Below are 576,716 nucleotides of genomic sequence, written 5' to 3'. Positions count from 1 at the left end.
AGCGAGAGTTTCAGCGAATGGCTGTTTATTTTTGGACTGAAGGTGGATTTCGAGTGGCGCCCAGCCACGTCTTTAGTAGGATGAATGTTGACATGTGGAAATATATCAGTGATCAAGGTGGTTATGAATGAGGAGGAAATATTCAGGCTGGAGGAATGGGTGTACGCCCAGGAGATGGAATTCACTGTAAAAAGTCGTGTCAGTTTCATTTTGACAGGCGGAATGAGCAGTGACTATATATTATAAAGGGAGAATAATCGCTGGGAGGGAATGTGGAAGGACAGCAAGAGCTGGAAACGTCCACACTTTGACAGATTCAAGGGAAGTTTAACAAACAGGTTATAATGAACATTAAATCCCAGGGTTTATAGGTGGAGACATGAATGTTCCACATTCAGGAACTTGTGCAAAACACAATTTTGCTTCAGAAGCATTGTGTTCTCTTCTGCGTGCTGTTTAGTTCAGTTTAGTTTAGTTTAGAGATACAGCACCGAGTCCGCACCGACCAGCGATCCCTGCATATTAACACTATCTACACACACCAGGGACAATTTACCTTTGTACCAAGCTTATTGACCTACAAACCAGTACGTCTTTGGAGTGTGGGAGGAAACCGAAGATCTCTGAGAAAACCCACATGTTCACGGGGAGAATGTACAAACTCCGTACATACAGCAGCCATGGTCGGGATTGAATCTGGGTCTCTGGCACTGCAAGCTCTGTAAGGCAGCAACTCTATGGTTGCTCTGCCATGCCACCCTGTATGGAAGGATGTGATGATTGTGAAAGAGATGCACGAGGGAATTCCTGGAATAGTTCTTGGCATTAAGTTTGGTTTGATGGACTGGTTTATCCACAAACTGCCTTCATTGAAGGGTCAGTGATGAAAAGACTAACTGACGGCCAAAGTGGGACAGGCCCATGACCCAGGCGCGACACAACATCCCACCTCCAACAGCAGCAGAAGCAGGCAAATGATTGACAAACTCGGCCTGGGGTTCACGGCCGTTGCGGTCTGAATCCGCCCCCACTTCTACTCCCAGAGCGGGGCCAAGAAAATTGAAGATAGACACAAAATGCAGGAGTAACTCAACGGGACCGGCAGCATCTCTGGAGAGAAGCAATGGGTGACGTTTCGGGTCAAGACCCTTCTTTCAGACTGAAGAAGAGTCTCGACACGAAAAGTCGCCCATTCCTTCTCTCCAGAGATGCTGCCTGTCACTCCTGCATTTTGTGTCCATCTTCAAATGAGGTCACGCACACCAGAGGGCTGTGCGGGCGCATGAAATGGTGCGACCTTCGCGGGATGTCGCGCCTCAACACGACCACAAGGTCGCGTAATTAGCGTGCCAAGGACACATAAGTGGGACAAGTTCCTGGATATGCACATCACTGAAGGTCTACCCTGGGACCAGCACATTGACGCAATAATTTAGAAAGCCCATTAACATCTCTACTTCCTTGGCAATTGAGGAGATTTGGTATATCGACAATAGATTCTCTTGAACTTCTACTGGTGTAGAGAGTATATTGACTACAGTGGCTTGCAAAAGTTTTCATACCCCTTGAACTTTTCCACATTTTGTCACGTTACAACCACAAACGTAAATGTATTTTATTGGGATTTTATGTGATAGACCAACACAAAGTGGTGCATAATTGTGAAGTGGAAGTAAAATGATACATGGCTTTCAAATTTTTTTACAAATAAAAAATTGAAAAGTGTGGCGTGCAAAAGTATTCAGCCCCCCTGAGTCAATACTTTGTAGAACCACCTTTCGCTGCAATTACAGCTGCAAGTCTTTTGGGATATGTCTCTACCAGCTTTGCACATCTAGAGACTGAAATTTTTGCCCATTCTTCTTTGCAAAATAGCTCAAGGTCAGTCAGATTGGATGGAGAGCGTCTGTGAACAGCAATTTTCATGTCTTGCCAGAGATTCTCAATTAGATTTAGGTCTGGACTTTGACTGGGCCATTCTAACACATGAATATGCTTTGATCTAAACCATTCCATTGTAGCTCTGGCTGTATGTTTAGGGTCGTTGTCATGCTGGAAGGTGAACCTCCGCCCCAGTCTCAATTTTTTTGCAGACTCTAACAGGTTTTCTTCCAAGATTGCCCTGTATTTGGCTCCATCCATCTTCCCATCAACTCTGACCAGCTTCCCTGTCCCTGCTGAAGAAAAGCACCCCCACAGCATGATGCTGCCACCACCATGTTTCACAGTGGGGATGGTGTGTTCAGGGTGATGTGCAGTGTTAGTTTTCCGCCACACGTAGCGTTTTGCATTTAGGCCAAAAACTTCAATTTGTGGTCTCATCTGACCAGAGCACCTTCATCCACATGTTTGCTGTGTCCCCCACATGGCTTGTGGCAAACTGCAAACGGGGCTTCTTATGGCTTTTTTTCAACAATGGCTTTCTTCTTGCCACTCTTCCATAAAGGCCCGATTTGTGGAGTGCACGACTAATAGTTGTCCTGTGGACAGATTCTCCCACCTGAGCTGTGGATCTCTGCAGCTCCTCCAGAGTTACCATGGGCCTCTTGGCTGCTTCTCTGATCAATGCTCTCCTTGCCCGGCCTGTCAGTTTAGGTGGACGGCCATGTCTTGGTAGGTTTGCAGTTGAGCCATTCTCTTTCCATTTTCGGATGATGGATTGAACAGTGCTCCATGAAATGTTCAAAGCTTGGGATATTTTTTTATAACCTAACCCTGCTTTAAACTTCTCCACAACTTTATCCCTGACCTGTCTGGTGTGTTCCTTGGGCTTCATGATGCTGTTTGTTCACTAATGTTCTCTAACAAACCTCTGAGGCCTTCACAGAACAGCTGTATTTATACTGAGATTAGATTACACACAAGTGGACTCTATTTACTAATTAGGTGATTTCTGAAGGCAATTGGTTGCACTGGATTTTATTTAGGGCTATCAGAGTAAAGGGGGCTGAATACTTTTGCACGCCACACTTTTCAGTTTTTTATTTGTAAAAAAATTTGAAAACCATGTATCATTTTCCACTTCACAATTATGCGCCACTTTGTGTTGGTCTATCACATAAAATCCCAATAAAATACATTTACGTTTGTGGTTGTAACGTGACAAAATGTGGAAAAGTTCAAGGGGTATGAATACTTTTGCAAGCCACTGTAGTTGCATCATGGCCTAGTTCAGCAACTCAAACACTCAGGAATAAAGGAGTGTTACAAAATGGGCATTTAACTTCCGACCATTGAAGGGATCTATCAAAAAGGCAATCAGCATTGTCAAAGACCTACATGACCCTTGCCATTCTTTCACTTCGCTACTAGCATCAGGAAGAAGGTACAGAAAACTGAAAACTGTGACCTCCAGTTTCAAGAAAGCTCCTTCCCAGCAACTATCAGGCTCTTAAACACAGCAAAACACTGACTAAACTATCAACTGTCTTGGTCGCAACAAGGACTTTGGGCTTTTTGCACCAAAATTTTGTTTTTTTAATTTATTAATTTATTCGTACAAGATTACCTATGAGTACTCTGTTTACAGGTCTGTTATTCTGCTGCAGGTAAGAATGTTATTATTCCGTTGGCGGTACAGATGACAATTAAACACTCCAGACGCTCTGATTTTTCTCTTTATTCCAGCGAAGGCTAAGAGATCTGGTAAAGTTATAAAAACAAATTTTAAACGCTGAGAAGGAGTAAAGGGAGTAAAGGGAAGGGATCAGCTTCCTTTTGGTTGGAGAGCTGATAGCAACAGAAAACAAAGGCATAATCGATTGTAGATACTGGAATCTTGTGCAAAAAGGAAAGTGCTGGAGAAACTCAGCAGGTCAAGCAGCATATGTGGAGGGATATAGACAGACAAAGTTTGGGTTGGGACCCCTTCTCATGCTGTCTGATCCGCTGAGTTCCTCCAGCAATTGATTATCGAACACGAGAAAACAAATTCCGAACAGAACCCATTGGGGAATATGAGGAAATTATTTTTGTGTTACAACTTAGGTTAAGAATGGACTGTTCTGGCAAATGGTTGGTGCAGATTGCAGCACTCAACAGGAAACTGGGTAAAGGGGTTGTCCCACTGCGGCAAACTAATCCACGAGTTCAGAAGAGTTTGCCCTCGACTCGTACTCGCAGCATGGGTGACACGAGGTCCCAGGAGGTCTTTGTAACTCTCCTTCATGCTCGAGAGTAGTCCCCACGTACTCGAGGCCTCAGCTAGGTCGCAGCATATTTTTCAACATGTTGAAAAATGCCCGCGAGTAAAAAAAGGTCGCCAAGGAAAAAATCGATATTTTTTTTACTCGTGGGTTTAGTCAAAGTAGGTCGTAGTAGATCGGCATGTTATTCGTAGATAATCGAAGGTAGTCATAGATAATCTTCAACATAGTCGAACGGAGGTCGAAGGAGATCGAAGAGGTCATCTTCACTCTTCCCTATTCGGTTTCCAATTTTCCCGAAGCTAGATGAAGCTAGACTTCAACATAGTCGAAGGAAGTCGAAGAATGTCTTCTAAACTCTCCAATTAGGTCGCCGCAGTGGGACAGGCCCTTAAGTACTTGAAGGAGTAAAATATTACTGGGATATTGGGAAAGAATGAACAATGATATAGGCAGATTCTTTTTGTTATAAGTGGCACATACACGTTGGTTTGCATGGCCTCCTGGTCTCTGCTGTACTGCAGGTCCACCATCGATCTTCTAGCACCCTTAGTTCCCCAGCCTTGCCGTATTATCTATTTTTGCCAGACTAACAGAGGTCACGGCTTTGGGGGGGCGACATACAGGCCTGCAAAGTCAGCCTTGGAAGTCGGCAATGGGAATGGATCTGCCATTCCAACCAGGTCAGAGTTCCAGAATCCTGGCCACAGGTGGCCAATTTGCCCCGCTGATCAACCGCGGAAGTCCTGATGAGGTTGAAATTGGCTGCCTCACCCGGCCTAGGCTCAACATTTTCGGTGGGACTTCCGGGTGGATTTTCAATTGCGCTCTCACAATTTTGTCCGGATTAAACGGGATGCGCAACACCAGTTGCCGGAAAATCAGTAGGGGGCCTGTACTGATAGAAAATATAGTCTAACAAATGTTCTCGCTCACCACCTTTTAAGAGAATAATATGTAGCAAACTCTTGTTTATCCAATATTTAGGCATCTAGAATTTTTGTAAAACCGATAAAATTAGACATTGTTTATTTGTATGAAACTCAAACAACAAATGTTATTTAAAGTGTTATAACCATATAACCATATAACCATATAACCATATAACCATATAACCATATAACAATTACAGCACGGAAACAGGCTATCTCGGCCCTACAAGTCCGTGCCGAACAATTATTTTCCCTTCGTCCCACCTGCCTGCACTCATACCATAACCCTCCATTCCCTTCTCATCCATATGCCTATCCAATTTATTTTTAAATGATACCATCGAACCTGCCTCCACCACTTCCACTGGAAGCTCATTCCACACCGCTACCACTCTCTGAGTAAAGAAGTTCCCCCTCATGTTACCCCCAAACTTCTGTCCCTTAATTCTGAAGTCATGTCCTCTTGTTTGAAACTTCCCTATTCTCAAAGGGAAAAGCTTGTCCACATCAACTCTGTCTATCCCTCTCATCATTTTAAAGACCTCTATCAAGTTCCCCCTTAACCTTCTGCGCTCCAGAGAATAAAGACCTAACTTATTCAACCTTTCTCTGTAACTTAGTTGTTGAAACCCAGGCAACATTCTAGTAAATCTCCTCTGTACTCTCTCTATTTTGTTGACATCCTTCCTATAATTGGGCGACCAAAATTGTACACCACACTCCAGATTTGGTCTCACCAATGCCTTGTACAATTTTAACATTACATCCCAGCTTCTATACTCAATGCTATGATTTATAAAGGCTAGCATACCAAAAGCTTTCTTTACCACCCTATCTATATGAGGTTCCACCTTCAAGGAACTATGCACGGTTATTCCCAGATCCCTCTGTTCAACTGTATTCTTCAATTCCCTACCATATACAAAATAAATATTGTGTAAGGGCTGTGCATTTGCGGGCTGATTAGCAGATATATCCTCTTTGAAAATTTGGCATTTCATGTAAAGGTGAGTGCAGTCCTTCATTTGATTTGTTTTTGCTATATACTATTAGTAAAACTCTCATCTTGACCACTTCCAGTCTGCATTGTTTTTAAATTTGTGCAAAAACAGTACACTATATCACTAGGATGTTTGCCACCTTACTCACCGTTCTCCTCTGCTCCAAGCGCACCAAGTTTTGTTCCGATTGGTGGAAGATTACAAAAGTTATGAAGGTTTAAAAAATTGTGAGATCAGCAGATTGGTCTTCTCGCCTGTCAGTCACCACGAAGGTAACGCCCCTTCCGGCACCCGCTGGAGAATAAATCCCCGGAGTCGGGGCTGAGTCGGTGAGCACGTCCAGAAGCCGCCGAGAATAAAGCTGAAGCAGCGGAGTGTGGGCTGTGTTCCGTGGGCGGGGGCGGGCTGTGTTCCGCGGGCGGGGGCTGTGAGTGCGACAGGCGCTGGGGATTGGAGCAGCTGAGTGAGTCCGGAGCCTGGGTAGGGAACCGGTGAGCGCATTCCCCCCCCTCCACTACACCCCCCCTCCCCCACACCCCCCCCCCCTCCTCCACACATCCCCCTCCCCCACACACCATGTAATGTTTAAATAATGTTTGAGAATTTTTCATGCACTACAATATTCATGCAACTGGCATCTCCCATTCCACACTGGATGACTGAGAGATTACTGTTGAATTTGCTGACAAAACAATCTACAATTATTTTCCAAAATCTTAGCGACAAAAAATACAGGTTTTGTGAATGTCTGATGTTTTGATTAAAAGCATTTGGAAAAGCATCAAACTCAATTCATTGGTTTAATGTAAATGCTATTAACTACACATGTTTTGAGATTCTAATACTTAAAAATTATAGTACGTGAGGAAAATAACTACAAGAGACATTTTTCACAGAGTGTATTCTTGGTGATTAGTGGGGAAATATAATACTGTGTTATTTGTGACAGGCAATCATTGCAGATTAATGTTTTTATTAAGCAATGGAATGCTTAATGGTACCAATTTCCATCCACTGCCACCTCCTCCCTCAGTTCATTCATCAGTCATCAGCCTTCTCCTTTCCATTCCCCTCACTTTAATTTGCCTGTCTCTTACATTCTCACCTCTTATCATCCTTCTTTGTCCTTTTTATCACTTCCATTTTTGATATTCTTTAAAAAAAGCTGTTCCTTAGCCACCTCACCTCCCTTGTGCTACGACAAACCTTCTCAATCATCCACTTTAAACCCCCCACCTTTCCTCCAGCTGTTGATCCTCATCTCCATTTATTATCCCCCCCAATAAGTTGCTTCCTTTTACCCCAATACCGTGACACCCGACCCCACCGATAATTTGGTAAGAGCCCAGATCCTCGCTCTTCACCAAATACAAAACCTATTCCTTACTGACTGCGATTTCCAAGTTATTTTGGTTGGTACAGTTGCATAGCTGGTAGAGCTGCTGTCAGACTGCACCGGAGACCTGGGTTGGACCCTGACCTTGGGTGCTATCTGTGTGGTGTTTGAATGTGGTGTCATGGTACACCAGTCATTGAAAGTAGGCATGCAGGTGCAGCAGGCAGTGAAGAAAGCGAATGGTATGTTAGCATTCATAGCAAAAGGATTTGAGTATAGGAGCAGGGAGGTTCTACTGCAGTTGTACCACAGTTGTGACCACACCTGGAGTATTGTGTACAGTTTTGGTCTCCAAATCTGAGGAAAGACATTCTTGCCATAGAGGGAGTACAGAGAAGGTTCACCAGACAGATTCCTGGGATGTCAGGACTTTCATATGAAGAAAGACTGGATAGATTCGGCTTGTACTCGCTAGAATTTAGAAGATTGAGGGGGGATTTTATAGAAACTTACAACATTCTTAAGGGGTTGGACAGGCTAGATGCAGGAAGATTGTTCCCGATGTTGGGGAAGTCCAGGACAAGGGGTCACAGTTTAAGGATAAAGGGGAAATCCTTTAGGACCGAGATGAGAAAAACATTTTTCACACAGAGAGTGGTAAATCTCTGGAACTCTCTGCCACAGAGGGTAGTTGAGGCCAGTTCATTGGCTATATTTAAGAAGGAGTTAGATGTGGCCCTTGTGGCTAAGGGGATCAGAGGGTATGGAGAGAAGGCAGGTACAGGATACTGAGTTGGATGATCAGCCATGATCATATTGAATGGCAGTGCAGGCTCGAGGGGCCAAATGGCCTACTCCTGCACCTATTTTCTATGTTTCTATGTTTCTATGAATGTTCACCCTCTGACCATGTGGCTTTTTCCTGGATGCTCCAGTTTCCTCCCACATCTCAAAGATGTGGGGCTTTGGAGTTAAATTGGCCTCTGTAAATTTCCCTTGTGTGTAAGGAGTGAATGCAAATGTGGGATAACATAGAACTAGTATGAACAATTCTGGTTGGCATGGACTCGAGGGGCAGAAGGGTCTGTGTCCCTGTTGTATCTTTTAATCACTCAGTTGCTTTGTCTTGCTTTAATTACACCAAGAACCTTTGAAAACAAGCGGCTTGAAGGAAGGTGAAATATATAGGAATAAGAAGATGTCATTTAGTTCTTTTGATCCTGCTACATCAATCAACAGGGTCATGATTGATTTTATACCTCAATGCCTTTCCTGCAGTATCCCATGCCTCTGTTCTGCCTAAATCTACTCAATGACAAAGCATCCACTGCTCCCTGAGAAAGAATTCCAAAAAATCATAATCCTTTGAATGCAGGAATTTATTCTTATCTGAATGAAGATGGGAACTGACCTGACGCATCACCTATCCTATCCGACCCATGGCTTCTAGAGATGCTGCCTGACCTGCTGAATTACTGCAACACTTTGTGTTCTACATGAGGTTCCGGCATCTGCAGTTCCTTGTGTTCTAAATGCTGTCTTCATTTGTCCAGACTTTTCTTGCCCGACCTTGGGCTCCCAGGTCATAAGGTCATAAGTGATAGTAGATTTAGGCCATTTGCCCCATTAAGTCTACTCCGCCATTCAATCATGGCTGATCTATCTCTCCCTCCTAACCCCATTCTCCTGCCTTCTCCCCATAACCTCTGACAACTGTATTGATCCAGAAGTCAAGGTCAGAGGAGTCATCCTCCCAACTCGTTGCATATCAGGTCTCTGAAAAATGTTTTCTTTTATTTAGTTTGTTTGTTTTGCTAATCGCAAATTGGAGGAACAGCACCCCATATTTTGCTTCGGCAGCTTACAACCCAGCGGTATGAATGTTGATTTCTTAAACCACAAGTAACCCCTGAACTCCCTCTCTCTCCATCCCTCCCCCGCCCAAGTTGCACCAGGTTCCCGTTCTCACCTGAGAAACAGCTAACAATGGCCTGTTTCCTTTATCATCGTTCATTCGTTCATTCATACCCTTCATTCATTTGTTCTATATGTCTCTACATCACTGTCTAAATCTCTTATTTCCCTTTCCCCTGACCAGCCTGAAGAAGGGCCTCGAAGAACCAAAATGTTACCCATTCCTTCTCTCCAGAGATGCTGCCTGTCCCGCTGAGTTACTCCAACATTTTGTGTCGATCTTCTTTTGTTTCAGTGTAGTCACAATTCTCTCTCCTAAACTCTTGTGAACATCGTCCCAGCTTATTTATTCTCCTAATTGGACAATTCCATCAGACTACAATTAGTTTCGTGAATTTTCATTGCACACTCTCTGAGGTTAGTATTTCCTTCATTTTGTTCTGAACAAGAATGTATATGATCACACCAAAACTTCCTTACAATTATTTTTGTAATTGCTTGCTGAAGGTGCATAATTAAAGTTTGAAATGCACTTCAATTCTGTTGAAAGGACAAGGCTCACACAATATGAATAGGATCCAAAGTCTTCATTAGCAATTCAGCATAGGTAACTTCATTTCAGTATACATCACTAGACTAAAGGAGAGAGAGGAAAAGGGCTTTCTATTAAACCTGTGGGTGAAGCCACAGTATGAGTCACGATATGAGTGACACTAATCTACAAATTCTGAGAACCACCTCTGACAAACAAAGTTTCCCAGAAAATATGGCTTTGTGTACTCCTTTCTATTTCTTAAATTCTTAATGGCGATGGATCAATTAAAATATCCCAATGCTTGGAATCTCATCAGTCTCTGCAGAGGAGTATTCCAGTAATCACTCACCGTAATCAACACGGTGAGGTGCTCAAGTGGACTTTTGGCTTGTGGGTTAAGAAAGTTGGTAATGAACACAGCCCAAGACCAATGGAGATTATATGAAGTACAAACTGGGTAAGAATGGGAATGGATTTTGGTCTGTGCAGTCAGATGGAGAGAGGTTTGTGGGTTGTGGGGGTTGATTATATATTGGGCTGGTGAGTAGAGGGGTGGGTGTAAGGTGTGTAGTGATGGTAGCAGGGGAGTGGGTGCAATATTGAGGCTTGGTGAACTAGGGAGGCACGGTGGTGTCGTGGTAGAGCTACTGCTTTACAGCGCCAGAGACCCGGGTTCGCTCCTGACTACGGGTGCTTGGCTGTATGGAGTTTGTAAGTTCTCCCCGTGACCTGCGTGGATTTTCTCCGGCATCTTCGGTTTCCTCCCACACTCCAAAGATATACAGGTTTGTAGGTTAATTGTCTTGGTATAAAATGTAAAATTGTCCCTAGTATGTGTAGGATCATGTGGGCTGAAGGGCCTGTTTCCACATTGTATCTCTAAACTAAGCTAAAATAGGGAAAATGAAGTTGCATATTCAGATTGTAACAGCATGTGGGTGAATGGGTGTAGGTTGGGTGCCATGTGGTTGAATGGATAGTGGGAGATATTAGGAGTTAGATTTCTTGTGCTCAAAACCCTGAAATTGACCTTGAATCCATCACAGTTGGTTCTAATCCAGAATTCTCTAATTTGAGGAATAAGTAAACTGAATGATATGCACATATCCACTGAGCTCTCCTCTCTGAAAAGTTAATATTTTCCTTCCTGTATGAATTGTTGAGTGTTTACATTATGTGTTTTTTTTCAAGTTCTGACCTCAATTGCATTTTGATTTTGTTTTGTACTTTCACATCTATTGGAGGAAGTTGATTTAAATTTTAGATTTTTTTAATGTTTTTATTTTCCTGATAACTTATTCCCTTCTGTTGTCTTCTCTCGCCTTGTGTCTTGCTTATTCCTTTTGTTTATTCCCTGATCAGGAACCTAATACCGTGTTTTGTGTGCAGAATGAATATTAAACATATTTTAAAAACATTGTAAATAATGCTTCCTTTGACCTCGATTTCTCATACTCAAAACTCAGGAGTGGTGCCTGAAACCACAATCATTGCATGATTTAATCCAAAATTCATTCATTTACGAAACAAGTGACTGACTGATATAGACACAAGGAACTACAGATGCTGGGATCTTGAGCAAAACTCAAACTGCTGGAGGAACTCATCTGTGGAGGGAATGGACAGGTGACAATTCACGTCGGGACCTTTCTTCAGACTGAAGAAGGGTCCCAACCCAAAATGCCACCTGTCCATTCCCTCCACGGATGCTACCTGACCCTCTGAGCTCCTCCAGCACTTAGTGACTGACATAGTTTCACTGCAACAATAAAACTTTGTGAAATGACAAGAACCACTTTATTTTGCGATACACAAATTTTAGTTCGGCAAAGAAGCCTGCAGTTCCACAGCTATTTCTGACCAATTTAGAATACATTATTGCAAAATAATTCAATTCAACGAACTACCATTGAGCTTGTACCTTTTAATGTATGAGCTTGAATCCTACTACAGACACAGATTTTGCCTAATTCAAGAGGACAAATTTACGAGATCGGGATCTCAGGAGAAATAATGTTAAATGTTGTCAGAAAATTCATAACCCCTCCCTGCTAATCATCTGCTGATGCAAAAAAAAAAAAAGAGGCTCTGAGATGTTGTTTCTGGGTTTCTGTCGTTTCCAGTTTTACCCACGCTTTCTGTTAGAGTTTCTTATTCCAGCATGGTTGCAGCACCACGTTAAATATTGGGAGAAAATCCAACAGCAATAGTGACAGAAGGAAAGTAAAGAAGTGAGGACGATAGAAATCTGCTTGCCATTCTGGCAACATAAACAGTATTTGCAGATTCAACTGCACATTTGAAACTGTTAAACAGTGCATATATTAATGACAGACACTCTGATTTGAACATGTATTTATAAAAAATATCATGGATATTCCAAAAACCGAGAAGCGTTTCTAGGTAAATATTAAACTGGTTTTCTTGTGGATTACATTGGTAGGGTGTGTACGTGTGCATGTGACAGGAGGCATACAAAGACTTAGGGCGGCATGGTGGCTCAGTGGTAGAGTTGCTGCCTTGCAGCGCCAGAGATCCGGCTACGATGGTAACTACAGGTGCTGTCTGTACGGAGTTTATATGTTCTCCCCGTGACCGCGTGGGTTTTCACCGTGTGCTCCGGTTTCCTCCCACACTACAAAGACATAACTTGTTTTAATTGGTATGGGTAAGTTGTAAACTTGTCCCCAGTGTGCGTAGGTTAGTGTCTGGGGTGATCGCACGACGGTGAGCCAAAGGGCTTGTTTCCGCATTGTATCTCTAAAGTAAAGGAACTTGCTAAGTTTCACAGATTGTTGTGCAATTTGGTGAGTTAATACGTCAAATCCACATTTCCATTCCTAACCAAGGCATTCCTTAAAATGGGGATGGAGATTAAAAAATTAGTGACCATCAAAATTTCCATTGGTAGAGAGCAGCAATTGGTTTCCATCTCTTCTTACAGGAGTGGAGATACACGGAGCATGACTAAATTTTGGATTACAATATGAGAATACTGTGCCCTGTTTGAATATGCATATAGGTTATCTTAATATTATTTGAATAACAGAATACATCAAAGTTGCCAAAGTCAATCAATACATCTGAATGGAGCACTGGAGTAAGTCATTGGGTCAAGCAGTATGTCTGTAGGACATGTTTGGCCAATGATTCGGGTTGGGACCCTTCCTCTAGGTACTGCCTGACCTGACGAATTACCCCAGCACTTGGTTGTTCTATGCAACATTCCAGCATCTGCTGTTCCCTGTGTCTCCAATATATCTTAATATACAGGACCCCATTGGGTTTTTTTTAGTGAACAGTATTGTTTCTGGTTTAACCAGAAGAAGAAAATAGAAACGTTTCGAGGAGCAGGAGGAATAATAATCATCCAGTTTGACACTTGAGCTCTGTGACACCAGCATTAAGTGGCAGCTATGTCCTGCTAGGTCATAAGGTCATAGGAAATAGGAGTAGAATTAGGCAATTCGGCCCATCAAGTCTACTCTGCCATTCAATCATGGCTGACCTATTTCATCCTCCTAACTCCATTTTCCTGCCTTCTCCCATAACCTCTGACACCAGTTCCACTGTTTGCATCATTGTATCCCTCTAATTATCGCACCTTCCCCAGCTAACAATGGGCCATTATGGGCTCCACCCTCCCTGAGGTCATCTGTTGCGGGCCCAAATTTGTTCTGACCTCCAGTTTATCCCCTCCCCGACCTCTACTTCCAGTTTGAAGAAGCGTTCTGACCCGAAATGTACCCTATTTTTCTCCAGAGGTGCTGCTGGACCCACTGAGTTACTTTTTATGTCTATCCTCAGTATAAACCAGCATCTGCACTTCCTTCCAACACACTTGTGTCTGTGATTGGATTTGTACTGTGGAGTCTGTTGTGCTTCTCAAATACAATGGTAAATAGCATTACCCATTTGTCATGGTCATAGGCAGTTGTTGCAAAAATGTTACTTAACATTTATAAAGCACATCCAACTATTTATCTATTTCCCTGGATAAAGTATCCAGCTATCTTGGGAAGTGCAAGTGAAATAATTTTTTGCTTCAGCCGTTTGCACCTCATTAAATTCCCATTACCATTAAGTCCTTTCATGGTTCTGGATGAATCTTCCCACGATTACATTATTTGAGGACAAATGAAGGAAATGATACTGCCTAATTGGCACTGCTTGCATTCTTTCAAATATCCAATGACAGCATCACTGCCTCCAATTACCGCACTCCCTGCTGACCCACTCCCACACCCACTCCTCCTTCTCTCTGCCTTCTGCATTCTCAACTGGTCTTTTATCTTGATCCCGTGACACATCATCTATTAAATACTTTGCCTCTGGCTTTAACTCTCTCCTGTGGATAGGATTTTTGTTTTGAAGCAAAGTTGCTTTAAACTTCATGAGTCCAGCATCCAGTACAGATAGTGGGCAAATTGTGTTAAGACCAAAGATAGACACAATATGCTGGAGTAACTCAGCGGGACAGGCAGTATCTCGGGAGAGAAGGAATGGGTGACGTTTTAAGTCGAGAAGACGTTTATGGTTCTTCAGAAGGGTTAAGATTCACTTCAAAGACTTCAGACAGGATGTATGCTGCCACTATGGATGTATTGTCCATTAGTTGATCCATGAAGACAATGATACCATGTCACTATTGAAGGAAAAGCAATGTAGCGGAGATCTGTGATCACATTTTTAAAACGCATATATCAAATTGCTTTAGGACTTAAAAGTCATGAAGGAAATAAACAAATAAGTCCAATTTTACTGTAAGGAAAACTAAAAATCTGCATTGGGCCCTAATTCTTCCAGTGTATTTGACATGTTGCAGAAAAATAGATTATCTTCTGGCATCAACAAGTTACTTTGAATTCCATGTTGTTCTCAATGTCAGTCCAGTGGAATATAAAATTTAAATGGGCACTCAACATGCTTAACTTAAATGGCACACAACCTTAATGTCAAAGGAAAGAGACGTGGAGTCACCTCAAGTTCTGCAGCTTAGAAAATAACCAAAAACTGAAGCAAGCTCCTTTGAAGGCATTTTTGTTTCTCGTAAAAATAATCCTCGTAAATCTTAAAGCCAACAAGCTCTATGAAGTACTTAGAGTCTTAAACAAATACATTATTAATACAATAATGTAAATATTTGATCAAAATTGGCTCTATCCTCACATTTGTCAGCTATGTTGGAATAACAGTTTTTATACAACATTTAGGTCATTGATCAGTGATTCCTCACATGGAATTGATAGCAATGAAACTGTTTTGCAGTTGTCGTTATTATTACTGGTATCCTTTGCAAGTTTAGTATAAAAAAAAGATTTTTTTCCTTTTTGCTAATCCAGCATGAAGGACAAAATAACCTTGTTGAAGAATTTGGTCTGAACTGATGTCTGTTGTTGTTAAGCATCTTGTGAAGCAACAATATCTTGCTTTACTGTTCTGTGAGTAACCCATTGGTGATATATTGAAGGGAACCTTCATGAGGATGAGAGTTTTTGTTTGACAATGGTGGACAGTTTTCTTTTGGACTGTTGTTTACTACATTCGTGCCAATCATTTGCAAGGAAGCCTGATGTTTATGACCAAAGCAATTTCTTACCCTTGAGTGTCTGCATTACATATAACATTCTTCAATCTTGTTACTGATTTATCCTTCTCAGAATGGGAAAAAGATGGAGTGGACCCAGAATTTCCTATAAGTCTACTTCCAACAAGTACCACTGCTCCATCTTGTTGATCAATCACATGGCAGAAGATGTCAAGCACAGACATCCACCTGGAGGGGCATCCCACCCTCACATCCCTGCAATTAAGTTTGTGGCTCTGGGATTGGCATCATGTCAAGCCCTAATGAAGAGTCTCACCAGGAGGACAATCATATTCACCTTTGAGTGATTGCCAATGATGATGATGATGATGATGATGATAATAGCTATCAAAATAAACCCTTGCTTTAACGGACTGCTTCGTAACAGATTTTGGTTACAGTGGACGGACCTGCCGATGCCACCCCTGCCACGCACTGCATCCCCAGCCGCAACAGCCCCAGCTTCCGATGCCACCCCATCTCGCAAGGTGCAGCAGTGACTGAAGAAGGGTCTCGACCTGAAACATCAGGTATTCCTTTTCTCAAGAGATGCTGCCTGACTCGCTGAGTTAACCCAGCTTTTTTTGTGTCTATCTTCAGTGACTATTGCATTATCTACTTGATATCCCTATAATTTTTGAGATGAGAGCACCAGATCCATTTTTTTACCAATCCATACTGCCCTCAAGAAGGTTGTGGTAAGTCACCTTCCTGACGTGAGTAGCCGTGGCTCCACACGTGATGGGACTACTTCAATGCCGCTGACTGGAGAACTCCAGGATCTGGATCAAGCAACAATAAGGAACTGCAATATACTTTTGAGTCAAAATATCATGTGACATTGAGATGGCAATGTTCCTGTGTGCCTGCGGCCCTTGTCCTTCTTGCTGGCAGAGAATTTGGAAGGTTTTTGCCAGAAAAGACTTGGCAAGTAACCACAGGTTACGTTGCTGAAACGCATGTTGGCCTGTTGCTGAAACACACCACAGCCATGGTATATCAGCAATGGATAAAACGCGATTGATTGATCAACCAATGTTGGGCTCCACCAGCTGGCCAGCCACAATCCAATGTCTGTTTCATCCTTGAGGTGGTCTTCTTGGGCCGTGCTTTGTCAGGAACCTTCCCCTCGACCTGCCCGCCATGGATGACTTTGCCCGGAGCATAGCTCCAGACGGTTTTGATTTCGGGATCATAGGGACACGCAAGCTTCTCCGCCACGACAAAGTGGTGGCCCTCGGAGAAGTTGTTTGGCTATATTTACCTAAATAAACACAAATTGACGTGAAATAAAACTTACAACAGCGTTAACTATTATTAGATCTGAAAATTACTATCACATTTTGCCTTTTTCCCTTGTTTGGAAAATAAATTGTAATTGAAAGGGTATTTAGGGAATTTTATCCCCGCTGCTGTTCACATATTTTCTTAGATTATGTAGTTTGAAAATTGTTAAACCGCGAAGTGACCGAGAAGGAATGAGACAACACAGGAAGGATTGGAGGATTAAGGGGAAAGAGCTGTGGTGCGGGACTAATGATGTCAGTCTCTCGTACAGCCAGCAGAGATCCGATGGGACAAGAGGACTTCTTAACTCCAGGATTCTGATCTAGAAATGCATTTTGGGAATGCACTAAGAGGGGGAAAAAAGACAGTTTGCACTCCCTCTTCTTCCTTCTCTCATCAAGCACGCCACTGGCTTCAGGAACAGTTTCTTCCTAGCTGTTATCAGGCAACTGAACCACATCTAGAGAGCAGTCCAGAGCTACTATTTACCTCATAGGAGACCCTTGAACTATCTTTGATCAGACTTTACTGACTTTACCTTGCACTAAACATTATTCACATTATTCCCTTTATCATGTATCTGTACACTCTGGATGGCTTGATTGTAATCGTGTATTGTCTTTCTGCTGACTGGTTAGCACGCAACAAAAGATTTGCGCTGTACCACATGTGACAATAAACTAAACTCAACTCAACTCTAGACGTCTAATATAAATGTATGAGTTAGAATTAAGTATCTATTGTACTCTATATCCGCCGGTGTTGCTTCATTGTGTCGGATAGAACTACAAGGGTCTCGACCTGAAATGTCACACATTCCTTCACTCCAGAGATGATGCCTGTTCCGCTGAGCTAATCCAGCATTTTGTGTCTACCTTGCGTTGCTTCATTGTTCAAGATGTCATTCTACCTAATATGATTCTATTTCATGAAACATTTTATTAGATATGGTTCATTTGAAGGATCTCTTATGGCAACAGAATCCAGTTCAGGATACACACTTTAAACATCCTTGAGATAGACATTCATTGCACACACTTTAATAATAACCTGGGTACATTCCACCCTGCTTCTGAAATGTGGAGTTTAAGTCCTTGGAGAGGATGGAAGATGAATATCTACTCACACGAATGTTCCAAAAAGGTCAGACAAAGATTACATTTCAAATTACCACTCTCTTTTAAATTACCAGCACTAATTACAAAAAATTATAATTAACTCCTTTTTATATTATGTCTCTTTCCCGTGTATATTTATTGCATAAACATTGCTTTGGAAAACTAAATAGGAGGGATTAGTGCACATTAATAGAAAATGTAATTAGTGCGTGCATTGGCCTTATAATGGTTTAGTTTCTGTTTCACCGATCCAAGAGTCAAGAGTGTTTTATTGTCATGTGTCCCGGATGGGACAATGAAATTCTTACTTGCTGCAGCACAACAGAATATGTGAAGATGTAAACATAGTACATAACGGGGGAGGAGAAAAAAAAAGATAAAGTTCACTGAATAGTAAGATTAAACGAGAACTTACCAGTTTGAAGTTTGATCTTTATTTTATGAGGAGTTACGTTGAGGGATTACGTGAAGAGCCCGCATGCGCGTCAATCTTCAAAGCAGCGGTGTGAAATCACAGATAACAGTTGCTGAACTGGACATAGTAAGATTAGAGAAACTAGAATACCAGCTGACCTTTATGATAGAGGGTTGGGAGTGGAGGGCACGTAATCCCTCAACGTAACTCCTCATAAAATAAAGATCAAACTTCAAACTGGTAAGTTCTCATTTAATCTTACTATTTTACTTCGGAGTCACGTAAGTGACTACGTGAAGATTTCAAAGCTCTGTGATTTCATGCAGTGGAAACGAGTCCACAAGTCATGCGCTGCGTTAATTGACCAAGTGAAATTATAATGCATTCAGTCATGACATAGTTTTGAAGCATGCTGATGCTTTATTAATATAAAGAAATAATAATTAACACTCGGGGTAAATTATAAGACAGATTTTAAAATTGAATCCGCAAAAACCCCAGGCCTGGTAATGGGTTTGTCATAGAAAGTCTGAAAAGTTATTTCACTAGACCCTCCTGCCGCCGCAAGGATGTGGTCCATAGGAAATTCCAACCCCTTCGCTGCCGATGTTGATGCAGCCCTGGTGGAGTGAGATTTAAAAACATCAGTGTCCACTCCCGCTCAAACCAACACCTGTCTTAGCCACCTCGAGATGGTCTGCACTGACACCCTTCTGGGAGGTTTTTTTATGACTGATAAATAATGCCAATTCAGTGCCTCTGAGGTTTTTAGTGACCTTGATATATTGTAGTAAATGAGTGACTACACATAAGCGACGGTCCATGGGATATGATGTGAATTCCAATTTGAGACCTGACGCCCCTGGTCTGCTCTGCTTAACTAACTCATACACGTAGAAAGTTATTTTATTGGCAGATGTTACCATAGTGTCCAGTTGCAATTTATGCAGCGACTGGACTCGCTGCGCCGAAACTAGCGCCATAAGCATAACTATTTTATAAGTTAGCTTGACCAGTGACAGGGATGTTGCTGGAGCCCCCCTCACCCCCCCCCCCCCACCCACAAGTCACTGGGGCAATTCCTGCACTGTGCTCCCAGGCTTGTCCTGGTTCTCTTCCTCAGTATTGTCAGAACTATTGCCAGTGAAGAACTTGTCACTTGAAGAGTAGTTCCAGCCATGGTGGATTGCACTTTGCATGCAACTCCTAGAATCAAACATGGTTAATTTACAAAGCGATTCAGTGCACATGAAAACCATTACCCCTTGACTCCAAGTGAAACTAATACTAGTTTATGGGCAGTGGCATTTTATGCTGAGTTGAATTGTTAACCCAATAATTTAATTCCTATTGAATTCTCTGTCTTGTTTATCTAATCAAACAATTTCAACCCAAGGTTGTAACTGCTGCTATCTAGAACATCTATTAATCTCACCCGAAAGATCGTCAATTCCTTCTCTCCATAGATGTTGCCTCTCCCGCTGAGTTTCTTCAGCATTTTTTGTCTACCTTCAAAACGGTTATGTTCAGGTGATTAATTCTTTAAAATGAGTTTCATACTCGAGTAAAGAATCTGTTGTATCTGGAATCTTTTGTAAGTGGCAAAATTATAATGAATCTTTCTAGTGTGCAATGTCTACAGTTTTTGCACAAAACCCATTCTGAGTCTCTTCTTCCATGTAATCTCCATATCATTATACGTACCGAGAGCAGGCAGAACATTGGAAATGCATTAAAAAACACTTAATTTATCATTTAATTTCTAAGGGCATTTGTGGAAAAACTAATAAGATTAGCTCTCTGGAAGTTTCTATCAAAATAATAAATTTCAGATATGCATGTTTCCAAAATTATATATTGAAATTATTTTAAGTGATTTAAAATTCTCAACTTGCTGTCTTATGATTCCGCTAGTAATGTGTACCACTGAACTAACGTTATAAACAATTAATATGCTTTTGGAGATCGACACAAAAAGCTGGAGCAACTCAGCAGGACAGGCAGCATCTCTGGAGAGAAGAAATGGGTGATGTTTTAAGTCAAGACCCTTCTTCAGACCACTGAAACGTCACCTATTCCTTTTCTCCAGAGAAGCTGCTTGTCCCACTGAGTTAATCCAACTTTTTGTGTCTCTCTTCGGTTTAAACCAGTATCTGCAGTCCCTTCCAACACACTATTCTTTTGGATGTCCGCCAATTTGGGGGTGCTCGGTGGAAAAAGATATAACCAGGACACCTTGACTTTGTAGCTACTAAATGCAGCAGCAGAGCTCTTGCCGATTTGATGCCGCAACGACTAATGAGGTAACTGATTTCATGGATGCAGACTTGTAGCACATCATGTCTGTCACCATATTGGAAAGGAGTCTGAAGAAGGGTCTCGACCTGAAACGTCACCCATTCCTTCTATCCAGAGATGCTGTCTGTCCTGCTGAGTTACTCCAGCAGTTTGTGTCTATCGTCCAGAGCTGTTGCCTGTTAGACGTATGTTGGGTATGCAGTGTGAAAGCAGTCAACTCATTTGTTACTAGTGCTGCCAAATCAGAGGATCTGAGTGTAACATGGCACAGCTGAATATACATTCAGCAGCATGAAGAAACATCCTGTCATCTCTATTTAAAGGAATCATCTACCATTTGTTAGTTGTTGATTAATTTCCATGGGGTGCTGCTTTGGTTTCACTAGTGTTTCTGCTGTAAGCAATTTTGTGAAGACATGGTGCATTGGTAGGTACGCCTTAGAATAGAGTATGACTATAAATGTGAGCAGATGGCACACAGGTTGAATTAAGCTGCTGGAAGAGTGATGGAGGTGGATGAGAAGGGAGTCATCATCCAGAGGTAGCATCTGTGCTTTGTGTTGTTAAGATATGCCTCATTTGTAGCAACAATTCCACCTGCAGAGCAGCATGAGGTTGGCTTTGCTATTCGTTGCCAAGGTCACCATGGTCAGGAACATCTATCCATCAACTTCCTTAATGGCATTGACTGGAGAGATCTGTAACATATCGCAGCTTGCCGTTCAATGTTCTCCAAGGGGCATTAGATGCTCTCGATCTGTAGTTTCCCTCTCTCGCGTTTCTAATATCAGCAACAGAGTGACCATATAACATCGCATGGCTTGTGAAAATGCTGAAAGCATGCACTGAGAAAAGGTTTGAAATGTTTAAGCTACATTTTGACCGGATGATATCCTCGCTGCCTTATTGGGAAATAATGGGACAGGGGACCAAATCTTGATTACATTAAACAGGCTGTCGTTATTGTAGAATTGTAGTTAGTTTCAGCCACTCCAGCCTCCGAACCATCTATATCTTAGCCAGATCTGATGTAACTGGTACTGTTTAATAAAGACCAAGATATGAGGGGAATGCTTCATCAACCCTGTACTGGAGGAGGATGGTGGATAAGTTGAGGATATTGATATACAAAGAGGGTGAAACATATTTCCGACATTGATCAGATGTGCTGCATGTATTCATTTTGGTTTAAAGATACGGCATGGAAACTTTGGCCCACTAAGTCAGTGCCAACCAGCCATCCCTGCACACTAACACCATCCGACACACACTAGGGACAATTTACAATCTTTACCCAAGCCAATTAGCCAACAAACCTGTGCGTCTTTGGAGTGTGCAAGGAAACCAGAAAACCCACGTAGTTCGAGGGGAGAGCGTACAAATTCCTAGCAGACAGCACCCGTAGACAAGATTGAATCCGGGCCTCTGGTGCTGTAAGGCAGCACCACTACTGTTGCGCCACTGTGCCCAATATTGAGGAGTAATTTCCTCTGCTCTATGGAAGACAAGCTCACCTCTTTCCAAGGAGTACTCTAGAACAGGGCGGCAAGGTGGCGCAGCGGTAGAGTTGCTGCCTTACAGCTCTTTCAGTGCTGGCGACCCAGGTTCGAGCCCGACTACAGGTGCTGTCTGTACGGAGTTTGTACATTTTCCCCGTGGCCGCGTGATTTTTCTCCAAGATCTTCGGTTTTCTCCCACACTCCAAAGATGTACAGGTTTGTAGGTTAATTGACTTGGTATAAGTGTAAAAAAAAAATGTCCCTAGTGTTTGTGTAGGATAGTGTTAATGTGCGGGAACCGCTGGTCGTTGCGGACTTGGTGGGCCGAAGGGCCTGTTTCCACACTTTATCTCTAAACTAAGCAGGTGTGTGATTGTTGCCACATCCTCTCTTTTTCCTTGGGGACATTCTCTATATTAAAAAAATGTTCAGATCAAGGGCAACTGTCCATTCTGATGAAAACCAAATCCTTTCAGCTTGAAAGTCTGTAGAACAAAGACGGGTGCAGTTTGCATTCATATAAGGTTGTAATTCATGTTCTTCGCGGAAGACCTTTAGCAGGGGGCGAGCTGTGCAAGGAACAGAAAAAATATTTCAGTTATTAACAAAAAGTACTTTTAATTTTCCATATAAAGTGATCTAAACTGTACGTGCAAAATCCCATAGCTCTCTTGCTCAATCAGATAACAACAAATAAGTTTGACCATAATATGATTCCATTAACTTATCTGGGACTAGCTTTGTAGCTGGATTTACATTTATTAAATTGATTTTTCTTTGTACTGAATCAAGGTTGGCTTTTAACTGGCATTGACTGAATTAAATAATTAGCTTTATAAGGATAGATGCCACTATTGAGAGGAGAACGGATTGGCCTTCTAGTGACTAATCTTTCCTCCTGTAACATATGAAGAGCTACAATGGATTGCCACTCGCGATTGTTAACATAACCACCCCACAGCGGGCGTTAAGGTCTGAGTTTGTTTCAGCATGACCCTGCAAAGTAATTTCATTCAGAAAATTGTATAAAAATAAATAGATCCAAAGAGTGACGATCAAAATGGTGGGTCAAAATGTGTAAGAAAGAGCTGCAGATGCTGGTTTAAATCGAAGGTAGACACAAAATGCTGGAGTAACTCAGCGGGTGAGGCAGCATCTCTGGAAAGAAGGAATGGGCGACGTTTCGGGTCGAGACCCTTCTTCAGAGTGATGTTGGGAGGGGGTGGGACAAATGTAGAATGTAGGTGGAGACAGTAAGACTAGTGGGAGAACTGGGAAGGGGAAGGGGATGGAGAGAGAAAGCAAGAACTATCTGAATTTAGAGAAGTTAATGTTCATACCGCTGGGGTGTAAACTCCCCAAGCAAAATATGAGGTGCTGTTCCTCCAATTTGCGTTGGGCCTCACTCTGATAATGGAGGAGTCCCTGGACAGAAAGGTCAGATTGGGAATGGGAGGCTACATATACAGTTGATTTTATTCCTGGTCCAGGACAAAGTGGGTGAAAGTACAGAGAACACAAATTGCTCTTCCTATTTTAAACTGCCATTAGCAAATGCAACAAGTTGACTTACAGACTGCTTTCAATGTAAGAAGAAATCTTCTCAAATACAAAAATGGACATACCTCCCAAACTAAGAAAAGTGTTAAAGGAGGAGAGAAAATACATGGTTAACGATTGGGACATCATGAGACATGCTAACAAATTGCTCAATACTGTTTTGTATTCCTGGTTTCAGAACTCCAGGCATTTTTACTCCCAAAGTGTAATATACTCCTTCATGCATACAATGAGTTTACACATGGAGCCATCTGGGCATGTGCAGTGACATACGTTCGCAGACAACATATAATTTAAAAACACTCTTGTAATTTGCTACAAAAAATCCTGCAGATCTCAATTGCAGAAGCAGGCCTTGCATGCTAGATGAAAACCAGCTTGTGTTATCTGAGGACTCGATACATATTTGCTGCTGCTGAGAAGTGAAGACACAGTATTGTTCCTCCAGGATTGTCACAAATCTTTCCATCTTCTTTGCTCCGATGCAATCACCTGCCTTGATGTTGTTACTCTGACAGCATCACCTGAACCCTTTGTCACCGAGGAGCACAAAGGCAGCAAACAAAGGCGAACACCATCATCTGCAAGTTCCTCTCTGAGTTGAACACCATGCTAACCTAGAAATATCTTGTCATTCCTTCCACATCCCCAGGTGTAACTCTGGCAACTCAAACTCCAAGACGCAGGCACCCTCACTGAATGGACCACAGTTGCTCAAGAAGATGACTCACCATCACCATCTCAAGGGACGGGGAATAAATGTTGGCCTTTGCTGGAAAGGCCTGCACCTCGCTAAACGAGAAAGGAAAAGTCTAGACATCCTGCTCCTATTCACCTCGGCCCATATTCCATCATGCTCCGCCACTCCAGCTCACTCATCCCACAAGGGTGAAATTATTCCAAAGAACATCTCTAATTCTCCTGCTGTGAGCTGTCACTTATTTTAAAAGATCCTGCCATGGGGGGAGATTGTGTGGACATCATAATTACGGCCGTGATATCATTAATGCCAGTATTTTGTTGTCCATCAACAATTGCCTCTTGAATTTATGGTTCTAGGTGCAGAATTGGGCCATTCAGCCCATCAAGTCTACATCGCCATTCAATCATGATTGATCTATCTTTCCCTCTCAACCCCATTGTCCTGCCTTAGTCCCATAATCCCTGATATCCTTATTAATCAAGAATCTGTCAATCTCCACCTTAAAAATATCCATTGACTTGGCCTCCACAGCCATCTGTGGCAATGTATTTCACAGGTCCACCACCCTCAGACGAAATAAATTCCTTCTTATTTCCTTTCTAAAGGTACATCCTCTTATTCTGATTCTATGGCCTCTGGTTCTAGACTCTCCCACTAGTGGAACCATTCTCTCCACATTCACTCCATCTAGGCTGGATGGATAGGCTAGACTAGAGAGGAACAGCAGTTTTCCTTCATGGAAGGAGATTGCCGGACTGGGTGTGATTTTGCATCAATTTCATGGTTTTATTTTCAATAGATTTGGACTCCGGATTTGTTTAGCCATTATATCCCAGCAGCTGTAGCAGGACTTGGAAGGGTATTTTGGGATTGAGAAGTTCAGTAACTAAACCATAATGTTAACATCCATAAGTCCTTTTCAGTGCATGTGCAAACAATTGGCCCCCTGCATCCTCAGTCAAATCTGGCATAGGCACCTTGTGTAACGGCTAAAGGTCTAGGGCTGTGGGCTTTAAGAACATTTTCAAAAGAAGAAGGTAAGGAGCTGTTTAAGGAGGAAGATTTGAGCCTGAGAATTCAGTGGCTGAGGTCTAACATCTAACTGCAATGGTCTTGGGCGCTTGTAGTATTGTGAGAGTTACGATTGTTTAAGAATTTCCAGATTTAGGGAAAGGTGAAGTTCCTAGGTGTAAATAACAACAGGGGCACAGCGGTTGAGTAACTGCCTTACAACACAAGTGAGCTGGATTCGATCCTGACTCTGGGTGCTGCTCTGGGTACAGAGTTTGTACGTTCACCCTGTGACTACATGGACCAGCCCCGCACAACTCCATACCCCTCCGCGCTTCTAAGTGGTACCGGCCCCGCGTGGCCATACGGTGCCCGTACGCCTCAAGCGACCACGAGGTTGCGTAATTTGAGAGCCAAGGACGCGTAAGTGGGACAGGCCCTTTACAGAGCCAAAAGCATAGAGTCATACAGATGGGTGACGTTTCGGGTCAAGACCCTTCTTTTCAGTCTGAGGAAGGGTCTCGACAAGAAACATCACCCATTGGTTCTCTCCAGAGATGCTGCCGGTCCCGCTGAGTTACTCATCCAATTTGTGTCTATCTTCAAATGACGTCACGCGCTCCAGACGGCTGTGCGTTTGCATGTAATCGCGCCCGACCTTCGGCTCAACGCGACCACGAGGTCACGTAATTTGCGTGCCAAGGACACGTAAGTGGGACAGGCCCTTAAGGAAGTGGCTGAGTTTGAGGTGCAACGTTGAAAGTCCTGAGCTGCGTTCCCAGGTAGTGCCTGGTTAACCAAGCCCTCGTGCAGCATTTACTGGGTTGCTCCCTATTCTCTGTCCCAAAAAACTCACTGCAATGAATCTGTGGAGCCAAACAGATTTCAAACAGAACCAGGGGTCACGGTTTAAGAATAACAGGTCGGCCATTTAGGACTGAGATGAGGAAAAACGTGTTCACCTGGAGAATTGTGAATCTGCGTAATTCTCTGCCACACAGGGCAGTGGAGGCCAATTCACTGGATGTTTTCAAGAGAGAGTTAGATTTGGCTCTTAGGGCTAAAGGAATCAGGGGTTCTGAGGAAAAAGCAGGAATGGGGTACTGATTTTGGATGATCAGCCATGATCATATTGAATGGCGGTGCTGGCACGAAGGGCCGAATGGCCTACTACCGCACCTATTTTTTTAATGTTTCTATGTTTCTAATCACCAACCTGAGAAGGGAACTCACTTCATGCTGGGCTGATTTTCAAATCCATCACATTTCCATGGTTACCTTCTGGCACAATTCAGGCTTCTTTTCCTCTCTAAAGGTCCGATTGTCGGTGCAAACAGCGTAACGAGGTGCTTTTCCTACTCCATTGAACTCTCCACTTGTAACACATTCACACAGCTTCTATGTGTTGTCTTTGCACTGTTCTCCCTGGCTTTAAAGAAAAAAGGACACTGCAGATGCCTACAAACAAAAATGCAAAAATGCTTAAACAACGCAACCAGCAAATCCATTGGAAACAATGGCGAAGCATACCCTATAAACCCGGAAATGGAATCGGTCATTTTGGTTTGGTAATCCCAATAATAATGTATTTAAAAACCTACATGATCTTCCATGGGTTACTCTTCAGTTGTGATGCTGCTATGTTATTTATTGCTCTGCTCAGTCACAATGATAAGAGAGTGAAAGCTTATACATGTCAACCCCGTTTAATCATGCTATGCTAACAGTAGGGTTAGTGGAGCCATCTGGTAAATGCAATTAGTGCATGTGCACTCTAATGCTCTGTGTGCCAACATGCCTGATGACAGAACCTGTTAATGTATCTACTTAAGACAAATGCTGACTTTTGTCTCTGCTCTTGGCCCTGTTTAATATTCCCATAAATGTTCAGCGCATTTGAAAACTAGTCACTGGAAATCAAAGGTAAGGGCCTAAACATAGATGCCAGGTGGCGAGATATTGTGTGTACATTCCACTACAATAGATTTAATATGTGTTAGTTGTTTAATTACAATAATTATCCATTTGTGAACACAGAAATAAGACTTCGCATTAAGTGAGCAGTGTGACATGGGGGATGTTTTCTTGAGGGCAGAGAGAAATAATTGCATTCATTCATTGGGACGCGATATAATGCAGCAGAGCAGCTGAACTATATGCACTGCTCGCATCCAGTATATGTTTGAAGATCTCCTGGGTCCGTTCGAGGAAGGATTAGAGAGGTTTATTAGCAGCAATTAACACGTTAAGTGCTACGCTACAATATGTAAAATATGCACCTCTCAGCAGAAAATCTAAGTTGTTTCCAAAGTTGTTTTGCCAACCATGTGGAATTGAAGTGCAATATTTGGTGTCCAGATAGTGACAAGGCAATGGCAATCATCGTTGTCTTTGGGCGAAAGGTGCAAGAAGTTAAGGAACAGCTGCAGTGTTAAATATAATTATCAAAAATTTAGCATCAGTGTCCCAGTGCTCCATTTGTTGCTGAACAGAAAAAGCATCTCAAGCTACCCCATGCTAGTTTGTTTCAGGAGACTGCTCTGACCACACACTAACTTTAGGCTTTAGACTTGAGAGGTACAGCGTGGAAACAGGCCCTTTGGCCCACCAGGTCCACGCAGACCAGCAGTCACCACGTACACTAACGCTATCCTACACACTAGGGACAATTTACAATTTTACTGAAGACAATTAACCTATAAACTTGTACGTCTTTGGAGCGTGGGAGGCAACCGGGCCACCCGGAAAAAACCTATGCAGACACAGGGGGAACGTACAAACTCCGAACGGACAGCGTCGGTAGTCAGTATCGAACCGGTGTCTCTGGCGTTGTGAGGCAGCAACTCTACCGCTGTGCCGCCTTGGTAAATTTAAACTTTACCAAAGAAAGGTTACATTTTGTTATTACAAATAATACAACCCGTTATTAATGTTGAGTTTTAATAACTGGGTTTTTAATAATGGAAGAAAGTGTGCTGCTTCATCACAGGATCTGATGTTTTGAGGGAATTTTCTGACCATAATTTGCTCCTTTTATTGAATTCAATCTCTCTTTCCTTCTCCTTCCCTGTTAATACCTCCTTTGGCATTGAATTTACTAACTTTCATTCACCATGCTTCTCGGTCCAAACCATTTTAATTTTCCAATTCTGAAATCACATTGGTGAAGGAAATACACAATTGGTCCCTAGATCACCAAGTTCTAGCTAATGATAGCCTCACATTTTTGGCAAATAAATGGACAGATATTTTGAAGGCCGAATGGTACCCAGGCAGGTCTGTCTAACAGTGGACTAGTTGTTGTGTTACAATGTTATCCAAGAGCATTGGATGTAGGAGCAGGAAAATGCCATGTGGCCCATTGAGTCTGCTCCACCATTCATCCAGGCTAATTGGTTTAGTTTAGAAATACAGCGTGGAAACAGGCCCTTCGACCCACCGAGTCCAGCGATCACCTATACACTAGATCTATCCTACACATTAGGAACAATTTACAGAAGCCAATTAATCTTTGTAATGTGGGAGGAAACCGGAGCACCCGGAGAAACCCCACGTGGTCACAGAGTATAAACTCCGAACAGACAGGATCCGTGGTCAGGATCGAACCTGGGTCTCTAGTGCTGTAAGGCAGCAACTTCCGCTGCGGCACTGTGCCGCTACTAATCTTCCATCTCGCAATCAATTACAAACACTGTTCCCGTTTCCCATTATTTCCTTGGTAGCCAGAAATCTATTGATCTCCCTTCTGAATGAACAGAATGGTTGGGCTTTCACTGCCATCTGCAGTAGAGAATTGGAAGGATCCGCCACCTCATGCAGAGAGTCAAAGAGAGGAACAGCGTTCAAAGGAGGCCCTTTGGCCCACAAAGTCCATGCCAACCATCATTTACATGAATTCTACTCTACCCTACATTCCCATCAACTCCCCCCAGTTTCGGTCTCACTCGCGATGATTTACTGTGGCCACTTCACATACCTCCCACATATATTTAGGGTGTAGGAGATGCCTGAGCATCCGAAGAAACCCACATGGTCACAGACAGAGCGTCCAACGTCAGACCGAGGGTACCAGAGGACAGGATTGAACCCGTGCTACTGGAGTTGTGAGGAGCCAGCTGTACTAGCTGTGCCACTGTGCCACCCAAAAATGAAGAAAACTGTCATCTCAGTCTCAAACTGATGGGCACCTTTTCCTCAAATCATGTCGCTTGGTCTGAGACTCCTTATGGGAAACAACCTGCATCTAGCCTTTTTAACAAGTTTGTAAATTTTATTCTTTCTCGTCTTTCAAAACTCTGAAGAATACTGTATCCGCTGAATCAATATTTGCTCACGGGACATATCCACCATTCCCAGTCAATTTTGGATTTGCAGATATTGTTGCAATACCTCCATTATTACCTTTTTCCCTTCTCACTACATATGCATTTTGTAACTTCCTAGCATAGTGTGAGAAGTAATGCCATTATCCCACTTGGGCGATTTTTTAGGCGATTACAGGCGACTAGGCTGTTCCCACATGGTCGCCGGGGTGTCGCCTGTATGGTCGTGAGTAGTCTTCTCAGTCGCCCAATGAATCGTAGCATTTTTCTGATCGCCGCTGGATTTTGAAATGTTCAAAACTTTTCGGCCACAGTTGGCTTAACGCCAATGAGCGTTGCTTGACTTCTCCTGATGTAGTTGCTGTCGTAGGTTGTCGCCAGGATGATCTAAGTTGTCGCCGGTACTGACTTTGGTGAATTCCATTGGCGACTACCTACGTCAACCGGCGACAGGTACCGGTGACTGAATTGTCTTACCTTGTCGTAGCTTGTCGCGGGTGGACGTAGATTGTCGTAGATGTGGTCATAGGTGGACGTCCTAATGAGTCGCCGGTTGTCGGTAGCTTGCCGTAACTTGACGTCGATGAGGAGGTAGGTTGTTGTAGACATTGTCGTAGGGGGGGGGGGGGGGGGGGGGTCAGTCGCCAGTTTTTCAGCGACCTGCAATGACTATGACAGTCGCTGGCAGTCGCCGAAAAAATCGCCTAAGTGGGACAGGCCCATAAGTAACAATGTTGAATTAATCTGAGTGGTGATTGCTGCAGGGACTCAAACGAAGAGAGTACAAATGGATAATGTCAGGGTATCTCGTTTCCACTTTGGGTGCACTGGACAATTGTAGCCCAATTACCTCCTTACCCTCAGGTGCTAATTCCACATGTTTCTGTTTAAACAGATTTGTCGAATCTTCAGCATAATTGGTTCCTGGGAGGTTATGCATTCAAAAAAAATTAAAATCAATTCTTTAACGAAGAAAATCCAGAACACTTTAAAGAGTGGTGACTTGTGAAAGTTTGATGAAGGCAGCTGAAAAAAAAAGCTTATTTTTAATGAGTGTCGATAAAACACCCAATCACAATGAATTTAGGAAATATACTGAACATTTTTGAAATCTATTCACAGTTTTAAGCCAACTTCTTAGTTTGACATTCAAAATCTGTTAATGGGTGATACCCAAAAATTTGACTAATGGTTTGGATCTAAGGACCTTAAATGGGGGGCCACCATCGACTCCACAGTCAAAAAGGCACAACAGAGGATGTACTTCCTGCAGCAGCTGAGGAAACACAATCTGCCACAGGCAATGATGGTCCAATTCTATATGGCCTTCGTAGAGTCTGTCCTCACCTTCTCCATCATGGTCTGGTTTGGCTCAGTCACAAAGCACGACATCCGGAAGCTGCAGCGAATCGTCCGAGCAGCTGAGAAGGTTATTGGCTGCAACCTTGGCTCCATTGACGAACTGTATACTGCAAGGGCCAGGAAACGAGCGGGTAAGATCATCTTTGACCCCTCTCACCCTGGCCACAAACTCTTTGAATCACTTCCCTCTGGAATGCGACTCCGGACTGTCAAAGCTGTCACAGCCAGACATAAAAACAGCTTTTTTTCCCATGAGTAGTAGCTCTACTCAATAACCAAAAATCTGTAGCCTCCTTTTGCTCTGGTATTTTATTTAATTCACATGTTTAATCGATAATGTTTTATTATTAATGTTTAATGTTTCATGTGTCATTACTAACTGTCACTGTATGTCATGTTGTCACTTGCGGACGGAGCACCAAGGCAAATTCCTTGTACGTGAATACTTGGCCAATACACTTATTAATTCATTCATTCATCCACCCTAAAGACATACACTCAAATTTAAATAATTATCTGTAACTCTGACAGGTGAAAAGTTCAACCTTTGGGTATGGCCATTTTTATAATGGGGCTTAATTCTGCCTTTCCTTTTAGAACTAGCATGAGAGATTTGTGCTTCAACACTATGATCTGTTGTGTTGCTTCCACTGATAATAATGAGATGGTGTCAAAAAAGGATGCATTGACTGGGATTTTCAGAATTTGAGCCGAGAAGTGATTATTTAGTCCTGTTAAATTAAGTTAAATGGGCTCAGCATATTTGTGTAGTATTGTTCATTAGTTAAATAGTGATGCCAATTAATTCACTAATGCCTGCTTCAAACAAAAATCTACTAACTAATCCAAAGTCTAATTCTTACAGTTGCATACAATGAACAGTTGCTAGGCACAATTTTGACTGCCTTTCAGTATTATGTCATTCGATATTTAACTCTTGAATAACCAAAGTAACAAAAACGCTAAATTTATGGGGGAAGGTACTAATTTGGTGAGAGGAAGATTAGAGCATTATTGAGCAAGAGCTGGGGAATATAAATTGGGAGTAATTGTTAGTGGATAAATATAATCTCATATATGGGTGTTGTCTAAAGGCTAGCACATGCTATGCCTATGCCAACAGGCTAAGCATTCTTAGGCCCCCTTGGTCATGGTTGACCATGGATGTCTCCAGGGTGTTATTCTAACATCGGTAGTGGGGAAACTGCTAGAGTCAGTTATTAAAGATGGGATAGCAGCACATTTGGAAAGTGGTGAAATCATTGGACAAAGTCAGCATGGATTTACAAAAGGTAAATCATGTTTGACGAATCTTATAGAATTTTTCGAGGATGTAACTAGTAGCGTGGATAGGGGAGAACCAGTGGATGTGGTGTATCTGGACTTCCAGAAGGCTTTCGACAAGGTCCCACATAAGAGATTAGTTTACAAACTTAAAGCACACGGCATTGGGGGTTCAGTATTGATGTGGATAGAGAACTGGCTGGCAAACAGGAAGCAAAGAGTAGGAGTAAACGGGTCCTTTTCACAATGGCGGGCAGTGACTAGTGGGGTACCGCAAGGCTCAGTGCTGGGACCCCAGCAATTTACAATATATATTAATGATCTGGATGAGGGAATTGAAGGCAATATCTCCAAGTTTGCGGATGACACTAAGCTGGGGGGCAGTGTTAGCTGTGAGGAGGATGCTAGGAGACTGCAAGGTGACTTGGATAGGCTGGGTGAGTGGGCAAATGTTTGGCAGATGCAGTATAATGTGGATAAATGTGAGGTTATCCATTTTGGTGGCAAAAACAGGAAAGCAGACTATTATCTAAATGGTGGCCGACTAGGAAAAGGGGAGATGCAGCGAGACCTGGGTGTCATGGTACACCAGTCATTGAAAGTGGGCATGCAGGTGCAGCAGGCAGTGAAGAAAGCGAATGGTATGTTAGCTTTCATAGCAAAAGGATTTGAGTATAGGAGCAGGGAGGTTCTACTGCAATTGTACAGGGTCTTGGTGAGACCATACCTGGAGTATTGCGTACAGTTTTGGTCTCCAAATCTGAGGAAGGACATTATTGCCATAGAGGGAGTGCAGAGAAGGTTCACCAGACTGATTCCTGGGATGTCAGGACTGTCTTATGAAGAAAGACTGGATAGACTTGGTTTATACTCTCTAGAATTTAGGAGATTGAGAGGGGATCTTATAGAAACTTACAAAATTCTTAAGGGGTTGGACAGGCTAGATGCAGGAAGATTGCTCCCGATGTTGGGGAAGTCCAGGACAAGGGGTCACAGCTTAAGGATAAGGGGGAAATCCTTTAAAACCGAGATGAGAAGAACTTTTTTTCACACAGAGAGTGGTGAATCTCTGGAACTCCCTGCCACAGAGGGTAGTCGAGGCCAGTTCATTGGCTATATTTAAGAGGGAGTTAGGTGTGGCCCTTGTGGCTAAGGGGATCAGAGGGTATGGAGAGAAGGCAGGTACGGGATACTGAGTTGGATGATCAGCCATGATCATATTGAATGGCGGTGCAGGCTCGAAGGGTCGAATGGCCTTCTCCTGCACCTAATTTCTATGTTTCTATGTTTCTATTCCCTATATGGAGGATGCCTGTGCGTGACTTTGTTTAACATGGGGAGACTGGTGCACAGCCAGACACCCCACGGTCCTTGACAGATCTGGGTCAGGATCCAGTGGCATGGAGTTCAAGACGACCGGAGACCATTTACCGCTGCAGCTTTCATCCGCCTTCCCAGCCATTGTGACGCTCCAAGGTCAGCCATCGTCCTCCGCCTGTTTAACCGTTGAGGTCTTGTTTGGATTGCTTTTTGTCAGAGACCTCCCACTCGACCTTACCACCATTGGTGGCCCTACCAGGAGCATAGCTCCAGATGGCATCGCTCTCAGGATCTCAGGCCCACGCAAGCTTTTACACCACGACAAGGTGACAATCCACGGAAGCTAAGCATAGCATATGCAGACAGGAGGAAGGATAACGATGGCAAGGTAATACCGTCTGAAGAAGGGTTTCGCCCCGAAAAGTTGCCTATTTCCTTCGCTCCATAGATGCTTCCTCACCCGCTGGGTTTCTCCAGTATTTTTGTCTACCCGCAAGGTAATAGATGGATGACCAAACAGGTTGGGAATTTGGTCAGAAAGAAGAAGGAAGCGGATGTAAGATTTAGAAAAATGAAATCAGGCAGGGCCTTTGCGGGATATAAAGCAAGCAGGAAAGAAATCAAGCAAGAAATTAAAGGGACCAGAATGGGCCATGAAATATCATTGGCAAGTCAGATTAAAGAGAAACCCATGGCTTTCACATTTAGGGAGGGTAACCAGGCAGAAAGTAAGGCTGCTCAAGGATAAAGGAAGGAATTTATGTTTGGAGTCAGAGGATGTAGGCGAGTTACCAAACAAGTACTTTGCATCTGTATTCACCATGGAGATGGATATAGAGGAGAATGATATCAGTGTAGGGAATACTGATATGTTAAGGCGGTTTGAGCCCCAGAAGAATATGGTGTTGGGGCTCTTGAAGAGAATTAGGGTAAATACATCCCCAGGGCTTGATGTAACTGGAGGTTATTGAGAGAGGCAAGTGAAGAGATGACAATGGGGCTTGACGAAGCTCTTTGCATCTTCTCTAGCCACAGGTGATGCTCCTGAGGACCGGAGAGTTGCTAATGCTGTTCTTTTGTTTAAGAAGGGAAGTAGGGATGTTATGGAAATTATAGGCTGGTGAGTGTCCTGTCAGTGGTAAAGAAACTATTGGAGAATATTCTTCAGGATAGGATTTGCTCTCATTTGGAAGAGAATGGAGTAATTAAAGACAACAGCATGGCTTTGTACTACAATCTTGATTGAGTTTTTAGAGGAGGTGACAAAGGTGATTGATGAGGCTGGGACAGTAGATATTGTTTGATTGATTGTATGATACAGCAAGGAAACAGGCATTTTGGCTCACTGAATCCACGCCACCCATCGACAGTTAGTGGCAAGACCCTTAACAGCATTGATATACAGAGGGATCTTGGGATCCAAGTCCATAGCTCCCTGCAAGTGGCAACACAAGTAGACAGAGTGGTAAAGAGGGTGTATAGTATGCTTGCCATCATCGGTTGGTGCAGGAGCCAGGAACTTATTAGCTTTACAGGACTTTGGTTAGGCCACATTTGGAGTATTGTGTGCAGTTCTTGTTGTCCTGTTGCTGTAAGGATATGGAGACTTTGGAGAGGGTGCAGAAGAGATGTACCACAATGCTGCTTGGACTAGAGTCTATTAGCTCTAAGGAAAGTATGGGCAAAAATTGATTGTTTTTTTTTGGAGTGACAGAGGCTGAGGGAGACCTGATGGAAGTATATACTATTATGTGAGGCATAGATAGGGTAGACAGTCAGAATCTTTGACCAGGGTGGAAATGTCAAAGACTAGAGGGCACAGCTTTAAGCTGAGAGGGGCAAAGCTGAAAGATAATAGGGGTAATACACAGAATACCTGGAATGGTGAGGGTTCAGAATGCACTGCCAGGGGTGGAGTGATGGAAGCAGGTATGATACAGGTATAGAGATAGGCACATGGATATGTAGGGAATGGAGGGATATGGATCGTGTGTACATTGTGTGTACATTGACATTGTGGGCTGAAGAGTGTATTCCTGTGCTACACTGATCTATCTTCTCTGTCATAGTATATCGTTCTTGATGGAAAAGTATAGCGTTCACTCAGTGGAAAACAGAACCATCATCCACCAAGGTCACTTGTGCAAAACACAAAGTGCTGGAGAAACACTGGGTCAGGCGGCACCTGTGGAGAGAATAGATAGGTCATGAAGGTCCCAACTCTCAACATTGCCTATCGATTCCCTCCACATACGCTGCCTGACCCTCTGAGTTCCTCCAGCAGTTTATGTTTTGCTAAAGATACCTTGTACTGCGGTTTCTTCTGTCACATTGTCCATAGTTTAGATGTTGTGCACCAGTACCACAATGTTCCCGAAAGAATTACTGTTACTGATATCATAGATTTTCTCTGTTTAATGCTTAATTAATTCTGGCAAAGTGACTCTTTGCTGTACATTATGTCACCTGAGTTGTAAGCAAAAAGGTAGGTACTGGTCCAATGCACTTCTGCAAAATATAGATTGAATTGATGTGAATTATCTCCAGACACTGCACAAAGACCAGCAAGTATTGTTTCACATGGCTGAGTCAATAGTCACCCCTGAACTATCACAATTAATAAAGCAATTAGTAATTCCATTTGCTTTTGGAGTAATTTTACGAAGGGCAAAATGGCTGGTTGCCTTGCGAAGTAAATAACTGGATGAGATACCATTGCAAATTTATTTCCCAGGAATTCATCTCAAGTCAGTGATGCTGAGCATGGTATAATGGAAATATTAACGTTTAGTTTGCCTCGTGTAATTTGTGGCATGGGCATGCTAATGCTGCAATTTACATTGTACTGGATTTGAGGCATTTATATTTTTTGAGACCCTTGACAAAAATAGTCCTATGGTAGGTACAGATGGTACAAAATGAAATTGATCAGGTTTTTATTCACTATTTACCTTTAGCAGAAGCTAATAGTTTAGCAACGTTAATTTGCCATGTTCGAATTACCACCCCGGAATTAATAATCAACCAACAGTTGAGTTTTTGTAAATATCATCACAACAGCAACGTGTTCAATTAAACGGACTTCATCTCTCAAAACAAACCTCCAGATAATGTGTAAGGATACCACTCATGAACTTAATATCACTATTTTTAAATCTTTTTGCTTCAACCATTATTCAATGGTTTTGATCCAGAAGTAAACCTTATAACGCTTGATAATGTTTCATCAAACTTTATAAGGTTTGGTGAAATCCTTATCAATGTTATTTTGTGCCATCTGAACCTACCACAGGACTATTTTACTTCGGAGTCACATGAGTGACTACGTGAAGAACCCCGCCAGGACGCATGCGTGTCATATCGCTTTCACGCTTGCGAAACGCCAGGCGTGGTGGAGCGTTCCCCCGCAGCGGTAAGTTTGAAACCGCGACCTGCAGGTAAGTGATTTACTCTGCGGTAGTGTTTGTCTCCGCGCTGTTTTTACACAGGGGGGGGAAGCTGGACAAAATAGTGTCCACAAGTGCTGCGAGTGAAGCTGGCTGGGGAGGACCACGAAGTTGCGGGAGCCAGCAGCAGCTGAAGGCACAAGCCCCGTAAGTGGGATCAGCTGTGCCGACTTTTGGTCCCGCGCCGGCCAGAACACCACGGCCGGGCGGGAGACTATTCAGAATGGGGGCGTCGACTTTGACAAATCGAAACGGCAGGAGGCGGGGTGGGACGACGTTCCCCCGTAGCGACAGTTTAAACCTGGACCTGCAGGTAAGTGAAACTGCGGTCTTTATTCTCCCCATACTGTTTCACAGGTGGGGAAACATGGAGAGCTGTGCAAACAACGGCAGGCGGCACAGGAATCACCCGTAAGGGAACAGCTGTGCCCGATTTCGCTCCAGCACCGGCCAGATTAAATACCATGGCTGGTCGGGAGACTATACAGAATGGAGCCGGCAGGAGGAGGGGTGGAAGACATTCCCCCTTAACGGCAAGTTTTAAGCCTGGACCTGCAGGTAAGTGATACTGCGGTCTTTATTGTTCCCATACTGTTCTACAGGTGGGGGAAACATGCACAAGACAAAGAAGTCGACCAGAGCTGCGACAAAGCTGGCGGGGGAAGACCGCGGAGTTGCGGACGCCAGCAGCGGCCGGCGGCACAGGAATCACCCATAAGGGAACAGCTGTACCCGACTTCGCCCCCGCACCGGCCAGATTAAACACTGCGTCTGGGCGGGAAGGCAAGAAGAAAACCAAAAGAGTCGTTGACTGATGATTCCGACTTTGGGCGGCCAGCGACCGTGAGCGCTGGAGCCGGTTGGAGCGGCTTATGGAGCCGAGCTCCAACATGACAGGCTCCGGGAGATGGAGTCTAGTCACTGTGGGCACTATGTAAAACCCACAGCAGCACCTCTTGTAGGGCTGCACAGTGCATCTCCCTCATCAGAGGGGAGTACTGGGGGGTCAATTCTGGGCTGACCCTGAAAAGGGGTTTTGACGAACAAAACTACAAGTGTGCAGCGGGTGCAGGAAGGCAAAATCTACTGGTCATGGTGTCCAAATACATACAGCCAGTCCACGATGGACACCACTGCAAAAATACTTGGGACCAGGAAACTGCGCATCCCTGAATGTTCCAGTCGTGGAAATAGCATCTGGAAACATGTCGGAGCAGGACTTAGGAAAGCCCTGGGGCTCATAAAGGCGACAACATTAAGGATCCCCTACAGCCAAAGACAGCACCCTTATGCACCCACCAGCAGAACAAGTGAAGCTGGTGAAAGCTCAAAGGCCGGGCATACAGGACAGCGGTCTTTTAGACCATAGCCCAGACCGGCCTTTTTGGAAGATGCGCAAACCCCCAACCCAAAAACAAACCCAGACACCGGCGCCTCAACCTCCACGAAGACCACACAGAAGAAGCAAACTTCCACTGGTAACAATGGAGGTAGGTGGGTCTGGTCCCTTACAAATTATAGGAAGAGTGGATAATACACACATTGGTGGGAGATTACACTCTTTTGGATATGGTGTATATTAACTACAGACACTTATATCCTAAGCAGTATCCAGGGATATACCATTGAATTGTGCAAAAGGGGTAATGGGTAAACCCAACACGATTGGCTGGAATACACTGTACTATATATTCAGTACAAAATGGGAACTGGTAACTGCTAAAGGACTGATTTCTAAAGGCTACTCCATGGCTAGCATCGACCTAAAAGATGCTTACTATTCAGTGCCTACACGGGCTGATCACAAACGTTATTTTAAAAAATTCAACTGGATGGGGCAGCTCTGGCAGTATAGAGCTCTACCAAATACATAATCATATGATCATACTAATTGTGGGCATAACTTTGGAGTTGGCCTAACTAGCTGTAACAGCCACCATACAATTGGGTGAAAACTGGGCTTATCATCCATCCAGTTAAATCTAAACTAACGCCTACCAACATAATGGATTATTTGGGGTTCACTATTGACAGCTCACATGTCGGTGACTTTACCAAAGGACAAGGCTACAGTCTTAACTGAGGCCTGCAACAACCCCACTGACATCAGTGAACCGTCTATCAGATTGGTAGCAAGTATAATTGGCATATAGTGTCTGCCTTTCCAGCCACACAATTTGGACCTTTGTATTACCAAAAATCTACAAAGGGCAAAATATAAACACTCAAAGTTAATACTGGTCATTTCGACAGACCAATAAGCCACCAATCAAAGCTTATGGAATTAAAATGGTGGAGGGATAACATTCGGCATTGTTCCAACCCTATCGTTATCAGCAAACCCTTAGTGGTGCTACAAACTGATGCCAGTGCGCTTGGTTGGGGTACTACCAATTTCCATCTCCATCTGTGGAGGTAGATGAAAGGCACAGGAGGCATCATTATCACAGACACTGGGCATAAACTACCTGGAAATGTGGGGTGCGTTCTATGGCCTAAAGTCATACTGCTCTGGGATAAATCACCAGCGTGTTAGACTACAGAGTGACAATCTGACTAATACAATTTGGTAATGGTGTATCCAGAGAAATATTGGAATATCAGCTACTTACCTACCAGGTAACCCAAAATTCAGTGACAGACATCAGGTCACTCAAATTCAATAAAATAAGACTTAATCACCAGTTACCAAACTGTGTTTCTTGGGAACCAGACCCTGGGACAGCAGGGACAGATGCTTTTCACTGCATTGAGGGGGCAATTGTTTATCTATGTATTCTCTCCTTTTCTGCATCATCAGTCGGGTATTACGAAAAATACAACAAGACTCAGCGTCTGTTAATTGGTAGTGCCGATTGGCCTACTTAACCATGGTTCCCTGTGATACTCAACATGGGGTTTAACCATGCATCACCATCCTGAAACAACCAGATTATTGGTTCATCCTGTAACAGGGGAACCCATCCATGTCAAAAACAACAAACCTATCAATTTGTAGAGTCTAAAGAAACCTCTACTGCAACTGGGACTGGCGGACCGAACATTGAACATTATCTCAGCGGCCCACAGACAGTCCACCAAAAACTATATCTGGTATACATCAGGAAATGGGAGATATATTGTCACAGAAACAACATCACCTACAGTTGATGAACATAACGTCTGTTCTCGAATTCCTGGCAGGCCTCCATTATGATGAGGGGCTCAGTTACAGTGCCATTAACTGCGCCAGAAGTGCCCTATCAACATATCTATGGCGAGGATCAGAGCATCATTCTGTTGGGACTCACCCCTGGTAACCAAACTTATGAGGGGAATTTTTAATATCTATCCCCCAAGAACCAGGTACTCTCTAAATGGGATATGAGTATTGCCCTAACGTTGCTAAGGAATTGGTCTCCAGCAACAGCTCTGTCCCTGCATAAGACTGACGCACAAAACAGTCATGCTGATGGCTTTGGTCACGGCACTAAGGGTACAGTCGTACATAAGTTAAGGCTGAACTATATGACTTCTTCAACAGGAATATAACGTTTCATATTACGAATTAGTCAAACAGAACAGACCGGGATCATCAGGCCTCAAAATAGAATTTAGGGATTACCCTACAGATATCGTCTCTGTATAATAAGACGATTATTGTTCTATATGGAGAACACCAAAAACATCTGATTATGAGATGGCACTACTAATCAGCCACAAACTAACCCACAAAAAAGTGTCGGTTCAAACTATTTTCAGATGGCTGAAACAGGTTTTAACAACAGCTGGGGTGGATACTAACATATTCAAATCTTATTCCACCAGGGCTGCAACTACATCGGCAGCTATGGAGTTGGATGTACCAATGAATCAAATCCTCGGGGTGAAATCACAGAGCTTTGAAATCTTCACGTAGTCACTCACGTGACTCCGAAGTAAAATAGTAAGATTAAACGAGAACTTACCAGTTCGAAGTTTGATCGTTATTTTATGAGGAGTACGTTGAGGGAATACGTGCCCTCCGCTCCCACCCTTGATCATATACTCAACTGGTATTTTCTTCTCTAATCTTACTATGTTCAGTCATTACAGTTATCTGTGATTTCACACCGCTGCTTTGAAGAATGACACGCATGCGTCCTGGCGGGGTTCTTCACGTATTCCCTCAACGTACTCCTCATAAAATAACGATCAAACTTCGAACTGGTAAGTTCTCGTTTAATCTTACTATTTTTGTCAATAGATTGAAAGGCCTCAAAGAATATAAATGCCTCAAATCTTATGTGTTGTAAATGGAGCTAAACAGTAGAAGTTGCAGCATTAGTATGTCCACGGCACAAATTGCAGAGGCAAACTATAACATGTAACTACTTCCAGAAGTGCCAGCATTTGAGGGCCCTGGATTCCTGCCATTCTGTTTGAGAATCTCAGGCAGTGAAATGAACACTGGATGATGCATTGAGGTGTTTAGCAATTGGCTTTGTGTAAAAATTCCACTGGGCCACTCATAAAGACATTGCTGTGAAATATAATTAGTCTGTAAGCCCCAGAGCATAGCCTTACACGGAGGAATGTACGCCAGTCACTACTCTCAGCATCTTCCTGGAATCATTTGTTCAGCACACTAAATTGGGCAAGTTTGTATTGAATTTGTTTCTCGGCCCTGCTTAATACCACCAAGGAAGGCACGGCAGACCAGTCAGACTATTGCGAGCCTGATTGTTTCTGATTCTACACTGGTAGTTATAGTCGGAGTTCCTTTGCACTTTATACTTAGTTATATAAGCACCTGACATGAATCATAATTAAACAATACATCTCAAATTAAGTTTTTTTCAGAGATACAGCGTAGAAACAGGCCCTTAAGCCCACCAAATCTATGCTGATCACCAGTACACTAGTATGATGTGGGAGGAAACTGGTGCATCCTGAGAGAACCCATGCAGTCACAGGGAGAATCTAATGGGCCTGTCCTACTTGGGCGATTTTTTGGGCGACTACAAGCGATTGCCACAACATTTTCAACATGTTGAAAAATTTTCGGCGACAGTGATGACAATTTCTACTGTCGTAGATGTTGTTGTAGGTTGTCGCCAGGTGTCGGAAGGTGAATTCCATTAAAATTTGTCCCTGGCAGTCGCCTGAAGAGTCGCCTAAATGGGACAGGCCCATAAAACTCCGCACAGACAGCACCCATAGTCACGATCGAACCCGGGTCTCTGGCGTTGTGAGGCAGCAGTTCTACCGCTGCGCCACTGTTCCTGATTTACGTAATCTGAGGGAAATACAGCTTAGTAAATAAACACACTGGAATTCTAATGTTTACTGATGGCTTTACATCCTGATGAGAGATGCGACTCCTTTAACGGGCATTACATTTGCGATGGCTGGTTTGAATCTCAATTACAAACTTATGGCTTCGGCTCATCATCCGTATAAAGGGTAAAAGATTAGTCTTAATAATGAATGAATCAGGGATTCATAATATACATGATATTTATGCTTTTGAATAGTGGCTTTGCATGCTGCTTCCATTTGCCATCTGAATTTATAAAGGAAGTCGTTAAATTAAAGATTTATTTAACTAAGTGTAATGTGCTTTTTTTTGTGTAAGCTTTTCAAACTGGAAGTAAATGAAAAGTCATAAAATGTGCACCTAAATGAAAAAGCTAAAAGAACAGTATTTTAAACACGGAGCAATGGAAGCGCTTGAATTATATTCTTTAATGAGGGAACGTTTCATTCTCAAATGATAATTCACAAGCTGTTACACGAGGAGTGAACTATTAATAATGTGACCTGGTGTTTATTCAGTTGAAAAGCTAAAAATGTGTCAGACTCAACATATGTATATACCAGCACATAGAAACTAGGTGCAGGAGTAAGCCATTCAGCCCTTCGAGCCAGCATCGCCATTCAATATGATCATGGCTGATCATCCAGAATCAATACCCTGTTTCTGCTTTTTTCCCCATATCCCTTGATTCCGTTAGTCCTCGGAGCTATATCTAACTCTCGCTTAAATACATCCAGTGAATTGGCCTCCACTGCCTACTGTGGCAGAGAATTCCACAGATTCACAACTCTCTGGGGAAAAAGGGTTTTCGTCATCTCAGTCCTAAATGGCCTATCCCTTATTCTTAAATTGTGACACCTGGTCTGGACTCCCCCAACATCGGAAACATTTTTCCTGCATCTAGCCTGTCCAATCCCTTAAGAATTTTATATGTTTCTATAAGATCCCCTCTCATCTTTCTAAATTCCAGTGAATATAAGCTCAGACGATCCATTCTTTAGCCCAGTCGATCCATTCTTGTGAACACACAACTTCATATTAAAGTACATTTGTAGCATTTCAATTAAAATGTTTAATTAAGCCAAGAATTGCAGAGCTGTGGGATGGAGCTTCTGGGATAAAGGACCTATTGCTCTTGTGGAAAGTCAGCGTGTGCTTGATTCGTCAAACAGCTCTTTCTAAGCTGGAATAATTCTACTATTCTAATTACTGAATAATTATAATTCTTGTATTGAGCATCTTGTTCCATTCTATTTCTAACTGTGAGTGACGTCCTCTTGGGTTTAACCGAGCTTTTGTTTCTGTTTTATAAGCGCGAGATCTCTCTTGGTTTAGTTCATCATAGGTCAGAGGATTTGCGGTGGCAGTGAAATATTTTTGAACAAATCTTGTCAGTCCATCAACTGGGCTCACTTGCTACAACCTTCGCCTCCTCCAGAAGAAAAATGTTAGTTCAAATCCTGCTCCGGACACCAGTAAATATTTTACACCAGTACCTCTGTGTTGGATCAACGTCTTTAGAATGGGACATTCAATTTAAGATCCTGTCTGCTTGATCAGATCGATGTGTTGTGGTCTCATTTTCAACTTGAAGGATGATTGGGGCTGCCCTTATTGTGTTTTTTTTTTGCCAACTAGTCTTACCCAGTTGACACCATGACAAGAAATAATCAGATTATATTTTTGTTATAAATGATAGTTGGCTGGTGGCTATTGCTTCATAACAGCCTATTTGAAAAATACATCCAGAACACACGATAAGAAGCGGTGTTCTTGCTCAACAGGAACACTGCATAGGGCAGAGATTCCATTATATCTGGTGAGACTTTTTAAATTTTTGTAAATAGGGGTGCAGAGAAATCAATCAGAGGTTAATTGTCTATAGATTGGCATCTAATTGTAAATCATTGACTCATTGCAGAACTGAGAAGAGATCTGCAGAAATAACAGGCTGTCCTTTTCTTGTGCATAATTTCCCTTGAAAGCTAACCCAGAAAACATTGTGTGACAAAGTATGATCGACATATCACAAAACATTTCATAAATTCTAGCCAGGAAAGTACTGTTAAAGCATCCAATTTATATTCCATTTTGTGCTTTCAGAAAGAAGACTTTTGCTGAATCTGTTGAAATGAGCAGTAAATGTAAAATATTTGCCATATACTTAGGCTGCCACAACCTTTCCCTGTTATGGTACCTTGAAAGATAAATGTTTTATTCTTTGCATGGTTTTTCTCTTCTGTTTGGTTTTGATGATACGACACAATAGTTTTCATTAACTTGCTCTGCAGAAAAAAAAGGCCCTGGCATTTACAGGTATGTATTATAATAATGTTATGTGCCTCACATTTTACATTTATTTCAGATTGTGTTCATGTCCCAGAATTTGGGATGGGGCAATAAATAGGTGAAGGGAGGGGGTAGTAATTGTCCCATCTAAAGATTCCTTTCCAGCTATTGGATTGAGTGCAGGTGTTCCTCATCACAACATGACACTGTCCCACTATAACTAAACCCAGCTGCAGTTCAACTCCATATTTCATGCCCCCTGCTGTGGTGAACCAGTGAATCTATTACTTCGAAGATAGACACAAAAAGCTGGAGTAGCTCAGCGGGTCAGACAGCATCTCTGGGGGAAAATGAATAGGTGACGTTTGGGGTTGAAACCCTTCTTCAGACTACTTCACCAGGAAGAGAATATTATACTCTGTTTACTCTGTATAATAAAATCTACCCAATGTCATTTGCAAGTTAGAAAATGCAATGGGACTGCACTAGAACAGAAAGCAAGGTTGGAGGTCAGCAGAGTGCAACGCTGGTCTTGGTTCATTGTCAGATTGATGAAGAACTTGAATAATTTGTAAAAATGTTACATTCATGAAGAGAGAGAGAGAGAGAGAGAGGAGATAAAGTGTGCACCTGCAATGAAGAGAGCTAAAGGCAAACAGTGGAAAGAACCGATTATGCTCATTGCAAGTAGCATCTTGATCTCTTTCCTCCATTCTGCTGCAGTTTGTGTGAAGGTGAGAATCAGCAGTGGCAGGACAGAGCCAAGAGGTACGAGCCCTGTGAGAGTGTGGTAGAATAAACCCTAAACCTGACCCTTAACTGGTTTATAAATATAAAATATTAAGATGCAGAAAGAATTCCAATATGTATGCTTTGGGCGGAACTTCATCATGTTATATCTGCATAAGGGGGAGCATTCTTTTTGAATAGTGGAAGAATTTGCTAACCCGATTTCCCTTTCCAGAATGGGTCTCCTGCTTGCAGTGATAGGTTATTGTTCTGGAAATGAAACAAAATAAGCATTTAAGTTCTCAAGTCAGTAAATGAGAAAATGTATATGAGTTTTGGGTATCATAAGTTCCTAAGACATAGGAGGAGAATTAGACCAGTCAGCCCATCGAGTCTACTCTGCCATTCAATCATGGCTGATCTATCTTTCCCTTTAAGTTCATCAGACATGGGAGCAGAACTAGGGTAACAATACAGATACTATGCCCATTGGTGCTGCATTATCTTATCCTGTTAATCACATTTTCCTTTCACAATGGTAATGGTGCTGTCTCAGATTCATTTTACCTCTTCAACCTTTTACTTGTTATCTTCTTCACGTGGTTTTATTGCCTCCCAAACTCTTCCCTTATTTCTCGTAAGCAATCTCAAATTTACAATTGTTTGTTCATCTGAGAGGTGTTTAAGCTCATCATGTGCAGGGTCCAGTGACTGCAAGGATACTGACAAACTGGGATACTGATATATGTAGGAGATGCTCAGCTTAAGAATTAACAGACCTTCCTTCAGGAAGGAGAGGAGGAATTTCTTTAGTCAGAGGGTGGTGAATCTGTGGAATTGTTTGCCACAGATGGCTGTGAAGGCCAAGTCAATGGATATTTTTGAAGCAGAGATAGATTTTTTATTAGTATGGGTGCAAAGGTTATGGGGAGAAGGCAGGAGAATGGGGTTAGGAGGGAGAGATAGATCAGTCATGATTGAATGGTGGAGTGGACTTGATGGGCCAAATGGCCTAATTTGCTCCTATCACTTATGACCTTATGTGGTACAGACTTTATTACAGACAGATTCACAGATAGTGGAGTGTATTAATATAGCAGCAAGCAAATTGATTTTTATTTCTTAATTATGTGGCTTAGTTAAAATGCAAGGGTGAAGTAGTAAGCTTTCATCTCATTCCAAGGACAAGGCAATGAGTGAGCATTTATATGGCTGTGGAGAGTACTGACAGTTGTGGGAAACTGGCAAGAAGAAAGAGTGCTGATATTGCTAAAGAAATTGCCTCAGAATACACACTAGCCTGTCCCACGAGCATGCGACCTGCATGCCGCAAGCGCGACCAAACCAGAAGCGGGGGCCGCGCGGAGGTCGAGTAAGTGACGTGAAGTTCGAGCGAAGTCCGCGGGAAGTTCGCACGTGACGTACGGCGTCGAGACGCTGCGTATGCCCATCGAGGCGGTGCATACGGTGTCGAGGTGGCTGCGGGCAGGCCGTTGCCGCGCGGAATTTCTGAACACGGTCAGTTTTTTGGAGCCCCGCGTGATGTCGGGACTAGCTCCGCACATCTCCATACGGCTCCGGCAATCGAAGTGGGACCGGCCCCGCAAGGCCGTACGGCTCAAGCGACCACGTTAGGTCACGCTTGCCGCATGGAGTCGCATGCTCGTGGGACAGGCCCTAGACTTTTCTGTTTCCATTTGAAGTTGGACAGACAAGTCGTACTCCACCAGCTGGCTTGCACCTGTGTGCACTGAGTACAATGGGCTCAATCAGATCTTAGAGTCATACATCATGGAAACAGGCCTTTCGACCCAACATGTCCATGCTTTCCAAGTTGTGCCATCTAGGCTAGTTCCATATTCTCATGCCATTTTCCATAGTCGGCAGAAGATGACTCTGAAGTAAAGTTGCATTTGGTGAGTTCTGGAAAGGGAGGAGAATGAGTAGCTGTTCTGACAATTGTGTTTTGCTGTGCTTGATTTAAGGCATGTTATTTCTCCCACATAGGGATGGATAATATGTTTTATTTGATAGTGGAAAATCCTGCTATAGATTTGGATATGCATTAGACGATTCTTAAATCTTGATTCCAGCATTCGATTACTGATATCAATGTGTCAAATAGCTTCGTAAAAAGAACAAATAGATTTGTTGTATGAAATGAGACTAAACAGACTGGCTCAATAATCCTTTGAGTATTTATAAGAATGATAGCTGGAAAAATACATCATTTGTTATCGGGTTTGAAGGGTAGATGCTGGATTGAATTTGATCTGCCATGGAGTGCATGGAACCAGTTCTTCTTATCTTTCTCCCAAATAGCCTAACCTTTATTGTGGGTCTATAAAAAAAGCCAGAAAGTGACACATTTTGGAATTCTCAACCAAGAGATTTGCGGAAATTCAGTTGCTGACTTTATATGAGCTGAGAATAGTGAAAGGCTTGAGTGGATATGGAGAAGATGTTTCCACTAGTGGGAGAGTCTAGGACTAGAGGTCATAGGCCTAGAAATAAAGGACATTCTTTTGGGAAGTAGATGAGGAGAAATTTATTTAATGAGAGGGTGGTGAATCTGTGGAATTCTTTGCTACAGAAGGCTGTAGATTTTTAAGTTAGATAGATTTTTGATTAGTACAGGTGTCCGAGGTTATGGGGAGAAGGCAGGAGAATGGGGTTAGGAGGGTGAGATAGATCAGCCATGATTGAATGGCGGAGTAGATTTGATGGGGGAATGGCCTATTTCCACTCCTATCGCATGACCTTATGACCTTTATTCAAGACAGAGATCAATAGGTTTTCAGACATTAAATAAATCAAAGTGTATGGTGTTGGTGCAGGAAAGTGGCACTGGGGTGAAAGATCAGCAGTGATATATTGCACAAGAATCTGAAAGAAATTGCAAGCTGTCAGGTGCAGAACAGTGAGTCCTTCAATGTTGCAGAGATGCAATAAGAAGCAGCCGTGGATGAGAAGTGTTGTCGAGCCCCATTTTGGGCTGAATGGCCTGCTCCTACTTGTGCTTCTTATGCGATGGAGCAAGGAATTCTGGAAACTTTGCACTATAAAATCCAAAAGTTAGCTCATAAGATCATAACAAACTGTTCATTTGTTTTTTGCCTCACTTTAATACATTGACGAGGCGTACTTGTCCATTTAAAGACGGTTGCAAGATCTGACAGCCTTCTGAAGGGAGCGGAGCACAGATGGCTCTGAAAATGAGAAGTTTTATGCAATTTACAGCAATTTCGGCAGAGTACTTGCAGAAAATAACAATCACCCAAGGGCCTTGTGTTGGTTGCTGCTTCTTGCCTCATCTGAATAATTTATTGAAGTGGAATGCATCGTTAATGAAAGCTGCAGAAAGCCAAAACTGCGGCTGTGGGACTTGAATTCATTGTCCCTTGAATATAAATACTATCTGGGCAAGGAGGCCCATTTTCCCACTCGGATGGTGCACTGCACAATATTAGGTCTTTGCAAATAAAGCATTTTTAATGTGTGGAAATCTCAAACCACACCTATTCATAAGTTATAGGATCAGAATTTTAGGCCATTCAGCCCTTCAAGCCTGCTCCGACATTCAAGCGTGGCTAATCTATCTTTCCCTCTCAATCTCATTCCCCTGTCCTTCCCATAACCCCTGACACCCTTAATAGTCAAGAATCTGACAATCTCCACTTTAAAAATATCCATTGACTTGGCCTCCACAGCCGTTTGTGGCAATGAATTCCACAGATTCACCACCCTCTGACTAAAGAAATCCCTCCTTGTCTCCTTTCTGAAGGAATGTCTATGGCCTCAGACCCTCGATTCTCCCAATATCCTCTCCACGTCCACTCTTTCCAGGCCTTTCACTATTTGGTAAGTTTCAATGAGATCTCCCCTCGTCCTTCCAAACTCTTATATAATGGAGCAGGGGGGCGCTGACCTGTGCGCGGCTGCCCAGTCAGCAGCTGTCTGTCTTTTCATCTTTTTTTTATTTTTAGTTAGTTAAAGTGTTTTTGTTTCTGGAGTTCTAGACTTTTTTATGTGGGGGGTGGGGGGTGGGGGGAAGGGGGAAACTACCTTTCAGGGTCCCTACCTGGTCGGAGAGGCAGCTTTTCTCCGGGCTGCAGCTTCGACCCGTCCTCGCGGCCTACCAGCGGGCCTGGAGCGGCGTTTCCTGTCAGGGACCGCCCAGAACCACGGCTTCGGCAGCGGCACAGCGATGGAGCGCTATCGTGGAGCGGGCGATGCCTTGCCTGGGTCGCCGCGCTGGAGCTCCGGTGAGCTGAAGACCGCCGGTAACAACATCGCGGAGCTGCGGGTCTGAGGAGCGGCCAGCTGCGGGCGGCAGCGCAGAACTGTACACCGGGAGCCTGGGATCACGCGACGAGATCGCCAGTAGTGGAGCTCCAACCGGCGCGGCCTTGTTGGCTTTGGAAGCAGCGGCCTCCAGTACGGAAGCGGCCGTTCCAGGTGTCCCAAGCCGCTGCGAGGATTCTCCCGACGCCGGAGCAACATCACCCAGCGAGAACGGCCAGGAACATCGGGCCTCCGTAGAGGCAACTGTGGAGGCCTCAATTGGCTCGACTATGGGTGTACTGGGGTTGGGGACTGGACTTTGTGCCTTCCCTCATGGTGGGAGCCATTGTGGGGGGATGTTCTTTATGTTTAAATCTCTTATTAATGTTATGTCTGTATTCTTTCTTTATGTGCTGCATTGGCAAGAAGCATTTCACTACACCTAGGTGTATGTGACCAATAAATAACCTTTGAACCTTTGAACCTTTGAATGTAATGCACTATCTTGAAGTTGGTGGGAAAAGCGTGTGGATGTTTTATTTGGAGCAGTGTGGCTTCAGATCATGACAGCACTTCTCAACCACTGCTGCTTCTTAGTGCTTGCCTGCAGTATTAGTTGACCTACTGCTCTACATATGAGTGTTTGCAATTTCTCTCAGATTCTTTTGCAAATGTCTGGTGATTTTCTAACTTGAACGTGGTGACATGAAGAGCACTAGAGGAAGGATCAGATCTGTCCCACACGAATATATCCATATTGCATTGACGAGAAAAGTGTGGTGTTGGGACCTCTCTGGCTTGCGAAATATATGAACGACTTGGACATAAATGTAGACAGGAAGATTAGTAAGTTTAAGACAACATCATAATTAGTGGAGTTGCAGGACTGTGGAAGTTTGTCAAAGTCCACAATGGGATATAGATCAACTACGAAAATGTGAAGTGAAATGGCTGATGGAGTTTAACTCGAGCAAGTGTGAGGTATTGCACTTTGGAAGGTTAAATGTAAGGGCAGAGTATACAGACAATCACAAGACCCTTAACAGCATTGATGTACAGAAGGTTCTTGGGGTCCAGGTTCATAGGTCCCTGAAAGTGGCAATGCAATAGATAATGGTAAACAAAGCATATGGTATGTGTGCCTTCATCGGTTGGGGCATTGGGTGAGAGAGTCAGGAAGTCATGTTGCAGCTTTATAAGTCTTTGGTTAGACCACATTTGGAGGATTGTGTGCAGGACTGGTCGCCCATTACAGGAAGGATATGGAGGCTTTGGAGAGAGTGCAGAGAGCTTTACCAAAATGCTGCTTAGAATAGAGGTTATTCGGGGCATAGCTTTAAGGTGAGAGGGGTAAAGTATAAAGGAGATGTGCTGTGCAAGTTTTTTCCACAGAGTGGTGGGTGCCTATAACGTGCTGCCAGGGATGGTGGTGGAGACAGATCTGGTAGTGGCATTTAATAGGCTTTTGGATAGGCACGTGGATATGCTGGGAATGGAGGATTTGTATCATGTACAGGCAGAGGAGATTAGTTTAATTTGGCATCATGTTCGGCATGGACATTGTGGGCCAAAGAGCCTGCTCCTATGCTGTACTGTCCTATGTTCTATGAAAACGTATGCCAATGGATAGGACAGGTTTGGAGGATGGATAAGACTGGTTTGGAGGGATATGGACCAAATGCTGGCAGGTGGGACTAGTGTAGCGAGGACATGTTGGCTGGTGTGGGCAAGTTAGGCCGAAAGACCTGTTTCCGCAATGTGTCAATCTACGAGTCTATGACTAATTGGATCAACCATAAATTGCCCTGCTTGATTTTCCTCCATGAAAGACAATGGACAATAAAATTACTGGGAATGGGTTTTGAAGGAAGTTGTATAATGAACAGTTAAACAATTATGTAATAATGGGAAATATCAAAGTGCTTAGATAAAGTCCACATGGATGTATGAAAGAGAAATTTAGTTTGACAAACCAACTGGAGATGTTTGAAGATGTACCTGGTTGAATAGATAAGGATGAGCCAATGGATATGGTGTATTTAGATTTTCACAAGGCCTTTGAAGTCCCACATAAGAGTTTGCAAAGTTAAAACACATGCGATTGATTTTAATTTACTTCTGTGGCTTGTGAATTGGTTGAAGGAGAGGAAACACAGTGGGACTAAATGGGACTTTTTCAGAGTGGCAAGCAGAGCCTCGTGGATTCTGTCAGGATCAGTGCTTGGGCTCAGCTAATATACAGAAATGATTTAGATATGAAAACCTAATGTGATGTTTGCCGTTGATGTGAAACTGGGTGAGATGTGAAGAGGATGCAATGAGCCTTCAAGGTGATTTAGACAAGTTGAGTATGTTGGTAAATATACATAACAGATGCAGTATAACTAGGATAGGTGTAAATGTATTCACACTGGGGGGAAAACAGAAGGGCTGGATGTTACTTAAATGGTGAAAAATCAATGGATGTTCAGGTACAATGGCTAACATTGTACACCAATCGCTGAGAGTAAACATGAAGGTACAACAAGCAGTCAAAAAGGCAGATGGTATTTTGTCCTACCTTGCATAAGGTTACTGGAATTATAGTGGCCCGAGTGAAACTACACAAGATATTGTGCGCATTTTTAGGCTACTCCAAGGATACACTTTTCCTTGGAGGAGTACAGCAACAGTTCAGATTTCAGAACTGCCATAGGACACTCAAAATGTAGAAACAAGGAACTGCAGATGCCACTTTACACAAAAGGACGCAAAGTGCTGGAGTAACTCAGCAGGTCAGGCAACATCTCTGGAGAACCTGGATAGGTTACGTTTTGGATAAGGACCCTTCTTCTGTAGAAGGGTCTGAAGAAGTGTCCCGATCTGAAACATCACCTATCCATGTTCTCCAGAGATGCTGCTTGACCAGTTGAGCTACTCCGGAACTTTGTCTCCTTTTCTGCCATGGAACAGAAGTGATAGAGTTTAGATAAATTAGGAAGCATCTGATTGAAACGTACGAAATTCTGAAAGGGCTTGAGACACTGGATACATTTGAGAATGTTCTCCTCTGCTGAAGGTTGTGGAGTTCCAGAACTAGGAGTTTATGTTTTGGGTCTGAGCTAAGATATTCCTGATTGTAATGTGGAAAGTTTTTGTACTTGCAGAGTAATGATGTTGTGGAATTTGCTACCAGTGAAAGCCCTGGAGATCAAGTCACTGAATATATTTAATCTAATTCAAATTTATACTACTTCTCCTCACGAAGCATTGGCAGAATATTAGTTAGAAACTCTATCCTAGGTTTCTCAATGCTCCAATAATTTTAATAGACTATCCCAAGTAATTGATTTCAAATGCGGCCATTCTTCTTATATTTTATGGATTCTTGCCAACAGTTTTCTTTCCTTCCAGGATAATGAAAATACACCACACTGCTTTGCTGCACCAAGGTTGTGTCATATTGACGAAACAATAAACTTTGGCAAGTTAGTCGTGCAACCTTAATAGTGTAATGTCCCCTGTAGCTTGATGCTGAGGTAGGGTTGTGTAAGGTGGTTCAGGAACCTGATGGTTGATGGAAGAAGATGATATTGAAACCTGAGGTAATGGTTCTTGTGCTCCTTCCCAGTGTTTGCAGCGAGACAAGATCGTGGTCAGGGTGGTGTAGACCTTTGATGATATTAGCTGCCTTTTCTGGGCCATTCTCATGGAAAACATTTGATGCATGTTCAGGAAGGCCATCGATGGAGATTACATGCTGATTCAGGGACTGCTGGTGTCCCGCAGGTGGTCTGAGAGATGATGGAGTTGAAGGCTTTCTGACCTTGGAGCAAGAAGTGCAGCAATCATAAATCAGCTCAAAATGTTCTCAGTCCACGGTGTAATGTTTATAAACTTTTCAGCAAATTAATTTATCTGAGTATTCAAGGTAAAAGGGGAAGGGTGTTGAGGGTGGCTGAGAATTGTTTGATTGCAGAGAAACAAGAACTGCAAAGTTGACAATTACTTCAGCTTAGGGTTTTATCCCACGTTGGTCGTATGAAACACTTGCATGTCTTGACATGAATTCCATTGAAGGAAACAGAATTTCAGAAGCAGCGGTTACCGTGCTGTACCACTGTCACGCACATTTGGCAATACAGACCAAACGTGAATATCTGAGCATTCATTTTTCTGAAGGACTGTACCTGGCCAAAAATTATCTCTGTTCTGCAAGAGAAACTATGAATATTTCCAAAATGTGAGGGCTCTGTTTTTTTCTCATATAAAGCAACCAGGATCTCTGCCATCCCCGCCATTGTAACAGATAGAACCTACATTGTCAACAAATCTCCAGAATTAATGATCAGTCACTGAAATGAATCGCAAAACATGACCTGAATCATAATCTGTCTCCCTTGTTTAGTAAATGTAAATGAGGAATTTGGCCTTGAATTATTCAAAACTCCAATTTTCTAAAAATCCACAATAAGTTACAAGCATGTACTGGGTTTCAATTCTGGGTGATGCGTAATTATCCGCATCTGTCCCTCACCAAACAAACACAGCATAGCACATTGTTACGGCTTAATAACCAAGGAAGTGCCAGCACAAGAAAGAAAACCTCTTCATCTGTGCAGTTAGAATTACTTCAGTGATTTCTCCATCGCATTGCTGACGCAAGCAGGTGTTTGTAGTATTCTTGTTTTTAATGATGTGTAATCTCAGGGGGGAACATTCTACACTTCCCATGCTAGGTGAATTGTGTGAGGAATTCTGCTCCCCCCCACCCCCCCCCCCCCCCCCCCCCAACCAACTAAAGCCATCGTAATCCCAGAGAAGGCACATGCTTGCAGGATAGCATCAGCAACACTTACCACCGGAATCAAATTAAATACACAGCCATTGACGAAGTGGGAAATAGGTAGATGTACAACGGGACATTTGAATGTTTTGCTTCAGACAGAGGCACGATCCAATGAAGGAGGGAGAACCATGGCAAAGGTGAGGGTTTCAACTTAAAGAGAATTTACACTGAGATTTCCATGGGTGAGTCATGAATAAGGGGCGTTGCTACAAAATAAGGGTTGGTCATTTAAACTTGAGGTAGTTGGACATATGACAGTGAATCTCTGGAATTCTATGCCCCTGAGGGTGGTCTTGATCAGATATAAACTAAACTAAACATCATTAAAATGGACATAGATAAATATTTGAAAGATTGAAGAATTGGAGTTATGGGAGAACTGGCAGAGAGCCAACACAGATCAGCCATCATCATATTGAGGGTTGGAGTAAGATTGAGGGGCTGGTGGCCTACTGCTGTACCTATTTCCTTATCTTCTTACCTGTAGCTGGTGCACAGGACTGGATTGCAGAAGCTGAGGCCTACATACACCAGTTCACATTTTGGTTCTCCAGTACAAGCCTCCTATTTCACGAGACAGCCTGTTTCTACATGGTTGGTCCATGTCATCTGTGGACAGGGTATGTGTGAATGAATTCCCTGAACATTTGATGTGGGTGTGTGTTGCATGCCTGGCAGCCGCAGTGCATTGTACACAAGGAAATCTACAAGAAAAACTGCAAACTTCGAGTGATGGGGTTTCCATTGACATGATGCCTTGTGGAGGATGTAAACATTATGCTACGTGATAAAACTTCTTTCCATAATCTTTTAACGTTTGTCTTGTATACTTTTCTCATCTGCTGGGCTGAAGTGCGGAATTGTGCCAATCATACAGACCTTCTGGTAAGTCACCAAATGTAGACAAAAAATGCTAGAGAAACTCAGTGGGCGAGGCTGCATTTATGGAGAGAAGGAATGGGCGACGTTTCTGGTCAAAACCCTTCGTCAGACCCTTCCATAGATATTGTCTCACCCGCTGGGTTTCTCCAGCATTTTTTGCCTACCTTCAATTGTTCCAGCATCTGCATTTATTTCTTAAACAAGTCACCAAATGTGTTTGATTGACCAAGATGACAAGTCTAATCGCATCAGCCACTCCATAGACCACACCATTGGAGAGATGGAAACGTAAGGGACAGAAGAAAGGAGATGAAGAGCTGAGGTTAGCGACTAGCTATGAATGAAAAATCTAGCTCGGATAACCCTGGACTGCTTGGATCAATTTTAGATCAGGGATAAGAGGAACATTTCCAATTGTACTGAAGTTCACTGGTGTGAAATCTGTGTAGCTGGCAGCCAGCAATTTGCACATTATTAATGGAAATATATCAAAAAGGTCTGTATTTTAAAGAATTATACAAATACAACAAATTAGAAACTGCAATTAAGATCAAGGTCTTAGACTGCAAATATTTATTGGGCAATTTTCAACAATAGATTGCGGCGAATGGCAAATGAATCTTGTTGCTTATAAATACAGATCCACGCCATTTGTCTAAAGTGAAATATTGCATGCTGGAATTCTGCAATAAATGAAGACAATATTGGAGATGCTCTGAAGGTCAGATCACAACCATGATGTACTACCATATATGAATCCATGCTTTTTGCCTCGCTTATTGCTCGTGGTTGCAAGACCCACAGCCAGCGGAAATTGTCTACAGGCAGCTGACAGCTTTGTCTTAATAATAGGACTTAAATTGAGAGAGTGAAGTTGAGGCCGAGATTGATGGAGTTGTTTGTGCAGCCTCCAGGAGACCATTATTTCTTGTCAACGAGCTGCTCAGAATACCTCTGGTACACCGATCAGGAAAAAAAAAATGAACCTTGAATCTGATGCTTCCTGCTAATGGGGGGCCCATTGCTCAGCAGCTGTGAGGAGATCAAGGCACAGCAAGATTAGTTCCTAGATTGAGAACAGGGAGTACTCACAATTAATTAGCTGCACCCTCCTCTGCTGCCCTATGTTGACCATAAAGCCAGTGTGGCTTTGTTGTGTATCATTCGCTCGTGTGTCAGACTGTGTAGTTCGTTGTTGACTTCTGTGTCTGAAATGTCAAAAGCAAAAGAAATGCTTCTTTCTATATAAACAACTCTTGTCTGTATAGTATCTTTGTAGCAGGAACATGCCAAGACATTGCAGTAGTGCTATTGAACAAATCAAATTGATGTTAAACCTTCGCAGGTGTAAAAGTGAAGATGAACAGAGACGATTGGTCAAAATGTTTGATTTGAAGGAACACCTTGTATAAAGAAAGTTTTTGTTTTAATGTATTTAATGTATCAGTTGTGGCTGTTTATTTCCCATTGCTATTGTCTTTAAAGGTTTAGGGAGTGAATTTTAGAGGCTAGGTCCATGGCAGCTGAGGGCACGGCCTCCATTGGTGAAGAGGTTAAATGAAAGGATGCTCAAGAGGCCAAACGTGGGCGAGTGCAGATTGTTATAGATCTGGAGAGGGAAGCCATGGAAGGATTGTAAGCTAAGCATGAGCATTTTATGACCAAGGCAATTGGTTTTAACCAGGAACTCAGCGAGCATATGGATGGTGGTGAACGGGTAGTGCAGGTTAGGATATGCACAGCAGAATTTTGTGTGACATCTATGAAATGGATTGAGACTAGCCAGGGTTGTTTTGGAACATTAAGCTTGAGAAATACCTAGGATGAGGAATAGGACATTAGGTTGTTGCACAGGTGACATGGACATAAAGTCTGGAAGTCGAATATGACATTGGGAATTGCAACAAAAAACTATATTTTGTTCCGTTTAAGACAGTTGTTGGATATGGATGGGGTCAGTGAGCAGAGGGCAGTGTTTATGATGTGGGCTGAAGATGGCTAGGCAAACACTCAAGAAATTTAGGGACATTGTAAGAGATGATGAACAGGTAAAGCTTGGTATCATCGGAATACATGTGGAAACAGACACTGTTTTGTCATGTCATGCTGCTGAGGAGCAGGTGTGGCCAAAGAAATAGGAATAAGCAATGATCGACCCTTGGATCCTTGACTAACAGTGCAGAGGTGGACAAAGAAACTACTGCAGGTCATTCTGGTTCAGTTCTGCTGGGCAGTGTTGGAAGATTTTATTTCAAGAAGATCTTGCAGTGGAGAAAGATAAAGAGGAATATTTGTATCAGAAGGAACTGCCGATGCTGGTTTAAACCGAAGATAGATGCAAATAGCTGGAGTAACTCAGTGGGACAGGCAGCATCTCTGGAGAGGATTGGGTGACTTTTCGGGTCGAGAATCTTCTTCAGACTGGTTAGGGATAAGGGAAACCAGAGATGTAGACGGTAATGTGGAGAGATAAAGAACAAAGAATGAAACATATAGAAACATAGAAAATAGGTGCTGGAGGAGGCCATTCGGCCCTTCTATCCAGCACCGCCATTCAATATGATCATGGCTGATCATCCAAAATCCCGTTCCGGCTTTTCCCCTATATCCTTGATTCCCTTAGACCTAAGAGCTAAATCTAACGATCTTTGGAAAACATATGCAAAAAAGTAACGATGATACAGGAAACAGGTCATTGTTAGCTGTTGTTGGGTGAAAATGAGAAGAAAGTGCGACTTGGGTAGGGGAGGGATAGAGAGAGAGAGAGAGAGAGAGAGAGAGAGAGAGGGAATGCTAGTGCTACCTGAAGTGAGAGAAATCAATGTTCATACCACTGCGCTGTAAGCTGCTCATGCAAAATATGAGATGCTGTTCCTCCAATTTGCATTTAGCCTCACTATGACAATGGAGGGGACCGAGGACAGAAACGTCTGTGTAGGAATAGTTTATCTTTCACAGTCACATTGATCATGTTTGCTATTGTTATTCGTTCCGAAGTGTAAATGGAGGAATTTATATGCCAAGTTCAGATGGCCATGGGTTTAGTTCATAAGTTCATAAGCTATAGGAGCAGAATTATGCCATTCGGCCCATCAAGTCTACTCCTCCATTCAATCATGGCTGATCTATCTTTCCCTCTCAACCCAATTCTCCTGCCTTCGCCCCATAACCCCTGACACAAGTACTTCATTTACTTCAGTCACTTCAACCTTAATAATGTTTTGTGAAATAAGTTTGCAATTCTTTATTGGCATCTTTGAGTAGAGGTACTTGTCTAAAATGTGTTGCAACTTTGCTGCACATTGGTCTGGATTCTGCTGAGTGTGATTTGGCAATTGAATCACCCATTGCTCAGTTGACTGGTTTATATCAACACGGCCAAACTTAAAGGTTGAGAGTGTCCTGAAGATAATTGATGAGGCCTTGCATAGGGACAGAGACGTGCAGCATAATCAGCTCATGCAGGTGGAATCGGCCAGAATAAGCTCTGGCCGCAAGTTACTGAGAAATTAGTTGACTTTTGACAAAGGGACATCTTGAAGAATGGTCTCGACCCGAAACGTCACCCATTTTCTCCAGAGATGCTGCCTGTCTCGCTGAGTTACTCCAGCATTTTGTGTCTACCTTTAGCTCTGCTGCCTAAGAAAACAAGTTGGTTTTGAAATGATGTGATCTAAGTGGTGCAATGTTAAACCTCTGTAAGACCTCTGCAGCCCTGGTTGTAGTACATTATATAATGTCTGCAGTATATTATAATTCAGTGTTATAAATGCATCTACAAACTTTTTTCGACACGGAGAGTCTATCATTGCGACTCGGTGATTTACAAAACCCCTGGAGCGCTTTTGCTCTCTTCATTGTCAATCTACATAAGTCATCTTGTCCTGCATTTCTCAGTATTTACGTTTAATTTGTCATCAAACTGCATAATTGATATAAATTGTTAACGGCATTTTCTGGCTCCTTCTTAATCTGCAGGGTTATTGTATTTACATTATTACACGGTGTCTTTTTTGGATGGATTTCTGATTCCAAATTATGAATAACTTATGTTGTTCAGACAATGAAATTGTAATGGGCAGGGATTGAAGAGATGGGATTATCGCATGCCATAAGCTTGTGGACCTCCAACGTTTGGAATAGATTTGCTTTCAAATATATAGAGCAACTAAAGAAAATAACTTGATATAATGGAATGGTATCACCACTGGAAATTGTGAAATGCTGGCCGTTCAGATTCATCTGACAGCTACTACAATTGAGGCACGCTCGTCACTTCTCATTGTGGGGGGGGGACATAGTGAAGAAACCATTCCTTGAATATAGCTCATTGTGTCCATTTGCACCCCTCTTTCCATTCTTTTGCTGTTGTCACTTAAACATCTGAAAATGGGCCATAAGTAAATATTCTTTCTTACTCAAAACCATCACAGAACTTATATTGTCATTTTAATTTAATAAGCGCTCTATGTATTAGAGAAAAACATTTTGAAATTTTGCAGTCAATTACGAGCTTTAGATCTTTCTCCTTAGGAACCTGAAATTGGTCCATTGTAGCTGCTATTCTGTGAGCAGCACTGCTGTTCCTGGTGAGGAACAGTTGCACTGATTAAAACTGAGTCAAGCCATGTCACAGTAACAGTGATTGAGGGACACGGACAAATATTTAAGAGTTTATTGGGGAGAATAATGGCCTTGTCCATGGTAAATTTATTTGGAGACATTGAAATTCTGCAGATGCAGGAGAAGTCAAAGAGACTAAGAAAATGATGGAATGATCTCAGTGTCTGGAACTCCTCTCTGAATTATGTGTCTCTCTTGCAGCCCCATCTCCCCACTTTGTAGTTGGCTCTTGAAAATAATATTCTGATAGAATTTTCAGCCTTAAAATATTGGAATCCATTGAAGATGGTAAATAGCTCTTTCATCTGCTGCTAAAAATAGCCTGGTAATGCCATCATCCATCATGTTCCATGACATTCTTGCATCACAAGGTCAGAAAAGAACCCTTTTCAACTGAATCACAAGGTATTATGTTATCTTCAGGTAGCATTTGAAAATGAGTCATCAGACCAAGTGTCAAGAGCAAGATTTATACTGCATGTTATTAACAAAGCAAATTTAAAGGGCTGTCATAATCCGAGGTTTGAAAACCGCTGGATGTGATTGGGCTCTTAATGAACTGGAATTCACTTGCTGAAACAGCAGTGGATGCTAATCAATAGTTTTCTTTACAAAGGTGTGGGATTTTTAGTTAAAAGGGAGACCAGGGGGTTGGAACACACTGTTCTTTTCTTTCAGAAAGCTGGAGTAGGAATAATGAACCAAATAACCTTGTTCAATGCTGTGAAATTCTCTGGGTCTAGGATACTGCACTGGGTTAATTAATTGTTTCATTGTTATCTGAAACACCCTCAATTAAATTAAATGTTTTCGTACGTATGGTCCAGTGTATTTTATAATCTCTTTCCGTGCATGTAAATATGGGTCACCTGCATTGTTTTGCCAGCTGTATTGTGCGTATGGTTTTGTGGGTGAAAGAGCCCAGCAGGCATAATTAAACCCAAGGGCTTGGATTAGCTCAATCTCAGTTATTTTGGCCAACAAATGTGAAAACATTTAATCTTATTTGCATTTACATTTTTTATTTGCCTTTGAATTACTTTGAGCAGTCATTTGGAAAGATATAGGAGCTTCCCTTAATAATGAACTGTATTAAGGCCATGGCAGATACATGATTCAAATGGAGTTAATTGTCATCTGCACAAGTATGATGAGGTGCAGGTACAGTGTAAAATGTTGCTTGCTGTAGCATTACAGGCATATAATATAGATTCAGACAAACATGCATGAGCAAGCCTTATATACATTATACATGAATTACTTGTTTCTAAAATAAAGCAGACTGAAAAAAAAGATATACGTGCAAAAGCATAATTAGTAAAAAAGCAAATCGATCCACTGCAAGAGATGGACTGCCATGTTTGTTGCCGTGCTAGGATTAGAGTTGTCCAGGTTGGTTGAAGAACCCGATAGTTGTAGTTTAGTTTAGTTTTAGTTTAGAGATACAGCGTGGAAACGGGTCCTTCGGCCCACCGAGTCCACGGTGACCAGCAATCCCCGTACACTAGTGCTATCCTGCACACACTAGTGACAATTTACAAATTTTACTAAAGCCAATTAACCTACAAACCTGTACGTCTTTGGAGTGTTGGGGGAAACGAGAGCACCCGGATAAAAACCCATGCAGTCACATGGAGAATGTACAAACTCCGTGCTGACAGCACCCATAGTCAGGATCAAACCCAGGTCTCTGGCGCTGTAAGGCAGCAACTCTACCACTGTGCCAACATGCCACCCAAAAGGGAGGAAATGTAGGAATGTTCCTGAACTTGATGGTGTGGGATTTGAGGCTTCAATAACTTCTGCCCGATGGTAGCCGTGAGAAGAGGGCATGACCCTGATGGTGGGGATTCCTGATCAATGATGCCACCTTCTTGAGACGGTGTGTGTGCTTCACATACCTTTGTAAAGGTAGGCGGATATAAACATCTGCGTTAAGATCTTAACGTGTTCCCAGCTGCAGCCCGTAGAAAATTAATCAGAGCATTGATTTTAAACTCATGAAGTCACCCGAAACATATCGAAAGCATTGGATTGCCAGAGCTACAATAACGTGTAGGGTTCTGTATGTTCCACTTTCCAGAACAAATCAAGATCATGAAAGGTATGAAATGGTGCACTAAATGGTTTTCTGTGCTGTAAATGTTATTAATTACTGTATATGATCAAAAGCATTTTACTATTGAAGAGTAAAAGGAGACAGAAGATGGGGGTAGATATTTGCCATTGTTTGTTACAATACAATACAATTCAATTTATTGTCATTTGGACCCCTTGAGGTCCAAACGAAATGCCGTTTCTGCAGCCATACATTACAAACAAATAGACCCAAGACACAACATAATTTACATAAACATCCATCACATTGCTGTGATGGAAGGCCAAAAAAACTTTTCTCTCCAATGCACTCGATAAACAAGCCATTTAGTTGCAGTTGGCTGATGCTCATGGAAGTCAAAGAAACTGAATTTTAGAGCAAAGCTGAACACTGTGAATGGCTCGATTATAATCTTATATTGTCTTTCCACTGGGTCGGGTACTTTTCTGCGCTGCCGTTTTCCGGCGCCGCTAATTCGGCGCCTCCGTTTATAATATCTCTACTCATCAGAACCCTAACGCTAACCTCTGTAAATACCTCCAGATAAATAAAAGTGTTCCATGCGTCACAATACTCCGGGATAGTGAATTCCAGAGATTCATCACCCTCTGCAAGAAGTTCCTATGCCAAGGATATTGCAAGTGAGATCAGCTTTATGTTAACAAGTTTGGAAATTGGTTTCCACTGGCCCACCGCTGTGGCACCCTAACCCTAACCCTAACCCATACCCTAACCCTAACTCTAACCCATACCCTAACCCTAACTCTAACACCCCGAAACGGCAGCGCCGAAACGGCGGCGCCGAATGGTAACATTCCGCTTTCCACTGACTGGATAGCACACAACAAAAGCGTTTCACTGTACTTTGATACACGTGACAATAAACCAAACAAAACAATATTGTACGGTTGGCATAAGTGACCAAATACTATTTTCTTCAATTTTCAAAGTATTCAATTTTTATGAAGATTCTGTTATGATAAGAATTGGCAATCAGGGAGCATAAATGTGTAAAGAAATTACCAAACGAGATCTCAAGGCAATGTCGACTAGTAAAAAGAAACACATTCAAAGGGCAAATTTAAACAAAATGGTGACTGAGCATGAATTTTCCCTACCTCTTTGGGAAGATTCCCCATTTGCTAGATCCTTGTGGCAACAGGGCTAAACATAGGAATTTAGAATATGAATGATTTTGTATCACTTTTAATATCATTTGAGCAGTGTTTCCTCACTTCACTTCCGGCCCATATTTCTTTCTAGACATTTAAATTGGATATGTAAATCTGAAGGAGGGTCCTGACCTGAAGTGCCCCCTTGCTCATTCCCTTCCCAGATGCTGCCTGACCAGCTGAGTTCCTCCAGCACTTTGTGGTTTGCTCAAGATTTAGCATCTGCAGTTTCTCGTGTCTTCATTTAAATTGGATAAATTATGTCAGCCCTGATAGAAGCAGCTAATACACAGTCTACAGTTCTCAAACTAACAAGTTCTGAAATTCTCTGACATGCATCGAATGATTAATGCATCTCAAATAGAAATCTGAGTAATTGGCTCAAATAACTTGGTTTTGCAGGGAATGTGTTAGAGAGTATTGATGGATTCTCTTGCGGATCATAAGGTTAACCACAATCGCATTATATTACCCAGACAAAGGATCACACTAAACCTGTCACTAAACAAAACTTTATGTAAATAATGGCATCAATTTCTAACTCTACTGAGGCTTTCAGTGAATTTGACTGTGCCAATGTTTACAATCATGATAAGGGTGCTAAAGATTGGAGAATATCAATTTGTCCGAGGGACTTTGAGGATGTTAGTTGTTACACTGTTCATTTAATTTTTTTAAACAAAACCGTGGGGTGATTTTATTTGCTACTGCTATTATTCTAAACGTAATATTTGCAAAGTCATGGACATGAATGATTCCAGACTCAAAATGGAGATGGCCTCAAAGTGATTGATTTAGATTTCTTATTCAGACCACCGCACTTCAGAGTCATTATTTATTCCTTTCGAGTGCAATTCTGCTTCAATCCATTTTACATACTAAGGTAAAAATCTGCGCCATCCTTTTCACATTCTGAACCGCGAATGTGCCACGTTGCACCCTGTGTGGAGGGGAGAGGGTAGAGCTGAAGATGTCCTGGTTGAGTTGCTCCTAGGTCTGGCCAAGCTGGCCATCCACGAGTTACGGCGCCAGGCAGAACAGGGCTCCGCCCGAGCTGGCTGCCTTCCCCTTTTCCGGGGCTATGTCCATGCCCATGCCCAGGTGGTTTTAGAGAGGGACTATGCGCTGTCCACAGGTACCCTGGGTGATTTAAGGGACCACTGGGCACTGCGGGGGGTGGAATGCATCCCTGACAAGGATTGTAATATAGTTGTTTAATTTTCAGTATATTTGATATTTCAGAATATTTGTTATACTGTGTGCAATGGTGGTGGGTTTGTTGGTATTATTTTTGTGTTGTACATATTATTCTTGTAAATCATAGATTAAAGTTATTTTTGGTTAATAAAATGTGCCAAGTTGCACATCATTTTGGTGTAGCTCTGTTTTGATTTTTTAGTGAGCTTGTTGGATACCTATTCAAGAATGCTGCTGAAAATATTATGAAAGTGAGTCAGTCCTACAGATCAGCATTTGGTATTGCACACAAACATGTTGTTCCACTGGAATAGTTCCCAATAGTGCCTTGTTGTTAATGTGTGACTTGTAGCACAGGAGAAATCCATGAATTGCAACCTGCGGTTGGTTGCTGGGTGATTTATAGAAACATAGAAACGTAGAAAATAGGTGCAGGAGTGGGCCATTCGGCCCTTCGAACCTGCACCGCCATTCAATATGATCATGGCTGATCATCCAACAAATTTAAATTTTAACTTCTTTTACTTGCACCTTCAGTGTATTTTTTCCTTTAAGTACTATTATATCTTTAACTCTCTTTCTTTACACAATTTATTATATTTAATTCACCTCTGTCATCTCACTGTTTCTTCCTCAATCCATATATTTAGCCCGTTTTTCTATAATGTCTGATTGTGTTGTTGCCAGTTCACCCTTAAAACTGTTTGGAGCTGAATGTTGAGGGGACAAAGTCTAAAGGGCCTGTCCCACTTGGTGATTTTTTCGGCGACTGCTGGCGTCATATCAGTGTTGCCAAAAGATTTTGACCGTTTCAAAATCCAGCGGCGATAAAAGAAATGTTACGACACTTGAAAAAACAGTGCCCGTCATACGTCATCACGCCGCGTATTTTTCGGTGACCTGATTCGTCAGTCAATGATGCCAGCAGTCGCCGAAAAAAATTGCCAAGTGGGACAGGCCCTTTACTAATGGTTTGCACTGTAGGTCTTCATTCCATCACTTCTTTTGGTTCTTCTGTTGATTAAGTGGAAGAGGAAGATCAACTATTCAATGCAAATAAATAAGTGCAATTAGGAAGCTGAGGTGTCTAAAAGGTCAGAGCATTAGCATCATCAGAGTCTGGTCTCAGTTGCCTCTGGTTTAAGATGGCTCAGTAGGCACAACTATCATACGTTAAAGGAAAACACAAATGGGCAACTTCCAGGAAATTCAAGATCTCAAGAACGCCACAAACTGGATTGAAAGAGAGTCATCCTCGAATTTCAGGAACTGCCTGGGAAGTGGATGCATGGACATCACAGTTTGCTGCATCCTTGTAACGCAAACAGATTTGGAGATGCTGTAGGGTGGACGTTGTTGATTTTCCTTTTACTTTCAACGGGGCGAGCAATGCCAGTTGGAGTGATGTCAAGAGTGTAATTTCATCACATGCTTCAGATGAGATAAACTGTGATAGGGACAAACTGGAGCAGCCTCTGACCACCATTTGAACCACAAAATGAGACTGCAACCTTGAAATTGTCTGATCTTATAAGGCAAACTATGATTCAAACTCTGATGGGTTCTGTTGGCTCCTGGTTTATTGACTGCAGTTTATTGAAAGGTCAAATACAGATGGTCAAGAAACTTCCGCTGGCTAATACCCACCACTTTTCATGAATAGAATAATTAGTTATAAGGTGATTAAGTCAAATTGCTGAATGCATGGGATACTATGTAATGCATTTTTCTTTTTTAGTTTAGTTCAGAGATACAGCATGGAAACAGGCCTTACGCCCACCGTATCCATGGTAACCATCGATCACCCATTCACATGAGTTCTATGCTTCCCCACTTTCCCATCCACTCCCCTCACATTAGGGGCAATTTTTACAGAGGCCAATTTACCTCCAAATCTGCACGTCTTTGGGATGTGGGTAGGAACCGAAGCGCGTGGAGGGAACCCACCTGATCATAGGGAGATTGTGCAAACTCCACATAGACAGCACCCGAGGTCAGGATTGAAGCCGGGTCTCTGGCGCTGTAAGGCAGCAGCTCTACCAGCTAATAAAGGAACTGAGATCCTTTATTGATCATCCTGGGCACAAGTGTCGATGTTAAACAATGATCAGAATATCTCAATGATCTCTTTTACGCCTCCTTGTTCTGTAGATCTGTGATCACACCATGTGTCAGAGCTGCAAGCTATTAAAGTGACAGTGTGTAAAACTCCCGAACGCTGAAAGCAATCAGCTACAGTTATATGGGAAACTATACCCTCTTTTTATGATCCAGACAAGATTTGTGTGCATTATTTTAATTTTATAGTCACTTGCTCATTTTATAATTTAATTTGTTTTTTACGTTTTGTGTGATTTTACAGAAGTGTGCAGAATGTTAGAGTAATAGTGAGATCATTCATTCCAAAAGGGCTTCACAATCTTAGAGGATATTAGAAATATAAAATGGGCGGCAAGGTGGCATCACCATAGCGCCAGAGATCCGGGTTTAATCCTGACTACGGGTGCTGTCTGTACGGAGTTTGTGCGTTCTCCCCGTTACCTGCGTGGGTTTTCTCCAAGATCTTCGGTTTTCTTCCACACTCCAAAGACGTACAGGCTTGTAGGTTAATTGGCTTGGTATAAATGTAAAATTGTCCCTGGTGTGTGTAGGATAGTGTTAATATGCAGGGATCACTGGTTGATGCGACCCGGTGGGCCGAAGGGCCTGTTTCCACGCTATATCTCTAAACTAAACTAAACTAAAATACTTCTATTTATTTTCCACACGTAGAAATCTCTTTTTTATATGTGTGCTGTGAAACGCCTTCAGACAGCACCTGTAATCAGGATCGAACCCGGGTCTGTGACGTCGTAAGGCAGCAACTCTACAGCTGGGCCACCGTGCCGCCCTCAACAATCTCTTCCACAATTATTCTCAACACCTTGTTGCTGTAGCCACAAACCTTGCTCGTCTTTTGATCAATTGGTCTTTTCTGGAGATTCCATATTTACAACAACTCAACTAAGAACAACGTGATGACCAAAGCTGCTTTATTATTTATTTCAGAAGGTACACAAAATTGCTGGGGAAACTCAGCGGGTGCAGCAGCATCTATGAAGCGAAGGAAATAGGCGACGTTTCGGGCCGAAACGTCGCCTATTTCCTTCGCTCCATAGATGCTGCTGCACCCGCTGAGTTTCCCCAGCAATTTTGTGTACCTTCGATATTCCAGCATCTGCAGTTCCCTTTTGAACACTTATTATTTATTTCAGTTGCTATGTGAAAACCATTCCATAATCATTGCAATACCACTATTTACCAGTAGGGGTCAAGTTTGATGAAACTCCAGTTGTGCCAGTATTTGTTTTTGATGAAGAACAGCCCTCAACACCTAAGTTGAATTTGAATTATAAAAGGAAACAAAGTTGATGTTTCAGCCTCAAAGCAAATTGTGAGCAATGACTGAAAACATCTCAATGTTGTTCCCTGCTGTTTTCATTAAAATACAATTCATTCAATGGAAACCAAGTTTCAGTCTTATTCCATCATATTTTTAACATAAACATTTCCAGATTATTCAGACTTTTAGAGAAAACAAATAAAAAAGAATCTCATTATTACAACATTCATCATGGAAAAATAAGTACTTTGGCTTGCAGTGCTGTTTCTCAGGTTATCTAAGCCTTGTTTTGTGAGTCTTTCATTCTTGAGAGAATATGAAGCTGATCCAGTGTCTCCATCTGACAATCACTGCTCAAACTATGCATAGCTGCAGGTCTGATTTCTGTGTAAAACATTGATACTACAATACTGTTGCAGTCATTTCTCCTCTGAGATATTTGTTCCTTGTGAGGACCATTTTTTTAATTCTTTCAATATACAGGTTGATCAAGGGACATCTTAATTATTTGAAGATCGATACAAAATGCTGGAGTAACTCAACGGGACAGGCAGCATCTCTGGATAGAAGGAATGGGTGACGTTTCAGGTCGAGACCCTTCTTCAGACTCCTTTCCAATATGGTGACAGACATGATGTGCTACAAGTCTGCATTCATGAAATCAGTTACCTCATTAGTCGTTGCGGCATCAAATCGGCAAGAGCTCTGCTGCTGCATTTAGTAACTACAAAGTCAAGGTGTCCTGGTTATATCTTTTTCCACAAATTTGCAGATATCCAAAAGCATAGTGTGTACAGAGGAACAAAGGACAAATGACTGCTTCTCCAGTCTGAAGAAGGGTCTCGAGGAGGTTTACAAGAATGATCCTCGGAATGAGTCGATTAACCTATAATTTGCATTTGTCGGCACTGGGCCTGTACGCACTGGAGTTTAGAAGAATGAGAGGGGACCTCATTGAACTTATGACCTTATGAAACGTCACCCATTCCTTCTATCCAGAGATGCTGCCTGTCCCGCTGAGTTACTCCAGCATTTTGTGTCTATCTTCAATGTAAACCAGCATCTGCAGTTCCTTCCTACACTTTATTATTTGATTTGTCAAAGTGCATCATTGGTATTTTTAATTAAAGCTTGAGACTGACTTATAATGGAATATGGTGACAGATAAAAACAAAATAAAATTAGGCTATTTACCCTACAAGTAAATATTTTTAGGTCCCTGCATACTAGGATGGCAGAGAGGCATAGCTAGTGGAGCCACTGTTTCACATGCTAAAGACCCGGGTTTGATCCTGACCTCGGGTGCTGTCTGTGTGGAGTTTGCATATTCTCCATGTGACCGCATGGGTTGCCTCCGAGTGCTCCGTTTTCCTCCCACATCCCAAAGACGTGTGGGTTCTAGGTTAATTGGCCTACCTAAATTGTCCATCGTATGTAGAGACTGGATGCGAAAGTGTGATAACATTGACCTAATGTGAATGGGTGATTGTTGGTTGGCATGGAGTGGGTGGGCCAAAGGGCTATTTCCAAGGTGCATTCCATTAATAGACCAAGGGGTAGAAATTCATCTTTGGTTTTGTTGCTAAATAGGTAAGATTGCATTGTACTGATCCTTGTACATTGGTCTGAAGATTGGATTTCATCAACTGTTGTGATGCAGAATTGGTATTAATATAGCCAGAATTATAATATGGACAAGGTCACACTGAGGGGTTCTTTGGTGTCTCCAAGTTTCACGAGTGTGCTCAAAACCTTCTTCAATAAACGTTACATCTCCAATGACTCCTGGGAATCCTTGTCCTTTGAGTGGAGAAGGACGATATGCGACATACAAGGAACTGGAAATGCTGGCTTATAAAAAAAAGACACAAAATGATGGAGTAACTCGGCAGGTCAGGCTGTATCTCTTTAAACATGTTTAGGTGATATTTTGGGTCGGTTCCCTTCTTCAGAATGTGCTGGGGGTGGAGGGAGGATGGTGGAGAGAGAAAGCTGGTCGATGGCTGGAGGCTCACAGCAACTTGGGGTTTGCCTACATCAGGCAACGCTCATCAGAACTAGTGCAGACTGGACTTTGAAAGTGTCACCAAAACAAGGATGCCTCTTGCACACAGGCTCAGTGGACTACTTCTATACACTTTACTAATCAGGGGATTGGGCTTAGGCATAAGGAACACTCTACTGGACTGTTAGTGAGAAAATAATTTCACTGTGCATTTGCACATGTACCAATCAAGCACCATCTGACAATGGACAGTGATGAGTTGAACTGAAGGGCTTGATTCTGTGTTGTACAAAAGATGTCTGCATCTGCAGTTCCTTGTGTCTAAGCTATTGAAGATGTTGGGCTAAGGACATGGTCCTGAGGAATTTTCATCCTCTCTCCTATACATTGTCTCGTCATTGCTGTAGATCCTGTCAACAACAGTGGTATCATTGGAGAACTTAAAGATGGAGTTACCATTGTACTTGGTCACAGATGGGTGTGCAGGGAATGGAATGATGGACTAGGTACACAATCTTGAGGGGTATCAGAGTTGAGAGGATTGGAGAAGATGTTTACTTCAATTCTAACCAAATGACATATTTTGGTCAAGAAGCCCAGAAGGCAGTAGCAGATGAAGGCTCCAAGGCTAAAGTCCAGTAGATTAGGGGTGATCTTGTTTGGTATTATGGTATTGAAAGCTGAACTGTGGTCAATGAATAGCAGCCTGACATAGATTTTCTCATTGTCAAGGTGATCTAGAGCTGAATGTACTGCTGGATAGATGGCATTCTCTGTGGTATGGGTGACATTTTGGGTCGAGACCCTTCTTCAGACCATTCCTTCTCTCCGGAGATGCTACCTATCCTGCTGAGGTACTCCAGCTTTTTGTGTCCAGATAAAATACGAGTCGGTTTCAGTCTTGCACCTGCATAGCTTTTTTTTTTTGGAGTGAGCATTCAAAATGTAACGTCAGGGATTGCAGTGTTTGACTTTCAAACCATCACCTCGATAAGGGCTCAGAGATATTACCTACAATCTATGCTTAGCCTTGCTCGGCAGGTGCGACACTATTATTGCCAATCCTTGGCTTTGGCCGATAGATCATCGGTGGCTGGAGGTTCAAAGCTAATTTAATTAAGTGCCTGCATCTTAGGACGCTGGTCAGCTGTGCAGTCACAGCAGGTGTGCAGACTAACAGACTTTGCAGCACAATTCAAAGATCACTTGCAGTGGTACTGTATATCTTGATATTTTAGATATCATTTTACATCATTTTGTTATCTTTAGAAATACAATGATTGTGGCAGCAAGGGTCAGCCCTGACCTATATATCAACTGAAAGCAGTTCTCTGGATGCTACTAAAGCTGCCAGGCGCTTGCAAGAACATTCTGCTCACTCAGTAGTAACTGTTTCTCAGGGGCTGGGAAATGTATTGCTTCCAGCCTGCGATACACTTCAGTCTTGACTTCCACTGCAGGAGGCAAGCAGTAATCTGAAAAAATGGCTTGTCCACCCAGTGAAAGGGACGAAAATCAGGCCAGCACTACGATGGGCAGATGATTTTACTATACATGGCTAATGAAGGTGGTAAGGAAACCTCCAGGGTCAGGCGTGGCTGAGTGAAAAGATTCCATGTTCAAGCCCTGCTCCAGACAACTTGATTGTAATAGGGAAGGAATGCTGGCTTTCAGATGAAATGTTAAAATAACGTCTGGTCTTTCAGGCAAAAATGCGAAAATGTCCTTCATTATAATTTGAAGATGAATGGAGGAGCTGTTCTCAAGTGTCCTTATCAATATTAAATGGTTAATCTCCAAAATCCTCAACTTTAGTTTAGTTTAGAGATATAGACCCTTTGCCCCAGCGATCCCCGCACACTAACACTATCCGACACTACGGACATTATTTTACATTTATACAAAGCCAATTAGCCTACAAACCTGTACATCTTTGGAGTGTGGGAGGAAACGGAAGTTCTCTGAGAAAACCACGCAGGTCACGGGGAGAACGCACAAACTCCATACAGACAAGCACCCGCAGCCAGGATTGTGGGTGGTGGATTTCCTAGAGTGCTCCAGTGTCATCCACATTCCAAAGGTGTGTAAAGTTAATTGAGCCCTGTATATTGCCCCGAGTGTGTGGGTGAGTGGTGCAGTGTGGGAGAATCAAATATGTGATTGACATTGGATTGGTGGAAATGAGTGGTTGATGGGCCAAAGAGTCTGCTTCTATGCTGAATAATATGCTATTCTTCAGAAGATGTGAAAATGGGTAATGTCTCTCGAATGTTCTGCCAGCTTTATTTAAGAATATTTTTTTTCTTATTTGCTTTTATTTTGCAATCAATTGAAACAAGAATTGATTTTTTTCAGCTGGAATTCATTAAAATAATTGAGATAAATTAGGATAGTATAGAGATAAGGAAATCTCAGTCAAGCAGTTGCTGAAACTGACAAAGAAAGAATTTCAAAACCAATTAATTCACCCAGAAAAACGAGTGTATGTATTGATGAAAAAAAGAAACCATGGTGGTAAAATGTCTGTTTAAATCATTCATGTCTCACTGTGACCCATTAAATTGACTGCGTGGAGCACAGTTAGCAAGCTGGTTTCCTGATTAAAAGGAAATTTAATGAGCAGAGCCATTTGCTTGAGACAGGTGTTTATATTCTCAGGTAAATAGCCAGTCAAACTTTAAGACTGATGAGCTTGGAAACCATGGCTAATCAAGGCAAGCACAATTAGCAAGTAATTAATACCTTGTTTGGAAAAAGCAGGATAATTGTTTCTCTGCATGTTGTATAATGGACAATTCTCTAATATTCCTGAACTGACATCAATCTAAAAGGCTGTACTCCAAAAATCAAATAGTCCATTGCTTTTGAAAACATTTTTTTAAAAGCAATGCAGAGATAACGGTAATTTTGAAATGAAAGATATTATTTCATTAGATTCTATTTTAAGATTATTTTTGTTCCATATGGAAGAACATATTAATTTGTAGAAACAGGCCATTAAGTCTATCATTGCTAATTCATTTGGAAAGCAGTGACTTTGTTTCCATTTACTTCAATGGCTGTTCTGCTTAGAAATACAGTTGTTTGTTTCATGGGCACATCTGATCACAACGATTGAAACTGGATAAATGTTGCATTCACCTTAAGCAGGCTTGATCTATGTGAATTGTCGGTCTCATGTGGTTACCCTAAACCTTAAACTGTTTTGATTAAACATATGTTTAAGAAGAAACTGCAGATGCTGGAAAATCAAAGGTAGACAAAAATGCTGGAGAAACTCAGTGGGTGAGGCAGCATCTATGGAGCGAAGGAAATGGGCAACGTTTCGAGCCGAAACCCTTCTTCAGAAATATGTTCATTGCCATGTTACTTGAGTTCAAGTATCCTGCCAGAAACAAACCACAATCCTCTCTTGCTTCCAATGCCAAACCCCTGCAGATCAATCTTAGCTCTTGTACCCAACAGCTTCAGTACCAATGTGCGAGAAGGAACTTGCTGATGTTGGTTTAAACCGAAGATAGACACATATAGCTGGAGTAACTCAACATGTCATTCAGCATCTCTAGAGCCTGAAGAAAGGTCTCGACCCGAAACGTCACCTATTTCTTTTCTCCAGAGATGCTGTCTGACCCGCTGAGTTACTCCAGCTTTTTGTGTCTACATTCAATGCCAAGGTCTGTGCTGCTAAACCCTTCACTTGGTCCTCTCCAAACACCCTGCACCAGCAATTCCTTCCCACTGTGTCAATCAGATCATCGATCTCCCTCCTGTATTCTGACATCACTACCCGTTATTCATCCAACGGCAAATTTAAAGATGGCGCTGGAGTTCTGTTTGGTCACACAATCATGGGTATAGAGGGGTGTTAAGCAAGGGATTGGCCATGCAGTCGTGAGGTTTCCTCATGCTGATGGTCAGCAAGGAGGAGGTGGTGTTGCTAATCCATAACTGATTGAGGACTCCTGACGAGGAAGTCAAAGATCCAGTTGAATCGGGAGGAACAGACACTCCGTTCCCAAAGGGTCTCAGCCCGAAACATCATCAATTCCTTTTCTCCAAAGATGCTGCCTGACTGCTGAGTTACTCCAGCTTTTTGTGTTTATCTTTGGTTTAAACCAGCATTTGCAGTTCCTTCCTACACATCCTGAAGTTTGATCATGAGTTTGGAAGGGATTATGGTGTTGAACATTGAGTTGTAGTCGATGAAGAACAGCTTGATGTACATATTCCTGTTGTCAAATTGTTCCAGTGCCAGTGAGATTGCGGCTGTAGTCGAATGGAAGTGGCTGCAGGTTATTACTGAGGCAGGAATGTAATAGCATTATAACCCACCCATCAGAGAACCCTCACAGTCGACCTGAGTGCCACTGGTCGGTAGTCATTGAGGAATGTCACTTTGTATTTGTGGGGCACTTGTTATTCGGATGTCCTTTTAAAGTGGGTGTGGACCTCAGACTGTGATTATTAAATGGTGAAGATGTCCTCAAAAAGCTCCAGCCAGTTGGCCCACGCAGGCTTGAAGAACGCGGCCAGGAACACCCTGAGGGTCGGCCGGCTGTGAAAGATCTTCTGACGTCAACTCGACATCAGTGATCACAGTGCAACCAGGGACTGTCAGTACTTGTGAAGGTATATTGTTGTTCTCCGTATCAAAGCGGGCATAAAGAACACTGAGCTCGTCAGAGAATCATTGTTGAGGTCGGTTGAGCTACTCGATTTCAACGTGAAAAGTGATGTCATACAAACGCTGCCCCCACTGCTGAGTGACTGTCTGAGACTTCAGTTTGGTCTACAAGTTTCTCTTTGTGTTCTCAATGGCTTTGTATGACTCTGGATTGCCTGACACGAAGACCACAGATCTGGTCCTCAGTAGAATGCGGATCTCCTGGTTCATCCAAGGTGTCTGGACAGAGGACAGTCTTGAGCAAATCCAAACTGCTGGAGGAGTTCAGTGGGCCAGGCAGCATCTGTGGAGCAAAGTGGACAGATGGCGTTTCGAGTTGGGACTGTTCTTCAGACAAAAGTATCTTGCGTCGCCTCTCAGATGGCCTTGTTAGGAATATCTCCTCACATTTCTTTATGACATTCGTAACAACCATGGTGTATTCATTCAGGTCTGTTGTCATGTCCTTGAAAATTGCGGAGTCGACCAAGTCTAAGCTGTTGCAAAGTCGCTCCTCTGCCTCCCTGTCCTGCTCTGTACAATCCTGAACGCTGCAGCCACGCTCCTCATTCATTGTCTATACTCAGGAAGATGGAGTACAGCCAGATGGTTCTATTTTCCAAATGTAGCCAAGGGTTGGAGTGAGTGCCATCTCCGATTATTATCCGAGTAGCAGTAGTTGAGAGTGTTTGATCCTCCGCTGTTGCAGGGAACATGCTGATGATAGTTTGCATAAGGGAAGGGAATTGGACGTGAGGCAAGAAATCACGTCAGTGGAGACACAAAGAATGCAGATGCAGGAATCTTGAGCAAAACGTGGTGCTGGATTAACTCAGTGGGTCAGATCGCATCAATGGAGGGACCCTCCTTCAGACGGTTTCAAACAACCTGGAGAATGGTACCGACTTGAAATCGCCACCTCTCCATTCCCCCCACAGATGCTGCCTGACCTGTTGAGTTACTCCAGCACTAAAATTACTTCAGTGAATAAGTTTGTTCTGCTTTAATGTTGAATACAAAATAGCTAAAGGAGAAATTTGACAAAAAAAAACTTAATTTGGTAAAAGTTGTCAAAATAAATTAGAAAAGTCAAAAATGGGGTTGTATGAAAGGATTGATAAGGGAAGGCAAGCAAGGATTATTCTGTAAAATAAGTGCCGCACTGTGTACTATTCTAGGTAAGTGGCAATGCAATTCAGAGTACACTGAGGCAGTTATCGCTACGAAGCAGGTAATTTGTGAATTAAATATTTTGCAGATCTATTGAATTGCACTCACACAGAATGACTTCTGCCTTTGGCACTTTGCCATGCTTCAGATAGTGCACCATTGACATGCAAGGGGCTATGCTCCCACAGCAAGGGAAGGAGAGGTGTTAGTTAATTTTATGCTGATTAATACCTGACAAAGTAATGATTGAAATAAATGAAAGCTGTGAAGTTCCTTTGCTGCTGAGATGTTGGAATTGTCAGGCTACTCGCAGCAACTAGTCATGATTTGCCACGTGGTTCAAAGGGTTAGATTGCAGTTTTGCTTTGGGAGGCAGGAACAAACAATTCTGAAACTTCTTCAGTAGATTAATTATGGAAGAGAACATTGGTCATAGCCTACTGGGGCTAAAAGAGCCAACTTTCCTCCACAATTTCTCGGCTTGTAATTATGAAATTAATTGTTTTTGCCAACTTTCATAAACGCACAAGGCATTTCTGCTGCTTAGATCCTCGTCTTCACAGAACCACATTAAAGTGGTGGAGTAGGTTTGGGAAAATTGATTACCACACAGGTCAGCACAGACCAGAGATCCAAGCTGTACCAGGTATTGCAGTTGTCAGGGATATTTGTGCGGAGGTTACATGGCAACTATCACCTCGAAATAGACACAAAAAGCTGGGGTACCTCATCGGGTCAGACAGCATCTCTGCAGAAAAGATTAGGTCGAGACCCTTCTTCAGACTGAGGGATCTGGTTCAAATACACTTCTGATGCCCCAATGATTAATTCTGGTCAACGTAGACCTCTTGAACCTGGAGATATATGGCATAGCTTGTCAGGCCATGTCAGAGAGCAAACCCCAGCCTTATGTGCAACTGATGACAACTAGCATGATCTCAGAAGCAGACTCCCAATGTAATTTGAACCTAAACTTCATTGCTGTGCTTCTTGGGTATCTGCCAATTGGTTTCTGCCACAATATTGGCAGATCTGTGTACATCTTGGAAATAATTACCTATCAACCTATTACCTGAGTAGGAACTCAGCGGGAGTGGATGGAAAAGAGGGTAGATGTTTTGGGCTGAAACCCTGCATCAGATCTAGAATGATGACGATTCATTTCCACCCACAGGTGCTGTTCTGCCTGCTGACCAATGTCCTCCATCAGATTGTTTGTTACTCTAGATTCCAGGGTCTGCAATTTCTTGTGTGTCTCCATAATTACTACTAACTTGATTCGGGCAATAGATTCTTTCTTTCTTTCTTTATTATTCTTTGGCAACTATACTGTGCCTTACTATATTTTCAGATGAGCTTCCTGGCAGTGTTTTGGAGCACCCCTTAGAAAATAGGTGCAGGAGTAGGCCATTCGGCCCTTCGAGCTACATCACCATTCAATATGATCATGGCTGATCATCCAAAATCAGTAGTCCATTCCAGCTTTTTCCCCATATCCCTTGATTCCCTTAGCCCTAAGAGTTAAATCGAACTCTCTTGAAAACTCTATACCCCTTGGTAAGCAAAGGGGCAGCTTGCTGCTGTGTTTTTTATTCCTTGCTCTTTGTATTATGTTGAGAAATCTTCGCACTGAGCAAGAGCTGTTGCATGGTTATTATTTTGTGAATGGTGGTTTAATGCAGATCCAACCTACCCCGCCTCAGAGAAATATTAAACATCCTTTCAAATCCAGTCAGCAAATCGTTGTTGGATTAAGAATCTTTAGCACCCTGAGCTGCAGAACATTGTGGGTTTCCTCCACAATTAATCCTGATCTATTAACAGGTAAAATGTTTTAGGGAAAATACAGGAGAATTTTGTCCAATGGATATTTGTTGTATGACTTTTATAACAGGCTCTGCACCTCCAAAAAGGCAAGGATGAGGTATTTGAATATAGTTGAAAATTAAAACAACAGATAACAGACGATAAACACCAACAATAGCCACAAAGTGCTGGTGTAACTCAGCAGGTCGGGCAACATCTCTGAAGAAAAATGGTGGGTGACGTTTCAGGTCAGGATCCTTCTTTAACGTCACTCTTCCTTTTTCCCCAGAGATGCTGCCTGACCCGCTGAGATACTCCAGCAGTTTGAGTCCATCTTCAGTATAAACCACCAGTGACCAGCAGTTCCATTCTACATACAGGTAATGGAACTCTGAAATAAAAACAAAATGTTGGAAACACTCAGCAGGGCCGACAGCATCATCAGAAAGAGAAACAGTTAATGTTTCATTCAAAGAGCCTTCCCAAAATTGATCTGATGATAGGTGTTCGACCTGAAAAGCCAACTCTGATTCTCTTTCTGCAGATGCTGCCTAACCTGCTGAGTGCTTCCAGCATTCTCTGTTTCGCTTGCGAATGCAGACTCATTTATTATTCCCTTTATGCCAGATTCATATCACATTGATGTGACGTCTCACCATTCCCGAAACAAAATAAACTGAAAAAAGAAAATCCTGTAAACTTGTGGCCCTGCGGGTTGCATTTGTTATGCTCAGTTTATTCCACGAGCAGAAGACAGATAATTAAAAACTTATCTGAAAATGTCTTAAATCATCAAAAACTCAGGCAGGCACTGTGTGTTTGGAAACCAGTACGGTGTGAACGTAGTTGAGAAGCTGATTTTAATTAGCTGTCACCAAGACAGAATCAACATTTTGGTCCAAAGCTTATTTTATTCACTACCCAATGCTTTCTGGGTCAAAATGCAGGTCAGTATAGGAGGCTTGGACACAGATTCATCAGGCTCGATCAGAGAATGTTTATTGTTGGAGAAAATATCTTGCATTTTATGGTATGAATGACAGGGTACATCACTTGAAAGGGAAGGAGTTAACAAGTTCTGGGTCCTACAGGAAAGGGGGGGCTTTCAGCAAACTGTGCATGTACCAGCTTTTTGAAAGGATTGTCTTCTTCTTGCGTATGACGTGCACAGCCTAAAGTTGTAGGACAACTTGTTCTATTTGATCTTACTTGATTGTGCACGCCGGGTTGATTGCGTTCGTCGAAACAGGGCGGACCACGTGAAGGTTGCAATCTCCCATTCCAAAGGATTGTCCAGTTAGTCCCACTCCCCTGCACGTTCACCATAGCCATGAAAATGTTCCTTTCAAATAGATGCACAATTCCTTTATAAAGTTCCCATTTAATCTGCAATGCAGATCAGAACAACTCGCTGTGTTATTCTCATCTTCACCCACCCCCAACATCTGATTCATAAGGGGCGGCACGGTGGTGCAGCGGAGGAGTTGCTGCCTTGCAGCACTGGAGACCCGGGTTCGATCCTGACTACGGGTGCTGTTTGTACGTTCTCCCTGTGATGTTGTGGGTTTTCTTCAAGATCTTCGGTTTTCTCCCACACTCCAAAGACGTACAGGTTTGTAGGTTTATTGGCTTGGTACAAGTGTAAAGTGTTTCTAGTGTATGTAGGATAGTGTTAATGTGTGGGGATCGCTGGTCGGTGCGGACTCAGTGGGCCAAAGGACCTGTTTCCGCACTGTATCTCCAAACTAAACTAAATTATTTTCCCTGAAATTTGAGTCATGGTGTTTGATCATTGTTGCCAGTTAAAATCATTTCTTTTATCTACTTCATCCAAGTCCATCATAATTTTGAACACCACTGCTGAATTCATTATTCATCTTATCAGCTCCAATGGGGAATAATATTCATTCATGCAGTCTGTCCCAATAACTGAAGTTCCTCATCCTTACTTTCCATTGTGGTATATCAATACTTCAATAGTATCTCAGAGGTGAGATTGTGAAAGGTGCTATAGTTTTATATGTCTTTTTATAAAACTATTCCTTCTCGTATTTACTCCATTCCAAGTTATATGTCACCTGCAATCAGAAAGGTAATGCGTCAGCATTGAAGAGTTTCGCCTGTCAGAGGACCAAAGTCAAAGTCAAAGTATCCTTTATTGTCATTCAGACCGAAAGGTCTGAATGAAATTTCGTGCCTTGCAGTTATACATATAATAAAAATAACAAAAACACACAATAAACACAAATTTAACATCCACCACAGTGAGTTCACCAGGCACCTCCTCACTGTGATGGAAGGCAAAAGTCTTAAAGTCTTTGTCTCTTCCCTCCTTGTTCTCCCTCTGCACTGAGGTGATCCAGGCTTCCGATGTTGTGACCCCGCCGGGTGATGGTAAGTCAGTCAGTCCCGCGGCTGAATCCGAGTTCCGCGAACGGGCCGGTTCAAACTCCAACCAATTAAAATATCTCCAACAAAACAAATTAAGGCAGGTTTGCTAATGCTACACGGGTGGGTTTCAACTAAAAAGTGAGGGGGTGGAGTCAACAACGTGGACGCGTATCCGTGTAGCCAAAGGGAAGCCAACAGGGCAGGGGAATGGGACCCAATGCAAGGAGACAGAGGGCCTTAAAAGGAGGACAGAAGTAGAAGGGAGATGAGAAAAACAAACCTGAAAGCTTTGTGCCTTAATGCGTGGAGCATTCCTAATAAGGTAGATGAATTGAAACGCAGTTAGTAGTTAAGGGATATGATATAGTTGGAATTACGGAGACATGGCTCCAGGGTGACCAAGGCTGGGAGCTAAACATGCAGGGGTATTCAATATTCAGGAAGGATAGACAGAAAGGAAGAGGAGATGGGGTGGCATTGCTGGTTAAAATGGAGATTAATGCAATAGCAAGGAGAGACATTAGCTTGGATGCTGCAGATTCGGTATGGGTAGAACTGCAAAATAGCCAAGGGAGTGGTATATAGACCACCAAACAGCAGTAGGGAGGTTGGGGATAGCATCAAGCAGGAAATTAGGGATGCGTGTAGCAAAGGTACAGCGGTTATCATGGGTGACTTTAATCTACATATAGATTGGGCCAACCAAATTGGTGACTGTGCTGAGGAGGAGGATTTCCTGGAATGTATACGGGATGGGTTTTTAAACCAATATGTAGAAGAACTGACTAGGGGGCAGGCCATCCTAGACTGGGTATTATGTAATGAGGAAGGATTAGTTAGTGATCTTGTTGTGCAAGGCCCCTTGGGCAACAGTGACCATAATATGGTGGAATTCTGCATTAGGATGGAGAGTGACACGGTTAATTCAGACACTAGGGTCCTGAACTTGAATAAAGGAGACTTTGATGGCATGAGACGGGAATTGGCTAGGATAGACTGGCAAATTATACTTAAAGGGTTGACGGTGGTGATGCAGCGAAGATTCAGAGACCGCATGGATGAACTCCAGAAATTGTTCATCCGTGTCTGGCGAAAAAATAAAACTGGGAAGGCGGCTCAACTGTGGCTGACGAGAGAAGTCAAGGATAGTATTAAAGCCAAAGAAGAGGCATATAAATTGGACAGAAGAAGCGGCAAATCAGAGGACTGGGAGAAATTTAGAATTCAACAGAGGAGGACAAAGGGGTTAATTAAGAGGGAGGAAAAAGAGCATGAAAGATGGCTTGCAGGAAATATAAAAACTGATTGTAAAAGCTTTTATAGGTGTGTAAATAGGATAAGGCTAGTGAAGACAAATGTAGGTCCCTAACAGTCAGAGACAGGTGAATTCATAATGGGAACCAAGGAAATGGCAGAACAGTTTAACGAGTACTTTGGTTCTGTCTTCACTAAGGAAGACTCAAACAATCTTCCGGATATACCAGGGGACCGAGGATCTAGTGGGAGGGAGGAACTAAAGGGAATCCATATTAGTCAGAAAATTGTGCTAGGTAAACTGTTGGGACTGAAAGCAGATAAATCCCCAGGGCCTGATGGTCTGCATCCCAGAGTACTCAAGGAGGTGGCCCTAGGCAATGTTCTCTTGACTCTGGATCAGTTCCTGTGGACTGGATGGTAGCCAATGTAACTCCACTTTTTAAGAAAGGAGGGAGAGAGAAAACGGGGAATAATAGACCTGTTTACCTTATATCGGTAGTGGGGAAGATGCTGGAGTCCATTATTAAAGGTGTTATAGCAGCACATTTGGAAAGCAGTGACGGGATCAGTCAAAGTCAGCATGAATTTATGAAGGGGAAATCATGCTTGACTAATCTTCTGGAATTTTTAGAATGGATAAGGGATAGTCAGTGGATGTGGTGTATCTGAACTTTCAAAAAGCCTTTGACAAGGTCCCACACAAGAGATTAGTGTGCAAAATTAGATCACATGGTATTGGGGGTAGGGTATTGTCATGGATAGAGAACCGGTTGGCAGACAGGAAACAAAGAGTAGGAATTAACGGGTCCGCTTTAAGAATGGCAGGCAGTGACTAGTGGGGTGCCACACAGCAGGCTCGGTGCTGGGACCCCAGTTGTTTACAATATATATTAACGATTTAGATGAGGGAATTAAATGTAACATCTCTAAGTTTGCAGATGACACAAAGCTGGGTGGCAGTGTGAGCTGCGATGAGGATGCTATGTGGCTGCAGGGTGACGGATAGGTTGGCTGAGTGGGGAGAAGCATGGCAGATGCAGTATAATGTGGATAAAGGTGAGGTTATACACTTTGGTGGCAAGAACAGGAGGAAGATTATTATGTGATTGGTGTCAGATTAGGAGAAGGGGAGATGCAACGAGACCTGGATGAGCTTGTACATCAGTCACTGAAAGTAAGCATGCAGCAGTCAGTGAAGAAAACCAATGGTTGGTCTTCATTGCAAAAGGATTTGAGTTTAGGAGCAAGGAGGTCCTACTGCAGCTGTACGGGGCCCTGGTGAGACCGCACCTGGAGTATTGTGTGCAATTTTGGTCTCCTAATTTGAGGAAGGACATGATTGCTATTGCGGGAGGTTCATCAGGTTAATTCCCTGGATGGCGGGACTGACGTATGATGAAAGAATGGGTCGACTGGGTTTGTATTCGCTGGAATTTAGATGAGAGGGGATCTTATAGAAATATATAAAATTCTTAGAGGATTGGTCAGGGTAGATGCAGGAAAAATGTTCCCGATGTTGGGGGAGTCCACAATCAGGGGTCACTGTTTAAGAATAAGGGGTAGGCAATTTAGGACTGAGATGAGGAAAAACATTTTCACCCAGACAGTTGTGAATCTGTGGAATTCTCTGCCACAGAAGGCAGTGGAGGCTAATAGTAAGATTAAACGAGAACTTACCAGTTTGAAGTTTGATCATTATTTTATGAGGAGTAACGTTGAGGGAATACGTGAAGAACCCCGCCAGGACGCATGCGTGTCATTCTTCAAAGCAGCGGTGTGAAATCACAGATAACTGTAATGACTAAACATAGTAAGATTAGAGAAGAGATACCAGTTGAGTATATGATCAAGGGTGGGAGCGGAGGGCACGTATTCCCTCAACGTTACTCCTCATAAAATAACGATCAAACTTCAAACTGGTAAGTTCTCGTTTAATCTTATTATTTTACTTCGGAGTCACGTGAGTGACTACGTGAAGATTTTAAAGCTCTGTGATTTCATGCCGTGGAAACGAGTCCATGCATCACATCTGCCTTGATTATGGGGAGAATAGAGTTAACATCATTAGACATCAATACGATATTGAAACCCAACGATAAATATATTAACACCAATTATTGCCCCTATTTATGGGGTAAATTATATTACAGAACTTAAATTTGTTTCTGCAAATGTTCCAGGTTCAATGACTGGTTTGTTATAAAGTCGTTGGAAAGTTTCCTCCGTTGACCATCCTGCTGTCTTGAGGATTTGGTCCATAGGAACGTCCAACTTCATAGCTGCCGATGTAGCTGCAGCCCTGGTGGAGTGAGATTTAAAAATGCTAGTGTCTACTCCAGCCTTTATTAGGACCTGTTTTAGCCATCTAGAGATGGTCTGGACTGTCACTGTTTTGAGTGGCTGTTTGTAGCTGATTAAAGTGACATTTCTTTCCCTCTGATGATCTTAGTATACTCCATTTATAATAGTAAGTGTGTTATAATACAGAGATGACCATCTGTCGGGTGGGCCCTGAATTCTGTTTTTGGGCCTGCTGACCCCTGTCTGTTCTGTTTGACTATTTCATTGATGTAAAAAGTTAAATTTCTAGATGAAATAATCATGTTGTCCAGCCTTAGTTTCTGTAGTGACTGGACCCTTTGTGCCGTGACCAAGGCCATCAGCATGACTGTTTTCATAGTCAGTTTCTGTAGGGACAGAGCTGTAGCTGGAGACCAGTTTCTTAACATGGTCAGTACAATGCTCACATCCCATATTTGGGAGTACCTGGTTCTTGGGGGATTAACATTAAAATGCCCCTCATGAATTTGGTTACCAGGGTGTGTCCCAACAGAATGCCGCTCTGTTCTTTGCCACAGGTATGTTGACAGAGCACTTCTGGCGCAGTTGATGGCACTATGACTGAGCCTTTCATCATAATGGAGGCTTGCCAGGAATTCCAGAACAGACGGGATGTTCATAGATCTGTGGGTGATGTTTACAGTACTTCCCATTTCTTGATGACACCAAGTACTGTTTTTTGGTGGACTGTCTGTGGGCCGCTGAAATAATATCCACTGTTCGGTCCGTCAGTCCCAGGTGTAGTAGAGGTGCTTTCAACTCTATAAATTAATAGGTTTATATAATTATGACATGGGTAGCTACCCCTTGTTGCGGGAAGAACCAGCAAATTAGGTCTATGATGGATGGTGATGCATGGTTCTAAAACCATGTCGTGTATCACCGGGACCCATGGTTGAGTAGGCCAATCGGGCACTATCAAAATACCAGACGCGGAGTCTACTGTATATTCCTAAATACCCGACTGATGAGGCAGAAGGAGGGAATGCATAAATAAATAATCCCCCAATGCAGCGAAAATGCATCTGTACCACTGCCCCAGGTTCTGGTTCCCATGAACATAATTCGATAACTAGTGAGAGCATGGATGCAAATAGGTCGATATCTGGTATTCCATACCGTGCTGTAATTTCAGCAATACATTTTTTATCCAACATCCATTCAGTGTTTTCATAGAATTAGCGTGACCTGTTGTCTGCCACTAAATTCAGTTTACCTGGTAAGTAGGTAGTTGATATCCAAATATCTCACTGGATACAGTATTGCCAAATTGTGTTGGCCAGATTGTCACATGATGTTGATATGTTTCCACCCATATGATTGATATATGCTACCACGGTGGTGTTGTCAATTTGTAGTCTAACATGCTGGTGATATAACCCAGAACAATATGACTTAAAGCCATGGAATGCACTCAACATTCCCAGGTAATTTATGCCCAGTGTTTGTAATAATGATGCCTCCTGTGCATTCCATCTCCCCCACAGCTGTAGATGGAATTGTTAGCATCCCATCCAAGTGCACTGGCATCAGTATGTAGTTCCATAGACGGGTAGCTGATAATGTTTGGATCGGAACAATGCCTAATGTTATGTTTCCACCATTTTAGTTCCATTGTGGCCTCTGTTGGTAGCTTCATTGGTCTGTCAGAATGACCCCCATAATTTTTGAGTGCACGAATGTTTGCCCTCTGTAATTTTTGATAATGAAAAGGTCTGATTTGTGTGGCTGGAAACGCAGCCACTATAATGCCAATATTCTTGCTACCAGTCTGATGGATGGTTTTGTTTTGCTGCAAGCCTCCATTAAGGCTGTAACCTTTTCTTTCGGCAAAGTCACTGACATGTGAACTGTGTTAAGGGTGAACCGCAGATGATCCATTGTGTTAAATAACATCTGTGGTCCCTCTAATGGGTACTGTATAGTAAGCATCTTTTAATACGATGCTTGCCATGTAGTAACCTAGGAATCAATTGCTTAGCAGTAACAAAGGTTCCCATCTAGTAATGAATATATTGTACGAAAGTATTCAAATTAGTCAAATCTGTGATGATGTAGCAACCACCATCTAGATTATGATAAAGATTTTGGACACGAATTCCTGTGATTCGTGTTGGATATCCTCCATTACTCCTTTTTTATATGGGCACTGTAGTTCAGCATGCGCTTTTGATTTTTTTTTCTTTGCCTGTAAGCACGAACATTCGGTTCGGTACATGCTAAACTGGAGGATTATGTTTTGTATAAATTCTATGGTATAACCCTATACTTCTGAAAATATAAGTGTCGGCAGTTAATTTATTCCATGCATCCAGATAGAATTGTAATCTCCCACCAACCTCGTAAGGAACCAGACCCACCTACCTCCATGGTTACTATTGGTAGGTTTGTTACTTTTTCGGCATCCTCCGTGGACGTTGAGGTGCCGGTGTCTGGATCTGTAGTTGGGTCGGGTTTGAGGGTTTGCGCATTCCCCAGGAAGTAGTTTTTAGACATTGCTTTAATGAGCCCCAGGGTTTTACCCTCTTTGTCAAGTTATTTTACCTGTTTTGATAAGTTGCCTCCAAATAGTAATATTGGTGGTTTGGAGGTTCCAGGTTTGCATAGGCCTGCAAATTAGGGTCTAAAGCCGGTTGGATGGCACTTCTTCTAATGCTGTTTACTCGTATTGGTAGTTGCAAAATAAAGCCAGTGTATCCTGGTGATCTTGTGTCATGTCTTTTTTGTTTATTGTGCGGGCGAAACCCGTAATTCCCGCTGTTAGGACTTTCAGAACTTTCTGTTGTTTCAAGTCCCTGGCTCTGCCATGTTTTCAAATACACTGGTTGACACTGGGAACATTCAGCGTTTTGCAGTTCCCTGATGGTAAGTGTCTTCCAATAGGTTTTCTTGCATCCCATGTGCACTAGGGGTATGTTCTGCACCCCTCTTCAGGTTCAGCCCAGAATTGACCCCCTATACTCCCCTCTGATGAGGGAGAAACACTGTGCAGCCCTACAAGAGGTACTGCTGTAGGACTTACTAACTGCCCCCTGTGACTAGTCTCCATCTCCCGGAGCCTGCCCATTACCTGCTCCAACAGCCGCTCCAGCTGGCTCCGATGCTCTCGGGCACTGGCCACTCGCTGCTGCTTCAGTTCCTGCAGCCGCTCCAACCAGCTACAATGCTCATGGTCACTGGCCGTCGCGGCTGCTCCTGAAGCCGCTGCTCCTGAAGCCGCTCCTGCTCCAGTTCCTGAAGCCGCTCCAACCGGCTCCAATGTTCACGGGCACTGGCCGTCGCGGCTGCTCCTGAAGCCGCTCCTGCTCCAGCTCCTGCAGTCAGCCCAGGAATGACCCTCCGTGCTCCCCTCTGATGAGGGAGAAACACTGTGCAGCCCCACAAGAGGTACTGCTGTGGGGCTTACTAACTGCCCACTGTGGCTAGCCTCCATCTCCCGGAGCCTGCCACTTTGGAGTATTTCCTCCAGCAGCCGCTTCAACTGGCTCTTATGCTCTCGGGCATAGGCCACTCGCGGCTGCTGCTGATCCTGCAGCCGCTCCAACCGGCTCCAATGCTCACGGGCACTGGCCGTCGCGGCTGCTTTTGAAGCTGCTCCTCCCGCAGCTGCTCAAACCGGCTACAATGCTCACGGGCACTGGCCGTCGCGGCTGCTTTGTTCCCCGCTCCCAGCCGCTCCAACCGGCCCCAATGCGCACGAGCACTGGCTGGCCGCTCGCGGCTATTCAGAGTCGGACTCATCGGAGTCAACGACTCTGTTGGTTTTTTGCTTCGCTCTACCGCCGGCCGTGGCCGGTGCGGGAGCGAAGTCGGGCACAGCTGTTCCCATTACGGGAGATTGGCGTGCCGTTGACTGCTGCTGCCAGCTGCCCGCAACTCCGCGGTTCTCCCCCGCCAGCTTTCCCGCAGTCTTCGTGGATCTGGTCCATGTCTCCACCTGTAAGGTAAGTGGAAGGAACGCAGAGTCTCCTTACCTGCTGTTCCCGACTTTCAAATTCTGGAACGCAGAGTCTCCTTACCTGCTGTTCCCAGCTTTCAATTTTTGCCGCTAAGGGGAACGTCGTTCCCCCTGCTGTGACTCGTTGCAATGCGTGTAGCGATATGACATGCATGCGTCCTGGCGGGGTTCTTCACGTAGTCACTCACGTGACTCCGAAGTAAAATTCACGGGGTTTGGATTCACCAGATGGTTTCAATAGAGAGATTTAGCTCTTAGGGCTAACGGAATCAAGGGATATGGGGAGAAAGCAGGACGGGGTACTGATTTTAGATGATCAGCCATGATCATATGAATGGTGGTTGTGGCTCGAAGGGCCGAATGGCCTTCCCCTGCACCTATTTTCTATGTTTAATACCAGGATTTTCAGAGAGCCATGCTTTTGGAATTCTTGAATTGATTTATCATTTAGCATTCATTGCGTAGGGTGTGGATATATGAATTGGAGGTTCGTGCAATCCATCATAGAAAGACATAATGAGGTGAGCAGTGATGGAGCAGTTTGTTTTTGCTGCCCGATCTCTCCACTGACTTGGGTTCAATACTGATCTTTGATGCTCTCTTCATGGAATACAATGCTCACTGTAGGGGCATCAGGTTGCTATGGGCTCCAGAGATGTGCTGGGATTGCACAGTGACGCAGCGCTAAAGTTGCTACCTCACAGCGCCAGGGACCTGGGTTAGATGCCGACCACAGATCCTGTCTGCATGGATTTTTCACATTCTCTGAGGGAACACATGGGTTTTCTCCGGGTGTTCCAGATTCCTCCATCATCCTAAATACGTGCAGGTTTGTAGTTTGATTGGCTTCGGTCAGTTTGTAAATTGTCCCCAGTTAGTAGTATAGTGCTAGTGTAGGGGGTGATGGCTGGTGGGCAGGGACTCGGTGGGCCGAAGGGCCTGTTTCCGTGCTGTAACTCTAAAGTCTAAAGCATAGGATAGAGCTAGTGTAGATCAATGGTTGGTGTGGACTTGGTGAGCCACTTCCATGCTCTATCTCCAAACTATAGAAGTACCCCTCTACCTCCTACACTGCAAGGAATAAAGTCCTTGCCTGCTCAATCCCTCCCTATAGCTTAGGCCCTTGAATCTTGGCCACATCACCTTTTGCAGCCTAATACTCCAAATGTGGCCTCACCAACATGTTGCACAACTGTAACGTACCATCCCAACTTCTATACTCAATACCTTGTCTGATGAATGTACTGAAAACCTGCTTGACTATCCTATCTACCTGTGATGCCACTCTCCTCTGCTCATCCTTCTCCTCTACAATCTCTGCAATGTCCCCCCCTCCCCACCTCCCTGCCCCTAAACGTGGAATTAAATTACATTAGTTACGATAAGCAAAGCGATGATGGGCTGAATGTTTGCTTTTCACACTGTCTTTTCTTTTATTTTTGACCAAGGGACAGTCGCCTAGAAATACTGCTGGCAATTATATTTGTTTCCCCAACGTGTGCAATAAAAAGATATGAAATACCTTCACATTTTGTTGCCGTTTTCCTTGGGCTTTTATTATGCAGTTTAATTGAACTGATTTTCTTTCTTGTGCGCTTATTAAAGTACTTAATTTAATTCTGTTGGCAAAGGAATGAAGTTGTAAACTCTGTGCAGAGGACAATGCTCCAGTATTTCACACCTATAGGTATTGCATAGAACATAAAATATAGAACAGAACAGCACAGGAACAGGCTGTTTGGCTCAGAATACCTGTGCCAAACAAGAAGCCAAGACCAACTCTTATTTGCCTGTACATAATCTATATCCCTCCATTACCTACATATGTGCCTATCTAAAAGTTAATTAAATGCCACTGTTGTGTGTGTTTCCACCACTAACCATAGCAACTTCCAGGAACTCATCACCCACTGTGGGAGAAAAAAAAACCTGCCCCCGTACATCTCCTTTGGACTGTGCCTTTTCACCTTTAAACTATGCCCTCCAGCATCTGATATTTCCAACCTGGGAATTCCTGGCTGTCCATCCTATCAATGCCGGCATTGTTGGGAAAACAAATTGAAAATCAAAATGAAACTGCAGATGCTGGAAACTTGAAATTAAAAAAAATATGAAATGCTGGAAGTACTCGGCAGATTGGGCAGCATCTGTGGAGAGCAAATTAGAGTTTCATCAGAACTGGTACAGTGAGAAAACGTGTGTTTCAATTTACTGAGAGCGGAAGGGGTGGGAGGAATAAAAACAATGTCTGTGATCGGGTGGGAATCAAGGTTGTCCATATAATGTTTAGCTTTCAGAGCCATAAGGTCATTTAGCGAGAGAAAAAGATAACTGAGAATGCTTAACACATCGGTTGTTGGAATTCAGAACACGGGACGGGACAGCGCAGTGATAGAGTTGCTGCCTTACAGCGCCAGTGACCCGGGTTTGATCCTGACTATGGGTGCTGTCTGTATGGAGTTTGTACCTTCTTCCTGTGACAACGTGGGTTTTCTCTGGGAGCTCCGGTTTCCTCCCACACTCTAAAGACGTACAGGTTTGCAGGATAATTGGATTCAGTAACATTGTAAATTGTCCCTAGTGTGTGTAGGATCGTGTTAGTGTGCGGGGATCGTTAGTCAGCATGGATTTGGTGGGCTGAATGGCCTTTTACCGCTTGTATCCTTAAAATTTAAAGGAATGCTGGAAATAGCCATCAGATTTGACAAAATCTGTGGAGCGAGAAAAGCTGAGTTGATGTTGCAGGTGAAATATTTTGCATATGAACTGGCCGGTCCTGACCTAAACTAGAAAGATTGATTACATGAGTTGTTGAATTTAACATTGAGTCCCAGCGTTGCAAATGCCCAGATTGAAAATGAGATGGAGACAAAAGGAACTGCAGATGCTGGAATCTTGAGCAAAACACTGGAAACATTTGCAGGGGGACTGCACAGTCTGAAGAAGGGTGCTGACCCAAAAGTTCCATTACCTCCAGAGATACTGCCTGACCCACTGAGTCCCTCCAACACTTTATGCTTTGCCTGAAGATGAGGTGCTGTTCCTTGAACTGAGCTCGTGCTTTGTTGGAAGAATGTCGGAGCAAAAGAGAGAGGGCAGAGTGGGAGTGGGATGGAGAGTTAAGATAACAGGGTGACGTTGACAAATTGAAATGGAGTGTTGTGTTGACCCAATTTGTGTTTAGTTTCGCCAAGTAGTAGAGGGGGCCATATTGTGTGCATTGAATGCTCTATACTAAATTAGTAGAAATACAAGTAAATTGCTGCACTGCAGGAAGGAACGTGTGGGTTCCTGCCAAGTGGGAAGGAATAAAAGGCCAGGTATTAATGGGCCTGTCCCACAGCCAATTTTTTGGGTGACTACAGGTGACCGCCGCAAAATTTTCAACATGTTGAAAAATGTTCGGCGACGGTAGCGCCAATTTTTGCTGTCGTAGGTTGACATAGGTGTTGTCGCCAGGTGTCGTAGGTGAATTCCATTGAAACTAGTCGCTGACAGTCGCCTAAAGAGTCGCCTAAGTGGGACAGGCCCTTAACTCTTGTGCGAATACATGGGAAAGTGCTGTAAGAAGGGGAGTGGTTACCATAGACAGAAGTCAGAGGTAGGAATTGTAAGGGGATGGAGACACCGTTTCAGTGTTGAGGAAGCATCCCGACCTGTAATGTCTGTCCCCTCCCTTCACAGATGCCGCCTGACCCGCTCAGTTCCTCCAGCACTTTGCTTTCAGTAGTTAGGCAATTGTCCCTTAAGAATGCTGTCGTGATCCCCGATTCTGAACGTGTTACTTTTCTCTCCATTTAATTGAATATCTCAATTTACTGTATGTTGTTAAGCCTTCAGAAATAATCTGAAAGGCATTTCTGTCATTTCATGACTAATCAACTTGATTTCATTTTCTGTCACAGTCATCTTTGTTACCAACATTGAACTCCCTGAAGTTTAAATCATTCAATATTTTGGAAACTTTCTCGAGCTAAGGAGAATTCAGATTACTGCTAAAATATGGATCTGATGGTTACTCTTTATGTTCTCCAGTAACTTCTCCACTGCCTTCGGCGATTTATAAATATTTCATTTTACTTATTTTAATTGCTTTCTTCATCTGTACCATTTAGCAGGTTCCCTATACACTCCCGACAAACTATCTTCACATTCCTTATGGATGAAAATTGATAGAAAAAAGATGCCCATTAATCTTACCAGATTTAGAAAATATGTCTTTATAGTACTTGTATATATATTTTTCCAAATAGAAAATATTAAACCAAAACATTTTTAAACTGGTTTACTCCCACCTGCTGATGCATCAAATATTCTTCACTACAGGAGACATGGGTTGTTGGAGACCATTACTACAGTGTTGATAGAGATTTTCTTTTTAAGTGTAGTTTGGTTCTTTTGCATCTCATATTTCTGTCACTTTTCATCCAGATCCTCCGGTAAGTTCCCCTCCATTCCATGATCCTTTGATGTTCAACGTCCAAATGTTCAGTCAAAACACAAAACAAAGTGTGATTGAATAACATTGTAAATGTTAAAAAATATGCTCACAAATTAAGATCTCTCCATGAAGTAAAAATAGAAATGATTTAATTCAACTGCATTTGTGGTTTGGTCAGTTGCTGTTTTATATTCCACCTATTTTGCACTAGGTTTGCCTTTCCAAAGCCATACATACAAGTTGAGAGGGAGTCATGGAGTCATACATCACAGAAACAAGCCTCTTGGCCTCCATCAAGTATAATAAAATCAAGTTAAATAAATGGGATACTGATCCCATTTATTACCAAATGGTCTGTAGGTGACTATGGATTGGTGATAAGTACCATTTTAGATAATTATAGAGAGAGATATAGCATGGAAAAGGACCCTTCGACCCACCGAGGCTACACTGACCAACAATCACCCCGTACATTAGCACTATCCTACACACTAGGAACAATTTACAAGTTACAGAAGCCGATTGACCTACAAACCAATACGTCTTTGGAGTGTGGGTGGACACTAGAGACAACCCATGCGGTCATGGGGAGAACGTACAGACTCCGTACAGACAACACCCGTAGTCAGTATTCAACTGGGGTCCCTGTCACTGTCAGGCAGCAACTCTATTGCAGTGCTACAGTGCCGGCCCGAATGCATCTTAAAAGCTGTGTGAGTTTCGGTCTCTATCATCTTCCCAGGCAGTGTGTTTTAGATTACAACTGCATACCAGGTGAAAAATGAAGAATGAAAAATGCTTATGAAGTTAGATATCTCATATGTGTAAATCACTAACCTATCAACAGGTTAAAAATTAATTTAAAAATAATTAGGGGTGATGGTGCTGTGTACTAGCATGTACCATAACAAAAAAAAAAGCATTGCACAGGACAAATGGATTGTTGCACAGTCAAATTAACAGATGGAGAAGAATCAATTGACCTGAATTTTGAAAGTTGTATAAGATATATTTTTTAAAGTCATTGTAATCTGTGAAAGCCAGGAACAAATAGCTGGGAAAGAATAACCAGCTGCATAAACAGAAGCAAGATTTAAATTAAAGCATCATCTTCTCCTTCAAGGATTACTGGCTTGCATTAAACTGATGTTTTTCTTGTGGAATTACCACAAACTCAAATCAGATTAAATGATTAGCGGAATCAATTGGATCCTAAAAATGTCTGGGGAAGTTGAAATGTCTTTTGTTCGTTCTTTTCCTGTTAAGCATCTGGCAATATGACCAATCGAGTCATAGGGCTATACTACAGAGAAACTGGCCCTTCGGTCCACCTTGTCCATACTGACCTAAATGGCATATTGCGGTAGTCCCATTTCCCTGAATTTGGCCCATAGCCCTCTAAACCCTCCTCTCCATATAACTTTACATATATAGATATTAAAGACATAAGTGAATCAATTTGACTGGAATACAATACTTGGTTTTCCCTGTGTAACTAAACTGACAGTAAGTCAGCCAGGCATTAGGTTTTTTGGTAGACAAATAATTCCTAAAACGTGTCAGAGCTGTTTTACAGTATGTGTTATTTATGATAAAACTGTGTACAATTAACGGTTTAAAAAATCCCGATTGCCTGCTGTGCGAGTTTTTATCGAGACATGAATGCTGTATTATTGTAATTATTACAGTTAGTTTGTAGATCCTCAGTGACTAGAGAGCGCCTTAATTTCTTTTTTTTTTTTAACCAAGTTGTTCCAACATTGTGCTTTGGACATTTTTCCAGCTAATATAGAATAGGAACTGTAGTTGGTCGTGAAGAAGCTGACGAAAATGTTGCATCGGTTTCTCTTTGCTGCCTTATTGAAGGATATTGAATATCTGAAAATCTGAGTAAAGACATTTTAGCATCAAGTGCATGTGCTGTGATCAAAATAACCAAGCTCCTGTGGATTAAAAGCTGTCAACTGAATGCCAAAACGATTCCATTATCCTGAAATCATTTTGAGTTTATCTTCAATACTCTGTTCTATTAACTCTATCAGGTAGTTCAATATTTTTTTAATGTATTATGGCATTGAGCGATATATGGCATCAAGCATTAGATCATTGATTTTGGTAACAATATTGCTAGTTTGCAATTCCTCAGAGCAAAGCATGAAATAAAGGGTTTGATTTGTCGCGTGCATTGAGGTACAGTGAAAAGCTTTTGTTGCGTGCTAACCAGTCAGCGGAAAGACAATACATAACCATATAATATAACCATATAACAATTACAGCACGGAAACAGGCCATCTCGACCCTTCTAGTCCGTGCCGAACACGTATTCTCCCCTAGTCCCATATACCTGCGCTCAGACCATGACCCTCCATTCCCTTCCCGTCCATATAACTATCCAATTTATTTTTAAATGATAAAAATGAACCTGCCTCCACCACCTTCACTGGAAGCTCATTCCACACAGCCACCACTCTCTGAGTAAAGAAGTTCCCCCTCATGTTACCCCTAAACTTCAGTCCCTTAATTCTCAAGTCATGTCCCCTTGTTTGAATCTTCCCTACTCTCAGTGGGAAAAGCTTATCCACGTCAACTCTGTCTATCCCTCTCATCATTTTAAAGACCTCTATCAAGTCCCCCCTTAACCTTCTGCGCTCCAAAGAATAAAGCCCTAACTTGTTCAACCTTTCTCTGTAACTTAGTTGCTGAAACCCAGGCAACATTCTAGTAAATCTCCTCTGTACTCTCTCTATTTTGTTGACATCCTTCCTATAATTAGGCGACCAAAATTGTACACCATACTCCAGAATTGGCCTCACCAATGCCTTGTACAATTTTAACATTACATCCCAACATCTATACTCAATGCTCTGATTTATAAAGGCCAGCACACCAAAAGCTTTCTTTACCACCCTATCTACATGAGATTCCACTTTCAGGGAACTGTGCACAGTTATTCCCAGATCCCTCTGTTCACCTGCATTCTTCAATTCCCTACCATTTACCATGTACGTCCTATTTTGATTTGTCCTGCCAAGATGTAGCACCTCACATTTATCAGCATTAAACTCCATCTGCCATCTTTCAGCCCACTCTTCCAACTGGCATAGATCTCTCTGTAGACTTTGATACTCTACTTCATTATCCACAACCCCACCTATCTTAGTATCATCTGCATACTTACTAATCCAATTTACCACACCATCATCCAGATCATTGATGTACGTGACAAACAACAGTGGACCCAACACAGATCCCTGTGGCACCCCACTAGTCACTGGCCTCCAACCTGACAAACAACCATCCGCCATTACTCTCTGGCATCTCCCATTCAGCCACTGTTGAATCCATCTTGCTACTCCACCATTAATACCCAATCATTGAACCTTCTTAACCAACCTTCCATGAGGAACCTTGTCAAAGGCCTTACTGAAGTCCATATATACAACATCCACTGCTTTACCCTCATCAATTTCCCGAGTAACATCTTCAAAAAATTCAAGAAGATTAGTCAAACATGACCTTCCAGGCACAAATCCATGTTGACTGTTCCTAATCAGACCCTGTTTATCCAGATGCTTATATATATTATCTCTAAGTATCCTTTCCATTAATTTGCCCACCACTGACGTCAAACTAACAGGTCTATAATTGCTAGGTTTACTCTTAGACCACTTTTTAAACAATGGAACAACATGCGCAGTACGCCAATCCCCCGGCACTATTCCCATTTCTAATGACATTTGAAATATTTCTGTCATAGCCCCTGCCATTTCTACACTAACTTCCCTCAATGTCCTAGGGAATATCCTGTCTGGACCTGGAGACTTATCCACTTTTATATTTCTCAAAAGTGTCAGTACTTCCTCTTCTTTGAATCTCATAGTTTCCATAACTACTATACTTGTTTCCCTTACCTCACATAATTCAATATCCTTCTCCTTGGTGAATACCGAAGAAAAGAAATTGTTCAATATCTCCCCCATCTCTTTTGGCTCTGCAGATAGCTGTCCACTCTGACTCTCTAATGGACCAATTTTATCCCTCGTTATCCTTTTGCTATTAATATAGCGGTAGAAACCCTTTGGATTTACTTTCACCTTACCTGCCAAAGCAACCTCATATCTTCTTTTAGCTTTTCTAATTTCTTTCTTAAGATTCTTTTTACATTCTTTATACTCCTCAAGCACCTAATTTACTCCATGCTGCCTATAATTATTGTAGATCTCCCTCTTTTTCCGAACCAAGTGTCCAATTATCCTTGAAAACCATGGCTCTTTCCAATTTTTACTATTTCCTTTCAACCGAACAGGGACATAAAGATTCTGTACTCTTAAAATTTCACCTTTAAATGTACTCCATTTCTCTTCCACATCTTTCCCATAAAACAAACTGTCCCAATTTACTCCTTTTAAATCCTTTCGCATCTCCTCAAAGTTAGCCTTTCTCCAATCAAAAATCTCAACCCTAGGTCCAGTTCTGACCCTCTCCATAATTATATTGCAACTAATGGTATTGTGATCACTGGTCCCGAACTGTTCCCCAACGCATACCTCTGCCACCTGACCCGTCTCATTTCCTAACAGGAGGTCCAGCACCGCCCCTTCTCTAGTAGGTACTTCTTTGTATTGCTGCAAAAAACTATCCTGCACACATTTTACAAACTCCAACCCATCCAGCCCATTTACAGAATGTGTTTCCCAGTCTATGTGTGGAAAATTGAAATCTCCCACAATCACTACCTTGTGCTTACTACTAATATCTGCAATCTCCTTACATATTTGCTCTTCCAATTCTCGCTCCCCATTTGGCGGTCTATAATACACCCCTATAAGTGTTGCTACCCCTTTCCCATTTCTCAGTTCCACCCAAATAGCCTCCCTAGACGAGCCCTCTAATCTATCCTGCCAAAGCACTGCTGTAATATCTTCCCTGATAAGCAATGCAACACCTCCACCTCTTACCCCTCCAATTCTATCACACCTGAAGCAACGAAATCCTGGAATATTTAGTTTCCAATCACAGCCCTCCTGCAACCATGTTTCACTGATCGCCACAACATCATACTTCCAGGTGTCAATCCAGGCTCTAAGTTCATCCACCTTTCTTACAATGCTCCTAGCATTAAAATATACACATTTAAGAAACCCACCCTCTCTTATTCTCTGTTTATTGTCTTTTTCTTCTCTCTCCCCTACATTTTGGGTCAGAGTGCTACCATTCTCTGCCCCCTGCCTCACACACTGACTGCTAGCTTTCCCAATTTGAGTCCCTCCCCCCAACCATACTAGTTTAAAGTCTCCCCAGTAGCCTTTGCAAATCTTCCCGCCAGGATATTGGTCCCCCTCGAGTTCAAGTGCAACCCGTCCTTTCTGTACAGGTCGCACCTTCCCCAAAAGAGGTCCCAATGATCCAGAAACTTGAATCCATACCCACTGCACCAGTCCCTCATTCACTCATTTATCCTCCACCTCGCTCCATTCCTACTCTCACTGTCGCGTGGCACAGGCAGTAATCCTGAGATTGTTACCTTTGCAGTCCTTCTCCTTAACTCTTTACCTAACTCCCTAAATTCTTCTTTCAGGACCTCTTCTCTTTTTTTACCTACGTCATTGGTACCTATATGTACCACAACCTCAGGCTCCTCTCCCTCCCATTTCAGGATTTCTTGGACCCGTTCAGACACATGGCACCAGGGAGGCAAACTACCATCCGGGTCTCCTGTCTGCGTCCACAGAATCGCCTATCCGACCCCCTGACTATAGAGTCCCCTATTACAATTGCCCTCCTCTTCTTTTCCTTACCCTTCTGAGCAACAGGACCGGTCTTTGTGCCAGAGGCCCGGCCGCTGTTGCTGCCCCCAGGTATGCTGTCTCCCCCACCCTTACTCAAACATGAGTACTTATTTTCAAGGTGTACAGCCATCGGGGTACTCACCAGTCCCTGCCTCTGCCCGTTGCCCTTCCTAACTGACCCAGTTTTCAGTCTCCCGTGGTCTTGGAGTGACCACCTCCCTGTAACTCCTTTCTATGACCTCCTCGCTCTCCCTGAGCAGACAGAGGCCATCGAGTTGTTGTTCCAGGTTCCTAACACGGTCCCTTAGGAGCCCCAACTCGACGCACCTGGCGCAGATGTGGACGTCTGGAGGGCACTCAGACTCAATGACCTCCCACATCTGACATCCAGAACAGTAAACTGCCCTACATGATTACAATCGAGCCATCCACAGTATACAGATACATGATAAAGGGAATAAAGTGAGTAACGTTTAGTGCAAGATAAAGCTAGTAAAGTCCGATCAAAGTTAGTCTGAGGGTCTCCAAAGAGGTAGATAGTAGTTTAGGACTGCTCTCTAGATGTTGGTAGGATTCTGTTGCCTGATAACAGCTGGGAAGAAACTGTTCCTGAAGCTGGTGGTGTACGTTTACACACTTCTATGCTTTTTGCCAGATGGGAGAGGGGAGAAGAAGGAGTGGCCAGTGTGCGACTCATACTTGATTATGCCGGTGGCCTTGCCGAGGCAACATGAGGTGTAAATGGAGTCAATGGAAGGGAGGTTGGTTTGTGTGATGGTCTGGGCTGCGTCCACAATTGTCTGCAATTTTTTGCGGTCTTGGATGGAGCTGTTCCCAAACCAAGCGGTGATGCATCCCCATAAAATGCTTTCCGTGGCACATCTGTAGAAGTTGGTGAGAGTTGTTGGGAAAATACCAAACTTACTAAGCCTCCTAAGAAGGTAAAGCGGCCTTTTCACGGGGCGAGTTGACGCAAGATGTCACCAGAGTGAAGAGGTCGTGGTCCAGCACGAGTCTCGCACGATATAACGGCAGTAGATAAAGAGTTCCCACGGTACTCGGCATTTCTGTTATTTGTGCGAGTGACTTGTCCGTTTCCCGAGCTTTCGCGTTAAATCTTGAATGAACATCGTGAACTACACGTGACACAAATGATGTGACTTTTTTTTTCACACACTATATATATCCTCCCTTGGTTGAATTGGCTCATTTGGAGACATATTTTACTGTGTATGTGGGAGACACAGATGGACTGAGCACAGTACCTCGGTCTTACTGTGTGTGGGAGAGGGGGAGAAAGAGATGTACACTCACAGAGGCAGAGTCTCTCAGCCTGTGTAAGAGGGAGGGAGAGAGAGAGAGAGGCACACACAAGGTGGATGTGAAATCTCACCTGCCTGTTTCAGTGACAGACACCCGCCGCCAGTAAATGAAGACACCCCCATCTGTCTCCCCCTCCTCTCCCTCGACTCCCCCACCTTTCCCTCCCAACTCCAGTCCCGTCCCGACCCCCTGGGAAACTGAATAGAGCAACAATATAGATATAGAAACTGAAACAATATAGAAACTGAATAGCGCAACATGGCAAAAACATCTCTGACACGCTTTACCCCCTTTCTTTGAGATTTTCTGGGAGCCATCTCTGCAAGTGTTCCTGTTAAAAAGATTATCCAACAATGACAATTAGGTGGGACGTCCTCGAAGGACACATGTTCCCTTGTCGATATTTTTACTCACCTTCTGTCCCCTCTGTCCAGCTTCCGGGTTTACCGTTCGCAGGAGTTCCCATGCGCTATATCTCTAAAATCTGAAGTTAGGTAATGTCTAAAGGAACTGCAGACGCTGGTTAATGCTGGTTAATACGCACAGAAGGACACAAAATGTTGGTGTAACTCAGCAGGTAAGTCAGATCTGGGAAGAAAAACATAAAAAGCTGGAGTAAGTCAGCGGGTCAGGCAGCATCTCTGGAGAAAAAGAATAGGTGACGATTCGAATCGGAGCCCTTCTTCAGACAGCCTAATCGGAATTGAGTCTGAAGATGTGTCTCGTCCCGAAACATCAGCTTTTTTTTCTCCAGAGATGCTGCTTGACTCGCTGAGTTACTCCGGCTTTTTGTGTCTGTCTTCGGTTTAAACCAGCATGTGCAGTTCACTCCTTACACGGGTCTCTGTACAACATTGATTGGTAGCGTTCCGGACCCCTGGACCCGAGGACTCCGACCTGTATCTCTCAAAGAAGTACATGTGAAAAATTTCTCACGGACCATAAAAATGCGTAACCTTTCAGTAAAGTCCCTTTTAAAGTCCCTTTTAAAGATTATAGTTATTTTCTTGAATCTCATTAACATAACTCATGAATAAGTTGATGTCCATATGCGGATGCAAATCTTTATTTTTATTTATTTTTTAAATTCAATCCCACAGAAGATAATTTTTACTCACCTTCTGTCCCCTCTGTCCAGCTTCCGGGTTCACCGTTCGCAGGAGTTCCCACGGTACCCGCAAGAGTTATTACGGATATCGCACTGGCCACTACGTTCATATAATGTTGCAATACTCAACCACAAGTGTACAAGTCAATCTTGGAGAAATTCAAACTTTCTTGAATTTTCTCCCGAGTGACCAAGTTACACGATGACCTGCCGTTAGCGCTACGGTGGTCCACGGTGGTCCACGAATGCCGTACTGTTATCGCACGAGGTTCCCACGATGTTAAACTCCGGTTAACTCTTGCGTCAAGTCACCCCGTGAAAAGACCACTTTAGGTGTACCTTCTTGCCCATTGCCTCAATATGGGTGGTCCAAAGATAAGGTGTCGTTGATATATACTCCTTTGGAATTTGAAGCGTTCAACAGTCTCTACTTTGACGCTGTCAATGCCAACCAGGGTATGTGTATTGGTTTGCTTCCTGAAGTCGATCACTTTCTCATTGGAAAGCAGGCAAATAATCAGGGGTAAAGGCTCATAATGTAAAATCATCCAGCTCTCCATTGCAGAGAGCGACATTGATTTGGTACTGGTAGACAAAACTGCTGGAGAAACTCAGCGGGTGAGGCAGCATCTATGGAGCGAAGGAAATGAGCGACGTTTTGGGTCGAGACCCTTCTTCAGACTGATGAGGGCGGGGCGGTGAGAAGAAGAAAGGAAAAGGCAGAGACAGTGGGCTGAGGGAGAGCAGCATCTGCAGTTCCTTCTTAAATTGATTTGGTACTGAACTCTCCAGAGATGCCTAGGCATTTGGGATTTTGTGGAAACCGAGGCAGTGATATTTTGGGGTTGTTCTACCTTTACAATGTACTGTGGCATAGACAGAGATTTTTGTCATGCATTTCTAGACTACAAATAAGTAGAATGTGTCTGTTTGTCATATGAACCAGATATGAGCCAAGTCTTGTTACAACTTTGTGGGTCCATTGGACACAACATAAACAAATATACGTTATCGGTTATTTTGAGTGATAATCAAACCATGATAGTTTAAAAAAAATAAATAAAGTAGGTAGAGCAACCAGAGTAGTGAAAAGTTTGTAGTGATTTAGAGTTGAGGTGGGGTTGTGGTTAGGGTTATGAGAGGTTGCTTCTTGATCTTGATGGCTGAACCTGGAGGTACCAGTTCTTAAGTTTGTGCACTTTCTTTCCTTTGATGATGCGGAGGTCAGTGCCTGTGTTGAACCAGGCAAAGTCTACTTTTTTTGCAGATTCAATCGTTCTAGAACATTTGAATTATCAAACAAGGCCATGGTACAATTTGTCTGTATGCTCTCCACCGTTTCCCTGTAGAAATTCAATAGAGTATTTGGTGATATGCCAAACTCCTTCAAATGTCTGAAGGAGGAGAGGTGATGGTGGGCTCCCTTGTGATTGTATCAGTGTACTGGGCCCAGAACAGATCATCGGAGATGTGTTCTCACAGGAACTTGAAGCTGTTGACCCTCTCGCCATCATCCCTCCAATGAAGCATAGTCCTCAGTTTTTACTTTCACTTTTTACTAAGTCGATAATCGGCTTTTTGATCTGTCACAGCACAACCAGATTATTGATCTCTGACTCGTCATTACCTATTGTTCATCCAATGAAGGTATTGTGGTATTGTCCAAATTGATTGCGGCGTTGCAGTTGCATCTGGGTATAGAGTGTAGAGCAGGGGACTGAGCCGCAGCCCGGAGCTGCACTTTGAATGTATTGAAGAGAGAGTTGGATATAGCTCTTAGGGCTATAACAGAATCGGGGGATATGGGGAGAAAGCAGGAACGGGGTACTGATTCTGGATGATTAGCCATGATTATATTGAATGGCGATGCTGGCTCGAAGGGAATGGCCTACCCCTGCACCTATGTTTCTATGAAGGTCAGCAAGGAGGATAATTTGCTAAACATCTATACTGACTGAGGTGTGCTGGTGAGGAAGTTGACGATCCAATTGCATAGGGCAAAACAGACTCCCAGTTCCGTGAGTTTGAAGATGAGTTTGGAAGGGATGATGATGTTGACCACTGGGCTCCACTCGATGAACAACAGCCTGACATACTGTATGAGCTTTGCTGGTTGAAGGAAGACTGGATCGCCTGACTGGAACACCTCAGATTTGGTTTCACCAATGCTTCTGGTTGGGGAACATTCAAATGGTCTTGCTAGGAAAACGCACGTCCACACGATTCCTTTTGAAGTCGGTAACAACCGTGGTGTATTCCCTCAGGTCTGTTGCCAAGTCCTTGAACATCTCCCAGTCTTCTGAATCCACACTGTCTGAAAATTGCTCCCCTGTCTCCCCTGACAAGTTCTATCCAATCTTCATCATCAGAGCTGCCGACAGGTATGAAGAAAGAGAACAGCCAGGTGGGCTGATTTCTTCCAAGTACTTGCGAGTGATAAACTCCTTTGATGGTAAATAGCAGTGGTCAAGTGTGTTTGATCCTCTGGTACTGAGAGGGCATGCTATTGATAGTTTGGAAGTTTGGTCTTCAAGATAACCTCCAACAATGACAGAGAATGTGTTGTGGTACATCATCTGGTGTTTGCTGACCACGATGAATGGTTCCTCAAATGCTACCTGAATGTCTGCCTGGGGCAGGACATGGACTACAGTTATGACGATGGAGGTCAATTCCCTTGGGAGGTAGAAGGGACAGTACTTCACTGCCCGATTTTCCAGGTGTAGGGAGCAGGATTTGGATGACCATCATGTCCGAGCGCCACAAAGAGTTTGCCACAATGCGGATGCTGCCATCTCTTTATTTTCCCAATGACGCTCTCAGGTCCATGCAATAGATGGAGAAACGTTTGGGCTGGAGTACTGAGTGCGGAGAGCTAGGGGTGATCCATGATTTTGAAACAGAGTGCACAGATCTCCCTCGTGTCCCTTTCCCAAAGCAATCTTTCCCTTAATGGACTGGATGTTGGCCATGAGGTTTCTGTGGGTTGGGATGGAAGTCGTTCTTACTTGGAGGCTGCCCTGGCAACCATGTTTCCAGGCACAATGTATCCCCCTCCCCCCAAACTTTCAGGTACTGTACACATGGTGCCTGCACATCATGGACTCGGGATCTCTGTGCCTATCAAGTTGTCATAAAATCATTAATTCACCAAATGGTCCAGAAGACTAGGGCAGCATGGTGGCACAGCGGTTGAGTTGCTGCCACACAGCGCCAGGGACCCGAGTTCAATCCTGACTACAGATGCTGTCTGTATGAAGTTTATGCGTCCTCCCTGTGATCGTGTGCGCTTTCTCCGGGTGCGTCCGGTTTCCTCCCACACTCCAAAGACGTACAGATTTGAAGATTAGTTGGCTTTGGTAAAAATTGTGAAACTGTCCCTAGTGTGTAGAATAGTGCTGGTCAGCACGGACTCGGTGGGCCGAAAGGCATGTTTCTGTGTGGTAGCTCTAAACTAAACTAAACCATATGCCACAGGAGTAGAATTAGTCTACTCTGCCATTCAATCACGGCTGATCTGTTTTTCCCTCTCAAATCCTGTCAGTTGACTGATTTGTGCCATTTTTCTTAGTGTTAGGAATTTAAAATTAGTATATTTAAGATCATCCTGCTTTCTGCTGACAAAATGCTGCACACTCAGACACCATTTTTATGATATAACTACGATATTTCTGTACACTTACTTCAGGACATTTTCTGTGTGTGCTGCTTCAATGGAATTGATGATAGGTTTTAGTGATAAACAATAGAATGCCATGCAAATGTATGGGTTTGTAATGCTGGCAGATAAGAACAGCCATTTAAGTGGAATCGATTAAATGTCAACATTTTTTTAATTTCTTTTCCCACAGTAAGATCGGTAGTTTTAATAGCCTATTACTCACTCTTGGGTCTGATTTGGACTCCGCATATGCTAAAAGTGCAGATGCAGTGGCCATTTGCAATCTATTGGTTAAAAAGTGAAAATTCGTTACTAGCAATGGCATCGCTAAACAGAGTTTGCATTTGTGATGTTGCCTGATAAATGAATTTTACCAAGTCACCAGTCGACAAGGTTCCGCATGGTAGGCTGCTCTGGAAGGTTAGATCACATGGGATCCAAGGAGAGATACCTGAATGGACAGCAAATTGGCTTCTTGGAAGGAAGCTGAGGGTGATGGTGAAAGGTTGCTTCTCGGACTGGAGGCCTGTGACTAGTGGTGTGCCTCGGGGTTCAGTGCTGGAACTGTTACTGTTTGTCATCTACATTAATGATTTGGATGAGAACATACAGGGCAAGATTAGCAAGTTTGATACAAAGTGGGTGGTTTTGCATATAATGAAGATGGTTGTGAAAGATTGCAGCAGGTTCTTGATCGATTGGCCAGGTGGGCTGAGGAATGGTTGATAGAATTTAATACAGAGAAATGTGAGGTGTTACATTTTGGGATGTCTAACAAGGGCAGGAACTACACAGTGAATGGTAGGCCTCTGGGGTGTGTTGTAGAGCAGAGGGATCTAGGAGTGCAGATGTGTGGTTCCTTGAAGGTCAAGAGTATTGAGTATAGAAGTTGGGAGATCGTGTTGCAGTTGTATAAGATGTTGGTGAGACCTCATTTAGAGTCTTGCGTTCAGTTCTGCGCACCATGTTTTTGGAAAGATATTGTCAAGCTTGAAAGGGTTCAAAGAAGATTTATGAGGATGTTGCCAGGACCAGAGGGTTTGAGTTATAGGGAGAGGTTGAGTAGGCTGGGTCTCTATTCCTTGGAGTGCAGGAGGATGAGAGGTGATCTTACAGAGGTGTATAAAATCATGAAAGGAATAGATTGGATAGATGCACAGAATCTCGTGCCCAGAGTAGAGGAATCGAGGACCAGAGAACATAGTTTCAAGGTGAAGAGGTAAAGATTTAATGGGAATCTGAGGGGTAACTTTTTCACACAAATGGTGGTGGGTGTATGGAACAAGCTGCCAGAGGAGGTAGTTTAGACTGGGACTATCCCACCGTTTAAGAAGCAGTTAGACAGGTACATGGATAGGACAGGTTTAGAGAGATATGGACCAAGTGCAGGCAGGTGGGACTTGTGTAGCTGGGACATGTTGGCCGGTGTGGACAAGTTGGGCTGAAAGGCCTGTTTCCACACCCTATCACTCTATGACTATGACCAGAAAAATTCCACGCGTTGAATAAATTATCATATCTCTACAGATGGGTGTACTTACTCTCACATTATTTAATAATTCCTCAATATTTTAGTTTAGTTTAGAGATACACAGGGATACAGGCTCTTCAACCTACCAAGACCACACTGATGGCTGATCACCCATTCTCACTAGTTCTATGTTATCACACTTTCGCATCCATACTAGGGGCTGTTTACAGACGCCTATGAACCGACAAACCTAACCATACTCGCCAGTTCCTAATGGATCATGCTGTATTCTTATAAAGGATGCATAGCAACATGTGGACAATGATTTGCATTATACCATGTTGAATCATGGTTCCGTGATGTTTTAAACCAGCATGGCAAATGTGTTGTCGCGCCAAACAAATAAATCAAATGGCGTTAGCTATTTTTATAACTTTAGTCGAGCTTTTACTTTTAAATATTCCTATCATGATTCCTGCTTTGGTTTCTACCTGTTGAATTTTTCAGTGAGCATATGTGTTTGGAGATATATGTTGCAATATATTTTAATATTAGTATGTCCTATAATTATGATAGCTGGAATCAATGGAAATGTCTACGGAGAAAACTATTCCACGTGCTGCTAAACTTTCCATTATTTTATATAATAGGAGTTATGCTATTTAAAAATAATGGTGTCATCTACAGCTACTCCATCAATAACCTTCTTTCTATCACAAGGTAACCTCATCTACTACATCCGGTGTACCCGATGCGGCCTTCTTTACATCGGCAAAACAGACTAGGTGCTTGTTTTGCCAAACACTTGTGCATAGTCCACTAGATCTCCCGGTTAATAATTATTTTAACTCCCTTCTTTCTTTTGTAAAGTTCTTTTTCTCTACTATAGTAGGACCATATTCACCATATTGCACATTAAGTCCCTTCATCAGCGGTATACCATGGCAGCATTGTGTGCCATCTAGAAAGTACACTGCTACATCAGTGACTCTGATAGTTCCTCTCCAACCCGTAGCTTCCCTACAGGGATGCCATTCTGACTTGGAAATATGTTGCCATTTCTTCATTTTTGCCGAGTCTAAATCCTTGAACTACCTTCCCCACAGCACGGTGGGAGTTTTGGTACCCGAGTGACTGCAGGGCCGCAACAGTTCAACAAAAAAGCTCGCCACCACTGCCTCAAGTTAGGAATAGATATGAAATACTGGCCTTTTACTAATGATGTCTAGATCCTTAAAAATAATACGTGAAAAATAAGCTTCTACATTAAATTATTGGGGAGATAATTGCCAAATATTGAATTAATAGAACGTGGCTGCGAAACATTGGGATTTAATTTAGGATAATGAAAGTAGTCCTAATAAAATTAATCTCCATTTATGGTCTCTTTTTCTTGCACAGTCTAAAGTTAAGTTGTAGGTCAACTTGTTCTATTTGATCTTTTGTTTGTGCATGTCGAGTTGATTGCATCGTTGTCTCTGTACTTGTACGCTGCACAATGACAATAAAGTTTGAATCTGAATCTGAATCTGAATTGGTCAAAACAGGGTGGACCACGTGAAGGTTGCAATCTCCCACCCCTCCATTTATGGTGCAAGGTCATGATTCTGTTGTTTAAACTGTTGTTAAATTACGACAGGAAATATCCTCTACATTTTGTGGGTGAAGGGACATGCTCTGCTGGTAGATTGGACACCCATCTGTAGAGAAATGGAAACATTCATGGAGCGCTGGCTGTACCACAGCAGAAGTACAGCTTCTAATCATCATTTCAACACTTCAGGAAGGCTGTAAGCGGTCCTTGAGGGAGGGGAGAAGAGATTTGCTGGATTGGTTCCTGGATGAGCAAATTCACCCACTGGAGTGGCTGGGATAGCTCTTGGAGCAAGGCAGGTGAGAAGAGATTTGGTAGAGGTAGGCAAAAACGTGGTGGGTTGAAGGTGGAAAATAGTTTCCATTAGCGGCATTACTTGAAGATTTGGGGTGCAATTTCCAGCGATGGCCAAAAAGCAAGTGCAGAAAATCTTTTTTTGCAGAGAGATGAACATCTTTAACTTGGTGCCTATAAGGATGGGAGAATCAGTCTTTCAAAAAAGGACAGACACAAAATGCTGGAGTAACTCAGCAGGGCAGGCAGCATCTCTGGAGCAAAGGAATGGGTGATGTTTCGGGTCAAGACCCTTCTTCAGACTGGGAGTCAGGGGAGAAGGAGTCCAGAGATATAGAAGGGTAGGGTGTGAAAACAACTGATCAAAGCAGATTATAATGTAGCATGATTCACATGAGAGGAAGGTGGCAACACGGCATACAATCAGTAATATTTAATGAGGACAGTACAACTAGTCGGAGAACTAGGATAGGAGAGGAATGGAGAGAGAGGGAAAGCAAGGCTTACTTGAAGTTGGAGAATCAATAATCATACTGCTGTGTTCCAACACATCTTTCAAAAAGGCAGTGGATATTTTTATGGCAGATAGACATATTCTTGATTAGTGTAGGAAAAAACAGCAAATACTTGTTTAAATTGAAGGGAGACCCAAAATGCTGGAGTGACTCAGTGGGCCAGGCAGCATCTCTGGGGAGAAGGAATGGGTGATGTTTTGGGTCAAGGCCCTTCTTTTTTCGGGGGGGATAGGATGGACTCGAGGTATGTGGAAATTAATTCGGTGGGACATGAGCAAGCAGAAACAATGGGTCTGCCAGGTCAGTACTGTTTGTGAATTTTGCGGAGAAGATAAAATTGGGCCGTGCGGGGCTGGAGAACGATAAGGTCGGAGGCTTTAGAGGGCAGAGAGCCGGAAGTAATAAAATCAGAAATGGGGCCGAGCGTTGTGTGCACCCGGGCTGGCCGCCGTGTACGCCCTCCTGTCCGTTTCGTACCTCGGGTACTTGGGGAGGGGGTCCTGTGGCGGTCCCTGGGGGGTAGGCCACTCCTTGGATCATCCCCCTCGCCGATTGAGGGACAGGGGCGTTGGTCTGCCACGGGGTTTCCTGACGACTCCCTAGGGGTAGAGATAAGGGTGTCGTGGTGTGTACTCTGGCTGCTGGAATTAAAAAGCTTCTTTTGAATCCGCCTGGTGTCCGGTCTTTTCCTGACCTTGACCAAGCCACTACAGTGTGATATTAAGGTCTGGTGCTCGTCTGTGGGGTCACGGTCCAAGAATAAGTAGGAGGTGGTGTCTGAGATTCTTGATTAGGGTGTCAAGGGTTATAGGGAGAAGACAGGAAAATGGGATTAGCAGGCAGAGATCAACCATGATTGAATGGTGGAGTTGACTCGATGGGCCGAATGGCCTAATTCTACTCTTATAACTTGTAAACTTGTGAAAAAGGAATTGGATGAGAGCATGGGGGAAATAGTCCAGTGAACTCAGCTAGAGGAATCTAAAGTTAATTAATCATTTAAGCCATTGCTAATTTGTTGCATTCAATATTTTGTGTGGAAAGTTATTTGAAGATGTTCCTGAGTTCTGGGAGAAAGTTGATGTGCATTTGTGATGCACATTTATAATTGAAAGTGTTTAGCGGTAATTAGGATTTTTTTTGTTTGTGTTTGTTTTGAGTTTCATCGCAAGGTTTGACATAGCGTACCTTCCCAGATCTCCCCGCATTGCTACAGTCTGCAATGGTTGAAGGAGAGTGATCATGATGAATCAAAGGAACTGCAAGTTCATTCAAATTCCATTCCCCGCACACAACTAATTGAAAGCTGCTAAACCCTTTGAAGGTGACAAGTTGCTTAGATTTGTCGTACAAAAAGATATTGTGTTCAGTAATATAAATTATTATTGCTGCTGCAACCGAATGTCATTTTTAAGTAAGATAGTTACCATGGAAATATCTCAAAAAATGCTTTAAAATGGAGAACATGATTCTAGGAATATTTGTTCCTGACCTTTTACTTCCATTTGTAAGTAGATGTAAGGTAACTGTAAAGAATAGTTCTATGACATCTGTCCAGTTTTAAATCATCAGATTAACAGAAAATTTTGAGACTATGGTTTGTAACATGAGATAATTAGTTGGAAAAGGAAGTGAGCTAAATAAGCCCAAGGTGTTTAACACACAAAGTGATTTTGGTGCCACCTGACATGAAGTGTCTTTGCCTTCAATTAGTTTTAAAACATGCTCCTTCCTCTCTGATGAAAGTGTCAATGCTAAATCACACAAATCCTTCAAGTTTTCCTTTAAGTCGATGTGTTTGTCAAAGTCGTAGTGGTGAATTGTGTCAACACATCAGGAAATTGCCTGAGATTTTAACCATTCAATAAACCCTGAAGCAGGTTTCAAAGTTACTTTGAAGTTGTAAAGCATTGCATCCTCATTTAGGAATCCTACAAAACCCATATAGCAGGGAGCAAGCATTGAGTGCAATCTTTTTTTATTGGATTTGGGGAATAATGAGATATTGTACTTGTCGTTGTGGCATTACTGCAGTGACATGCCATTGAATTACAAACGTACACGTGTAAGTCTCTTTATAAAGTTTTTGAGTTTTGTGCGATGGATTACTTTTTTCTTTGTACTGCATCTTTGTAGTGCTTTATCCATCAGCAAACGTGTGAAGAGCGGTTCAATTTTTTTAAATGATTTTGCACATCTGCAGTCCTTTGCCAGTGCATGCCCCATGCTGTTGCCTTCACTCACTGCCAACGGCACTTAATCAATAAGAATCCACATCAAATATATTAAAAACAAATTTGTTGGGAGTTTCGTCCCTGTTAGAGACTGGATCCCAATAGTCTTGTTGAATATTAACTGTGAAGACATGCACATTCAAAGCTAATATCCAAACTCAATGGTCAATGGTGCCTTTTTGTCACATGTGCAAATGCACAGTGAGATTATTTTTGTACCCACAGTTCAGTAAAGTCTTGCCATGCCGAAGCACAAGCCCCGATTAGCAAAGTGTACAGAAATAATCCACTCAGACCGCATGCAAGTGTCGCCATGTTTTGCCGCCTTTGCAAAGTACATCCTGGTCCGTGCTCTAGATCTTACGGAGCGCCGACAATCCAGGCGAGCTCCAGGCTGCTGCAGGGCTTCCGTTGGCCACCTTCATCTGGATTGTCCAGTGAACTGACATCCTTCTCCTCATCCCATCCACTTTGTGCCCCGATGGCACCTCCCATAGCCGACCTTGGTGGGGGGGGAGGGGGCATGGAAAGCAAGATCCCAGTTCACTCTCCTTCTGGCCCTGCTCCTCGCGGCCATTATCTAACTCCTCTCTGGCTCTCTGGTCTTCAGGAGACAAGCAGGGGCTGACTAGGCAGCATCCCCCTACAGGCTGCGGCTCGCTGGGGCTTCTGAGTCTGGCCGTGCGGCAGCAACCAACAGGTTGTTTTGTTGGTAAATGTTGGAAATAGTTAAAAAACAATAATCATTAGAACTAATGAAATGGCGAGGTCTCTGATAGGAACAGGAGACAAGCATTCAAGTGCTCCAGCTATTGAATAGTTGGTGAATAATCAAAATATCCAACACAGTGTGGATGGATTTCACCAAATGTCTCAAGCATTTCTAGTAAATGGAAAGAATAGAAATATTTAAACAGATCCTTTTACAGCCTCCAGACATTTCACAGTCATGTTTGCAGAGCAGATAAAAAGCAGTGGAACAAAAATGTGTTGGTTTTTCTCATTACCCGAGTCAAACATTTATCTATGTGACTTGAGTTCCATTTCTCTCTCTTTGGATCTCTTCACCAAATATAAACAGCAGGCCAATAACCTCGAGGATTTGACCTTCTACATGAACTTAAGCAATTGTCACTGAGTTGAAATCTGTGGGTTGAAAGTGTGATGGATTTCATAGCGATTTGCCACCAGGTTCCAGTCCAGGGTGTAAAGACAGAATTCACTCATTAATTGGATCTTCATTGCTTTCTATTTCCAGGCCCCTGTCATATGTTCATAAGCTCGTAAGTGGTAAGAGCAGAATTAGGCCATTCGGCCCATCAAGCCTACTCCACTATTCAATCACGGCTTGTCTCGCTTTCTCTCTCAACCCAATTCTCCTGCCTTCTCCCCTTAACCCCTGACACCCTTACTAATCAAGAATCTATCAATCTACACATTAAAAAATATCCATTGACTTGACCTCCGCAGCTTTCTGAATTGAATTTCCTTTATTGTCATTCAGACCTTTCAGTCTGAACGAAATTTCTGTGGCAATGAATTTCACCCTCTGACGAAAGAAATTCCTCCTTTCAAAAGGAAAGAGTCACTTTCCCTTTATGGCTGGCTGGTAACAAGGATCATGCACATCACTCCAGATACCTTGCCTCTAACATTGTCCGTACTGAATGAGATAAACGAAAGTTGCCTCCAGCATTAATTCCCGATGAGGAAAAAATCTAAGTACATTGGATCATACGTGCAAGTTGTATCTATTTCAAATGTTATTGTTTGTTTTGAATTTTTTTTTAAATTGTTTTCATTTGTGCCTGCTTTTATTGCTTTAAATTTATTTCACCTCACCCGGCTGGGAAATACTTCAGTTGAGCATTATTAGACTTTAGATTTCAGAGATACCGCGCTCACCGAGTCCATGCAGACCAGCAATCACCTCGTACACTTACACTATCCTACACACTAGGGATCAATTCACAATTTACCGAAGCCAATTAACCTACAATTCTGTACATCTTTGGAGTGTGGGAGTAGAAAAGAGCATGTGTAAGAAAGAATTGCAGATGCTGGTTTAAATCACAAAATGCTGGAGAAACTCAGCGGGTGAGGCAGCATCTCCGGAGAGAAGGAATGGGTGACGTTTTGGGTAGAGACCCTTTTTCAGATTCTAAAAAAGAACACCTGGTCACAGGAAGAAAATACAGATTTTGCACAGACAGCACCAGTTGTCCGGATCAAACCCGGGTCTCTGGCACTAAAAGACAGCAACTCTACCACTGAGCCACTGTGCTGTCTGTTGCCTTGGTTAACCAGTGTACTCAATTTGAGATTAATAGGAAGGATGTCAGCTGTTAATTATCAATGAATACCTGAGACTTATATTTTCTTTATATGCTGTAAATGTATTTTCTTTGAACATTAAAAAAAATTAATTCCGTTCCCTATTTTCCTTTTAAGGTTTACTCCTCCAATATTGTGCATTCGACTGTGATGGAATATTGGCAATGAACCTCCTCAATCTCAGTCAGTCCTCATCTTTATGGGAGGCATAAGATTGAATCATCCTGTTAGTATTATATACTTTACTCATTCTTCCTGTTTTATGGTTGATGCACTCGCTCAGCCACAACACCCCCGCCAAGGTTAAGACTTCTCAAGCTGTTCCTGGGGAAATCATTGACTGAATTCAAATGCTCCGGCTGCCATTGAGAATTCATTGGAGATAAAATTAATATTCTTTGAGCAAGATTTGAAATTAGGTTTTCCTCCGCAGAGCAATGGATGCAGTTGGATATGCTTTTTGTTAAGGCAGTTAATGCTGAATTGATTAATAACTTTTAAAATGATTTGGATGAATATTCATCGAGGGACTAGGAGTGAAGATTATAAAGCTGAGCATTGATAGAGAGCCAATGTATGGAAGGTAATGGTTCTTGAACTGTTTCAATTAGGGAAGCGTCATAACATAGAAAATGATATTTTGAAATGAAATGTTGACATGATTTCATCATTTTTCTCTGGTCCATTATGAATTGGTAATGGGTGCATTAATTTAAGCAGTGGAGGCCTTAATCTGAACATGCTAGTTATTAAGAGGGAAAGGCAGTATCTCTAGATAGAAGGAAAGGGTGACGTTTCTGGTTGAGACCCTTCTTCAGACTGTCTGCAGTCTGAAGAAGGGTCTCGCCCCGAAACATTATTAATTACTTCTCTCCAGAGATGCTGCCTGTCCACTTGAGTTACTCCAGCATTTTGTGTCTATCTTCCGCGTAAACCAGCATCTGCAGTTCTTTCCTACACATGCTAGTTATTAGTTTATAATCAATATATCTGCCTGTGCGACAACTCTTCTGTCGGTGAAACTACACCTTGTATTGTCGATGACTTAACGTTCCGTGGTATTTTGTACGAGAAGAAATAAACTGAGAGATTGTAAAGCAGTGAGCAAATTTGGGTGGAATGTTTTTAGAAACTAAAATATCATGGCAAGTAAAGAACTGAGGCAAAAAATCTTTAGAGAGGGAATTTAAAAGGACAGCACAGTGGGACATGGAATGTGTTAGAATCAAAGTGAGAGGAATGTGAGCAGTAACCGATTGTAGTAAAAGAACGAATGTGAAAATTAAATGCGGCTTCTGAAATGTGAATCGGTGGAACCAGAGAAGCGATGGAGATCTGTGAAGATGATATAATGGATGAATATATAGAATGTTACTGAATGAGTTTTCCTAAAAATAAAATATTCCAATATTGTGTGTTGTACAATATAAGCAATATGGCTTGCATTGTATCTTATGTAAGGTTTATCTGCTAATGTGACTTGAAGGTTAAATTACATTCTGGAAAAATCTTGCAATATCCCCGATATATTTAAATTTGGACAGATTTAAATGGGATTTGTTGTTGCAATTGCTTCAGCAGAGTGGAAGTTCCAGTAGAAATTAATATGTAGAGCTGAAACATATTTCAGCGAATATCAGAGCCTTGCTTCTAGAACGTAATCCTATTTACTTGATAATATTTGATCTATTGTCGATCACCAAGTCCTCCTTCTCCCTGTTCCTGTCCCGCAGAAGGTACAGAAGCTTGAAAGCAGCACCATACTAGGGAACAGCTTCTTCCCCTCCATTATCAGGTTTCCGAACAGGCCTTCCATGAGCTTGGGTAGACAAAAAATGCTGGAGAAACTCAGCGGGGAGGCAGCATCTATGGAGAGAAGGGATAGGCGATGTTTCGGGTCACGACCCTTCTTCAGCCATAAGCTTGGGTACTGTTTGATTCACCTCTGCCCCATTGAGGACATTGGACTTTGTCTAAGGCACTGATGCTCTTTAATGCTGAGAGCTTTATTCTGCCCTCTGTATCTTCCCCTCTGCCCCATCTGATGTACATAAGTTTGAACTGATTGTATCGATGTGTGTTACATCTGATTTGTTTGGATAGCATTCAAAACAAAGCTTTCCATTTTATCTCGGTACATGTGACAATAATAAACCTAAACTGCATTTGTAGTAAGATGGTACACAAAATTGCTGGAGGAACTCAGCGGGTGCAGCAGCATCTATGGAGCGAAGGAAATAGGCGACGTTTCGGGCCGAAACCCTTCTTCACTAAGATGATTCTGCCAGAAATACAGTATCAGCTAATCCAAAGTGAGAATGTTAGGGGAGAGTGAGACTGACACCCTGGGGCTGATAACCTTACACCTGGGACATGATCTGGTTCTGAAGCACATCAAGTGCAAATGACTCTGTCTTGGGTTGTGTTAGTCACTGTTAGGAGATGCAGCTTGTAAAGTGCATCACGAAGCATCAAGTGAGGTGGCACCGATCCAGAGTGTGCAAGACTTTTTAACGTATCTGAGTAATGCATTGACAATAGACACAAAAGTAGAGGGATTACGTAAAAAAGAGCTTGTGCAAGGGTGACCAGAAGAATGCACCAGAAGTCCAACTAAATACTTTCAAATCTACTGGATCTTCAACTCTTTAAACATTCACCTTGAACTTTGTTTGAAGCGTTCTAAGAAGGGTCTCGACGTCACCTATTCCTTTTCTCCAGCGTTACTGCCTGACCCGCTGAGCTACTCCAGCATTCTGTGTCTTATCACCTCAAACATTCTTTTCATTTTCCAGTTCAACTATAGTTTTTGTACAACGTTTCCCACAAATGAATCTTTACGTGCAGCAGCAGAATTTTTATATTAAAATAAGCAAAGTAGGGCAAGTTAAGTTTCTTTGTTACATGTGCAGCTGGGGACATGCAGCAATTGTTATAATTGGCTCCTGCCAGCAGATTAGAGTAAGGACAGTCACAGTCACATATTAAGTTCTACATTGATAAAACGGAACAGCTTTTAGATTTGCAGCACATAATCTCCTTCATGGAACTGTTGCAGGACAGTTCAGGAAAAAATTGCCTATTAGAACATGGCAACTGAAATAACTGTAAATCGAACATATTGGACCGGATCATGCTCGGATCTTGCTGGTGACTACGAAGGCTCTACTTGTTTGGCCACTCATATCTGGGTCAGGTTAGTGCCTATGGACCGGTCCTGTGGGTGGTGTGTGTTACGGCAGTGGGCTGGGTGGGAAACAAACCAGCAGGCTGCCATATCCTTAATCTGTTATCAGTTCAAACTCCATCTCCGATGTGCAAATCTGTGTGGTGTTCCACCATTAACTTTCCTTTATTCCCTAGTTTAAACAATTGCAATTCCAGGACATGGATGTGGGAAACAAATGGAACGTGAGTGTTTCAAAAGAGACAGGGAGTGCAAGTGTTAGTTTCCAGCTGAAGAGGAGGGGAAGGCTAACATAAAGGAAGAAACCCGAATGCAGTGAAGTTTGTTCTGTCTTTCAGCTCTTCTACCAGTATTAGAGTATTCACAGATGTAACCAAACAACTGGTATCCAGTAACTGCAGCAAATTTGTAACATTGACTGATGGTGAAGAATTGGGATGTTGATATTCTGGGCAAAATATTAATGCTGCTTTAGAAAGAAGAGTCCGTGATGATCAGAAACACCAAAGCTTTTTGTTATACAGTTAATGATGACTACCTAATGCAGTTCATGCATTTGACTTAGTGGGAGAATAGATGAGACATTTTAAATGAATACATTTTTTTTTCATCTAAGTACATATTTGCCACAATGTTTTTAGTTTTGTGGCCAAGTCAAACAAAATGTACAGATGCTTTACATTTAGTATAAGTGTTTTACATTCCTAGTTAAGCCCCTGTCCCACTGTACGAGGTAATTCAAGAGGTCTCCCGAGTTTAAAAAAAAAATCAAACTCGTGGTATGTACGTAGCGGGTACGTCGGAGCTCGGGACGTCTCTTAGCGGCTCGTAACGCTAACGGCAGGTACTCGGGAAACGCGGTAAACTCGTGAACTTTTTTCAACAGTGTGAAAAATGTCCACAAGAGCCCCGAGTACCTATGAACAGCCATTACCGTAATTCTCCGAGTTCGAATCGGGGGGAAACTCGGGCGAACTCTTGAATTACCTCGTACAGTGGGACAGGGGCATTTCAATTCAATGTTATTTAATTTATGCCATTACCAAGTGTTAACATTACCCTCTCCTGCAGCATGTCTGCATCATTCTAAGTGAATCCACCTGGACCACAGCAATCTGCGCTCAGCACACAGTGATTGAAGGATTTGCTTCTGTTCTAATCAGAAATATTTGATTACTTTTTTTTAAATGAAAAGCACAAGCTATATTCCTCCTCATAAAGATATATTTCTGTTCATATAACTTTTTGAACTTAAACTTGTGAATTTGGTAAGGTTTACAGTTAAATGTGGACTACTTCTGTTTTTGTTTATTTTGAAAGCTTCTCGGGTAAATCGGTCTCCAATTGTCAAAGTCATTGGTCACACAGCGTGCAAACAGGCCCTCTAACCCAGCTTGCCCATACCGACCAACATGTCCAATTTACACTGGTCCCACCTGCCTGTGTTTGGCCCATATCCCTCTAAACCTGTCCTATCCATGTACCTGTCTAAATGTTTTTTAAATGTTGCGATAGTGCCTGCTTCAACTACCTCCTCCAGCAGCTCATTCCATTACCCACCACCCTTTGTGTGATAAAGTTAACCCTCAGGTTACTATTAAAACTTTCCTCCCTTACCTGAAACCTATGTCCTCTAGTTCTCAAGTCCCCTACTCTGGGCAAGAGACTCTGTATGTCTACCCGATTTATTCCTCTCATGATTTTGTACACCTCTATAAGATCACTCCTCATTCTTCTGCCCTCAAAAGAATAGAGTCCCAGCCTGCTCAACCTCTCCCTATAGCTCAGGAACTCAAGTCTGGGAAACATCCTCCTAAATCTTTTCTGCACCCTTTCCAGCTTGACACCATATTTCCTATAACATAGTGCCCAGAACTGAACACAATACTCTAAATCCGGCCTCACCAACACCTTATATAACTGCAACATGACCTCCCAACTTCTATATTCATGATCTCCCAACTTCTATACTGTCATTGTTTATGTTATTTTTACAGGTTGCAGCCACCACTAGTTAGAATCCCTTTATTTGTAAGGCTAGAGCAGAACATCATGGCCAATGGTACCAATCTTTAAGTGACATATAAATAACCACAGAAGATGTGAGAGTTCCAGAGCTGTTTGATTCTTTCATCTAATATGCTTTTCCTTTGGCTAGACCTCAGGCATCTACAACTGAAACAGATATCCTTCCCAGCCAATTTCCCTCTCAATCATTAGACTGTGAAATAGACAGATGCTGCTGCTTCCTCAGAGTTCCACTGACCTAGGTTCAATCCTACCCTCTGGTGTTACCGGTATGGAGTTTGCGCCTTTTCCCAGTGACTGTATGGACTTCTCCCATGGTCTCCTCCCACATCCTAAAGATGCAAGAGTTGCTTGGTTTATTGGCCCTTGCAAATTAGTTTAGGTGGGTGGCAAGAGAATTGGGTGACGTATAGGGGCACGTGAGGGAATAGGTTACAGGGAAATTACCGTGGAATAGGTTGGTTCTGGGAGCCAGCATTGACATGATGGGCCGAATGACCATCTTCAGTCATAAGGAAAATAAATCTGGTGGTGCTGGTTCAGTACGACCGCTCACTTGTGCAGCAGTATTAGACTGTGCCAGCTGAAAAGTTATATCAAACCTGATTTGACTACCTGTGGAATGGTGTGCTCTTTGCATTAAAAGAAAGGGAATTCTCATAGAGGTTGAGGAGATACAAACAAGGTTACAAGGATACCACCAGAATTAAAAGACAGCAGGAATCAGAAAAGACTGAGTAGGCCGAGGTTCCTTTCTTTTGGAAGTGGGATGTTGGGATAAGTCTTTAAAATTGTGAGGGAGGGATTAGATAGGATACTTGTGAAGTTGTGTCAACTTACAGGAGAGTCTTAATATTATATTATCACAGTTAAAGTCAATGGGAAATGAAGGGAAAAATATCTTTACCCAGAGAGTGATAAGACTGTGAAATTTGTCATCACTTGTGACATGTTTAAGGGGATACTCAATATTTACATGAGGGAGAAAGGTAGAGATTGCATAAGAAGGAACTACTGATGCTGGTTTAAACCAAAGATAGACATATAAAGCTGGAGTAACTCAGCGGGGCAGGCAGCATCTGTGGGGAGAAGGAATGGGTGATGTTTCGGGTTGAGACCCTTCTTGGGTTCAACCCAAAACGTCACCCATTCCTTCTCTCCAGATGCTTGTTGTCCCACTGAGTTAATCCAGTTTTTTGTGTCTATCTAAGGTAGAAATTGCAACAGGATTAGATGGAAGTAGAGATGAGAGGTGGCTCGTGGGGAGTATAAACATCAATGTTAACCAATGGAACCAAATGTCTGGGTATCTTTTTATGCACCTAAAGGTTGTCTCTTGTTCTCCAGTAGATATCAGAACCGAGAAAATCTAAAAAAGCATATGATGCTAGAAAGACTCAACAGGTTGAGCAGCACCTGTGGAAGGAGAAATAAATTCAATGCTTCATATTTCAATCAATCAATCAATCAATGATCTTCCAGCATCTGCAGTTCCTTCTTGAAATCTTTATTGTCATCTTGCAAGCAACAGTTGTACAGTGCAAAATGAAAAGACGTTTCCCAGGGAATACCGGAGCATCGCACATGAAATTTAAAACATTTCACACATAATAACACTAAAAACAATCCAGTCCCTGATGGAACAGTATAAATAGTTAAAAGCAGGTAAAACAACAACGTTAAAATACAGTAAAACCAATCATAAAAATGTCCGGGGCAGCTGATTTGAGTGGCCAGTGCCAGTTATTAAAGTGGCCAGTTCCAGTTATTAAAGTGTCCGTGCCAAGCCGCAGAATCAGGTGACTGTGAGTACAGAGTGACTGTTTAGCAGCCTCACAGCCTGTGGCAGGAAGCTGTTTAGCAGTCTTGTAGTCCGGGCTTTGATGCTGCGATATCTCTTACCTGATGGCAGGAGATCCAGATGTGTGTGGAGGGGGTGCAGTTTGTCCTTAGCTATTCTCAGAGCTTTTTTCAGACAGCGGCTCTGGAACAGTTCTTGTACCGAGGGTAGGGAGACGCCAATGATCCTCTCTGCTCCCCTCACTACCCTCTGCAGAGCCTTCCTGTCTGAGCAGTTGCAGGTGGAGTACCACGTATTTATGCAGTACGTGAGTACAGACTCCACCGTACCCCTGTAGAAAGTCCTGAGGTTGTTGGTGGGGAGTGAGGCCTGTTTGTTTCCTCAGGAAGTGCAGTCGCTGATGGGCCCGTTTGACGGTCCCAGTGGTGTTCCTGGACCAGGTGAGGCTGTCTGTAATTTGCACACCGAGGAACTTTATGCTCTCCACTCTCTCCACTGTGGTGCCACTGATGTTGAGGGGTGTATGCTTTGGCTGCGCCCTCCTGAAGTCGACAACCTTTGTTTAAGGGCCTTCATCAGAATTGGGTGAAATATTTTAAATTAGGAGATGGAGGAGGATTGGAGAGAACAAAAGGAGCATCTTTGATAGAGGGTTGCTGTGGTGATAAGCTGCTGCTGATGCCTTCTGGTTGCCTGGTTAATGAGAGAAGTTAAGCGAGAGAAAACAAAGGAACACGTAAGAAGTGCAAATTACCAACTTTGAAATTTAATTAATTAAAATTGCAAAATTCAACATTGAATCACAGATTTGAAGTGTTGTTCCGTAAGCTTGCATCTCGCTTAGAACAGGGGAAATGGGTCAAAATCGGAGAGGAATGTCATGGACAGGAGGAGGAGCCATCTTGGTGAACGGCTGCTAGCCAGCAGCCGTCCGTTTTAAATCCGTTTTTTTTAATAGTTTTTAGTGAGTCCTGTTTTTTGTTTGTAGGGGATATGGTCTTTTTAATGTGGGGGGTAGGTGTAAACTTAATTTCTAGGTCCCTACCTGGTCGGTGTGGCAGCCTTTTCTCCGGGCTGCCCGTCGAACCGTCCTCGTGGCCTACCTGCGGGCTTGGAGCGCCGTTTCCTGGCGGGAACCGCCCAGCACCTCGGCCTCGGCGGCGGCACAGCATTGGAGCGCTGGAGCGGAGCGGAGTGGAGCGGGCGATGCCTTGCCTGGGTCGCCGCGCTGGAGCGACGCGCTGGAGCTTGGCGAGTTGGACCGCCGAGAGCAACAACTCCGGGCTGCGGGTCTGCGGTGCGGAGAGGCGGCGCCGATTTTGTCATCGGGAGCCTGGGAGCTCCAAACCGGCGCGGCCTTGTCGGCTTCGGCAGCCGCGGTCTCCAACCAGGAAGCGGCCGTTCCAGGTGGCCCAGCCGCCGAGAGGACTCTCCCGACGCCGGGGCAAGACCACCCGGTGAGAACGGCCAGGGACATCGGGCCTCCGTAGAGGCAATTGCGGTGGCCTCAATAGGCCTGACTTTGGGGTGAACATGGGGTGGGGACTGGACATTGTGCCTTCCTCCACAGTGCTATCCACTGTGGGGGGATGATTTTTTTTTGTCTAATTGTAGTCCTGTAGGTCTGTGTCCAAGATGGCTGCCGTGAAGAGAGAGTGAACGCTGGCGCGCTTTGGCTGCCGCTGCTCCCTCTTCACACTGTGTTTTTGATTTTCTGTTTTTGGATTGAATCCTGTTTTTAATTTGTGTCTCTGTGATGTCTTTATTACTTGTTTTATTCCGATTATATGTTATTCCGATATACTATGTAAGGTGTCCTTGAGATGTTTGAAAGGCGCCCATTAAATAAAATTTATTATTATTATTATTATGGACCTTCAGTGAGAGTGGAACTCATCCGGCCATTCCATGGAACAGGACTGCAGGACTTAAACTTGTGGATTCTTAAATTCATAAATGATATGAGCTGAATTAGGCCATTCAGCCCATCAAATCTACACCACCATTCTATCATGGCTGATCTATCTTTCCCTCTTAACCCTATATGCAGGTAATAATGAGTGTATGCAGATTTCAAAAACTGCTGTGATTGCAAGGGATTCCACTCACAAGCAAGCATTCGGTGCACTATCATGTTCGTTGCATCAGAATGTTCACTGCCTAGTATCCAGGAAGTCACAAAGGATGTTATTTTGTGCCAGTCTTGAACTTAATAACTAGGTCATCAACATGTGCGACACAGATACTGGGGCTGTTCTCCATCCATCTGTTTCTTAATTCCATCTTGCACAACACGCTTAGAAGAGTAACTGCTTATAATTTCTTCCTTAATCAGTAGTGGAGTTGCATTTCTGAAAGGATGTGCTGTGTGTTGTCACGACAACATAGTGTGTTTGACTTCATCAACTGGGGATGAATGCCTTGGCAAACAAACGTATTGTGAAAGCCAAGCTAATTGCAGTAACTTAATGGAGCTGGCTGCTTCCATAGTCTGCTGACACTTCCACTACCATTGAGGAGTTTGGTTCTACATTGCAGAGCAGGTGGTACAGTTTTTGTTGCACAGTGTTGTAATCGTGCATTGTTCACCATTAACAGCTGCAGAACAGCGGGAGGAAGAGGTGCAGGTAGCAGAAACACAGGAAGAGACTGGAGGTAAAACTGAAGCAGGAAGAAAAGGTGAAGAGGGGAAAAGGTGGAGCCAATGTTAGGGAGTCCTGGATGAGCAGTCAAAGCATAACTGGTGAGCTTGTAAATCTCTCCCACCAAGAAGGACATGTAGGAACACCACTATCTGCAGGTTTCCTTCCAACATGCATACTATAACATCGCAACATGCAACATCTGTGCCCTGCATACTGTTCTTATTGACAATCCTACAACAGCACTGTCTCAATCCCAACCTAAGCACTATGAGAGTAGAGCTCTCACAAGAATGACTACAGCAGTTTACAAAGGTGGTTCATCAGCACCACTTCATGGGCAATTAGAGATGGCAATTAACGCTGGTCTTGCCATCAATGCCTAAATACTGACTTACATAAATATTTCCACAAATTATTTCTGAAGAGGGTCTCGACCCAAAACGTCACCTATTCCTTTGTTCCATAGATGCTGCCTCACCCGCTGAGTTTCTCCAGGATTTTTGTTTACCCACAAATTATTTCTCACTTTCTGCTGACGATCATCTCAATGTGCAAATGATCACAATTCTTGGATAAAATGGAACACCTACATTTTTATACATTCACCTGTGATGAAAACTGAACAATCATCCACTAACCAGCCTTGTCTTAATTGATTTCTGACCTTGCACACGGTTGCCTGACTCATGGATCCCCTGTTAGTAGGTTGTTGGGCTTTCAGTGAAGGTGTCCTTGGAGATCAAATTCGAACGCCGCAGAAATCCTAGCTTCAAAAATCCTAGCCTTCTCATCAAGGGCTGCAGCAGTTCTGGGCTGGTCTGTAGGCAACGGCAAGAAGCACCAGCAAAAGGCAGAGACAGAAGAGTGAATGCTGTGCTCCTGAGACAGGAGGTTTGAAGTTCATTAGCCCACTTTACTCTCTGTGGTATTTGTGCCAGTACCTGAGCTGGTAGTTGCAAGTGACCATTGCCTTTACCTTTGTGCTGTTTTACAGCACAGATGGAAGCCCTTCAGTCCACTTTATCTATGCCAGCCATCAAGTAGCCATTCATGCCAAACAATAATGCTGTTGCTGTTCGGGCAATGGTTACTGAAAGGAGAAAGGCTCATGTTTGTGGGTATGATGAGTGGGAATGGGTCAGAATAGACAATAGACAATAGGTGTATCATCTATGCCAGCCATCAAATAGCCATTCGGCCCTTCGAGCCAACACCACCATTCAATGTGATCATGGCTGATCATCCCCAATCAGTACCCCGTTCATGCCTTCTCCCCATATCCCCCGACTCCGCTATTTTTAAGAGCCCTATCTAGCTCTCTCTTGAAAGCATCCAGAGAACCTGCCTCCACCGCACTCTGAGTCAGAGAATTCCACAGACGCACCACTTTCTGTGAGTGTGAAGAGAGTTTAGTTTAGTTTAGCAGCACAGAAACTGGCCCTTTGGCCCTCTGAGCCCGTACTGAGCAGCGATCCCCATACACCAGCACTATCCTACATATTAGACACAATTTACGATCATCACCAAAGCCAATTAACCTATAAACCTGTGTGTCTTTGGAATGTGGGGAAGAAACTGGAGCATCCGGGGAAACCCATACAGTCACGGAAGGAATGTACAAACTCTGTGCAGGCAACACCCATATTCAGGATCAAACCTGGGTCGATGGTGCTGTAAGGCAACAACTCTAACACTTTACCACCCAGAGTGATGTGTGCCTACAAACTCTGCTGATTGTAGATCAGAAGTATTGTGTGTTAAGGGAGAAGGTTGGGGAAGGATGCTTAAAATGATGTTTAAAGATGAGAATACCATCATTTTCATGTTGGTGAGCTTTTACTTACTGATTCTGGAATGGCCAGTCTGTTACTGCTTATTCAAGGCAATGAAAAGTTGCCACCAAAGCAAAATTCTCCAGGAGCATTGGAAGATCATGGGAATAGATCACCAGGCCAATAAAGGAACAATTCAAAAGTATCTTCAAAGCCACCCTGAAGAAATGCAAGAAGATAGATACAAAGCGCTGGAGTAACTCAGCAGGTCAGGCAGCACTCTGGAGAAAAAGGATGGGTGAATCTTCTTCAGGCTGCCTGACCCGCTGAGTTAGTCCCGCACTTTGTGTCTATCTTCGGTATAAACTAGCAACTGCAGTTCCATTCTACACATTTTGAAGAAATGCAACAACCCCATTGGGATTCTCTGGCCCGTGACTATTCAGACTGGAGAAGATGCATTCAGAATGGGATTGAGGCCATGCATTAGGAGCAGAGAGTTTATATGTTAGCAGCAGAAGGAGCTAATCACTTCAAACATTATCCTTCCTATCCACCCTTTTGGCCACTCCCTGCTCCATTTGTGGTGAGTCTTGAGCCTCCTCATAACCTCTTGAAACCTGAGTTGAAATAAATCTCCCTCAAACTCAAGGCGCTGCCTAAGAAGAAGGTGACACCCCATGTGTGCAGCTTAACCTATGAGAGGGTGGCAATGTGCTGTAAGCATCATGCAACGGGTTGAATGGCGTAGCTGTGGTGGTTGAACGACTGACTGTGTGCGCATGTTGTGAGATGCTGCCATGAGACTGGAGCGCTATTTATTGCATCACGATGGAGTAAAGTACATGAAAGTTAAATCTCAATCCAGACATTTTGTTGTTAAGGGTTGTAGTGCAATGAATGAATGAATGTGCAACTGTGAGATGCAGCATTTGAATGTGCATGGACTGAGGGTATCCTCTCCTCTTCTATAAGTGGTGCAGTTTGGCATTAATCAACCCTCACCCAGCATGGATAGTGCTAGCTGTTTACAATGTAGTGATGTGCTCGGGCTAATACTGTTAGATCCACAAATTATGATGGAGTGGCAGCATAGATTTCAAGTGTGCCCCACACCATATTAAATGGTGCAGGTTAATTGCCTGTTGTGATATGAGCACTCATTTTCTACCATTTTCTATTTTAACCATCTTAATCTCTAATTGTTGTAGAGTGGTTTGTGCACTTAAAGGTATACATTGAAAGAGGCACTGATGCAGAATAATATGATGTACTGTACCTTATTGCTCTTGCCTTATAGGTAAGTTATCCAGATTACTTTGAGCATCACAATGCCAGCCTCAATCCGTCTCATTTCAAGTGATGACCTGCACTTACTGTTAATGTAGCGAAGTGTAGCAAGGTACAAAGGGACATTGGAAGCTGAGTACAGTTGGAGGCAAGGGAAAACTATTGATGATGCAGTTTAAAAGAGAGATTTTAATGATGCTTCTGAAAATAAGGAGCGATGTGACATAGCAAAACTGACTCTAAGGAAAGATTTCATTGTGCTGGAACATGATGATTGAATACCCTTGCACAAATGGTCAGAGCTGAAAGAACAATTGATGCTGTGTACAGTGATACAAGGTAGGACATTCTGCTGGAATCAGAGAATCATTCAGCTTGGATCATTCAACCCTGAGCCTCAGTGTCCATGTGGCCCCAAAAGCACCCATTTCATTAGAGCCATAGATTCATAGAGTCATACAGCGTGGAAACAGGCCCTTCGGCCCAACTTACCCACACCACCCTACATGTCCCATCTACATAGTCCCACCTGCTGGTGTTTGGCCCCTGTCTCTCTAAACCTGTCCTATCCAAGTACCTGCCTAATGTTTTTTAAACGTTGCGATAGTACCCGAAAATATTCTATTTTATTCGCCCCACATTCCTAACAACTTCCATCAGATTCTGCCACTTACAGACACACTTGAGGGAACATGTATTGACCAATTAACGCCCCAACCTATATCTTTGGGATGTGGGAGAAAGCCCACGCAGTCAGAAGGAAACCATGCAAACTCCACATAGCACCGGAGGTCAGGATCAAACCTAGGTCACTGGATCTCTAAGCCAATAGACAATAGGTGCAGGAGTAGGCCATTCGGCCCTTTGAGTCAGCACTGCCATTCAATGTGATCATGGCTGATCATCCCCAATCAGTACCCCGTTCCTGCCTTCTCCCAATATCCCCTGACTCCGCTATCTTTAAGAGCGCTATCTAACTCTCTCTTGAAAGCGTCCAGAGAACCGGCCTCCACCACCCTCTGAGGCAGAGAATTCCACAGATTCACAACTCTCTGTGAGAAAAAGTGTTTCCTCGTCTCCGTTCTAAATGACTTACTCCTCATTCTTAAACTGTGGCCCCTGGTTCTGGACTCCCCCAACATTGGGAACATGCTTCTTGCCTCTAGCATGTCCAAACCCTTAACAATCTTATATGTTTCAATAAGATCCTCTCTCATCCTTCTAAACTCCAGGGTGTACAAGCCCAGGCACTCCATTCTCTCAGCATATGACAATCCCGCCATCCCGGGAATTAACCTTGTAAACCCACACTGCACTCCCTCAATAGCAAGAATGTCCTTCCTCAAATTAGGGGACCAAAACTGCACACGATACTCCAGATGTGGTCTCACTAGGGCCCTGTACAACTGCAGAAGGACATCTTTGCTCCTATACTTGATTCCTCTTGTTGTAAAGGCCAACATGCCATTCGCTTTCTTCACTGCCTGCTGTACCTGCATCCTTACATTCATAGATTGATGAACTAGGACCCCCAGATTCTGTTGTACTTCCCCTTTTCCCAACTTGATGCCATTTAGATAGTAATCTGCCTTCCTGTTTTTGATACCAGTGGATAACCTCACATTTATCCACATTAAACTTCATCTGCCATGCACCTGCCCACTCCCCCAACCTGTCCAAGTCACCCTGCATTCTCATAGCACCCTCCTCACAGTTCACACTGCCACCCAGCTTTGTGTCATCTGCAAATTTACTAATATTACTTTGAATCCCTTCATCCAAATCATTGATGTATATTGTAAATAGCAGCAGTCCCGGCACCGAGCCTAGCGGCACCCCACTAGTCACTGTCTGCCATTCTGAAAGGGACCCGTTAATCCCTACTCTTTGTCTGCAAACCAATTTTCTATCCATGTCAGCACTCTACCCCCAATACTATGTGCCCTAATTTTGCCCACTAATCTCCTATGTGGGACCTTATCAAATGCTTTCTAAAAGTCCAGGTACACTACATCCACTGACTCTCCCTTGTCCATTTTCCCAGTTACATCCTCAAAAAATTCCAGAAGATTAATCAAGCATGATTTCCCATTCGTAAATCCATGCTGACTCGGACCGATCCTGTTAATGCTTTCCAAATGTGCGACTATTTCATCTTTTATAATTGACTGCAGCATCTTCCCCACCACCGATGTCAGGCTAACTGGTCTATAATTCCCTGTTTTCTTTCTCCCGCCTTTCTTAAAATGTGGGATAAATTAGCTACGCTCCAATCCACAGGAACTGATCCTGAGTCTATAGAACATTGGAAAATTATCACCAATGCATCCACGATTTCTAGAGCCACTTCCTTAAGTACCCTGGGATGCAGACCATCAGGCCCTGGGGATTTATCAGCCTTCAGTCCCATCAGTCTACCAAACACCATTTCCTTCCTAGTGTGGACTTCCTCAGTTCCTCCGTCACCCCAGATCCTCTGGCCACTATTATATCAGAAAGATTGTTTGTGTCCTCCTTAGTGAAGACGGATCCAAAGTACCTGTTCAACTCATCTGCCATTTCCTTGTTCCCCATAATAAATTCACCTTTTTCGGTTTTCAAAGGTCCAACTTTGGTCTTAACTAATTTTTTCATCTTCACATACCTAAGTAAGTGTTCACTATTCTCCTTTATATTCCTGACTAGTTTATCTTCGTACCTCATCTTTTCTCCCCTTATTGTCTTTTTAGTTATCTTCTGTTGCTCTTTAAACATTACCCAATCCTTTTGCTTCCAGCTCATCTTTGCTATGTTGTACTTTTTCTCTTTTATTTTTATACTGTCCCTGACGTCCCTTGTCAGCCACGGCCGCCCCTTACTCCCCTTGGAATCTTTTTTCCTCCTAGGGATGAACTGATCCTGCACCTTCTGTATTATTCCTAGAAATACCTGCCATTGTTGTTCCACTGTCATCCCTGCTAGGGTATCTTTCCAGTCAACTTTGGCCAGCTCCTCCCTCATGGCCCCATAGTCCCCTTTATTCAACTGTAACACTGACTACTCCGATCTACCCTTCTCCCTCTCCAATTGTAGATTAAACCTGACCATATTATGGTCACTACCTCCTAATGGATCGTTAACCTCAAATTCCTTTATCAAATCCGGTTCATTACATAACATTAAATCCAGAATTGCCTTCTCCCTGGTAGGCTCCACTACAAGCTGCTCGAAGAATCCATCACAAAGGCACTCTACAAAGTCCCTTTCTTGGTGTCCAGTACCAACCTGATTTTCTCAATTTACCTGCATGTTGAAATCTCCCATAACAACCACTGCATTACCTTTGCTACATGCCAATTTTAACTCCTGATTCAACTTGCACCCTATGTCCAGGCTACTGTTTGGGGGCCTGTAGATAAGTCCCATTAGGGTCTTTTTACCCTTACAATTCCTTAGTTCTATCCATACTGACTCCACATGTCCTGTTTCAATGTCACCCCATGCAAGGGACTGAATATCATTCCTCACCAACAGAGCTACCCCACCCCCTCTGCCCACCTGTCTGTCTTTTCGATAGGAGGTATACCCTTGGATATTCAGTTCCCAGCCCTGGCCCTCTTGCAGCCATGTCTCTGTAGAGCAATGTCATGGAAGCATGTATAAATAAAGAAGGGAATCGTTGAAGACATTGTGTAAGGGATTGAGAGTTAGCAGAGTTTTGTTTGACAAGGTGTCAGGGAGTGGGATTTTGTATAAGATCTGTAAGATGCATTTGTCTGTGGAGTGATGTTTGGATGTGTAATAAAGATGGTATTGAGGTAGTTAAGGCTGTAGTCAAAAGGATAGTTGATGAGTTTTGAGTGCAGTGGATGTGAGTTGGTGGTCAACTAATATTATTGAAGTAGATGATTCTGATGACAGAATGGATGTGCGTCTTGAAGATGAATAATGATATGAAAGTTGCACATCGTCAACTCCTGCTAAATGAGGGTGGCACAGTGGCATAGCGGTAGAGTTGCTGTCTTACAGCGCAAGAGACCCGGGATTGATCCCCGGGCACAGCACATACTTCAACTTAAGCACCTCAACATATTAATTGCGTATAATTAATTACAAATTTCATCATGCATCTCATATAAATGAACAGTGCACTTTTGGCTCATTGTACAAGTGGTGCTACATTCTGTGCTGAAAGGAGTCTCCGTTCATAGAGTGATACAGTGTGGAAACAGGCCCTTCAGCTCAACTTGCGCATACCGGCCAACGATGTCCCAGCTACATTAGTCCCACCTGCCTGGAGTCAATGAGGGACGTATCATTTTTGTCACTGGTGCATGGATACATCATAGGATGCATTTGTATCTGAATTGCAAAATCGTGCGATATAATAAATTTTGATTTGGTCGCAGAGCAACACAGTGAATATTTTAATTTAATTAAAACAAGATACAGGGACCAAGTAATTCTTCAGAAGCTGTTTTAATGCATTGCCTGAAGTGGCTTTCGTAAACTGTAGGACAGAAATACCATTGATTTGGGGTGTGATTAATGTATATTGATGTGATTGCACATCAATACTTGTCCTTTGGGCACTTGAAGCCTTTTCAGCCTGGTAAGTGACTTTGTGTTTTCCAATAGCATTTGTGGAGAATAAGCAGAATTTAACAGTAAAGATAATAACGAGCACTGAAAGCTTTTTAATGATGTTTGTCAATTGAAACTGATGGTTTAGGATTTAAAATGTATTCTTCTACAAACATGATATATTGTTATTAAAGTATAGATAATTGTTAAATGGACAATGAAGCCCATGCACATCCATAATAACTTGGAAGTCTATTGGCGGTAATAATGATGCAATGTGGTGAGTGAGTTATACGAGTTGCTGTCCGAATCATCATGTATATTATCAGCTACATTTTTGGCGGAGGAAATCTGTTAGATGTGATGCTTGATGCTGCAGCTCTGTGAAGCTTCTCACATTAATCACGCTCAAAGCTGTGTACTCTGATCTTGTGCCCAGTGAGTCCTGACCTGAGCTATTTGCTTGAGATTGATGCTGGCTCATTAATGACTGATCGTCAGGATGTCCTTGAAGCGTTTGTGTAGTCAGCCATTCCTTCGTCTGGCCTGCCTCAGCTCCCCACACAAGCAGTGTTTGGGGAGTGGCGGTCTTCCATTTTGATGTGCCTATTGTGTTTTCGAAAGCTTTCTTTGGTGCCACCCTAATGCCCCAGACCTCCCACTTTTCTCTCAATCTCTGAATGCAGGAACCAGCAGCGGTTGTTGCCGTTTTCCGAGCTGCATTGGACAAGGTCGACCTTCTGGGGCCATTGTACTCAGTGTGGTGATGGAGGTCCCCACTGGGCTCTCAGTGACGGGGCTCTGAGATTCTGACCTGGCACCCGACCAGTGATGTCAATGGGGGATAAACCCTTACTCGGTTATAGTGCACAACCGGCAATAACAGACACCATTCCTCTCCCATTGTCTGTCATAATTAGGGCTCTCTTAGTTTAGTTTAGAGATACAGCGCGGAAACAGGCCCTTCAGCCCACTGAGTCTGCACCGACCAGCGATCCGCGCACATTAACAATACCCTACACACACTGGGGACAATTTTTACATTTACATCAAGCCGATTAACCTTCAAACCTGTACGTCTTTGGAGTGTGGGAGGAAACCGAAGATCCCAAAGAAAACCCACACAGGCCACGGGGAGAACATACAAACTCTGTGCTGACAGCACCCATAGTCAGGATCGAACCCGGGTCTCTGGCGCTGTAAGGCAGCAACTCTGCCACCGTGCCGCCCATCAATCTGCTGTTTGAATTCTGTGTCCTCCCCTTACCAAACCTCATGACAATGGAATCTGCTTGGCCAATTGACCAACCAAAGCCTTTATTATTCCGAATGTTTCCCGTAAACCATCTCATGGCTTCTTGTGGTATCTTGCTCCCCGCTAAGTGACTGCAATATTTACTTGCATAACAACCACGAGTAATTTATTGACTTTGAAGCAGATTTTGATGCTGGTGAAATGGGATAAGGGACCATGTCAATGATAAGCTCTGAGTTTTATGTCCTTGTTTTGTGACGCAATTTTATTGGAAATCAGTGCTGAGTGATCAGTGGGTAGAAGTAGACAAAGGGTACAAAGAGAAAGGATTGTATCTTATCGCATTAGATTTTCAATAGACTGCACTCCCCACTTTGGTATTTTTTAATGACCAACCGGTAGTTAATGAGATATGAACGTTTTGACTATCTGATCTGCTTCTGTAATTAAAAAAATCAAACCGCACTTCAGCAAACATGTTACTGACATGAAAGTAGCCAAGAGTCTCATTAATGAAGCAGGTAGCTAACCCCTAATTATTTATATAGTCCATGTGCAACTATTAAAGCTGAGTCAGTAAAGGTCTGAATATTTGATATCTATGGTTGTTATTTGCATATGTAAATTATTTTTTTCTCACTCCTGTGCCAGCATTTATCTTGTGGTCACCATTAATTACAGAGGAGAGGGCAGGAAGTCTCATATTATGAATTGCAAGTTTGCTGTGTTGTAGAATTGTTTGGCAATTGGATCCCCACAGACCGATTACTTTGCACAACTTTCTGAGATATATTAATGCTCAGTTAAGTTTATTGCTACGTGTACCGAGGTACAGTGAAAAGCTATTGTTATGTGGTAACCAGTCAGCTGGAAGACAATACATTATTAATTTTGAGCCAGTGTATAAATAAATACATGATACATGCTTTTTTATTATATTGGGCATGGATGTCCAAGAGATACTGCATGCATATGGGCATTTTGCATGATGGGCAGTACCTGTTTCTGTAGGAAATTTCTTAATTTTTTGCTTCCTGTGAGGTGTTTTTGATTTTAACAAAGTAATCAGAATCAAATTGTATTCCCTTCCTCTGGAATTCATTAACAGCATCAGGTGAAAGGCTTTTGTCAGTATGAGCAGAATTTCATAGCCAAGTCCAAAGTGCACACAACTTAGCATTGTTGCTTCTTCTTCTTTCGTGTGACGTGCACAGCCTAAAGTTGTTGGACAACTTGGTCTATTTGATCTTCCGTTTGTGCACGTCGAGTTGATTGCATTAGTCGAAACAGGGCGGACCACGTGAAGGTTGCAATCTACCACCCCAGCATTGTTGCTAATAGAACCCTTCAGGCTTACAACATTTTCTTTGGATGAGCAGACAAATCAAGTTTCCATCTTCCTTTATTGAGAATGTTCCCACTCGCAGTCCAATGAAGAGTCTCAACCTAAAATGTCACCTATTCCTTTTCTCCAGGGATGCTTTCTGACCCACTGAGTTAATCCAGCATTCTGTGTCTATCTTCCCTTATTGGTAGTTTTGTTAATCTTTTAAGGATTGTATCAATGTTTAAATTGTAACCAACCTCCTCTGAATGGGAGGTAACCATAGTTGTTCGAGCCCAAACACAAATGCACCCAATTTGGATAGCAGTAACAGGATCGGTCCGAGTCAGCATGGATTTACGAAGGGGAAATCATGCTTGACTAATCTTCTGGAATTTTTTGAAGATGTAACTAGGAAAATGGACAAGGGAGAGCCAGTGGATGTAGTGTACCTGGACTTTCAGAAAGCATTTGATAAGGTCCCACATAGGGGATTAGTGGGCAAAATTAGGGCACATGGTATTGGGGGTAGAGTGCTGACATGGATAGAGAAGTGGTTGACAGACAGGAAACAAAGAGTAGGGATTAACAGGTCCCTTTCAGAATGGCAGGCAGTGACTAGTGGTGTACCGCAAGGCTCGGTGCTGGGACCGCAGCTATTTACAATATACATCAATTATTTGGATGAAGGGATTCAAAGTAACATTAGCAAATTTGCAGATGACACAAAGCTGGGTGGCAGTGTGAACTGTGAGAAGGATGCTAAGAGAATGTAGGGTGACTTGGAGAGGTTGGGGTAGTGGGCAGATGCATGGCAGATGAAGTTTAATGCGGATAAATGTGAGGTTATCCACTTTGGTAGCAAAAACAGGAAGGCAGATTACTATCTAATTGGCGTCAAGTTGGGAAAAGGGGAAGTACAATGGGATCTGGGGGTCCTTGTACATCAGTCTATGAAAGTAAGCATGCAGGTACAGCAGGCAGTGAAGAAAGGGAATGGCATGTTGGCCTTTATAACAAGAGGAATCGAATATAGGAGCAAAGAGGTCCTTCTGCAGTTGTACAGAGCCCTAGTGAGACCACACCTGGAGTATTGTGCGCAGTTTTGGTCCCTTAATTTGAGGAAGGACATACTTGCTATTGAGGGAGTGCAGTGTAGGTTTACAAGGTTAATTCCCGGGATGGCGGGACTGTCATATGCTGAGAGAATGGAGCAGCTGGGCTTGTACACTCTGGAGTTTAGAAGGATGAGAGGATATCTCATTGAAACATATAAGATTGTTAAGGGCTTGGACATGCTACAGGCAGGAAACATGTTCCTGATGTTGGGGGAGTCCAGAACCAGGGGCCACAGTTTAAGAATAAGGAGTAAGCCATTTAGAACTGAGACGATGAAACGCTTTTTCTCACAGAGAGTGGTGAGTTTGTGGAATTCTCTGCCTCAGAGGGTGGTGGAGGCAGGTTCTCTGGATGCTTTCAAGAGAGAGCTATATAGGGCTCTTAAAAATAGCAGAGTCAGGGGATATGGGAGAAGGCAGGAACGGGGTACTGATTGAGGATGATCAGCCATGATCTCATTGAATGGCGGTGCTGGCTCAAAGGGCCAAATGGCCTACTCCTGCATCTATTGTCTATTGTCACATGTTCCTCTTTGCAGTCATAGAACTTGTAACATAGAACAGTACAGCACAGGAACTGGCCCTTCAGCACACAACGTTTGTGCCGTACATGAGCCTAGTTAAACTGATCTCTTCTGCCTGTACCTGATCCATATCCTTCTATTGCCTACACTTACAGGTGCCTATCTAAAAGCCTCTTGAATGCCATGATTGCATCTCCACCATCACCACCACCCCTGGCAATGCATTCCAGCCCCCTACCACACTAAGTGTAAAAAAAAAAACTTGCCCCATACATCTCCATTAAACCTTTCCCCTCACCTTATAGCTATGCTCTCTAGTTTTAAGGTTATGACTATCTACCCTATCTATGCCTCTCAAAATTAGTATGCAACTATCAAGTCTCCCTCAATTCTGATGTTCCAGAGGAACAAATTCAATTCTATCTAGCCTCTCCCTGGAGCTGTAACCCTCTAATCCAGGCAGCATTTGGGTAAACCTCCTTTGCACCCTTTCTAAAGCATCCACATTGTTCCTGTAATGGGGCACCCAGAATTGCATTCAACACTTTAAATGCAGCCTAACCGAAGTTCTATAGTGATTCACAATAACTGCCTGACTCTTATATGCAAGACCCGTAGCATGAAGGTAAGAGTATGATATGTCTTGTTTACCACCCGATCCACCTGTGCTGCCATCTTAAAAAAAACGATGAACTTGGACTCTCAGTGCTCTCTGCATTTCAATCCAGCTAAGGGTCTTGCCATTAAGTGTTTTCTCTCTCCTTAAATGCAACCTACCAAAGTTCAACACTTTACACTTGCATGGGTTAAATGCGATCTGCCATTTCTCCGCCCATTTATGCAGCTGAACTTTATCCCGTTGTATCTTCTGACAGCATTCCTCACTGTCTCCAACAGTGTGTGTGTGTGTGTGTCATGAGATATCACTTTCATAAAGCTGACATATGTTTCCTGGCCATGTTTACAACATACTTGGTCATCCATGGATCCCTTACCTTGCTGTCCTTATCCTTCCTAATTTGTAACAGGTTGCATAATAAACTGGTTGCTGCATTGATTTTTGTCTATCCACTCTCTTGTCACCTGCTGTTATTAATTGGAGCATGGTCATATTATTTCAACAAAAGCGCCACTTGATCAAAGTAAATCCAGAGCAGGGAGAAATAAGATAACAACATTTATTCTCAGATGGTTTAAAATTCAGTAATAAAATACAATGGTTACAAATTCATCCCCATTCACTCGCATCAGCGCATTTCATTCTGCCTTCAAGATTCAATGCAATGAATCAACGGATTGAATTTAGGAGGCAGCCTAAGTTTGCTCATAGAGCAGATTTAACACTTCCGATTTGATGCTTATAAAGACTGTAACACAAAGGGTGGAGGGGACTAACATACATTATATCAATTGGGCAGAGATTTCACTTGGTGATGATGTACTTTCTGACTGTGGTAGAAGGTGGTTTTGGGGAAGCATGACATGTACTTTCTTTTGTGTGCGGCTTCGTGTTCAATGGCTGTGGTTGAAAATAAATCGATCCTAATACCATTTAGAAACATTGAAACAGAAAATAGGTGCAGGAGTAAGCCATTTGGCCCTTTGAGCCAGCACCGCCATTCAATATGATCATGGCTGATCATCCAGAATCAGTATCCCGTTCCTGCTTTCTCCCCATATCCCTTGATTACGTTAGCCCTAAGAGCTATATCTAACTCTCGCTTGAATACATCCAGTGAATTGGCATCCAGTGAATTGGCCTCCACTGCCTTCTGTGGCGGAGAATTCCACGGATTCACAAATCTCTGGGTGAAAAAGTTTTTCCTCATCTCGGTCCTAAATGGCCTACCCTTTATTCTTAAACTGTGACCCGTGGTTCTGGATTCCCCCAACATCGGGAACATGTTTCCTACATTTAGCCTGTCCAATCCCTTAATAATTTTATATGTTTTATATCATTTTATATTTACATGTGAAAGCGTCTTGGCAATCTTGCACCTCTTTTTAAGAGACAGATTATGCTGGATGTTCATTTCCACAGAGGCAGTGCAATGCATGACTGTACCAATGAAGCAGTCTGATATATATGGTTGCTAAGCACCAAGACGCTCCATGTTGGACATGTGCATCTTGCTGGGTGCCACGTAAATCTCTGCTCACTATCTTGTCCAATAGACTCAATTCCCTTGTTGTCTGGGTTGATTTCATTTAATCAGGGGTAAATGCATCTGATATTTTTAGACCTTTCATTCACTTCTTTTTGCCAGGATTATGAAAAAGCTATTTGTAGCAGTTTGCAATAGTCAGTGACGTATATTACTGAACCTTATATTTATACTGTGAAACCTTTTTGGAGCCATTTATGTTGCTTATTGCTTCTAGGATGTTTGATTCTGATGTTGCAGATTTCTTTCTCCATTCTTCTTAAATTTTATTATAAACAAAGTTTACAAAACTCTGATACTCGTGATCATTTTTTCTTTAAAGCACTCAATATACGGATATTGATAGAAAGATTTTAACTGTGATAAATTGAACATTTCTAATATCATATCGGTGAAATCCTACACTTTTGGTGGTGAATAATTCAGAAAGCACACTGTGGTTTTATTTGAGTTAGCATGCCTTTTTAATAGCAAAATTAATTTTCAATCCGAATGTTCGAATGTTGAATCCTCAAATCATCCTGATCTTATGCAACAAATTGATTTATATTGAAGGTTTATTGTAACTGGAGAATAAAATGACGTCTGTTAATATTTTCAATGTCACGTCTTTTAAAATGAACTTTACCTGGAGAGTTAACTTTGTGCCTTCTGGAAGTTTAACTGGGTGTGTCATCCATTTATGCTTGATTCAATCCTCATGCAAGGAATTATGCCATTCTTATGGAATGCTTCAAATGAAGGAAATTAGCCCAAGTTTCACCTTGTTTGCAACTTTCTGGGCCAAACTTGTTAAGAAAGGCAAGTTATTTCCACATCTTTTGATCCCATGCACCAACTACCTCCACAATGCACAAAGTCCCTCTCTATCAATAACTGCTGCTCTGCTTGATTTCTACCCCTATCTATCCTATGAGGCCCTGGCCCTTATCCCTGACCCTCCAATCCTTGGAAGGACCTAGTCCATGATGTCCTCCAATGGTCCAACATCCCAGACTCCCAATGGCCCAAACCATAGGTCAGAACCCTTGGTCATTTACCTTTTCATCCCAAAAACAGCCATTGATTCATGTGTCAGAATGTCTTCCATCCACCTCCTGTCCCCATCCTTTTGACAAAATCACCTGTCCTTACACCCCCACCAACCACGCTTTGCTCCCATCACCAATATCCCTTGCATTACCTGAATTCAGGTGCTACTGAAGATAACAGTGGCTGGCCCACCACCAGACCGTCATCAGTGTGCTGTAGCAAAGTCCATTAAAGATGGATCCTGACCTGAAGCATCACATAGTCATGTTCTCCAGAGATGTTGTTTAGAGATTCAGCGCAGAAACGGGTCCATCGGCCCACCGAGTCCGTGCGGACCAGTGATCCCCGTACACTAGCACTGACTACACACTAGGGATAATTTACAATTTTTACTGAAGCCAAATAACCTACAAACCTGTACGCCTTTGGAGTGTGAGAGGAAACCGTCACACCCGAAAAAAATCCATGCAGTTACGGGGAGAATGTACAAACTCCGTACAGACAGCACCCGGATCGAGCCCGGGTCTCTGGTGCTGTAAGGCAGCAACTCTACTGCTGCGCTACCATGCCTCCTTGATGTAGATTATAATTCTAAGTAAATGCTGATATTTTCTCTTACGCTGGCCCATTGCTGACAAGGGCAGCATAATGGTCCCCTGCAGAATGTCTTGCTTGATCATTTCAGGATTCCTGTCACTATACTAGTTTTTAGCATTGAGGGGACCCTGTGATAGCCTTAGCACATTGTTCTCCGTCTCAGAAATTCATTTCATTAACTTCAATGGAACTGAGTTTCAGAAACTGAGTATTACAAGCTGCTACCATACAAATTGTTTTATGTTATTGAGTGTGGATGAATTTAGGGGAAGATTTTTCATGAATGATGCCCTGTGAAAAATTGAAACAATTAGATTACCTTCTAAGTATGTCTTTCTACTTCTGCTTATTTTTAATATTTTATTTCAGCAACACAGACTGAATACAAAGGGAGATAAATTAACATGAAATGATTCGTACAGCACCCTGGGATTTCATCCATTGAAGGTAATTCAATTTTGCCATATTATCAGTAACTATTTCATGCTATTTTTTTAATTGATACCATAACCAGTTTTCCTGTTGTACAGTGGCTTGCAAAAGTTTTCATACCCCTTGAATTTTCCACATTTTGTCACGTTACAACCACAAACGTAAATGTATTTTATTAGGATTTTATGTGATAGACCAACACAAAGTGGTGCATAATTGTGAAGTGGAAGGAAAATGATACATGGTTTTCAAATTTTTTTACAAATAAAAAACTGAAAAGTGTGGCGTGCAAAAGTATTCAACCCCCCTGAGTCAATACTTTGTAGAACCTCCTTTCGTCTGCAATTATAGCTGCAAGTCTTTTGGGGTATGTCTCTACCAGCTTTGCACATCTAGAGACTGAAATTTTTGCCCATTCTTCTTTGCAAAATAGCTCAAACTCAGTCAGATTGGATAGAGAGCGTCTGTGAACAGCAATTTTCAAGTCTTGCCAGAGATTCTCAATTGGATTTGGGTCTGGACTTTGACTGGGCCATTCTAACACATGAATATGCTTTGATCTAAACCATTCCATTGTAGCTCTGGCTGTATGTTTAGGGTCGTTGTCCTGCTGGAAGGTGAACCTCCGCCCCAGTTTCAAGTCTTTTGCAGACTCTAACAGGTTTTCTTCCAAGATTGCCCTGTATTTGGCTCCATCCACCTTCCCATCAACTCTGACCAGCTTCCCTGTCCCTGCTGAAGAAAAGCATCCCCACAGCATGATGCTGCCACCACCATGTTTCACAGTGGGGATGGTGTGTTCAGGGTGATGTGCAGTGTTAGTTTTCCGCCACACATAGCGTTTTGCATTTAGGCCAAAAACTTCAATTTTGGTCTCATCTGACCAGAGCACCTTCCTCCACATGTTTGCTGTGTCCCCCACATGGCTTGTGGCAAACTGCAAATGGGACTTCTTATGGCTTTTTTTCAACAATGGCTTTCTTCTTGCCACTCTTCCATAAAGGCCCGATTTGTGCAGTGCACGACTAATAGTTGTCCTGTGGACAGATTCTCCCACCTGAGCTGTGGATCTCTGCAGCTCCTCCAGAGTTACCATGGGCCTCTTGGCTGCTTCTCTGATCAATGCTCTCCTTGCCCGGCCTGTCAGTTTAGGTGGACGGCCATGTCTTGGTAGGTTTGCAGTTGTGCCATACTCTTTCCATTTTCGGATGATGGATTGAACAGTGTTCCGTGAGATGTTCAAAGCTTGGGATATTTTTTTATAACCTAACCCTGCTTTAAACTTTATCCCTGACCTGTGTTCCTTGGGCTTCATGATGCTGTTTATTCACTGATGTTCTCTAACAAACCTCTGAGGCCTTCACAGAACAGCTGTATTTATACTGAGATTAGATTACACACAAGTGGACTCTACTTACTAATTAGGTGACTTCTGAAGGCAATTGGTTGCACTGGATTTTATTTAGGGGTATCAGAGTAAAGGGGGCTGCATACTTTTGCACGCCATACTTTTCAGTTTTTTATTTGTAAAAAAATTTGAAAACCATATATCATTTTCCTTCCACTTCACAATTATGCGCCACTTTGTGTTGGTCTATCACATAACATCCCAATAAAATACATTTACGTTTGTGGTTGTAACGTGACAAAATGTGGAAAAGTTCAAGGGGTATGAATACTTTTGCAAGCCACTGTATTTGAAACAATGGAGGTATTCAGAAGGCCAGACAGCACCTGTGGGGGGGAAAAAAACAGAATTAGTGTTTCAGAGACCTGCATCAAAATTAAAAGATTATTGGTCTAAAATGTTGACTCTGTTTCATTCACCACAAATACTGTTAGAACTTCTGAGCATCTCCATTATTTTCTATTTTAATTCTGAATTCTGGCTACTTCAGAAACTTCTGTAAATCTCCTTGCATTTTGAAGAGATACATGTTTGGAAATTGATGGCATTGGACATACCACTAATTTTAGTCTATATTGAAATCCATTTATAGAAACATTTGTTGAGTTGTTAAACCAAGTGCGTGCCCATCCAGTGAATTAAGTTAAAAAGACAAGTTGTAGGGCTTTGTAGAGGTACTTTAGACATTTGGGATACAGTGTAGAAACAGGCCCTCCAGCCCACCATTCCGCACCGACCAGCGATCACCTCTTACTGCCCTACACACTAGGGATAAATTATAAATGTTATCAAAGCCAATTAACCAAGAAACCTGTGCGTCTTTGGGGTGTGGGAGGAAACCAGAGCGCCCAGAGGAAACCCACGTGGTCATAGGGAGAACGTACAAATTCCGTACAGACAGCATCCGTAATCAGGATCGAACGGGGGTCTCTGGTGCTGTAAAGCAGCAACTCTACCGCTGCGCCTTTGTGCCATCCCTAATGCATCTTAAAAGTTGTGTGAGTTTCTGTCTCTACCATCTTCTCAGGCAGAGCGTTCTAGATTGCAATTGCATACCGGCTGAAAAATTCTTCCTTAGACCCCCTCTAAACCAGCAACTTGTTAAACTGCAGCATTGTCCCTGCAGCATTGCCCATCCCCACACTACATTGCTCTTTCATCACACCCCTTAATTTTCTAATTTACAAATTAAGTATCCAATTCCCTTTTGAAAGTCATTCAGGAATTGCTTCCATCAAGTGTTCAGACCAACATTCCAGACCACAATGATTCGCTGCAAGAAAAACATCGCCTCTCCTCTGATTTCTTTGCATTGAATCTGGATATGGGTTTAAGGTGAGGGGGGAAAAGATTTAATAGGAACCTGAGGGGTAGCTTTCTCATACAAAGGGTGGTGGGTGTATGGGACAAGCTGCCGGAGGAGGTAGTTGTGGCAGGTACTATCGCAATGGTAAAGAAACATTTAGATAGGTATATGGATAGGACCAGTTTAGAGTGATATGGGCCAAACACAGGCAGGTGATATTAATGTAGATGGCCGGAATGGGCAAGTTGGGCTGAAGGGCTTGTTTCCACGCTGTAGGACTCCATGAATCTCAGTAAACTGATTAACACTCCTTCTGTTTAGTTGTCCTTTTGTTTATCAAACCTCTGATTATTTTGAATATCTGTATTCAATTTCTCTTAACCTTTTCTACTGCAATGAGAATATATCTATCCTGGTCTCCCAAATCAATTGAAAATCCTCCATTCATGGTCTTTTTCTTTTGATAATCTTAACTGCACCCATTCTAAGAAATTGAAACTTCCCTAAATGTGATCATGTTTTACTAAGTCCCCGACGAATGATTTATAAAATAATGATGTAACTGCCTCCTTTTAAATTCCATGTCTCTATTTATAAAGCCATGGCTCTGAATGCCCTTTATAAAAACCTCATTAGTGTGACCTTCATTTCCAAAGATCCATTGTAGCAGCAGATGCAGGGAAGGGGGCCCAGCTGTTGGTGATGATGGACCTCATTGGTTATTATTAGTGTGTCAGGAACACCAGACAAACATCAGCAGATCCTTGAGTTTCTGAAGGCGCACAGCTGTCTCGGATATTTCAATACAAAACCCGCTACATTCACCTTGACTTAGTTTTGACTTAAACCATTTTTGTTGTTCGGCAAAGATTGACACAAAATGCTGGAATAACTCAGCACAACAGGGAGCATCTCCGGTGAAAATGAAAAGATTGATTGATACTTTATTATCATATGTGACATGACATGACGTATAGGTAAGTAGGTTAATTGGCTTGGTGTATGCGTAAACTATCCTCAGTGTGTGTAGGATAGTGTTAATGTGCAGGGATCGCTGGTCGGCAAGCACTCGGTGGGCCAAAGGGCCTGTTTCCGTGCTGCATCTCTAAACTGAACTAAACTGAATAAATTAATAATCAGTAATACTAAATAACTAGACCATAGTAGTGTAAAGTTGAAGTATGTACTGCAACCAAAACAAGTCCATAGTAAATCGTGCTAAGTTAGAGTTGTGCTTAGTGTTGTGCAAGGTTCAAGAGCTTGATGGTTGCTGGGAAGAAGCTGTTCGTGAACCTGGAGGTTATGGTTCTCAGGCTCCTGTACCTTCTTCCTACTTAGCGAGATGAGTGTGGTCAGTGGTGTGGGTCTTTGATGATATTAGCTGCCTTTTAGGGGCAGCGCCTCCTGTAGATCACTTCAATGGTGTGATATCATACCTGTGATGGACTACCACTTCGTGAAGGCTCCTTCAGTCTTTGGGCATTTGAGTTACCAATCCAGATCATGATGCAACCAGTCAGTAAGCTCACTACGCTACATCTGTAGAAGTCCGATGTGGTATTTAGTAACATTCAAAATTCCCCAATCATCACCGAGGTGTTGATGAGCCTTCTTCATGACTGCATCAATGTGCTGGACAAGAGACAGATCTTCAGAGGTATACACTCCCAGGAACGTGAAGCTGTTGATTCTCTCTCCACCAATCGTATCAATGAAGACAGGTTCATAGATCCTCGACTTTCCCTTCCTGAAGTCCTACTAACATGGAGAGCAAATTGTTCTTCTGGCACCATTCAATCAGGTTATTAATGTCCCTCCTTAAATCTCACTCATCATAATCCATTGTTAGTCCAAAAACGGTAATATCATTGGTGATGGCATTGAAGCTGTTTCTGGCTACACACTCAAGGGTGTAGACAGGGTAGAACAGGGGACTGAGCACACAGCCTTGAGGTGTTCCTGTGCGGAATGTGGTCGGTCGGTGAGAAAATCATCGATCCAGTTCCATAAGGATGAGCAGAGGCCCAGTTCTCTGAGTTTAATGATAGGTCTGGAGGGGGTGATAGTGTTGAACACCAAGCCATAGTTGATGAACTACATTTTGACACGTGTATTTTGATTGTCCGAATGGCCAATGCAAGGAGCCGTCGAGATCGCATGCACTATTAAATGGTTGTGGCTGCAGGCAAATTGTAGTCCAGCTCGTTACTAAGGCAGGAGTTCTTGTGCATCAAAACCAACCCCTCAAAACACTTCCTCAAACAGATGTTAATGCCACCAGTCAGTGGTCATTGAGGCAAGTCACCTTGCTATTTATGGGTAAGAAGGAACTGCAGATGCTGGTTTAAACCTAAGATAGACACAAAAAGCTGTATTAACTTCAGACAAGAAGGGTCTCGACCCGAAACATCACCAATTCCTTCTCTCCAGAGATGTTGCTCTTAAGGGCACTGGTATTATGGGTGTCGTTTTAAGGGAGGTGGGAACCTTGAACCTTAGTAATGAGGGAGAAAAAGATTGGTGAAAGCTCATCTAGCTGAAACATTAATTAATGTTTCGATTTTTCCTTAGCTGTCTGACCTGCTGAATATTTCCAACCCTTTTCTTGTATTTAAGATTTTTAGTGGCTCCAGACTAACTTGGATTAACTTAATAAGGATGTCTACTTTAAGAATAAACTCTATGCAATTACATTTTCCTTGCAAGGCCTTCATTTTTTATTTTTGTGTAATTCGAAAGACAGGATGATTTATTATGCAGGTTAGGTTTAGCTTTAAGGTTTAGGTTTACTATTGTCATAAGTACCGAGGTAAAGTGAAAAGCTATGTTTTGCCTAATATGCAAACAGATCAGATATGCCATACAAGCAAGTTAAATTCCAGGACAACAGATAGAGCAAAGGAGTAGATGCAGAGTGCAGAATATAGTTCTCAGCATTGCAGCGCATCAGTTCCATAGTCAAAGTCTATTGTTCATAATGGGGAAGAGGTGAATAAGACAGTACCCTGGCTGATGGAAGGACCATTCAGAAGCCTGATAATAGAGGGCAAGAAGCTGTTCCTTAGTTTGTTAGTGCGCTCTTTCAAGCTTCTGCATTTTCTGCTGGAGGTGAGCAGGAAGAATAGGAGAGGGAGTGACCTTCACGGGAAATGATAAAGCAATACGTGCTGTTGAAATATGTAAATAAATCCAGTTTATTTGCAAAATAATAACATTGATAGAATACTTTCTTTCCATTGAGCGATCACATTACAGGGGTTATAGGTGATACAATGAATATACTTTATGTTTAGAATGGCAAATCATGTATGAGTGGCCTAAGACGTGAAGCAATTATCACTGTTACTCTGTCAGCCTACAGCATAATCAAGGACCAGTCTCACCCGAGTCACTTCCTTTTCACCCCTCTCCCATCAGGCAAGAGGTCCAGAAGTTTAAAAACACATACCTCCAGATTTGCAGACAGTTTCTTCCCAGCATTCATCAGGCAACTGAATAGTCCTCTCATCAGCTTGCAGTCCTGACTTCCCAATCCCCACTGAAGACCTTTGAACTATCTTTAATCAGATAAAATTGGACTTTTTGCACTAAATGTTGTACCCTTTATCCTTTATCTGTGCAGTATGGATAACTTGATTGTAATCATGTATAATCTTGTATCACCTTATGTTCAGTGTTTTGAGAAACTTATTGTCATTGTCAGAGCTAGAGAATTGGTAAAAGGAGAAATGAATTTGCTGAGATTGGTTTCTTTTGAACACAGAATGTGAGGCAACGTTTAATCGATGTACATAATTTTAGGAAAGGTTCGTCAAGCTAAGTAGGGATAACTTATTTCCCTTAAGAGCGAGGTTAATAACTAAAGGGCAACATTTCCCACCAAAGTTGTATGGAGATCTGGAGGTCACTGTCTACAAGGTACCTGGATGGACACTTGGGGCATAACTCGTCTAAAACCAGAAGGTGGGAAGTGGGAGTAACTTAAATAGTTCCGTTTCTGGCCAGCATGGGCAAGGTGGGCTGAATGGCCAAGATGAGCTGAAAATGGCCTCTTTTCCAATAAAAAATGCCTAAAATTCCATCAAATAAAATCAGAATTTTTGCATAATTTAACACAAATCCCAATTGTTTACCTGTATTAGAATATAGGCCACAATTAATTAAGAGCTAATTTCTTAAATGTCCTAAAAACATCCTAAAAGCAAATTACCAATTTCTGATCAGCAGTTCTGCTTATTGTAGCAAATAATAGACTAAGCATGGCCTGTTGCAATATTTTGAAAATATCAGCATTGTGTGGCTCTCATTGAGTTAACACATTCATTAAGATTTGGTCTTCTTTGTGGGTAATTGCTATGTTCAGCTTCTATTCTTATCAAATAGCCCTCAGACATAGAGTTTACTGTTGCTGCAATACATTAAAGTGAGCTGCTAATTGAGCTTTTTTAAATAAATGTATATGCAAATTTTATGCAGACATTTCAGGAAAATAACAATAAGCTTCTTTTGTATCATTATCATAACCTAATCTACCTGGAAGTGAATATTTCATATAGAGAATTAAAAAATCCTGATACTGTACCTATTTCTCTGGGTGGTTTCATGAGTAATTGAATCACCTGTTGTGAACTCAGCTATTTAAATCACAAATATCGTGGGTTCAGTCATCCTGTGACACGCTCTGTGGGGATTCGCTGATGAACCGTATCCACTTAGATTAGATACTCAAAGTCTTTTAAGCTACATGGAGTTGTAACTCAGCACGTGACATTACCCTCGGAGCCCGAACAAAGGAAAAGGAAGAGAATGAAGGAAATAAAATGATTTAGGTCAAACTTAGATATACATTTGTGGCTTTCAAGATAATTGGGTCCATATGTGATCTTAATTCAAGTAAAGTAGTTAATGTAGACAATGCAGTATACGTTTTCCGGAACAATGCTGATCTCAGGCACTGTTTGTGGGGAGTTTGCATGCCCTCCCTGTGATGTGTAGGTTTCCTTCATGTTTTCCTTCCACAGCCCAAAGACATGGGAATTGGCACATTAATTGGCCACTATAATTTGTCCTAGCTAGGTGTGTAGGTGAGTGGTAGAATCTGGGAAGCGTTGATGAGACTAATGTTGATGGGAAGTTGATGATTGGCATGGACTTGGGGCACAACTCAAGTCTAAAAACAATCACGCAATTTTACTGTGACTCCAATACTTGGATTGTAAGGCCTTAATTGCAAAGACAATTTCCAGAAGATCGGAAATCATTGGCTGGAGATTAGAAAGTTGAGCTTGATTTGATGAAAGATCTTAATCCAGAATTCCTTCTCAGTGGTAAGCCACCTATTCAGTGGATTTTCAAGAAGAACCTGCTTGAAGTAATGGCTCCAATCTGCACAGCGAGTCCTTGTTCGGTCTTGTAAATGTAAAACACTTTACATAACAGGGTCTGACAGGCTGTTCTGCTAAAGATTGGCGACAAAGTGAATGGCATGTTGGCCTTTATAACAAGAGGAATCGAATATAGGAGCTAATAGCTCCTTCTGCAGTTGTACAGAGCCCTAGTGAGACCACACCTGGAGTATTGTGTGCAGTTTTGGTCCGCTAATTTGAGGAAGGACATTCTTGCTATTGAGGGAGTGCAGCATAGGTTTACAAGGTTAATTCCCGAGATGGCGGGACTGTCATATGCTGAGAGAATGGAGCGGCTGGGCTTGTACACTCTGGAGTTTAGAAGGATGAGAGGGAATCTCATTGAAACATATAAGATTGTGAAAGGCTTGGACACGCTAGAGGCAGGAAACATGTTCCCGATGTTGGGGGAGTCCAGAGCCAGGGGCCACAGTTTAAGAATAAAGAGCAAGCCATTTAGAACGGAGGCGAGGAAACGCTTTTTCTCACAGAGAGTGATGAGTCTGTGGAATTCTCTGCCTCAGAGGGCGTTGGAGGCAGGTTCTCTGGATGCTTTCAAGAGAGAGCTAGATAGGGCTCTTAAAAATAGCGGAGTCAGGGGAGAACGCAGGAACGGGGAACTGATTGGGGATGATCAGCCATGATCGCATTGATTGGCGGTGCTGGCTCGAAGGGCCGAATGGCCTACTCCTGCACCTATTGTCTATTGTCTAATAATAATAATAATAATAATAATAATATATTTTATTGTCTTTGCACATAAGCGCAATGAGATTTGGTATGCAGCTTCCAACCGATGTCATAACATAAATAACTAATAAAATTTGGATTTAGATATCCCGAGAACATGGATTGTAAAAGAACAGTAAAACAGTCAAAACAGTTCAATAGACTAAAGTGCATATGTGTCTGTGCGACTTGACCACCCGAGGGAGACAGTCCAGGGGGGATGGGGGGCACTCAGCAGGGCCGGTTCAGAGCCGCTATAACTCTGGGAATGAAGCTGTTCGTGAGTCTGGAGGTTTGGGCGTAGAAGGCCTTGTAACGTCTACCGGAGGGAAGTAGTTCGAACAGTCCGTTACAAGGGTGTGAGGAGTCTTTATGGATGCTGACGGCCTTCCTGAGGCACCGTGTGTGGTAGATGCCCTCCAAGGCTGGTAGCTGTGTCCCAATAGTCCTCTGCGCTCTGTGGATGACGCGCTGAAGAGTTCGCCTCTCCGCCTCCGTGCAGCTGCGATACCACACAGAGATGCCATACGTTAATATGCTCTCTGTGGTGCAGCGGTAGAACGTTGTCAGCAGCTGTTGGGGCAGACCAGTCTTTTTTAATGTCCTCAGGAAGAACAGTCGTTGCTGTGCCATCTTGACCAGCGCAGCGGTGTTGGTGGACCATGTGAGGTCCTCTGAAATGTGAGTGCCCAGAAACTTAAAGCTGGACACTCTCTCCACACTTTCCCCGTAGATGGAGATTGGGGCGTTTTCTCCATTATGGGACCTCCTGAAGTCAATAATCAGCTCCTTGGTCTTGGAGGTGTTTAGTGTCAAGTTGTTACGTGCGCACCAGTCCGCCAGGTTCTGCACCTCCGCTCTGTATAAAGTGCTGGAATAGTTCAGCAGGTCAGGTAGCATCTCTGGAGAAAAATGGTGGGTGATGTTTTGGGTCGGGACCATTCTTCAGATTGAAAGTAGGGAGTGGGGGAGGGGGGGGGGGGGGGGGGGGGGGGGGGGAGGTGAAGAGCTGGAGGCGAGAAAAGACCAGGACTATTCAGGGCCAGCCACAAATGACCTCAGGAAGGGCGTTGCCTGGCAGATCCATTGTTGGTTTGGGAAGGTGTGATCTCAAGAGAAACAATGTCAGGCCCGTACGAAGCTTTCCAAAAAGGGGGGTGGCATGACAGGATTACAAAAAATTTGACGTGAAATAGTGTGCGCGCTGCGCACATCATGAGCGCGAAGCATGAAGTCCCTCGATGCCAGGGTCTGGGGTTTTAGACGCTCTCTGATGCATTCTGAGCCTTATTTTGGAGCATTTTTGCACCAAATATATGACCAATATTTCAGAAATTAACAGGAATCCGAGAGGTAGCTTTTTCACACAAAGGGTGCTGGGTGTATGGAACGAGCTGCCAGAGGAGGTAGTTAAAGCTGGGACTATCCTAATGTTTAAGAGACATTTGGACACGTACATGGATAGGACGTTTAGATGGATATGGGCCAACCGGGTGTGAGTGGGACTAGTTTAGATGGAACATGTTGGTCGGTGTGGGCAAGTTGGGCTGAAGAGCTTGTTTCCACACTGCATCATTCTATGACTAAAAAGTTAAGAACAAAAATGAATGTAGATAAGTAGAGCAGATTTGACAGAGGAGTGAAATGTAAAGGCAGAGAGAGGTTTATGGGTGGAAAGGAACATAGGAAAGGAGGGGGGAGAGTGGGCTTGGGCAGATGGGTGAAGGGAAAATAGACACAAAGTTCGGGAGTAACTCAGTGGGTCAGGCAGCATCTGCAGAGAATATGAATAGGCGACGTTTCACAGAGTGCTGGAGTAACTCAGCGGGTCAGGCAGCATCTCTGGAGAACATGGATAGATGACATGTCACAGAGTGCTGGAGTAACTCAGTGAGTCAGGCAGCATCTCTGGAGATTATATTTCGGGTCAAGACCGTTCTTCAGTAATATCCATGATGTGGCATGCATAGACATTCCTGAATGTTACCCAAACCATCGTGAGCTACCTTGTTACGGTGCTTGCCCTCTCCTATAATGTCTCTGCTGCCTTGGGTGATGCAGGACAGGACACGAGCTTTGGGACATGGTGTGAAGCTGTTGCAGTCTGTCCCAGCCTGGTAAAAACCTGGGTGGAGTTCTTAAGGGGTTGGACAGGCTAGATGCAGGAAGATTGCTCCCGATGTTGGGGAAGTCCAGGACAAGGGGTCACAGCTTAAGGATAAGGGGGAAATCCTTTAAAACCGAGATGAGAAGAACTTTTTTCACACAGAGAGTGGTGAATCTCTGGAACTCCCTGCCACAGAGGGTAGTCGAGGCCAGTTCATTGGCTATATTTAAGAGGGAGTTAGATGTGGCCCTTGTGGCTAAGGGGATCAGAGGGTATGGGGAGAAGGCAGGTACGGGATACTGAGTTGGATGATCAGCCATGATCATATTGAATGGCGGTGCAGGCTCGAAGGGCCGAATGGCCTACTCCTGCACCTAATTTCTATGTTTCTATGTTTCTATGGAGTTGATGTGGAGAGGATGTTTTCACTAGTGGGAGAGTCTAGGACCAGTGGCCACAGCCTCGGAATTAAAAGACATTCATTTAGGAAGGAGATGAGCAGGAATTTCTTAAGTCAGAAGGTGGTGAACTGTGGAATTCATTGCCACAGATAGCTGTGGAGGTCAAGTCAATGGACATTTTTCAGGAGGAGATTGATAGATTCTTGATTGATACGGGTGTCAGAGGTAATGGGGAGAAGGCAGGAGAATGTGTTTGAGAGGGAAAGATAGATAGAGCCATAGAGTGATACAGTGTGGAAACAGGCCCTTCGGCCCAGCATGTCCCATCTGCACTAGACCCACCTGCCCACGTTTGATCCATGTCCCTCCGAACCTGTCCTATCCATGTACCTGTCTAACTGTTTCTTAAACGTTGCAATAGTCCCTGCCTCAGCTACCTCCTCTGGCAGCTTGTTCCATACACCTACCAACCTTTGTGTGAAAAACATACCCCTCAGATTCCTTTTAAATCTTTTGCCGTTCACCTTAAACTTATGTCCTCTGCTCCTCAATTCACCTACTCTGGGCAAAAGACTCAACCATATCTATTCAAATCATGATTTTATACACCTCTATTAGATCATCCCTCATCCTCCTGTGCTCCATGAAATAGAGTCCCAGCCTACTCAACCTCTCCCTATAGCTCTGGCCCTCTAGTGCTGGCAACATCCTCGTAAATCTTCACTGTACCCTGTCCAGTTTGATGACATCTTTCCTATAACATGGTGCCCAGAAATGAATACAATACTCTGAATGCGGCCTCACCACCTTCTTATGCAACTGCAACATGACCTCCCAACCTCCAAACTCAGCCTGACCCGCTGAGTTACTCCAGCACTCTGTGAAACGTCAAAGAACAGGGCAAGATTAGCAAGTTTGCTGATGATACAGAAGTGAGTGGCTTTGCATATAGTGAAGATCGTTGTGAAAGATTGCAGCAGGATCTGGATCAATTGGCCAGGTGGGCAGAGGAATGTTTGCATCGTTCTTTGAAGGTCATGTCGCAGGTATATCAGGTGGTCAAAACGTATTTTGGCACTTTGGCCTTCATCAGTCAGAGTATTGAGTATAGAAGTTGTGAGGTCATGTTGCAGTTGTATAAGACGTTGGTGAGACCGCATTTAGAATATTGTGTTCAGTTCTGGGCACCATGTTATAGGAAAGATGTCAAATTGAAAAGAGTACAGAGATCCCCATCCTGGATCAGTCCAATCAGGGTTGTGTCATGCACAAACCTGAGAAGCTTGACAGAGGTGTCTGTGGAGGTGCAGTCATTGGTGTGGCGAGAGTAGAGGAGAGGGGAGAGTATGCATCTTGCGGTGCTCCTATGCTGAGCGTTTGTGGGTCCGAGATATGCTTTCCCGTCTCACATGCTGCTTCCTGTCAGTCAGAAAGCTGGTGATCCACCGACAGAGGGGTTCAGGCACAGTCAACTCAGAAAGTTTGGAGCGTAGTAGCTCTGGCACAATGGTGTTGAATGCAGAGTTAATATCAACAAACAAAATCCTCGCATAGGTCCTCTGGCGGTCTAGGTGCTGGAGGATGAAGTGTAGGCCCAGATTGACTGTGTCATCCACAGATCTATTGGCCCAATATGCAAAATGCAGAGGGTCCAGCAGAGGGATTGTGATATTTTCAGCTTGGCCTGCACAAGCCTTTCAACAGTCTCCATGACTACAGAGGTCAGTGTGATAAGCCTGTAGTCATTAAGACCAGTAATCCTTACCTTTTTGGGTACAGGGGCAATAGTGGAAACTTTGAAGCAGGCAGGGACAGTGCATCTTTGCAGGTACTGGTTAAAAAATGAGTAATTGGGTGTGAAGTGTTGGTGTTGGTGGGAAAGGGTCCTCTCTTTTCATTACTGGAGTCTTGCCTTAAGTAGGTGTGAGGTGGTGAATGGGAAGGAGAGGGTGCAGGGTCAATTCTTTGCAGACTGGGGTCTGGTTGTGTTTGTTGGGGAGGGGGTACCAGGGTTACGTTTCTGATTTTCAAACCTGCAGTAAAACTCATTCAGGTAGTTCGTCAGCTGACGATTGTCCAAAGAGTGGGGGGTTTTCCTCTTATAGCTGGTGATTTCTTGCATGCCCTTCCAAACTATTGAAGAGTCACTAGCTGAGAACTTGCTCCTCAACTTCTCAGAGTACCTTTCCTTGGCAGCTCCGATTCCTCTTCTCAGCTCTTTATCGATTAGGCTATCGGCTTGACGCCTCTTCCTGGCGGGGGGAACGAAGATGAAGATGGCATGGGCCCAGCGGGGGTGGCGTGGGCCCAGTGCAGGTCAGCAGGGGTGGCCTGGACCCAGTGGGGGTCAGCGGTGGTGGTGTGGGCCCGGTGGGGGTCAGCGTGGGTGGTGTGGGCACAGTGGGGGTGGCTTGGGCCCAGTGGGGGTGGCTTGGGCCCAGTGGGGGTGGCTTGGGCCCAGCAGGGGTGGCGTGGGCTCAGCGGGGGTGGCATGGGGCCCAGCGGGGGTAGGCGGGGGGCGTGCAGCGGGGGTCAGCGGGGGTGGCGTGGGCCCAGCGGAGGTCTGCCGGGGTGGTGTGGGCCCAGCGGGGGTGGTGTGGGCCCAGCGGGGGTGGTGTGGGCCCAGCGGGGGTAGCTTGGGCCCAGTGGGGGTGGCTTGGGCCCAGCGGGAGTGGCGTGGGCCTAGCGGGGTCAGCGGGGGTGGCGTTGGCCCAGCGGGGGTGGCGAGGGCCCAGCGGGGGTGGCATAGGCCCAGTGGGGGTGGCGTGGACCCAGTGGGGGTGGCATGGGCCCAGCGGGGAGTGGCGTGGGCCCAGCGGGGGTGGCGTGGGCCCAGCGGGGGTGGCGTGGGCCCAGCGGGGGTGGCGTGGGCCCAGCGGGGGTGGCGTGGGCCCAGCGGGGGTGGCGTGGGCCCAGCGGGGTTGGTGTGGGCCCAGCGGGGGTGGCATGGGGGGAAGATGGCTTGGGTCCTGGCAGTGGGGGAAGGCGAGGGGAGCGGGTGTTGGGGTTACAGCCGCTGGGTTCAGATTCAGCCACTCCCACCCGGCGACGGGAGGACGGTCTACAGGCAAGCCATTGGATGGAAACGCTGGACCGGGCGGGCAGACACCGCAACCCCCCCCCCCCCCCCCCCCCTTACCCCGCGGGCCAGATTTTTTGACCGACTTTTTTTTTCCGACTTTTTTTTTTTCCGACTTTTTTTTTCCGATTTAAAAAATATATATATATCCTCTGGATTTTTTCTTACTCTGGTGGGGAAAAGGGGGTGCGGTCGCACCCAACGCACCCCCCCTTCGGACGGCCATGAATGTGGAGAACTGTGGAATTTGTAAAAAGTACGAGGGAGGAGGAAGGGGTAAGGATGGAGGAGGAGGTGGGGAGGAGGGAAATTTGAGGTGACATTACTTATTTTCACTCTAAGTGAATCCATCCGCAAATTCTGTGCTCAACTTCATACCTGAATTCTTCAGCACAATCATAATTGAAAGCAATATACTTTTCAATCAGTTGAATGATGCCATTTTTTTTTAGTTCATTGAGCTCAAATGTTTTCAAAGTTATGACATAAAAGATTACAATGCAGTCTGTCATTAACAAGAGCAAAGGCAGCAAAGCACAGTTGAAAGAGAAATGCTCTGTTCTCTTTGTCAAGGACAAACAGCTGAATAGGTTTTAGGGACACAAAGAACTGTAGATGCTGGAATCAGCAGACTGAAGATGGATCACAGCCTGAAACATCATCTGTCCACACTGTCTGAAGAAGCGCCCCAATCCAAATTATCACCTGCTCATTCCCTTCACAGATGCTGACTGACACTCTGTGCTTTGAACAGATTTTACATGTTATAGCTGGATATTCTCATGAAGTAAAATTTTGTTAAGGCCATTTTAAGTGAGATGGTTTGGATTTGCAGGCACTTGATGCATTTTTGAAGATGAAACATTGTGGGTTTTCAACATTCACGTTGGAATAAATGAATTAATTTTAACTTTTGAAATCCATTATGAACCTTTATTACAAATAAATGGACAGTTATCCATTGTGAGGAAAATTCGAACAATGCAAATGTCCAAGTGATACTTTGATCCAAGATCAATTTACATTTACAAATGCCAAATGCCAAATGCCTATGGTGCACAAATGTCTGCTCATGGCAGAATTAATGAACTGTCAGTTGTTTTTGTATGGTATCATGCAGAGACATAAAGGGCAAGTATACTTAAGAGAATCTTGGATTCTACTGGATATGTTCTTTAATTTAACAGGAACAGGACATTGATCATTAATTTAATTTGGAGATACAGAGCGGAAACAGGCCCTTCAGCCCACCAAATCCAGGCCGACCAGCAATCCCCGTACATTAACACTACCCTACACACACTAGGGACATTTATTTTACATTTATACCCAAGCCAATTAGCCTACAAACCTGTATGTCTTTGGAGTGTGTGAGGAATCCAAAGATCTCGGAGAAAACCCATGCAGGCCACGGGGAGAACGTGCAAACTCCATACAGGCAAGCATCCGTAGTCAGGATCGAACCCGAGTCTCTGGCGCTGTAAGCTCTACCAATACAAATCTGCCTCCATGCCACCATTAGTTTAGGAACTATGGACTTTAGGAACAAAAACGATGGGTTTAGGAACTAAAACCCATACAAAAAAATTATACCATTTATATATTTGCTATGGAAACATTATGATGGAGATTTGATGTAACAATTGGTTTCAAACAAGTTGGGCCAAAAAATGAACATTTATGAATATTGATAGTTATTCTGAAATTTCAATGGCTGATTCAGTTCATAAAAATGTTAAAAATCTCCCAGTTTGACAGGTTTGCACAAATTTTGCTCAACAAATGCAAGTTGTTTTTTGTTGGAAGTGGTACAAAAGATTAAAATGGTGCAAGTCGCCATTTGGCTTCTTGCTTATCGCGTGTCACATCAATGCTTTTTCTCCCTTCAATCTGATTATAATTTTGCAGATATCCTGTGCTTCCCTTTTATAATTATATACCCCACGAGTTATAAACAGTCTGATTTTGATGACTAACTTTGTATGTGCAATAATTTACAGGAAGATAGACACACATAAAAATGGAGTAACTCAACTGGTCAGACAGCATCTCTGGAGAAAAGGAATAGGTGAAGTTTTGGGTCGAGATCCTTCTTTATCACCAGGCCATACATAATCCAGTAATAACTCTCTTGTATTTTACAGTATCAGACCTTGCTGCCTACAAGTCCGCACATGCTAATTACATAACAATCGCACTTTTTTTAAATTTGCTTTTGTAAATGACTGACATTATGAGAGAGCAAATGATTCTGAGAGAGGTTTCAAATATTACAGTATTCATGAGTGGAAGCCCATTTCACATTGAAAACATAAACTGCTTTTAAATGACATGCAAAGCAGAGCAGTTATTTTGTGTGCCGATGGTATTATTGCAGAGTGCTGAAAGTCACATTTGACATGAATACTTGCACTTTCAGTCAGAAAATGGATAACTGGAGATGTCATCATTTGTCATTTTAACAAAGAAGTCAGCTGACATCATACAATGCGATTAATTTATAACTATTGCCTAAATAAGGAGATGATATTATAAACTTTGGAAATTGTTATTTTATTAGCCTAGTTCCAGTTACAGGATTGAAGGAATGTTCAACTTCGATTCAATGCTTGTAGCAACAGAACTTATAATGGTTGAAACCTTTGACTTATCTGACAATAAAGTGTGAAAATCAGCTCCATCATTTTAAAGTTATCAATTACTGAGTTGTATAAACAGCTCAACAAATCATTGGAAGCAAAGGTGGTGATTAATGTCTTGGGGGACAAAGATCTGCAAACTTTACTTAGTCTGAGTACTTGTGACTTCAGAACTACAAGGTAATTGACTCTAATCTGTCCTTTGAAATGGCCCAGTAATTCACTGTGGGCAGAGTCAATATGGGATGGGCAAGAACACAGCCCTGCTAGTGATATTCACAGCCAATGAACAAATACATATATAAAACATTCACACATGTCAACATTCCATGTACATTTCCAACATTGAAGTTTATTTTCTTTATATTCTGATTTATTAGTGCAAGATTGCTTTTAGACCCAAGGTTAAATTTTAATCTCCCTTGAAGCTTCTTTTCAAAAGTTCTGTCCATTGCTTCAGGCTTTATTTTTTGCTTCTCCATGACTACATTGTTTTCATAGTCTCTTTGGTGCCGTTGTCCTGTTTCTGACCTGCTTTTCTTTTGCTTTCTTCATTTTTCTTTTCATCCTCCCTCCCTGTAAAACTCTACTCTTCAAACCCAGCATCTAACAAGATGGCTGCTGAAGAACTTGAGAATTGCAGCAATATGTTTCAGCAGTGGTTTGCCACTTAAAATATCGGGATCAACATTCTAACAGGCATTAACAAAAAACATTCTGACAGGAATTGAAAATTAAAAAGTAATTACAAAAAATTAAAAATTCACCATTTAGTGAATCCATTGCTTAGTTGTGGCTTGCAGACTCTTTTACATCCACTGGTTCCAATTATACCCCACCAAGCTCCTGTTCATTTTCTGCACCAATGTTAACTGTGTCTCCTACACTCCATGATGCAACCTCACCTGTTGAGTGTCTGTATACTTTCCTGTTCATACAAATCAGCTGTGAACAATAACAACCTTGTTTTTCACTTTAAACCACTGCCCCCCGTTGAATCCTCCCCTCCCAATCTCACCCTTCCTTAAAGTATGCTTGAAGTCTCATTTACCACTTCTCGGAAAGGTAATTTATCTGAAGCAATTACTGTTTTTCTCTTTGCATGAACCAGTGTAAAATTTATGAATTTACAGAAGGTGGTCATTTGGCCCATGCTGGCCCCAGCAGATCAATCCCTTGAGCTGTATTCCCATTGTCTCCTTTCCATGTAGCTCTGCTACTTATTCATTCTCACAGATCTGCCAACTTCCTGGATGAGTAACCTCAGTATTTTCTCTTTTTGTTGCTGCTGGATTGGACTCTGTGTCGATTCAACCATGCCTCTTCCAAGTGTTGGGGGCCTGACAGTTATCACATGACACTGAGCGGACTTTGAGATTGCTTCCAAGATGATGCCCAACCCAGGAGACTATTTGCGTGCTAGCCACAGAAACAGATCTACAAACTCATATTACAATCGCTCCACACTCTTAAATCTCTATTCCCACAACAACACTTCGGAATTTGCTTGCTTTACCTTGCACTAAACATTATTCCCTCATCATGTATCTATACACTGTAAATGGATCAATTGTAATCATGTATTGTCTTTCTGCTGACTGGCTAGCATGCAACAAAAAGCTTTTCACTGTACCTCGGTACACGTGACAATAAACGAAACTGGTCAGGTATTAGGTGGTGAGCTGCAGTGGCTACACTCCCAGAAGCCTTGACTCCGTTCACATGTTTACTTTAGTTTAGAGACACAGTGCGGAAACAGGCCCTTCGGCCCATTGAGTCCGCACCAACCAGCAATCCCCGCATATTAACACTATCCTACATACACTAGGGACAATTTACACTCATACACTTATACCAAGTTAATTGACCTACAAACCTGTATATCGCAGAGAAAACCCACGTGTTCACAGGGAGAATCCATACAGACAGCCCCCTTTGTCGGGATCAAACCTGGATCTCTGGCGCTGCAAGCGCTGTAAGGCAGCAACTCTATGGCTGCGCCACTGTGCCGCCCACTTTTCCTGTAGTCTGGAGCCTTAGAACTATCAGCAACAGTCTCTGATGGAGACATTCAAAGTCTATTGAAGTAGATTTAAACAATTTTTACATGTATTAACATAAATTTTAAAATATTGCACATTTAAAAACCCTGAAATAGTAACAAATATTTAGAAACTTCACGGTAATGTCAAATTAATCGCATATTGTTTTCCACAGGGTTGGCACCCCACCCCAATGATTAAGATGTGCAGGAAGGAACTGCAGATGTTGGTTTAATCCGAAGATAAACACAAAAAGCTGGAGTAACTCAGCGGGACAGGAAGAATCTCTGGAGAGAAGGAATGGGTGATGTTACAGGTTGAGACCCTTCTTCAGTCTGCCTGTCCTGCTGAGTTACTCCAGCTTTTTGTGTCTATCTCCAATGAATGAGGAGGTGCTTCTGTCAAGTGGCCCGCCATGTACCTCTTTATTCTCTGCGGACCCCCGCCGGGCTGCTCTCGGTTCCCCCCTGCTGGGTTGCTGTCGGTTCCCCGCTGCTGTGTCCCTCTTTTTTCTCCACTCTCCGAGTTGCTCTTGGTGGCCTGTCCACCGTTTGGCTCCGCGGAGCATACTGGGAGTCTTCTGCCACCTCCCATTTCAAGAGTTCCTGCTTCAATGCTCAGGGTTGGGGTTGGGGGACTGGATTGCTTATATTCACTGGAACTTAGAAGGATGAGAGGGTATCTTATAGAAACATATAACATTCTTAAGGGATAGGACAGGCTAGATGCAGGAAAATTGTTGGCGGAGTCCAGAACCAGGGGTCACAGTTTAAGAATAAGGGATGGGCCATTTACGATTGAGATGAGGAAAAACCTTTTCACCCAGAGAGTTGTGAATCTGTGGAATTCTCTGCCACAGAAGGCAGTGGAGGCCAAATAACTGGATGTATTCAAGAGAGAGTTGGATATAGCTCCTAGGGCTAATGGAATCAAAGGATATGTGGAAAAAAGCAGGAACAGGGTGCTGATTCTGGATGATCAGCCATGATCATATTCAATGGCGGTGCTGGTTCGAAGGGCCGAATGGCCTGCTCCTGCACCTAATTTTTATCAAAGATCATAGAGTGGAGTAAGATACTCCACTCCTACACGATCCAACACACTGAGGTGAAGTACGTAACGGAACGTCACGGCCGCCATCTTTCAATGCAAAACGCGACTTACGTTATGCCTCTCGCCATTTAATAAGCATTGTTGGGGAACAGAGTGTGATAGAGCTCATCTATCACTTCACATATTTTGGTTAATTTTATTTTTAAATGATTTCCCCCTGCTTAATCTATCTATTTCTGCCCATTACCCTCTCATCCTTTCTCCCCAGCCCCCTCTTTTGTACAGTTTCCATTGTAATGTGCAGTTTCCCTTGTATTGCTTTAGCACACACTGTGCACAAAATTAAATGTAACATATATATATGAAAGTGTGTTTGTGTGCGAGAGGCAAGTTAGAGATAAATAGATCTCAAAGTTCCTTCTCATGGATCAGAAGCAACTTTGATTTCAAGCAACACTATTTCTCTCTTTATCTTATTTGTCAGATGATGTACATAAACCATGAAGGCAATAATATATATATATATATATATATATATATATATATATTTACAAAACTGCACACAAAAATATGACAAATTCCTTGACAAGCACTTTATTGGGTTCATGACTAACATAGTATCAACAACAAATATAGAAAAGATAGCACATTGATGGCAAGTTTCCGAAAATGGCATCAGAATACACTAATACATTTTGTGTAACAGTTGTCACGTGGTGTCCACCAGTGACCTGGTTGGCACAGTAAGTGCATGTATTTCTCATTCCTTTCTATGTTGATGAATACCACATGGAACAATAAAATTGCAAACACCATTTCCACTTCATTCACCTGATCATGTAGTAGAATACTGCATCCATCTGAGTGGACACCGCATGTGATCTAAACGGTACATTACCTTGTGGATCTGAGTGACATAGATGGCCGATGAGACAGTGTGTTGTCAAATTGAAGATTGTCTCAGTTTCTTAGTTTTGATGACCAATTCATGTAATAAATGTGATATAGTATATATATCTACACACACACATATATATATTTCTCTGGTTTCTTTCTTGTGATTTCCTATAATTTGTTTAGCAGCCTTTTATATATTTATATACCAGGCCTGGATCAAACTGATCTGTCCAATTTTAGGCCGATCTCCAAGTTGCCTTTTATCTCCAAGATCATGGAGAAGGTAGTTTATGCGCAGCTGAAACTCTTCCTGGATGAGCACAATATTCGGGAGGTTTTCCAGTCTGGATTCAAGGCTATGCATAGCACAGAGTCGGCTCTGCTAAGGGTCTTCAACGACATCCTCCTGGCAAACGACTCAGGTAATTATGTGGTTCTTGTCTTGCTGGACCTATCTGCCGCCTTCGATACAGTGGACCATGGAATTTTAATTTCCAGACTACAGCACCAAGTGGGCATTTGTGGCAGTGCCCTGGGATGGTTCAGGTCCTATCTGGCAGACAGAACCATGCGGGTAAGCCTTGCTGGCTTTGAATCCTCCTCCACTCCCTTGGTATATGGGGTTCCACAGGGCTCAATTTTAGGGCCCCTGCTCTTCTCCTTATACCTTCTTCCTCTGGGCTCAATTTTAAGAAGGCATGGCATCTCCTTTCACTTTTATGCGGATGATAGCCAGTTATATATGCCACTCAGGAAAGAGGAAGACTATTCTTTAAAATCACTTCTGTCTTGTCTTGAGGACATTAAGTCCTGGATGGCCTTAAACTTTCTGGGACTTAATGAAGAGAAGACAGAGGTGATTTTGTTTGGCCCCAATGGCTGCCGTGAACCTCCCTTTGTTGACTTGGGTCCACTGGCATTGTCTGTAAAGCCAACCGTCTTGAACCTGGGTTTTAGGATGGACGGTGATTTTAAACTAGACAAACAAATAGGCGCGGTGGTTAAGTCCAGCTTCTTTCACCTAAGGAAGCTGGCAAAGGTGAAGCCCATTCTCGAGCGGGAGCATTTTGAAACAGTAATCCATGCCTTTATTACATCTAGGCTGGATTACTGTAACGCACTCTACTCTGGAGTCGCACGAGCTTCATTGGCTCGTCTCCAGCTTGTTCAAAATGCTGCCGCTCGCCTTTTGACTGGAACTCGAAAGAGGGAGCACATAACGCCAATTTTGGCCTCCCTACACTGGCTCCCAGTGCACTTTCGAGTTCATTTCAAAATTCTTTTATTTGTTTTTAAATCGTTGAATGGGCTCGCCCCGCCTTACCTCTCTGAGCTGCTCCACCTATATGCTCCTGCCCGGTGCCTCAGGTCAGCTGATCAGCTGCTCCTTGAGGTACCAAGGTCTAAGCGGAAGCTCAGAGGGGATAGAGCCTTTTCTGTTGCTGCTCCGGCACTCTGGAACACCTTGCCGTTGCACATCAGACAGGCCCCCTCACTGTCCATCTTCAAATCCTCCCTAAAAACATATTTTTATTCTTTGGCTTTCGACACTGGCTGAGGCATTGCTCCTGTTTTTAGTGCTTTTAATGTCTTTTAATTTTTAGTGTGTTTTTTATAGTCCTTCGTTTTACGGTTTTTAATGGTTTTTAATTGTTTGTAATAGCTTTTTGTTCATGATTTCTCATGTACAGCACTTTGTGGCAACTGTAGTTGTTTAAAGTGCTTTATAAATAAAGTTATTATTATTATATTATATATATGAAATCCTAGTATTGTGAATAAAATATCCATGAACACAATGTCAAAATATTTTTCCATTCGTTCATTCTATATTAGTGTAATACAATGTAGTGCATACATACTTACATATTTAAATTCAGCCGATAAATTGGTCAAATAACATGGGGACCTTCTTGCTTTTTTTTTAGATGGATTTTTTAAATGTGAATGGCTCATAACGACACATTTGTGGGTCAGCAGTATATTGCACCAACCCCCACAATTTCAAAGAATTCTAAATTGAATTTCATAAACAAGGAAAACAATTTTTATTTCCGTTATTCATGGTAATATTTACATAATTTACATCATTTTGTGCACGAAATAGACAGGGTTGCAGTGTTTTGCTTATCAGCTAACCAATGAAAGTGATGTAAAATTCAATATATTTCAAACAATGATAGCCCCACCTCTTGCTTACCCCAAAGGACAAAATTTCCAACTTATATACAATAATAAATAAATCGGCATTTGCACAATTTTGTGTGGGTAACGGGAGGTTCTCATTCTTCCTCTTGAGTAACCTGCGTTGGGAAAACAGACGTTTCAGCGCATTAGGGATGTCAAAGAGCGTTTGAACTGCATTCCAATTTAGCCTGTTCTTGGTCTGCCTGTTGGAAAACTGGTCAAGTTCTGTGTTCAGAGTAAAGACAGCAGTTGGTTGACAAGTACACCGGAGTTCGGTATAGGACCTGCTGTCGACATCTGAAATTACAGGAAATATCATATAGGATTAACTAATAAGAAAAAAAATGATTATAACTACATACCTGCAGAATGGATGATATATCACTTCAGTGCAATTGTTTTCCATTGTGGGGAGAGACCTGTATATTGAAGATGCATTTTGCCTCTAATATGTCAATTTACCTTAAATGTAGAAGAGCTTATTAAAATCTTCTTACAAAGACCATTGAAGTATTTTCTTTCTATCCTCTTTTGGACCTAAGACAGTAGACAGAGAGAGAGGGAGAGAGGGAAGGGAGAGGGAGAGAGAGAGAACGGGGAGAGATAATGGAGAGAGAAGGGAGAGAGAGAGAGAAGGGAGAGAGGAACGATGGGGGGGAGGGGAGCAGAGAGAGAGAGGCAGATAGTGCAGAGACAGAGAGAGAGGCAGGGCAGAGACAGAGAGAGAGAGAGAGGGCAGAGACAGAGAGAGATAATGGAGAGAGAAGGGAGAGAGAGAGAGAAGGGAGAGAGGAACGATGGCACGTTATAACGCGCAGCCGTCCCATTCTGACCGCCGCCAAACCCCCCACCGCACCATTGCGCCCTTCTTCATGGCGGCCCTGTGATGTCTTGGCTCTGACAATTCGAGGGATCTAACCGTTAACAAGAGTAAGAGCAGCCCGGGCCGCCGCGCTTCCCTACTCGAATCTGAGCTTGAAAAATCACGTGATGAGCCTGATGTGTCCCGCGGGCCATATTTTGGAGACTCCTGCCTTTCAAGAACAAAAACAAAAATGTACAGAAGTACAAAAATTGATGACTTTATTATTGTGGTAAGTATAGATGTATTTTTTTTAAAATCTAATAACTTTCTAATGTACCGACAAACCTAGTTTCCCAATGACCGTTGATGGGGGAACAGAAAATACAATTTTCAGGACAGAATAACGTCGACAGAAAACAATAATATTTCCTCACCTTTCTTTGTTATTGGGGAACCTGAAGAAAGACAGGTAGGGTCGTCTACTACATTGGCGATTAGAGTAATTTATAGCAGAACAGTGAGCTATAGATGTCGATGTCGACGCCATGACAGTATCGAGGCAGCCCAGTAAAATGGCGCCAACAATCACCCATGACGTACTCCGCTTTTTTCGCCGAGTGGCGTATCTTGCTCCGCTCTATGATCTTTGGTTTTTATGTTCTTCTGCTAATGTGAAAGCAATGGGCCCTGATCATCATGTGGTTCAAAAATGCGTGCTGTGAATGAGAATGCCGTATGCTCTTGCTGCTCAGCCACTACAATGGGACACACATTGCCTGACCAGTCTCTGCAGTTCAGAGTGAGCCCAGATTTAGTTTTACCTCTTGGTCTTAAACTGTAGAGTGTGTGCTTTTCTGTGTGAGACTCTTGATGTAAAAATTATATGATCACTAAAAATTAATAGCCTTGTAAAGCTGGTGGAATTAGGACATAAACATGATTTACAATAAGTAGTTTCAAATCTTGTGGATGGATAAAATTAGAATTTTTTGCCCACATTGAAATGTAAGAAACTTGAAAATATTTCATGAACAGCAAATCCATTGCTCTTTCAGTCTGCTCCATCAAAGTGTTTAGAAATAAGAAAATTATGTAATTCATATTTAGGAAGAAAACATCAAACGTTATTGAGTTCAAGGCAAATGTTTTACAAAAAAATCAATGGGCTTTTGTTCCAGGACTTTGCTTATCTATTTACTCAATCCTCTCCCACTCAAATACCACACTCTCTTCAGTAAGTGCGGTTAGTTTAAATTAATCTATGCTTGTGACTTTGTGTCAAATTATTTCAATATTTTGTGGTAGTTATCATGTTTATTATTAATTGTTCAACCTATACTCACTTTGGGGTTGGGTGGCCATCTCATTCATGTTCTTCCATGAGGCAGTCTGTCATTACAAGGCAAGATCCAGCATTATGTATGTTCAGTGAAGGAATGTGATCTAAAACCCATACACTAAACCTGATCCATCCCTTGTGCACAGATATTCACTGTTGATAAGGTTGTGCAGAGTCCTTTGTGTGGCCATTGAGTTATAAGCACGGAAACAGCCCCTTTGGCCCTTGTCCATGTCAAGCAAGGGGCCCATTAATGCCAGTGTCATTTATCTGCGTGGACCAATATCCCACTAAAGAGGCTGCCCCACTGCCGCAACCTAATCCGCGAGTTCTGGCGAATTTGCCCTCGACTCATACTCGCAGCATGGTCGACACGAGGTCCTAGGAGGTCTTTGTAACTCTCCTTCATGATCGAGGGTAGTCCCCGCGTACTCGAGGCCTCTGCTAGAGTGGAGCAATTGTAATGTGTGATTGCAGATACACTTCCGGGGACCAGCACGCAGAGAGTTGTCTGGCCAGGGTGCATCTAAGATGAGGTTTGTTTCTGCTTTCCATTCACAGTCATAAAGTCCTTTCACCCATCGAGTCTGCGTCAACCATCAATCATCCACTTACAACAATCCTTTATTCTCCCCACACACGACCACGCTTCCCCTTTCAGATTCTACCACTTACCCACCCACCAGGAACTATTTTCCAATGACCAATGAATTAACTGACCCACATGTCCTTAAGGATGTGTGAAGAAACCGAAGCATCTGGAGGAGATGCACAGAATCATGGGGAGAACTTTCAGACTCCACACAGAGGCAGGCTTGAACTGAGATACTGGAACTATGAGACAGCAACTCTACGTTGGGCCACCGTGTGCCCATTACTTTCTGTCTTCCCTGGCACTTCACTGCCAATTTTTCCAGGCCTCTCTATCTTAACAGTGAACCATACCTTCCTTATCTCCTCTTCATCTCCTTCGCCCCCCCCCCCCCCCCGCCCACCTGGTCAAGACTCTGACCATCAATCTTCTGATGTGACCTGATGCTTGAAGTCAAAGTATCACGGCCCAACTTTCCTCTTCAACAATTCAAGGTCCGACCTCCCTGTTCACCCATTCCCACTTCAACTCCCAAACCTCTTTCAACCACACAGCCCCTGCTACTTCTCGTGGTCTATGAAATGCGGCCCATTTATTTCCTTCCAGTAGCTCGGCAATGGCTGTGTTTACACATGCAGGTCCTTTGTATCTTAAGTGACATCTTGTTTCTTTGGCATGATAGGATATTCCCGGGAAAGCCTGCACACAAACCCCCTGATGCATTGTTGGTTTAATATGGCTTTTAAAAAGTAGAAAAAAAACTTCTTGGCCTAAATATTTTGGAAGATGCTTGTTGACCACGGGAGATTCTTCTTCCCTTTGGCTATCAAACTTTACAACTCCTCCCCCTTCTGTCGTGGGGTAGACTGAGACTGACTCCCCTCACCCCTCCTCCCCAATCTTCGCACATCCCCCAAGCCTTTCCACTCGTCACTTTAATTTCACGTTTCATGTATTTTGTGTTTTTATGACAGTTGGCAGATCAATTTCCCTTCTGGGATAAATAAAGTTCTATTGTATCGTATCGTTTCAAGTTACAGTTGCATGAAGCGTTGCATTTCCAGTTGCTGCTGAACAATTTATGCACCAATGTCCAAATACCTGACAACCATGTGGAAGTGCTGCAGTGGCTTATCGTACGATACTTTCACCTAGGTCTGAGTGAGAAACAAATTGCTGATTGAAGGTTCGCACCCTGTCCATTATACTAGCTTGGATGCATTTCCGTCAGTGCCGGTGGTCCATGTCTTAACTTGGACACATTGCGTCAAAGTTGTTTATAAAATAGGTTGGGGTAAACTTCACTGTGCCCTTTTTACGATGCTGGTTGATTTATCGTCTTTGAAGCCAGCAACATTACCTCAATTACTTGATAGATTTTCCAAATAAATCACAGCTGCTTTTACCGTCAAACTGGCAGTTCAAATCCAGTTTAAATTTGCAGCTTTTATTTCATTGCGATCTCCTAAGCACGTTTTAAACTTAGGTGCTAAGGAGATCCCAATGAATTAAAAGCTTGACTGACATCTTCAAATTCTCACTGCAACTGTTATCTATTCCCATCTGCTTCAAGGAAACCTCCAACATTCCTACCTATCATGCCCATGAAAAATTAAGTGACCTATCTCAATGGCTACTAGCCAGTAGCTCCAAAATTGCCCCGATGTAATGCTTTGAAGGACTGGCAATGCCCACATTTGCACCAGTCTTCTGGACAATCCAGACCCTCTGCAATTTGCATACAGGAAACATAGATTTAAGAAGGACGCCATCTTTCTTGCCCTGGATTTAGCCTTGGATCACCTTGATAATCAGAACACCCTATTTCAGGGTGCTATTCATTGACTACAGCCCAGACTTCAACACCGTAATTCCTGATGAATTCATCCCTAAACCTCTGGAGCTTGTTCCTAAGGCCTCCATCTTCAATTGGCTTCTGAACTACCTGACTGCAGAACTCAGTCAGTTAGAATTAGTCCTGGCATTCTTCCACACTGATCCTCAGCATTGATGTTCCCCAGAGGTGTGTATTAGTGCCTTGCTCTAATCCTTGTACATCCATGGACTGTGTGGCCCAGTAAAAATGCCAATTCCATTTTTACATTTGCCAATGATACCATTGTGGTTGGATGGATCTGCAATAGCGATAAGATAAAGTACATGTAAAAGATGGAGAACCTAGTGTCATGCTGTCAGGAAAATCATCTCGTACGTAACCTCAGCAACGTGAAAGAGTTGCTTGTTGACCAAAGGATTTCCCAGGAGGATCACAACTCTGTCTTCATCAACAGAGCTTCTTCAGAGATGGTCAACAACTTTAAGAAAATGCTGGAGTAACTCAATGGGTCAGGCAACATCTCTAGAGAACATGGATAGTGGCGTTTTGTGTCGGGACTCATCTTCAGACTGGAAGAAGAGATCCCTAATCTACTGAGTTATTCCAGCACTTTGTGCCTTTTTTTTTTGTAAACCAGCAGCTGCATTTCCTTGTTTCAATGGCATCAAGTACCTAGGCATCCATATCACAGCAATTTGACCTAGGCTATGGTAGTATAATGGTTAAGTAAAGGCTTAGAGCTGGTTCATTGATCCAGAGATATGAGTTCAAGTACCAATGGAGCACCAACAAAATGTTAACTCAAATAATTAAATAAATCAGAACTGAAAAACTAAATGTTGAAAGATTGGCACAGTGGCTCAGCAGTACCGCTGCTGTTTCACAGTGCCAGAGACTCAGGCTCGATCCTAACTATGGGCACTGTCTATGCGGTACTGTTATATGTTCTCCCTCTGACCCCGTGTGTTTTCTCCCCGTGTTCCGGTATCCTTCCACATTCCAAGGATGGGCAGGATTGTAGGTTAAATTGCCCCTAGTGTATAGGATGTATAAGTGGGATAACATAGAACTAGTGAACAGGTGATCAATAGTTGGCATGGACCCAGTGAGCCGAAGGGCCTATTTCCATGCTGTATCTCTAAATTAAACTAAACTAAACTAAACTAAACCTGGTGTCGTCACACTGATGCAGTGATCAAGAAAGCACATCAGCATATTTGTCTGAGAGGATTCGTTATGTTTATGAGGATTCGCTCGAACGTCTCCAGATGCTCAACGATGTATCTCAGCCTTGTGTGGTAGCTGCTCTGCTCTTGACTATCTGAAACTGCAGAGAGTGGTGAACACAGCTCAGTCCTTCACAGGCTCGTCACTTCCTTCCACCAAGTCCATCTTATATCTAGTTGCATAAGAAGGCTGGAAGTATCATCAACGATGCCTGCCACCCTGATTTTCCCTTTTCTTGAAAGCTTAGAATTCGAGACTTCAGAACAGCTTCTCCCCCACTGCAATCTGACCCCTGGACAATCATCTTTTCACTCTATTGTCAAAGGGGCAGCCATGTTATCTTACTCTTATCTCCACCTCATTCAATTATTCTATATTCTTTTCCTTCATATTCTTTTGCACTACTCTGATTTTGCAATACAATCTTGCACCATTCTGCTGTTTTGCACTCATTGTATATTTTGCTGTATTTATCATTACTATGTGCATACTATTTACTCTGTGGGCTTCAAGGAAGTTTATTGCACCCTGGTGCATCTGACCAAACTTTAATCCAGTGCAGCTCTTTAATGGTGTCTCCTAATCAAATTGGTCAAATGTCTGTAGTGTTAAAATGAGAAATAATAGATTCAGGACCACGGATAGCAGCAGAAGAACACCTTCAGTCCGGTATATTCACACCTATTCTTAGAACTATTTATTGATCTTTGCATGTTGCAATACTATTTTCCAGGCTGATTTTTTGAAATTGATGTTTCTTAGTGATAATATCACCTCCTGTTCACAAAAAAAAAGTCTGAACCTTTTTGATGCATGATATTTGTTTTCAGCAAAAACATGATGAAGGGAGAGTAAGCCGTTAATCTGGTGAGGATATCATGGTTCAAGCAAGCACTTCGGCAAAGCCAGTGCTTCTTATTTCTTAATTCGGGCCATGTGGAGGTGCTCACTTGCACTAAGGCATCGTCTCATCAGAGTAGAGGTATACTGCAAGGGCAGTCCCAAAATCAGACATTTCTAATTCATTCCATATACATTCATCAGAACCACAAAACTGTGCCAACTCCTGGGTATCACTGGTTACCACAGATGACTGAAACACGGGATTTTCAGGATAACTTATTTCTTTTATTTTTGTTAAATAAAAACACTTGTGTAGAAAGGAACTGCTAATGCTGATTAACACCAAAGAAGACATATTGGGTCGAGACCCTTCTTCCATCTGAGAGTCAGGGAAGAGGGAGACACAGAGATATAGAAGAGCAAGGTGTGAAAACGAGATATCAAAAGGGATGAAAATCAAGTGAAACGTAGAATAGATCATTGTTAGCGATGGGAAGGAGACAACGAAGCATACAAAGATAACATTTATTCAAGGGGAAAGTCAGACTGGGATGGGGAGTGATGGAGAGAGAGGGAAAGCAAGGGTTACTTGAAGTTAGAGAAGTCGATATCCATACCGCTGGATTGTAGCATTTCTTCATTTTATATGAGGTTACTCTTCCAAATCTTGAGCACGGGATGTTAGCACTTTGATACGGAATTGAGAAAGTGGTGCAATTTTGGAAATGTTATTTTTGTTGTCGTTGAGATGATAAAGTATAAATTGCCTTAATTTTTAATTAGGACTAAAAGATCCAATGGCATTATTGCTTGGTTCTTCTCTTTGCATCCTGATCAATATCTGTCCAATACAGACTAAATAACCATTTGTCTTCATTTTCGGTAAAATCTTGCTTTGCTTGCACATTGTATCTGCATGAAAACAGTACATAGTACAATATTCTACATTGGAGACCATCATTTTCACTGAGTAATGTAATATATTTAACGTTAGTCGGTATCACTTTCAGAATTGCAAAATATGATCACCAGTTCTCCGTATGATTCTCCAATGTTTCGCTGAAGAAACTGGAAAAAGGTCTGTCTGCCTTTGTAGAGAAAGCCTCTGTAAGAAATGCTGCTTTGCAGAATTATTCTATAAATTATCCTATAAACAACATATGCCTATCCTTAAATATATCAGTTTAACAAACTGCCTATCCTTAAATATAAAAGTGTATGTAAGGAAAAAATCTCCCAAGACATAGTTTCAGAGATTTGGATTGATGGAACTATGACATGTAGATGATATTCAAAAATCAGAATATTAAGAGAAATTGTGTGTGATCTGTGTCGAAAACGTGTTCATGAAAGGACAGGCCGCTAACCAAGCATCTGGGGATTCCGTGCTAAAGTGCACAGAGATGCTATGTGTATTTTGGATATTTGTTTAATCGTTTTGATTCTCATGCACTTCTTAGTGGGGGGGATATAAGATACCCAATATTGGTTCATACAATAATAATTGTAGCGTGTGTCTGCCATCCTTGTGGTTGATGAGTTGTTTCAGCATGGAACTTGTTTGAAGGATCTATCTGTCTGTGTTGGAAAGGACACTCTCAAAGTGTCATAGAGTCACACAGTGTGGAAAGGAACCCTTTGCCCAACTCGGTCACACCGACCAATATGCCTCATCTACACTCTCAGAAATATAAACAGAAAACGCTTTGCAAACACCGAGCAAGGTCAACACTAGCGCTGCAAGACCTGACGTCACTTCCGACAAATGGTCTTTAACCAGTAATGTCAATGCCGTTTCTCGTTCTACAGATGCAGCTTGTTGACGAGTGTTTCTGCGGGTGTATTCTTGCTTGTCAAGGAAAAATCCCACTTTTGTCATTTAAAGTAATTTTTTTGTGAGTAAATACAAAATGCTGGAAATACTCAGCTAATCAGGCAGCATCAGTGGTAAGAGGAACAGAGTCAAACTATGAGCTTTTGACCTGAAAGATTAATTCTGTTTCTCTTTCTACAGATGCTGCTGGCCGGCTGAGGTTTTCTGGTATGTTTTGCTTTTATTTTACACTTTTGGCCTCTGCAGTTTATTGATTAAAAAAACCTCTATATGGTCGTCCTTCTTGTTAATTTATATTGTAGCCCTCCTCCACTGACTTAAGGGCCTGTCCCACTTGCGCGCCATTTACGCAACATAATTTATGGTGCGCGCATGGTGCGTGGTGACGTAGGCAGTGATTTTAGGATTCACAAAATCTTTGCTCGCCACCTGCAAATGACGCCAAAGTGGGACAGGCCCTTAAATGAGCAAAGGAGAGAAAGTCATAGAGTGTGCAGAAGGACTTATCTTCTCATCTGGAATTATTGGTGTTCCAGGATGATTAAAGCTAAACTTCCTCTTCATGAAATTCTTACTTTGACTACATAGAGAGTTGGAAGCTCAGAGGAGAGTCTGATTAAACCTCTATGATATAGAGAAAAAAGTTTGAGAGCTTGATAACTTGAGATAGGTCAGGCATGAGCAGAGCGCTGCACTCCACTTCCCTTCCCATCCTTCTCAAAGGACGCTGTTGAATGATAGGAACCAAGATAATGCATTTTAAAACGACGATGGGGAAGTGGAATTGACTTATTTTATTCATTGAAAAATGTGAAATTGTACTTCTTTGAAATCTTTATATAAAAATTGCAAAACATCTGAAATATTGAAAACCTCGCATCCCAACATGTAACTCTTGTGTATTTCCCTGCATTGAAAGATGCATTCAATGCCATGCAGCATTTCTTAAAACAGCAAAGGACAAAGAGAACACTGCCTGTTGTGACATTGCTCTGGCAGCATTCTTGCTGCATTGTAAAGCAACGGCTACAGTGGTCATTCGCTCACATCTAATATTCTGGACATCATTTTGTAGCTTCTTCATCACCAGAACATGTGATTTAATGGAGATACAAGGAACTGCAGATGCTGGTTTCCAAAAATAGACACAAAGAGCTGGAATAACTCAGTAGGTCAGGCAGCATCTCTGGAGAACATGGAATAGTGACATTTTGATTTTTTTGGACCTTTCTTCAGGCAGATTGATATTGCTATAGTGGTACTGGTGCAGTGTGAGATTCTTGAAGAATATACAGGAGGTAATCATGCTACTGGTTGAAGTACAGTTTGGTATCATACAAAGTCTATTGTCATATGTCCCAAACAGAACAATTAAATTCTTAGTTGCTGCAGCACAACCGAATATATAAAAATACTGATCTGCCAACAATATACTAAATGAAAAAAAGTTCAGTATATATAAAAACAAACATTATTAGTGCAAAAAGACAAATCCAGTGCCCCGCCAAGTCTACATAGTTCAGAGCTTATTTGATGGTTATAGTGTTTACTAGCCTGATGGCTATAGGGAAGAAGTTGTACCTGAACCTGGAAGTTACCATTATCAGGTTCCTATATCTTCTTCCCGATGGTAGGAGTTAAAGCAGTACAAAGTAACAAAGTTTGAACCCTGGCACCACAAGGATAATATTTCTGTATGAAATTAACGTCGAATTTTTACATGATGAGTTGATTGGGAGTAGTTTAGTTTAGAGATACAGCGCGGTAATAGGCCCTTCAGCCTATCGAGTTGGGGCCGACCAACGATCCCCGCACATTAACGATCCTATACGCACCAGGGACAATTTTACACTTACACCAAGCCAATTAACCTACATACCTGTACGTCTTTGGAGAGTGGGAGGAAAGCGAAGATCTCGGAGAAAACCCACACAGGTCACGGGGAGAAGTACAAACTCCGTTCAGACAGCACTCGTAGGATCGAACCCGGGTCTCCGGCACTGCAAGCGCTGTAAGGCAGCAACTCTACCACTGTGCTGCCTAGAGTAGTAGGCACAGATATGACTGTACACATTAAAAATTAATGTAAGACATGAGTCTACTGAGACCTGGGTTTGGTCTGCCTACCACAATGGATCACGACAAGTAAGACGTGATCTTAACCATGCCAAAGCCTGTGTAAGTCTCTTTACTTGGGGCTCCCTATTGAAAAGTGTTTTGTCCTGTTTTCTGTAACTTATTCGAAGTCGTGCAGTTTGTTTGCACTGACTGTTTATTCCTGATCAAGACCGGTTCACACAAGGATACGGCATCTATTGTCCATGACCTTGTGCATGTGCAGATATGCACCAGAGTAGAGAGAGGCACTGGGAATCAGATTTCACAAAGGTAATCAGTGTATGTCAGACCAAGATGAATCTACGGTTGTCAGCTGTCAGGCAGCACAAGATTACTGATTTTCAGAGGCTTGTGTTGTATATCAGCATTGAAAAATGAAGGAAAGGATGTAACAGCTATATTCTGTGGATGGGAATTATCAGAAAAATCCATGGCTTGCTTCTGGTTTGCATCAGCTGCCATCATTTCCATTTGCAGAAGGAGAGGAGAGAGTTGAGAAACCCATTGAAACCAGTGCTTCTGTGGAGGAAAGACAAAGAAGGGTGGAAAGCGAGATGGCAGTGGAGGAGAGGGTGAAGGAGGGAAATAATGTAGGAGAGGAAGGGTGGAAGCAGGAAGTAGTACTTTCTGGGGAGAGATACGAGTTAGTTGTATCACCATGTGACGGGCAATGAGGATATTGTCCACATGAGTCTACTATTGCTGGTCTTTTTAGTCATAGCTTTCATAACTCATTGTTTACTTTTGAGGTACAGTGTGGAAACAGGCCCTTCGGCCCACCGAGTCCGTGCCGACCAACACACACTAACATTATCCAGCACACACTTGGGACAATTTACAATGTTACCAAGCCAATTAACCTACAAACCTGTATGTCTTGGGATTGTGGGAGGATACTGGATCTCCCGGCGAAAACCCACGCAGGTCACGGGGAGAACATACAAACTCCACACAGACAGCACCCATAGTCAAGATCGAAGCTGGATCTCTGGCACTGTAAGGCAGCAACTCTACTGCTGTGCCGCCCAATGTCACTCCCACTAAATACTCCTTGTCACCAATGGACCAACCTCAGTCAGAAGGAAACTTAAAAATGAAACATTCAGATTATTAGTCTTAGGCAAAAACTCTGATTCGAATTTTAGAGGCCATTGGAACATGAAGGTTTGAACGGCATCTGAATGGTTCCACTTTGACACCATGCATCACAAGATTAACATAGAAACATAGAAAATAGGTGCAGGAGGAGGCCATTCGGCCGTTCGAGCCAGCACCGCCATTCATTGTGATCATGGCTGATCGTCCCCTATCAATAACCCGTGCCTGCCTTCTCCCCATATCCCTTGACTCCACCAGCTCCTCAAGCTCTATCTAACTCGCTCTTAAATCCATCCAGTGACTTGGCCTCCACTGCCCTCTGTGGCAGGGAATTCCATAAATTCACAGCTCTCTGGGTGAAAACGTTTTTTCTCACCTCAGTCTTAAATTACCTGCCCTTTATTCTAAGACTGTGGCCCTGGTTCTGGACTCGCCCAACATTGGGAACATTTTTCCTGCATCTAGCTTGTCCAGTCCTTTTATAATTTTATATGTTTCTATAAGATATTCCCTCATCCTTCTAAACTCCAGTGAATACAAGCCTAGTCTTTTCATAGATGTGGCTTGAAAACATAGACGTGCCTTGAAAGTCTCAATAACATCCCTCTGAACAACTGCTGCTGTCCAGGACTGCTTATGGATATGTTAGTATTACAATTTTAGTTTTGCTACTGCTACTCTGCAATCTTCCTCTCAATTAAAATCAAGACCAAATCTCAGAGAGCAGTCAATTTGTGGAACAGTTCCCCTCAGGAGTTGTGCCAGGAGTTAGTATTGATTCATTTGAACTGAATTAATTAAATTTAGAAAATAACGTTACAGGATCCAGAATGAATAAAGAGAGGCCTGCATTTTAAGGCCTCTTGTGACATAATGATGTCCCTTTACAACCGGTGTAGTACAGATTGGAAATGTAGGAAATATGCTATGCCACAGAAGACAGATTTTATTCTTTTGGATAAATATTGACTGGGACACCATCTACAAAATTATGCCATGTGTTTGATTCTAACTTGAATTAAGGGGAGGCCTCAATTTAATTTGTCATTTGAAAATTGGCATCTGTAATTTATATGGGATTTGGACCAGGAGGGTATCAATAACCAGCCACAGCTGAGTGAATGAGTTGTGAATGTAGTGCACAGATGATGGTAGAAGGTAATTATAGTCATACAGCGTGGAAACAGGCCCTTCAGCCCAACTTGCCCATGCTGACAATTATGCTCCATCTGCACTATTCCCACCTGCCTGTATTTGGCCCATATCCCTCTAAACCTATCCTCTCCATGTACCTGTCAAATGTTTCTTAAATATTCTAATAGTACCTGCCATTACTACCTCCTCCTGCAGCTTGTTCCATACACCCACCACCTTTGTGTAAAAAAGTTACTCCAAGTTCCTATTAAATAGTTCCCCCCTCCCCTTATACCTATGTCCTCCAGTTCTCGAATCCCCATACTCTGGGCCAGGGACTCTGTGTGTTTATCCGATCTAATCCTCTCATGATTTTATACACCTCAATAAGATCAACCCTCATTCTCCTGCACTGTAAGGAATAGCCTGCTCAACCTCTCCCTATTGCTCAGGCTCGCTATTCCTGGCAACATCCTCATAAATCTTCTCTGCACCTTTACCAGCTTGACAACATTTTTCCTATAACATGTTGACCAAAACTGAACAAAGCTTTCTAACTCCAAATATGTTTTCATATTAAGTCTGTGTTGGGGATCAAGGTTGATGGTAATGATCACTTAACATCTCTGCTGCGATAGCACTTTCCCACAAAGATTGTAAGAGGGAAAACTGGAGGGACTTTGGCCCTATTTTGGCTAGCATTATTTATCCTTATTTGTCCCAGCCAAACGCCCCATACTGAAGGAAATATGTGGACACTAATTATTGTGGAAGGGAACAGCTTTCGTTTTGGTCATTAGAAATTTAGAATTTATCAAGCAAAAAAGGCAACTTACTCCCATATACTACCTACTCTGACAAAATATATTTGAAAAGCCTGCTAATGTGATATTAAAAGAGTGGCAGAATATGGAGAGTCTCACTAAATAGATGCAAAGTATTGACTTTTAACTGCAGTACTGTATTCAGCTGAATATGAGAGCTTTTACTATTTAGTGTCCTTTGATGTTTTGAAAAGGTACATAGAGAATACATTAGCATGAGAATTGCATCTGATTCTTTTCATATCAATCTCATATTTAAGTGCAAATGATACCATTCCAGGATTTTAAATCCATTCTCGTGAAACTGGAACATAATGTGCAACTGACACCTGAGACCCTTATGGGTAACTGGAATCTAGTATTTATCTGGTATTTATTTTAACAATAATGCTTAGTACAGAGTTTTCTTTGAACTTATTTATAAGGTCCAATTCAGGATGTTCTGATGCAGGATTTTATTCCAAAATGTCAACATTAGCTTTGCCTCCAAAGATACTGAGTTCTTTCAGCAGTTTTTTGGTCCAGATTATAGCATTTGCAGTCTCTTGTGCCTTCCAACAGCTTTACATAGTTTCACATCTTCATTCCGTGTTTCTTCTTAATGGTCCTCCAAATGTTTAATCCTGCATGTCAAAGAGTTTTGTTTGAATGTTCTTGCTTGCCAGTTAGCACGCGGGGAAACCTCACAGCATTCAATCTAAAAAGGTCTAAAACATGTTCTTTTTAACTGTTGTCTTTACCCTGACAATATAATTGGCAATTATTTCTTCCATTCCCTGGTTGCATGTGAGGAGCTTTGTAAGTCTGAAACGTCGCTGAAGCCATCACGTTTACATGTATTTTAGAACCTTTACAATGACCTTGTACGAATCCCTATCTATGGCTTGGTTTAGTTTAATTTAAGTTAGTTTAGTTTAGCTCATTATTGACACGTGTACGGAGGTACAGTGAAAAGCTTTTGTTTGTGTACTGTCCAGTCTGAGAAAAGAATATATATGTAAATACATTTAAGCCATCTACAGTGCACAGGTAAAATATAAAGGGGACATCATTCAGTGCAAGATATAACATTGATTAAGTCTAATTAAAGATATTCCAATGAGGACCACACTCCAACTGATGAGAAGATTATTCACTTGCATGATAAAAGTTGGGAAGAAACTCTTACTGAATCTGGAAGTATACATTTTCAAACTCTGTACCTCTGTGGAGAGGGGAGAAGGGGTAGTAACCTGGATGGGACTGGGCCTTAATTATGCTGGTGACCTTGCCGAGGCAGTGTGAAGTGTAGATGCAATCAATGGAAGGGAGGTGTGTTGGAAGGAACTTCAGAGTGTCGAAGAACTGAAATTTCTAATCCTAGCGATGCCCAGAATTGAGCAACAGTCAGGATTGTCTCTCCCTCTTGCTCATTTTGATTATTTGGTGATCAGCAACTATATTCCATCTATGAATTGGCTATGAACCTCACTGATCTCTCTACAGTCATGAGATTTAAAGTAGCAATTTAGGAGCACTACTGTCTTCCTAGAAAGATTTCAGGCAACTCAATTCCTAATGAATTGATTTCTAACTGAAACTCTTTTGGCTTCATTGAAATCATTATTGCTCCCCAAGCATGTGTCACCACATCTGCTGCAGTGTGAGGTTTCCCAGGTGACTATAACTTGGGCTATTTATAATTCTTAATATACTTTTGAAATGTTATACTGATGTCGGATGCTATCCTGATCAGTGATGTAATCTCATCATTAATAATGAATCATTATTCACCAGCCATTTAATCAGAATCCTGGCCCCCCTTCAAGGAAGCAGGTGACACTGTCCAATTTAGTCAGAATGGAGAGGGATAAATCAATGTCTTTAACATTATTCATATTTATCTATCACACATCTGATAATCATCTGGTTCGTGAATACAATTTAATAATGAGCTACATTTTATACCTCACTTCCATGCTGTTTTTAAAAAAAAATCCCAATATTAACACTGCTCTTCCAATTGATGAAAGCGACCATTGATAACAGCTCCATAGCACGAGTGGCCAGGTGTAGCTTTTCTCCAGGTGCTCTGGTTTCCTCCAACATCCCAGGTTGCTATTAACTTGGCGGGTTGGCAGGTTGCTATTAACTTGCCCCTAATGTAGATGAGTGGCAGAATTCGGGAATATGTGGGGAGATAAAAGTTAATGGGAAAAATAACGGGTCAATGGGATAATTCTGTGGGCTGACCTAGGCTTGATGGGCTGAATGGCATTTTTCTACCAGTGATGGAGCGATGCAACGGGGAAAATAGCCCTTTGACTCACCAAGTCCGCACAAACCATCAACATCCATGGGCCCTCATCCTACAGTAATCTAACATTCTGCCATCAACTCCTCCTGGATTTCACCGCTCAGTTACACAATAGAGGCAAATACAGTACCAAGGCACACATCTATGGGATGTGGGAGGAAACTTGAAAACCTGCAGGAAGTCCCCAGTCACAGTGAAAACATACAAATTCCACACAGACGGTACCCACATCGTGACTGAACCCTAAGGGTGAATCTTAATCCTAATTCTTATGGTGGTGTGAGTCAGTGATTGCATGAAACCAATGTTGTAAGAAGGCATGGAAATATGGTGAAAGTATATGTAGCTGCTGAAGATATGATCAAAGACTTGTATAAAGCTCCTTTTCAATCATGTGCAAACTTCAGATTATACAGGATGGGAGCTAAAATCCTGCCTTCCTATCCATAAAGTATCGTACATTAGTTACGCCAAGAACATGGGATAGACATCCAATATTTGAGGCTGCTGAGGAAAGTTACACTGTGAAGCCTTGGAGCAATGGAGTGCCTATTTCACGTTTCCTTAATATTTTCAGACATTGTTTTTGATTCAAAAGTTGTGCAGTGCAATTGGCAACTCTATTTTCAAGGTAGACATAGCAGCCTGAAGAAGGGTCTCGACCCGAAACATCACCCATTCCCTCTCTCCAGAGATGCTGCGTCATTTCAGCTATGAGTGGCAATAATGAACAGAATGAGTAACTAACTGCACAGTCGGTTGGACAAAGTTGTATAATAATAATAATAATAATAATAATATCTTTTATTGTCATTGCACGTCAGTGCAACGAGATTTAGTGTGCAGCTCCACTGATGTACAAGAAAGGTAAATAAATACAATACATAAATAAGCAAGCTGAATTGATTGACGTGACCATCTGAGGGAGACTGTCCAAAGGGGGTGGGTGGGGGGGTACTCATTAGGGCCGGTTCAGAGCCGCTATAGCTCTTGGGATAAAACTGTTCCTGAGTCTGGAGGTTCGGGCGTAGAAGGCCTTGTAACGTCTGCCGGAGGGAAGTAGTTGAAACAGACCGTGGCAGGGGTGTGATGAGTCCTTATGGATGCTGAGGGCCTTCCTGAGGCACCGCGTGTGGTAGAGAAGGAGATCATTCATTATCTGGTTTAAGTTTTTGGCTCATCAAAGTATTGGTAGAAAATGTCGTAAATGCGGTAATATTTCAAAAAAATATTCTTTACAGGGCAGTATGCTTCAAATCTATGCAGTAGAATGTGCTTTCAGATGCAACATTTAGCACAACAGTGCATGTTTTTGAAAACTAGAGATGCCAAATTGACTCCATGTGCAGAACAAAGATATAGCGGCTAATTGCCAGGGAACATGAGCAAGAAGTGCAGGTGAGGAGGGGAGGGAAAGGTTAGAACAGAGAAAAGGTGGCACGTGTTAGTGAGGGTAACCATACGAAGATAGGACAGATGACTGCATGGCTGGGGAGTTGGTGTAGGGGACAGGAATTCAGATTTTTGGACCATTGGGATCTCATCTGGAGCAATGGTGACCTGTACAAGAGGGATGGGTTGCATCTGAACAGGAAGGGCACAATCTGTGGAATTCATTGCCACAGTTGGCAGTGGAGGCTGTGCAACCTGTTCTAGATCAGCAATGGTGTGAAATGTTATGGGGAGAAGGCAGGAGAATGGGGTTGAGAGGGAAAGATAGATTGGCCATGATTGATGGGCCGAATGGCCTAACTCCAAACCTATGGCTTATGAACTTATGAATCAGATGCCGCTATGAAGTCCAGTGATCGTGCTGCTTCATTTTCTTGTTCCATCAATGCCTGGCCAAGTTGGAGATACGTTTTTGTATATGGTTGTGGTTTGGTGGACGATTTATAGTGAACAAGATGAAGCATGTTGAGGGTAGAAAGTGATGTTTATTTTGCTATCAGTATGGATGTTGGGAAGGTGGGATGTGAAAGGATGCATATGTTTGAGGATGATGTAAATGTGTGTCATTTAGCCCTTTGACTGACCACAGTCTCAGAACCAGCTGCTCCACTTTGGGTGAGCATTGTCTCTGTGATACCTATCTCGACACACCTCCTGCAGCCCTCCCTATCCCCACTTGTTCCACAACCAAGGAGTGCGTCAATGGGTATTGCACAACAATGTGTTTGGGCAACGTGGCTTTCACAGTTGAACAACTGGTATTGTGTGAAATGGGTGTGGTGTTGGCGAGGTCTTATCATTTTCAGCTTTTAAATGAATCAATTTATGGTGAATAGACAGACACAAACAGCTGGAGTAACTCAGCGGGTCAGGCAGCATCTCTGGAGAAAAGGAATAGGTGACATTTCGGGTCAAGTCTTCTTCTTCAGAAGGGTTTCGATCCAAAACATCACCTATTTATTTTATCCAGGGATGCCACCTGATCCGCTGAGTTACCCCAGCTTTTTGTGTCTATTGTTGGCTTAAACCAGCATCTGCAGGTTCTTCCTAACCATGGGTATGATTGCTGATTGGTGGAGTTTGCCATTGGTGAGAGGCGGGTGTGTGGTGCACTGCACTGTCTGTGGAATGTTTGAAGTTGCAGTCAGTGCTTCTGACCCTTCATGTGAATTCATTGAACTCCATGGGGTTCTGCATCCTCATTCCTGAGATTTACCTCCTGGCTCCCACTACTTGTTTTCCGGACCGTTTTTTTTCAATTGGAGCAACTGATGGCCACTCTCTCCCATTCTCTTCCATGCAGTGCAGTTGGTTAAAGAATCACTGCCAAATTGACTGGGGCACCTGATAAATATTTGAAAACTAGAGAGCAGCTGACTATTTTTGTTTGAGATGTGGGCAGAAGCTTTGCTTTGACACCCATCAAAGGAAGCTGTGTTCTCGAGAGACCCTTTTGACTTGCATTACCCACTAAGAATCAATTTGCAATTTATAAAACAGAGGCCAATAAACCAATATAATTAGAAAGCTGTTTAAAGAAACCAAGGCATGCGAATTTGCTTTCAGAGTTGCAGTTCACGTTGAAACCGAATTAAATAAAACAAAACTTGCTGTCAGCACACGGAATTGAAAATGTCCACAGCCGCTTTTGAATCAGTCAATATTGACAGACACCTAGCTCTACACTTGGAAGACTTGTAGAAAAAAAGTTGGGTCTGCCCAGAGAAAACACTTTTGATTATTCTCGGTAGTTGAACAATACTGCAGAAATAATTCTTGAATGTCCTGATTTTCTCTATCTCATTAACATGTATTGTGGGTTGGAGCTTAGCGAGGGTGTCTGGACAAGAACATGGACAGGTGAGTCCAAACAAAAGAGTCAGTGAAGGGAGTGATCACCAAACGACATATTTACCTGTAAGAAAGTTAATGCCTTGTACTCCTCAAAAATGGAAGGGAGAAACCACAGTCCCCTTTAATTACCGTTGATTTACGCTCTAACTCTTTTGGACGAGTGTGAGAGATTTGCACCAAATGCATCTCAAATGCATTAAAAGAATTCTGTATTAGCGATGTCAAGGCAAACTATGCAAGGGCCCAAATCCCGATCAAACTTTCAGAAGAGTGCAATGTATGATATTATATTTGAAACAGTTCCTCTGTATTATGCAGAAAAATGTTTTGGTGCACAAAAGATTTGTTAACTCAATATGTCTTCAGGTTTGTCTGAACCTGATCCAGATCATTTGAAGATGTAAGTCTTTTTATTCTGTATAAGGTGCAGCCAATTTAGGTGCAAATGGCATTCTGTTTCATTTCTGTTATTCATTCAAGGGATATGATCATGCCTAAAAGTCGAGCATTTAAAGCTGTTGAGAAGACAGTGGTGAGCTGACTTCTAGAACTACTACATGCAAACCGCATGTTGGGGCAGTACTCCTATCTTCTTGTAGACTATAGATTTTCCGAATTCTGATCCAACAAAAAATAATTAGTGTCATATTTTCAAAGTCAGGGTGGGGTGTCTCACACATCCATGCAAGTTGAAAGTGTTCTGTCACACCCCTGTTTGTGCTTTGTATATGGTTTATAGGCTTAAGAGTTAGGAATTATTACTCTGCATAGGATGCCCATTTTTTATTTGCTGTTGTAGCTACAGTATAGTAATGGAGTCCTCTAGCACGGAAATGTACAGAACATACAGCCCCATCTAAGTTGGTCCCTTTTTCTCACATTTGACCCATCTCCCTCTAAACCTTTCTTATCCATGTATCTGTCCAAGTGTATTTTAAATGCTGTCATAGTACCTGCCTCAACTATCTCTTCTGGCAGCTTGTTCTATATACCCACCACCCTTTGAATATAAACGTTGCACTCGGATTCCAATTACATCTTTCCCCTCTCACCTTAAGCCTTTGTCCTCGAGTTGTTGATTTGTCTACCCTGGGTAAAATACATTGTACATTCACCCTATCTAGTCCCCTCATGATTTTATACACCTCTACAAGATTCTCCCCTCAGCCTCCTGCACTCCAATGATTAAAGTCCTAGCCTGCCCAACCTCTCCCTATAGCCCAGTCCTTCAGGTCCTAGCAACATCCTCATAAAACTTCTCTGCATCCTTTTCATCTTAATTACACCCTTCCTATAGTGGAATGTCCAAAACTGAATACAGTACTACAATTGTGGCCTCACCAATGACTTGTAAAACTGTAACATAACATCCCAACTTATTTTCTCAATACCCTGACTGATGAAAGCCAATTTACCTAAAGCCATCTTTATCACCCTATCTATCTGTGACACCGCTTTCAGGGAACTGTGTACCTGCACTCCTGGATCCCACTGCTCTACAATACTCCCCATGGCCCTACCACTCACTGTGAAGGTCGCACCCTGATTTGGTAGTGTCCCAGTGCCTGGTACAATTGGTTATCTGGTCAATGGGAGCTATCCAACTCCCTCACTCCACTCTCATTTCCCATCTTATTGATAATAGGAGATTTTATAGTGATAATACCTTTGAATTCGAGGGCGCATGAGGTAGTGATCGGGATTATGGTTCAACTCTCTCCTGCTGCAGATGGAAATTGCCTTAAGCTACTTGCGACTTGAATATTGTCCTAATTCCTAGTGCATTCACATGCATTTTGCTTCTTTATCAAAGAAGTAACAATGGACTGAACATAAAACAATCCTTAGCATAATTCAGCATAATCAGAACCAAGCTTCACCATCACAAATTGCTGTATGTTTGGAAGCAGCAACTCGTAACTCACCCGCTCAACTAGTGGAAAACTTTGACTCCACCATTGCTGACCGAAATGAGATTGGCTAATTTAGCACAGCCTGAAGATTGGAAATAAAACTTGGGAATATTCTGGGCTACATAATCCAGCTGATCGTTAAAATGGACTAATGGACTACTGAGTGCAGGGCATGAGAGGAATCAGATGAAAGTGTATGAGTCAAGAAAAAATTGTCATATTTCCTTATTGGAAACTGAACATTGGTTAAAGTGAATTTATTATTACTTTAGCACATTTTAAAAAGTCGATTATTGAGATCATTTATTTTATTTTAATATATTACAATGGTTCTGGGATTATAGGATGAATGGATATAGGCAGCATTACATCTATTTAAGTATTAATTATGCCAGGATGAGGTAACGATAGATATAGCACAGGGTGATTAACAAATAAATCAGTCTGACACATTAATTCTTCTAACTACTGACCTAAACCTCTCATCAAGTATTGCCTTTTGCCTGCTAATTTAATTGTGTGTGGCCTAACACCTTGATCCCCAAGATCAAGTCAGGTTCTTCATGCCATCATTGATTGGTGACCACTCAGACAACTTCAGCATGGTGCCTTCATCATGGCTTCCCATTCACTGCAGATCTCTTAACATGGTGCTGATTCAAGCCCGATATATCTCCTGCAAGTTCATGCCGATCTTTGATCAACCATCTGCTGTCTCCTTTAGCTTGTGCCAGTATTTTTTCATTGTTTGATATGTTTTATTTATCAGATTCGGCATTATTTACAAAGCTGTCATTCATTGCCCATCTCAAATGACCCCAAAGTAGACTATTCTGCTTCAGTGATGGGTTTTGATGTGTTTTGCCGTATCCTAAAGCAATATAAACTGTTGCTATTGTTCAGTCCTTTCATTAGGCTTTATTACATGGCAATGCTGGTATCTTCATTAATGGTTCAAGGAACAGTGTAGTTAGGGCAACCAAAGGTTTCCCAGGAAAAAGAGAAAAAGCAGAGATGGTGGAAAACACAGATAAAAGCAGAAAACACAGGAAACATCGAACAGATCAGGCAGCATTTGTGAAAAAAATTGGGTTACTTTTCAGATCAGAGACTGCTTGTAAGAATGTTCTGCAAGACTTGCTGAGTTTTTAATAGCAATTTCTGATTTTTATATCAATTATTTTCCTGGGCAGTTCCTGGACCCTCAGCAAAAGAGTTAATGGTTTACACTTTCATTCAGAACATGAAACATTTTACAGTAATGGGGGATTTTGAATTAGTTTTACACTGGAGCGGTGTTGCACAAATTGCATACATGGAGTCACATGTGGATTTGTTTGCTTTGTCAACACATGTAGAACATGTCATCTAGAGAGTTTTGATGTGGAAGTTAAATGGAAATTATGTACAGCTTGGCATTAGCAAACACTGCCTGCAACACATTTAGGCTTATTGTTTAAATTAAAGTAATTAAATAGAACAGTAGCTTTCTTGTCTCATGAGGAATCTACAGTAGGTGATGGATTAATGCAGGAGACCATTGTCAATAAAAAGAATAGTAAATGCTGGAGGCGTATTGCAGATCAGTGAACATCTGTGGAAAGAGAAACAGAAATAACATGTAGGAAAGAACTGCAGATGCTGGTTTAAATCGACGGTAGACACAAAGTGCTGGAGTAACGCAGTGGGTCAGGCAGCATATTTGGAGAGAAGGAATGGGTGGCGTTTCAGGTCGAGACCCTTCTTCAGACTGATCAGTCTGAAGAAGGGTCTCTATCCAAAATGTCACCCATTCTTTCTCTCGAGAAGTGCTGCCTGACCTGCTGAGTTACTCCAGCATTTTGTGTCTAACAGAGAAAAAATTTCAGGTTGCAGACACTCTCTTTCCATAGATGCTGTCTAGCCTTAAGTCCTGGAGCCATACAGTATGGACACAGGCCCTTCGGCCTAACTTGCTCACATCGACCAACATGTCCCATCTATACTAGTCCCACCTGCTTGCGTTTGGCCCATATTCCTCCAAACCTGTCCTATCCGTGTACCTGTCTAACTGTTTCTTAAACTTTAAGATAGTCCCTGCCTCAACTACCTCCTCTGACAGCTCATTCCATGCCCCCAACACCCTTTGTGTGAAGTGTATTTTATTTTATTTCAGATTTCCAGCACCTGCAGGTTTCATTGACTGCTATCAAGAACTAGAAATTCAGATCAAATATTACGTTCTTACACTTAGTTAATCATAATTGTATTGCACCTACAAGGAGCAATAAGTAACAATGTTGTCGTTGTTAATTCTGGCTAAATTGGAGATACCAGGACACTGAAATTGAGTAAAGGCTTCTGGGCTGCTAGGCCATTTGGTCAATTTAAATGTGCCTTCTGCAGAAATGGGATAAGCTGCAGAATGGTGCCAGCTTGTCTGGAGCCTAGATAAGAATTGCAGGAAGAGAATGGAACATCTGCAGATTCTTACAATTAGGTGTAAATTGCATGAAATGGATTGGATGATCCGGTGGCGCTGGTGCTAGCTGCCTCCGCCTTCAGTCCAGTACCTTTTAGTTTTTTTGTTATGTTGAAGTGCGTTTCTGTGTGTTTTTTTAATGTCTTTATGTGGGGGAAGAGTGTACGGTAAGGGGGATTCAGTCGCTTCCTGGAGAGGATGGGACTATTATTCGAGTCGCGTCCTCCCCCCCCCCCCCCCAGCGGCCTACCTACCGGATTGGCGCGGCCTTTCCTGCCGGGACCGACAAGAGCTCGAGCAGCGGCGGCGCAGCGCTGGATACATCGCGGGGTGGGCGATGCCTTACCGGGGATCACCATTTGGAGCTCCGGAGTGCTGGGCCTGCTGCACCGACATCGCAGAGCTGTGGTTCGCGGAGCTCCTAACGCGGGTGGCGCTGATCAACATCGCGGAGTCCTGCGACTCCGCCCGGCTCGGCCTGTGGACTCGGGAGCCGCGGTCTCCGGTGGGAGGTGGCTGATCTGGAGGTCCGGTCCGCTGAGGATGTTCTCCGTTGGGGTTCGGCATCGGTGTTCCATCATCCCGGCGTGAGGGCCTGAGCATCGGGCCACCTGTGGCGGCGACTGCGGGTGCTCGGGAGGCCCCGACCACGGGTGAACATCTAGGAAGGTCGGCAGGGAGTCTGGCTGGACTATGGTACCTTCCTCAACTTTGGTGCCACTGTGGGGTTATGTTGTGTCGTGGACTTCTGTGTTTGTGCTTTTTTTAAATATGTTTGATTTATTTATTATTTATTTTTATGGTACTTGACTGTAAGGAAAATCCATTTTGTTGTCTCTTATGAGATAATGACAATAAATTGAATACAATACAAAAAAAACAGACATACACATTGTAAATATTGTTGCAAAGCTTTACTTTGCTAAATGTTGATTGGGTTAAGTGTTGAGCCTTGTCTTGGTTTCTTGAATATCCAGGCACATGTTGCATAATTAACCTCTGTTAACTTGCATCAAGAAACTTCATCAGATACATTGTATTAGTTACTGTATTATTGGGTTAGGGAAATGTCTATCATGTACTGTGTTAATCGATATCTGTTATTGGACTGTGTAGAGATCACCCCCATGTGGTTCAGCCCCTCAAGGTTTGGGGACCTATAAAAGGTAGCTCCCACGAGGTCCTGTGTCGATCTTCTGGGAGAACGCTTACGACTGCGTGACCTTCTGGAGTGTCCCTGCTTGCATGAGGCTAGGAGGGCTTAGCCAGGCAGGTACAAGGATCAAACCCACGGTGGTTAGGTATAACCATATAACCATATAACCATATAACAAATTACAGCACGGAAACAGGCCATCTCGGCCCTACAAGTCCGTGCCGAGATGGTAGTGGGGAACTGCAGGGGCAGAAAACCCGGGGAGGGGGGGCAGAGGGGACATGTCCCCCCCATGTTTTGAGAGGTGGGGGACATCCCCCCCAAGTTTTTGAATCCGGATTTTAAAATCTCCGCTTTCCGCGAGACAGTGGAGGTGGGACTGCTGATCAAGGGCGCCGATTGGACGAGAGAGAAGTCGGTCAGCAGGCAATGGGGGCGGGACATGATGATTCAGCGCGATGATTGGAGGAGGGAGGAGTGGGGGGATTGAGCCTCCGAAGCCTCGCGCATGTGTGTGTGAGTGTGCGCATGCGCGCGCGGCACTTGTCCCCCCTGTCCCCCGGTCCCCACCATATTTTGATAGCGAGTTCCGTGCCTGGGGAACTGTTATTGTGTTTTTCCAAAATAAAGTTTAGATGCGCAAGTGCTTGACTCAGTATCTTATTGACTTAAACTAGACCGGGGGGGGAAGCTTAGAACGAGCTATTTACATCATTATTCATCTATTTGGTTTTGTAATACGTTGCTTTATTTTGCACACATTCCATGAGGACTTAGCATTTTCTGTGTGTGCAAGGATGTGAAGATGTTTGGAAATCAAGAGTCTGCTGATAGTGCCAAGTATTCTGTACTAAGACAGCCCAGGGGACTTCTCTGCAGTAGTGTTTGGCACTCATCATAGCTCCTCCAGCAAGCATCAGTCTGACAACAAGCTCTAATGTTAGTGCTTTTAAAGATTGTGCATTATCCCAAACATGCTTTTGCAAGACAATTTTTATAATAGGGAAAATAGACACAAAATGCTGGAGTAATTCAGCAGGTCAGGCAACATCTCTGTCGAAAAGGAATAGGTGACAAATGCAGGTTAGAACCCTTCTTCAGTCTCTGATATTATATTATATTGTCGTAAGGATTTGTTTTCTCTTCTGATTATGATTGAAACACCACAAAAATAATTTAAAAAAATTCAAATCACGATAAGATTAGCACATGAAAATAGGAGTTGATTTTGGTGATCGTGATTCAAGAAGGAAGTAACAAAGAAGAAAAAGCAAAATGTTGGAGCATCTTTTCATCTTTTGTAAATGGCTTCAGATTTGAACTTCACCCACTCCCTTCTAACAAGCTCATTTGCAGCAAACTGTTTAGCCAGAAACTCACCAATACCTCTGACAAAGTCTCATTATTTTGCTAGCTTGAAGAGAAGGCATTGGTGGATTATTTAATGGAGGGAGTGATCTCACCTCAATGGGACATCTGCAGATATACATTTCAAATAGAAGGGGGAAAAGATCAGAAAAAGCAAATAGCCCATTCCTTTTTGCAACTGTAGTCACTGAGAAAAGTTCAGAAGCAGACATCACAGTTCTTCTGCTTTGTACAACTGTGGACCAAAGCAAATGGACCCTCAGCAGCTTGCAAGAAAACAGATGAATAAATTGTGAATAAACAATTTTCAGGCTGGAACCCACCCACTTGGGATTGTAGCTAACTTCAAATTAGCACTGTGCATTGAGAATAGGACGCAATAAGACGAAAAGCAATTAGCAACTCTGAATAGTTTAGGCGCTGGCATAATAGGTTTTTGATAAGATTTTGAAACCAGGCAGCAAATTGATGATGAGCAAAACACAGTGCTTATCTTCAGTTCAATAAATAGCTAATCACTGAAGTAAATGCAATGCTGACTGGGGTTCTTTGGTGTATATTAGTCTATGATCCTAGAATATTATTCACACGAGGTAAGATTTTCTCAGACTGATATGTGCACAAGCATTGTGACTGAAATTAATGGATCTTGAGGAGAAAGCACTCCAGTGGTTGGAGTTAAACCTGTTCCAAAGGAAGGTGGTTCTGGTTGTTATAGTTTAATCATCCTTAACTCTGAGCATCATTGCAGGGGTTGCTCATGGTCCTAAACTGAACCATGTTCAGCTGCTTCACCAGTGACCCTCTTTCCATTATAAGGTCAATACTAATGATGTTTGTTGATGAGTGCATTGTTTGCAGCTCCTCAGGAAATTAAGTGACAGCAGATACTGTGGAACAACACCATCTATAGACTTCCTTGGAAGTGTATAGAATATGAACGTCAAACCTAGAACAGTATAGCACAAGAACGGGCCCTTTAGCCCACAATGTCTGTATCGAACATGATGCCAAGACCAACTCTTAGCTGCCTGCACACAATGCATATCCCTCCATTCCCTACATATCCTTATGCCTACTCAAAAATCTCTTAAATCAACCATTGGACCTGCTGCAACCATAACCCCTGCCAGCATCTTCTGAGCACTCGCCACCCTCTGTCTAAAATAACTTGCCCCGCACATATCCTTTAAACTTTGCCCCCTTCACCTTAAAGCTAAGCTCTCTGGCATTTGATTTTTGTCATCCTTTGAAAAAGATTCTATCTACCCTCTCTATGCCTCTCATAATTTTATATAATTCTCCCAGTCCATCATCATCACTGGGTCTATACACTGAAACTCCCTTTCAACTGCATTTTGGGGGTATACCACTCGGAGGACTGATGCAGTTCAAGAAGGCAGGGTACCTCCGTCTTGACTTGCTTGTGAAGCCAACATTGCTAAAAAAAAAATAATTTAAAAAATGATATATATATATAGTTCCGTATTTCTTTATCAGGGCAAGACAAAACCTGTTCCCTTGAAATAATGTATTATTTAATTGCAAGTCATGAATGGAGGGAGTCTATTTACTATTTCTAGTTAATGGATTTACAAAGGGGAAAATAATAAAAGCCCTGTCCCACTGTACGAGTTAATTCAAGAGTTCTCCCGAGTTTAACCTGATTCGAACTCGGAGATTTACGGTAATGGCTGCTTGTAGGTACTCGGGGCTCTCGTGGACATTTTTCAACATGAAAAATTTTGAAAAATCTTCACGAGTCTTCCTGAGCTTACCGCGTTTCCCGAGAGCGTTACGCCGAATGCCGTTAGCGTTACGAGCCGCTAAGAGACGTCCCAGAGCTCCGACATACCCGCTACGTTCATTCTACGTGCTTCCACGAGTTTGATTTATTTATAACTCGGGAGAGCTCTTGAATGAAGTCGTACAGTGGGACAGGGCTTTTACTTTCTTGTTCCTGCACTGTCTCAAATCTGCTTAAAAATTAATAAAGTTGATGCGGACAAATAGTCACTTCCACAATGCGGGAAAGGCAACCTACATGTAGCAGGTTCCTGCAAAAATTAAAGTTAAATCAAAGTAATCCAACTGAGAGATGCTGATTGAGAGGCAAGTGTTGGCAAGAACACACGTGTCCTTCAAATGCTGTGATGTGGACCAGAGAAAACAGAGGGGCATCGGTTTAATGTCTCGACCAAGAGCTGATATTTTAGCATTCTCTCGGTGCAATGTTGTAATGACAAGCTAGATTTTTGTGCACAGGAATGGTATAATGGCAAAGGACAGTTTCATTCCTTCCTGCGTTCCTTAGAAAATGCCACTTCTTATTCCAATCACTGAAAATGTTTCTCTGAAGATAAGTATTCTGAATCTACATTACATTACATACAATAGATGAGTGAAAATTCACATTTCTTCATTGCTGCATCGGAACATAAACGCAGAAGAGCACAGTTATTCATTTCACGTGTATGTTATACCTAATAACCCAATTAATTTGTAATAGTTATTTATATGCAGTTGTGGGAACTGATTTATATCTGTGTTCTAACTCTTCACAAATGAGTCATGATGAAATCTTTAGCAGAAATGTGCCTGTATGTAATCAAAGCATCTGATGGCCATTGAATCCTTAATCCTAAACATTCTAGGCCTTCTCTTAAAATACAGAAGAAGGTTATTTGACTTCTTTGCACTTGACCTTTACTGCAAAGGGATAAGAATTTAAAAAATGGGACGGTTTTGTTTCAATTGTCCAGATTGTTCGTGAGGCCTCACCTGGAAGTTTGCATACTGTTTTGGTCCTCTTACCTGAAAAATGATATGGAATTTGTGAGAAGGAACTGCAGATGCTGGTTTACACTGAAGGTAGACACAAAATGCTGGAGTAACTCAGCGGGACATGCAGCATCTCTGGAAAACAGAAATAGGTGACGTTTTGTGTTGAGATACTTCATCAGACTGATGAAGGATCTTGACCTGAAACGTCACCTATTTCTTTTCTCCAGAGATGCAGCCTGACCCGCTGAGTTGCTCCACCATTTTGTGTCTATCCAACTAAAATGATATAGGACATTGGATACAGTACAAAGGAGATTTGCCAGGCTAATTGGTGGGAGGCAAGGATTGTTCTGCCAAGCGAGACTAAATAGTTCGGTTCAGAAGGAACTACAGATGCTGGAAAATCAAAACCTAAATCTTTCCTATCCATGCACTCATCCAAATGTCTTTTTAATGCTGTTATTGTACCTGCCTCAACTACCTCCTCTGCTACCTTGTTCCATATACCTACCACTCTCTGAGTGAAAAAGTTGCCCATTAACTTCCTATTAAATCTTGCGCTTCTCACTTTAAATATATGTCCTCTATTTCTTGACTTCCCCACCCTGGGTAAAATACTGTGCCTTCACCCTAACTATTGCCCTCATGATTTTATACACCTCTATAATATCCTCCATCAGCTTCCTGGGCTGCAAGGAACAAAGTTCAGGTCTGCCTAATATCTCTCTATAGCTCAGGCCCTCGAGTCCTGGCAACATCCTCTGCACTCTTTCCAGCTTAACGACAGCCTTACTGACAAGTGATGGTAGCTGGATCATTAGATGTATGTAAACTGGATATATATTTGAAAGATTGAGGAATAGAGTGGTATGGAGAAATGGCATTGAAGAGGCCAGCATAGATCAGCCACGATCACTTTCGATGGTGGGGCAGTCCTGAAGGGTTTGAAGGCCTAATCCTGCATTCATTTCCCAGTAGCAGAAACAAATAACTACAGATACTGGTTTATACCACAGATAGATAGAGTGCTGGAGTAACTCAGCAGGTCAGGCAGCATCTCTGGAGAAAGAGGATGGGTGATGATTTGGTTCGGGACCTTCTTCAGAGGCTGAAGAAGGAACCCGACCCAAAGCGTCACCCATCCCTTTTCTCCACGGATGCTGCCTGACCCATTGAGCTACTCCAACACTCTGTTTTTATCTCATTTTCCAGTGTTCCCTCTTCCCTGTCCCAGCAGTTTGAAAGAGTTATCCAATGTCTGTCCAACTCCCCTGCCCTTTACCGTTCTACAATTCCTTCATTTTAATAGTTATTTCATGCCATATTAGGTTATTTACTGCTCCCACCATCTGTTAAAGCATTTCAAATGAGAACATATCAAGTACTGACAGATAAAATCTCCTTAGTTCTGCCTCTTTTGTTAATTACTTTGAATCTGTGTCCTTTTGTTAGTGACTCTTCTGCCACTCGAAAGTCTTACTCTTTCATTTTGTCTGCTTGAATGTGCAGCAAATCTTTAGCTTTGTGGGTTGATGGTTCAGCTAGCTTTTTATCTAATGGCATGGTTTGAATGTCATCCTTAAGCAAAGGTATTCTTTGCACTGAAAGCTTGCTGTTATCAGCAACTACTGTTGAATTTGCCAACTTCAGCTAATAACGGCTGTCTGCGTTTAGATTTACCAGCTTGAGAAAGGATAATCTGCAGAAAAGAAGCTGCTTTATCCCATTCGATGCTCCATGCCACAAAAGTATTGCTTCAGATCATTACATTTCTATGCAGAGTCCTCACATTCTTTCTGTTCAGACGTGTTCAAGAAGGAACTGCAGATGCTGGAAGATCGAAGGTACACAAAAATGCTGGATAAACTCAGCGGGTGCAGCAGCATCTATGGAGCTAAGGAAATAGGCGACGTTTCGGGCCGAAACCCTTCTTCAGACTGATGGGGGGGTGGGGGGGAGAAGGAAGGAAAAAGGGAGGAGGAGGAGCCCGAGGGCGGGGGGGTGGGAGGAGACAGCTCGAGGGTTAAGGAAGGGGAGGAGACAGCAAGGGCTAGCAAAACTGGGAGAATTCCACCAACTTCCATCCGGCACTCCAATACACCTGGACCATTTCCGACACTTCCCTACCATTCCTTGACCTCACCATCTCCATCGCAGGGGACAGACTTCTGACCGACATATACTACAAACCAACTGACTCACATGGCTATCTGGACTACACGTCCTCCCACCCTGCCCCCTGTAAAGACTCCATCCCCTACTCCCAATTCCTCCGCCTACGCCGCATCTGCTCCCAGGATGAGACGTTCCACACCATGTCCTCGTTCTTCAGGGATCGGGGATTCCCCTCCGCCACCATGGATGAGGCTCGTACCCCGCAACACTGCTCTCTCTCTCCCCATCCCCGCACTCGCAACAAGGGCAGAGTCCCCCTAGTCCTCACCTTTCACCCCACCAGCCGGCAAATACAACAAATAATCCTCCGCCATTTCCGCCACCTCCAACATGACCCCACCACTCGCCACATCTTCCCATCTCCCCCTATGTCTGCCTTCCGCAAAGACCGCTCCCTCCGCAACTCCCTTGTCAATTCTTCCCTTCCCTCCCGTACCACCCCCTCCCCGGGCACTTTCCGTTGCAACCGCAAGAAATGCAACACCTGTCCCTTCACCTCCCCCCTCGACTCCATTCAAGGACCCAAGCAGTCGTTCCAGGTGCGACAAAGGTTCACCTGTATCTCCTCCAACCTCATCTACTGCATCCGCTGCTCTAGATGTCAGCTGATTTACATCGGGGAGACTAAGCGGAGGTTGGGCGATCGTTTCGCCGAACACCTCCGCTCAGTCCGCAATAACCTACCTGAACTCCCGGTGGCTCAGCACTTCAACTCCCCCTCCCATTCCCAATCCGACCTCTCTGTCCTGGGCCTCCTCCATTGCCAGAGTGAGCAACACCGGAAATTGGAGGAACAGCACCTCATATTCCGCCTGGGTTGCATGCGTCCGGAAGGCATGAACGTTGAATTCTCCCAGTTTTGCTAGCCCTTGCTGTCTCCTCCCCTTCCTTAACCCTCGAGCTGTCTCCTCCCATCGGGCTCGTCCTCCTCCCTTTTTCCTTCCTTCTCCCCCCCACCCCCCATCAGTCTGAAGAAGGGTTTCGGCCCGAAACGTCGCCTATTTCCTTCGCTCCATAGATGCTGCTGCACCCGCTGAGTTTCTCCAGCATTTTTGTGTACCTCCTTTCTGTTCAGACTATTGCCGACAAGTGAAAATCCATATCCAACTAAATTGTATTCCAGTGCACTTCTTACCTCCAGAATTATCACATAGATCATTCTTTCTATGTACCTAGAACATTATCATTTCTTACAATTAACTGTTAAGTGTTTTGCCTCTAATTACATCGATTGGTCTTGAATGACTACTTGAGAAGGGAGTCTATCACTTAAATGAACTGGTAAACGGACTCACGCATGTTGGAATCTTTCTAATCAGATACCGATACATTCCTGTGAAAGTAGAGATTTCCATGACTATGTCACACCATGTTTGCAGCCCAATCTATAATCCAATCACGGTCTTCAATGAGTTGCATATAATATGAACGTATATAATAACTTTTGTCCATAGATGCCGGCCCCCAATTTGTTCTGGCCTTTTCTTGCCTCCAGTTTATTCCAAATCCCCACTTCTACTTTCAGTCTTAAGAAGCGTTCCGACCTGAAAAGTCACCTATTCTTTTTCTCCAGAGATTTTGCCTGACCAGCTGAGTTACTCCAGCATTTTGTATCTATCTTCGGTATAAACCAGCATCTGCAGTTTCTTCCTACATGTCCAGTAACTTTTGCCCAATTTGTTCGCAGTGTAGAGGAGGCATGTTTTGTTTGAAATATGTACCATGGAAGAGGAGCAAAAATATGAGTTTGCAGTAATGAAAATAAAGAAAGTATGACCAAGGCACAGTTGGGTTGAAATGAGGGCTGGTTGGTTTGACAGGCATAGTGGTCTCTTAAACGTTCAACAGTGAACTTTTAGACACACCACTGGGATGGCAAGAGTTTCCATCGCAAACTCAATTGACCCATGGACTTGAACTTCATCCAGGGGTTCTGCCTGCCTGAATATTTAAGGAAAGAAAATAGTTGCATGCTATTTGAGTTTAGGGATTCACGCTGCACTGCAAGTCATATTGACCAGATTATGGACAGCTTCAACACATCCCACTTTTTTTAATACGCAGACTTTTATCATGCAATAATTTATGATGAAACATTGTTTAATAGAAAATATGACTTGTGTGTTCATAAAGCAGTGACTGGCAGATTGAATCAGGATGGGCCTCACTCAAAACTCTAGTTACTCAATGAGATACGAATCCAATTAATTTGCTAATTCCTCTGCTCCTTCAAGTAATGTCTAATTTTTATTGACTATAAAAAAATATAGTTACTGTTGGTCACTATAATTAGGCACTATAAATAATCATTAATGCTGTTGCCAAATTCTATCAAGATTTGAATGGGAAATGATGGTGTTAAAAATAATACAGTTGAGAGTCTGGCTTCACAAATGAGGAGTTGCAAAATGACCAGAGGAAACTGCAGCAACAAAGGAAGATGAACATTTGCATTAAGAAGCGGTGAGAGATGTGGAGTTTGTTTCTCATATTATTTCTTCATTAAGATGTTGACAACTATGCACGGTCAGACAGTCTAACCCAAACAAACATCTCTGATGTCTTATTGTTAGTCACGTGTGTGACTAAAATATGAAAAATTGTGGAATATCTCTTCTAATTCTGAAAGCATGACAGTATATTGTTTTGTCCTGTAGGTATGATTCATATTTTTTTCGAAGTTTAGCAAGTGAAATTTTTATATGTTATGCTGACAAAGTTTGTTTAGGGTCAGAGGTTAAATATGGCGTGTGTGACCTCACGGAAGCATTTTTTTCATAACTCGGTTTTATATCTTACAAACTCTTGTGAATTTTAAAAAGCTAGAATGTTCATATCTTTAGCAGACGTGCATTGTAGGTATGAAAATAGCAATGAATAAGATGAATCTCTTTCAATAATTTTTAATGTATTACTTTATGCGATGGAATTCTCTGCCTCAGAGGGCGGTGGAGGCCGGTTCCCAGAGTACTTTCGAGAGAGAGCTAGATAGGGCTCTTAGCGATAGCGGAGTCAGGAGATATGGGGAGAAGGCAGGAACGGGGTACTGATTGGGGGTGATCAGCCACGATCACATTGAATGGCGGTGCTGGCTCGAAGGGCCGAATGGCCGACTCCTGCACCTATTGTCTATTTTGCCGATGACACCTGGTCACGTGTGTGACATTTTGGGCTCACTTTCCAAAGAATGAAACCTAGTGACTGCTGACAATCCAGAGAAACCCAAAGAGCAAATGATATAAAAAAAGATGTGCCTTGACACTATTGACAAGTTAATGACAAATTTAAGAAAATGTCGGCTGTGCACTGTGCTTTTGGATGATGCCAATTAGTGTCATGTCCTGGACAGTTTGTGCCGGAGACTCATTTCTTCTGGGATTGTGCCTTTGAAGAGTGATAGGGATTCGTTAAGTGGTGATTAACTCCAAATTTAAACTGCAGGAAGCATTAATAGAGTTGAGGTGTTTGTACTATTTGTGACAGAGAGCCACTCCCAGCAGAAGCAATGGTGTAAATCGTTGGGGATTGATAAGGATGTCAAGCAACAGCTCGTGTGCTGTCAGCAATACCAGTGAGGCCATGGGACCAAGTGATCCTATGGTTGTGTTTGCACATTTATACTCCTATCTCAGGACAGCAAAGCGCTCAATTAAATCAATGGTGAGCTGTTCCCATTTCTCTCCTGTTCATCGGCTTTCTGACAGAAGTTTCCAAATTATTGGCCAATTAGAGACAAACCCATAGTAAGTTTATACTGTTAACTGCTTCATTGGGAACAGCACAATTAAAGTTAATTTGAAGACTGTTTTGTGCTGTGAGCATATACCCTCTGGGATCTTGATTATGACAAGCCAAACTTACTGCATTTATAGTGCTAAATAGCCTTCGTGGAGAGAGTAGATTGCTGTCCTATCTATAGAGATTGGAAGTGAATCCAAGTCCCAGAAGGAACATTTAAAAATACAGTGTTACTGGTAATGTGGAGTATCATTAATTCTATGTACATTTTTGATATCTGTGTGCAATTGTATTTTATTGTAATGCTCTCTACCACTTTGTTAATGGATCCCTCGTTAAAATATATCTCAGTCACAAATCCTAAGTGCAATATTGGTGCTAAACTGTGGCTTTCAATTATAGCATGTATTATTTATCACGTTTGCAAAATAATAAATAGTCACAGTTTAGTATAAATGTTGCACCTTTGCTATATCAAAAGAGAAGACATTTTTTGTTACATCATTTAATGCTGGTGTGAACAACTGCGACCAGACAAGAACTAAAATCCGGAGTAAGTCACAGGATCCTTTGATAAACACAAAAAGCTGGAGTAACTCAGTGGAATCGGCAGCATCTCTGGAGAGAAGGAATAGGTGACGTTTCAGGTTCTTCAGTCTCGACCCGAAACATCATCCATTCCTTCTCTCCAGCGATGCTGCCTGTCCCGCTGAGTTACTCCAGCTTTTTGTGTCTATCTTTGGTTTAAACCAGCATCTGCAGTTCCTTGTTGTACAGGATCCATTGACTTTGCTCTGCTTTTCAATCAGATCAAGTCTGATCCTATATCTCATTCTGCTTTACCTTCCTTTTGCTTGATGTTCTTTTGGCGAAGAGGCTATTGATGTCAGTCTTGAATGGAATGAACAAGGAGCATGCTCACCTGTCAGAGTGGATCATTATAAAGATTTATAATCAACTGAGTAAAGGCATTTCTCCTTGGCTCAGCCATAAATGAACTTTCCCCTTGTTCTAGATTCTTCAACCAGGGGAATTTTCTTCTTAACATCATTACCTGTTTCAAGGACACTCTTAACTGCTTTGATTTTAGGTCAGTCTCTTCTCTTGGAAAGATGCAACAAACCAGGAATCCGTCTCAGGAATCTGGACATTAGTGTTTTGCGGCACTGTAGTGCTTCCCTACTCGATCACCATGGGTATCAGGTGGTTATTGAATCCAAATACACTGGCCCATGACAATCAGCCATTGCACCATTTTTTGTCCTCTCCTTTCTTAAAGATGTTGACACCTTGATGTGTGATACTGCAATGGAAATGGTGCTAATGTACTGATAATCTGTTGTCCAACCCCAGGTAGCTCAGGGTGAGCTTGATCGTGTCACACCCACAGTGTAGCATTTTTATGTCTCAATTGCATGAGGTCAGGCTGCAATCTTGGGCATTCAAATCTAAGTTGTCCTCAGCTTGTTTAAGAACAATCAACACTTGCTTTTCTAAAGAGTGCTGCAACTTGGTGGAAATAGAAGAAGAAATGGTATTCTCTAAAGGCAGGCAACGCAATTCATCAATTTAACATGGGAGCAACAACGATCAAAATTATGAACTACATAGAGTTGGACAGTATGGAAACAGGCTCCTTGACCCACCAATTCATCTCCAACTACCAAAGACATATTTACTCCGATCCTACACTAAAACCATTGTAATACTCCATTACCCCTTGTTCGCATGTACCTCATTCCCCACACCCACAGATTCTACCACTCACTTACCCACTATGGGCAACATAGGGTGGCCAATTGGTCTACCAACCCATTTGTCTTTGAGTTGTGGGAGGGAATCAGAGCACGCAAAGGAAACCCATATGGTTACAGGGAGCTCGTACAAACTCTGCACAGACAGCAGCGGAGGTCAGGATTGAACTTGGGTCACTGGAACTCCGAGGCAGTATATCTACTGGGAGCCAATGTGGCACCTATATGTCACATCCTATCTTCAAAAATCCCTGAGAATACCTTGCGGAAATCTACGTCAGCGGAAAAAAATGACAAATATTAATTTTATGCTGACTTAAAAAACTAAAAAGAAGTCAGCATTCCACAGATAGAGTTCAATTCAGCTTATTAAAAAGCCACAGTGGAAGCATGAAATATAATTGGAATGATCAATTTTAATTTCTTATTTACTGATGCTGTAAAGTAGAATGACACATTAAATTAAAAACCACAAATTAATTGTTACGCTAAAGCAGAAATAATTTTCCTCTGAAAGCATAGGCTGTTTTAAATAGACAAACATTGACTTAAAACATTCCTTCAATTATTCAAAAGCAGAAAATCACTGATGGTGCTTATCGTAAGTGTCATCTTCACCATATTTCTTATGACAAAAATAATCAAAAGTGTCGATCTCATGCATGCTCTCCTGAAACATTAGGGGATATCTATAATAAATGTAAATACCCCTTCTCTATTCTCAGTATATATAAAGATAGCAACATGAGTACTTCGGAAAAGCCAGGTGCAAAAGGGCCACCATCTAACATAATTCACCTTCCTTCATTCCAATAATCACATGGGACAAAGGTACGGGATGAAGTTGCAAAAAACCTTCTCTGCTCACAAAGGTCAAATAGAGAAAAAGTGTGACAGGTTTCATATCTTCTCATTTCCTCAAAACATTGAAGCAAGCCACGACCACTTCTCAGAGCAATCCCATCAACCTCATTCCCCTACTTTTTCCCTGTAACCCATTCTTTTTCACAACCCCACCCAGATTTTCCAAGCACTAACTTACACCTGGGCTAATTTACAGTATCCAGTTACCTTCCCAACCAACATGTCTTTGTGTTGGTAGACAAAAATGCTGGAGAAACTCAGCTGGTGAGGCAGCATCTATGGGGCCAAGGAAATGGGCAATGTTTCGGGTCAAAACCCTTCTTCAGACTGATGTGAGGGTGGGGGCGGAAAGAAGAAAGGAAGAGGAGGAGCCAGTGGGCTGAGGGAGAGTTGAGAAGGGGAGGAGAAAGAAGGGACTATCTGAAATTGGAGAAGTCAATGTTCATACTGCTGGGATGCAAACTGCCCAAGCGAAATATGAGGTGCTGCTCCTCCAATTTACGGTGGTCCTCACTCTGGCCATGGAGGAGGCCCAGGACAGAAAGGTCGGATGCGGAATGGGAGGGGGAGTTGAAGTGCTGAGCCACCGGGAGATCAGGTTGGTTATTGCGAACCGAGCTGAGGTGTTCAGCGAAGCGATCGCCAAGCCTACGCTTGGTCTCACCGATGTAGAGCAGCTGACATGTAGAGCAGCGGATGCAATAGATGAGGTTGGAGGAGCTGCAGGTGAACCTCTGCCGCACCTGGGAAGACTGCTCGGGTCCTTGAATGGTGTCAAGGGGGGAGGTAAAGTGTCAAGGAGGTCTTTGTGTTTCTGGATACTGTGCAGTCTGAGTGTGGGGCAGTTAGAGGTTCCTCTGTCTGGTAAAAATCCAGCATTGCATGAAACTGTAGGGTAAATATCATGATGATATGTTTTTAGTAGTGTTAATGTCCAAGTTGAACTCCCATTAAGAAGTCACCAGATTTTTACAACTAGGGCTCTACAGAATCCTCTGGATTGTCTTCTAAGCTGTCGAGGCAGAAAGCAGTCTAGCATATAGAAAATTGGGCAGCCCAGATGCTATCAATGGACAACTGACACGACCTAATTGGTTCAGAAAGATGGATGGTGGTGTGGCAGGAACGTGCAGTAGTGACCTCCTCAAGTGTAAAATTAACCCAATACAACCATGAACATTCCAAACCCAACACAAGCCTTTCTTTAGTTTAGTTTCATTTTTAATTTAGAGATACAGCATGGAAACGGGCCCTTCAGCCCACTGAGTCCATGCCAACCCATACACTAACACTATCCTACACACCAGGGACTATTTTCAATTCTTACCAAGGCCAATTAACCTACAAATATGAATGTCTTTGGAGTGTGCGAGGAAACCGGAGCACACAGAGGAAACCCACGCAGTCACGGGGAGAACGTACAGACTCCACACAGTCAGCACCCATAGTAAGGATCGAACCCGGGTCTCTGAAGTTGTAAGGTAGCAACTCTACCACTGCGCCACTGTGCCGCCCTATTAGATACGAACTTTTTTTATATCCAGCATGACTCAAAGCCTATACAAGTTGTGGGGACACCACGAGATCAGGATACGTTGTTGGGCTCGTGGTTTACAAGTAAGCAAGAGAGAGTGTGGATGATGGGGTGAAGGAAGCTCTCTGGATCCTCCCTGTCCCAAAGAGGAAAGCAGCTGAACCTTTAACAAGCCCCCCTGATGTCCTGACAAGGTTTTCCATTCAAGGGCAGGTTAATATATTGACAGGCCTCCATGCATGTATTGCCACTCTGCTCCTCTATTTATAGAAGTCATCCAGCTGAAAACAGAACAAGTCTGTGCTGACCATCGAGTGCCCATTTACACTGATCCCATCTTTTATTTCCTTCACAACTTCATCAACTCATCTGCAATTCCAGCATTCACGCACTATGGCCAATTTACAATGGCTAGTTAACTTACCAACCTATACACCTTTGAGGAAACCGGAGCCACAAAGACATGGAAAGAACATCCAAACTCCAGATAGGCAGCACTGAAGGTAAGCTTTGAGCCTAGGGCACTGGAGCTCCGAGGCATCATCTGGACTAGTTATGCCGCTATACTGTTGTTGGACTTCCACCAGAATCTGAATTGTGTTCAATTTATTTGGTTCAATTGTAGGTTGGCAGAAACTAGAGCAGCTCCATTGCAATTGCCCCTTCCTGTTCTATTCCTACTGATCCGTGGGAGTTCAAATCCATCTTATTCATCCTGGGATGTTTCTGGAAATGCCAGCATTTATTACTCATCCCATGAGCTGGGAGTACAGTTAAGAATCAACCACATTGGTAGTACGGAAATACATGTGGAAGAATGGCCGATTACTTTGCCTGAAGGACGTTAGATTTTAGCTACTCCAGTATTTTATGATTGCTGATGTTGAGTGTTCCTGAAAATATATTTTTAAAATCTAAATGTATGCAATTACTTGAATTGCAAGTCCCCAAATGTTGTGGTATTTAAACTTGTGTCTGTTATATCAGTGATACAGAAATTTGGCGGCTAGCCAAGGAGTTTCCCATTGCTCACTGTTAGACCAGGAAAGTGGACGTGCAGGCTAAAGCTAGTCCTGAGCTGTTGTTACTATGGCCTGACCCAGTGATCAGCAGATGGATCCATTAAGTCCACGGAATTCCCTGCTAAAGAACGCAGATGGGAAGGAGGTCAAAGGTCTAAGGTTCAAAGGAAGTCTTGACCTGACACATCTGCGCAGTGCTAGATGATACGCTGAGAAGAGCTGCAGCTCAGATACTGGTGCATCTGAGTTTTTGCTCCATTGGTGGGATTTCTTTTCAACTCAGCAGCGGCATGGTAGCATAGCGGTAGAACTACTGCCTTACAGTGCCAGAAACCTGGGTTCGATCCTGACTATGGGTGCTTTTCTGTACAGAGTTTGTATGATCCCCCCTGACCTGTGCGTTTCCTCCAACACACCAAAGACGTACAGGTTTGTAGGTTAATTGGCATGGTATATACATTTAAAATTGTCCCTAGTGTGTGTAGGGTAATGTTAATGTGTGGGGATTGCTGGTCGGTGCGAACTCGGTGGGCCGAAGTGCCTGTTTCCATGCTGTATCTCTACACTAAACTTTAAGCAGCCAACCCACTGACCCCTCTACCTCTTTTCCAGCTTCCTTGCTCCCCACCCCCTTCACTACAATCAGTCTGAAGAAAGGTCCTGACCCAAAACATTGTCTTTCCATTTTCTCCACAGACGCTGCCTGAGCCACTGAGTTACACCACCTCTTTGTTTTACTGCAAACACCATATCTTTAGGTTTATTGCAGAGTTTTGGAGTTGATTTCTTTCTGTAATTGTACTTCTTTACATTCTCTGATGTCTGTGCATTCCGGATTTGTTTTCAAGAACATTGTTCAATCATGAAACGTATCTCTATCCTCCCAATGAACAATGTAAATGATTCATGTACCTTTTTAAGCCCCACACTGTGAAGCATGTTTGTGCTTTGTTTCCTGCAAAAACAACACAGCTGTGCTCAAACCCCTTTAGTTTTTTTTTTCGTTTTAGAGATACAGTGCGGAAACAGGCCCTTCGGCCCACCGAGTCCGTGCCGACCAGCGATCCCCGCATATTAACACAAGCCTACACACACAAGGGACAATTTACATTTATACCAAGTATACAAACCCAAGCCAATTAACCTACAAACCTGTACGTCTTTGGAGTGTGGAAGGAGACCGAAGATCTCGAAGAAAACCCATGCGGTCACGGGGAGAACGTACAAACTCCGTACAGACAGCACCCGTAGTCAGGATCGATCCCGGGTCTCCGGTGCTGCAAGCACTGTAAGACAGCTACTCTACCGCTGCTCCACTGTGCCGGCTCGCTTGTGTGTTTTCACTTTCACTCTCGGTCTAATCCACCTCTAGCTGACTCACACTTGCTTCCTTGCTCTCATTTTGCTTTAAATCTTCAGATGGTGCAGCTTTAAAGATGTTTGCTGCTGTCTCATCGTCAGAAGCAGTTGCCAGGAGCTCTCCCATTCTCTCTTTCATCTGAGCCATGGGACCCATGCAAAATGAATACTGGGCTGGCATTCAGCAGAATGAACCCGCAGGTATCTTTATCTGCCTTTTTCTGTGAATTTTCTGTGCAGCAGCAGATCTTTCACAGAGTCCATGAAGGGAAAAAATATATATTCTTAAAGATGCAGGATTCATTTCCACCTGTCCAGATTTGATTTCTTCTCTCCAGAGATGCTGCCTGTCCTGCTGAGTTACTCCAGCATTTTGTGTCTACCTTTGATTTTTACATTTTATGACCCTTGTTATCAATATTTTTTAAGGGAGTATTGCTGGAGTTCCTGTGTTTTCACCAGACTATAGTAGTTACAGGATGCAAAATTTTGATCATATAAAGTTACACACTTGATAATGTCAATATGCCCTTTGATCAAATGACACAATTGCCCTTCCATAGATAAATACACTGCAGGATCAAAGAAGTGTGAGTATAAATGTTTCAGGTTCTTCAGTCTCGACCCGAAACATCACCCATTCCTTCTCTCCAGAGATGCTGCCTGTCCCGCTGAGTTACTCCAGCTTTTTGTGTCTGTCTTCAGTTTAAACCAGCATCTGCAGTTCCTTCTTGTACAGGATCCATTGACTTTGCTCTGCTTTTCAATCAGATCAAGTCAGATCCTAAACCTCATTCACTTTCCTGCTTTACCTTCATTTTGCTTGATGTTCTTTTGGCCAAGAGGCTATTGATGTCAGTCTTGAATGGAATGAACAAGGAGCATGCTCACCTGTCAGAGTGGATCTTTCTAAAGATTTACAATCAACTGAGTAAAGACATTTCTCCTTGGCTCAGCCATAAATGAACTTTCCCCTTGTTCTAGATTCTTCAGCCAGAGGAATCTTCTTCTTAACATCATTACTTGTTTCAAGGGCACTCTTACTGCTTTGATTTTAGGTCAGTCTCTTGGAAAGATGCAACAAACCAGGAATCCATCTCAGGAATCTGGACATTAGGGTTTTGTGGCATTGTAGTGACCCTTGTTATCAATAAGATAGTATTGCTGGAGTTCCTGTGTTTTCACTAGACTATAATAGTTGCAGGATGCAGAGTTTTGAACATCATATAAAGTTACACACTTGATTATGTCAAACGCCCTTTGACCAAATGTCATACTTGCCCTTCCATAGATAAATACACTGCAGGATCAAAGAAGTGTGAGCATAAATGTAAATCAAATCACAACTCCAATATTCAAGCCGACAGTAGGTATCTTGATATGCATGATAATCTAATTTTGGGGTTTTCCTCTTGCAGAGGCATTGAATACATAGAAAAGAAAGGTAGGAGGGAGACCTAAGTTTCTGGAATAGAGTTATGAGTTTGAAGAGAATGGAATGGGTATGAACAGGCTTTGTCGAGTCTGAATAGAAACAAAAATCTACAAATAAACTGAAGCATGCAGGAAGGAACTAACTGCAGATGCTGGTTTATACCAAAGATGGACACAAAGTGCTGAAGCAACTCAGCAGGTCAGTCAGCATCTCTGGAGATAAGGAATAGCTGACGTTTCAGGTTGGAACCCTTCTTCAGAAATAAACTGAACCTTTGGCTACAGATTTACTGCAATGTGACATCTGCATTCTCCTCCCTACCTCCCTTACTCAAAAAAAGTTTTCTAACCTTTGAATGTAGTTATGTTTGCTTGTGATAAGAGTGCGTTACTCATCGATGTAACCCAAACACGTGGTGGTACAGTGGCGTGGCAGTGGAGTTACTGCCTTACAGCGCCGGAGACCCGGGTTCGATCCCGACTACGGGTGCTGTCTGTACGGAGTTTGTACGTTCTCCCCGTGACCACATGGGTTCTCTCCGAGATCTTCGGTTTCCTCCCACATTCCAAAGACCTACAGGTTTGTAGGTTATTTGCTTGGTATAAGTGTAAATTGTCCCTAGTGTGTGTAGGATAGTGTTAATGTGCGGGAATCGCTGGTTACATTTAACTTTCATCAGAAGCCTAATTTTGAAACACTCAAATCTTTGTGCCCTTGTGCTCATTTTTTCTATGTAGGGCATCAATAAGCTTGGCGTACAGTAAATGCGGACAGAGAGAAAAGGGCCCAGGAGGTAATGTGGTGTGAGCAAATTATCTTAAGTCATCTGCCTTAGAAAGGTTGAAAGCTGGTGAACCCTCTATAGGAAACACAACTGTTATACATATGTTACAGTCTTTGCACCCAAATCTGGAGCCGCTCACCTTGTCGGGAGGCGATATCGAATGTAGACCTGCAAACAGATGTTCAGGCTTCCAGCCTGGAGCCCTGTGCTGCTGTTATTTAGTTTATCATTGGGATCAGTTGCCATGGAAACAGCCAATGACCTAATTCTCCCCAGAACTATATTTCATTTGTTTCTTTCCTCCAGTAGAGAACAAGACAGCGTGGAACACCAGTTTCTGAATGTAGTTTTGATGGTCAGTGTAATATCTCCTGAAAGTTATTGGCGGGCAAGCCCACTCTGTTCAGGAGGGGACTGACGTCAAGATTTATGATGGGTCCGAACCCTGACGTCCATGAAATCTCAAAGAAAGACACAAAATGTTGGAGTAACTCAGCGGGACAGGCAACATATCTGGATAGAAGGAATGGGTATGTTTCAGGTCGACCTTTCTTCAGACTGAGAGTCAGACTGAGAGACACAGAGATACGGAAGGGGAAGGTGTGAAAACGAGAGAACAAAGGGGATGAAGGTCAAGGTGACAAGGAGACATAAAAAGATAAAATGTAATCAGGACAGTCAGACTGGTCGGAAAATTAGGATGGGGGGGATGGAGAGAGAGGAAAAGCAAGGGTTACTTGAAGTTAGAGATGTCAATGTTCATACCGCTGGGGTGTAAGCTGCCCAAGTGCAATATAAGGTGCTGTTCCTCCAATTTGCATTAGGCCTCACTCTGACAGTGGAGGAGGCCCAGGACAGAAAGGTCTGCATGGGAGGGGGAGTTAAAGTGTTTAGCAACCGGGAGATCATATAGGTCTCTCTGCCTCATTCCACTGGAGCCTGGTTTCTGGGGTAGAAGCGATCAAGCTGTTTCATTGTACAAAATCAGAGACTTTTACCTCAAATCATTGTAATCTAGCAGCACAGAAATAGGTAGTTTCTGTCATCCTCTGTGTGTATTGCCTCCTTGTAGACCAGTCTACATTCATTCTCACTCCTCTACTCTAACCCTGTGGCCCAACAAATTATCTTTGCTCAAGTACCTATCCAGATCCCTTTAGACAGGCTTAATTGAGCCTGATTCCACCACACTTACATTGATACAGTTCTACTTGTGCACACTCCCATTGCTGACCATGGGTGCTGCCTGTATATGGGTAGTTTACACATTCTTTCTGATACCAGTTTTTCTTTATACATTCACTGTGGCTATGTGGGTTTGCCAATGGGTGCTACAGTTTCTTTCTTGCTCCCAAAGTTATGCTGATAGATTAATTATCTACTGAAAACATTCCCAATGTAGATTTATGACAGGAGAATTGGGGAGTGGGGGGTTGAGTTTATAGAATGTCAGAGAGAATATGTTACAGCTGAATAAGCAATGGTATTGATGAGATTGCTCTAAGCTAGTACAGATTCAGAGGGCAAAATGGCCTTTGCATGAGAAAATATAAATATAGACATTTTCTTTAAGTTTCCTTTAAAATTGTCACAAACCGGTTTCAAATTGTAGATATAGATAACATACATAAGTGTACGTATAATAGTCGGGGCATGATCAGGTTTAAAAAAAAGATTGGCAGAGTAAAGATGCGGCAAAACTCAGATGAAAGATAAAATATATTTATGATTCCGAGAAAAAGAATTGAAGCTTTTATGGAAAAAAAATGTTTAAGTGAAGCTTGACCGAATTTGTAATTGTTATTTTTGCTATTATTAATTTAGCTACACTCTAAGACCAAAATTTGATGTATCGCTTGAGACCTTTTTAAACAATATATACACAAATGTGACAAATGGTGATAAAATCTGTACTGAAACGAATTTGAAAAAGCAATTGCCTCCTTGAACCCAATAGGGTGGCACGGTGGCACAGCGGTAGCATTGTTGCCTTACAGCGCCAGAGACCCGGGTTCGATCCTGACTACAATTGATATCTGTACGGAGTTTGTGTGTTCTCCCTGTGACCGTGTGGGTTTTCTCCAGGTGCTCCGGTTTCCTCCCACTCTCCAAAGACAAACAGGTTTATAGGTTAATTGGCTTTGGTAAAGATTGTAAATTGTCCCTAGTGTGCAGGATTGTGTTAGTGTACGGGAATTGCTGGTCGGCGCGAACTCGGTGGGCACAAGGGCCTGTTTCGTGCTGTATCTCTAAACTAAATTAAACCAAACTAAAACTGCACACTCGCTGCCAGTTTGTGTTGTGAGGTGGAGACTGCAGAAATAATTATTCTCTGACATGTTTCCCATTCTGACCAACATGTCCCATCTACACTAGTCCCATATGCCTGTGTTTGGCCCATATTGCCACTAGCTGGCATATCTTAAGGTCTGATAGCCTTTAATCAGACCTCGAATGATTCTGTAGAGCGATGTGCGCGAGTATCAATATCAAGTGTCAACAGCATGCAATAGCTTCCACACATGAAGTGCCCACTTCAAGTGAACAGATTTCCCACATCTCGTAACCATGTATTCTGCTCCTCGAACTGCTACATCTCCTATCATTGTCGCAGATCATCAGACCATCTCTGTCGACACCAGGACAGAATTACAAGCCAATTCCAGTTATTCTTTCCAAATCATAAACAATCAAACCCTGGCTGAAAACATATAAACATCCTCTGGCTTTCCTTAGCACGCGCAGTCTGTATGCCTCTGGCAATCTCGGCTACAAAACACGCAATGCTTCATTGTCTTTGTCTCGCTATTAGTGGCAACATTCAGCACCAGCTTTTGCCAGACAACATCAAAGACTTGAGCAGATGGTTTCATATCTCAATGGTTGAACGGTGCATTATTTGGGGAGTCTGCATCCTGGTGGCATGAACATTGAATTCTCATAATTCTGTTAACCCTTGCTGTCTCCTCCCCTTCCTACCTCTCCCTCAGCCCTCGGGCTCCTCCTCCTCCTCCTTTTTCCTTTTTTCTCCCCGCCTCCCCCCACCCCCCATCAGTCTGAAGAAGGGTTTCGACCCGAAACGTTGCCTATTTCCTTCGCTCCATAGATGCTGCTGCACCCGCTGAGTTTCTCCAGTATTTTTGTGTGCCTTTGTGCTTTATTATCACCTGTACCAAGGCACAGTGATATTCATTTTGTGCATGTAGATCAGTAAAGTTATTGCCGTACCACCCCCCGATTAAGTACAGAATGTATAGTACAGCCCACTGGGTCCATGTGCAAGAGTTGCCAAGTTTTGGTGCCATTTTCAAAGTCCCAGCTTCTCATAGAGGTCAATTGCAGCCGTCACCTCCATCCAGAAAAATTAGAGTCCTGCGACCTTCAGCCTTCGTGCCCTGGGGCCACCTCCCGCAGTCGACCATAAGGGCACAGAAGGAAAGACCCCAGATCTTTCTATCGGCCCTTTGTTATAGTGCCCGCTGAACTTCGCCGCTGTAAAGGCATTAAGGAAGGGAAGTGATGGGAATGTCTTGCACAGATCAGTGAGTTGGGGAGTGATATTGTTCTTGGGGGATATAATTTGTTCAGGTTTTCGCTGAAGTTGACTAGGTGTGAGACCATTAGATTTCCTACTGCACTGAATGTCAGTGGCCTCCTTGAGGACTTTCTGGGCCTCTCTGGGAAGAGAACTTCTGTTCTCCTCCGCATCTCAGCCATCACGACAGGCTGAGCCACTGGTCCTCTTTGTGATCTGTTGCGGCTTCTGACAAGTTCCCACAAGTCATGCTGAGTCAGCTGATGTTAGCTACTCACAGAACCAGGTCGAAGGATAAGACTGTACTAATGTTGAAGTGATAATGAGATGAAAGTGTTAATTTTATGTTAGCTCTTTATTGGGTAAAATAGTGTACCACAATCCCAGAACATGTTTTTCTGTCCTTTCTGTCTAATTTACCCATGTTTAGTCTAGGTTAGTTAGAGATATAACACGGAAACAAGCATTCGGCCCATCTAGTCCGCGCCAACCAGCGACCCCTGCACACAAACACTATGCTACACATATTAGGGACAATTTACAATTTTACCAAGCCAATTAACCTACAAATCTTTACATCTTTAGAGTGTGGGTGGAAACTGGAGATCCTGGGGAAAACCCACACAAGTCATGGGGAGAACATACAAACCTCATGCAAATAGCACCCGAGGTCAGGATCGAACCCGGGTCTTTGTCACTGTAAGGCATCAACGTCACTGCTATGCCAAGGTAAATATCCAGATACATTCATATTCTGAATTGGACTAAAATCTATAAATCCAAACTTTCAAACAACCATATTTCCTAGCATCACTTCAGCATTTGTTTTTATCTTATGTTGAAATAAGTTCTGCGATTTCTAATACTTTAAAAGTGCAAAAGTATTGATATCTCTCATTTTTGGGGCAATGCCAACACATAAAACAGAGAGTATCAGAAATCAAAGGTACACAAAAATGCTGGAGAAACTCAGCGGGTGCAGCAGCATCTATGGAGCGAAGGAAATAGGCGACGTTTCGGGCCGAAACCCTTCTTCAGAAATCATCTGTGTAAATATGAACAAATTCAGAAGAAGTTAGTTTATTCAGAAGTTGCAGATCCACCGAGCAATAATAGCTGCAGTTCAACTCATACTTTTGAAAATACCTCTTTAGTAAAGAAATTGCTTCAGATCCGAGGTAATATGCAATGAAGGAAAATTGAACGAGATTCCATTTCAGAATACTCAGGGAAGTGATATTATTTTGAATAGATTTTCTGGTTTATTCCAAGTTGCATCTTCTAAACTTTTTTTTAAGATTGTAAGGGAAATTGAAGTGGGCTTATGCTGACAGTAGCTTCATGGATGCTCTTTAAACATGTGATTTGCATGGATCCTCTGAAGCAAGCTAATAGGCCTGTCCCACTTGGCCGTCATTTGCGCGTCATGCAGATGGCGCACAAAGATTGTGTACATCATAAAATCCTGCGACGCTGCGGGACACTGCCTATGTCATCGTGCACCATGTGCACGTAATGCGCACCATGCGCACATCACATGCGTGTCACGTCGTGCGTCATGACGCGTCAATGATGTTGCGTAATTTACGTGCAAATGACGGCCAAGTGGGCAGGCTCTTAATTCTCTAAGTGAAATTAGTCTGGGCTCGTTACAACTCTTGTCAGACCCAAGTCCACACTAGCTTTAGGTATATTATTGCGCGATACAATAATCAGATAATTCTGTGCTATAACAGCACATACAATAGTGTGCTGAGATACAATGAATGCTATGCAATCAAATCAGATAATTCTATACATAAATACACTCAAGTACAATAGGCAGAGCAAAAGGAAAGATACAGAGTGCAGAATATAGTTCTCAGTATTGTAGTGCACTATTTCCAGAGACAAAGTCCAATGTCTGCAATTAGGTAGTGAATTAGACAGTGCCCAGGCCTCTGGAAGAACCGTTGAGAAGCCAGATAACAGAGGGGAAGAAGCTGTTTCTGAGTCTGATGGTATGGGTTTTCAAGCTTCTGTATCTTCGGTCCGATGGGAGCAGGGAAAGAAGGAATGACCAGGTGGGACTAGTCTTTGATTATATGGGTTCGAGCCATTCAATATGATCATGGCTGATCATCCAAAATCAGTACCCCATTCCTGCTTTTTTCCCATATTCCTTGATTCTATTAGCCCTAAGAGCTATATCTAACTCTCTCTTGAAAACTTCCAGTGCATTGGCCTGCACTGCCTTCTGTGGCAGGCAGCCTTCTGGGTGCCTTCTGGGTGAAAACATATTTCCTCATCTAAATGCCCTACCCCTTGTTTTTAAACTGTGGCCCCTGGTTCTGGACTCCCCCAACTTCGGGAACATATTTCCTGCATCTAGCCTGTCCAAACTTTTAAGAATTTTATATGTTTCTATAAGATTCAAGAGATTCAAGAGAGTTTATTGTCATGTGTCCCTGATAGGACAATGAAATTCTTGCTTTGCTTCAGCACAACAGAACATAGTAGGCATGACTAAGATATCATCTCATCCTTCTGAATACCTGTGAATACATGCCCAGTCGACCCATTCTTTCTTCAATGTTTATTCCAAGGAACTTGAAGCTCTCAACTATTTCCACTTCAACACCATCGATGCTGATTGGGGCATGTAGCCTACCACACTTCCTGAAGTCGTGACTGCTATTAAATAAAATCATACAGTGTAGAAACAGGCTCTTTTGCCCAACTTGCCCAACTTGCCCAACCAACATGCCCCATTTACACTAGTCCCACCTGCCTGTGTTTGGCCCATACCCATCTAAACCTATCCTGTCTATGTACTGTATATGTCTAATTGTTTCTTAAACATTGTGATAGTACTTACCTCAACTACCTCATCTGGCAGCTCCTCGTTACATACACCCACCACCATTTGTGTAAACATGTTACCCCTCAGGTTCCTATTGAATCATTCCCCTCTCACTTTAAACCTATGTCGTCTGGTTCTCAATTCCCTTACTCTGGGTAAATGTCTGAGTGATAATCCTATGTATTCCCTTCACGATCTTATGCACCCCTCTAATATCACCGCTCATCCTTCTGCGCTCCACCGAATAAATCCATAGCCTGCTCAACCTCTCCTTATGGCTCAGGCTCTCGAGTCCTGGCAACATCCTCATAAGTGTTCTTTCTCTGCACCCTTTCCAGCTTGCCAACATCTTCCCTGTAACATGGTGACCAAAACAAATGTGAAACCGTTTGACGCTAAGGGCGTAATTATCCTGAGACCACAAGGTTCTGTCCAGAATTCTTAACCAAATTCTATCATGGCTTAATCATTTATATTTTCAAAAATGTAAACTTCTTATTCATTTTTTATGATGATGATTTTTGTAATATCTACCAATTAAATATTAAAATGCCATGTAGGTATTTTGGAAAACTACAATTAGACTGTCATCTAATCCTGCTTCATTGCTTATACTGTCTTTACTTAATGCTGATTTCTGATTGCATATTGATTTAGTAAACAATATCTTTTTAATGTAGTTTGAAATGTTAGCTGAAATTGAATGTGTGAGTTTAAAGACTGTGATGGAGGGAGATAAGTATTACAAATTCATGAAAATGAAAATGACTCCTTTTTTAAAATTAGTTATTGTTATTGACGCTTGACTTTGGAATCTGGCAGTGCAAGAAAAATACTTTGAAGCTGTGTACAAGGAATTTCAATGAAGCTCGAGGTTATATCTCCTCCCCAGTAAACTGGAGCTGTCATCGCTCCTTGGAAGGAGTTAAACTGTGATGAGAACATCAAGAGATAGGCAACTAACACACGTGAAGTTTCAGGGCCAAGACAAAGATGACATGACAGTTCAGGTAAAAGCACCATTAAAATAGAAAGACTTCAGATCCTATAAACTGCAAAGAATATAATTCTGACATACAAAAATAGCAAGGTTCCTAACTAATGGAAATATAAAACATTGATAAGAAGTGTGTGTAATCATATTCTGATCACACGCCACAATATTTTATCATGCAATGTTATCTATAAGTGGTAATTTACAATTCTGTTGTGTATTGTACTAAAAATATTATTAAGGATGAGGAGTCCAATTATGGTACAATATAAAAATGTATTGCTAATTAAATTCAAAAATGGTTTGCTATTTTTGGTCAGATTTTATAGGCCATCAAACACACAGAAGAGCTTGTCAAGCCTAGAAGTGGTATATTTGTGATGCAAGTGTAATTGAAATTATAAGATGGCACATTACCATTATTGCTTACGGTAGAGGAATGCACAGGAACATTGTGGGAATGTAGTCTAGATCTTTCCCCTTCAGGGGTAGTTGAAAAAGAAAATCTTTTAATGGAAGAGCTGGGAAGGAGATCGGTATTTTGGATCATTGTGGCCTGTGATGTGTGTCCAACCCTGAGATAACACACAACTAATGCATTATTCCTAAATTATGTATTTTTGGCCAATTTATTTATAAGAAAAACTAAAAATTGCTTCATCCAAGATAAACATTTTTTTAAAGATGCAAATGCATTGAGACAGATCCTCTGGGGCTTTATTACATGAGAATTATCACCAAAATGACATCAGAATAACCATGGATTCTATTATCTCTTTTCTCAATTACTTCTTGAACCTCCAAATCTTTCAGGTTTCTAGCCTGATTACTCCTTCATTTTCTAGTCTTATACTACACGATTGAAAGCACATGTCCAGTTGTTTAAATAGTTTTCTCTCTCCATAGTTGATGCCTGATCTGTAAAGTATTTCTAGCATTTTGGGTTTTTGTATCATATGATATGACATTGTTAACCTGCAGATTTAAAAAAAATCAATAATGTATAGGAAAGAACTGCAGTACTGGTTTAAATCGAACATAGACACAAAATGTTGGAGTAACTCAGCGGGACAGGCAGCATCTCTGGAGAGAAGGAATGGGTGACGTTATATATTTGCCCAGACATTCAACCCCAGTTGTTTGCAACAACTATATAGATGTGTCAACAGAGTGCACACAATTTATGCAACAATATAGAACGTTTAAGGCTACTGGTTGAGGATAGAACATAGAAAAAGTACAGCACGACTCATCTGCCTACACATGGTCTGTACCCATCCATTTCCAGCATATCAAAGTGCATATCTAAAAGCCTCAAATGCCACCATCAAATTTGCCTCCGTCACCACCCCTGGCAGCACATGCCAGGCAGCCACCACTTTCTATCACTTTTAACCTATGCCCTGTAGTCTTTGACAATTCCACCCTGGGAAGAAGGTTCTGACTATCGACTCACCTATGCCCCTCATAATTTTAGATACTTCTTTCAGATCTCCTCTCAACCTCTGGCACTAACACCATTCTTGTAAACCTCTTCTACATCCTCTCCAAATCCTCCACATCTTTCCTGTAATGGGGCATCCAGAACCGTACACAATACTAACCAGACCTAACCAGAGCCTTTTAGCACCTCATCGTGACTTAGTCTTATGCTCAATGCCCTGTCCTATGAAGGCGATTCTCACCATTCACATCAGCCCCACTTCCCTCATTTACTCTTCCTACTTGTGCCCATCAACCCCCAGCCCCCTCCCCCCACTACTCTTGCCACCGACCTACTCTCAGGAATTTGCATTTGACAGCTAATCTAGAAGAGTATCTTTGCAAAGTGGAAGGAAATTGGGGCACCTGTATGCAGTCACAGCGAAAATATAGACAGCGAAATCCCATTGATAGCAGCTGAGGTCAGGATGGAGCTGAGGGTTTTGTAGCTGTGTGGCAGCAGGACAATGGCTGCTATACCATTGTGCCACCTAGTTGTGTCTGTCATATTTCTGTGAACAACTACTCAAGTTGAGCTATCAGCGTATGTATTACGGGGCTGTCCCACTGCGGCGACCTAATCCGCGAGTTAAGAAGAGTGTCTTCGACCTTCAAGCTCGAGGGCACTCGCCTGGAAAACCTCGAGCTAGTTCAACCGTCCGCGTTGAAACTGTGAGCTGGATCGACAGACCTCACACACACACATGCACGCACGCACACGCGCACACACACACACACGCACGCAAGCACACACACACACATCGCAATGGCGGGGGCCAGGGAAAGTTCTGAAATTCACACCCGCGATGTCTGAAATTCACACCCGCGATGAAGAGGAAGGTAAAAGACGCCTGCCACAGTGTACGGTAAGTCCTTTAGAGAGCGCGGGGGGGGGGGGGAGGGGGGGGAGGGGGGGGGGAAGAAGGGGGGGAGAAGGAGTGGAGACACTTTTATGAAGTATAATAAAGTTTAGCGGGCACTTTACCTACCGGTCGGTTTTCCCTGGTCCTTAAAACTCCAATGAGCCAATCAAAATGCCCAGTCAGCGAAGGAGATTGCCTACTGCTGCCCTCGACTGCCTGTAACTAAATAGCGAACCCACTCCACTGCCTTACGAGTTATAAAGAACCATGCCGACCAAATTTTTCAACATGCTGAAAAATGTTCCGCGACCTAGCTGAGACCGCGAGTATTCGGGAACTTCCCTCGAGCATGATGGAGAGTTCCAGTGACCTCATAGGACCTCCTGGGTTCCTCGTGTCGACCATGCTGCGAGTATGAGTCGAGGGCAAACTCTTCTAAACTCGCAGATTAGGTTGCCACAGTGGGACACCCCCTTTAGGGTCGCTTCTCCAAATGCAACTTGTCCTGGGTGTTAAGCATGAAAAATAACACAAGAACAATAAATACCCTGAATAATCCCAAGAATTACAGAATAATCCAAAATAATGTATAGTTATAGAAGGATACATTAGTTTAGAGATATAAAGAAACAGGCCCTACGTCCCACCGAGTCCGCACCGACCGGCGATCCCCACACGCTAACACTATCCAACACACACTAGGGAATAAAATTTTACATTTTATACCAAGCCAATCAACCTACAAACCTGTACGTCTTTGAAGTGTGAGAGAATACCAAAGGTATTGGAGAAAATCATTGCAGGTCACGGGGAGAACATACAAAGGCTGTACAGACAAGCACCCGTAGTCAGAATCGAACCCGGATCCCTAGGGCTGTAAGGCAGTAGCTCTACCACTGCTCCACTGTGCCACCCTACTTGATGGTCAGCATGTACAGGATGGGCCGAGTGACCTGTTTCCGTGCTGCATGACTTGTGGTTATGACTCTTTAACAGATGGTTGTTTATTAATTGCATCGTTTTCTGCATGAAGTCATAATAATGGTGCCCCCGCCTGTTGCTTTGTTTAGTAGACTTCAATAGATAATTTTATTTCATGTAAGCTAATCATCAATACCACAAAACAAAAGCATTCTAGTGGTAATGGAATAGAAATACTGCCAACTGTGCTGCATTCAAGAAAAAATATATTGCTGATACTTGAAAGTATGAATAAATGAAAAAATGGCATGATTGACTGGCTTGAAACAGAAAGATATCATTCTGTTCAATGCATTCCAATAAGCCAAACCGTCAGTTAAATATATATCAAGCAACCATTTTGCACATTTGTATGAGTTAAGGAACCTGAAGGAGTTTGCAGAGAATTGATGTTTAGTTTAGTTTAGAGATACACGCGGAAACAGGCCCTTCGGCCCACCCAGTCCGCGTCGGCCAGCGATCCCCACATATTAACGCACTAGGGCCAATTTTTACATTTGCCGAGCCAATTTATTTACATACCTGCACGTCTTTGGATTGTGGGAGGAAACCAAAGATCTTGGAGAAAATCCACGCAGGTCACGGGGAGAATGTACAAACTCCATACAGACAGCACCCATAGTCGGGATCAAACCCAAGTCTCCGGCGCTGCAAGCGCTGTAAGACAGCAACTCTACCACTGCACCACCGTGCCATATGGTCAGTATTCTTGTTGAGAAATGATGGAGTTAGTGTCTTATAGAGAATTGGTGGGGTTAGTCATGAATTGATTAGTGGTCAATAACTAGTGGTTAATAGTCCAGAAATTGATGGGATAAGTTTATTTAAAAAAGCCCTTAGCTGCTTGAACACAGTGACATAGAAGAGCTTGTAAACTCAAAGTTACAACAGATAAGAACCAGTACAGTACTGTGAACAATAATTTCTTCCATGGTATGAAGGTATTGTATACATCCTGGTCGGTCTACATAGATAAGGAAGCCTATTTTTCAGCAGTGTGTTCAGTGTGAAAGTTGTTCCATGAATGTCCTGTGCCTATTGTCTGCTAGTTACGTTCAGTCAACAGTCTTCTAGTTGTAACTCCTTCGTTTTTTGTTTTGTTAGTTATGATATGTATTAGGTTCAGTTTTAGTTAAAGTCTGCAGATGTTTTAATGCTTTGCTCTGATAACCGCATCGTGCTTGAATAAAAAGTTTTAAACGCTACGACTGAACTCGGCGAATCATTGAGAATTCAGTGATCATACAGACCCCCTTTGAATTTTGATCACAGTTCATTGAGAAGCTCAAATACAGAACAAGCCACAGAATTATAAAATATATAATGTAAAGCAATTAAAGCAAACAGAACTTGTAAAGCTCCTCCGGAATGCCAATGTGGAAAGGGATAACCACAATCTGAAAATTGCAGTGTTATTAAACTGTAATTTTCTCGGCCATGTAATTAGTTGTTCTACACAAGCATGTTGCCAACTGAATGTTTAGTCAGGTTGGTGATATTTTTAAATGTTGAATTCAGTCTTTGACACTGGTTGAATATTCAAAATCTTGCCAGTTCAACACCTACCATGTTCTTGAGCATTAATTTTGAAGAAACATTAATTAGACATATATATTTGCACGCTTTGGTTTCAAAGGATTTTCCCACCAAATAGCTCAAAGTGCAAAGTGCTGATGGCATTGTGAGGCCAACATGTCCTCTGAGACTTTGATAAAGGGGGAAGCAAGGCCTTTGATAAGGCTCCTCGTGGTAGGCTGTTCTGGAAGGTTAGATTGCATGGCATCAGGGAGAGCTAACTGCTAGGTCACAGAATTGGCTCCATCGAAGAAAGCAAGGGGTGGTGGTGGAAGGTTGTTTATCGGATTGCCTTAGGGATCGGTGCTAGGTCCAATGCTGTTTGTGTTTATATCGACTCAGCTGAGAATAAGCAAGGCATGATTAGTAAGTTTGCAGGTGACATTGTTGACAGTGAAGATGATTATCAAAAGCAGCAGATGGGATGGATCTTGATTAGCTGGGCAAGTGGGCTTAAGAATGGCGAATGAATTTTAATGCAGATAAATGTGAGGTGTTTCATTTTGGGAAGTCATACCAGGGCAGGACCTTCACAGTGAATGGCAGGGCCTGGGAACTGGGGATTTAGGAGTACAGGCACAGAGTTACTTAAAAAGTGGCACCACAGCTAAAGAAGGCTTTTGGTATATTGAGCTTCATTGAAGGTAGAGAGGACACAAAGTGCTGGAGTGTGGGTCAGGCAGCATCTCTGGAGTGCATGGATCAGTGATATTTGGGTTGGGTCCCTTCTTCAGACTGATTGTGTTGTTTAAATAATGCTTGCAAACGTCACACCTCCTGACCCATCCTGAAAAATGCCACTTTATTTCAGGCATTACTTTCCACACCTTCCCAAGCATCAGTGTGTGAATGCTTCATATAGCTCGTATGAATTTTGTTTATAACCAGGATTTGAGTGTTAAAGATGCCGTCGTTTAGTTTAGTAACTCCCAATGGGTTAAGAAGATGGCAGTGACCCATTAGCCCTAGCACTGGACTGAAACAAGGCTTTAAATTGCTCGGACTGTTTTGCTTATGTTTTGATCTATTCAGCAAAGTGACTCCACAAGTAAGATGAAAGTAAATTAATTATATTTAAACCCAACCCCAACAGGAATGCAATGAGCTTGTGCTGCATGCACATTTGATGCACTGCTCAATATTAGGCTCGGAAGAGTCAGTGTCATGACAATCCTATTGCCAATGGGTGGGTTAGTTTAGAGTCAGTGCTCATTGGGAAGGTCAAGGAACGGATATCTCAATAATATGGCATACCATTGTCTGGGTTAATCACATTCCCATCCCCTTCGACTATGAGATGAGTACTGATTTAAAAAAAAAAATCCTTTAAATTTATGTAGCCAAAAGCACCAGAATACTGTGTAGGAAGGAACTGCAGATCCTGGTTTACACTGATAAACACTGATGTAACTTGGCGGGTCATGCAGTATCTCTAAAGAAAGGAACAGGTGACATTTTGGCTTGCAACCATTCTTCACACTTAGAGTCAGTCTGGGTCTCAATGCGAAACGTCACCTATTCCTTTACCCCAGAGATGCTACCTGACCCGCTGAGTTACTTCAGCATTTTGTGTCTAGAGCCAGAATACTGGCCTGTTTGTTCTATCCCATCCCCTGTTTTTCAGCCTCAATCTGCATAAGTTGGCTGCTCTGTCAGTTGATATAAAAAAAACAATGACTATACCAAACGTACATGCAATTTTCTAAGGTTTTATTTTGAGAATTTCCTTGATTTCAGATCGTGCTTGTTAGTGCTCGAGCAATGTTGGATCTCACAGCATCGCGACCTTTCTTCTGCTGAATGGACACTTTTCCTCCTTATATGTAACAAATATCAAGGTGTAATCTATTAGTCTTGTCAAAATCAATATTTTTCAGCTTTTGCCGTTAGAAAATGCTCAGCAAGAGTATAAACTTCATGTAGTCACAGCTCCTCTTAATGAAATGCATTACGTGGACTCCATCTATTGCACCTGTGTGACCTTTCATTTCCTTACTCAGCTGTTCTTGCAACCTAACTGGATGTCACTGTTAATGACCAACACGTTAATGAGGCTTGCTTTTGACTCATGCAAATGGGAAAATGTGCTGATGCCCTTTGAAACTCACCTTGTTAGGAATCTGGGCTGCAACAAAGAGGAGAAACTTCCATTGCAATATTTGTCTCAACTTGCTCCACGGCTGAAAAGTTCATTTCTCAACCCAAGTTACCTGTTGGTCCCAGGGGTTGCTTCCTTGATGAAACAAAACGAGTCAAGATCAAAACAGACACTTTTATTTGTGGCAAAACAAAGGTTTAAAAAAAAAAAGAAAGAAAGAACGGCGTGGAGATGTGTGGAGAACTAGTAACTAATTCTCTTCATGATTTATGGGATAGTGAGAAAATCTTTGACTCCTGCAAACATGAAGGACATATATTGGCATGTACAAAGCACTTGGGAGATGAGAGAGGAGAAGACTCGCTGGTTAGCTAACCACAGAAATGCCAATTCAATAAAACTACGCGCTTGTGATGATGTCAATGGAACCAAGGGATTCCATTGCTGAAAATCATCTCTTTCTTTCTGCATCCTCTTAATTATGAATGATTTTAATTATTCTTTGTTTAATGTCCTGTTAACTTAAAGAACTTGAAGTTGATCCTTCTTTTTAGCTTAGATCATAGATGTGCCAAATACAGTATCTCATTATCCGGATAAAATATTGCAAAAATGAATTATTTATGTGGCATATCATGGAGAAAATTCAGATGGGCATAAATTATACATTTTAAAACCTTTTAGAAGAATGGGCGAATGGTTTCTCTGTGAGTTAAGCAGACTTTGCCGTGATCAGAAGTTTACTCCTGACAAATACACACAAATAAATCCTCGCAATAACAGACCTTGCAGGCAGGGTGGATGGAGGGGGGGTGTCTGTTATGGCCGATTGTCCGCAATAACCAAGTGAGGGGGGGTAAAGTTTAATCCAAGGCCAGGAGGGAAGAAACACCACATTGGGAGGTGGGTTTTCACAGCCTCCTCGGCCCTACACACCATTCACCAGCAACGGGCCCGCTACTCATGCCACCTTCATGCTGCTCACTCTCTCCGCTCCTGCAACTGGAAGCACGTCACGTGATGCCAGCTCATTGAGCAACTGGCGGAAGAGATGGTAGGGGTGCGGGCAGTGCGATTGGACCCTCGTAGTATTATAGTATATATAATGGTCTGCTATAACTAAAACCCACTATATAGTGTAAGGGGTCCATTATTGCGAGGCTTTACTGTATAACAATGGTTAACTTTACAGTGCCTTGGAATCAGAAGAAAACCATGATCTAGTGCAGTATAATGGATTATTTAGGACTGACTGAAATGATTGGTTTGTGTGTTATGTGTATATGATAGGTAGCTGTTGATATGATCAAATGCAAAAAGAAAGTTGAGCAAGTATAATTTAACCTGTCACAGCCAGAAGTGTGATTATCCTCTCTTAGCATCTATATGAGCTTCAGCTCATGCCTGTCTATGAGATTAACCTAAACGTTTCTTATCAACAATCTGTCAGTAAAATCCTATTTAATGGGGTCGTTTCATGCCTAAAAGCAGATGCCACTCACAAGTTATTCTTCTGCTATAGAATATAGTATCACTTATCGCTGAAGTTAGCTTTTTTTTTCTTCCTCAGTCCCCTTCAACCATACCAGAAAGCCCATTGTACTTTGACTTCCTGAGGATACAAGTATAACTACAGAAGTGCAAGTCAGATGTCAATGCTTTGATTTTTCCTCAGTCTTTCTGGATATCTTTAATGCAAATAACACGTTTTCAATATATCTCCCTAATGGCTTTTAAACTCTTTGACTGCTCATCACATGAATTTTCCAATATCCAGTCCAATCCGCGAGATTGGCACTTCTGAAAGGATTATTATTTTCTTTCAGATTTCTAATGTTCTATTGTTAGATTCAGTCGTTGCATGATTTCTTCACCATTGGGGATTTTAGATATAAACTTAGATCTAAACTACACTAAGCCCATTTAATTCTCTTACATTCCCATCAACTACCCGAAGATTCCACCATTCACCAACATACAAGGGGGTAATTGACAGTGACCATTTAAGCAACCAATTCATGTCTTTGGTATGTGGACGGAAACCCACAGCACCCGAGTGGGAATGCACGTGGTAACAGGTAGAATGTGCAAACTACACACAGGCAGCACCTGAGGCCAGGGTTGAACCTGGTTCTGTGGAGCTGTGAGGCTGCAGCTTTACTGACAACACCGCCGTGTGGCTCCATCAGTTTGACCATCTTCTGGTCAAGTAGCTCACCTACAATCACTTCTTAGGCTAACACAAGAAGAACGGCTATTTGAACCAGTATGTAGAACTGCAACCCAGAAAAAAATCAGATACCCTCAGGAAATGCAACCAACATAATGGAAGAATGGAGGACTCTATTCCTTGGAATGCCAGAGGATGAGGGGTGATCCAAAAGAGGTGTACAAAATCATGAGAGGAATAGATCAGGTCGAAGCACAGAGTCTCTTGCCCAGAGTAGTGGAATCACGAACCAGAGGAAATAGATTTAAGGTGAGTGGGGAAAGATTTAATGGGAACCTGGGAGGTTACTTTTTTACACAAAGAGTGATGGGCATATGGAATGAGCTGCTGGAGGAGGTAGATGACCCAGGCACTTTCGCACCATTTAAGAAACTTTTAGACAGGTATATGGATAGGACAGGTTGAGAGGGATATGGGCCAAACACAGGCAGGTGGGACATGCGTAGATTGGACATGTTGGCCAGTGTGGGCACGTTGGGTTGAAGGGCCTGCTTCCACAATGACTCCATGTTAGTTCTCATTGCTATGGAATAGATTGACATTTAAAATTCCTCGGTGATTATATTGGATCCCATACATCCCATTGCTGGTGGTAATTTGACTGAAATTTCATAATGAATCAGTAATTGGCCTGTCCCACTTACCCGACTTTGTGATGTAAACCTATGGACAGCAACATGGAAACAGAAAATGCTGGAGATACTCAGAAGGTCAGGCAGCATCAATGGAGAGAGAAACAGTGTTAACGCTATGAGTTAATGACCTTGCATTTAAAGCAGGGAAAAAGTTAGAAATTAAATGTGTTTTTAGTTGCTGGAAAGGGAAGAGTGTAGAGAGAGCCAAGGGAATATCTGTGATTGAGTGCAGACCAAGAGAGATGAAACGTTAAAAATATTTAATTTCTAAATTTTCCTATTTCTATGGAAGATTAATGACCTGAAATGGAAACTAAAATTGCTCCTACATTGCTGAACATTTCCAGCATTTTTTTTAAAATCTCAGATTTCTAGCATCTGTTGTTTTTTAGTTTTCAAAACCTCAAACAACAGTTCCTGTGGTCCTCCTATTTCACCTCACCAGCCTCCAACATTTCTGCCATCTCAAACTTGATCCCATCACCACCACATCCTCCCATTTCCACCGCCCTCTGCTTTCCAGATGGCGGCTCTCTCTGTAACTCCTTGGTTCACCTGTGCAGCAATCCCAACAATCCTTCCGGGTGAGGCAGAGGTCGACGTGCACCTCCTCTTACCTCATCTATTACATTCAGTTTGTCCGATGTAGCCTCCTGTACATCGGCGAGTCTAAGCAAAGATCTTGCAACCATTTCAGCAAAGTGTTACACTCGGTCCGCCAAATCCCTCTGGATTGGCTGGTTGATAACTATTTTAACCCCCCTTCCCATTCCCATATTGATCGTTCTGTCCTGTGCCTCCTCCATTGCCAGAGTAAGGCTACATGTAAACTGGAGGAACAGCCCCTCATATTCTGCCTGGGTAGCTTACAACCCAATGGTATGAATATTGAATTCACCAACTTTAGGTAACTTCTAACAACCCTCCCTCCCCCTCCCTTCTCTCCCCCACATCGGAGGAGGAGCCATCTTGGGGAACGGCTGCTAACTAGCAGCCGTCCGTTTAATTCACTTTTTTTTGGAAGTTTTAGTGTGTTCTGTGCCTTGTCTGTGGGAGAAATTACTTTTTAATGTGGGGGGTAGGGGGTAATAATATTTCTAGGTCCCTACCTGGTTGGTGAGGCAGCTTTTTCTCCGGGCTGCCCCGTCGACCCGTCCTCGTGGCCTACCAGTGGGCGTGGAGCGCCGTTTCCTGTCGGGGACCGCCCAGCACCTCGGCTTCGGTGGCGGCACAGCGCTGGAGCGCTATCGCGGAGTGGAGCGGGCGATGCCTTGCCTGGGTCGCCGCGCTGGATCGACGCGCTGGAGCTCCGGTGAGCTGGACCGCCGTGTTCAACACCTCCGGGCTGCGGGTCTGCGGAGCGGAGCGGGCGGCACCGACTCTAACATCGGGAGCCTGGGAGCTCCAAACCGGCGCGGCCTTGCCGGCTTCAGAAGCCGCGGTCCCCAGTTACGAAGCAACCGTTCCAGGTGGCCCAGCCGCTGCGAGGACTCTCCCTACGCCGGGGCAACACTACCCGGCCAGAACGGCCAGGAACATCGGGCCTCCGTAGAGGCAATAGCGGTGGCCTCAATAGGCCTGACTTTGGGAGAACTGGAGATGGGGACTGAACATTGTGCCTTCCCCCACAGTGGCAATCATTGTGGGGGGATGATTTTTTTTGTGTGTAAGTTAATATGTTAGTCTGTGTCCAAGATGGCTGTCGGAAGGGAGAGTGGACGCTGGCGCGCTTTAGCTGCCGCTACTCACTCTTCACATTGTGTTTTTGATTTTTTGTCTTTGGAGCGATTTCTGTCTTTAATTTGTGTACTGGTGATGTCCTTATTATTTATTTTACTCCAACTATATGTTTTTTCTCTCTTGTTAATCTCTGTAAAGTGTCCTTGAGACTTTGAAAGGCGCCCGCAAATAAAATGTATTATTATTATTATCATCCCCTGGACTCTCACCTATATCTCCCCTCTCCCTCCCCTTCCACTTACATTCCTTCCTCTGTGTTCACAATTCTTAACTCTTCTTTCCTTTTGGCTCACTCCTTTTATTTCATCTCTGACTTTTGTCCAACCATCTCCTATCAAACCTTTCCAAACCCCTCCCACCATCCTCGCCTGTGTCCATCTACTACCTACCAGGCTTCATCCTGGCTCTCATCTCTTCCAGCTTTGTCCACCCCCACCGCCTCCACAATCGGTCTGAAGAAAGGTCCTGACCCAAAACATAACCTATCCATCTTCTCCTGAGATGGTGCCTGACCCACTTTGTGATTTTTTTTTTGTAAACCAGCATCTGCAGTTCCACATTTCTTCACTTGCGTTGATGCCAGTATTGTTCAATTGGTCTCCACTGATCCAGCCAAAGTGAAGTTTTAAATGCACAAATGCAGTTTTTTTGCAATAAAAAGATTCCCTCCTCACCACCCCTCCCTCTGCAACCCCTAGCTTTAGGGCATAAAGAGATCCATAACTATGCATAAGTAATTGAGTTAATTTGGCAGCAAAGCAAAACTCTTAAGATCCACAGGAACCACAAAAGACACAATTTGTTTCATGCCAACGTGTGAGCATGCTCATAAAGACATGTTGGCAAATACCCAATATCCATGGGTACGTCATGTCCCCCTGGAAATGCGCCAGCCCATTATTTTTGTGCCATCACTATAGACCAAAGCCATATCCTATGGAGGCAATGGAGACTCACTGAACACTTTACACCTCATATTAGTTGAAGCCTGCACACCGGAGGAGAACAACATAGAGCTCTTGCTGCTACATTCAGTAACACCAACGGACCTCCCTTTCCGAACATCCTTTCTTCCCCATCTTCCATATTCGTTTCAAAGTAAATGTTAATGAAACTAAAACAAAACTACAGGTGCTGGAAAGATGGCATCTCTTTGCTGCTTAACTTGGTGAGATCCTCTTGGATTTACCTTTTTTTTGTTCCAGAGTATATGAGAAATTTATTGACAAATGCCTCTTGATTCTCTCTTATCAGGGTGAACTTCAACCAGCACAATTTCTAAATTGTTTCATTGCTGGTTTATCTCGGCAATTACCATTGCTCTATATATGAAATGGTGGCAATTTTATGGCAATATTATCAACTCTTGCAATGTATTTCCTAAGTTGTGTTCCTTTTGCATATGTCGTTGTGGAATTTTGAGCATTACAATGCCATTTATTAAGCTTGGAAAATTATGTGTGAACTGAGATGACAATGTAATCTGAATGGAAATATTAGAAGTGTGATAGGTAATATAGGTTTAGTCATAGAGTGATAGTCATAGAGTGAAAACAGGCCCTTCAGCCCAACTTGCCCACACCGGCCACCATGTCCCAGCCACACTAGTCCCACCTGCCTGCATTTGGTCCATTTCCCTCCAAACCTGGCCTAGCCATGTACATGTCTAACAGTTTCTTAAATGTTGGGATAGTCCTCGCATAAAATAGTTTTATGTAGAAGTGTTAGTTACTGCTAGGTTATGTAAAATAGGTAACTGCACTGTTTATAATCGCTTGGCCTATGATTTAGATTTATTGTGCCACCTACACCCTTACCTTCATATTCCCCTTGTATTCCTATCTACTTAATTTCAAATGAATGCAGTTATCCTTTAGCAATGCATATAATCATGCTGTAAATAAGGGATTTCTGCCGAGTTTTCCCTTAACATACTCGCAGCATGGTCGCCACGAGGTTGTAGGAGGTCGTAGGTCACTCTTCCACATGCTCGCGAGTGGTCTCCGCATACTCGTGGCCTCAAGTAGGTTACGCCGTTTTTTCCAGCCTGATAAAAAATGTCCACGAGTTAAAAAAAGGTCAGCATGGAAAAAATGTATACTTTTTACTCGTAGGTAGATCATAGGTAAATCATAGTAGGTCGTGATGGTAGTCGTAGATAGTCATAGGTAGTCTTAGGTCAGTAACTGGCCCAAGAAAAAAAATATAAACATGACATAATTTTATCAGGTGATCATTTCCACTCGTAGCTAGTCGTAGTTGGTCTTGGGTGTGGAACACTGTGATCGAGGGGGGTCGTAGGAGGCAGTGGATATAGTCGTAGGAGGTCGTAGTCATAGTCATAGGAGGTCGTAGGAGGTCTTTTACTTTGGCGAGTCAACATGACCTTGACATTTTTTTCCAATTCGTTTAGGGTCTTCTAAACTCGTGGATTAGGTCGTCCAAGTGGGACAGCCCCTTTAATCCATAGAAAGACATAAAGTGCTGGAGTAACTCAGCAGGTCTGGAACCATCTCTGGAGAACATTCATATACTGATTTGCTGAGATTCTCCAGCACTTACTGTCCTTGGACTCCTGGAAAATGTGTTGCAGTTTGGGAGACATTCACATCAGCCATGGCAGAACAGGTACGGGAGCGGACCCAAGACTCGACTAATGCCATGAAATATTAAACACTTGTGGGATGGTAGCAGAAGAAATCAACTAACAACAAATCTGAAAGTCACACCTATGCTGTAAAATAATGTGTCTGCATGTGTTTTTCTTTACAAGGGGTACGATTCCTGCTACTTAACTTGTATTCAGCCAAGTGCAAGAGAGGACATGAAATGGAATATTAAGCTCCTGAATAGAAGCTATTTGCTCCCATTGTTGTTCATAGGAATGGTAGCAAGCATTGTTGAACACTCAAGGAATGATATAATGATCGGAGTGATCTAACTATCCCTGGCAGACACTGAATGTGCCACCTGCAGCTCTTTCACGCAATTGTACCCAGTGAAACTAGTTGAGTGTACACAAAGTGGATACAGTTCTGTGCCTCGAAACGTGTTGAAGTACCCAGAATAACATCCTGGGCCACATTTTGCCCAAGTAAACTCCCCAGCGATTTCTGGTTGCTTTTTGTGCAATGTTAAATGAATGAAAATGAGTGAGCAGATCGCAGAGAAAAGCTATAGCAAACCCAAAGCTAAGTGCAGCAATCTCTGTGCCAAATTGGAATCAAGAAACACTGGGAAATGCTGGCAAGTCTTGTTTATACTGCCTCAAGTTAGAAGATTTGAGACTACCACGTAGGCAATTCCCAAACTAGCTGGTGAGTTCTGCTGATGACTACTTGACTGTGCTCGGAATTAGAATCAGTTGACCTGCTGCAATTCCCTAACCATGATTTATTCAGACATCTGTTGGAAGCCATCCAGATATAGAGTTCTGGGTGACTTAAAATCACAATTCATACACTGGTTCTTACATGTGATAGAGGCCTGGATAGAGTAAATGTGGAGAGGATGTTTCCACCTGTGTGAGAGTTTAGGAACAGAGGTCATAGCCTCAGAATAAAAGGATTTACCTTTTGAAAGGAGATGAGATGGAATTTCTTTAGTCAGAGGATGGTGAATCTGTGGAATTCATTGCTACAGATGGCTGTAGAGGACAATTCGATGGATAATTTTAAGGCTGAGATTGACAGATGTTTGATTAGTGTGGGTGTCACGGGTTATGGGGTGAAGGAAGAAGAATGGGGTTGAGAGGGAAAGATAGATCAGCCATGATTGAATGGCGGAGTAGACGTGATGGACTGAATGGCCTAATTCTGCACCTAGAACCTATGAACTATGAACATGATATTAATGATCTTTATTGGTAAATTCATAGGTTATAGCTGATTATTTTCTTGTTGAACCCACAAGTATTTAGCCATTTATCTTGGCCATCCAATGATTAGACACTTGTCTCTGGGCAGCATTATGACAAAACATCCCTTTGATTCAAAACCAATAATTGTCACATCTATTCAAAAGTCATTGGACCTGGAGAAGTCATGGAGAGCCCCTGCTCTCCATTTGTGATCCCCTCTCACCTCTCACCTCTCACTACAGAGACTCATTAGTTTAGGAACTAATCGGTGACCCGCTACATATCTATATACCTACTGCTATCTCACTGCCTGTTCATTTAGAACCAATAGGTCGATTAAGACTTCTGATAAACATCCACCTGTATTTATCTTGCATTTTTGTCCTTGTGGTGACCCACGGCCCCTCTTTGACTTGGACAATCCCACATTAATGAACACAGCCCATGCCTATCTTTTAAAGAACAGTCCAGTTGGCTGTTTGTTCTTGTGTGTTCTCCCAAGTCTGTTAATTCATAAGTGATAGGAGCAGAATTAGGCCATTCAGCCCATCAAGTCTACACCTCCATTTAATCATGGCTGATCTATCAGTCCCTCTTTACCCCATTCTCCTGCCTTCTCCCCATAACCCCTGACACTCCAGTTCAATTTAGACAACCTGATCTGGCCTGTTTAATAGGAGAAATGTTAGTTCTTTAATACAATACAATACAATACTGTTTATTGTCATTTGAACCTCAAATGAAGTTCAAATGAAATTTAGTTCCTGCAGTCATACAATAAGAAAAAAAAAGGAAGAAAAAAAACCCCAAAACACACAATTAACACAATTTACGCAAACATCCATCACAGTGAATCTCCTCCTCATTGTGTTGGAAGGCAAAGTCATTGTCTCTCCCCTGTTTTCCATTCTTCTCCCGATGTTAAAGCCCCCGGCGGGCGATGGCAAGTCCCGCGGCCGTTAAAGCCGCGCCGGGCGATGTAAGGCCCCGCTCCGGGTCTTTTCAACCCCGCAATTCGGGCTGGAGAAGTTGCCGTTGTGGGAGCTCCGAAAAGCTGTCTCCCGCCACGGACCCTCGAGCTCCTGATGTCACCGTCCATCGGGCCTGCAGCTGGAGCCTCCAAAGCACTGAAGTCGGGTGGCAGCTGCGCGCCACCACAGCTCTCCACGCTCCGAAGCTGGCCAGCTCCATGATGGTGAGTCCGCAGGCTCCGCGACTGGAGCCCCCAGGTCGTTACGGTTGGAGACTGTTCCACGGTGCTAGGCCCCGACGACAACGGAGACCCGACAGGGGAAAGGTCGGGTCCCCCGTACAGGGAAGAGATTTAAAAGTTCCCCGCCCCCCCCCCGCCCCCCACATATACACAGCTAAAAACAATATATAAACTACAACCAAACTATACACTCAACATGACAAAAATTTGTAAAAAGACAGACGGACTGCAGAGGCCGCTGCCGCGAGGCGCCGCCATCTTCGATCTATATGTTAACCACATGTTTTACCAGTTGCATCCATGTTCCAAATGCCATAAAAATATACTGTACCTCACCAGAACCACACAGGAATACTGAACTCATGCATTCAGATGGCTGATGAAAGGACATCGATCACATGCATTAACTCCATTTTGCTCTGCTGATGAACTCAGCATTTACACCATTTTCTCTCTTTGTTCCAAGTTCCCAGCAGCTTGCTATTTTAGCTTTTGAATGCCAAAGTTGCTGCTGAGCGGAAGTTAACCCGCAATACTGTTTCACTTTCCATGAGAAATGGACGCAGGTGCAGCAAAATCCATAATTCCCTCGGTTATGATTGATTCCGTGCTTGTTCACCGATTAGTTCCTGTGCATGTCTACCTTGCTGTCAGATCCTATATTGATTGATTTCCGGGTTTTCTAAAGACTCGGTCTTGAATATTCATCTCCCTGTTAAAAAACAAACACTGAACATAAATAAAATTTCATCTAATTTTACCGCTTATGACGAGGAGCCTTCTACCTGAAGAATTTATTTTTCCAAGGTGCCATCTGACCTGCCATGTGTTTCAGTTTATGCTAACGTTATTTCATATTTTCAGCGCCTACACGGTTTTTACTTTTCATTCCTATTGTCTGAGTTCTAAATGGTCAATTTAGAATCTGACGGTAGTTGATGGGAACATGCTGAGAACAGTTTATAGGAAAATTAACAGTGGAATGGAATTGCTCTGTGAGTGAGCAGAGATGGGCTGAAATGGCCTTTTCTTAGATTGTACGCAAATATGAATTATTTCTCCAGAGGTTGTTCGCCTAATTATTGATTACATGGTTTGGGAAAATAGCCACTTGTTATCTACCCTCTTAAAACATGTATATGGTTAGCTTTCATATTTCTAAACTTCATTGTGAATTACATCTGCTTGCATAGTGCTCCGAATGACAATCATAAAAGCCCCGCACTATCTCAGCAAGGGTTCCTTAATTTCGTCTTCAGCGTTTCAAGGGAATAATACTCCTGTCCGAAAATCAAAGGCACTATGGTTTAGTTTTTGTTTAGTTTAGAGATACAGTGCGGAAATAGGCCCTTCGGCCCACCGAGTCCACACCGACCAGCGATCCCCGAACATTAATACTATCCGACACACACCAGGGACAATTTACACTTACACCAAGCAAATTGACATACATACCTGTACGTCTTTGGAGTGTGGGAGGAAACCGAAGATCTCTGAGAAAACCCACGTAGTCACAGGGAGAACGTACAAACTCTGTACAGACAGCACCCGGCGCTGTAAGGCAGCAACTCTACCGCTGCGCCACCATGGCTGCGGTTAAATGCTGATATATCCAGTGGAAACTCACACAAAGGAACATCCCTGATGCACTCTTACCTGCAATGTCTTTGTTTAGATGTAACCCGGTGAGCAGTTAAAATGTTAACTTTCCAACATGAAGATGATGTTCAATGGTAAGGAAGGAATAGGACAGCCTTGTGATGTGACCAACAGGAGATATGCAGAGGCTCTGCCGATGCACAGTAAATATGCCCACCTCATCTGGAACTGCCTCCTGGAATTTACAATGTACTCAGTGAGTTGGAAGATTAGAAGGGAATCAATGACAGGGTTATGACCATATTTTTCACCTGATCCTCATATGTCCTAAGTCCATGTGCCAGCACCAGCAAATGGCAAATGCACCAGGACCCTTAATCTTCAAGCAGCTGTTTTTTTCACCAACTGGCCAACTTAAAAAGAAGGGTCTTGACCCAAAACGTCGCCCATTCCTTCTCTCCAGAGATGCTGCCTGTCCCGCTGAGTTCCTCCATCATTTTTTGTCTATAGCTTAAAAATGGGTCAACTAAAAGATCTAAGATGACACCTGTCTGTGACGACATGTTGCAAGGAGCACAGCAGAAAATAATCAAATATAGTAGTTCTGAGTTCTTGACTCTGGGAATATCTGTAATGTCAGTGCATTTGCTGCACATCAATATCTCAGGGAGGTTACAGATCTATTATTCAGCAAGGTGGTAACTTCACTTTATTCCAGGGCCAAACTTACAAAAGTTGACTTTTGATGAAAATTCACAGTGCATAGATCCTGTCTCACATGCTAAGTATTTCCAACATTTTTCTGTTTCAATTTCAGATTTTCATTGTGTATTTTGCTTTTTCACCACGTATAGACTTCCCTAACTTTACGAGATTAGGGGGAGAGGTTAATTCCATTTATTTTTTTGATATTTGCACCAGTGTAAAATTGGTCTATTGTTAATATGCCAACAAAATCATGGGGTCAAATCTCACCGATTGTTATATTCGGCTTTTTAAATAGCAGTATAGCTAGGCATAAGGTTTGTTTGGGATTCGGCAAGAGATTCAAATAGCAGAATCTATGACAAGTGGGTATCCCTCAGCATTTACATTTATATCCCTTTACATTTATCCCTCAGCATTTAGCTTAGAAGTTGACTCCTGCTATTTGCACCATTTCAATGTTGATGGAGGACAAGAGACCCTTTGGTTTACATGAAGGTTGCAGGGTAGACATATAGCAGGCAACAAGGAAGGTAAATTACTCCAATAAAAAAAATTCTGCTCACATGTTTTAATTACTTGTAAATGTTTTGATTGCACTGAGTTATTTTTTTCTTAAATAATTTTTGGATTTTTTATTATTTACTTCAATTAATGGTTTTTAAATTACATTAAATACTTGAGATTAAAAGCCATTAAAAATCAATTGCAGCTTTTATAGCTGGGAAATTCTCAGCCTAGCTTTACTGCTTTGCAAAAACGGTTAACAGCCGGGAAGGAGCATGTTTGCCAATGGATTTTCGGAGTGTTTCTGGTCAGCCAGAGCTCGCCCATTGAAGTCCGAGCTCCAGAGAACCATTGCAAATATCAAACTATACCTGAACTGGTAAAAGCACAGTCATCGACCAACACGCCAATGGAGTTAACAGTTGGTGCATCACGTTCTGACCCTTTATTCTTTCATTGTGTGGAAAGCATGCAGCAATGAAATTGGACCATGCACGGTAATGAGAAGAGAGTGCAAAACATCTTGCTTTAGTTTAGTTTAGTTTAGTTTAGAGATACAACGCGGAAACAGGCCCTTTGGCCCACCGGGTCCGCGCCAACCAGCGATCCCCGCATATTAACACTATCCTACACCCACTAAGGACAATCTTTACATTTACCAAGCCAATTAACCTACAAACCTGTACGTCTTTGGAGTGTGGGAGGAAACTGAAGATCTTGGAGAAAACCCACGCAGATCACAAGGAGAACGTACAAACTTTGTACAGACAGCACCCGTAGTCAGGATCGAACCTGGGTCTCTGGCGCTGCTTTTGCTGTAATGAATGAATGAATGAATAAGTTTATGAATAAGTTTATTGGCCAAGTATTCACATACAAGGCAGCGACTGTGACCGCCAAAACCAAGGGTAACAATCTACACAAGCAAAGTATTGCAAATGCTGGAAATCCAAATTTAGACCAGATTTTTTATTTTTTAAATCACAGGTCAGTCATCATTTATGGAACTAACTAACATTGCAATCAATCATCAGCTACAGTATGAAACAAATTGAAGATGCTGCTTAAAATGAAAAAAATGAAGAAAGAGTGAAATGGAAGGTTTGTAATAAGGTAGAAATGAGGCTGGATGACAGAAAGTTAAAGTGAATAGTTATGGAATGAGTTGGGAACAAAAGATGGGTCAATTTTAAGATTGCACCTTAAGTTTTCTCTTCAGTATTCTGCCAAATGTAATTTCCAGGAAAATATTTGAAAACGGCATTGCCTTAATTAAATCCTTATTCACAAATGTATTGAGTTGCTGTGACCCAAGCTCATTTCTGTTCATTTTGACTTGTTTTTATTGTTTATGTTTCACATAACAAAGGAAACTTATCCACATTATGTTATAACATTATACTTATAGGCTCCGTAAAGGCTACTGGGTCTTTAGAGGAGATAATGTAAAAAATAATTTAAAAAAAATAAAAAAATTGGATAGGCATATGGATGAGAAGGGAATGGAGGGTTATGGTATGAGTGCAGGCAGGTGGGAAAAAGTTGTTCGGCACGGACTTGTAGGGCCGAGATGGCCTGTTTCCGTGCTGTAATTGTTATATGGTTATATGGTTATATGTTATATGGTTAAAAAGATAAAGTAAAAAAATAGCTACCAAAACTTTAATCTTTTTTGAACAAAAATACTTTAAAAATACAATTTAGACAACAAAAAACATTAATGCTGGTTATTATTTTCGGGTAATTATTTAAAGCATAACTTTTTAATGAATGTACTGAATCAAACCCCATTGTAAAAATACCCCTCCCGTTTAAAGGTGCTCAATGAAACTGATCGTATAAAAACTCCAGTGGAAGCATGACACTTGCAGACTGTTACTTTGATTGAATGCTTTACTTCCTTTTCGGGTGATCATTCACTTTGTGCAAATTGACTGGTATCCAATGCTTTTGTCACTAAATCAAAGATGACAGTGCAGCGGTGTTAAGATGAGAAACATGCCAGTTGTTTAAAGGATGTTTTCGTAGTTCACCTCACTTATCCATTGTAAAAGCAGAGAAAATAGTCTATTTAAGTTCTGAGACACTAGGCAAACTGTGTGGACAATTGAAATGTCAACTGATGCAGCAGTGTGCATTCTCTTGAAGCACGGTTGGCTTTGCATCAATTGGAACTGTTATATTTCATATTTAACCATAATCACTGAGCAGTAGTTGCTCCCGCACGTGCAAGTTATATAGTCGCTGTCAAGTAGCCACCTGTCACTGAGGTGAACAATGGATCATTGCTACTCATTTAGCTGGTCATTTTGAGCAAGTTGACTTGCTGACTATGAGACGGGCAGAAAGCTGGAGTAACTCAGCGGGTCAGGCAGCATCTCTGGAGAAAAGGAATTGGTGATGTTTTGGGTCGAGACCCATCATCAGATCTAACCATGAGTGGGGGCTGCGGGGGGGGGGGGGGGGGGGGGGGGGGAGGAAGGGAGGGAACAATTTACAATTGAGGCAGAATCCCCCTATTCCTTTCACCCCATCAGCCGGCGCATACAACACATCATCCTCTGACACCTCTAGTTCAGTGTTAATATTCCTGCCTCTCAACTAGAAGCTTTAAGCATGTTCTGTGGGGTGACAATTCAGTCCAATGCAAATGTTGGGATTGGGATGACGGATTGTGGTTGACGGATGTGGTTAGTAAACATGTGCTTAGGTTTCAGCTATCATGGGATCAATTTAGAAATGTTTTGGTGCTAAGACTACTCGTCACGGTTGCCAAGTGTTTATGTGCATGTGTACTTCCCATCATAGCACCAAGATAAACACTATGTTGACATGTTTGCTCTTGCAGCACTAATAATGGTCAAAGCTCTGTTCTAGTTTAGTTTAGAGATGCAGCGTGGAAACAGGCCCTTCCGCCCACAGAGTCTGCACTGACTAACGATCCCCGCACATTAACACTATCCTACACACACTAGGGCCAATTTTACATTTACCTAGCCAATTAATCTACAAACCCGTACGTCTTTGGAGTGTGGAAGGAAACCGAAGATCTCGGAGAAAATCCACGCGGTCCACGGGACCAATCCACGATCCACGGGAGAAAGTACAAACTCCGTACAGACAGCACCCATAGTCAGGATCGAACCCGAGTCTCCGGCGCTGCTAGCGCTGTAAGGCAGCAACACTACCGCTGCGCCACCGTGCCGCCCTTTTTGAATTTGAATCATTTGGTTTCAGTGCTACCACCATCAAATCTTGGAACTAATGCCTAGTGTTTGAAGAGTTGCATTTTCTTCTGTCCTTACAGTGTGCTGTATTTTCTTTCTAGAAAGGACTTTGAGTATTTTGATTGTTTTTGAATCATAAATATTCAAAAGGGGTAGGGGAAACATATCTGAGCAGCTACTGGTGGATGTCCACGCAATTGAATTTCTCATTTTGTTCACATCCAACCCAGAAAGACTCATTAGGTATTACGATTTGCAATTAGATTGTTTTGGTTTACTTTCAATTTACTATTCCATTTGTGGACTATTTATCTTCAAGAGGTTTCATTGTTAAATTCTTGACGGCCAACGCTACTCACCAACAGATTCTATTTTTTTTGTGACAAGATTAGAAACAAAAATAATAGTTGACCTTTACAACTTTTTAACCATCTTCTTGTCATCCATCTTGCCACTTCAAAATGATGAACTCCGATAAAATCAGTTAGAAACCAGATATGAGCAAATGATTAGACAATATGCATAGAATATTGCAAATAATTAGACAATATGCGTAGAAAGGAACTGCAGATGCTGGTTTATGTCAAAGATAGAAAAAGTGCTGGAGTAACTCAGCGGGTTAGGCGGCATCTCTGGAGAAAAAGGATGGGTGATGTTTCCGGTTGGGACACTTCCCCTGATTCAGACTGAATCCAACCCGAAACATCATCCATCCATTCTCTCTGGAGATGCTGTCTGACCCGTTGAATTACCCTCATCATGTATCTACACATTGTAAATGGCTCGATTGTAATCATGTATTGTCTTCAGCTGGACAGCACACAACAAAAGCTTTTCACGGTACCTTGGTACACGTGACAATATACTAAACTGACTGAACTCGAGCACTTTGTGTCTATACTTGGTCAAAGAGCACTGTTTCATTCACATGTCTTCATCAGGTCTTCTTTCTGAACTTACTGTTTCTAATTTTTAATAACTTGCATTGTAAGGTATTATTTCAAGTAGCATTTCCACTGATGTTTTCAAAAAGACACGCTTGTCTCTTTCTTGTAGCTTGAAAATTCTGTCTAATTTTACAAAAGAGCCATCTCTGAGAATAACTTGCTGAGATGTAAAAGCAGGATTTTATTATGATAAGATGATTTTGTTAATTACCATAATCACTCTAATCCATAACATTATCAGTAAGGCCTAATCAGATTCTTTCAGAAGTAGAGTTTAGCTTTGGGCACATTTTTTAAAATAATATGCTAATAAAGTAAACTTGCCTAAGGCTAGCTAGCTGTACAAAATGCTTAAGTATATGAATAATTCACATTTCTGTAGAAATTTGGATATAAAATATGTTAATTACTGTGGTATATTTGACCCTTTCTATTAGCTCTTACATAACATATTTGTAATGTGAAATAGGCTCATCAAAAGTAACAGGACTTCTTAGTTGTGGGAACACAGATGTTACCAGTTAATGCATCTGTACAGTCCATAATGTGTAGGAAGGAACTGCAGATACTGGTTTACACCGGAGATAGATACGAAATGTGGGAGTAACTCAGCGGGTCAGGCAGCATCTTTGGATAGAAGGAATGGGTGACGTTTTGGGTCGAGACCCTTCGTTATAACCTGGATTGATTAGCATCTGCAACCAGTTTGCCATTGGGAGCCAGAGTGAACCGTAGGAAGAGCTTGGCCATGTTCTTCAGCAACTGGCCTGACCTGTTGTCTGTTCCATTCACCATAAGGTCTGACTACCTGAAGGTGCTGGGGATTTGGTTTGGAGGGGCTGTGGGCTGAGGGCTGCCATACTTGGTGAAGCTGTGGCCCGTTCCCTACTCCTCTGCCTTGGTGAGCACCAGGGCAGTTCATCTGGGGACCAAAGACAGAGTGGGTCTGATGAGTCACAGGGCACGTCCACCGACAACAGGGTCCAAAGTATCCCTTTCCTGATGGCCACCTTTGTAGGTGGCTCCATCAAGCTGCGTGTAGAGCCAAAGCACTTAGGCACCTAATGTAATTACCTGCTGGGATACTACCTGGAAATAGACACAAAATGTTGGAGTAACTCAGCAGATCAGGCAGCATCTCTGGAGAAAAGGATTAGGTGACGTTTCGGGTCGAGACTCCTTCAGATTGGGTCTACCGAGGTACTAGCTATGCCCGGTATTGCGAAGGATGGGCCTGGCGCCAATGTCGCACAATGTGCCTGTCAGCTGGACATTGCCAGACCACCCATCCTTTGTGGAAACGTTCTTCCAGACCAATACCTTTGACCACAATTCCATTGTGCAGTGGTCAGCACGGAACATCCTACAGCCACTGCAGGACGCGGACTCGATTCATCCAGTGGCATGGTTCGCTGTGTAGACTGCCCAGATTGTCTGCCAAAATGCTTCATCACCAGAATCACCAGCAAACACCAAGACCTCTCTTGGCTGGTGGTGAATTGGGCCCTCCCAGTCAGATCCTTCCTGTACCGTTGAAGTCTTACGGAGTAATGTTGTGGAGGCTAAATCTATCTACTTCTTTGTTATCATCATGTTCTAGCTAGAGATCTAATCTCTTCCACACAGGAGGAGTTTAAAGCTTAAAGTTCCTCGGGTCTAGCTGCCTGCCATCAGCGTACTGTTTGCTGTCTTCTTGGAGCAGACAAATTCCACTTGTAAGCAAATTGCTGCCCCCATTGAACAGAGAGATGACATCAGTGAGCAGATAGACACAGAGACCACACTTGTGAGCAGATGGACATCGACAGTAACCGTGGGCAGATGGACACGGAAGCAGCACCCATGAACACGTGGACAAGAACAACACCTGTGATCACATGAAGACAGACAACACCCGAGAACACATGAACACGGACAGCACCCATGAACATGTGTCGTGGTCCAAATATTCTTAATCAGACAGAAATGCAAATAAAGTCAGTATAAGCAGTAAAATCTTTATTTTGCCAGGCGGGTGTGGTAAAAACTCTTTACAGTATGCTGATAACAGACTATACAGAGAAGTCCCACACAAAGGGACACTGATTTCAGTACATGTATAGAAACCCCACTAATCGACGATTCAGCAATACGTTATCTACAAAGCATTGTACAGCCTCTAGCTTCTTAAGATTGACATCCTTAAGATTGACAGCTTCTTAAGATTGACAGGTTCTTCTGACAGAGGAAGGGTTAGCCATATATGGTTATATGAGAAGGTTATATTTCTGCAGAACTAGCATTTTGTTTTTTTCTACTTATGAAGCACATCATAATCTTATAGAACAAGGGTTAGTCTGAATTCTCTCCTATGTTTATGTTATAGAGGAGACATTCATGAAGCTGTGCTTGTTATCTTGCTTATTTTATTGGAAAGGAGAACATCCACAGTCTGCTGACCTTGTAAATGTACTGAAAGCAAGGGTTAGTGTGTTTCGTTGGCTTTGCAATTTAATAGAAGATGATGAAAGCCTGTCTTACTTTCAGCGGAATACATTTTGTATCTTTAAATCATTATTAACTTCCACACATGGACACGGACAACACCCGTGAACACATGGACACGGACAACACCCGTGAACACATGGGTGAGGCTAGCACCCATGAACATATGTACATGGACAACACTCATGAAGATATGTACATGGACATCACCCTTGAGCAGATGGACACGGACAGCATCATGAGCTGCAAAGAGATGCTACATTGCAGAAGATCAGCAGATTGCTCCTGTGTGAGCACATGTCGGCTGCTTTCACTCCTAACCAGAGCAAACATATCCCCCTTTCTGAGCAGCAGAGATGTGAACTCCACCTCCCACAACTGATGCCCATGTGCGAAGCCCTTCTTAAATTGCAAGCAGAGAACTTTCTCTGAGCAGAAGAAGGGATCAGACACCTTCGACTCAGCATCTATCAGATGTCTCACTCAACTGAAGTGGAAATAATGGCAGTGTAGTTGTTTGGACCCGAGTGGTCACCTTCTGTGGAGATGTCTCAGGAAGACACAATTCACCTCCCACTTGTACCATAATCAGACATCCCTGAATGCTTTATTTTTAGTTTGCCCCACACAACAATCTGAAGCCTTCCCATCTAATACAATGATTTCTCATGGGTCATCAAGGTCACACAGTAATTATGTATGGTATGATCATACTCATGTGTGGCATGTTGTTCCTGGTTAGCATACAAAACAAAGTTTCACACTGTATCTCGGTGCACTTGATAATAATACACCTATAATAAACCTTTACCAATAATAAGCTCTCTCATGAAATTGCACCGTGCTTTACCATTAAAAAATATTTCTTCACTGCTGAAGACTAGTGCTCTGGCCCTTCAAAGTTGCTCGATCATTCATCAAGATCATGGCTTATCTTTGGCCTCAGCTTTATTTTCCTGCACTCTTCCCATTACCCTGTTGCCCATAATATTCAGAAACCTATTGAGCTCTGCTTTGAATGCACTCAGTGACTGCGCCTCTGGTGTCCTCTGAGGTAGAGACTGCCAAAGGTTCACCACCCTCTGGGCAAAGAGGTTTTCCTCATAGAGGCACAAGAGACCGACCGCAGATGTCGGAATCTTTAACAAATGAAGGAGAGCAGCTGGAGGGACTCAATGGGTCCGGTAGCATCAGTGGAGATTCCTATGTTCAGATTCCTTGGAGTAAAGGCCAATATATAATTTGCCTTCCGACTTGCTCCTGCATATTAGCTTCTTGTGACTTGTGTACAAGGACAACTAGATCCTTTCAAACACTAATGCTTCTCAATCTGGTACATGTGTCACATGTGCTGTGTTATTCTGTCAATGAATACGTGGTACTAATCATTAGTACCTTACAGCTCTAATCTTCCAATGGTTCCGTACTTATCATGGACACCTTTGAGGGTGGAACTTCTATGTCACGCAGAGCGAGGGAGTTTGCATGGCGAGATGAAAATCTGCTCTATTTTACCCCTTTTTGAGGAACCCTTCCTTGATGCATAGGATTAAAAACCACAGGATTTGATGAGAAAGAGATCGCGGCTTAATCAAGAATGTACAATGCTATTGATTGGCGAATTATTACACATTAACGACACAAAGGCCATCATGATTAGTTCCATCTGGGTGTTCTGCACACCATTAGCTCTTTACTTTTGCCTAGTTATGGTTCACAACAAATCTCAATGAAGTCTGATGAGGATTTTCTCATTGTTGAATAAGTTCTACACTTAATGATATTAAATGTTCACCTCCCTATGCAGTGAAGGCCAGTCTGAGCTATGAACCATGTGCATTTCCTTGAACCACTGTGGCTGCAATGATGACCAGCCATATTGAGCAGTCCAGAGGATTCAAGATCTAAACCACTGTTTAGACCCATGGAGTGGAATTGATCCGTTGTATGGAGAGGATGTGAGGTTGCTGAGGAATTTATGCTTCGCAGATGGACATCTCTGTCTCTAATGTCCTAAGATCCCTGACTCATCTGATCAGCCAACTATGGCCATATTGATATCTCCAGTACCGGAATGGTATCAGCAGTGTGGTTGCTGAGGGACCCATTGAATGAATATCTCGCAGTCTTGGAATAAAGGAAAAATAACGCTCAGGGTTAATTGCAGCAAATTCAGTGGACTTTCGAGAATGGGTGAACAGCCTGCAGTTAGTTCTGAAAATGCCCAGTCAGCTTCCCAATGTTTCAGCTGAGTGTGTTTTTAGACAGTGAGAAAAGCAGCAGCCTAGTGCAATGAGCTCCTCATACTGGTGGAGTATTGTAACAAGAGTATTGTGTGGGGCTTTGAGCTCTGATTTATGCTGATGTGAGTGATAATGGGTGAGTGAAACGGGGCTGGCCCAATTTCTAGCCTTTTATACATCAAAATAGAATAATTTATTTTATTTAGCATTTCATTAGCTTCAGATTATGAGGAATGTGGCACACTACAGCCTTCCACTAACAACAGCAATACTTTCCTTCTATGGTACTGCTTTGGAATTTATTTGTTAAACACTCTGCAGCCAGTGCATCTTCAGAGAAGTGGGTTATGAACCATTTTGGCTAGCCTTTCCATACCAATGCTGAATCCATTGCTTTGTCCATATCATGTATTCTCATCCTAGGCATGCTGCTAGTTTTACTGTTTGTATCACCTTGTTATCACCTCCACAGCCATCAATGGACCATTGTGGACTCTTTAACTGTCAGTGCCAGCCCTGATTTATTCTGTACCTTTTCATACCTCTAGTTTTCCTCTCCCTAACTCTCAGTCTGAGGAAGGGTCTCGACCTGAAACGTCACCTATTTCTTTTCTTTAATGTTTTGGTATTCCGTTATTCCAATGTTGGTTTTGTAATTGATTTCGATTGTACTTTGTCATTGACAGCTAAGTGCTTTTGAATGCCCTGAGGTCTTAAAAGGTTCTATATAAATGCAGATCGTATAGTATTTTGGAGGGGGGGGATTCTGGCCATTTTAGTTTGAGATATCAGTGAGCTGGGGAAGGTTAATTACTTTGCCCAAGCTACATCTGTACTCAGTCAAAGCTCGTGAGATGATTTAAAAAGGCAGTGAGCAAATTGCAATCACTTGTTAATGATATTGGAGTGATCAAGAGTAAAATGGTAACTAATGCAGCAGTAATGAAAAGGAATGGCAGATACTGGTTCATACAAAAGATAGATACACAATGAGTTCATAAATTCACATGTGATAGGAGCAGAATTAGGCCATTCGGCCCATAAAGTCTACCCCACCATTCAATCATGGCTGATCTATCTTTCCCTCTTAACCCCATTCTCCTGCCTTCTCCCCATAACTCCTGACACCCATAATAATGAAGAATCTATTTATCTCTGACCTGGCCTCACAGCCCTCTGTGGCAATGAATTTCACAGATTCACCATCCTCTGACTAAAGAAATTCCTCCTCATCTCCTTCCTAAAGCAACGTGCTTTAATTCTGAGGCTACGACCTCTGGTCCTAGACTCTCCCACTAGTGGAAACATCGTGGAGTAACTTAGCAGGTCAGGCAGCATCTCTGGAGAAAAGGGATAGGTGACGTTTTGAATCGGGGCCCTCCTTCAGTCTGAAGAAGAGTACTGACCTGAAATATCACCTATCTTTTTTCTCCAGATACACTGAGTTACTCCATTATTTTGTGCCTAAATTAAGTGTAGCAGTTTCTTTTTGCTCCTTATAATCGTGCTTATGGGCAGTAATATGCTTGCCAACAAGTTTGTATGAGGAATGCAGACACCCTTGAAATATAAGTAAATTATCTTATAAATTGTTTGGAAGAAACAAAAGAACAGTCCAATTCGGTGACGTTCTGAGTTTTCATTTGGTCGCAGTTTCAAACCCACTAGACTTTGTATCTCTGAGTGTATCCCAAGCCACTGCAGAATCAAATCAGATTTAAACCTATCACTTTTCTGCAGCTGCTCACTGCTCAGATAAAGCAGCATCAGAACTGCATCACAGCCTTGATCTAACAGTACTGCAGGGGTTTTCTGCTCAAACTGCTGTTCAATTTATGATGCCTGCAGGAATGAGAATGAATTGATGAGAGCATGTCAGTGGAAAGCATCTTACTTTGCTCCAGTATTCTTGGAGGGCACTGGTATTCCCGTCCAATCAATATTTGAACTACTCATACTGTTTGCCAGGTGATGCAGACACTTTCAAAAGAAGTGTTACGTGCCTTAGCTTGATGATCAAGAAAAGTAACAAGAACTTTTAACATGGCAGGAAAAGCAATGACGGTAGTTATGAAATTACAATTTGCATTGGATTGGAAGATTACATTAAAAACCAAACCCTTTCTGGTATTGATTTGATTACTTGATTGAAGCCACCAGTTCAAACTATAACATCCTAAGCTCCAATTGGCTGGGAAACTGGATTTTGCAGTGGTTTTTCAACCAATCAAAGTTTACCTAATAGTGTGGATTCTATAGATAAGTAAGTTTATTATGTAACATTTTTAAAAAAATGATACATTGAAAAAGAATCATCATTTCGAACTAAAAAAATGAAAGTATAAACAAAATTAAAGAAACACTGGAAGAATTACGCTGTTGTAAAAATCTATTTAATGCATTTCTATTCCTTATTCTTATACTTATTTTACGGAAATATAATTACTGCTAATATCTCAGCAACTTTCACTGTAATAATTATAGCCGTTATTTCACAGTAGCTATGAGGTGAACCATAGCAAAAAGTGGTGGGATCTTGTGTTTGAAGTTACAATTCCACGCGTAATGCATATTACATTGAATGGTCAGTACAGGCTTCTTGGCCGTGCTGGTCTATGCCTATGTTTGTAGTCCACATCTAGTTCTTCTCCTCTTCACAGCTACTCCTTGTCACAGTGAGTTACTAAGTCTCTCCACTGTCTAGCTCTAGAACTCCCAAATTAAATTATTGCATTTACCGGTGACCATCTGACATTTACAGTTCCCAGCATGTCAATACTGATATGGACAGAAACTAACCAATTTTGACTTTTATTGATAATACCACAAAGATCAAAAACAGTTAAAATTATAACTTGGGGATGAATGAAGATTTATGGAGTGGTTTTCAAAACAGAAGGAAGGCAGCAGTAATGAGGGGATGGCAGAATGTGGAAAGGTTCACTGTAAGAATGCGACAGATTGAAAGGAATGGTTAAGAAGCAGTAAACTTCAAGCAAAAGTAGAAAAACAAGTGGCGACTCAGAAGCGTGAAGAAGATCCCAATAAACACGAGAAGCAAAGGGGGAGAATGGTGAATGAGTATATATATATATATATATATATATATGGTCTGGTTTGGCTCAGCACCCAAGCAGGACATCCGGAGGCTGCAGCGAATCGTTCGATCAGCTGAGAAGGTTGTTGGCTGCAACCATCATTGGCGAACTACACTGCAAGGTCCAGGAAGCGAGCGGGTAAGATCATCTCTGACCCCTCTCACCCTGGCCACAAACTCTTTGAAGCACTTCCCTCTGGAAGGCGACTCCGGACTTTCAAAGCTGCCACAGCCAGACATAAAAACAGCTTTTTTTCCACGAGCAGTAGCTCTATTCAATAACAAAATGTCTGTCGCCTCCTTTTGCTCTGGTTGTGAACTCACATGTTTAAATTTAAATGAAATGTTTAAATGAAATTCCACATGAATTTCATTCACATGTCTAAACTATAATGTTTTATTATTAATGTTTAATGTTTTATGTGTCATTCTTAATTGTTACTGTATGTCGTGTTGTTACTTGCGGGCGGAGCACCAAGGCAAATTCCTTGTATGTGTACATACTTGGCCAATAAACGTATTCATTCATTCATTCATATAAAAAGCAAACAGACACATAAATAATCAATAATAGTGCAAAGCCAAAAAATAATGCCCCCAAATCTATCTAATTCAGAGCCTTTTTGGAAGTTGCAGTGTTTGATTGCCTAATGGTTGTAAGGAAGAAGCTGCTGCTGAACTCTTTTGAGACTTGCTTTCCTTATCTCTATCTGCTCCCTTTTTTTGGTTTCTTGTCTACTTTATTGATCAAAGCTAATTCCGCTTTAATACTTCCCAGTTCCTTTTTGCCTCTATGTTTTCATGCTGCCTTTCATCTTATCTCTGCAGTCAGTGATTGTAATGTGCTGGTTCTACTTCCATTTTGTCTTTGTTCGTGCTGCAGGATCTAAGATTTCATTTCTCTTTAGATATTGGTCATCCCGCATGCTTTGCTACTCAGATCATGTCCTGAAGAATTACTGGTGCCCGCAGTTCTTTGGCAACGTCACAATCATTTCCTTTACACTTCGCCAATTTTGAGGACCCAGCTTCAAAAAACATGCAATATTTTGTAAATCACTTCATATTTTGCAATTGTATTTGTGTCAAAGGTGAAATGCTGAAACCTGTACTGTTAAGAGCTGTTAAGTTAATTGTATTTTATTAAGCTGCACAGTTAAGATTTAATACGTGAATTATTCTAAAATTCCCTTCCAAACACCAACCGGACTTAAACCTCTTTCTCTTTCAAGCTGAACAAAGATAAATGATTGGGCTACCGCTTAATTTTGGTCGTGCACTATTTTATTGAGATTTTCGCGAGGAAAATAGTCTCTTGATGAACTGTTTTCAGAATGATCAGAATCCCAGAGAAAAATATACCCCAAAGTAGTTAATCATAAATGTCTAAGAAAATTAATTGTAACTGTTCTGTATCACGTGGATTGATTTTAGGTGCTAAGAGCTTTTACTTACTTACAAGGTACCTTTCAACTGAATTGATTATGACCTCAAGCTTGGTGGTGAAGTAATGCAAACAAAAACACTTTTACATGTGTGTGTGTGTGTGTGGGTGTGTGTGTGTGTGTGTGTGTGTGTGTGTGTGTGTGTGTGTGTGTGTGTGTGTGTGTGTGTGTGTGTGTGTGCTGTATATCCGTATGTGTGTAAATGTTTGTATATACGTGTTAGTTTATGCACACACACACACACACACACACACACACACACACACACACACACACACACACACACACACACACATATACATATATATAAAGTGTGCATGACTTCACCATTAATCTTGGGGTCATAATCAATGTATGCATACAGATATAGATGTATAGATATAGATATATGATATATAATATATATGAAACAAATGAAATATGCATAATTTGATACCTGGTACCATGTTTATGACGTGACAAATGTTTGTATTTTTTTCTGAGGTGGAATACTAATTTTCAGTCCACATGGCACAGGTTTTCATTGACTTGCCGAAAATATTGTTCTTCCAGCTTTCCAATTGATTATGTGCATTCCACTAGAAGTTTGTAGTGATGGAATGAATAATGTATGACTAGAATTGTCTTGACAACATGACAAACAATTGGAATACACACCCTCATCATTTCTGTTGCCTTCAAACCAGCACCACGTGGGCTTGGGTCATCATTCATTTCTGATATAAATTTGTCTCTGGGTACTTGATGAATGATGGAGGAGGTGTCGTTTCACTTTAATATTTCATTATTCAATCAAATTTATTGAACCCCATTATTATAAATTATGTGTCATTTAGGGAAGAAACGACACTGTCAACACATAAAACCATGGGTCGTTGAATGTACCACACTGCACAAAATATGTTGTGAGTTTTCTTCTGCATTCGCATGGTTTATTGTCTGTGAGAACAGCGTGTCAGACATCTGAGTGAAATATCATGGGGATAGAGCTGTGTGTCAGGGCCACCCTCTCTAGACGGCAACAAAAAATGTTTTAATATGAGAAAAGATCTATTAATTGGCTCAAAGGGTCACGAGTAAAGGGGTGTCTGAATCCAATCAGCGGCCTGAAATCCTCCACTAATTGATGCAAATTGAGAGATTATGGGGATAGTATAAATGCCAGAACTACTCAATAGAAGATGATACTATTCTCCGCCCTGTACTTCTTGACCTAGAAATTCCGCCATAGGTCCAAATTCCTGTGCTCTACAAAATTCTACTTCAATTACAAAATACCCTCAAAGGAAAATGGTAGGAGTATCAGATTCTGCCTGAATCTGGCTATTGTTTACCCTGCTTTTCCACAAATGCTTTTCCACCACATCCACATACCTTTCCCATCTCATACCCCTGGAACCTGCATCCTTGTGGACCTCAAAGGTTTTGCCATGCGGCAGGTGGTTCTGTGGTGCATAAGGCCTTCAGTTCAAGGTGCTATGAAATTTTGCAGGATTGGCCTCGTTCCCTATGAAAAAAGCTCATTGGATGTGGAGGCTTTGGAGAAGGTACAGTAGAAGCTTCCGTGATCGCTTCCGAGATTAGAGGCTATTACCTAAAGGAGAGCTTGGACAAAGTTTGATTGTTTTCTCTGAAACATCGGAAGCTGAGAAGAGACCTGATAGTAGTATATAAAATTATGAGAGGAATCGATAGGGTAGTCAAGGATTAGAGGTCATAGCTTTAAGGTGAGCGAGCAAAGTTTGAAGGAGATGTGCGGGGCAAGATTATTTATATAGAGAACTAGACAAAGCGTGGACCCGTGGGTCCTGTTCCCCCAACGCAATATTCCACCAAACTGCGCCTGCGCGACTAATGGGCCCGAACTGCGCTAGTGTGACTGCCGCATTCAAAGTTGTGCAGTTGACGGCAGAAATTAAGCTCAAGTTAATAAAGTGAATAGAGGACCCATGGAGCTGTTTGTAAAATAGAACAAAACTTACCCGTGGAGCTGTTGGGTCCCCGTTGTGAGGCCAGGCAAGAACATGCAAAAAAAATTTACCGATCTGAAAATCGGCAAAGGCCCCAACTGCGCACGCATGGAAACCGGGCCCACTGTACGCTCATGCGCGGGGTGTCATTTTGCATCACTGCCGTGTCACCACCGCCATTTTCAATTGGGACGCAGTTCACGGGCCTCCCCCAACAGCGCAGGCACGGCCGGCAAGTGGGGGCGCTGTTTTAAGTTAATTTATGTTTAAAATGTCAATAACGTGAAAAAATATAACATCAATCTGAACGAAACTTGGCTAATGCACATCACAGGACAATGGTGAGTAAGGTAGGCCTAAAATTGTAGCGCCCTTGTGTACCTTTTTGGCGGAGTTTCGGACACACACACACACACACATGCACGCACGCACGCACGCACGCACGCACGCACGCACGCACGCACACACACACACACACACACACACACACACACACACACACACACACACACACACACACACACACACACACAGTATGGTAATAGGAATATATATATATATATATATTTATATATATATATAGATGGTGGGTATCTAGAACGTGCTGCCAAAGCTGGTACTGGAGGCAAATACAAAGTGACATTTAGGAGGCTTTCAGTTAGTCCCGTAGATATGCAGGAAATGAAGGCATATGGATTATGTGCAGGCAGAGGATTTTAGTTTAACTTTGCATCATGTTGGGCACATACATTGGGATCTTAGGGCCTGTTCCTGTACAGGTCTTTTCTATGTTCGATTTTCATGAGCACAACACCTGATCAATATAGGTCTGCAGGAACCATTGAAATCTCTCCCTGCACGGGAGACCCGACCTTTTCTTTGTCGGGTCTCCGTTGTCGTTGGGGCTGCAACGAGGAGCGGCCTCCAACAGTAAGACCGGGGGCTCTGGTGCCGACTACTCACCGTCGCGGAGCTGGCCGAGTCCAGAGCGGGTGGAGCGGTGGTGGACGCTGCTGCGACCCGACCCCCGGAGATTCGGTGGCTGCAACTGCGGGTCTGGCGGACTGCGGCACCGGGAGCCCGCGGGTCCCTGGGGGGAGACCGCTTTTCAGGGCTCCCGCAACGGCGACTTTTCCCGCCCGAGTTGCGGGGTTGAAGAGCTCCTGGAGCGGGGCCTACATCACCGCCCCGCACGGCTTGGAATGGCTGCGGGACTGCGAGCGCACGCCGGGGGCTCTAACATCAAGAACCCGGTGTGCGACCTTGCATCACCCGGCGTGGCTTTAATGGCCGCGGGACAATCGCCATCGCCCGCCAGGGGCTTTGACTTTGACTCTGACATCGGGGGGGGGGGGGAGAGTGCAGTGGAGAGATAAGTTTTTTTGGCCTTCCATCACAGCAATGTGACGGATGTTTATGTAAATTATGTTGTGTCTTGGGTCTATTTGTTTGTAATGTATGGCTGCAGAAACGACATTTCGTTTGGACCTCAAGGGGTCCAAATGACAATAAATTGAATTGTATTGTATTGTATTGTATTGAATGTTTTCTTGTCAAAGTTTGCTGCTTTCATTAGAGCCAGGCTATCAAATGCATGATTTGCTTTGAGTCCAATAAGTTTCAGTTATTGATTGTGTTACCCTGAGAGCAATATAGCGTGGCTATCTTCATGCAGGGTTATTCGCTCGACTGCATCCAACCAAACCCTGCTCTTAATGCCCAATGCACTTCTGCATTCAGGATCCTATTAAAAAAAAAGAAATTGGCATTCAATAAAGAAGTGTTTCACAGCTACTGCAGTGGGCTCCACAAACAGGTATATTGATTTGAAATTTTTTGTTGATGGGGCTACGATGTGTGCCTGTTTGACACTAATTTCAAAAGAAATTAATTTACGGAGTGAAATGTCAACTAATAATCCAGTACAAAGAAGTGCTTGCTGAACAAGATTCGATTACCTACCTAATTACTCTTTTCCCCAGAAACTGCAGCTTTGGAATTGTACTGTGTATTGACAGGTGAGCTAACAGTTGGTGGCTTGCCTCACACCAACAGGCATGCCATCAACTGTTACAGGTGTGCACTCACAACTACAACCTTCAGAACTCGTGTTATCTATGTGTAGCCCATGGACCAGCACACAGCAAGTGACAGGAGCAAGTCCTGGGGGTTGTGTGGAAGTTAGGACTGATGGTCAAAGACGATTACAGAGCCAGGGCAACAGTTCTTGGTGGAGGGTGTGTATCGCTGGGGATCAGAGGATCAGGGCCAGGATGGAGATCTGGGCATCCATTGGGAAAATCAAGAGTTCAGGAGGTTGGTGCCATTAGAGATTGGAGCTGTTGGGGATGTCAGTGCTCCAAAGAAGCGGAGAGTCAAGGCTGCCTTGCTGGGGATTACTGTGCAGTTGGGTTTAGGGATGATTGGGGGTTAGATTGATGTGTGTGGGATTTGCTGCCGGGGCTAGACGTGATGGGGTTGGCAAGAAGCAAGTATGGGATTAAATGATAAGCACTGTCCTACAAAACACGATAGTTGCTTGAGTGGCCAAAGACGGTTGTCTTCTGGACAATGTAGGCATTGACTATATGGAGAATGGTATCGCTTGAGTTACAAGTGTGATTGACAATTCCCAGCAGGGTAAGCCATGCCATAACCCAGAAATTTTACTTCGGAGTCACGTGAGTGACTACGTGAAGAACCCCGCCAGGACGCATGCGTGTCATATCGATACACGCATTGCGAAACAGTCAGGCGGGGTGGAACGACGTTCCCCCGCAGCGGCAGTTTAAAAGCCGGAACCTGCAGGTAAGAGTTTTTTGTGTTTTCCCATACCGATTTGCAGGTGGGTAGCATGGACAAGTCGAAGAAAACAACGAGGGCTGCGACAAAGCTGGTGGGGGAGGACCGCGGAGTAGCGGGCAGCCAGCAGCGGCCAGCGGCACATGAATCACCTATAATGGGATCAGCTGTGCCCGATGTCGCCTCCGCTCCGGCCAGATCCACTCTGCGGCCGGGCGGTAAGGCAAAACAAAAAACCAACAAAGTTGTGGACTCAGATGAGTCCGACTTTGAGCAACCGCGAGCGGCCAGCGACCGTGAGCGATGGAGCCGGATGGAGCGGTGTGTGGAGCACTTGCTCCAACGTGACAGGCTCCGGGAGATGGAGTCTAGTCACTGTGGGCACTTTGTAAAACCCACAGCAGCACCTCTTGTAGGGCTGCACAGTGCATCTCCCTCGTCAGAGGGGAGTACTGGGGGTCAGTTCTGGGCTGATCCTGAAGAGGGGTTTGCAGAAGAGAAATCAAGTGTGCAGGGGGTGCAGGAACGTGAAAATCTACTGGACATGGTGTCCAACTTCATACAGCCAGACCAGACTGGCCAAAACTTGGAACAAAAACTAGCTGCCAGTATAGATTATATGTCCTTTAACCAGCTACAGGAACAGGCTGTATTGGACACCACGGCAAGACACTTGGCACCGGGTAACTGTATATCCCTGAATGTTCCTGTTGTAAATAATTGCATTTGGAAACATATCGGAGTAGGAGTTAGAGGCATGGATGTCAAACTCCAAAAGGTATTAAAGCTCCTAACAGCGGGGATAACAGCTTTCACCCGCACAGTAGATGAGAAGGACATGTCGCAGGACCGACAGGATGCACTGGCACTGCTTTGCAACACACAATATGAAATAAACAGCATCAGGAAGAGTGCCATCCGACCTACTTTAAACCCGAAATTTGCGGGTCTGTGCAAACCTGGGAACGTAAAACCACCAATTCTACTATTTGGAGGTAACCTATCGAAGCAAGTCAAGGAGCTCGATGAGGAGGCAAAAACCCTGGGGCTCATAAAAGGGACTTCATCAAAAACCCACTACGGCCATAGACAGCACCCTTACGCACCCACCAGTAGAACAAGACTAACTGGTGAAAGCTCGAAGGTCCGGTACACCGAACATGAGTCTTTTTTAGGCCATGGCCCAGGCCGGCCTTCTTGGAAGATACGCAAACCTCCAACTTCAACCAAACCATAAACCCAGACACCGACGCCTCAATATCAACGAAGGATTTACAAAAAGAAGTAAACCTGCCACTGGTAACTATGGAGGTAGGTGGGTCTGGTTCCCTACAAATTGCAGGGAGCATGGAGGTTGGGGGGAGATTACACTCCTTTCTGGATGCATGGAGTATGTTAACTACCGACACTTATATTTTAAGCAGTATCCAGGGATATACCATAGAATTTATACACAAATACAGCCCTCCAGTTCAGCATGTCCTGAACCGAATGTTCGTACTTTCTGGTAAAGAGAAATCAGAAGCGCATGCTGAACTGGAGCGGCTTTACTCAAAAGGTGTAATTGAAAAATCCCAACACGAACCGCTAGAATTCGTGTCCAATATATTTACCAAAAACAAAAAAGATGGTGGTTGTCGGATCATCATAGATCTGACTAAATTGAATACATTTGTACAATATATTCATTTTAAAATGGAAACCTTTGTTACCGCAAAACAATTGATTTCCAAAGGTTACTTCATGGCTAGCATCGATTTAAAAGATGCTTACTATTCAGTGCCTATATGAGGTGACCACAGATGTTACTTAAAATTCAACTAGATGGGACAGCGTTGGCAGTATAGAGCGCTCCCAAATGGGTTAACATCAGCCCCCAGGCTGTTCACAAAAATTTTGAAACCAGCCCTAGCGTTTCTACGGAAACGAAAACACGTGGCCATGGCATATCTAGATGACATACTTATTGTGGGCAAAACTTTGGAATTGGCCAAACAAACTGTAACAGCCACAAAACAGTTATTTGAAAAACTGGGGTTTATTATCCATCCAGTTAAATCTAAATTAACGCCTTCCACTTCTATGGACTATTTGGGGTTCACCATTGACTCAGTTCACATGTCGGTGACTTTGCCAAAGGGAAAGGCTACAGACTTAATAGAGGCTTGCAATAACCTCATTGACATCAGTAAACCATCCATCAGATTGGTAGCAAAAGTAATTGGCAAAATGGTGGCTGCTTTTCCAGCCACACAATTCGGACCTTTACATTACCAAAATTTACAGAGAGCAAAAATACGAGCACTCAAAATTAGTTAGTTGATTTCTGTAAATTATCCGGAGTGTGTAGGATAGAGCCAGTGTATGGGTGATTGCTGGTCAACACGGAATTGGTGAGCCGAATGGCCTGTTTCCATGCTGTATCTCTAAACTAAACAAAATAGTTCAGTGCACATTTATTACCAGGCAAAACTATTTTCAACAACACGGCATTGCAATGAATTTCTCAATCCACGCATGTTTCATAAAAGCACACTCCCTCAATTTCGGTATTGTTGGAAGTTGATTAATTCTCCCTAGCTTCGGTTAAAATTAGCAATTTTGCCGTCCTTAACAAGCCAGCATTCTTGTTTCTACAGCATGAGAATTTCCTGACAAATTCATCTCTGGGGAAGCATTGAATGCAGGTCTATTATCAAAGAGAACAGTAGTTCAGCAACTCTATTATTGCTCTGGTGAGCAGTGAGTTCACAACCACCATAACTTTCAACAGCTGAATAAATCTGGTCATCTCTATCATAGTACCAGAAAGCTGCTAGTTTGGTCGTGTACATGATTAACGCGATGCAGTAAACGGGCCCCAGAACGTAACAGTAGTCCAGGTTCAATAACTGATTATTAAAGCTCTTTGTAATCACTGGAATTAAAAAAAATCCCCTCCACGCTCTAAGTATATTCACTAAAAAGGGCTGGAAGAATGGAGGAAAAAAAAATGACTATTAGGCCTTTCTCTCAAGTCTCCTGACGTCTGTACTTGCTGGCCAACATCACTGTTGTATTGACTGAGGAGAGTAAAAGGAGATATTACAGCATGGAATATATCTTCAGAATGTATCTTCAAGTAAAGTAACATGCTTCATCTGTAATAGGTAATCCCTTTATTGGATGATTATAAAATAAATTAAAATAAGCTTCCTGAATGCATTAAACTGCTTGTAAATGATACACGCTACAAATAAAAACTAAGTGAGATGTATAATACAAATCAAGCCACTGCGATTCCTGCAAAAATAATAGTGCAATCCTTCCATTAAAAACAATGACAGGAAAAGTAGGAAAAGGCAATAAAGTGGCAGAAGTGATTGATAAGCACCATTTAAACTGTGCTAGCATCCAAGTCAATAGTGCCATGGTTTCAATTTGTGAAATAAAATTTGTTGCAAGAATCAGATTTATGTTATCTGATACAGACCAATAATGTAAAGAGACTTTCTGGATATGCATTATTATGGGGTAGACTCTTTTGATTTAAATAGCTTAATATATATTTCCGAAAATATTCCCAATAAATTTCAGAAATCCATTACGCGATAGAATGTGAGTAATAACTTACATTATTGTCATAATTGTGGGTTAATTTGTAACTGTTTAAGTGAATTGATGAGTTATTAATGTTGCTATTTGCAACTGGATCAGGAAGGGAACCAGGAGTGCCAATGTAAAAGAAAGGTTTAATTGCTGAGATTGAGCTGATATCATGAATAGTCAAATATTGATTGGCTCATTTGTGTAATTGTACTTAAACTGTGTTTTGCTATAGATTGCAATAGATCTGTAGGTACATTTTAACCCATGTTAAATTCACAGTGAGTAGGTACTATGATTCTAATGCCTCACTAACTCATTGATCCTGGATCCATTCCCCTCCCTCTTGTGTTAGTCACAAAGAGTTAGCAATGGAAGCTTTTTTGCACAGATCCACAGGAATATCGATCCTCCGTTTCATCTGGGAAATACTGACGCAGTTGCGGTTGCTTCATACATCTGTTTAAAAAGTATTTCAGATACATTTCACATTCTCGGGCACATCACAAATTTTTTTTGAGTAGTACAGGATGTGTTGTTCTGTTGGCAAATACAGCAGGCATTTTTATGTACAACAGAATGGAGATGAATGGCTGAATAGTCTATTTTTGGTTCAAGGAAGAGTATTGGCAGCACACCAGAGGAACTCCCCGATCTCTTTTGAATGTTGCCAAGGGATCTTCAGCATCCATCTGAAGTGAAATCAAAACTAAGGCTTCAAGTTAATGCTTCATCCGAGTTACCGAATCCCCACACTTCCTAATGACAGCGCATAAGTGACAACACAGATCATGGGCTTATCTTTCTGAGTCTGAGTGTCGTAGAATTAGAGAACATAGAACATAGAAGGTGGAAGGAGGCTATTCAGAACCATGCAGCAGGCAGTTCATTAAAAGAACAATCCAGTTGTATTAATAGAAAGGATACCATTCAACCCATTGTGCCTGTGTCAGTTATTTGAAAGAGATTGACCCATTCCTTTGCTCATTCCCCACAGCCCTTTCAATTACATTTTATGTGAATAATGTTAGGATTTTAAAATCTGCTCCAATCAACTTTTCATTCAAAGCTATAACTCGTGTCATCGAAAATAAATTCTCAGCTTCATATTCTCTTCAAGATTTAGTAGGAACCTGAAGGGAGGCATTTTCATTCAGAGGGGCGATATGGAATGAGCTTCCATCCAGAGGAAGTAGTTGAGGCAGGTACAATAACAGCATTTAAGAGGCATTTAGACAGTTACATGGATAAGAAAGTTAAGAGGAATAGAGGTGAAACAAAGGCATTCTGAAGAAGGGTCTCCACCCGGATGCATCACCTATTCCTTTTCTCCAGAGATGCTGCCTGACTCGTTGTGTTACCAGCATTTTGTGTCTATCTTCCTGCAGACTCTATCTGTTCTTATACAGCTCCTTTGATATCATTCAAGCCAAACCAACGCCTGACAGTGTTTGTACTGTCAGGGGCTATTAATTGCTAAATAAGAAACGTGGAGTAAAAAATCATGAAGGGGATAGATAGAATGAATGAAAATAGGTTTTTTTTACCCAAAGTAGGGGAGTCAAGAACTAGAGGGCATAGGTTTAAAGTAATAAAGGGAAAGATTTAATAGGAACTTGAAATGAAGCATTTTCATTCAGAGGGTGGTGGCTATATGGAACAAGTATCCATCTAGAGGATGTAGTGGAGGCAGGTACAATAACAATATTGAAAAACATTTAGAGAGTTACATGAATGAGAAAGTTAAGAGCGATATGGGCGAAATGTGGGCAAATGAAACTAGCTCAGATGGGGCCCTTTGTTGGCATGGATGAGCTGGGCCAAAGGGCTGGACTTAAATCATGAGAGGTCCAGTCAATAGTCTGAGAAGAAGAAGGGAAGAAGCTGTTCTTGAATATGATTTTTATCATGCTTTTGTATCATCTGTTCAACAGGAGTGGGGAGACTGGGGGGATGTGGTCCTTGATTATGTTGGCTGCTTGCCCGAGGCAATGGAGTTGGAGTCGATGGTAGGGGGATAGGCTTGCTTGTATGGTGGTCTGGGCTATGACCGGAATTCTCTGCAATTTTCTGTGGTCATGGGCAAGGCAGTTGTAAAACATCATAATAGGTTGCTTTATATGATGCATCAAATCTCCAGAGCCCTCTGAGGATGCAGCGGAGTTGGTATACTTTCTTGGTCATCACATCAAAGTGGCTGGACCAAGACAAACAGTTGGTGATATTTACATATGGAAACTTGAATTTCTCACCAAATCCACTTCAGCACCATTGAATCAGACTGGGGCATGTACATCACCCCATTTCCTACAATCGAAGCCCAGCTCTTGAGCATTGGTGGCATTAAGGGGGAGGAAGTTGTTGCATTGCCACCATGTTACTAAACTCTCTATCTCCCCCCTGTACTCTATCTCATCATTGTTCAAGATCCATACTATCTTTAAACTTGTAAATAGAGTTGGCACAATTTGGCTGCACAGTTGTGAGTGTATAGGGAGTATAGCAAGGGGTTGAGAACATCCTCGCGGGGCACTGATGTTAAGTATAATGGTGGAGTGCATTTTGATTCTGATCCTTACTGAATGCAGTTTATGGGTCAGGAAGTCAAAGATCCAGATGTTGAGTACCAGATCTTGGGGAAACAAAATTAGGGAGATCAGGATGTATATCATGCAGAACACATAACGGTAAATAAATTGTACTGTAAGCATAAAGCTATGTTGATGGGCAAGTGTCGTTACTCTATTTCGTCACACTTTAAATTAGCCCTGGAGTGAGAGAATCAGATCATTCAATCTAACCTTGTGGAAATTTCCTTGCAAGATGAAATGACTTGGCTGTGAAGTGTACTTTACCTGTGGAAGGAATGGGAATTAATTGATAACCTTTCCTCATGTCATGCTGCTTGGTGTCCTAATCTGAATTTATGTATTAACTTGCAGGTGATGAAATTCATCTTTGGTTGCCAGTGCTCAAGGCGTTCGAAGGTATCAGCCAAGCATCAACATCCACACATTAAATTTGATTGGAAATGAATGTGCGAGTGGTGAATAAAACAAACAATCTTTCCTCTCGCACAAAAATTAACAATAATGATCAAAAATTGTTTCTCCCTCCTAAATTTAGCACCAAATATCTCCAATGCCTTGTATGCTATAAACAGCTTTCATTTTTATATTTTGTTCATTCTATCCCTTTAAACATGTAGCCGTACACATATTGGAATCAATGGACTGTTTTCAATGGACAATGAAAGAAATTTTGCTGTGTGTTTGCACTTTGCACATGTGATAATAAAGCTCCTTTGGACCATTGAACCATTTCACATGTGCTATTGCATCGATTCATTTTGTTTTTACAATGCACTTTATGTCTTCTGAGCATAACTCTGAATGTTTCTACTTACGCTGGAGTGAATAAACAGTATACCATTCTCTGACAACACTGAAGAGAGGATGTGGGCTTACTGGCCAATCACTGAGTTAAAGTCCCATGCCTCATTCCATGCCGGGGAGATGTCAGCCGTGACACTTCAATGGTTTTCAAAATCGGCAAATATTCGTTCTTCTCAAAGTCAATGATACTTTATTGTCACAGGTAGCTCGGTACAGTGAAGGCTTTGTCTTGCATACAACCCGTAAGATCGTATAGCAGACCTCATCTGGGCAGTACACAAGTGTTGCCATGTGTCTGGCGCTGACAAAGTTTCAAAAAGTTCTGCGAACAGTCCTGTTTAGTGCCTGCCACCCCCCCCCCCCCCTCACCCCTCCGCTGGGTCGCCATTCGTTCTTATCCCCCCCTCCCCCCACCTGAGTCCCCCCATTATTCTCAGTCGCCCCTCACTGGGACCTCTTCATTCTTGGCGCCCCCCTTCATTCTAGGCGGTCCATTGCCGGGTCCCCCCATTGTTCTCGATGGTCCACCTTGCTCTCGATGTTACACCTCACTCCCGACGCACTCGACGGTCTGCCTGAAAACTGAAACTGTACTCAGAGTTACTGCTAAACTCAGGAGTCAGATAATACTGCAAACTGAAACCCGTGGCATTGCACACGGTTTGCATGCACCTAAGGGCCTGTCCCACTTACGCGATTTATTTCGGTGACTTGCACTCGTCATAGTCGCAGCAGGTCGCCAAAAAATTTCAAAATGTTGAAATTCCTGCGGCGACCAGATAAAGGTACAACTCTTTGGGCGACTACTCACGACCAAACAGGCATCATCCCGAGACATGTCCGCACCTCTGACGATGGAGTCTCCCACCACTACAGCTCTGCCTGACGTCACTCTTCCCCGTTGAGTCTCAGCACCAGAGTTGGAATCACAGCCCTGGCTACCACTCAATCTTGTCATCGTCCGCTCCCAAGAGGGTGTACCTGTTTTCAATAGGTACTGTTCAGTACCAGTTGCCTGATGACGGCTGACAAGCAACTGTCCCTGATTCTGGAGGTGTGCGTTTTCAAACTTCTGTATCTCTTGTCAGATGGGAGAATGGAGAAGAGGGAGTGCCCGGGGTTAGACTGGCCCTTGATTATTCTGGTAGCCTTGCCAAGGCAGCGTGAGCTGTAAAAGGAAGGAAGGTTGGTTTGCTAAGGTGGGCTACGTGGTCTATGTCCACAACTCTCTGCTATTTCTTGCAGTCTTGGATGAAGCAGTTCACAAACCAGGCTGAGATGCATCTGTTAAAATGCTTTCTGCAGCAAATTTGTAGAAGTTGGTGAGAGTTGTTGGGGATATGCCACACATTCTAAGGCTTCTAAGGATGTAGAAGCACTGGTGTGCTTTTTTGGCGCAAGGTCCCTTTCTGATTCTTACTATCTGTGCATTTATCAATTATTACGTTATCAGGTTTACTTTCCATAAGATCATGACTATACTTTTCCTGCCTGTGTCCCACTTGAGTGTCCACCTATCAAGCGTTTTAATGTTTTCTGAGATACGTAGGTTAGATTTATGGAGTTAAACAGCACAGAAACGTACAAAAGTGTAGCGCAAGAACAGGCCCTTTGGCCCACCATGTATGAGCCAAGCATGATGCCAAGGTAAATTAATCTCATCTACTTGCACAGGATGCATATCCCTCCATTTCCTGCATGTCCATGTCATTTCTAAAGCCTCTTAAACACCACTATCCCATCTGCCTCCACCAATACCCATAACTGTGCATTCCAGGCATCAGTGCCACCCCCGAGAATACTCGGGTCAGAGTACATAAGTGAAAAAAAATCTTAACAGTGAACTAGTTAAGAGGTCTTGCCACCAACCGTAAATCTTCCCCGTACACTCAACGTCCCAAAGTGCAACATCGATCACTTGCTCGGATCAAACTCCATCTACCATATCTCCACCCATTCCTTTGTCCACAATGAGAGTTGATCAATATCCTGTGTATCCTTCATCGCTGTCTACTATACCCCTATTTTTAGTCCAATTCATAAACTTAATAATCATGTCACCCTCATGCACGATCAATCATGACTATAAATGACCCAAACAGGAGATCCAGCACGAATCCCTGCTGCACATCACAGGTCAATTTCCAATCTGAAAAACAACAATCCATGCCTTTTCAGTAACTTTGCCACTAATAATTATAAGGCTCACTGTCATGTTGCTCCCTGCTTTGTCCTTACTGTCTTCCAGTACCTCACCCATGGCTGACAATGATTCAAAGGTCTCTGCTACGGCCCCAGCAGTTTCTTCCCATTTGCCTCTCACAATGTCCTACGTTGCACCTGGTCTGGCCCTTCTTTTTCTTTCGTGTGGCGTGCACAGCCTAAAGTTGTTGGACAACTTGTTCTATTTGATCTTCTGTTTGTGCACGTCGAGTTGATTGCATTAGTCGAAACAAAGCGAAAACCGTGAAAGTTGCAATCTTCCACCCCGGTCTGGCCCTGGGGATTTGTCACTCTTAATGCCTTCAAGAATGCCACTACACCCTGTTTCATGATGACAATATGTATTTGGATAATACTTTTCGCCTCCTACTTCACCAGCTCCCATGTCCTTCTCCATGGTAAGTACAGACGAGAAATATTCATCAAAGATTTAGCCAATTTTTTGTGGCTCAACACGTTTCGGCCCGAAACGTCGCCTATTTCCTTCGCTCCATAGATGCTGCTGCACCCGCTGAGTTCCCCCAGCAATTTTGTGTACCTTCGATATTCCAGCATCTGCAGTTCCCTTTTGAACACATGTATTACCATACTGATCCTCAAGGGGCCTTACACTCCCCCCAGTTACCCAGTTTGCTCATAATGTACTTGTAGAAACATTTTTTTGATTTTTCCTTACCTTATCTGCTAAAGATATCTCGTGATCTTTTTTTTGCTCTCCTAATTTCCTTCTTAAGTGTACTCCTATATCTCTTGGATTCCTCAAGGGATTCATTTGATCCCAGCTGCCTAAATCTAACAAATAGCTTATTTTTCCAGTCTCAATTTCCCATATCGATCAATGTTCCATAATCTGCCAGCTTTGCCCTTCACTCTAACATGGAACATACTGACCCTGAACACTCCCCATACATTTCACTTTTAAAAGCCTATTTCTGCAGTTGTGAAATTCCTTGCTATTTCCTAACAGCAGGTACACATAAAGCAATCCCCAACAACTAAGCATCAGTATACATTGGCAATACCCCTTAGTTACTCATGAGACCTAACGGTACATACTATTCCTGGGCGCAAATAAGCTTGTATTGATCTATAGTTACATGGTATCAGTAGTGTTGTGCTCTTTCTGGCTGTGTATCTAGATATGGTGCTATGACTGTCATGAAACCAATGCAATGCACAGTATTTAAAAAAACGTGGCCATTTATCAATCTGACAATTTTCCATTTGTGAGCAATTTCCATGGTGAGTAAAATTGTGTCTTTATATCCCCTGCTACAAACTATTTTTTCAACAGTCAATCTGCAAGGCCAATTGTTCAATGTTCTGTTGTCTGAGAAGTGTTTTTTCATTTGCAACTATGTTCTGGAACCAAGGTCTCACAAGGCATGCTGTTACATAAAATCTGGACAACCTCTCTGACAGATCAAGTTACGATTTATCTTCACAAGCCGCACAAATATATTCCACAAAATGCACTTCATTCAACGGTGCATCATCATCATTCTGATTTATATGTATGACCGTTATCTTTTTTGTCAGTTTTACAAGTTTTATTCTGTCAAAGGCCACTTTCTGACTGAAAGAGATCTCTTTCCACCCTCTTTATTTTTATTTTTATTTTATTTTATTTTATTTTATTTTATTTTATTTTATTTTATTTTATTTTATTTTATTTTATTTTATTTTATTTTATTTTATTTTATTTTATCTTTATTTTTTTTCCCAAAACTTTTACTCCTGATCTCAGGAATTCCTTGAAATGGTTGATTGTTACATCAAAGAGAATCTGAATCAGGTTGATTAATGGCTTACACAAGGGATGTAATATCTTCAAGATAAACACTGTAACTGTAGTTCGCAGCATCTCCAGAATATTTAATGTGAAATTTCAGGATTTGAACACAAATTCTCGACCCTTATTGAAAATTACAGGACGTGACTCTGAACGGTTCTACATCTCTTGCCCTATGTATGGTGCATAAAACTGTTTTGTAAAAGCTAAGTTTTACTGTTCAAGTTGTTTTCATTTTTTAAAGTAGCAGTGTTCAATGTAATGATGCAAAATATTTTACATGTTCTGCTTTAAGTTCAAAGGAACTACCTTGTTAGGATATAATTTGTCTTATTTTGATGAAGGCCCAGTCATGCAGAATCTTCCAAATAATATCAAATGATTTTGATGGATTCAGGTTGTGAATCGAGGAATGTTTTTCAGTAATAGCACTAAGTAACACTCAGTTTTCATGCCAGCACAGAAGCACACCGGCACTGTACCTGTGTCTTTGATTTTCTTCTCAGCTTTGACCAAAATATAGTCTGTTCTCATTTCAAAGCATCAGCATTAGAGATTCCAGTGGTTTTGCCTGCGGTCCTCAGTTGAGCAGATTCCCAATTCTCAAAGTCCCTTTGTTTCCCAAACAATGTGTTTTCTTTGTCTTGATTTCAGCTCTGTGAAGTATCAGTAAAAAGAAGCTCATATCTTGAAACGTCAAGGCAATCTCTTTTGTTTCAAAGATATGCTGTTGGGCTTCTAAAGGTATTGAAAGTATTTCCATTCTCCATTGTAATTACATTGGTTTTACAGAAGATCTGTGAAAAAAATGTAAATACCATTCAGAACAACGCAAGGTACGTTTAAGCTGAATATGTCTGAGAGTGCTGACTTAGTTCAATCTTTTCTTTGTTAAGCATCTTTCCTATGGTTACAACACATTCAGATGTCTTCTAAGACATCTGAGACTTCTAAGACGTGGTCATGGAAGAAAGTATTGATCAAAATGGTCAATCTGATGGAGGAAAATATTAATTAGTTAGATTTAACTGCCTTGGTAAAGTTTGTTTATTGGAACACAATGCTTTTTGTAGTTTGAGTCATGAATAGTATGTCTTCAATATTCTGCAAATGACAATAAAACACAAACACTTTAAAATCAATCAACAATGAAAGTAAAGTCCACTTATATAGAACATGTTATGATCCCAGGATATCCCCAGGTGCCTCACAACTAATTTGGGATGCCACAGTGTAGAACTGCTGCTGCACAGCGCCAGAGACCCGGGCTTGATCCTGACTATGAGTGCTGTCTGTACGGAGTTTGTATGTTCTCCCTGTGACCACGTGAGTTTTCTCCTTGATCTCCCACATTCCAAAGACGTGCAGGTTTGTAGGTTAATTGGCGTCTGTAAATTGCGCATAGTGTGTTGATAAGGGTGATGGTTGGTCGGCACAGACTCAGTGGGCCGAAGGGCCTGTTTCCATGCTGTATCCCTAAATTAAACTAACTACTTTTGAAGTGTAAACCGTGGTGATTTGGAGGTAAATGTGCTGCCAATTTGTGCAGAACTGCTATACAATAAAAATGAAATATATAAATTACTTTTAGCAATGCTGGTGGAGGGACTGATTTCATAGAACAAAAATGAGACAGTTAATTTGTTGAGGGTAAACGAAGGCATCATTATGTCATCCAGCACAGAACAAGCCCTTTGATTCAACAGCCCTTTGAACCAACAGGCAGCCAGTTACACTAATCTGATACAAGTCCCAAACACTGCCTTACACCTACACGAAAGGGGAGGGCTTACTTTGGCCGATCATCCTGACCAACCCGCATGTCTTTGAGATGTGAGAAGGAAAACGAGCAGCCAGGGGAAAACCCTCTTGTTCACAGGGAAAACGTGCAAACTCCAGGGATCTCGGCCGTTTGCACCTTGCTTGCTGAAACTGTGAGGTTGTGCCGTTCCAAAAAGAGTACAACAAAAGATACATTTGTTTCCCTCCCAAAAATATTATTTGGAGATTGCTACAAAGGTTTTCAACTTTAAAAAAAAAAATCTATGTTTAATCCCAGTGCAAATTAGATGAAGGCTTATTTTCTCATCTGTCAAAGCTACAAACCAAGATAGCTCATGGGAAAAGACAAACCAACCAAACACATTTCAGTTGTTATCCATGGCCAAATTGATTGCAGGTATGTTTGTAGTGGAGCATTACAACTAGATTTTCCCTTAAGGGAGCTAACTTTAATCGCATCAAATATTTTTTGCCCAATACTTCACCCATATGCAGCTATGATAGAGAAATCCATCCATCTACCGTTGGGTGAAAAAGATCATGGCATTAATTTACTAGCACCCGTATTCAAGCACCCACTGGCACCCGCTGCACTAATGCATTATCTTCCTACAAACATACAAGCATGCAGGAGTAGATGCATTTGCCCCCTCGAGCCAGCACCGCCATTCAATATGATCATCGCTGATCATCTAAAATCAGTACCCGTTCCTGTATTTTCCCCAAATCACTTGATTCCTTTTGCCCTAAGAGCTAAATCTAACTCTCTCTTATAAACATCCAGTGAATTGACCTCCACTGCCTTCTGTGGCAATGAATTCCACAGATTCACAACTCTCTGGGTGAATAAGTTTTTCCTCATCTCAGTCCTAAATGGCCTACACATTCTTCTTAAACTGTTACCCCTGGTTCGGGACTCCCCCCAACATCAGGAATTTTTTTCCTGCATCTAGCCTGTCCAATCCTTTAAGAATTTTATATGTTTCAATAAGATCTGCTCTGATCCTTCTAAATTCCAGTGAATACAAGCACAGTTAACCCATTCTTTCATCATATGTCAGTCCCCCCATCCCGGGATTAATCTGGTGAACCTATGGTGCACTCCCTCGATAGCAATAATGTCCTTCCTCAAATTAGGAGACCAAAATTGCATACAATACTCCAGATGGGGTCTCACCAGGGCCCTGTGCAACTGCAGAAGGACCTTCTTGCTCCTAAACTCCAATCCTCTCGCAGTGGAGGCCAACATACCATTAGCGCTCTTCACTTCCTGCTGTACCTGCATGCTTACTTTCAGTGACTGATGTATAAGCACACCCAGGTCGCGTTGCACCTCCCCTTCACCTAATCTGACATAATTCATATAATAATCTGCCTTCCCGTTCTTGCCACCAAAGTGGGTAACCTCACATTTATCCACATTATACTGCATCTGCCATGCATCTGCCCTCTCACCCAACCTATCCAAGTCATCCTGCAGCCTCATAGTATCCTCATCGCAGCTCACACTGCCACCCAGCTTTGTGTCATCCGCAAATTTGGAGATGTCGCATTTAATTTCCTCATCTAAATCATTAATATATATTGTAAAAAACTGGGGTCCCAGCACCGAGCCTTGTGGCACCCCACTAGTCACTGCCTGCCATTCTGAAAATAACCCGTTAATTCCTACTCTTTGCTTCCTGTCTGCTAACCAGTTCTCTATTCATGTCAATACCCTACCCTCAATACCATGTGCTCGAATCTTGCATACTAATCTCTCGTGTGGGACTTTGCCAAAGGCTTTTTGAAAGTCCAGATACACCACATCCACTGGCTCTCATTTATCAATTCTACTTGTTACATCCTCAAAAAATTCCAGAAGATTAGTCAAGCACGATTGTGTTTAAGAAGGAACTGCAAATGCTGGAAAATCGAAGGTACACAAAAATGCTGGAGAAACTCAGCGGGTGCAGCAGTATCTATGGAGCGAAGGAAATAGGCAAAGTTTCGGGCCGAAACCCTTCTTCAGTCGCCGAAAAAAATCGCCTAAGTGGGACAGGCCCATTAACCTATAAAATTAAGGCAATGCACCAAATTTGGCAGCATTGCATCTTTATTGTTCTCACGTTATAGTGGAGTGATAAGTTATGACCTTTGGGCAAGTGGTGGCCCTGTGGAAATAAAACTGGGATAAAGCCATTAACCATTCAACACCAAGTCTCTTCCCACCGAGTCTAAATGGAGCCATTCCTCAGACTGTCCCGAAGATCTGGATGTTAAGTTATTGTCGGGGGAATTTCAATTTTGCAACTTATCATATGAATCCACGAAGGGCAATCAATAAAGACAAAATTCACAGCCCCCTTCACAGGTACAACCCACACCCGTCAAAAATGGTTAATAGTAAAAATCTTAACTCCTTACAATGTTTTGTTCGAAATCTGACTATATTTTAAAGTTCTTTAAATTTACAGCATACTAATTTGGAAAGCCAAACAAAAACAGGGAGAAGAATGCATCATTAATCCATGCCAGTTGAATACAAGTGATATACAAGTGAAGCACTTTATGAAGTCCAGGGATCGTGAAAGGTTCCAATTAACGCAATGTCATTTTTCATTTCCATTTCTTTTTGCCCAGTCATTATAATGATTTCTGCACGCAGTCAACCTTAACTGAGTTGTGGATTAGCTGCACATGTGTGCACAAGTCCAATATCAGTACCTTGCAGGTAAAGCTGGCAATCTGCACCTTTTAAATGGAAGCTGAAATGCCACAGTCAAACATAGAAACATAGAAACATAGAAATTAGGTGCAGGAGTAGGCCATTCGGCCCTTCGAGCCTGCACCGCCATTCAATATGATCATGGCTGATCATCCAACTCAGTATCCCGTACCTGCCTTCTCTCCATACCCTCTGATCCCCTTAGCCACAAGGGCCACATCTAACTCCCTCTTAAATATAGCCAATGAACTGGCCTCAACTACCCTCTGTGGCAGAGAGTTCCAGAGATTCACCACTCTCTGTGTGAAAAAAGTTTTTCTCTTCTCGGTTTTAAAGGATTTCCCCCTTATCCTTAAGCTGTGACTCCTTGTCCTGGACTTCCCCAACATCGGGAACAATCTTTCCGCATCTAGCCTGTCCAACCGCTTAAGAATTTGTAAGTTTCTATAAGATCCCCTCTCAATCTCCTAAATTCTAGAAAGTATAAACCAAGTCTATCCAGTCTTTCTTCATAAGACAGTCCTGACATCCCAGGAAGGTGAACCTTCTCTGCACTCCCTCTATGGCAATAATGTCCTTCCTCAGATTTGGAGACCAAAACTGTACGCAATACTCCAGGTGTGGTCTCACCAAGACCCTGTACAACTGCAGTAGAACCTCCCTGCTCCTATACTCAAATCCTTTTGCTATGAAAGCTAACATACCATTCGCTTTCTTCACTGCCTGCAGCACCTGCATGCCTACTTTCAATGACTGGTGTACCATGACACCCAGGTCTCGCTGCATCTCCCCTTTTCCTAATCGGCCACCATTTAGATAATAGTCTGCTTTCCTGTTTTTGCTACCAAAATGGATAACCTCACATTTATCCACATTATACTGCATCTGCCAAACATTTGCCCACTCACCCAGCCTATCCAAGTCACCTTGCAGCCTCCTAGCATCCTCCTCACAGCTAACACTGCCCCCCAGCTTAGTGTCATCCGCAAACTTGGAAATATTGCCTTCAATTCACTCATCCAGATCATTAATATATATTGTAAATAGCTGGGGTCCCAGCACTGAGCCTTGCGGTACCCCATTAGTCACTGCCCGCCATTGTGAAAAGGACCCGTTTACTCCTACACTTTGCTTCCTGTTTGCCAGCCAGTTCTCTATCCACATCAATACTGAACCCCCAATGCCATGTGCTTTAAGTTTGTATACTAATCTCTTATGTGGGACCTTGTCGAAAGCCTTCTGGAAGTCTAGATACACCACATCCACTGGTTCTCCCCTATCCACGCTACTAGTTACTCCTCGAAAAATTCTATAAGATTCGTCAGACATGATTTACCTTTCGTAAATCCATGCTGACTTTGTCCAATGATTTCACCACTTTCCAAATGTGCTGCTATCCCATCTTTAATAGCTGACTCTAGCAGTTTCCCCACTACCGATGTTAGACTAACTGGTGTGTAATTCCCCGTTTTCTCTCTTCCTCCCTTCTTAAAAAGTGGGGTTACGTTTGCTACCCGCCAATCCTCAGGAACTACTCCAGAATCTAAAGAGTTTTGAAAGATTATTACTAATGCATCCACTATTTCTGGAGCTACTTCCTTAAGTACTCTGGGATGCAGCCTATCTGGCCCTGGGGATTTATCGGCCTTTAATCCATTCAATTTACCCAACACCACTTCCCGGCTAACCTGGATTTCACTCAATTCCTCCAACTCCTTTGACCCGCGGTCCCCTGCTATTTCCGGCAGATTATTTATGTCTTCCTTAGTGAAGACGGAACCAAAGTAGTTATTCAATTGGTCCGCCATATCCTTGTTCCCCATGATCAACTTACCTGTTTCTGACTGCAAGGACTTGCAGGCAAAGAGCAATGCCGTAAGAATGCAGGCCCTTCAGCCCATCAAATCCATGCCGAACAAGTTGCTTAACTGAGCTGGTCCCATTAGCCATTCCTGACCCATATCCCTCCAAAGCATTCCTACCCATGTATCTGTCTGGCAACTTGTTTCATTTACAAGCCACCTTCAATGTGAAAAGGTTGTCCCTCAGGTTCCTTGTAGTTTAGTTTAGTTTAGTTTAGAGATACAGTGCGGAAACAGGCCCTTCGACCCACCGATTCCGCACCGACCAGTGATCCCCGCACATTAGTACTATCCTGGACAATGTACTCTTATACCAAGCCAATTAACCTATAAACCTGTATGTCTTTGGAGTGTGGGTGGAAACCGAAGATCTCGAAGAAAACCCACAAAGTCACGTGAAGAACGTACAAACTACGTACAGACAGCACCTGTAGACAGGATCAAACCCGTTGGATCTGGTGCTGCAAGCACTGTAAGGCAGCAACTCTACCGCTGCGCCACCGTGCCATCATTTAAAAAATATTTTAAATCTCTCCCCTCTCACCTTAAGCGTATGCGCTTTTGTTTTTGACTCCTTACACAGGGAAAAGGACTGTAGAAAAAGACTATATCTATGTCTCTCATAATTTTATATACTGTATGTCTACAAGGTCATCTCTCAGTCCCCCATTCTTCAGAGAAAAAAGATCGGGCCTATCCAGCCTCTCCTTATAGTTTATACCCTCTAGACCTGGTGACATCTTTTTTGCACCCCTTCCAGTTTAATGACAGGGTGACCAAAACTGTTCACTGCACTCCAAATGTGGCCTTACCAATGTCTTGTACAGCTCTAGTATGTCCCAACTCCTGTACTCCATATCCTGATCTTCTCCCTGTTTTGATCAACCAAGTGTGCCAATTGTCCACCTGCCCCCCTGTGCCACCATCCTAATGGGACTATGAAGCTGCATCTCAAGGTGTTTCAGTTCTACGACACTCCATGTACTGCGTAGGGCCTTCCCTGGTTTGTCCAACCAAAATGCCTCATCTTGCATTTATCTGAACTAAACTCCAATTGACATTCTTCAGCTCATTGGATCAGTTGATTGTAATTATAGATGACCTTCTTCACTGTCCACTGTAGCACCAATGTTAGTGTCATTCTCAAACGGCCACCTACATTCACATCCAAATTGTTTAGTTTAGTTTAGTTTAGTTTAGTTTGGAGATATAGCGCCGAAACAGGCTCTTTGGCCCACTGAATCCGCACCGACAAGTGACCATCGCACACTAGCACTATCCTACACAAACTAGGGACAATTTACAATCTTACCAAGCCAATTAGCCTACAAACGTGTACATCTTTGGAGTGTAGGAGGAAACCGGAGCTTCTGGAGAAAACCCACGCAGGTCCATCTCAGCAAGGTAGTTAATACATAATATCTCCAGCACAATTTCCAGTGCCTAACATAGAAACATAAAAAATAGGTGCAGGAGTAGGCCCTTTGGCCCTTTGGCCCTTTGAGCCAGCATCGCCATTCAATATGATCATGGCTGATCATCCAGAATCAATACCCCGTTCCTGCTTTCTCCCCATATCATTTGATTCCATTAGCCCGAAAAGCTATATCTAACTCTCTCTTGAAAACATCCAGTGAATTGGCCTCCATTGCCTTCTGTGGTAGAGAATTCCACAAATTCACAACTCTCTGGGTGAAAAGGTTTATCCGCATCTCAGTCCTAAATGGCCTAACCCTTATACTTAAACTGTGACCCCTAGTTCTGGACTCCCCCAACATGGGGAACATTTTCCCTGCATCTAGCCTGTCCAATCACTTAACAATTGTATATGTGTCTATAAGATACCCTCTCATCCTTCTAAATTCCTGTGAATATAAGCCCAGTCGATCCATTCTTTGTTACAGGCATCTTTGTTCCAATCTTTGTTACCTCATCTGTTACAGGCATTCACCTTGCAGAGCAGTGTGCAAGCAGGCAATAGCAGCGTGGAGTGGTGGCGACAGAGGATAGGCTGGCAGCTGAAATCCTTCCAAGGGCAATTTTATGTACCTGCTTATCTCCAACAGGGGAGAATGAAATGAAGTTAATCTCTCTCTGAATAGAGAGCGTCAGATGGCAGCAAACTGTACGATATAGTAAATATCTCCGTGCAATCTGGAAGGAGCCAGATGCATAAAAGTTAATTAATGTCACTGGCAGCCACTGGCGATGTAGTTTTTGCTCTTCCCTGGGTTTGCAGTTACGAACTGCTGTCAGTAGTATATTTCAGTTAGCGCGTCTTTAATTGATGCACAAATGTCTCACGTTTTTTTCTTGCTGTGGTTCAGGCAGGAGAATTGTCTTCTGGATAGTCTAGGAATTCTCTCCTCTCCACCCCCTTCTGCATTTTTCCTCCTCTCCACCTCCTTCTTGCTGCAGTTTCAACAGCTGGGTGTGAGCTTGTTTTGTTTTCTCTTGGTGTGGTTGTCCTCTAATGGGAATGTCCACTGGAGCACCCACATCTGGTTGAAGTTGGTTTGTACTCCAGCCTTGTGGTCAGCAGAAGCTCTTCCAAAGATAAACACAAAATGATGGAGTAACTCAGCGGGTCAGGCAGCATCTCTAGAGAAAAGGAATAAGTGATGTTTTGGGTCGAGACCCTTCTTCAGGCTGGGATGAGGGAAACTAGAGGCATGGAAAGGTTCAGGACAAATCAGAGCCGGCACCGATGGCTCAGGAAAGGTGACTGTGGAAGAGATGACAACGAAGGCATACGAACAGTGAAACTAGCAGGACGACTAGGGTGCGGGAGGGACGGGGAGTTAGGGAATGCATGAGTTACTTGAAATTAGTGAAATCAACATTCATACTGCTGGGCTGCAAGCTGCCCACGCGAAATATGAGTGCTGTTCCTCCAATTTGTGTGAGGCCCCACTCTGACAGTGGAAGAGGCCCAGGACAGAAAGGTCAGTGTGGATTGGAAGGGGAGTTAAAATACTTGGCAACCATGAGATCACATAGGCCAAGATGGAATGAGCGTAGGTATTCAGTGAAACGATTGCCTAGTCTATGTTTGGTCTCGTCTATGTATAGAAGTCCGCACCGAAAACAACGGATACAGTAGATGAGGTCGGAGGAGGTGCAAGTGAACCTCTGCCTCACCTGAAAGGACTATCGGAGTCTCTGGATGAGGTTGACAGAATAGACAAAGTTGTTGCATCTCCTGCGGTTGCAGGAGAAAATGTGCAAGAGAAGTTGTTCCACACATGCCATACGATGTCCTATAGACATTGGCAACTTGAAATCTGTGGAAAGCACCCGACCTTTGTAAAGTCACGCCCATTTTCTGAAACATGCTTGTGAAGAGCTAGTGATCGTTTTAGACAGCACCAGATGAGGGACTCTGCCCTGATACTGAATGCAGTGGAACCCAATCTTGATTTCATGCTCATCACAACTTTAACCTTATTATCCTGACCCACCAGACATTGTGATCGTTCAAGCCAAAAGGTCTCAAATCAGCCCCAAGCACATTATCAATTACAATTCATTCCATGATGTTGATTGTATCAAAACTGACCCCGATCATGAAAATCTGTAAAATGAACTGTAATCAGTAGTTGCAGAAGGGAACATTATTCATTATGAGCTGATAATTTATCATTTAGAAATGATACAGGCGTTTTTTCCATGTAATATATTATAAAACAATTCCTATTAACCAAAAAATGGCTTGAAATATTTGTTTTTGCTGAAGAATTGCATAATTCCATTTATTTGATTAGTTTTATATTTTTGTGAATATCCCGTACTGCATTTTAAGTGGAATCTGAATAATCTCATATCAAAATTCCTAACTAGGTTATATGAGAATTCTTCGGAGGAACGATGATCTTATCTTAGTCAGTTCTGCCAGCGATATACTATTCTATAGTTTAGATTAGTTGTTTATTGTCACGTGTACCGAGGTACAGTGAAAAGCTTTTGTTGCATGCTAACCAGTCAGCGGAAAGACAATACATGATTACAATCGAGCCATCCACAGAGTACAGACACATGATAAGAATAACATAAATAATGTTTAATGCAAGATAAAGCCAGTAAGGTCCAATCAAATATAGTCCCAGGATCTCCAATGAGGTCGATAGTAGTTCAGGACTGCTCTCTAGTTGTGGTAGGATAGTTCAGTTGCCTGATAACAGCTGGGAAGAAACTGTCCCTGAATCTGGAGGTGTGCGTTTTCACACTTCTGTACCTTTTGCCCGATGAGAGAGGGGAGAAGAGGGAGTGGCCAGGACGTGACTCGCCCTTGATTATGCTGCTGGCCTTCCCGAGGGAGCGTGAAGTATAAATGGAGTCAATGGAAGGGAGGTTGGTTTGTGTGATGGTCTGGGTTGCATCCATCATTCTCTGCAATTCCTTGTGGTTTTGGATGGAGCTGTTCCCAAACCATGTTGTGATGCATCCTGATAAAATGCTTTCTATGGCATTAACCATTGCGATGGATGCAAATTATGTTTTCCTCTCTCCTGTAACACTTGTTTAACAAGCTGGTGCTAGTTCAATATAGCCATTGCAAACCAAACCCTTGCAACTTGTTTGTAGTTGCCTTTGTAGTTTGTAGTTCCCCTTGATACCAACAGCACACACTCTCCAGGTTGCAGAAGGAAATGGTAGGAACCTGTGGAGATGACAAAGTAGATTAAAACTGATTTTAATTAAAAAAATATGTTGCAAACTTCTATCCAATTCCCTAGCATGTGAGTTGTATCCAGCGCAGACAGTGCAGAATGCTTCACCCTGAGCGTGATGCAACATTTGTTTACAGGAAGAATCTTAGTGGAATCCCTAAAGCTATTTTCCTTCTACTAAGTCGATTACTTCATGATTACACTAAAATTATCCTCATGGCAAAAGCAGAACCAGAGAAAGGTGGTTCTAAACATTGGAATACATTGTGAAATGAGAAGGGAAAATGCAGGAGGTTTTGACTTCTTCAACCCATCTAAGGATGGCTGAAGAGTGCTGAAGTTTAAAAAATCTAATTTATCACTTACAAATCTAGCAGTGAAGCTAATAGTTGTCTATTTTATTTTTTGCTGTGTCAATAGTGATGTTCTGTAGTAATATGAACAACTCCTCTGTTTCTATGTTTCTATCTTGGTCTCATACTATGGTATTATTTTTGAGCACGTTCTCTCCATTGCTATTTCACTTCATTGAAATACAGCCTAAATATATAAAATATGTGTATCGATACAAGCAGTAACCTGATATCTACAACTTGCATTTAAATGGTGCCCTTTATTCAGAATGATACAAACGGAACATTAGACCCAAATAGGACTAATTTTATTTGAAATCTCCCATTGCAGTCTCACACTTTAGATTTAAATGAGAGCTCTTCTGTGGTCTGGGCTGCAGCATTATCTGCAGGAATTAGTGCAATACATGACAGGACCTTGATGCAGACAGGTGTGTACGATTATGCTTCCAATGTGACACTCAGCCAACAGCAGTATAGAGAAGGATTCCCGAGCTGAGCAGTCATTTCAACACATTTATCCAAGGGGCAAAGTTTAAAGGAGATGCGCAGGACAGGTTTTTTTTTACGCAGCATGTGGTTAGTGCTTGGAAAGCGCTGTCTGTGGTGGTGGTTGTAGCAGATATGATGGTGGTATTTAAGAGGGTTTTAGATAGTCATATATGACATGCAGGGAATGGAGGGATATGGGTTATCTGTGGGTGGATAAGTAATGGTCTTGGAATCATGTTCGGCACTTACATTGTTGGCCAAAGGGCCTGTTCTTTTGCTGTACTGTTCTATCTTCTATGTTCTTAAGCAATCTTTTTATTACTGTATTTGTGTGTCAGTACTTGCATTTACTCTCCCAGTCCCTTATGAACCTATTAGCAAATCAACAAGCATAGCTGGAAATTGCAATGCTAAATTCAATAGCAACTCTGAACAAGTGTGAGGCAGGGGGGGGAAATCTGTGGTTAAAAGTGATTATTTTACAGAAAGAATTTGGAACATAACCAATGTTATGGCTGAATATAATTAAGGTCAAAATACTTCTCACCAGTGGCTTAAATTATAAAATGCAAACAAATGGTGGGAAGAGAGGTCATGTGTAATATTACTTTAGACATTTTCTCCTTCAGTTTCTCCTTCAGTCCTTCAGTTTGTTGTAATTATTGATCAGGATTGCTCAATGTATTTAAAAGTATTTTTGTATCCTTAATGCCAAGAACTGTCCCTGCTATTCCATTGTTCTACAGACAAATTTGACTTTAAAGTCATGAAGTCTTGAGATGTGACCTAATGCGCAATATTACATTAATTTGAGAACAATTTGTTAATTTGATTCATATTTAGAATAGCATCCTAATGAATCACAATACCAATCTAATGTGGGAACTAGATCCTATTATAGTTGAGAGCATTGAACATTTCTGGTGTGCCTTGTGAAATAATGCAATTACGTTGCCCTTTTTGGTGGCATTAGTGGTTATAAATCGGGATATACTCAGGATAGGTTTAGAGCACAGTTACAATGTCAATGATTGCTTGCAGGAGCAACAGTTTGGCATCACGCCACCATTGTCAGTCACCCCTTACACCCAGAAACTTGGATAGAGTGGATGTGGAGAGGATGTTTCCACTAGTGGGAGAGTCTAGGACTAGAAGTCATAGCCTCAGAATTAAAGGACGTTCTTTTCGGAAGGAGATGAGGGGGAATTTATTTTGTCAGAATGTGGTGAATTTGTGGAATACTTTGCCACAGAAGGCTGTGGAGACAAAGTCAGTGGATAAATTTAAGGCAGATTTGGATCGATTCTTGATTAGTACAGGTGTCAGAGGTTATGGAGAGGAGGTAGGAGAATGGGGTTGGGAGGGAGAGATAGATCAGCCATGATAGAATGGCGGAGTAGACTTGATGGGCTGAATGGCCTAAATCTACTCCTATCTCTTATGATCTTATAAACATGTTAACAATCCACAGCATATTTGGATCAATGCTTGCTTCACAATATATTCCAATGTGAGCTACTTCTAGCTCTTAGATTCATTTAAATAAATCAACTCCTTGTACATCGTAGTGTGTGTAAGAATCTATAATGCACTGTGCCACCTAGAATTAAGCTCCCACGTGTTGAGTTCCTGATTCCAGTGCACGGGACCCTTTTTTGTTTAGTTCAAGGTGATGTATTAATTAGCAGACCTTAAATGCTCAAACAGAATGGTCTTAGAACCCACGAATTACGGCTCTGCTTTGAGATGGATTCACCCAGGCATGTCTACATCAACTAATGGACTTCATGTCAATGGATCTGCAGATCTGTGGTGGTGATTCTAATGGTTGAGATCCCAAGAAATCCAGGCAAAACAGTGGAGAAAAGAAGTTACCATCATGAAGGACATCCATCTGGTAGCAATTTCTCTGCAGAACTCTCCAGCAGCATAGTTGATTGATTCAAAACCTTTGAGTTACGTAGGAACAGAACTTTACCCCAATATGCTGTGCTGTGAGAAAATGTCCATTCTGAAATCTCTACCATATTAAATTTTAAAATCATTGATTACGAATGTAAGGAATATGAAGTGTTTGTATTTACTACATTCATGGTATATATTCAATATCCTGCCTGGTGTTTTTTTTTTCCAGAGTTTAATAATATTCCACGATACAATTAATTAGCTCATAATGTAGGAAATTCCCTCTGTTCCAAAATTTAGTTGGCAGTCTTAATATGATTTTATTAAATTTGCCTGACCAAGTTGAATGGAGAATAATGATTAGGATTCAAAACGTGGCCCTTGGGTCATGAGTTAAAATCAGTTGCTGTTTAAGACTTCAAAAATGTTGGCCTGACATCCTTCATTTCCATTGAACATTCACTGCTGCTCACCGGAAAACAAAGTCAAGCAAATTGAATTGACCCATCTGCCCTGGTTCTCGAGAATTCTGGAGCGATTCAGAAAAATGTAGGATCATGCTAACACAAAATGACAAATTGTAAACCAAACGGACACATGAAAGAATAGACCAGAGATTAAAGTTAAAAAAATGAGACCCAAATCACTGCAAGTGCAACCTATTTCACGAGGCTGCTCTTGAATCAAAGGAAATGGGTAACGATGGACTTACCTTTTGATTATTTTGTTGGGTCAGGTTATTGCTGATCTATTTTTTTTTAACTTATTCTCTGATTCCATTCTCTTTAAATTTAAGAAAGTGTGATGCAATGATTACACAATTTATTGACTTTCCTTAAACTGTCCCACACAAGAGATTGGAGTTATGGACTATTTTAATAGAGTGCATTTACTTACATGAGCAAGGCAATTTCCTTGTCAATTTGACGGAATTCCATCAGCATAAATACATTTATAAATACTGTTAAAGACAATACATCTACACAATATTGATGTGCCATCAATTAATACTGTATTGGCAATGATTCTTTAATGATTCCTTTCAACAGGATTGTCAACAAATTCCAAAATGTAATGTCATTTGATTTGTGACATGTGAGAAAAAGCAATAATTATGATCTACTGCTTCTGACATCATTTGATTTCCAAGAACCCATAATGGGGCCTGAAATGCTCAAAAGCAAAACTAATTTTGATGACCAAGTTTCTGAAAATTCTTCAATGTTTTGTGGTGAACCAACTCACAACACACAGTAGATGCCAGTGCAGAGAAAACATGAAATGTTGGCCACGGTGGCGCAGCGGTAGACTACGGGTGCTGCTGTACGGAGTTTGTACGTTCTCCCTGTGACCGCATGGGTTTTCTCCGAGATCTTCGGTTTCCTCCCACACTCCAAAGACATACAGGTATGTAGGTTAATTGGCTTGGTATATGTGTAAATTGTCCCTGGTGTCACATTAGTGTTAATGTGCGGGGATTGCTGGTCAGTGCAGACTCAGTGGGACGGAGAGCCTGTTTCCGCACTGTATCTCTAAACTAAACTAAACTAAACTAAACTAAACTATTACAATCAATATTAACATTTCCTGTATCTCAGACAATCATGGAAGGTCAGAAAGAGTGTGCAGTAACTTTAAAGAGAGGCACCAACATGATTGTGCTGTGTAAGCATACTATTTGCTATTACCATCAATATCCCAGGGGTCACAATTGACTAAATGAGTCAAATAAATACAGTGCCTGTAAGAACAGGTTAGATCTCAGATGGCCGGAACTGGGCTGAGCAAATAGATGTAATCACAAAGAAGGCATGCCAGTGCCTCTACTTCCTTAAAAGTTTAGAGTCATAGAGTGATAGAGTGTGGAAACAGGCTCTTCAGCCCAATTTGCCCACACCGGCCAACATATCCCAGCTACATTAGTACCACCAGCCCGTGTGTGGCCCGTTGTCTTCCAAACTTGTCCTATCAATGTGCCTGCCTAACTGTTTCTTAAATGTTGGGATAGTCTCTGCCTCAACTACCTTCTCTGGCAGCTTGTTCCATACCCCCATCACCCTTTGTGTGAAAAATTCAGATTCAGATTAAATCTTTTCCCCTTCTGCTTAAACCTATGTAGTCTTGTCCTCGATTCGCCTACTCTGGGCAAGAGATTCTGTGCATCTACCTAATCTATTCCTCTCAAGATTTTCTACACCTCTATAAGATCGCCCCTCATCCTCCTGTGCTCCAAGGAATAGAGTCCCAGTCTACTCAACCTCTCCCTAAAGATTATGCCCTCTATTCCTGACCACATCCTCATAAATCTTCTCTCTATCCTTTCCAGCTTGACAGCATATTTCCTATAACATAGTGCCCAGAACTGAACCCAATATTCTAAATGCGGCCTCACCAACGTCTTATACAACTGCAACATGACCTCCCAACTTCTAAACTCAATACTTTGACTGATGCAGGCCAATGTGCCTAATGCCATTTTGACCACCTTATCTACCTGCAACTCCACCTTGCAGGAGCTAAGCACCTCCACTCCTAGATCCCTCTGGAAACACACCCGGCATTGCCTGAAACATCAATTCCTTCCTCCGTTGCAGTATGAACATGATTGGAATTATGTTTAGCTTGGGTTTTAATGTTCTCCTTCACACTAACCTTATCCACATGCCAAAGCCACCAAGTTGATTCTCCAACATCCATTAGGGAGTTCAACAAGAAACAATAAGCAATTAGTGTGGCTTTTCAGTAACTGAAAAATACTTTGTAGCCCTGGTGTTCATCAGTTCATAAGTTATAGGAGCAGAATTAGGCCATTCGGATCCACTCTGCCACTCAAACATAGCTGATCTATCTTTCCCTCTCAACCCCATTCTCCCCATAACCTTTGCCACTCTTACAAATCAAGAATCTGTCAATCTCTGCTTTATAAGTACCCAATGACTTGGCTTCCATTGCTGTCTGTGGCAATGAATACCACAGATTCACCACCCTCTGGTTAAAGAAATTCCTCCTCATCTTTCTAAAGATATGCCCTTTTTTTCTGAGGATGTGCCCTCTGGTTCTGGACTCTCCCACTCGTGGAAACATCCACTCCACACCCACTCTATCCAGGCCTTTCATTATTCGGTAAGGTTTGCCACCTTTCACTGGAGCAACATTGAAGAGGGAGATTTCTCTGGGTATTACTGCAGAATCCTAGCAAGGAAGAGCCAACTATTTACATAGAGTCCACAACCCGAACATGGTGAGATAATGTCACCCCCCAAGTTATAGTGGGTCCCAATACATGTGCAAATTATTGCAGGGGAGTGACGTGAGTGATAGGAGTAGAATTAGGCCATTCGGCCCATCAAGTCTATTCCGCCATTCAATCATAGTCGATCTATCTCTCCCTCCTAACCTCATTCTCCTGCCTTCTCCCCATAACCTCTGACACCCGTAGTAATCAAACATCTATCTATCTCTGCCTTAAGTGATGCCACTGTTCATTTGCAACTATTGCCTGGATCATTTGGCCCGACATTTGCAATGACGAAACATGAATTCTAAAGAGTTTTTAATCAATGCTCAGTTCTGCTTTTGAAACTTGAAATCAAAAGCTCTGATGTACATTGCTGACTCCAACTGGCCATGGTATAATTAATGTCTCAATGACATGAATAAGATTGAAGCTTTAAACAATTTAGAAAAGCCAAGCAAACAGATCCCCAGTGATTATGTGGGTTAAAGAAAAGCAGAGGATGAGTTTTGTGTGGTGCTGGTCATAATTAGAGAATCAATGAATGCTGAATTGGCCCCTGTAAATGGAGAACAGGATGGGAATAAAACAGATGCAGATACAATTATATTCTCATCAGTCTCCCATCAATATTAAGGTGTTCTAATGGGATTTATTATTAGGATTAAACATGAGTATTCTATGTATTGCAATAAAAGAAAGACTTGCATTATTTAATGACTTGTCACATTTCTCATAGACATACTAAATTGTTTTTTATCTGCGATGGATTACCTTGGAGAACAGTAATTGCTCTTTGAATGTTGTGAACTAAAATGGCAAAGATCTAGTTCAGTTCATGTCATTGCCCTTTCAAAGAAGTGACTTGCTTTTGGGATAGCATTCAATTTCTGAATAGAATAGCCTTTGGTAAAGTTATGCAGATCAGGTGCTTCAGCCTCTGCCTGAAATGATAACACAGCAGTCCAGCGAAAAGAGAAGCTGATGCAGAGCTCCAGTGACGCAGGTTCAATTAAGGCACCCGGTGCTCCCTTTGTGGAGTGTGCATGTTGCCCCTGTGGTCTTTCTCCTGCAATACAAATGTGTGCAGGTTGGTAGGTTAATCGGCTTTTGTAAATTCCCACGAGTGCACAGGTGAGAGGTAGAGTGGACGAATGGCATAAAATGTGATGAGCATTGAATTAACAAATAATCGGACTTTGCTGGCTTTACCTTGTACTGAATGTATTTCCCTTATCTTGTATCTATACACTGTAAATGGCTCGATTGTAATCATGTATTGTCTTTTTGCTGACTGGATAGCATGCAACAAAATCTTTGCACTGTACACGTGACAATAAACTAAACTAATGGCTGCTTGATGGTCAGTACCTGCTTGATGGGCCAAAGGGCCTGTTTCCGTGCAATGTGGATAAGGTTATATGGTGGGGATTAAAACAAATTTTGCTATTGGATGACAAATGAGCTAGTGTGAGGAAGCAGGATTATTGGCAAGAGGAGTTTGTTGGGCTGGAGCAAATGTTTCCGTGAACTTTTCTGGTAATAGATAGTGGCACATTTACTGGTTTAAATGCATGTTAACAACTTGGATTCTGAATCTAATTGGTAAAATTGCCATCTGGAAATTCTAAGGCTGTATATTGAGCTTTAAACTAAATATTGGAAGTGGAGGTTGATTTAAACTGATTGACAAAGAATGGAGAAAGTTAAAGGGAAGGAGAGCACAGGAGAGTTACAGAAGTCCCCAGAATAAGAAATAGGGCAGGAAGTTTAGAAAGTGATAAAAGTCTAACATCGGGCAACTTGGGGATCAGTTTGAGAAAAGGGGTGGTGATACAGAACCAAAGGTTTTATATTTAAATGCAAACAGTATACGGAACAAGTGTGGCTGAGCTTATAGTGCACTTAGAAATTGGCAGGTACGACATTGTGGGCATCACAGAGTCAGGCTGAAAGAAGATCAGAGCTGGGAGCTGAACATCGAAAAGACAGACAAGGGGGTGAGGTTGCTCTGTTGGTAAAGACTGAAATCCAATTCTTAGCAAGTAATGACATACGATCAGAAGATGTAGAATCCTTGTGGGTAGAGTTAAGAAACTGCAAGGGTAAAAAGACCCTGATGGGAGTTATATACTGGCCTCCGAATACTCGTCTCGAGGCCCAAATTACATCCGGAAATAGAAAAGGCATTTGGGAGAAGCAATGTTACGGGTGATCATGAGGGATTACAGTATGTAAGTAGACTGGGAAAATCAGGTTGATGCTGGAATTTGTGGAATGCCTATGAGGTGGCTTCTTAGAGCAGCCTGTGGTCGAGCCCACTAGGGGAAAGGCAATTCTGGATTTTGTGTCGTGCAATGAACCAGACTTGAGGCCACTATGGCTGGCAAAGGAAGTCAAAGATAGCATAACAGAGAAAATAAAAGGCATGTAACGTGGGATGCCAGAGGATAAGGAAGCTTTTAAAAACTAACAGAAGGCAACTAAGAAATCAATAATGGGAGAAAAGACGAAATCTGAAGGTAAGCTAACCAATAATGCAAAAGGGGATACCAAAAGTTTTTTCTGATATATAAAGAGTAAAAGAGCGAACATTGGATTGCTGGAAAATGATGCTGGAGAAGTAGTAATGGGGAACAAAGAAATGGCGGATGAACTGAATATGTTTTCAGCCATGATCACATTGAATGGTGTTCTTTAGTAACTTGTCAGTTTCTTTGTTGAACTAAATTAAGGCGCATGTTGCAATCAAAAGCGCTTGAACAATTGGTTGGGAAGAAAGCCAAACTGTAAGAAAGACGACTGCGCCTCCTTTTCAAGAGCAGCCAGCTCTTGCACGGTCGGTGCCAAAGCATCAACATGACCCTTAAACGTGCTACAGCCCCTCGAAGGGCCGAATGGCCTACTCCTGCACCTATTTTCTATGTTTCTATGTTTCTATGTTTTTTGTGTCAGTCTTCACAGTAGAGGACACCAGTAATGTGCCAGAAATTCAAGAGAGTCAGGGGGGGAAAAGTGAGTACGGTTGTTATTACTGAGGTGAAGGTGCTTAGGAAATGGAAAGGTCTGAAAGTGGATAAGTCACTTGAACCAGGTTTCTGATAGAGGTAGCTGTTGAGATTGTAGAGGCATTAGTAGTGATCTTTCGAGAATCACTGGAGTCACGAATGGCTCCAGAGGTCTGGAAAATCGCAAATGTAACTCTACTGTTTAAGAAAGGCAAAAGAAGGGAAATTATAGACCAGTTTGACTGACTTCAGTGGTTAGTAAAATTTCAGTCCTTTATTAGGGGTGAGGTTTTAGGGTACTTGGAAGTGCATGATAAAACAGGCTAAAGTTGTCATGGTTTATTAAGGGGAAGATCTCTCCTGATAAATCTATTGGAGTTTTTTTTTGCGGGGGGTGGAACATGAAGAGTCAGTGGATGTTGTTTACTTGGATTTTCAGAGTGCCTTGGATAAGGTTCGTCTAGAGGAGGTTTACAAGAATGATCTGTGGGATAATTAGGTGAATGCACGATGAGCATTTGATGGCTGCCGCTGCAGTCGCTGGAGTTTAAAAGGATGAGGGAGGACATCATTGATGCACACCAGATAGCGAAAAGCCTAGCTAGAGTGGATGTGGATAGGATGTTTTCAGTAATGGGAGAGTCTAGAATCAGAAGGCACAGCTTCCGAATAAAGGGACTTAGAATGGATATGAGGAGGAATTTCTTTAGCCAGAGGGTGGTGAATTTGTAGACTTCATTGCAAGGACATTGAGTATCGATAGGTATTTAACTAGTAAGGGCGTCAAGGATTTCGAGGAGAAGGCAGGAGAATGGGGTTGAAAGGGAAAAGTAGATTCTGCTCGTCGAGGTAATTGAGGCAGTTACTATAACAGCGTTTAAAAGGCATTCAGATAGGTACACGGGCAGGAAAGGTTTAGAGGGATATGGGCCAAATGTGGGCAGGTGGGACTAGTGTAGAACGGCGTGGGAAGTTGGGCTGAAAGGCCTGTTTCCATGCTGTATGACTCTATCACTTTAAACTCTTGCAGAAGATAAGTCGGTGATCTTTCTATAGCCCAAATAGTTGAGCAAACTCGGTGTATATTCATGATCCATTGTTTTATTTTCATTCATGATGAGAAATGTTCAGGCTTTGAGATGGTACAAAGAACATTAAACCCTGACCACAGGGCATTGAATTATAGGATACAAATTGGAAACACTTGGGGTAATTAAAAAGTTTGAAAGGAGGTGACAGGGTAGGAATAAAGCATGGTACATCAGTGTAAATATTGTAGAAAAGGAAGAACTAATATTTATAGAACAATAGACAGGTCCTCTGGTATCTCCAAGCACTTCATGACTGACTGATTACAATCGGAGCCACTGTTCCTGTGTAATCATGTGCAGCTGTTAGTTTGCTTTCCGCTGTGTGATACATATGAGATGAATAATAATTAATCTATTTTGATGTATAGGTTGAGAGAGCAATTTTGACCAAGACACTCAAGAAAATTGCCTTTCCTGTTTCGTACACTGTCTGCAGGTCTTTTTATATGCATGTGAGTGCGTAGATGGTGCCTGACTTTAACCTGAAGTACAGTGCCCCTGGCAGTAGAGTCCACCTTCAATACCTTCAAACACTGCTGTAGAATATGTCACCAAATCCTAGACTTGGAAACAGTGCAACGGTTATATTACTGGACTGGTCATCCAGAGGTCTGGCAGGCCATCCAAAGAAATGGTTATTCAAACATTTGAATTCAGTTTGAAAATACAGGAAATTGCAAAGCAAGGGTCAATTGACATGACCACAATTGCTTCAAAACACCACTGGCTCAATAATTTTCTTTGGAGAAGCCAGCCTATTTCAACTTGCCTATATGTCATTCCACCCAATTTGGAACGGTGGCATAGCGGTAGAGTTGCTGCCTTACATCGCCAGAGACCCAGGTTTGATCCTGACTATGGCTGCTTGTCTGTACAGAGTTTGTACATTCTCCCTGTGACCTGCGTGGGTTTTACCCGGGAGCTCCAGTTTCCTTCGACACTCCAAAGACATACAGGCTTGTAGGCTGATTGGCTTGGTATAATTGTAAATTGTCCCTAGTGTTTGTAGGGTGGTGTTATTGTGCGGTGATCGCTGGTCAGCGCAGACTCGGTGGATCGAAGTGCCTGTTTCCACACTCTATCTCTAAACTAAACCTAAACTGAACTAAGCCATCCCATGATAATGTGGTTACTTCTTACCTGCCCTCTGAAAATACTTAGCTTCATCAAACCATGACTATGGATTCGACTATAACCATCGCAAAGCAGTGGTTGATGGAAGAACAGCAGGGGATGGACAGTAATAACCAATATTGCCAGGTTGCTTGTACATCTTTGGAGAATAATCAGTGGCACAGATCATGCTAACTGATCATGCTAAATGATTGGCATTGTTAGCAACCGCCTATACTTCAGGATTAGGTCTTAAGGGATAGGAGTAGAATTTGGCCATTCGGCCCATCAAGTCTACTCCGCCATTCAATCATGACTGATCTGTCTCTCCCTCCTAACCCTATTCTCCTGCTTTCTCCCCATAACCTCTGACACCCGTACTAATCAAGAATCTATCTATCTCTGCCTTAAAAATATCCACTGACTTTGCCTCCACAGCCTTTTGTGGCAAATAATTCCACATATTCACCACCTTCTGACTAAAGAAATTTCTCCTCATCCTAAAAGAACGTCCTTTAATTCTGGGGCTATGACCTATGGTCGTAGACTCTCCCATTAGTGGAAAAATCCTCTCCACATCCACTCTGTCCAAGCCTTTCACTATGTCCCAGATAGTCTGCTCCACCTCAGGACTCGACATTGAACCCATTTTGATGGAGTCACTGTGTGAAGAAAGGCTTGGCTTTTCAGCTTAGAGATACAGTGTGGAAACAGGCCCTTCAGCCCAACAGGTCCATACCAACTAGCGATCACCAGCACACTAGCTCTATCCTACATTCGCAGGACAATTTATGGAAGCCAATTAACCTACAAACCTGCACGTCTTTGGGATGTATGTGGACAACGGGATCACGCAGAGAAAACCCACGCGGTCACAGAGAGAATGGACAAATGTTGTACAGAGAGCACCCATAGTCAAGATCGAACCTGGTCTCTGGCATCTCTGGCACTGCAAGGTAGCAACTCTATCACTGCACTACTGTGCTGCCCTTAATTGCTATAAACTTTGATTTAGATTTTTCAATAATGTAAATTATTAGATCAAATTTAAATTTATTTTAGATTAGATCTGTTATTTATTTGTCTTAAATGTAATTTATATTTATTTGTAAATGTTGACATTGCCTTGAATAGCTTTTGAATGTCCCTATTAAAGACATTTAAAAATAGTTGTCAAAGCCTTGGATGAGCTGCCCAAAACAGCCAGTGCTGTTGAGGGGACAGGGCCTTGGACACAATACCTGAGGTCTCGGCACCACGGGGAGTCTAGTTCACATCTTGGGTACGTAGGGTCAGCTCATTCAGCCATACTGAACAGGGAAAGATAGGTACAGACAATGAAGGCACATGGATTGTCTGGGCTGCAGGCCAGCTCCAACATGGCCCAGCCCAAAAACAAAGCTCAGCGGAGAATTTATTATCACGGAGCCGAGTTGATATCATTATTTCAAAGAAACCTAAAGGTTGTTCCTTCAATTTAATTTTGCCTAGTCTGCCAGAGCTGTCTTCATGTGCTGAAGAAAGGCAGTTTCTCTGCCTCACTGTAGGAGTTTCAGTAGCTGCCATCACCTGGTTTTGTTCTGTTTCTCAAGTGTAAGGTCTCCCTCTTCAACTCCCCCTCTCCCCCCTCTCTCTTATCAATATCCTTCCGAACATGAAAGGCTTGTGCTATATCATCCCCTGCACTTAATATTTCAAGAGAAAGAAGACCCGAAGCATTGCATTAGAGAAATAATCTTCAAGTAGTAGAGGAGAGAAATGTTCATAATAGAAGGGTCTATCACAGTGGCAAAGCCATCACCTTTAGAAAATCAACTAATTGATATTCCTATTATAACCTATAACTTCAAAGCTAATAGAAGGTAATTTTAAGTATAATGGCTCAAATGGGATTCAGGGTGAGCAAGCCACTTGGATACAAAATTGGGTTGGCAGGGGGAGTTGAAGTGCTGAGCCACCGGGTGTTCAGGTAGGTTATTGCGGACTGAGCGGAGATGTTCGGCGAAACGATCGCCCAACCTCCGCATAGTCTCCCCGATGTAAATCAGCTGACATCTAGTGCAGCGGATGCAGTTAATGAGGTTGGAGGAGATACAGGTGAACCTTTGTCGCACCTGGAACGACTGCTTGGGTCCTTGAATGGAGTCGAGGGAGGAAGTGAAGGGACAGGTGTTGCATTTCTTGCGGTTGCAACGGAAAGTGCCCTGGGAGGGGGTGGGAAGGGAAGAATTGACAAGGGAGGTGCGGAGGGAGCGGTCTTTGCGGAAGGCAGACATAGGGGGAGATGGGAAGATGTGGCGAGTGGTGGGGTCACGTTGGAGGTGGCGGAAATGGGGGAGGATTATTTGTTGTATTTGCCGGCTGGTGGGGTGAAAGGTGAGGACTAGGGGGACTCTGCCCTTGTTGCGAGTGCGGGGATGGGGAGAGAGAGCAGTGTTGCGGGGTATGAGACCCTGGTGCGAGCCTCATCTATGGTGGCAGAGGGGAATCCCTGTTCCCTGAAGAACAAGGACATTTCTGATGCCCTGGTGAGGAACGTCTCATCCTGGGAACAGATGCGGCGTAGGCGGAGGAATTGGGAGTAGGGGATGGAGTCTTTACAGGGGGCAGGGTGGGAAGACGTGTAGTCCAGATAGCCATGTGAGTCAGTTGGTTTGTAGTGTATGTCGGTCAGAAGTCTGTCCCCTGCGATGGAGATGGTGAGGTCAAGGAATGGTAGGGAAGTGTCGGAAATGGTCCAGGTGTATTGGAGTGCCGGATGGAAGTAGGTGGTGAAGTGGATGAAGTCCGTCAGTTGTGTGCTAAAGGGATCAGGGGGTATGGAGAGAAGGCAGGTACAGGATACTGAGTTGTATGATCAGCCATGATCATATTGAATGGCGGTGCAGGCTTGAAGGGCCGAATGGCCTATTCCTGCACCTATTTTCTATGTTTCTATGTTTCTATGTGTGTGGGTGCAGGAGGTGGCCCCAAAGCAGTCGTCAATGTAACGGAGGAAGAGGTCGGGGATGGGGCCCTGGTATGTATTGAACAAGGATTGTTCAACGTACCCGACAAAGAGGCAGGCGTAGCTGGGGCCCATGCGTGTGCCCATAGCTGCGCCTTGTGTTTGGACAGTAATAGTGGGTTATTCTTCCTATTGGAGGCCTGTGATCAGTGATGAGGGATCAGCACCGAGTAATCCTTCTTGCTTGTCATTCACATTAGTGAATGAATGAGAATGGAGGTGGCATGGTTAATAAGTTTGCGGATAACACCAACATTGGTATAGTGACAAGTAGGAACGTGGGCCAAAGGAATAGCAGACGGAATTTGACTGGGACAAGTGTGAAGTGTTGAATTTTGGATAGTTAACCAGCGCATGACTTATGCAATAAAAGGCAGGTCCCACGGAGAAAGTTGGAGAAGAAAGAGACTGAATAGTACTATGGCCGAGACCCCGGCAACACAGCTTGACAGTGTGGTGAAGAAGATACTTGGCACAGTTGTCTTCATTGGCCAAGGTATTGAGTACAAGAGTCAGGGCATCACGCAGCTATAAGACATTCATGCGCCCAAGATTGGAGTATTTTATTTAGTTCTGGTGACCTAGCTGCAGGAAGATTATTGGTAAGTAAAGCTCACAGAAAAGATTCACAAGATTCACAAGACTGTTGCCAGGACTGGACAGTTATAAGGAGAGACTGGATACACGAGGACTGTTTCCCTGAAGGGTTGGAGGCTGAACTTATCGGACTATATTGAACTTGATCTTGCCCTAAACATTATTCCATTTAACCTGTATCTGTACACTGTAGAGTGCTTGATTGTAAGCACGTATAGTCTTTCCGCTGACTGGAGAGCAGGCAACAAAAAAGATTTTCACTGTATCTCGGTGTACACGTGACAATAATCTAAACTAAGCTATACTTAAAAGAAGCAGATAAAATTATGAGGGGCATAGTTAAGGTGAATGTTCACTGTCTTTTCACCAGGCGAGGAGAGCTAAAACTGTAGATATACGGCAAGAGGAGAAAACTTTAAGGGGACCTGAGGAGCAAACTTTTCACAGAAGTTAGTGGTATATAGAATGAGCTGGCAAGGGAAGTAGTAGAGGAGAGGTACAATTACAATGTTTAAGAAATGTGGATAGAAGAGATTTAGAAGGATATGGGCAAACAGGACTAGCTCAGATATGGACTTTAGTTGGCATGGATGTTGGATCAAAGGGCCAGTCTCCATGCTATATAACTCTTAACATTAAAAAGACACCAGTCAGTAAACCTAAGCCTTTTGCCTTTATATCTGGTGGCATACAATTCTTCTGCTATAAAATATAGAGATGCATTTGAACAGGTAAATTAGGATCAGAAGTAAGCCTCTCAGCCCCTTAATCCTGCTTTGCATTTCGTAAGATCGTGCCTGATCTGATTGTAACCTCAACACCGCCTCCTCTATACCTACACTAACCCTTCTCCCACATGCTTATAAAGAATTTATCTACCTCGGCTTTTAAAAAAATATCAAAGGTTCTGCTTCCATTGCCATTTGAGTAAGAAAATACCAACGGAATTTTAAGAGAAGAAATGTCACCTCATCTGCCATAAATGTGTGGGACCTTATTTGTAAGCTGTAATCTCTGTTTCTGATTCTCCCACAAAAGCAAACAGCCTCTCCACTTTTACCCTGTTAAAAGCACGCAGGATATTGTGTGATTCAATCAAGTGCTTCCTTACTCTTCCAAAGAATAACATGTACAACTCTTTTCATAAAACTGCCAGCCCATATAAATCTGGTGAACTTTCCAAAAGCAAAGAATGTACTCGTATCTAAACTGGAATGGCATACAGTAGTCAACAAACCTTGGTGTTCACTCTCGCACAAACATAGCAATCTCTCAAAGTACCACAACCAGAGTGGTTTCTGAGTATGCTTTTACCTCTTCTTGCATCACATGTTAGTGTCCTTATGTCGAATGAGCCTCTTGCGACACTGAGATCTTATTGAAGCAAGCAGTCAGGAAGCAAACCGCAGAGTGCTGGAGTAACTCAGCGGATGGCGCCAGCAATTGCTGCCTCGCCAACAGTCTGTCTGTCCCTTCCTTTTTTGTGTTTTAACAGTATATATTAAATGTATGTTTTTAGTGTTCTTTAGCTTGTTTTATGTGGGGGGTGGGGGAAGAGGTGGGGACACTTTTTCTAATTCCTTACCTCGAGGGAGATGCAATTTTTTCCATACCATATCTCCGTCCGAACTGCGGCCGAACATCGAGAAGTTGGCGGCCTTTGCTGGAGACCGACTTTTGAGTGCTCCACTGAGGATGCCTACCGGACTTTAACATCCCAGATCCCGTGATCCCTTTGCCAGGGATCGATCTCAGAGCTTCAACCGTGGGTGCTTGCGGATTTAACATCACGGAGCTCGCGGTCTCTAGTCGGAGACCGACTTCGGGAACACCAAGCCGCGGGAGCTTCGACCCCTGGCTGCGGGAGTTTAGACTGCTCCAACGGATGGTTCAACTGCCCCGACCAGGGGAGAATAAAGAGAAGATTGGACTTTTTTTGCCTTCCATCACCGTGAGGAATGTGGGGAATCCGCTGTGGTGGATGTTTATGTTAATTTTTATGTAGTTGTGTCTTGTTGATTTTTTTATTCATATGGCTGTAATCCGCATATTACACTACCTTAATTGGTACATGTGATATAAAAGACCTTTGAAACCCTTTGAAACAGGCAGCATCTGTGGAGGAAATGGATAGGCAACGTTTCTGGTTGGGTTGCTATTTCAGGGAGGATTGAAGTGGGGGTAGAAAGCTAGAAAAGAGAGGCTAGCAGGACAAAGCCTTGAAAATGATAGGCAGATCAAGGTGAAGGATGTTTAAAGGCTCGGGATAAAAATGAGACTAAAAGGTGTCAGAGGAGGAAAGAAGAGGAGTGAAATGTAAAGCCAGAGGGAGGGGTATAGGTGGAAGTGGATGGGAGAAACGTGGATTGGTAAAGAAGGGCAAGACTTTGGGGGAAGTGTGTGCGCACTGGAAAGAGAAGAGAGGGGGAGGGTGGGGTGTTACTTAAAATTGGCGAATTCAATGTTCACACAATGTTCACACAATGTTCAAACCCATACCAGGTACATGTCTCCACCTATCACTTGCCAGGCTTTGCCCTGCCCCCATTTATTTTCTAGCTTTCTCCCCCCTACTCCTAATATAATTCAGAAGAAGGGTCCCGACTGAAACATCAATCACCCGTTCCTCCACAGACGCTGCTTGACCCGCTGGGTTACTCTAACATGTTGTGTTTTGCTTAAGATTCCAGTTCCTTGTACTTCCAATTAGTTAATAAATTGGTTGACTGTACATATTTACTGTAAGAACCAGCTTCAAACTAACAGAGCGATTGCAATGCAATGAATGAACATGGTCAATAAATCACCTGTTGAGCTCCCCATGCCAGATTTAAGGGATTAACCAGTTTCTCCCTGGTATGACATGATTGATTGTCTGATTAATCAAATTTGATTCAAATGTCATCCATCAGAAAGATATTTGGTGGAGTCTTTACTACCTTTGAAATAACCTGTTTGGATGAATCACATATCCATTTTTGAATAAGCATAGTTTCATTATTTTGTTAGTACCCCATTAAAATATATTTAGATGGTGAAAAGAAAATTCCTTCCCTGGAATGTCCGGAGATATTTGCTTTAGGTTTTAAGCAAATTTCAACCTTGAACGTCAAATTCTATGAAAATGTTTAGTTAAGTCTATATGTTCTCAAGTGATCCCCATCCAAATATTACCTTTGGGGAGCTCAGTGCAGAACATCACACATTTGAGTGGATATAGGTTGTTCTCAATAGTCTTTAGCACTCATGTTCGTTTGCCAATAACAGAAAAAAACAGCGTGTTTGCTTTGCATACCTACAAGTTTCATTTAATTTCTCTTTCATGCCCATCATAGATGCATAATCTCAGGGTATTGGGAATACCATTTAGAACTAAATTCAGGTGGAACTTGTCCCCCGAACATGATAAATCTGTGGAATTCTCGACCACAGGACGACAAATTGTTAAATATATTCAGGTCAGAGGTAGATATTTCTCTCATTGCTATAGGGATCAGTGGATATTGAGGAAAGAAGAGACTCTGAAATTACACTTCAAATCTCCCCAGTCATCTTTATTGGTCAATTCAGTGGGCTTATCAGAAACTCTTCCCAGAATTATTTATAGCACGGTGGCACAGCGGTAGAGTTGCTGCCTTACAGCGCTCGCAGCGCCGGAGACCCGGGTTCGATCCCGACTACGGGTGCTGTCTGGTATGGGTACGGAGTTTGTACGTTCTCCCCCTGATCTGCGTGGGTTTTCTCCGAGATCTTCGGTTTCCTCCCACACTCCAAAGACGTACAGGTATGTAGGTTAATTGGCTTGGTATAAGTGTAAATTGTCCCTAGTTTGTATAAGAAAGTGTTTATGTGTGGGGATTGCTGGTCGGCACGGACCTGGTGGGCCGAAGGGTCTGTTTCCGCACTGTATCTCTAAACTAAACTAAACTAAACTAAACTAAACGACAAAATTAGTCATTATTGATTAGATTCAGGCAGTATTGTATAAGCTGGACGTTTCCGCTGCATTTGGGTAGATCAGCCCATATTTGACAGTTCTTGGCATCGGTTCAATTCATACACTAAGTTGGGAGAAAAATGGATATATTACTGACACTAAATCTCACGTGGAATAAGCTCACTAAACCACTCAACGCAATTCTCAACCATCAGAATATTTTATCAGCCTGCTGAAATGTGCAGCCTGTGACAAAGAATTTATTTGTAACATTAATTCTAAAATAAAGTTTACATGTGTTAAAACAGTTCTAAATTGTAAATCCTGTGAAGGACAAAGTGACAGGAGCAGTTTATTCTTTGTGTTATTTTTAGTGAACATTTTACCAAAACGACAGAAGTGTAAGCAAATTTTAAAAACACTCTTTCTCGGACCATGTGGTCTCCATTCATACAATCTATATTTGTATAATCAAAATGATTTGAGCTGCACTTTTCCCTGATAATTATGAAATGTCTTATTAATTACTTTCATTCAATCAGGAAACTAAACTAAAATCTTCTTATTTAGAGTAGATAATCAATATATATATTTTTTAATGTTTCTGTACATAAGACAGAACATTATAGACTGGTGTTATAGTGGGATGCAACACTGCACTTAGTCATGCAAAACGTATTGTTAAAATTGGAGACACAAAACCAGTGGGTCGCTGACACATAGTCGGCTAAATGGAGGGTCGTTTAGTCTTGTAACCTTTCCCTCAGCATCCATTATCAAGACATTTGGTATTTAATCTGATATACTTACAATAGGACAAATAGTGTTCCTATTCCACTGCGTGTCTTTCTCTGCGTGGGGAGAGACCCGAGGCATTCCCATCACATCTCCATCTCTTTAGCTATGCACGGCTGCTCTGCACTGCCACTCAGCAGCACTGCAGAGGCTGAGGCTGAAGCCTGGAGCTAGCAGTCCTGCTGCTTCTGCCCTCCTGCACCGCCTTGCAAATCCGGCTGTCCCGTCCGCCAAAAACCTTGGCCTTCCCAAAGACGTGCAGTCACTCAGCGACTCACCAAGCTGCTGCTGTAACAGATGGTTTCACAGCCTGTCATCGTCTGCGGTTAATACTTTTTCTAGGCAATTGAGCAGAAGAGCCAAACCAAACTGATGGACTTGTGTGAGAAGTCTGTGGCAGCCTGCTCTATTCAGGTACCGTGCATTGACATTACTTGTTAAAAGAATCTATGAATTCATTAGTTAGGGAATGCAATACTCTTAGAAATACACACGATCCCCTTTGCCTAATCCTTCGGGGAATACTAAAAGAGCATTTAATTCCTTGCATATTTAACTATGCTGCAGTTTCTTGTACTAAGTAATAGTTCTTTCTGTTCTCTCACACGTTTTTGCCTGTGCACTGACATAAGCCTCAGCACCAAGAAATGCTTAATGTTATTCGGTTGAAAAGAGAATAGTGATAAACATCACCAGAAATGCCTTCAGCAATTATGTTTTGAACACGAGCCTTTAAGGCTTCAAGACATACACAGTTTGGAGACTCTTCAGATTGTGTCCCACAGACCGTTTGCCAGAATGCATTAATATTGTAAGAAAAAAAGATCATACAGCAAGAGCAACATTTCACCAGAGCTTTAAAATCATTTTTATTTTCAAATCAGAATATTCCAATGTTCAAAGTAAAGAGGGAGGGCAACTTTTATTTTGCAGAGCTGCATTCTCCTGAATTACATTTCCAAGTTATACATAGGAGCAGATCTTTGCTCTAAACCATGTACATTTTGTGGATTTTGACAACATTCATCCATTCATAGGTGCACCCATGAGACAGAAATTTTAACATCTGTTATGATGTTTTCAAACTAGGTATAATGTAGAGGAAGCCTCTGAGACGGCTGATTTACCTTCTTTTGGCAATTTCCGATATATTCCTTTGCAAAGTGGGTTGCGATTACAACATACAGTATTTACAGATAAGGAAATAGCCCATTTGGCCTGAAAAGCTCATGTCATTGTTTATGTTCACACAATAAGGATGGGAGCAGGTTACAGCTCTGACTCTCCTTCATTTATCTGCATGTTCGTTATGTCCTAACTTTGTCTTAAAGGCATCAATGTGCTTTACCTCAGCTGCTTTTTGCTGTTGCAAGTTGCATATTCTCGAATCCTTGAAGTAACAAAGTGTCTTCTGAATTCCCTATTGTATTTATCAGTGACTGCTTTGTTCTGGTGGCTCCTAATCTTAAGTCACTTTTGCACGTGAAAGTATCTTCTCTTACTGTAGGTACCATAGCAACCACTTTCTTAACCTTAAACTGTTCATCAGCTCGGCACTCAATCTTTTCGAGGGAAAATAAAGCACCAATTTGTTTATTCTTTTCTGGTGGACATGATATGATTGCAATAAATCTCTGCAGTTTTGTCCAGGATTTGAGTCCTTCTTAACAGACTTCACGCAAAACGCAATTATTTACAATATTCCAAATGCATTGTTAAAATAACTTTGCTGCTTTTCAGTTCTACTCTGTGCAGATAAACCCCAGTTTAATTGCTTTTCTAAATGATTTGTTCATTAAGCATCAAAAACGTTTGGAATTTGTTTACCTCGTTTTTTTATTCATTTATTCATGTTGTGTGTACCTTTGCCAAGCTGGTGACTGTGTTCTGGAACCATGGGTTGTCTGTGTGATATGGTTTAAGGTGCTCGCAAAATGCTGCTAGAAAAGAGGTTAAACGATTATGGAGACACAAGTCTAAGCAAATGCACAAAATTTTAAGAAAAAAAATCTCAGATTTTTGGAGAAACTCAGCGGGTCAAGGCACATCTGTAGAGGGATTGGACAGATGACATTTGTGTCAAGGCCCTTCTTCAGACTGAGGAAGTGTAGGGGGGGGGGGGGAAAGTTAGCTAAGAGAGGTGAGAGTTGGTGCAAAGCCTGGCGAGTGATAGGTTGATACAGATGAGGGAGAGGGGGTGATTGGCAAATAGGTGGAGTAAGTGACAAAGGCTAGAGATGAAAAGGAGACAAAAGGCTTGTCAGATAAGAAGATAAGTGATATGGAAAGCTGGAGGAAGGGATATGCGTAGAAGGAGACATGGGAAAGGGAAAGAGGAGAGTTTAAAAAGGGAAATGGGCGATTCAGGGATGGCGTATGAATGCAAGAAGAGTGGAAAGCGCGATAATTGAGACGCAAGCATGACATTGTGTGATAATCAGTGAACCTCCATATTTCAGATGGAAGATAAAACAGCAGAAGATAGTTGCGTGTGGTCCATAGACCTAAGTTCTTCCACAATAATATACTTAATCTCGGGTGTCTAACAGTTCAATGTGCTTCATGTGAGTGGTATTTTGCAGTGTTTTCCCTTTGATACTTATTAGCTTCAGTTCCATATTTACATATTTTAATATTTCCATTTTTTTTCACATAGGATGATATTTGGCTTATTGAGCCCATGACCATCAGGTTTTCCTACATCCTATTAACTCCATAAACTCAATCAACTCCCGAGAGATACCAGCATTCACTCACACATAAGGACAATTTACAGTGGCCAATTAACCTACTGACCTTGCATTTTTGGGGTGCTTGAGGAAATGGGAGTACACAGGGTAGCCCATGTGGTCAGAGGATGAACATGCAAGCCCCATTCTGGCAGTAGTGAAGGTCAGAATTGTCCACCAGTTACTGCAGCAGTGAGGGGAGTGGCTGTATTAGCGGTGACATTGTGCCACCATGACAGTACACCGTATGGTATGGGTATTGTACCATATGCTATTGTACAGGTATTGCATTATATTGGTATGGCATTGTATTGTGTTGTATTGTACAAGTATTGTAGTCTGAAGAAGGGTCTCAACCTGAAACATCACCTATTCCTTCTCGCAAGAGATGCTGCCTGTCCCGCTGAGTTACTGAGTTTTGTATCTACCTTTGATTTAAACCAGGACCTGCAGTTCCATCCTACACCTTGAATTGTACAGGTACTGTACAGGTATTGTATGGGCATACTGGTATTATACAGGTATTGTATGGATTGTCATGTTGTACACGGGTTAGACAGGATTGTACATGGGTTACTGGTGCTGTGAGGGTGTGGCTGTACTAACAATGAAATTGTGCTGCCAGGGTTGTCTTCTTGATGCCACTCTTGATCAAACACTGCTTCGGTTGCTAGGGCAGCACCTCACCTATGGATCTCATCACATTTGCCTATTTTTGGAATCGGTGATACCAGCAAGTTGTTATTATCATGTAAGGTCGCACATCAATCACACCTTCCATCACTTTGTAGAAGATTCAGAATCAGCTAATTCCATTATAACCAGCCACATAAAGATTTACCTGCTCTGTGACATGGTCTAATTTTATGCCAGCTTGTCACATTCAACTAGAATATCAACTCAGGTTAAATATTGCCACTCCTGCTAAGATAATTGTAGGTTCAGGTTCCCTAAACTATTCTTGACCACAAAATCTAGATTAATATTTCAGTGCCATCCTTCAGATGAGATGATAATCCCATTAGTTGTAAGTAGTAGATGCAATGCCATAAGTTTTTTTTTAAATTCTTGATACCTGGGCCAATATTTATACCTGACCCAATATCTATCCCTCAGCCTTCTTTCCACAGATTTGAACAGCTAAAAACAACAGATGCTGGTTGCTAGAAAAAGCTGGAAAGCAGGCAAGTCGTAATTTGAAAGCAAGGGAGTCTGTGATAGGATGAAAACCAAGGGAGATCGATTAACACATGGGTGGCACAGTGGTAGAGTTGTTGCCTACAGCGCCAGAGACCTGGGTTCGATCCTGATTATGTGTGCTGTCTGTATAGTGTTTGATAATTCTTCCCATGGTTTTTTCTCAGTGCTCCGGTTTCCTCCCACAATCCAAAGACATACGGATTTGTAGGTTAATTGACTTTGGTAAGAATTGTAAATTGTCCCGAATGTGTAGGACAGTGCTAGTGCACATCGATCGCTGGTTGGCTCGGACTTGCTGGGCCGAAGGGCCAGTTTCTGTACTGTATCTCTAAATTAAACTAAACTAAGTACCACTGATGTGGTGATGGGAGAGAGAGCCTAGTGAAGGTTCTTCAATTACCGTAGATATGTCAAGAGGAATTGTAAATAAAAGGAGATGAATGAAGTGTGAGACATTGTGGTTGATGGAAATCTGAAATCAAGGAGAATGCTGGAAATACTCATCAGTTCAAGCAGCATTGGTTGGGGCAGAAATATTCCTATATCTGTCCTTTTGCCTTTACCATTGACACTATCCAGAGATTTTGAAACTCCTTCCTCAGGTGAAAAAGCAATTCTCTTTTTTTCCATATTATCTTCCATATTTTCATTTTTTCTAATTTTCTCAATTTCAATTTTTCTCAATTTTCTTCCATATTGTGTGCTCACAAGTGGTCTTGTCTATATTCAAGCAACCAAGCATACATTGACTCACAGCATCATAGAATCCCTCTATTCAGTCAGCCCATTACCCTGAGCATCTAATGCCCCATCACTTATTCTCCCTTCCATTTCTATTCTGATCTCTCTGTGTTGGTGTCTTACTCAGCAGAGCCCAATGTAACAACAACTCACCTTCTGACCAGGCATTACAACCCTCACGACTCAACACTGAATTCAACAATGTCAGACAATCTGTTCTGGACAATTCTGATGAAAAGTTCTTGATCTGAAATGTTAACCCAATTTTTCTTTCGCCTCGGATGCTACCTTATCTGTTGAGTATTTCCAGCATGTTTTATTTTAATTTCCCTTAGACAGATAGGTCATTATCACTGGCTGTTTACCTACCGTTAATCATTTTGTGTCCATTATGATAATTGTAATTTTTGCAGTGTTTATCTCTTTTAGTGAAGCATTAACTGCACTGTATAATAATTAATAAATATCCCACAAATAGAATAAACTGATTGTTTTTTGAACTAGAGATGCATTTGGGGACTCAGTTATGATTAATGTCATATTATAGTTCATTATTTTAAATTATCCTTCGAGGAAAAATAAACGATTTTGATTTTTTCAGGTTGTTTATGCATAAGATCAATGCAAGTCATTTCCTTCCAGTCATTGTTTGGTGAGCTGCTGTATCTCTGAACTGACAATATCAGCTTGGTCAAAGGTCCTTCCACAGAACTTTGTTGCATTATTTTGGAGAAATCTTTACATTGACGATCTTTACATTGTCCATTCTTGACCAGCAATGGAGGCTTTGTTTCCAAAATTTGTCATTTGTTCCTGGTCATTCTTATTCACAGTTTTATTCCTCTGGACCTTCTTGGCTAGTTCTGCAGTTATTTAAAACCGCTAGATTTTCCTCTGATCCATACCATAAAACTTAGCCCAAGTATTATTTATTCCCTTCAGTCTTTACAGTTTGGCAGATTCCATTGACAAGTGGAGTGAATGAGATGTTATCCTTTACTGGTCAGGCCAGTTTGAGTGAGGGATTTATATGCTTCATGATGTTATGTGGTTTGACAAAAGCACAAACTGCCACCTGAATTCCAGCACTAACAAGACAGGTGACAATCTGTATACTGTCATTAATCTGAAAGGAGGCAGATGTTGACATTGGTGCCTTCCATGCCCGCTCAATGTGAGTTCTGGCCTTGATGGTTTTCTTCATTCTCCAGGGAATCAGCCACCAAAGTCTAACCTCAGAAACCTGGAAAGAGTGCAGAGAGGTTTTACGAGGATGTTGCCACGACTTGAGGGCCTGAACAATCAGGAGGGGTTGGGCAGGCTAGGAGTATATTCCTTTGAGTGTAGGAGGGCAAGAGGCGAGCTTATAGACGTGTATACAATCATGAGGGGGATAGAAAGGGTGCATGCACAGAGTCTTTTACCCAGAGTAGGGGAATCAAGAGCCAGAGAACGTAAATTTAAAGTGACATGGGAGAGATTTAATATGAACCCGAGGGGCAACCTTTTCACGTAGATTATGGTGGGTTTGGAAAAACAAATTATACAGAGAGGTCAGAGTGGAAATTGGAGGGAGAATAAATATGATCGAGAATTGGTTGCTCAGGGTCACAGGGTCGCTAGAGGGGGTAGTTAAGGCAGATACCATAACAACATTTAAAATACATTTGGACGGGTGCATGGATTGGAAGGTTTTGGAGGGATATGGGCCCAACGCAGACAAGTGGGACCGGCATAGTTGGGGCATCTTGATCAGCGTGTGCAAGCTGGGCAAAATGGCCTGTTTCCATGCCGTGTGAATCAGATAGTAATAGGGCCTCGGCATTTATACCTCATTAATGCGCTTAACTTTTGCTCATGCAGTTCTGCAAAATTCCTGCTGATTAATATTTAACAAAGCCGTGACTATTTCTAGAAAGCAACATTTTTAGCAGTCATTTTCCTTCTGTTATTTTACAATGGGAACATGACAGGAATGATCTTTATGTGTAGGAAGGAACTGCACATGTTGGTTTAAACTGAAGATAAACACAAAAAACTGCAGTAACTCAGCGGGACAGGCAGCATCTCTGGAGCGAAGGAATGGGTGACGTTTCAGGTCGAGACCTTTCTTCAGACATGGCCATTTTAGACATGGACATTGTCATTCGCTATTTTGTACTGTCCTGCTTGATTTATCTAGGTCCTTTATTTATTGGCTACATTACTTGTTCAAACTACACCTATGCAAAAATAGGATTCTAGAGTATACTGTGGGAGAGGATTAACAGACACCACATGTTTGGTTAAAGTGCCAGAGTTTATTAGCAACAAACGTGCAGGAAGATATGGACCTATGGCCCATTCTTTCTCATTTATTTGTAAGAAGTTAAAGCTACAAAATACAGAAAACAAAAATAATTTATTGACAAATTTGTATATGCAAAATCAATGTCCTCAGGGATGTTTTGTCACTATTCCTGTCCTGATAATATTATGCAGGCAAGACAGCATGTCAATGCAAACATTCTTTGCAATGATTATATAATTTCAGAGGGAAATGATTTCATTAAAATGAATTTTGATTGCAGAAGTGTGATATTCTCTGCAATTCTAATCAGCTTTAAACTCTGCGTAGAAGTTAAATATCCATTTGCATTTCAATGGTCTTTTTGTTGCAGGAGATGAACAATGTGCGTATCCACATACTGTATGTGTGTGTGTGGATGTGTGTGTGTTGTCCCTCTGCATTGTTATGCAAAGTTTACATAGGCCAGTTTGTGCATCAGGTGGATGTATTTGGTTATTCCTTTTACCTATGTTGATAGACAATTATAAAATGTGTGTATTTGTGAAGAATGTGTGCACTTGTATGAATGCGAGTGTATTTTTGATGATGTTTATGAGTGTGTTTCTTAATATTCTGTAGAATTGGACTAAGAATAATTGGTCAGTTGAATTGCAGTAAGATTAATTGCAATCTATCAGGCATTGTACAACGGTTCTCAACATAGCAGTGAACACTGATGATAGGCACAAAGTGTTGGAGTAGCTCATTGGGTCGGGCAGGATCTTGGAGAAAAAGAATGGGTGACGTTCCTGACCCGAAACGTCACCCATCCTTTTTCTCCAGAGTTGCTGCCTGACCTGCTGAGTTACTCCACCACTTTGTGTCTATCTTCAGTATGTACCAGCATCTGCAGTTCCCTTGGCAGTGAATATTATGGGAGCAACTTGTGGGCGAGAGCCTCCAAGGGGACACACAAAGTCCCACCTGCGGCACGGTGGCACAGCGGTAGAGTTGCTGCCTAACAGCACTAGTAGCGCTGGAGATCCGGGTTCGATCCCGATTACGGGTGCTGTCCAAATTGAGTTTGTATGTACAGGTGTGTAGGTTAATTGGCTTGGTGTATGCATAAATTGTCCCTAGTAGTAAGATAGTGTTAATGCGCGGGAATCGCTGGTCGGTGCGGATTCGGTGGGCCGAAGGGCCTGTTTCCACGCTGTATCTCTAAACAAAACTAAACTAAACTAAATCTCCATAGCATTTCATTTCAGATTACTTTCAGATTTGTTTCTTGATTTCAAGGGTTGTTTGCAGAGAAGTTCAGTCTAACTTAGTAATCAAATAACCTACCAACATGTCTTTGGAATGTGATTGAAAAACAGAGCACAGCATGGAAAAACAAGGGAGAGGGCATTCCAACCCCACAACATTCCAACTCAAGCCCAGATCCCTGGAGCGACAAGGCAGCAGCACCAACCGCTGTAGAACTATGCCACCCATGCAGCTTGATCGTAAGAAGAGATCGGGAGTCCGTGAAGCAGGGCTGCCTGTTAGAAGAACAAGAAGACACTCTGTCCACGTGCTCATCAGGAAAAAATCCTTTTGTGCAGTTCCATGAGAGTAGTCTGTAGGAAGTAACTACAGATGCTGGTTTACCATAAAGATAGGCACAAAATGCTGGAGCAACTCAGCGGGACAGGCAGCATCTCTGGAGATGAATAGATGATGTTTCGGGTCAAGACCCTTCTTCAGACTTACGTTTCGGGTCAAGACCCTTCTTCAGGCCTTCAGATCTTGAAGAAAGGTCTGAACCCAAAACGTCACCGATACCTTCTCTCAAGAGATGCTGCCTATCCCGCTGAGTTACTCCAACATTTTGGGTCTATCTTCCATGAGAGTAATGTTTGTAGAGACTCCCTCTCCAAAGATATGCCTTTTCTGTAACTGCAGACTGCACTTGCACTGACAGCAATGATGGCCACAAATTACAATAACTCTGGGTCTTTCCAAGCAGGCACCTACAACTTATCACATTTAGCGGAACACCACTGCATTGGAAAGGACATGGAAGAGTTTTCCTCACGGAGAGACAAATTAATCTCCTTTCCTAGGATGGAAAACAGCAGGTAATGCATGTGTGCAGATTTGCCAAGGTTACCAATGGTGTGGGAATCATTGACAATGTAGCAATTGTCAGCAGCCTCGTGGGACCTCCCTTTTAACAGCCGCTGTCTGTCTTTATATACCATGGATAATTAGTCAGGAGTCTGCAAAATTTAGCTGTGTGGTAATGCAACAAGGCATTGAACGATGTGGGCAGAATTGTTTAGTTGATACAATCATATTAATGCAACCTAAGAACATATTTTTTGTGAATAATAGGTGCATATTAATTTTACACTGTAATCCCAAGTGTCCGTTCTTCAATCCTAGAGTTGCCCTGGCCTCTTTGAGTGTGTATCAATGCTATGTGAATATGCAGAGCTGCAATGGATATAGTGGAGCATTGGACATTGGTGCTTAAATGCAATATTGTTCTTGATTTATAGATCCACATAAAGACATAATTGAGCTGTTTGTCCCAGAGTCGGGGAATCAAGAACCAGAGGATATAGGTTTAAGGTGAGAGGGGAAGGATTTATAAGAAACTTGAGGTGAATTTCTTTCACACAGAGGATAGTGGGTATATGCAATGAGTTGCAAGAGGAGGTAGTTGAGGAAAGTAATATAGTAACATTTAAAAGACGGACACAAAGTGCAGGAGTAACTCAGCGGGTCAGGCAGCATCTCTGGAGAAAAGGGATAGGTGACGTTTTAGGATTCTTTGCTTGATGTTGAGGTCTAAAGTGCTATTGTTATTCTCTTGCTACAGTTTGTTTATAAAGGCAGAGATTGGACATCTATCAGCCCTGAGAACTTCAAATTGTGGAGCATTAGATCATCAAAACATAGCAAATAGGAGCGGAATTGGGTCACCTGCTCCTGAAAAGTCTAATTATGAGCTGTGGAGGCTAGACAAGGGAAGAAAGATAAGAGAATCGAATAAGTGTGAGAAGAATAAGCTAAAATAATGCATCTATTAGTGCTCAGTCTCTTAGGGGTGATAGAAATAAGATAGCTGAGTATTGTACTTGAAAGCAATGATGGCAAAGATGTCCAGAAGAAATTAAAGCAGTGACCCCCATGGAGAATCGTGAACCTATGTCCAAATCATTTAATATGACACGGAGGGAGAGGAAATTAAGATCAGTTGTTTATTGTGAGTTATCTCATCTGTTACTGAAACAAAGAGGATTTTTTTTTTGTGCGCAGTGAATTATAATGTAAAATCTAAATGGCTTGGATCATTGCTGCAGGAGAGTGTGGACAAAATGTATATGTACAAAGCTGCATGCTTCAAGACGCAGGTGCCATACAATGGGCAAAGAGGACGGAAACACCATGACGGTATTGATGAGCATGGGTGGAACCAAGCGAAAAATTACAAACGAGATTTGCAAAATTGACCCTGGAAAGCAAATTTTCCAAAACACAACCCAAAACAAGATAAAGTACAGAGATTACAACATTTTTTAATTTTTGGAAATCTGAAATAAAAAAAACAGGAAGTACTGGAATTTCTTACCAGGTCAGGCAGCCTCTGTGGAGAGAAAAAAACAGAAGTGACACATGCATAAACAATAAACGAAGACTTGTGAAGAGTTAAAAGTCATGAAGAGTTCAAAGTCTTCAGGGCTGAAGGCAGGATAGGAAGGTGACTATTAATCCATCAGTGGAAATAATATGCTCAAAACACAAATATTGGATTCACATCACAGAGACGAGTAAGATAATTATTTGGATGCATATTTTTGGTCAGCAATGATAAATATGTTCCGAACAAAATGAAAGGCTAGAGGAAGAAGCAAATACAATCTGATCCCCATCATGAGGGTGTCATTGAAAGATGTGATGGTGGGGATGACCTAGACTTTGTGCAATTACATTCGACAGATATGGCAAGTCAGCAGATTGCTTGACAACTCTATTGATCCTTTACTTTCATTGCAATCAGTGTGAATTGATGTGGGGTTAATATTGGTGACAGTTTAGTTTAAGATGATAGTGATGGAAGTGGATGAATATTTTCAGAAGCGGTCCGGTGACCACAGTATCTTGTGTTTTAAGATGATATTCCAAGAAGATGTAATTTTAAAAAATGTAATAGATTGGAAAAAAAGAAATATGTAGGAAGGAACTGCAGATACTGGTGTAAACCGAAGATAGACACAAAAAGCTGAACTAACTCAGCGGATCAGACAGCATCTCTGGAGACAAGGAATAGGTGACATTTCGGGTCAAGGCCCTTCTTCTGACTGAGAGTCTGGAGAAAGGGAAGTGAGAGATACAGATGGTGATATAGAGAGATATCGAACAAATGAATGAAATATATGCAAAAAAGTAACGATTTTCAAGTTTCATTGTCTGTAATTCGATTTCACCTAGTTCACAGCTAACGATGGCCTGAATCCTTTATCATCTAGATTCCTGCTTCTGGCTTCACATTTCACATACCTTCTGTCTTTATTCCCTTATCTTACACTTTTGACTATTCATCTCTGGCATTTGTCCAACCGTATGTCATTCAAAATCGCCATTTATCCATCTATCACTTGCCAGGCTTTGTCTTGCCCCTATCAGCTTTTGCCCCCCCCCCCCCCCCCCCCCCCCACACACAATCAGTCTGAAGAATGGTCCCGACTTAAAACGTCACCTATCCGCATTCTCCAGAGACATTGCCTGACCCGCTGAGAACGTCCAGCACTATGTGTCTTTTCATGTGCAGTTGAATTATTTCTCTCTCAACATCCTTAAATGTGGTTTATGAGGCCAATTTATTTTTAAATGGCTTTTTCTAATGTGCCTTCATATCATTAGAGAAATACGACAATGTGTGAGGATGTTTAGATTGTTGTCATAGTAATTGTTTAAGTTCCAAAAAGCAATGTTCTGCCATTGAAACAAAAGATTGCTGGAAATCTGTGGGTCAAGCAGAGTTGTGGAGAGAGAAAACCGGAGAGACATTGGGACAGAACTAAACCTGATTGGCATGATGTCTGAAACATCATGTTAATCTCATAAGGTCATAAGTGATAGAAGTAGAAGTAGGCCATTCGGCCCATCAAGTCTACTCCACCATTCAATCATGGCTGATCTATCTCTCCCTCCTAACCCCATTCTCCTGCCTTCTCCCAATAATCTCGGACACCCGTACTAATCAAGAATCTATCTATCTCTGCCTAAAAAAATATCCACTGACTTGGCCTCCACAGCCTTCTGTGGCAATGAATTCCACAGATTCACCTCTGACTAAAGATATTTCTCCTCATCTCCTTCCTAAAAGAACATCCTTTAATTCTGAGGCTATGACCTCTAGTCCTAGACTCTCCCACTAATGGAAACATCCTCTCCGCAACCACTCTATCCAAGCCTTTCACTACTCTGTACATTTCAATGAGGTCCCCTCTCATTCTTCTAAATCCTAGCGAGTACAGGCCCAGTGCTGACAAACGCTCATCATAGCTTAACCTACTCATTCCTGGGATCATTCTTGTAAACCTCCTCTGGACCCTCTCCAGAGACAGCAAATCCTTCCTCAGATATGGTGCCCAAAATTCTCAGGGAGTATTGAAAAAATATTAGTTTAGGTTGCCACAGTAGCAAATACCATTGCTGGAGTTAAGAACCAGTGTATACTTATCTTAAATTTGTCACTTGTGGAAATTGATGGGAGGGTGGTTCCAGACATGGAGATCAAGGAATCAGGAGGGGATCAGGAGAAAAGAGTGGATTTAAAGTATAGGACATCTATCGTTGTATTGAATGTTGGTGAATGCTTATGGTGCTTCAAGGCCTCCTCCTGCTTCTAGCTTATATGTTTGTGAATTGCCATCAAATTTATGTGGGGAAAAAAATCCTCTTTCCACAGGCCTGAGTTTGTTTGTCATGCGGTGTTATATAAACATATCCTGGTCAAAGCGGTAATGAGACTGAACTTTTCTATTGACAGGAACCCATGGCAGTATCACTTGGTTAAAACTGCTGTGATATTGCATGACGTGATTCAATTAAAGTGACATGGACTGTTAAATTGAACAGAAATTGAAAATCCAAAAGCTTTCCTTATCTACGCCTTTTTTTTGCCAGGTCAAGTCAGTCTAAAAGTATTTCCTTATGTTTAGCTTAGTTTAGAGATACAGCGTGGAAACAGGCTCATCAGCCCACCGAGTCCACACCGACCAGCAATCCCCATACACTAATACTATCCTGCACACTAGGGATCATTTACAATTTTTACCGAAGCCAATTAGTCTACAAACCTGTATGTCTTTGGAGTGTGGGTGGAAACCGGAGCATCCGGAAAAAAACCCACGCAGTCACGGGGAGAACGTACAAACTCCGTACAGACAGCACCTGTCGTCAAGATCGAACCCAGGTCTCTGGTGCAGTAAGGCAGCATCTCTACTGCTGTCCTAGTATATTTGTGAAGAACTTTGGGTTATTGCGAAGTAATAAGGCACAATGTAAGCGCAAGTAAATAAATTTATTTTTGGTAAACTGAACCATTCAAGGTCCTTTGACTCATGGCTATGTAACATGTCGGACAACTTAATTCCATTGAGTTAAAGCTAAAATCAATCCCCATTACAATTTAAACAAACATCTTTTTTTTTCAGGCACCAAAACTGCTTACCGTTAACTTGAGCTTTATTAAATGGATTTATTGGGTGGAGCAGGGTATGCAGTAGTTGGGAGCTGACCAATATTGACGCATGTGCTCTTGTGTTAATTTCCTAGCTTTCATCTTGTGTTGGTAGTGAAACCGCTCGACCTTTTGCAGATGAGCAAAGTAAAGGATAACAGAGCTTATTGCAGCATTTTGACCTTTGAAGCTTCATTAATGTCTTGACAGGCAGAAACATAATAAATATCCACAACTAGTTACGCATTGCATATTCAAATAGTGCTGCACGGTATGGTACAACATAATGAAGGGGAATCTGTGATCAACCCTGTTCTTACCAAATACAAATGCTGCAATGAAGGAAGCTGGCCAGTGGTGTACAACTGATAAGTATCTCCTGTGCCAGTGTCAGCCATTTATTGCCACTATCTTTGGTCACTCTTGTACTGGTTCAGAGGTAGTTGTGGAAAAGGAGATTATTTTCAACCCTGTATTATCCCAATAGCCCAACAACAAAAGCTTTTCACTGTTAAAATTGTTTAAATTAAAATAAAAATTTGCATGTAGCAAAAGTAATGCTGTGGTTGTTATGGGAGATTTAAACATGTAGGTAGACTGGGAAAATCAGGTTGGTACTGGACCCCAAGAAAGGGACTTTGTAGAGTGCCTTTGTGATGGATTCTTAGAACAGCTTGTATTGGAGCCTACCAGGGAGACGGCAATTCTGGATTTAGTGTTATGTAATGAACCGGATTTGATAAAGGACCTTGAGGTTAATGAGCCATTAGGAGGTGGTGACCATAACATGGTACGGTTTAATCTACAATTGGAGAGGGAGAAGGGTAGATCGGAGGTGTCAGTGTTACAGTTGAATAAAGTGGAATAAAAAATGGCTGACATGGATAGAGAAGTGGTTGGCAGACAGGAAACAAAGAGTAGGGATTAACGGGTCCCTTTCAGAATGGCAGGCAGTGACTAGTGGGGTGCCGCAAGGCTCGGTGCTGGGACTGCAGCTATTTACAATATACATCAATGATTTGGATGAAGGGATTCAAAGTAACATTAGCAAATTTGCAGATGGCACAAAGCTGGGTGGCAGTGTGAACTGTGAGGAGGATGCTATGAGAATGCAGGGTGACTTGGACAGGTTGGGGGAGTGGGCAGATGCATGGCAGATGAAGTTTAATGTGGATAAATGTGAGGTTATCCACTTTGGTAGCAAAAACAGGTGGGCAGATTACTATCTAAATGGCGTCAAGTTGCGAAAAGGGGAAGTACAATGGGATCTGGGGGGTCCTTGTTCATCAGTCTATGAAAGTAAGCATGCAGGTACAGCAGGCAGTGAAGAAAGCAAATGGCATGTTGGCCTTTATAACAAGAGGAATCGAATATAGGAGCAAAGAGGTCCTTCTGCAGCTATACAGAGCCCTAGTGAGACCACACCTGGAGTATTGTGTGCAGTTTTGGTCCCCTATTTTGAGGAAGGACATTCTTGCTATTGTAGCGTAGGTTTACAAGGTTAATTCCCGCAATGGCGGGACTGTCATATGCTGAGAGAATGGAGCAGCTGGGCTTGTACACTCTGGAGTTTAGAAGGATGAGAGTTGATCTCATTGAAACATATAAGATTGTTAAGGGTTTGGACACGCTAGAGGCAGGAAACATGTTCCCGATGTTGGGGGAGTCCAGAACCGGGGGCCACAGTTTAAGAATAAGGAGTAAGACATTTGGAACGGAGATGAGGAAACACTTTTTCTCACAGAGTGTGGTGAGTCTGTGGAATTCTCTGCCTCAGAGGGCGGTGGAGGCAGGTTCCCTGGATGCTTTCAAAAGAGAGCTAGATAGGGCTCTTAAAAATAGCGGAGTCAGGGGATATGGGGAGAAGGCAGGATCAGGGTACTGATTGGGGATGATCAGCCATGATCACATTGAATGGCGGTGCTGGCTCGAAGGGCCGAATGGCCCACTCCTGCACCTATTGTCTATTGTCTATTGTACCTACACGTGACAATAAACTAAATTAAACTAGATAGAAATGTTCTACTCCTTATACCTTAATCTTAAATACAACTCATCTACACCACAGGCTTCAAAGCATTCCTACCATCTCAAACATTTGCAATCTCCACCTTAATTGGTGACAAAAAGGAAATGTATGAGAGGAAGATTCATAAAATTGGCTTTTGCAAGTTCACTTAATAATATGCACAATGTTATGAAATTTCAACGTGGCTCCCCTTTTGAGTTAATGAACAGTCTACATGTCACATTCTAGTAACCTACATCATAGGTTCCAATAGTAGTAGGATAACCAGCAATGAAATAGATAGATAGATAGATAGATAGATAGATAGATATAATAGATAGATAGATATAATGTGAGAACGGTTGAAGCTGAGTCTATGCCTCCGACAATTACTTGCCAAGCCTGGAGTTAACTTTCAATCAAAACCTGATTTGGACCACTACTTTTATACTGTTTAAGGGTAAATGAACCCAGCAAGAAATGCTTCTAGTGGTGATGCATCAGTTTCAGGATCTTAAATTCTAATGTGCATGAGGACCAAGATGTCTCCAAAACTTGAATAGAACATGATAGAAATGCACACTAATTTCAAATCTCAATGTTCAGCTCGGGAGAATGATCAAATTATAGATCAGAGCATTTCTGTGTGATTTCAAGTCGGGCCATGTACAGTTGACGAGACCAGAGCTGGCATCCTTCGGTCAATTTTTATTCAGGGACCTGCTGAATGACTGACAGGATTTAACAGACTAATGAGCAGAGAGCAGGAGTGGCAAGCAGTTCCAAGCCAACTTGAGTTCCATCTTTTCAGGAGTTTTCACCAAAATCTAAAAAATGATAGGAGGTGACTGAGTCATCATTCGTGAAATAATTGTAACACATGGACCACAAACAAGATGCTGATACAAAAACACAATTTATTTAATGGAAGATTTTTTCTTCTTGTTTCATATTTCTTAGTTAACTATCTGATTCTTGTGAGGGTGACTTGAGCACCACTTTGAGTGTGAGCTTTACTGGAATGGAGAATCAGAATGCACTTCATGAACTAACATGAGAACCATTCAGTAGCCTGATAACAGATGGGATGAAGCTGTTTCTGAATCTGTTGGTACATGTTTTCAAGCTTTAGTACCTTCTTCCCGATGGGAAAGGGGAAAAGAGGTATTGATCGGGGTGAAAAAGGTAATTGATTATGTTGGTTGCTTTCCCAAGAGAGCATGAAGTGTAAATAGTGTCAATGGTGGGGAGGCTGATCTGTATGATGGATTGGGCTGCTTCTTCTTCTTGCGTATGGCGTGCACAGCTTAATGTTGTAGGACAACTTGTTCTATTTGATCTTATTTGATTGTGCACGCCAGGCTGATTGCATTCGTTGAAACAGGGCAGACCACATGTAGGTTGCAATCACCCACCCCATGGATTGGGCTGCATCCATAACTCTCTATCACTTCTTGTTGTCTCAAACCAGGTTGTGATGGATTCTGATAGTGTTGATTGCACAGTGCATCTGTAGAAGTTGGTAAGTTATTGGAGACATGACAAACTTCTTTAGCCTCCTGGGGAACTAGAGGCATTGTGTGTTTTTTGGGCCATAGCTTCACTGTGGTTGACCAATTGTTGGTGATATTTACGCCAAGGAACCTGAAGGATTGACCATTGTCCACTAAACGCCATGAATGCTAATTGGGGCATGTTCTCCACCTCACTTCCTCAAGTCAATAACTAGCTCCTTCTTCTTATTGCGTTGAAGGCAACACCATGTATTAACACCATGTTACTAAACCCTCTACCATGTTACTAAACTCTCTACCATGTTACTAAACCCTCTACCATGTTACTAAATCCTCTACCATGTTACTAAACCCTCTACCACATTACTAAACCCTCTACCATGTTACTAAACCCTCTACCACGTTACTAAATCCTCTACCATGTTACTAAACCCTCTACCATGTTACTAAACCCTCTACCACATTACTAAACTCTCTCAACTCTCCATCTCCTTCCTGTGTCTCGTCGTTGCTCCTGATTCAGTCCCCTACTGTGGTATCACCTTCAAACTTGCAAAGAGAGTTTGAGAATAATTTGCCTGCAGTTTATAGTGAGTTGAGTAAGGGGCTGAGAACAAATCCTTGAAGGGCATTTTTTGCTCCTCATCAATTCAGAAACCATTTAAGTTTTACGTAACAAACTTAATGTTTGATGTTAACCTTGAGTTAGTGTGTGAATAATCTTCAGAGAGTTTTGAAACGACCAGAGTTCTTGTCTAACAGACCCAAACTGGGTTTCAGCATTAGCTCTGAGGGACTTTCTGCACAGCTGGAGAATAATGCAGCTTATTCTGCACAAATTCAGAATTCTGCTGCTGTTTATTTAACTGAAGGCAAACCCTACACCAAAGCTGCACTTTCTCAGATCTACGCTCATCCAACCTAAAGATGCCAGGCGCTGCAGCGAATTTTCCGATTTTATTCGGGATGTTCCATGATCAAAGCTGCTTCATTTACTTCTGTAGCTGGCTGAACATTGATCGAGCTTGTCAAGAGACATGCCTGCTTGTCGGGATAATACAGATCCATGACGCATTTGATATTCTGCTTTCTATTTGAACCTCACAGTCACTTGGACGTATGGGATATACTGTATGTAAGCTCAGATTAAATCATAAACCTGCAGCAACAAAGTCTGAATGCTTTATCTCTGATATCCAAACTGGACCAGTTTCTACTCTTTTTACACACAGAGTAAGTTGATTTTGGGGATATTGAACCACTTTGGGGACTTTTGGTTGACCAGGCTTCCATGCTATGGCAACTAGTGATAAACATGCACCCGCAGTCCTCCAATAAATGAATTTGAAAAATAAATACGTTTTAATCATATTACAATTGTACAAGATGTTGGTGAGGTAGCATTTGGAGTAAGTACTCTGTTTGGTTTGGTCACTCTGTAATTGGATGTCATTAAGCTGGAAAGAGTTCAGAGATATACAAGGATGTACAGGACTTGAGTGCCTGAGCTTTAGGGAGAGGTAGAGCAGGCGAGGACTTTATTCCTTGGAGCACATGAGGTGGAGGCATGATCGTATAGAGGTGTATGAAATCATGACGGGAATAGATAGGATGAATGCTTAGAATCTTTTACCCAGAGTTGGGGAATCAAGAAACAGAAGAAGTAGGTTTAGAAGAAGTGAGAAGGTATAGATTTAACAGGAACCTAAGGGGGCAACCTTTTTACATAGGGGTTGGTGGGTACATGGAATGAGCTGCCAGAGGAGGTAGTTGAGGCAGGTATTATAACAACCATTAAAAGACATTTGGACAGGTGCATGGATAGGAAAGGTTTAGGGAGATATTGGCCAAAAATGGGCAGGTGGGACTAGCATTAGTGATGCATCTTGGTCGGCATGAACAAGTTGGGGTGAAAGGCCTGTTTCTACGCTGTACGTCTCTATGACTATATAACCTAAGCAACCAAACTGTGCCAGCTGGAAAGAACAGTCAAAGGCATCACATGTGATGTAGTAGTTGGTAAACTAAGCAGGTTGCATGGACAATTAACTTTATCTTAATTTCATTGAACTTTTCTGTGCATCAGAATATACTGGAAATTGACATTGGTGGTGCAATGTTGATGATATGTGAGCAGGAATGTAAGTGACATTGACCGGATGGTGCAGTGAATTTCAACAAGCCATCCGCTCTCCTTTATAGCTACACTGGGGAAAAAGCATCAAGGTGAAAGGGATATATGGAGGTGGAGTGAAAAGTGAAGTAATTGGCCTGAAGCATAGATCTAATTTAATAGACTGAAACAGGCTGTCAGGCTAAACTTGATTTTAGAGAGGTTAACAACATGAAGAAACTGTCTCAACTAACTTGTCAAGTACAGAAAGGACACAAAATGCTGGAGTAACTCAGCGGGTCAGGCCACAAATCTGGAGAAAAGGAATAGGTGACATTTCGGGTCGAGACCCTTCCTCATCAGGGGAGAGGGGATACTAGAAGCATGAAAAAGTTCAGAACAAATCAGAGCCGGCACCGATGACAATGGAAAGGTGGAGCCCACAATGGTGCATTGTTGGCTGTGGAAGAGGTGATAACGAAGGGACATATGGATGTGAACAGTGGAACTAGTAGGATGACTAGGATAGAGTGGGACGGAGAGAGAGGGAATGCTTACTTGAAATGAGAGAAATCAATATTGATACGGCTGGGTTATAAGCATCCCAAGCGAAATGCTTTCTGTGATGAACTTGGTAGCAATGCAGACCTGAAGGGCACGAATCCTCAGAAGTACAGGATATCTGTACCTTGGACACATGATGCACCTTGCTTCTTTAGAGCATTCACAGTGTGAAGGAGGTTGGAGAAGGACTTTCTGATGAGACTTCCCAGACATTCTTGTTGTGTCGACACTTGGCACACTTTAGATCTGCGGACATTGTAAGACGACAATCGACAGAGAAGCAAAGGGTCACAGTTATCCTGTACCTCCGATGATTTGTTTGCTCAGCTGGGAGGGAAATGATTTTCACATCTCCTAAACTGTCACCTGTTTATCAGCAGATGAAAATGGACAAAATGTCACCTTTGGCTGTTCTTATACAGAAGATTCTCATCTGTATTTGCATGAATTCTGGGCATTTTCCAGAAGACAGTACCTAGGTCTGCAGCTGTAGTAAAGCACCTGGATTATATCTTGCATTAAGGAAGGCAGAATAGGAATGCAATAAGAATTGTGCCTGATGACTCTATAACCAAACAACATGAACTATGGATTTTCTATCTTCAAGTAACCCACATTTCTTGTGTTCCTTACTCTCACCCCTAGCCCCCTGTCACCCAGTCCTTTCCTCTCCCCCAATGGTTCCATATGCCCATCATCCCATTATGCCCATATATAAATGAGCTAGATGTCAATGTAGATGGGCTGGTGAGTAAGTTTGCTGACTACACCAACATTGGAGGAGTTGCAGACAGTGAGGAATGGTGTCAGAAGGTACAGTGTGATATAGATCTGTTGCAGAATTAGGCGGGAATGGCAGATGGTGGTTAACCCAAGAAATGTGAGATGTTGCGCTTTGGGAGGTTGAATGTAAAGTGAGAGTATACAGTTGGGCAGGATCCTTAGCAGCACTGAAGTGCAGAGGAATCTTGGAGTCCAAGTTCATAGCTCATCAAAGGTGGCAGCACACGCAGGTAGGGTGGTAAAGAAGGCTTATGGTATGCGTGTCTTCATTGCTAGAGGCATTGAATACAAGAGTCAGGCAGTCAAGATGCAGCTCCCTACTACTTTGGTTAGGCTGCATTTGGAGTATTGCATGCAGTTCTGTCAGCTCCATTACAGGAAAGATGTGGCGGCTTTGGAGAGTGTGTAGAGAAGGTTTACCAGAATGCTGCATGGATTAGAGGATTTCAGCTACAGGGAGAGTTTGGACGGACTTGAATTGTTTTCTCTGGAACATCAGAGGTTGAGAGGAGACTTGACTGAAGTATATAACATTATGAGAGGCATAGATAGGGTAGACAGTTAGAACCTTTTTTTCCCCAAGGTGGAAATCTCCAATGCTAGAGGGCACAGCTATTAGGTGAAATGGGGATAGTTTAATGGAGATGTACGGGGCAAGTTTTTACACGGAGAGTGGTGGGGTCTGGAACTTATTGCCAGGGGTGGTGGTGGAGGCCGATGAAATAGTGGGACTTTAAGAGGCTTTTAGATAGGCAATGGAGGTGCAGGGAATAGAGGGATATGGATCATGTACACGCAGATGAGATCAGTTTAACTAGGCATCATGTTCGGATCAGACATTGTGGGTCGAAGGGCCCATTCTTGTATGGTTCTATTTTATCCCTCTCTCCTCACCTGGTTCATCCCTATCTGGTTCCACATCGCATCCTTGGTGCAATCTGCAATCCTTTGTCACCTCCACTTGTCACCGTACAGCCTCTGCCTCTATGTCCACTCTTCCCTCCAACCTGTCACTTGCCAACTCCTGTCTCAACCCTCCCCCTCACCTCTTCATACTGGCTATCATCCCTCTGAACATTCCAGATGCAGGGTCTCAGCTTGAACAATCAACTATCCTTTTCTCCCCACATATGACTTTAAACTTTACTTTAGAGGTACAGAGCGGAAACAGGCCCTTCGGCCCAGCGAGCATGTGCCGACCAGCGATCCCTGTACAGCACCATCCTACACACAATGGACAATTTACAATTTTCCCAAAGCCAATTCATTAACCTACAAACCTGTACATCATGAGAGTGTGGAATGAAACCGGAGCACCTGGAGAAAACCCACCCGGTCACAGGGAGAATGTACAAACTTCGTACGGACAGCACCCGTAGTCAGGATCGAACCTGGGTCTCTGGCACTGTAAGGCAGCAACCCTACCGCTGTGCCACTGTGCCTCCTTGCTCAGTCTGCTGAGTTCCTCCAGCAGTTTGTCCTTTTTTATATTCCAGCTTCTGCAGCCTCTTGTGTGTGCAATAAGAATTGAGGTGTCCTTTACAAATTCGAAGGAGGAGGAATTCCAAGGAGGAGGAGTGTTGTGAATTGGCGGTTGTGAATTTGCTCTCTCGAAAACCAGTCCGTGTTGATTATAAGAGGGACGTTGAAGGATTCCACTGGTTTGAGGGCAAGGTTTAAGCAGTGTGGCATGCATCCCATCTGACCAGTTCAACAAGGTTGAATGCATACTTGGACCTCGTCTACTGAAGATGCTTCGTGTCACCTTTCAGCATTGGGTTGGATCCCTACTTGTGTTGCTGAACCACACAACAAATGTGGAAACAAATGAAGAAATAAGAAGTGTTCAAAAGGGAACTGCAGATGCTGGAATATCGAAGGTACACAAAATTGCTGGAGGAACTCAGCGGGTGCAGCAGCATCTATGGAGCGAAGGAAATAGGCGACGTTTCGGGCCGAAACCCTTCTTCAGACTCTTCAGAGTCTGAAGAAGGGTTTCGGCCCGAAACGTCGCCTATTTCCTTCGCTCCATAGATGCTGCTGCACCCGCTGAGTTCCTCCAGCAATTTTGTGTACCTTTGAAGAAATAAGAAACTATTTTCTCAGAGCTGGAGTAAAACTGCTGCTGAATTCATGCGCACTTGATGCCAAGAAGTGCATTAGACAAAGCTACAGTCATGTTTTATATGTACATGACACTACCTCCTTTTTGGAAGCAACAAGCTACTTTGAAGCAGTCATGAGTTGTGCATCATTCAGATTAAACAATCACCCCTTCATCTGTTTTACGTGACATTAAATAATATTCATGAATTGCAAAATGTCAATCTCAATATTTAAAAAAACTTCTGTGAAGTTGTGAGCATTTTAAAAATGAATCAAAACTGTGTTTACTGGAATACACTTCATGATTCACTTCTCTACAACTGACCTAATCAGCTATGTTCATATTCACACTGTATTTTTAAGGAAGGTATTAAGAACACTTGAAAACTATTTTCGCCAACTTGAAAACAAAGCAACAATACAATTGTATCATTGCATTGTCGATCACGTGTGACTTCATTGAAAACGATTTCTGTCAATATAACAGCAGGGAAAATGATGATCCAATACATCTGTATGGTGGAATTCAGATTTGAGGCCTGTGTTTGAACCATGCACAAATTAGTTGAGTAAAAGTCTGAAGTCTCAGCTAAGTAAAGGAATTCTCTGTATTATCTTCTTGGGCACTGTGGTAAGTATGAACTTGGAATTTATAACTTCCACTAACTTAGGTTGAAGGACAAATAAAATCCCATTCAAGGGATCAAGAGCAGCTAGTTTGGCCTCTTGACCCTGCTCTACCACTTAGAAAAATGAAGACTGATCTTTGACATCTACTCCACTTTCTCACCTGATCTCCATGACCTGTGATTCTCGCAGTCTCCAAAACCATCTTGACTTTAGCCTTGAATGTTCTTATATTCAACAACTCTCTGCTGTGTTGAATTCTAAATACATCACAAAGTTCCAAAGCATTTCACAGCTATCAGATTTATTCTGTCACTGTCGTGAATCGAGTAAACGCAGTGGCCAGAATCTGCAGGTTAGCATCCTCAAACGTGCAGATGAAATGACCAGTTTTCGGTGATCATACAACTTTAATCACTCCTCCAGCTAATATGTGTAGGAAGGAACTGCAGATGCTGGTTTACACTGAAGACAGACACAAAATGCTGGAGTAACTCTGCGGGACAAGCAGCATCTCTGTAGAAAAATAATAGGTCAGGTTTGGGGTCGAGATCCTTCTTCAGACTGAGTCCACAAAGTCAGACTCTCAGATAGACACAAAAAGCTGGAGCATCGCAGCCGGACAGGCAGCATCTGTGGAGAGAAGGAATGGGTGATGTTCCGGGTCGAGACCCTTCTTCAGACTGGTTAGGGATAAGGGAAACGAGGGATATAGATGGTGCAGTGTAGAGATAAAGAACAATGAATGAAAGATTTGCAAAAAGGTTACGATGATAAAGGAAATAGGCCATTGAAAGCTGTTTGCAGGGTGAAAATGGGAAGCTAGTGTGATTTGGGTGAGGGCTGGATAGAGAGAGAGGGAATGCCTCGGCTACCTGAAGAGAGATAAATCAATATTCATACCACTGGGCTGTAAGCTGCCCAAACGAAATATGAGGCGTGGGTTCAAATCCCACTTCTGACATCATGTTGTGTAATGAAACTCATACACAGGAGTAACAACTCATAGTTCTTTATTGTAACACAAGCAGAGGAAACATTACATGTTATCATCTCCGTAGTCAGCATCAAGTCTGACTGTGAGATGGCGATGTATCGTTATCAATAATCCGGGGTAGGGATGAAGAACCGGACTGGACTACATATGGAATGTGCAGCATGCATAATATGTGTGGTGATATATATAGTAAAGGTAGGCTAATATAGTTAATCTACAATGCTGTTCCTCCAATTTGCATTTAGCCTCACTCTGAGAATGGAGGAGACCGAGGACAGAAAGGTCTGTGTAGGAATGGGAAGGAGAATTAAACCAGTCTGAAGAAGGGTCTCCACACAAAACATCACCTATTCCTTTTCTCCAGAGATGCTGCGTGACCCGCTGAGTTACTCCTGTATTTTGTATCCACCGCTGGCTAATATTATGAAATCATTTCTGGACACCCAAATAACTTTAGTTTAGTTTAGTTTAGTTTAGATATACAGCGTGGAAACAGGCCCTTCGGCCCACCGAGTCTTCACTGACCGGTGATCCCCGCACATTAACATTATCCTACACGCACGAGAACAATTTACTCTTAGACCCAGCCAATTAACCTACAAACCTGTACGTCTTTGGAGTGTGGGAGGAAACCGAAGATCTCGGACAAAACCCACGCGGTAATGGGGAGAAAGTACAAACTCCTTACAGACAGCTCCCGTAGTCGGGATCGAACCTGGGTCTCTGGCGCTGCAAGCACTGTAATGCCCCTGTCCCACTTAGGAAACCTGAACAGAAACCTCTGGAGACTTTGCGCCCCACCCAGGGTTTCAGTGTGGTTCCCGGAGGTTTTTGTCAGTCTCCGTACCTGCTTCCACTACCTGCAACCTCCGGCAACCACCAGCAACCTCCGGGAACTGCACGGAAACCTTGGGTGGGGTGCAAAGTCTATAGAGGTTTCTGTTCAGGTTTCCTAAGTGGGACAGGGGCGTAAGGCAGCAACTCTACCGCTGCGTCACCGTGCCACCTGTCAAGTGTACAAGGTCTTAATTTTATTTTCCATCGGAAACACAACTCAGTCTGCCTCAGTCCATCACTGTCAGAATTTGTCATTGGATGAACAAGATAAAATGAATGCTGTTTGGGAGCTAATTTAACTGAAACAGGTGCACTCTTGTCCCATGCTGGCTTCATTGATGAGCACACCATATATCAAGGACTTTGTGATTTAGAAGTCATTATAAAGGTTAATGTGACACCAGATACAGCATCTGTTTACTGTAGGAGAGTATAAGAATGATATTTCTCAAATCTTAGTCCAGCCTAGAGTCCACCCAATTAATTCCCAAACATTTTTATATGAATTAGTGAGAGTAAATCTTCAGTTACAAATGATGATTGCAATTCTTCATATCATAACTTCACAATTGATCACCTGTTTAGTTATTGATTCCTTGTTACCACTTATCTCTCATGCAAACACATACAAAGGACTTCCACATTGCTAGCAGGATCAGTGTAGCTAACATTCCCAATTCTTTGTAATGTTGAAGTGTAATCACAGGATCCAAAATAATTGCAGCAAAAACATTGTTAGAATAGAGTTTCCATCTGCTTCTCTAGAAGTTCCATTAACGTCATTGTGGGAAGCGAAATGGTGAAAGCAGCACCACTTCACAGGTTCTGATTAGTTCATTGCAAAAACAGCTGCTGAAAATTGATCAGATCTGTGTTATGACGGAATTTACAACCCTTTAATTTATCCATTCACAAAATCTGATGTTGCTGCCAAAAGCACCATTTACTGTGTAGGAAGGAACTGCAGATGCTGGTTTACACCGAAGATAGACGCATAATGCTGGAATGCACAGAATGCCTGGCTCGCTGAGTTACTCCAGCATTCTGTGTCTCGCACCATTTATTGTTCATTTTGTTTGCCCTTGAGAAGGTGATGGCAAATGAGCTGCTCGCAAAGTCACAGCACACTCCCACTGCTAAGTAAAGAGTTCCAGGACTTTGATCCAGCAGCAATGAAGCAACAGCAGTATATGTCCAATTCAGTATTATCTGTAACCCGGCCATTTATGCAGCATCATATCAGGTTCCAGCTTGTAAATTTGCTTTTGAATTGCTGCCATACAGCAATATGTGTAAAACATCATCCAATTCATGCTTTACAAAATCCTACAGAAAAATGAATAAAAGACTGGTTTGTTTGCTTCTGATGGGGGAGGAATGCCAGGGAAAGCTTTTTGCTCTTTTTTAAAAAAATATTGCCATGGTGTCATTAATATCCATCTGTGAATTGACTTGAAATAATGTATTGGAGAATGCAGGATTATCTTCGATATTGGGGTGGCACAGTGGCCTAAGCGGTGGAGTTGCTGCCTTACAGTGCCAGAGACCCGGGTTTGATCTTGATTATGGATGTTGTCTGTATGGAGTTTATATGTTCTCCCCGTGACCGCGTGGGTTTATCTCCGGTTGCTCTGGTTTCCTCCCACACTTCAATGTTGAACAGGTTTGTAGGTTTATTGGCCGGTAAAAAAATTGTAAATTGTCCCTAGTGTGTAGGATAGCGCTAGTGTATGGGACTCACCGCTCGGCGCAAAATTGGTGGGCTGAAGGGCCTGTTCCCGCGCTGTACCTCTAAACTAAACGAAAAAAATATGTATTGGACTTTTTAGTCTTAACCTCACAGCTGTGATGCAAGTCCACGATTCCTTCCGTTTGAGTCAACTTAATTATTGTTCAGTTGTGTTTGATTGTTGGCACTCTCGTTTCCCTGAAATTGGCAAGAACCATTGTCACATTCACTTTTGTACATAAGAACACAACTGGCAGAGTGAAACGTGTCAAAATTGTTAACAGGAAACAATGGGTCCCACTTGAAGTGAGGTGCAATTGTTCAGACCCTCTGCTATACAATTCTTTATTTCAGCCATTACTTACATTACATTTTTAAGAGTCAGGACAAGAGAATCAAGAGAGTTTTATTGTCATGTGTCCCAGATAGGACAATGAAATTCTTACTTACTTATTTTTACCATGTTTTTTCCTGATATCTATTATAAAACCAATATAAAACCAAAACCAAAACCAAACCAGAACACGTCATGAATAAGGTGACATACCAGACATGTGCGTTCTTAATGAGATGTGAACCATTGGTTTGGCACGTGCCCGTGCTGGGCACATTGACAAAGCTTGTTGCACTTGTGAAGTCTTTTTTAATCTGCTCGTGTCTTGCTTATAATTTTATCATGATTAATCGAAGTGTCAAATTGGAAGATTATGTGTTAACATCTATTTCAGGACTGCCACATTGCCCTTGAAAAGACATCAGCCACTGATTACCCGGTGGAGAAGTGATGGCTGGAATCATTCACATCTAGCCACAGTCACATTCACAGTTCCACTCTACATTTGAGATTGGTTGGCACAGGTGATATTTATTCACAGGTTCTCACTGACACAGAAGCTAATGAATAAATCTTCATTTCCTTCTTATAACTCTGGCGAGAAGGATAAGAATTTTCTGCATCATCACTTCTAACACTATTGTTTTATTTTTAAGCTGACCTAAGGGTTCACTTTAAGTGACATCAAAATATTCCAAAATACATTATATGATTGAAGCAATTTGCTTATGACTTATTCGCACCTGAAGGTCATTGACAAGTCATGGTATTAAATGCCCACGCCTCATTGTATCCTTAATTGAGCTGCTTGCTCAGGCAAATCAGAAAGAGTTAAGATTCAACCACATCTGGAGTTAGATTTTTTTACTTTTAAATGTTCAAAAAGACACAAAATTGTTGGGAGTGACTGGTCGGATCAGGCAGCATCTCTGGAGAACATGGATAGGTGACATTTCGGGTTTGGATTCATCTTCAGACTTACTGTGATGGGGTTGGGGAAAGAAATCATGAAGAAAGGCAGGACAGGATAAAGCCTGGCAGGTTATAGATTGAAAAACAAAGAACTGCAGATACTGGTTTATATCAAAGATAGACACAAAGTGCTGGAGTAACTCAGCAGGTCAGGCAACATCTCTGGAGGAAAAGTATAGGTGAGGTTTTGGGTCCTGGTATCTTCTTCAGACTTCTGAAAAAGAAGGGTCTCGACCCAAAATATCTGAAGGTCTGTGCAGTTCCATTAAGATCTGTGCCTGGACCTCTGAGATATATATATATAAAGTGGCTTGCAAAAGTATTCATACCCCTTGAACTTTTTCACATTTTGTCACGTTACAACCACAAGCGTAAATGTATTTTATTGAGATTTTATGTGATAGACCAACACAAAGTGGCGCATAATTGTGAAGTGGAAGGAAAATGATACATGGTTTTCAAATTTTTTTACAAATAAAAAAATGGAAAGTGTGGCGTGCAAAAGTATTCAGCTGATACCCCTAAATAAAATCCCGTGCAACCAATTGCCTTCAGAAGTCACCTAATTAGTAAATAGAGTCCGCTTGTGTGTAATCTAATCTCAGTATAAATACAGCTGTTCTGTGAAGGCCTCAGAGGTTTGTTAGAGAACATTATTGAACAAACAGCATCATGAAGCCCAAGGAACACACCAGACAGGTCAGGGATAAAGTTGTGGAGAAGTTTAAAGCAGGGTTAGGTTATAAAAAAATATCCCAAGCTTTGAACATCTCACGGAGCACTGTTCAGTCCATCATCCGAAAATGGAAAGAGTATGGCACAACTGCAAACCTACCAAGACATGGCCGTCCACCTAAACTGACAGGCCGGGCAAGGAGAGCATTGATCAGAGAAGCAGCCAAGGTAACTCTGAAGGAGCTGCAGAGATCCACAGCTCAGGTGGGAGAATCTGTCCACAGGACAACTATTAGTTGTGCACTCCACAAATCGGGCCTTTATGGAAGAGTGGCAAGAAGAAAGCCATTGTTGAAAAAAAGCCATAAGAAGTCCCGTTTGCAGTTTGCCACAAGCAATGTGGGGGACACAGCAAACATGTGGAGGAAGGTGCTCTGGTCAGATGAGACCAAAATTGAAGTTTTCGGCCTAAATGCAAAACGCTATGTGTGGCGGAAAACTAACACAGCACATCACCCTGAACACACCATCCCCACTGTGAAACATGGTGGTGGCAGCATCATGCTGTGGGGATGCTTTTCTTCAGCATGGACAGGGAAGCTGGTCAGAGTTGATGGGAAGATGGATGGAGCCAAATACAGGGCAATCTTGGAAGAAAACCTGTTAGAGTCTGCAAAAGACTTGAGACTGGGGCGGAGGTTCACCTTCCAGCAGGACAACGACCCTAAACATACAGCCAGAGCTACAATGGAATGGTTTAGATCAAAGCATATTCATGTGTTAGAATGGCCCAGTCAAAGTCCAGACCTAAATCCAATTGAGAATCTCTGGCAAGACTTGAAAATTGCTGTTCACAGACGCTCTCCATCCAATCTGACTGAGCTTGAGCTATTTTGCAAAGAAGAATGGGCAAAAATCTCAGTCTCTAGATGTGCAAAGCTGGTAGAGACATACCCCAAAAGACTTGCAGCTGTAATTGCAGCGAAAGGTGGTTCTACAAAGTATTGACTCAGGGGGGCTGAATACTTTTGCACGCCACACTTTTCAGTTTTTTATTTGTAAAAAAATTTGAAAACCATGTATCATTTTCCTTCCACTTCACAATTATGCGCAACTTTGTGTTGGTCTATCACATAAAATCCAAATAAAATACATTTACGTTTGTGGTTGTAACGTGACAAAATGTGGAAAAGTTCAAGGGGTATTAATACTTTTGCAAGCCACTGTGTGTGTGTGTGTGTGTGTGTGTGTGTGTGTGTGTGTGTGTGTGTGTGTGTGTGTGTGTGTGTGTGTGTGTGTGTGTGTGTGTGTGTGTGTGTGTGTGTGTGTGTGTGTGTGTGTGTGTGTGTGTGTGTGTGTGTGTGTGTGTGTGTATATATTATATATATAAATGACTTGGACATACGCGTAGATGGGTTGATTAGTAAGTTTGCAGATGACACCAAGATTGCTGGATCCGCAGACTGTGAGGAAGGCTGTGAAAGTATACAGCGGGATATAGATCAGCTACAGAAATGGACGAATAAATGGCAGATGGTGTTTGATCCTAGCAACGCGCAAGTTGCACCTTGGGTGGTCTACTTAAAGGGTAAAATAGACAATTATGGCACGGCCCTTAACAGCATTGATGTTTGGAGGGATTTTGGTGTCCGTCCATATCACCCTGAAGGTGGTGACACAAGTAGAAAGAATGATAAATGTTTGCATTCATAGGTCAGGGCATTGAGTATAAGTGTCAAGAAATCATGATGCAGCTTTATAGAACTTTATAGTTAGCATTTGGAGTATTGCATGCAGTTTTGTTTGCTCCACGACAGGAAAGATGTGGAGGCTTTGAAAAGGGTGCAGAGGAGGTTTACCAGGATGCCTGGATTAGGGGGTATTGGCTACAGCGAGACATTTAACAGACTTGGATTGTTTTCTCTGGAATACCAGATGTTGCGGGTGAAATCTGATTGAAGCATATAAAATTATGAGAGGTATAGATAGGATTGACAGTCAAAACCTTTTTCCCAGGATGGGAAAAAATCAAATAATAGAGGCGTAGGTTTATGGTGAGAGAGGCAAAGTTTAAAGGAGACATTTGGGCAAGTTTTTTACACAGAGGTTGGTGGGTGTCTGGAATGCACTACCAGGAGTGGTGGTTGAGACAGTTGTGATAGTGGCACTTAAGAGACTGTTAAATCGGCACATCAATATGCAAGAATGGAGGGATATGGATTAAGTGCAGACAGAGAAGATTTGGGCTTGTCAACATGTTTGGCACCGACGTTGTGAGCCTGAGGGCCTGTTCTTGTGCTGTACTGTTCGATGTTCCAACTATGTATTGTATGAAAGAAATTATTTAACCAGTGAGTTTTCACGATAAACTAGTAATGCTATTGTTACCTTCTTTATTCGAGCCTTTTATTTGAAAGTTTCTTTCATTATTTGGCTTTATATTTCTTAACTGCTTTGGGGATTCCAATTCATCTCTCTCGATCAACGATCCTGTCGTCAGGAGTTATTCCAGACATTTAACTTTCTGGAAAATAGTTATGCATTTGCCGATAGTGAGCAAAATATATGTGATCTGCAAAGGTGTAGTGAGGGAGAGGGTTGGGTGTGAGGTGAGAGCGTAGCTTATGGGAAAGGTTGGACCTGCAACATCTGTCGTGTGGACTATTGCTGTGAACATATTATTTCTAAATACATTCATGGGACCATTATACAAAGGGAAAAACATACTTCATCTGATTCTGTTATCACCTAAGCATGACCTGTGTATACAATATGATGAAAGTTAAATGAGATGGGGAAAGAGAAATAAGCAAAATTAAACTGTGAGTGCCAGCAATCTGTACTAAAACAGTCGGGGTAAATAAATAACAACCACAGCATCTCCAGTTGCAACATGCTTAAGTTTGATCAAACAATTTTAGTTGCAATAACAGTAACATTTTTGATTAATCTCTCATCCAATATGATATGGTTTCCTTTCCCTTCCTCGATTTTCCTGCTGACTGAACAGTAAACACAATAAATGTGATCTGAAATAAAATGGTGTTGGTACAACCTAGACTTTTCAATTTAAGTATTTCTTTGCTGTTCCCATCAATTATTTGCAATTCAGGCATGACATTCCTCAGATACTGCACTGCTGCAGAGTTAACCAATGCAGATGCTACCATTCTCAGTCTAGTTTAGTTCAGTTTAGTTTAGTCCCCAAGAAAAAAAAGTTTCAAAATGTAAGAGTTCAGCAGTTTAATTTTGTTTTAAGTTTATTTTCACAATCTCTCTGCTCTCAGGTGCAGTTCCTTCATATTGTACAGTGACACTGAAGCATTTTTAAAACCATTCATTCAGTCCATGTAATAGTCCATTCAGCCCTTCAGCTCCTGTTACTATCAAACATACGGGACATACAGTAGACTGGTTCTTCTTGTTGAAGGCAGGATTTAGACCATCTGCAGATTGTCAACAGGGAACCAGCAGTGGCACTAGCAGCAGAGCTGCTGTTATATCACTCAGATGACCTGGGCTTGATCCTGACCTCAGATTCAATCTGGATGGAGTTTGCACATTCTCCCTGTAACCGTGCAAGTTTTCCTCAGTGTTCTGGTTTCGTCTCACATCACAAAGACGTGGGTTGGTAGGTTAATTAGCCGCTGGTAGGTTAAGTTGCTACTGTAAATCGCCCTTCATGTGTAGGTGAGTGGTAGAGTCTGGTGATGTTGATGGGATTATTGGGAGAACAAAATGAAATTATTGTAGGATTAATGTAAATAGGTGTCCATATGATCATAATTGTCAACTAATATGTTTATGTGAAGTGCTTTTTGCTACTCAAATCTCCCGTCTCCATAGCCTCTACCTCACTAGTCCATTATGGGGTCTATTATTGAAGACCTTATGAAAGTGTGGATATATTACATTTCCTACGTGATCATTGTGTAAATCTGTTAATTCTGTCTGGAGTACCTCCTCATACTGTAGGTAGGATATTTCCTGAAATAGACACAAAATGCTGGTCATTATTAATTCAAAGTGAAACTGGCTAAATATCAAGTAAAACTAAACAATTGATTAAAAAAATATTGGTGTTCATAAGATTGTTCCTTTTCGATCAGAAATGCATAAAAGGACAATAGAGGGAGATCATTTTAAGAGTGAAGGAAAGAAAACGTTCACATCGTCACAGATCCCTGGCCTTGATGGTCCTAATGTGCTTTCATTGAATATCAGAAATGGAGTCCACCACAGAATATTGTGATGAGGGAAATAAATCATCTTTGTGCAGAGGTTAAGTAGGCTGGGTCTCTATTCCTTGGGGCGCAGGAGGATGAGGGTGGTCTTACAGAGGTGTATAAGATCATGAGAGGAATAGATCGGGTAGATGCACATAATCTCTTGCCATGAGTGGGGGAATCGAGGACCAGAGGATATAGGTTCAAGGTTAAGGGGAAAAGATTTAATAGGAATCTGAGGGGTAACTTTTTCCACACAAAGGGTGGTGGGTGTTTGGAACATGCTGCTAGAGGAGGTAGTTGAGGCTGGGACTATCCCAACATTTATGAAACAGTTAGACAGGTCAATGAATAGGATAAGCTTGGAGGAATGTGGACCAAACGCAGGCAGGTGGGACTAGTGAAGCTGGGACATGTTGACCGGTGTGGGCAATTTAATTGTGCCTTGCGATCGTAGCACCTGTTTTACAGTCCAATCCAATTCTGTGCCTGCACTTTCCTTCTATGTTGTGACCAGAAGCCATGGTCTTCTCTTTCAAGACCTTTCCCTTCGACACATTGATCATCTGCCTTTAAGTTTTGATCTCATTTGGAAGCCGTCCCAGGATGGAGTGTGACTTTCTACAGGAATCTGACTCGCATCAGAACTTGTGAGACCGTCCTAGAACTTGTGAGACCTAGTCCAATCTGAGAGAGAAATGGCTCCAAAACCAAGTTCAAAGATCTTGGCATTCATAAACTTTCAAAAAGACAATGGAAAAGTCATAAAATATTATACCCTCTGCTTAAAAAGGTTCAACAATTAGAATCTATTTAAAAACTATAAATCCTAAAATCACTGGGAAACTACTCATTAAATCAATTTAAATCAATTTAAGCGAAGAAAAATAATGATATTTACTTTACATGTCCATTTTCTGCAGTAGCTGGGAAATCTGCAGAGGTTTACCTTTCTTCACGGGACTCCATGAAGGGTGTCACAGTGGAGCACCATTGTTTCCATACCAAGAAACCAGTGAACTGAAGGTCAGGACTTTCACCTTTGCTCAAGAATCCAGGACTTCCACCCAATTATGTGGGAAAAGCCTGACAGTTGTTTTTGTTGTTTAAGTGGAAAGGTCTTGGTCATTATGCCTTGAATAAGGAACGCATCCATGTGTGGGCACTGAGATGAATGAAGGGAAAAGTCTTGCAAGTGAAAACCATTAAACTAGCCCTTTGTTCTGTGCCCTTTTCCACAGATTAATTTGAAGGGCAAAGCTCTCATATCTTTTCCAGCCTTAACCAGTGCTGTTTGCTAACTGGCAGCGCAGCAGATTCATACCGACAGCTGAAGGAGTCTGACTCTTTGTCGTGCAACCGTTCCTGTTGCCCAAAGTATAAATTAGAATTCAGTTAGCAGCCTACCTTTACAGGCAAGTGCAATTTTACGTCAACAAGTAACACTGATCGAGGGGTCTGCTTTTCAGCATATTTCATGGAAAAAATATACAGAAGCAGCGATGCCCGTGACGGTTTACTTTTTTAAATTACATTTGACTTTGAAGTTCCAAGGCAGGGATGATCTACATTGATTATTTCTGAATGTAAATCTTTAGAATCTATTTCATTTAACTGCTGTGACTTTTATCAATGGCACGAACCTAAGGCACAAATATGCTTTTGGAACGGGTGCAGCTGAATGAATCTAACAGAGAGAACATATGTACAACATGTATGTACATTTGCGGTATGTACAACATGGCTTCTGTAGAAATGGAAACTCAATGTTCTATTGAGCTTGATAATATGGACATACTTAGAAGAGCTACTTTTTTTTCTTGCAATGGTCCATGAATGCAGGTCAAGTATAAACAATGACAAATACTGTTAAATCTTCTGCATCTTTAGTTTCCAGAAATAATAGTAACCATTTATTAATCAACTTTATTTAAGACTCAAGGTCCAGACAAGGGAAAACATGACATAAAATACATTGCATATAAAAACATTATAAAATACATATAAAATCTTAGTATATCACTTATAAAAGCATCATACATTATATATTAAAAAAAATACAATATATGAATTAAAATCCAGAATAAAAAGAATGATCAATGTCCTGCAACGATACCAGTGTCTCCACAACTGGAATTCGTAGCGCGTAGTGCTATACCTTATGTTTTGACAAGGCCACAATAATTACAATTTTATGAGTCGTTTATCCTGCAAATTAATTTATACATATGATTTCGTAGGATAGCTTCTGAAGTACTGACTCCTGCATCCACAAACATGTTACTAGCACTACACCATCTAGGATTCTATGTATTGATTTGGGATTATTAAACTAAATCAAAACCAAAGTTCCTAACGGAAAAATAAAGTTCATTGTATTGTATTGTATTTGTATCTTCACTTCAAGAGCATTGCAATGATCAGATTTGGAATAACGCGGAGTAACGCTCGCACATAGACATATTGCCTGGCTGCAGTACATATTTTATGCACCTGCATACCATAATCTATTGATGCAGCCAGTGTGAGCTCCACTCTTGTACCATAGACTACGGAATTAATGATGGGAATTAGAGAAAGGGCAAGGTTTCTAAATTATTATTTGAAATTGGTCTTCATGGTAGTAGGCACTGAAAATATTCCAATAGAATTAGATACTAGTGGATGGCGGCGTGACCGAGGTTGCAGCAGCCTCTGCAGTCCATCTGTCTTTTTTTTTTTTAATCCCGTTGAGTGTAGTTTGTAGTGGTTTTTTTAATTGTTTTTAACTGTGTATGTGTGGGGGGTGGGGTAAACTTTTAAATCTCTTCCCTGTATGGGGGACCCGACCTTTTCCCTGTCGGGTCTCCGTTGTCGTTGGGGCCTAGCACCGTGGAGCGGCCTCCAACCGGAACGACCTGGGGGCTCCAGTCGCGGAGCCTGCTGACCTACCATCGTGGAGCTGGCTGGCTTCGGAGCATGGAGAGCTGTGGTGGCGCACGGCTGTGACCCGACTTCGGAGCTTCGGGGGCTCCAGCCGCAGGCCCGGTGTGTGGTGACATCGGGAGCTCGCGGGTCCCTGGTGGGAGACCACTTTTCGGAGCTCCTGCAATGGCAACTTTTCCCGTCCGAATTGCGGGGTTGAAAATGACCTGGAGTGGGGCCTTACATCGCCCATCGTGGCTTTAACAGCCACGGGACTTGCTAGCGTCCACCGGGAGCTCCAATATCAAGACCTAGAGCGCGGCCTTGCATCGCGTGGCGCGGCCTTAATGGCCGCGGGACTTACCATCGCCCGCCAGGGGCTTTGACATCGGGAGAAGAATGGAGAGCAGGGGAGAGACAAGACTTTGCCATCCATCACAGTGAGGAGGAGATTCACTGTGATGGATGTTTGTGTAAATTGTGTTGGTGTGTGTCTTGGTTCTTTTCTTATTGTATGACTGCAGAAACCAAATTTTGTTTGAACTTCATTTGAGGTTCAAATGACAATAAACGGCATTGTATTGTATTATATACTCAAGAGTCTCTTTCAAAATTTCAAAAATCTCTATAACTAGAACAAAAAGTACTTGGTAGATTAACATGGCTAAAGCCTGACAAACCCTTGGACCCGCTGAGTTGCTCCAGCAATTTGTGTCTATTTTTACCAGTAAATATACTTTATTTGAATTTTCAGAAAGCATTTGAGTGCACCAAGTTGCACAAAGTAGCTATTAGAAGAGAAAGTTAACTATGTTGAATCTTGGGAAGAGTAAGTTGACTTTCTTCCTTGAAGAAAGATTGAGCTGGTTGAGCCTTTACTCATTTGAGTTTTGAAAATTGAATGTTGACCATTTAAACATTTAAGATTCTGTGAGTAATTGGCATGGATGGATGCTGAGAGATTGTTTCTTCGAGTGGACTTACTTGGAACTATGCGGTATCGTTTCAGAATAAGTGGTCATCAATTTCCACCAGAAATTAGGAGAAATATCTTATCTCAGTGAGTCATCAATCCTTGGAATTCTTTGCCCCAGAAAGTTGTGGAGGTGACGTCATGCAAAATATATTGTATCCTACACACTAGGGACAATTTACAGAAGCAGGAGAATGTACAAGGGATTAAAAGACAATTAAATGATCAGGGAGTCAAGAGGTAGTAAGAGAGAGCAGAAAAGTGGCATCAATGCTTAGAAATAATAATACTGAATACTAGAGCAAACAAGGGCATTATTGGCCTCTTCTGTTGGATTATTCCTGGTGCTCTTATACTCTTGTGTAAATTAGCTATTTTCAGACTGGCAGTCATTAGCTAATTGGTGGCAGAGGGATCAGTGCTAGACCTGGATGATGGGAAGGAGTATACTGTGGTCAAATCTGCTAATGATGCAAAGGCAGGCAGGTTAGCAAGTTGTGAGGAAGACTCAAAAAGCCTGCAAGGGATGTTAATAAATTAAGTCAGTATGCAAGATGTTGGTAGACGATGTAAAACTAGGGGGCATTGTATCAGAGTGAGAATTGGCCATTTAAGATGGAGATGAGGGGGAACTTCCTCTTTGAATCTTTGAAATTCTGTTCTCAGATGTGAAGATAATGTATTTAGGAAAGAGATTGACTGACATTTAAACCACAAGAGAGGTAAGGGATATGGGAAGAGAGTAGAAAAATGGTGGTGCGGCCAAAATTGGATCAGTCCTGATCTTAGTGGATGGTGGAGAGGACTTTGGGGCTAACTGGCCTACTTCTGTTTTGTATGTGTTTAGTTTATTGTCACGTGTACCGAGTGAAATACGTTTGTTCCAGTCAGTGGAAAGACAATACATGATTACAATCGAGCCATCTACAGTGTGCAGATACATGATAAAGGGAATAATTATGAAAAATGTTTAGTGCAAGATAAAGTCCAGTAAAGTCCAATCAAAGATAGTCCAAGGGTATCTAATGAGGTAGATCGTAGCTCAGGACTGTTCGCTGGTTGTTGGTAGGATGGTTCAGTTGCCTGGACAGATTGGAAGAAACTGTCCCTGAATCTGGAGGTGTGGGTTTTTAAAATTTTCTACCTTTTACCCAATTGGAGAGAGAAGTGGGAATTGCCTGTGTGTGACTGGTCCTTGATCATGCTGCTGGCCTTGCCGAGGCAGCATGAGGTGTACATGGAGTCAATGGAAGGGAGGTTGGTTTGTGTTATCCTTAAGGGGCTGTTCCACTGTGACGACCTAATTAGCGAGTTTAGGAAGGTTTGAAAAAATGTCATGTTGAAAACCTCCTTCGACTATGTAGAAGACTTCCTTCGACTATGTTGAAGACTAGCTTCGACTAGTTTTGGGAAAATTGGACACAGAATAGTGGAGAGTGAAGACGACCTCCTTCGATCCCCTTCGACCTCCCTTTGACTATGTTTAAGACTATCTATGACTACCTTTGATTACCTTCGACTACCCTCAATAACATGCCGATCTACTACGACCTACTTCGACTAAACCTACGAGTAAAAAAAATATCTTTTTTTTTCCATGACGACCTTTTTTTACTCACGGGCATTTTTCAGCATGTTGGAAAATACGCCACGACCTAGCTGAAGCCTCGACTGCGCGGGGACTACTCTCGAGCATGAAGGAGAGTTACAAAGACCTCCTAGGACCTCGTGTCGACCATGCTGCGAGTATGAGTTGAGGGCAAACTCTTCTAAACTCGCCAATTAGGTCGCCGCAGTGGGACAGAAAAAGTTATGGCCATTTTCATACTCGGAAATTGGCATCTTGTTCCCTATTGCTTTTTCATTGACTTAACACAAAAGCTGTGATCGAGAACATTTAAAAGCCGATAACTTTCTTAAAATTTAAGAGAACTGAAAGAAATTTTCAGTTATTGTAGATTGAAACATTCTGAAACAAATATGAAACAATCTTACTTAGATGACTTGAAATTAAAGCATATAATTAGTTAGTTACCTAATTGTAGCTAATTACAAAATTCAATTACTAGATCTAAACATCTATCCATTTCTTAAGAATAGATTAACATTTTTAAATAGCCTAAGTGTCCAAATAACATTCACACAAGAATTCAGAATATAACAATTTTTAAATCTCATTATCATGGGTTTATAGGCCAAATGGAAGTAATTTCATGTTTAATACCTGTAAATTAATGGCCATTTAAATCAGCTTGCGAGTGGGATTTTCTGGAACGGGACCATTTGGAACGTTCAGATGCGGTGAATTTATACTCCCATATCGGCAGCAAATACACTGCCGGTTCTTCGGGGGAAAAAATCACCGTTTCTCAACTTAAAATGTGAATTAAATACATCTTAAGAAACACTTTTATACATGAAAATAAACTACTTTCTTTTACCTGGTCCTCCATAAAATCCGTCCCAGTTGTCGGCATTGACGGCTTCAGAAGCTGATTTTAAAATAATTCCAGGGATTAACTTGTCAGGTGAATTTTTTTTAAAACACAGAACGGCCGTAGGAACGATTCTTTAGCAACATCTTGCACTACAACAAATATAATTCAGGACCAGGTCGGGAAAAAACCCCATTTAATTCTGTGGCAGAATTGCAGCGCCGCTGAAGGTAAGTTTTGTAACATACCTCCAACTTGGCATTTTAGTGTACTGCATGGTTTTGTTAGAATGTGTATAAAATCGTTCCATTCAGTCGGGGAAATGCAATCTGGCAGCTGAGTGTAATATGTTAATTTAAGTGTTTCGCTTTGAGATACAGCGCGGAAACAGGCCCTTCGTCCCACCAAGTCCGCATCGACCAGCGATCCCTGTACACTAACACTACCCTACGCACATTAGGGACAATTTTTACATTTATACCAAGCCAAGCCTGTACGTCTTGGGAATGTGGGGAGATCTCGGAGGAAGCCCACGCAGGTCACAGGAAGAACATACAATCTCCGTACGGGATCGAACCCGAGTTTCTGGTGCTGTAAGGCAGCAACTCTGCCGCTGCGCCTCCATGCCGCCTCTACCGCATATCATTGTTGTATCGCATGTATGGAGCTACCAACCAGGACTGGATTTCCAGGCAGATGTCTCTGTATTAGGCTGGTGGAGTGAATGGCAACCTACCTTCTACAGTACCCTCGGATCATGCCTGCAGTGTCACTACTCCCAGATAACTTTGAAACTCCTTGTGCTATAGCTTCCAAATGAGCACACCACATCGGCTGTGATAATTGTTCCAGAAAGCATACAGCCTGCAGCTTATTTCTAGCAGATAACACTAACTCTCCTTGTCTTTGTTTGCTGTCCTTGGGCACAAGCTCAGAATAAACGAGCTTTAAAGCTTATCAGGTAGATCCTGCAAAAAATAACTTGAGCAAATAAATAAATCCCAGTGCTTATGGTAACTTTTCTGAGTGATTTTGGCTTTGTATGGGATGGACCCGACAAATAGGATAGATGTGGATATAAATATTTTGGATAATTTTTTTTGAGATACAGCATGGAAGCAGGCCCTTCAGCCCACTGAGTCCACACCGACCATTTACAGAAGCCAATTAACCTACAAACCTGCATGACTTTGGAATGTGGGATGAAATCAGAGCACCCGGAGAAAACTCACGTGGTACAGGGAGAACGTACAAACTCCACATAGATTGCAAACAAGACTTACCTCATATGAACTATAGAAATGAGTCATGAAACTGATATGGCATTAATTCCAGATTTCATATCAGACAGGCATGCGAATATTATATTTCACTTAATACAATATTATTTTTGTTAGAAAAGCTGCAGACGATATTGTTTTCATTCATCCTATATATATATATTTCGTAATGATCCAGTCTGTCTTTCCCAACCTTTCTAGAAGGCACTCTTCTCGGCTAAAGTCACATAATTATTAACCTTCCAGAATCTTGCCTGCAATTCTTAATGTGTATACATTGACAAAATACATTGACAGTATATCTATATTTGAATGTGCAAATAGGATGTGAAGATATTAATCTACCAACAGTACCAATGGTAGATATGGTGTTCAAGAAGGCGTTTGGCACATCATCAGTCAGAGTACTGAGTATAGACGTTGGGAGGTCATGTTGTGTAAGACGTTGGTGAGGCCATATTTAGAGTATTGTGTTCAGTTTTGGTCACACTGCTGTCGGAAAGATGGTGTCAAGCTGGGAAGGGTGCAGAGAAGATTTACCAGGATGTTACCAGGAATTGAGGGCCTGAGCTACAGGGAGAGGTTAGGCAGGCTTGGACTTTATTTCTTGGAGTGCAGGAGGTTGAGGGGTGATCTACAAGATCATGAGAGGAATAGATCAGGTAAATGCAGTCTTTTACCCAGAGTAGGGGAATCGAGAACAAGAAGACATAGGTTTAAGGTGAGGAGGGAAAGATTTAATAGGAACCTCAAGGGCAATTTTTTTACACAAAGGGTAGTGGGTATATGGAACGAGCTGCTGGAGGAGGTAGTTGAGGCAGGTAATATCATGATGTTTAAGAGACATTTGGACAGGTACATGGATAGGATAGGTTTATAAGGATCTGGGCCAAGCTGAGCAGGTGGGACTAATGTAGATCAGGCATGTTGGTTGGCATGGGCAAGTTGGGCTGAAGGGTCTTCAATGCTGTATGACTCTACGATTCTAGCATGGGTATTCAATTAATGACTAGACGTCCTTCCTTATATTATATGTAAAAATAGCTTAATTAGCACCTGAATTAGTTGCCAGGAAAGATAATTCACTATGGATTTTATGCTAGTTGTATGGCACTGCATTTACATGGCTTGATAATTTAATTTAGAAACTTGAATTAGAAACAGACTTCGAAGATCCTTCATTTACATTATTTTAAGAAGTTGTTTAATTCACTCTATTAACAGCTGCTCTGAGCAGATATTTTTGAGCTTGTTCAGTTAAATTAATGGTGCTTCTGGGATGAGAAAGCTGGGGGAGTGGAAAGGCTGGGGGAAGAGGTCATGATCATACTGATGCTGTTACAGTCAGCTACATATGCAGTGAATATGCAAGGAAAAGTACTTGAATTCTGAGGAGCAATTCCAGGAATCGTTCTACCGCAACCAGAGAGCAGTGTTGAACTACTGTCTACCTCTTTGGTGGCCCTCGGACTATCCTTGATCGGACTTTGCTGGCTTTACCTCGCACTAAACGTTATTCCCTTATCATGTGTCTGTACACTGTAAATGGATGGATTGTAATCATGTATTGTCCTTCTGACCGGTTAGCACGCGACAAAAGCTGTTCACTGCACCTCGGTACACGTGACAATAAACTAAACTTAACTGCATATTATTGTTGTGTAGGAAAGAACTGCAGATGCTGGTTTAAATCGAAAATAGACACAAAGTGCTGGAGTAACTCAGCGGGACAGGCAGCATCACTGGAGTGAAGGAATGGGTGACGTTTCGGCTCGGGACCCTTCTTCAGACTGAAGAAGGGTCTCGACCTGAAACATCACCCATTCCTTTTCTCCAGAGATGCTGCCTATCTCGCTGAGTTCCTCCAGCATTTTATGTCTATCTTCTGCATAATATTTTTTTCCAGCTCCCCTGCATAAGTTGAACATGACCAGAATACTCAGCAGGGCAGGCAGCATCAGCACAGGCAGTGATGGGAGAGACAAATTAATAGCTCAGTTTGATGACCTTTTATCAAAAGCAATAAAACTTAGAACCTGGCAGCCTTCATGCATGTACAGTGGGGAGGAAAGAAAAATGGGAAAATATTTATTGAGATGAAAGCCAGCTGAGATGAAATAGAAAACGGATGATGAAAGGGGAAGTTGATGGAACAGGTAGGAGGACAGAAGAGAGCTCCAAAGGGGTGTAATCATAGATTTTAGAATCATTACTGGCATCTGTTGTCCATTAAAATGAGAGCAATACTTGGAACCTGAAACTGCTGAATTCAGTGTGTGCTGGGTCCAGAGGGCTATAAAGTGGTGAAATAAAAACTGATGTTGTTCCTCAGGAGTCCATTGAGCAGTAGAACAGTGTGTGCAGCAAGGGACAGTGACCAGAGTGGGACACAGTCGAAAAATCAAAATGTCAAGAGGCCATATGTTCAACTCCGCACTTGCAGATTGGGAAGCAGGCATCCAATCTGTATCTGCTCTTCCCCAGAGTAGACATGATTGTAGTGTGAGCATTGAATACCACGCTGACTCCAAAAAAACGTGCAAGTAACGTGCCATTTCCTGCGGAACTCTAAACGGGGGAAAGGGGAGCAGGCAGGAAGGTGTGCTTGATGCGGTGAGGTGAAAAGATGAGAGTTACAGTTGCAGTTTTATCGGACTTCAATTTGCTTGCATTTGGAATGTTGTGTGCAGTTCTCGTCGCCCCATTCCAGGAAAGATGTGGAGGTTTTGGAGAGGGTGCAGAAGAGGTTTACCAGAAGGCTGCCTGGATTAAAGGGTACCAGCTATAAGGAGAGGTTGAACAATCTTCGATTATTTTCCTGGAGCTGAGACTGATGGGACGCCTGATAGAAGTGTATATAATTATGAGAGGCATAGATCAAGGAGATAGTCAGAACTTTTGTTCCCAGGTGGAAAAGTCAAAGAATGGAGAACGTAGATTTAAAGTGACAGGGACAAAATTTTAAAGGGATATACGGGCCAAGTTTCTTACACAGATGGTGGTGGGTGCCTGGAACATACTGCCAGGAGTGGTGGAGGCAAATATGATAGTGACATTTCAGAGGCTTTTGGATAGGCGCATGGTTATGCAAGGAATGGAGGGATATGGATTAATGCAGTCAGAGGAGATGAGTTCAACTTGGTATCATGACATTGTGGACCGAAGGGCCAGTTCCTGCGCTAAACTGTTCTGTGTTCTATGTTCTAGAACCTTCTGAGTCAGAGGTAATGTCGCTGCCACGTGAACAAAGGCTCTCACAGAAGATATTTTGATTTAAAAAATGGCCAGTTTACTGAACCAAATGAGACAAGTGGTTTTACATTTAAAATCCAATATTTTTGACATAAGTGGAGAGATCAGTGTTTGCACAACTTAAATTGAGCAATCATTTATAATAAATTAAAAAAGAGTAACTACTGTTATCGTCAATTCCGTAGTTACTTACGGTGAATTAAGTGCGCTGGTGATTGCAGGCAGGAGCTAGTGTTCAGTCAATGGTTTGTACCTCATTGCAGTGCGCTTCCCTTGTATGTTTAATCACTTCCAACTAGTGTCGGATTACAGCTTGCTCTACTCAGCTGAAGCAGCATTATGTTAAGGTAATGAGAGAACGTCCTTGAAGAGATGGACACTAATGCTGCACCGATGCTGCATTCCAATGTGTAGAATGAGCCGCGGTGCTGAATGATGTTCGTCAGCTGAAGGAAGTCGGGCATCCGCCGCTTCAGGAAAACCAATTAAAAAAAAGAAAGGAATTGTAGCGAGATAAATCCAAACTGAATTGCGGCAGAGACTGAGGCAGCCGGAACGCGAGGTGGGACGGCAGAGGAAGATTTCTGTCTGTTCACTCACCTTGGTGACCACAATGTTCTGCTTTAAATGAACGCTGATGGCAGAAAAGAGATAGTGGTAACAAACCCATTCTGGAAAGCAGAGGGGAACAGAAAGCAGGGAGGGGTGTGGGGGGGAGCGATGGAAACACCAGTTACTCCAGCATTTTGTGTCTATCTTCAGCATCTCTTGAGAACATACTGGTTGGGACCCTTCTTCAGACGGATTGTCCACATTGAATTACTATGAAGTACTATTCTTTGGAATTTGTGTGGATATAATAATTTCACCGACCTTTTCATAGATATTTCGTACATACAGAAGTTTGAAAGTGCACACCACCAGACTCAGAAACAACTTCTTCCCCTCTGTTATTAGGCCTCCGAACAGTCCTTTCATAAGCTAGGGCACAGTCCAATTCTCGTCCACCTCATTGTCAACATTGAACTTTGTCCATGGAACTGAAGCGTTACAATGCTGAGAACTATACCCTGCAATCTATATCACTCTACCTATTGTGCTTGAGTTTGAAAAAGCTTCTCACTGTGTCTCGGTCACGTGACAATAATAACCCATAACCTAAATGTGTTTGACTCTTCCACAGATAAGTTTTAAGAAAAGCTAATGACCTTGAATATCTACTCAGCTATTCATAATTTGCACACTATTTGTAACAACCTTGTTGAATGGTTACAACCTATTGAATTGTGTCAGCACCAAAAAGTTCAGAAATCTACAATATACAGTAATATGCAATGCAGCTGCTTTTTAATTTTGGCGGTGAAACATTCAGAAAATGCATCTGTTTGTCGTTACTATGCTTGTTCTCCCCTTGATCGAGATCTTCGGTTACCTCCCACACTCCAAAGACGTACAGGTGTGTTGGTTAATTGGCTTGGTGTAAATGTTAATTGTCCCAAGCCTGTGTAATATAGTGTTAATGTGTGGGGATCGCTGGTCGGCACGGACTCGGTGGGCCGAAGGGCCCGTTTCTGCGCTGTTTCTCTAAATTCACTCACGGGTGACCCCAGTGCTCAATGCAAGATAAGTGTTTGCAAAACTTGGAACATTATTGTGTGTTCTTCGGCTAGTCTCGGGGAACATCCAGTTTGGGGGACATTGTGATCTGAAGGCAGAAAGTAGAAAATGCGGAATTGGAGCACGTAATGGGCCTGTCCCACGTAGGCGATTTGCTCGGCGACTGCCGGTGACTGTCATAGTCATAGCAGGTTGCCGAAAACCCGGCGACTGGACCCCCCCTACGACAATGTCTACGTCAATGTCTACAACAACCTACCACCTAGTCGACGTCAAGCTACGGCAAGCAACCGACCCATTAGGACGTCCACCTACGACCACGCCCACAACAACCTACGTCCACCCGCGCCAAACTACGACAAGGTGACAACTGAAGACAACTTAAGACAATTCAGTCGCCGGCACCTGTCACCAGTTGACGTAGGTTGACGTAGGTGGTCGCCATTGGAATTCATCAAAGTTAGCACTGGCGACAACCTACTTCACCTGGCGACAACCTACAACAATACAGGAGAAGTCATTAGTTTGGAGGATGTGGAATCGGTATGGGTAGAGCTGCGAAACACTAAGGGGCAGAAAACGCTGGTGGGTGTTGTGTACAGGCCACCTAACAGTAGTAGTGAAGTTGGAGATGGTATCAAACAGGAAATTAGAAATGCGTGCGACAAAGGCAAAACAATTATAATGGGTGACTTCAATCTACATATAGATTGGGTGAATCAAATTGGCAGGGGTGCTGAGGAATAGGATTTCTTGGAATGTATGCGGGATAGTTATCTAAATCAACATGTATAGGAACCAACGAGAGAGCAGGCTATTTTAGACTGGGTATTAAGTAATGAGGAAGGGTTAGTTAGTAGTCTTGTTGTACGTGCCCCCTTGGGCAAGAGTGACCATAATATGGTTGAGTTCTTCATTAGGATGGAGAGTGACATTGTTAATTCAGAAACAATGGTTCTGAACTTAAAGAAAGGTAACTTTGAGGGTATGAGACGTGAATTGGCCAAGATTGACTGGCAATTAATTCTAAAAGGGTTGACGGTGGATATGCAATGGAAGACATTTAAAGACTGCATGGATGAACTACAAAAATTGTTCATCCCAGTTTGGCAAAAGAATAAATCAGGGAAGGTAGCGAATGGTATGTTAGCTTTCATAGCAAAAGGATTTGAGTATAGTAGCAGGGAGGTTCTACTGCAGTTGTACAGGGTCTTGGTGAGACCACACCTGGAGTATTGCATACAGTTTTGGTCTCCAAATCTGAGGAAGGACATTATTGCCATAGAGGGAGTGCAGAGAAGGTTCACCAGACTGATTCCTGGGATGTCAGGACTGTCTTATGAAGAAAGACTGGATAGACTTGGTTTATACTCTCTAGAATTTAGGAGATTGAGAGGGGATCTTATAGAAACTTACAAAATTCTTAAGGGGTTGGACAGGGTAGATGCAGGAAGATTGCTCCCGATGTTGGGGAAGTCCAGGACAAGGGGTCACAGCTTATGGATAAGGGGGAAATCCTTTATAACCGAGATGAGAAGAACTTTTTTCACACAGAGAGTGGTGAATCTCTGGAACTCCCTGCCACAGAGGGTAGTCGAGGCCAGTTCATTGGCTATATTTAAGAGGGAGTTAGATGTGGCCCTTGTGGCTAAGGGGATCAGAGGGTATGGAGAGAAGGCAGGTACGGGATACTGAGTTGGATGATCAGCCATGATCATATTGAATGGCGGTGCAGGCTCGAAGGGCCGAATGGCCTACTCCTGCACCTAATTTCTATGTTTCTATGTTTCTATCCGTGGATAACAAGGGAAATCAGGGATAGTATCAAAGCGAAGGATGATGTGTACAAATTAGCCAGAAAAAGCAGCATACCAGAGGACTGGGAGAAATTCAGAGACCAGCAGAGGAGGACAAAGGGCTTAATTAGGAAAGGAAAAATAGATTATGAAAGAAAACTGGCAGGGAACATAAAAACTGACAGCAAAAGTTTTTATAGATATGTGAAAAGAAAGAGATTAGTTAAAATTAGTAGATTAGTAGCTCCCTTGCAGTCAGGTACAGGTGAGTTGATCATGGGGAACAAGGATATGGCGGACCAATTGAATAACTACTTTGGTTCCGTCTTCACTAAGGAAGACATAAATAATCTGCCGGAAATAGCAGGGTCAAAGGAGTTGGAGGAATTGAGTGAAATCCAGGTTAGTCGGGAAGTGGTGTTGGGTAAATTGAATGGATTAAAGGCCGATAAATCCCCAGGGCCAGATAGGCTGCATCCCAGAGTACTTAAGGAAGTAGCTCCAGAAATAGTGGATGCATTAGTAATAATCTTTCAAAACTCTTTAGATTCTGGAGTAGTTCCTGAGGATTGGCGGGTAGCAAATGTAACCCCACTTTTTAAGAAGGGAGGGAGAGAGAAAACGGGGAATTACAGACCAGTTAGTCTAACATCGGTAGTGGGGAAACTGCTAGAGTCAGTTATTAAAGATGGGATAGCAGCACATTTGGAAAGTGGTGAAATCATTGGACAAAGTCAGCATGGATTTACGAAAGGTAAATCATGTCTGACGAATCTTATAGAATTTTTCGAGGATGTAACTAGTAGCGTGGATAGGGGAGAACCAGTGGATGTGGTGTATATCTAGACTTCCAGAAGGCTTTCGACAAGGTCCCACATAAGAGATTAGTATACAAACTTAAAGCACACGGCATTGGGGGTTCAGTATTGATGTGGATAGAGAACTGGCTGGCAAACAGGAAGCAAAGAGTAGGAATAAACGGGTCCTTTTCACAATGGCGGGCAGTGACTAGTGGGGTACCGCAAGGCTCAGTGCTGGGACCCCAGCTATTTACAATATATATTAATGATCTGGATGAGGGAATTGAAGGCAATATCTCCAAGTTTGCGGGTGACACTAAGCTGGGGGGCAGTGTTAGCTGTGAGGAGGATGCTAGGAGACTGCAAGGTGACTTGGATAGGCTGGGTGAGTGGGCAAATGTTTGGCAGATGCAGTATAATGTGGATAAATGTGAGGTTATCCATTTTGGTGGCAAAAACAGGAAAGCAGACTATTATCTAAATGGTGGCCGATTAGGAAAAGGGGAGATGCAGCGAGACCTGGGTGTCATGGTACACCAGTCATTGAAAGTAGGCATGCAGGTGCAGCAGGCAGTGAAGAAAGCGAATGGTATGTTAGCTTTCATAGCAAAAGGATTTGAGTATAGGAGCAGGGAGGTTGGAAGAAAGACTGGATAGACTTGGTTTATACTCTCTAGAATTTAGGAGATTGAGAGGGGATCTTATAGAAACTTACAAAATTCTTAAGGGGTTTGGCAGGCTAGATGCAGGAAGATTGTTCCCGATGTTGGGGAAGTCCAGGACAAGGGGTCACAGCTTAAGGATAAGGGGGAAATCCTTTAAAACCGAGATGAGAAAAACTTTTTTCACACAGAGAGTGGTGAATCTCTGGAACTCTCTGCCACAGAGGGTAGTTGAGGCCAGTTAATTGGCTATATTTAAGATGGAGTTAGATGTGGCCCTTGTGGCTAAGGGGATCAGAGGGTATGGAGAGAAGGCAGGTACGGGATACTGAGTTGGATGATCAGCCATGATCATATTGAATGGCGGTGCAGGCTCGAAGGGCCGAATGGCCTACTACTGCACCTAATTTCTATGTTCCTATGTTTCTAAGTCAAGCTACTCTCATTGGCGTCAAGCCAACTGTTGCCGAAAATGTTTGAACATTTCAAAATCCAGCGGCGACCAGAAAAATGCTACGATTCTTTGGGCGACTGAGGAAACTACTCACGACCATACAGGCGACACCCCAGCTACCATGTGGTGACAGCCTAGTCGCCTGTAGTCACCTAAAAAATGGCCTAAGTCGGACAGGCCCATAAAGAAACTATATGGCAGTTCTCTGAAGTCAGATGACACAGTTTGCAATTTTTCTGATCTACATCATCGACTTGGCATTTTTGGATTTGTGTAGAAAGGAGCTGATGATGCCGATTTATGTCAAAGATAAACACAAAGTGCTGGAGTAACCCTTCTCCCAACCCAGAAGGTCACCCATCCTTTTTCTCGAGTAAAATGCTGTCTGACCCGCTGAGTTAATCCAGTACTTTGTGTGTATTTTTGGATATGCATTGGATTAGATTTGGCAGAAATGAACATAGTTATTGAAAGTTGGAAATGCAGGACAAATTCTTCTTTTCATATGCTGAGAGGCAAACTGAGAATAAAAAACAAGAGAGTTGTTTGTGTTCAGCAATGCACATGAAATTATTGGAAAGTGCAATTTAATGCTATCTCTGAGCATTCAAATCCCTTGGAGGAGGGTGTTTAATTTCAAAAGGCTGCGGAGTCGCGGCAGGCAGCTCCAGGGACTTGGTTTTGGTCCTGACCTTGAGTGGAATCTGCGTGGAACTTTTACAGTCTGGGTTTTCTGTTTTGTGCTCTGGTTTCTTCCCAGGCACCAAAGATATGCTGGCATCACAGTGGCACCGTGATCGAGTCGCTGTCATACAGTGTCAGAGACCCTGGTTCAATCCTGACTACGGGTGCTGTCTGCACGGAGTTTGTGTGTTCTTCTCGTGACTGCGAGATCTCCGAGTGGGTTTTCTCCAAAATCTTTGGGTTTTCTCCCACACTCCAAAGACATGCAGCTTTGCAGGTTAACTGGCTTGGTATAAATGTAAGTTGTTCCTAGTGTGTGTAGGATAGCGTTAGTGTGCGGGAATCGCTGGTCGGCACGGACTCGGTGGGCCGAAGGGCCTGGTTCCATGCTGTATCTCTAAATTAAAACTAAACTAAGCTTAAGTGGCTGCAAGAAATTCCACCTTGGTGATCAAATAGTCAAACGCAGTTGATAGGTATATGAGTGAGTGTAACTTGTAGGGAAACAAGGAGTGAATGGAAAATGGGCTGATGGGGTTGCAGGGAGATAGCATGGACCCAATGGGCAGAATAGTCTCTTTCTGCATTATATAAAGCTGGGTTTTTGCCATTTTTGTTAGAAAAAAATCCTCCTGATATTCTGGGAAATTTAAGAACATGTCTTTAAATGTTAAAGTAGTACATGGAGATCTAAGGAATTATCACATCAATGAAATCCTGCCTCTCTCCAGCAAAACACTAAATGAAAGCTGTAACGTTCCCCAGGCTTTGCTGAAAGTTCACAAATAAGTCATGACGTTTGACTTGATGTTTGCAATTATGGCAAAGTTTATTTGTTGAAACTGAAAAAAAAACCAGCAAATGCTTGAAATCTGAAACGTGAAATAAAAGCAGACAATGTTTGAAATGTTCCGCAGGTCAGGTAGTATCTGGGGAGAGATTAAAAAAAAAAAAGCAGAGTTAACGTTGACTTTTCCTCAGATCTGAGAAATGTTTTAAATCAAACATGTTTTAAGTTGCAGGGAAGAGGCAGGGGTGGAAAGAACAAAGGGAACGCCTGTGGTAGGGTTGGGGTGAAAGGCGGACTGTGGTTGTGGTGTCAATTCAGACGGGATGATGAAGGCTGCTTAGTCACCATTGATCTGTATGGAGAAGATACACATAGAAGGAGACCAAGTCATACCTTTGGCCCATCAAGTTAATGCAAAATGAGAGAGTGGTTTAGATTGTTTGTGGTAATCAATGCACTTACTGATAACCACAAAACATCAAGCATCCATTCACATGAATCCTGACCCAAACACATTTTATTCGCCCACAATCCTATCAACACACCCTCAGATGTGATCGATCACTGACACACTCGGGGCAATATGCACCAGCCAATTAATCTCCTAACCGCATGTATTTTTGTGCTGTGAGAGGAACCAGGAGCAACCCAGAGGGAACGCATACAATCACAGGAGGAGTGGGCAAACTCTGCACGGACAGACAGAGTTGTTGGTCGGGATTGAACCTGAGTCACTAGAGCTGTGAGGCAGCCATTCTGTGTCACTGACAGGGTAAGGTCAGTGACAGTAGTGAATGAGGACAGAAGACTGGAAAGAAAACCCAATTCTATATTTCCCCCTTGTATGAAGCTCTACTGCTTTTAAGGTGGGTCTGGCCCGCTAAAGAGACTTGACATACCGGGGACTGTAAATGGAGGGCTCCGACTTGTTACTGGCAAGGTTTGTTTATGTGGGTGCTGCAGAGTCCTTGCTTTCTCCACACTACCTGCCCCTCCACTGTAGTCAGACCTATAGTTCCCACTATTCTGCCTTGCTCCCTTCTTGTGCAGCAGGGTAATATTGGCAATTTTCCAATCATCTGGGACCACTCCTGACTCACTATCACTATCACAATCTCTAAAGTTACCTCTTTCTGAACCTTAGGGTGCAGTCCATCTGGTCCAGATGACTTATCCACCTTCAGACCTTTCAGCTTCTCAAGCGCCTTCTCCCCAGTAATCTGTTCTTCATGAGGGAGATTTTGCTCATTCATTGGTCTGGGATTAACTTTACTCACTGTTTTTTGCCCCGAGGATAATTCTTGTGTTGAGCTACTTTACCCTCTTCCCTTTCAACGAAGTGGCATTCTAGGCCATGTCAAACAGTAGCTAAGTCTCAAACACATGGGGCCTGAAATCATAAATAGCCTTCCCCAATTCTGTTTGTATAAGTTCCATAAAGATTGAAGTCTGTGAATTCACAGGTTCACAGGTAAGGTTCAAGAAACAGCGTTGTCAGGTTTCCTTGTGTGAAGCCCTGCTGTTTTATTCTATTGATCTATTGCAACTTCTCACAGCTACTGGCATTTAGTCTAGTCAATAGACAATAGACAATAGACAATAGGTGCAGGAGTAGGCCATTCGGCCCTTCGAGCCAGCACCGCCATTCAATGTGATCATGGCTGATCATCCCCAATCAGTACCCCGTTCCAGCCTTCACCCCATATCCCCTGACTCCGCTATTTATAAGAGCCCTTTCTAGCTCTTTCTTGAAAGGATCCAGAGAACCTGCCTCCACAGACTCACCACTCTCAAGTGTTTCCTCATCTACGTTCTAAATGGCTTACTCCTTATTCTTAAACTGTGGCCCCTGGTTCTGGACTCCACCAACATCGGGAACATGTTTCCTGCCTCTAGCGTGTCCAAACCCTTAATAATCTTATATGTTTCAAGTCAATGGAAACTATGCCGCCAGCTCTTAAAGGGACATGCAATCAAACACCCGGCACTCCTCCAACTACAGGATAGCAGACGCTGAAATGAGACAGAATGGGAGCTGGTGGAAGAGTGCACTCGGCTTGCCAGAGGTGTCCTTGTGTAAGGGGACTATGGAGACCCTCCGGCCTTTAGGCGCTTCTCACAGGAAGTTGCTTTGTTCCCGACAGGATGCTACTTGAGAGAGCTCTCGGAGGGCAAGAGCCCCACTAATTTTGTGAAGATCCTCAAATTGGTTTCTCTAATATACATGCTAGGAAATTGCAACAACTAATGCCGTTTAGTTCCACGGGGAGTCCAAAACCAGCTGCAGTGTCTAGATAGCAAACGCCATAGTACATACTGTAAACAGGAAACTACAATCAAAAACCAAAAAGAAAGCAGTGAGAATCAAAGAGCTATTTTACTTCAAAACTTTGAACTGGTTTCTCTTCAGATAACACACTTGTCTTTCCCAGTAGAATTATAATCATTGTAAGTGGTCTGATTATAAACTTGCTTAATGATACAGAATACTGTACTTTCCAATTTATTCTGTTTGTTCAGGGTATTAGCTGACTAGAATAGAAGGGTTTTCAAAGAGATCTATTGTTTGGCTAACTTGCAGTGCCTTGTCTTATCTTGCTCATTCAGTCTTTAAGGGATTAGAGATAGTCCTGCGGAATAAATCATTCTGCTTGTGGGAGAGTTTTCAGATACTTCCTGTGATAATGAATAATCTTCTTGGCCAATGCAGTTTCCTGTTCCTTGGTTTATCTTTGGAATTGTAAGGAGAATATCAATGAAGTCAGTCTGAAAGCAATGCAAGTTTGGACCACTTTTGGCATTGTACCTCTGAGTACAATATCCATTTTTCACTGCCTACAGATTAAAAGTATATCAGATTGTGGTAAAAATCATCTTTCCAGTAATTTTATCTGTGGAAGATATTAAATTGTGCTCTTTGCTAAAATGAAAACCACCAAAGGATTATCCAACAACCAAAACATGAAAGAGACTGAAAATCTTAAATAAATGCGGAATATGCTGGAAACACTCAGCAAGTCAGGCAGCATCTGTGGAGGGAGAAACAATGTGAACATTTCAGGTCGGACACTCTTCCGAAGAATAGATCACTGTTTCTCTTTTCACAGAAGCTGTTTTACCTTCTTAATGCAGCATTTTCTGTGGAAGGATTTTAGTTTTGAAGGAAACATCCGTAGGCATTTAATGTGCCGACGTTATCTTTTGAGGTTAAGAAAGAAGTGAGGTGAAGATCCGGACAAAAGAGAAGGTTTCTAGCTCTGGATAAAAATTGCACACCGTGTTCCTTAGTGGTTTTGTTCAGCCGGAGTAAGGATTGTGCCTTGTTGGTTTGACCTGGTATTGCTTGGGTTTAGTGGCTGCAGTGGCAGAATGTCATATATAGTCTCAGAGACTCCAGCTTCGGCAGGCTACATTCTGATTGAACTGTTACAGAGTGAATGAAGGGCAGCATGGTTGCCTTACAGTGCCAGGGACCCTGGTTCGATCTTGACTACGGGTGCTGTCCGTACGGAGTTTGTACGTTCTCCACATGACCCGCACGGGTTTTCTCCAGGATCTCCAGTTTCCTCCCACACTCCAAAGACGTACAGGTTTGTTGACTAACTGGCTTGGTAAATTTGTAATTTGCCTCTAGTGTGTGAAGGATTATGTTAGTGTGCGGGGATTGCAGGTCGATGCAGACTTAGTGGGTCAAGGGCCTGTTTTTGCGCTGTATCTCTAAACTAAATTAAATTAAACTAAACTATGTAGGCTGGTATCCTCTTCACTACCCCTCACAGTAAGGTTGGCTTGGTGGAATGCAACATAGTGGCTGTCTCAATACAGTCACCCTGCTGTACTCACATGGTGAGGCCTCACTCCAAGACAATTGTAAATACTAGGCAGAAACATGTATTTCAAAAGTGTGACATTTATACTGTAGATTTATGCTGTAAACATTCAGAGTAAATCTTGACCTGCTTATTTCAAAGGATTCCTTGGCCACGTAAGAAATAAACCAGAATAATTTACGTTTTATTTATCTAATTGAAATTGAATATCAGCTTCAGCTCTGTATGGTGGGAACCAAATTATGTTCCTTTTATTCATCAGTGTGTGAGAAAACCAAATCAAATTAGAGACAGTTTATCTGACTGTTTACACTCACAGCTGCTATGCTCAAACAGTCAAATTAATCATCATTTTCACATGGCAATTGTTGATGCGTTAGTATTAGAGATATTCATGTTCATAAATTATCGGAGCAGAATTAGGCCATTCGGCCTATCTAGTCTACTGCGCCATTCGACCTTGACTGTCATATGCTGAGAGAATGGAGCAGCTGGGCTTGAATACTCTGGAGTTTAGAAGGATGAGAGGATATCTTATTGAAACATATAAGATTATTAAGGGTTTGGACACGCTAGAGGCAGGAAACGTTCCCAACGTTGCGGGAGTCCAGAACCAGGGTCCACAGTTTAAGAATAAGGGGTAAGCCATTTAGAATGGTGATGAGGAAAAACTTTTTCACACAGACAGTTGTGAGTCTGTGGAATTCTCTGCCTCTGAGGGCGGGGGAGGCCGGTTCTCTGGATACTTTAAAGAAAGAGCTAGATAGGGCTCTTAAAGATAGTGGAGTCGGGGGATATGGAGAAAAGACAGGAATGAGGTACTGATTGGTGATGATCAGCCATGAACACATTGAATGGTGGTGCTGGCTCGAAGGGCCGAATGGCCTACTCCTACACCTATTGTCTATTGTCTATCTATCTCTGCCTCTCAACCCCATTCCCCTGCCTTCTCCTCATAACCCGACACCCGTTCTGGTGCAATGGAAAATCATTACGATATTAAGGCGTTAAAAAAAACACTTTCCAAACATAAATATCAACAGTACGATACCTAATCAATATCTACAGTATATGTGGGAAAGCAGCCACAATAAACAATTGGTAGACAATAAGAGGAATTGCTGAATGTTCCATATAACGTAAAGTGAAGAAGAGTGCCGACCAGAAATGGCATCTATCCATGTTATCTGGAGATGCTGCCTGACCCGCTGATTTACTCCAGCACTTTGGGTCTTTTTTTTTTGTAAACCAGCATCTGCAGTTCCTTGTTTCCAAAGTGTTTTTCATTCTTCGGTTAGAACACAACACAGGGTAGGTTTAGATGTATATGGGCCAAAACCAGGTAGGTGGGACGAGTTTTTAGACGGGGCATGTTGGTCGGTGAGGGTCAGTTGGGCCAAAGAGTCTGTTTCCAGGCTGTATGACTCTCTGACTGACAAAAAGGACCTTATAAATATTTTGTTATTTTGGGTGTGGCTTTCATCAAGAATCGGTACTCATTGTGTGTAGTTTTCCTTTTGATTAGTGTATGATGATATTCATATAAAGCTTAACAAAACTCTCATTAGTTCCATGGGCTTGCTTATGATAGGCTGCTCTGTTGGTACAGTAAATATTGTTTTTTTTTCCTAAAGCATCAAGTTGGTTGGCAGTGATCCTTTTATTGACAGGACAAAGAGGATAATGTATTTATCATAACTATTGCAGAAGATATTTGGATCATAGCTTATTTATAACGCTTGATTTTCTGCCATTACATTGACAGAGGGAGAAGACAGGAAGAGGTTGCTCTCAATATTTCCACCGCTGCTGCTACTGTCCACATTTTCTGGGCTGCTTCATGGTATGTTGGAACTTTGCTGGTTTTATATGTTCCAAGTTTTAAGCAATTCTAAGTTTCCATTCTGAAGATGAGTAACGCTATTGTGCGCATGTTTATTTCTGGCTGTGTGTGTGTGTGTGTGTGTGTTTTTTTTGATGTGTGCATGAGTTGGTATATTGCTTTATTAATTAGACATAGCACTGAGATTCAAGAATCTGTAACAAACTGCAGGTTATTCACTTGGGACCGGTGCGGTATGATTAGCAACTCCACTGACTAACATAAAATTGCTCATGTGCTACATTAAGTCAGCAAAAGAGAAACATGGCAGCACATCTGCTCCAAGCTGGTATCCTGAAGATCAAACTATTTTGGAAAACAATATTTAGCAGGGGAAGTTTGTTGTTAATGTGTGACTGGCATGATATCTTAACTCGTTATCTTGGAAATGATGTCTGCTAAAGTCTATGCAAGAAACAGACATCAAAAGTTTAGCAATCACTATAAGATTTCATAGTTGGTTGACTGTAACAAAGATTCTGTGGATTTCTGGCATGCATTCAGTTTTTGCACTCATTGTAATCCTCCTTTAGATTCCTGTGAACTGCAGGTTAGATCTCCAGATACAGAGAAGCCTATTAACACTAGAAGATCATTCAACAATTCATTCACTATACTTATGCAATGTTACAGCTATCACAATTTACTCATTATTTCTCTGTACTTCAGGTTTGTGACCAAGGTTTTCAGACTATAGGATGCACCCTTATTGGCAGTGTGTTGCCCCCAAAAGAATGAGATAATACAATTTGCAGGATTTAAAAAAAAAGATAATTCTCTGTCAGAACGCAGGCATCAGACTCCACTCTGTTAAACCCCAGATATCAGTTGCAAGATCCTCTCCGTCCCTCCTTCCCAATGTGTTAACAGCCTGTGGCAATCGTGGCATGTAATAAAAAGGAACTGCGGATGCTGGCTTTTACCAAAGAGAGACACAAAATGCTGGAGTAACTCAGCGGGTCAGGTAGCATCTCTGGAGAAAATAGATATGTGACTTCAGACTGAAGAAGGGTCCTGACCTGAAACGTCACCTGTCCATTTTCTCCAGAGATGCTGCCTGACCTGCTGAGTTACACCAGCACTTTATGTCTATTGGGCATGAGTGCAAATGCAGAACCTATGTAAGATCTACTGGATTATGGCTGGAATAACCTTGGCTCTGACTTGCTGCTGTTAGAAGGATGGGACTGGAGAAAGAGTGAGGCAGTGGGGTAAGGAGAGATTGCAGAAGGGTGAGAGGGGTAGGCGAGAGAAAGGGGAAGAATGGGCCACAAAAGTGATGGCATTTTTTCTTTGCCTCTCTTTGCCATCCCTGCTCATTTGACATGGACCCATCATGCAATATCTCAACCAAAACTAAAGCTTTGCATGTGTTGCAATTGCAAGCTGAATGAAAGCTATTTGGTTGCATAAGGCAAGTTGGAAAAAAATGGGAATGCATACTGAAAATAATTTGATCTCTGGAGAGACTGAATCATTCCTTTCCTATTGTAGCTGTCTGTATAAACAGAATCGAACTATTGACTGTTGCAAAACTAACCAAGATTCACTTGACTTCTCTCAGAGGCAATTTGAAGAAATGTTTACCCAAAATGGAAATGGTTTCAAAGATGAATAGGTTACCCAGACTCTGGAGCCAATGCAGTCACCATATGCCATCTTTCAAACGATGTTCAGAAAGAGAAGATTGAACTTCAGTGATGGTGCACTGGAGATCAGTTAAAACAAAAGGGGAACTTTTGGTTGGAAGTTAGATCAGAGTGTTCATTCATAACTCTTCATTCTCTTCTTGCTTGGATTTTCTGAGATCTCAATGCGGAAAGCTGTTTGAGAATGGAAATCGTGCAATCTCAGAGAGAAGATTTTATAAATCTCCCCGCAAATTTTCAGAATCCACAGAAAAGCCGGCAAAACCTTTACATTGATACAGAGATTTTCATATCACGGGTCAAGACATTTAAGAATTGCAGCTTTAGATAATAGAAGGTTGTATGACTGTTAAGGTCTCAGCCATATACACGAACAGTCGTCAAGTATAGCTTTGCACTTGTATTTCTGGTTGGTGGATTTTGGGTGAAGTAAGGAACTAAAAAAACCTAATTCAAAAGTGGAGCTCAGAAATTTGCAAAGCACAATAGATCTCAATACTTAATCCATGTTAAGCTTGAAGGTCATCCCCACTGCACAGAGTGACTCACAATTTCATTTCTTTAAGGCCACATTTGGGAAAGTGCATTAATTAAGCTAGTCATGATCATTTGAAGTTAACGGCTGTAGTCAAGGAAAGATTAGCTTTGAAATTGTGTATCCTCAGCATTTGATATAACGTACCCGACCAGTTAGCATATTCTCCAATGCTAATGTAATACATTTCAGACGGATGATATTTTGAAATTTGCTGTTTTAAGATGTACCATCAGACTGAAGACATAAGGTATGCTCATTAAAATGACATTGGGTATGCAGTGGAACCATCTGAATGTGGACAGACTCGTTATAATTGGGGATGAATTGCAGGAACACATCTTGCCCCATCATATAATGGTAAGGGTATCTCTGTATCCAGGGATAGAGTTTTGCAGCAAAGGGACTTTACTTCTTTAGTGGCCAGTTTAGCCAGCAAGGCAGCTGCTGTACTATATCATCAAGGGGAAAGGAACTGAATGAACTGCATATCAGAAATCACTGGCATGCTATTTCATTATGTGTGTACACCACCTATTGCAGCAGTATCAATTGAAAAAATACCCTCACTTTGTTGGCCTTTGCTTTTAGCAAGTCCAAAGCATCACCTGTTCTAACGGAATAAAATATTTTTTAAAAGCAAGAGAAAGAAAATATTGACCGCAAACAATATTCAGTTTCTAATTTTACTTCGGAGTCACGTGAGTGACTACGTGAAGAACCCGCTCAGTGCGCAGGCGCGGCATTACGCCAGCAGTGCAACAGCGGCTTGCAACGGGAGTTAGGCTCTCCCGTTACAGAATGAACCGGACCGTCAGGTGAGTACCCTGAGGTCGGGTTTTCTTTTACAGGTGAGCCTTTTTCTGCTTGTGTTTTTTACAGGCAGAGAAAAAGGCTCTGGAACAAAACTGTCCCCCGTTCAAGGAGGAACGTATTCCCGTCGGGGGGAAGGGGGGCAGCAACAGGCGGTAGGAGCGTTACCCGGTGTTCCGTAATTCCCCGACACCGTGCCGAGGCCAGCCCGCAAGTACCTGAGCAGCGGGCTGGATGCATAGCCACTCGAGAGGCATCCAGCAGGTGTTCCCGATGTCGGACGGGACGTCTCTCCACCCGCACGGGGGGAGAGAGAGCCGCCTGAGCCGCTGGAGCGGCTCACGGAGCAGGTGCCTGCGAGACGCGCTGCTTGAGGGGCGCTCTCGCTACTACAAGGCACAAAAGCTCCAGAAGAAGGCGGTAGGAACAATTACCGGGCGCTCCGCTATCCCCACACCGCGCCGAGGCCAGTCCCGCTAGTGCCTGAGCTGCGGGCTGGATGTTCAGCCATCCGAAGAGGCATCCGGCCGGTGGCTTCCGACTTGTTGGAGGGGACGTCTCTCCACCCGCATGGGAGAGAGACAGCCGCCTGAGCCGCTGGAGCGGCTCCTGGAGCAGGAGCTCCTGCGAGACACGCTACGTGAGGGGCAGTCTCGCTGGAGGGTTCAGGCATACCCTCCACAGTGCCTAGGCACTGCCCATCGCTTCCTCCTTAGTGTGGTTAGCTTTGGGGTGACCAGTGGCTGGGCTGGTCATGAAGAGGCCAATATGAACAATATCGGGAGTATGCTTGAGGTACAGGATCAGGAAGAGCTGCTGGGTGTGGCCGCTATGTGGCTCCACCACTAGCGAGATGGCTTTTCAGTCTCAACTGATGGCCAGCTTACTACCTGTCTTTTCCAAAAAACCTCTCCATGAGGCGTTGGTTTTATCACGCCTCCCCTAAATTGCATTTACTCAAAGTGCCCGCCATTATTGGGGGATACATTGAGCAGCGCATTTAACCTAAATATTTTAAAAATGCATTTGGTACCCTGACGTCGGCTATCATGACCACCTGCTCATTCCAGAAGGGCAGGGTAGTATGGCAAAACACCTGACCCTACTGTTCAACGGTATACCTCATAACTTCTGAAATGAACTCACAAACCTGCCCTCAATCTATGAAATTAACAGGACTATGAGAACGCCGACCTCACAAGCACAGATCCTGCTACCTGGCACTTACCAAACCAGTCCTAAAAAACTGGACGAAGTGTTCAAACTATTCGGCACAAGAGGGCAGAGTCTGGAATGAGCACCACACTAAACCAGACAGCAGTACCTCTACGTGTCCACCAGGGGCGTCTACCTCATGGTACTGGTGAAAGCTCGGGGCCTGCATGCCAAACCCGTAGCATTTTAGGCCACGGCCCAGAGCAGGCCCCAGGGGAAAATGCGCCACCCCCCAACAAACATCGTCCCTACAAGAACAAGGAACCAGAAACCGAAGAAAACAATAATGAAGACAGATAAGTATGGTTCCTACCATCACATAAAGGTTAAGGGTTGTACTAACAAGGGGTGGATGAATCACGCCTGGTTAGGAAGCTATCACTCTTGGTAGTTATATACCAAAAAATAAATACAAGGGGAATAGAATTAATATCTTGCCACCAATTCAGCAAGCACCCCAAGTGGTCTACCCTCCCACGATGGTGAATGTCGCACCATCGTTGATAAACCACTTGAGTATTTCACCAGGTATACCCATTCATGGGATTTGTAACTACTACCATGGATCCAAGGATACTTTATGGTAGACATCGACCTTGAAGATGCACACTATTCAGTACCTTCTCATATAAGTTTCGGATATACCGCAATTACCTGGATGGAGTAACCATGATGAGCGTTGCGGCATTTAAGTCAAAGTTATCCAGAATCAACTAGCCCTGACACTTAGAAACATTTCGTCATGGCATGTCTATATATTAACGACAAACTATCCTTGGATACAGCTTTAGCTGCATCGCTTCTCGGCCTTTTGGCTAAGATCAAGTGTAGTATCTGTTCTTATCAGTTTAATAATCTGATACGTCCCTTATCTAGGGACCATATATTAAATTGAATTTTGGAACAGGGAGATGGAATAGGGGCTTGCTCCGTCCACTCCACGCATCGACCCAGTATTGCAGTGCCTCTGGGAACGGTGCACAAAATATATATCCAGATATTTACGTTGACTATCCACAACGTTGTTATCTGGTATTCATTAAGACTATCAGTCATGGTGCATTAACCACCAATCAACTACGTGGCAAAGTAATTGGGATATAGCAGCATTACCAGCTACTGAACTTTGTACCATTCCTATGAGCTGAGATACTAGTGTTCAAAACTATCTCCATACCTGTAATATGGGGGCAAATGGATTAATCTGTAGTGTTATCATGGAATTTATCGGCAGGAAGGATTATGGTTGTACACTTCCACCTGTTTTGAGTAACGTCTTATGTGTCCTGATGTGTTATTGAGCTTGTAATACTTAATGCCAATATGAATTGACTTAAACATGTTATATATTAACTTACTTAACTCTAGTGAAGCATTTGCTCAGTAATCCACCAAATTTGCATGTTCGTTTATAAGATAACAACATCACAGTGGTGGCATATACCAAACCACTTGGGCGGAGAACATCGATATTAGGTGACAATTTATTAACAATTGGAAACCGTATGTCGTCAAACATGTTTGACCATCAGTAACTCACCTATCAGGTGAGCTAAATACTGTAAACATACATTTAAACCAAAAATATTTGCTGAAATCACTAAGCAATATGGACACCAGATATCGATTCCTTATATCCAATTAAATCACCACGTACTAACTTACGTCACATGAAACCAATCTCAAGGCAGCGGCAATGGAGACATTCCCGCGTATTGAGGGGTGGGGGGAACCTAATCTCTATGTTTTCCTTTCCTTCTACCTCTTCAATAGGTACTACGGCTTCATCAGTCGGGTGCTACGCAAATTACAGTGGACCAAGTCCACAAGCATGGTTCCCAGTGATCCTCGACATGGTCATTAAAAGAATTGCAGAATTGGGAAGACCATTGCTGTGCTTGGATCAGCAGCACTATCAACCTGATGACAGCATTCCGTCGCATATCCTAGGGAACATACCTGAGGAGCATCAAGAAATGGTACACTGTTTTCCAAAACAGGAATTACACATTCAACTATAACAAAAAACTGTACTGGAGCTCCTGGCAGGTCTTCACCACAATGAAGGACATGTTCTGTTAGCCTACTCAACTTGGGTACCGCTCACTGGTGATCAGATACAGGAGAGGTATATCAATCCATTCCCCAGAAATAGGTACACCCAAATTGGGATGTCAGTGAAATCCTGACATACCTTAGGGGATGATCACCAGCCAGGTCACTCACCCTGGAACATCCTACCCTGAAGATGGACATGCTGGTGGCCTTACATCAACACAAAGAGCCAGCTCTCCCATCTACTGGGATGGGACAACATGGTTATAACACCAGATAGTGTCACATGCCCATTCAAGGGTTGGCCAAACAGAACAGACCAGGAACATCAGGTCCAGTCATGAAATTCCGGGCATACCCACCTGAACCACATTTTATGTGTCATGACCCACTTAGAGATCGACACAATAAGGAATACCGAGGGAGAGGAAAAAGCCTTATGGGTCAGCCACAGGAAACCTCATGGTCGGGTGACGAGCTAAACTATCTCTAGTGGCTCAAGCAGGTACTGGGAGTTGCTGGAGTAAATACTAACGTGTATAAAATCTTATTCCACCAGGACAGCTTCCACGTCAGTAACTAAGAGGATGGACGAGCCTATGGACCACATCCTGGCTACTGCAGGGTGGTCTAGGGAGTATACGTTCCAAACTTTTATAACAAACCACTGACAGAACCTGTATCGTTTGCAGAAAAAGAATCTGCAAAAAATATATAATTTAAGCCCGGGGGAGCAATTGGTCTTGTTGTTGTTAATAACACCATTATTGTTTTTACAAACAGATTCATGGTTGATTACGATAACATACTTCCTCCCTCGAATGACTTCGGCAGCGAGTGAAGTATGAACTGTTACACGGTTTGAAATCACAGAGCTTTGAAGTCTTCACGTAGTCACTCACGTGACTCCGAAGTAAAATAGTAAGATTAAACGAGAACTTACCAGTTTGAAGTTTGATCTGTATTTTATGAGGAGTTACGATGAGGGATTACGTGCCCTCCGCTCCCACCCTCATTATATGGATCAAACTAATAAATTGATGTCTCCTTATCTTTACTATGTTTACTTCAAATAACTGTGTCTATCTGTGATTCCACACCGCTGCTTGGAAGTATGCCGCACCTGCGCACTGAGCGGGTTCTTCACGTAATCCCTCATCGTAACTCCTCATAAAATACAGATCAAACTTCAAACTGGTAAGTTCTCGTTTAATCTTACTATTTTAATGCCAAATTGGCAGAAAGCAGCTGCTGATAATATTGGAAGCTTAAAAGTTCAAATTGAATTGAATGTCCATGCAAATGTACATTGAGGGATTGTTCATTTTGTGTTTTTCTCTTGGTAAAACATCGCAAGATTATTATCAAATGCATTTTTCCACCAGGCTATGTATAAAGTTGTTGGGACAAATGGCCAAACATTTTATTAGTGGTACGTTTAAATGGGGAAAAAAACTGAGTTAGAGAGACGCAGGTGTTAAGAAAATAAATCTCAGCTGACAGTATGATCATTTGCAGAGGTACAAATTAACTGTAATTAGCTAACTGAGGTTGAGATGACCGTGGTTCTGGAGCCGAGGTGATGAGTTGAAGAGATAAACACAATAGAACCGCAGATGCTGGTTTACACAAAAAAAAGACGAAAGTAGACAGTGCTGGAGTAGTCTGATGAAGGGTCCCAACCCAAAACATTACCCACCCATGTTCTCCAGAGATACTGCCTGACCTGCTGAATTACTCCAGCACTTTGTGCCTTTGATTGATGGAATAGTTTTCACCATTTTGTCAATTAATTCCAGTCCAGTGAAGTGATTGTTGGCAGTGAGGTGCTGAATCACAGAGGAAAGTCCAGTGTAGGATTTGAACAATGATACAGTCTTAGATGGACATAGTTAAAGCACACTTCTGGTCACTACACTGTAGGAAGGATGTGGCGGCTTTTGTGTGAGTGCAGATATTCACCAGGATTTTGCCTGGATTAGAACGCATTAGCTACTGTAGAAGGAGAGATTGGACAAGCATGGATTGTTTTCTCTAAAATGTCCATGACTAAGAGGGCATCATCCTAACAGACAGGGTAAATAGTCAGTCTTTTCCCCAGGGTGGAAATGTCAAATACTAAAGGGGATAGCTGTAAGGTAAAAGGGGAAAGCTTAAAGGAGATTTTTTTGTAGTAGGTGGTAGGGATCTGCAATGCACTACCAGAGCAAGTGGTGGAAGCACTTATGATAGCGATGTTTAAGGGGCATTTAGACAGACACATGAACAAATAGAGAACAGAGGGATGCAGACCATGTGCAGGCAGGGTCTTCATAGTGCTATGCCCTTCTTTGTTCTATAATGATTTTTTAATGACAATATGACCATTTTCATGATCAACATTATAAAGACTGATAAGATTACACTGCAGCCATGGTAGATTTGAACTAATTTCTTTGTGAGGTTTGTCAAGGCAACTATTGAGTTGTTCAACTAATAATTTTGGCTTCACCACCACCTTTCTCTCAGAAAATTCAGTACACGCTGGTAAATCTCCTCCAAACTGTGCAGCTTTCGCAACCTTTAAAAAAATGCAGTGTCCAAAACTGGTCATAATGCTCCAGCTGAATTCAGATGAGTGACTTGTAGCAATTTAACATGGCTTTCTTGCTATTGTAACCATCCCTTATTTGTGAAGATAAAGATCAGGTAAACTTGTTTAACAATCTTCCATCGACTTGCTCTGCCACTTTCAAAGATTTCCGTACATTTGGCATTAACATCAATTAATCTGTCATTGGTAATGCTTTTGCGTACAGTCTTTTAGTTGATGTGACTGTTGTATCAATCTAATGAACACTGAGAAAAAGCCTACATTATATTCAGCGTGAATAATGCAATTTATCAATTTCATTGATGTACAAGCTACAGTTATGACTAACATTCATAATAGCATTTCAATAAGCTAATTATTTAACTGAAGAAATCCCTTGTCAGACTCAGAGTGGGAACGGTACTGTCAAAAGTTTAAGAAGGAACTGCAGATGCTGGAAAAATCGAAGGTAGATAAAAATGCTGGAGAAACTCAGCGGGTGAGGCAGCATCAATGGAGCGAAGAAAAATGTGACATTTTGGGTTGAGATCCTTCTTCAGACACTCCTTTTCCTTCGCTCCATAGATGCTGCCTCACCAGCTGAGTTTCAACAGCATTTTTATCTACCTACGGTATTGTCAAAGTAACTTAGTGCTTTCAATAGGTTGATGTAATCTTTGTTTTATTCTTCATCATAAAGCACAGTATTTCATGCACCTCAGCCCTGGCGATGAACTGACAGGGAACAACCGATAGTTTTTATTTCTCCTGCTTTAACAATAAAGGATTCATTATGTTAATTTTCAGAATCTAATAAATGAGAATCAACATGCAATAAAGCAGCATGCAACATTTAGCATTATACAGATTGAAACATCAGCAATATTAGATGAACATCAGACAGAATGGAAGTGCCTATAATAAAGCGTATGGTATTTTATATCTGTCTAACTCATTCACCACCAATTAAAAAGTAAAATGTATGATTAATTTCTACTTCACACTATGGTTGCTCATCCTAGTTACACTTTACTGCTGAGGCTCATGTAGATGTAGACCTGCAGAAGGTTGCTTGCAGCTGAGCCAGGGATATGCTGGGCACTAACTTGGCTTTGTGTGAATAAAATCAAGTGGGAATATGGATGAAGAGTTTAACAACAGAATTGTGAGTAATTTATGTTAGAGGCAATCTTTGATACTCAAAGATGAGACTTGATTTTGAAAGAAATGTTCAGTTATTATAGATTGAAGCATTCTGAAATAAATATGAAACAATCTTACTTGGATGACCTGAAATTAAAGCATATAATTAGTTAGTTACCCAATTGTAGCTAATTACAAAATTCAATTACTAGATCTAAACATCTATCCATTTCTTAAGAAAAGATTAACATTTTTAAACAGCCAAAGTGTCCAAATAACATTCACACAAGAATTCACAATATAACATGATTTTTAAATCTCATTGTCATGAATTTATAGGCCAAATGGAAGGAATTTAGTGTTTAATTCCTGTAAATTATGGCCATTTAAATCATCTTGCGAGTGGGATTTTGTGGAACGCTATCGTTTGGAACATTGCGGTTGCAGTGAATTTAAACCCCATATCGGCAGGAAAAACACTGCCGGTTCGTATGGGGCCTAAATCACCTTTTCACAACGTAAAATGTGGATTAAGGTCATCCTAAGAAGCACGTTTGTATGTAAAATAAACGGCTTTTCTTTAGCTGTCCCGTACCTAAAATCCGTCCCCGTTGTCGGCGTTCACGGCATTAGAAGCGGCTTTTTAGTTTACTCCAGCGCTGGAATGGTCCAGCGATTTAAAAAAAAAATTTCACAGACCGGCAGTCGGAACAAATCTTCAGCGTTACCTAGCTCCCCGAGAAAATATATCCAGGACAGGCGGTAGAAAACCGCATTTTAACCGCGCCCCCCCCCCCCCCTCAAAGGCGCCAAAGTCACGCACACGGCCAGTGACAGAACTGCAGCGCAGCTGAAGGTAAGTTTTGTAACAAACCTAATATCATATTGGTTTAGTTTATTGGTTCAGGTAAAATTGTAAATTATCCCTAGTATGTACGATAATGTTAGTGTAGGGGGTGATCGCTGGTCGGCGCGGACTTGGTGGGCCGAAGGGCCTGTTTCCATGCTGTATCTCTAAAGTCTAAAGTAAATTCTAAAGTCTAAAGCTTGCTTATCGCCCATTTTGTAGTTTAATTTGTTGTACTAGTTGTTGTCTTGTTGTTTTTAGCTTGTTCACCACTAATCCTACAAGGGATGTGAAGTTGTACCATGTCAAGAGCACTTCATCTTGAGTACATAGGAAAGTCTGTTGAATTTTCAATTTAACTTTCAACTAACTGTATTACCTTTCCCCCCTACCACTTCCTAGCTGCGTCCAAGGTTCAGGATTATGAGGTTGTCATGTGGAAAATGATGAATGCAATTTATATGTAGAGATCAGCAATACATACTAGAAGGCCTCTCTACTTGAAAACATAAATAATTCCAAACCTTTCAGAAGTAACACTAAACAACTTAAGTATTCAAGAAGTAAAAATATGGCATTAATTTGTCTTCACATCTAATCTGCAAGAATGCTGCACTCAGCACCAACAGCAGCCTCTTTCAGCCAAGTACACAATTTACATCGCCAAGCTCTCGTGTCAATTGAGAACTGCTTTAAAATTATAACTATTCATTAAACATGTGAGTTACGACCTTTAACTGCCATCAAAAAGAGAAGACATTATTATTCTCCTGTCTGTGCTTATTCAATCTTAAAAGAAAATCCTTCAGAAAAGCAATTTTTATGCATGGTTGGTTCGTTCTCTCTGTCCTTGAACTAAACATCCCATCTGTGTTTAACAAGGGAGAAGTACTGAAGGTGGAAGCCATCTACCCAGTACTGAGGGTTAAATACATCTTCCATCAAGAACAAGATTCAATTGTCCAGTGAAAAGTTTTTAATGAATATTCTCCCATCTAATGCAACACAATAATTCAAATTATTCTATCTCCGCTGCAAACTGAGGATCTCTCCAAATGTAGGAATATAATTATTGAGCTGTATTGATTGAAGTGCCTGGCCACAGTTGTGTTTGTGTTCAAATTACTCAGGAACGTCTTGAGACAATGGTACAATCATCTTGATAAGTACAAAGCAGTTTCTTTAAAACTTGATTGAAAGTGTTGTGTGTTAGATGCTGCTGATTATCATTAGTGGAATCTAATAATGCCACTGTTTAAGTGTAAGGACATTCTGCTTTGTGCGCTTTTAAAATCTACCCCCGAAGCTTCTAAATGGTTGCTCGTCCTATGAATCACTAACTAATATACAATTACACATGCCATCTTCAATGGCAAGTTGTTTCATTATAAAGTGTCTCCAATTCTGTATAACATTAAAATGAAAGAATGTTTGGGGTAAGTGCTTGAGTATTAGACATTGAAGGCTTCTTCAAAGAGCCAGTAGAAGTACCCGTACTCCTCCCAGCCCATGGACATTGGTGGGTAGTTGATAGTTCACTAGTGTAGGGAGAAACTCCTGTCTTTATCCATTGTGAGTTTGAACTGGATGTTTCCACGAGTGGCTGAGTCCAGGACCAGAGGCCGTAGCTTAAGTATAAAGGGGCGCACGTTTAGAAAAGAGATGAGGAGGAATTTCTTTAGTTAGAGGGTGGAATTCATTGCCACAGATGTCTGTGGAGGCTAAGTCATTTGGGTATTTTTAAGGCGGAGATTGACAGGTATGGGTGTCAGGGGTTATGGGGCGAAGGCAGGAGAATGGGGTTGAGAGGGAAAGATAGATCAGCCATGATTGAATGGCGGAGTAGACTTGATAGGCTGAATGGCGTAATTCTGTTCCTATAACTTATGAACTTTTGAACTCTTGGGTAACGTGCGTCAGCAACAAATGACAACGTGACCACCCAGCTGCGCAATGCATTAAATGTTCAGTAGCCCAGGTGGCCGTTGCTGTGGAAAAGACAGGGACCAATGTGCATGGCATGCAAGGGTGCAAACGTGCTGTGCTGATTCAAGATCCCATCTGTCTTGGGTGGAGGGAGATTTTAATATCAAGGCCAGTTTGTTGAAAATTCACCTCAATGGTTCCATGATTCTTTTATTGTCACGTGTACCAAAGGTACAGTGGAATACATTTTTTGCATACAGATCAGTGTGATTATTGCCATACAAAAACACAATCCCCGATTAAGTGCTGCGGGGATGGGAGGAAAGTTTAGCACCAAATGTTTTGTGTGGAGCATCTGTGCTGCAGTTTCTTAAGGGACCTTCTACGTGTGTAATAAATCTTCTCAAACTGCCTTCTGCCACCTTCACACACTATTATTACCTGTTACTTTCCTTGGCTAGAATTTGCCTGAATCTTAACCGATGAAAAAATTCCAATAAACACTGCTACTAACTTCCACTGAAATATCTGTACTGTTGGCAGCTTGAGTTGGCACTCAAGCCTTGTTTTAGACATTTGCAACCTGACCTACTTCTCCTCAGAGGTTTGCCGCGACTGTTAATTGACTACTCGCAGAGATATTGGGATTCTACTGGCTCTTGTCTCACTGGCTGGTGAGTTGGCTGCACCTGGCATGGTCACAGCTGACTGGGCACTGGCTGTTTCCAGTCACCTCATCCCATGCAAGTATTTACTGTGGATGAAGAGGTTTGCAGCTGCATGCCTCCTTGCCCTGAAGGCTTGTAATAGGTTTTGTTGTGAGCAGCCAGAGACACCAGATTTTCATACTGTTTAGTTCCAAATCTGATGGCAGCTTTGCTCAACAAACCTTTTACGTTTCCAGCGCTAGTTCAAGGCTCCTTCATTGCTGCACATGGCTGTCTTAAGACAATTGCTGTTTCTTCCTTTGCAATGGAAGGCAGAGGACATAGGCTTAAGGTTTAAGGTGAAGGGGAAAAAATGTAATGGGAATCTAAGGGGTACATTTTTAACACAAGGGTGGTGGGTGCATGGAACAAGCTGCCAGATGAGGCAGTTGAGGCTGGGACTATCGCAACGTTTAAGAAACAGTTAGACCAGTACATGGATAGGACAGGTTTAGAGGGATATGGACCAAATGCTGGCAGGTGGGACTAGTGTAGCTGGGACATGTTGGCCGTTGTGGGAAAGTTGGGTCAAAGGACCTTTTTCACACTGTATCACTCTGTGACTCATTGCTTTGCTCCCACAAGGTGATGTAGCTTTTGTTTTTTCACATTGCTTGAAAGGAACAAACTCGTAGTGCTCCCCAAAATATCTGGTAAGTAACAACCATTCTTACCGACAATAATTTCTAGACTGATGGGCTGTAAATGATGGAATTATGTGATCATATTATTGGTGAAAATGTTCTGATGAGATTCCTACTTTCATTAATATTTTACTGAATGTTTTAGCCTATTTATTTTGAATAATAAAAGCAGCAATGCAATTGCAGTTGTTTAGTGTGATGATGTTGCTCGTTGAAATTTTTATGGCTTCACCAATATTAATGATTCCTGCTTCCTCAGTCATCAGGAAAACGTGTTTAGTAGGAGTTATTCTGACCAAGTGATTTATATCAACATAGATCACTTTTACTTTAGTTTAGTTTATAGAGCTACAACGCGGACAAAGGCCCTAAGCCCACCACATCCGTGCCGACAAGCGATCCCCACACACTAACTCTATCCTACACACACCAGCGACAATTTACAATTTTACCTATCCAATTAGCCTACAAACCTGTTTGGCTTTGGAGTGTGGGAGGAAACCAGAGCTCCCGAGAAAATGCTGGTAGGTCACAGAGAGAACGTACAACCTCCGTACAGGCAGCACCCGTAGTCAGGATCGAACCCGGGCCCCTGGCACGGTAAGGCAGCAACTCTATCGCTGCACCTGCGTGCCGCCCTATAAACCAACTGTAACCCAATCCTCCATTTTTGTAAAGCAGCATTTAGTCTTTATATCAAATGTATTAAAATCTATTGCTTCCTTAAGTTCATAACTTCATAAGTCATTGGTGCTGATATAGGCCATTCGGTCTATCGTGTCTACTCCACCATTCAATCATGGCTGATCTATCTTTCCCTCTCTACCACATTCTCCTGCCTTCTCCCCATAACTTTCTGCACCCCTACTATTCAAGAACCTGTTATACTCTGCTTTAAAAATACCCAATGACGGCCTCCGCAGCCATCTGTGGCAATTCATTAATGTCCTTATTGGCACAACCATTTTGATGTAAAATATAGGTATGTATGACACCTCGCTCCCATACTAATTCTCTGCAGTACATCTTTTTTGCAAATGAATGTACAAAACCTCAAAAGCATTTCCGGAAGTGGCGGCGTTGCCCTGCAGCTGCGGCTCGCCTGCAGTCCGTTTGTCTTTTCTTTTTTTTGTTGTTTTATTTGTCCTGTTGTTTTAGTTATTTTCAGTTTATTTTAGTTGTGTATGTGTGGGGGGTGGGGTGTGAGAAACTTGTTTTTAGTCTCTTCATTCGGGGGGGAATGCGACCTTTTCTAGTCGTATCCCCCGTCTCCGTCTCCGTCTGCGCTGAGGCCTAATGGCGGAGCTGGCGGCCTCCAACTGGGACCGACCTCGAGGCTCCGGAGGCGGATCCAGGACTTACTTTCCATCGCAAAGCTGGCCGACTTCGGGGCTGTGGTGGCGTTGCGGCAGCGGCGACCCGACTTCGGAGCCTCGGAGGCTCGGCCACGGGCCCAGTGGACAACAACATCGGGAGCTCGCAGGTCCCAGGTTGGTGAACTGTTCTCAGGAGCTCCCACAACAACAGCTTCGTCCGCTGGACTGGAGCTTCGCAGCTTCGACCGCCCCGTGCCGCCGAGTTTGAACTGGCCCGTTCGCGGAGCTCGGATTCGGCCGCGGGACTTGCTTACCATCACCCGGCGGGGTCACAACATCGAAAGCCTGGATCGTCTCAACGCAGAGGGAGAACAAGGACGGAAGAGACAAGGACTTTAAGACTTTTACTTTGTTATTTTATTCTATGTTATGACTGCAAGGCATGAAATTTCGTTTAGACTGTAAAGTCTGAATGACAATAAAGGATACTTTACTTTAAAAAAAAAATAATAGATGAGGTGTCACTTGAGTGAAGCAATGATGAGCAAGGATAAATGACCAGCAAGTACATAATAACATGGGGGGCAATATGAGAAAAGAACACTTGTCACCCCTTATAGACAGAGAAATACATTGTTTTGGGGGAGTGTTGTCACAATTGTAACATCAGCAACACAGCCAAGAACGAGGGGGACCTCATTGAAACATACAGAATAGTGAAAGGCTTGGTTAGAGTGGATGTGGAGAGGATGTTTGTGGAATGACTGGGTATTGGGTAGACTGATGGGACTGAAGGCTGATAAATCCCCAGGGCCAGATTGTCTGCATTCCAGGGTACTTAAGGAAGTGGATCCAGAAATCGTGGACGCATTGGTGATCATTTTCCAATGTTCTATAGATTCAGCATCAGTTCCTGTGGATTGGAGGGTAGCTTCTCTTTAAGAAGGGTGGCAGAAAGAAAACAGGGGATTATAGTCCAGTTAGCCTGACATCGGTGTAGGGAAGATGCTGGAGTCAATAATAAAAGATCAGATAGCGGCACATTTGGATAGCAGTAACAGCATCCATCTGAGTCAACATGGATTTACGAAGGGGAAATGCTTGACTAATCTTCTGGAATTTTTTGAGAATGTAACTGGGATAATGTACAAAGGAGAGTCAGTGGATGTGGTGTATCTGGACTTTCAGAAAGCATTTGATAAGGTTCCACATAGGAGATTAATGGGCAAAATTAGAGCACATGGTACTGGGGTTAGGGTGCTGACTTGGATAGAAAATTGGTTGGCAGACAGGAAACAAAGGGTAGAAATTAACGGGTCCCTTTCAGAATGGGTGACTAGTGGGATACCGCAAGGCTCGGTGCTGGGACCGCAGCTATTTACAATATATATTAATGATTTGGATGAAGGGATTAAAAGTAACATTTGCAAAATTGCTGATGACACAAAGCTGGGTGGCAGTGTGAACTGTGAGGAGGATGCTATGAGCAGGGCCAGCCTTAAGCCGATTTGACCGATTGCTCCCAATTGGGCCCCGCGCCTAAGGGGGGCCCCGCACTAATGTTCCGTATTTCGTACGGAAATACGAATTCACTTTGTTAAATAAAGTTTTTTTTTTAATTCGCCATCCGGATTTTTTTTTTTAAAAGAACATGTATAACCAAAGATCATCTAGCCGAGCTCCACTATAGGATCTTTGTGTATAACAACCACTGCACGGCCATCAGACACAAACGATTTGTTAACTAGTACTGTTAGCACTTCTTAACAGCAAGTACTTAACACGTTGTTATACAATGTCATCAATACATCCATCCGCATTCCTCAGTAAATGTTATTGTGTTTTGAACAGGTATTAATGACGCCGTGTTCCTTTGAATAAAATTCACGCGGCGTCATTAATACTTGTTTAAAACACAATTACATTTACCGAGGAATGTAGATTGATGACACGTTGAGAATTTCTTTAAACTCACCATCGTGAGTGAGGGCCCCGGACCGCGAGAAGGGGCTTCTTCCTGGTGTGCAGGTTAGTTGTTCACCTACCGACCCACGTTGTGTCTCTCTGTGTTTTGCTCTCTCCCTCCCTCCCTCTCTCTCTCCCGCTCCCCATCTCGTCTCTCTCTAGCTCTCTCACCCTGTCGCCTCGGCATTCCCGGAATCATTGACGTTTTGCGGTAGACAAAAATGCTGGAGAAACCCAGCGGGTGAGGCAGCCGCCTTGCCCGCTGAGTTCCTCCAGCACTCTGTGTTTTTTGTTTGGCTCTGAAGTTGAAGGTTGCTCAGCGGGACGGGCATGGGCTCTGCGGAGAGGGTTGCGTTTCTGGTCGAGACCCTTCTTCAGACAATCACAAGTACTCTCACCGACGAGAGTTCAGTTTAGTCTGAAGTGTCTTCTCTCCAGAGTCGCTGCGCTACCTGGCCTGCTGAGTTACTCCAGCTTTATGTCTATCTTCAATTTCAGAGAATTACAATTTCTCACGGGGGGCTTATAACGTCTCTAAACCCCTCTTGGACCCTCTTAACTCCTCTAAACCCTCTAAACACTTCTAAACACACCTGAACCCATCTGAAGCCCTCAAAACATCTCTAAACCGTTTAAACCCCTCTAAACTAGGAGGCTGCAGGGTGACTTGGATAGGCTGGGTGAGTGGGCAAATGCATGGCAGATGCAATATAATGTGCATAAATGTGAGGTTATCCACTTTGGTGGCAAAAACAGGAAAGTAGACTATTATCTGAATTGTGGCCGATTAGGAAAAGGGGAGATGCAATGAGACCTGGGTGTCATGGTTCACCAGTCATTTAAAGTAGGCACGCAGGTGCAGCAGGCAGTGAAGAAAGCTAATGGTATGTTAGCATTCATAGCAAAATGATTTGAGTATAGCAGCAGGGAGGTTGTACTGCAGTTGTACAGGGTCTTGGTGAGACCACACCTGGAGTATTGCGGACAGTTTTGGGCTCCTAATCTGAGGAAGGGAGTACAGAGAAGGTTCACCAGACTGATTCCTGGGATGTCAGGACTTTCATATGAAGAAAGACTGAATAGACTCGGCTTGTACTCGCTAGAATTTAGAAGATTGAGGGGGATCTTATAGAAACTTACAACATTCTTAAGGGGTTGGACAGGCTAGATGCAGGAAGATTGTTCCCGATGTTGGGGAAGTCCAGAACAAGGGGTCACAGTTTAAGGATGAAGGGGTAATCTTTTAGGACTGAGATGAGAAACACGTTTTTTACACAGAGAGTGGTGAATCTCTGGAATTCTCTGCCACAGAATGTAGTTGAGGCCAGTTAATTGGCTATATTTAAGAAGGAGTTAAATGTGGCCCTTGTGGCTAAAGGGATCAGGGGATATGGAGAGAAAGCAAGTACAGGATACTGAGTTGGATGATCAGCCATGATCATATTGAATGGCGATGCAGGCTCGAAGGGCCGAAAGGCCTACTCCTGCACCTATTTTCTATGTTTCTATGACTGCGTCCAACTGCTGTCTGGTTCGTTGATCGGTTTGCTAGATATGAACTGTTTTGGGAGAGAAAAATGCTCACGGCAGACCAAACGTGTTAAACAGAAATTGGTCAGATATTGAGCTTTACACAGCGAGAAATCATGTGAAATAATCACTGAATTTAATTTTAAATGAATGTATCTGCATGTTATACTGTTTAGTTTGGAGATACAACCAGATAGTCTGCGGGGCGCTGTCCTGTGCATGGCTGCCCAGCCAGCAGCTGTCTGTCTCTTCATCTTTTTATTTTTTATTTTAGTTAGTTAAGTGTTTTGTTTGGAGGCCTAGACTTTTTTTATGTGGGGGGTGGGGGGTGGGGGGGGGGGGGGGGGGGGGAAGAAGGGGGAAACTACCTTTCAGGGTCCCTACCTGGTCGGAGAGGCAGCTTTTCTCCGGGCTGCAGCTTCGACCCGTCCTCGCGGCCTACCAGCGGGCCTGGAGCGGCGTTTCCTGTCGGGGGACAGCCCAGAACCTCGGCTTTGGCGGCGGCACAGCGCTGCAGCGCTATCGTGGAGCGGGCGATGCCTTGCCTGGGTCGCTGCGCTGGAGCTCTGGTGTGCTGAGACCGCCGGGAACATCGCGGAGCTGCGGGCGGCGGCGCTGAATTTAACATCGGGAGCCTGGGATCTCGCGACGAGATCGCCAGTTGTGGAGCTCCAACCGGCGCGGCCTTGTTGGCTTCGGAAGCCGCGGCCTCCAGTGCGGAAGCGGCCGTTCCAGGGTTCCCAAGCCGCTGGGAGGACTCTCCCGACGTCGGAGCAACATCACCCGGCGAGAACGGCCTGAAACATCGGGCCTCCGTAGAGGCAACTGTGGAGGCCTCAATGGGCCCGACTATGGGTGAACTGGGGTTGGGGACTGGACTTTGTGCCTTCCCTCATGGTGGGAGCCATTGTGGGGGGATGTTCTATGTGTTTAAGACTCTCATTGGTGTTATTCTATTCTTTTTTTGTGTGCTGCAAATTGGCAAAAAGCATTTCACTTCACTACACCTGGGTGTATGTGAATGTGACTGATAAAATACCTTTGATACAACCAGATTAGTTTGGAGATACAACCAGATAGTCCACTGAGTTCGCACTGACCAGCGATTTTTGTTTTCCTATTTGACAATTTTATTTGGCGGCCAATCAAACGCTGTCTCTAAGGGGGTTGCATCCAATCACCAACCAGCTTGCCTTAAAATTCCCGTCCAATCAACAAATAGGTCTCCTCCCGTCCAATCAGCCGCTGTCTCCAAGGGCATTGTGTCCAATCACATAATTAGCAGCTACGGTAAATGTTGGAAGCCTGCGGAGTTACTGACAGTCAAACGGGAGGGAGCAGGAGAGATTCACACAGTGTATAATCCATAGCACCTAGTGTACAATTTCATAATATATACTAAATAACTGGGCTGACACACATTGGCTGGGAATCTGGGGTTCACCAAAATTGTTCCCAATTGGGCCCCGCACCCCCTAAGGCTATGAGGATGCAGGGTGACTTGGACAGGTTGGGTGAGTGCGCACATGCATGGCAGATGCAGTTTAATGTGGATATATGTGAGATTATCCACTTTGGTGGCAAAAACAGGAAGGCAGATTATTATCTAAATGGTGTCAAATTGGGAAAAGGGGAAGTACAACGGGATCTGGGGGTCCTTGTTCATCAGTCACTGAAAGTAAGCATGCAGGTACAACAGGCAGTGTAGAAAGCATGTTGGTCTTCATAACACATAGGAGCAAAGAGATCCTCCTGTAGTTGTACAGGGCTCTAGTGAGATCACACCTGGAGTATTGTGTGCAGTTTTAGTCTCCAAACTTGAGGAAGGACATTCTTGCTATTGAGTGAGTGCAGCGTAGGTTCACGTGGTTAATTCCCGGGATGGCAGGACAGTCATATGTTGATAGACTGGAGTGGCTGGGCTTGTATACTCTGGAATTTTGAAGGATGAGAGGATATCTTATTGAAACATATAAGATTATTAAGGGGTTGGACACGCTAGAGGCAGGAAACATGTTCCCAATGTTGGGGAGTCCAGAACCAGGGGCCATAGTTTAAAAATAAGTGGTAAGCCATTTAGAACGGAGATGAGGAGAAACTTTTTCACGCACAGATCTGTGAGTGTGTGGAATTCTCTGCCTCAGAGGGTGGTGGAGGCTGGTTCTCTGAATGCTTTCAAGAGAGAGTTAGATAGAGCTCTTAAGGCAGGAACGGGGTACTGATTGTGGATGATCAGCCATGATCACATTGAAAGGCGGTGCTGGCTCGAAGGGCCGAATGGCCTACTCATGCACCTATTGTCTATTGATGTTTTCACCAATGGAAGAGTCGAGGTCATAGCCTCAGAACTCTTTTAGGAACAAGACAAGGACGTTCTTTTACGAACACGATAAGGAGAAATGTATTTAGTCATCGGGTGTGAATCTGTGGAATTTTACTTCGGAGTCACGTGAGTGATTCTGTGAAGAGCCCGCTCAGCATGCATGCGCGGCATTATCGCCAGCATTGCAACAGCGGTGCATCGGGAGTCAGGCGCTCCCGCTACGGGATGAAAGAAACGGACCGTCAGGTAAGCTCTGAGGTCGGGGTTTTTCTTTCACAGGAGGAGCCTTCTGCTTTCAGGCAGAGAAGAAAGGCTCTAGAACAAACCTGTCCCCCAAGCCACGGAAGAGTGGGGGGGGGGGGGGGGCAGCAACAAGGCGGTAGGACCGTTTACCCGGCCTCTGCTATTCCCCGACACCGCGTCCGAGCCCAGCCCGCTAGTGCCTGAGCAGCGGGCTGGAAGTAAAGCCACGGAAGAGGCGTCCGGCCGGTGGCTTCCAACTTGTCGGACGGGGACGTCTCTCCACCCGCCCGGGGGAGAGACAGCCGCTGAGCCGCTGGAGCGGCTCCTGGAGCAGGAGCTCCAGCGAGACGCGCTTCGTGAGGGGCGCTCTCGCAGGAGGGAGTTCAGGCACTCCCTCCACAGTGCCTTCTGCACTGTCCGTTCCTATTCCTTACCCGAGGGTAGCTTTGGTGACCAGGACTGGGCTGGTCAAGAAGAGGGGACAATGGCTGAAGATCTCGGGAGTATGCAAGGGGTGCAGGAACAGGAAAAGCTGCTAGGTGTGGCGGACCGCTACGTGTCAACCCCACGTGCAGGAGGCCGTTCAAGGCCCTACAGGAGAGGTGGTCAATGAGGTATACAGCTCCAGAGAACTGTGAGTCCCTTAAAGTGCCGGCTGTAAACAGCCAAAAGTGGGGGCACGTTGGGGCAAACATTCGGAACCAGGAGCTAAAACTGCAGCGGATCCTCAGGCTCCTGACGTCAGCCATCACATCGTCTGCTCGTTCCGTGGACCAATATGGAGATGACCACAACCTTCGTAAACAAATCATAAGACCTGCCATAAAATCCTAAATTTGCGTGGTTGTGCAAAACCCCAGCCACTGAGCCAGACCCACTGCTCTCTGGCAAAAACCTCACAAAGCATATGAAGGATATGGAGAGGCCTTAACAAGCTTTCGGTCTCATGAGGGCAGGCCCCGGGATGAGCAAAACCAAAAACAATAAGCAGCAGCACCCCATCGCGTCCATCAGTCGACGTCTACCATATGGGACTGATGAAAGCTCGGGGTCCGCATTCTATCACCGAAAGTCTTCTTTAGACCAGGGCCCAGAGCGGACCCCATGGAAAATGTGCCACCCCCCAACATCACCGCCACGTCAGACGACGAGCAACACTCGTTGGACCGGCAGGAAACAGAAGAATACCCATAACCATGGAGGTAGGTGGGTCTGGTTCCTACCAGCATATAGAGTAATACTAACACACGGGAGTCTATCACGAGTGATCAGTATATACTCAATGGCATTAGTGGATACAAATACAATTCATACCACCAGGTCAACATTCACCCCAGAGGGTATTTTCCCCTCTCCGTTAAAGAAACGAGAGGGACAAGCTGAACTGGTGAGACTAATTACAAAGGGTATCATGGGAAAACCTGAACCCTTGCAATATATTCACTAAACCCAAACAAGATGGTGGATGTCGCATCATCATTGACTTAACTTCACTAAATATGTTTGTTAAGTATATACATTTCAAAATGGAAACAGTTGTTACTGCCAAACAACTACATTCCAAAGGATACTTCATGGCAAGCATTGATCTTAAAGATGTTTACTATTTAGTACCATTCACAAGGATCATCGCAGATACCTGAAATTTACCTGGATGGGGCAGCTATAGCAGTTTAAAGCATTACCCAATGGGTTCACATCAGCCCAAGATTGTTCACCAAGACACTAAAACCAGCTCTGGCAATATTTAGAAGACAAAAACATATAGTCATGGCATATCTTGATGATATCTTAAATGGTAGGCAAGACCATGGAATTGACTATGTTAGCTGTGTCAGCTACAAAACAGTTATTCGAAACCCTGGGATTGTCTTACATCCAGATAAATCTAAGTTTAAGCATCCACAATCATGGACTACTTGGGCTTCACAATTAATTCAGTCTACGTGACTGTAACATTGCCAAGAGACAAAATAGTTGAATTGGCACAATCATGCAACAATTTAATGGTCAACAAACTACCAACTACTCAACAAGTAACAGAGTAATTGGAAAAATGGTAGCAGCATTTTCCGGCTACATAATTCGGAACTTTGCACCAAAAACGACATACAGGTCATTATGATCGTGTCATGAAGTTACCCACTGAAGCAATATCAGAACTACAGTGGTGGGCAAAAAAAAAAAAAAACCCGTTTGGCATAGTTTACAGCCCTGTTATCATCACTAAACCTATGTTAGTTATCCAAACAGATGCCAGTGCTCAAGGCTGGGGAGCAACTAACTCTATATCTAGCACAGGTAATAGATGGACTAACCCGGAGTCATCATTACCACTTACACAGGGCATTAATTATCTAGAGATGGGTGACTTTTATGGTTTAAAGCATATGCACAAATATGCATCACTTGCATGTATGGTTATAAATAGATAATACTACGGTGGTGGCCTACATTAACCATATGGACGGCGTAAAATCGGTATCATGCGACAAGTTGGTCAACACAATTTGGCAATGGTGTTTCGAAAGACATATTTGGCTATCAGCAACTTACCTGCCAGGTAAGCTAAATACAGTGGCAGACACCAGGCCACGTAAATTTAATGACAACATCGAATGGATGTTAAAACCCCCCAAAAAAATGTTCACAAAAGTTATCAAGCAATATGGCACGCCAGATATCGATTTATTTGCATCCAGGCTAAATCACCAGGTACCTATGTATGTCGCTTGGGAACCAGACCCTGAGGCAGCAGCGGTAGATGCGTTCGCGCTGGATTGGGGAAATTCTTCTTATATGCATTTCCTCCCTTCTGCCTCATCACTCGGGGACTACGCACAATACAAATGGACTCTGCTTCAGGTATTTTGATAGTACCCGACTGGCCTACGCAGCCATGGTTCCCAATACTCCATGACATGGTTGTTGAAACTCCGATGGTATTCCCCAGTGACCCAGAGTTATTAACACCCAGTGTCGGGCACACGCCACCCGTGCCATGAAAAAATCAAACTCCTGGGTTGCAGATTCTACACAAACCACTTCTGGGACTGGAATTATCAGAACAAACCATCGACACCATGTCAGCATCCCTCCGAACATCCACTAAAAAACAGCACTTGTCCAGCATCAAAAAATGGGAGAAGTACTGCTTGGATACAGGGACCACCTACTCAACCGCTACAGTTACCAACGTACTGGAATTCCTGGCGAACCTTCACCACGATGAAGGACTCAGCTACAGAGCCATCAACACAGCTAGAAGTGCCCTGCCTGTCTATCTAAACCAGCTCCAGGACAACAGGCCATGGGGTCCCACTCGCTGGTGGTCAAACTAATCAAGGGTATTTACAACTCTAACCCCCTAGACCAAGGTACACCCATACATGGGATGTCAGTGTGGTCCTGACATACCTCAGGGGATGGCCACCAGCCAGATCCCTCAACCTGGAACAATCTATGCTCAAAACACTCATGTTGATGGCACTTGTATCTGCACAGAGGGTCCAGTCACTACACCTATTGCGACTGGACACCATGCTCACAGCTCCAGACCAGATCTCTGTCGTTATCCAGGGAATGATCAAACAGAGCAGACCAGGAACACCTAATCCAGTCGTGGAATTCCGGGCTTACCCGCCAGAAACATGGTTATGTGCCATGACCCTACTATCCTACATAGACACAACCAAAATATTCGAGGGAGATGAAAAGCCTTGTGGATCAGTCATAAAAAACCTTATGGTCGGGTGACGAGCCAAATCATTTCGAGATGGCTCAAGCAGGTGCTAAAAGCTGCTGGGATAAAAACTAACATGTACAAATTTCATTCCACCAGGGCAGCATCCACATCGACGGCTAAAAGAATGGACGTGCCTATAGACCACATCCTGGCTACAGCAGGATGGTGGGGGGAAAGACCATTCAGAAAATGTTATAATAAGCCGTTGGCAAAACCTGTTTTATTTGCAGGATAGATTTTACAGACTGCAAATATTTAATTTAAGCCCAGGGGAGCAATTTAATTTCTTTGTTGTTATTGTTAAAAAATACCATTGTGTTTTTCTACAAACAGATTCATTGGTTGATTACGATAACACACTTCCTCCCTCAAGAACTTCGGCAGTGCGTGAAGTAATAACTGTTACACGGTTTGAAATCACAGAGCTTTGAAGTCTTCACGGAATCACTCACGTGACTCCGAAGTAAAATAGTGAGATTAAACGAGAACTTACCAGTTTGAAGTTTGATCTGTATTTTATGAGGAGTTACGATGAGGGATTACGTGCCCCCCGCTCCCACCCTCATTAATATGGGTCAAAATGTTAAACTGATGTCCCCTTTTCTTTACTATGTTTACTTCAATAACTGTGTCTATCTGTGATTCCACACCGCTGCTTTGAAGTATGCCACGCATGCGTGCTGAGCGGGCTCTTCACGTAATCCCTCATCGTAACTCCTCATAAAATACAGATCAATCTTCAAACTGGTAAGTTCTCGTTTAATCTTACTATTCTTTGCCACAGAAGGCTGTGGAGGCCATGTCAGTGGATATTTTTAAGGTAGAGATAGGATAGATAGATTATTGATTAGTACAGGTGTCAGAGGGTATGTGGAGAAGGCAGGAGAATGGGGTTAGGAGGGAGAGATAGATCAGCCATGATTGAATGGCTGAGTAGGCTTGATGGGCCGAATGGCCTATTTCTACTCCTATCACTTATAACTTTATTAAACCTCTGAAGTAGAACTTGAGCACACAACCTGATGACCTGAAGACAATATTAACCTTGGGTGATCGGGAAAAAGCTTTGACATGCTCATTTTCATTAACTGGAGAGCCAGGGAGGAAAATCAGACAAAAAAAAAACATCAGGCACACAATTTAAACAAAACAAAGCATTTTCGATTTAATTTTCAAAAGTAATAATCATATTTGAAATAACATTTTTAAAATTTAAAAAACTGCTTTATAAGATCTCCTTTATAAGAACTCCTTTATGAGGGTTTGATGAAGGGTCTCGACCCAAAATGTCACCTATTCCTTTTCTCCAGAGATGCTGTCTGACCCACAGAGTTACTCCAGCATTTTGTGTCTATCTTCGATATAAACCAGCATCTGCAGTTCCTTCTTACACATCCTTTATAAGATTTAATTATTACATATTCTCCCGACAATATATTTCTCACCAAGATTTCTGCTTGACCAGAGAAGAATCACCAAGTTATATACAAAAGTGTTTTTTTTTTCCTGGGCAGTACACAGTATCACAGATATCTAGTACCTGCTTGCCAGTCCCAGAGGGAATAAACAGTCTGCTCTACAATCAATGATCTTATTCACAATCCAATTGACCTTTCTCTTTCAGTTTCACACTCTCAGCAGAGTTACCAATGCAGTCACACACATTTAAGTTGAAGCAAAATGACTTTTTATAAAATAAACAAGATAAACTACCCTAAATACCTTCAATTTCTGCCTGCAGCAAGGTCATTGTAATTTTCATCTCAAGGCATGAGGTGATTGAAATTGACTGGACAAATATTCAGTAGGCTCCCGGGAGAAGGGGGAGGCAGAAGGAAGGGGAACATGGAGGTAACGAGGAGTCTATATTCAGCCTGTTCTCTTAATGTTGAAATGATTAGTGATGATTAATGTTATTGCTGATTTTTATAAATGATATATGTAGGAAATGAAAAGATTATATATAATTACAGTACAGATGCAATCCTTTCAGCCCAACCAGTTTATGCCTGTAGAGTCACAAAATGCTGGAGTAACTCAGCGGGACAGGCAGCATCTTGGGAGAGAAGGAATGGATGACATTTCAAGGTCAAGACTCTTCTTCAGTGACGTTCATGCTCCATTTGAGTTTTGTTCCACACTTGCATCAAATTCTATCAGCATCATCCCCGTATTCTTCCACCATATACCAGTTTCTCGCCTTGTTGTAAATGCACTTGACTATTTGCCTCAAGGACTCAAGGTGTGGTAGCGGGAAGCACATGCTCCCTCTCTGGATGAACAAGTGTCTTCCAAATTCCCCGTTTGATTCAGTGGTGAGTATTTTCCCCCTGATGCCCCCTGGTTTTGCTTTTCTTCACACGTTTTAATATCTATTATAACACAACCTTTAATAATTTAGCACTGTCTTTTCAATAGGGGCTAGCAGAATCAAGGGATATGCGGAGAAGGCAGGCACGGGTTACTGATTGTGGATGATCAGCCATGATCACAATGAATTGCGGTGCTGGCTCGAAGGACCAAATGGCCTCCTCCCGCGCCTATTTTTTTAATGTTTTTCTATGTTTTTAGTAGAGAGAGACAGATTGTTCTCCGTGTTTGTATGTGTAATTTTGGATTCCTTGCATCGTTTCAGTCAAGTTATTTTTTTCAGCCTCTCCAGGGCCTCCGTGTATGTTTCACAATAAAGAAATCTGAACAGTACCCAGTTCACTTGGAGTGGTCTAAGTAACATTGGGTACAAGTTTAACATAACGTTTCTACTTTTTAGTTCCATTCCTATGATGTTAACATTGGTTTTATTTTCAAGCCATGTTTATTGGTGAAGCTACATTTTGGGACAAGTTTTCTTTTCATTTGAGAAATACCATTGCCTCTGGCAATTATTGCCCATCCTTCATTGCCTCTGTGAAATTATTGAGTGAGCCATGGGGAATACTGTTCCTTCTTGTAGGCAAAGAGCTGTATAGCACAGACAGAGGCTCTTCTGCCCACCTGATCTCTGCTGACAAGGTTTGAATACTAGGTTAATCACATTTGCCTGCATTTGGCCCAAAGCTCTACATTTTTCCTATCCATATATCTGTCCACTTGTCTTTTAAGTCATAATTATTTTATAGCCTCCTCTGGCAGCTCATTCCAGATGCACATTACATGGAGAATGTTGCCCCTGAGGTTCCTTTAAAATCTCTCTCCTCTTAGGCTGTGGGTCTGTGGGCTGTGAGCATCAAAAATGTGTCTAGAAATCAACTTTCGTGACCCATGTCTCAGAACTACATTACATTTTGCACAGATTTCGATAAAATATAATTGAGAAGGAAGTCATAACTTGTCAGTGCCAAAAGTTGCACATTAATTAATTAAGCTAATTAGAAAATGAGATTGAAAAAGTAAGCGCCATCTAGTGTCCAAGGTCCATATTACACCATGGGGAGCCTATTTCTGTGTTGCAGTCTATTTAAACCATATATTATGATACCATATATGACTTGTGAATATGACTGTAATCATGTATAATTATAATTATATTATATAAAAATAATATAATGAATATAATTGTGAGTTTTTTTTTGAATGAGACTGCCGCAGGTCCGTCTCCTGAACCAGCCTAATTAATAATAATAATAATAATAATAATGGATGGGATTTATATAGCGCCTTTCTAATACTCAAGGCGCTTGAATTAATGGGTGAGGGCAGTTCCTCTGGGTTCCCCCATTTACTGAACCCCACTGACTGCCAGTGCGCAGAGTGGGGGTCACGGCCATAGTGGGACTTGGGCAGTGCCAGGCTGGGGGAAGGCTAAGGCATCTTCCACTGACAGGAAAATGCCAAACCCTAACTCACCCCCCTTCCAGAGCTGCCCACGACTGGAGCTGGAGCCGCTTTGGGACCTGCTGTGGGCTCCGTACATGTGGCCCCGCAGCTCGTCCACCCCGGCCAGCATGCCCTTCTGGTGGTGATGATGGAGCGGGGCAGCACTGCCCTGCACACCGCCCGGGCCACCTTCAGCACCACAATAGCGCCGGCTCTGTCAGACCGCCCGTACGCTTGCTGCAACAGCGGCCTACCAACAGTCCGACCGACCACTCGCAACACCCACCGGAGGCCTGGCCCAATGCTCACCACCCGCCAGAGACCCGGCCCAATGCTCACCACCCACCGGAGGCCTGACGGCCCGACAGCCCGACCAATCTTCTACAGCATCCATCAGCCTATCGACAAGCCCGACCGACAGACTGACTGATTGACCGACCGACCTACTGACTGACCCTTATCCTAACCTTAGCTCTACATTTGTTATTTATCATTTGTATTTAACAGTTCACATCATAACTTTATAAAGATAAATCAATTGAAAAACAAAATGATCAGCAAGATGAGCATTACCTTTATTCCTTGGAAACCTTGCTGTTATATTGATGTAATGAGGAGGCAGCCATGATCCCAGGGTCCTCGCTGCCTAGCGACCATAAAACAAAGCGCAGGATTGGTCAATTTGCGTCTGACCTCAATGTCAAATGTGCATTGATTGGGCAATTACTACTTTGAGATTTTTCTATTATTTCTTAAAAATGTGCAGGTTTTGGTCTTGACGAGTTTCAGGTATGATTTATATAACATTTTTACACAATATGTTAAAAATTCAGGTAGTTCCGTTTGTTGGGCCACGAACCTGAATGAAAAAGCTCCTTGGCCCACAGCCTTTCTAGACTTAAGCATATGCTCTCAAGTTTTAGAAACCTCTATCCTGGGAAAAAGACTGTGAGCGTTCACTTTATTTATGTGGTACACTAGATGATCTCAATCGTCAGTCTCCTACGCTCCAAAGGTAAAATCCAAGGCCATCCAACTTCGCCCCATGTCAAGTCCGCATTCCCAGCTAATGTCCTGGAGAATCTTTTCTGTACCCTTTCCAACTTTATGATATCCTTCCTACAGTTGGCCAACTAGAATAGCACACAATGTATCAAATGTAGTCTCACCAATTACTTGTGTGAAGGAACAGCAGATACTGGTTCGAAACGAAGATATACTACAGCTTTTTGTGTCTTTCCTCACCAACGACTTGTACAGCTGCATCGTGATGTCCCAACTTTTCTACTCATTCCCCTTCCCAATGATGGCAAACGTTGCAAAAGCCGTCTTTACCAGACTCTCCATGCACCTGTACCCCCAGATCTCTTTGGTGAACGATACTCTCCCAGGCTCCACCATTTACTGTGTAAGTCTTGCCCTGGTTTAACACCTCATTCTTGGTTGAAGATGAATGAATGAATTAATGAATTAATGAATGAATGAATGAATGAATGAATGAATGAATACGTTTATTGTCATTGCACAATACTGTGCAATGAAATTCCATTACATCTCCTCCGGTTAATTTAAAAAATAAATTAAAAAATTAAAAAATGCAAACACGACAACCATTGACTCATATGTACACTTATTAGTAAAATAATAAATAAGTATTTAAAAAGAATTTAAAAGATTTTGGCGGCATTTCTTGGAATTACATTTTGCTTCCCCAGTGTTCTCTGTTGGAATTAAGCTCTTTTATCGCACATGGGTAGAAACTATTTTTTAGCCTTCAGAGACCTGAATCGCCTCCCAGAGGGTAGCAGAGTGAAAAGGTGGTTGGCAGGGTGGGATGTGTCCTGCTTGATATTTGTGGCCCGGCGCAAGCATCGGGCCCTATATATATAGGGCCCGATGCTTGCGCCGGGCCACAAATATCAAGCAGGACACATCAGGACACACAGGAAGATATTGTAGGTTGTGCTGATCTTGTAACAATAACGAAGATGGCTAGCTAATTGCAGCGGATTTAGTAGATTAGATATGTTGCAGCAGAGGGGCATTGTTGGTTGAGTGACTCTTTCAGATTGAGTCAGTCAAATAAGATGCTTTGTCCTGGATGTTATCAAGCTTCTTGAGAGCTGTAGTCAACCATGCAGGTGGAGAATATTCCATTACACTTCAGACATGTCATAAATTGTGGAACGGCTTTGGGAAGTCAAGTGGTAAGTCCCTTGTGGAATATAGTTTTGTAGGCACAGTAATTATATGGCGGGGCTAATTAATTTTCTGCTCAGGATTGAACTCGCAGATGTGGTTTGTAGGTGTCACAGCAATGTCATTGAATGTAAAGGTTAAATGGTTAGAACGGCACTCACTGCAGATGGTCTAGCACTAGAGCGACTAAAACATAACTTGCCTGGATATTTCTGAAGGTTTTGCTGTACACAGGCAAGGCCTGCTTCTTTTTCTGAGGAGTTTGTAAAACAAATGAATCATCAGCAGGCATTTTTACTTCTGAACATATCATGGAAGGGAAGACACTGAAGGAACAGCAAAGTTGAACCTTGGACCCTGTCCTGAGGAACTCCTGCCATGAAGTTTCCAGACAACTTCTCCAAACCATTTAGATTATTATTTTCCATATAAAATGTATCTATATTATATGTTGCCAACCTGGTTTGAGAACTCAGCGGAGCAGGAGCATAGAAATGGTAAACAGAGTGAGCAAGAGGGTGTGGAGAGAGGAGGAAGGACAAAGGGAGGAGACAGCTTAAGCAACCTATTTCCCGCTTGCTAGTCTCTGAAGAATCCATTCAAGAATAATTCCATTGTCTGTGACCCCCTATTCCCAATTTATGGAAGATTATCAGACCACTGTGGAACTTCTAACTACTTTACACTCCAATCCACACTGGCAGTAGTGCTTGATTGAGTGTCCTTGGTAACCTTCAGGCTCGTTTGGCAGTTGGTTTTGATACAGTGGTTATTTGTCAGTACAAGCATGTGTTGGTGTTGGACTCCCATGATGTTGGACTCCCATGGTGTTGGTCTCCCAATTGTGTTGGTCTTCCATACGTGAAAGTACTCAGGCTTTTCTGTCATACTTCCAAAGAAACCATATTTTTCATTGCAAGCCATAAACTCACCATGTCAGGCAGCATCTCTGGAGAACACGGATAGGTAACTTTTTTCAGATTGGACCTTTTTCAGTCGGAGTCTAAGGAAGAGCCCTGATCGGAAACATCACCTACCAATATTTTCCAGTGATGTTGCCTGCCCAACTGAGTTACTCCAGCACTTTGCATCTTGTTTTTTGTAAATCAGCATCTGCATTTCCTTGTGTCTATATTTTTCATTCTATATACACATCATCCTTGTTTTCGTTTGCCCTTCTGTCTAAGGTCAAGAGAGTCCATGTCATGAATCAAGAGTGTTTAATTATCATATGTGCCAACAACAAAACAATGACATTCTTGCTTAACAGGACCATGACTGTAATAACGTACAGATTTAATAATCAAAGATGCAATAAATTAATAACAGCAAGATAAGGTAACCACAATAGTGTAAAACTGAGTCTGTGGGGCAACCAAAGACGCTGTCCATTGAAGATTATAGTTGCTAAGGTTAGTGTTGAGAATTTTCAAGACCCCGATGGTTACCGGGAATTGTTGTTTTCCAGCTCCTGTACTTTCTTCCCGACGGTAATAGTGTGGCCAGGATGGGGGTGGCCACACTATTATTGATTATATTGACTGCCTTTTTTGAGGCAGTGCCTCATAATGGTCCTTTCAATGGCAGGGGGGGGATCCTGTGATGGACCAGACATTGTCCTCCACTCTCTGTAGTCTCCTTTGCTCGTGGGAGTTTGAGCTGTTGAACCAGCCATGAAGCAACCAGTCTCCGACATTGTCCCCATTCACTTGTGTTTTGAAGTCAATTTCACTTGCCAAACACCTGCCAGTTTTTAAATGCATTCACCCTGTAAACCACAATGAATCTCCCATTTAAGAAACGTAGTATTAACTAGTGCAGATTAGCTTCAAATGGCACTTAAATATTGTCATCTGACTGAAGCATCCTGACAATGAATAACATATTTAGGGTAGATGCTGGGTAGGTGCATCAAGTCACCATGTTGGTTGATTATGAATTCCAATACAAATAGAGAAGAATGTCAAAAGGATTGCTTGTTCCCACCAGATTTAAGATTTCAGAACAAAGCAAGGTGTCCCAGTGAATGTGTGTAGTATGCTGTTCATACCTATGGTCTATGTTTCTTGTCGGCTGTTAGTGCTAGATGTGGAGATTCACATTACTTAATGCTACCATCTTGTGGCGACAAGTCTCTTTTTTAACATTTTATTTTGAAGTTACATGTAATTTAATAGTTTAATCTTTCTTTTAGTTTATGAGTGGAGAGATTTTGAAGAAAACAGGTAGTATTTCCTATTGGCTTTATTTTTCCTATTTTGGGCAGCGCGGTGATGCAGCGCTAGAGTTGCTACCTTACAGCGTTACAGCGCCAGAGACCCAGGTTCAATTCCGACCACGGGTGCTGTCTGTATAGAGTTTGTATGTTCTCCCCATGACCACGTGGGTTCTCTCGGAGATCTTCGGTTTCCTCCCACGCTCCAAAGACATACAGATTTGTCGGTTAATTGGCTCGGTACAAGTGTAAACCCTTGGCATGAGTTAATTAGCTAGGTACCAGCGATCACTGGTCATCGCAGACTTGGTGGGCCGAAGGGCCTGTTTCCATGCTGTATCACTGAACTAAACTAAAAAATAGCTGGTGTAATAATGGCAAATTACTTCCTGCAGGAGTGCTCCATTTATGTAAAGGAATCAGAAATGTACAATATTGTCAAAATCACTCAGGCCATTGTAGCCATGCAGATAGAAGTATGAGGTATGAGGTATGAGGTACTTCCAAAAGGACTCTATGGCTGACCATCATTTTGTGACCAGGCTGATACATGGGCAGGTGTTGGGTGGGTGGAGTGGAATTTGAGATAGCAGCTTCTTCAGTACAAAAAAGCACCACAATATTTTTGGAAATATTCCGTTCAAATATTTCAAGCCAATCTATCAGAACCAGAAATGAGATAAACACCCAATAGGCCTAAATGTAGAAACAAGGAACTGCCAGATGCTGGTTTATCCCAGAATTGGAAGCAAAGTAAAAATGGAGTAGCTCATTGGGTCAGGCAGCATCTCTGGAGAAAAACGGGTGACGTTTTGTGTCTGGAGAAGGGTCCAAACTTAAAAAGTCACATCCTCCTTCTCCAGAGATGCTGCCTGAGCTTCTGAGTTACTCCAGCACTTTGTGTCTAACCAGTAGGTCTGTGGACCTGACCAAGACCGTTCTGGTCAGTTTTCAATAGCACAGTGAGATCTTTTACAGTATGTCACCTCAACAGGTTGACACATTGGTGCAGCAGTAGAGTTTTGCCTTACAGTGCCAGAGACCTTGGTTCGATCCTGACAACTGGTGCTGTCTGTATGGGGTTTGTACGTTCTCCCCGTGACCTGCATGGGTTTTCTCCAGGAGCTCCGGTTTCCTCCCACACTCCAAAGACGTACATGTTTGCAGGCTGATTGGCTTGGTAAAATTGTAAATTGTCTCCAGTGTGTGCAGGATAGTGTTAGTGTGCGGGGATCAGCTGATCAACGCGGACTCGCTGATCGGCGCGAACAAGGATGTCTCCAAACAATGTAGCAGCCCTTCATATCTCTCAGTACATGCAGACCCAACTGCTTCAATAAGGTGCTTCTAAACCACATTGATATCTGAGAGATAGAACAGGATTCTTCCTCATTTTACATGGGTATATTAATAAATTTGGCAACGCAGTGGTGCAGCTGGCAGAGGTTCCAACCTGATCTCGGGTACTGTCTTTGTGGAGTTTGCATGTTCTTCCTGTGACCCGGTAGGTTTCCTCCAGGTGTTCAGGTTTCCTCCCACATTCCAAAAGCATGCAGATTTGCAGCTTCATAGGCTTCTGTAAATGACTCCGGGCATGGAGGGAGTGGATGAGAAAGTGGGACAACATAGAGCATGTGTGAACGGGTGATCAATTATCGGGCTGGTTGATGGGCTGAAAGGCTTATTTCCTTGCTGTATCTTTTAATTCAATCAAAATCTATGTGTCCAAATAGTATGCAAATTTATAGAAGACGGGAATTCTAATGGCTTTGTTGATGTTGAACTCAGCAAGCTGAGCAGATCTGATGACTTGGTGAAGAGCAGGGTTGGAACTATTGGGACTGAAAAATAATACATTAGTCCCCATCAATGGAATTAAACATGCTGTAGAGTGGTGTCAGCACATGGGAGTTCTTTTCTGACACCCGTTACATTGAAGGCAGAATACTAAATGCTGAATAAACTCTATTCTGCACTTCACACTAATGATAGTACGAGAACTCTGAGGCAATTGATTTTAATCCACACTTAATTCGTACCCGAAATTCTGCCTCAAATGAAAGAAGTTTAAAGATGCAGTTTGATTAATGACTCAGGGAACAGAGTGCTTACACAACAACAAAACTATGTTCATTTTCCTCTGTAATACATTTTGTTTTGGGACAGGTTTTTAGAACAGATTAAGTGTGTAATTAAAATTATTTTTAAGGCAAGCAATTCAAAACCAACTCTAATAGTAAAACACAATTATCCTTTTCCAAAAAGTCTTCTGTCCCTTCTTTGTCCCACTGAGAGCTTCATCCAGTACGTAGTCATTTTAAATCCAGTCCGTAGCCATTTTAAAGGGCCATACCTAACCATTCCAATTCATTTTTCTCACATAATAACCACATCCACAAATCAACCTGAAGTGGTTTCCAATTTCAGAATACCTTCCTGCAATCATAATTGCAGGAACGATATCCTGTCCTAGATATTCTGTCCTAGGTCTCCTCCGTTATCAGAGTGAGGCTAAACGCAAATTGGAGGAACAGCATCTCATATTTCGCTTGGGCAGCTTACGGCCCAGTGGTATGAATATTGATTTCTCTATCTTCAGATAGCATTCCCTCTCTCTCTATCCCTCCCCCACCCAAGTCACACTAGCTTCTCATTTTCACCTAACATCGTTACTTTTTTCGCATACTGTATATATATATATACCTAGTGGGTGTAGGATAGTGTTAATGTGCGGGGATCGCTGGTCGGCGCAGACTCAGTGGGCCGAAGGGCCTGTTTCCACGCTGAATCTCTAAACATCAGTCTGAAGAAGGGTCTAGACCCAAAACATAATAACAATAATAGTCTATGTAGTTCTGTGCTTAATGGAGGTAGCTGTGTTTAATAGCCTGATGGCTGTAGGTTGGAAAATAAAAATGTGGGAGAATTAAACAGTGCAGAGTACCTACTCCATATTAATTAAAGCGAAAATTATTGTTGGAAAAGTTCCTGTATATTTATGGCTCTAATCTTTTCTTCTCCATGGAGATCGCTTTATACGAGATCTCCCCTCTCTGCAGGATGTTAACAGCTACCAACTAGACACCGCAGTGAGTAGCCCGCTGGGGTTGGTGGTGTCTGCAATTTTGCTGCTCTGGGTGCTGGTTGGAATGACTCCAAGCTGCAGAGCTCCATTAAACAGCAGTGCCCAAGAGCAAGGAGAATAAACCTGCATGAAGGCATCCTGGTGTTGAAAATTAATGTGCACTGTCACAATGCAATGACTTAAGCTATTTTGTTTGTCTTACACATCCAAATACTATACAATTAAAGCTTAGTGGTGAGTTTAAAATAAAACTCAGCTCAGGCATAACAACAATACTTTCCCAGTAACCCTTGTTGTTAATTGCATGTACCATATTCTTTTCAAAAAGGAGCATCATTATCTGTGGAAAGTACATAAGAATAGTTCACAATCCAGCAGATGTAATGATACCTCTCTGGCAGGTAATGCAGAGCAGGTTGAACTTTTAGAACAGTTTTAAGGCCTTGGCTGTTTAAAAGGCCTTGTCCTCAAAGTTGTAGTGTGGTGTGAAATGGAAAGTTTGTCAGTGCCTTGTGATTTAAATCTCAGTAAATCTTATCCAGAGAAACTCTGGAATGCGGATTTTAAATTTAGAGAATTTATTTCTGGGACTTCCATACCCGATACACATACGAGTGCACAAACTCTCTCACGCACATTCTCTCACACACACTCTCACACACACTCACACACACTTTCATACACGCACACTCACAAACACACTCTCTCTCTCTCACACTCACACACACACACACACACACACATCTCACACACACTCTCACACACACTCTCACACGCACTCGCGAACGCACTCTCGCACTCGCACGTGCACTCTCAAGCGCATTTTCACACACTCTCACACCCTCTCTCACACCCTCTCTCACACCCTCTCTCACACACTTTCATATGCACACACTCACGAACACACTCTCGTGCACTCTCAAGCACACTCTCCCACACACACACTCTCACACTCTCTCACACACACAATCCTGAACATTTGCTATTGGCTTCAAGTAGTCTCCACTTCCATGATTTTCAGTAAGGTATGCCTGGTCTACTGATTGTGTCAAAGCAGATGTTTTTAAGACGTCTGCCCTCCTGCAACAATGCTTCATGGTGTCCTGCTTTGGATCCTGCTGGAATTACGTTTGGTTTATTCTGAAAACACTACGTCTCCCATTGGGTCCCAGTCAATCACCCTTCTATTCTTCCCAATCACAACTGGGCAACACATTTGATAAAGTCCCTCATGGTAGGCTCATCCAAAGGATTAAGACTATTGGGATCCTATGGGTGACTTGGTTGTTTGGATGCAGTACTGGGTTACTTATAGAAGAGAGAGGGTTGTGGTGGAAGGGTGTTATTCTGGCTGGACACTAGAGACCTGTGGAGTTTCGTAAGGATCTGTGCTGGGATCCCTGTTGTTGATGATGACTTGGTAAATGTAAATGGGTTGGTCGGTAAGTTTGCAGTCAACACTAAAATTGGTGGAGTTACGGACAGTGGGGAAGGCTGCTAAAATATACAACAGAATGTAGATCAGCTACAGAAATGAGAGGAGAAATGGCAGATGTAGTTTAATTTGAGTGGAAGCGGGAGATGTTACATTTTGCGAGGTTGAATGTTAGGGGAAAATATATAGTTAATAGCAAGATCCTTAGCAGCATTGATGTGAGGTGGGATCTTGAGGTCCAGGCCCGCAGTTCCATGAAAGTGGGAACACAAGTGGGCGGTACGGTGGCGCAGCGGTGGAGTTGTTGCCTTACAGCGCTTGCACTGCTGAAGACCCGGGTTTGATCCCGACTACGGGTGCTGTCTGTATGGATTTTGTACATTCTCCCCGTGACCTGCGTGGGTTTTCGCCGAGATCTTCGGTTTCCTCCCACACTCCAAAGACGTACAGGTTTGTAGGTTAATTGGCTGGTATAAGTGCAAATTAACCCTAGTGTGTGTAGGTTAGTGTAAGTGTGCAGGGATATCTAGTTGGCGCGGATTCTGTGGGCTGAAGGGCCTGTTTCTGCGCTGTATCTCTAAACTAAACTAAGTAGATAGAATGGTAAAGAAGGCACGTAGCATGCTTGCCTTCAGAGGTTACGACATTGCTTATAACAGTCAGGAAGCCATGATGCAGCTTTATTGTACTTTGATTAGACCACATTTGGAGTGTTGTGAGTTCGTCTGATCACCCCACTGCAGGAAGGATGTGAAGGCTTTGGAAAGGGTGCAGAGGAATAATGACAGTATTAGAGGATATTACCCACAGGAGAGGTTGGACAGACTTGGATTGTTTTCTCTGGAACGCCAGAGGTAGTGGGGGTGACCTGAAAGTATATAAGAATGATGAGAGACATAGATAGCATATGTGTATACATTCATCAGGTCTCTGCTCAGCCTCCGATGCTGCAGAGAAAACAATCCACTTTTGCCCAGCCTCCTCTTATAGCTAATATCCTCTAAATCTAGGCATTTAGGCAGCAACACCAGCAGAAATGGCGGCGCTGCCTAAGCAGCTGCGGCTCGCCTGCAGTCCGTTTGTCTTTTTTCTTTTTGTCTTTTTTTTGTCTTGTTAGGAGTATGTTGTGGGATTATTTTTAGTTGTGTATATGTGAGGGGGGGTGGACTTTTTAAAACTCTTTCCTGAGCGGGGACGTGACCTTTTCCTTGTCGTGTCCCCGTTTCGTTGGGGCCTAACTTCGTGGAGCTGGCGGACTTCAGAAGCTGTGGTGGCGCTGTGGCTGCGACCCAACTTCAGAGCTTCTGAGGCTTCAGCCACAGGCCCTGTGGACGTTAACATCGGGAGCTCGCAGGTCCCTGGTAGGAGACCGATTTATGGGAGCACCCGCAATGGCAACTTCACCCGCCCTGAATCGCGGGGTTTGAATTGGCCCGTCGCAGGGCTTTTCATCGCCCGGCGCGGCTTAATCGGCCACGGGACTTACCATCGCCCACCGGGGGCTTTAACCGGGTAGTTTGACAACCTGACCGCAGGAGAAGAACAGGGAAGAGATAAGACTTTTGCCTTCCATCATAGTGAGGAGCTGTTTGGAGATTCACTGTGATGGATGTTTGTGTGAAACTGTGTTAATTGTGTGTTTTGTTTGTTTTTTTTGCTGTTACGACTGCAGGGAACAAAATGTCATTCAAACCTTTGTTGGCTTGAATGACAATAAAAGGCATTCTAATTCTATTCTGGTCAACCCTCTGCCCAAAGAATGGTAAATTTGTGACTGATGAGTGAAGGTTCCCCAGAATGGTTCCTTGGGTGTGGAGAACTGTCCTGTTAAGAGAAATGAAGCGTTCTGAGCCTAGGGGTGTCTAGAACCAGGAGTCACAGTCTCAAGATAAGGGATCAGGCATCAGGACAAAGATGAGAAAACATTTCTTCAGCCAATAGCTGATAAATCTTCAGAATCCTCAATCCAAGAAGGCTATAGAGGCTCAGTCACAGTTTAATCAGAGGTGGCACAGTGGCACAGCAGTAGAGTTGCTGCCTTACAGCACCAGAGACTTTGATCCTGACTACTAGTGCTGTCTGTACATAGTTTGTACGTTCTCCCCGTGGCCGTTTGGGTTTTTTCTGGGTGCTCTGGTTTCCTCCCATATTCAAAAGACGTACAGGTTTGCAGGTTATTTGCTTCTAATACATTTTTATTTTATGGGCGCCTTTCAAGATGCTCAAGGACACTGTTAATGGTAAATTGTCCCTAATGTGTAGAATAGTGCTAGTGTGCGAGGATATTGCTGGTCGGTGCAGACTCAGTGGGCCAAAAGGCCAGTTTCTCTAAAGTCTTAAGTCTAAAGAGTTGGAGTTGAGTTTGGTTGGAATTATGGTGGTGCTATAGATAATAAATAGGAGTCTGATGTAGATGTCCTTGTTATCCAGATGTTACTGACCAACATCCACTATAAACCCACTGACACCCATGGCTATCTGGACTACACTTCATCCCACCCTGCTTCCTGTAAGGACTCCATCCCCTACTCCCAATTCCTCCGGATATGTCGCATCTGCACCCAGGATGAGGTGTTCCACACCGGGGCATCGGAGATGTCCTCATTCTTCAGGGAACGGGGGTTCCCCTCTTCTACCATAGATGAGGCCCTCACCAGGGTCACTTCTATACCCCGTGACTCTGCTCTCACTCCCCATCCCCCCACTCGTAACAAGGGCAGAGTACCCCTTGTCCTCACCTTCCACCCTACCAGCCGTCACATACAACAAATTATCCTCTATAATTTTCGCCACCTCCAACATGTCCCACCACTTGCCACATCTTCCCATCTCCTCCCCTGTCTGCTTTCCGCAGAGGCCGCTCCCTCCCTGGTCAATTCGTCCATTCCCACCCGAACCACCCCCTCTCCGGGCACTTTCCCTTGCAACCACAGGAAATGCTACGCTTGTCGCTTTATCTCCCCCCTTGACTCCATTCAAGGACCCAAGCAGTCTTTCCAGGTGCGGCAGAGGTTCACCTGCACCTCCTCCAACTTAATCTATTGCATCCGCTGCTCTAGATGTCAGCTGCTCTACATCGGTGAGGCCAAGCGTAGGCTTGGCGATCACTTCACTGAACACGTCCGCTCGGTTCGCAATAACCAACCTGATCTCCCGGTGGCTCAGCACTTCAACTCCCCCTCCCATTCCTAATCCGACCTTTCTGTCCTGGGCTTCCTCCATGGCCAGAATGAGGACCACCGTAAATTGGAGGAGCAGCATCTCATATTTCGCTTGGGCAGTTTGCACCCCAGCAGTATCTCTAATTTCAGGTAGCCCTTACTTTCTCTTCCCCTTCTCAGCTCTCCCTCAGCCCTCTGGCACAACCTCTCCCTTTCTTCCTCCCGCACCCCCCCCCCCCCCCCACATCAGTCTGAAGTAGGGTTCCGACCCGAAACATTGCCTATTTCCTTCGCTCCATAGATGCTGCCTCATCCGCTGAGTTTCTCCAGCATTTTTGTCTAGATTGATAACTGTTTTTTAGATTAGTGCAGTTAAATGGTGCTAAGTTAAAAGTTCAGCCATGATCTTACTGAATGTCAGATCAGGCACATGGGAGTGACGGAGGCCTGTTGCAAACGACCTACTCTTCCTGTTTCTTATGACTCCAACAAAAATGGGTTATCCATGTTTAAATTACTGTTTTATTCCTGGGCCTGATGACCCTCAGATGCATAATATAAGATTGTTATCATGGTAACAATCTGAAGAGGCCAGACTTTCCACCACAACAGGTGCAGAGTTAAAGCATTTCTTCAAGTTCAATTATTTCTGTTTCGAAAGTCCTTGTGTAATAGAAAAGCTTGTTTCTTTTTAAAGACTGGTGTAATAAGCTGATCCAATGTTTACAGGTTCTGGTTTTCCATTAAAATAATAGAGGAGATAATTAGAACAGCTTACGGCATCTCATTACACTGTTTATCTAGATGATTAAGAAAATATAATTTCATGTTAATGAAATGACTTTGCTCTGGGACTTAAGACGGTCCTGCAATTTGGCGCTGTGTCTTGTAGGAAGACTTCTTTCCGACTTTTCCTTACACTCCCCCTGACCTCATCTCCTTGAGATCCACCTATGGCCACTAGATCTCTCCGCTCCACCAAACTGCTGTCCATTCAATTTTCCTTCCAGACCTCCATGTCTGCTGATTTTCCTCTCGTTCAAATCTGGTGTTAGTTCATTGTTTTCACGTGTAGAGGTAGGATGAGGACCCACAATCCTGTTTATATCAACGGGACAATGGTGGAAAGGGTCAATAACTTCAAATTCCTGGGCGTGCATATATCAGAAGATCTTTCCTGGACCCAGAAATTGATTATCATCCCCTTCATTTTGCTGACACAGAGGGTGAGATTGTTATCTTGACAACCTGCTACTAAGCTCTCGATCACCATCTTATACTCTGCTTTGTCATTGTTGAAGATCTGGCCCACTACAGTGCTGTCATCTGAAAACAATGTAAATGGCGGCAATGCACAATTTGGCCGCATAGCCAAATATAGGCTATATAGGGAGTATAGTAAGGGGCTGAGAGCAGTCTTGTGGTGTGGGGCGCTGGTGTTGAGAATTATTGTGGTGGGTATTTTAAGTCCTATCTTTACTGAATGTGATCTATGGGAAAGGAATGCAAAGATCGAGTTGCGGAAGGAGTGCGACGTCCCACATCCGAGAGTTGGAGTTGAGTTTGGTTGGAATTATGGCGGTGCTATAGTTGGTATATAGCAGTCTGATGTAGGTGTTATCCAGATGTTCCAGAGATGAGTTTAGGGCCAGGGAGATGAGGGGTCAGGAAGATTAGAAGGATGAGGAGCAACATTGAAACTTACAGAATAGTGAAAGGCTTGGATAGAGTGGACGTGGAGAGGATGTTTCCACTCGTGGGAGAGTCTAGGACTCAGAATTAAAGTACATTACTTTAGGAAGGAGATGAGGAGGAATGTCTTTAGTCAGAGGATGGTGAATTATTTTCAGAAGGCTGAGGAGGCCAAGGCCAAGTCAAAGGATATTTTGAAGGCAGAGATAGTTAATTTCTTGATTAGTATGGGTGTCGGGTTATGGGGAGCAGGCAGGAGAATGGGGTTAGGAGGGAGAGATAGATCAGCAATGATTGAATGCCCATGTAGACTTGATGGGCCGATCATTTATGACCTTGTGAGATGGAATGTACTCTTAATCTAATGCAGCTGTTGATGAACTGCAGGTTTCACTTTAACACTCGGGCACATCACTATTGCAGCGTACTCTTAGCAAACCTTCCTGCTGTGAGTCATGCAAAATGCTGCTTCCATTGTCTTAACACACAAAGTTCTGATCTCTCATCACGCCTGTGAACGGGTAGGTTAGATTAGTTTATAGTTAGCAATCCCTCCTGTGTCTAATCCATCCCCATCTCTGTCACCACTTCCAGCCCTATGGGCCTTAGACGCAGCTGTGCTCCTTTAAGTCGAGTCTCAGTCACAGGTCTGATGTAATTGCTCCACTGATGGTGATCATGTCTTCAGCTATTGAAGTCCAAAGCTTACCCTAAATCTATCTTTCCTTCTGTGCTCCTTCAGAAAATTATTTTCTACCCAGATATAACTCCTTAAATGACTTAATCATATTATGTTTTTAACACGTCTGCAAAGTGCCTGGGATATTTTGGGTGTTCGAAGTATCATTTAGTTGCAAGTTGTTGCAATTGGAGTATAGCACCAGATGCAGCAGGAATTTATGTTAACTGTTCGAAAAGCTCGGCGGCACAGTGGCGTGACAGAGGAGTTGCTGCCTTTCAGCGCCAGAGACTTGGGTTCGATCATGACTACGGATTTTGTCTGTACGGAGGTTGTACGTTCTCCTCGTGACGTGCATGGGTTTTATCCGGTATCTCCGGTTTCCTCCCACACTCCAAAGACGTACATTGTAGGTGAATTGGCTTGATATAATTGTAAATTGTCCCTAGTGTGTATAGGATAGTGTTAATGTGCGAGGAGTGCTGGTCAGCGCGGACTCGGTGGGCCGAAGGGCCTGTTTCTATCCTGTATGTCTAAACTAAACTAGTCTACATTCCAAGGAATACCACTGACAAAGCAGGCATTTCCTGCTGATCCCTAATTACACTTAAAATGAGGGGGTTAAAAGTCACCCATAACGATGATCTGGAGTTAAATACAAGACCAGACTGGGTAATCATGGAGGATTATCATCCCTGAAGGAGATTAGTGAGCCTGATGGTTTTTTACAATAATCTGGTAATTTCATGTTATTCTCACTGAGAATAGCTCCCCCCCCCCCCCCCCCCCCCACCCTCCAAAGTTGATTTAATTATTTGAATTCATATTTTCCATCTTCAATAATGGATTGAATTCATATCTCAGGGATCAGTGGTTCGGATCCCTGAAAGCTGGTGATCCCTGATCATCTGAGTCTGCATAGAGGCTCATGGAGGCAAACTCTATGTGGAGCAGAACATAGCTGGATAGGAGAGCATATTGGTGAATTGAGGCTGCAGTATTATAGTCTTATCTCCCACATATGCTTCCATCTCACTGAAGGTGTCCTGCTTTATATACCCTTAGGTTGTGGGAAATTACTCATCCAATAAAGCAGATGGCCTTATATGAGCCAATTGGGATAATTTGACTGCCGTTGCATAGTCTTGGTAATCCAGTTTGAATCAGATGCTCAGGGCAAATATATTTGTCTGCTGTTTGATGCTCCGTGCTGACTGCAAAGTTTCATAATATAATCTGGGTGTATTGGCCGGCATGTTTCAAGTTGAGTAACTGGTTTAGATCTCACCAGCACAGGAGCCAGGTTGGAACTGCTGATGCACAACAGGCAAACCTTAGGGGAGAGACTATGATGAGAATCAAAACAAAGACCCTTCTTTCCATTGTCATTTACACATGTGAGCCTGAAAACAAAAGTCAGTTTTGCAGAAACACAAAATCATTTTTTGTTGCATCTTACATGTGAATATTTTATATTGTAGGGAGGAAAAATGTTTTTTACTTAGTGGAGAAAACAGCTTATAAGTAATTTTAGATTATTGGTTCAACTTTTAATCATAACTGTGCAACTGTGTTCTTCTCTGTTTCTGTTTAAACAATCTGACACCAATGGAGGAAAAGTAGCTGGGAGGATTTACAGGAGTGTCAACATGTGTCAGAGCTGCATAGAGCTGTCGAACACCTTTAATCTGTTTTCTTGACCTGTACTGATCGTGATCCATCATCTTCCAATGTTCAAGCTCGTTCGCATCTCCCAGAGGTGAAGGCCTCCGTTCTCAGCACCCATGGGTATTGTTTAGCTCTTCAATTGCATTCTCGGCACCAGGAAGTCCTTCACAACCGGCAGTGACACTATTTTACAGTGACAATCCATTGATTGTACTTGACATGAACGTAATGGTTTTTATTTGCTGAATAATTGATGCAACATTTTATTACACAAAATGGAGAAACAGATTAAATGTTTAAGGCTGTCGAATTTAACGATAGCAAAAGGCACATAAATTGTGGATAATATCAAAATTTATTCCTCACAGAGTATGAGAATTAGAATAGTTATACAGGATCGACTAAGAGATATAATTTTAATTTTAATTTGTATTTGAGTTTTCTAAGCTCTATGTCTAATACTTGTGAAAGCATTTTTGTTTAATATGGTTGTGACCACACTTATGAATTTTTAAGCAGAAAATATCCAGCAGATTTTCTCTTAAACAAATAGTACATTTTCTAAAATCCATATTGATCATCTGCCCTGCCAGTATCGAATTAAAATTTGACCAAGGGAAGATGATAGATTATGATTTGTGCTGGTCAGAACAACATCTCAGGGTTGTTTGTGCTGCAGCTCTACAACTGTATTCAGTTCTGATGCATGGCATCATCAATAAACCCAGGAATGATAACAGTGACACTTTTCTTTTCATATACTTCATTTCTCCTCTGCGCATTATTAATCAAGCACTTCTCTGTTATCAATGCCAGCTGAGTCCTCCCCCTGGATTATATGGGTGAATTTTACACATAAGGACTTGGTGCCTATTCTACTTATCACTTCACTGCACTTCGACCTTGTGCTTTCCCTTGAATTTGAATTCTAAACCTCCTCGCGTCTGAACCTTACTCTATTTATGTTCACTTTATGGCACCTTTCACATCTTCAGTATTGTCCAAAGTTCTGCACAGTAATGATTTTACTTCAGAAGCGAAGTCTTTGCCTGGACAAATGTAATCATCGAAAACACTGGAATCCGAAGGGTCCTCGACCTGAAATATGAATCCTGTTTCTCTTTCCACAGCTATGCAGAAAATCTTTGGTTCTAATTTACCTTCCAACCCAAAGTGGCAACACAAGTGGATAGAGTGATAAAGAAGGCATATGATATGCTTGCTTTCATAGATTGGGGCATTAAGTGTAAGAGTCAGGAAGTCATGATGCAGCTTTATTGAACTTTGGTTAGGCCGCATTTTGTGTATTGCATGCAGTTCTGGACGCCCCGTTACGGGAAGGAAATCGATTATTTGCTAAAGTTTCAGAGGAGGCTTACCAGAATGATGCCTAGATTAGAGGGTGGTAGCTACAGGGAGAGGTTGGACAGGTTTGGGTTGTTTTCTTGTGAACATCGGAGGTTGCGAGGAGACCTGATAAAAGTATATTAAATTATGAGAGGGAAAAGATAAAGTGGACAATCAGAACCTTTTGTCCAGGATGGAAAAACCAAATACTAGAGTGTATAGCTGTAAGGTGAGGGGGAGGAAGTTTAACGGAGATGTACGAGGCAGATCTTTTACACAGAGGGTGGTGAGTACCAACAATTGTGTTGGTGTTGGTGGATGAGGCAGATATGATAGTGCCATTTAAAAGAGTTCTGGGTACGTATGTGCATAAGCAGGGAATGGAGGGTTATGGATTTTGTGCCGGTAGCTAAGAGATTATCTTGGCATCATGTTCTGCACAGACATTGTAGGCCAAAGGGCCTGTTCTTGTGCCATACTATTCTATGTTCTATGTAATCACCTAGCTGCCCCTTCTTCCCCTCCCCCCCCTCTCCCTCCCTTCATTACTTTTGTTATAATCTCAAACAGCTCGACCTTTGTGATGTTGCCTTAAGGGCCTGTCCCACTTGGCCGTCATTTACGCGACTTGGTAGCATGTGGGTAGTGTGTGGGTAGCGCGGGACGGGCGCATGGAGTGGCGTGGAGGAGTGTGGAGTTGTGCGCGGTATCGCGCAACGCGCTAGGATGTCGTGCTGCACGAAATCTTTGCGCGCCACTGGCCTGTCACGTAAATGATGCGCAAGTGGGACAGGGTGACGTTTCGGGTCGAATGGGTGATGTTTCTGGTCGAGACTCTTCTTCGGACTGAAACATCATCCATTCCTTCTCTCCAGATATGCTGCCGGTCCCGCTGAGTTACTCCTGCATTTTGTGTCTATCTTCAATTTAAACCAGCATCTGCAGTTCCTTCCCACAGATTAATTTGGGCTGCAGCTTCCTAGTTTTCATTCACCTCTTTTTTTGGATAAGGGCATTGCATCTGCAGTTTTACAAATTGCTAGCACCACCACCAAACTGGAACATTTTAGAAAATCATCATAAATATCATAAACTGTGTAAATATCATAAACTGGGTATTCAAATGACGTCACGCGCTCCAGACGGCTGTGCGGATGCATGATGATGCGCGTGACAGTCCCGCGAACGTCGCGCGTCAGTCACTACTGGCCTGTCACATAAATGACGGCCAAGTGGGACAGGCCCTTTAGAAAGCCTTCCTGCTTCTGCTTAGCATTGCACCAACACACTGACTGCAGCATGTTCAGTTGTGTTTCAGCTTCCTAATATCAATCCTTGAGGCAAAATCTCCACTTGTCAAATTATTGATCATAATAATCTAATATCCTGTGAGAGAGATCAAGGTCAAGGTCTAATTTATTATTGAACTTGCCCGCTTTGAAGAACTAGCTTCAATCAAAATTTAGATTGATGATTAGTTTAGTTTAGATACAGCATGGAAACAGGCCCTTCGGCCCACCGAATCCACACTGACCAGCGATCTCCACACACTAACACTATCCTACACACTAAAGAGCCTGTCCCACTTACGCAACCTTTACAGGCGACTGCCAAAACGCGTGAGAGGTCGCCGAAATTTTCAACTTGTTGAAAATTCAGCGGCGACCAGAAAGACGCTACGACTCTTTGGAGACCTCTCACGACCATACAAGCTGTGTGGTCTTGAGAGGTCTCCTATGGTCATGGGTGGTCACCCGCGACATGTCGCCAGGGATCGCCTGTATGGTCGTGAAAGGTCTCCTATGGTCATGAGAGGTCTCCAAAGAGTCATAGTGTCTTTCTGGTCACCGCTGAATTTTCAACATGTTGAGAATTTCGGCGACCTATCACGGGTGCCGGCAGTCGCCTGTGAAGGTCGCGTGTGGGACAGGCTCTTAAGGAGAATTTACCATTTTACCATGCCAATTAGCCTACAATCCTGTACGTCTTTGGAGTGTGGGAGGAAACCAGAGGACCTGGAGAAAACCCACGCTGGTCACGGAGAGAATGTACAAATGCCATACAGACAGCACCCATAGGCAGTATCAAACCCGGATTTCTGGCGCTGAAAGGCAGCAACTCAACCGCTGCGCCACTGTGCACCATGCATAACCTTCAGTTCATGATTAGAAGCTTGTCAATGCCTATTGATTTGTACAAAGGCAATAGAAAGGTGTTTAATTAATTTAATATTGCTCTACATCAGCATTCAAATAGGGCAATCTTGGCTAATGGCTGAAGTTATTTTGCAATGAATATAATCAATCCTGTTAATTGACAAATGGAGCTTTTCATTATCAGCTTGATCAGTGCATGCATGTGAAGCTCCTGGGTGTAAGAAATATCTGGAAATTAACTTATATTTTGCTTGAAAAAATAGCTTGAGTGACACTAATTAAATTCTCTTGCACATGTTCCTAGCAGTACAGAAGCACAGGTTGAATTCAGGAAGAGAACAATTTTGTTGCAAGAGTAAAAGCGTGGAACAATTCCACGTTCCTAATGTCAGGGTTCATAACTGGCAGATTGAACTGAAGTTTTTCACGTCCAGTCTCCTTGGTCTAAGTTTCAGGTAGAAAACCCACCCAGTTTTACGATTCTTCAAAATGGGCACACAAATCAAACAACAATCCTTTATTGTTCTTAAATGGGCACATGCAATCTTTTTACGTTAGTATTTAAATCATTTTGCCTTTAATTTAGCTGTATTCAACTGTAGCCACCATTTAGACCAAGTGGATCACTACAGTTGAAAATCAAAAAAAAAATGGCAGATGCTAGAATGCACAAAATAAAAGCAGAAAATGCTGGAAACATTCATCCAGTTGAACAGGCAGCATCTGCGGAAAGAGAAACTGAGTGGAAGTTCAGGTCTCAGACACTTGCAATTCCAATATTTTCTGTAATCATTATGTTTGCCTGGGGAACATCAGAGACTCCATTTCTGGAATAAAATTTGAATATGCATTACTAATGCAATCCTCAGGATGTGAAAGATGGCATAAAATGCAGGTTTGTTTATTTTAGTTTAGCTTTTCCCTGGCATTACCTTTGTGGTACATCAGCTACACAGTGTGAGAGACTGGGCTGAATTAGATAAATTGTTGCTTGAGCATTATCGATCTTTTTCCCCTCTTATTTTTCCTCCCCACCCCCTTCCCCAGAACCCTGGCTGGCCTCGCACTGGTTCCTTTGCACCACTTCCACCAAAAATGTTTCAACAAGCTTTACAGTTCACAACTATATATCCCTTTAGGGCTTATACCTCTAGCCATTTTCCAACAATCTGTTTATCAGGTATCCCCCTCGCCCGAGGTCATCTGCTGCCGGCAGTGAATTGTCAGGCCCACTCTTCTCTCCCTGTTTTATTTCCCGCTCCCCTCTGCAATCAGTCTGAAGAAGGGTGCTGACCCAAATCATCCCTTTCCATTTTCTCCAAAGATGTTGCCTGACTCCCTGAGTCCCAGCACCCTGACTCCCAGCATTTTGTGCCTATCTTCGGTATAAGCCAGCATCTGCAGTTCCTTGTTATAATATTTTTCTGTTAGCCTACTGTTAGAATGGACCCTAAACATTGATACCTCCCTGTTGGACCATGCCTGAGAATAAAAATAAAATGAGTCAAGTCTTGCATCATGACCACCTTCACTTAAATCCTCAGCATAGGATAGCTGAGGTCCAAGCACTCAACGGAAATACTTGTCTCTGGCGACTACACCACAGATATTCTCCTGTGCTCCATGATGTGATCCTGGGGGGATGGAGTGAAGGCTTTTTGCATGAATGTACAGAGATGGTTAGTGTATTGCCACACACACTGCTGGCTGCATCTTGTTCAGCTAGAGATAGTTAAGGTATGTTTTCAGTGTATATTATTATTTTAGTCAATTGAAATGTGAAGATTTTCTGTTGGGAAGCACACATTTATATGTATATCCAAAACTGGCCTACTTAATTTACAATACTAAATGAAATGAGCAACCTAGTTTAACCCTTTACGTATTGGTTTTACCGTAAGGTGATCAGATGTGATCACAGTGGTGATACAGTGGCACAGGGGTAGAGCTGCTGCCTTAAGGGCATGTCCCACGAGCATGCGACTCCATGCGGTAAGCGCGACCTAAAGGGCCTGTCGCACGAGCATGCGACTCCATGCGGCAAGCGCGACCTAACGTGGTCGCTTGAGCCATACGGCTGGTCCCACTTCGATCGCCGGAGCCTTATGGAGTTGTGCGGAGCTGGTCCCGACATCGCTCGGGGCTCCGAAAAACTGACCGTGTTCAAAAATTCCGCGTGGCAACGGCCTGCCGGCCCGCAGCCACCTCGATGCCGTACGCACCACCTCGACGACATACGTCACGCGCGAACTTCATGTCACTCACTCGACCTCCGGGCGGCCCCCGCTTCTGGTTTGGTCGCGCTTGCCGCATGCAGTCGCATACTCGTGGGACAAGCCCTTTAGGTCACACTTGCCGCATGGAGTCGCATGCTCGTGGGACAGGCCCTTAACAGCGCCAGAGGCCTCGTTTCGATCCTGACTACGGGTGCTGCCTGTGACCATGTGGGATTTCTCTGGGTGCTTTGGTTTCCTCCCACACTCCAAAGACATACAGGTTTGTAGGTTAATTGGCACCTGTGCATCATAAATTGTTCCTAGTGTGTAGGATAGTGTTTGTGTACGGGGTGGGCCAAAGGGCCTATTTCCACGCTATATCTCTAAAGGACACATAGAAACATAGAAACATAGAAAGTAGGTGCGAGAGTAGACCACCAGGTCCGTCGAGCCCGCACCGCCATTCGCTCATGGCTGAACACTAAACAGACACACTTACCCACAAACAGTAGACACAAGACACAGAACACAAGACACTACCCTCCCCTTTATACCGCTATCACCCCTCTCCACCCCAAGAACCTCGTGATCTCCTGGGGGAGGCAAAAAAAACGGATAAAAACCCAGGTCCAATTCGGGAAAAAAAATCCGGGAAATTCCTCTCCGACCCCAATCCAGGCGATCGACACTTGTCCAGGAGATCACTCAGGTCTTACTATACTAACCATACCTAGGTCCATATCCCTGCCCTCTCCCCGTAGCCCCTTATCCCCTTGGCAGCTAAAAAACATCTATTTTAGTCTTAAATATATTTAAAGTTTCTGCTTCCACTGCTCCCTGGGGCAGTGAATTCCATAAATTAACCACCCTCTGGGTGAAGAAGTTCTTCCTCATCTCAGTTTTAAAAGAGCCCCCCCTTATTCTGCAACTATGTCCCCTAGTTCTAGTTTCCCCGATCATTGGGAACATCCTCGGTGCATCCACCCGATCAAGGCCCCTCACGATCTTATATGTTTCAATGAGATCGCCTCTCATTCTTCTAAACTCCAAAGAGTAGAGTTCCAGCCTACTTAACCTTTCCTCATATGTCAATCCCCTCATTGCAGGAATTAATCTTGTAAACTAAAAGGTGTCATCAATTGTCTGGCGAGCAATGAGAACATCAACATATGACAAATAATCTAGACCCTTGACCAACGGTCTCCTGATCGGCCCCGTTGCTTCACCTGGTCCTCCTCCATCATTCCTCTTTGATGTACCCGAGGCATGTCCCAAACAGATTAGCTGCAGCAGTGCTGCTGCCTCTGACTCTTGGAGCTGTTATTTTTATTGGGCTGCTAACAGGCTCCATGGGGAAGTCAGAAGAAGCAGAAGTCAATCAAGTAAAACAATTCTCACTGCAAAGCACTGTTACCTTTAATGTTGCTTCATGGTTATGAACTTTGGGTCATTGTATCCAACTAATGCATTATTATCTTAATTTAGTTATGAATTCTGAGAATCATTCTGAGAGTCCCATTATTAATTGCCTCCTGATGGTAGGAGTACAAGATCTTCTTGAATGATAGAAGCAGAGGGAAACACAGTAGATGTGATTTGGCTCATGATATCCATTCAGCATTTTGGATGTTCCAAACATCTCTGGCATACACAGTCAAGTTGTAACTTCTGCTTCACCTTCCTAAATGGTTCTTGACACTTTTTTTCTTCGCCAATGTCCTTTCATTCTTTCATGTTCACCCCTTGCATTTCCTTTCTATTCCTGCTCAACATTGGCCATTCTGGCCTCCATTTGTCAAACACTTGAGATCTACCAGCATTGGGAAACTGTACAAAAGAAAGCAATGTTGATTGTTTTAGTTGCTAAAATGCAACTCGTTCCACAATTTATTCCTGTCAATGGCATGAATACTATTGAAAGCAGAAGAATATGATCTTGAAGTTGAGTCTGGACATTGGAATCAAAAGGACTTTACACATTTTAAGCATTCTTTTGGTCTTTTATATTAATCCAGAATTTGGAAACTTCTATGGTCAAGAAATGGTTAACTTACAATATTGATGCTCTTGGCAGCTGCAAATGTACCCCCTTTCATATTTTAATACATTGTTTGATACTGGTGTTTTTTTACTCTGTTTAGTTGTAAACCAACATTAGGAGTTGACAGACTCTAATTTATAGTCTTGCAGTAATACCAGTGTAGCGAATGCAGTAATTAATGTTTCAGATAAAAGTACTCTCATATTGCTGTGCCATTACTGCCTGCAACCAAGTGTAAAATGACTTCCTGCAATCAAACCTCGGTGGAAGATTGGAGAGCCAGCTGTTGCTTCTTTTTCTTCAGCACTCTGATCCTTAACATAGTGTCATAGGTTTTAACACTGCAAATGTAACCCTGATCCACTCTCATAGGACATAGGCCATACAACACAGGAACATCCACCTCCAGTTTAAATTCCATTTGGAATATTTTGGAGGACCAAGAAACCAAGAACCAAGAAACCAAGAACATACCGTAAGGCGCACACTGCCTGTGCCGAATACCAGGCCAAGTTAAATAAATATTTACATATTCTGTTGTGCTGCTGCAAGTAAAACATTAATTGTTCTATGTGGGACATAGAACAATAAAACACTCTTGACTCTTGATCTCTTTTGCTTGCATCTTTATTTGCACCTTGCTTCTTTCAGGGATATCTGATCCATATCTATTCCCTGCACATCTACGTGCCTCTTGAACGGCATTATCATACCTGGATCCACCACCACCACCTCTGGTGGCATGTTTCAGGCACCCACCACTGTGTTAAAAATAAATGTACTGTATAACTTCTTTAAACTCTGACTTTAAAGCCATGCCCTCTAGTCTTTGACATTTCTACTTGGTGGGGGGTGGAAGTTCTCTCTACCCTATCTATGCCTCTCATTTTACTGTATATTCTTCTATCAGGTTCCCCCTCAACCTCTGATGCTCCACAGAAAACAATCCAAGCATGTCCAACCCTCCCCAGTAAGTAAACACCCACTAATCCAGCCAGAACTTTGCTAAACCTCTTCTGCATCCTCTTCAAAGCCTCCACATCCTCCCTGCAATCTTACATCAGCAAGTGCTATGCCGCCATGCCTGGCAGAAACCATGACGTTTAACTACCTGATAAAGAAGGATGCAGAATCGGTGGGAAGCTTAACCTGCTCGTTGGTTTTATCCCTATCTCCAGATAAATCACAATCTAGCCAGCTCTTCTGCACTTCAGTAACCCAGTCTGCTTTATGAAATATAGTTATTACTAAATTTATGGAATCATGAAAGCAAAACCTGTCAGCCCATGACATAGGTTACTAATGCACCAAGCCTGTTAACATCCTAACTCTATCAATACTTTTTGAATTTGTTACACAGTAATTGAAATGGATGGATTACCCTGAAGAAAGCTGCACTGTTGGGAATATAAATACCTTGTTCACTCTAGAATAATTCTGGTTGAAAAAAATAGGTTGTTGGTAAGATACCTGATTAAAAATATCAGGGAACATTATGAATATCCAAGCTTGGCATATTCTCTCTCTGGCCCAGCTGCCTGGCCTAATGAGTATTTTCTGTTCTCATTTCAGATTTCAGATTCCAATTCAGTTTAGTTTATTTTCAAATGCATAGAGTACAATGAAATTTCTTGCTTGCATGAAGTTTGTAAACAGCAATAATAAATACCAGTGCAAAAGAGTAGAAGGGTGCAAAGATTGTAATGCAATCTGACTATAATCACCATTTTCAGTGGAATTTTGATGTTCTAATCCATTCATTATACTGATTGGAATGACGTATTAAGATGGCAATAATATTTAACACTGGACCATTTACACATCAGGTTAACCCATTCCATCAAATTTTGATCAGTCCATTTTGTTTTAAGTCCTAGTTTTCTTTATATCTTTCTATTCACTCAGATATAAGGTACATTAGTAGGTAATGAAACTAAAATGTCATAATGGATAACACTAAATACAACTGGCCATTTTTCAGCAAGAATAAAATTGCAATGAATATTCTGCTCTGCTTTCCCAATGTTTCTCTTGTCAGTTCACATTGTGAACATATAGGTCATTATCCAAGCCTTCACAATTAGTTTACTTTAGTTTAGAGATACAGTGCGGAAACAGGCTCTTCGGCCCACCGGGTCCGTTCCGACCAGCGATCTCGCACATTAACACTACCCGACACACATTGGGGACAATTTTTACATTTACCAAGCCAAATAACCTACAGACATGTACGTCTTTAGAGTGTGGGAGGAAGCCAAAGATCTCAAAGAAAACCCATGGGGAGAATGTACAAACTCCGTGCAGCCAGCACCCATAGTCGGCATCGAACCCAGGTCTCTGGCGATGCAAGCGCTGTAAGGCAGCAACTCTAGCGCTGCGCCACTGTGCCACCCACAAGGGTCACAATTCCCCACTCATGAGCCTTGATAACTGACATTGACAGCAACTTAACCATGACTGCCATGAGAGCCGTGGCTAATTCTCTTCTCAATCAATGCCCACATTCTTACAATTTGTAAGAATGCAATTTGCATTCTGTTCTCACCTTCTCCATCATGGTCTGATTTGGCTCAGCCAAATTTCATAAGGAGAGCAGTGAATAGCAATCAGTTAGAAGGCTGCAGAAACAGCTTTCAAATCCCAGTTCCACTGCATGCCTTGCATTCCACTAAAGTGCCAGCCTCATTCACAGGCTCAAATGTTAGTGGATGCTTGAGGCCACAATCTTCTTACTTGCGGGTAATTCAAAGAGTCATGGGATCAAGGTGACATGTTGGAAGTTTTTGCAATTCTATTTATTGTGTTGTGTAGCCCAGTAATGTTAGAGGGTGTGTGACCCAGGTCAATCTTGAACCCAGATGATGTCTGTGTGGAGTTTGCACACTCTCCCTGTGACCCTATATGTTTCCTCCGGGTGTTATGGTTTTCTCTCACATCTCAAAGACACGTGGATCAGCAAATAAACTGGTCACTGAGTTGATCTTGTGAAGATGGCTAATAGAGCTGGAGGGACCAACAATTCAGGCACTTTAATACAGTGCATGGGTCTGGAATTACTTCATATTGATGTGGGTTGTTTTGCTTTTGGGCAGTAATGTAAAATGGTTGATAGTCAATCAGCTGCCCTTTATATATCCCCACATCTTCAATTTCTATTAATTTTGTGGAAAACGGCAATGAGATGAGATGTGAAATGTGTTGCTGATCATTACCACCGATGTCTCACAATGGCCATCATTAACAGTCCCCCCAGAAATCACTGCCATGCATTATCAACCTAGAGACTCGCGAAAAACATACCTCTAAACCAAACCCTGCCATTTTGTTTTAAATGGGCAGTGTAGCAGCTAACGCAGTGAATGTTTGCCGGGCAGATATTGCAATAGTCATTCGTCATCTTATCTTCATTCTGTGATAACCCTCTGAGTATTGTCTATTTTAATAGTTGCAAGAAATATGGAATTATGAATAGCTAGCTTTAGGGTTTGTGATTGCTTTACAATATGTTCCGCGTTACAACAACACAGTTTGTATCATGTCTCAGTGTCTTTTGAAGTTACAGCTGCTTACTTCAAGCCGACATGTTTGGCTGCAGGATGTTTCTCAGCACTTGATCTGCTCACTCGGTTAGTTCCCTCGCTGATAGGCCTTGCAAATAAAAATCTAGTTCGAAGATCAATTTAAAGCATATTTCAATAGAATTTTTTAAATGTGTAACAAATAATAGAGGAGTACTGGATGAAGAATGGAATGTTCTACTTATAAAGTAACAACCAAGCTGAAATTCATTTCTTGTAGAATTAAGACATGCCTAGACTATGTGTATGGGATAATATGTAGCCAGCATGAACTAATCTGTTGCAAATGATAAAGGGATTATCTTGAATGTACAATATTTCTAATGGGGTAAAGTTTGGACTAGAATGTGCTACATACTAACAGGACAAATTATTCTCTGACAATAATTTTTGAAGCGAATTGGCTGGGTCGATATTGAATGATTTTTTCTTCATACTGTTGTCAAGAACTAGAGGGTGAGATAAGATGGATGTGCAGCACGACACAGAATTGCCAGTGTGTATTTCACTTCCAGTGGATCCAAGGTGTGTGACATCCTTGAGATAAGACCCACCTTTATGCAACATTATCACACAATATCTGACGTGAAAACAGAAACTGCTGGTGGCTCTCAGCGGGTCAGGCAACATCTATGGAAAGATAAATCTTTAACATTTCAGATCTGAGACCGTTTATCGAAAATCCAAGATCTGAAATTCAGAGTTCTGAAGATCAGCGAACTGTTGGTCTCTGAACTAAAACGGTAAATGTTCCACGGATTCTGCTTGACCTGCTGAGTTTTTTTTCGTTGCATTTCTGCTTTTATTTCAGACTTTCAGCATCTGCAATTTTTTTTCATGTAATATCAGTGTTGTCTATTTAATAATATGTGCATAATAAAGAGTGACTTAAATAGCTATACCATGGATCTGATACAGATTTGACAATTTTCCTTTTTAGTTTTAACTCTCATGAAACAAAATGTAATCCTTAATTTGCTTTATTTCATTTTGGATTTTCACCGAATGTAGTATCCTGCATGTTTCTTCGGCAGCAGGATTGTTTTTCTCTTTACTGTACTCATTCATCTTCCTTCATCTGTGATTAACAGGCATTCACTATCCTCTGTTGAAGGCACCATGTTTTTCACTGGGTGGTCTCCATGCTATCAATAGTGGTCTCCATGCTATCCCAAACATTCCGGTTCTTCCTACCCTGCCCCCTCTGCAACTTACAATTCGCATTATCCACCTTCACTTAGAATAACTACTTTACCTTTCCAATCTCTACTTGAAGCCAGCAAGCCACCCATTCCAGCACATATCCAGACCTCCCCGTTCCCTGGCATTCATTAGCCTATCTGTAGTTAGCTTATTGAAAATCTTTTGAAAATCCTAATAACTCAGTTACTCTACGCCATCACCATAGCCTATTCTCTCTGTTCCTTTTTCAAAATGTTCAAAATGCTTGGTTTATCAATATTGCCCACACAAAATCTGTGCTGGCTATACATTGAAATGCAGGTGAGAGCATTATAAAGAGGTGAATTATTAGTGCATTTAATATATTCAGTTTCTATACTTTAAATGAACATGTTATTGCTCACCTCGTCATCAAAGGTCACATTCACCTGTTCCCAGGTAAGATACCAAAGAAAAATAGATCAAAAACTGATTGATCTCAGCCTTGTTTATGCTCAGTCACTGAGCATTCACAGCTTTTGAGAATTATTTCAAAAGTGTCTGTATGAAGACATTTCTCCTCATCAAAGTCTTTAATCATTGAGCGCCGAACCCCGAGATTTGCCCCTCCAATTAGATTCTCCTGCTAGAGGAAGCAGTGTCTCAGAACCTCTGCTGTCAGGACTGCTCCGGATTTTGTTTATCTCAATGGGATCTCCTCTCACTCTCTCAAACCACCATGTGTACAGGATTTACTTCTCATGGGACAAATCTTTCAACCCAGAAATCAATCTAATGCATCTACATTGCACTTAGAAATTTAAATGGCTCATATTTAGCCATCTCAGTTGAACCATGGGGTGCAGGTGCCTGGTGGGTTTGTTGAGTTTTCGTATCCTTAAGCTCTCTGATACTTTTGATTACACTTACGTTCCTTTCCATGATTAGATGCTTATCTCCCCTCCATTGCCACAACCCTGATTGTGCCTGCAGTGAAATAAAATACAAAACATTTGATAACTGCATCAGCCATTTATTTCTTCCCTTTTTCCCCTCTGCTTTTATCTCAAAGATTTACTTTAGCATTGCCGCTCTTATCCATTTTTGCATTGTAGAAGAGGTTCTTCTTATCTTTTTCATGTCTAAGTTACTGCCATAATCTATTTTCCTTCTCTTCTTTATTTTTTATAACAATTCATTGTCACTCTCGAAGAAAATAAATGAGAGCTCTGCAATGGTTTTGCCCAACACTGTACTCCAACAAGAAAGGACAGATTGAAGATGCGGCCACAGAGTGCCCCTCTTCATTTCAGAAGGGACTGTGATAATCACAGGCGCAGGTCAACAGAATTTTTGTCGTGACTTAGACACTGCAGGCATTGATATTTAATAACCGAAAGAGGGAAAACAAGAAACTATCTGGAAATGATCTGTTCCAGAAATCTGACCATTACTTTGAAAGCACTGCAGTACTCATTCAGAGATGAATGCTAAATGTAACACTCCAGATCATTCAGAAATAAAGGGGCTGTCCCACTTGAGTGACCTAATCCACGAGTTCTGGCTAGTTTGCCCTCGAATCATACTCGCAGCATGGTCTACGCGAGGTCCTAGGGGGTCTTTGTAACTATCCTTCATTCTCTGGAGTAGTCCCCTCGAGGCCTCAGCTAGGTCGCGGCGTATTTTTCAACATGTTGAAAAATGCCCGCGAGTAAAGAAAGGTCGCCATGGAAAAAATCGATACTTTTTTTACTCATAGGTTTAGTCTAAGTAGTTCGGCATGTTAGTCGTAGATAATCGAGGGTAGTCATAGGCAATCGAAGGTAGTCGTAGATAGTCTTCATCATAGTCGAAGGGAGGTCGAAGAAGATCGAAGGAGGTCGTCTTCACTCTCCACTATTCAGTGTCCAATTTTCCCGAAGTTAGTCGTAGCTAGTCGAAGCTAGTCTTCAACATATTCGAAGGAGGTCTTCTACATAGTCAAAGGAGGTCTTCAACATGACATTTTTTCAAACTCTCCTAAACTCTTCTAAACTTGCCAATTAGGTCGCCCAAGTGGGACAGCCCCTTAAAATGAGTTTTTTTTCCCCAAAGAACTAGTCGTACACACGATTCTTTGAAAGGGCAAACATTTTCCACTTCACTCTGCAAAATCCCTTGTCTCAAAAGCAGCAAACTTCCACAGCACCAATGTTATGTGGAAAGCTCTCAAGTTCACATCTTTGGGTGATCTGAGAGGGAAGCCAATGCAGGAATGGTAATTCAAAGAAGTTCACACACCTCACCCTGCCTTTAAAAGGACTACAAAACTGCAGTTAGTGTTCATGAGAAACATGAACCCACTGGCATTGTACTCTTGTGTTATATGATGACAGAACTATGCTTATCCAGACTATAACCTCTTATTTTACAGTTTTCCCGGCATCCTTGGTTCCAGAGCCTTACGGGATTATCCATTTTGCTGGACTTACAGAGGTCATAGCCACCAAGAGGACTCCAATGGTACCAGAATGGTGCCCCTAGGCCACTGAGGACCGTGTTTAGAACTAAACTAAACAATCCCATTCCCCTACCGTACTTCCTCGCCAAACCCTCGATTGTTGCATGACTCAGCTCCCCCGGTCAATCGCTCAAAAGCCTCTTAACGGACCCCTCAACTACTCCACACTTTCCCATGCACTGACTACCTGAACCCCTGTGCACTGTTTATCTGACACAGGCCTCCCTTGTGTGGCCCACAACCCCCCCCCCCCCCGGAGTGCTGTTCACAGCCTCCCAGATTCAATGATCCAACCACCCCGACCTCCACTAATCACAGCAACTGACCCAGGTTCCAGAAACTTCCAACCAATTTACAATCGACATCCACCTCCTGGCCTCTCTTTTCTGCAGTGCTCTCTCCACTGCCCTCATGCTCCCAGTCTCAGCCTCTTCTGATACAAGTCCACCACCAATTTTGGGGCAACTCCTTTAATCTGGACAAAATTACAAGAGCGCACTTGAAATCCCCCTCAGAGGTCCCACCCCCCCCCCCCCCCCCCCCCCCCCCACCCCCGTCCCCCCAAAAATGTGGCGCCTAGGTCAAACGAGACGGCCGATCTCAACCTCATCAGGATTTCTGCGGCAGATCGGAGAGTCAAATCTGCCCCCTGCGGCCAGAGTTCTACAAGTCCGGCAGATCCGTTCCCATTGCTGACTTCCGTGGCCGACATTTGATGGGCCGTATCTCGATCCTTCAGCAGCCAGGGTTCTGCTACTGTTGGACTCCTCTCGGGGGCCGTGACCTCTGTTGATCCGGCAAAACGATAATCCAGAATGGCTCTGGAACCAAGGGTGGTGGACCTGTATTCATTGTTCACTCTACACTGGCACAGTAGGACTCACCAACTTCAACACTCATTTAGTCAGATCTACTGCATCTCTAAGTAGTGACCCCATGGCCAAAGTAATCAGCATACAGCAGCCAACCAAGCAACAATTCGAGGTGCAGAGGAAATTCTAAACACATAATATCCATTATATTATTAATCTTAAAATTACCATGAAATTCAGCACATGTGGTGGAATCAAGCTAATTTGATGTTATTTCACCCTCAGGGACACAACTTGATTCCTGCTGACTGTTTCAAACTTGTTTACAGTGCATGGGATTTGTGCTTCAGCATGCATTGGATAATAGCTGAAGTTAATCTGGTATTCCATGTGGATTTGTCTGCATGTCTGTTAACAGTGTATAAATGCATACACTTAGGCAAAGATAAATACTCAGATAAGTCAGTGATTACTTCATTTGCATATATCTCCGTGCCAGTTCTTATAAAAGAGGATTATCGACTTGAAATGCGCTATTTCTATGAGAACAGGTGCTTGTGAATGGGCCAACAGCACAAGCTTTGCTGCTTTTAGATGAGTTAATTTTCTTCTAACGTTATAAATGGATAGGATGTGTCATGCCTTTCTTATACAAGTGATGGTCAATTCCCATGGCAATAACAATGGAGAAAGAAATGAAGAGGGTACTTTTGTCAGTTTTAATGCAATAGGCATTGAATTTGACCAATGGCTTTTCTGCAGTTTCTCAAATGATTCTCAGGCAGAGGTGTAGATTGATCAAAAAGGTAGGCTTTACAGACAGTCAGAGGGAAGGAGAGGTAGGGCTGCATTGGATTTTAGGAAAGGAATTGCTGTGAACTTTGTGAAGACTGGAGACATGCTACGCTGAAGGACTGGGGGAAGGGTGCAGAGAGGAGCAGGCATGGTCATGGAAGAACTTTAAAGCAAGGATAAGAAATATGAAATTGTGTGCTGCTTAACCATGGTCATAGTCATACAGCACAGAAACAGGCCGTTCGGCCCTACTTGTTCATGCTGACCGTGCTGACCCCTTCTGGGCTTGTCTGTTTGCTTTTGATTTGCCCATATCTCTCTAAACCTTTCCTATCCATGTAACAGAGGATAAAGCTGACTTGTGAGCACAATGGTGATGGGTAAATAAATAGTAAGATTAAACGAGAACTTACCAGTTTGAAGTTTGATCGTTATTTTATGAGGAGTAACGTTGAGGGATTACGTGAAGAACCCCGCCAGGACGCATGCGTGTCATTCTTCAAAGCAGCGGTGTGAAATCACAGATAACTGTAATGACTAAACATAGTAAGATTAGAGAAGAGATACCAGTTAAGTATATGATCAAAGGGCACATAATCCCTCAACGTTACTCCTCATAAAATAACGATCAAAATTCAAACTGGTAAGTTCTCGTTTAATCTTACTATTTTACTTCGGAGTCACGTGAGTGACTACGTGAAGATTTTAAAGCTCTGTGATTTCATGCCGTGGAAACGAGTCCATGCATCACATCTGCCTTGATGACTGTAGGAGGAATTGTGTCAACATATTTCAGACATGAATCCGACATTGAAATCCATGAATTTATTAACACAAATTATAACCCCTATTTATGGGGTAATTAAATTACAGAACTTAAATTGTTTCTGCAAATGTTCCAGGTTTAATGACTGGTTTATGATAAAATAGTTGGAATGTTTTTTCCCCTGACCATCCTGCTGCCTTGAGGGTTTGGTCCATTGGTACATCCAACTGCATAGCTGCCGATGTAGCTGCAGCCCTGGCGGAATGAGATTTCCCGTTGGTTTCTCCACCTGTAATCAGCATGGGAAAACACAAAAAGACCGCAGCTCTTACCTGCAGGTCCTGGTTATATTGTCGCTACGGGGGAACGTCGTTCCACCCCGCCTCCTGCCGTTTTCGACTTGTGAAAAGTCGACGGCCCCATCTGAATAGTCTCCCGCCCGGCCGTGGTGTTCTGGCCGGCGCGGGACCAAAAGTCGGCACAGCTGATCCCTTACGGGGCTTGTGCCTTCAGCTGCTGCTGGCTCCCGCAACTTCGCGGTCCTCCCCAGCCAGCTTTACTCGCAGCACTTGTGGACACTATTTTGTCCAGCTTCCCCCCCTGTGTAAAAACAGCGCGGGGACAAAAATTACCGCAGAGTAAATCATTTACCTGCAGGTCGCGGTTTCAAACTTACCGCTGTGGGGGAACGTTCCACCCCGCCTGTCGTTTCGCAAGCGTGAAAGCGATATGACATGCATGCGTCATGGCGGGGTTCTTCACGTAGTCACTTACTTGACTCCGAAGTAAAATAGCATGAGTCAGGATTTGAACAGCAAATGTTTGGGTAAAAGTAAAAGTTGGTGGAAAATGGGAAACTCATTGAGATTACACTGGTGCAGCTATGGGTGGCGCAGTAGCGTAGTTGGTAGAGCTGCTGCCTCACAGCATCAGGAACCTGGGTTTGATCCTGCCTTTGGGCACTGTTTGTGTGGAGTTTGCATGTTTTCCCTGTGACCACGTGAGTTTCCTCCAGGTGCTCTTGTTTCCTCCCACATCCCAAAGACATGCAGGGTTTGTAGATTAATTGGCCTCGATAAATTGCCCATGCTGTGTCGGGAGTGGATGAGAAAGTGAGATAACATAGAACGAGTGTAAACAGGTGATTGATGGTTGGCATGGACTCGGTGGCGAGGGGCCTGTTTCCATGCTATCGCTGATCATTGAAATACTCATATCTATAAGTTACAAAAGCATGGAAGTGGATTTCAACAACAAATAAGCTACAACAACATTGGGAGCAATGCGATCTTGATGAATCCTGTAAATGTGGCCAGTAATTCACCTCAGGCCCAATGACTGCACCAGAATTGTGAGTGTTTTGTTCAACCTTAAAAAGATATTTGGAGCATTGAGTCCAGTGGTGGTAGTCAAAGGCAATGGTGTCGATCTTCCCAATATTTAGTTAAAGGAAATGTTTTGTTTGTCCAGTATTGATTGCTAACAAACAAGTTGAAAATTTATAATTTAGGGACAGTAAAATGTACAATTGAAGTGGAAAGATAGAGTGAATTGTCAGTATTCATGTATTATCTGATGTATCTTTAGTCAAGCCATTGAAGGCTAGCCATTGAGAAATAAGGAAGGCTAAAGAGAGATCCTTGGGGAAGCCTTTGCAGATTACTCTGTAGGGACGATATGATGGGGAACAATGAAAACATGAAAGAACGGACAACAAAAGGCAAGATCTGGAGACACAAGGAACTGCAGATGCTGAAATCTTGAGCAAAAACAAAATGCTGGCGGTACTCAGCAGGTCAGGCAGCATCTGCGGAGGGAAGTAGACGGACGATGGCTCAGATCAAGACCCTTCCCAACCCATATCCCTCCACAGATGCTGCCTGACCAGCTGAGTTCCTCCAGCACTTTGTGTTTTGATCGAGAGGAGAAGAGCTGCAGGGGGTTGGTGCTGTCAACTGTGTCAAAAACCGCAGACATGGTGAAGGGCTGGGAGAAATAATATTTCACAGATTCAAGGTCATAGGATGTTATTTCTGATGTTTCAATGTTGTATCAATCTGATATATATTTGTCACTATGCGATTCTTGGTATTAAATTCTCTGCGCAGCAGCAACAGATATTTTAATCTAAAGGTAGGATTATCTTCTGACTTTAGTTTGAACTACTGGCTGTTAAATAACAACACAAAGGAAAGAGAGCTACTCTGTCCCCATCCATACCTCAATAGTAATGTAGCCAAATTTGTGCAAGGTGGTTGAATCTGAGTGCTGGAGGAGAGGGTGCATCTCGTAATGTTGCATTCGGATGAACGTCAGTGACCTTTCCCTTAAAAACTTCAAATTAAATTCAGAGTAAAACTTCTGCTAGAAATATCTAATTCTCCAAACTATATAGCTGACATTTTGCTGCTACCTTTGGCCTTTTAGTCAAAAGAATACTTTGATTTTAGTACAGAAGCAAAATACCTATATTGCTCCTGTACTTTTCTAATTCTTTTCCGCCAAGACTGTTGAGATCTGCAGTTAGTTCCCTAATTGCCATTTGCTAAACCGTTCAGCAGGCAATTAAGAGTTGGTTATGCTGCTCTGGGTCTGGGATTACAGATTGGGTAGGGAGCACAGAATCTCTCCCCGAAATGACAATGGTGAACCAGATTATTAACATCCGGATACTTTCATGGTCACTATTAATGATGTGAGCATTTTATACCAAAATAATTTCTTAATTGCTTTGATTTAATCTCCACCACTGTTACAGTGATGTTTTGAATTTGTGTCTCCTGAAATAAAAAAGCAGTTCAGGCTTTTTGAAACCAGCCCTGTTATGTGCAAAATGATGGTAATCAACCACATATCCTCCCAATGTTTTACTCAGGAGCCTCCTCAACTTTAAATACCTCACAATGAGCCCACCTCCTTCTCGCCTCTACTAATTCGTACAAAGCTTTCTTCAAATCAACATTTTGAGCAATCTCCTTCCAAACTTCCCAAACTCATTCAACCATTTCCACTAGGCATGGAGATATGATTACCAAATGCAGGTAAAATATAAAATTAGAGCCACAACTGCAGACGTTTACTATGAATACTGCCTAACAAAATTAAAATAAATGTTAATTATATGTTCACCCTGATTGTGTTAGTAAGGGCATCAAAAGTTATGGGAGTAGGCAGGAGAATGGGGTTGAGAGATCAGCCATGATTGAATGAGGAGCAGCCGATGCATCAAATGGCCTAATTCTGTTCCTATGTCTTATGGTCTTATGATACATAGAACCAAAGATTACCTGTGGAACTTTTATTCTCCCCTTGCACTACATTTAAAACCAGAATTGATAACGATCCTTACATCCTAGCTGGCAATATTGAAACCCTACCCTCAAATAAGGTCAGAAGAGGGAGAGCAATGGACAATGGAGGGGACGTGGGGGGGGGCCGTGGTGATGGATGGGGGGGGGGGGGGGGGGGGGCAGGTGGGGAAACGGGGGACGAGGAGAAAAAAGGAGCCGCGTAGTTTGTAACTTTGTCAGCGCCTTAGCTGGCTGCTATTTGTATAACAACATTTTCTCTGTGCCTTGTCACATTCCAATTTATTAAAGTATTAAAGTATTAACATTTATTAAAGTATTCCAATAAAGTATTCCATTCCACTCCAGAAGAGTACCTTGATCCCTTAATCGTCCATATGTAAAATACTTCCAGTAGGAAACTGAATTCATTGGTCCTGGTTAATGACTGCCCAGCAAATTAAGCATGTGTAGAAAGGAACTGCAGATGCTGGTTTATACCAAATATAGACACAACGTGCTGGAGTAACTCAGCAGGTCAGGCAACATCTCTGGAGTAAAAGGATTGGTGATGTTTCAGATCAGGTTTGGGTCTGAAGAAGGGTCCCGACCCAAAATGTCAGCCATCCTTTTTCTCCATAGATGTTTTCTTGACCCGCTGAGTTACTCCAGAACTTTGTGAATATCTTCAGCAAAATAAGCAGCCCGTTTGGCAATCCAAAGGCTCAGTTTGTGCTCAGCCCTAGGTTGTTTTTACCTTGTTTTTTAAACTGTTTTGGCATTTTGCTCAGTAATAGAGTGAAGCTGCTGTGAAGAGATAGATAAGGAAGTGATTGATTGACAACACATTGTTTAATGAATAAATCGCAGTGAGCAGGGAGGAAGGAAAGTTTTTGATATATGAATTGGAATTTCAACAATGTGTCCAAGTGTAATCTGAATCTGATTGTCTTGAATTGGTTTCCTTCCGTGGTAATGGATCGGAATTTCCAATGCAACAGTGAGGGTGGCTGAATAGGTGGGTGCTGTTCATTCTCATATCAGTCCAGGCAGGCAAGGATGGGATTGGGGTGTTTTCATCATCTCATTCTGACTGTTGCAGCTCATACATTTATTCTTTGGACATAATTTTCTACACCATTGAATAAATCAGTGAATGCTTGAGTGGTTCAACTTCTTTAAGTTGAATTTGTTGCAATATTGCTCAGTTATGCAGAAGAGAAAGGATGCTTTTTTTTCTGTCATAATTGTGGGGCAGCAGTATTTTGAAAGTGAGATTGGCTGTAACTCGGTGATAAACTAGACCAAGTCTCTTTGATTATGGGAGATTATGGAGAAGGTTGAATGTGTGTGTCGGTGGTCTTTCATTCTGCAGAAATGATCCTCCTCACCTCTCCTTCCTGCTCCATTATTGATGATTATAGATCTATGTCAAATTTCTAGCGGGATGCCGTGTCAAGGATAGACCAGCTGTGTAAAAATCTTTCCTGCGTTTTATTTTATCACCAGGGTGTAGATTTTCAACTGAAATATGGTATAACATCCTCTCAATAATAAATATTAGGTTAGTGTTCATGAGTCTAGAGTGGGCCATAAACTCAGAGCTAAACAAACTGAGAAACAAATGGCCTTTCACTGACCCAAGTTTGATACTGCAAAATCCTCTTAAATTCAGATGACAATATTTCATTAAATGTCAATGATATAAACTTCATTGTATTTCAGTCAGTGCTCATCTGCAAAATTGGACTTACGATCTGTCATGGTTCTGTCTGCGGACATGGTTCTGCTTATTTTTCATAGTCTTGAATGTTTGATGAATTTGGGACAAGATAATTTAGGCTTCACAGACACTCATTCATTCCCCACCAGGCTCCAATCTGTCTGCTCTCCTCTTTCACAACAAAATATCTGTGGCGTTATTTGACATTTCCTAAATCATCAAAAATAAATCCATCACAGGGTGGGAGAAAACTTAGCAGAGTCATGGTCATAAAGTGATACAGTGTGGAAACAGGCCCTTTGGCCCAACCTGCCACACCTGCTAACATGTCCCAGCTGCACTAGTCCCATCTGCCTGCATTTGGTCCATATCCCACCATCCATGTACCTGTGAAATTGCTTCTTAAACGTTGGGATAGTCCCAGCCTCCACTACAGTACCTCCTCTGGCAGCTCATTCGATACCCCACAACCCTTTGTGTGAAAAAATGACCCCTCAGATTCCTATTTAATCTTTTCCCCTTCACCTTAAACTTATGACAATATATTCATCAAAAGGTTTCATTTTGATTTTAGTTTTTAACCAATACTAATTGGGAGACAACCCTACCTTAAGCCTACTTAGATAAAATAGTTTTGATGTTTTTTCACCAACTCCATGCCAACAATATATGTTAGACATGCCATGTTTACCCTTTCATTCAGCGTATTTTAAGATTGCCATAGATGATCTTCAGTGCAGACTCCTGATCAATCCATTGTTTTGGGGGTTCATATCATGATTTTGATCAGCCGAATAATGGTAATAGGTTTTAATGACATGACACAAATATAAAATCATACGTGTCATTGATCTGATCTTTGTCAATTGGCAGCAGACTACAGATCAGTTCAGTATATATGACATCCATTCTGTCCTTCCTTAAATATCTCATGAAATAAAATAGGCCATTTGACCCATCATGTCTATTCCAACTCTCAGAACAAAGCCCATTTCCTCAGTTAGTTCCCTCTAATCTATTGTCACTTATGTGTCCAAGAATTCTGCCTTGATTCTCCAGCTGCGCCAAGGGTAATTTATAGCAATCAATTGGCCCAACCTACAGGAACCTACCGACCTGCACACCTTTGTGTCTGCAAACCAGAGCTTCTGGGCAGAGCCCACTCAGGGAGAACATGCAACCATGGAGGGTTAGAGAGGCACCAGAGGAGGTTTACAAGTATAATCCCATGAATTATTGGGTTTACATATAATGAGCATTTGGGCCTGAACTAGGCCTGAACTCGTTGGAGTTTAGAAGGATGAAGGGGACAAACGTACTAACTAGTGAAAGGCCTGGCTAGAGTGGATGAGGAGAGGATGTTTGAGGGCTGTGGGGTATCGAATGGCTGCTGAAAACTGCAGATGCTGGAAATCTGAAATATAAACAGAAAATTTTGGAAGAATTCAGCAGCTTAGGCAGAAACTGTGGAAAGAGGATCACTAAACGTTTTGAGGTTATGCATTTCTATTTCCACAGGCGCCATTTGACCTGTTGAGTCTCTTTGCATTTTTTTTTCTATCAAAACAGAAATCTCTGTTCATAATGCAGTTGATATCATCCAAGGTGTTGTTTTGTAATCCATGCCATGCTACCAAAGGACCACAAAGTAACTGTCAGGTATCTGTAACCTCATAAAGATTTGAGTTTCACTTTCTGAATGTCGCGTATTCTTACTTACTTTGCCGTGCCCAGTGGCACAGCAGGTTGAACTGCTGTCTTCCATTCTCCAGAGATGGCCTGGATGCACTTTTCTGCTTCTCCCTGTGCCTGTGTGGTTCTCACAGGTGCACTGGTTTCATCCTAATTTCCAAAGACATTCTGGTCAGTTAATGGGCCATCGCTGCTGTGTGCTGATGGTAGTAGAATTGTGGACATTTATTGAGCATGTGAAAGAGAATGGAGTGTATGGAAATAAGTGAGTGAACAGGATTGTCTGAGAGCTGGCATGGACTTGATGGGCCAAATAGTCTCCTTCCAGGTCATCTTTAAAAACATGAAATACCAGGCTTATCCTCGTACGATTATTTCTAATTCTGAGAATCAAACTTCAACCTGCCAGTTTCCAGTATAAATGGTTAAATATATTTTCTGTGGTCCAGTGATAAACCAAAGCGCATATATGTATGGAGTTAACTCCGACTCCCAGTATCTTCTGAAGTATAAATGAAAGGAAGAGCTTTGAAATATTCCTGGAAGAAGATGAAAAGTGGTTTTATTTGTGTGTCACTAGACGCTGTATGATGGATGAGGCCTGATGGAACCTACCTTCTGCAGTACCATTGTAACAATCGCATTCTGTTCAGCGGAACTGCTGCTGATTAGATTTATACATTTCTGTTGTGGATTGTGAGGCTTCACAATGAATACATTTTGTAAAGTAAGCATGCAGGTACAGCAGGCAGGGAAGAAAGCGAATGGCCTTCATAACAAGAGGAGTTGTGTAGAGAAGCAAAGAGGTCCTTCTGCAGTTGTACAGGGCCCTTGTGAGACCACGCCTAGAGTATTGTGTGCTGTTTTGGTCTCCAAATTTGAGGAAGGACATTCTTGCTATTGAGGGAGTGCAGCGTAGGTTCATGAGGTTAATTCCCGTGATGGCGGGACTGTCATATGTTGATAGAATGGAGCAGCTGGGCTTGGATACTCGGGAATTTAGAAGGATGAGAGGATATCTTATTGAAACATATAAGATTATTAAGGGTTTGGACACGCTAGAGGCAGGATACATGTTCCCGATGTTGGGGGAGTCCAGAACCAGGGGCCACAGTTTAAGAATAAGGGGTAAGCCATTTAGAACCGATATGAGGGAAAACCTTTTCACACAGAGGGTTATGAATCTGTGGAATTCTCTGCCTCAGAAGGCAGTGGAGGCTAATTCTCTAAAGGCTTTCATGAGAGAGTTAGATGGAGCTCATAAAGATAATGGAGTCAAGGGATATGGGGAGAAGGCAGGAACAGGCTACTGATTGTGGATGATCAGCCATGATCACAGTGAATGGCAGTGCTGGCTCGAAGGGCCGAATGGCCTGCTCCTGCACCTATAGTCTATTGTAAGGGGACTACTATGGGCTGCCCATGTACGTGGCTGCCCATGCACCTAGAGCAGCCAAAGTTCAAACCCATCAGCACAACTTGCCAAAATTGATTTGGCTTGCATCATGAAAAGTTACGATAAAATCCAGAATTTGATACTGCAACTAATAAACTGAAGTTTGAGGATGCATTTATTGACAATGAATGCATAACTCATCTGAGGTAACTTACTCATAACTTACTCCTGCAGCATTGCCTGGGATGGATGTAAAAAGCTAGATTAACTAAGGGGGTCAGGCAGCATCTCTGGAGAGAAAGAATGGGTGGTGTCTCAACCCAAAACGTCACCCATTCCGTCTCTCCAGAGATGTTGCCTGCCCCGCTGAGTTACTCCAGCTTTTTGTGTCTATCTTTGGTTTAAACCAGCATCTCCTTCTCCTTCCTATGGCATTGCCTGAGAGATCTACAGGTGAACATAAACAGTGCCAGCCACATTGTTATTGTACAGTCTCTGATCTAAGCTCCACAGCCAAGTGTGGAGTATGCTTTGCAATCTTGGCATTATCTAAGAAAGAGCTGGGCTTAGATTCTGGTGACTTGAACTCCAGAATGTAGAATAATGTTCCTCTACATTACTAAGGAAGCACTGGGAAGAAATAATACTTCAACTGGACGCTGGGACGGATCGGACAGATTTCATGGGGCTATTAAAAGCATATACGTTTGTTTTTTTCTGATATCTGAGCCAAATTCAAATTTCACTGTACCTTAATTGGTACACATGGCAATAAACTGACCTTGAAACCTTGAAATATTATCCCCAAAACAAAATTACTAAAACAGATTATCTCTGCATTGCCGCGTGTGTGGGCTTTCCACATACAAAATAACTGCTACTGTATGTTTCCTAGATTACAAAAGTTATTATGATTCATACCTTATTTATAAACTGTAAAATATTTAGAGTTGCTCTGAAAGTGGTGTGAAGGATATTATATGAAGAAAGCTTTTCCTTCTGGTGGAGAATTCCTCTCACAATAACTTGGGGAGATTCAGTTCAGTGCAACAGTGTGCACATATGTGTGTGCTTGATATTTTGCACAATATGTCGTTATTTTATGTAATATAAAACATTTCATCATCTGTCGACACAAGGAACTGCACATGCTCGTTTACAAAAAAAGACATGCTGTGCTGCAGTAACTCAGTTGCCAAGCACCATCTCTGGAGAGCTTGGATAGTGGACACTTTGGGTCGGGACTGTTCATTGTGCAACATTTATTCATCTTTTCCACATCAGTGTAAGGGTTGCACAGAGAAGTGACCGGGTAGTTTTCAAAAAATAAGTTACAAGATAGAGGATGCTCGGACCAATTTGGAAAGTGTGTTTCAGTACTCAATAAAGTGTCTTTATTTATTCCATTCTAGCCCTTCCAGGTGAGCTATAGAGACAGAGATTCATGAGCACATCTTAAAACCTCGACCATTGCATTTGGTGGTCTCGACGTGGCTTTTGTTACTTTAATAATAATAATAATAATAAATTTTATTTATGGGCGCCTTTCAAGAGTCTCAAGGACACCTTGCAAAAATTTAGCAAGTAGATGAAAAACATGTAAGCGGAATGAAATAAATAGTAGAGACATGACTAGTACACAAATTAAATACAGAATTCAATTCAAAACACAATATGAGGCAATTCAAGCACAGATGAAAAGGGAGGGGGACGTGGGGCTAAGGATATGCAGAGGTGAAGAGATGGGTCTTGAGGCGGGACTGGAAGATGGTGAGGGACACGGAATTGCGGATCAGTTGGGGGAGGGAGTTCCAGAGCCTGGGAGCTGCCCTGGAGAAGGATCTGTCCCCAAAACTGCGGAGGTTGGATTTGTGGATGGAGAGGAGACCGGCTGATGTGGATCTGAGGGACCGTGAGGGTTGGTAGGGGGAGAGGAGGTCAGTGAGATATGGGGGGGCTTTGTAGGTGAGGACCAGGATTTTGTAGGTGATCCGGTGGGAGATGGGAAGCCAGTGAAGTTGTTTGAGGACTGGAGTGATGTGATGCCAGGATTTGGTGTGGGTGATGAGTCGGGCGGCTGCGTTCTGGTCCAGTTGGAGTCGGTTGATGTAGGTGGAGCTGATGCCAAGGAGAAGTGAGTTGCAGTAGTCCAGTCGGGAGGAGATGAAGGCATGGATGAGTCTTTCAGCAGCGGGAGGTGTGAGAGGGGGTCTGATTTTGGCGATGTTGCGGAGGTGAAAGAAGGAGGTTTTAATGACATGGCAGATGTGAGGCTCAAGGGAGAGGGTGGAATCAAAGATCATGCCAAGGTTGCGGGCCTGGGGAAATGGGGAGACAGTGGTGCCGTCGATGGTGAGAGTGGGGTTATTGATTTTGCTGAGTGTGGATTTGGAGCCTATGAGGAGGAATTCTGTTTTATCGCTGTTGAGTTTGAGGAAGTTATGTTGCATCCAGGTTTTTATAGCTGACAAATAGGAGTTGATATGGGAGAGGGGGGGGGGGGGGGGTTGTGAGGGGATTTGGTGCCGAGGTAGATCTGGGTGTCATCGGCGTAACAGTGGAAGTCCAGGTTGAAGTGGCGGAGTATCTGACCAAGGGGGAGGATGTAGATGATGAAGAGGAGGGGGTCGAGTACGAAGCCTTGGGCAACGCCTTGAGTGACTGTGGCTGTAGCAGAGGTGTGGTTATGGAGAGAGATAAAGTGGGATCTGTTGGAAAGGTAGGAACAGAGCCAGCTGAGTGCAGAACCTTCAATGCCAAGGTCCCCAAGTCTGGTAAGCAGGATGTTATGGTTCACTGTATCGAAGGCTGCACTCAGGTCGAGGAGGATGAGGATGTTGAGGGAACCAGTGTCAGCAGAGGTGAGGAGGTCGTTGAGGACTTTGAGGAGAGCAGTTTCTGTGCTATGGAGGGGGCGAAAGCCAGATTGGAGGGTTTCGAATAGGTTATACGCAAGGAGGTGGGAATGAAGTTGTGACGCAACGATACGCTCCAGGGTTTTTGAAAGAAAGGGGAGGTTTGAGATTGGGCGGTAGTTAATGAGAGAGGAGGGATCAAGAGCAGGTTTCTTTAAGATTGGTGTGACAGCAGCAGTTTTGAAAGCGGAGGAGCCAATTCCTTGGGACAATGAGGAGTTGAAGAGATTAGTGAGGTAGGGGCAGAGAATGGGGAGGCAGGACTTCAGCAGGGGAGTGTGGAGAGGGTCGAAGGAGCAGGTAGTGGGTTTGGAAGAGCTGATGAGTTTGGAGATTTCAGTAGGGGTGACCAGGTCAAACTGGGAGAGGAAGCAGTGTGGAGGAGGGGTAAGGAGGTCAGTGGAGATGTTGAAAGGAGGGGCCTTGGTAGGTGGTGGAGTAGATGCTGGGGAGTCGGGTACAGGGGATAAAGATTGATATATGGTGCTGATTTTATCAGCGAAAAAGTGGAGGAATGAGTTGCAGAGATCCGGAGTAGAGGTAGGGAGAGTGTTGGCTCGAGGCTTGAGGAGGTTGCCCACTGTGGAGAAGAGGGTTCTGTGGTTTAGGCAGGGGTCGGTGAATATGGAGGAGAGGTAGGCAGATTTTGCAGCAATGAGGGCATCTTTGTAAGCAGTGAGGTGGCAAAACCAAACATAGACTGGGCAACTGTTTCACTGGACATGGAACATAGAATAATGCAGCAACATCAACAGGCCATTTCACCCACAAAATTCAAAGATTCAGCATTCGAAACAGCTCCTTTGGCCCACTAAGCCCATGTTAACTATCAGACATCCATTCACACTAGTTCCACGCGATCCCACTTTCTCTTCCATGCCTAACTCCCCGTATTCATTCTGCAGGACCTCATCCCTTATACTACATTGCAATTTATGCTAATGAGCACAATGACCTCTGGCTACTTTCCCCCCTGAGAATATTCTGCAGCCACTACAAGAATCTGGTACCAGGGAGACAACCCACCACCCTGCAATCCCGTTTGCTGTCACAGAATCTCCTGATGGTCCCGCCTGACTAATGAGCCTCTTATCACAATTACTTTGTCTGCTTTCATCCTACCCCGCAGGACGAGCATACCAATGCCCCCAACCGCCGTAGCTATTCCATTACAGTAAGAACACCGTAACTCTCTGCTCAGTCTCCCTGCCGAAGCCTCAGCACTTACCCTCAAACACAGCACTCCAATCAACACACATGCTCTCTCAAAATGGCGGCTCCCACAATAGGCTGCTCTGCCTGTCTTCCTTTCAGACACCACCAGGAGCCATCAGTCCGGGACACTAGCAGCAGCTTTTAATACCCCTCGCGCTGTTCCTCCTCTCAGCCGCCCACTCGCTCGTGAAACTGTGCCCCACCCCATCCCACCTCGCTTTTCCAGCTTTCTCCCCTCTACTGCACTCTACTCCACACTCCATTGGCCCAACCCGTAAAGTCATCTGTCCATACACCAGATGCTGCCTGACCCGCTGAGTTCCTCCTGTGCTTTGTTGTTCCTCAAGGTTCCAACATCTGTGGTTTCTTGAGTCCTTATTTACTATTGGCAAAAAAATAAAACGGGGAAGGCGGCTCAAACGCGGCTGACGAGGGAAGTCAAGAATAGTGTTAAATCCAAGGAAGAGGCATATAAATTGACCAGAAGAAGCGGCAAAATTTAGAACCCAACAGAGGAGAACAAGGGTTCATTAAGAGGGGGGGGGGGGGGAAAGCATGAAAGAAAGTTTGCGGGGAATATGAAAACTGGTTGTAAAAGTTTCTTCAATTATGTAAAAAGGAAACAATTAGTGAAGATGAATGTAGGTTCTTTACAGTCAGAGACAGGTGAATTTTAATGGGAAACAAGGAAATTACATAACAGTTAAACAAGTTATTTGGTTCTGTCTTCGTTAAGGAAGACACGAACAATCTCCCGGAAATACTGGGGGACCGAGGATATAGTGGGAGGGAGGAACTGAAGGGAATGCACAATAGTCAAAAAATGGTGTTAGGAAAATGGTTGGGACTGAAGGCAGATAAATCCCCAGGGCCTGATGGTCTGCATCCCAGAGTACTCAAGGAGATGGCCCTAGAAATCGTCGATGCATTGGTGATCATTTTCTAATGTTCTCTCGACTCTGGATCAGTTCCAGTGGATTGGAGGGTAGCCAGGGAAGGTAGCCAAGGAGGGCACTCCACGTTTTAAAAAGGGAGGAAGAGAGAAAACGGGAAATTGTAGACCAGTTAACCTTATATCAGTAATGGGGAAGATGCTGGAGTCGATTATTAAAGATGTTATAGCAGCGCTTTTGGAAAGCAGTGATGGGATCAGTCAAAGCATGGATTTATGAAGGGGAAATCATGCTTGACTAATCTTTTGGAATTTTTTGAGGATGTAACAAATAGAATGGATAAGGGAGAGCCAGTGGATGTGATGTATCCGCACTTTCAAAAAGCCTTTGACAAGGTCACATACAAGAGATTAGTGTGCAAAATTAGAGCATATGGTTATGGGGGTAGGGTATTGACATGGATAAAGCATTGGTTGACAGACAGGAAGCAAAGAGTAGGAATTAGCAGGTGTTTTTCAGAATGGCAGGCAGTGACTGGTGGGGTGCCGCAAGGCTCGGTGCTGGGACCCCAGTTGTTTACAATATATATTAACGATTTAGACGAGGGAATTAAATGTAACATCTCCAAGTTTGCAGATGACACATAGCTGGGTGGCAGTGTGAGCTGCATTGAGGATGCTATGAGGCTGCAGGGTGACTTGATAGGTTGGGTGAGTGGGCAGAAGCATGGCAGATGCATTTAATGTGGATAAATGTGAGGTTATCCACTTTGGTGGCAAGAACAGGAAGACAGATTATTATCTGAATGGTGTCAGATTAGGAGAAGGGGAGGCACAACGAGACCTGGATGTGCTTGTTGCATACTATGTGTCTTATTACTAAAAGAGTCATAGAGTGATACAGTGTGGAAACAGGCTCTTTGGCCTAACGTCCACACCGGCCAACATGTCCCAGCTACACTAGTCCCACCTGCCTGTGCTTGATCCATATCCTTTTAAACTTGTCCTATCCATGTATCTGTCTAACTGTATCTTAAACATTGCGATAGTCCCAGTCTCAACTACCTCCTCCTGTATCTTGTTCCATACACCCACCACCCTTTGTGTGTACAAGTTGCCCCTCTGATTCCTATTATTTTTTTTAGGTTTGCCCAGAGTAGATGAGTATAACATGTTTTGTACTGTATCTTAACATCTAGTTTGTGTCATATAAAAGCTAATAAATTGTGCATGCCTTACTCTGTGTATATTATAGCATGTAATAAGCGTGTGTCATGTGTTGGGGGTTGGAGTCAATAGACGGGGGTGTGTGACCCTGTCAGCACTGTTTTAACTGTATGGCAATTTTATGCCACCTTTTGTTCAAATAGGTTTCAAATAGAAAACATAATTTGAATCAGAGAGTCCACAGTGGTTGCAAATGTAGAAATGTTTTGCAATTTAAAGAAAGTAATTGAATCGGAGCATCCAACGTGTGGCAAATTGGAAAATACTGAAGAATCGCTGAACCAAAAAGTCTTCCCTATCTGCGGATATTGGACAGGGATTTAATGGAGAGAGCACCAGAATTATTCACAGTAAACATTTCATAGTGAGAAAGTCGTCATCAACTGACGATTTTTTTTGTTGTGCTCATTTTAAAATACACAGCTGCTTAATTTAGCTTAATGAGGGATTAACTAGTAAAGGGGTAAGGGTGGGCAGGATATCATGTTATGAGTTGTCAGTGTAGGAGCCACATACTAAACAGTGGTAAACAGGGATAAACTCAGGAAAGTACCACATTTATATCACCAAACTATATTATGCAACTCATGCCATGTGGGATTGCCTATTCCACGATTCACCAATTTTTTTGTGGAATAACTGAAGGAGATTCAGTTATTCCACAAAAAGTGGTGGACACTGTCCAGTCCATCAGGGTACTTCTCTCCCCACCATCAATCTATAGGAGGCACTGCTGCAAAAAGGCAGCCAGCATCATCAAGAACCTACTACCCTGACCACACTCTCTTTTCACTCCTGCCATCAGGAAGAAGGTACTGGAGTTGCAAATCTATGATTGCCCAGGTTCAGGAACAGCTTCTTCCCAATAAACATCGGGGCCTGGAGTACTACGAGCACTAAGTACGAACTGTCTTGGTTGCTCTTGGGATTTTGGGCTTTTGCTTTGCACTAATATATATTTTTTGATCTTTCTTTTGTTTATTGTGTTATACTATGAGTATTGTGGTTACAGACCTGTTATGCTACTTCAAGTAAGAATTATATTGTTCTATTTTTGATACATATGACAATGAAACACTCTTGATTCTTGATCTACCATAGGCCTGGCAACTATTCTGTCCACAGTAATCTGTGTCTTTACCTGAATCTTGGGTGTCCCAGGTGGCTGAGCCCAGAGAATCAGGCACAACCCACAAATGATACTGCATATAGTTACATAAGGGTGTGTTGTACTCCCAAGGATGATATCTTTCAGCTGCAATATTAAACAGAGATTCAGGTAAAGACACAGATTTCTGTGGACAAAATAGTTACCAGGCCTATGGTATATCAAGAGGCAAGAGTAAAAGGCCTCAGAGCAACATTCAAAGAGCTCGGAAGTTCTCCTGCGTTCCTGGCCAATGTTTATCTACAGAACCAGAAGCTGATATTTTGGCAGCTTACTTAATTACACGTTGTTATATGCAAACTGACTGCCATGATTCTCCATTACAATAATGCATTCCAGAAGTAGCACATTGGCTGATCAAATATTTTTCGAAATCAGGAAAGGTTGTATAGAAGTGTTTGTTATCTTTGTTTAAACTGCAAATTCATGATTTTTTTCAGCATCACGCCACAAACTAATATTTGATAATTCATTGCACCTGCAATGTATATTGGCACTGTGGAGATTTGTGAAGAGCTTGTGCAGTTTTTTTGCGCGACTAAGCTCTCTGCAACACATCATCAAGTTCATGTTTCCACAAGATGTTTATTCAGATCCACACTGAGACCTTGGCTCATATGTAACTTTAAATGCAATTGGTGAAACCGTGGTGGTCTCTTGCACATAAGCATAAAAGTGAAACAGCTACAACAGTAATGCAAAACTTCATTTATTATCTCATGTATTCTCAGCAGAATGTGGTTGACATAAGAGATGTAACATCAAATAATCTTCCAATACTGTTGGCAAAGCAGTGGGAATGATGAATTGTGCTGACAAAGTATCAAGGACTCAGATTGTTCTTATGTACGGTTCTTCTCTCTCACTCTTGCCCAGATGGTTGACTATTGGGACTGAACTATTGTGTACTCCACCGTCTGCGACTCCTGCATTTCCTATGTTTAAGAAGGAACTGCAGATGCTGGAAAATTCAAACCCAGTGGCATGAACATTGACCACCAATTTCAGGTAGTTCCTGCTTTCTCCTCCCCTTCCCAGCTCTCCCTCAGCCCACTGTCTCCGCATCTTTCTTTCTTTCTTCTTCCCCCCCCCCCCCCCCATCCTCACATCAGTCTGAAGAAGAGTCTCGACCCGAAACGTCGCCTATTTCCTTCGCTCCATAGATGTTGCCTCACCCGCTGAGTTTCTCCAGCATTTTTGTCTGCCTACATTTCCTATGTTTCTCAGTTTACCCCCAGCCATTTACCCGATCCTTGAATGTAACCCAGGTCTCAGTCAAGCTTGCAGCTGCCACTCCTCTCTCCACCGGTGAGGGCGGCACAGTGACCTAGCGGTAGAGTTGCTGCCGTACAGCGCCAGAGACCCGGGTTGGATCCTGACTACTGGTGCTGTCTGTACGGAGTTTGTACGTTCTCCCCGTGACCTGCGTGGGTTTTCTCCGGGACCTCTGGTTTCCTCCCACGCTCCAAAGATGTACAGGTTTGTAGGCTAATTGGCTTGGTATAGTTGTAAATTTTCCCTAGTGTGTATAGGATAGTGTTAGTGTGCAGGTATCGCTGGTCAGCATGGACTCACTCAGCCAAAGGGGCTGTTTCTCTAAAACTAGAAGAACACTGAGCCCTTAGACAAGGGTCATAATTTTCTCTAGCACCTGAATCATTGGGCCCTGCAAAGGTTTGTTATGGCAACTTATGGCAGCTTCTAAAATGCCATATCGTCCGTCATAATGGTGCCCTCAAGTTTATTGGCATTGCTTTTCCCTTCAGTGCTTCAGCAGAAACCTTATACAGAAAATGAAATATGTTGATTTTTGCTACAGGGGAAATCACAGTAGAAATACAAACACGAGTCTTGCTTGGAGGCATCAAACGGAATTTGCAGAGTGATTGTTTTTTCTATCTGGTTACAAATTTTCAACCATGTCTGTGTGTTTCTTCCAATTCCATGTGTTGCCTAACCTTCTATATGAGACCTTATCAAAAACCTTAAGAAAATCTAAATATTCTATGTTCAAGAAGGAACTGCAGATGCTGGAAATCGAAGGTACACAAAAAAGCTGGAGAAACTCAGCGGGTGCAGCAGCATCTATGGAGCGAAGGAAATAGGCAATGTTTTGGCCCGAAACGTTGCCTATTTCCTTCGCTCCATAGATGCTGCTGCACCCGCTGAGTTTCTCCAGCTTTTTTGTGTACCCTAAATATTCTATATCCATCAGCTCTCTGTTAACTATTCTGCCAGTCGTATCCTCAAATAGCTCCAATGTATTAGTCAAGCATGATATTCTTTTCATATTGGTACCGACAACATTGATAAGAAGAAAGATGAGGTCCTTCAAAGTGAATGTAGGGAATTTGGCACAAGGTTAAAGGGCAGGACCTCTCGTGTTCAGTCGCAGGATTCCACCTTGTGGTACACACTGATGATGGTAGGAAAAGGAGGATTAAGCAAATGGATGCATGGGTGAGAGTTGATGCAGCCCAGTGGGCTTAGGCTACTTGGACCATTGGGATCTCTTCTAGGGCAAAGATGATCAGTACCAGTGGGACGGATTGCTTCTGAACTGAAGGGCTCCAATATTCGTTCAGGGAGATTTGCTAATGTTACTCAGTAGGGTTTAAATTAGTCTGGAAGAGTCCACTGCTGCTTATCATATATTAATGTGGATGAGAGTCTCAATTGCATAATTACTAAGTTTGCAGATGAGACCAAAATTGGTGGTAGTGTGAACAGTTTGTCTCGGTTACAACAGGCTATTGATCAACTGGGAAAGTGGGCAAAGAAGCGGTAGATTGTATTTAACTCGGGCAAATGTGAGGTGTTGCGTTTTGTGAAATTAAAGTAAGGCAGGACTTACGCAGTGAATGGCAGGGTCCAAGGGAGTGTTATTGAACAGAGAGACCGAGGGTACACATACATAGTATCCTGAAAGTGGCCACACAGGTAGAGAGGATGGTAAAGAAAGCGTCTGGTACGCTTGCCTTCATCGGCAGAGGCACTGAGTACAAGAGTTGGGCAACATATTACCGAATATTGGTTAGACCATGCCTGAAGTATAGTGTACAGTTCAGGTCTTCACAGTGCAGGAAAGATGCAATTAAGCGAGAGAAGGTGTAGAAAAGATGCATATGAATGTTGCCTGTGTTGCAGGGCTTGAGTGATAAGGATAGATTTGATAGGCTGTTTTCTATGGAACTAAGGAGGGTCAGAGGTGACGCGAGAGTGATGTAAAATTATGAGAGGTGTAGAAAGGGTATATTGCCTATGACTGTGTCCTTTGGTGCTTAAAAGTAGAGTGTGTTGGTTTTCAGGTAAGAGGGAAAGGATTTAAAGGGGATCTGAAGTATAAATATTTCGCACAAAGAGTAGTTGATATCGGGAATGAGCTGTCAGAGATGATGAAAGCAACAGCATTTAAGAGGCATCTAGATTTGTACTTGAAAGAGCAAGGTATAGAGAGATGTGGAATTAATGTCGGCAAACGGGATTAGTATAGAGAGGAATGATGGTTGGCAAATGAACAGCAGGATGGTTGGGTGGGGGGACGAAGGACCTGTTTCATTCGTGTGCTATGACTCCTATGTGCTATAACCATCTATGACTCCTTGATGATGAATCAATGCTGAGCCTCTCGACCCTATGATTTTCTTGGTATCCTGTTATTATATCCATTGTGGATTCCAGCGTTTTCCTACTACTGTTAATATCAATGCTTATATCAATCCTGTTTATATCATTGGGTCGATGGTGGATAGGGTCAAAAACTTCAAATTCCTGGGCGTGCATATTTCCGAAGATCTTTCCTGGACCCAGCACACTGATGCAATTATAAAGAAGGCACATCAGCGCCTCTACTTCCTGAGAAGACTACGGAGATTCGGTATGTCAAAGAGGATTCTCTTGAACTTCTACAGGTGCTCAGTAGAGAGCATGCTGACTGGTTGCATCGTGGCCTGGTTCAGCAACTTGAATGTCCAGGAGCGGAAAAGAATGCAAAAAGTTGTGAACACTGCCCAGTCCGTCCCTGGCTCTGACCTCCCCACCATCGAAGGGATCTATCGAAGTCGCTGCCTCAAAAAGGCTGCCAACATCATCAAAGATCCACACCATCCTGGCCACACACTCGTTTCACCATTGCCTTTGGGAAGAAGGTACAGAAGCCTGAAAACTGTAACATCCAGGTTCAGGAACAGCTTTTTCCCTACAGCTATCAGGTTATTAAACACGACAACAAATAACTTCTGAACTACAACAGACTATTATTATTATTATTGCACTATATTTGTTTATTTATTGAGTATGTGTGCATGTGTATATTTACACACTGACCTTTTTTCTCCCGTTATGTACTGTGTTTGCATATTCTGTTGTGCTGCAGCAAGCAATAATCTCATTGTCCTATCTGGGACATATGACAATAAAACAGTCTTGACTCTTGACTCTCTTGAGACTCACAGGTCACTGTGTCCCCCATATTATCGATATTGATCTGAATGTCAGTAAGTGATAATGACTAAATATTGATCTGAGTGACATTGAGAATTACATGACAATGATCTGATGGCTGGAGACTGATCCACAAGGGGTGACAGAGACTTCAGGTTTATGTGAGTGGCAGCAGGTGATAATTACTAAGCATTGATCTGAATGACACAGAGAATTACCAGGCAATACTCTTCGTGGCACTGAATGAATTACTGGGGATGATTTGAGAGGCAGTGATTTATAATTACTGGGCATTGATCCGAATGACGATAACAATTATTTGAGATTGATCCAGGTGATTGGGTGATAATATACTTGGAATTTATTTGAATGATGCTGGGAATTTCTAAGTATCTATGTGAGTGCCCCTGAGTGAATTACTAGACATCGATCTGATTGGCACTGATTGATAATTACTGAGTATTGATCTTAGTGGCAATGATAATTTTGAAGTATTGATCGGAAGAACGGTGAATGACTCTTGGGTTTACTCTTGTGATTGATTTGAGAGCCATGATATTGGATGGATACTTCTGTGACAAGCATGTTAAATGGGGCACCAACATATTTTAATGGAATTAAGGAAAACAATCCAGTAACTGATTCAATGTCGTGGGATAAAGACAATAATAGTTGGCATGGTGGATAATATAGGACAGATGAGTCTGAAGAAGGATTCTGACCCGAAACCTCATCTATCCACGTTCTCCAGGGATGCTGCCTGACCCGGTGGGTTACTCCAGCATTTTGTGTCTTTTGTTTTGTTATAGCATAGACATTGATAATGAAGAGATATACACATTGAACATTATCGTTGTGATTGCCAGATTTTTCAAAGAGGGCGGCATGATGGCGCAGAGGTAGAGTTGCTGCCTTACAGTGCCAAAGACCCGGGTTCAATCCTGACTAGGGGTGCTTGTCTGTACGGAGTTTGTACATTCTTCCCGTGATCATAGTGCGTTTCTTCCGGGTGCTCCGGCCTCCTCCTACACTTCAAAGACGTTTGTAGGTTAATTGGCTTGGTAAATTGTCCCTGGTGTGTGTAGGATAGTGTAAGTGTGATAGATGCAGCATTTCACAGGTATCACTAAGTGACTTTTCTTGTTATGGGACAGAGATCAGTGTAGCTGCATGATGTGAGAAATATTACTGCAGTTGACAGTCAGCATTAAGTAGCAGATATCGCAGTGATTGACAGTGATTATCGAATGACTAGATATGGCCCAGTGTGACAGATGTCATGAAATAGTGACTGCAGTGGGGCAGATATAACTGACTGATAGATTATGCATTGTTTAACAATGATCATGAGGCAGAAAGCAAGTTTCATGCGACAGATGTCAATATAATTGTCACATGAGCGGTGCTAGGCTTTCTTAAGTTGAAGATTTATAAATAACATTGAAAATCCTGGGAAAAATAAATACGAGATATCTCACCAAAGACAGTGTTGGGATATCTATAAATTGTACTACTATTAACAGTGGAAACAGCATATAAGAACATTACAGAGAGAACGTCTTACTATACAGATATTATGATAGACATCCTAAATGAGTGATCAGATTTCAGAATAGTTGACATTTCTCTCCCATTTTGTGGAAGATGTGAAAATAATGTTCCTGCTGCCACTAAGAGGCTGATTGAGAATGTAAGCTTTATGATTCAGAGTTCCTATTTCATTTCATTGAAAGGTCAATGTTTTCCTTGTCAAATATAAACTTTAAAATATACATGATGTGCACTAAATAAACCTTCTGTTGGTTGCAATTTGTTTGATTGTTAAAGTGCTCAAATTATTTCTGCTTTCTGAGGTTTTCATCAACTTTCACATGAAAGAATGAGTTTAAATATCAGACACCTTGTCTACGAATGTCTTTGTTCTTGAACAAAATGGCAGGCTTGCTGAAAATAGTGAGGACATATCCTTGCTCTGAATATGCAGCATGTCATATCCAACCTGCTGTGTCATAATTTAGTATTCATGTCTGTAGATCCCATGCTGTGAATTGCTGATGTTAGACAGGGCTTTAGAAGCAACTTAGAGCAGAACAATGTAACAATCCCAGTCTAAAGACCTGCCAGCTATTGCATGTTCAGCATGACAGTGGGTACAATGAAGCAGATATGTGAATAGATATGGAGAGAAGGAGTGGGTGACATTTTGGGTCGAGACCCTTCTTCAATCTGAGGGAGGATCTCGATCAGAAATGTCACCTGGAGAAGCTTCCTTTTCTCCAGAGATGCTGCCTGATCCGCTGAGTTACTCCAGCATTTTGTGTCTATCTTTGATGTAAGCCAGATCTGCTGTTCCTTCCCACACCAGTGGATAGATATGTTGCACACCCCAATCACTGAAGGACATTGGCCCTTAAAGCTACACTCTCCTCGATTGCCACAAAGCAGCAATGTACACTGAGGCAGCAGGGAGGAGAGGAACTAAACATGGAACGTGGCAACCCTCAAGTTCAGGTTTATTGTTGCATACACAAGTGCAGTGAGACACAGCTATAATGAAACATCTTGACTGCAACAGCATCACATGCACACAGTCTCAGACAACAGACAAACACAAAGCATACTTAAACTATATATAAATTACACGTAAAATTCAAAAACAAAGACGACTGCAAAAAAAGACATGAACATCAACACATAATTAGAAAAAAAACTCCATAATATTGGTGTGTAATTACTGTTGTGTAAGTAACTATTGGAAGGGTTGATAGACACAAAGTGCTGAAGTAATTCAGCTGGTCAGGCAGCATCTCTCGAGAGAAGGAATGGCTGACGTTTCGGGTCGAGACCCTTCTTCAGACTGAGAGCCGGGGGGAAAGGGAAACGAGAGATATAGACGGTGATGTCGAGAGATATAGAACAAATGAATCACAGATATGCAGAAAAGTAAGGATGATAAAGGAAACAATATAGGTTGGTTCAAGAACCTGATAGCTGTAGGAAAGTAGCTGTCCCTGAATCTGATGGTGTGGGACTTCAAGCTTCAGTACATTCTGTCCTATGCTAGTTGTGAGAAGAGGGCAGGCCCTGCCTGTAGCGATCCTTGATGATCACAACTTCTCTCTCCCACCTAACAATGCCAATGAGAACAGGCCAACAGACTGCTAAGTTATTCCGAGGAAGATCTGAACAAGCTGTTGAAAGGAAGATATCAAGGATAATTAGCTTACTTTTAATCTCCATTAGAGTGGAACGGAGAAACACTAGGCTTATTTACCGATAGAAACTAATCCATTCCATGAGCTACAGTTAAGGTGAGTCACCAATCTGAAGAAGGGTTTCGGCCAAAACGTTGCCTATTTCCTTCGCTCCACAGATGCTGCTGCACCCGTTGAGTTTCTCCAGCACTTTTGTCTACCTTCGGTTTTCCAGCATCTGCAGTTCCTTCTTAAAAACGTTAAGCTGAGTCATCTGATTAAGCATTAGATAAAGCAGGTAGACACTTTCAGAAAGAAGGGTCACCTTGAAATTCAGTTGTGCAGCATCCTATAAATAAAAAAATGTTACTTGCCGAGAGAAACACTGCTGTGACTGTATCCTACACAGAACTGGCAGTGCATTCCTTGCCCTGATCTGACGTTATGGTGTCTGGGCATCACAAAAGGATTCTCTCAATCACAATCCTGATACAGAATCTCGACTTGAAACATCAACCGTCCCTTTGCCTCCACGGATGCTGAGTTCCTCCAGCGGCTACTATTTTGCCACATCTACAGCATCTGCAGTCTCTGGTCTTTTTTTAGTTTAGTTTCGAGATACAGCGTGAAAACATTTGCAGATGGAATCATGGTATTGAAGGCAGAGCTATAGTCAATAAATAGGAGTCTAATGTTCTGTCACATTTGATACCAAAGATGTAAACCTACTTTAATGTAGTCTAACATTTTTATTCCAAGAAATGTACATCTGTCTACAGTTTTACATCAAGGTTTACTTTTTCTGAATTAGTTACTTGCCCGTTAATGAAGGAAATAAATATGTGGGATATTGAACATTTGATGATTACTTATGATCAGAAATTAAATAGGATGGAGTGGGATGATGAGGCATGTGGGTGTTTGGTTGTGAAAGTGTTTTGGAGCAGTAATGAGGTTCATTATATTTAAAAACAATTAACTGTATTTTCATTCTGATTTTTCTGTAATGTGTGAATTGTTATCATAGTGTCTAATAATCTGTGATTCTGAAAGCTGGTTTCAGCATGTTTATGCAGTCATTGAAGTTGTATGTTTTAGCTGCTTTTCAAGGGCATATTCATGCATCCTTAATATTGCAGAACGAATCTATGTGTATTCATCTGCAATCTTTTGTACATTTCTGCATGCTTGTCACTTACTGCAAAATCTGCTTAAGGCTGATCTGTGTTCATGCAATTTTTTGTTCTTTCTCATTTAGAGGATGTGAACAACAGTGGTAATGTCAGATAGACACAAATTGCTGGAGTAACTCAGTGGGTCAGGCAGCATCTCTGGAGTGAAGGAATAGGTGAAGTTTCGGGTTGGGACCCTGCCTGACCCGCTGTGTTACTCAGCATTTTGTGTCTATGTATCTATCTTTGGTATGAATCAGCACCTGCAGTTCCTCCCTACACTGGTAATGCCAGTCTTTACTGTCCATCCCTATCTATCTTATGAAGGGTCAGTTAAGGGCCTGTCCCACTTACACAACCTTTTCGGCGATTGCCGGTACCTGTCATTGGTCACTGAAAAATTTCAACATGTTGAAAATTCACCAGCGACCAGAAAGACGCTACGACTCTTTGGGTGACTAGGAGACCTCTCATGACCATACAGGCGACCCCTGGCAACATGTCTCGGGTGTCGCAGGGTGTCATCAGGGGGCATGTCACCAGGGGGTCGCCTGTATGGTCGTGAGAGGTCATCCACAGAGTCGTAGCTTAGTTGAAAATTTTCGGAGACCTATGATGGGTGCCGGCAGTCGCTGAAAAGATCACGTAAGTGGGACAGGCCCTTTAAGGTGCAGCCATATTGAGTGAGCTCTTGTTTGGTGTAGGAAGGAGCTACAGATGCTGGTTTACACCGAAGATAGACACAAAATGCTGGAGTAACATTAGCTGGACAGGCAGCGCCTCTGGGCGGAAGGAATGGGTGGCGTTTTGGGTCGAGACCCTTCCTCAGACTGAGCTTGGTCTTGTTTGTGGCTGGATGGGAAACTTAGTGCACCAAATGGGCTTTTATAATAATTAAGTTTCTGTGTGATACCATTTCTGAAACTAACTTTAATTCCATGTTTATTTAATTTCCACCTTACAGGGAGACAAATTCTTATCACTTGATTAATAGTTCATGCATCTGAACATTAGTCCAGTTTGATTACTGCTGTATTTCTTGCTAAATGTGAGTACTGACTCTAATAAATGTTAACTATAACCAACTGTTAACCTCTGAGGGGCGGCAGCTGGTCAGGCCCACACTGAGTACAGACTCAGCTCTCAAATTATTCCCAGTAAGCTTGTTTTTCTTCATTTTAAACATTTTCCAGTAATTAGGGTGGGAATTTTATTTGTATTTTCACCACAACAATAACCTCTCTCAGCAGAGATAAAAATGCACACAACATTAAAATGACTACTCAAAGAAAGCTTCCATCTCAGGCTGTTGCTGTGAACACAATATGCACTGCTGGTTAGGATTATTATAGGCCTGAAATTTTGAATGGTATTTAATCCATAAATGCCAAATCTGAAATTGGATTCTAACTGTCCTACTAACACTACATAGCATAGAGTTGTACTAAATTACCCACAGCCTCTTTGGTTTCATTTTTTAGTCACAATTCCACATAAAATTATTTCTCAGACCAGAGGACATTGGTTCAAGGTGAAGGGGAAAAGAATGAATAAGAATCTGAGGGGTTACTTTTTCACACAAAGGGTGGTGGTGTATGGAACAAGCTGCCAGAGGAGGTAGTTGAGTCTGGGACTATCCCAACGTTTAAGAAACAGTTAGACAGGCACATGGATAGGACAGGTTTGGGGGGATATTGACCAAGCACAGGCAGGTGGGACTAGGGTAGCTGGGACATGTTGGTCAGTGTGGACAAGTTGGGCCGAAGGGCCTGTTTCCACACTGTATCACTCTATGACTCCATGACTATCATTCTATTGAATGATGTCTAAAGCCTCATTCAAAACTGTTCAAATTACCTCCTCCTGCTCTAAGATGGGCAAGTATTGGTCAGTAAAAGTACAGCTGTGTCCTGCTACTATAACCCTTTGACTTCCAGTATGGGAGGGTTTATAGTTTAGTTTAGAGGCATAGCTCGGAAACAGGAGCTTCGGCCCACCCCATCCGCGGCGACCAACGATCCCCGTACACTAACACTATTCTACATACTAAGGACAATTTACCATTTTTTCCAAAGCCAATTGATCTACAAACCTGCACGTCTTTGAAATGTGAGAGGGAACCGGAGCACCCGGGGAAAACCCATGCGATCACGGGGAGAATGTACAAACTCCATGCAGACAGTACCTGTGGTCAGGATCGAACCTGGGTCTCAGTCATTTAAAGGCTACAACTCTACCACGGCACCATCATGCTGCCCCTTATAATTATATTTAGGGTTATGCTTGAGCTGAGGGTTACATAATTTATTTTGCATTATTGCAATGAAAGATTCCGGTGCAGAAGAGTTGGTCTATCCGAAGAGCTGTTTGTCTTTTCAAAGAATTAAACTTGAACACGGAAAGAAATTATGTTTAAAAAACAAGACACTAAGTAACTCCGCAGGTCAGGCAGCATCACTGGAGGGCATGGATAGGTGACGTTTCTGGTCAGTGCCCATCTTCAGACTGATTGTCATGGGAACAATGCTCTCATCTCTCTTCCAGCTTTATCTCTTCCCCCCCACCCCCACCACCATCACAGTCAGTCTGAAGAAGGGTCCCGACCAGAAACGTCACCCATCCATGTTCTCCAGAGATGTTGCCTGACCCAGAATTAGAAGTAAAGATGCAGTACAGGGGCGGCACGGTGGCGCAGCGGTAGAGTTGTTGCTTTACAGTGCTTGCTGTTCCGGAAACCCGAGTTCGATCCCCACTACGGGTGCTGTCTGTACGGAGTTTGTACGTTCTCCCCGTGACCGCGTGGGTTTTCTCCAAGATCTTCTGTTCCCTCCCACACTCCAAAGACGTATGGGTATGTAGGTTAATTGGCTTGGTGTATGTATAAATTATCCCAATTGTGTGTGGGATACTGTTAATTAGCGGGGGTTCACTGGTCAGTGTGGCTGAAGGGCCTGTTTCTGCACTGTATCTCTAAAACTAAAACAAGATGAAAGTACTCCAGCACGTTGTGCCTTTTTTTTTGTAAACTCACATCTGAAATTCCTTGTTCATCCCTCAATTTCTATGCCTGAGTTTCTATTTGTGATAGACCAACAGTGATGTCTGATAACTCATTTGCAAACTATGCACCTCTGGCTTAGTCTTGTTTTTTGACCATGTTTCTTGCATTTTTCGAGGGAGTTGGTTCAGACAGACTTTTATCCAATATTTGTGAATATTTTTAATATTAGCTGATGTTCAACACTGCTGCTGAATAATCTGATGAAGACAGGGACCAAGATGTTCCATAATGACTCTTCCCAATTATACTGTGAAACATAAGGTAATGGTCAGTAGAAATTCTGAATAAAATTTACAAATTGAAAATATATTGATTGAAACCTCAGCATGACAAATTTTGACATAAAACCTGTTAAGTTGCATATGTCTGCTTTGTACTGAAGGCTTATTAAAATCCTTTGTACTCGGTTAGATCTTCACACCGAATTAAGTATAACTTTGCTGATTTTCAGTACAGTCATGGCAGGTTAACATTCAGCCACATACGTATTGTATGGGTAGAAGTACAGGTGAAACACTGAAAAATACAGTATCTTTCTGCGGGTTAACTAGTATAAAATGGTCCTGCATCTATGCCAGAAATGCACAATTTTAATAATAGTTGTCAACTGTTTAAGCAAACATTTTAAATAATGATTGGGGATGGTTATATAATGTAAAGGTTTCTCGGTAAATCTAATGAAGAGAAGAATAGTATTTTGTCTACCTTCGATTTTCCAGCATCTGCAGTTCCTTCTTAAACACTTTGTCTACTCCACTGCGATATCTCCTCAAGGTATGCCTACTTTGAAGAAGTTCTCCTCCTCCCTCAAAGAAGGGGCTCGGCCCCAAACGTTGCCTATTTCCTTCGCTCCATAGATGCTGCTGCGCCCGCTGAGTTTCTCCAGCACTTTTCTCTACCTTCAATAGTATTTACTTACCAGATGCACTGTATATGAACCAGAACAACTAGGTTCTCTCTTGCTTCTGCATTGTAAGCAATCTTGCAGGAGAACCACGTAAAACAAAGTGCTGGAGTAACTCAGTGGGTCAGGCAGCATCTCTGGAGAACCATGAATAGGTGACGTTTCAGATCAGGACCTTTCTTTAGACTGTTGTTTTGGGTCAGGACCATTCCTTAGCTGCTGAAGGATATCAGTCATCCTTAAATGTTGTACCTCAGGCGATCCTTGCTCTTTCTTAGTAAAACATGGTTTCAGTGAGAGTGCCATAACAGCATGTACCAGTGTGATGGTCAATCAATAGCGATGTAATATCTGACTGTGATAATGGGCCTCATTTAGGGTTTTTTTTTTGTCACGCCATATTAAATTGAAGTTTCAAAAACCAGTTTGAGATTCACCATCTGCATCTACTCCCCTACGGCCGTTGAAATCATCTGATAACGGAGCGCATGTGGGTGGTTAAGCATTTCCCTCAAGTTCTGTAAATCATGTAAAACATCAACTTCAATGTTTCTAATGCTTCGCACTTTGTGGGTGTCTGCTGATTTCCACCTGGAGAGAAAAGCACCGCTCCTCCGTGAAGTCTTAATATTAGACCAAACCGGCAAAGTTGTTGAGGATATCAGTCAAGCAGCGTTCATTACCTACTTAACAGTTTAAAGTGTCAAGCAAGCGATGACTGACTCCAGTCGCTATTGTACTGGTACTTTCTTTCCTTTCATTTTCTTTTACAACTACGAAGCAAAAGTGTCTAAATGCAATATGGCCTTCTACACTGAGAGGAGCTCAGCGTGAGTGCAGTGGGATTAATTATCCTTCTCAGGGATCTCCTGAGCAGCGTAATCTGTTATAGCCAACAGCAAACTGCTTGCATTACATCTGTCCAAATATGAGATGTATTTCTCAAAGTAAGCTGCTCCAGTTTTCACATTTATTTATTTCGGGGGGGGGGACCTTTTTTTTTCCTTTTGCTGTCGACGCTTTCTTTTTAAGCTTCGGAGGGTTTGCATTTGACTTGCCAACACGACAAGTTTGGAAGCTCTGCCTAAGTAATTGGTGAGATGCCGTTGGCATGGAAAAAGAAAGGTGAGTGTCGAGGCAAATTTATCATTTTGCTTCGCTACATTGATTTTGTCAGATTTTGTAAAAGTGGCACCTTGTAGCTTTTCACTAGCACGTAAAGTATCAGAAACCTTTCATGTGTGAGGTATCAAAGTGTGGTAAAGTATGTAAAGTATGGTGCCCACAAACATTTGAAGTTATACCAAGGATGGACACAAAATGCTGGCTTAACTCAGTGTGTCAGGCAGCATCTCTGGAGAAAATGGATTTTGGGTCGGGACTCTTCTTCAGACCGGATTGTAGTGGTGAGGGAGAGGGGACAAAGGGGGGGGGGGGGGTGAAGAAACTGGAAATGAGAAAAAATCCTGGAAAAATTGGAGCTGGCAACAGATTACCTCAGGCAAGGAGGTTCCTTGATAGGCCAATAGTTGGCTTGAGATGGTGAGATACATCATTGTGAACCGTGGAACTTGTTAACTGATGTTTAATGGAGGAAGGGGGGGATGGGGGTGAAAGAGGGTGGTGGAGAAGTGGGGAAGGTGTCGGTGGGGAGGGGGTTGGAGGAGGGGTGAAGGGAGTTGTGGGTAGAAGTTACCTCAAATTAGAGAATTCAATTGGGTTGCAAGGTACCCAAGCAAAATATATGAGGTGCCTGTTCCTCCAATTTGCATGTGGCTTCACTCTGTCAATGGAGGAGGCCCAGGATGTGTTCGATACATGGGGTGTTATATTTTTAGTTCAGTTCATAAGGAACATAAACAGAAATTGAAATCAATTTGTGCAGTGAAGTCAAAATTCCACATAAATTATGAAAGCATTTGTTGAAATGGGTCGTAACAAATAAAAAAGGAAAAGGGAAAATGTACCAGTCTCTAAATATTCTGATTATTGAGCTTAAGAAATAGGTTTGGATTTGACAGTAGACACAAAATGCTGGAGAAACTCAGCGGGACAGGCAGCATCTCTGGAGAGAAGGAATGGGTGATGTTTTGTGTCGAGACCATTCATCAGACCCTTCTTCTGATGAAGGGTTGCAACCTGAAATTTCACCTATTCCCTTTCTCCAGAGATGTTGGCTGACCCACTGAATTATTTCTGTGTCTATCTTTAGCTTAAACCAGCATCTGCAGTTCCTTCCTACACAATAGTGAACTGGTTGTCTGGTTACCATTTCCCCGCAAGTATTATTCCATGATTAAAAGACCTCACCACTCTCCGCTGTGCTGAGTTACTGCTTCACAAACATTCTACTTCTTGGCAGGTTATATGAAAACAGTTGGGTATACTTAGCACATGTTGTCAGTTGCTCGTGAAAATGAAAGATTCTGGCTAGGTTGTAAAACATGGAAATTCACATTCCTTTAAAGATAAGGTATATCATTAATAAAATGCTGCATTGGTATCTGGGTTTGTTATTAGCAACAAAGTCATTTAGGCAGAGATGTTGGGTAGTAATGGTGTCCATGATGGTGCAGAATTCCACCTTAGCATTTCAGATACAAAACTATCCATGAAGCCAGATTTGTTACGCTGAATACCAGTAGATGTTTAACTTCCTGGCCTTACATGCGACCTTATAGGTTGCAGTGTCATCACTTGTAATGTCTAACCCGAATAATTTGATATATCGATATTATGCAGGTCACAAAATTGCTCTGACACTGCTGCATATTTAAGGTAACCTCTGTCAACGGTTTGGTAATTGTAGATCTGAACCACTGCCACCATTGATTCTGATGTGATTTCATCATCTCTGCCCAACATGTACTTAATTGGAGTCCTGTAACTTTTGTAAGGACAAATGTAGTGAACTCTAAACAAAAACAAAAGATGTTGGACATGCTCAGTAGGTTAGGCCTCATCTGTAGGAAGAGAAACAGTTGACGTTTCAAGTCGGAGACCCTTCGCCAGAACTGAAGAGGAGACTAAAGAAGCTGGTGAAGCTGTAGGGACGGCAGAGGGGTGAATAAAAGCAGAATGACCATGGGAACCAAATGCAAATCATGGCTACCTGATCAATAGGAAGCAGGTAGAGAGTGAGGACATGGACAAAAGAACCTAGACAGAAGTATTTGAGAGTTGTCAAACGCAGACATGAAGAGCATAACCAGAAGTCAGGCTAGGAATGTCCCTCACTCCCAAGGAGGCAAAAAAAGGACGGAAAAATAAACAAGATGAGCTAATATTAAAGATGGATGATTGATACAAACTTGAAAATCAAGTTCTCTAAAACTGCAGAGTTCAACATGGAGTCCAGAAGCTGCGGTCCACCAAGACCATGCCGACCAGCGATCCCCATACACGAACACTATCCTACACACTAGGGACAATTTACAATTTTTACAGAAGCCAATTAACCAACAAACCTGCACATCTTTGGAGTGTGGAAGGAAACCGGAGAACCTGGGGAAAACCCTAGAAGTTACAGGGAGAAGGTACAAACTCCGTACAGACAGCACCTGTAGTCAGGATTGAGCCCGGGTCTCTTGCGCTGTAAGGCCGCAACTCTACCGCTGCGCCACTGTACCGCCCCTCTGGTGCCATTTGTAATGTGTTTGGGTGAGATCAGTGAGACTGCCTTGTAGTGCTGGTAAGTTGCGTCTATAATAATCTTCAGAAAGCACCTGCCACCATCAATTGGTACATATAAATTTTACATTTTTGTTAAACCCAATTTATTGCAGATCCACACATAAATATACAGCAAGAACCCTTTAGGAATCGTAAGTCTGTGTGTACTGTACGTGAACTCATGCTGGGCTAGGATTCAGAAGCTGGTGGAGGATTCAGCGAGTGGGCATTTATCATTTCTGACAAAATCTTAAGGGTTCTTGTCATCTAAAGATAAATGCATACATTAAGTTGCTAATGATGAGTTCCTAATAATTTTCTATATATAGTATAGACAATTTCTGGTGAAGATCCACGACCAGCATGATAAATGCTGTGGTAACGGACAGAGTCAGTGATGAAGTGCTGGAGCACTGAACTCACAACCACTTTTTTTCTATGGCTAGTATTGTGGAGACGGTGTGCGCTGAGATCTTCATGAAGAGGATGGGACTGTTTGACTCCAACCCCCACTCCCCATTAGGTAGTACCGCAGGACGCCTGAATGAGGCAGAATGTGGCTACGGCTTGTTGTCACAGCAGTCCCAGCCTTGATATAGCTGGCCACTGAGCCTGAAATAATGAATCTACTTGCACCCTGTCATACCATGTAGATATGGGTCAGAAATTAACAGGGAAGATAAACACAAAGTGCTGGAGTAAATCAGCGGGTCAGGCAGCATCTCTGGAGAAAAAGGATGGGTGAAGTTTCGGGTCGGCGAAGAAGAGTTCCGAACCCGAAACATCACCCATCCGTTTTCTCCAGAGATGCTGTCTGACCTGCGGAGTTACTCCGGCACTTTGTGTCTATCTTTGGTATAAACCAGCATCTACAGTTCCTTCTTACACAAATTAATAGGGAATATTGCTACAAGGAACTGCAGATGCTGGTTTACAAAAAAAAGACACAAAATGCTGGAGTGGGTCAGTTTGAAAGAGGGTTCCGACCTGAAATGTCACCTATCTATGTTCTCCAGCGATACTGCCTGATCTGCCGAGTTACTCTGGCACTTTGTGTCTTTTTTTTAACAGTGAATGTTGCAATGTCCCTGGCTCTAGCTGACTTCCTGTCATCACCCTGTCTTTCCTTACAAAATATAGACGGAAAGAAGGTTCCTGTAAAGAAATCCACTCTCTTAATACTGTTCAGAGATTTGAAATTATCAGCGGCACAATACTTTGACGAACTAATTTTGACTTTCAAATCAATTTCTATGCCTTAAATGCCCCAATTTGTGAATATCTTCGGTTTAAACCTGCATCAGCAGTTCCTGCCTACAAATTACAAGGATATATATTTTTTAAGAAACATATAGACAGCTGCATGGATAGGATAGGACAGATTTAGAGGGATATGGGTCAAACGCAGGCAGGTGCGACATGTTGGTCGGTGTGGGCAAGTTGGGCTGAGGGGCCTAGTTCCACGTTGTATCACTCTATGACTCTATGTACGTGTTTTCTGGGCTTACTTTTCATGGAATGAATGACAAGCCAGCAGTTCTTGCTGGTATATAAGCAGGTGGATTTCATTGGGCTTAACCAGAACAGAAATGCTGTGGGTTTCTGAACAACCACAACCACTGTATGCCAAACACAAAGTGCTGGAGGGACTCAGCGGGTCAGGCAGCAGCAGTACTCTTCTTCCGTCCTGACCCGAAACATCCCCATTCAATTTCCTCCTCAGATAAGTCTGAAGAAGGGTTCCGATCTGAAATGTCGCCTATCCATGTCCTCCAGCGATCCTGCCTAACCTGCTGAGTAACTCCACCACTTTGTCTTGGACTCGTGATTCCCGATCTGCACAATATGCTTGTCTAATGGGTGTCTACAATTATAAACAAAAGTTTTGAGCCAAAACTTTATTGATAACATCTCCATACCAAGTGCCATTACGTATCTGTCTCTGTACCTCCACCATTCTCTTTCTGAATCAAATGATGTTGATCCCATTTTATTTTGGCACAATTATTTGATGCAGCGCTATCTCAGGGCAGTGAGTTTCAGTTCACAAAATCTTTCATGTTGTTGCATTTGGTGCATTATTATCCCTTACACCGTGCTTGAGATCTGTGACAGAGCCTGCTGCGTACCTGCCTTCCCCAGAGCTGTACTTATTCCACCTGCAGGATGAGGAGTTGTGGCAGCATCGCTGCACGTTAATGAGAATACACAGCCGGCCTGGAATATGCATGAATGGAAAGAATCAATGCTGTCTCCCAGTTGGTCCCAGAGCCAATCTTCCCTGCAGCCAAAGAAAGACACATGGATACCGGCAAACATTACACTGTCGGTCAGAACGGATGGGTTGAGAATCAAATCTGCCTCAGCCAGCAACATGGTTATCACTTATGTCTTGAGGCCTCCAGCTCTGTATCTCCAGAGAAGAGGAATGCTTTCTGGTATGCCACTTATCTTCAGTCGTGATCAGTGGCAGGACGTTAATGCACCCGCAGTATTAAAATCATAGAACATGTGGGCATGATTAACATTCCAAAGTCAGTGTTCAGCAAGTGAAAGCCAAGGGATTTCCGACTGCAGTAAACAGTTAGATTACAGATATTGATTTGGCCGTGATCTAATACACACCTAATCGCCGGATGTGGTACATTGTGTTTGAAAGCACAAGGGGATTTGCAATTTATATTTCCCCACTGATTAAAGTAAATCAGTTTTTAAATTATTTCCAGATATTTAATCCGTTTCGGAGTGTTACGCTCTTATTGAAAATTAAATAAAGAGCTTAATCGATTATTCTTCAAATATTAATCCACACAGTGAGATGTGGGTGGTGAGAGTTGGAACAAGAGTTGCACATTAACACAAAAGTTTTCTGCTGTAATATTTATTTCAAATGCAGCTGGTGGAATGATGCCGAGGCAGGAGACTGAGAGGAATGGGTAGGAGTTGGGTGAGGGGTTTGCAACCCAGCATATGATAGGGTGGGGGGTGCAATTGAGCCAGGGATAGGCAGATTATTGTATTCGAGGGGAAGCGGCTATTCCGTTAGGTTTAAAGGGATCATATAGTTTAGTTTTGTTTCGAGATACAGAACGGAAATGGGTCATTCAGCCTATCAAGTTCACACTGACCACTCATTCACACTTGCTCCATGTCATCCCACCTTCTAATCCACTCCCTACACATTAGGGGCAATTGTACCTACAAACTCACCACTCAAATTTCACTGCACCAATTGCTGTATGTGACAATAAATGTCCTTTGTCCTTTACCCTTTGTCTCTGGGATGTGGTAGGAAACTGGAGCACCTGGAGGAAACCCACGTGGTCACAGGAAGAATATGCAAACTCCCCACAGACAGCACCCGAGGTCAAGATTAAACCCAGGTCACTGGAGCTGCAAGGCAGCGGGCTCTACCACCTGCTGTGCAAAAGATTCCTTATAGCTCAAGTCCTTCCCTCCGGCACACAAGGATTCCTCACAATCGGTCAAAATATAGAGCCTCGCAGTGGCCACTACTGGCATTGTTTTGGCATCACAACACGTTGCTGGAATGAAATTTCTTTCCGCCTTTCTCCCAGGTCAATCATGGTGTTAGCCTTGCCTTCAATGGTCTATAACTAATTGCAATGTAATCCTTTCCTTTTTGCATTGTTGGGGTGTTATTCACGCATTCTGTTGAACGAAAGAAAGAAGAATATGCCACGATGTAGAACTTAAAGACCACTTGCCTGCCCTCCTCTGACCACAACCCCCACCCTTGGCGTGTCTTCACCATCCCCCCTGACCTCCCCCTTTCCGATACGGAATGGTCTGTCCTCAACAGAGGCCCCACCTTTGTTCCCCTCCGCCCCCACCTCAACGAGTTCCGGATCTACCATGATGTAGGGTTTAAAGAACATTTTCCTTGCTCTTCATCTCTTTAGATCTCTTACACTTTCTTGTCTCTGTAACTACCTCTCCCCTGACTCAGTCTGAAGAAGGGTCTCGACTCAAAATGTCACCCATTCCTTCCATCCAAAAATGCTGCCTGTCCGGCCGAGTTACTCCAGCATGTGTCTATCTTTGAGAAGAATAATGGTTTGCTTTGAAAATTACACTCTTTTATAGTTTGTGCTACCTTCCAATGTGATTTTATTTTGCAATCTAAAGCTTGATTAATGAAATTCTCAACATTAATGTTGATTAAGTAGCTCATTAGGCACTTGATAAATGCTAAAGAATCATTATTACAGATGCATCATGACTAGCTAATGTTTGCGATTCTCACAAGTGGAGCGTTAAGAAATGCATGTTTCAAGATGCTGATATTTTTATTTGAACTGAGGATATTTTTTTCTTTTTCCTTTTGACTGAGTGAAATATAGAAACATAGAAAAATTGGTGCAGGAGGAGGCTATTCGGCCCTTCGAGCCAGCACCGCCATTCATTGTGATCATGGCTGATCGTCCCCAATCAGTAACCTGTGCCTGCCCATATCCATTGATTCCACTAGCCCCTAGAGCTCTATCTAACTCTCTCTTAAATCCATCCAGTGATTTGGCCTCCACTGCCCTCTGTGGCAGGGAATTCCACAAATTCACAACTCTCTGGGTGAAAACGTTTTTTTCTCACCTCAGTCTTAAATGGCCTTCCCTTTATTCTAAGACTGTGGCCCCTGGTTCTGGACTCGCCAGATGCATTCCCCAAGACTCTGTGAATGAGGATTTAAAGAAAGAAAGCCGTGTGTTTCAGGTGTTCAATCCATTATAATAATTTTGAAAGAGAAAAATGAATGATCTAAAACGAACTTGTTTTCTTGTAGAAACAAAGTAGAAACAAAAAGACACAAAGAGCTGGAGTAACTCAGCAGGTCAGGCAGCATTCCTGGAGAGTGTGGATAGGTGATGTTTCAGGTTGAGAATCACGTTGGGTCCAGCAATCTGCCTATCAACAACCACCAACCCCCCACCCCCCCCCTCCCTCACCTATGTCATCTATTATCTGCATGCTTTGTCCTGCCCCTCCTCCCTTCCAGATTTCTCCCCCAACCACCATGTTACAAAAATTCTTGTAGGGTCCCGACCCAAAAAATCACCTCGCCAAGGATGATGCCTTAAGGCCCCTGTCCCACTGGGCGATTTTTTTAGGCAACTGCCGCCGTCCGACTGTCATAGTCGTAGCAGGTCACCGAAAAAACGGCGACTGGACTAATGGGCCTGTCCCACTTAGGCAATTTTCTAGGCGACTTCCGGCGACTACGACAATGGAATTCACCAAAGTCAGCACCGGCGACAACCTACGCCACCTGGCGACGACCTACATCATCTTGGCGACAACCTACGACAACCTACGACAACCTACGACAGCACCTACGTCAGGAGAAGACAAGCTACGACTAGTTTTGAACATTTCAAAATCCAACAGCGACCAGAAAAACGCTACGACTCTTTGGGCGACTGAGGAGATTACTCACGATCATACAGGCGATACCCCGGCGACCGTGTGGCGATAGCCTAGTCGCCGGCAATCGCCTAAAAAATCGCCTAAGTGGGACAGGCCCTGAACCTGCACTTTGTATCTTTTTTTACTCACTTTCTCAGTTCTAATGAAGAGTCCTGAATCTGAAAGGTTAACCATTTCTCTCTGCACGGATACTGCCTGTCCTGTTGTGTGTTTCCAGTTTTTCTGTTTTTATTTCAGGTTTCCGTCATCTGCAGTTTGTTTTAATTTTCCATTTTTTTGTTGTCATTGTTTTAAAGAATGCCTTGCTCAAATTGTTTGAAGTGTAATTTATTGCACTGAGAATTGCTGAAGTTACCCACCTATCATTGTGAGACAAGGATGGCAATATCAATGAGGACAGACACAAAATGCTGGAGTAACTCAGCAGATCAGGCAGCATCTCGGGAGAGGAGGAATGGGTGATGTTTCGGATTGAGACCCTTCTTCTAAAAAAAATATCAATAACGAGACAGGGAGACTGTGGAGTGCCCTAATAGCACAAGATCCCTGTAGCCCGAACGTGGAGACCTTACCGATATCTCTGATGGAGTCCTATTTGAATATCCTTGAGCAGATTCCTATGTGGACGGATGATTGGGTTGACCTCCTACAGAGTGGATGGGAACAATAAGCGACACTCGTAGTTTTCTGCAAGAGGACTCACCTGCTCATTGTATGTTTGGAAAGAGATAGAAATGGGACTTTCTTTAAAATCAAGGTTAAGATGTGCAAACACCTAAAGTCTTCTTAATAATAATATTTCAACTTTCCTGAAAATAGAATTAGGCTGCCATTGAATATTTAGTTTGGTTTAGAGATACAGCGTGGGAACAGGCCCTGTTGCCCACCGAGTCCGCGCCGACCAACGATCCCCACACATTAACACTATCCTACACACACTAGGGGCAATTTACACATACACCAAGCCAATTTTACTTCGGAGTCACGTGAGTGACTACGTGAAGAACCCCGCCAGGACGCATGCGTGTCATATCACTACACGCATTGCGAAACGTCAGGTGGGGTGGAACGACGTTCCCCCGCAGCGGCAGTTTTTAAAAAGCCGGAACCAGCAGGTAAGAGTTACTCTGCGGTCTTTTTCTGTGTTTCCTATACCAACTTACAGGTGGGAAGCATGGACAAGTCTAAGAAAGCAACAAGGGCTGCGACAAAGCTGGTGGGGGAGGACCGCGGAGTAGCGGGCAGCCAGCAGCGGCCAGCGGCACTTGAATCACTGATAATGAGATCAGCTGTGCCCGATTTCGCCTCCGCACCGGCCAGATCTACTCCGCGGCCGGGCGGTAAGGCAAGACAGAAAACTAACAAAGTCGTGGACTCAGATAAGTCCGACTTTGAGCAACCGCAGGCGGCCAGCGACCGTGAGCGCTGGAGCCGGATGGAGCGGTGCGTGGAGCATTTGCTCCAACGTGACAGGCTCCGGGAGATGGAGTCGAGTCACTGTGGGCTCTATGGAAAACCCACAGCAGCACCTCTTGTAGGGCTGCACAGTGCATCTCCCTCATCAGAAGGGAGCACTGGGGGTCAGTACTGGGCTGATCCTGAAGAGGGGTTCGCAGAAGAAGAATCAAGTGTGCAGGGGATGCAGGAACGAGAAAATCTGCTGGACATGGTGTCCAACTTCATACAGCCAGACCAGACTGGCCAAAACCTGGAGCAAAAGCTTGCTGCCAGTATAGACTATATGTCTTTTAACCAGCTACAAGAACAGGCTGTATTGGACTCCACGTCAAGACCCCTGGCACCGGGTAACTGTATATCCCTGAATGTTCCAGTAGTCAATACTTGTATATGGAAACATATTGGAATAGGAGTTAGAGGCATGGATGTCAAACTCCAAAAGGTATTAAAACTCCTAACAGCAGGGATAACAGCATTCACCCGCACAGTGGATGAGAAGGACATGTCCCAGGACCAACAGGATGCACTGGCATTGCTTTGCAACACTCAATATGAGATAAACAGCATCAGGAAGAATGCCATCCGACCCACTTTAAATCCGAAATTTGCGGGTCTGTGCAAACCTGGGAACATAAAACCACCAATACTACTATTTGGAGGTAACCTATTGAAGCAAGTCAAGGAGCTCAATGAGGAAGCAAAAACCCTGGGACTCATAAAAGGGACTTCATCAAAAACCCACTACAGCCACAGACAGCATCCCTACGCACCCACCAGTAGAACAAGACCGACTGGTGAAAGCTCGAAGGTCCGGTACACCAAACATGAGTCTTTTTTAGGCCATGGCCCAGGCCGGCCTTCTTGGAAGATACGCGAACCTCCAACATCAACCAAACCACAAACCCAGACACCACCGCCTCAACATCAACGAAGGATTTACAAAAGAAGTAAACCTGCCACTGGTAACTATAGAGGTAGGTGGGTCTGGTTCCCTACAAAATACAGGGAGCATGGAGGTTGGGGGGAGATTACACTCCTTTCTGGATGCATGGAGCATGTTAACTACCGATACTTATATTTTAAGCAGTATCCAGGGATATACAATAGAATTTATACACAAGTACAGCCCTCCAGTTCAGCATGTACCGAACCGAATGTTCGTACTTTCTGGTAAAGAGAAATCAGAAGCGCATGCTGAACTGGAGCGGCTTTACTCAAAAGGTGTAATTGAAAAATCCCAACACGAACCGCTAGAATTCGTGTCCCATATATTTACCAAAAACAAAAAAGATGGTGGTTGTCGCATCATCATAGATCTGACCAAATTGAATACATTTGTACAATATATTCATTTTAAAATGGAAACCTTTGTTACTGCTAAACAATTGATTTCCAAAGGTTACTTCATGGCTAGCATCGATTTAAAAGATGCTTACTATTCAGTGCCTATACGAGGTGACCACAGATGTTTCTTAAAATTCAACTGGATGGGACAGCTGTATAGAGCGCTGCCAAATGGTTTAACATCAGCCGCCAGACTGTTCACAAAAATTTTGAAACCAGCCCTAGCGTTTCTACGGAAATGAAAACACATGGTCATGGCATATCTACATGACATACGTATTGTGGGCAAAACTTTGGAATTGGCCAAACAAACTGTAACAGCCACAAAACAGTTATTTGAAAAACTGGGGTTTATTATCCATCCAGTTAAATCTAAATTAACGCCTTCCACTACAATGGACTATTTGGGGTTCACCATTGACTCAGTTCACATGTCGGTGACTTTGCCAAAGGGAAAGGCTATAGACTTAATAGAGGCTTGCAATAACCTCATTGACATCAGTAAACCATCCATCAGATTGGTAGCAAAAGTAATTGACAAAATGGTGGCTGCCTTTCCAGCCACACAATTTGGACCTTTACATTACCAAAATTTACAGAGAGCAAAAATACAAGCACTCAAAATCAATGCTGGTCATTTTGACAGACCAATGAAGCTACCATGGAGGGTTATGGTCTGAGCGCAGGTATATGGGACTAGGGGAGAATACGTGTTCGGCACGGACTAGAGGGGTCGAGATGGCCTGTTTCCGTGCTGTAATTGTTATACGTTGTTATATATATATATACCAATCAATGCTATAATGGAACTAAAATGGTGGATAGATAACATTTGGCTTTGTTTCAATCCAATCATTATCAGCAACCCTTCAATGGTGCTACAAACTGATGCCAGTGCACTTGGTTGGGGTGCCACCAATTCCATCTCCAGCTGTGGAGGTAGATGGACTGCTCAGGAGGCATCATTATTACTCACACTGGGCATAAACTACCTGGAAATGTTGGGTGCATTCTATGGCCTAAAGTCATATTGTACTGGGTCATATCGCCAGCATGTTAGACTACAGATTGACAATACCACCGTGGTAGCATATATCAACCACATGGGTGGAAACAAATCGACATCATGTGACAATCTGGCTAATACAATTTGGCAGTGGTGTATCCAGAGAGATATTTGGATATCAGCTACTTACCTACCAGGTAAACTAAATTTAGTGGCAGACACCAGGTCACACAAATTTAATGAAAACACCGAATGGATGTTGAATAAAAAAGTATTTGCTGATATTACAGCACGATATGGAACACCAGATATCGATCTATTCGCATCCAGGCTTAATCACCAGTTATCAAATTATGTTTCATGGGAACCAGGCCCTGGGGCAGCAGCGACAGATGCATTTTCGCTGCATTGGGGGAAATTGTTTATTTATGCATTCCCTCCTTTCTGCCTCATCAGTCGGGTATTAAGGAAAATACATCAGGACTCTGCGTCTGGTATTTTGGTAGTACCCGATTGGCCTACTCAACCATGGTTCCCAGTGATACTGAACATGTTATTAGAACCATGTATCACCATCCCGAATAGACCAGACTTGTTGGTTCATCCCGTAACAAGGGATAGCCACCCATGCCATAACTTTTTGAATTTATTAATTTGTAGAGTTTAAAAATACCTCTACTACAGCTGGGACTGACGGACCGAACAGTGAACATGATTTCGGCGGCCCAAAGACAGTCCACCAAAAAACAGTATCTGGTCTATATCAGGAAGTGGGAGATGTATTGTAACAAAAACAGCATCACCTACAGAGATATGAACATCCCGTCTGTTCTGGAATACCTGGCAGGCCTCCATTATGATGAGGGGCTCAGTTATAGTGCCATCAGCTGCGCCAGAAGTGCCTTATCAACTTATCTATGGCAAGGAACAGAGCGTCACTCTGTTGGGACTCACCCACTGGTAACAAAACTTATGAGGGGAATTTTTAATACCAATCCCCCAAGAACCAGGTACTCCCAAATATGGGATGTGAGTATTGTCCTGAAGATGCTCAGGAATTGGTCTCCAGCAACAGCTCTGTCCCTACATAGACTGACATTAAAAACAGTCATGCTAATGGCATTGGTCACGGCACAAAGGGTACAGTCATTACATAAATTAAGTTTGGACAACATGACTTCTTCATCTGAAAATATTACGTTTCATATTTATGAATTAGTAAAGCAGAACAGACAGGGATCAGCGGGCCTCAATATAGAATTTAGGTCTTACCCAACAGATGATCGTCTCTGTATAGTAAGACATTTGTCGTTATACATGGAGAAAACGAAAATCATCAGAGGCAATGAGATGGCACTTTTAGTCAGCCATAAGCAACCACACAAAAGAGTGACGGTCCAGACCATCTCAAGATGGCTGAAACAGGTTCTAACACAGGCTGGGGTGGATACTAATATTTTTAAATCTCATTCCACCAGGGCTGCAGCTACATCGGCAGCTATGCAGTTGGATGTACCAATGGACCAAATCCTCAAGGCAGCAGGATGGTCAGGGGAAAAAACATTCCAACTGTTTTATCATAAACCAGTCATGAAACCTGGAACGTTTGCAGAAACAATTTTAAGTTCTGTAATTTAATTTACCCCATAGGGGTATCAATCCCCTTTTATGCGGATCAATTCCCTTATAGGGGTTATAATTTGTGTTAATAAATTTCATGGATTTAATGTCGGATTCATGTCTAAATTATGTTGACACAATTCCTCCTACAGTCATTAAGGCAGATGTGATGCATGGACTCGTTTCCACGGCATGAAATCACAGAGCTTTGAAATCTTCACGTAGTCACTCACGTGACTCCGAAGTAAAATAGTAAGATTAAACGAGAACTTTCCAGTTCGAAGTTTGATCATTATTTTATGAGGAGTACTTTGAGGGAATACGTGCCCTCCGCTCCCACCCATGATCATATACTCAACTGGTATTTCTTTCTCTAATCTTACTATGTTTAAGTCATTACAGTTATCTGTGATTTCACACCGCTGCTTTGAAGAATGACACGCATGTGTCCTGGCGGGGTTCTTCACGTATTCCCTCAACGTAAGATCTCAGAGAAACCAAAGATCTCAGAGAAAACCCACACGGTCACGGGGAGAACGTACAAACTCCATACGGACCGCACCCGTAGTCGGGATCGAACCCGGGTCCCCGGCGCTGCAAGCGCTGTGAGGCAGCAACTCTACTGCTGCCCCAACGTGCCGCCCTAATATTTGATTACAGATTTCTGTCGAGATACATCTTGCATTGTCACAATTCCTCATACATCCACAGCACATGCCTGAATATCTTGTTCAAAGTACAGCAAATGAGTGAACGTGATATTTTGTTCTCTTGATGTTAATTAAAGGAAAGGTGTTATCCAAAACTCTCGGAGAGTTAAGCTACACTTCAAATAGCGCGGGGGAATCTTACACTGACCCGGGAACACAGATGGGAGCTTGATGTAATCCCACATTTGAAAAATGCCACTTCCAACAGAGCAGAGCTTCCACAGTAATACACAGTGAAATGCTAAAGTAGATTAAGACCTGAAGGCCTTGTTGTGAAGCTGGAAAGCACTGTAACTCAAAGCCGCTCACTATCGGTGACATAAAGCTGACACAAGTAAAAATTATTTTGTCATGTCATCTAAAGTAATTATATCTACCCAAAGTTAATTCAAAATCCTCTAATAATTGGCATAGAGCATGTGAAAATGTCCACCACCTCAAATAGATTGTGCCCTCATCATAACATGTAGGTTATGCATGGTATCCTGTTATAACAATATTATATCTTTCACCTTCATTATGTTACCGTCCAAGAGACTAATCAATTAGAGTATTATGACATGTCCGACCTTCGGCTCACCCTGTGAATAATTATCCGCATACAATAATAATTGGTGCTTCAAACCATGTATTAGATCAAGGCCGTTACTGGGAGAATGTGCCAAGAACGACACAAGGTGAGAGATAATTCAGTAAAAAGACTTGTTGCTTTTCTACCCTGTTTATTTAATTTGTCTGTAGGGACTTTTCATTTCCCTTTCATAGCTTATTGGATAATTGTCGGCTCGCAGTGATTTTATGGAAAGATCATTTAGGAGATTGATTCTGTTGAAGTAACAAACCAAGAAATCAGAGTGGTTTACGAATGATAACTTGAATGGCTACTTCAAGATAGTTTTTCCCGGCCAACAAGAAAATAAGGCGTCATGATCTTTGCGAGGTCCTAAATCCCCTTTGAGAATTCTATCACAAACGCACACCTTTTTATATCCTATACAATTCCACGGAGCATAAATTATTTATTAAATTTTAAATAATGCATGCAGTCGATGCCGGAAACAAATACTGAAATCACTCAGGAGTTCAAGTAACATCTGTGCCCAGAGAAACTGAGTCAATGCTTTGGGTGAAGGACCCTTCATTAAAGCTGGAAAGGTGAGAAAAGATGAATGTAAGCAGGCGGAGGGTAAAGAGAGGGAATGCCTATTGTAAGGCGCAAGGTGCAAAGTTGCCACGGTAACAATCGCTTCGGAAACTAGTAGTTAGAAACCGAAGTGATAAAAGGAAATACATTTAACTGGAAACGTACAACTACATCTGTGGAAAGAGACAAAAGGAAGTGTTAACTGAAATTATTAAATTTAATGTTGAGTTCCAGGCTCCAATATACCGCCAAATGGAAAATGAGGTTTAGTTTAGTTTAGTTTAGTTTGGTTTAGTTTAGAGATACAGCACGGAAACAGGCCCTTCGGCCAACCAAGTCCGTGCTGACCAGCCATCCCCGCACATTAACACTACCCTACACACTCTATAGTCAATTTTACATTTACACAAAGCCAATTAACTGACACACCTGTACGTCTTTGGAGTGTGGGAGGAAACCAAAGAACTTGGAGAAAACCCACGCAGGTCATGGGGAGAACGTACAAACTCCGTACAGACAGCACCCGTATTCGGGATCGAACCCGGGTCGCTGGTGCTGTAAGGCAGTAGCTCTCTACCACTGCGCCACTGTGCTGCCCTAATTAGGAACAACAACCGTGCTGTTCCTCAAGCTTATTTTGAGCATGATTAGAACAATATAAGAGACTGAGTGGTCACAGTGGGAGTGGGGTGGAGAATGGAAGTGACGGGTGACTGGAAGCACCATGTCTCCCTTGCAGACTACCTTGCAAAGTGTTCACCCAATCTGGATTGGTTTCTTCAGCAGGGAGCAGATCATGTCTTGAGCACTGAATGAAATACATTCAATTGGAAAAAAAGTCTGAGTGAATTGTTGCTTCACTTCATGGTGAAAAGAGATGAGATAACAGAGCAAGTGCTGCACCCCCTGTGGTTGCAAAGGAAAGTGTTGAAAGAAGAAAAAATGGTGGATGACTTTTAATCCCTGTTGACAGAGTCGAGGGGATCATTGAAGTGTGACTAGTTCCCATTGAAACTGTAGTTTAAGCTCCTGGAGAGGTGCAGATGTCATATCCTCCCAACCCAAACTAATGCAACTCATCTGAGCAGAAAAATATTTTGCAGTCCACCAGAGTACAACAGCAATTCCCCTGCTGTAGGTCTGATGACAGGGTCAGAAGAAGTATCCCAATCTGAAATGTCGTCTGTCCATTTTCTCCATAGATGCTGCTTGACCCCCTGTGTTCCTCCAAGAGTTTGTTTGTTTTATTCTCATTCCTCAGATTGTGGCGACTTGACCATAATCACAATTTCATTCCATCTGTGACAATGACAGTACATCAACATTGGATTTGTTATTAATGTATTAATTAATTAATTAATTAATTAGTTTAATGGCCATACAAGGAATTTGCCTTGGTGCTCCGCCCGCAAGTGACAACGACATACAGTGATAGTTGGGAATGACACATAAAACATTAAACAATAATTATAAAACATTATTGATTAAATATGTGAATTAAATAAAATACCAGAGCAAAAGGAGGCTACAGATTTTTGGTTATTGAGTAGAGCTACTACTCATGGAAAAAAAAAGCTGTCTTTATGTCTGGCTGTGGCAGCTTTGACAGTCCGGAGTCGCCTTCCAGAGGGAAGTGATTCAAAGAGTTTGTGGCCAGGGTGAGAGGGGCATCAATCCCCTATTATGCGGATCAATTCCCTTATTAGTTGAGGTGTTGGCCCCAGAGTATTGTTCTGGAGATACCCTTTCCATCCACTTTACTCTTTAATAAAATATCCTTTGAGTAGGGATGGTTTTATGTTTTGGATAAATAATATTGTGTCATCACTGGGCTATCCATTAGCCAATGAATTGAGTCGTGTATGGGTCTAACCTGCTCTGAGTTCCTGTATTTTATTTCATATAATGGGTACCGTGGTCATGTTGTTATGGAACTCTGCTAATATTCACAGATATTTGCACCATTATCTGGAAACATGAATTCAAATCGCACCTTGATAGCTTTCTTACTTAAATAAATTTGAAAATCTACAATGGTAACTGCAAAACTCCAAAAATGTTCCAAAAACTCATCTGATTCGCTAAATTTTGTTTTCCTTACCCAGTTTCGACATCTTGTAAGTAACTGCAGACACGCAAGCAATGTTGGCTTTTAATTGATCTTTTAACTGCCTTACAAACCTTTCAGTTTGAGGACAATTAGTAATGGATAATAAATGCTGGTTTTACACCAACACCCACAACCTGTAATGGAGTAAAGGAAAAGCTATTTTTTAAGCGATGAAACCACTTATAAATCACAACACTTGACATATGTTTGTGTTCGTAGTTAATTAATTTAAATTATGGTCTAATATTCCTATAAAAGCCAAGCATGAGATTAGTTTAGCTGTCCAGCCACCAGAAAACATATCAATCAGTAGCCGGATCGTATGAGGAGTCTGCTAAAAGCTTTGTTCTAACATCAATTGTTATTTTCTTTGCTTAGAATTTAACACACTTAATTATTTTGATTTTGAAATGTTGAGGAAAAGTATGGAATCGGTGAATTATATATGTTCAATGTTATGTGTTCCATGTTTCTGAAGGCAGAGTCCCTTATACTGGTGTAAAGGCTTGACTGTCAGCAAAACCTTGCCCCGGTCTAATCGTAGCACAATGCTGACTGGGGCATTTGTATTAGACTGCCAACATACGTATGGCTTGGTTCCTGCTACCCCGCTGTGGCCAATGGGTCAGATTATCCAACCCATGATCCAGCAGTTAAGAGATTCATTGCCAGTGATTTTTTGTTTCTGGTCAAAAATCAACTAATGTGGTGGAGTCCCTTAGACTTAGAGGATGGCACGGTGGTGCAGCGATAGAGTTGCTGCTTTACAGTGCCAGAGACCCGGGTTCGATCCTGACTACGGAGTTTGTACGTTCTCCCCGTGACCTGTGTGGGATTTCTCCGGGTACTCCAGTTTCCTCCCACATTCCAAATGTGCTGCAGCAATGATTCTATTTCACATGAAGCTGAATATGCAGTCAACGTCAGCTTAGAATAATGTTATGTTTTTAAAAAAAGCCTCAAGTGAAAGTAACATGTGAGCAAATTACATAAACATTCTTGCAGAACATTCCAAAGGAATATTTGTGAATTTGAGCAGCGGGTGGGAGTTCCTCCCCGTGCTGCTGTATTGGATATGTGTTGGAAATGAACCTCAAAAAATGCATTTTCTTCCCAAAATGTGAGAACTTTGTTTTAATTACCTAATGCCCATTATTGACTTACTGCTCCTGAACTGAAGAGGCAGCTATCCGCTGAGTTACTCCAGCTTTTTGTATCTATCTTCGATTAAAACCAGTATCTGCTCCTCTGCAATTCTTCTCATGGTATGCCTACTTTGAAGAAGTTCTCCTCCTCTCTCTGATGAGAGCTCTGCAACATCCTCTCTTCCTGCTCCCCCTCTGTGATTCCCCCTGCTCATTCATTTGTTCTGTAGCTCTCTATACCACCATCTATATCTCTCAGTACCTCTTCCCCTGACTCTCAGCCTGAAGAAGGGTCTGGACACGAAACGTCACCTATTCCTTTTCTCCAGATCCGCTGCCTGATCCACTGAGTTGCTCTAGAATTGTGTGACTATCTTCAATTTAAACCAGCATCTGCAGTTCCTTCCTACACACTAAGAGTTAACCATGTTGATGAGCCAAGAGTCACAAAGGTCAGCAGATTTCTTTCCCTGAAGAACATTATTGAACCTGATGGGTTTTTGAAACAATCCTGTTGTTTCATGGTTGTCACTGGGGTCAAGGAAAGAGCGTTCACGTCGCGGCCCTGTTTCCACCAATCTTTCCACCACCACGCACAAGAAGAGACAAGACAGACACCGTTGTATGCAGATGCTGAGAAGTGTGTTCATTTCTGGCTGAACAACTTCTAATCTTGTGTGTGGACTCAATAAAAAGAAGAAGATGGTTGTCACTACTGAAATTAGCTTGTTTTTTAATTTCAATTCCAAATGTATTTAATTCTTTAAATCTAAATTCTGCAGCAGCTATGATGGGATTCCGTCTTGTTCCCCTTGATCAATGATCCAGACGTAAACTACTGGTCCACTAAGTTAATCACTGCACTATCAAACGTATTAAAGTTTGTAAAAGCCCTATTGTTACTACTTTTTATGCACCTTGACAATTGATAGAAAGCACTTGGTATCATTGGCTGGCTGGCAGCTTGTTATCCTATTATAATGAAATGTATTAATTGTAACTTTTACAAATAGGAACAAGTAGTTTTATTAAATTAGTGGCAAGGTAAAGTAAATGATTATCACAGCTCTTGTATGGAACCTTCATAGACTGAACATTTTCCCAGCTCTTACGAAAGCAATTGGGATTTAGCTTCAGCATCTAGGTCATCAAATCAGATTTAATATGACACCTTTCCCATTGAAAATGCGAAGGTATTTCGATTTATTTCACTGCAAATTTTGTAAAAATCTAACTCATGATATTCCAAAACCAAAAAACTGAAAATGGTTTAATTCTAGTATAATAGAGTATAGACACTAAGTGCTGGAGTAACTCAGCGGATCAGGCACCATCTCCAGAGACAAGGGATGGGTGACGTTTTAGGTTGGGACCCTTCTTCACACTGACAGAGTGTATTGGAAATATGTAGTAGATTAGACGTAGACAAGAAAGGGTGAGCATTTTGCTTCGATAACCTTTGTCATGATCTGAAATGTTAACTGTTTTATTTTACTCCTAATTAGATTCCTTTCCAGACAAATGGAGACGGGCAGGCTGAGAACATACCCATTATCCAATCTCCTGATTTTCATTTCATTATTTGAATGAAAATGTGGTTATTTCCATAAATCAGATTTCAGGTCAACCCTGTGTCAATTAATTAATTGGAGTTGTGGTGGGATTTCTGACGTACCAAATGACTTACTATGCAGCATACAGAGTCAACTTACTCCATTAAACTATCTATTTAAGTGGCAAATGGAATAAAGCAGGATAATTTCTCCAGAACAATGCAGTGAATGAAGAATAGTTGGGTGTAATTATGTACATTAAATCAAGCTCGGTCACATCAGGCTGTATGGTCATTAAGCTTGAACGGCTGGTAAATTAGCCAATCATCGCCACACAAGCTGATTGTACCATCATGACCATATGCTGCTTGTCCATAAAAAATATGGCATCTGTCCCACTAAATTACCTGAGTCTGAAGAAGGGTCTCGACCCAAAACATCACCCATTCCGTCTCCCAGTTTGAAGAAGGGCCTCATCCAGAAATGTCACCCATTCCTTCTCTCCAGCGATGCTGCCTGTCCCGCTGAGTTACTCCAGCGTTTTGTGTCTCTCCACTAAATTACCTTTTGGGTGACCAAAGGCAAATAATAGATATTTTTAAACTCTGAGAAATTTTAACTCCAATATATCTCCCTGAGTCTGATGAAGGGTCACGACACAAAATGTCACCCATTCCTTCTCTCCAGAGATGCTGCCTATCCCACTGAGTTACTCCAACATTTTGTGTCTATCTTTATATTGAGATATTTTTAAAGATCCTTTCCCAATAGCCAAATATCAATTTTGCTTATTTGGTAAAACCTGGGTTGGGAATCTAATGCAGGCTTGATACTTCATTGTGATGCTGAGGGAGCACAGCATTGTGAAGAGACATTAAGCCAAGGCATTCTGCACATATCCAGTGGATTGAAAAGATCTTAACAACATCCTCTGCCCCTCTGCTTCAGGGGGTTTATTAGAATCAGACACTACAAGGTCAAGCAGGAAATGTCAAATGAGTCTATAAACCTTTGAAGTGTTAATTTGAAAGCTGCTGGTGACTTGGAAGTCTGCAGTGAAATATTGTTGTAAAGATCACTATTGAGTTTCCACAATTTGGATGGTTCTATTAAACTTTAAAGATTGCGATTGCTCAATGTTTTCCGATATTTCTGTCAAGTTTTTTTTTTGTAGCTTCATTTTGTATTTTTTTGTAGTTTCAAGAACTACAGTGATAATGTTAACACGTTTTCATTTGTGGCTTTGAACTCTTTTACAGATGGTGAGGCTAGCAGTACAGAGCAATCCTGAAGAATGAAGAAAAATTGCGTGCTTTATTGACACAATGAAGGGATATAATGGGAGTCGGAGCCAGTCACAACATTCTTCCGCACACACATGCCATTGTATGCCTGAGGATAGCGATCACTCCCATGATTACCTACATCACAGCCAGGACCCGAGGCAGTCCTACTTGCTCAGTCCCACCGAATCCTGCTCGATGGACCATCACTACTGCGTGTCGAGAGGCACCATGCCCGCTGAATGTGTCGCAGCGCAGGTTAGCATGAATGAACAGATGTCGTCCAGCAGCACCTTTCCGAGGATGCACCACAACCCGCAGTATGAATCTTGTGATGACTGCATGGCTGCCACCCACACGGCCAGCAAGATCAACCGGCTGCCCGCCAACCTGCTGGACCAGTTTGAGAAGCAGTTGCCCCTCCACCACGACGGGTTCCACACACTGCAGTACCAACGGGCAAGCTCGGCAGAGCAGCGGAGCGAGAGTCCCAGCCGCATCCGCCACCTGGTCCATTCCGTGCAGAAGCTTTTCGCCAAGTCCCATTCCCTGGAAGCCCCCTCGAAAGGAAACATAAATGGGACGAAGGGAGAGGGAAGAGGCGGTGACAGCTACCACCCCCATCACCACCAACACCATCAACACCATCAACACCACCAGTCGCGATCAGCAAAAAGGAGTAAAAGCAAGGAACGCAAATCGGAGTCCAAGCACAGAGCCAAGATCACTGGCTGGTGGAGTTCAGATGACAACCTCGACAGCGACAGCAGTTATATGGTAACTGCCGGCTCCAGTAGGCACTCTATGGATCAGTCCACCCAGTACTGTACAGAACCCATTGAAAGTGCCTTCAGAGATTTGACCATGAAGAGCTTAAAAAGCAGCAGTGAAGGGAAATGTTTAGCTTGTGCGGCCATGCCAATGCTGGCTGATTCACAGCACACAAAACGTGGTGCATGGTCTACCATGACAGTAAGCCAAGCCCGGGAGGCCTATCCCAGCTCGGGCCTGAACCAAGACAAACCAATGCTACAGGATATCAAGGCACAAGAAAGAGCTTATCATTATCTTCAGGTAGGTGATAAACCATTATTGCCAGCTTTAGAAACAGGATCATCAACATGTACAATCCATGGAACCTTTATTCAAGGACATTGTATTTGAAGATAGACACAAAATGCTGGAGCAACTTAGCTGAACAGGCAGCATCTCTGAATAGAAGGAATGGGTGACATTTCGGTTTGAGACCCTTCTCGACCTGAAACGTCACCCATTCCTTCTATCCAAAGATGCTGCCTGTTCTGCTAAGTTAATCCAGCACTTTGTGTCCATCTTCGGTGTAAACCGAAGCTGCAATTCTGAACCGTACAGCATCTGCAGTTCCTTCCTGCTCATTGCATTTAAGTTGTACAGTTCTTCGATGACTTCTCCCAAATGTGTTTCAATTGCCATATGGTTGACTTTTGGATCCTCTGCATGTGAATACTAAATCAGACAATCTACGCTTCAGACTCGTCTATTACCATGTAGAACTTCCTCTCGGGACCCACTGTGGCTCATCATCAGTGAGTAGAGAGAAGATGCTTGTTCAAAACTGAACCTGCGTACCACCTCATTAAACAGTATTTGCTAAAGGGGAAGTAGAGATTATTCAGTGATTAACCCCACATGGATGGTAATTGTGACACTCCAGTCAAGGAACTGATTTTAATTGAGAGGCACAAAGTGCTGGAGTAACGCAGCAGATCAGGCAGCATCTCTGGAGAAAACGATAGTTGCCGTTTTGGGTCGGGAACTATCTCACCACTCCTTTTTCTCCAGAGATGCTGCCTGACTCGCTGAGTTACTTCAGTGCTATATGTGTCTATCCTTGGTATAAACCAGCATCTGCAGTTCTTTTTTTGCACTGATTTGAATTCCTCTGCATCAAAATACATGTTTTTCAATGTGATGAACTTTATCAAAAGCAGGCTAGCTGACTTGCTATTCACTTCTACAAGGATCTAAAAGTTAATCATATGGTAACTTTCAATATTTGCCTCGTACTTTGCATTAGTCCTCTGGCATTAGTTAAACAAAGAAGACCTATTGAACTTTACAACTGTACAATGAAGGGAATTATATTGTCTGCATATTAGATGGAATTAATATTTTTTTCACTTAACTATTGCATATGTGCAGCTATGTTATGTAAACTGAACTGCTTAGATCAGAATTGAAAAAGTCATGAGGTAAATTATTTTAAAAACGTATCCATGAATGATTCTGTTAAAATGCCGAGGAAGTGCTTCCTTAAATGTTAATAGTTAATGAGAGGCAATATTCATGTCCCTTTCCTGCGTAAACATATTACAGGATATGTGGAAAATTACATATGCAAATATATTGTGTCTTGCATTTTTTGTGCTTATAATGTAGAAACATGCCAGGAGTACTTCAGCAGAGCAAGGGGAGAAATGAATGCAACTTCAAGGAGATACAGGGGGGAGAAATAAAGCCTGATTATTTATGGACGCTCTTAAGACAGGAGCAGAGTAAGAAATTGTGGGGCCCATATGCACAAGTGGGAAGGATCAGATAACTGTGTGGTGATTATGGACCAGGAGCAGGACTGGGTATTACAAAGGTCAGTATAGGTGAAATCTTGGAAATTATCTCAACAGAAAAACTGGACATTTAAAGTTAAGATAGTGGGGGGTCGAGAGACAATTTAAAAAAGAGGAGTTTGTGTCCATAGATGATCCGTATTGAATGCAGGATACATTCGAAATTCATGGTGGATGGAACAGTGATGAGTCAGAGGCTGAAGCAGGCAGAGCAGAGGATTTCAGTAGCATAAGGGGAAAATCTGGCTGTTATCAAATGGCATCACAGAGGTGGGGAGGAAATGGATCAGAAACTCAGAGTCCCATAAAATCCCACGGTTACAGACAGGTAGCTTTGTATTTTCATAGGTTCATAAATTATAGGAGCCGAATTAGGCCTTTCGCCCCATCAAGTCTACCCCATTATTCAATCATGGCTGATCTATCTTTTACTCTCAACCCCATGCTCTTGTCTTCTCCCCATAACCCCTGACACCCCTACTAATCAAGCATCTGTCAATGTTCACCTTAAAAACTATCCATTGATTTGGCCTCCACAGCCGCCTATGGCAATGAATTCCACAGATTCACCACCCTTTGACTGAAGAAATTCCTCCTCATCTCCTTTCAAAAAAGGTACAGCCTTTTATTCTGAGGCTATGGCCCACTAGTGGAACTCAAATTTCACTGTACCTTAATTACAGTAAACTGGCCTTGAAACCTTGAACCTTGAAACATCCTCTCCACATTGACTCTATCCAGGTCTTGCCTTTTCTTCTTACCTTGCTGGGCACAATTCCAGTTGTTTGTTGGGACATACTAAGCTTTGGATTATTTTGTAGTGCTAAAGGTGCCATAGAAATGGTAGAGACAGTGATGGTAGAGAAAGGGGAAAGGAATGAATGCCAATGGTTAAGGAGTGTGGAAGAGAAATACAGGCAATGCTTTTGTTTATTCCAGTGGTTTAGCTTGAAGGATACAGTAGTTCATGCAAGAATGGAGACTGGTAAAGAAAATTCATGCTTTTTCCGTATAGTAACTGTCATTCAGATGCACAATAAAATCCGTGCTGAAAACCCTGGTTAAAAAATTGTTAAGATGGTTTTCACTCTGATAATGCAGAGACAATCTGAAGAACTCCCCATGCCTGCATTAGTGCTGTGCTGGCTGCTCAGAAATAAGTCAATGCTTAAAGAACTATCTTCGCTGTACACCTTCACCCCCTCTCTCCAGTGCCACATCTTGCACTGGGGTGCAAAATAGGGATGCTATGACTTTGTCAATGACACTCATAGATACTTATCCACAAGATCACCCTCAAAGGAAAATGAGCCTGGCAGAAGTTGAGGGAAAACACAAATGATTTGGTGGAACCTCTGTCCATTGACTGTGGGGTTTGCTTCTTGTTTTAGTTTTGTTTAGGTTAGCGATACAGTGTGGAAACAGGCCCCTCGGCCCATGATGACCAGCGATTCCCACACATTAACACTATCTTACACACACTAGGGACAATTTACAATGTTACCAAGCAAATTAACCTACAAACCTGTGCATCTTTGGAGTGGGGGAGGAAACACACTACGGGGGGAAAACCTACCCAGGTCACGGGGGAACGCACAAACTCCATACAGACAGCACCCATAGTCGGGATCGAACCCGGGTCTCTGGTGCTGTAAAGCAGAAACTCTACCGTTGCGCCACTATATCGCCCTGTGCGTGCATCTTAAACAACCAGTTTCTGTCAGTAAGGTTAGTGAACTACAGGAGCAGATTTCCATATTTGAGTATGATGTGGTGGTGATAATGGAAAGCTGACTTAAAAGGGTACAGGGGTGAGAAACCCCCCCCCCCCCCCCCCCCCCCCCACCCCCCCACCCCCCAATAATCCTGTCTCCACAATCCTCCTTGATGGAGAATTCCAGATATTCACAATTTTAACATCGAACATAGAATAGTAAGTACATCAGTGAAAATATTTCCACGCATCTCAGTTTCCAATGATTATTGTCTCCTTGTTCAAGATCAGTGGAAACATATTAACATCTACCCAGTCATACATTAGGTTAAGGTTGATCTTTACTCCTAATTCCCAACCACTAACCCTAATGTTCTTATGTATTTTACTAAGTCTACCCTTCGTTCTAATGTATTTAGCTGTTCACCATAAAACAACACATTCATCCCAGGAATTAGCACCAGTAGTGTTTAGGCCTAGTTTTGATTTTTTTAGCCGTCAATTGTGTCTTTGTCACTAAATTGTCTCCAATCCCTGTTTCAAGCATTTTGAAGGAATGGTTGGTATGGTCTTTTCAAATCTGATTGATAGATGATCCTTTAACCCTGATGGACAGGTTAATCTGCAGCAGAACAATCTACTTGGTTACATCAGACGCCTATCAATAAGCTGACAAGCATCACCTGGAACTGATCATTGCTTCAAGAACAAAAATTGTTAGCAAAGATCGTCACTTTAATGAGGAACAAAGTGCCTCATTTACAGTTAAACACCCTGCAGCACTGTTGCAATATTTATAGCCTGTTGTTAATTTGCTCATTCCAGAAATAGTCTGTAAAAAGATGGCAAAGAACGCTGCAATCAATTAGTGTGAATAATTAAGGTTCTCCATCAGTTCATGCAGCATTCTACTGGAGTGCCTCAGTGTTTTCCTTTTGTATGTTTGGCTATTTGATCCTGGCAAAGAAACACTCGCTGTCCATTCACCCACCCCATGGAACAGGATGCATTATCCAACCTCCATTTAAATGCTTTTGCCACTGACCTTCACTCCTCCTGTCACAGCTGACATTTTCATTCCCCAGACCAGTCGTTCTTGTGCTCTTTGTGAGTGAGACTCATAAGGTCATAAGGAATAGGAGTAGAATTAGGCCACCCAGCCCAAGTTAGACTCCCAAGTTAGTGCAACTAGTGCTGTGTCGTTTTGCGTTTTGTATTCGTATGGTAATTGGATTTAGCCTAAGACCTCAGTTTGGACTTTTACCAGCTGTCAGGGTAAGGATGGTTTCATTTTGCTAGACTGGGAAGGACTTGTGCAGGGTATGTAATGGAGGTACATGAGAAATAAGAAGCAAGAAAGGCTATCCAGCCTAATAACCATTTATTATGCTATTTCCTCCATTTTAAGATATAGCTAAATTTTGATTTGCTCTGATCTATTCATCTCCTCGACAGGCGGATAATACCACAAAGTGACCACATTTCAAAGCATTAGAAATTATAAAATATTCAGTCTACCTGTTTCATTGTAAATACTGCTTTCGTCAGCTTGCTTTTAAATTAACGTGAGTTCCACTACTGTTTTGGTGCTGTTTAATGAGCATCAAGCTCATTGCAGCATATTAGTATGCATGAAATCTGCACATTACCATATCTCAGCAATAAACATAAGCGGAGACTGTTTAGATCGCTCTGGTTCTGGAGCCACTAGCAGGCCACTGAATTTGGCAAATTTATTTTCCTGAAGTACATAAATGAGCCTAAAACTTGTAATATGGCAATCCAATAGTTTCATTATTGACATGCACTTTTTATTCTGAATGTATTTGTGTATTTGAATTCAAATTCCTTGGTAGCCATGGTAGAATTCAAGCTTCCATCTCCAGGTTCTGCCCTCTGAATACTAGTCCAGGAAGCTATCTGCTATCATGATGCAATTCGAGAAGGTGACATCACAATCTGCTTAAGGGCAGTTGATTATGGGCTATCATGCACTCACGTGGTATTCACATGCCTAAAAGCTGAATAAATATATTGATTAAAAAATCAAATAAAAATGGATGCAAATTGTTCATTTTCTCGATCACAACCCAAGACTCTTCCAAAATGTTGTACAAATTGTTACCAATCGGATGTCTCAGAGTTCCTTTATGGATCATACCAGCTGTCATTCAAACTCTTAATTGAAAATGTTCAATTAAGGAGATACTGCGTAAATATTCATAATTTATGACATGTCTCCGAAAATGGCCATTTAAACCAAAGTGACGAGTAGATAAGAGATTAGCTGACACATGGAATAGATGCAAGATGGTCCATTACAAACCAGACGATAATACAAAAGAATAAAAAGCAAAACAGATGTATTACTGAACTTTGACATTCTCCCCTGGAATACAGATAACGATGTACTGAGCCATTTAAAAGTGTTAACACTTACAGATCAGAGTGTTTAAACAGACATAGTTCTTGGATGAATATTATCAAAGTAAAAGCAGAAGGTTCATTGGCACTGCTATGTAACCCAGAATATCATGAAGGAAATTGCTTCCTCTGATTTTTTGTTTTTTCTTCTCAAAATGCATACTTTGAAATTGCTCATCGAAGTAACCATGACACAGAGCTTTTGTTCAACCATCTCATTGTGAATGGATAGCAGGGTTGAAGTACAGGTGTCACAAAACGTAAATATCCTGCAGAGCTTGGCTATATGTTTGGGTGTTGTCAAAGGTACATGCGGAAATCCGAAGAGGGTAAAGGGCAGATTGAAGGCCAAAGATGATTTCCCGAATCTGACATGCCATCTGCTGCTTTTCTGCTACCTTAAAATATACAAATTTCTTGCTAGTCCTCCTGCAAATAGTCGAAGACAATGCTCCTACCCGCAGCATTCATTCACAAACAATAACAAATTAGGTATTTCTTGAAAGCACCAATTGCCTCTGAATCTGCTATTTTTCAAGGAGCTTGTCTCACACTCTCAATCCTGAAGGAAAAGCAAATACAGATCGTTCTGCTATAATGAGATAGTTTTGTTCCAAAGAAACCTTTTGTTACAGAAAATCATATTATAAAACAATTGTGCCAATGGAGAAAAGGGATTATTAGGAGCTGGAGAGATTTAGTCACAATAATAAAGTTAGTTTTTTTTATGCAGGATTTTCATAAAATGAATTTTTCTTGGAACTTTAAGTTAATTTTGTTACTGTAAACTAAAAGTGCCAAAGACTGCATGTAACATTATTTACGGAGTACAGTGCATTGAGAAAGTATTCAGACCCCTTCACTTTTTCCACATTTTGTTACATTACAGCCTAATTCTAAAATTGGTTACAGTCCTTTTTTTAAATCATCAATCTACGCACAATACCTCATAATATAAAAGCGAAAACAGGTGTTTAATAATTATTGCAAAATAATTAAAAATAAATAACTGAAATATCACATTTACGTAAGTATTCAGACCCTTTGCTGTGACTCTCAAAATTGAGCTTTGGTGCATCGTGTTTCCATTGATTATCCTTGAGATGTTTCTACAACTTGATAGGAGTCTACAAGTGGTAAATTAAATTGATTGTACATGATTTGGAAAGGCACACACCTGTCTATATAAGGTCCCACCGTTGACAGTGCATGTCAGAGCAAAAAACAAGCCATGAAGACAAAGGAATTGTCTGTAGACCGCCGAGACAGGATTGTGTTGAGACACAGATCTGGGGAAATCATTTTTTGGAGCATTGCAGGTCCCGAAGAGCACAGTGGCCTCCGTCATTCTTAAATAGAACTTTGAAACCACCAGGACTCTTCATAGAGCCTGGCCAAACTGAGCAATCGGGGGAGAAGGGCCTTAGGATAGAGACTTACTAACATATTCAGGGAGGTGACCAAGAACCCGATGGTCACTCTGACAGAGCTCCAGAGTTCCTCTGTGGAGATGGGAGAAACCTCCAGAAGGACAACTATATCTGCAGCACTCCACCAATCAGGCCTTTATTGTAGAGTGGCCAGACAGAAGCCACTCCTCAGTTAAAGGCACATGATGGCCCGCTTGGAGTTTGCCAAAAGGCACCTAAACAAGATTCCCTGGCCTGATGAAACCAAGATTGAACTCTTTGGCCTGAATGCCAAGTGTCACGTCTGGAGGAAACCAGGCACCGCTCATCACCTGGCCAATACCATATCTACGGTGAAGCATGGTGGTGGCAGCATCATGCTGTAGGGATGTTTTTCAGCGGTAGGAACTGGGAGACCAGTCAGGATCGAGGTAAAGATGAATGGAGCAAAGTATAGAGAGATCCTTGATGAAAACCTGCTCCAGAGCGTTCAGGACCTCGGACTGGGGCAGACGTTCACCTTCCAACAGGACAACGACCTAAAGCTCACGTCCAAGACAACGCAAGAGTGGCTTTGTGACAAGTCTGTGAATGTCCGTAAGTGGCCCGGCCAGAACCCGGACTTGAACCCGATCGAACATCTCTGGAGGGATCTGAAAATAGCTGTGCATCGATACTCCCCATCCAACCTGACAGAGCTTGAGAGGATCTGCAGAGAAGAATGGGATAAATTACCCAAATACAGGTGTGCCAAGCTTGTAGCGTGATACCCAAGAAGACTTGAGGTTGTAATCACTGCCAAAGGTGCCTCAATAAAGTACTGAGTAAAGGGTCTGAACGCTTATGTAAATGTGATATTTCAGTTATTTATTTTTAATTATTTTGCAAAAATTTCTAGACACCTTTTTTTCACTTTTTTTATTGTGAGCTATTGTGTGTAGATTGCTGATAAAAAAAATGAATTTAATCCATTTTATAATAAGGCTGTAACGTAACAAAATGTGGAAAAAGTGAAGGGGTCTGAATACTTTCTGAATGCACTGTATCATTGCACACGTATCAATGGAAGCGATCACTTGCCAATTTCAGTGGCCATCCACCGTGAAAGCAGCAGCTGTGTTCTTAGAAGACGGTGGTGTTTAATTACTGTAGGGAGGCTACATGGAAACATTTTTTCCAAAACAGATTTTTTTTTGCCTGCCAATTTCCAAAGTGATATTTAAGTGCTCTAGCCCCTCTATGGAATTCCTTTTCTAATCAATTCATTCCACCTAATGCAAATAGTATCCTTTAATTCATCAATCAAGTTATATCCAATCGTGTAATGGAAACATGTGTTTTAGCAGAAGTACATGTATCTGACCTTATTCAAGGCATGTGATTTGTGCTATGGCCACTAGCTTTTAGCTCAAGCTCGAAAACGACCTCCTATTATTGTGAAAGCATCTTTCATTGAGCTCTTTCAGTCTACCTGAATCAAAAATATTCTTCCAGACGTTCTTCAAAACATAACACGTAAACTTTGGAATCATGTTGGCCATTCCATTTCTGAAATATATCAAATCCGTCAATTTTGTTTTTGAAGTAGGATGTGCTTTATAATTTCTTAATCAAGTCAATGTGACCTCGGAGACATAACAGACTGCGGATGATGGAATCTGAAGCAAACCCGCTATTCAGCGGGTCGGGCAGCATCTGTGGAAGCAGAGGGATGGTCAACGTTTCAGGTCGAGGCCCTGCGTGAGCACGAAGCGTGTAGAGGGCAGATAGCCATATAAAGAGGTGAGAGGGAGAGGTGAGACAGGGAGTGGCAGGCAATAGCTGGAACCAGGTGAGGAAGGGGATGGTTGAGATGGGGGCAGATGTGTGGTGGGGAGAGTGGAGGTAGAGACAGAGGCTGGAGGATGATAAGTGGTGACACAAGGGAGCAGTTGCTGAGCATGGAAGTTGGTAAGTGGAATCAGGAAGGGTAATTGGCAGATGGAACTAGTTGGCGAAGGTGAATCAAACTGGGTGACAAAGGGTGGTTTGGTGAACTTGACTGGATCAGCAGTAGAGAGTGAGGAGCACAGGCAAAACTAGATAATTCCGTGTTCATGCCATTAGGTTGGAGACTACCCAGGCAGAGTATTAGGTATTGTTCTACTCATAGAGTCACACTCATATAGTGTGGAAACAAGCTTTTCTGCCCAACTTACCCACAGTGACCAACATGTCCCATCTACACTAGTCCCACTTGCCTGCATATGGCCCATATTCCTCTAAACCTGTCCTTTCCATGTACCTGTCAAATTGCTTCTTAAACGTTGCAATAGTCACTGCCACAACTCCCTCCTCCAGCAGCCCGTTCCATACACCAACCACCCTTTGTATGAAAAAGTTTCCCCTCAGATTCCTATAAAATCTTTCCCCCGTCACATTAAACCTATGCCCTATGGACCTCGATTCCCCAACTCTGGGCAAAATACTCCGTGCATCTACCCGATCTATTCCTCTCATGATTTTATACACATTGTATTTACAGATGCTAGTTTGGGTTTGTCCACACCTTGGCATTTGGGAAGACAAAGGATATACAGGTTGGTGTGAGAATGAGAAGGGGCCATGAACTGGGAGTTCATTAGGGCTAAGTATAATCTCAGTTTTGTGCTTTTTAAAACAATTCTCATTCCATGTAGCATCCATCAATAAATTCCCCTCCTTCCTGGTCTGAAGAAGGGACACAACTGGAAATGTTACCTATCCAGGTTCTCCAGTGATGCTGTGTGTAGAAAGGAACTGCAGATGCTGGTTTATACTGAAGATCGACACAAAGCCATGGGGTCACTGCTTTGTGTCTATCTCCAGAGATGCTGCCTTCCCCACTGAGTTACTCCAGCACTTTGTGTCTCTTTTAGTAAATCAGCATCCGCAGTTCCTTGTATCTCTATTTGATATCTCACTTGTACAACATGATTGCTTTCAACTTCTGTTTTGACAACATGAAGTGTAACAATAGAATGGTAGCTAGGTCCCCAAGTTCTTCCGAATCTTTAAATTCCCACCTAACTCTAATGGACAATTCAACATAAAATCTGTTGGTACACTTATGCAGAGCTGCCAACTCTCACGCATTGAGCGTGAGACCCATGCATTTCACCAAATTCTCACGCTCTCACGCTGATCACAGAATTTCTCATGGCCTTTCCTGAGAAATTCTGTGACCAATGAGAATTTCAAAACTAATATCAACTGCATGGGCCGCAGGTGTTGGAGAGCCGGGGCGGAGGGAGAGATGGAGTGGCGGTGGAAGATGCGGATGGGGAGCCGGGGCTGGCGAGTGTTTGCGGGGCTGGCGAGTGGCTCGCTGCAGCTCCGGCCATGGAGCAGTCTCAGTGTAAGAGTCCCGGGCGTTCGTCGGAAGCGTTGCGCCGCTGCCATGAGAGTCTCTGTGCTGAATTCGCCCTGATGACCAGCATGGACCAGGCTGTGGCTCGGTGCATCCTGGAGGACAACCAGTGGCTGCTGGAAGTAGGTACCAAGCACTGTGTAGAAGTGTTGGAAGATAGTGGCCTTCAAATAGGGGTGGTTGGAGAAAGCATCCTGCTTGCCTGCTAAATTTTAAATCTCTTCCCTGTACGGGGGACCCAACCTTTTCCTTGTCGGGTCTCCGTTGTCATTGGGGCCTCCAACCGGAACGACCTGGGGGCTCCAGTCGCGGAGCCTGCAGACTCAGCATCCTCGAGCTGGCCGGCTTCGGAGCGTGGAGAACTGTGGTGGTGCATGGCTGCGCCCCGACTTCGGAGGTTCGGAGGCTCCAGCCACAGGCCTGGTGGACGGTGACATCGGGAGCCGGTCCCCGGCGGGAGACCGCTTTTCAGAGCTCCTGCAACGGCAACTTCTCCCGCCCGAATTGCGGAGTTGAAAACGACCCAGAGCGGGGCCTTACATCGCCCGGCGCAGCTTTAACGGCCGCGGGACTTGCCATCGCCCGCCGGGGGCTCCAACATCAAGACCTGGAGCAGGGCCTTACATCGCCCAGCGCGGCCTTAACGGCCGCAGGACTTGCCATCGCCCACCGGGGGCTTTAACATCGGGAGAAGAATGGAAAACAGGGGTGAGACAATGACTTTGCCATTGAGGAGGAGATTCACTGTGATAGATGTTTGTGTAAATTGTGTTAATTGTGTGTCTTGAACGTAATAGGTTAAATCCGGGGGGTCAGATATGGGGTTTTATGTGCGGGCCAGATATATTGTCAGTACAGAGGGGCTAGGAGCAAGGCCAAGTGTGCATCCAGAGTCAAGGTCTGGAATAGTACTAGGTGTGCTGTCAACGCTGGGACAATGGGAGTGTTCAGCACTGGGAAACTAAGCAGGTAAGCAGTATGATCAGGCTAGATTAGGGGACCAGGTGTAAGGCTGGACTCAGGGTCAGGAATGAGAGAAGGTATGCAACTGGAGTCAGGGTCAGGAGTAGTACCAGGTGTGCAGTGAGACCCAGGTTGGTCAACATGGTCCAAGTGTTTGAATATAATCTATTTTCCATACATGAATATACTAAGATCAGACTGTTGCTCTGCTGTGTAATGTAATTTAGCCTAACCTTATTCATAGCTAATTCAATTTAAAGCATAAATATTGCATTCAAGGGTAAGTTAAAAGACTCGCTACAGTATGCACCATATTGCACAATTTCAAGCTGAAAAATGCAAAAGCTCCGTACCAATGGGAGGGAGGACACAACTAGTTCTTAGTGGGTGCAATGCGATAAACAAGAACCTCTCTGCCAGGGGCAAGGTTGATGTTACCCAGGTTGAGATGTCTACAGCAGTGAAAGTAATATTTTTCTGATACAGTTGTTACAGTTGTCTCAAGAAACATAGCCTACTTTGTCCTTTTTTTTGGCTGAAGGTAAAAGCCACTATCTTGCTAATATGTGTATGAAGGAACTGCAAATGCAGGTTTAAACCGAAGATAAACACAAAATGCTGGAGTAACTCTGCGGGACAGGTGACGTTTCAGTCTGAAGAAGGGTCTCGACCCGAAACGTCACCTGTTCCTTCTCTCCAGGGATGCTGCCTGTCCCGCTGATTTTCTCCAGCATTTTTGTATCTAATTCTTGCTGATGTGCCTTACTGGCTCATACCGGCTTCCATTTATGTCTATTGTGTTTGGAACTCGGGATCAGAGTTTCTTGACAAAAGATTGGCTATGTGAAAAAAAGGACAGTGGTGGCTTAATCACTGAATATTTGCAATGCAGATGTCAATAAATCTGTAGATATTATAGAATCAAGGGATACGGGGTTAGTGCCATGAAGTGGTGCTGAGGTACTGGTCTTTCATTGTCACGTGCCAACATACAGTGTAATACTTTGTTTAGTGTTCTATCCAGTGAAATCAGACCATACATGAGTACAACAGGTATGCAAAAAGTGAAAGGGAACAGAGGGTAGAATATAGTGTTACATCTACAGAAAAAGTGCAGCAGAAAGGAGATAGGTTGGGAGATAGGGAATACATCCTTAGCTCTTGAGAGATCCGTGCAAGAGTCTGATAACAGTGGGAAAGAAACTGTTCTTCAATCTGGTGTACGCTTTGGTATCTTCTTTCAAGCTCTTGTAGGTCCTGCCCAATGGGAGAAGTGAGAAGAGGATTATGACTGCGATGTGAGCGGTACTTGATTATGGTGACTGCTGTTGGCTTATGTTGTCAAAGACCAGTCACAATTTCATTTGATTTCAAAATAATTCTATTTGTCTTACTCGTGCCAGATTAAATAACGACTGGCTGTTGATTGAGCAAAATAATGCAACATTCTCTTAGCCTTCCTGATTGCTGATCAGAACTGGTTGGAAGCAAAGTCAACCAGGATTTCTTTACACGTTTGTCTTAATTATTGTAATGCCTTTCATAGTGTCCGTGCGCTGGATATTTTTTTCTACGTGATATAATTCAAAGCTCATACAACATCTTGTTCTCCATACTATATCTGACCAACAGATATAAAGGAATGAAACATGCAATTAATATCAGATTGAGAGAAATATGCCTGTTTGCAGCATTTGTACTTCAGTTTGCAGATGGCAATTCAGTTAAAACAGATTTATCCTTACATCGGCTGGACAGGCAATTGAAGCAAATAGCCCTTAACCATTGTTCTGAAGAGCGTGATTAATGGGATTCCTACCCTCCAGCAAAGCAATCCTCAAGGAGAGCATTCATTCAGTTATTGATGATTGAGAGACAAATGGATCTCTCTTGTGTTATTCAAGCAGCCTCACACTCCGCCAACACTTCACAGCGTTTGCTTCACCTCAGTCACTGCAGATTTGAAAATGAAAATCCTGAATATGCAGAATGATTAGATCAACAGAGCACCACCTTTCTCTCCAGCTGGCCTAACAAAGGTGCGTTTCCAACTGAGAAACTGGCGCTCTTTGCAATTTCCATCAGCAGTATCATTTATCATCATATACTCTGTCTGACAAACGATATTCAGATTCCTTCAAATGAAACATCCCTTGCTTTACTCCTGTGACAAAAGCTTATTACTAATGTTTAAATTAAATTACTTTGCTTAATAAAGGAGGTGAGATTGAGAACAGGGTGAGCCTACAATTTAATATCTTCTTAATTTTGAACTACTATAGAAGTGGCTTCTGAGCATCACCTGAATGGCAAGATTAAATTACATCTTATTATTCACTTTCTATCAACTGTAATTTTGTATTGTGTGTACCCAAGTCTTAATAAGCAGGAAATCAAGCTGAACATACACAAAGGTAAAGTGAGTTTGATTGGAGATTGTGAGAGATTAATCCACTATCTGCTGCCACCTGACTAACAGGAGGATATATGAAGAAAAATGATTCTGTAGTTCCTTTAGAGAATTATGATTGTGTCAGAAAGCCACATAACCACGTTTGTTTCATACATGCTGGGGATGAAGTTAAAATAATGTATGTGTTTTCCCACTTATTTGGTGTCACATTCTTGCCAGCACTAATATTTACTGAAAAGTTGTTATTTATAATGGGAATAGTCATCAGATTAGACAGAGCTGGGAGAAGAAATAGAAGGCCTTCTCTCAAGCACATCAAGCACTTGGTGCATGGATAAGACAGGTCTGGAGGGATATGGGCCAAAAGTGGGCAGGTGGGACAAGTGTAGCTGGGACATGTTGGCCGGTGTAGGCAAGTTGGGCCGAAGTTCCATGCTGTCTCACTCTATGACTATGACACCATCCATCAACACTCGCCTTATGCACCAGCAACCACTTCCTATTCACCATGCAGACTCACGTTTGCCAGGAATCGTTCTTGCATGCACCAGTACAAGCGAACACTTATGATTACCAGCTCCTGCTTCCATCACTGCCTCTAGCTACAGGAGTGCACAAGGGCTAAGTTATTTAAAGAATGTCCTGGAATTAAAGTGAACTGGGCTAAGTTATTTAAATAATGCCCTGGAATTAAAATGATCTGGGCTCACATCGGTGAAGCAGGCACACTGCCAGTCCCCCAATCACTCCCTCCTTTCACGGTCTCATGAGGCCAGTGGGCAACAAGGTTATATATTGCAGCCAGATAATATATTTGCATGCTATAAGCATGACTGACTTGGAATGAATGAGTCTGGAGCAAGATTGCCTTATATAAAGTAATTTCAGATGAAGATTGAACTGCTTTCTGAAGAAATGATTTGTAGTTGGGTCAAGGCTTCCATATATTTGCAGATAAAACAGGTAATTGGAAAATCTGTGTACCATAGCCCATTCCAATCACACGGTCAGGAGAGAAAATCCAATAGGAACTTACATTTCACACTAAATGACGTTCAAAACTTTCTAATCACTCCTGCTGATATTTGTGATTGGGTCTACCCGACATTTAATGCACAGACTATTAGACGCAGTATAATGGAGCATTGTCTGAGCATGGATTAAAACTGTATTTAAGATTCATACATTGATCAAGAATACCAAATAATATGATTTAGCTTGCAGTAATCTGCAAATTCTGTAGAGTTCACAGCGAAAATCACAACTGCTTGAACTGAACAAAGCATTTACTTTGTAAATTGCACCCAATTTGCAGATATAAGCAGGACATTTGCCACGATAATGCTTACATCTCGCATTCAGGAATGGAGCCGGTGGGCATTTTGGACCGTGAGGATGATTCTAAATTGTAAGCTATGTGAGAAAAGTTAAGGTGGGACTATAATAGCTCATGTTTACCTGAGGCAGAAAGTACATTTCTGGTACTTGGCTGAGGTATGGAGATTGTAAGTGGACAGAGATCTAAAGGATGTCCACAGGAAAAACCAGGGCAAAAGGGCAAAGGGCAAAGGGCAAAACACTGAAAATTCAAGCAGGAATGGAGCATTTGCGATTGAAGTTCGGATGAGCGGAAGAGTTTTTTTTAATAGCTATTTACAAGTTGTTTTGGGAATTAATTAAAAATGTGTCTTCCTATTATAATGCAAGCATTTCTTGCTATTATTCAGTTTACAATAATCTTGTTATACCTTTCCTAATAAAATCAGTGAACCTAAAGAACACTTTGTTTTAATCTTTGGCTTTATGGTGCTCAACTTTTGTGTAGTGAGGTGCCAGTCTACTTCCACCATAGCGCCTGATGTGTGTGCTGACAGGAGAGGACAGGGTAAACCTGACACCATATCAGTAAAGACTTTAACATGTATTTAGCCAATGCCTCGGGGATAGGATGCAATATAGATGGGTCAAGATGTGAGTCAGACTGTCATGCTGATTTGAAGCCAGTACTGCTCGATCGTCACTTAACCTGAACACATGTTTAGCCACAGGAAGGACATGCTGCCGTACTATTGCTATTTAAAAGGGTCATCAACTATTTGCAGGTTAGTTACTGACCAATTTGCACTATAGATGAACACGATTTTGATGCTTTTGGAGTCCATTAAAGTTGCCGGAGTGAACATGGGATGGTGTGGAAATTCTGATGGTACAAACACACTAGTCAAGTGCTCCCAGATATTGGAGTGTTCGAAGACATAAACCTTGAGATGTAATATGTTAGGAAGAATGTTTGGGGGATATGCAGAGCTTAGAAGAATAAGCGGGGTGGGGGGAAATTAGAACATCATGTAGAACAAAAACAGCCCCTTAGGCCATGATCACCATTAACACTAATCCCATTTTACTATTCCCAACAATTCCCGTCAATTCCCCGCAGGTTCTCCTGCTCACCTATTCACTGGAGCCAATGTACAATGGTCAGTTAACCTACCAACATGCACACTTTTGGGATGTGAAAGGAAATGAGGGCGACAGAGGAAATTGACCCAGAGAATGTACCATTTCCACACAACACTTAAGCCAGCATTGAACCAGGTCATTGGGGTTTCCAGACTGGTTGTGGGGGGAGAAAAATAGGTGCGGTTTCATATTGGGACCCTTCTCTAGTACCCCTCCCCCACCCCCCGCACACACACACACAATCATTCTGAAGAAGGTTCCCAACCCTAAACATCACCTATCCATTTTCTCCAAAGATTCTGCCTGACATGCTGAGTTACTCCGTGTTTAAGAAGGAATTGCAGATGCTGGAAAATCGAAGGTAGACAAAAATGCTGGAGAAACTCAGCGGGTGAGGCAGCATCTATGGAACTAAGGAAATAGTCAAAGTTTCGGATCCAGACCCTTCTTCAGACTGATTCCAAAGAAGGGTCTTGACCCAAAAACGTTGCCTATTTCCTTTGCTCCATAGATGCTGCCTCACCCGCTGAGTTTCTCCAGCATCTTTGTCTACCACTGAGTTACTCCAGTATTTTGGGTCTATCTTTTGTATAACCCAGGATTATGTTTATTTGTCAAGAAAGTGATTCACCAACATCTTTATTGAGACGATTACAGATGGGATATAAATGGTTCCCAAACCAACATCTCATGAATGAATGACTAAACAATATTTTCATATGTGTCTTTGCAATGGAACTGAGCATCTGGGCTGCTTATTTATTTGTGTATGAAAATAGAAAAGGCTGGTAATACTCAACATCTCAGGAAGCATCAGTAGATTGGGAGCAGAGTTATGCAGGTCTGATCTTTAGACTATACTTTAGACCTTAGAGATACAGCGTGGAAACAGGCCCTTCGGCCCACTGAGTCCACGCCAACCCACGATCACCCAGTTCGCTAGCATTATCCTACACACTAGGGACAATGTACAATTTACAGAAGCCAATTATCCTACAAGCTTGTCTTTTGGGTGTGGGAGGAAACCTGAGCAACCGGAGAAAACCCATACGGTCACAGGGAGAACGTACAAACCCAGTACAAACAGCACCTGTAGTCTAGACCAAACCTGGGTCTTTGGCGCTGTAAGGCAGCAAATCTACTGATGTGCCACCCTTAAACTGGTGAAGTTCAGGGCTATATCATAGAAACATAGAAAATAGGTGCAGGAGGAGGCCATTCAGCCCCGAGTCAGCACCACCATTCATTGTGATCATGGCTGATCATCCACAATCAGTAACCCGTGCCTGCCTTCCCCCCTACCCCTTGATTCCGCTAGCCTCAAGAGCTCTATCTAACTCTCTTTTAAATTCATCCAGTGAATTGGCCTCCACTGCCTTCTTTGGCAGAGAATTCCACAAAATCACAACTCCCTGGGTGGAAACGTTTCTTCTTATCTCAGTTTTGAATGGCCTCCCCTTTATTCTTAAGACTGTGGCCTCTGATTCTGGACTCTACCTAACATTGGGAACATTGTTTCCTGCATCTAGCTCGTCCAGTCATTTTATATCAAGTTTTAAACAAGGACAAAGGCAAGGAGAAGCTGGGAAGGAGCATGGAAGGTCTGTGGTAGGTTGGAGTGCAGGACTTCAGTGACTCTGGGAATCGAAATATTTGTGCAAACAGTACGGCGATGACAGTGGGCCAAGCAACTGCAAACAGTTTAGATGGTGGATCTGGTGCCAGTATCATCCACTTCACCTAAATAAATAAAGTATGACTTTACTTTTAATTATCGGCATAAAATTTGATAAAAGGCCAGGACTTCTATATCAATAAGGAAGGAATAATTTGCTCAATGTCATTTCACTTTTGGTCATTTTTTTTTTCTTCAGTTACATTGACATTGACATCCCAGATTCCAAACATCCCAGGATGTCATTTTGTACCTAAGAAAACGTTGACGATTACATTGTATTTTGCTTTGATTTGTACAAAACATATGTAGTCCACCGGAGTATAATTTCTCAATGAATTTTACTCTCAATAATTTTACAATGCAGTGGATAGTATTCCCTGCCCACTCTTTAGGAAGGAAGTACTGCCCGTGAAGGGAATGCATTGGAGATTTAACAGATTACACCTGTGCCTGGTTAATTAACAGAGTGGGATCACAAAATCAGGATTATGTCCTCTGGAATTTAGAAACTTACAGAGTAATTTAATTTAAGTGTTTATGAAATGTAAAGAAAATAACAAGTTAAAAGTGAGTAATCTTGCCTGCTGGTTGGGGAGTCTCAGTATAAATTCAAGTACAACTTCTTAGAGGTAAAATGCAGCACTATTAATACACAAAAGGACTGATAAAGGTTTGAGACATTCTTCCTTGTAATACATTGACATTGCATCAATTTTTAGTTGCGATCTGAGTTTAATAAAATTTTGTTGAGCAAAGATGGTGAAGGAAATGGAATATAGGTAAATAGTTGTGTCACAGATAAGCCATAGTCTCATGGAATAGAACAGGTACGGAGTTCTAGTTTGGCCTACTCCTGTTGGTGAGAGGGGCAAAATTTAAAGGAGATGTGTGGGGCAGGTTTTTTACACCGTGTGGTGTGTGCCCGGAACATGCTGCCTGGGGTGGTGTGGGGGCAGATACAATAATGGTGTTTTAGAGGCTTTTGGATAGGTACATGGAAATAGAGGAAATTGAGGTATATAGATCATGTGCAGTCAGAGGAGATTTGTTTAATAGTGTAGGAAGCTCCTTTTCTCCAGAGATGCTGCCTGACCCGCATTTTGTGTTTATCTTTGAGATTAGATTAACTTGGCGTCATGTTCGGCTTGGCCAAAGGGCCTGCTCCTGTGCTGCACTGTTCTATGTTGCTGTGTTCTTGAGCAGCACCACAAAAACAAATTATCTGGTTCTGAAGACATTGGCGGCTGTGGAATATTCCTGTGTCCACATTGACCGCAATACTTTCAGTATTACAAAACTAGCTATAGTTCAAAGCGAAAAGATACTAGTTGAAAAGTGCTTTGGATGCCCTGAGTTCTTGAAAGGTTTGAAATAAATTGATTTATTTTTTCTTTTTATTATTGTGTTTGTGCAGATATAGCGAAATTTAACAAGAAAGAAAAATAGTGCACATAACACAGAGAAAGCACAACCTTGCAAACAATTCCGGTGCCTGAAATTAAAAAAAAAATATATGTATTCTTTTGCTTCAAAGAAGAGTGGACATGAATCAAAAGATGACTGGGCCAGTTAGTGAATATAATGCTTGAGAGCATTTTGTACTGTTGATGTCAGTGTTCATCGAGAAACAGTATAAATTAGATGACATACTCAGTGCAGCCTCTCATAAAAATTGATTGTTTGTGAATTTGCAAAAAAAAAAAAATCATTGAAGCAGTCACTAAATTAGTTCACAAAGGCAATCCAATAGATGGATTTTAGAGTCATACAGCATGGAAAGATTCCAAAGATATTTAGCAAAGATATAGTTGTGGCCCAAGAAAATGTACTTAGAATTGCTGATTGAAAATTTGTTCAAGAATTGAAAGATGAACAGGCAGGATAATAAATAAGAAAGGCTTTGCAAAGAGCAATGTATGTATAGACATCGGCTCATATTATGCTACAGGGACCTAGCCTGATGCCACACCAGCCCATGTTTATTAAAAATTAATTGATTCAAAAATTAACATTACAAAGGAGTGTGGTCAGTTTACATCTACAGGAAATATATTTTAAGCACCAAATGCTGATGAAATTATGGAAGGAGCTGAAGATGTAATCTGTAATCGATAATATGAGGTAATGCATGTCCAACATGGAGAACATTTCTGCTCAGCCTATTAACAAGAAAATATGAATTTCAAGTGTTGGAAAATATCTCAAAGCTGTTTTGTTATCATTTAAACCATATTAAGTATCTATTTCTGCCTGAAATAATATTCAAATATTTTTTTTCACACTACCCTTTGAGGAAGAAAATACCACAGACTCAGAATCGTCAGTGGAAAAACTTACCTCATCGGTCAAATTGTGGCCCATAGTTCTAGAATATTCCACACGAAGAAACTTCCCATCTATGTCCATGCCTCAGGTTTCTTATGCTTCAGTCAAGTCATCTCTCTTCTAAACTCCTGTAGATATAAGCCTGAGATAGATGCTAATTGCTCATCCCAAAGTTGTACCATTTACACTATTATTAGTTTAGTGGAGACAGGCCCTGCAACCCACCAAGTCCGCGCAAACCAACAATCACCCATAATACTAGTTTTATCCTACACACAAGGGACAATTTACAGAAGAGAATCAACCTACAAATCTGCACGTCTTCGGAATGTTTTTGAGAAGCTTCTTAGAATAAAGGGCAGGTCATTTAAGACTGAGGTGAGAAAAAACTTTTTCACCCAGAGAGTTGTGAATTTATGGAATTCCCTGCCACAGAGGGCAGTGGAGGCCAAGTCACTGGATGGATTTAAGAGAGAGTTAGATAGAGCTCCAGGGGCTAGTGGGGTCAAGGGATATGTGGAGAAGGCAGGCACGGGTTATTGATAGGGGACGATCAGCCATGATCACAACGAATGGCGGTGCTGGCTCGAAGGGCCGAATGGCCTCCTCCTGCACCTAGTTTCTATGTTTCTATGTTTCTAAGCACCAGGAGAAAAGCTGTGCGGTCACAGGAAGAATGTACAAACTCCATACAGATAGCTCCCATAGTCAGGATTGAACCTGGGTCTCTGGCGCTGTAAGGCAGCATCTCTACCGCTGTGCTAGCTGCGCAGCACCACTGTGCGGCCCCTCTCTTTGCTGATGCCATAATTCTAATGCCTTAAATCAATTTTCATAACCTCAAGTATTGAGTTTAAGAGCAAATAATTCTTACTTCCATAAAAAAGATCAGCCAACAGGTTATAAGGCCGTTCATTCAATTTTCTGTGAGCTCGGCTCTCTGAATGTTTCTTTGTATATATTTAATCTGCAAATTGAAAACTTGGATTTCAAATATTGAAGAAGTGCCAACCACCTACATCTGAATATTTTTGTCTGACAAGCGTTCCTTGTCAGTGTCACTGACGGGCAGTGATTTTAGATTACCTGCACAGTCAATAAATGGTGGCAGCTGGGACTATAAGAGGAAAACCCTTTGGACAGATGGCGAATCACGGAGATTGTGAGAAAACATACGGCCAAGCTGTGGGGAATAACACCAGTCGATTGTGTTTGGACCCGATTCAACAAGAGCTGGTGTTGGCAATACCAGCAGGAGCAAATAATATCAGACGTGTGGACTGTTGTACCAAGGATGGGGATGGAACAGTAAACCGAAGGGCTTACTAGAGAGGGGGGAAGAGGCAAGTTTTCTTTCCTGCAAAGATACAAGAAATATTATTTTTTGGATGGTTATCAAGCTGACTAAGGTGGCTGCTTCCATTCTCACTCACCATGGCCGATTCTCTTCCCACCTCTGCTGCTTGCCACTGATGTACTCCAGGTATCCACCCCTTGGCTCCTCCACATGCAATCCCTGGGTGACGTTATCCAGGCGCATCATCCTCCACATGCATCGACAGCACCTAAGTGCATGCCCCTTCGCTCCTCTGCCTCTAATTTATTTTCACATATTTCCTTGTGCCAGAAAAAGGCCATTTAGCCCACCAAGTCTTTGCTGCCTCTCAGAACAATCCCATCAATCCTATTTACACTGTCTGGAATCCATTAAGGGATGCAGAGAAACTCCCTCAAGTTAAATGTTGGGGAAGGAAATAAGTCATTGCCTTTGGCCTTTATCACAAACTCCTTTCCTTACCTATTCGCTCTATACCGAAGACTTGCCCGCTGGTGAAGGCTGGTGGAGTACACTGTTCACAGCCTCAACATGTATAGGAAGGAACTGCAGATGCTGGTTTAAACCGAAGATAGGCACAAAATGCTGGAGTGACTCAGCGGGACAGGCAGCTTCTTTGGAGAGAAGGAATGGATGACGTTTCAGGTCGAGACCTTTCTTCAGACAGACTCACAGCCTTTGCATTCTACTTAATAATTAACTGGGACTCTGGCCCCATTATCATCTCTATCACCAGGGGAGACTGCTTACACCTCTGGAATATTGCCTATCTCCTCCCCTGCCTCAGCCCATCTGCTGCTGAAATTCTCATCCCAATCTCTGAAGAAGGGCCTCGACCCAAAACATCACCTCTTCCTTTTCTCTAGAGATGCTGCCTGGCCCAATGTGTTACTTCTGCACTTTGTGTCCATTCTCGTTGCCACAAGATTGGATTGTTCGTGACTCTTTCACACTGTTCACCCCCCCCCCCCCCCCCACTCTCAGCCATGGATCCAATGTAAACCTCACATCTTCACTTCTTTTTAAGCTGTTTTTTAAATGCATTTTTTGAAAAATATATAATCTTATAATCTATATAAAATCTGTATTTATTAAAATTTCACTTCCAATGACTGAGTAAAACACAAAAGACCAGCATCTGTTTATTTCAGCCAACCACCTTTATGAAGATGAATCATTCCACGCCATCATCACCTGTCTCCATACCTCTGTAACCTGTGACTACACTACAATCATTAGAGAAATCTCCTCCTAACTGAATTAAAGTAGAACAGACGGGATGTTCATAGATCTGTGGGTGATGTTTATTGTTGTGACAGTACTTCCCATTTCTTGATGACACCAAGTACTGTTTTTTGGTGGACTGTCTGTGGGCCGCCAGTCCCAGGTGTAGTAGAGGTGTTTTCAACTCTATAAATTAATAGGTTTATATAATTATGACATGGGTAACTACCCCTTGTTGCGGGAAGAACCAGTAAATTAGGTCTATGATGGATGGTGATGCATGGTTCTAAAACCATGTCGTGTATCACCGGGACCCATGGTTGAGTAGGCCAATCGGGTACTATCAAAATACCAGACGCGGAGTCTACTGTATATTCCTAAATACCCGACTGATGAGGCAGAAGGAGGGAATGCATAAATAAATAATCCCCCAATGCAGCGAAAATGCATCTGTACCACTGCCCCAGGTTCTGGTTCCCATGAACATAATTCGATAACTGGTGAGAGCATGGATGCGAATAGGTCGATATCTGGTATTCCATACCGTGCTGTAATTTCAGCAATACATTTTTTATCCAACATCCATTCAGTGTTTTCATAGAATTAGCGTGACCTGTTGTCTGCCACTAACTTCAGTTTACCTGGTAAGTAGGTAGCTGATATCCAAATATCTCTCTGGATACACTATTGCCAAATTGTGTTGGCCAGATTGTCACATGATGTCGATATGTTTCCACCCATATGGTGGATATATGCTACCACGGTGGTGTTGTCAATTTGTAGTCTAACATGCTGGTGATATAACCCAGAACAATATGACTTAAAGCCATGGAATGCACCCAACATTCCCAGGTAGTTTATGCCCAGTGTTTGTAATAATGATGCCTCCTGTGCATTCCATTTCCCCCACAGCTGGAGATGGAATAGGTAGCATCCCATCCAAGTGCACTGGCATCAGTATGTAGTTCCATAGACGGGTAGCTGATAATGTTTGGATCGGAACAATGCCTAATGTTATGTTTCCACCATTTTAGTTCCATTGTGGCCTCTGTTGGTAGCTTCATTGGTCTGTCAGAATGACCCCCATAATTTTTGAGTGCACGAATGTTTGCCCTCTGTAATTTTTGATAATGTAAAGGTCCGATTTGTGTGGCTGGAAACGCAGCCACTATAATGCCAATTATTCTTGCTACCAGTCTGATGGATGGTTTTGTTTTGCTGCAAGCCTCCATTAAGGCTGTAACTTTTTCTTTCGGCAAAGTCACTGACATGTGAACTGTGTTAAGGGTGTACCGCAGATGATCCATTGTGTTAAATAACATCTGTGGTCACCTCTAATGGGTACTGTATAGTAAGCATCTTTTAATACGATGCTTGCCGTGTAGTAACCTAGGAATCAATTGCTTAGCAGTAACAAAGGTTCCCATCTAGTAATGAATATATAGTACGAAAGTATTCAAATTAGTCAAATCTATGATGATGTGGCAACCACCATCTAGTTTATGATAAAGACTTTGGACACGAATTCCTATGATTCGTGTTGGATATCCTCCATTACTCCTTTTTTATATGGGCACTGTAGTTCAGCATGCGCTATTGATTTTTTCTTTGCCTGTAAGCACGAACATTCGGTTCGGTACATGCTGAACTGGAGGATTATGTTTTGTATAAATTCTATGGTATAACCCTATACTTCTGAAAATATAAGTGTCGGTAGATAATTTATTCCATGCATCCAGATAGAATTGTAATCTCCCACCAACCTCGTAAGGAACCAGACCCACCTACCTCCATGGTTACTATTGGTAGGTTTGTTACTTTTTCGGCATCCTCCGTGGACGTTGAGGTGCCGGTGTCTGGATCTGTAGTTGGGTCGGTGTTGAGGGTTAGCGCATTCCCCAGGAAGTAGTTTTTAGACGTTGCTTTAATGAGCCCCAGGGTTTTCCCTCTTTGTCAAGTTATTTTCCTGTTTTGATAAGTTGCCTCCAAATAGTAATATTGGTGGTTTGGAGGTTCCAGGTTTGCATAGGCCTGCAAATTAGGGTCTAAAGCCGGTTGGATGGCACTTCTTCTAATGCTGTTTACTCGTATTGGTAGTTGCAAAATAAAGCCAGTGCATCCTGGTGATCTGGTGGCATGTCTTTTTTGTTTATTGTGCGGGCGAAACCCGTAATTCCCGCTATTAGGACTTTCAGAACTTTCTGTTGTTTCAAGTCACTGGCTCTGCCATGTTTTCAAATACACTGGTTGACACTGGGAACATTCAGTGTTTTGCAGTTCCCTGATGGTAAGTGTCTTCCAATAGGTTTTCTTGCACCCCATGTGCACTAGGGATATATTCTGCACCCCTCTTCAGGTTCAGCCCAGAATTGACCCCCTATACTCCCCTCTGATGAGGGAGAAACACTGTGCAGCCCTACAAGAGGTACTGCTGTAGGACTTACTAGCTGCCCCCTGTGACTAGTCTCCATCTCCCGGAGCCTGCCACTTACCTGCTCCAACAGCCGCTCCAGCTGGCTCCGATGCTCTCGGGCACTGGCCACTCGCTGCTGCTTCAGTTCCTGCAGCCGCTCCAACTGGCTCTAATGCTCATGGTCACTGGCCGTCGTGGCTGCTCCTGAAGCCGCTACTCCTGAAGCCGCTCCTGCTCCAGTTCCTGCAGCCGCTCCAACCGGCTCCAATGCTCACGGGCACTGTCCGTCACGGCTGCTCCTGAAGCCGCTCCTGCTCCAGCTCCTGCAGTCAGCCCAGGATTGACCCTCCGTGCTCCTCTCTGATGAGGGAGAAACACTGTGCAGCCCCACAAGAGTTACTGCTGTGGGGCTTACTAACTGCCCACTGTGGCTAGCCTCCATCTCCCGGAGCCTGCCACTTTGGAGTATTTCCTCCAGCAGCCGCTCCAACCGGCTCCAATGCTCACGGGCACTGGCCGTCGCGGCTGCTTTTGAAGCTGCTCCTCCTGCAGCCGCTCCAACCGGCTCCAATGCTCACGGGCACTGGCCGTCGCGGCTGCTTTGTTCCCCGCTCCCAGCCGCTCCAACCGGCTCCAATGCGCACGGGGACTGGCCGCTCGCGGCTGCTCCTAAAGCCGCTCCAACCGGCTCCAATGCGCACGGGCACTGGCCGCTCGCGGCTATTCAGAGTCGGACTCATCGGAGTCAACGACTCTGTTGGTTTTTTGCTTCGCTCTACCGACCGGCCGTGGCCGGTTCAGGAGCGAAGTCGGGCACAGCTGTTCCCATTACGGGAGATTGGCTGCTGCTGCCGGCTGCCCGCAACTCCGCGGTTCTCCCCCGCCAGCTTTCCCGCAGCCTTCGTGGATCTGGTCCATGTCTCCACCTGTAAGGTAAGTGGAAGGAACGCAGAGTCTCCTTACCTGCTGTACCCGACTTTCAAATTCTGGAACGCAGAGTTTTCTTCCCTGCTGTTCCCGGCTTTCAATTTTTGCCACTAAGGGGAACGTCGTTCCCCCTGCTGTGACTCGTTGCAATGCGTGTAGCGATATGACACGCATGCGTCCTGGCGGGGTTCGTCACGTAGTCACTCACGTGACTCCGAAGTAAAATCAGTACCCTGTTCCGATTTTTTCCCCATATCCCTTGATTTTGTTAGCCCTTAGAGCTAAATCTAACCCTCTTGAAAAGATCCAGTGAATTGGCCTCCACTGCCTTCTGTGGCAGAGAATTCCACAGATTCACAACTTTCTGGGTGAAAAAGCTTTTCCTCGTCTCAGTCCTAAATGGCCTACCCCTTATTCTTAAACTGTGACCCCTGGTTCTGGACTCCACCCAAGTACTCTAAGAATACTCTAAGATCTCCTTATGTGACTCGGCTTCAGATTTTGTTTACTCCATTGAGTTACTCCAGCACTTTGTATCTTTTTTTGTAAATCAGTGACACATCTGCAGATCCTTGCCTCTACCCAATGGGTTAAATTGGCCTCCATCTTAGTTCTGAAGAAATATATAGAAACCCAATAACTTGCTTACTTTGTTAAGCCTTTTTTGCATTACTTTGTTTATTGAACAGTTGTTAGTAGATTAATTGAGAGAGTAATCACAACTGACATAACATTTATTCATTTATTCATGCACTGAGGTGTTGAGCCAAGCTATTTATTCCCGTTTACAGTGAAGTTTGACCCCACAACACATGTTGAACTCACATGCTATCAACTTTGACAGAAATTAAACGTGTGAACCTCTTCTTGTTTTGTATTATGGATCCTTTTAACTGCATCTCTGCGAGCCAAGTATGTTTGATTGAAGGGCAGCATTAATATAGACCTGGGGAAAACACGCGCCTGAAAATTACAATTACTTTAAATGGCTGTGTGCAGTTATTCAGCTTCCAAAGTATCAAGACCATCTGTTTGATTTTAGACAGAATGGATTGCAGTCGAATATATGTACATGTGGACCTCTGGAGAGAAGGAGTGGGTGACGTTTCGGGTCGCGACCCTTCACTAGTGTGACCCGGCGTGGGGGGACCGCCATGAGGGATGGTGGGAGAACAAAGGGGGATCCCATGTGGGGGAGGGGCACTCTAGTTTTAGAATCCTCTGCCCAGGGGATATGCCAGCGTTTGTTTGTTTGCTTGTTCGTTTGTTCCGGTGAAGGCGCTGTGCACACAGCAGCCAGACAACAGTCGCTTGGCTTGTTCTTTTAGTTTTCACGTTTAATTTCATGTTTTTGTGTACCTTGTTGTGTCTGACTGGCGGCAAACCAATTTCCCTCCGGGGATGAATAAAGTTTTATCGTATCGTATTGATCCTAAACATCACCCATTCCTCTCCAGAGATGCTGCCTGTCCCACTGAGTTACTCCAGCTTTTTGTATCTATCTTCATTTCTGCAGTTCCTTCCAACAAATATGTACATGTGCTGTGATTAACAAAACTCTTTGAGAAAAATAGAGCCAACTGAATCAGAAACAAAAGAATAAATTTCACGTCAGTCAATTAGATCTTTATTTCTCAGGTTTATTATTCTGGATATGCGCTGACTCGCATATTAGCACTGGTGAGCTTTGCTAATTTGCAATTGTAATGGAATAACAGATAACGTCTGTTTCCAGCAATTTTAAGCTGTCTTTTTTTTTTTAATGTTTAATTAGAGGGTTTCAAAAGTAAATTTAAACAATTAAAAAAAAGTCCAGATGTGTTTGCACTGGCAATGCCATCATTTATTTGCCATTTGTGGCGCCTCAAGAAGGTGGCGATAATGGGCCATGCTCTTGAACGACTATGGTGACTGTGTCGGACCGAATGATCCAGGATTGTGATTCAGTGACAATGAAGGTTATGTATTCAGATCGTGTATCTGGCAAAGAGTGGAGAGATGCTCCATTCGCCTGTGGTGACGATTATTTATGCCTGAATATCAAAAATGACCATTTGTCATGCCACAATAGCATGTTGATGCATTTATAAACTGAAGGGAACGAAAAGGCATCTAAGTCATTGGATGGGGAAAGAAAACATGACCAGCTCCAGATCTTGTTGCAAAACGAGGACTGCACAGTGCATACTTGGTAGAGCTGCTGCCTCACAGCACCAAAGACCTGGGTGTGATCCTGACCCCGGATGCTGTCTGTGTGGAGTTTGCATGTTCTCCCTGTGATTGCGCGGGTTTCCTCCCACATCCTAAAGTCGTGCAGGTTTCTAGGTTATTTGGACTCTGTAAATTGCCCCGAGTGTGCAGTGAGTAAATGTGAAAGTTGGGTAACAAAGAATCAGTGTGAACGGGTGATCGATGGTCAGCATGGACTTGATGGGCTGAAGGGCCTGTTTCCATGCTGCATCTTTCGATCAGTCAAACCTAGACATAGTCCATAAGTCCATTGAAAAAGAGAGCACAGCCTAATCCAATGCATGTTGGTGAATTCATTTACAACCATCCGGCAAGATACATCACAAAATTAATATGTAAGAATTGTAGATGCTAGTTTATACTGAAGATAGATACAAAGTGCTGGAGCAACTCAGCAGGTCTGGTAGCATCACTGAAGAAAAGTAACAGGTGATGTTTTGGGTTGGAAAGATCCTTCAGAAGAAGGGACCCGACCCGACAGAGACTGAAGGAGGGTTCCAACCTATTCCTTTTCACCAGAGTGTGCCTGACCGGCCGAGTTGCTCCAGCATTTTATCTCAACCACAAAATCAAGTAGTACTTGTCAAAAAAGTTGAGAGTCGAACAGGCTGCAATGCTACCTCAGAATTAGTTTCAGTCGGCAAGGATGATTTGCAACAGTAGATGTAATGCCTTCTTCTCTTCCATTTTATGTTGACTGTCCAGGTGCCCCAGGATGAATGGGGCAGCGGGTATCCAGGAGTGAACAAGGACGGGGAGATTCCTTGCCGGCGTATGCGCAGTGGCAGCTACATCAAAGCAATGGGGGATGACGAAAGTGGAGACTCAGATGCCAGCCCAAAGATGTCACCAAAGGGAGCTGCACAGCACGAGAACTATCTGAAATCAATCGCTGCGGGAAGCGGGAGTGAGAGGGGTCGCTCAAAGTGAGATTACACAGCCTGCTGTTGTGATAAACATGTCTGCATTGTCTTATGCCACTTTGTTCTTTTGAGTTTCATTGTATTCATTTCAGAGATCTATAACACATGCAGATTAAACACTGACAAGCATCATGAACGTTTTCTGTACTAGTATCCTAAAAGCGAACCTGGTGGAAAAGTAAATGGATGCTATTTATTGCATCGATTAGCCCTGATAGGAAAGCCAGATTTAGCTGAAGTGACTGGGGAGCTCAATGGTGTGTTTCTATGGACCTCAGCATCCCCTTAGGTTGCACAGAGAGGAATTATCCCTAGGGTTTTCACTCCAGATTACCAACAGTAACCTTTGTGGAGAGTGTGGGTTTGTGTCTGCTGGCATGAACATAAATGTGTCCTATGTTTAAAGTTTCAAGGAGATGCTTGGGCAAGTTTTCTACACAAAGAGAGATGGGTGGATGGAACCAGGGGTGGGGGTGGTGGAGATAGTGGTGGAGTCAGATGAGACGGTCCCTGGAGTTGATTAGCCATACAGTGAAAACTGTAAATTAATTATTTGTGATATTGCAGCCATAATGAGCTTCAAATTGTGCCATTTGGATTTTATTTCACGGTTTCATTAACAGTCTTTATAGAAGCACACAAGGGTAATCTTCCATACATCTACGCAGTGGGATATCGATTGGAATATAATTTTGTTTTCTTCTTATGTTTCTTTTCATTATATTCTTTTAACTAATATCAAGATATTCCTCTCTGAGCTCTCAATATCAAGAACTTCAACATAAAATAGTGTGTGATTGCGGAAATGTTATGATACATATCCACAAAACCTGACAGAGAAGGTTGAAGCATGTTATTTTAAGGGCAGGGGAGTTAGTAAAGGCCTGGTGAGTCTTAATTACTAACAAAATAACTCTCCGATATTGAAATTACCTTCCATGAACATGCTATCATTCCTTAAGATTTTAACCATGATTAGAGGTTTCAGAATATTTAAAAGATGATTTTCCATTGACTACCTTTTATTTAATCTGTCCCAATGCTATCTTCCTTGCCTCTCTTTATTTTGCTGCCTGTGATTTGAAATGACTTGTCTCTCGGACTCAGGTTTCATGATACTCTGACCTGCTTTATTAAAGAAGTACACAACCTGTTGACTGATCGCCTGGATCCCTTCCACGTGATGTCACGTTAGTCTACATAGAACATAGAATAGTACAGCACAGGAACAGGCTCTTCGGCCCACAATGTCTGTGCCGACCATGATGCCAAGATGAACTAATTTCAGCTGTCAGCATTTGATCCATATTCCCCCCAGTTCCTGCATGTCCATGTGAACCATCTAAAAGTATCTTAAAAGCCACGACAAATCTACCTCTACCACACTCCTGTTAGCGCGTTCCATGCACCCATCATTCTTTGTGCAAAATGCAAACCTGTCCCGCACATCTCCTTTAAACTTTGCCCTTCTCATCTTAAAGTTATGCTCTCTTGATTTTTACATCATAAGATCATGTGAGAGGGGTAGAATTAAGCCATTCGGCCCATCAAATCTACTCTGCCATTCAATCATGGCTGATCTAACTCTCCCTCTTAATCCCATTCTCCTGCCTTCTCCCCATAACCTCTGACAACCATACTAATCAAGAATCTATCTAACTCCACCTTAAATATATCCACTGACTTTGCCTCCACAGCCTTATGTGGCAAGGAATTTCACAGATTCAGCATCCTCTGACTAAAGAAATTCCTCTTCATCTCCTTCCTGAAAGAACGTCCTTTAATTCTGAGTATATGACCTCTACTAGACTCTCCCACTAGTGGAAGCATCCTCTCCACATCCACTCTATTCAAGCCTTTCACTATTCTGTGCGTTTCCACCCTGGGAGAAAGGTTTTGACTGTCAACCCTATCTGTGCCTCACATCAGTTTATGTACTTTTATCAGGTCTCCCCTCTATCTCTGACATTCCAAAGTAAACAATCCATGTTTGTTCAACTCCCTCTTGAAACTTATACACTTGAATCCAGGCATTATTCTGGTAAGCCTGTATGTTCTCCAAAGTTTCCATATTCTCCCTGTAATTGGCTGACCAAAACTGCACGCAATAATCCAAATGCATCATGACTTCCTGGCTCTTATACTCTTTGCCCCGATCAATGAAAGTAAGCATAACGTATGTGTTCTTTACCTCTCTATCTATATGTGTTGCCACTTTCAGTGGGCTATGGACTTGGACCATAAGATTCCTCTGTACATCAATGCTGTTAAGAGTCTTACCATTAATTGTATACGTTCCCCATATATTCGACTTCCTAAAGTGCAATATCTTACACTTGGTCGAATTAAACTCCATCTGCCATTTCTCAGCCCATGTCTGCAGCTGATCTATATCCTGCTGTCTACTTTGACTTCCTCATTCCAGCAATCTCCATGTCATCTGCAAACTTACCAACTAACCCATCTACATTTATATCCTTTGTGTCCTATGAATTCTTATCACAATGGGCCTACTATGAACACGAATATACTGTGGGCAATTCTAAGTGCCAAACTGTCCAATAAATCCATCAAGGATTAGTTTAGTTTAGCGCAGAAACAGCCACTTCGGCCCGAGACCGTGCCATCCAGTGATCCCCGTACACTAACAACATCCTACACACACCAGGGATCATTTATAATTTTACCAAAGCCAATTAACCTACAAACCTGTACATCTTTGGAGTGTGGGAGGAAACCGGAGAACCCGGTAAAAATCCACCCAGTTCACGGTGAGAATTTTCAAACTCCGTGTAGACAGCGTCAGTCGTCAGGATCGAACCTGGGTCTCTGATACAAGGATGTATGGTATTACTAGCCCCCCACTTCAGTTTACCTATTTTAACAATTTAAGTTTAGTAAAATAAAACACTGCTGGAAGTTTAGCTCCATAAATCTCATGTGGCAATATTAGGAACTGTTTTTACTTAATGACCCAGAAACAGAGCAGTTGTGATATCCTGGGCATTTTTTGATAATGTAGTACACTTCAGCCTGCATTTACTTCTAGGACTTGGTCCTCTCTCTCCCTAATCTATCTGTTCTCCTCATTTTGGGTACTAATGTCAGGTTACCATACCGTCCACTGGAAAGATCCATGGTATTTTAAATGTAGCTTATATTCTATACTCCAGTACTTTTTGTGTTTGTTTATATATTCTATGAGCTGTCTCCTGCATTTTTGAACACCCCGCTGTCAGAATCTTGTTCCAGCATTCACTGTCAGTTTTCAGTTCAATCTGGGAAAATAATTTGTCTTTAACTGGTTCGATCTGCAATGGTGTGCGGTTGTGTGCCGCCACCTAGAGGGATCAGTTGAAAGTGCGTAGACCGGGGATTTCAGTCTTGGTTAAATTGTCAGGAAGTGATTCTTAATTCCAATACTTTACCATTTAGAATCATACATCCATTTTCTAATTTCAATTTTTGCTCTTTGCACACAATTTGAAATGAAACAGCGAGCAAATCTGTAGTTAACTCTGGTGAAAATAAGCAACACTGATCTGTTTGGACAGAATCCAACCCCGGCATTTTACAAGACATTTCAGTATTGTAAGTGTACTTAAGGGTGGCAGTAATAACATAGCAATCATCTGCAAAGGTTATTTTAGGAAGTGTACAGATGAAATTGGCCCATTCAACTGACATTTTACTTGACACTTTCTCCACAGGCTGAGGCTGCTTTAACATGCTTGAGAAGGTCTGTTTCATCTTTCCTTTCCATACCCAGTGCAGGAGAAAAAATATTCCTCATTTACATCTCCTCTTTCAAGCCTAGGAAGGTGTCAAAGCCCTTTACAGTGGTCATCAATGTAATGTAGGGGAGTGGGGGAACCAATTGTGCGACACAGTGGCACAGCTGGTAGAGTTCCTGCCTCTCACCGCCAGAGTCCTGGGTTCGATCCTGACCTCGGGCGCTGTCTGTGTGAAGTTTGCACCTTCTCCCTGTGACCATGTGGGTTTCCTCTGGGGGCTCCGGTTTCCTCCCAAAGATATGTGGGAGGGATGGTTAATCGGCCTTCAGTAAATTGCCCCTAGTGTAAAGGTGGGATAAAATAGAACTAGTGTGAAAGGGCGATCGATGGTTGGCATGGACTCGGTGGGCCGAGAGGCCTGTTTACCTGGAGATAAACACAAAATGCTGGAGTTACTCAACGGGTCAGGCGACATCTCTGGAGAAAAGATGATATTTCGGGTCAAGGCCCTTATTCAGGCCCTTCAGGCCTGTTGCCCTAGTCTCTCTAAACTAAACTAAATAAACAAATTGGATGCAGGAATTTCTTTGTAAACACCAATGTGATAGACCAGAGAATCTGCTATTTTAGTTATGCTCGTTTGGGGATAAATAATGGCCAGGACACTGAGGATAACTCCTCTGCTTTTCTATTACATGGTGCTTTTAATGTTTTACATCTGTCAGAAAGCTGATGGAACAGCATTTAATAATTTAGTTGATAGATAACACCAACAACCACCAGGGGTTAGCAACAAGCCCTCGACGCTGCCCGGAGGTGTTAGCCTGATTTATCTTCTCAAACCTCTGGTGCCTTTCTGACTCAGCAGCAAGATCTATCCAATTCTGATTTATGTTTCTGTTATATAATACTTGCTTCCCAGGGCAGTTTGGGAAACAAGCATTGTTAACATCCACTGAATTTGCTGGAATGGAAAAGAGATGCTCACACAAAAGTTGGACAAAACTTCTGACAATGCTGCGCTTCCAATATGATCATCATTAATTTGCATTGAAATTGCATTCCAATAAACCATGTCTAGGACCCTCATCAAAGCTTTGTTACCTGATAAGAGTCAGGTTGGATTTGAGCTATGGAGTTTGTTGTCATAGAGAAGGATGGCTAATTTGCAGTTCAATAGAGGAGCAACAGCTAACAATCGCAGTGCACTATATTCTATACCTCCATACCTAAAGAGTGGAATTTGCTGATCCATCTGATTTCTCATTCTACCTCTGGACTAACCAATGAGTCCAAGAACATTCCGCTAAGAATATGAAAGTCTCACTAATTAATTTGAAGGATTGGAGACAGAAGGCTCGGAGAATGGTGATATATTTAGAAAGTTAAGACTGGGGGTGACATGAACAGGAAATTTCAGGCAGTGGCATCCTCCTATTAACTCGTGGATCAAATACCTGGGCATGGGTCATTACCACTGCTAAAGGGCCTGACCCACTGTATGAGGTAATCCAAGAGTTCTCCCGAGTTTACCCTGATTCGAACTCGGAGAATTACGGTAATAGCCGTTCTTAGGTACTCGGGGCTCTCGTGGACATTTTTCACACTGTTGAAAAAACTTCACGAGCTTACTGCATTTCCTGCCGTTAGCGTTACGAGCCGCTAAGAGATGTCCCTAGCTCCGACGTACCTGCTACGTACATTCTATGTACTTACCACGAGTTTGATTTTTTTTTAAACTCGGGAGTGCTCTTGAGTGAACTCGTATAGTGGGTCAGGCCCTTTCATTTGTATATTTTGACCATGTTTGAAGCCCGAATAACAAATGTGTTGCACAGTAATTTCTATCTGCCTACATTTGGTGACAATGTTTTGGCCAGCCACAGAGAAAGTTGGATAGGTTCAAGATCAGTTAAACTGAATGCCTATGCTACTACATTGATTTTATTTTTGCATGTAATGTCGTACAGCACAGAAACAGCCTTTGGCCCACCATGCCCATACTGACTGTTGCAGCCATTCATACCAATCCCATATTCCTGTGCAACATTTATATCCTCGTCTGTCTTAGTGATTCAAATGCTTGTCTAAATGTTTCTTAAATGTTATGAAACTATCTATCTTCACCACCACCTGAAGCAGCGCATTCTAGATTCCAACCACTCTCATTGTGAAAAATATGTCCCCTCAGATCCCTTCTAAACGTCTCACCTTCACTCTACGCACTCTTCTGGTAAAGTTACCCAACTTTGCTGCGAGATGCAGCTGTAGTTTGTTTCCTCGGCGTGTTACTCACGCTGCTCACTGAGCAAATCTTTGGATTACCGACCATGTTCAATGAGTTATACACCCCACTCCCACACACTGGCTAATAAAGTGTTGGCGACCAGTATAACTTCTACCCGAAAGCCCCCATGTTATCAGTGAAGAGTAACAAACAGCTGTCGAGTATTTATCCCCACATCAGAAAGTAACGCCAGCGAGTACTCGGAGCCATTCACAAACCGTCAGTCAGCATTAAGTTAACATAGAACATAGAAAAGTACAACACAGGAACAGACCCTTAGGTCCACAATGTCTATGCTGAACATGATGCCAAGATATCCATGTGCCTATCTAAAAGCATCTTAAGCGCCTGCTAAAAGTAACAAGATTGAATTTGAGAAATAGAGTACAATGCATGCTTCTACCATATTGCATTGATTGTGCAAGCAACTGAGGAAGGACTGTGTATGACACTGCCATTTGACAGTAACGTTAAACCTACATATTATGTCTAGAAGAGCAGGAGACATTTCCCGGTGCCCTTGGAAATAATGGTCCCCAAAGCAACACCACCAGAACAAATTAACTGCAGATTTATCTCATTGGGATTTATGTGCATTTTTGTTGCCATGCTTGCCTTTGAAATGATAGCGACAATGACAATATTACCAAAGCAGTTTATTGGCTGTAAAGTGCTTTGACCTATTCGGCTGATATGAAAGGCACTATATAAATGTAAAGTTTTACTGTTCCAAATTAATAACCTAGACAAATTAAAATGTTCGAAATAATTAACCACATCCGTAACATAAAATATTGTAATTCATTTCTAACCAGAAATAATTACGTGACATTGACTTTTGCCATTTGAACAAAGTTGCATGATAATGATCAATAGTCTCTTCTTACACTGTGCCTGATTCCCATTTTCTGTCGATATGCTGCAGATATGCCATCAGCCAATTTCTTCCCCGGTGCTGTTGCAATAAGTAATCTTTTGTTGTTAATATTTTTCTGCCTGCCCATATAGGTTCAGCTGCAAACACTGTTCCGATCCATATATATGTAGCCATTCCCATCTGCGAGGACAAACAGCAATGAACTACAGCCTGGATAACCTGCACCGGTCTAGTCTCCGCACTCCCTCCAAACTTCAAGCCAGGAGTCAGGGCTACGGTCGAATGCTCAACGCCAACAATCAGGTAAGATCAGGTATGACATTTTGCTTTTGACCATAACCCAGGCTGATGAGGTCCACGTCAATGGAGCTAACCAGCGGCCCTTCGAATGATAACCAACATAAAGGATAATGGAGATCCTGTTTAAACTGTTTGAAATACAAGCTGCCATAGGAGACTCAATGAAACTTCTTGTATTATTTTATTAACTCTGCATCTTTTCACCCCCAGGATCCAGTGGAGCATCCAATAAAAACAGGCAGTCCACTCCCTTCTGATTGAAGTTCAGCCTGTGGCTGTTTTTCAGGCATTTTGGTCATGTTGTCAGTCTGGTAATCATCGAATATAATATTGTGTCAATACTAAGCAGTCAGGGCAAAAACGGCCAGGCAGACTCAGGGTTGACAGTGCGGACAGTAAAAATGCATTGCTTAGTACAGTAAATGATCCATCTATCGGCAGCCAATTGATGTAGGTTACATTTATTTACCTGCCGCAAGTAACCTCAAAGCCTGAAAGTCTAAATGGAAGATGGGTTGACATAGTCAACTCCAACAGCATATGTGTAGTATCAACATGCAAACTGATTGAGTCTTAGTTCTGTGAGAGTCGGTGAGAGACCATTGTGAGGCACCAACAATGATCCTTTACCTTCAGTGAACTAACTGCTATGGATGCACCAGTTAGTTACTGTTCCAGTGGAGGTGACCTCTGTGAAGTGTTGAAGGAGCAAAGGTCAGTCTTCACAGGAGGGTGCCCTCGTTTACATTGGAAAAACAGACACAAAGTGTTGGACTAACTCACTGGGTCAGGCAGCACCTCTGTCGAACATGGATAGGTGATGTTTTGGGTCGGGACTCTTCTTCAGGCTGATTGTGGTGCGGGGAGGAAGTTGGAAGGGAGGTGGAGGTAGGACAAAGCCTAGCGAGTGATAGGTGGATACAGGTGGGGTAGTGGGGGGGTGGGGGAGTTACTGACAGGTGGTTGGACAAAGGCCAGCGATGAAAAGCCACAAAATGTGGGATAAATAAAGAAAAGGTGTGAATGGTGAAGCCAGAGGGTATATAAGGGGAAGGAGAGATGGGGAATGGGAAATGGGAAATGGGAGATGGGGAAGGGGAAGGGGAAGGGGAGATGAGGAAGGGGAGAGGGGTGTGAATCCAGGTGGGGAACATGGAAGAGAGAAGGGGGAAAAGTGGGTGGAGATGAAGGGGGAGGGGTTGTTTACAGGTTAGTTACCTAACATTGGAGAATCGATATTTATACTGTTAGGTTGTAAAATACCTAAATGGAATAGGAGGTGCAGTTCCCCCAGTCGTGCTTTAATCTGCATTATGTAGTGCACTGTGACAAATTCAATTATTATTTTCTTAATTCCAGCATTTAGAGTCACGTATACATTTTTCACGACAGAAGAACTTGCTCCTTAATTCATAAAAATCCTTCACCCTATTCTTTTAAGGAATGGATCGTAGGTCAGTAATAGAAGGGGAGGACATGGTGCATCCCCAACTGAGCTGCTGTCTCCTCCCAGTGTATATTGTTCTCTGTTTCAGATGCAAGATTGCTGGAGTGGTTGTAATTAATGACACCTTTTGCTTTCGGAACAGCAAACAGCTGGGAATATTGGGCTCATTTTTCAGCTGGTTATGAGCATGACCGTTGAATTTGATCTGTGGACAAGAAAGAATAATTATTTTCTCACTACCACAGCAGTGGATGCATTTGTGCTGAGCCCACTAATAATTCCTGTTGAAGGATGAACAAAGCAGCAACATGCTTTCATTTCCTCGTCGAATCTACCATCCGGACGTAGCTTTTTGAGACAGGTTAGCTTTACGAGGTTCAGGAACATTTTTTATTTTTATTTTATTTTTATTTTTTTATTAGAAGTAACAATAAGTTACAGTAATACACACCACATATATCTTATTACATTTGTTGTACCCCTTTTTTGAGCTTTAAGAAAGATAGAAATAAAAGAAGTAAGGAAAGTGAGAAACAGTCGTGATAGTGCAAGAAAATGTTGGGAAAAGAAAGCCCATTAGAAAGAGAGTTAGAGAAGAAAGTTAAGAAATAAACCCTAGAAAAGAAAGAAAGAAAGAGAAACAATCGCTCTATTATAAAAAACTGCGCAAAAAGGAATATACTAACCATATTTTTCATCCCCTGTTACCAGATCCTGGCACCATTTATTTTTTAAATTACTGTTGCACCTTATGCTTGTAGTAAGTAGAGGCTCAGGAACATATCGGGTGAAAGACGATATATCTAATTTTAAGTATTAAGTATTAAGTATTTACTTTGAATGTTTCTTTTGGTCTGCATGGACAGCAACACCAGGTGAATCCAGACTAAAGCTTAAAAGCCTTTGTTGCAAAAGCATCTCTAATTATGGGTTCTTTGAAAGTTCCAGGAACTATTTATATTTCAACCATCCATCAAGGAAAGTACATTGGAAGAATTTCACAGCCACAGCATAAGGACCTCAGCACAACCTGGAAATAATTAGTCATACTATTTTGGCAATCAGGGCAGCTCAATGAATTCCCCAGTTTGTACGATTCTCAATCAACCTGCATGGTCGGAGCAGCCAGCTGTTTCAGAGGAGTTTAAAAATAGACGTATATCAGGAAGACTTACTCAAATCAACAACTCAACCCAGTCAGGAAGACCAAACAACCCAATGGACAGATTTTCATCATGGAAGGAAATCACTTCTGAGTGACTTTTGTCCACGTCTCTCAAAACGTCCACGGTATAAACCGGCCATTTTCTTTCTTGTAAACATTTGATAAACTCTTTTATGAGGGCTTGACAGTTGTCTTTGACTCAAAATGGGCCAGGATTTGGCATTATAATTATTGAGATGACCCAGATTTTAGAGATAAGATGTTTGTGTGTAATCTGCTCTCCCACTAACTGCCCTCAAAATGTATTCACAAACTATGACTGGGAACTGGAACCTAGAGCACAGTATTGGTGAGAGTTGGAGGTGGGTATGGAATAAAAAACATTGAATACATTTTACAAAGGTAAGTGCCTGGGCGAAGAAGAGCAACTTGCAGCTTTGATGCATCAATTATTTAGTAGCAGCATTGTTAAAAGTTCAGCAAGATAAATCTAACCTGAAACAAATTTTCCTCCTTTAATAGGTAATGTGTTTACTTCATACAGATGGACGACGCTGATTTGAACAGGCAGTTCGAAGTGGTGTGTGAGTCAGTCTTTGGTGAAATGGAATCCCAGGCTGTGGAGGCTCTGGACCTGCCTGGCTGCTTTCGCATGCGAAGCCACAGCTATCTACGTGCCATTCAAGCTGGTTGCTCACAGGACGATGACTGCTTGTCTGTATTTTCCATGTCAGCACCCATGATGCCTACTTCAACTGTCAGTGCTATTAAACCCAGTACATGTAAGTACAGACATTGAGCATGATGGTCCAAACCAGCCTTTGCTAATTGAAGTGACTCCAGCCCATCCAATTCCACAGATCAATCCTTCAGACACATTTGGAGCTATTCATACTGGAAAGTGATACAGTGGCTATGAAAGTGGAGTTTGTCTTATACATTTCAATATTTATATGCAGTTTAAATAAGGTGCACAAGTTTCTTAAATAATTAGTCAACCTATGGGAGACCAATTTTTAAATAGGATTCCAGATGTAAATATAGGAATAATGTAGATTTTGCCTGACATAATTCATTAGTTTATAGCTTTCCTATTGCTCTTTTAAAAAAAAATGAAGTTGAACTTTCTCTATCAAACATTATTTTCAGCCAGTTTTATTTATTTGGATATGCTGGATATGGCACAGATCGACAACATTGCACTATCACTTCCCTGTAGCATTGACGGCAATAGAAGAAGATTACCACTGTTCTAAGAGCCTGCATCGCTACCTTTTATTCAGTTTCTACCAGTGTTTAGTTTAGTGATCAAAATATTTTCCACAAACTCATTCTTCTCAAAAGCAGTTCAGTGCAATTACATATCCCCCTTTGGTAAATGAGTTCCAACATTAAAACAACAATAAGATGTTTAATATGCCTTACTTTACACTCTATTCTGAATTCAGTCAAGCAGTCAAAAGTTGAGAAAGATTATATTCAACTAACACACTTGAGTCATTATACTGAGGAACCCAGTCATTTATTGTAGTTTATCAAATCCTGAAAGACAAAGGCTGGAGTTGGTACGGTTATGAGAAGGACAGATTGGATCAGACCTAAGTGCAAAGATCCATCTACTCAGTAGCCTGTCACAAGGCATGATAAATCCCTCATGGCTTTGCTGCCTTAACCTTGCATCTGGACAAAAATTTAATCTGGTCTAACTACAGGTCAAACTACAGATGAACTTTGGCAGACTCAATTCATTTCCTTCTCGTCATAACTCCTTCATAAAACGATTGGAACTCAGCTGATAATGATCTGTGGAGAGTTTACAAGGCCAACATTTTACACTACTGCAGTAAGCAGCGCTTTTTAAAGATGTTGCTGAAGAAGGTTATAGAGGATCTGCCCCATTTAACCTGGAAGTGGATTATCTATAGATTGGATGTCTGAAATAAGACCTGTTATTGAACAAACGTAAGCAGGAAAAACTCTATTTTTGAGGCAAGATTTTTTTTTGGCGAACCATTGACTGCACTTGATAAATTTCTAAAAAAAAATTCTTGAGTTTATCAGTGCTCTAAGACTTCAAAAATATTTGCCTTGAAAGTCCCTTTCAGCCCTAATCACCTGTATGTAAAGGTACACAAAATTGCTGGGGAAACTCAGCGGGTGCAGCAGCATCTATGGAGCGAAGGAAATAGGCGACGTTTCGGGCCGAAACCCTTCTTCAGACTGATGGGGGGTGGGGAAAGAAATAAGGAAAAAGGGAGGAGGAGGAGGAGCCCGAGGGTGGGCGGATGGGAGGGTGGGAGGAGACAGCTAGAGGGTTAAGGAAGGGGAGGAGACAGCACGGGCTAGCCAAATTGGGAGAATTCAATGTTAATGCCTTCGATATTCCAGCATCTGCAGTCCCCTTTTGAACACCTGTATGTAAAGACCTATTTTGTATGGAATGGAATGTAACTGCTCAGTCTTAGGGATGAATCTGGTTCCTCCAGATATCTGAAAGACACTTCACACTTTGAATCATACTTATGGAGATGTTTGTCTGTCAGATTTGCACTGAATCACGGTATTCACAGTACAATATTCATATAAAATGTCCAAGAGAAATCTGGCTGTATTCTTCCAAACCACATCCATTGCTGGACACACACAAACCAACGAGGATTTAATAGTGAAGATAGATACAAGATAGACACAGCGGACCAGGCAACATCTCTGGAGAAAAGGATACGTGATGTTTCGTGCCGAGACCCCGCTTCAGTTTTAATAGCACAGTATGCACTATAGGGTTGCTCCCTCATCAGACCCTGGCCCAGCGCAGAGAACCTTTACCTACTTAAGACATTTACTTACTGCCCTACTTTTATCCCTACCCCTCCTCTCTCCAACAACTGTAGTTTAGTTTAGAGCATACAACATTGAAAAAGGCCCTTCGGCCCACCAAGTCCACACATGGACCATCGATAGCCCATTCATACTACTTTCTCAATTAGCCCCCCCCCCCCCCCCCCCCCCCCCACACACTATGCACATTTTTTTTCAAATTTACCTACAAACCTGCACATCTTTGAGATGTGAGAGGAAACCAAAGCACATGCAGTTACTGGGAAAGTGTGCAAACTCCATACCGGCAGCACCCGATGTCAGGGGCGATCCCAGGACTCTGACACTGAGTCAGCAGCTCTACCAGCTGCGCCACTGTGCTACCCTTATTGTTCTAATCCTCACATCTCCCCACCATATCATCCAGCCAAGCTCTCTAGACTCACCTCTACTTAATCCCTCAAGCGTCTTTTACTAAACAGCACTGTGTAGAGACTGATTACCACACCTCGCAGGAGGTGCCAAGAAACCCCTAGAAAATGCTAATAGAATGCATGCATCTTAGAGGGAGGCTGAGGGCTTGTTATGAAGAGTTTAACACCCTCACAGCACATATAGAGAAAAATATAACAGAAAGAAACAAGGGCAAGTCCACAGATAGTAGGAATGATCTTTCTACCAGTAATTTTCCTTTTGATACTTTGACTGTTCTAAACAGTTTAGTCAACTTTAGGCACTTTTGGGCAGAGTAAGGTGATATTAGATGGTGTTGTGATAACCAAGCAATAACTTCTTATGATTGCATCTTCATAATCCAGCTAAATTTATTTTTCCATTAACTGCAGGTTAAGTGCAGAATAATGTAATTTGCATTGACTGTAATCTATGCTAACCTTAACTCCTGAGGATTGCAGTTCAGATCAACAGGGATCCAAAAAAAATGATGTCAACAGAAATATAGAATAAAGGCCTGGCTCTTTCTTTACCTTACATTTTGCTAAATGGAAATCCGAGAGCTTTTAAGCCATCAATTTCAACCTGTTTAACAGGGATAAAGAGTGAAATTCACAGGATTATCGGGGAATGATTTCATAAAGAAGTAAATGCAATCATGCAACATTGCTAATATCTATATAAACGCATATGTATACGCAACATTAGCAAATTCCACATTCCATTTTGCATTGCGATTAACTGGAGACAATGCACAGAGAATGTGAGTAATATTTTCCTGAAGCGTTCACCCTCAGCCACATGGGAACTGAATTGAATTGTTGCTTAAGTCTCTGAACAGCAATTTCCAGCAAAAGTTCCTCGCAATACTGCACTTGGCTTAAAATAGAACCCATCAAGACTATACCGAACTGTTGACAAGATCTCGGCTGCCAAGCTGGTTGGTGCGTCTGGAGATAGATTTTTCAATTAGAACGTAATCATAGGATAAGTAATTGTTGCTGTGGGAAATATTAATAGTTGCTCTGGGAACAGCTCTTTAGTTGTTTGTGTTTTGGATTATGATTGAAGGTAAAGGAGAGATCAGTAGGAACTGGCGGGTGTATGGAAGTTTCGAGATAGATCTTCCTGTTACCAGAAAGCCAAGGCTGAGAGGTAAATAAAATGCAAAGCCAACATTATAAATTGAAAGCATTTATTTCCCAATAAGCTGGATGTTTTATTTTACCCTTGCTGCTTGCTGGCAATAGCCACATTATTTTCATGATCATTGCATTTCATGACAGATATTATATGGCAAAAATGTTTGAAAATTTGAGAGCTTTACCAGAATATTTGCTTTCAGATTCAGGCTTCAGTATGGTCTGATGTTCATGGTGTCGCTGTCACCGATGTTGCCTGAGAGGAGTTTAATGAGGTAGTAAGGACATTTATTGTGCAACATCAGAAATCAATAGAGGCCTGACTCACTCTTTCTTTTGTTGGTCTCTGCTATAATCCATGAAGAATTGTTCTCAGCAGTCCACCTGATTGTCATGACAACATTCTTGGATTAATAACTAGCGGGACATTCTTTGCCGTTTTCCAAAGGAACCAATTAGATTCATTCAGTGCAGTTCTCAATTTAGTAAATGGAGCTACCATATGAAATTCATCTTTCAATCCTGCCCTTTGAATCTGAACCCTTTAAATCTGAATTTCTCTTTGATTTCAGCAGGATATGTGACTGAGTCAAAATGAATGTTAATAGTCAATGCAAGTCAAAGTCAAACCCAAATTTGCCTGATAATATTATGATCAAAGATACATTCTCCATTATTTAGAGCACACGCATTTATTTCTTTTTCCATCTTCTTCACATCTCATTCCTCTGATTTTGAAAGTATTGATTCATGTTGCAATCTCGTAGGAACAGGCGACTCTTATGTATAAGCCCAGAAGTAGTTTTGCCGGGGTGTAATTGATAAAAGGGAGCATCACAACTAAATCTTCTCTCTCCTGTCATTTTTCAGCATAACTTGCTCATTTTTTGGTTGCCATGAGAAGGTGGTAGTGGGTTTCTGCTATAGCACATTGTGCTTTTGATTAATACGACAAGAATGGCCTTGCCGATAACATGCGAGAGGATCAGGGCATCAACAAACACCTAGTGGCTCCACAGATGACAGGAAAATTGGAGAGCAAAATCAAGTCTGCTATTGAAAAATAAAACTCTCCCAACTCAAGTAAATGTGAATTAAATATGATCAGAGTGAATCAGCTGCAACTTTTGTGTAGTATTGTAGTCGGGAAAAGAGAATGGGCTCCAGAAATTCTGCATTGTCCGTGACGATATTCTAGAGCCATACACATTTCCTCTGCCCTCAATGCCTTCAACTTGCTTTCCCCTGCCTGCACCTCCACTCTTATCTTATGTTCTCTCCCCTCTCCGGGATGGCATCCAGTGTTTATTTTTACCCTCTGTAAAGTGTTGAGAAACATTGAAGGGCAAAGGAGACTGGCGCTCTAAAAGTGTTGATTTGTGAGATTTTACAATCTGAATTGATTTTATTTTTGTCCTGCACTCTTTTTTTACCCTTTGCCTTGACTTGCTGACACAGTGTGAAATTCATCCCATTCAGTGTTGCGTTCAAGAACAAGCAAGGGAGACAAACATCAGCAACAAATGCTGACTGTACATTGGCATTGGCAATACATTCCTGCTTTTTCCAATAATGTCCTGAATTGAATTGAAATGAATTGAATTGAAAGATAAAGCATGGCAAAAGGTCCACCCTCGCCGACCATCGATCATCCATTGACACTAGTTCTGTGTTGTCCCACTTTTGCATCCACTCCCTATGCATTAGGTGCAATTTACAGAGGCCAAGTAACCTATAAATCTGCCATCTTTGTTTTGTGGAAGGAAACCCATGCGGTCACAGAAAGATATGGAAACTCCAGATTGACAGCATCCGAGGTCAGGATCGAACTCAGGTCTCAGGCACTGTGAGGCAACGGCTTTACCAGCTGCATCACTGTGCCTGCTCAAATGGATAGGGGATTGGAAGCCAAAGAATGGGAATGGGAATCAGAAATGTAGCTATATCATGAAGTGAAGGTTTAGTCTGCAAGAAAAAATGTCCAATTTGGTGCAGACCTTAAAGCATCTGGACCGAATGATCAAAATATATCTGGACTGATGGCCCAGTAATGCTGCCTGATTCATTGGGTATGTCAAGCCTCCCCACTTAAGTAAGGATATATTTTCAATGGAGGGCATGTAATGGGTTCGCCACACCAATTTCTGGGAAGGCAGATATTATCTTCAAAGAGTAATTAAACAAACTGTGTCCATCCCCTCAAGCATAGGAAAATAAGTGACAATCAACATTCTTAAGGGGTGCGGGGATCATGTTTCTCCCTGCATGGAGTATCTGGAATTTCGGGGGTCACTGTTTCAATATGAAGGATCACCCTTTCAGGAATGAAATGAGAATTAATTTCTTCACCCAGAAGGTTGTAAAACTTCGAAACTTTCTTCTCAAGGGGAGCGTGGAGGCTAATTCACAGAGTATAGAAAATGAAATTGCTAGATTTTTGGATGTTAAGGGAACCAAAGGATTTAAGGTTAATAATTTGAGGTAAACGGTCAGCCATTTTATTAGTGAATGGGAGCAGGTAAAGGGGCTACATGGGCCGTGCCTGCTTCTTTGGTTTATAGACAATAGACAATAGACAATAGGTGCAGAAGTAGGCTATTCGGCCCTTTGAGCCAGCACCGCCCTCAATGTGATCATGGCTGATCATTCCCAATCAGTACCCCATTCCTGCCTTCTCCCCATATCCCCTGACTCCGTTATTTTAATGAGCCCTATCTAGCTCTCTCTTGAAAGCATTTAGTTTAGTTTAGTTTGAGATACAGCACACAAACAGACCCTTCTGCCCACCGAGTCCACACCAACCAGCGATCCCCGCACATTAACACTACCTGCCCTGCACACACTAGGGACAATTTTACACATTTACATCAAGCCAATAAACCTACATACCTATATGTCTTTAGAGTGTGGGAGGAAACCAAAGATCCTGGAGAAAACCCACGCAGGTCACAGGGAGAACATACAAAGTCCGTACAGACAAGCACCCATAACTTGGATCGAACCCCAGTCTGTGGCGTTGTAAGGCAGCAACTCTACCACTACGCCACCGGGCCACACTATTTCTGTTTCTTCTGTTTCATAAATTATTATGTTTCTCATACTGAGGAGGACTACTCATGTACATTGCCAGATTGAACCCATGGCACTGTACACTGCTAGGTTATATTGTGATGCGGTGGGCAAACATGGTCCTGAGTGTTTCAGGCTTCAGTATTCCTATAATAAGGAAACATATCTCCATTGTTGCATTTTCAGCCATTTTTGTGTCATTGTAAACAGTGTCATGCTAAATGTAAAACATTGATGTCCATCTTCTAATAAGCTTCTACCTTAAAACCCAATTCCAGCATTTACTTATAAGAAAGCTCCTCCAATTCCTCCACGAATGGCTACAAAACCAACTATTTCAGTGACAGCCCAGAGCAGCACAGAGTCAACCCAAGATGCATACTTGCAGAACGAGGTGAACCGGCCCACTTCCTGGTCAAAAGACATTAAATCCCAGTGCAATTCAACAGACAGTCTTGACAGTACCAAAGCACTGAATTTGGCCTTGGAATCCTTTGCCCCAAGTCGTTCTTCAATGAAGAGCTCTGAGGGAACTGGAATTAGTAAAGGCATCCTGAGTCGTGATGAACCAAAGTTACAGCCGCGCCAAAGGAAGTGGCGTTCATCTGTAGGGATACAGGTAAACACTTTCTTATCTCTTTAATTGAATGAGAATTGATACATTGCCTCATTTGGATTATTGTTTTATTGGAATGAATAAGTATGACCCACTTGATTTTCTCCCATCTTCTTGTTACTTTGGTGAGAGAGGACTGATGTCTGAAAGCCGGAACTGGGACAGGGGAAGGAGAAGAGGGAGTGTGAGTGGAAGTTTGAATATAGAAGGCCCTGGTTGGAACCTGAGAGGTAGAGGATACAGTCATGAGGTCGTACTTCAGCCCATTGGAGATGGAATCAGCTACCTTGTGGGAGCTTAGTATGAGGTCAGAACCTTAAGGTCATCAACAAATGGAGACTGACAGAAGTGAGCTTATCAAAGGAAGTATTACATGGGATCTTAATGGAGGCATATCTGATGAATACTCAGATCATACACAGGGTGATGGAATACATGACAATATTTCACAACAATGCAAAATGAGCTGGGTTTGGTCTTTATCGCCCTTTCTTCTGCAAAAATCCCAGTTCGTTTTTGTCCAATTGAATAAAATTGTGCTTTTTGTGATATATTTCCCAAATCAATATTTTTGCTAGTACTGTTTTTCTGTCTTTCAATAAACCTTCAAGGCGAAATTCCCTTTGCATGATCGATCATACCCTAAAATATGTTGAATGAGAGTTATTATGACACGTTATTTCACAGTTATCAACCTTTTTCTCAAAAACACATATGAAATATTATACGGGACAAATTCTACCGCAGTAAATTATTCACGTAGCTCTTTTAAAGTCAATTGACAAGGTTGTATTCAATATTCTACATTTAATTACTGCTGTGAAGCATATAAAACAACCTGTTTTAACTCCCCAACGTTTAACTTAATGCTATGTTGGAGCATGAACATGCGAGTATGCGAATGCCTATTGAGAACACACAAAGGGTGCTATGTTAATTAAACCTTCATTCTAAAGATAGAACTCAAAATCCTCTTCCAGCCAGTCACTCCTGATAATGTCACCAGTGTTGACCTTTCTAAGATTCCCTGAGTGAAGGTTCCTTGATTAAACGATTATGTACACAAATTGATGGGCAGTTTCCAATTTATTGCTGTGCCAACAAGGCATGGTTGAAATAAGGGCAGGAGAGCTTCATGGGCTGTCTTGTGTAGTCACTCCTCAACTCTTTACACTGTGGGGTTTTTTTTTTTAATTTTTTAATTTAATTCTTTATTTCGAACAGAATAAAAGAATAAAAAGCAAGTGTGAAACAGCATACAAAAAACAAAACAAGAATATTTATAAAGTGTCATAAACAATATTTATAAATAAATGAAATCGTATGTGTCCGAAAAGGAGCAGGAAGAAGCCAAAGCTTATTAATTCCCACCCCTTATTCAACTGCTTGTAATTATCTTATACAAATTTAGCAGCTATATGTACACCATATGTACACCAGCAGCTATATGTACACCAAATTATATACATTTATACACTAATCAAATATTTACAAAGCCATACAAAAAGAGAGAAAAAAATCGAGAATCGATTTGAATCGAGCTCATTAATCATAACCTCCACTCCTATCCATGGGCTGCATGCAAAGAACCAAATGAGCAAATATCCTATTGGCAGCTCCTCCCTTTCCACTCACACACTTTCTCAGGTATAGTATGATTTGAATGGACAGCACGGAAGATTTTTCATGGTAATTCAGTCATAAACAGTAATAAACCAATAACCCTCTCAATATCTTGGACACATCTGGGGAGGCATACCAGGACCTAACAGCAAATAATTGGCCCAGAACACCCTGATTACCTTTGACAAGAAGATAGATACAAAGTGCTAGAGTTATTCAGCGGATCAGGCAGCATCTCTCGAGAAAAGGGATAGGTAACGTTTCGGGTCAAGACCCTTCTTCAAACTGAGAATCACGGGAGAGGGAAACTAGAGCTATGAAAAGATACAAAGAACAAATGAATGAAAGGTATGCAAATCAGAGCCAGCAATGATGATCAAGGAAAGGTGGAGCCCACAATGGTCCATTGTTGGCTGTGGAGAAGGTGATAACGAGTGGATACAAACAGTGAAACTAAGCAGGACAACAGTGAAACTAGAAGGATGACAAGATTGGGGGAGGGCAAAGAGAGAGGGAAAGCAAGGGTTACTTGAAGTTAGAGAAATTGATATCATACTGCTGGGGTTGTAAGGCTGCCCAAGCATAATATGTATTGTTCCTCCAATTTGTGTTTAGCCTCACTCTGACGGTGGAGGAGGCCCAGGTCAGAAAGGTCAGTAGGGATGGGAGGGAAGTTAAAGTGTTTGGAAACTGGGAGATCTCGTAGGCCAAGGCAAACTGAGACTGAGGCAGGACTCGTGGTGGACCCTTGCCCACAGGCTATCACCTATTTGTTTTTAATATTTCTAATATTCAGAGACATTTAAAAATCATAAAAACAAATGAATAATTAAAAAATATTTGAAAAATGTTAAAAAATAAAAAATAAAATTGATTAAAGATGAAGTATAATGCTACGGGATAATTACGCATAAAGATAAATTAAAGATAAATAGATCCTCCTAATCTCCACATCACAATTTTGCATTAAAATTAATATGAATTCTGATTTTAATCCAAGATCATTGAAATGGATTGCAATAGCCTTTCCCCCATCCTAAGTCCTTTGTTTGCACTGCATTATTGAGTTTAAAGGATTGCAGAGCTGATGTTTATCGTTCTGCTGTTCAATGGCAATCATGCCTTGGTTCTCTTTGAATTATCACATGAGAGGATAACCCCAGCATTTCTAGACTCTCAGTCAGAATCCAGAGACAGAGCAGGGCAATCATCTAACCCAAGCTTGATGTGCTCATCTAGTGAGAAGGATAAACTTCCTGACTTGAGGCTTACCTACCAGGCAACAGTGGCACACCTACGAAGTGAGTCAGCCACAGCCAGAACAACCTGTCCTGTTGCCATTAGTCGATAATAATTACAAGTCGAAAGCTCGGATGATTTGGCACATGGTAACAGGGTTACTTACTGCAATGAACTCATTCTGTTAAAGAGGGCAATTTCCACCACATGTAGTTTGCATTCTGCAAACCAACTACTGCCAGAGCACGGGTGGGAGTTTTACAAAGACGTAGCCTTTCCCTCATCCAAAGTCCCCTGTATGCACTGCACTGTTGATTTTAAAGGATTGCATAGCTGATGATTATTGTTTTGCCGCTCAATAGCAATCATGCCTTAGTTCCCTTTGAATTGGTCACCTTCTTCCATGTCCAATAGATCCTGTGAGTAGAATAGAAAGTGCCGATATTGGCAATGATAATTTCATACACTCAGTGCAATTTTGCACAGTAGCAGCAATCCCCTCCTCTTTGAGTTAAAGATTCCTCCTTACCTTGTTGATTAACTTTGCTGAATATGTTCCCAGTGACTGGTTGTTTTCTTGTGTGACTGACTGCTTGTGTTTCGGATGAGTGTGAGACGCCACGGTGACTCCGTCGAGACTTCCACGGGTTACTTGAAAGTGTTTTAGGAAACCTACTTTCTATGTTTGTTCGAACGCGATGGCACAAGTCATATTGAATTGTTCGATTACATCACAAAATGTCATCGTATCAGTTAGACAGTGTGACAGCATGAAGCTGCCACACAGTAATTCTGACTGCTATCACATTTCTGCCAAAACAATGTCTATATGAAAGGAATATCGATCGTGGGACTACTCTCTTTAATATTTTGAAACAGTGAAGGTACTTTAGTTGGTTCGTGATATCATAAGGAACTTTGTGACATCAGACTAGTCAGTGCAACATCATAAAAAATGCATATCTGTTGCTTTGTTTTCCACTTGAATATATAACCAATGAGAGTTAAAAGCAAATTGCTCAATATTTCCAATTTTATATTCCAAGACTATAAGTTTTTATCCTGTAATGAACAAAATATATGCATTCCCAACCATTCCCAAAAGCAACATTTTTACCTCGATATGTAGGTTTACACACGTACAGCACATTTTTATAACCTTAGGAAATGTGGAATAGTAACCCATGGCTGTATGTGAGTCTAGTTGTGAAGTATTTAACCATGGAGAACAAATTAATACTTTTTAAGAATAAAGAGTTAATTTGCAATAAATTTTTTTTAAAATACACTTCTACAGAATAGTGCAAATTCCTGTTATAACTCTCCGTTCTCCAGTTGGGCCATTGAGCATAAAAGTTAGAAAATAATCCTGTAGCTGTTTAAAACTTTGCTTAGACCACTTATGGAGTACTGGGTGCAGTTCAGGACACCGCATTATATGAAGGATGTGTACCCCTTCTGCACCCTTTCATAAAGGTTGCAGAAGGGGTTTACCAAGATGTTTTCTGGATTGTGAGAGGCATAGATAGGGTAGATAGTCATAGTCTTTCTCTCAGAATGGAAGTCAAATAATCGAGAGCATGGGGTTTAAGGTGAGAGGAGGAAAATGTAAAAGAGATGTGCAAGGCAAGACTTTGACAAAATGGTGGTGGAAGCAGACACAAAGTTTAAGATGCATTTAGACAAACACATGAACAGGCAGGGGAAAGAGGAATATAGCACATGTGTGGGCAGATGGGATTAGATAGATTGGTGGGCACAGATGGAGGGCCGAAGGGCCTGTGCTACATGCTCTATGTTCTATATATGCTAGGCCCACAGCTTGGTTCGTCATTGCTAACAAGGTGGTTTGTTATTGACTATTTAAATGAGTATCTCAACTACCTCTTTCACCATTGGTTTCAAAGAGATATGTAGGTTATAAAGAAAAAAAATAGTCACCGATACACTTCTAAAATATTATTTTAAACCATATTTGCAGAGTAAAGGAACTGTGAAAGCTTATCAAAAATCTCAAAGCACTCAAAAATCCAAACTGCCATTCAAAGAATTCATTTCAAATATAGACACTAAGGAATAGTAAATGCTGGTTTACACCCAAGATAGACACAGAATGCTGGAGTAACTCAGTGGGTCAGGCATAGGGTCTGATGAGAGGTCTTGACACCTATTCCTTTTCTCCACAGATCCTGCCTGATCCACTGAGTTACTCCAGCACTTTGTGTTACCACTAAATACTAGTGTTTAGTTAATTTCTCCCAGTGAACCAAGTTGTCTCCAGCATTTGGGGTTGTGCTGGAGGAACCTACTTGAGACTTGTGGATGCAATGGAACAAGCAACTAGATACACACTCTCAGGGTATAGATGCATGTGCCCCATATATCTACATTCAATATCAGGCAGCTCTATGGCTTAAAATATTTATTCAAATATAGTTACTTTATTGTTCCCGAAGAAATAAAATAAAATAATCCATATTACAGTTTTATCATTATAGTGCATGTGAATGCAAACTGTGCCATCCTGTAAAATCTAATGTTTCCTAAGTTTCTTTTTTCTATTTATTCACGGACAGTAAATGGGTTTCTTGTTCAGTGGCTATAATAAGATTTCACTCTGTTTCATTGCATCAGGTGGATAGTTCAGAGACTATGACTGATTCTGACACAGAGAGTAAAGGCCTTCGAGAATTCCATTCTATTGGGGTACAGGTTGAAGATAATAAACGGTAAGCTAGTCATCTTCATTCATTAGAAATGAATATTTATTTTATTGCTTGTGGAATCGGAGGATCAGATATCGGAGAAGGAAATAATTTGGTGCATTGTCACACTGAAGAAGGGTTTCCAGCCGAAACGTTGCCTATTTCCTTCGCTCCATAGATGCTGCCTCACCAGCCTCACCAGGGATAATTGTGTCAACATATGAGAAGCATATTATGGCTTTGGGTCTGTACTCGCTGGAGTTTAGAAGGATAACGGGAGATCTCATTGAAACCTACTGAATAATGAAAGGCTCAGATAGAGTGGTTGTGGAGAGGATGTATCCAGGAGTCGGACCAGAGTGCACAGCTTGAGAATGAAAGGACGTAACTTTAGAATGGAGAAAGGGAGGAATGTCTTTGGCCAGGGGGTGGTGAATTGATGGACTTCATTGCCACAGATGGTTGTGGAGGCCAAGTCATTGGGTATTTTTAAAGTAGAGATTGATAGGTTTTTGATTAGTAATAGTATCAAAGGTTACAGGGCAAAGACAGGAAAATGGAGTTAAGAGACAAAAATAAATCAGCCATGAGCGAATGGTGGAGCAGACTCGATGGGCTGAATGGCCTAATTCTGCTTCTATGTCTTAACATCTTATGATCTTAAGTACATCTGCTCATTTACCAATAGATCACCCACTGATTTATTGGAGTCATTCAAAGCTTCTTTGCCCCAGAGGCAATTCTTAGCCAGGCCAGCATGAAATTCAGCTCAATCTCACTGTGAACCATAACCCGAAGCTGCATTTACTGGGTAATTAGTGTATCCTCTCAGCAAACCGTTTTCACATCCAACAGTGAAATAAATCGCCTATGATGTAGATGAATTGATTACATCCTTTGATTCTCCACAAACACAGAATCAAAGAGAAAGTTGCTCAATGCTCGATCAAGCCCTGCTGATTATGGTAGAATATTCCCAGAAGCAATCATAACCTCACAGCTCAGATGAGAGATTTCAGAATTAGAATTCCACTTCCACATGTACATGACCAATACCCAGTACCACCTCCTTCATCCGTTCTATAATCTACAAGGCATTATTGGTTTCCCCTGCTGTTTGTCTAGTATTATGATCTGCACCAGCTAAAACTCCTCTGTTTAATGTCAAAAAAACTCAATCTTCCTGTCTGCTTTCTTCCCCAACTGCTTGCACTGCAGGAGCCTGAACTCCAGTAACCCCCTGAGTTCCCAAGTCAAATTGTTCAGCTGATCAACATGACCCAAATCCACCAGCTTTCTTTCTCCTGCAATGCATCGCCCTTCTCTGTCACTACCTGTTCCTGCCACTGTCAAATCTCTTCTCCCACCTCAGCTGCCTGATGTAGATATATTCCCCATTGCTCTTCCTAATTACTTCCATCACTCCACCTGCCACCAGCTGCAAGTAATATAAAGTACTAGAGCATGCAGACTTATTAATAACAAGACTAACTTGGAATGTATGATGGTGCAGCGGTAGAGTTGCTGCCTTACAGTGCCATGGACCTGAGTAGGAACCTGACAACAGTTGCTGTCTGTACAGAGTTTGTTCGTTCCCTCTGTGATTGCGTGGGTTTTCTCCGGGAGCACCGTTTTCCTCCCATATTCCCAAAACATACAGGTTTGTATGTTGATTCGGTAAAAAAAAACATTTCAAATTGTCCCTGGTGTGTAGGATAATGCTAGTATATATAAGTGCCAGTGACTAAGGGGTCGGCCATTTAGGACTGAGATGACGAAAAATGTTTTCACCCAGAGAGTTGTGAATCTGTGGAATTCTCTGCCACGGAAGGCAGTGGAGGCCAATTCACTGTATGTTTTCAAGAGAGATTTAGATATAGCTCTTAGGGATAATGGAATCAAGAGATATGGGGAGAAATCAGGAATGGGGTACTGATATAGGATGATCAGTCATGCTTTGCTCCCATGTACCCCAGCATAAAGGGCTCAATGCCATCCAAAGTACTACTCCATTTTCAGTGGACACATGCCACGGCTTTGCATGAATCATTAAGGATGTTACATGTTCCCAGTGAGGTTTTGAGAATATCCTTAAATATTTTCCTCTGTCCATCTGGTGACCTTTAGCCTTGAAGGTGAACAGGATAGAGTTTGGGAACCTGGTGTCAGGCATCCGAGCAATATGCCTGCCCAACAGAACTGTTTGAGTATAGTTAGTGCCTTAGTGCCGGCAATGTTAGTCTGAGAGAGGACATTAACCTAGGTTCACTTATCCTGCCAATGCAACTGGAGAGCATTGTGGGGCCAGTAAAAACAAACAACTTTTCTGGCCTATATAAATCTATATAATACATCTAAATAAATCACATCTAAATAAATCAGCCTGATATGTTTAAGAAAGAACTGCAGATGTAGGAAAAATTCAAGATAGATAGAAATGCTGGAGAAACTCAGCGGGTGAGGGATCATCTATGGAGCGAAGGAATAGGTGACGTTTCGGGTCGAGACCCTTCTTCAGACTAAGCCTGATATTATCACTTTTATCTCTCCTTTGGATCCTCTCCACCCCCAACATAGAAGCATGCACTTAGACCCCAATGTAAAATGCACCTATTTGGATGTTGAGTGGTATGAGAATCAGATCAGATAGAGGACTTTCATGATCTCCACTCAATAATAAGGATCATACACACAAGAGACTGCAGATGCTGGAATGGAATCTTCAGCAAACAACAAAGTGCTGGAGAAGTCAGTAGGTCAGGCAACATCTATGGAGGGAAATGGACAGACGATATTTTGCGAATGAAGAAGGGTCCCGATCCAAAACAGAACCTTGTCCCTTTCCCTCTGCGAATACTGCCTGACCACTGTGTTCCTCCAGCACTTTGATTTTTAAATAAGGAATGGACATTTGGCTGAAGCAAGGAAGCAAAGCTTGTGTCCTCAAAATTGTGATCGAAGGGGTGGGACGTGAACACCTTCACAGAGCAGGACAGCCTCTGCAAGGTACTGTGCTTGATGCATTGTTTAATCAATTTTTCCTTTATTCTAGACATGCCAGATTTAAACGATCAAACAGTGTGACAACAAGTGTGCAGGCTGACCTGGAACTCGAAGGCATCCCGGGGGGGTGCGTGAGCACAGAGGACAAGGGCTTCCAGTTCAGCCAGCCGTTTGTGCGGCATTCCTCAGAGCCAGAGCAGTCCAATGAGTACACGTCGTTCAGAACTGTTCACACACAGGGACAGTGGGCGTACAGGGATGATTACCGGATGCGCTATGAGAGTGCTGACGCCCAGCGCCAGGACCACTGGGGAGAATCCAGTGTTCACAACCACCCAGAACCCGGCAGAGTGTCTCCGTGCCACAGAGATGGCGACTGGTTTATCAAGTTGCTGCAGGCAGAGGTAGAACGATTGGAGGGTTGGTGTCAGCAGATGGAGAGAGAAGCTGAGGACAATGACCTACCTGAAGAGGGTGAGTTCTGGCCACATATTTAAGGGCCTGTCCCACTTGTGCGTCATTTGCGCGTCATTTACGCGACATAATTCACGCGTCACGACACACGACATGCTCATGGCGTGCATTACGCGCGCATGGCGCGTGGTGAGGCGGGGAGGGATATGCAGTGACGCACGGTAGCGCACGGCGCCCCAGTGTTTTGGGATTCTCAAAATCCTCGCGCGCCACCTGCGTTACGCGCAAATGACGCCAAAGTGGGACAGGCCCTTTAAGTGTCTTAGTAAAAGTGTTATTCTGTGATAACGATCATTTGCACTTGTTTCAAATGCCTTTCGAGATGAGAAATGAATCCCCTTGATTCTTTCCCAATATAACCTCTTTCATTTTATGTGTTGACTCAAGGAATCAAAGATGCTGGAATTTTGCGTTGAATACAAGGTGCAGGAATAACTCAGCGGCTCAGGCAGATTCTCTGGGGAACACGAAGAGAGGACCTATCGGATCAGGGAAGAAGAGTACCAACTCAAAACGGTGCCTTTCCATGTCCTCCAGAGATCCTGCCTGACCTGCTGATTGCACCAGCACTTTGTGTTCATATTATATGTTATTTTGTTGCTCTGACGAAGGGTCTCGACCTGAAATGTCACCCATTGCTTCTCTCCAGAGATGCTGCCTGTCCCGCTGAGTTACTCTAGCATTTTGTGTCTTTCTTTGGTGTAAACCAGCATCTGCATTTCCTTCCTACACATCACATGCTTTTGGGTGGGTTGACGAGTGGATATATTTTGATGCACAATGTTTCACAAATTGTGGTGGACAATCTGTGATACGTTGTGAAAGGGTGCGGATCTTTTTCTGTCCAATATCATCAGCTTGGGCAGCATCCTTTACCTGAGTTTTATATCGTTGCGTCTTAATGAGTTTAGAAGTGTATTAAATAACTCCACTTTTCCCCCATTTTCCTATTGATATGCTCAGTTATTTTTCGTACCCTCATTATATATATAATCAACGGGTGACAATCAAGCTGTTTCTGGCCATTTGACCAGAATATTTTATTGGCTGTCATGAGGAGGTGTGTGGGAATTTCTCCCAGTTTTATCCTTGTAGCTTGTTTCTCTCCTTACTCCGGAGCAATCTTTGGGAATACCTGGCACAAGTTTGATGTATATCTCTCTACATCACCGTTTATATTTCTTGTTTCCCTTTCCCCCGACTGTCAGTCTGAAGAAGGGTCTCGACTCAAAATGCCATCCATTCCTTTTCTCCAGAGATGCTGTCTGATCCGCTGAGTTACTCCAGCACTTCGTGTCTATCTTTGGTTTAAACCACCATCAGTAGTTCCTTCCTACACAATATTAGTTTAGTTTTGAATATCAGCCCACCGAGTCCATGCCGACCAGAGATCACCAAAACACTATTTCTATCCTACACACTGGGGACGATTTACAGAAGCCAATTAACCTACAAACCTGGAAATTATCTAGATCAAACACACTAAAATTAAACTGCGACATGAGAACGAGATCTTTTTGATGGGAATTTTGCCCAAATTTCCTGACAGTAACATTAGTGTATGCTGGAAGATAAAACTTTCCAAAAATGTTAAGGAATCATCGTAAACATCTGAGCCTGGGGAAAGTTTGGACTTGCACAAGCTTCTCTCTCTGATTATAGATGTGAAAATCAAACCGCTGTGCAAATGCAAATTTAGTGGAGGAGAGCATTTATTGCTGAATTGAGCTGATAAACTTAATGCTGATAATCCTAATGTGTAATTTATTAAATTGGTTGAAAGATACAGCTTGGAATCCTTTGGCCTTTGGCCCATTGAGTTGACATCGACCATCAATCGCCCATTCACATCAGTTTTATATTATCCCACTTTTTACATCCACTCTACACGCAAGGGGCAATTTACAATCCAATTAACCTACAAACCCACACATCTTTGGGATGCAAAAGGAAACCAGAACACCCAGATAAAACCCACATGGTCACAAGGAGAACGTGCAAACTCCACACAGATAGATCCATAGCCAGGATCAAACTCAGGTCTCCGGTGCTGTGAGGCAACAGCTCCACCACCTATGCCATCTTCTGCTCTTCCTTTCCCGGTTCCTTATAAAGGTGCATACTTTTCCTATGATATTGTTATTTTTCACATCAATGAATCATATTGCCCAGTGGCCAATGTCTTGCATGAAATGTTGATTGTGTAAATCCTGGCTAAATCAGAGTTAGTATAAAGTAAAGGATTTATGCATCTACAAGGCTTGTTAGCCTTTTTCTGTAAGAAGCCAGATGCTGCGAGCTGGTGCCAGGAAGTCTAGGTCCTAGGTATATCAGATAAGGTGAGATCCAGAAGTCCTCTTCATTGTTAAAATGTATGTGGACTCTGCAAAGAAACTCCAAAGTGTGGTAGATGCATTTTCTTGATTGGATAGCTGCAAAGGGATTGTAAATAATGTTGATATTGTTGCTGAATGGTTGTACTGTGGTTTGATGATTGGCTGAAGTGTGAAGCCCTGGCTGAAGTGTTTATATTGCCTGGGGAAATGTGTCATTATTCAGTTAGCTAACTTCTTTCTAGAAGCTTCTGTAGAAACATTGTAATGGAACTCTTTGTAATTGGGTTGGGGAACTGTCAATAATACTTTAATGTAATCGATATGTGTGATTGGCTTGTAAGGGGAGCCACCCCCATGTAGTTCGCCCCCGCAGGGTTCGAGGTCCGTTGTCGATCTTCCGGAAGGGCGCTTGGGACTGCGTGACCTTTTGGCAGTGTCTGCTTGCACGAGGCTGAAGGGCTTGGCCAAGCAGAGACAAGGATCGAACCTGCGGTGGTTAGGTATTGTATAGGGGATTCGTTGTTCGTTCAAAAAATAAAGTTTAGTGGTCCAGTGCTTGACTCAGTGTTTGACTGAACTAGACTAAGGGGCGTAAGCTTTAGGAGCATAATTACAATAATGCAACAATAATTACATTTGACTTCCACTGTCCTAAATTAGCTTTCTAATTTGAATCTCACTCTTCTATTCTTTTCCAATGACTCAACAATTTTTCTTTCAAGTTTTTATCCAGTTCCTTTCTGATGGCTGCTGTTGACTCTACAGGCTTTCCCTTTTCAACAGTACATTCCAGATTTGAGAAAGTTGCTGCAACAAAAAATGTGAACAGATATTGACCTTGGTCTCCTCCTGGATCTTCTTCTTGCGTTTGAGGCGGCAGAAGTCTGCAGCAGGGCGATGCCATCCGGTTCGACATCCGTAGGTGCCCGCCCTAAAAAGGGCGCATGCTCCGGGTTGGCGCCAAGCTGCGGCGCTGCTGCTGTCGCTGTTTGTCGTTGTCGCCTGACTGAGGTCAGTTGGCAGGGCTCACCACGGGGAGGTCGACAACATGAGCCCATCCTCCTGGATGATATCTCTTCATTCCACTACTGTCAAGAAACAACCTCTTCAAAACATTTCACTTATTTTCTATCCCTATCATCTCACAGAGACAACTGGCAGGATGATTATTTGACCCTGCACTCTTCTGTCCATGTTACTGCACAGCTGTGTGATATGTCTCCTTGTGGCACACAAGAGAGGCCTTCATAAAATCCGAGGAGTAGGCAGTCTGAACTCCCTTTCAATTGGGGGTTCAGAAAAATGTAGTTTTGGGAGCTAATTTGTTTATGATTAATGATTTGCTGTTCTGGTGCAACATTTGTATTTAGAATCTAACGTACCTCTCCCTCTGTGTTTTAGTGCTTGAAAAGATCCGCAGTGCAGTGGGCAGCGCTCAACTTCTTATGTCACAGAAGTTCCAGCAGTTTTACCGACTTTGCCAGCAGAACATGGTAAATTGCCGGGGTGGAGGGATGGGGCATGTCCTTCTGCTTAGAGAGGGGAGGGAATTGACTCTCTTTGAATTATTCTGTTCACATGCTGGAGAGCAGTTCTGAGCTACTATCTACCTCAGTGGAAAACCCTTAGACTATCTTTAATCGGACTTTGCTGGACTTTATCTTGCATTATGTATTGTTCCGTTTATCATGTGTCTGTACACTGTGGATGGCTCGAATGTTATCATGATTTGTCTTTTCACTGACTGGCTAGTATGCAACAAAAGCTTTTCACTGTGCCTTGGTACACGTGACAATTGATGCATTTTATTTTGAAGAAGCTCCCGCTTTCAACCTTAGAACTAGCTAATCCTTTTATCAGCTGAGTGTTTGATGACGCTGGGCCTGTACTCGCTGGAGTTTACAAGGATGAGTGGGAATCTCATCGAAACTTACTGAATAATGAAAGGCGTAGATAGAGTGGATGTGGAGAGAATGGTTCCATTAGAGAGTCTAGGACCAGAAGGCACAGCCTCAAAGTAAAACGATGTACCTTTAAAATGGAAATGAGGAAGAATTTGTGGTGAATCTGTGAATTCATAAATTCATTGAATTCAATCTGAATTAATTGTCACAGGCAGAAGTGGAGCCATGTCATTGGGTATTTTTAAAACGGAGTTTGATAGGTACTTGATTAGTAAGTTAGGCAGGAGCATCTCTGGATAAAATGCTTAGATGATGTTTCATATTGGGATCCATCTGTCTGAAGAAGGGTCCTGACCCGAAACATCGCCTATCCATTTTCTCTGGAGATGCTGTCTGACCCGCTGAGTTACTCCAGCATTTTGTGCCTATCATTTCAACACAATGTTTTTCTTTACAATAAAAACTGAATTGTCTTCTGGCATTAATGTTAAAATAAGGATCATTCTTGGATGTCATCTTCTGCCTCCATGAGTTTCTCTTTCCCACCCTCTCAATAAAGCATCAGGAGGGAAAGCCGCTGAGACGCATTTATCGGCCAGCGCTTGTACTTGCAAGCTTTAGATTTTTTCCTGTTGTTGCTTCTTTTGTGTTCCAGGATCCGAATGCTTTCCCTTTGCCTACCTCCCAGGACTTGGCAGGATTCTGGGATCTCTTGCAACTGTCCGTTGAGGACGTGACTTTGAAGTTTGATGAGTTGTTACAGATAAAGGCCAATAATTGGAAATTGCTGGAGGCTTCAGATAGAAAGGTAAGACGTGCATGAGCTTGGCATGTACAAATCTGCTCATGCTGATTTAGCTTACATTATGAGTATGGTCAAATGTGTCTTGAAGAGGTTTTCTCACCATAATAAGAAAATAAAATCCAACATGCACATACAAACTTCAAGTCATGGTTGCAGGGATGATTTTGATTAAGTTTGTATAATTTCTGATCGAGAGACAATGATGAAAAGCAACAAAAATAATAAAGAGCATAAATGTATTTTTGACAATTCCAGACACATAATCCATTACTTAGTCATAACTTTTTACCACATAGGGTAATCCTCCCTTGCTAATAATATTGCAAATAGAAGAAAAAGTTTCAAAACTTTTTTTAAGCAGAAGCAGCCACAGATACCAACATTGATAGAAAAATCTGGTAATCTGGTGTGACATGAAGATCAATGGCAGTCGTAGTGGCTTTCCATCTACATTCTTGTAGTTAGGGCAATACATTAGGAGGAGCGACAGTGAATAAAGAGATGGCCGAATGGGAAATCAAACCTGCATACGGGAGCATGATTTTGTCAAAGGAGTATGTGAACCATTCCGGAAATCTGAAAGGGAACTACTGAGGAGGGAGCTCCATTTATTTAATTAAGGCCTACTGCTGGTAGAGAAAAGAGTCAAGAAGGAGCCCAAAGATGTGGGAATTATGGATGCGTGCAGGTGATAATGTAGGAACAGATTACTGTGGCAAAGTTATGTGGAGAAATCAAACGGAGGCCTAGTAATTTGGGAGTCAACTTTCTTAGCCTTTTGTGAATCCCTGGGTTTAGAGAGGATGGTGATGATTGCATTTTGATAATGATATCTCTCAGTGCAGTGATCTAGTTACGTGCTGACCTCCTTCATTTTACGAAGGCACCTTTCCCATACTCATCATGCGTCAACAGGTTATGTGTTCACAAGCATGAAATTGGTTTAGCACAGAAGCTGGAGCAATTTAGACAAATGTACAGTATCTACACAAAAGTGAAGTCATTTATGTCTCTGCTATTGTATTTTCTGCTCCCTGCACTATCCTGCTCTTCCCAATCCTGCACTTACACTCGCTGCCACATTTGCTTGCTGATACTACCCCCTTTCCTTCCAAGCCCCATACCCTTGCTCATGCACCACTCACTCATTCTCCGCACCCTCTGTCAGCTCCCTCAAATCAAACAAGACATATCACTTTTCTGGAGCCATTCTAGCTCTCCTTCAACCCCAGATCATGGTCCCCTTCAACCCCAGACCATGCCAGCTTCTTACCATCCAATGCTCATTCCCCAAACTCTTCAACCTGTCTCTCTCCTCTGGCACATTTGCTCACTTTTAAACCCCTCTCCTGTGCACTGCTGTAAATTATCAACCAAGTGGAGACAAAGAGACATAATTTCCATCCCCTCACTCAAAAATCATCCGACAATATGTAAAAGTGAAATGAATTCATTCATTAGATAATATTAAGGATGTACAGTACATATGTTGCTCTCCATAAGTTACCTGTCAGTGCACACTCATGCCAATGCACAATCACACTCATATTTCTGAGCACACTTCTTGTTTTAAGTCTTCCAGCAACTATGCCCTCTAGTGTTGTTGTGTTATTTTGCAGTATAACTGCATTTCCCTTGTAGAAACATCAGGTGCATTTTCAAATTAAGATTGTGTATTATTCTGAATTTGCCTGGTATCTCTGGTGTGAGATTAAAGAAAACAGCCGTTCTTTACAAGGTTTCGAGGGTTTTCAAGATCAGTTTATTGTCACATGTACCAATTAATGTACAGTGAAATTCAGATTGCCACACAGTCATACTAATAAAGAGCAACAAGACACCCCCTTGCTCAACATGTGAATCTGTATAGTTAATCGCAAAGATAAATATTAGAAGAGTTATGTTTATCCCGTCTGGCCCACAAGACCGACACCATATAGTCACAATCTTCAGGGCCATTGTTTTCTCTCCTTATCCTCTGACTTGGCACACACTGACATTGCCATCTCCTCCATCGTTCTTGAATAGTTCAACTCCATTCGTGTTTTAATTTTCTTTCATTATTACGTTCCCATCATGAGACTGCTTTTTTATACCCTCTAATCCAGGCAACATCCTGGTGCACCTCCTCTGCACTCTCTCCAAAACCTCCCCGTTCAGTCCTGTAATGGGGTGAACAGAACCGCACACAATGCTCCCAATGCAGCCGAACAAATGTTTTATAAAGTGGCAGCTCGACTGGCAAACACATGAGTTGACTAAAAAGGAAAATAGACTGACACTGAGAAGAGAAAACAAAGAGGTAGACTGGAAATTGTACTAATGCAACTCATTATCCAAACTCTTTTTATTGATAGGATGAAATGAAGATGCCCCCTCCTATACCAAAGAAACCACCGAAGGGAAGGTTATCCCAGGCACGGGAAAAGTCATTGGAACTTGCAGACAGACAGAGGCAAGAAGCGAGGAAACGGCTCATGGCTGCTAAAAGAGCAGCTTCGTATCGACAAAACTCTGCCACAGAGAGCGCAGATAGCATTGAAATCTACATCCCCGAGGCTCAAACCAGGCTTTGAAGTCACACCACGCCGTTTGGCAGGAGCCTGTCTTTAACTTCAACTTCACTTCTCATGTTCGAGGGAAGATGAAACCAGACTATGGGCATAATTTGAATCCTGCTGTCTAGTCTCAGTTCTAGCAAGCATTAACATTCCTCTTGTGTTCCTTTATGTTGTCACGGTGGACCAATTATATTTTCTTCAGTTTTTAATTGAAGCTGCAGTCGAACATATTTTGTGCATATGTTCTTTATAACGCATCTGACCATCAGTCACACCGAGGAAGCATAATGTGGTAAACATCCCACATTCATTCTTATTTTTCAACTTTTGTTTCACTAGGAAACTGTTTCACCAGGACTAAGGACTAAACACCAGACCTGTGACACAGTGAAATGTTCATCATTCACTTTCACTGTAATTAACTTTCTATAATGCTCCTTGCCAGTGATGTATTCTTAACGTGTTACATTTCACAGAGGCATTGTGACTGTAGCTGAATTTGTCTTAGGAATTCGTTTTTTTTTTAGAAGATGTCAGATTTACACACAAATCTGTGAGAATCCAAAAACCAAAATCCGAATTTCCATAGGAAATGGTTGGGGAAAAAGCTGAGCTCAGTTGCTACTCGACTCAGTTATCCCTGGCTGTCCATAAAAGTTTTCTTTTGGAGATTGTGGTGGGATGATGGATTGAAAACCATCCCTTTGCTTCTGGGACCTGAGTCTGAATCCAGCGCAAACCCCCTATCGGAAAACAACGTGACTTTGGTGGCAAAAGACACGTGAGCGAATCATAGAGTTACCAAACATAAGCAGCTCATCTCTGTCTCTCTGTTCATGGCCGCAAGAGGAAAGCTGAACCTAGTTCTCAGTAAGCATGAGTCCACAGCACAAAACCTTGCCCATACCCTGCCGCTCACTCCTGCTGAATGAGTAGGCTGAGCTGGCGTGAGAAGGGCTATAATGCCAGGCCAAGGGCTGGCCCTTCAATGGGTCCAATTTCTCATGTTGCTAGGACAACGTAGAGGAAGGTTTGCTGTCTGTCTGCCTGTGGGTATATTTGACCTGGGAGAGATTGATTCTGACAGTGGGTAGGAACAAAGAGGGAACACGTACCTCTTCAACACTGTTAGGCCTCACTTGAGCACAATATTGTATTAAAATAAATGTGGATTTTTAAAATATTATCATCCCCAAATTTTATGATTAAGATCAGATTTACCCTGGGCATCAGCACTTGAGAGTAAGGAATGCAGAGAAAGTCGAGATAATGAGAAGAGCATACTAAAATGGGGGGAAAAGAATATACCAAAAGCTACAATGGAAATGATGATGCAGAGAGAAGGGGTTGGAAGCTTCAGCCAATATGTCCAGGTTGCTGCTGTGACAATTTATTCATGGCGACCTGGAAAGTGTGAAATGGTTGTATTTGCATGTTAAGGTAATGCCGGGATGCATAGACTGAGAAAAGTGTGTAATATGCAGTAGGCTGTATAGTGGCAAAAATTATTTGGGCTAAATCTCAAAGAGAATGAATGCGCGTTGTTTTGAAATTCCATAATATCAAGTGGCATATGATATTAAACAGCATGATAAGCAGGGTCACTAAATGCAATGTAAACACAATTCCTGTGAAGATAGTCATGGGAGGAGCAGCCAGCAGAAGGATTGCAGAGGTCCTTGTTGCCGAGACTGCTGCAGTTTTGAAACGGTAATATTCCACATGCTGATTATCACTGGGCAACTATTCTTACTGATGGAACTGATTTATATCAAAATCTTTCAGTGGACGGTTCAATCCTTGTCTGTATGGGAAGCCTTCAGCTAATTCTTCTACTCTGACTTTTATATCTGTACATGGAAGCCGACAAATGACTCGAGGCGAGTGTGATGACAACTGGCTTCTATATATAAAGATTTCTGCTGGTAGAGAATCGTCAATTGTTCTTCACATTCATTCACTATACAGATAGCTCTGAAGGGTCTTCCTGCAGGTTTTGTACCACATACTGGGGTATGACCCCCATGTACTTACATAAGTTATCAATCAGTTCCAAATAACACTGGGCATTAATAATAAATTTATAAACAGAAGGCACTGGAAATACTCAGTGGGACAAGTAGTACTTGTGGTGAGCGAACCAGAGTTTTAGCGGTAGAGATGTGACCTCTAACGAATGGATTAAATGTATGATATACTGTATCACATGCACTGTCTCTAAAATTAACTTCCTAGTCATACAGCATGGAAGCAGGCCCTTCGGCCCACTGAGTCTGTGCCAACCATCCACCACTCACTTAGGTACACTAATCCCATTTTATTCTCTCCACATTCCCATTCACAGCACCCTGATTCACCTACACAGCAGGGGGGGAGTTTAAGGTGGCCGGTATCCCACCAAACTGCACTCACTTGGGATGCAGGATGAAACTGGGGGGGAAACGATGCAGTCAAATGAACAAGGAAACTACACATAGCCAGCACCGGATATCAAGAGTGAACCAGATTACTGGAGCTGTGAGTCAGTTTCACTGAATGTGCCACAATGACATCAGTCATTTGAAAAGCAGAGTTCAACGCACATGCATGACACATTTAAGGAGTCTCCATTCTAAAGTTTCAGGTATAATAACGTGACGTTCTGACAAAAGGTTAATGATCCAAAACTTTAACTCTGCTTCCGCTGCCACAGGTATATCCTGACCTCCTGTATGTTTCCGGCATTGTTTGATTTTATATCGGATTTCTAGCATCTGCAGTATTATTGCTTAGGAATTGTGATTTATCTTTTCATGTCCACATCAAAATCATCACAGGTTCCAAATTTGATTGGCATCCTAAAAACTTGTCAGCCACTCGATTGCAAAGAGTATTGAGATGTGTGCCCTGTATTCAAATTAGCAAACAAAATAACTCCGATCACCAACATAGGATCTGCAATGAATGTCAAAGTATTGTGTTTGAATTTACAGAAAGGAATGAGCTTGATGGGCCCAATCACTTTCCCCTTTTGCTCTGTATCCGCTGCACTGTCAAACAATGGCATAGCATGACAGGATCCAGGGGTATCTCTTAAATTATTGTTTCCCCAGATCCTGTCCGTCTATGTTGCCCTGTAGATCTGCATTGTATAAAGCACATCCTGAGGTGCCATTTCATTACTCTGTTTGGCTGAAAGATCTTCAGAACATGCTTCAGAGGTCTAATAGAATAAAGCCAGGCTACTTGGAGGAACCAGGTTCTCAGACAATGCATCTAAAACCAGTTGTTTTAGTTTACTGTGTACTCTTCCAGTGTCTCAGGCATTGGCTTGGAAATGCACTTGTAAAGAAATATTCTTACCAAATATAAACTCTATTCATAGTTTTTTGTTCCATAAAATTAATTAGTTTTTCATCCATAATCTATATCATAGCCTGTCAGGCAGTGAAGTTCTCAAAAAAAATCCTCAATATTAGTATCTAGGTAGAACAAAATGATATCTAATGTAATGGTTTTTATGTAGCAGCAACCACTAATCCTTGTTTACAACATCATACCTGGGCAAGGAAGACTTCAGCTGAATACCACCAATGACTCTTCTTTAGCTGATGAATTAGTACTCTTCCATGTTTAACACCTCTTGCAAGAGCACATAGCAAGGGGGCAGAATCCATGCTGAGTGATGAGGGCTTTGGCTTCAGTGCCTACCATGAAGAATGGGTTGGGTAGCATCACCGATGATCATACTTGCCAGATCCTGAAAGACATAGATGCCACGACAATGACAAAGTAAACCTTGCCCTCATTAAGCCATCTGTTTTGGATTTCTAATTCCATGCAATATTGGTTGTAATGTTTGTATTGTCTTCACACTGGGTGTACTGTGCATTTTGTTTTCTGCCATCATCACCGTACCACATAGAATAGATTCAGAACTGAGCTTGCGGGTCCAAACTGTGTTCCACTACAATTTATTTAGTTCATGGGATGACAAAATGACGGGGCCCGCATGTGTAAGAAATGCAAAAGGAATTTCACTGTGCAGTTGCATATGTGACAAATAAACCACTATTGAATTATTGAAGCCAGGGCACCAAACGGATCAATGAGGAGTATAAAAACAAAAATGCATGCCCAGAGCAGCATAAGGTGAACCTGAGATTGAGATTTGGTGCTGCATGCTGTATGCTTGCTAAATGGTGAAAGCAGCATGCAGTGAATGGAACGGCGTGGTGGCGCAGCGATAAAATTGCTGCCTTAAAGCGCCGGAGACCCAGGCTGAGGTCACTCAATACATTCCAAGCTAGGGCTTTAATAACCTCCCAGTCGCAGTGCTGCAAATGGCAAGCTTGAAATCCCACGCGGGTCACGGTGACGCAGCGGTAGAGTTGCTGCCTTACAGCGAATGCAGCGCCGGAGACCCGGGTTCGATCCCGACTTTGGGTGCTGTCTGTACGGAGTTTGCACATTCTCCCCGTGACATGCGTGAGTTTTCTCCGAGATCTTCGGTTTCCTCCCACACTCCAAAGACGTACAGGTTTGTAGGTTAATTGGCTTGGTAAATGTAAAAATTGTCCCTAGTGGGTGAAGGATGGTGTTAATGTGCGGGGATCGCTGGTTGGTGCGGAACCAGTGGGTCGAAGGGCCTGTTTCCGCGCTGTATCTCTAAACTAAATTAAACGCCTCTAGCCAAGTTGTTCCAGCGGAGCTACAGTACTGACATCTATCCTACAAAGTGTCCAAGATGTTCTGTACACAAAAAGCAGGGCAAATCCATTTTGGCCAATTACCATCCTATCAAACTACCCACAATCATCAGCAGAAGCAGAGACTGTGTCCTTGATTGTGCTGCCCATGGGTCTTATTAACTGATAACCTGCTCACCTTGGGTTTCAAAGTGAAGATACTTGTTGACCACACACTCCTAAAATCCCTCGTCAAAAATTCATAGATAATAGAATAAATTCATGGACGGGCTGGAGGTGGCAAATCGAATGCATGACAACCAAGTGGCAGGTGTGGACAATTCACATGGAGAGTGACTAACAAGCTTGAAATTCAACAGCCTTACCAGAAATCAAACTGGATCAGATAATATAAGTATCTTGGTTGCAAGAACAAAAGAAAAGATGAGTAATCTGCAGTGAGTGACTCCTGACAATCTAAAATCATTCTCATATCTACGAGCACATATCAAGAGTTTGATGGAATGCACTCCATTTTGCACAGCTCCAGCAGCTCAAGAAACTCAACAATCAAGGACTGCGCAGCCCTCTTGATTTATATCCTGTCCTAACACTACATATTCATTCCTATTGTCACTATGCATCATGCAGACAGAATGGACCACCTACAAAATGCCCTGCAATTACTCACCAGGGCTTCTTTAACAGCATCACCCAAATTTACAAATCTCTACAAACTGGAAGAATCCAGGGCACTATCAAGTTTCCCTCAAAGTCGCACATCAATGTGATTTTGAAACACATTGCCATTTTTCCATTATTTTTGAGAATAAATTCTAACTGTTGAATACATTTTCAAACTCACCCTTAACAGCAATGTAGAAGCACCTTCTCCATAAGGACTTTTGCAATTCAAGGTGACAATGACTTTCTCAAGAGTATTTAATGAAGGACATTAGATGCTGACTTTCCCAGCGGTTCATAATAAGTACTCAAACTGAAAAATGTACAAGGCTATAGGAAAAGAGCAAGAGGAACCAATTAAATATCTCTTTCAAAGAATCAGTATGAGCTTAATGAGCCAAATGATCACCTTTTGTGCAATGCTATTCACTTACTTAGAAGTTGGAATTAGTTTTAATAAGAGATATTTAATTATTTTAATAATTTGACATATTATAAAGTCGTATGAGGTTACATTCATAGCTGAACTTTTAAATTATTTTATATTTGCTTTGGATTTGAGCTGTTAATCTACCTATTTCGTTTCAGATGAATTGTACTGTTGTGTACATTTTCATTGTTACTTTAAGTTTACTCCTTATTTTTCATTATTTTCAAAGCTGGCAGTTGACTGAGTTTTAACTGTTGACACTGCATGTGATTTGAGTCGAAAAAATAATTCAATGCCTGCTTCGAGCTAACTTTTGAGTTGGAAGTATATTCGCCACCTAATTGCCAGAGCTATAAATTAGTGTTAGGTTCTTAATGGTAGGGGTTTCCACTTAGATTGATTAGGGGTTTCAACCAAAAAAAAAAATACTGCTAACAGAATTATGTTTTGTGTTCAGGAATTTTACACCATTATTGATTAAAGGACTGTCACAAGCAATCTATAAAGGATCTGATTATTTAATGTTTGCAGATACAAATGAGAGGACCATGATTTGCTCTTGGCTCTAACTGCAGTGGCTGGAATTCAGTTTTAATCCCATCTGCTGTTTAAAAATGAATGCTGCTAAATAGTGTTTTGCACATTAAATGTTAAAATAGGAGCCTTTATTAGTTAGAAGTCTGATGTGTGCATTAAACCCAGATGAACAGGGTTTCATGTACAGGAAACCAGGTGGAGAAAGGAAGGAGTTTCGAGTGGAGTAAATAATAGTAATCTCCTTTCATTGAAAGAAGCAGGACAGATCCATTGATGGAAATAACCTGACGTGAGCAACAATGGATATTGTAGCATATCTTCTTGTTGGTGGGTTATCGGGAATTGAACTACTCAATCATTTTCACAGTGGGGGTAAAATAAGTAAAATAACTTTATTGTAAATGAACTGTGATTTCCCCCTTTTTAAAGTTACTTATTTTAGAATCAAGCTTCAGTCACACACTGTATTATTATATGCATAAAGCTTCCGTCACATACTGTAGGATGGGTTAACAAGCAATGCAACAATGTCAGTGCAAAATGATTTGAAATTGACGGTGGGGCTTAAGTGAATGGGATGTTGCAGACTCATTGCATCCAATGAAACATATTTTAACTCTCCTGTTAAGAAATATATTCCCAAACACTTTAATGGATTTTCTACTTTCTACCTTCTAAAATCCAGCTGTAACTATGGTCGATTATCCTATGTATCAATGTTAAACTGGATTAATAAAATGATGAGCTCTGTGTCACAAAAGTAAAAACAGCATTGTAATAAAATGACCAAAGGTGCCAAACGAGAAATCCCATACAGCTTAATCAAGGAGCTAGTTATTATTCTGCGAAATGTCATTGGGTCTTCATCACTGTTCTTTAGAAAAGAAGGCAGACTAATTGAAATGTTTTATTTCCTATTTTTAAGAATGCTCTGACCGAGATTATTTTATTTAAGTATTGCTGTAAAATGTCTTTCATCTTTTCAAAATTCCATACAAATTTTGTCATTTTATATGCATTCCGTGTTTACAAAAGAAGATAAAAATATCACATACAATATTACCATCCATATACAGAATGACTAAGTTTCTGAAGTAATTAACTGTCTGTGAAGTGCATTGGGAATCCCGCAGGCCAACAAGACCATACAAATGCAAGCTCTTTCCTTTTCCTTTTCACCACATGAAGCCACTGGGCAACATTGTAGGCTATTGGTTTCAGTGATTCTTATTCATTTTGTTCACTGTTGTTCTGCGTAATAAATGAATCCTTCTTCTATTTACATACATTATGTCTGTCCCTGTATTTTTCTGTGCAGAATCCCATTTGGGACTGGAAGAACTGAGAATGTTTATTCTTATCAAATGAGCCAACTATCAATGCGAGAACAAATTGAGGAAGTTGCCAGAATCACTGGGATACTCCGACACAGTGGGGGAGAATCTCATTGCCATATTTATGGAAATTTTTTGTACCATTGAGAGAACCTCTAGGTTGAATATGTATGTTTTGAAGATGAGCTAGGGTGCACAGTGCCAAGGAATTATTTAACTGATTCCAGTGGACGCAAACACCTGGCAGTTATTTTTGCTACAAATAGGCCTTGGCTTTACAAAGACCATAGCCTCGAGGCTCAAAGAGCAGTAGCTTCAGATACCATGTGAAGGAAGGAACTGCAGATGCTGCTTTAAACCGAAGATACACACAAAATGCCGGAGTAACTCAGCGGGACAGGCAGCATCACTGGAGCGAAGGAATGGGTGACTTTTCGTGTCGAGACCCTCTCTTCAGACTAGTCAGGTGGAAAGGAACCAAGAGATATCGACAGTGATGTAGAGAGATATAGAACAAATGAATGAAAGATATTTAGTTTGTTACATTTTTGCATATCTTTCATTCATTTCATTCATATATCTCTCTACATCACTGACTATATCTCTCGTTTCCCTTTCCCCTGACTCGTCTGAAGAAGGGTCTCAAGCCAAAACATCACCCATTTCTTCTTGAAAGAGATGCTGCCTGTCCCACTGAGTCACTCCGGCATTTTGTGTCTGTCTTTAGCTTCAGATGCTAGTCATTGTATCTGCTATGCCTGGCTTTACCTGAGGGCTCAGTCACTGAACCTGCACCAAGATTTGAAAGCTTGGGATATTGTAGGTATAAACCCAGAGAGGTCATGTCACTGCCCTCTACTTCATTGTCTTTATGTGCAATGGGTGGAGTTTTCCATGTGACTCCCTGGGTTCTCCAAAGCAACGTTTAAGACCAACAACTGCAGCTGATGTTCAAATCTTCTTTTGGAGTTAATATACTAAACATGGTATAGGTGGCCAAAATGTGCATTTTCTATAATTCAATGCATTTAAACTAACCAAATTTTCTTGCATCCTGCAAATGCAAAGAACAGTGGAAATAACAGCAAATAAATTCATTATCAGTGTAAAGGATGCGGCTACACAGCCCTCACTGTGTTCTTTTGATCTTCAATTCCAGACAAAGGTTTGCTGAAACTTTAGTCGTTCATAAGTTTATAAGCATTGGAGCAGAATTATGTAATTTGGCCCATCGAGTCTATTCTGCCATTCAATCATGGCTGATCTTTCTTTTCCTCTCAACCCAATTCTTCTGCCTTTCCCCATAACCTTTGACGCCATTAATGATCAAGAAACTGTCAATCTCCGCTTTAAAAATACGCAGTGACTTTGCCTCCAGGGCCATCTGTGGCAATGAATACCACAGATTCACCACCCTCTGACTAAAGAAATGTTTCCTTTCTAAAGTTACGTCCTTTGTTTCTGCATACTTATTGCATCAGTGAAACAGTCACAAATTAATTTGTGGAATGTGGGCATCACTGGCAAAAATAACACGCACTGGCCATCTCTATTACTCCAGATGTAGGTGGTTGCGCAGTTGTGATCCCAGGGATACACATAGCGCAGACCGAACTAAGGTCGTGGATTTCTTTCCTCAAGTGTATTAATCAACAAGTCATCAATTTTGATACTAGATTTTTCATTTCAGATTTATTAACTGAAATTAAACCCTCCAACTATCACAATGGTGTTCATGCCCCAGATCATTGGTCCAGGCTATTGATAGTAGTTCCGTGGTCTACCACCCCATCATTGCAATATGTGAGGCTTTAGTTACAAGAACAAACTTGAGAACGAGAGTTTTCGTTCCAATATTTTTTTTTTTTTTGCAATCATTTCCAGAATCCATATCGTAGGGAATGGATATCTGAGGTAAAAGAAAACAGTGGGCTTTCTGGCACACAGATGCTTACAAAGGTGGCTGGAAGCAGTGTGCGTTGATGGATGGTGACAGTATGGTATTTGATTGTATGGTGATAGTCTTGTTGAGCCGCATGCAAAAAATATATTTCACTCTACCTGGTACATATGGCAACAAAGAAACCATTGACCATTGGATATCAGGTGGGAAAGACTACATTCAGTTGCTTTTCAATGTCTTCTAGACAATCGGCCAGTGTACCATTTTCTCAAGAATGTAAGATGTGTGAGGTAATTGAGTGAAGGCATTCATTCAGTCTTCACTATAATATTCGTTACAGTTCAGTAGCCAGACAATAATGGACATTCATTTTACCTGGCCATCTGCCTGATGACACCTCAGCAAAATGCCTATGGATGTTTTTCTACTTTGACTATGCTTCTGAACCTGCTCCATGGCAATATTTGACAATCTTCAGAAGAAGAGGAGAGCAAATGGAAGCATTAAAATAAGGTTTAAATGTCCCTGTAAGTGACACATTGAAACAAATCCCACCCACCCACCTTAATTAATCCCATTTAAAAATAATCTACTTATTAATCGGTGAATGCATTTCCTTCTGTGTGCAAGGACACCAATTTGTCAAAGTATTGAAGGTCAATGGAGCATGAAGGGCTCTGAAAACAGATATCATTGAAGTCATTCCGTAGGTACTTTTAGCGATTCCTATTGTTTTTATGAAAGGAAATGAGGCTGATTGATGCATTGCTATAATAAGTAGTTGATTGTCACAAATCAAAATATTATTTCCTGCTTATATTGAAGCTTCTCAATAAACGGTTGCAGTAGAAACAGAACATTACTGCATATGAGCTAATTGTTCATTAAATAAACATCTCTGACCATATACAACATTGAATGATTCCTTAGAATTTATTTTTGTGCATTAGCATGATTTGTAAATGTGTCGTGGAGTGCAGACAATACTCAGGCTTTGGCCATTAAATACTTTGAGGAGACAATAATTCGACTGGGCATCACTGATAATAAGAGATATCCCGATAAAGTGGAAATCAGTTCTGTGAGATAGGTCATTGTCTATTTGTTTTAGAAAGTGAACTTGTTTAAGATATATCAGGTGTCAGTCTCCTAATCGTTTCTTGGTATGTGTTGCAGTGATCAATACTGTATCTAAAGGCATTTTTCAACCACCATGGAAGTTAACTGCAGAAAAAGTCTTATCCAAAACAAATTACATTTAAACAGCATTCCATCCCTCAGAGTTATTTTAGAAAAGATTGTTTAGAAAAATTGATGCTTCCTCCCACAGAAACTTACTTTTTAATATATTTTAAAGCCTTTCAAGATTTCCTTTGTCAGATCTCCAGTGACCACGCTTCTTACTGTTCCATTTGAAAGTACATAAGTTAATTAGTTCATGTGATAGGAGCAGAATTAGGCCATTCAGCCCATAGTCTACTCCGCCATTCAATCATGGCTGATCTTTCTCTGCCTTAAAAATATCCATTGAGTTGGCCTCCACAGCCTTCTGTGGCAATAAATTCCACAGAATTGGATTTTAATTGACTGTAGAAATAATTCATAGTTTTGGTTTTAATTATATGCACCTCATATTCCGCTTGGGGAGGTTGCATTCTGGGGGCATGAACATCGAATTCTCCCAATTTTGTTAGTCCTTGCTGTCTCCTCCCCTTCCTCAGTCCCCCTGCTGTCTCCTCCCATCCCCCAGCCTTCGGGCTCTTCCTCCTTTTTCCTTTCTTGTCCCCGCCCCCCCCCACCCCCGATCAGTCTGAAGAAGGGCCCGTAACGTTGCCTATTTCTCCAGCTTTTTTGCGTACCTTCGATTTTCCAGCATCTGCAGTTCCTTCTTAAACACTTTGTATATATTGATTGATTGTTTGTACAAAATGATACATTGATATATATCTATCATTTGTACAATCAATATATATCAATGTGTCCTTTTGTACAATCAATCAATCAATATATGCCATATATAAAATGTTTATATAATGAAATGCACAATACCTGTATATCAATATAGCTATGTCCTTATATTAAGGCTGTACCTGTCACTATAAATAAATGTAAAGATAGATTTGGTGACATATAGAGTATTTTAGATAAGATTTTTTATTGGTAGTCTCAAAACTGGCTGCCTATATTACAATCTGGACAGCTGCCCATCTATATGTTTAGATGTCAATCTATCTATCTTTACAACAAGAACAACATCTCCTAATTTTTCACCAGCACACTTGACTGTTCTACAATTATTTACAGGCTAGAAATGAATTCTGACAAAACATGATTGCAGAGTGGAGACTCTTGTATGCAAAATTATAGTTTTAACCTTCAGCTTGTTTGATGCATATCGAATCAAATACCACAAATAATTCAACCAGAATGTCACCTCGTGTCAGAAATGTAGATTATTAGTAATATTGAAAAATACAGTTTTGTTTTTATGTTGTTAGTTTGATTATCTTCTTTGTTTGTTGTGATATTTTTGCAAAAGGCACTGATAAAAAAAAATCTCTTCTGGATCTAAATGGATCAGCAATGTACTCAGATTACATTCTACATGACAGCTTCCTGTGGTTGACTGAAAGAAAAAAGGCTCATTTTGCCTCAGTATTAAAATTATTAGATAACACAAAGTGTCAAACAAACGTTAACCAAACATTTCTAATTATGTTAAACCATAAATGCCCGTGAACAACCATGTACATTTCTAGGTTTGGAAATAATGAACTGCAAATGCTGGTTTACAAAAATGGACACAAATTGCTGGAGCAACTCAGCGGGCCAGGCAACATCTATGGAGAACATGGATAGGTGAGTTTCGGATCGGGACCCTTCTTCAGACTGATTGTATGGGGGCGAATAAACCTGGGCAGAGAGGAGAGGCAGGACAAAGGATTACAGGTAATAGGTGAACACAGACTTAGAGGGTTTTGATAGGCAGATGGCTGGAGCAAAGGCCGGAGATTAAAACAGAAGGTGTGAGACGCAAGGATCGAAGAGTTGCGAATGGTGACGCCAGAAGAAGGAATATGGGTGGAGGGGGAGGAGGAAGGGAGAAATAAGTGTAAGACCAGATGGGGCACAGGGAGGTGGTGGTAGAATAAAGAAAGGGTGTGGGAAAGAAGGGGGAGGGGTGGTTTAGAAATACTGCCAGACCAGCTGACTTACTCTAGCACTTTGTGGTCCTGTACATTTTTCTCTGCTGTTGAGGCCTGCTTAAGAAGCTATCTTTTGCCAAGGTTCTCCCATTGTTAAAACATATTATCCATTCAACCCTCCACTCCCCTAACTTTAATACTTTCTGCATAAAGATAAAAAAACATATCCTATTCATTGCGTGCATATTATCAACATTAATCAGAATTAACATCTTATGCATAAAAGTAACAAATAGCCCAAAATGTTAGAATACTCTACAGATGGTAATCAAGTTCAAGTTCAAGTGAGTTTATTGTCACGTGTCCCTGTATAGGACAATGAAATTCTTGCTTTGCTTCAGCACTCAGAACATAGTAGGCATTTACTACAAAACAGATCAGTGTGTCCATATACCATAATATGGTATATTTACATTTATATTATGGTATATGGAAATTGAAGAGAAGTGACTGTCATGGGGGTTTGAACGTAGCAGAAATAGGTGAGTTAAAAGGCTTTTTTCTGTGGAAACTCTAACGATCCTCAGCAAAATAAATATGGTCAACCTGAATCCAATCCCAAGGAGGCACAATTGAAAACTACAGAACTAATTGCTCCCCATTTGTTAATAATTGGCTAGATGACCCTCAGGAATATTTGATTTAGGACATAACAAATGAACAAAGTGGTCACTCTTACTGTGGATTTTATGCATGTTGTTGGGATAGAGGAAATATATTATTTTCCTGGAGCTTATCTTGAATTAATTAAACATGGCACAAGATATCTAGAGTGGGACTGTAATGCCCCTGTCCCACTTAGGTAACCTGAACGGAAACCTCTGGAGACTTTGCGCCCCACCCAAGGTTTCCGTGCGGTTCCTGGAGGCTTTTGTCAGTCTCCCTACCTGCTTCCATTACCTGCAACCTCCGGCAACCACCTGCAACCTCCGGGAACAGCACGGAAACCTTGGGTGGGGCGCAAAGTCTCCAGAGGTTTCCGTTCAGGTTTCCTAAGTGGGACAGGGGCATTATTTTCCCAAGTATTAGAATACCAGATTGAGATTAATAGAACAATTCAGAAGAAAAGATTACAAAAGCTCCTTACAAGAATAATCAACTCAAACATGCATATTGTCAAACTCTTTGTCCCATTCTGTCTATTTTATACTAGAATTATGCAATGGTGTGCACTTCACAAGGGAATTGATACCCAGGCTGTTTGCATAGCAACAGTTCCGTGAAGATGGGCATTTATGGTTGACCAGATAGTATTCACATTTATAGCAAAGGCCCTACCTAAATTGTACAATGGTTTATGTGGCTGATTGGTGATAAGACAGGCCAAATTGCAGAAAAGTGATGTTTACTTTCCAATAATTGTAGACATTTGCAAAATTTAGTAGAGGAATAGATACAAATAGCCTTGCAACAGGAATGCTGGTGATCTTAGTCATCGAACCACACAGCACAGAAGTGCAGGGCCAGTGGGTCATCTAATCAGGACACTAGCAGTAGAAGATCACTCTTGCAAGATTTGCATTTTCCACGAATTCGCAATTCAAGTCAGACATTATTTATAGCATTACCCTCAACTCATTTAAAATAAATCTATTTGGCTATTCCAACAAGGTTTTCCGAATATTTATGTGCCTAAGTGGATCCATAGCTGTAATGAAGACAATATATAAAGTATGCGTGACGTAGTACAGACACAAATGATTGTAGTTGAAACAATTTACTGAATAGAAATATTTTATTATGAGTTCTCTGAGCTTAACAGGAGCTGGAAGAAATATCACAAATATAAATTGAATAAACTTATTTAAAATTATTTCTGCTGGAAAATATATCTTTGCAAAATTCTCTTCACTTTTACACATTGCTGTTTCAAAAGCATGCACGTTGAAAATAATGACACAGTATGTTGTCAGCATGTTTTGGCTTGGCTTTCTTTTAAAAATGTTCATTCGGTTGTTTGGCTTCTTTCATTAGCAAAGCCTTCTGACTTTGATCTCAATTTATTGAGAAATGAACCACTAAAAAGGATGCGGTTCTCAACATTGATTGACACTCTTTGGTAGGGTACATTACTGCTTTAATTCAAATAGCAATGTTTATTTTTAATTTGGTCAATATTCCCTGCTGCAGTTTTCATGCAGTGATTGATATGGGCTTCACTTGTAAATAGTGATCATTTTGAAACTTTGATGAGAAAAGTCTTTTTGGAAATGAATGTAATAATGAACTGTACATATATATTTGAATCTAATAGAAATAAGCTTCACATGTACCAGAAATACTCACTTTACAACTTTAGTCTTCTAGCTGCACATTTGTGGTCCTATTCAAAGTAGTACCAGCAGTAATACGTTTTCATCTTATGTCTGTCTTTCTCTATTTTCTGGATGCAAACTGTGACTAGAATGGTTGTTGCCTCAAACACCGCCACCACTGTAACACTCCTCTTCAAACTGTACCTCTATCTCTAATATAACAGGATTATTGTATAGGTAATATTTTCACCATATTAATTTATGAAAGGTAATATATGTAGATAATAACCTTGAGCTATATTCTTTAAAATTTCAGTTATATGGTTACCATGCTTATTGTAAGCTTTTTTGAAATTTAAACAATGTACACTGTGATGCGTTTAATTTCATAAGGATGTAATACTATTGATGTTGTACACATTTTTTATTATACTACTATTTTAAATGAATTCTGGTTCCATTGGGAATGTTTTTATGTTGCCTTTTATTCAGTGCTTTACAGAAATACTGGAAGAGCGTAAATATATTTTGAAGGGTTATCAAGGAGTTTATTAGTAAACTATCATATAATATATAAATTCACATCATTATTGACTAAATGTCAAGTGGAGACATAATTTCAATGCTCCTTGCAAACTCCCTGGGGCCTGATTTCCCATACTGCCATTAAACACATTGGGTTTTGTTTCCCGTGTTCTTTTTAAACTTGTCTTGTTCACGGAAACAAATAATGTACCACCGCATAACCTAAAATGAGTGATATATAAGTTGGTTGTTGTATGAACAGAAGTTACATTTGATTGTCCAGAAAGTCTGCTGATCTGGCGCTACCAAAGTCCTGAAGGTGCTAGTTTATCAGAGTTTTGCTGTATTTATAACATCATTTGGAGGAAAGGCCTTGTTCCCACTAAAAGTCCGTGGCTCGGTCTATAGCTTTTCCCTCTTCCGAAAAAGGGTCTCAACCTGAACGGTCACATCCATGTTCTCCAGAGATGCTGCCTGACACGTTGTGTTAATCCGGCACTTTGTGCCCTTTCCACTCTTTAAGTTGGAATATGCGTACAACAATCTAAACAAGAATCAAAGAATACGTTGACAACAAAATTGTAATAAAACAATTGTAAGCCCAGTGTGAACCATTAAATATTTAGATGAGCACTTGAATTGTCAAGGCAAACAGGTTTAACACAACTAAATACTTGATGGTTGACCTGGTGGACTAAAGGGCCATTTCTTACATGTCTGACTATAATGATTCTCTTTAAATAAAACGAGACCTAATTTTTGGTAAATGTATCAGGAGCCTAATATTAAAATAAATGACAAATAACTGCAGGGAAAATGAGAAAATATTCTATCACAAAAGAAAAATCTGGTAGCGCAGCTGTAAAGTTGCTGCTTTACGGAGTTTGTACGTTCTCCCCATGACCTGCGTGGGTTTTCTCTGAGATCTTCGGTTTCCCCCCACACTCCAAATCGTACAGGTTTGTAGGGTAATTGGCTTGGTAAATGTAAAAATCGTCCCTAATGGGTGTGGGATAGTGTTAATGTGCAGGGATCGCCGGTGGGTGCGGACCCGGTGGGCTGAAGGGCCTGTTTCCGCGCTGTATCTCTAAACTAAACTAAACTAAACTAAAGATCAACACTGTTGAGAAAAAAAGATGTATCTTTCAGGTCGATGGCCTTTCATGAGAAAGCTTTTGTGTTACTTATTTCACCCCGATGGTTATGATTCTGGAATGCACCAGTTAAAGCAGTGGTAGGATCAGATCAATTGGCAAGTAGACATATTCTTGGAGAAATCTAATGTTGTGCCATGAATGAGGAAGCATCTGGGGTGTGTAACTAACTGACTGATATTTTTTAAGGTTTGGTATTCCCTGCTGTATGCTGGATTCAGTGATCCTGCCATTGATCAATATTTTCATAAATGAAAATAGAATGAATGTGATTAAAACATTGTCATTCACAAGAATGATTCAAATAAGCAGTGGGTGTCCTGAGGTATCCCAATTGGCCGGCATTTTGATTGTGTTTACCTAGGTTTAAATTTTACAAGGTACATTTTCAATATTACAGAAATTAGACCAGGCACAATGTATTAAAATGTGCAGTGAAATGAACATAGCACACAAAAGAAACATATTGATAAATTGCCTGCAAATAACATGTTCCTAACTCTTCCTAATATTTACAGAAAATAGGCAATACCAAATAATGATATCAATTAAAATTTTAGCCCAACATATTTTTATCAATAGAAATAATATATTGTACAATTTTCAAAAGAATACGTTAAATTGTTTTTATCTTATCATAATAAATTTAAAACATTATACGTGCAAAATCTACTGCATTGTTTTGTTTAGAATGTTAATTGTTTGTTTTCTTGATTACACACATACTGGATCTTAACAAAATAGAGGACTGTAGCAAAAGGAACAACAGTCATAAGTAGATGTATAATGTCTGTAAATATGTTGATAAGTTCTCAGAGCAGAATTAGGCCATTCGGCCCATCAAGTCTACTCTGCCATTCAATCATGGCTGTACTATATTTTCCTCTCAATCCCATTCTCCTGCCTTCCCCTCATCTATCTATCTATTATTCTATAAAACTCTCGCCCCATCCGTCCGACATCCGTCCGTCCGGCTGCCTGTCTGCCTTTTGATTCGTTGACTTTCTGCCTTTTGATTTGTTGACGGCTGCTCCTTCCTATCAGCTTCCAACACACTTCGAAACAGCTTCCAACACACTTCGAAACAAACTTGCAAGACAGGAACACTCTGAACCTTTCACTGCTGCAGCAGGCAGGGGAGGTGCAATTTGATTTTTTTTTTTAATCTACTGCTGAGGGAGGCAGGGGAGTGCTGGAATCTTACATTTGGGAACGGCTTCAGTTCCATTGGACGAATATTGGGTTGGGGATCACACCATTGGGGGACCAGACCCAACGGGTCTGCACTTGGTCTAGTAATAATTAAAAATCTGTCAATCTCTGCATTAATAATATCGATTGACTTGGCCTCCACAGCCGTCTGTGGAAATGAATTCCACAAATTCACCACCCTCTGGGTAAAGAAATTCCTCCTCCTCTCCTTTCTAAAGTGTGTACGTTTAAGGGTATACTGTATAACCTTCAAGAAAAATTTATTCCTATGAAGAAAAAAAGGGGTAAGGGTAAGAACAGTCAGCCATGGCTCAGTAAAACTATAAAGGATAGTATTCGGCTGAAGGCAAGGGCATATAAGGTAGCCAGAGATAGTGGGAGGGTAGAGGATTGGGAAGCATTTAAAGGTCAGCAAAAAATAACTAAGAGATTAATTAAGACGGGGAAAATAGACTATGAAAGGAATTTAGCGAACAACATAAAAACTAATAGTAAGAGTTTTTATAGCTATATAAAAAGAAAAAGGGTGGCTAAGGTGAACGTTGGTCCATTGGAGGGTGAGACTGGAGAGTTGTTGGTGGGGAACATGGAAATGGCAAAGGCATTAAACGAGTATTTTGTATCAGTCTTCACCATAGAAGACACAAAAAATATTCCAACGCTGGATAAACAGGGGGCGGTAGGAATGGAGGAGCTAAATACTATTAAGATCACCAAGGAGGTGGTATTAGGGAAATTAATGAGACTGAAGGAGGATAAATCCCCTGGGCCTGATGGATTACATCCAAGGGTCTTGAGGGAGATAGCGGTGGGGATTGTGGATGCATTGGTGATAATTTTCCAAAACTCCCTGGAGGCAGGAACGGTCCCAGTGGATTGGAAAATGGCCAATGTAACACCTATATTTAAAAAAGGAAGTAAACAGAAGGCGGGTAACTATAGACCGGTTAGTCTAACATCGGTGGTGGGTAAAATGTTAGAGACAATTATTAAAGAAACACTAACGGGGCACTTGGATAAACATGACTTCATCGGACAGAACCAGCATGGTTTTGTGAAGGGGAAGTCCTGTTTAACGAATCTGCTCGAATTCTTTGAGGAAGTAACAACCCGGGTGGATAAAGGGGAACCGGTGGATGTGGTATACTTGGACTTCCAAAAGGCTTTTGACAAGGTGCCACATAAGAGACTATTGCTAAAAATAAAAAATTATGGGATTGGGGGTAATATATTAGCATGGGTAGAGGATTGGCTAACAAATAGGAAGCAGAGAGTGGGGATAAATGGTTCATACTCGGGATGGCAACCGGTAACTAGCGGGGTTCCGCAAGGGTCGGTGCTGGGACCCCAGTTGTTCACAATTTATATAAATGATTTGGAGGAGGGAACCAAGTGTAATATATCAAAATTTGCGGACGATACAAAAATGGGAGGAAAAGTAGGGGATGAGGAGGATAGGAAGAGTCTGCAAAAGGATATAGATAAGCTAGGTGAGTGGGCAACAACTTGGCAGATGAAATTTAATACTAATAAATGTGAAGTCATTCACTTTGGGAAAAAAAATGATAGGGCAAGTTATTTTCTAAATGAGGAGGAGCTGCGTTGTAATGCAACGCAAAGGGATCTAGGGGTATTAGTACATGAATCACTAAAAGTTAGTATGCAGGTGCAGCAAGCAATCAGGAAGGCCAATGGAGTTTTGGCCTTTATTGCTAGGGGGATTGAGTATAAAAACACGGAGGTCTTGCTGCAGCTGTACACAGTATTAGTGAGACCACATTTGGAACACTGTGTACAGTTCTGGGGTCCATACTTAAGAAAGGATGTACTAGCCCTGGAGGCAGTGCAGCGAAGGTTTACAAGATTAATTCCTGCAATGAGGGGATTGACATATGAGGAAAGGTTAAGTAGGCTGGAACTCTACTCTTTGGAGTTTAGAAGAATGAGAGGCGATCTCATTGAAACATATAAGATCGTGAGGGGCCTTGATCGGGTGGATGCACCGAGGATGTTCCCAATGATCGGGGAAACTAGAACTAGAGGACATAGTTGCAGAATAAGGGGGGGCTCTTTTAAAACTGAGATGAGGAAGAACTTCTTCACCCAGAGGGTGGTTAATTTATGGAATTCACTGCCCCAGGGAGCAGTGGAAGCAGAAACTTTAAATATATTTAAGACTAAAATAGATGGTTTTTTAGCTGCCAAGGGGATAAGGGGCTACGGGGAGAGGGCAGGGATATGGACCTAGGTATGGTTAGTATAGTAAGACCTGAGTGATCTCCTGGACAAGTGTCGATCGCCTGGATTGGGGTCGGAGAGGAATTTCCCGGATTTTTTTCCCGAATTGGACCTGGGTTTTTATCCGTTTTTTTGCCTCCCCCAGGAGATCACGAGGTTCTTGGGGTGGAGAGGGGTGATAGCGGTATAAAGGGGAGGGTAGTGTCTTGTGTTCTGTGTCTTGTGTCTACTGTTTGTGGGTAAGTGTGTCTGTTTAGTGTTCAGCCATGAGCGAATGGCGGTGCGGGCTCGACGGACCTGGTGGTCTACTCTCGCACCTACTTTCTATGTTTCTATGTTTCTATGTTAAAGGTAGGTCATTTTATTGTGAGGCTATGGCCTCTGGTCCTGGACTCTGCCACTAGTGAAAACATCCTCTCCACATCTGCTCTATCCAGGCCAATATAATCCCAACTGTCCATGGGCCTGCACCCATAGAATTTAAGAGTGAATTGTGGAAGACTGGCCCAACACATCAGCAACTCTACTCTAGCCCTTGGAAACTGGGGCCATTGACAAGCCCAGGGGAATGACGTCAGTAACCTGGATTGACAGCTCATTGTCCAATGAGCGGCCGGACATCCCACGTGATTGAAGCAACGGCTGGCCAATGGGAGAGGAGCGGAGGGCGGGACATCGGCGCCTGGTCGCGGCCAAAGATCTTATAGCGGACGCGGCGAGCAAAGATCCTCCAGTATCTCTGGCGGCGAGGGGGAGAGGTGGGCGACAGGAAGGTGAGAGAGAAGGAGGAGGGGGGAGGAGAGGGAGAAGGTGGGGAGAGAGGGAGAAGGTGGGGAGAGAGGGAGAGGAGGGAGAAGGAGAGTGAAGAGGGAGAAGGAGAGTGAAGAGGGAGGAGGAGAGAGAAAAGGGAGGAGGAGAGGGAGAAGGTGGGGAGAGGAGAGAGGGAGGAGGAGGGTGAGAGGGAGCAGGTGAACGGTGGTGGCGTGAGGTGAGTGAGAGAAGAGAGAGTGAGATGAGAGAAGGGGAAAGGAGATAGAGAGAGTGTGTGAGAGAGGAGTAAGTGATGAGAGGGCGAGTGTGAGAGAGGGAGTAGGAGAGTGAGTGGGTCCCGGGGGAGAGGCCTATCGGCCGAGGCTTCAGCCGGCTGGCGGTGGCAGCTGCTCCCTCTCCCGCTACTGAACTGAATGCGGGGTGTGAAGGCGGGCGGGAGCCGGTGTGGGCGGGTCGTGGGGCCGACAGGGCCGCAGGTCGACCTCTGTAGACGGAGGTCGTTGCCGCAGCCGCCGGCTCCGGGCAGCTGATCCTGGGGGGGGGGGGGGGGGGGGGGGAGGTTGGGGGCAGATGCTCTGGACGCCGGCACCATCGCCTCCCACTCCAGCTCCGGCTGGGCAGGAATGATCGAGCCGTGCTGAGGACACAAACACTCTGCCATTTTCTCGCAATCACTGGTTGTCCTCTGGAGGTTGGCTAATCCAGATGTGTGTCATAGTCAGGCTTTAGGTACCTAGTGGCAACATTCCATTTGGAATATTTTGGAGGACCAAGAACCAGGGCAGTTGTATGCAACTTCCAACTCACTGAATCCTGCTTGAATGCAACAAAACAATGTTGGATCCAGGACTTTTTAGATATTTTATTTCAAATTCATCCATTCAATGTTGACTATGTGCAGAAAGGAACTGCAGATGCTGGTTTAAACTGAAGACAGACACAAAAAGCTGGAGTAACTCAGTGGGACAGGCAGCATCTCTGGAGAGAAGGAATGGATGATGTTTCAGGGTCGAGACCCTCCTTCAGACAGACCCGAATTGTCACCCATCCTTCTCGCCAGAGATGCTGCCTGTCCCACTGAGTTACTCCAGCATTTTGTGTCTATCGTCAATGTTGAGTCGGCATATATTTTGTTTTGACAGGATAATTCATTAAAAATAAATTTGATAGTGGCAGTCCTGTATGATACCTTGAGAAGCTCTCTTTTAAGCTCTGGAATAATTTGTAAAATAGCCACTATGCATTTAAACTAATTTCTTGCCTTTTTCTGCAGGGTCATAGTGCTATTAATACAAAACGCTCACAAGTCCCGTCCAGGTAAATCCCCAGAAAACGTTGCAACCTGAGCACTGCAATATGAAATAAAAAGACAGGCCAACCAAGGGCAATGTGTAGTTAAAGCCGGCATTTAACTCAACCATTCAGATATCTCTAAGATGCTTCGTTAAGATTAGTGATCTGAGCTCCCACGAGGCAGAAGATGCCTGGAACCTCACAGCAATCAGTACCTCTAATTATTGTTTGTTCTAATGTACCTGAGCTGACCTGTATTTACCTCTGTTCTGAACTGAAGTATTTTGGCGAAGAATCCATCATGCCCTGGTCTGTTTGTGTCTAAAGTTATGCAGGATTGAGCATAGGTTCAGCACCATCTCTAATTTGAGAAACTGAAAATTTGGCAATATTCCAAAAATGGCACCTTTTGGAATTTAATATTTAAAGCTAGAAGGAAATTCATCCAGTTTAAGTGGAAATTTTTTTTTAAGCTTTTGTCATTTTCAAAAGCCTTGGTAGCTTTTGATTATAGGATGTTGCAATATAGTTTATTGATGGGATTAAACTATTATTCTCACATTGTAACAGGATTATTGAAAATAAACCTAAAATATTCTCTCTCTGCAGACATCATGTGGCCTATTTTATGGACTGCCATCCGTGTATATGCTCCCTACATAACCTTTCCTTTGGCTTTCGTGGTTGGGGCAGTGGGCTACAACATAGAGTGGTTTATTCGTGGGAACCAACAGCCACCAGTTCAAAAGGAGAGCATTTTTGAATTGCGTGAAGAAAGGAGACTTGCTGAGATTGCTAATAAAGATTGCACAGAGGTCTTAAGTTTAAAAGATAAACTGGAGTTTGCACCAAGGGCTGTGCTAAATCGGAATCGGCCAGAATCAGCCAGTCGTAGCTAGCCCATGACAATTGATGCAATGATGCAGCAACTTGCCTCTGAAGTACATACAACTTCTGAAGATCACTCGTTGAGCAATGTCATTGAGTTTGAACATCTGCCTTCTTGAGTTGCAGTACATGGTGAAAATTCCAGACTTTCATTCATTCTCCAGAAGCTGAGAACCAAGAATCTCCTGCGGTTGTGTGTTCAACTGAATCGCTTTCTTGATCACATGACCACTGACCCTTACTCTTGGCTTAGAATTTAAATCCCTTGAATGGCTCTTTTTTTCTTTTGATTTGAAATATCAGAATTCATGGTTGCTTGTGAATCTAATTAAAATGCATTGCAGATGAATGAGATTAAAGTTCTGTTGGCATGAAGCCCTGACTGAACAAAGTCGTATCAACTTTGAAAAGTTTTGACAAACACATAACATTTTTGCTTGAGACCTTTGTTTAGAAAAAATGTCTTTAGCATAAATTATTTCTCCACAAACATTAAAGAAAATGCTTGCAATTCCCTCCTAAAGTCATTGAGCTATATAGCATGGAAATTGGTCTTTTAGCCCAAATTGGACATTCTAACCAAATTAACATTTTGGGATAATCCCATTTGCTTGCATTTGTCCATTTCTCTCTAAACCCGACCTATCCATATATCTATGCAATTATCCTTTGAAATTCTTAATTGGATCCACCTCTATAGCTATAGACTGAGAGTTCACTCTATGCCGTTCATGATTATATACACTTCAATAAGGTCACCCCTCAGCTTCCCACACCCCAAAAGAAAGTTCCAGCCTCTCCTTACCACTTGGTAAGCCTAGTAACATCCTGGTAAATCTCTCCTGCACGCTTTCGAACTTAATGACATCCTTCCAATAGCTGAACGTCCCGATCTACACACAGAAGTCCATGCATAACACTTGTTTGCTTTGCTAACCTGACCTACCACACTCCTTCATGTGCCCTCCAGTTTAGTTTAGAGATGCAGCGAGGAAACAAGCACTTTGGCCTTCCGAGTTGGCGCAGACCAGCAATCCCCGTACATTAACACTATCCTATACACACTAGGGACAATTTACAATTTTACCAAGCTGTTTAAACCTACAAATCTGTACGTCTTTGGAGTATGTGAGAAAACCAGAGCTCCCGTGGAAAACCCAAGCAGGTCACAGGGTGCATGTACAAACTCTGTACAGACAGCATCCATAGTCAGGATCGAACCAGGGTCTCTGGCGCTGTAAGGCAGCAACTCCACCATTGTGCTGCCTGTATTTTATCTTCTTTGTGTTTTACACTTGAATTCCATCCAAAGGATAGAATCAAGTACACAGGACAAGATGTTAAGAAGTCCCTTGTGCCAATAGGTGGGGAGCATTTCACGACATTCGTTGATTGTTGAGAGTGGTAGACGCTCAACATCGGTGGGGGGCGATACGTATATCTTGGCCTGGGTATACTTCAGGACAGTTGGGCACAGGACACATCATCAGTAGTGTACCCTTGCATCACTGGGTGTTTCGGCCTTTTAACACTATACACCCTCCACAAGGGCGGCCCACTGCAGGATGATCAGCCCTCAGCGCGTGTCCCGTGTCAAACCAAAGATTCACCCTGACGTACTTGGGGGCCCAGCATGGGTCTTTCCGCTTGAGCCAAATCCACCGGCTGCTTCTTTCAGCCGCCTCTGAGAGTGATCTTATGGTCTTCCGCAGAGCCTGACCGTGGATTCCAAACTCCTTCAGCAGTCTGATGGTAGATGACGCAACAAACCCTCTGCATCCCACTTCAACTGGATAGACTTTGGTGTTCCAGCCACGCTGCGTAACCTAGTGTTGAGTCTTAATTCTAGTACAGTCATTTATAAATCCCATGTCCTGTGGTGAATTGGTTAATCTATTTCAGAGAGTGAATGGCATTAAATGGGGCCAATAAAGGGAAAGAAGGTGGGAAACAATGGAAACTTTTACAACATGGACCAAAGTAATTTTATATCTGATTTTCCAAAATTAATTGGTGGCCAATTTGGGAAGCAAAATGTAATAAAATGGTGGAAATACTCAGGGAGCATTCATGGCGAAAGAAACTGGATTTCAGATCCAAGACTATTCTGCAGAAACACAGCTAGGTCTATGATTTTAGTATTAGGAATTGTAACGTATGGCTTTAAATGGCTCTATTGGTATATTGATACCAAAGCTTAGTGTGTACATCAAATTCATCATAGATATGTTCAGAAAATTGAAATGAAACTGGGTGTCAGCAGCTGGTTATAACAACATATCATTTTAATCGATGGAACATTGCAAACCAGCACACTTAAAAACTGAAGTGAAACTCAAATATTACATTACATAGAATTAAAACTTATTTTCTTTCAATGCATTGTTGGCAAAGACAGGATCAGTTATATTGAGTGAATGTCATTCTGGTTATATTCTGAATGAGTTGTGTTATTTTTAGTTATTAAACCTTTCAGTTTTACTGTGCGATTTGCGGTCCTAAGCACTACTTAGTGATTAACACAGCAGTTTCTGAAATGGGTATTGTTGTATTTGTTACAACTTAGGACTGCATGATTCATGCAATAAATGCCTTTTGATGTGATTGTCATCGTAATATTATTGAGGGGCTCCTGGTTGGGATGAAGCCTCATAGTCAAACAGCATGGAAACCGTCCCTCCAGCCCAACTTGCCCACACCAGCCAATATGTCCCATTCACACTAGCCCCATCTGCCTGCATTGGGCCCATATCCCTCTAAACCAGTCTGATCCATGTACCTATCTAAGTGTTTCCGAAACACTGTGATAGTACCTGCCTCAGCTACTCCACCGGCAGCTTGTTCCATACACCCACCACCCTTTGTGTGAAAAACATACCCCTCAGGTTCCTATTAAACCTTTACCCCTTCACCTTAAACCTATGTCCTCTGGTTCTCGATTCCCCTACTCTGGACAAGGGACTCTGTGCATCTACTCGATCTATTCCGCTCATTAAATATACTGCTGATTACGACATCTCCATTTGCATGCAGAATAATGTAAGGCTGTAATTGAATTATTAGGCAGAAAATGTATATTTAATTTGAATTATGTGTTAATATATCAGTTACCTTTGTGTAATATTAAAACACTCTGAAGAGCAGACTGATATCTAGAGAATGTAGAAAATGCATGCAAATCGCAAAATATAATGCCGTTTTATCTTAAATTCCTTACACCTTTTTACATGCACATAAAATTAAATAATGGACCATTGGTGGAGACAACGTGAGTGCTTGTTATATACATAATTATAGACTCAAAGTAATTTCACTGGAGAATCTAGTGTGTACATGGTAATTTTCTGAAGGGTATGATATCTTGTTGCAGCTGGTTAGCTTAGAGGTTTCATTAAGGTGACTTGCAAAATACAGATAACGATCGTTTGTGTTCAAATCACAACTTTAATTTGACTGCAGCTTTTCCAATTATATTGATAGTGATATAAACCCCAGACAATTAGCCTTCAGTACTTTTCAGAGTGCGGTCAAATTGCTGCAATTATTGTTATGACCAGCTAAACTTGTGATCATCTGAATTCCTACCACATTTTTGTTGGTCTGCAGTGTAAATACTGCTGATGAAAGTCACCGTTTGTGCCTATTTTACAAATGGGCACAGTAGAGCTATGATGGTGACACAGCAGCTACATTTTCATGCAATGAATCTGGAAAATGCTTATCCTACGTACTGCCATGGACTTGATTCATCCAATTGTGTTTTAATCTAATTATTTATTTTTTTGCACTGTCTATTTCTTTTCACTGTGTTGTAGAATTTATGTGTAATTTACGCATAATTTATGTTTGCATGTTGTCTGAGTCCTTGTGCCGCAATCAAGATGTTCATTGTATACTGTACCTCACCGCAATTGTGCAAATGGCAGTAAACTTGACTTGAGACCTACCAGTGCTTCTTAAACTGGTGAATGGTTCACCCAAGGGTGAATGAAACTAAAGGGGTGAATGACTTAATTTATTCAGATATTTATACTCAAGGGAGAATAAGACAAAAATTACCAAAAACCATAAGAAAATGTAGTCGAGAGTGAATTAAATTTTGTGATAAAGACTCAAGGTTGAATGACACTGAAATAGTTTAAGAAGCACTGACCCCTAGACAATGAGAGCTGAGTTCACATGTCACCACAGCAGTTTAGTTTAGTTAAGAGATACAGCGTGGAAACAGGCCCTTCAGCCTACCGATCTGTGCCGACCATTGATCCCTGTACACGAGACCCTCTTGTGGACCATCCAGCTTCAAACCTGGCACTGAATTGTAGCATTGCAATGTCACTCCCAGCATGGTCAATCTTGCAAAGTCTTTATAAAACAGCTAGGGACTGATAGCTAAATTGGAAGAACTGTCCCACAGACTAGTCAAGCCCTGTAGTTGTACAGAATTATGCCTTGCAGGCTGCAAGAATACCTCCGTCCTCAATAATGCCAGGTTGCAGAAAGTGAGTGCTGAAGAAAAAGCTGAAGCAATCACAACCAAGGCTGTGATGAAGTCTGATCCAGGCAACCCCTAAACTGGGCATTGGTGAGTAATTTATTGAGAGGCATTACTTGATATTGCTGTCAATGTGGAGTGCTGAGGATATATCCGTCTTGCCTTCTATGATGCCCGCAAACAAGAGGCATATCTCCAGCCAATTTGATTCGCTCCAATTATACCATGATATGGCTGGGGGAAGAAGCTACAGAACCAGAAACTATTCCAGTAATATGGAATATCTCTGCTTCAGAATTAGCGCCATTTCAAGGTAAGCTGTTCCAAGACAGTTGTAACAATGGCATCTAAATTGTCCAAATATGGCACTTGCAAATCCAATTCAGTTAATTGCCACCCAATCAGTCGACCCCTCTCATTCATCAGCAAATGCTGGAAGCCTACATCGACAGCAATATCAGGTGATGCCTCAATAAATTACCCACAAATGCGCTGTTTGGGTCTTGCCAGGATCAGACTTCATCACAGCCTTGGTATAGACCCGAAGAACTGAATTCAATAAAGTGAGTGATTCCCCGTGACATCAAGGTAGTATTGTGTTGGAGGGATTTGTGTGTTTGACCTGCGCGCTGAATTTGGATTTCACGTGGGGCCAAGATCAAGACAGCACACAAAAAAAACCTTATACGGTAGCAGTAAATCACTCAGTTTATTCAGGCCTTGTTACAGTATATACTGGTGAGCTGTTTCAGGTCTGAGCTCAAAAATGCTCGACTGCCCCAAAAATCTGCCGGTACTTTATAGTATTCACATTACAAAAGTTACAAATGGATTCTGCAGTTTCACACTTAATTATCAAGATGCTGTACTTCATAATTGGGGATTGATCTTACCAATTATTAACATATTGGGCTTAGCTTATTCTAGACCCTTTTTGTAGACAACCATTCCCCGTTGGACCATCTGTGTGTATGTTGATTGCGGATCTAATACTCTCTCCCTAGTCTGGTTCAGTAAACCACTGAGTCGAACACGAGTCCAAACCCTTCTTTATTTGTATACAACACCGCGGGGCCGGCCTCGGATCCACTCACTCAAGCCCTCAGCAGCCTTGTGCAAACAGAACAGAAAGCCAGAGGGTAATGGTGGATGGCTGTTTGTCGGGTTGGAGGCAGGTGACTAGTGGGGTGCCTCAGGGATCTGTGTTGGGTCCTTTGTTGTTTGTCATGTACATCAATGATCTGGATGAAGGGGTGGTAAATTGGATTAGTAAGTATGCAGATGATACCAAGATAGGGGGTGTTGTGGATAATGAAGAGGATTTCCAAAGTCTACAGAGTGATTTAGGCCATTTGGAAAAATGGGCTGAAAGATGGCAGATGGAGTTTAATGCTGATAAATGTGAGGTGTTACACCTTGGCAGGACAAATCAAAATAGGACGTACATGATAAATGGTAGGGAATTGAAGAATACAGTTGAACAGAGGGATCTGGGAATAACCGTGCATAGTTCCTTGAAGGTGGAATCTCATATAGATAGGGTGGTAAAGAAAGCTTTTGGTATGCTAGCCTTTATAAATCAGAGCATTGAATATAGAAGCTGGGATGTAATGTTAAAATTGTACAAGGCATTGGTGAGACCAAATCTGGAGTATGGTGTACAATTTTGGTCGCCCAATTATAGGAAGGATGTCAACAAAATAGAGAGAGTACAGAGGAGATTTACTAGAATGTTGCCTGGGTTTCAACAACTAAGTTACAGAGATAGGTTGAATAAGTTAGGTCTTTATTCTCTGGAGCGCAGAAGGTTAAGGTGGGACTTGATAGAGGTCTTTAAAATGATGAGAGGGATAGACAGAGTTGATGTGATCAAGCTTTTCCCTTTGAGAATAGGGAAGATTCAAACAAGAGGACATGACTTCAGAATTAAGGGACAGAAGTTTAGGGGTAACATGAGGGGGAACTTCTTTACTCAGAGAGTGGTAGCGGTGTGGAATGAGCTTCCAGTGGAAGTGGTGGCGGCAGGTTTGTTGGTATCATTTAAGAATAAATTGGATAGGCATATGGATGAGAAGGGAATGGAGGGTTATGGTATGAGTGCAGGCAGGTGGGACTAAGGGAAAAAAATTGTTCGGCACGGACTTGTAGGGCCGAGATGGCCTGTTTCCGTGCTGTAATTGTTATATGGTTATATGGTTAAAGAATGACAACCGACACGCCCCAACAAAACTATCACCCTTATATACCCCGAAACAGTGGCGGGAAAACTAATGGCGTGAAAGTACAGGGGGAGGCAACCACCACAAACCAATCACGGCACCTATTGAGTACACAGAAACAAAGTAGAGACATATTTGGTGAGATAACCCCTCTGGACCAATCAAAGATGCCGGCGGGAAGATATAGAAACAAAGTAGAAACATAAAACTTCCCTAACCAATCACAGACACGGGACAAGCGTCAGGGTATTGAAACATAACAAAAACCTCTTCAGGAACCCAGACTTAGTGGCGACAGGTGGGCCACGTGGGCAGAAGCTTCTTGGAGCTTCTTCAGAGGTCCAGACTTAGTGGGAACAGCTAGGTCACATGGATCTCCAGCACCTTGCAATACATTGTCACCATCAGTGAAGTCCAATCTTTCATAGACACCTGCCATTTTGAAAAGTACCCAGTTCCCTGCATATTCACATGTACAGAAGGATTTGCGGACCCCTTATCGAATCATGTCTTTATGTGTTAGTTAGCATCCATCCTGAGTGAAAGTGGATTGATGAACTCCGTAAAGTTAATGATTGTGATGGTTGAAAATGCTTGTGAACAACAATGTTTAACGTCCAACAATGTTAAGCATCCATGTTTAACGTGTACTTGATAAAAATCTACAGCCAGATTGAAAACAGACTTTTCGATGGGTTAGGCAGGAAATGCAATTGTATGAAGTAATGGCTGTTTATTTTTTTCATTTAAAGTAACATTAAAGTTACGTACACAATGCTTATTATAGTTGTCAGTGTTGTTTCAGAAATAAACTAATTTATAAGGTGCCGGAAGTTTTACTTTGCTAATATTTTAGTGACTATTTTTTGATTTTATCCTTTTAAAATCTTTTTATTAATTTTTTTCATAAACCAAAAAAAATGATAAACATAACAGTGATATTGATACATATGGATCAGGATTACATTTACAACAAGTATAACCTAAGTATGAGTCCAGTGTCAAAATACACATTGGGTATAGACCTCCCGGTCTCTATGTAAATATAGTTAAGTGTTTAAAAGAGAACTTGTATATATAAAACCCAAAGATAAAAAGAATAAAAGGAAAAAAAGAGTAAAACAATACCCCCTAAACTAAAATAAGCAAAACAAAATCTGGGCTGCAAAGAATTTCAACAATTTAGGTCCCTGTTTGTCGTCAAGTCCATTCCACCGTATAAAAGTAAAATAATTATTATAACGGTTGGAGAGGGGACAATTTATATCGTGTGAAAATATTGAATAAAGCTTCCCCAAGTCCTATCAAATTTAACCAAGGGTTCAACAAAGCCACTCCATTTTTTTCTAAATTTAAACATGATATCGTTTCAGAGTACCAATGGAGTGTGGTAGGAGGATTAGAGTCTCTCCATTTAAATAAAATAGATCTTCTGGCAATTAATGTAGTAAAAGCAATCAACCGCTGGGTTGAACGGGGCAGATGAGTAGAATCTGACATTGGTAGCCCCAAAATTGCAGGAATAGGATGAGGTTGTAAATCAATACCTAAAACTACAGAAATAGTATAAAAAATGTATTTCCAATATTTTTCCAAAAGTGGGCATGACCAAAACATACGAGTCAGTGAAGCCACTTCAGAACTACATCTGTCACAGGTAAGATTTATATGAGCATAAAAATCAGCTAACTTATCTTTTGACATATGAGCTCTGTGAACCACCTTGAATTGTATCAGAATGTGTCTTGCACACATTGAGGTATTAACTAATTGAAGAATCCTCTCCCATTTCTCTATAGGTAGAGAAATTTGAAGTTCTCTTTCCCAATCATTCTTAATTTTATCAGATGTACCTACTTGTAATTTCAAAATCAACTCATAAATAGTCGTCATTAAACCTTTCTGATGAGGGTTCAAATGTAATTTTTTTCCTGAGATTTCGGTTTGATGTGGTAACTATTTTTTGATATTATCAATCCAGTAGATATTGACAAATCGAGTCCAAAATTGAATTAACTGTGCTTTGGTAGGTTGAAACAACAGGCTGGACAATAATTTCTGATGTCCATTATTCCAATGGTTTAGGAGCTCATCTAAAATTCTTAATTTGGCATAGGTAGTGCTAACAAGAGGACCAATATAGGCAAGTACTATAAACTGGTTTAGTGTGTTAAGAGATTTGTCTCAATTATTGTAGACATACAAGGTTTCATGCACGCCGTTTCATGTATTTTCAGTCACACCTAGTAGATATAAATGGCACCTTATTTCTTCAGTTATCTGTAACAATGTCTTCTGAATTCATAAAATTCTCAGTCTCATGAAGAGGATGGTACACAAAAGGACACCAATGACTCCCAGCATTAACTTGGTCGAGAGAGCAAATCCTTCAATGCCTTAAGGAGAACAAAGGAAAATTATAAGCTTTGAAGTTAATCCTGGTGCAAATACAAAGGTAATTTCATTGAGCCTTGATTTTAAGGTTTAAATTATTTCTATAACATTATATCCAATCCACCAGGGGGCAGGAGATTCAGCCAATTTCAGTCAATAAGATGCCATCAGGAGACACTTGAGGTGAACTGGATTAATTAATTGCATGAATAATTAAATATATACCTGTATATGAAACTTAATGCTAAAATTATCCTTTGACTATTTCTGTTCTTTCAAAAATCGTTAAAAGTGCAATTTCAATTTGATTCCAAATAAGGCCTAATTAAACATCATTAATCCTGGATGCTTAGCTTAGTCTAGTTTAGAGATGTAGCATAGAAACAGGCCCTTCAGCCCACTGAGTCTGCGTTGACCAGCGATCCCCATAGACTAGCACTATCCCACCCACTAGGGACAATTTACAATTTTTACCGAACCAATTAACCTACAAACCCGTGCGTCTTTGGAATGTGGGAGGAAATCGGAGCAACCAGAGAAAACCCATGTGGTACAGACAGCACCCGTAGTCAGGATTGAACCGGGGTCTCTGGTGCCATAAGGCAGCAACTCTACGACTGCGCCACCATGCTAATTTTGATGGGTGACTGTCAGCATGAAGTTGGTGGGGCCGAAGGGCCTATTTCCATGATGCATCACTCAATGACTCATATGACTCCTTTGTATATACGTCTGTAACCTTGTATCTTAGGGTATTTGATATCCCAGTTATGTGACCCAAATTCAAGTTTCAATTTCACTGAACAGCGCCAAGAGAATTTCTGTGCATGGAATGGAGAGCTAGAAAATGTCTACTGTGATGTAGGAGGAAACAGAATCTCCCTGGCGTTATTAAATTCAACGACAATAGGTGTTTTGAGGTTCACAACTTTCAAATACAAAATAAAATATTTGGTTCAGTGGACCACCTCGGTATAACATTAAAACTAAATACTTTACCAATATCCTCAAATGTGATGATGACACTTTCAGGTGATATTGTTCCTCCATTGAAAAAAGTGACAATTGATTTTAATTTGTCAGCACAAGAACCATCCGTTATTCCAGTGGCAGTAAATCCAAACGCAGCAATGACACTCTTTGCAGCAAAAATAGTATAACCTGGAAAGAAGTATATTTAATTTATTTCCAAGCACTGTTATAATTAATTATGCATATATATATATATATATATATGTGTGTGTGTGTGTATATGAGTTTCTCAGAAAGATTATTTACTTGTAATCACTCCCAGCTTTCCATTGCCTTGAAATAAATTTGCTTAACATGTTGAGATTTGCTATCAGAATCATATTAGTTTGTACCCCAGTTACAGAACCAGACCAGGAGGCAGAGACTAGTGCATAAGCTGCATTCAGTCACACTTATCTGTCTATATCAGGGGTCGGCAACTTTGTTCTGCAATGGGGTTAGGACGCGTGTCTGTGAGCCGATGGCGGGCCTCATCTATCACGTATACACATGGATCCCGCCCCGGATGGCAGGCAACAAATCACGTGTTCACACAAGGTAGACAAAAATGCTGGAGAAACTCAGCAGGTGAGGCAGCATCATGCAACCTTGCATGTCTCACTCGCTGTGTTTCTCCAGCATTTTTGTCTACCTTCCATTTTTCCAGCATCTGCAGTTCTTTCTTAAACGTGTTCACAGAAGGTGTGTGGCCGTGCCGGCGGCTTTGCGCAGGATTCGGTACAGTCAGAGGTCGAACTCGGCGCTCAGTCGCGCTTGGCAGGCCGGATGATTACGGGAAAAAAAAAATCTGCCTGCAGGCCGGATGATTTCAGATTACGGGCCCTGGGCCATAGGTTGCCGATCCCTGGTCTACATCATCATATCCCCCTTCATTTTATGTTCTAATATCTTTATTGTAAATCTCTCACTTAGTAACTAGTGAAAAGCTTTTTGAAAATCTTTGAAACCCATTCTCCACTTAAGTGTGGATTTTGGTGGATTTAAGGGATTTAATTAGATGAATTAACTATTCAATTCTCTCATGGAAGAATTCAAGTGCTGTTATCTAGATTAATTGAAACTCAGTTACTATTCACTTTAGCAAGTAATTATCTGAATAGATTTATGTGATAAATTGAAGGTGTTGCAATATTTTGTACTATTACATATCAGTCATCTGATAGAATGGCAATACACATATAATTCAGGGGTAATTAATGCCCTTGTTCCTAAAGTGTATAATGGATGGGATTTATATAGCGCCTTTCTAATACTCAAGGCGCTTAATGTCTTGATGTCAGCGCTCAAGACGCTGTATGATCCTGTCTATGGATGAGCGGGCCCTGCTCCGAGTACAAGTACTTCCTGAGGGTCATAAATATACACTAAGCTTGTAAAACTGACTGGGAATGCTTTGTATTTGGGAAGAGTGACCTCTCACAATGCACCTCAGCAGCTGTTGAAACACGTTATTAGAGAGAACTGATATTAACCGAGAGAATGGGGAGCACACAAAAAAGACAATATATATCAAGCAATAGAGTTGGTCTCCATTTATTGATTTCTTGGATTCATGTGGTGCAACAGTATCGTAAAAATTAAAAGTTTCAGGTATGGGTGAAAGATGATAAAGAATATAAAAAATCATCTCCTAGCGGCGATTTGATAATCTCCCTCCTGCTTTCTTTTCTTGCTTATTTCTTTTCACTATCTCTTTTTCTCTCTTTTTATTCACACACACTAGACTCTCCTCTATCCTTTACTATCTATTTCTTTCTTATTTCTCTCTTTAAAAAAAAAAGGAAGTTGTACAGAGAATGTATTATGTTAACATAATTTTGGGAACCTGTAAAAAGGTACCACTGTATTGTACTTACTTCTAATAAATAAATACATTTTTTAAATTAAAAAAATATATATATATCAAGCAATAAACAAAAATATGGAGAAAGAATGCACTTGCCTGCTACAAATCCCCCCAACGCAACCTGAATAATTAAGCCATCCACTGTAAATTAAAGGAATCAACATGGATAGTAAGCCACATGAAATAGAAAAGTATATACAAGTGTAATAGTATTATGATCAACTTATTTTCTTTTACATTTATTATTTTATTGACAAAAATGTGAATTTATGGAGTGACCGTTGTGAGAGTGGCTGTTGTTAAGGTACAGTTGTTGGAAAGCCGTCCTTGAGGTACAGTTGTTGAAGTACAGTTATTGAGGTACAATTGTCAAGGTACAGTTGTCAAGGTACAGTTGTCGAGGTACAATGCTGAAGCTTTGCCTCGAGACGCCTCAGTGAGGAGGCTGAGTAGCAAAAAGATAAGATAAAGTGAGGCTTTTTTCAACTTTCTCTTTAGCCTTATTGTAGTCAGGATGACAGTTAGAACACTGGTAGTTCCTCGTGCAGGATGTGGGAGATCAGAGAGACTTTGAATGTTCCTTTTGACTGTACCTGGAGCTTCGGTTGGACTCATTCAGGAGCATTTGAGTTGATGAGAGCATCACAGATAAGAGTTTCAGTGAGATGGTCACACCTATGGTACAGGTACCAGGTAGTTGGATGACTACCAAGAGTGGTGAAGAGGGTAGGCAGAGAGTGCATGATTCATTTGTGGCCATTTCCCTCGGCAGTAGGTATACCTCGTGGATACTGTTGGACAAGTTTAAGGTTTTTCAGCCAGACTGTGGCACCACAAATGTCTGTGATGCTCAGCAGGGAAGAGGTGGAGTTAGGGAGAAATATAGTCATGGAAGTCTTGATAGTTAGAGGAATAGACAGAAAATTCTGTGGCTGTGATCAATATACCAGGATGGTGCATCTCCTCAAGGGCATCAGGATCAACTATGTTATAGGAAAGACTCGACTAAGCATCACACGGGAGGGCTGGTCCTCCAACGCAATATTCCACCTCTCCACCAATTCCAATATTGGGGGGGGGGGGGGGGGGCTTTCTGGAGCGCTAGTATTAGGTGTTGTGGGCGGAAGGGACTGGTTTCCAGAGGGGTAGTATGGACATTGTGGGCCAAATGGATTCTTGGGCTGGTGGCTCAGTCACTCAAGCCTGTTGTGCTGGCAGCTCACTCACTCACGGCTGGTGGGCTGGCAGTTGACTCACAGCTATTCCTTGAAATGGAATTCCATTTCAAGCAGGGTGCAAGGCCAGCAAATTCAAGTGCAGTTTCTTACCACTTCAAGCAGGGTGCAAGGCCACCAAATTCAAGTGCAGTTTCATACCATTTCAAGCAGGGTGCAAGGCCACTAAAGACAGCAAGTTGTGACCTCTCCCTCCTCCATTTTGCAGAGACTGAGCCATGCCCACACTTCTGGGTTTTATAGTCCCTCCCCCCTCCCACCAAAAGGGGTGTGGCCTTCATGGTATGATTGACAGGAGAGAGAATCTCAACATTTTTTAAACACTAATGACTCTTTTATTTTTCAACAATGGGAAAAATCCTTGGCACCTGATGAGCGGAGGGGGACTGGGTACGATGGCCAAAAATCACAGCCATGCATGGTAGCGTTTTTTCTAAAATCAATATAAAGTGCAAACAGGAAGTGGTCAAGATTAGACTTTTAATTATATAGAAGACAAGGCAACTTTAATTAGGCAAGGCAACTTTAATTAGGCAACATAGCTTTAGCATTTCCAAACCAAAGGCAACGCACCTTTAGCATTTCCAAACCCAAGGCAACACAGCTTTAGCATTTTCAAACCAAAGGCAACACAGCTTTAGCATTTCCGAACAATATTTTCAAACCACATGAAGGGCACTGACAGGTCAGTAAAACCACTCACAGTTTAGTAGACATGTGTTCAGTGTTATTCACAGCTCAGACTGTGAGACGTGACCCTCTCGCTTCCCCAATTTTGCAAAGACTGACTGAGGCACTCAACACCTCCAGGTTTTATAGTCCCTCCGGAAGAGGCATGGCCTTCAGGAGAGAGAATCTCAACATTTTTTAAACACTAATAGCTCTCTTGTCCTGCGCAGCAGAGGGGGACTCTGAGTAATATGGCCAAAAATCACAGCCCTAAGTGGCAGCGTTTTTCTAAAATCAATATACAGAACAACAGGAAGTGGTCAAGATCAGACTTTTAGTAATATAGATAATGTCAAACTTGAAAGGGTTCCGAAGAGATTTACGAGGATGTTGCCAGGACTAGAGGTCTGAGCTACAGGGATAAGTTGAGTAAGCTTGGTCTCTATTCCTTGGAGTGCAGAAAGATGAGGGATGATCTTATAGAGGTGTATGAAATCATGAGAGGAATAAACCAGATAGATGCACAGAATCTCTTGCCCAGAGTAGGGGAATCGAGGACCAGAGGACATAGGTTCAAGATGGGGGGAAATAGATTTAATAGGGATCTGAGGGGTAACTTTTTCACACAAAGGATGGTGGGTGTATGGAACAAGCTACCAGAGGAGGTAGTTGAGGCAAGGACTGTGACAATGTTTAAGAAACAGTTAGATGGGTACATGGATAGGACAAGTTTGGAGGGATATGGACCAAACACAGTCAGGCTTGACTAGTGTAGGCAGGACATGTTGACCGGTGTGGGTGGCTTGGGCCGAAAGGCCTGTTTCCACACTGTAACACTCTATCACTATGATTCTATGTCTCTGAGCGGTTACAAACAAATTCTCAAGGGGGAATGTGAGCAGCCAGAGGTTGTTATACATATTGGTACCAACGATATAGGTAGAAAAAAGGATTAAGTCCTGCAGAATTAAGTGTGGAATAGGGCAACAGATTAAAATTGATCTCAAGAGAAGGAATTGCTGGATTATTTCCAGTGCTAGTGAGAGTAGGAATAAGAGGATAGGGTTCAGGAGTTGCTGCAGGGTGGCCGTGGTTCAGGTTTTTGGATCAATGTGATCTCTTCAGGAGCAGAGGTGACCTGAAGGACAGGAAGAACAGGTTGCACCTGAACTGGAGTGTCCAATACCCTGGCATGGGGAAGGGAGAAACTTGGAAAGGCTGCAGGTGTCACTGGATGGAAATAAAAGAGGAGGTCTAGGAACAAGTCTTGCATCTCCTGTCGTTGCAGGGTAAAGTGTTTGGTGGGAAGGGATGAGCAAAAGCCAAGGAGTTGCCTAGATAGTGGTCTCTACAGAATGGGGTGGAGATGGGAGCATGTAATTGATAGTGGGGTCACATTGAAGGTGGCAGAATGATGTGTTGGATGCGGAGGCTGGAGGGGTAACAGTTGAGGACCAGTGGAGCCCCCTCCTTGCTACGTCAGCTGGAAAGGGGGAGTGAGAACAGAACTGCTGGACACAGAGGAGACATGGGTGAGGGGTCCAACCACAACAGCAAGGGTGAATCTATGATGAAGAAAGATGACTTCTTGGATCTCTTAGAGTGAAAAACTATATCTTGGGTGCAGATGCTGTGGAGACGGAGGAATTGAAAGGAAGGGATGACGTCTTTGCAAGAGGCATGGTGGGAGGAGGTAGCTGTGGAAGTCAATGGGGTTGTACTAGACGCCAGCCGATAGACGCAAAAAGCTGGATTAATTCAGCGGGACAGGCAGCATCTCTGTAGAGAAGGAATGGTTGACTTTTCGGGTCGAGACCCTTCTTCAGACCCGAAACGTCACCCATTCCTTCTTTCCAGAGATGCTGCATGTAGCACTGAGTCACTCCAGCTTTTTGTGTCTAGCTTTGGTTTAAATCAGCACCTGCAGTTCCTTCCTACACATTTCAGTTGATAACCTGTCCACTGTGATGGAGACAGAGAGATCGAGAAAGGGGAGATTTATCATCATTGGATGAATAATCTGGAATTCCTTACTTAACAATATTAGCAAAAACAATTACAGACTGAGCTCTCCAGCTGTTCAGAGAGAAGACAGCCAACTTTTCAGAGATAAATTCCACGATGTTGTCTGCCTTATCTTCCAAGAACTAATTTGAAAATATATACTCCAGTGACAAATAAGCAGATAAGTCATTAGTTCCCTTGCAGCAATAGACTGTAATATCTTACCTGCAGGGAGAGTGCAGGCCAGTATTAGAAAAGTCAGGCGATGCATTTTGATTTCACTTCCAGTTCAAATGACCAGTTAAGATTGAGAACAATTTCCTCTTGTTGCTGAAATGAAGAGAAGGAATACAGAGCAGGTCAGGCATATGTTCCATCTGACAGGACATTAGCACTCTCACAAACAAAATTATTGATACAATTTTGCTGCTTTTCCTGAATATTACTTCTGATTGATCGCAGTTTGTGTCCCCGGTGTAATTATGAAACTTGATCTGAATCATTGCATATTTGCAATTCATTTTGGTTTTGTCAACCACATTGATTACATTGAACATAGGACATAGAAAAATATGACACATGAACAGGCCCTTCGATTCACAAAGTGCCGAACATGATGTCAGGATAAAATGATCTCATCTGCCTGCACATGATCCATTTGCCTCCATTCCCTGCATATCCATGTGCCTATCTAAAAGCCTCTTAAACACAACTAATGCATGGAAAATGTTACTTCATGTTTGAAGAAGCACATTGGGAATATTCTTGTCCTTTTTGGCATGGGGCCGTGGTTGCTTCATTGCTCTGAATTTCCAATTGAAGAGGTATGATTGAGAAAAACTGATGATTTTCCAAACACATAACTTGATCTTCTTGGTCTTTGGTAAACTGCAGAACATATGACAATTATGAGCAAACCCTTCCATTCTGCAGCATTAAGAAACTGAGACGATCTATCCACCACAAATGATTAATTGTATTAGGTTTGAGCCAAATTGTCAAATGCAGGATGTGTCTTAGTTAGAGGAGATCATGTGCCAGAGCATATTTTAACTAATGGAGTACTTATAAAAACAGAAAATGCAGCAAACCCTTGATAGATCAGGCTGCATCAGTGGAGAGAGGGACAGATTAATGATTCAGGTTAAAGACCTGAATTCTTGGGCGAGAAATAAAGTTAATATCTCAGCTCGTAGACCAATATCAACAGATTCTGCCGGTTTAGTTTTCGTTTAGTTTACTGCGCGGAAACAGACCCTTCGGTCTACCTGGTCCAAACCAACCAACGATCCCCATACACTATTACTATCCTACACACTAGGGATAATTTACAATTTACAATTTTTACCAAAGCCAATTAACATACAAACCTGCACATCTTTGGTGTGTGGGAGTAAACCCACATGGTCACAGGGAGAACGTACTAACTCCATACAGCCAGCACCCGTAGTCAGGATCGAACCCGGTTCTGTGGTGCTGGAAAGGCAGCAACTCTACCACTGCGCCACCCTTCTCTCTACCATAATTTCTCCTCACTTTTGGAATTTTGAAATAGGATAAATGTCTCTCATGCTTACCCCGATTTCCACAAATATTTACAGCACAAAAAATGACAATTTCAGCGGTTTTTAACGGGTAAGAAAGTACGCGTTTCGAGTATTAACAATATATGCCGGAAGCTGCCATGTCCTCCACATGGATTGAGCTGATCCGTGCGTCACGCCCTTTGACCCGATGACCTTACGTGCAACCCCTCTATAAGATAACCAATATCTAATGGCCCTGTCTCACAGTGCGAGTCCACCCACAAGCGATCTCGAGTGAAAGAAAAAAGCAAACTCGTGGTTGTCTACGAGATTCCAAGTTTATGTTTACGAGTTTAAACGAGTTCCCACGTGTATGTCTAAGTTTGCCGTTTACTTCTCATTTCTGCGATGTACCAAGTTCCTCTCCCGAGTTACCAAGTTCCTCTCCCGAGTTACTCTTGAGCCAACAACGACTAACGACGTGTGGAAAAATCATCACATGGATAAAAATGATGTCATGCAGTTTTTTTAAACTATAAAAAGCCTCCTGTGACCATGGACAGAACTGCCCCGATGATCATCTTCTCCGTGTCTCTTATGTAGCTGCATGTTTCTCTTGTCATGTAATTAATCACTGTGTGTTTGCAAACAAAAAAAACAGGTTTAACCTTTTATCAAATCATTGCCTATCATTGCTACAATGCAATAAATGACATTTAAAGTACTTGGCTGTCAAAAAAAGCGCAAAACGTAAAGGTGTTTAAGAAACGGGCTGCAGGGAGAACTTGAAAGCTTTTGTAAATCGATTAAATTCAGGTAGAAGTTGAACTCAAGATTTAAATCCCCTGAAAGTTAGGTTTCTTAACACAGGATAAATGTTCTGCCAGAACGGAGTTACTGAATAAAATCGTCTCCCGTTTTCCTCCGTTTCTTGCATGACCTCGGCTTGCCAGCTTTATTTTACACTCCGTGATCTGTGTAATGTATACAAGTGTAAAACAATAAACTGACCAAGAAGGCCCAGTGTTCTCCCCTGTTAGTTTAGTTTAGGTTAGAGATATGGAGCAGAAACAGGCCCTTCGGACCACCGAGTCCGCGCCGACCAGCGAACAAAAGACCTTGTTGCCTTAACGCCACTATTTTGGTTTCACTTGGTCAATCTATGTAACCACTTATGTCCCTAAACACTACTCTTCAGAAGGTTTTACATGCTACTTTGTAAGCACGAGCACGCAGGTGGATGTCTGCTGGTCTACAGTTCATGAACTTTCCATCTTATGGGTCAAAACGGGCAAAGGATGTTATTTCAATATTTCCGCGTTTGCCGTTGCTCCGGGAAGCCAATTGGAAGCACTCAGATTGGTTTCCAATCATTCCTCTCCTATTTCCTGCTATTTAGGCAGCAACTCTACCGCTGCACCACCGTGAATGAAGGCCTGTTTTAAGTATCAAATAGAGGAGCTGGACAGCATCTCATACAGTAAGTATATCCTGATTCAGTATTGAAAGTTGTTCAATTTTAGAACTTAAAAAAACTAGGCAGGATCTCGGCCCCGCACTCGCTGCCATTGTGCAGCAAATAGGCGGTGGCGGCGATGCAACAGTGTTAAAGAAGGCAGCTCCATCCTGTGTCGAGGACTTCATAATGCAGAGAGCATTATAAACAGTTGCCGCAAAAAAAGATTTTGTGTGGATCTGGTATATCTGGGTATTGAAGGCGCTTCTGGTCTGCAGTGCGCAATAGTCACCAAAATACACTGCATCTTTAGAAAGGAAATATACAAAACATGTCAATCCCACTGGATAGGCCTCAGTCATGGTGCTGCACAACACGGAAACAGGTCCTTCAGCCCAGCTTGGCCGTGCCGTCCAAGTTGGCGTCTTGGGGTATAACCATATAACCATATAACAATTACTGCACGGAAACAGGCCATCTCAGCCCTACAAGTCCGTGCCGAACATTTATTTTCCCCTAGTCACATCTACCTGCACTCAGACCATAACCCTCCATTCCTTTCCCATCCATATACCTATCCAATTTATTTTTAAATGATAAAATCGAACCTGCCTCCACCACTTCCACTGGAAGCTCATTCCACACAGCTACCACTCTCTGAGTAAAGAAGTTCCCCCTCATGTTACCCCTAAACTTCTGTCCCTTAATTCTGAAGTCATGTCCTCTTGTTTGAAACTTCCCTACTCTCAATGGGAAAAGTTTATCCACGTCAACTCTGTCTATCCCTCTCATCATTTTAAAGACCTCTATCAAGTCCCCCATAACCTTCTGCGCTCCAAAGAATAAAGACCTAACTTATTCAACCTTTCTCTGTAACTTAGTTGCTGAAACCCAGGCAACATTCTAGTCTCCTCTGTACTCTCTCTATTTTGTTGACATCCTTCCTATAATTGGGCGACCAAAATTGTACACCATACTCCAGAATTGGTCTCACCAATGCCTTGTACAATTTTAACATTACATCCCAACTTCTATACTCGATGCTCTGATTTATAAAGGCTAGCACACCAAAAGCTTTCTTTACCACCCTATCTACATGAGATTCCACCTTCAGGGAACTATGCACAGTTATTCCTAGATCCCTCTGTTCAACTGCATTCCTCAATACGCTACCATTTACCATGTACATCCTATTTTGATTTGTCCTGCCAAGATGTAGCACCTCACACTTATCAGCATTTAATTCCATCTGCCATCTTCCAGCCCATTCTTCCAAATGGCCTAAATCTCTCTGTAGACTTTGGAAATCTACTTCATTATCCACAACATCACCTATCTTAGTATCATCTGCATACTTACTAATCCAATTTACCACACCATCAACCAGATCATTGATGCACATGACAAACAACAGTGGACCCAACACAGATCCCTAAGGCACCCCACTAGTCACCGGCCTCCAACCTGACAAACAGCCATCCACCATTACTCTCTGGCATCTCCCATTCAGCCACTGTTGAATCCATCTTGCTACTCCTGCATTAATACCCAACAATTGAACCTTCTTAACCAACCTTCCATGAAGAACCTTGTCAAAGGCCTTACTAAAGTCCATATAGACAACATCCACTGCTTTACCCTCATCAATTCCCCTAGTAACCTCTTCAAAAAATTCAAGAAGATTAGTCAAACATGACCTTCCAGGCACAAATCCATGTTGACTGTTCCTAATCAGACCGTTTATCCAGATGCTTATATATATTATCTCTAAGTATCCTTTCCATTAATTTGCCCACCACTGAAGTCAAACTAACAGGTCTATAATTGCTAGGTTTACTCTTAGAACCCTTTTTAAACAATGGAACAACATGCGCAGTACGCCAATCCTCCGGCACTATTCCCGTTTCTAATGACATTTGAAATATTTCTGTCATAGCCCCTGCTATTTCTACAGTAACTTCCCTCAATGTCCTAGGGAATATCCTGTCGGGACCTGGAGACTTATCCACTTTTATATTTTTCAAAAGTGTCAGTACTTCTTTTTCTTTGATTCTCATAGTTTCCATAGCTACTCTACTTGTTTCCCTTACCTCACATAATTCAATATCCTTCTCCTTGGTGAATACCGAAGAAAATAAATTGTTCAATATCTCCCCCATCTCTTTTGGCTCTGCAGATAGCTGTCCACTCTGTCTCTCCAATGGACCAATGTTATCCCTTGTTATCCTTTTGCTATTAATACAGCTGTAGAAACCCTTTGGATTTACTTTCACCTTACTTGCCAAAGCAACCTCATATCTTCTTTTAGCTTTTCTAATTTCTTTCTTAAGATTCTTTTTACATTCTTTATACTCCTCAAGCATAATGCAGTCCTATTTGCCTGCATGTGGCCCATAGCCCTCTAAACCCTTCCCATCCATTTATCTGTCGTTAATAACCTCAAGAAAATATTAAGTCTACGTGAGCCTGCTTCAGTTTCCTGGGTACAACTCAGAGAGAAGTCTCCCCCCTTTCCAGGGTTAATCGCTCTGTTTATAATGCTCTCTGCATTATGAAGTCCTCGACAGGGAACCCCATGGGCAATCACTACCAAAGTGTATGCCCACACAGTCAGTACACCTCTCGTACACTTGTCTCCCGTACTTAGTCACCCCAACCACCCCCTCCCCCCACTACCCTCCTCTCCTCCCACACTCCCCCCCCCCCCCACCTTTCCCTCCAAACTCCAGTCCCATCTCGACCCCCTGGGAAACTGAAGGGAGCGACAATCAACTGCCACGGATACAAATAATGTCATACACAAGAGACGGCAGATGCTGGTTGACAAAAAATGAACACACTGTGCTGGAGTAACACAAAGACGCAGTAGAATTTTGGATACATCATCCCGTCACCCATTCCTTCTCTCCAGAGATGCTGCCTGCCCGCTGGGTTAAAGAGTGCCCACGGTAGACTCACGAGTCACTACGGTAAACTCACGGGCTACTACGTTCTTACAACGAGTTTAAAAGTTTAAAATTTTTACTTCAAGAGTAAATTTGACTCGTGGAAATCTTTCATCATGTTGAAAGATTTTCAGGAGTTAAAAAGTTTCCCGAGTATCTGTCGTTAGCGTTACGAGTCGCTAAGTTACGTCCACGAGTTCTGACGTTCCCGCTACGTTAATTCTACGTGATTACCACGAGTTTGATTTGTTTTAAAATCTGGATCACTCGTGGGTAGACTCGCACCGTGACACAGGGGTTTAACCAAGGAATGAAAGAGCAGTATTAAGCGGCTTTTTCACGGGGCGACTTGACGCAAGATGTAACCAGAGTGAAGTGGTCGTGGTCTAGCACGATATCACACGATATAACGGGGGGTAGATAAAGAGTTCCCACGGTACTCGGTATTTCTGTTATTTGTGCGAGTGACTTGTCCGTCTCCCGAGCTTTCCCGTTAAATCTTGAATGAACATTGTGAAGTGTTGTTAAATCATCACGTGGCACAAATGATGTCACTTTTTTTTCACACACTATAAATATCCTCCCTTGGTTGAATTGGCTCATTTGGAGACATGTTTTACTGTGTATGTGGGAGACACAGATGGACTGAGCACAGTACCTCGGTCTTACTGTGTGTGGGAGACGGGGAGAAAGAGACGTACACTCACAGAGGCAGAGTCTCTCAGCCTGTGTAAGAGGGAGGGAGGGAGAGAGAGAGAGAGGCACACACAAGGTGGATGTGAAATCTCACCTGCCTGTTTCAGTGACAGACACCCGCCGCCAGTAAATGAAGACAACCCCATCTGTTTCCCCCTCCTCTCCCTCGACTCCCCCACCTTTCCCTCCCAACTCCAGTCCTGTCCCGACCCCCTGGAAAACTGAATAGAGCAACAATCAACTGCTGCCTGTGCGCTGATATGACAATAAAGGCTACTTTACTTTACTTTACTTTACTGAGTTAAAGAGTTCCCACGGTAGACTGTAAAACTGGGACCCTGGTTCTGGACTCCCCCAACATCGGGAACATTCTTCCTGCATCTAGCCTGTCCAATCCCGTAGATACTGATTAGACCGGTATCTATTTATTTACTTTATTAATTATTTCAATTAAATATTGGGAACATCAGGCCGCAAACGTTATTTCTTGAGTGTTAGTGCTGGACTTTGACTCTACCTTCCTAGTTAGCCGGCGCCTGAGACTGAGCCAAGCAATGTCCAGACCTGACTTCAACACAAAGTGATGGAGGAACTCAAAGGGTCAGGCTCGTCCAACGCTCTGTGTTTTGCTCGTGATTCCTGCATCTGCAATTCCTCGTGTCTACAGACCAGAGTTGCCACTTGACTCCGAGATGACCATCACAGAGCATACGGAAGATAGACACGAAATGCAGGAGTAACACAGCGGGACGGGCAGCATCTCTGGAGACAAGGAATGTGTGACGTTTCGGTTCGAGACCCTTCTTCAGAGTCTCGTCCCGAAACGTCACCCATTCCTTTTATCCAGATGCTGCCCGTCCATGATGTTATGTCTGTCTCCAGTATTGCTGTGTCTATCATCGGCGCAAACCAACATCTAGATTTCTTTCCGACACATTAGAGGATACCGTCTCGCCATCACTCGGATTACCCGCTTCATTTCCATAACGTTGCCACCTCTCTTTACTTTGCTTACTGAAGCTTACTGAAAATTATTAAAATTAGAAGATTTGGTTACATTCAAAACAGCTCAGATAATGTTTAGGGCCAAAAATAAAAATTTACCTGGAAACATTCAAAAATTATTTAACGAGCGTGTGGGGGGTTACAATTTAAGAGGAATATTTAACTTTAAGAAACAAAAAGTCCGTACGACTAGAAAAACCTTTTGTATTTCGGTTTGTGGAGTAGGAGTGTGGAATAAATTGAACGGGGAATTGAAGCAATGCACAAACATGAATCATTTTAAAATTATATATAAAAAAATAATTCTCAAGGGGTACAGGGATGGAGGGGATGGTTGACAAGTGGGGGTTGATGTTTATCTTGCTTTACTATTGTTTACTTATGTTTGGGTACTTCAGATATGAAGTTTGTATGTACATAATAGTTGTATGTATATATATGTCTGTAGGTATTATGGGAAATTGCCTAGGGTAGTATTATAATTAGTAATGAATTGATTTTTAAATATGGTAGAAGTGTTGGGGAAAAGGGGTGAGATTTAATAAGTTATTCTTCTTCTCACTCCTTTTCGAGCTTGTACAGACACAGAGTTGGACATTGGAACTTTGATTTTGTTCTTCTCATTGCTTTGTAAATATTGATTGTAATGTCCAATTGTTTGATAATTTCGATTTTGTTAATATTAATGTCTTTAATGTCTTTACTTGTTCGGAATAAATAAATAAATAAATAGATAATAATAATAAAAGCCTGATCCTTGTCACACCCAGTGCTCTATCGCCCAACCTCTCATCTTTCAATCGGGTTCGGCCAGGAAGGAACTGCAGATGCTGGATTAAAACGAAGATAGACACAACCTGTAGCTCAGTGGGACAGGCAGCATATCAGAAGGGTCTCGACCCGAAATGTCACCCATTCCTTCTCGCCAGAGATGCTGCCTGTTGCGCTGAGTTCCTCCATTTTGTGGCTACCTTGGGTTTATCCAGGATCTCCCCGTTGATGTCCTAACTCGCTTTGGTTTGTTATTATTGTCTCATATCGAGAACCAGCAGATACAGGTTTATGTTCGGGGGGAATGATTTAATGAGAGCCTAAGGGGTAACTATTTTACGCAAAGTGTGGTGGGTGTATGGAATGAGCTATCCGTTAAGGTAGTTGAGGCAGGTACTGTCGCAATGTTTAAGACGCATTAGACTGAAGCATGGATAGGATAGGTTTAGATGGTTATGGGCCAAACGCGGGCGTGGGGCTAGTGTAGATGGGACATATTGGTCGGTGTGGGCAAGTTGGGTCGAAGGGCCTGTTTCTACGCTGTATGATTCTATGCAGGGAATAAACTTTTGTTTGCGTGCTATACAATCATATCAGATAATGCTATACATGAATATAACCAAGCCACGTACAGTCTGAAGAAGGGCCTCGACCCGAATCGTCACCCGTTCCTTCTCTTTAGAGATGCTGCATGTCCCGTTGAGTTACTCCAGCATTCTCTTTAAACCGGCATCTGCTGTTCCTTCCGACACATGCACAAGAACACCAGGTAGAGCGAAGAGGAAAATACCAGAGTTCAGAATATATGTTTTCAGGACAGTTCCAAGGGGAAAAAGTCCAATGTCCGCATTGAGGTAGGTTGGTAGGTCGGGTCAGTGCCCAAACGAATGGAAGGAAGAACCGTTCTGAAGCGGATAAGAATAGGTGGTCGGCGCGGACTCGTTGGGCCGAAGGGCCTGTTTCCGCGCTATATCTCTAAAATCTGAAGTTAGGTAATGTCTAGAGGAACTGCAGATGCTGGTTAATACGCACAAAAGGACACAAAATGTTGGTGTAACTCAGCAAGTAAGTCAGATCTGGGAAGAAAAACATAAAAAGCTGGAGTAAGTCAGCGGGTCAGGCAGCATCTCTGGAGAAAAAGAATAGGTGGCGATTCGAATCGGAACCCTTCTTCAGACATCCTAATCGGAATTGAGTCTGAAGATGTGTCTCGTCCCGAAACATCAGCTATTTTTCTCCAGAGATGCTGCTTGACTCGCTGAGTTATTCCAGCTTTTTGTGTCTGTCTTCGGTTTAAACCAGCATGTGCAGTTCACTCCTTACACGGGTCTCTGGAGAACATTGATTGGTAGCGTTCCGGACCCTGCTTCGGAAAGGCATCGATCGCTAGTCGGCGAGGACTCCGAGCTGTATCTCTCAAAGAAGTACATGTGAAAAATTTCTCACGGACCATAAAAATGCGGGACCTTTCAGTAAAGTCCCTTTTAAAGTCCCTTTTAAAGATTATAGTTATTTTCTTGAATCTCATTAACATAACTCATGAATAAGTTGATGTCCATATGCGGATGCAAATATTTATTTTTTAAATTCAATCCCACAGAAGACAATTTTTACTCACCTTCTGTCCCCTCTGTCCAGCTTCCGGGTTCACCGTTCGCAGGAGTTCCCACGGTAACCGCAAGAGTTAATACGGATATCGCACGGATATCGCACTGGCCACTACGTTCATATAATGTTGCAATACTCAACCACAAGTATACAAGTCACTCTTGAAGAAATTCAAACTTGCTTGAATTTTCTCCCGAGTCACCAAGTTACACGATTACCTGCCGTTAGCGCCACGGTGGTCCACGGTGGTCCACGAATGCCGTACTGTTATCGCACGAGGTTCCCACGATGTTAAACTCTGGTTAACTCTTGCGTCAAGTCGCCCCGTGAAAAAGCCGCATTACTCAGACGGCATGCAGTCCATGCCCAAGATCATAAATCACAGGGATTGGATGTTTCTCTCTGAACGCCAAAAGATCAAGTATATGCAGCAGGCCCACAAAAACATGTTGAAATTTAACAATTGCTTAATTATTCTCGAATTTGTCTTTTGATGTCGAAGAATGTGGCTCATCATAGAAACATAGAAACATAGAAATTAGGTGCAGGAGTAGGCCATTTGGCCCTTCGAGCCTGCACCGCCATTCAATATGATCATGGCTGATCATCCAACTCAGTATCCCGTACCTGCCTTCTCTCCATACCCTCTGATCCCCTTAGCCACAAGGGCCACATCTAACTCCCTCTTAAATATAGCCAATGAACTGGCCTCGACTACCCTCTGTGGCAGTGAGTTCCAGAGATTCACCACTCTCTGTGTGAAAAAAGTTCTTCTCATCTCGGTTTTAAAGGATTTCCCCCTTATCCTTAAGCTGTGACCCCTTGTCCTGGACTTCCCCAACATCGGGAGCAATCTTCCTGCATCTAGCCTGTCCAACCCCTTAAGAATTTTGTAAGTTTCTATAAGATCCCCTCTCAATCTCCTAAATTCTAGAGAGTATAAACCAAGTCTATCTAGTCTTTCTTCATAAGACAGTCCTGACATCCCAGGAATCAGTCTGGTGAACCTTCTCTGCACTCCCTCTATGGCAATAATGTCCTTCCTCAGATTTGGAGACCAAAACTGTACGCAATACTCCAGGTGTGGTCTCACCAAGACCCTGTACAACTGCAGTAGAACCTCCCTGCTCCTATACTCAAATCCTTTTGCTATGAAAGCTAACATACCATTCGCTTTCTTCACTGCCTGCTGCACGTGCATGCCCACTTTCAATGACTGGTGTACCATGACACCCAGGTCTCGCTGCATCTCCCCTTTTCCTAGTCGGCCACCATTTAGATAATAGTCTGCTTTCCTGTTTTTGCCACCAAAATGGATAACCTCACATTTATCCACATTATACTGCATCTGCCAAACATTTGTCCACTCACCCAGCCTATCCAAGTCACCTTGCAGTCTCCTAGCATCCTCCTCACAGCTAACACTGCCCCCCAGCTTCGTGTCATCCGCAAACTTGGAGATAT

General features: G+C 42.5%; 2 protein-coding genes, 1 long non-coding RNA gene and 1 other non-coding gene across 9 annotated transcripts in view; 3 read left to right on the top strand and 1 right to left on the bottom strand.

Moving 5' to 3' along the window:
* Window positions 1-137,866: 137,866 nt before the first annotated feature.
* Window positions 137,867-528,185, top strand: dlgap3 (DLG associated protein 3). Of its 2 annotated transcripts, XM_033045362.1 has the most exons (13): window positions 137,867-137,939; window positions 347,805-347,882; window positions 461,224-462,321; window positions 491,483-491,703; window positions 498,730-498,901; window positions 502,055-502,292; window positions 505,852-505,935; window positions 509,270-509,610; window positions 515,104-515,198; window positions 518,227-518,651; window positions 522,389-522,480; window positions 523,547-523,699; window positions 526,054-528,185. In XM_033045362.1, exons 3-13 carry the CDS (start codon window positions 461,290-461,292, stop codon window positions 526,270-526,272), a joined length of 3,072 nt encoding a protein of 1,023 aa, XP_032901253.1. In that variant the 5' UTR covers window positions 137,867-137,939; window positions 347,805-347,882; window positions 461,224-461,289; the 3' UTR covers window positions 526,273-528,185. The 2 variants fall into 2 exon arrangements, with proteins under 2 accessions (XP_032901253.1, XP_032901254.1); XM_033045363.1 differs by lacking the exon at window positions 505,852-505,935.
* Window positions 352,929-353,120, top strand: LOC116988656. The gene has a single exon (XR_004416015.1). It is a non-coding gene; the product is annotated as a U2 spliceosomal RNA (small nuclear RNA).
* An 18,888-nt stretch (window positions 528,186-547,073) lies between the features above and the next one.
* Window positions 547,074-549,865, top strand: smim12 (small integral membrane protein 12). 5 transcript variants are annotated; one of them, XM_033045358.1, is made up of 3 exons: window positions 547,117-547,175; window positions 548,447-548,490; window positions 549,076-549,865. In XM_033045358.1, the coding sequence occupies exon 3, from the start codon at window positions 549,081-549,083 to the stop codon at window positions 549,363-549,365; it is 285 nt and encodes a 94-aa protein (XP_032901249.1). In that variant the 5' UTR covers window positions 547,117-547,175; window positions 548,447-548,490; window positions 549,076-549,080; the 3' UTR covers window positions 549,366-549,865. The 5 variants fall into 5 exon arrangements, with proteins under 5 accessions (XP_032901248.1, XP_032901249.1, XP_032901251.1 ...); XM_033045357.1 differs by lacking the exon at window positions 548,447-548,490 and having other exon boundaries at window positions 547,074-547,175; XM_033045360.1 differs by lacking the exons at window positions 547,117-547,175; window positions 548,447-548,490 and adding an exon at window positions 547,194-547,212.
* An 11,564-nt stretch (window positions 549,866-561,429) lies between these two features.
* LOC116988242 overlaps window positions 561,430-576,716 on the bottom strand; it is a 16,915-nt gene continuing 1,628 nt past the window's right edge. Inside the window, exons 2-3 of the long non-coding RNA XR_004415892.1 lie at window positions 565,471-565,575; window positions 561,430-561,478 (exon numbers count right to left, since the gene is read on the bottom strand). This is a non-coding gene — a long non-coding RNA (uncharacterized LOC116988242). The remainder of the gene's footprint in view (window positions 561,479-565,470; window positions 565,576-576,716) is intronic.

The sequence above is a fragment of the Amblyraja radiata genome, chromosome 27 (assembly GCF_010909765.2).
Source record: "Amblyraja radiata isolate CabotCenter1 chromosome 27, sAmbRad1.1.pri, whole genome shotgun sequence".
NCBI lineage: Eukaryota > Metazoa > Chordata > Chondrichthyes > Rajiformes > Rajidae > Amblyraja > Amblyraja radiata.
This window is presented reverse-complemented; position numbering and strand designations above follow the sequence as displayed.

What these genes read in the sequence shown, in the direction of transcription:
- dlgap3 (XM_033045362.1), top strand. Translation starts at nt 461,290, where the DNA reads ATGAAGGGATATAATGGGAGTCGGAGCCAGTCACAACATTCTTCCGCA. An exon ending in TGCTATTAAACCCAGTACAT is followed by an intron (nt 502,293 to 505,851) that starts GTAAGTACAGAC and finishes TTATGATTGAAG; the next exon opens with GTAAAGGAGAGATCAGTAGG. An exon ending in CAATGACCTACCTGAAGAGG is followed by an intron (nt 518,652 to 522,388) that starts GTGAGTTCTGGC and finishes TCTGTGTTTTAG; the next exon opens with TGCTTGAAAAGATCCGCAGT.
- smim12 (XM_033045357.1), top strand. Translation starts at nt 549,081, where the DNA reads ATGTGGCCTATTTTATGGACTGCCATCCGTGTATATGCTCCCTACATA.